This window comes from Manis pentadactyla, chromosome 5, assembly GCF_030020395.1.
Source record: "Manis pentadactyla isolate mManPen7 chromosome 5, mManPen7.hap1, whole genome shotgun sequence".
NCBI lineage: Eukaryota > Metazoa > Chordata > Mammalia > Pholidota > Manidae > Manis > Manis pentadactyla.
In genome coordinates, this window is record NC_080023.1 from 53,495,656 (window position 1) to 54,072,371 (window position 576,716).

Genomic DNA, 576,716 nt, shown 5'->3' on the forward strand with positions numbered 1-576,716 from the left:
GGTATCACCTCACACCAGTAAGGATGGCTGCCATCCAAAAGACAAACAACAACAAATGTTGGCGAGGTTGTGGAGAAAGGGGAACCCTCCTGCACTGCTGGTGGGAATATAAATTAGTTCAACCATTGTGGAAAGCAGTATGGAGGTTCCTCAAAATGCTCAAAATAGACTTACCATTTGACCCAGGAATACCACTCCTAGGAATTTACCCTAAGAATGCAGCACTCAAGTTTGAAAAAGACAGATGCGCCCCTATGTTTATAGCAGCACTATTTACAGTAGCCAAGAATTGGAAGCAACCTAAATGTCCATCAGTAGATGAATGGATAAAGAAGAGGTGCTACATATACACAATGGAATATTATTCAGCCATAAGAAGAAAACAAATCCTACCATTTGCAACAACATGGATGGAGCTAGAGGGTATTATGCTCAGTGAAATAAGCCAAGCAGAGAAAGACAAATACCAAATGATTTCACTCATCTGTGGAGTATAAGAACAAAGGAAAAACTGGAGGAACAAAACAGCAGCAGAATCACAGAACCCAAGAATGGACTAAAAGGTTCCAAAGGGAAAGGGACTGGGGAGGTTGGGTGGGTAGGGAGGGATAAGGTGGGGGAAGAAGAAAGGGGTTATTATGATTAGCATGTGTAATGGGAGGGTGGGAGAAAGGGGAGGTCTGTACCACACAGAGAAGACAAGTAGTGATTCTACAACATTTTGCTATGCTGATGGACAGTGACTGTAAAGGGGTTTGTGGGGGAGACCTGGTATAGGGGAGTGCCTAGTAAACATAATATTCTTTGTGTAATTGTAGATGAATGATAACAAAAAAAAAAAGGAAAGAAAACAGGGATTACTCCCTGATAGGATAAAACTAAATTTTGATCATTTAAAGGGTGTCAGATGATCAGCTATGGAGGTATATTTTTCTGATAATATTCCTTTCTCTTAAAAAAAAAAAAGCAGTTCCTGTGTGGTGATCTCCAGTAAGTTCTTCACAATGATGTAAAGGGCATATCAAAGTGTGGGCAAAGGGTTTGTTTGTGTTTATACAGAGGATCAAAGCCTAATTTGGCTACCCAGAAAATGAATTAAGATACGATATGAAGAAGAACTTCCAACATCAACATTCTCTGGAAAAGTCATTCCAGAAGATGAACATCAAAAAACTTCAACAAAGATCCTGGCGCTGTTGCAGTTGTAGCTGCATTCATCCCACCGGTTCCTGGACTTGCCATTGGAATGAAGAAGGAGATATCTAAGCTGGCCTGTGAATACAGTAAAACAACAAATTTGACTGGATCTATACTTTCAGAACTCCACCAAGAATTAGAAGTGCAAGTTGCAGCGCTCCAAAATCTTACGACTACCCACTATCTACTGTTAAAAGAACATATGGGATGTGAACAGTTCCCAGGAATGTGTTGTTTTAATTTGTCTGATTTTTCTCAAACTATTCAAATTCAGTTAGACAATATCAATCATATCATTTATAAGTTTTCACAAATGCCTAGGGTGCCTAACTGGTTTTCTTGGTTTCACTGGAGATGGCTGGTAATTGTAGGTCTGCTTTGGTTATGTAGCTGTATTCCTATTACGTTAATGTGTGTGCACAATTTAATTAGTAGTTTAAAACCTATCCATGCTTATGTTACTCTACAAGAAGATATGTCAAAGAAATAATCAATCTTCCCATGCTTTCTTCCGTCTGCTACTTCTATAGCTTTTCTTCTTCCTTCCTAATTACAACCCTTTAGTAGAATTAGTGCCTCATATCGAAAATTACTGAGTATCATAATTCTTCCAAGTGGTAAAGATACCTCAAGACAAATGCTGGGCATAAAAGCCACATGGCATAAATCTGCAAAGAAGTAGAAAGCTAACCTTTTCAAACAATATTGCTTCTCTCTCACTTACCAACTTTACATTTCCCTGTATGGCCCCGGAAGATGACTGGTTAGCCAGAGACAGGTAAGATTCCTCAAGGGAGGAACAACCTAAGACAGGCACAGTCGCAGGGGGGCCATCAGGTGAGAAATTGGGGATCAACAGAGGTGAGGTTTAGAACCCCCACGCCCCCTGTTTTGAGAGAAATCTTCTGCATCCGTGGATGTTTTGTTGCCCTTGTCTAGCTTGGATTAATACTTAGTCTATAGGCACACACCTGATTATCTACATTTGCTCTCTTACAGCACTAAACTATGTTTTCGACCTTTATCTTGCATCTACCTACCACTTCAGCATTTTATTAAAAATAATAATAATAACAAGAATAATAAGGGAGAAATGTGGGATTCACATATAAATCAAGTATAAAAATCAAACTAATATTCATATTTGACCTGATTGTCTATAGTTCATAATGTGTGATCAAAACCGAAAGTTTTTGTGATGACTGCCCTTGCACTGTTCACCATGTAAGAACTTATTCACTATGTAAGAATTTGTTCACCGTGTAAGAACTTGTTTGTTATGCTTCAGAAGATTGGAGACTGTTGAGAACTAGGCTTGGGGTTGATTAATGATTGTGCATTGAGTCCCCTGTACAGAATTTTATTGTTGTTAACAACCATTTGATCAATAAATACGAGAGATGTCCTCTCAAAAAAATATATATATATTTGTATGATGGTAGTAAAACTCATGCTAATTTGTAGTGAAACCTTATGTGGTAATTCAAGCAGTTATTTATGAAAAAAAACAGCAGAGGCCTTTAATGACAAATACTGTTAAAATGTGAATTTCTAGCCTACAGAGTTCTAAAAAGACATAGCCCTGTTTGTAGAGTACTGGTATTATTTTCATCCTTTTAGGAATTTAACTTTGTGCTTATTGATGTTTGTGGTGAAATGGAATACTTGATTGTAATAAAGAGGGCAATAAATATTATGTGCCATAAAATAAAATAAAATAAATTAAAATAAAATAAAATAAATAAAATATTCCAGTTCAAGTTACCTCAAAATTTTATTTGTAATCTTGGTATTTGGATGTGTGATGGATTTAACTTTTTGTTACTCACAAAGAAGTTTATACTCCCAAGAGAAAAATTCTTGGCAGAGAAGAATTATCGAAAAACAAGGTTTCTATTTAAAAATAAGTCAAAATATAAACAGAAAATGTCAAATCAGTAACATTATTTTGAAAACATTGAGATTTGGAAGTGAATACTAATTTATTGTGAATTATCTAAAAATTGTCCTCTGTTTATTTGAAATAGTTTAGAGAAAATAAAGCAGTGGGGAAATCACTTGTTAAGATATTTCATCCCTAGAAAATACTTTTTGAAACAAAAATGCAACTTAATTCTATGAATGAAGTACTTTGGAGAGCTACTAGAAGACAGCAAAAATAAAGGAGAAAAATATTTACAGTTACATGTCTATTGGTGGATTCTTTAAAAAGCTAATTAATCCAAATATAAGAAATGGAATAATGAACCCTGAGGTGATGCCAGTTGTCATGACACAATGTTCCCTGAAACATTTCACTAATGTATAATGAGAAAACTAATGGTCAAAATACCACAATATGTTAAAAGTAACAGAAATGCATACAATGCTATCATAATTAAAGAGAGATTCTTGTATCTCATTAACATCAAAAAGACAAGTGGTACCAACTTATACATGGTTATGAAAAATGTATTCACAAAAACAAGCAAACAAAAAAGTGTTGATTTGAAAGAAAGTATACAGCTCTGCTTGTAATAATGACAGTGTAAAAAGTAACATGGAAGGACTTCTAGCCATGGTAGAGGAGGGGCATGGTCACATTAAACTACTTTCCGGTAATAATTCTAAACATGTGATACAATTTTTAAAGTACTGTTTAAAGTGTTACAAAAGCAGACCAAAGCAGTAGGAGTAAATTTCAAAAACTCCAACTGAAAAAAGTAAAAGAATTATAAGATTGTTTCTTCCATTTGGAAACTTGGCAGAAAGTACAGTCAAATTGGTTCACCAGCAGCAAGTGATTAGGAGACAATGGTATTTACAGTTTATAAATTTGCCCCCTTCTCTGTATTATTGTACTTACTACCCCTTATTTTTATATCTGTATCTACTTTGTACATTTGGGCATTTGATGATGCAATCTGCATTAAGTATTTCTCAGAATAATTTAATATATAAATACATGACAAGTATTCTAAATATCTCAGAAGAACTAATGAAGTGAGTCTGTTCACATCAAAAAGAGGCAGAGGTCGTGCACGGGGTGGTATGCTTGTCATTACTAAGAACAGTCATTCTACCTCATTAAAATGATAGCTTTTCTGGCCTTTCCCTAGACAGGTAAATAAAGCCTCATCAATATCTCAGACTGAAATAGCTCTCTGAGTGTGTCAGCCTCTTCTTTTCCATCTTGCATCATCCACAAAGGGCTTTCTCTACCGAATATCATGACTCCATTCTTTTAAAACATTCTTGCAGTCATTCATTTTATTCATCTGTTATCCACACTTTCTTTCAAATCCTGTATCCAGTGCATCTCCCTTGGGAATTTCTATTTCTCCATCTGTTTTTTCTTATTTATTTTAACAAAGAACTATTCATGTACTCAGCACCTTATGCCTTGAATTTCTTTTTCTAAAACACCAGGTTTATTCTGTTTTAAAACTTAATGTCTTCCATCAGAGTCCTCCCATGGTGGCCCAGTGCATATATATACTGCTATAAGATTAATTCTTAAACAAAAGATTTGCTCTCTATAAACTACTTATGTTTTTGTTTTATCAATTGTATAATGCCTAATAATTTCAACCTCCTTACAAAGTTTTCCAAAATCTGGCCTGACTGTGTGAACACAACTATAATCCTGCTTTTCCCAAGCCAAACCTATTTGTCCAGCCTGACTGTTCTCACCCTGGCTCATTCCTTCCTGCTCCCAACAAAAAAGGGATATGTTCTCCAGGTTAGGGTTACACTTCTTCTTCCTCTATCTGTAGTAAAGCAATATATTTTCTCAAAGACAAGCTAAATTCCCACCTTCTGTAGCATTCAAGATTAATTAATTATGATAAAGATCCCATTGAGTTTGTTTTCTTTATTATATATTTGATTACTTCATTAAATGTGGATTTATAGTCTTACCACTTAATCACCAGTGTCTCATCTCTCTACCTTGGTGGAAGCTCTTAAATGGACTTCTTGGAGGTAAAAACATTTCTTATACTTACATATCCTTTCAGTAAATGTAAGGCCTAGCAAATATTATTTGCATGAACACAGTTCTTATACATTTAACCAAAGATATTTGACAACAACTTTATTCAATTTGTTCAAGAACTCTTTAACTGTACTGATTTAAATGGACAATCAAATGAATATTTGGAAAGACATTATTTTTTAAATCAAAATTATCAAATGAAAAGCCACAGCAAAAGGTCTTCCAAATGTACTTTCGGAAAAAAAAATTACCATATGGTTCTAACAACAACAAAATCCAATTCCACACAATTTTGTGTGCCTAACAGATTGGAGTTTTATCACAAATATGTTGGCTAGCTAATGCATTCATTTGAGTATGATTAACTTCTGGATTGTAGCAAACCTGTTTACATATGAAATTATGGTTTGGAATGATCACTCATTGGCTTGTGAATCAAATGATTTGGTTTGTATATAGAAAATCCAACGTGCATATGGCATGAATGCCAGTTGTAAGAATGTAATGCATAGGAAACGGGTAGTGTGAATTTGTGGTGAGTTTGTAAATTGGCTGACAACTTATTTTGTAATATATGCCAGAAAGAATGTTTTATGTAGCTTACAAGAAAGGGTTTTAAATCCTAAATCTTATTTTCTCCATAAATAGTAATCAAAAGGATATGAAATCTCCTTTGAATACTTTTCTCAAACCTTCATCATAATAAATTTAAAAAACTATGAAAAAGCCATTTGAAATATATTTTTACTAATCTGTGTTATATGTAGAATGTTTGTAATATCTGCATTACATGGATTTTAAGAAATGGAAGTAAAATTATGACAAATCTTCAGTGCTTTGAAATCTCTACAATTCTAGGTAAGATAAGGAAGGCATTTAACTAATGTTTAGAAGTTTGTTTTTTTTTTAACTAGCATTTCCTTTTATTTCACCTAGAGAATGCCATTTTAGTTAGTTAGACTATTTGTAAAGACTTGATTTCTGGAAATATAGAAGAAAAACAATCCTAAAAAATTCTCCTAACCAATTACCGAGAAATGTTTGATTTGATGATTAACTTTTAATCTAATTATAAATCAACAATAAATATAGCATATTAATTATTGAACTTTATAACACAGAATTATATTTCACCATAAAAATATATGTGTTGCTCACCAACTACTATATACATTGACATAATCCTTAACGCCCCACACAGTGGTTTCTTCATTTCCGTTCATGTGACAGTGAAGTGATTCTTCTACAGTATCCAAAGTGTAATACATTTTTGTAAGAAAAATGTGATGAAGAGAAATTACTTCACCCCATTTTAATGTAAAAAAGATTAAATAAATTTCAGTGCTATGGATCTTATGCTCCTCACTGTAAACCCTACCAACCAGAAAAACTCAGAAGAGCTAGAGGTAAATAATTCAGCAAAGAGTTATTGAGTCCTTATCATAAGCCAAAAAATCCCTTAAACTTTATTTACAGTGGAAAAGTACAATGAAAGTTTACTTACATAATTTCCAAAGATAATAAATAACATTATCCCTTCTGGCTTCACATCTTTCCTGATATGTTCCCAATGGTGTCAACTATTAAAAAGAACTATACTCCATATCTACCATAAAGTCAGAGAACTCACACTGACTTTATAAAAAATACAATGCCTGTTATCATAGAATGAGTTATAATATTTTGGAAATAATCTAATTTTAAATGCTAAGTTTCATCAAAACATAAATAACATTTTCTATTTCATTTACTGCATGCCATTTAAATTAGTGGGCTCAGAATTTTGCTCTGACTTGAAAAATTTGGATAAAGGATGTCTGAGTGTGCTTGAAAATAGTAACAGATAGCATGAAAAACAGAATATTGCCTATCAGTCTGATCGATTACAAGAATGACTGTGTCATTAAAAAACGTATATTATTTGTTTGTATTTAAATACTTTAATTTTTTACATCAAGTTTAGATCCACAGAAAAATTAAGATCCACAGAAATAATAACCCAAAGTCCATAGTTTACATTGGAGTTCATTCCTGGTGTTGTACATTCTATGGGTGTGGACAAATATGTAATGACACATAGGTATCATTATAGTATGATACAGAGTATTTTTACTGCCCTAAAATCCTCTGTGTTTTACCTATTAATCCCCTCTACTTCAACTTCTGGCAACCACCGATCTTCTTACTGTCTCCACAGCTATGTCTTTCCAAAAGACCATATATTTGGAATCATACAGTATGCAGCCTTTTCAGATTGTCCTCTTTTCACTTAATAATATGCATATAAGTTTTGTCCATGTTTTAGTATTTGTTTTTATATGCAATGTTCAAGGAAGGGCACATTTTCACTGAAATTTTTTAAATAATATAATAGAACAATTCACATATGTATTCATGAATTCTGATGATGCAGACAAAGGTATAACGGTTGGTAGGAAAATTATGCTAAACTTAACTCTGCTCTTTGAGTCATAGGCTGTCTTTTGCTTGGGTATCTATAAAGCACTCTTTCTGTGCCAGAAGGAATTCTGCAGCAGACTACTTTCAGACTTCACGCGCATGATCAGTTCTCCTGGGTCTCCAGCCTGCTAACCCAAACTGTAGATTTTGGACTAGCCAATTTCCATAATCAGATAAGTCAATTCTTTATAATAAACATCTTTCTCTAAATGTGCATATCCTATTAGTTCTATTTCTCTGGAGAACCCTAATAAACCTGTTCTCACTTTAATATACATTCTAAATCTGGGAGATATATGTGTATATAATGTGTGCATGTATATGAAAGAGACAGTGATACAGAGATATAGATGTAGATGAGATGTAAAAAATCTAAATGTAGATAGAGGTAGACATAGATGATACCGAGATAGAGACAGGGACAAATTATGTTGATAGAGATGTAGATTTAGCCAGGGATCTTTGAACAACCCTGCCTCTGGTGATTTGGGGGACTTCAGGCCTTTTTCATGTGACAATACTTTTCCATTTATGAATATTTGGGATTGGTAAATTATCACAAAGAAAGCTGGATAGAACCAAGCTTAAGCCATTCTATTCCCATGAGGCAATTTCAGTCAGTTATAACAAGGAAATGGAATGAAAGCACATAACGTCCCTTTGTCTTTGTTTCCCACATTACGTCATGAGAAATTCTTTCATGCTTGCCATTTTGATATCTCTGATGGTGAATAAGAGAAGCCAACCCCCTTAGTGATGCAAATGAGAATGAAAAAGTTGTAATTAGATGTCATCACAGTCAATCATTTTAGGCTTAAAGGAGAGAGGGAGGTTATCTCAAAGGGGAGAAGCAGTGTGTCCAGACTGTGTCTATGGAAACACAACCTCTTTGTCTACCCCTTCTGAAACCTAAATCAGAAACCAAAGCTGTCAAGGAAAAATACTTCATCATCAAAAGACAAGGAAACAAGGGTCAGTGGTTATATTTATTATCCCATATTATCTTTAGTAGGAGAGAAAAAACCCACCTTGGTAACAAAGAAAAAGGAAGGAAGGAAGGAAGGAAGGAAGGAAGGAAGGAAGGAAGGAAGGAAGGAAGGAAGGAAGGAAGGAAGGAAGGAAGGAGGGAGGGAGGGAGGGGAGGGAGGAAGGGAAGGAGGGACAGTTTATTAATAGAAACCTTGGCAGATTAAAAGACATATTCCCTAATATTGCCCCAGATTCTCTTAAAACAATATGCTTATCCTAATGCTAAAGATAAAACTTGTGAGTTTAAGGAATTAAACAACTTGCCCAAGGTCACCCACCTTCTCAATGGCCAGACTTTGATTTCTAAAACCTGATTCCAAATCTTAGGCCTTTTGACTAAAGTACACTTTCACTAAGCCTCCTTCTCTCTTTTCTCCCTGCTGGAGTATAAGTGTCACAAAGTAGAGAGTGTTATGCACACACACACACACACACACACACACATATATGTACATAGGTGAGAAACACTACTCAAGTTAATAAATAGAACATTATCTGCATCTTTTGGTTTTCTAATGTGTCTTATTTGTGCTTTTCACCAGCAAATCAACTAGACAAGGAAACAAAGGAAATTTTAAACAAAATGATGTGCTTTGTAAAGTTCATGGTTGATTCAAGACTTGAATCCCTCCTCTATCAGTCTTGGGCACAGGCCACTGAGCAGAACAAATCTGAAAAGAATGTCATTTACTTTGGTCAACATTTAGTACTTAAGTATGTAAATATTTCATGTAAGATTTTATTGGTATTAGGATACTTGAGAGAACCTCTAGGTGTTCCAAGTGAAGTCAATGACCCGTGATATTTGCTGTTAGAAAGATAAAAATAAAATCAATTAATTAAAAGAAAGATAACTGGAATAATTCTAGCATCTTTCCTTCTAATCCAGTGTTAGAAATTTTTTCAGCAAGTTCATTCACTCATCAAAGGCCTCTTTAATCCAATACTATGGCATTTGTCTCTGTGAAAGAACTACATTTTGGTTTAAGAACATTATTAAACCTTGGATCTATGTTTAAATGTCAACTTGAAATGTATTGCATTTCAGAAAATCAATAGGGTTTCAATTTACTTTTGGCAAATATATCTTTTATTGGAAGAAAAATAAGAAACTGTTGGAGAATCGATGGCCATGTGTTCACTAATATACTATTTCTTCTAATTTATGTAGAGCCCTATAAAAGAACACTCTGTTGTTCAGGGTCATTGTTTTGGATTTGTGTATGTGTGTTTCCAAACTCTTGAGAATCAAGTAATTGTGACTTATTTTTTTTTCATAATGGTTAGATTGTTGGCCCATTGTCTGTTTGCTTGTTATTTATTTTATTTACTTAGGTCACATGAAACCTTATTTTCTGAACCAGGATAATATATCACACATATTTTTAAAAGTTCTTTTATCATTTAGAAATTATTTTATCATTTGAAAACATGTGACTTACTGTTTTTCTTTATACAGTATTTGTTGGGGGGTAGGAGAGGAGTAACCTCTTCTGCACCCAGCAAGATTGGCTTTTTCTTTTCAGTTAAACAATACTGTTGTCTGATTTCAGTCTTTTCCAGCAGCAAAGAAATGTCAGCCTGTGGCTCAAGAGAGAGAGAGTTCCGGGATTTGTTTCTTCTTACAAACCTGCAATTGACTCTTTTAGTCTATTCTGAAAAAAATGGGTCAGATCGGTGAAATGTCACTTTTGTTATTTGTCTTTTGCAGTGTGTAAACTTGGAATTCTGCAGACGTTTAAGAGCCAAGAGCAATGCTGGCATGATCAGAAGGTCATCAGCACCTTAAGACATGCCCCAAACAAGATGGTGGGTCTCAAAACAGTTTAAGTTCAGAGAAAAATATATCAAAAAGTTTGTGTGCCAAGTTTTGACTGCAATAATTATGTGAAATTATTCTAACTAACCTAAACCATGCTCCTTTGATGCTGCACTTCTATAGCTCCTGAGATCATCTCAAAATATGCAACAGCTGTTTAAATAGCAGATGTACTGTATGTATTAACTATATTTCAAGGATGTCAACACGTGGTGTCCTCTGGGGAGCCTGAGGTGTGCGGAGGGTCTGGAAATGAAGCAGACTGCCAGCAACCCTGCCCCAAGCACATAGTGTGTTTGCTAGTTTATGTGGCCTTCACATTATGTTAGGGATGCGATTCAACTGCCTAAAATTAGTTTTTAGAGCTTGTGATGCTCAAGCAAGTCTGTATAACTACCATCACCACCATCTTCAATATGACTAATTATTTTATTTCCTGGGAATGTTCTAAGGCCTTTAGCTATAATATGTCATTTCATCTTTACCCAAACCTTATGAGGTACAAATTATAATTATTCTCATTTTACAAATGAGGAAATAGAGATACAAGAAGCTGAGTCATTTGCTCAAGATCCAACAACTAATAAGTATAAAAGCAAGACTTGAATTCAAGAAGTCTGGTTCCAGTGATAATCTGTTTCTAAATATGAACTTAACTATAAATTAACTGAAAAGTGTATTAGTCTTCCCAGGCTGACATAACAAAATATCACATACTGGGTGGCTTATACAACAGAAATTTATTTTCTCACAGTTCCAGAGGCTGGAAGTCTAAGATTAAGGTACCAGTATGGTTGGTTTTTGATGGGGCCTCTTTTCTCAGCGTCCAGAGGGCACCCTCTCTCTGGGCCTCACATGACCTCTGTTCTGTGTACATGCAAATTGAGAGAGAGACTTCTCTCATGTCTTTTCCTCTTCTTAAAAGAAAACCAGTCCTATCTGCTGAAGGTCCCCCATGTACAACTCTTTAAACTTTCATTACTTCCTTAAAGGCCTTATCTCCAAATATAATCACATGGGGGTAAGCAATTCAACATATTAATTTAGGGAGGGGGGCAAAATTTAGTCCATGACAAAAAGTATACAAACTTAATATTTAACACTTTTCAGAAATGGTTGCTGTAGAAATCTAAACATGATTTACACAGGTTCAACATTTTTTGTTTCCAACCAGATGAAAAAGATCTTATGACTCCATTCATACAGAATCTAAAAAAACCTTGCTGTGCTGACGTTTCTATCTAGAAAAGATAGTCAATCCCTAGACTGTAATTTAAAATACATGGACTAGATTTTAAAGTGTAAACATGAGATTGAGTTTGCAAGAAGGTGGAGAAAGGACTGACAAGGTGGCGCATTTTCTATTCTCATCCTTTTCAATATATTTCTCATTATCAACAGTGATACATGATTACAAAAATTTTGGTAGATTCACCGCCAACTGAAAAGGTGATTCTGTTTACAGAAGAGCTGTATTAGTAACTACTGCTTCATTTATGAACTTGTAAGACATGGAGAATACACACCATAGAGAAAATGGTAAGAAAACTGTAATATTTGGTGTACCTAAGAATTTCAAAATGATGCTAAATATGGATAAACTATGCCTTCAGCTGAAAGCTATGTATAGAAAGTAGAATTTGATATGGAACCAAAGTGCGATCTAGGAACCAGCAGCATCCACATCACTAGGGAGTCAAAGATTCAGTACCTCAGGCCCCACGCCAGCCTCCTGACAGAAGCCTCATTCTCTCAAGATCCTCAGGTGAACTGCATGAACCTTACTGCAGAAGGACTGCTAATATCAAGAATGTGTTCATGCAGTGATGAAAACATTCATGAATAGGTGCAGTTCTTAGATTTTTATCTTATTCTGTTCAGTTGCTACAGAACATAGATCAAGTGATCTAACTGCAGAGATAACCTTAGAATTATATAATGCATCTTCTGTTTATTTTTGTTAGGATGATCAGAAAGGATCATAATGAAAACGTTTTAGAAAAGCTGCAATGATTATTCATATAAAAGATAAATTATCCTCATCTTTAGATAGAATCTGTTGCTTTTATTTAAAATTGGAATTTTGCTTCAACTAATTCACAATAATATTTAATTCAAAAAGTTGATCAATGATATGGTGTAAATCTTGACAAAACCTTCAGAAAACTCTTTTAACAGTCCATTAGTCAATAAATCTAAAACTGCTCTATAGATAAAAGTGGACTAGTGTAGAAATCAGAAAGAGCAGATTGCTGTTAAAATGAAATGGGCTACCAAATCTGATATAGAAGTGGATTATGGTAAACTCTAAATTCCTTGAGAGCAGGCATTCTTTAGAATACTTTTTTTCATTCCCATTGCTCACTACAGTTCCTGGCTTATAAATGGTGAAAAATAATATCTTACCAAAGAATTACTGGATTTTTTATAGAAATTTTCCTAAAATGAAGAGATAGGCTCAAACTTTTATGTTTTTTTCAGTAAACCTCCAAGTCAAATGCTGTCTGGTTCCACGTGCAGTAGAGGGCCCTTGAGTCAAACCGCCAGGACCCAGACAGTGAAACAGGTTCCTGCTCCTATAGCAGATCACCACAGTTAGTAACTTAAAGCACAAGTTTGTTATTGCACATTTCTGGCAATCAGAAGTCTGACTTGGGTCTCAATGGGCAAAAATCAATGTGTTGGCAAGGCTAAATTCTGTTCTGGAGGCTCTAGGCAAGAATTCATTTTCTTACTTTTTCTAGGCTTCAGATGTTGCCTGCATTCCTTGGCAGGTAGCCCTTTTCTACCACCAAAGCCAGCAGCAGCCAGTTGAGTTTGTCATAGCGTATAGCACCCTGACACGCTCTCGCCCTAACGCCTTTGCCTCTGTGAATACATTGGGCCCGCCCAGATAACCCCTGACACTGTCCCTATGTTCAGGCAGCCTGATGTACTGCAACCTCTGTTCTGTCCCCTTCATCTCCCTCTGCAGGAAACATGACATAATCACAGATTTCAGCGCTTAGGGCATGGACCTCTTTGGAAAGCCATTATTCTGCCAGTCAAGGGTAGAAGTCACAATGGGGAAGGAAAGCCAGTTGATATCATAGGTGCAGCTTTTTGGGCCAATTTAATGTACTATTATTGTTGCCTTTATTCCTGAATGTATAATAGGAATTGTTGAGTTATATGCATGGATTTCCCCATGTTGTACATTCCCGAGTATGTTCTCTATTGGGAAGAGCTACATGTAAGGACAGCTATTACCTTTGTCCCACAACCCTAAAGGATACTTTAAACTATAAATCTTTGTGACTGATGATGGGATAATAAGAAATACACATTTAATCTTTGTCCCTGGGCCCTGAAATAGAGATCCTACAATCCCTGTGCTTCCTGGGTGATGGAGATGGTAGGAGGGCCTCTTGCTTCCAACTCAGAGCTCCCAAATCCCTTGGAATTTCCTGGGTGACAGGAGGGTATTTTATTCTAGTGAGGTGACTCTTGATAGGGTCCTGCATAGCCCCTAGACCAAGGACACGGGTGGCTGCCAAAAAAGAAAAGGCCTGGATCAGAAGCCTGGAATTTTTAATCCCACTCTCATTAACTTCTGAGAATAGAGGGGCAAGAGATTAAGTTAATAACCAATCATGTCTATGTGATGAAGCATTCATAATAGTGTCTAAATAATGAGTTTGGAGAGCTTCCCAGTTGGTGAATGTATCCATAAGCCAAGAGAGTGTCACAGCCTGACTCCACAGGACAGAAGTTCCTAAACTCAGGACCCTTCTGGACCTCACCCTATGTACCTCTTCATCTGGCTGTTTATTGCTAACTTTTATAATAAACCAGTAAGTGTAAGTAAAGTGCTTTCCTAAATTCTATGAGCCATTTAGAAAATTATCACATCTGAGGAAGGGGCTATGTGAACCCCCTGAATTTATAGGTGGTTGGTCAGAAGTCCCAGTAGTCTAGGACCTGCATCGAGCATGTCAGTGGGGGTGGTCGTGTGGGTCTGAGCCCTTAACTTGTAGGAGCTGATGCTAACTCCAGGTAGTTAGTGTCAGAAATGAATTAAATTGTAGACCCCCAGCTGGTGTCTGGAGACTTAGAGAATAGATCATTGGTATGAGGGAAAATTGCATGCATTTTGGGACATAGTATTATGAATAAAACAGTTAGTATTAATTATTTTACCAAATAGAACCTCAGGAAATAAAGGTATCCTCCACCTGGAAGAGCTTTGGGTTTCAGGCTAGTCACTTTCTTGATGTAGCTGCCTAGGAGCATCTCTTTTGAAAAGCAGCTATTATTTGGCTACTGAGCCCTGACAAAAACTGAGCAACTGACCCATGTAGATCTTGTGGCCTAATATTCCCATTTTGGGTCAATTTATACTCAACTACTAACAAGGTGGGAAAGCATCATTTATCAAGTAGAAATTGCATAATCAATAAAGGAAGGAAGTGGTATTTTGGCCTTACATGAAATGGACAACTAATCTTTGGCTGCCTGGGTGGATCTTCTTGATAAAAGAGTCTGGTTTCACAGGTGTTCCCCTAAGTGCCTGAGTCTTTTTCACTGATCGTTTGCCTAAACTGAGACCCAGTGATATCCACTGGGCTGTTGGAGGTACTCAGCCTCACTGCAAGCTATGCATCACCAGAACAGACATGATGTAGATGTTTTGTTTGCTACTTTGATGACTAAAACTGACAGATTAAAAACTTCCCTCTTAAGGAATGTAAATTGTGGAAACAAATCATGGTTGCCAATTAAACTGTCTGGATGACTCATGTAGATGCCAGAGGAGAGCCCATTCTCTGATGAGCCTACTGAAATCAAGCTACAGGTTAAGTCTCAGCTACCCAGATAACCATCCTTACTTCTCAGATCCATTATGATGCTAGGCATCGCAACACACCCACCATTACAAACTGGGCAGAAAGAAATCTGGTTTTGAGGCAGACACCACTGCATGCCAGATACATGACTCCTGTAGGAAGCTGACTCTTCTGTATCATTGTAAAAGGGAACATATTTCATGGGGTGTGACCTCTAACGTCCTAGCAGATTGACTCCATTGGACCCTTGACCACCACCAACTCACAGGGCTGTTAGTGGCATTTCTTTGCTGCTGGCATGTTTTCAGGTGAAGGTGTTGCTATACCAGACTGATCTGCTCACTCTAGCCCTGTTGTGTTAGTTTCCTACTGCTGCTATAACAAATCTCAAACTCAGTGGCTTAAAACCACACAAATGTATTTTCTTTTGAGTTCTGGAATATAAAGTCTGAAATAAAAGTCTAAAATCAAGTTGTCAGCATGATTAGTTTCTTGTGGAAACTTTAAGAAAGAATTTGTTCTTCCTCTTCTGGATTCTAGAAGGTGCCAGCTCTCCTTGACTTCTTGGCTTACAGCTGCATCACTGTGATCTCTGCTTCCATTGTCACACTGTCTTCTCATTGTTTGCTGCCTCTGCCTCACGCTTTAAAGGATTTTTGTGATTATACCATTGAGCCCACTTGGATAATCCAGGGTAATGGCATTTCACCATCCTTAACAATATTAAGTCCCTTTTGCCATACAATGTACCATATTCATAGGTTTTGGGGATTAGGACATAGGCATCATAGGGGAGACATTATTCTGACTACCACACCCATTATTTTGACCCTTAAAAGTAACCTGTGTTATGTTCTTGGCTTTCTAGGTCTTTTGTAATCTGACAATAGCATGCCTATTATTGCAAAAGCCACTCAACAAGGGGCTGAAAATTTAGAATTTAATGTAACCAGTGCCTGCTGTCAACTGCAGTGAACCTGGTATTGTTGAGTGTTGCATCAGCCTCTTTACAAATCCGCTCAAAAACATACCTTACCTTACTTCCCTCCCCTCTTCCTGAACCACACACCTAGTAAAGCAGTTTGGTAATTGAATATGATTATCCCCAGGAAAGGACCTTCTCTTCTCTGTTGTATTCTGAGTAATGATCAGCAGAAAAGAGGCGGGAGCTTATTTAAAAAGTCACGACTCTTCCCTGGACATTCCTGGGTATCCTACTTTTTTTATAACCCTAATGGCAAAGCAGACTGACCTGGTTCACATAGCAGACAGTCTGAGGGGGTTCAACTTAATTCTGATTCAGCTATCTGCACTTTCTTTCTGGACTAACACAGTTCTAGATCATAAAGATAATGAATATTTGAGCACGCTGATTATTGAATTCCCATACAGTGGTCCACCTTGTCCAAAGTAGGGAATGTAAGTAATTAATTTAGTAAGTTTTGCAAAAAATACCCTTGTCTCTCTTACCCCTACTCCTTTGGACAAAAGGTCTACATTTAAATAGGATTAGAAGAAGAGATGAAGTTACTGCTTCTGGAGTAGCATGCAATGATTTTGTAAAGTGCAAAATTTATGGTACCTGGAGAAAAAAAAATCTTAGAGCCACTGAGGTATAGGGGAAAGAGAGATATTAATAATCTCTTACTTTCAGAAATACCACTGGAGGCTTCAAGAAGGAAGACACCCTAGTTTGGTGCTCCCAAACTGTTACAGGTACATTAAATTTAACTGTTGACTGCCATTTCCTGCCGGATGCCCCTGACCATGATTTCATAGGTAATCCACTTAATCTTGCCTGAACTAAATTGGCAACAGCAGAGGATGATCCAGTTTCCTGTACCTCCTGTGCAAAATGTCTTCCAGAACCTCTGATGTCTACCTCATCCCATTCCTGTAACTGTCACTCAGTCACTCCATGGGTGGACAAATGACATCCAGTCAATGAAGAGAGAAATAATACAGGTTGTATTGACTGTCTTTTGGCAGTTTTTCCAAAAGCATGTGCTAAATGTAACTATTCTAACTGAAATGGGAACTCTAAGGCTTACTGGCCACCCAAAGGCCATGTTGAGATGCCATCAACCCACACTTCCTGAAAGATGTAGGGCAGACGGGCAGATCCCCAACAATTGCCAATCCTTTCCTTCCAGGGTGTCACCTACATCCCCGGAACTGTACTTCTTGTGGGAAGCCAGGAATTAACTTGCCTTCATCTCAGAAATATGGTTATTGCACCTTAGCAATGGTTTCAAGAGACCTTCAGTTGATAAACACCAGAGTAGCTCATAAAGCCCTGAAATGACTGTAGGGATATCTCAAAAAGGAAGCTATACTTGGTTATTTAGTTGAACGGTGGCCTCCAAAATATACATCCACATTCTAATCCTCAGAAACTGTGACTATTACCTTATTTGGAAAAAAGGTCTTTGCAATTATAATTTAGTTAAGAATTTTGAGATGAGGAAGTCCTGGGTTATTTAGGTGGGCCTTAAATCCACTAACAAACGTCCATGTAAGAGAAAGGCAGAGAGAGACTTGACAGACAGAGTAGGACAAGGCAATGTGGTCACCACAGAGGCAGAGATTGGAGTAATTTAGCCACAAGAAAAAGAAATCCTGGTGCTACCAAAAGCCAGAAGAAGCAAGGAGCAGATCCTTCCCTGGAGCCTGAAAAAGCTCCGCCGGAGAGAGCCTGAACACTGCCCTGCCAGCGACGTGATTTTGGACTTCTGGCCTCCAGAACTGTAAAAGAATAAATTTCTGTTGTGTTAAGTGGCCAAATTTGTGATGACTTGTCACAAGAAGCCATAGAAAATTAATACATTCCAGAAAGTTTCCCAGAGGTATAAATCACTCATTAATTTTGTATTTCTTGCAGGTATCACAAAGAAGGGAGTCATTTAATTAGAAAAATCATGTGAAGTTTGTACCTGACTTTAGTCAAAGTGACCAATAACACAACCCTGACCCATGGAGGTGCTTGGGTCACCCTCAGCCCACTGGCCAGGGCCGTTACGGATAATAGAGGATGGATAAAGCAGAAGCGGTACATGTACACGATGGGATATTATTCAGCCATAAGAAGAAAACAAATCCTACCATTTGCAACAACATGGTTGGATTTAGACAGTATTATGCTCTGTGAAATAAGCCAGGCAGAGGAAGACAAATACCAAATGATTTCACTTATTTGTGGAGTATAAGTGCAAAGCAAAACAGAAAGAACAAAACAGTAGTAGACTCACAGACACTAAGAAGTGACTGGTGGTTACCATGGAAGAGGGATTGGGGTGGGTGGTGGGTGAGGAGGCTGAGGGGGACAAAGGAGAATAAAAATTCTCTATCATAATGTAAGTTGGTTATGGGGATAGAAGTGCAGCATGGAGTATATATCAATGGTTCTGTAATATCTTCCTGTGTTGACAGATAGTAAACTGTGCAAGTGGGGGTGAGGATTTAATAATATGGGTAACTGTTGAGCCGCTATGTTGTATGCTTGAAACTAATGTAAGATTGTATATCAATGATATTTCATTAAAAAAAAGAAAACACTAAAAAACGCAGGTAAAAAAAAAGATTTTCTCCAACTCCCTCCCTATGAACCAAGGCAGTGGTCGTATAATTGCTCTTATATCATGCTGCACCCAGCAATACCTTCTGCCAAGAAGAAAGTTCAATTCATAAACCTAAAGAGAAAGCCAGATTGGATTCAGAGCTCTATAGTACACGGCAAACTAGTTTCAACATACTGCTTAGCATCTTGTTGATAATAGTCTTAATTAAATACCAACTACATAAATTGAAAAGATTTAACCCTGGCCTTTGTTGTTCAGATTCAGTTTTTATTGGACAGCAAAAGGGTTGTACCCATGGGAAAAGTCAGTGAAGCCAAGACAGTATGCCGGCAAGGAGTGGGTATTGGTGAGAGATTATCCTCCAGGGCTCTCTCTAGTCTCTTACAAACATAGGCATTGAATGTCCTTTTCCTGACAATATTTCCAAGAGCATTTATAGAACAAATAGTCTGAGAAGATATAGAATCTCCCTGCAGAATAGAGGGCAGGTTTCTTTTCCATCCAGTGTAATAAAGATAAAGTCAGCCCCTGGGAAATGGCTTACTGACATTATGAAATACTCACATTCTCGAAATGGGGATTCCTGTCCTGTAATGCACCTCCCTGAGTGTGCAGGGATCACCTGGCCCTCTCTGCATTGTGCTGTGAGGATTGTGGCTTAAAAACTGGAGTAAATGCTGCCGCTGTAAGAAAGTCTTTTGTTTGTGGTCCAGGGGTTCATTATGCCAGCACCCATGGAACTGTGGCAGGCCAACCTGTCAGCTTGCAAGAGGATAAAACTGCAGAACTCAGACCCTTCACTGCTCTTGCTGTTTAGAACAACCAAAAAAGGGTTGAATTTCATCTTATATATAATATAGCTCTCAAAAAGTAGCTAAGAGGACAAAGTGATTAAAAACCAAGGGGGCAACCTTTTGTGTTTTGTTGTTTGCTTTTTTTAAATAAACATGGTTCTTTTTTGATAAAATATAAATCTCATCTGCTAGTTCACTTTAATATTAATCTTACTAAGTTTAGTCCTACTTAATGTATGAATGTCATCCTATCTTTAATAAGTTTACTCTCTTATACAGGGTACAGACGAACTTTGTTATATTCCATGTAGGGTGATAAACATTATGGCCAAAATGTAAAATAGGGTGCTTGCTCTAGAGTCATGTGTAAAGTGACACGAGTGTGGATGTCAGTCAGGGGAGGTTTCTTGACTCTCATTACAATGATTTTAGAAGTTGTGACACCAGGACTTCTGGAGATATGTAGTATCAAGTCAACTGTCATTTAAAAGTATATTAAAATTATGAGAATATTAAAAGAATTCATCATAAACTGGAATAACATTAGTTGAATCCAATCAAGTAGACCTACAGGAGGTCTGAGTGGTAGGTGGACTGCAACCGGAATTATGGGGGTATTGGCTATAGATCTACTCTTTTAGGACAGGAAGCCCCTACTGCTGTAGACATGGTGGATGAGGGCTTCAGGTAGCAGTCTGGGTATGGCTAAACTACAGCAGGTAATTGTTGCTTCAGTTTTCATAACCTGGCTTGAATTTCTGTTAAATATGCAAATAATCTGAGATGCTATTTTCAGAATTCACTGGTGACTTGTATTTTATATTGCTTCTGTAACATATTGTTAACAAACTTAATGGCTTAAACAGTGCAAATTTATTATCTTATAATTCTGCAGATTAGATTCCCCCACAGGTCTCACCAAACTGGAATCAAAGTTTTAACAGGCCTAGATCTCTTTTTAGAGACTTTCAAAAACAATCAGCCTCCTTGCTCATTCAGGTTGTTGCCAGAACTGTTTTTTGCAATTTTCAGACTGGTTGTCAGCTGAGGAACATTCTTAATTTCTAGGGGTGACCTCGATTCTTTGGCTTGTGTCTGCTTTTCTTCTGTCAGGAAAGTCAACAAGAGTGGATTCGTTCCTTCTCCCTTTGCACCTCTTTGCTCTTCTTCCATCATTGTATCGCTCTCTAGCCAGGGCAGGAAAAGTTCTTTTCTTTTAAGGATTTATGTGATTAGACTGAGCTCAAGCAGAAAATCCAGGAATATCTCTCCATCACCAGGTCCATCCCTGAATCAATCTGCAAAATCACTTTTGTATGTAAGATAAATATTCAGTTTCCAGAGATTAGGGTCTAGACATCTGGAGGAGGAGGTCTTATTCTGCCTACCAGGGACTACATAATTGGTTCCTGGTGGGTTAGCATATTTTACCTACAGAAAGATTTAGAGTTTGGTGTAGAAATTATAAAAGAACTTAAACACATAAAAGCTGTTTTTATGTTAAGGAATATGCTTGCATATTTGGTATTATCAGTATGTATAATGCTTGAGAGAGTTTAACTTAATTGAGTAACACTTCTTCCCCAAATATTTTATGATAATAGAATATGTGTAATTATTTTTGTAAGTTGAAATTTTACTCAGGTTATAAATGTTACTGGAACACTTAAATGAACTTAATAGTAAAGATATTTATAAGTTTAATTTATCAGATTCTCAAGTATTATTTAAGTACTTGAGAAGATTTATTGGAGTACTTAATAAGAAAACCAAATGTATTAAATATGTAAATGCAATTTGAAATTTTAGCAAATTTATCTAAGTTGTATATTAGTCAAAAGACCACTTAAGGTAATTGTTAAAATCTGCTGGTTTTATAAACAGAAGAGTAATATTTATAATTGTAAATAAGTTTTTAAGAAAAAATAAGACTTTTGAGTTTAATAATTTGAATTAGTGAAATAAAATTTAATTTTAAATCAAAAGAAGCACCTGCACAGTATTTTCTGCATATAGGACACACAAACACATGCACACTCTGTTAACAAGTTAACCTATATATCATTTGTCTTTGATGGGTACCACAAAACGTGAATTAGCCAAGCATAGGATAAGAAAGGGGAAAAGAATAGACAAGTAGTGGGTTAAATGGCAAGGAAACAGAAAGATTAACCTCTTCAAGCCAACAAAACAGTTTGTGTAAAGACATCAACATATGAGAGCATGGAGCATTCTTTACCCTAAACTAATGGGATTTCTTGTTGGTTAGTTAATTCAAACGATCTATTATATTGAGAAATTATAAACATGCATACATTTAACATTTCACTGTAACTCCAAATATATGCAAACCTGTTTATTTTGGGCTTTCTGTGAGTATGAGGGCCATGAATTAGAATTCCATGAAAATATTTTTCACATACCCAAAATTCAAGATCTGTACTCTCCAATTTTGTTTCTTTAGAATGGAAACCTAGAATGTAAAGACATTTGTACAGCAAAATATGTTCAGATTTTCCCTGTATTTTAGTTGTCCATTTCCCATAATTTGTTAACTCAGCTTCATTATATCTTTCTAAAATATTTAACTTAGTTTTCATGGAAATGATTTTTTCCCATGCCTGTTTCATTCATTCACTAAGAGTTAGTCAAATTATAACAACATGCATAACTGCCTAAGAAGATTTGAAAACAAATATACTTCTGTCAAGGATCAAGCTCACTAGATAGGGACAGAAAAGTTGTTTTGTAAGAGAAAGAATTCAGAGAATCATGGAGATCTATCAGGATGATTTAAAGCAGGAATGAAGAACCTTCATTAATCAGACAGAGGTAAAGTGGAGGTTGGTTATTTAAAAGTATTAAACTCTACTTTGTTATAAATGCAACACTGAGTTTGATGGTGGAAAAGGAGTTCCAAAATTAAAGAATCAGATAATTAAAGTCCTTATGTGCTATAATAAAAAGATTAAACTGAACAAAATCTCTCATGATTATGTTTTTATCTTTTATGATCTTACATATCTAGCTCGGTGCTTTGTGCAGAGTATGTACTTAATAAAGAGTTGCTATATTGCATATAAGTGAGCTACAATGAAGAAAGAGAACTTGAAAAGAGGACACATGCTTCTAAGAGACTTAAATTATACTAAGAAAATTTCAGTGACATTAAAAACAGCATGTGCTATTTTTTACAACTCACTAATTTGTACACTATTTTTATCCCCTCAGACTCTCAATGTTATTAAAATAATCTCCCCTCAAGTGAAAGAAGAAATGGTGTGAAATCCACTAATTCCACATTACCAATGCAATTGAAAGAACTGATTTTCTTTTAGAATGAATCTTAAAAATATCCAAATCATCTTCTTTCCTATGATCTAACCTGATTCCATTCATAAGCCTGAAACTTCACTCAGTCTTGTTCACAGTGGAAGACTATCATATCCAGTTCTCATGAACTAAAAAGAGGAGTGAGAAACTCATTTTGTCTCTTTTGGAGTCAGTGAGGCTGCAGGTATGTAATGAAGGATGTTCCCTAGAAGAATTGACCCCTCAGGAAATAGCTTTCTGAGCAGATACCCATTTTCAAAAGTTATCTTTTATATTAAGACAAAACCTAAATCGTTGTAGCTTAATAACTTGCAAGGGTTTTTCATCCCATATATCTCACATGAAGTCTTACTGTTATAAAAATAAAACAACCATTCCATTGGAGTTTAAATATGTGAAAAGTCAGGGAGCTATTAGACAGAAGAGGGTGGGAAAAAAGAAATGAACAAAGAACAAATCTAAATGACCTCAAGCTAGATGAGGTTTTTAATTCTAGTGAGGATGTTATCTTATTAGCAAGGTGTCTTTAGGCCCTGAAGGTGTCTTCATTTTGCTTTCTTTTCTTTTCCATTGGAAACAAATTACTTACCTGGTCCTCTGGTTACACAGCTGCATCATCATGCAGTAGTCAACTCAGGTTTTTCCTGGTTTGTGACATGAGGTCAGGAGGGCAGGAGGACGGCTCAAACTCATCACAGGAGGGGCTCCATGCAGATTATTTCTAGGAATGCTGATCCCTCATTACATGATAGAAGATTTTCTCTTTTTTACTTGATATTTTTCATCAAAATAATTTAAAAATATCGAATGTGTAATTTCAAATATGACCTTGAAAATAAACTGCTGATTATTTAAAGCCAAAATTATAGTCAGAAATGTCTGTCCCCATGCATATCAAAAATTTGCAGAGTCAGTCCAGTGATGAATAGAATATCTGTGAAAAGAATATTCGTTTAATGTGAATGGAAAACTTTTATGTTAGCGCTCTACTAATTTGTTATTTTTAATTGTATATAAAGCTCCAAACACTCATAAATAGCACCATGTCTTAAATTTTCCTATTACTCAGAATAGGCAAAGAATTTTACTTTCTGATAATATCACATAGATTCCTTTGTATGCCCTCCCACAGAATGCAGATCTCCAACTAAATGTCACAGAAGCTCTTGCCTGGCAGCGCTGCTGGTTGCCAAAATATCCCCCCGGCACATGCAGCTGGTTGTGCCACACAAAACACAAACCATCCAGTTCCACAGAACTTTTAGAAATGGTTTTATATCCAGGATTTCCCTCTATTTTCTTCCCAAATAATAGCATTTCTCAGACTCCACTCCTTCAAACATTCTAGGCATAATTTACATGCAAATAGCCTTCCTATTATAAACCTCCATCCTCCTCAGATGAAGCTTACAGAAGATTCTAAATGTACTTTTGGCTTGCTGACAACAAACATATTTAGGAAAGAAAGACTGCAACTTACAAAAGCTTCCTTACAAAAGCCAAACTGATTTCAAGTCCTCTGAACTTCTCAGCATTAGCAGGGAGGAGTGGGAGATGATGGGTGAAGAAGGTGTTAAGTGTTAAGAATATCACGGTGGTTTGCTTCCTCCCAGGGCCTGACAGCCTTGATCTGCTAATTAGGAAACCTTTACCCTAACTCGTGTTCATTTGTTATTTAACCCCCAGGGGACATTTTCACAGCTAAAAGTCACTTTTACACTTGTGTTAGAGTATGTAGAGTTATTTAGTTTGAAAACAAGAAGCTAGAAAGACATGAGAAGATAAGGGAAGACATTCTTTACACATAATCTTTTTTGTTATTTTATGCCCTGTGAATGATGATCTTCAGAATGAAAAGTGACATTCATGAGCATTATGTCAACTTTTGATCATTTGACATATAATGTGAATCATATGGCTGATTAAATCCATCTCTTATGCTAAGCATGAAGCTTAATTATATCAAAAATCACCCAAACCCTACTGGCTGCTGGGGCCTGACTGACAGGAACAGTATTTACTGTCAGGTTCTATCGAAACCTGGCCCTTTATGTCTTAGAGCTTTCATTCATCAGAGAGTGTGAATGTTACACCCCATCTCTTGGGATGGGATTTCTCCAATAATAAAAGTGAAGCACTGTATCTAATGAATAACTTGTATTTTTTAAAGCTAACTACAATGGGCACCAGCACAGGAGTAAAAGCAATAGCTGCTTGGAGTTCTGATCTTTGATTATTTCACGGAGAATCACAATTTTCAAGGAAGTGCTACTTTTCTGTGTTACATGCTTTTTATTCCTAGAAAAAAAAAGGTCTTTCACAAAATTTCCAAATTCAGAGAACTCTAGCTTGTTAAACAGTTCCAAAAATAAAATACATGATTCAACCATTTCAAAATATTAAAAATGAATTTTAGATCACTAAATGAATTCCAGGTTTGGATAATGAAAAGAAAAAAAGCTTATACATATTGCTCACTTCTAATATATGAGGTGAAGGACACCAGACTACGTCATCCTGGAATATACCTCTTTGATGTAAAAATTATTTTGAGCTAAAAGCAATTAAGAAGCAGTAAATGAAGAAAAAGCTCCCCCTTTCCTGCCTAAAGGCAGGAAATAAATTTTCCTTTTTTTGGAGACAGACTCTTATTAGCCCAGAGACGGCACCAGAGGAATCTGTGAACAAACCTTTGTTAAACTAATCCTAACTTCCTCTTTAAGGAAGCTGAAGACCACCTTGCCTTAGTCTGATTACGCCCAAACCAAGCCCCTCTGTCTTGTCAATTCTCCACGTACTGTTTCTTTGTCACAAATGTGTAAAGCCTTTTTGGTCACATCTTCCGGCCTTCATTCTCTTGTGAAGGCTTGTATTTACATGTAAAATTTCAAAAAAATCAGTATGTTTTTCTCCTGTTAATCTGTCTTTGTCATTTTAATCTTCAGACCCAACTAGGAACTCTAAAAGCACTGAGGTAAAGTTTTTCCTCCCCTACGCAAGTATTGCTTGTAAGCACTTTATATGTATTAAATCACTTAATCCTCACAAGGCCCATCATGTGAGGTAGGTTTGTTACTATCTCTGTTATGCAAATTAGGAAATAAAGGCTCAGAAATTTTAAGTAACTCACCCAAAGTCATACATAAGTAGACATTAGGAATTCATTCCAAGTTTTCAGGCTTTAAAATGCCTCTGAAGCAGTATAACAGGCATTGTATATAGTTATCATGATTATTCTTCCATGTGCTCATTGTATTTCCAAAGCTCTTTGAATCTATTTATTAGCAACTTATATAGTTCTTTCAGTTACTGCTCTAAGCATGGAACATGCCAGAAAATAATCAGCTTCAGCAGGTACTCCAGCGTTGAACACCACACCCTTCATCCTAAATCCTGACACCATTTGTGGCTAAGGGATCTATCTGAGTCCTCGGCAGTTCCCTCATCCTCTGCTTATTTGGAATGAAATTCAGAAACTAGGTGAGTACTCATTTTCTGAATAGGCAAACCTGATAATACATCAAAAACCTGGAAGCCTTAGAGAAATTTTTACTGAAATGTTCTTAATTTAGACTTTGATTTCACAGGTCTTTTTCAAATAAAATAATCCTTTTGTCAGTGTACGAATTAGAAAGCCAATAAAATGTGCTGTATAATTAACAGGTTAAATTAATAAAAATAAGATTTAAACATGAGAAGATTTGAATTTTAAAAATGATTGATTTAGGTCAGTCATTCTTTTCATTAACAAGTATTTATTGAATCTCTTGTTAGGAGAAGCCTTACCAAAATGGAGCTTTCACTCTAAAGGATGAAAAGGCTAATGAATGGACAAAGAAGTAAGTACAGAAATTATCAAATGATAACAAGGACTGTGGGAAAAAGAATGTCAAATCAGGGGAGTAGAGAGGGTGGCTGGGAAAGGGAAGGCAGTTACCTAGGGTGGTTAGGGAATGGTCCTCTGTGAAAGTGATATACCCCAAACCATAAAGAGCACTCCATGTGAATAGAAGGCATGTGACCTACTGGGCAGAGAGAAAAGAAAGGACAAATGCCCTGATACAAGTTCATGCTGGAGGTGTTCAAGGAAGGCCAAGGAGGTCAGTGGGGCTGGAGCAGGATGAGTGTAGGTGGGTTCAGGAAGTTAGCAGAGGGTCAGTTCATGCAGGCTCTTATAACAACTTGGAAATTTACTCCTAGTGAGATTTGAAGGATAGCGGAATGACACGAACTTGTGAAAGGTGAAATTATCAGGGGTCATTTATGTCAAAGGGTTTGAAATGGAGCTGGGAGACCATGAAGGAGATGTGCCCAATGCACATCTTCACTGGAAGAGCCATGACCTTTTGAACTGGGCCAACCACAGATGTTCCAAGAGCTCAACCTCAACACCTGTAACTTGCTCAATAAGAGATTTTGCTTGGTGATAGCCTTAGCAACAATTATACTCAGTCAGGATTAACTTTCTGACACCAACACCAATCAGAATTCTTTGTAAGCAATGTATACAGGCATTCCCTTTTTGTTTTAAAAATTCCTGACTTTTACCGCCTTGTGTGACACTATTTGGGTTGCTATTAAAATCTGTATACCCTGAATTGAAATTCTTTAATCCCGAATAAATCCTTTTGCTTAATTATTGTCTATTTACAACTTTAAGTTGACATCTGAATTACATTTTCAAAATATCAATCTATATGCTGGGTGAAAAAATAGACAAAAAGGGGCAACGTTGGAAAAGAAAGAGCAGTTAGGAGTCTTTTAATTGAGGCTTACTTCAAGGAAGAAATAAATAGGTAGTAAAATGTGGCTGGATTCTGGGTATATTTTGAACATAGATTTCAAAGACTCCTACTGATTCTATCAATAGAAAATACCAGTGGAGTGGAGATGGGGAGTGAGAGAAAGAAGGAGGTCAAGAATGACCCTAGGTTCTTGGCCTGACCAGTGGGAAGAGTGATTTGCAATTAACTGAGAGGGGTAGAGTGTATGAAGAGCAGATTTGGGGGATGAATTAAAAATTCAGACTTGGACATACTTTTATTTGAGGTATCTATTAGACTTCAAGAGCAGATGTCTAATAAGTTGTTCTGCAAGTCTTCAATTAAGGGCAGAGGTCCAGACTGGAGAGATACATTTGGAATCATCTTCATATAATTAAGATCTCGAGACTGAATGAAATTACTGGAGGAAGACTAGAAATCTGAGGAATGATACCTAGAACGCTACAACATGTAGAGCTTAAAAAATCAAACAATCAATCAATTAATTAATAAGATAAATTTTATGATAGGCCAGTAAGAAAAGAAGAAAAACATGGACCCTGGATTTAGCAGTGAAGGAGGTGCTGTTCTTAACAAGAGATATTTTGGCACCTAGTAGGGGAAATGCTCAAATGAACAGGGTTCAAAAGGGAAAAGGATTAGAAGATTTAGAAATAGTGAATAATGTAAAACCATGTTGAAATTTTGCTATAGAGCAAGGAAATATGGTTACCGCCAGACACAATCAGGGAAAATTTTCAGTTTTTGATAGGCAATACTGCCGTGTGTTTTATATGCTTTTGAGAATGATCCAGCCAGTTCTTTTTGAAATAGGTGAAGAGTGCAAGAAAGAGCTGAGGCCAATTGTTGAAGTGCTAGCTTTCAGAAGAAAAGGAAGCATGGAGTTCACTTTGCAGTTTTGGGCTTTGAAAGCAGCATGACCTGGTTAACTATATGATGCTTCTGAATACCATCAGGCCCAGTACCTCTGTTCATAGCAAATATTTGCTAACTTGCTCTTCACCATGCAAAAATTATGTTCCTATAAATACATCTTCACATTTTAATTTCAAAAGTATCAACATATGTCCATGCTGCAATCAAAATGAGAAATAAATATTTTGTAACAAAATAATAATTCTTTAGTTCAATTTCTTGAGCTTAATTGTAATGAAAACCTGGTGAGATAGCTAAATGACTGCACTGACAAAGAGAAATCATGTTATAAAAAGCGCAAATACACCTGACACATGGGTATTATTTAGACCCAAATACCTCAGCTGTAATGAGCTATGTTTTTTGGGTATGACTTATTCTTCAAAAATGGTGAATAGCTGTTGGTAAAATTTCTGAGCAAATTCAAATAAAATATTCCTTCAAGAATATATGCTAAGTGACATTCAGTATAAATTCAGTGTTCATTAAAGACAAGTCAATTTTTCTTTATCTTTACTTTCTAAATAGAATTATGAAGACACAGTTTATTATAAACAGATTTATGTGAATGCATGGCAAGACACTTAAAAATTGTAAGGGATAAAGGAAAACAATTTTAAAGGGTATTACTACACTTTTATGGCAGTTTTTAAAGGAGTCTGATTTCTTCCACCTAAAAGCTAGTATCACCCTTCTCCCCAGTCACTTCATAAATGAAAATAGGCCCAGGAATCTCTAGGAGGCACTGTGATTGATGCTGAGAATCACTGATCTATGGTAACAAGAATAAAGGCAGAGGAAATAATGAGTAAAGGTGCAGGTTGGCTGGCTAAGGTGGAGGTGGGAGTGGAGTTAATTCTATTTCCTCAATGTGAGAATGGGGGAGGATGTATTGGAGGTTGAGAAGGAGAGAAAAATCTATGAAAAGGAGAGATAATGAGTTAAGGAAATATAGTAAGGCAAGAGTTCTGGGCTTAGATAATGCTGGTGTTTCGAAAGTGGAGATGAGGCATCACGGCTCTGTAACTTTCCTTGCCAAGCTAGCTGCACCCACTGGATGGAACCACACTTGGGTTTCTTTTTTCCAGGTGAAAAGTGCTGGAGGGGAGTTTGTTGTAGATAATATAGAAACAACATAGAGTACAAAGGGATTTAGTTCTGTGGCATAACCTTAAAGCTGGAATTTTTAGGATGGAAGAAAGGACAATAACCCTAAAGTGGCAATAAATACCAAACCTGTAGCCATAAATAGCTGGTAAATTGCCACTACTTTATGGGAGGAACACAGGGTAGCAGCATCCTCAAAGGAAAACTACTTTAAGTTTATACAAAAAGGTTCAGGAGGAATAGTTAAGATGATGACGACATAGAGACTTTTCTGAGATCAGACTGTAAGTTCTAGAGGGAACAGCAGAAGAATTTTGGGATTTGGGATGTTTAGCCACAGCCTTGATGAGAAGCAGCTGGCATGGTCAGATTGGGCCCTCTGAGTTTGAGAGGAGACAAGCTTAATGAAGGAACTTTCACAAAAGTCTGGAGAAAGAGAATAACAGTAGGATACTCTTTCTTCGGCCAGCCATGAAGGGGTAAGAGGAGGGACACAGAATGAGAAAGGACTGCAGGAAGAGGCCAGCTGACGGAGGCTAAGACCTTTGATCTAGAAAATGCTAACCCATAGTGATTCTAAAAGGAGAGAGTCTGACAGATAAAAAGGCCAACCTCACTCTTCTGTCTTATCTTCTGCAGTGATTTCCATTGGCTGAATCCAATCAGAAGCCAAAGTACCAGGAGAGTGTTTATGTAGCTCACTGGGTCAGCCTTCTGAGGCACAGCACTTGTTGCAGATGTCTGGAGAATGGCTTTGAAGGACTAGGAGATGGGATCAGGTTATGGGAAGCACAGATCTCTAAATGGATTGTTATGGGTTAGGTTTTTTTACCTCCTCGGTCCTTGTTCCTGCCACAACAAGGAATTGGAAGGCAGAGACACAATAGTGAAGCAGAGGGAAAGTCTTATTTGAATCTATTCCAAGGGAGGAGTGGGCCAGAGTCAAGGTAGACAAAGGCCTCCATCTGTTAGGTGGGAGCTTATATATTGCATTCTGAATAGGAGGCATCTCTTTGACAAGGTGGCATTATTTGATTTACAGGTCTTTCTATAGAGTCATCCCTCTCAGTGAGCCTGTCCTTTCTCCAGGCTGAGCTGTGATTTGGGTGATTATTAGTTCCCTTTGATTGTGCCCCCACTGGGATCTGGCTGGGAAGGAAGTTATCTCCCTGCAAAGTCTTTGTTGTCTTCTCATGGGATCCCCTACCTGGGCAGAGTTTGGGTGGCTTCTTCATTGAGTCTATCTTCCTTCTTCCTTGCTGCTTATGTCTATCTTTCAACCTAACATTCCTAATAGGATGAGAGTCCTAGTTATGAGGGATGACTCAGGAGTCCTGGGATTTTTATGGGGCTGTTGTGAACAGGTGGAAGGGTATGATGGGAGTATTTCTAATGGCTTCTTGGTAAACTGTCATGGGGTAGCTGTGAATGTTTGAGTTGCGTGGAGAATAGAGACAGTAAAATCTTAAGGAGCATACGGACTTCTCTAGCCCTCCCTAAAATTAGTTATGCTTTGTATGATACTTTATGTTGTTTAGTTCCATAAACATTTTTTGAGAAATTCCAAATGCAAAATTGCATTTAACACCAGCAAAAACCATCTTGATAATGAAAACAAAATCTGTATTTAGCACTTATGAGCTAGACCATGTTCCATGTACATTATGTGAATTAATTTTTGATAACTCACACAAAACCTTATGACACGTGCAGCTGCTCTCATTCCCATTTTCCAACTGGAGAAACCAACGCAAAAAGAAATTAACCTGCCATGTTTACACAGGCAGTTAATAACAGGGTCAGAATGCAAACCCACCTTGTACCCATTATAACAAACCTAAAAAAGCATGCAAGAAAACATAATATAATAATATTAATTCTCAAATTTGAGAACAAAACTAGTAAAGAAAAAATTCTGCATTAAAAATATTTTTAAAATGTCATTGCAGAAATTGCACTTTAAAATTAAACCATTAGTAATCTGAAAGATAAAGAACTTTCCGTAATTTAATGAGGAAATTCATGAAAAAATTTTAACTCTACATGTAAAAGCCATAGAATAAGTGGTAACACGTGCAAAACACAGAATTGGATTCTCTACCTCAAAGTCTGAACTCTGTCCCTGAGGCCTTAGACAAGCTCTCTAACTTTCTGATGGGAATCTATGAAATGGAAATACTAATAGTATCAAACACATGGTATTGCTATGAAGGCAGAAATGAAAAATATAACACTCTTAAAAGACTATCTAGCCCATAGGTAATGCTCCACACAGGCTGAGAAAATGGTAGTGAGTCAGGAGTTCATATTCTCAAGGACGGAGGGGTAACCACGGTCGCCTCATGAGTACCCTCTCACCTTAGTAATCATTTCCTAAACCTATCAGTTTGAACATAGAGTTGGTGTTTGAGCAAAACAGAATTTTCATGAAGATCAAGCATATCACTGTCTGAATTAGTGGGATCTATTTAATGAAACTCATGAAATAAATATAAGTTATCAAATATAACCAAATTGGATCATAATTCTGAGGAGGTTGTGTTGGAAAGGATAGGACTCAGCTCGGTGTAGCAGGAAGTCAGATACAGTGAGACGAGAGACAAAAGTCAGGAAAGCAAAGTAAGTTTTAATACCCTCTGCACAGAGTAGCAGAGTGGGCCTGCCTAAGGTGAGACAGGCAGGCCTGGATGCTCATTCTGAGGCTTCTTTTATGTGGTTTTGGCAGGGTGGAGAGGTCCTTGATTGACAGTTGTCACCTCTCTAGGCTTGTTCTGATTGGTGAAATGGGGATGGGGTCTGTGCTGTGCCTGTGCCTCTAATGTTTCTTATTTGGGGGGACCCTGGACATTTCCTGAGTCACTCTTGGACCCTGTGGCTACATCTGATTAACTCTCTGAGTCATTTCTGGCTTTCTGGTTCCAGCTGATCAACTCCCTTAGTTATCTTTGGGGGGCCCTTTCTCCTTTCCATCCCACTCATTTCCATCTTTCTGCCTAATATTCCCCTTCAAGCAGTTGGGACCCAAATCATTGGGATGAGGGGTGACGACCACTCTGGCTGCTTCCTGCTAGTGAGGGATGGTGTGGTCATTTGGGTCCCTCTGCTTGTTGACTGTCAGGATGGTGGAGAGTAAGACAGTAAGGGTGTCCATCTAGGGGTCCCAGGAAGACGGCTGATTCATCAGTTGGCAAAGGCTTGAATCCTCTTGACAACAGGATTTTGGCCTCGATGGACTTTAGTCTGGAAGAAATAAATTTAGTTAAGAGATTTAGTAAGCCTGGTCCAAATAGTAGGGCTAGGAGAAGCATCAGTAGAGGTCCTGTTAAGGGAAGAAACCAGAATGCCCAGTTCCACATCTGGGATCAATTGCCCCAGGATTCTGATAGTTGTTGTCAGATTCTGGAGGCATGTTCAGAAAGCTTTTGGACAGTGTCTCTAACTAGGACAGACTGGATAGCATAAAAACAACATTCTTCCTCTAGAAAGAGGCATAGGCCTCCCTTTCCATCAGTCAAGAGGTCTAATCCTCTTCTGTTTTGAAGTGTGACTGCTGCTAAGGAGTCTACCTGATTTTGAACAGTTATAATTCTTTGGGCCATTTCTTCTAGGCTGTCAGAAAAATCTTTGGACAGGCCTTTCATAATAGGACAGCGAGATAGTTAGTCCAGCTGTGCCAGAGCTTAGTCCTATGGTGATACCTAAGCCTATTAAGAGAGGAATGGACTGTATAGCTCATTTAGCTCTTATGTGAGAGGACAGAGGAATGGTCAGTGATGGGTTATTGGGGACTATGTCAATGTCTGGGGCCAGGTGGACTAGGGTACAGGTCCCAGTCCAATTAGCTAGGAGGCACCAATAAGTATTTAATCAGCATAAAAAAGACTGCTTGGTTTTGAGGCAGATATTAGTTTCGAGGGAAAATAAGTGGGTGAGTTTGGCCTAATTTTTGAGTTAGAACTCCTAGGGCCACTCCTTGTCTTTCATGGGAGTACAGTTGGAATGGCCTGCCTGGTTTGGGAATCCTAAGGCAGGGGCCTGTGTTAACAGGTCCTTAAGCAGATCTGTAGCTTTTTGTTGTGACAGTCTCCAGTCTAAAGGTTTAGTCATCCTTTCCCTTTAGGACTTCATAGAGAGGCTGTTCAATGAGCCCAAAATTTGGGATCTATAATTTTCAATATCCTGTTAGTCCTAGGAAAGCCCTGAGTTATTTGCAGGTAGTAGGTTGAGGAAGGGAAATAATAGCCTGAACTCAGTCTGGAGAAAGGTCTCTCTTTCCTGGAGTAAGGATTATTTCCAGGTAAGTGACTTTTTGTTTTACTAACTGAGTTTTGGCCCTTGAAACTTTATATCCCCACTCAGGTAAAAAATTAAGGATTTGAATGGTATGATCTTGTTTTGTGGGGCAACAGATTAAAAGATCATCTACATATTGTATGAGTGTGCCCCCATTGTTCAGGTGCAGGTGGGCTAGGTCTTGGGACAAGGCTTGTCCAAATAGATGAGGACTGTCTCTAAACCCCTGGGGGAGAGCAGTCCAAGTCAGCTGGCTAGAGGTGTTTTCTGGAGTGGTCCATTCAAAAGCAAATAGTGACTGTGATTGTTTTTCCAAGGGGATGCAGAAGAAAGCATCTTTGAGACCATGAGGTGTCAGGTGGAATAGTTCTTAATAAGGTATATGGGTTAGGAACCACTGGATGGAGAGGCACAACTGCCTCATTGATAATTCTTAGATCCTAGACTAAATGATAAGTCTGGTCTTTCTTTTTGATGGCCAGGATTGGAGTATTGTAAGGCGAATTAATTGGAACTATCAGCCCATGTTTACGGTATTTGGAAATTAGGGGCTGGAGGCTTTGTAAAGCTTCAGGCTTTATAGGATATTGTTTTTGGCTAGGAAATAGTTGGATCTTTGAGCTGGATGACTACTGGAGTAGCATACTTAGCCATTCCTGGGATTCCCTTATTCCAATCATCAGCATTGATAGACTGTTCCCAGTCTTAAAAAGCTGGCGAGGGGGTTTTGGGGGCAACTAGAAGTTGGAGAGGAGTCTGACTAGCTGGGGGAAAGTTAAAAATCATCCTGGTGTGTAATTTTTCTAGTATGTCTCATCCCAAGAGAGAAATAGGGCATTCTTTTACAACTCAAAGTGGATGTGAAAAATAATATCTATGGAGGAAGCATCCTAAGGTTTGAGTGAAGGGCCAAGTAGTAGGGGTCCCTGTCACTCCAAGTACTGTACAAGTTTGAGAGGATAGGAGTCTGGAATAAGAATAGGAATTGAGGACAGAGTAGGAGGCTCCAGTGTCACTTAAAAAGAAAATTGTCTTACCTGCCACATCCATGGTTACCCTAGGCTCTAGTCCAATGATGTCAATGTCACGGACTGGAGTTGATGGGCCAGGGTCTCTTTAGTCCTGTGAAAGGAGCTCAAGGACTATGGGCGGCTCCAATGGTCCAGGGGCCCTGCAGCCCATGGGGCAAAGGGCAGCCCAGTGAGCCATTTCCTTACATTTGCAGCAGGGAGATTGTGGAGGCTTATCTCTCTATTAGGACAGCTCTTAGCCCCATGCCCGGTCTTATGACAGATGCTACACTTATTATCTCTCTTGGAATTCTGGTCAGGACCTGGGGAGCCTCTGGGCATGACTGAGCTGCAAGGGCGGCTAGTAGCTGAGTATGTTGGGTCTCCTTCCTCCTTTCCTTTCCATGAGCCCCAGCCTCTTCTTCCTAATCACGACCATAGAACACAGTATTGGCTATGGTCAGGAGCTCGTCTACACTGCTATTAGGGTTTGTCTGGATCTGTTTTTGTTATTTTTTCCTGATGTCAGATGATGACTGTGAGAGAAATTTATCTCTCAGAATTACTTGTCCCTCATATATGTCTAAATCTACATTAGTATATTTAGTGAGGGTGTCTCCCAGTCTTTCTAAAAATGTAACAGGGTTTTCCTCTGGTCTCTGACTAATGGCTGCAACTTTTGAATAGTTAATAACTTTTTGCCTGGCCTTCTATAGCCCTGTCTTTATGCAAAAGAGGAAGTGGTTTCTTCCCCACATTTCATCTTTATCATTATAATCCCAATTAGGGTCTGTAGAGGGGACAGCTGTTTCTCCAGTGGGAAATTTAGTATCTGATAAGTGGAGACTACTGGCAAATTTATGGGCTTCTTTAATAACTCTCTTCAGGGTCAGAGAGTGTCTGTCCCAGGATTATCATGACATCTTTCCAGGTGAAGTCACAAGCTAGACTGATGTGCTGGATTGATCAGTATAGTTATCTGGATTGGTAATATAGCTGCCAAGATCAGCTTTAAGCTGTTTTAATTCAGTTGGTGAAAAAGGTTTGTGGACTGGCACTGTGCCAAATTCTCCACCTGCCATTTCTACTAATGGGAAAACTTTAGCAGGTGGCTTTCAGAGCAGATTTGAGTACCCAGAACTCTGTTCTTTATGGCTCTGTGGGGCTGACTGTGACACTTTGCCCTTGGGTGGTCCTGGGTACTGGGGTGGAGGTAAGGCAGTGGAGCAGAGAGAAGGCTGGGAGGACTTTAACTTACAAGTCCGGCAGAGATCATCTTGGCTTTTAAGATATATGAAGCTTGAACATATGGGGTCTCTGCCCATTTACCCAGCTTTTTGCAGGAAAGGTCAAGCTGTGTGAAGATGTTAGGGTTAAGAGTTCTGTTAATTGGCCACTGCTCCTGGTCCCCTACTTGATACTGGGGCCAGGCTGTGTTGCAAAAGAATATTAGTCTTTTCTTTTTAAGTGTCTCTGCATCTATTTGGGACCAATGAGAAAGGATACAGCCCAGTGGTGTGGTAGCTGGAATGGATTCCTGGTTACCCATCTAAGAAGAAACCAATGGGTTAGAAAACCTAGTGTCCCAGGGTCTATCCCAGAGGTCTCAGTGTTCCAAGATCTGTAAATCTATTCCTGTTTAGGGCATTTCATTTCTGGGAACAGGACAGAGGACTGAAAGACTAATCCTGTGGAATGTGTTAGAGAGCCCGGCTTCCCAGGGTATATCCCAGAGGTCCTGGCACAGCTGGCTGCCCAGGACCTTAATGCATCCCGCCTCAGATGTCTCCAAGTGGGATATGGAGAACTAGACGTGTGGCTTCCTAGTGAAGGGTTAAAGGGAACTTGCCATGATCTGAGGTGATCCCAGGAGCTGGAGACAGTGGAAATCAAAGCTGGCAGGTCTTTGTGAGAGCCAGAAGTTGTCTCCACGAAATGGAAACTGGAAAGGAGATAGTGTCAGGCAGCAAAAAAACCTATTTGGGAGATGGCCAGGGATTGAACTTGCATGTGATTTACTGTGTGCCTGGCTACTCAGATGTTGTCTGGCAGGTGGCGGGGAGCCTGATGCTCTGTCCCCAATCTGCGACCACCTTATCCTGTCTCAGGAGTCTTCCAGCGGTGGCAAGCCCTAGTGGCATTTTAGTGTGGCCGACCCGTGCCCACTTTTGGCCAGAATGGCTGCCCAACAGAAAATGAAAGTAAGAGTGACTTACCACTGCTTTCTCCGAGGCACGGCACCAAAATATGTTGGGAAGGAAAGGACTCGGCTAAGTTTCAGAGGTAAGTCAGATACAGTGAGATGAGAGACCAAAGTCAGGAAAGCAAAGTAAGTTTTAATACCCTCTGCAGAGTAGCAGAGCGGGCCTGCCTAAGATGAGACAGGCAGGCATCGATGTTCATTCTGAAGCTTCTTTTATGTGGTTTTTGGCAGGGCAGAGAGTTCCTTGATTGACAGTTGTCAGCTCTCTAGGCTTGTTCTGATTGGTGAAATGGGGATGGGGTCTGTGCTGTGCCTGTGCCTCTAATGTTTCTTATTTGGGGGGACCCTGGACATTTCCTGAGTCACTCTTGGACCCTATGGCTTCATCTGATTAACTCTCTGAGTCATTTCTGGCTTTCTGGTTCCACCTGATCAACTCCCTGAGTCATCTTTGGGGGGCCCTTTCTCCTTTCCGTCCTGTTCATTTCTGTCTTTCTGCCTAACAGTTGGAGTTTTAAAACAATTGTCAGAGAAAATCATTAGTGACTTAAAGGATACAAGCAGTTTATTTAAAAAATGGTTTAGAGCTATTTCTAAAATTATATATAATGTTTTTCTCAAAGCTGAAGACTTAGCCAGAAAAAAATAAAACAAACTTCTTTAACAGTAAATTTGCCAGGAAATTGTTAAAGTTCTAAGAGAATGATAATTTCATTAAAACTATTAATAGGAAATCACATGTGAAATTTTCAGTTCATGTATTTATTGAACTTTCTATTGTATGTTTTCAGTTTATTCCTGACATACGCAAACCCTTAACCCAGTAATGTTACTTGGCATTACATATCTGTGACTAGGCCTTTTTCAGTGAACTCTAGATCAGAGGCTTCCTGCTCAGTGGGTCCTTGGTTTCTCTAATTTCATCTCTGCTAGTGGTAAAGACTGTAAAGGCTTGAGCATCATTGCTCCCTGATGTTTCAAGCGCCTGATAGCTTTTTATTTTAATTGTGATTTGAATCTACTTACAAGTGTAGAGAATGAATAATGAAAAGAGCTCAGTGGTCCAGGATAATGTCTTTTGTTCCAGGAACCTCTCTTATTAACATTCTGCCTTTTGTATTAACATCTGATTTTGTACTGCCATCTCAGTTCCCATTTTTATGTAAATAATGGCTGACCTCTGACCCTAGATATGTTATTAAAAAAGCACACTTGGAAGCACATGTATTTACTAATTAGAACTTCTCAGAGGCTTTGCAAGAATACATTCATGATGGCTCAGTTTTCCCACTTCTTGCTGTAGCTTAAATTTTAAAATGTTAATTTTTGTTCAACAGAACTCTTCCCTTGTTTAAAAATAATATTTTAAAGATCACTACCAAAGATGTTCAGCAAATAATTTAATGAGATATTATTCAGCAGAGCTAAAAGATTCTGAAAGCTCAATAAATCTAATACAAATTTAAAAGCTAACATTTTGCTACTGAGTTTACATCTGGGAGAATTTGACATTTTTTTCTTATTGTGTGGAAGGCTTAAATTTCATATTCATCATATACATTAATAGAAATTAATGTAACTTAAATATTTGTCTTCTCTCATCTGGTCAAATAGAATATGAACAGATAATTAAGTTCATTATAATCACTCTTAACATTCGGATATTTGTGTGTGTGTGTGTCTGGTGGTTTTAAAAATAGAAAAAAATTTTTCTGGTAAAAATGTAATATTCTCAGGTTAAAAAAACAGAAAACACAAAAATATAAATTTTTAAGGGAAAGTTGCCCACAAACTAAATACCCAAAGCTAATTACTGTTAATAATTTGCTACCTAATCTCTAAGACTTCTGTATATGGGTATGTGTTAGGATACTACCTTATCCCCACAAAAAATTCCACAATATTTTATAATTTGGTTGTTTAAAATTGACATCATATGGTAAATATTTCATGGGTTAATAAAGAATTGTTATGAGCCTTATAATGGTTTCATAGCTTTATATTATCATAAATTGATATCATAATTTATTTAAATTGAGGTATCATAATTTATTTAAACAAACTCTTCCCAACTGACATTTCAGTTGATGTTACTATTTTGATGCCATAAATAATACTGTGAAAAATATTTTTTGTACATCTTTGCACTTTTTCAATTATTTTTCTTTGCATAAACCACTAGAGGTGAAATTGATAGGTCAAAGTGTATGAACATTTTTAATTTTTATGCATATTGCCTTTCAGAAAGGTCAAACAAATTTCCACACTCATCAATAGGGTACAGTAGTGATTATTTCCACATACCCTCACCTATTAACATGGGTTAAAGTGCCAATCAGGTGAAATGGTATCTCTTTAACTTGCCTTTTTTTTATTATTACTGCTGATTGCAAGCATCTTTACATATGTAAAATACAGCTTAATAATACTTTAAAACATAATACTTATCTGCCATATATATGGCAAATATTTCCCAGTTATTTTCTTCTCAATAATTTTTATAATGTAGGTTTTGTTACTATGTGAGTGAAGAAGTTTGACATGTTAATGAAATACTAGTTAAATTAATTAATGTAAGTTTTGAAGTACAGCTGAATGTGTTGAATGTTACTTCCATGGAATGAATTTTTTAATTTTATTTATTACTCTAATGTGTATTCAGAATTCAAGAGGGACTTCTTCTCAAAACAATGCATTATTTTATTTTTAGATAGTACTCACTAAAGCAAAGAGAATATGCTTGTCTGCTTATAAAAGAACGACAGTTAGCTTCCTCAACATTTGTTCCCCAGGGTAGGAAATATCTTTTATCACTCTAATTGTCCTTTTTCTCCTCTTCCCATTCCCAAGATTTGTATATGTGTATGTAACTCTGTGGGGAAAATCCCGGGGCAGAAAACCTCTAAAACTGAAATCAGTCATAGGGAGAAATAAAGTTAAGAAGCCCGTTTTTTTTCTTACAAGCAGTCATCTCATCTCTCTCTCTTGATCAGGAGGCAGTAAAAGCTAGCTCCACTCAACATCTCCAGTCCAGATAAACCCTTTCATACCCTTATAATTACTTATTGATACGTAGATGAACTACCTTTCTCCACCCCTTGGAAACATCCATTGATATGCAGATGCACTAAAGCCAGGCGAGAGATTCTGGAAATATTACAATTTTACCCACAGCCCACCCCAACAGAAATCTCACCTCATAATCTACACATTCCCCATCTTCCACAATGACCCCTGTGCGAGAAAACTGGAGGATTGTAACCAGGCTAATAACATAAAATAGTAACAGCAGTAAAATCATGATAATCCTCAAGCCAGAGGCTTCAGTTATGTTCAAAGTTCTAGGCAGATTAAGTTCAGAGCTCTCCCATTCGACAGGCAGTCAGTAGGTGAACAGGTAGGGAGTTCAGAGCAATTGTCACATGGCAGCTGCAGCCATGGTGTACATCCAGGACACAGGGACTGTAGAAGAAAATAGCCTTAAGGGTGATAAGATACATGTTTTAATGATACCATCATAGGTAAATCTTGTCCATCAAGTAAGATACATGCAAAAGAGTGGTCCTGTCATAGGACAGTGGCAAGAATGGGATCTCATCCTGGTCTAGTATACCAGACTTCACCACCCTCCCTGTGGGAGTTACAGATGGGTCAATAAATAGGGCTATGGGAGGTATATGCACTGACCATAAAGATCCCACCTGATGCCCTTTCATACCATACAGTATGAGGGCCTTGTAATTTGTGCCAAGTGTGGGATAAACACTCTCCAGTAGCTGAAAGACCCCAAAACTCTTATAAGACTGCACAATGGTAGGGATAGGGAATGCCTGGACCTTGTCTATGACTGCTTCAGGAATAATTTTAGTCTTACCCAACCAGACAACCCCCAGGAATTTTACTGACAAACCAGGTCCCTGAACTTTGGTGCTGTTCACAGTCCATTCTTTCTCCTAAAGATGTTGCAGCAGTCTAGGAACTGCCCCTTCTAAATCTGCAAAAGAATCAGATATGAGCCTAATATCATAAACGTAGTGATACAGCCACACTGTTTGTGGTTTCTTCCATGTGGCCAAGTCCTGGGCTACAAGTCCGTGATAAATGGTGGGACTGTGGAGGTATCCCTGTGGAAGCACAGTGAATGTTCACTGACAGCCTTCCCATGTGAAGGCAAACTATTCCTGACTTTCTTGTACTATGTCAGTAAGGAAGAAAGCATTAGCAAAGTCCACAACATAATGATATTCACCCAGTTCTTGACTTAGTGTGTTCATAAGGGCTGCTATTCAAGGGACAGCAGCATGGAAAGGGGGTGTGACTTTATTCAATTCCTTATAGTCCACAGTCATACACCAGGAGCTGTCTGGCTTTCTCACTGGTCACACTGGGGAATTAAAAGGACAATGAGTGTGGTTTATGATGCCCACCTTTTCCAACTCCTGTAGAGTTACTCCTTGTGCCCCCCAGGCAATTTATACTGCTTAGTATTTGTCACTCACCTAAGTACAGGCAGAGCTACATGCTAGGCAGAACATGCTTAGCATGTTCCCTCAATACTGCCTTTGCCACACATACCCTCAGTCTGAACTCACATATAGGGGTTTGTAACCACAGGCCCTGCAGGATATCCACACCCAAAATATATTCAAGAATGGGAGACATGTACACAGTGTACTCTTTTGGGGGCAAACACCCTATCCCCAATGGAATTTTGGCTTTCTTCACTCTAATTGCCTTGCCCCCATAAGCCATCTATCACAGCAGGGGTCACAGGAAAATGCTCAGGATTGCCATAAATCCAAAAGCATTCAGCTCCTGTACACACCAGTGCCAGGACATGTTGTACATTCACAGGGGACCAATGAATTGCTAATTCTACATGGGGCCTCCAATCCCCTCCCCCAAGGTGGGGGCCCTGAGCCTTCCCTCAGTCAAACCACAATGCCCAATTGTCATCCTGTGGGGGTGAGGGTCCAGGTGGAGCCTGAGTGCTGTCCCTTAGGAAGTCTTGCAGGAACACAGGCTGGACACAGGGCTGTGCCTCCAACTTCCATATCCTGGACCTCAGTGGCTGGAACTGCTGCTCTGGCTTTAATTGGTGCCACAGTTCTAATAAGATCCTATTGGGCTGCCCATCAAGTTTTTCTTTCACTACCCTGGCTTTTATCAAATCAGTCCACATCTGGGTCCTTGAGATCTTCACAGGGACATTCGCAACTCTCCTTTCAGTCATGGCCTGTACTTCCCTCTGTGCCCTTATTGTTTCAACCTCCCCCAAATCTGATAAAGTATGAGGAGCCTCACTTGTGGGTTGCCCTATGTGGGGGGCAAGAATAGTCACTAGGGATCCAAAGAGAGATGTGGGAGCTGTATGGAGCACCAGATTTCTCATTCCTATGGTGAAAAACTCCTCATCGAGGTCCTGGGGGTCCATATTATAGATGATATTTTTCATGCCTAATTCCTGCAACACCCATTGGAGCTCTGCCTATGTTTTCTAGCTACTGGGTAAGTATGGTAAATCACCCTGATTAGGCCGAACTGCCCTGATGGCTGCTGTCAGCCATTCCAGAATCACCTGACTCCCTGAGGCACTTTGCAACCACTGCTGGAGAGAAGGGTGACTTGTCAGGGAAGCTAGTCTACTAATTTCAGAACCCAACATAACAGTGTTTTCCACCCCCATATCCAAGAGATGCAAAAGCCATGTAGGCAGAGGTTCTAATGGCTTCTGCTGATGGATGCTTCTGTCTACCAGCTCATCCTGGGTATAGGGGCGGAGTATTGAGTGCTCCATACCAAGGGAGGGGGCAGCTTCTCCCCCTCATAAGTCCGCAGTTGCATTTTTTACTTTCTTAATTACAACAGGGTGGGCCTTTAATACAGAGAGGCTGATGCCTCAGCGGTGGCCTCAGCAACAGATGGGCTCTTGGCCCCAACCCCTCACCTTTTCCTGACACCTGCACCACTGTCTCTGGAGCTGAAGGCACTGCTCTTTCCTCCCCAAACCATGACCTTCTGCAAGGTGGACTCTTCCTGCTGCCTCCCCTCTCACTACTGCTAAGGAATTTTCCAGGAGCATCACCTGTCCTCTCAATAACTGTCTCTGTTTCTAAAGGGCATCCCAGAGGTCATCACCCAGCTCCTCCAAGTGATGCTGAAGTGTGTTTCTCTCCTACTGAAGTCTCTCTCTCTCCTCAATAACCCTCTCTCTCCTCAAGAACACTCTTTCTCTCCTCGATAACACTTCACTATCTCAATGAAAAGAGATCCTACAATGCCAGCTTCTACATGGCCAATCAGATCCTCTAAGCAGTCTTCTATGTGATGGAGGACTAATTCTGCAGCTTCCAGAGTCTCCACTCTTTCCCAGTTCTGGGGAAGGCCCCACCCCTCTAGGAGGTGCTTTACCCTAGACCAATTCCCCACTAGGGGCTTCCCAATTGGAAAGTCCACATATAGGGGGTTCCAGAGTGAAGCTGCACCCTCTACTTCTGCAGCCATAGGGGCCTCCCCATCATCACTAGAGGCAGCTCACCCAAGGGTCGCACCCATTTAGACAAATTTCAGGTTCGGAGGTCCTGGCGACTACTGCCAGATGTAATTCCAGGGAGAAAGTCCTGGGGCAAAACACCTCTAAAACTGAAATCAGTCAAAGGGAGAAATAAAGTTAAGAAATCCGTTTATTTCTTACAAGCAGTCATCCTGTCTCTCTGTTTTGACCAGGCTGCAGCAGAAGAGAAATCTACCCAACCTCTCTGGTTCAGAAAACCCCTCTCATGCCCTTGTAATTACCTATTGATATGTAGATGACTGCTTCTCTCCCCACCCCTTAGAAACACCTAATGATATGCAGATGCACTAAAGCCAGGTGAGAGATTCTGGAAATGTTACAATTTTACCCACAGTGCACCAGTTGGACATACATAGCTCCAATCCGTGTATTTTCATAATTATATTTTTGTGGTTAAAAATATAATTTTTAAGTGAGGGCTTATCTGGACCAGAGTGGTTGGGTGGAGTTCTCTTTTGCTGCAGCCTGGTCAAGAGAGAAAGATGGGAGGACTGCTTGTCAGAAATAAATGGATTTCTCCCATTTTATTTCTCTCTTTGACTGATTTCAGTTTCAAGTATTTTGCCCTGGGATATTCCCCCTGAGAGTTACAATTTTGTATTTGTTGTGAAAGGATATTGTTGCCAGGCAGCTGTGTCTGCGAGGACTCTCCCTGCATACCAGGTGAAACCTCAGCCTGGGCAAGGGACGGTTTTTGACTCAACCAGAAAGAATTCTCAAGCAGGTTGGAAGAGTATAGATAAGGAAGGAATTCATTAAAGTGAGAGTAGAAATGAATGGCAGAGGACTTGCAGGCAGCTAAGAGTAGGAAAATGCAGAGAGAAAGTTTGCTAAACATTTTCTTGGTATATGGCAGATTCCCTTGCCAACTTAAAGCCAGGGTCACTTGGTATCCCGTATCTGCTTTGATCTGCACTGCGTGGTGATTAAAGCCTACTACCCCAGGATTTGGGGAACCTTGGAGCACAGGATGGAATGAGATTATATGCTGAGGAATTCCAAATGAAGAGAGGTTTTCAGGTAGGTTCCTGCAGCTGTAGTTCTGTCTGAGTCACCCAGGCGATGGGAACTTGCAGGAGCAAATCTGAGCTCTCAGCAGCCCCTCCCTATTTATCAGGGATGAAATGGAGACTTGGAAAAAGAATGAAATAGCAAAAATACAAAACACAGTAAGCTGAGCATTGAGAAAGCTTTATTTAAAGGTACACACTTAGAGAAAAAGTACAGGCATCCTCAGAGAGGAGGTGTGCTAAAAGGTTGGGGGCTCTCTTTTTAAGGATTTTTTAAAGGGCCAGGGGGTATAGACTTTTTAAAGTGGTCTCAAAATGCTTATCTCTGGTGAGAAACATTAAATCTCATCTATTATCAGTGCTTCAGGCAATTCTGTAAAATTGACTTAACACAAAAAATTGGTCAGTTCCTCTCTAGGATAGCAGTTTCCCTCTGAAAACATATCAATCAAGACCACCCTCCCTACCCGCAAAGTGGGTTGAGTTATTATCTGTTTGCTAAAGAATATGTTAGAAATCTTACCTCCTAACTTCCTGGTTTTTAAAATGGAATCTTAGCTTTAAGATGGAATCCTTCCTGTTCTTACTATACTGTTTATATTTTAGCATTTTTCATCATAGGAAAAATTAACTGTGATGCTTGTCCCAGGTCCCTGCCCTATACCAATATTATGTTGAGACTGTGTGCCAGTATCAACCAAGAATTTTTTAAACCTTTGTTTCTAAGAATGCTTTATGATAGGTATCCTTGTAGAACTTTTTTCCTTAAATAAATAATTAAAGCAAGCATAATACTATTAATGTATCTATACCCCAGCTTTTAATGATTTAAAAACTGAAAAATGGATAAGACATTTCATTTTACCTAAGAGAGGTGAATGCTGTGGTCTAAAGACAAGACTTTTTAAATAAAATAAGTGCTATTTTCAATTTATTAGTACAATCTTTGAAAGGAAATTTACCGTATGTAAATTTATAAAGTGAACTGTATCAAGGAACAGAAAGATTTTTTCAGAAAGGGAACTTATTGATTGTATATGAACAATTCTGCAGAAAACTTTTATAAAGGAAGAAAGCATGAAATAAGAGACCATATCATTTGGACAATCATTGGTAATTTAATTGGAATCATATAATTCTTATATTTCTGATTTCTCCTGATCAGAAGAGGACCCAATGGAGAACTTCTAAGATGATGGACAGGTAGGAGGCCCAGAGAGCAGCCAGATCCACATGGAGCCGGAGGAAGAGGCTTTGCAAGGGGAAACCAAATGAAATTGCTAGGTAGCTTACAGACTTTACTGTCTTAAAAACACTATATATTTGAGGGAGCATGTAGAAAAACAGTAATGGCAAGTATATGGACAATTGAACATTTGAAAAAAAACAAAGCAACCAATAACTTCTGGAAAAATATAGATATATAAGAAAGGGAATGTAAATGTATATTTAGTATTTTGGTTGTTCAGTAAATATTTTTTCATATAATAATAAAAATCATCACAATCATAATAAACCCTAACTGTTGATTTAAATTAAATGGCAATATAATTTTTACAGAAGGATGAGAAAATGAGAAAGTCAGGGTGTGGGAATGAGCTACAAGGTGTACCATTTATAAGAGTTGGTAGATAGCCAGACATGAAGAGGAAATGTGGGTGGGGACTTTGACTATTGTTTACATTCAGCTGGTTGTTTACATTCTACACATTCTTTGTTAGATGTTTTCGAAGGTTGTGTTAAGTGAGGGTATAGATAACAGACTGGCCACAACTGGCTGCTTTCAATATGGAGAAGTTGATTCAAACTTTATCCCAAAATACATTTTACAATCATTAACATAGTAAAACTCATGCCTCTTGAGCCATGACAATTCCAGTGGGGACCAAACATACTAAAAAAATCCCTCCACCAATCATGAAGGTGTAGCAAGTCCAAACTTCTCCAAAAGAAATCCATCTGTCTCCTTTGAAACCTAATTCCACTTAGTGAATAATCATCTCCCTTTACATAAAGAAACTCCTTATTGTTTCCTTGGGCAATCCCCTCTGAGTCTGTCTGCACCTCACTCTAGGGAATGTACACTTGCTCTTCTGTAAATGCTTATTCTCCAAATAAATCCTAAAGCTCAATTGCTTTTGTGTCCATTCTCTGATTATTTCTAACAATGAGACCAAGGACCTGCTGCCAGAAACATCTTGACCCATCATAAATGTTAAATAGAAGAATGTACAATTGATAAAACAAAAAAATAGCAGTAGAGCACAATATTTAGGAACATAAGATAAATAACAGAAGAAACACCTGGAAATACCCCAAAATAGTTGCCTGTGAGGAACAGAAAATGCACAAGGAATGGATCAGAGCATGACTCTTGCTCATATGAATCTTTCTGTAGTGTCTGATTTTTTAAAATTTAAGTACATGCTTTACCTTGATAAAAAATAATTAATTTAAAATAATTTTTCAAAAGGAAATATTTCAAACTTTACCTTTATGCTAAAAATATCACAATGAATCTTGAAGTCTCAAGGGTGAAGTCTATCCCTGACATTAAGTGGCAGTTCCTCTACTCAGTAAAGGATTAGTCTAGAACAATTTTAATGCTAAATGCATGTATCTGTAAGAAAATGTTCCACTGGCATGAAAATTTGATTAACACAGTGGTTTTTTTTAATGTATAAAATTAGTATTTCTGAATTTTTTTCCTGTCAGTATTTAAACCTCAGTTCCCATAACTGACAGTTTATTAGTTAATTTTTTCCCCATTATTTAATGTTAAGGCAGGGTGGAAGGTAATGTGATTTTAAGCCTCTAGAAAAACTAATTATAGAAAAGATGGCATGACTTCAAAAAATTTTGCACAGCACCCACATCACCAAACCAGCTTTGTTTTCTTTGGCACACACAGCTATTATTATAATCCTTTTTTTCCTATTTTGACTGTCTTTGGCTTTTTTTCTTTTCAAACTGTATAAATCAAAGTCAAGGTACTCACACTTGCTCTATTAAACCCTATGATAAGACATTTAAAAACAGTAATTATTTGTAATCCTGGGAAGCACATCAATCAAGGAGTTGTGCTCAGAAAGAGAAAACAATTTGATTGGATTTTAGTTCTATTACCTCTATTGTTGATAAATTAAAAGTAAGTCATCTCATTTTCCTTTTATTTCTACTTTGTTTTAATATGTTAATATTAAAAAGTTTTATCTTACAATGTAATATTAAATCATATTTTATATAAATTAAGAAAAAACAAATTAGTGACATTCTTTGCAAAAAGAAACACAGTAGATCTCAGTGATTTTTGTGTGAAATATAATAAGGCTTTGCTGATGCCAGTTGTAAATCAAGACATTAAAACTTCAACTAATAAAATAGCTGTATTAGTGAAGAGTTTTTTTTTTTTTTTTTTTTTTTTAAAACAACACAAATTTATTCTCACAGTCCTGGAGGCTAGATGTCCAAAATCAAGGTGTCAGGTGGGGCCAGAGTCTGCCTGGCAGCTCTAGTGGAGGGTCAGTCCTTCATTGCCTCTTCCAGCTCCTGGTGGCTCCTGGTGTTCCTTGGCTTATGGCAGCTGAACGCATGGCCTCCTCTGTGTCTCTGTGTGTCCGCTCCTTTTCTTTTTTTAGATAATTATTCTTTATTGAAGGGTAGTTGACCCACAGTATTACATTACATTAGTTCCAAGTGTACAACACAGTGATAAAACATTTATATACATAATTCTAGGTTCCAGCTATCACCCTACCAAGCTGTTACAATATCTTGACTATATTCCTTATGCTATATATTACATCCTGGTTACTTATTTATTTTACCATTGAAAGTCTGTCCTTTTTTTTTTTTTTTTTTTGTGACGGCATCTCTCATATTTATTGATCAAATGGTTGTTAACGACAATAAAATTCTGTAAAGGGGAGTCAATACTCAATGCACAATCATTAATCCACCCCAAGCCTAATTTTCGTTAGTCTCCAATCTTCTGAGGCATAACAAACAAGTTCTTACATGGAGAACAAATTCTTACATAATGAATAAGTTACATAGTGAACAGTACAAGGGCAGTCATCACAGAAACTTTCGGTTTTGCTCATGCATTATGAACTATAAACAGTCAGTTCAAATATGAATACTCATTTGGTTTTTATACTTGATTTATATGTGGATACCACATTTCTCTCTTTATTATTATTATTTTTAATAAAATGCTGAAGTGGTAGGTAGATACAAGATAAAGGTAGAAAACATAGTTTAGTGTTGTAAGAGAGCTAATGTAGATGATCAGGTGTGTGCCTGTAGACTATGTGTTAATCCAAGCTAGACAAGGGCAATAAAACATCCACGTATGCAGAAGATTTCTCTCAGAACGGGGGGGGTGAGGTTCTAAGCCTCACCTCTGTTGATCCCCAATTTCTCACGTGATGACCCCCCTGCGACTGTGCCAGTCTTAGGTTGTTCCTCCCTTGAGGAATCTTACCCATCTCTGGCTAACCAGCCATCTTCCGGGCCATACAGGGAAATGTAAAGTTGGTAAGTGAGAGAGAAGCCTTATTGTTTGAAATGGTTAGCTTTTTATTTCTTTGCATATTTATGCCCTGTAGCTTCTATGCCCAGCATTTGTCTTGAGGTATCTTTACCACTTGGAAGAATTATGATACTCGGTAAATGTGATATGAGGCACGAATTCTATTTAAGGGTTGTAATTAGGAAGGAAGAAGAAAAGCTATAGAAGTAGCAGGTGGAAGAAAACATGGGAAGATTGATTATTTCTTTGACATATCTTCTTGTAGAGTAACTTCAGCATGTATAGGTTTTAAGCTACTACTTAAATTGTGCACACACATTAACATAATAGGAGTATAGTTACATAACCAAAGCATATCTGTAATTACCAGCCATCTCCAGTGAAACCAAGAAAACCAGTTAGGCACCTTAGGCATTTGTGAAAACTTATCTATGATATGGTGGATATTGTCCAACTGAACTTGAACAGTCTGAGAGAAATCAGACAAATTAAAACAACATATTCCTGGGGAATGTTCACATCCCTTATGTTCTTTTAACAGTAAATAGTCTGTAGTTGTAAGATTTTGGAGTGCTACAATTTGCACTTCTCCTAATTCTTGGGTGAGTTCTAACAGTATAGATCCAGTCAAATTTGTTGTTTTACTGTATGCACAGGCCAGCTTAGATATCTCCTTCTTTCCCATGGCAAGTCCAGGAGCTGGTGGGATGAGTGCATCTACAGCTGTGGCAGTGCGTGGATCTTTGTTGGGGTTTTTTGATGATCATCTTCTGGCATGAGTCTTCCAGAGAGTGCTGATGTTGGAAGTTCTCTTTCATATCATATCTTAGTTCATTTTCGGGGTAGCCCAATTAGGCTTTGATCTTCTGCATAAATGAAAACAGACCCTTTGCCTACAGTTTTATATGCCCTTTATACCCTTGTGTAGAACTCATTGGAGGTTAACACACAGGAACTGCTCTTTTTTTGTTTTGCTTTGTTTTGTTTTTGGTATCACTAATCTACATTTACATGACGAATATTATATTTACTAGGCTCTCCCCTGTACCAGGTCTCCCCTATAAACCCCTTTACAGTCACTGTCCATCAGCGTAGCAAACTGTTGTAGAATCACTACTTGCCTTCACTGTGTTGTATAGCCCTCCCTTTTCTCCTACCCACCCATGCATGTTAATCTTAATACACCCCTACTTCTCCCCACCCCTTTTCCCTCCCTACCCACCCATCCTCCCCAGTCCCTTTCCCTTTGGTACCTGTTAGTCCATTCTTGAGTTCTGTGATTCTGCTGCTGTTTTGTTCCTTCAGTTTTTCCTTTGTTCTTATATTCCACAGATAAGTGAAATCATTTGGTATTTCTCTTTCTCCGCTTGGCTTGTTTCACTGAGCATAATACCCTCCAGCTCCATCCATGTTGCTGCAAATGATTGGATTTGCCCTTTTCTTATGGCTGAGTAGTATTCCATTGTGTATATGTACCACCTCTTCTTTATCCATTCATCTATAGATGGACATTTAGGTTGCTTCCAATTCTTGGCTATTGTAAATAGTGCTGCGATAAACATAGGGGTGCACTGATCTTTCTCATACTTGATTGCTGCATTCTTAGGGTAAATTCCTAGGAGTAGTGTTCCTGGGTCAAATGGTAAGTCTGTTTTGAGCATTTTGATGTACCTCCATACTGCTTTCCACAATGGTTGAACTAACTTACATTCCCACCAGCAGTGTAGGAGGGTTCCCCTTTCTCAACAGCCTCGCCAACATTTGTTGTTTGTCTTTTGGATGGCCGCCATCCTTACTGGTGTGAGGTGATACCTCATTGTAGTTTTAATTTGCATTTCTCTGATAATTAGCGATATGGAGCATCTTTTCATGTGTCTGTTGGTCATCTGTATTTCCTTTTTGGAGAACTGTCTGTTCAGTTCCTCTGCCCATTTTTTAATTGGGTTATTTGATTTTGTTTGTTGAGGCATGTGAGCTCTTTATATATTCTGGACGTCAAGCCTTTATCAGATGTGTCATTTTCAAATATATTCTCCCATACTGTAGGGATCCTTTTTGTTCTATTGATGGTGTCTTTTGCTGTACAGAAGCTTTTCAGCTTAATATAGTCCCACTTACTCATTTTTGCTGTTGTTTTCCTTACCCGGGGAGATATGTTCAAGAAGAGGTCACTCATGTTTATATCTAAGAGGTTTGTGCCTATGTTTTCTTCCAAGAGTTTAATGGTTTCATAACTTACATTCAGGTCTTTGATCCATTTGGAGTTTACTTTTGTATATGGGGTTAGACAATGGTCCAGTTTCATTCTCCTACATGTAGCTGTCCAGTTTTTCCAGCACCACCTGTTGAAGAGACTGTCATTTCGCCATTGTATGTCCATGGCACCTTTATCAAATATTCATTGACCATATATTTCTGGGTTAATGTCTGGATTGTCTAGTCTGTTCCATTGGTCTGTGGCTCTGCTCTTGTGCCAGTACCAAACTGTCTTGATTACTATGGCTTTATAGTAGAGCTTGAAGTTGGGGAGTGAGATGCCCCCTACTTTATTCTTCTTTCTCAGGATTGCTTTGGCTATTCAGGTTCTTTGGTGTTTCCATATGAATTTTTGAATTATTTGTTCCAGTTCATTGAAGAATGTTGCTGGTAGTTTCATAGGGATTGCATCAAATCTGTATATTGCTTTGGGCAGGATGGCCATTTTTAAGATATTAATTCTTCCTAGCCACGAGCATGTGATGAGTTTCCATCTGTTAGTGTCCCCTTTAATTTCTCTTAAGAGTGACTTGTAGTTTTCAGAGTATAAGTCTTTCACTTCTTTGGTTAGGTTTATTCCTAGGTATTTTTTTTTTTTGATGCAATTGTGAATGGAGTTGTTTTCCTTATTTCTCTTTCTGTTGGTTCATTGTTAGTATATAGGAAAGCCACAGATTTCTGTGTGTTGATTTTGTATCCTGCAATGTTGCTGTATTCCGATATCAGCTCCAGTAGTTTTGGGGTGGAGTCTTTAGGGTTTTTTATGTACAGTATCATGTCATCTGCAAATAGTGACAGTTTAACTACTTCTTTACCAATCTGGATTCCTTGTATTTCTTTGTTTTGTCTGATTGCCGTGGCTAGGACCTCCAGTACAATGTTAAATAACAGTGGAGAGAGGGGCCATCCCTGTCTAGTTCCTGATCTCAGCGTAAATGCTTTCAGCTTCTCACTGTTCAATACAACCTTGGCTGTGGGTTTATCATAGATGGCCTTTATTATGTTGAGGTACTTGCCCTCTATTCCCATTTTGCTGAGAGTTTTTATCATGAATGGATGTTGAACTTTGTCAAGTGCTTTTTCAGCATCTATGGAGATGATCATGTGGTTTTTGTCTTTCTTTTTGTTGATGTGGTGGATGATGTTGATGGACTTTCGAATGTTGTACCATCCTTGCATCCCTGGGATGAATCCCACTTGGTCATGGGGTATGATCCTTTTGATGTATTTTTGAATTCGGTTTGCTAATATTTTGTGGAGTATTTTTGCATCTACGTTCATCAGGGATATTGGTCTGTAGTTTTCTTTTTTGGTGGGGTCTTTGCCTGGTTTTGGTATTAGGGTGAAGTTAGCTTCATAGAATGAGTTTGGGAGTATCCCCTCCTCCTCTATTTTTTGGAAAACTTTAAGGAGAATGGGTATTATGTCTTCCCTGTATGTCTGATAAAATTCCGAGGTAAATCCATCTGGCCCAGGGGTTTTGTTCTTTGGTAGTTTTTTGATTACCGCTTCAATTTCATTGCTGGTAATTGGTCTGTTTAGATTTTCTGTTTCTTTCTGGGTCAGTATTTTAAGGTTGTATTTTTCTAGGAAGATGCCATTTCTCCTAGGTTTCCCAGCTTGTTAGCATATAGGTTTTCATAGTATTCTCTAATAATTCTTTGTATTTCTGTGGGGTCCGTCGTAATTTTTCCTTTCTCGTTTCTGATACTGTTGATTTGTTTTGACTTTCTTTTCTTCTTAATAAGTCTGGTTAGAGGCTTATCTATTTTGTTTATTTTCTCAAAGGACCAGCTCTTGTTTTCATTGATTTTTGCTATTGTTTTATTCTTCTCAATTTTATTTATTTCTTCTCTGATCTTTATTATGTCCCTCCTTCTGCTGACCTTAGGCCTCATTTGTTCTTCTTTTTCCAATTTCGATAATTGTGACATTAGACCATTCATTTGAGATTGCTCTTCCTTTTTTAAATATGCTTGGATTGCTATATACTTTCCTCTTAAGACTGCTTTTGCTGTGTCCCACAGAAGTTGGGGCTTAGTGTTGTTTTTGTCATTTGTTTCCATATATTGCTGGATCTCCGTTTTGATTTGGTCATTGATCCATTGATTATTTAGGAGCGTGTTGTTAAGCCTCCATGTGTTTGTGAGCCTCTTTGCTTTCTTTGTACAGTTTATTTCTAGTTTTATGCCTTTGTGGTCTGAAAAGTTGGTTGGTAGGATTTCAATCTTTTGGAATTTTCTGAGGCTCTTTTTGTGGCCTAGTATGTGGTCTATTCTGGAGAATGTTCCATGTGCACTTGAGAAGAATGTATATCCCGCTGATTTTGGATGTAGAGTTCTATAGATGTCTATTAGGTCCGTCTGCTCTACTGTGTTGTTCAGTGCTTCCGTGTCCTTACTTATTTTCTGCCCAGTGGATCTATCCTTTGGGGTGAATGGTGTGTTGAAGTCTCCTAGAATGAATGCATTGCAGTCTATATCCCCCTTTAGTTCTGTTAGTATTTGTTTCACATATGCTGGTGCACCTGTGTTGGGTGCATATATTTTTAGAATGGTTATATCCTCTTGTTGGACTGAGCCCTTTATCATTATGTAGTGTCCTTCTTTATCTCTTGTTACTTTCTTTGTTTTGAAGTCTATTTTGTCTGATATTAGTACTGCAACCCCTGCTTTCTTCTCGCTGTTGTTTGCTTGAAATATGTTTTTCCATCCCTTGACTTTTAGTCTGTACATGTCTTTGGGTTTTAGTTGAGTTTCTTGTAAGCAGCATACAGATGGGTCTTGCTTTTTTATCCATTCTGTTACTCTGTGTCTTTTGATTGGTGCATTCAACCCATTAACATTTAGGGTGACTATTGAAAGACATGTACTTATTGCCATTGCAGGCTTTAAATTCGTGGTTACCAAAGGTTCAAGGTTAGCCTCTTTAGTATCTTACTGCCTAACTTAGCTCTCTTATTGAGCTGTTATATACACTGTCTGGAGATTCTTTTCTTCTCTCCCTTCTTGTTCCTCCTCCTCGATTCTTCATATGTTGGGTGTTTTGTGCTTTGTTCTTTCTAGGAGTGCTCCCATCTAGAGCAGTCCCTGTAAGATGTTCTGTAGAGGTGGTTTGTGGAAAGCAAATTCCTGCAGCCTTTGTTTGTCTGGTAGTTTTTAATCCCACCATCATATTTGAATGAGAGTCGTGCTGGATACAGTATCCTTGGTTCAAGGCCCTTCTGTTTCATTGTATTAAACATATCATGCCATTCTCTTCTGGCCTGTAGGGTTTCTGTTGTGAAATCTGATGTTAGCCTGATGGGTTTCCCTTTATAGGTGACCTTTTTCTCTCTAGCTGCCTTTAACACCCTTTCCTTGTCCTTGATCTTTGCCATTTTATTTATTATGTGTCTTGGTGTTGTCCTTCTTGGATCCTTTCTGTTGTGGGTTCTATGTATTTCCGTGGTCTGTTCTATTATTTCCTCCCCCAGTTTGGGGAAGTTTTCAGCAATTATTTCTTCTAAGATACTTTCCATCTCTTTTCCTCTCTCTTCTTCTTCTGGGTCCCCTATAATACGGATATTGTTCCTTTTGGATTGGTCACACAGTTCTCTTAATATTGTTTCATTCCTGGAGATCCTTTTTTCTCTCTCTATGTCAGCTTCTATGCGTTCCTGTTCTCTGATTTCAATTCCATCAATGGCCTCTTGCATTCTATCCATTCTGCTTATAAACCCTTCCAGAGTTTGTTTCATTTCTGCAATCTCCTTTCTGGCATCTGTGATCTCCCTCCGGACTTCATCCCATTTCTCTTGCGTATTTCTCTGCATCTCTGTCAGCATGTTTATGATTCTTATTTTGAATTCTTTGTCAGGAAAACTGGTTAGGTCTGTCTCCTTCTCTGGTGTTGTCTCTGTGATCTTTGTCTGCCTGTAGCTTTGCCTTTTCATGGTGATAGGAATAGTCTGCAGAACTGGGACGAGTGACGGCTGGAAGGACTTCCTTTCTTGTTGGTTTGTGGCCCTCCTCTGCTGGGAGAACAGCGACCTCTAGTGGCTTGTGCTGTGCAGCTGCGTGCAGACAGGGTTTCTGCTTCTTGCCCGGTTGCTATGGAGTTAATCTCTGCTGTTGCTGTGGGCGTGGCCTGGCTCCTGCAGCTACTCCAAAATGGTGGAGTGCGTTGGAGCTGGAGTGGCTGGGAGGCTATTTATCTCCGTAAGGGGCCTCCCTGCTCCCTGCAGCCCAGGGTTTAGGGTGCCCAGAGATCCCCGGATTCCCTACCTCTGGATTAAGTGACCTGCTCTGCCCCTTTGAGACTTCCAAAAAGCACCCGCCAAAACAAAACAAGACCACCAAAAAATAAGAAAAAAAAATTTTAATTAAAAAAAAAAAAAAATTATTTTTTAGTTAAAAAAAAAGGTGGTCACTCGTTTTTCTTTATTCTCCGGTGCCAGCCTCAGGCCTCTGCTCACCGGTCTTGCTGCCCTGTTTCCCTAGTATTGGGGTCCCTATCCCTTTAAGACTTCCAAAAAGCGCTCGCCAAAACAAAACAGCAAAATGCAAAAAAAAAAAAAAATGATCGTGCACTTTTCTTATGTTCTCCGACACCTGGCCTCCAGTTCCCGCTCACTGTTCTTGCTGCCCTGTTTTCCTAGTATCGAGGGCCCTGCACTCTGGTCCGGATTGCTGGGGCTGGGTGTTCAGCAGTCCTGGGCTCCGTCTCCCTCCTGCTCTGCCTATTCTTCTCCGGCTGGGAGTTTGGGGGATGGGCGCTCGGCTCCCGCCGGGCTGGGGCTTGTATCTTACCTCCGCGAGTTGCTGGGTTCTCTCAGGTGCGGATGTGTTCTGGATATTTTCCTGTGTCCTCTGGTCTTTATTCTAGGAAGGGTTCTCTTTGTTATATTTTCATAGATATATGTTGTTTTGGGAGGATATTTCCGCTGCTCTACTCATGCCACCATCTTCCGCCCCTCAGTGAAGAGTTTTAAAAATGTTCTTATCATCAGAGATAAAAATTGAAAGCTAGTGAATGTAACAAAAATTAAAGATCAACTGTGAATAGGAGACAGTATGCTTAAAAAAGTATATGGCAGATCAAGTATGGTCATCTTGGATTTCTAATACTACTACAGTATGTATTGCATAGCTTGCGTAGAGTGACAAGTGGCTTCTTGAATCCCTTTATAGGTTTATGATTATAAGGCAGTTTGAGCACAGATAGTTGAGCTGATGCAACAGCTGCATAAAATGAGCTCCTGGCTTTTGTGATTTTTTTTTTTTTTTGAGAGGGCAACTCTCATATTTATTGATCAAATGGTTGTTAACAACAATAAAATTCTGTATAAGGGACTCAATGCACAGTCATTAATCAACCCCAAGCCTATTTCTCAACAGTCTCCAATCTTCTGAAGCATAACGAACAAGTTCTTACATGGTGAACAAGTTCTTACATAGTGAATAAGTTCTAACATGGTGAACAGTGCAAGGGCAGTCATATCACAGAAATTTTCAGTTTTGATCACTCATCATGAACCATAAACAATCAAGTCAGATATGAATATTCATTTGATTTTTATACTTGATTTATATGTAAATTCCACATTTCTCCCTTATTTTATTATTATTATTTTTTTAATAAAATGCTGAAGTGGTAGGTAGAAGCAAGATAAAGGTAGAAAACATAATTTAGTGCTCTAAGAGGGCAAATGTAGATGATCAGGTCTGTGCCTGTAGACTAAGTATTAATTCAAGCTAGACAAGGGCAACAAAACACCCACGTATGCAGAAGATTTCTCTCAAAACAGGGGGGGTGAGGTTCTAAGCCTCACCTCTGTTGATCCCCAATTTCTCACCTGATGACCCCCCTGCAACTGTGCCTGTCTTAGGTTGTTCCTCCCTTGAGGAATATTGTCCATCTCTGGCTAACCAGCCATCTTCCGGGCCATACAGGGAAATGTAAAGTTGGTAAGTGAGAGAGAAGCAATATTGTTTGAAAAGGTTAGCTTTCTACTTCTTTGCAGATTTATGCCCTGTGGCTTCTATGCCCAGCATTTGTCTTGAGGTATCTTTACCACTTGGAAGAATTATGATACTCGGTAATTTTCAATATGAGGCACTAATTCTATTAAAGGGTTGTAATTAGGAAGGAAGAAGAAAAGTTATAGAAGTAGCAGACGGAAGAAAGCATGGGAAGATTGATTATTTCTTTGACATATCTTCTTGTAGAGTAACATAAGCGTGTATAGGTTTTAAACTACTAATTAAATTGTGCACACACATTAATATAATAGGAATGCAACTACATAACCAAAGCAGACCTACAATTACCAGCCATATCCAGTGAAACCAAGAAAACCAGTTAGGTACCCTAGGCATTTGTGAAAACTTATCAGTGATATGATTGATATTGTCTAACTGAATTTGAATAGTTTGAGAAAAATCAGACAAATTAAAACAACACATTCCTGGGAACTGTTCACATCCCATATGTTCTTTTAACAGTAGATAGTCTATAGTCTCACGATTTTGGAGCACAGCAACTTGCACTTCTCCTAATTCTTGGTTGAGTTCTGACAGTATAGATACAGTCAAATTTGTTGTTTTACTGTATTCACAGGCCAGCTTAGATGACTCCTTCTTCATTCCAATGGCAAGTCCAGGAACCGGTGGGATGAATGCCGCTACAACTGCAGCAGGGCCAGAATCTTTGTTGAAGTTTTTTGATGATCATCTTCTTGAATGACTCTTCCAGAAGATGTTGACGTTGGAAGTTCTTCTTAATATCATATCTTAAATTGTTTTCTGTGTAGCCAAATTAGGCTTTGATCCTCTCTATAGACACTAACAAACCCTTTGCCCACACTTTGATATGACCTTTATACCATTGTGAAGAACCTATTGGACATCACCACACAGGAACTGCTTTTTTTTTTAAGAGAAAGGAATATTATCAGAAAAATGTACTTCCTTAGCTGATCATCTGACACCCTTTAAAAGATCAAAATTAAGAATATTTAAAGCATGCATTACTCGTTGATTTGCAGTTAGTTTTATCCTATCAGGGAGTAATCCCCCTTTTCTTTCTCTTTTTTTTTTTTTTTGTAATCATTAATCTACAATTACATGAAGAATATTATGTTTACTAGGCTCTCCCCTGTACCAAGTCCCTCCCACAAACCCCATTATGGTCACTGTCCATCAGCATAGCAAAATGTTGTGGAATCACTACTTGCCTTCTCTGTGTTGCACAGCCCTCCCCTTTCTCCCACCCCCCACATTATGCATGCTAATCATAATACCCCCTTTCTTCTACCCCCCATTACTCCTCCCTACCCACCCATCCTCCTCAGTCCCTTTCCCTTTGGTACCTGTTAGTCCATTCTTGGGTTCTGTGATTCTGCTGCTATTTTGTTCCTTCAGTTTTTCCTTTGTTCTTATACTCCACAGATGAGTGAAATCATTTGGTATTTTTCTTTCTCCGCTTTGCTTATTTCACTGAGCATAATACCCTCTAGCTCCATCCATGTTGTTACAAATGGTAAGATTTGTATTCTTCTTATGGCTGAATAATATTCCATTGTGTATATGTACCACCTCTTCTTTATTCATTCATCTACTGATGGACACTTAGGTTGCTTCCATTTCTTGGCTATTGAAAATAGTGCTGCTATAAACATAGGGGTGCATCTGTCTTTTTCAAACTGGAGAGCTGCATTCTTAGGGTAAATTATTAGGAGTGGAATTCCTGGGTCAAATGGTATTTCTATTTTGAGCATTCTGAGGAACCTCCATAGTGCTTTCCACAATGGTTGAACTAGTTTACATTCCCACCAGCAGTGTAGGACGGTTCCCCTTTCTCCACAACCTCACCAACATTTGTTGTTGTTTGTCTTTTGGATGGTAGGCATCCTTTCTGGTGTGAGGTGATATCTCATTGTGGTTTTAATTTGCATTTCTCTGATAATTAGCGATGTGGAGCATCTTTTCATGTGTTTGTTGGCCATCTGAATTTCTTCTTTGGAGAACTGTCTGTTTAGTTCCTCTGCCCATTTTTTAATTGGATCATTTGTTTTTTGTTTGTTGAGGTGGGTGAGCTCTTTATATATTTTGGATGTCAAGCCTTTATCGGATCTGTCATTTTCAAATATATTCTCCCATACTGTAGGGTACCTTTTTGTTCTATTGATGGTGTCTTTTGCTGAACAGAAGCTTTTCAGCTTAATATAGTCCCACTTGTTCATTTTTGCTTTTGTTTTCCTTGCCTGGGGAGATATGTTCAAGAAGAGGTCACTCATGTTTATGTCTACGAGGTTTTTGCCTATGGTTTTTTCTAAAAGTTTTATGGTTTCATGACTTAGATTCAAGTCTTTGATCCATTTTGAATTTACTTTTGTGAATGGGGTTAGACAGTGGCCCTGTTTCATTCTCTTACATGTAGCTGTCCAGTTTTGCCAGCACCATCTGTTGAAGAGACTGTCATTTCGCCATTGTATGTCCATGGCTCCTTTATCAAATATTAATTGACCATATATGTTTGGGTTAATGTCTGGAGTCTCTAATCTGTTCCACTGGTCTGTGGTTGTGTTCTTGTGCCAGTACCAAATTGTCTTGATTACTATGGCTTTGTAGTAGAGCTTGAAGTTGGGGAGTGATATCCCCACCACTTTATTCTTCTTTCTCACTATTGCTTTAGCTTTCAGGGTCTTTGGTGTTTCCATATGAATTTTTGAACTATTTGTTCCAGTTCGTTAAAGAATGTTGCTGGTAATTTGATAGGGATTGCATCAAATCTGTATATTGCTTTAGGCAGGATGGCCATTTTGACGATATTAATTCTCCCTAGCCAAGAGCATGGGATGAGTTTCCATTTGTTAGTGTCCGCTTTAATTTCTCTTAAGAGTGTCTTGTAGTTTTCAGGGTATAGGTCTTTCACTTCTTTAGTTAGGTTTATTCCTAGGTATTTTATTCTTTTTGTGGCAATTGTGAATGGAGTTGTTTTCCTGATTTCTCTTACTATTGTTTCATTGTTAGTGTATAGGAAAGCCACAGATTTCTGTTTGTTGATTTTGTAACCTGCAACTTTGCTGTATATTCCGATATCAGTTCTAGTAATTTTGGAGTGGTGTGTTTAGGGTTTTTTAAGTACAATATCATGTCATCAGCAAATAGTGACAGTTTAACTTCTTCTATACCAATCTGGATTCCTTGTATTTCTTTGTTTTGTCTAATTGCTGTGGCTAGGACCTCCAGTACTATGTTAAGTAACAGTGGGGAGAGTGGGAACCCCTGTCTTGTTCCCGATCTCAGAGGAAAAGCTTTCAGCTTCTCGCTGTTCAGTATGGTGTTGGCTGTGTGATTTTTGACCTTAATATTTTCCTATATATAAGATTTATTGATGATGCATTTAAGCATAGCAGTATGGCTGCTTTAAACTAAATTATGCAATATTTACTGTAGAAAATGATGTCCTGTATACCTTATAGTCTGCACTATTAACCTAAATTTAATCTTTAATCAGACTCAATACTGACTTTCTGATTGTCTCTAGGAATATTTAGGATTATTTCTTTTACAGAAATTTAAGTCCAAAATTTCCCCCGCTATGAATCTTAATTTTAAGAGTTTTTAAATAATTTTGACTTCAAACATCATACTGTTTTAAGCCAGAGAAAATGAAATATTTCATGGAAAGAACATGTGTGCTAATCAAGGCTTTTAAAAATAAGTATAGATTTAATTATTCTATGTGAATGATCAACCAGCTTGCACTGTGATTTTTTGGTCCACCTCTCCGTTTGAGTCACTTTAAATATTTACTGAATATTTTGATGCATAATTATCTTACCAATTCATAACTTTTGGATATAATCATTCTTTTCTATATCCTGATTTCTAAAACTACCCAAACTCCTATTAACCTATTTTTTATGTTAATGTCCTTGCCTTCAACATCTTCATATTTCTCTCTATTCTGCTAATCACCACTGTTAATTACCTTATTGAAGAAAAATCTTGATTATGTCACATGTGATGGTAAATTATATGTGTAGACATAGGTGGGCCACAATGCCCAGATACTTGGTGAAACATTATTCTAGATGTTTCTGTGAAGGTGTTTTTTCAGATGATGTTAACATTTAAATTACTGGACTTTGAGTAAAACAGATTACCTTCCATAATGAGGGTGGTCCTCATCTGATTAGTTGGGTCTTAATAGATCAGACCTCTCCTGAGCAAGAAGGAATTTTTGCTGGCAGTTTCCTCAGACTCAAAGTCTCCAGGCTGTGCTTCAAGCTGCTCTGCCACTTGGACCACATGATACAACAGATCTAATCCTTGAAATGTTAGTGGCAATTAGGGATGTTGCTTGGAGCTCCTCTCAGTGAATCACAGTGTAGGCTCTTAGGATTTAGGAGCAAACCTCTGCTATCCTCTGTGGATGAAACTACTCTCCCTTCAAGAAGCTTTTGTCTGCTACTAGGCCTTATAGAGACTGAATGCTTAATCACAGGACACCAAGTTACCATATGATTAGAGTTGTCCATCATGAACTGGGCATTATCTGACCCACCAAACCCTGAAGTTGAGCTTCTACAGCAGCTACTCCCTCATGAAATAGAAGTGGTATATATGATATCCAGGCTCTGGGGACGTGAGTAAATTACATGGGCAAGTGGCCTAAATGCTCATGGTCTCCACTCCTGCTATACTGTCTCTCTCCCAGCCCACACCCATGGCCTCATGGGGAGCTCCCCAGAATCAGTTGATAAAGGAAAAGAAAACTCAGGCCAGGTTTATAGATGGTTCTTCATGATATGCAGGCACCCACTGAAGTGACAGCTAGCTGCAACCCTATAGCTCTTTTCTAGAACCAAGTACAAATCAATTTGTCAAAGGGTGGATTTATTACAGTTAATTTTATGTGTCAACTTGGCTGGGCCACAAGACCCAACCAAGTTGGATTTGGTCGAATATTATTCTGGATGTTTCTGTAAAGGTGTTTTTTTATTCGTGAGATATATATATATATATACTATCATCATTCTTTAAATATATTTTGTGTTTCTAACTTCCATGTCTCTGCCTGAATTTTGCCCTTCTTTACTCCATCCTAGCATATAAAATATGAATCTATTTTTCAATGTCAAAGTAAAATGCTGCATATTTCTAGTTTTAAGATAGAGTCAGGCTAAGGAACTGTGTGCTTCAAACTGTATTTCTAGTTTAAAGGTGGAGCACCAAGCATTCCTAAGGAAACCCCCCCAAAAAATAGGAAAGTTTTACAAATACATAGTCGAATTTCAAACAGAGCTCAAAACAAGAAAGGGAGCTATCAGTGAGTCAAAGACTGGTCTAGAGATGATGCAGACCAAAAACTGTACTGCTTGCTGCATCTGAGAACCTCAGCTGTTACCTTGAACTGCTCCAAACAGGATGCTTCCTGAATGATGTTTCAGCCTAGGAACCAATGTAACTGGACCTGGAAGCCTTGCAAATTCAGCCCCAGGGAAGATGGGGTAATTGTGATGCAGAACATAACCCACAACTTGGTAAAAACAGACCCCAGGAAATAACCCAAAATATCAACAAAGATAGGAACATAAATGATTGAACTGATTAATAGAGAAATCAGCTAATAGCTTCAAAATAAAGATGTGTGTGGGGGGTCTCTGAGAAATACTGAAAGGAATTGCATCTATGGGTGGAAAGGCAAGAAGACACTGAAATGAAAATACAGTGTTATATTTAGGCCTTGGAGAGAAAATATATCATTTTTAATGGAGAATATGGACACAAAAAACAAATGAGGAAGCTGGAAAATCAATCTGAAGAATTATCCTATTTAAGAAAAAAATGTTACCACAACTAAATTATCCCACTTCAAAAAATTAAGATATATGGAAACAGATTGAGAAGTTTGGGAATTCATTTAATATGAAACCCAGTAGGAAGAAATAAAGGCAACACCAAAAAGCAATGCTTGATGAGATAACAGCTGTTACTTTCTCAGAACTGCAAAGTAAAACCTAAATTTCACTACTTCTAATCATTCTGAATCTGAGGATTGCAGTAGATAAGGCAGATCCCAGCAAGCATTGTTCCTTCAGTTGGGGAAAAGCACATGTGAAAGGTAGACTTGCACAGTATATTAAATCCAAAAATTGTCATCTACTATCAACATCCTTTTTTAGGCTCTGCTCTCACTTTTTATATACATAGAACCTATTCTCCAGATCTAACTCACTTTCCTTTGCTCCTCCCATTATTATTCTCATGCTAAGAAATCTATTTTTCATAAATTCTCAACAACTGCTTGTAAGCAATCAGTAAAATGATGAATTCAAGAATAAATATGAGACAAGGAGTAAATAGAACACTTGGGGAGCCTGTTGAAAGAAATAGAAAGTATTTTAGAAAGAAAATGAATACAGAGGCTGAAGAGAAGATGTAAGGTTTCCAAGAAAGAAACCCCATTGGGTCATCTCATATTCTAAATTATGCATAACAGTCTAGATTGAACTGGTAATGATGCATATACATATAGCCCAGTTATAATGTGTATTTTGTCATAATACTGAAAACTATATCTATTCAGATGTTCCAAGATCCATTGATATGCTCTAAGCATTTCTTTTTTAAAAATTCTCATTGTATTTATGTTTATGTAAAGCAAATCATTTATATTTCATTATAGAGGGATATAATACCAAGTTAGAAAGAGTCTTTAGAAGGATTTATCCACTCATCCTCCTATATTCATCAGGAAGGAAAATTAGGTTACCCTTTTGATAACAGCTTATTTCTTATGAAGGTAATATGCACTTGGTGACTAACAGAGAAGCCAGCAGTGAGCTAGGGCTAGGTCTGTTATCATGACAGACCTCCAGATTCTTGGACAGATAAGAAATGGATGATAAAAACCAGATGCATCTTTTCTCTCTTTATATTTTTTTGGGCTCTAAGAATGGGAAAGCAGAGATAGTCTACTCTTTCAAGGTAATACTCAGATTCTCTATCAATGGGGTCAATATTATACATGACCTTCTAGTTGTCATGACATGGTATTCTAAGGCTAAACATGAATGTAAAATACTGGAAGCCATTTTGAGGACTCTTATTCTCTCATCCATCTTTTTCATATATATTTAGAATTTAATATATGTAGTTCATAGGGATTCAAAGAAGAATGGAATAGCTCTCTTACCTTTATGTTGTCATGGCCTACAGTGTGAATCAGACTTGAGCACATGTATGTTATATGGATATGTGTACAGGAGTTTCAAAGGGGGAACTCATAGACATATAAGTTTGTAGTAAGGAGAGTTTGAAATTAGGCAGGAATGATAGAGGGTTTATAAGACTGGAAAAAAGAGCACAGGTGGATTTTGCAAGTTAACCAAAATGAGAAACTAACGAATGCAAAGGCAAGAAAGATAATAGAGGAGTTCCAAAACATTGCAAACGTTTAATATATCTAGAGGGCCAAATTTACATGTGATTGTAACATAACTGGGGTGTGCCCAGGTTGCCATGGGCCTTGTGTTCCAGGGATTTGGATTTTATTTCAGAGACTTATTATCCTATTGTATGTATTCAAGCAGCAAGATCATCTAATTCATCTTTTAGTAATAGCAGTATGGTGGTACTATTGAGCCATGGTTTCCTATTGTGTTTTTTATGAGAATCTTTTTCCCTATTAGAATGTATTATTATAATGTTGCAGTGTCTCAGAGTTGAGAACTTGTTTCATGAAGGATGGTCTGAAAAAAGTAATGAAGCCATTTAAAACAGTGATTCTCAAACTTTAATGTGCATATGGATCACCTGGGCATTTTGTTAAATGCAAACCATGGTTCTTTAGGTCTGGAGAAGAGCCAGAGATCCTGCATTTCTCAAAAACTCTCCTGATTGTATTGAATAGGAGTGCATTGCTCTTTGAACACCAAGTTAGAAGGGCCAGTCACTGGTTATAATAACTGTTCTCCTATTCTGGGTAGAGTTTTTGGTGTTTCTCAGGTTAAAAAAAAATGTAGATATCCTGTATAATAAATACAAAAATGCTAATGCCTAAATCTTATGGAGTGGCTTTTTCAAGTAATTTCTGAATTTTCAAGTAATTTCTGCTGGAATTTTTTTTGAACATGATGACCTGGAATTCAAGCACCTTAAATGTATACTCCTGAGAGAAATTTTGAGTGATTTTAGCCCTCAAAATGCTTAGAAAATTTTAAAAATTTGTGTGCATTTTACTTTCTCACCTGTATTGTATAGCTTTAATGAGACTTTCAGGATAATCTGTCTAAATCCCTCATATCTTTCTGCTTTTATCTCTCAAGCTGAGTCAAAAGGCACATCTAACTTTGTTATTTATATTGATGTGTAAATTTAGTCATGAATATTTTATAAAGACATGTAAATGACTCAGCTGAAGCAGATTCACCTGTTTATCCCCTGGATACATGTGTGTACCCCTCTTAACAGCACAACAATTGAAGAGGTCTGCTTAGCATAAGTAGCTTATTAAAATGCAGTAAGGAGAAGAATACCTCTGTGAGCAATTTCCTTATAGTATTAATAACCTTGATGGAAAAACAACAGAACACAGATACGGGCCTTTTCACCAGTGAACTGTCTAGACTTTTTCAGTCTGAATTAATACAAAGGGCTTAGTGGTTTCTGGGAGGCTAATGCCCAATGAAAGGGTTCACATTACCAGAAAGAGCAATAATGAAGTAGAGTGAAAGATTTCTCTTTGACTTGAAAATATAATCAATGTGGAGTTCTCTTTTTGGATGTAATTGAAGGTTGTTAACTAATAATATAACTTGAAGAAAACTAAACTAAAATAAAACCCAGATTAATCTCACTGGACTCTGATCAAAGAATTAGTGGAACTAAACCAAAAACTGATTTCTAAGTAAGCTGAGATCTTATACTCTGCACTGACAGTTTAATTGGGGCTTAAATTAGTGTTTTCAAAATTTGGGGATATCAAAATAAGTGTGATGACAAGAGTGACTGTGGCTTTTCTATATAACCTTAAATAATGTTGAAGAACTGTAATAGCATTATTTTACATTGAAAATTACTGCCAGTAATCACAAAAACCAAGAGCTTTTTTTAACATACATTTTAATTATAATTATAGTATCTATTTATATCAACATATATATATATATGCACACACATATATTTTTTTCCTTTTAGCATGTATATAAGCAGAAATGTACAGAAAGATCTTCAAAGAAAGTTCCAGTCCAGAAATCTCTTTCTTTTTGCAGCAAATGTAGAATAGGTTCAGTGTTTTATTTTGATAACTGCACATTTGTTTGGATATTAAAAATCAGAGAACATCAGACTTTTTGATATTCTTGTCATGTTCCATGCTGTTTGTAATCTGCCATCTCTGTAGAACATGACTGTGTCAGAAAGCTTTTGAAGTAAGTAAATGATTTGTTCTATGGAATACTAGTAGATACTTGAGGGCAATCTGGTTCTACAGGGGTTTATGCCTTTCATTATCTTTACTGATCTGTCATGCAACTCTGTACAGATAAAAATTAATTGTGGAATCAAAACTGGAGAGCTACATGCAAGAGAATGAAACTAGATTATTGTCTAACCTCATACACAAAAGTAAAATCAAAATGCATCAAAGACCTGAATTTAAGTCATAAAACCATAAAACTCTTGGACAAAAACATAGGCAAAAATCTCTTGAATATAACCATGAGCAACTTTTTCCTGCACCCATCTCCTCAGGCAAGGAAAACAAAATAAAAAATGAACAAATGGGACTGCATCAAGCTAAAAAGCTTCTGTACAGCAAAAGACACTATCAGCAGAACAAAAAGGCATCCTACAGGATGGGAGAATATATTTGTAAATGACATATCCAACAAGAGGTTAACATACAAAATATATAAAGAACTCACATGCCTCAACACCCAAAAAGCAAATAATCTGATTAAAAAATGGGTGGAGGTTATGAACAGACACTTCTCCAAAGAAGAAATTCAGATGGCCAACAGGCACATGAAAAGATGCTCCACATAGCTAATTATCAGAGAAATGCAAATTAAAACCACAATGAGATATCACCTCACACCAGTTAGGATGGCCAACATCAAAAAGACTTGGAACAAAAAATGCTGGGAAGGATGCAGAGAAAGGGAAATGTAAACTAGTTCAACCATTGTGGAAAGCAATATGGAGGTTCTCCAAAAAGCTGAAAATAGAAATGCCACTTGATCTGGGAATTCCACTTCCAGAAATTTATCCAAAGAAAACTTCTCAGATTTGAAAAGACATATATACCCCTATGTTTATTGTAGCACTATTTGCAATAGCCAAGATATGGAAGCAACCTAAGTGTCCATTAGTAGATGAATGGATAAAGAAGAGGTGGTATGTATACATGATGGAATACTGTTCAGCCATAAGAAAGAAACAAATCCTATCATTTGCAACAACATGGGTGGAGCTACAGGATATTATGCTCAGTGAAATAAGTCAGACAGAGAAAGACAAATGCCAAATGGTTTTCCTCATTTGTGGAGTGTAACAATGAAGCAAAACTGAAGGAACAAAATAGCAGCAGACTCACAGACTCCAAGGAGGGACTAGTGGTTACCAAAGGGGAGCGGTGGGGGAGGCAGGTGGGGAGGGAAGGAGAAGGGGATTGTGGGATATCATGATTGGTGCACATAGTGTGTGTGGGGTCATGGGGAAGACAGTGTGGCTCAGAGAAGGCAAATAGTGACTCTGTGGTATCTTACTACACTGAAGGACAGTGACTGTAATGGGGTATGGGGGGAACTCAGTAATAAGGGTGAATGTAATAACCACATTGTTTTTCTTGGGAAACCTTTATGAGAGTGTATATCTATGATACCTTAATAAAAAAATAATTAACTGTGGAAGGATGATGGTGATGAAAGTTATTCCTGTTCACAGAGATGATAATTAATTATGTCTGGTGGAGATGCAATTGATTTATCTCATTCCAACCCACCAGCATGGAAGAAATCATTCCAAACATTACATTTTATTTTCTTTTTGATATTGAGCAGTTTTAGCAAATATATTAGCAATTTTATTTTAGCATTCACGAGGGCCTATATACATGTCTTAGAAATCTCTTGAATAAGGTTAAGCATCTCACTGGTTCCCTTATCAATTACAGAATAGAAAACATCCTTGACACATGGTTATGTTGAATTTATATAGAGTCATGGTTTTACCTTTAAAAGAATACATAGCCTTTAGCACTTGTTGGTGTAAAGATAGAACATCTTATCCTTAGACATCGTTTATCATCCAATTGTGGTCTGGATGAAAATATACTATATATTATTTCCTCCTTGCATGTTTTCAAGTTTATGTGAGAGTTTCATGCAAGTGAAGACAATTCTTTGACTATGAAAGCCATTGAATTATTAAGTAAAATAGTTCTTAAAGTATATGGGAAAGGCAATTTGGCAAATTACAATAATCTCATTTTTTTTCACACTACCCATCAAATGCTACATCTATTTTTTTATGTTCAGAAAATTCTATGTCAATATTTGCCTTTTAATTATATGCTAGCATTTCATTTGCTTACTATGCCACATAATTATTCATTTATTCTGTGTGATGAATAGTCCCCTCCAATTTAAAAATATGCTATATGCCTCTTTAATTTTCCTTTTAATTAACAGAAATCATCATCTGCATCATTTATATAAACTAAAGTACTTAGAAAAAATTTAATCTATGATTCAAGAAAGCTAGAACCATAAGCCAACACAGATGCAGAGGTTTGTAACCTTTATATGAGAAATGGGTTACATTTTTAGTGGTGATGTAATGATGCAATATACAGGGGAAAAAATTAAGACTCAAACTAGAAAGAGGATAACTCTAATGCAAATACCTTGACAAAGTAAAAAAGGAATAGGTTCTTTAGCATGGGGAAAAATTGGATTGGGATAAGAGCCTGAATACCACATTTAAAGACCCAAATGGAAAAAAGGAAATATAGATTGGCAAATATTATATTTGCCAATGGTTAGCCCTTAAATCATTGCATCAATTTTCTTGCAGTGTGAGGTAAGGTCATCAGATGAGATTGAGGCATTATTATTTCAGCTTTAGAAATGAGAAGATGATACTCAGAAGCAAAGGGAATAGTATGAATAGGTGGAAATACACACAAAATTATTAAGGTAACTATGAACTATAGTTAAAAAGCTAAAAAATATATATTACAAGTGTGAAGAAGGAGGAAATAGGGACAACTTAAGTCGAATAGCAAGAATTTTAAATGTTATTTTTTGTTAGGGATTTCTTTGTAGATAATGAGTAATTGTTAAACTTTTTGATTAGTTGAGTGACATCACGAGAGCAATGTTTAAAGGTTTATTCATTGGCTAGGTGAGAAGCAACTGAAAATAGAAGAGATTAAAGACAAATAAATTGGTGAAGAAGCTTTTGTAATAGTACATGTTCCGGGCCGTAAGGACTGAATTAACGTACTGTCGGTAGAAAAAGAAAGACAGAAAAATGGGAAAAAAATATCACAGAAAACTGAGGATAGCTTTTTAAGATCCTCAGAATAACAAAACCTCATTTTATAGTTTATTCAAAGAAATGTGTGTGTTGTGGAGTAAGTTGTAACCCACAATATAGTAAATGAAAGTAGTTTCCACTCCTTTTACTAAAGATCTATTGCTAGGATGTAATTTCACCAATGCTACCTGATCTCAATCATTTTATCACATTATTTCCAACATGTTCCATAAGCATATGCTTAAATAATGAAGGGATTTCTAGAAAAATAGTTATTATACTTTGTGTAAAAATTAATTTACTGTAAATACATGATAAACTAAATATAAATAATACAGAGGCAAAATGTACTGCACTGTGTTTGACACTCACATTATATATTTTCTAGCTGGAAAGAACCTTAGCAATCATCATTTCTTCATTTTACATATAGGGAAAATGTAAAAAAATAAAAATTAAAAACCAAACTGAACAAAAACAACTTGTATAAGGCTACTTAGAGTCAGTGATAAAGTTATTTATGTCTTTGTTTTTGTCTTTTACAAAGTCTTTATTTTTCACTTGGAGGCTTGTGAGAGTCACAATTTTAAAAAATCCCACCTGAGTCAGGATTCATGGTTTGCTCTCAAGGACTGATTTGCTGTATTGGTATATAAAAAGAAAAAAAAATTCTCTGTAAATGTATAGCCACTTCGCTGGTTATTTTTCCAAAGCACTTGTTATATGCCTTCTTCTAAGCACCATTTCAAGTGTTCTGAGAAGTCCAATTCTTTGGAGAGATTTTGAAGTGTCCTTCTCACTTTCATTTTCCTCAGCTCCATGGCAGCACAGCAAGAGTCCACAGCTGTGAGAGGATGTAGGAGACATATATGCCATTGGCAGCCCCACTCACTGTACAGAAATGTGAAGACATTTAGATCCAAAATAGAATCTATAAATGCATACTTAACTAATCAAGTTTCTTTGAAAACTGTGTTTATAACTAGCTTGAGCATTTAAGATTTAGGCTTTAATAGGTGTGTAATATTCACATATTAGTTTCTTATAAGAATTTTCTAGGATTTCTTCTGATCTCTCAGGATATATCAGAAAAAGAAAACACCTTAAAGATAAATAAAAATAAGAACTGAGCTGAATATTTTTGTAAGGGTTTGAAGTAAAAAATACTATGAAGAAGAACACATAATATCAATAAAAACAAAAATCCAAAATATTTATTTTATCCACTGACAAGATAATGCCAAGAGCAAGGCTTAAGAGACGGTGCTAGCAGTTTCTTAGGTCAGATTCCAAAGGGATGAAAAGGTGGGGATGAGTGAGCAGGTACTGCGTGAGAGTCTGGGACACCTGTTCACTAGCTCTGCCCTCCATTCTTTGACACGTGTCCATGGGGACACAAATTCTTCTCTATTACTACATGTTTTTCTCTATTTTGTTAAATAAGAACAAGGTCTATGGAACATTGATTTCCTTCTTCCTTTGTATAAACTTAAAGAATAATTTTAATGGAACAACTACTTTATTTTCCTTCAAGAATGTGCGTTGTTAGATTTCTTTTTCCACTTAGTATCCTTAGTCCTCATATTGTTCACATTCATTTGAAAACCCTGTCTCTACTTGCTTCAAAATCAGCAGTACATTTTATAGTAATTTTTTGAAAAGTATGTCTTTTTTCTAGCACCATTTATAAAAATGTTTGATAATATAGAGACGAAAACAAAAAAGAAAATGGAAGAGATGCTTGTAGCTGAAAAGGGAACAGTAGAAATCATGAAGCCACTCACCTCTCCTTTACAGTTGGTGTGGTAGCTGGACAATTGCAACACAGGGTAATCACTGTGCTGAAAGTAAAATACATCTAGCCCACTATCGAGGAGAAAACTTTAACTTCTTTAGTTTCAATAATTCACCATTGTGAAAACAAAATATATTCCTTGGTATTACATTAAAAAATCATGAAGAAAAATGAGTAGGGTTTTAAAAGCTTTTTAAATCTGGTTTCCATGCTTATTCTATTAGTGCGTTCCAGTAAGTAAGACTTGAATATCTCATCTTCTGTGACTGTTTTTTTTAATGCAGAGACAGAAAAATAGATTATATTATGGATCACCCTCCACAGAAAGTTCCTTTTGATTGAGTTTTCTCTTTTTAGTGTTGTTAGACTAAAGGAGAATAGCAATTAGAGGAATGTGGGCTAGGCTAACTAAAACTATGTATTTTTAAATGACATCAGTTTCTTCTGTTTTACTCTTATTGATGATGGGATATCTTAACATAATAGCCAAAGTACCAAAGCAATTTAATTGTATCATTCCGAAGTTATAACTATGCATTTGATTGAAAAGCCCTATTTTAAAAATATACATGATGACATTTAGCCATATTATCCAAAAATTGCCCAGAAGTATAATCTGTTTCTGGATACCTTATTAAATTGTCGTATGAGGTTGCATGATGTTAAGGATGAAGGACATATATTTTATCTTGCTCTATCAATTCTTAAAAGAAATCTAATGGTAGCAGGAATTGCCAGTGAGCTAAAGCTGTAACCCAGTAATTATGGTGTAAATTAGGTAGCAATTAAAAGTGCTTTCCTGAACACTGATGGAAGTGTATAGTATAATATTTAGGTACTAAGGTCTCGATTTTCTAATCATAATATGAAAATATAAGAACGAGAAGATGTGGAAAGCTACAGAGAGATTAACTATTGGCTCAAATGCATGCACTGTCTTACTGGGGCCCCTGAAAACCCAAAGTAACTATTCCATTAAATAAAAACAGATTATAAGATCATATTAATACATCAAAGAAAATTGAGTGTGATTTTCAATGTTAAAAAATATAAAAAAGCAATAACAATTTATAGAAAGGAACTAAGATGAGAAATAAGAATATTTTGGGGAGATGAGAATGGGGAAAAAAATGAAGTTTCCTGTGAGTAATATCTCTTGACTTTAAAATGAACAATCAAACACAAATGGTTATTGTTACCTATACCTTATTTGCAAATATGAATTGCAAGACATGTATGCTTCCTCTGAATAATAGTTCTGTTTGCACCCTATTTTCAGTTATTTTAATAACCTACTAGTTCTCCTGTAGGTAAAAAATTAAGCCATTATAGGAAGCATAATTAAGGAATGTGAAATATTAGTTGTGGTTAAATAAAAATAATAAGAATTTAAAATAATTCCACACCATGTACTACCTAACATGAACTGTGATTGTCTTCATATTAGCATTTAGTTTTCAGGGCTAGGAAGTTCAGTAAATTTGGGCCAGAAACTAGGTTAGTCAACTAAGATGCAATAGCATACAAGACACAATATGGTATTACATTGCTATACAGATGCAACTAGGAGAGTCCTCTCAGTCACAATTCTTTGCTCATGGGATTAGAACCTGGTAGGAGATGTAGCTATGAACCTAATGAAATCAAACTAATGTATACCTTCAAGCTCAGGACAGTACTCTAATACAGTCTTTATGAAACTGATATGTACACAAACCCCCATGTAACTTGTTAAAATATAAATAAAGTCAGCAGACCCAGAGTGAACGCTGCATCTATAGCTTTGTGGTGCTGATGTCGCTCATCCATGGAACAGAGTGGAGTCATGTATCAGTCAGAATTCTCCACAAAAACAGAACCAATAGTACAGGTAGACTGATAGGCATCGATAAACAGATAGATAGGCAAATAGCTATAGATCACTTCTATCTGTCTATCATCTATTTAGGTGTGAGATTTTTTTTTTTTTTTTTATAATTATTTTTTATTGAAGGGTAGTTGACACACAGTATTACATTACATGAGTTTCAAGTGTACAACACAGTGGTAGAACATTTATATACATAATTCTAGGTTCCAGCTATCACCCTACCAGGCTGTTACAATATCTTGACTATATTCCTTATGCTATACATTACATCCCGGTTACTAATTTATTTTACCATTGGAAGTCTGTCCTTTTTTTTTTTTTTTTTTTTTTTTTTTTTTTTTTTTGTGAGGGCATCTCTCATATTTATTGATCAAATGGTTGTTAACGACAATAAAATTCTGTATAGGGGAGTCAATGCTCAATGCACAATCATTAATCCACCCCAAGCCTAATTTTTGTCAGTCTCCAATCTTCTGAGGCATAACAAAAAAGTTTTTACATGTAGAACAAATTCTTACATAATGAATAAGTTACATAGTGAACAGTACAATGGCAGTCATCACAGAAACTTTCGGTTTTGCTCATGCATTATGAACTCTAAACAGTCAGTTCAAATATGAATACTCATTTGGTTTTTATACTTGATTTATATGTGGATACCACATTTCTCTCTTTATTATTATTATTTTTAATAAAATGCTGAAGTGGTAGGTAGATACAAGATAAAGGTAGAAAACATAGTTTAGTGTTGTAAGAGAGCACATGTAGATGATCAGGTGTGTGCCTGTAGACTATGTGTTAATCCAAGCTAGACAAGGGCAATAAAACATCCACGGATGCAGAAGATTTCTCTCAGAACAGGGGGGTGAGGTTCTAAGCCTCACCTCTGTTGATCCCCAATTTCTCACCTGATGGCCCCCCTACGACTGTGCCTGTCTTAGGTTGTTCCTCCCTTGAGGAATCTTACCAATCTCTGGCTAACCAGTCATCTTCCGGGGCCATACAGGGAAATGTGAAGTTGGTAAGTGAGAGAGAAGCCTTATTGTTTGAAAAAGTTAGCTTTTTACTTCTTTGCATATTTATGCCCTGTGGCTTCTATGCCCAGCATTTGTCTTGAGGTATCTTTACCACTTGGAAGAATTATGATACTCGGTAAATTTGATATGAGGCACGAATTCTATTTAAGGGTTGTAATTAGGAAGGAAGAAGAAAAGCTATAGAAGTAGCAGGTGGAAGAAAACATGGGAAGATTGATTATTTCTTTGATATATCTTCTTGTAGAGTAACTTCAGCATGTACAGGTTTTAAGCTACTACTTAAATTGCACACACACATTAACATAATAGGAGTATAGTTACATAACCAAAGCATATCTGTAATTACCAGCCATCTGCAGTGAAACCAAGAAAACCAGTTAGGCACCTTAGGCATTTGTGAAAACTTATCTATGATATGGTGGATATTGTCCAACTGAACTTGAACAGTCTGAGAGAAATCAGACAAATTAAAACAACCCATTCCTGGGGACTGTTCACATGCCATATGTTCTTTTAACAGTAAATAGTTTGTAGTTGTAAGACTTTGGAGCGCTACAATTTGCACTTCTCCAAATTCTTGGTTGAGTTCCAACAGTATAGATCCAGTCCAATTTTGTTGTTTTACTGTATGCACAGGCCAGCTTATATATCTCCTTCCTCATTCCCATGGCAAGTCCAGGAACTGGTGGGATGAGTGCATCTACAGCTGTAGCAGTGCGTGGATCTTTGTTGGGGTTTTTTGATGATCATCTTCTGGCATGAGTCTTCCAGAGAGTGCAGATGTTGGAAGTTCTTTTTCATATCGTATCTTAGTTCATTTTCGGGGTCGCCCAATTAGGCTTTAATCCTCTGTATAAACACAAACAGACCCTTTGCCTACACTTTTATATGCCCTTTATACCCTTGTGTAGAACTCGTTGGAGGTTACCACACAGGAACTGCCCTTTTTTTTTTTCTATCACTAATCTACACTTACATGACGAATATTATGTTTACTAGGCTCTCCCCTATAAACCCCTTTACAGTCACTGTCTATCAGCATAGCAAAATGTTGTAGAATCACTACTTGCCTTCTCTGTGTTGTACAGCCCTCCCTTTTCTCCTACCCCCCATGCATGTTAATATTAATACCCCCCTACTTCTCCCCCCCTTATCCCTCCCTACACACCCATCCTCCCCAGTCCCTTTCCCTTTGGTACCTGTTAGTCCATTCTTGAGTTCTGTGATTCTGCTGCTGTTTTGTTCCTTCAGTTTTTCCTTTGTTCTTATATTCCACAGATAAGTGAAATCATTTGGTATTTCTCTTTCTCCGCTTGGCTTGTTTCACTGAGCATAATACCCTCCAGCTCCATCCATGTTGCTGCAAATGATTGGATTTGCCCTTTTCTTATGGCTGAGTAGTATTCCATTGTGTATATGTACCACATCTTCTTTATCCATTCATCTATTGATGGACATTTAGGTTGCTTCCAATTCTTGGCTATTGTAAATAGTGCTGCAATAAACATAGGGGTGCATCTGTCTTTCTCAAACTTGATTGCTGCGTTCTTAGGGTAAATTCCTAGGAGTGGAATTCCTGGGTCAAATGGTAAGTCTGTTTTGAGCATTTTGATGTACCTCCATACTGCTTTCCACAATGGTTGAACTAACTTACATTCCCACCAGCAGTGTAGGAGGGTTCCCCTTTCTCCACAGCCTCGCCAACATTTGTTGTTGTTTGTCTTTTGGATGGCAGCCTTCCTTACTGGTGTGAGGTGATACCTCATTGTAGTTTTAATTTGCATTTCTCTGATAATTAGCGATGTGGAGCATCTTTTCATGTGTCTGTTGGCCATCTGTATTTCTTTTTTGGAGAACTGTCTCTTCAGTTCCTCTGCCCATTTTTTAATTGGGTTATTTGTTTTTTGTTTGTTGAGGCGTGAGAGCTCCTTATATATTCTGGACGTCAAGCCTTTATCGGATGTGTCATTTTCAAATATATTCTCCCATACTGTAGGGATCCTTTTTGTTATATTGATGGTGTCTTTTGCTGTACAGAAGCTTTTCAGCTTAATATAGTCCCACTTACTCATTTTTGCTGTTGTTTTCCTTGCCCGGGGAGATATGTTCAAGAAGAGGTCACTCATGTTTATGTCTAAGAGGTTTTTGCCTATGTTTTCTTCCAAGAGTTTAATGGTTTCATGGCTTACATTCAGGTCTTTGATCCATTTTGAGTTTACTTTTGTATATGGGGTTAGACAATGGTCCAGTTTCATTCTCCTACATGTAGCTGTCCAGTTTTGCCAGCACCACCTGTTGAAGAGACTGTCATTTTGCCATTGTATGTCCATGGCTCCTTTATCAAATATTAATTGACCATATATGTCTGGGTTAATGTCTGGATTCTCTAGTCTGTTCCATTGGTCTGTGGCTCTGCTCTTGTGCCAGTACCAAATTGTCTTGATTACTATGGATTTATAGTAGAGCTTAAAGTTGGGGAGTGAGATCCCCCCTACTTTATTCTTCTTTCTCAGGATTGCTTTGGCTATTCGGGGTCTTTGGTGTTTCCATATGAATTTTTGAATTATTTGTTCCAGTTCATTGAAGAATGTTGCTGGTAGTTTCATAGGGATTGCATCAAATCTGTATATTGCTTTGGGCAGGATGGCCATTTTAACGATATTAATTCTTCCTAGCCACGAGCATGGGATGAGTTTCCATCTGTTAGTGTCCCCTTTAATTTCTCTTAAGAGTGACTTGTAGTTTTCAGAGTATAAGTCTTTCACTTCTTTGGTTAGGTTTATTCCTAGGTATTTTATTTTTTTTGATGCAATTGTGAATGGAGTTGTTTTCCTGATTTCTCTTTCTGTTGGTTCATTGTTAGTATATAGGAAAGCCACAGATTTCTGTGTGTTGATTTTGTATCCTGAAACTTTGCTGTATTCCGATATCAGTTCTAGTAGTTTTGGGGTGGAGTCTTTATGGTTTTTTATGTACAGTATCATGTCATCTGCAAATAGTGACAGTTTAACTTCTTCTTTACCAATCTGGATTCCTTGTATTTCTTTATTTTGTCTGATTGCGTAGCTAGGACCTCCAGTACTATGTTAAATAACAGTGGAGAGAGTGGGCATCCCTGTCTAGTTCCCGATCTCAGCGGAAATGCTTTCAGCTTCTCGCTGTTCAATATAATGTTGGCTGTGGGTTTATCATAGATGGCCTTTATTATGTTGAGGTACTTGCCCTCTATTCCCATTTTGCTGAGAGTTTTTAACATGAATGGATGTTGAACTTTGTCAAATGCTTTTTCAGCATCTATGGAGATGATCATGGGGGTTTTGTCTTTCTTTCTGTTGATGTGGTGGATGATGTTGATGGACTTTCGAATGTTGTACCATCCTTGCATCCCTGGAATGAATCCCACTTGGTCATGGTGTATGATCCTTTTGATGTATTTTTGAATTCGGTTTGCTAATATTTTGTTGAGTATTTTTGCATCTACGTTCATCAGGGATATTGGTCTGTAGTTTTTTTGGTGGGGTCTTTGCCTGGTTTTGGTATTAGGGTGATGTTAGCTTCATAGAATGAGTTTGGGAGTATCCCCTCCTCCTCTATTTTTTGGAAAACTTTAAGGAGAATGGGTATTATGTCTTCCCTGTATGTCTGATAAAATTCCGAGGTAAATCCATCTGGCCCGGGGGTTTTGTTCTTTGGTAGTTTTTTGATTACCTCTTCAATTTTGTTGCTGGTAATTGGTCTGTTTAGATTTTCTGTTTCTTCCTGGGTCAATCTTGGAAGGTTATATTTTTCTAGGAAGTTGTCCATTTCTCCTAGGTTTCCCAGCTTGTTAGCATATAGGTTTTCATAGTATTCTCCAATAATTCTTTGCATTTCCGTGGGGTCCGTCGTGATTTTTCCTTTCTCGTTTCTGATACTGTTGATTTGTGTTGACTCTCTTTTCTTCTTAATAAGTCTGGCTAGAGGCTTATCTATTTTGTTTATTTTCTCGAAGAACCAGCTCTTGGTTTTATTGATTTTTGCTATTGTTTTATTCTTCTCAATTTTATTTATTTCTTCTCTGATCTTTATTATGTCCCTCCTTCTGCTGACCTTAGGCCTCATCTGTTCTTCTTTTTCCAATTTCGATAATTGTGACATTAGACCATTCATTTGGGATTGCTCTTCCTTTTTTAAATATGCTTGGATTGCTATATACTTTCCTCTTAAGACTGCTTTTGCTGTGTCCCACAGAAGTTGGGGCTTAGTGTTGTTGTTGTCATTTGTTTCCATATATTGCTGGATCTTCATTTTGATTTGGTCATTGATCCATTGATTATTTAGGAGCGTGTTGTTAAGCCTCCATGTGTTTGTGAGCCTCTTTTCTTTCTTTGTACGGTTTATTTCTAGTTTTATGCCTTTGTGGTCTGAGAAGTTGGTTGGTAGGATTTCAATCTTTTGGAATTTTCTCAGGCTCTTTTTGTGGCCTAGTATGTGGTCTATTCTGGAGAATGTTCCATGTGCACTTGAGAAGAATGTATATCCCGCTGCTTTTGGATGTAGAGTTCTATAGATGTCTATTAGGTCCATCTGCTCTACTGTGTTGTTCAGTGCTTCCGTGTCCTTCCTTATTTTCTGCCAAGTGGATCTATCCTTTGGGGTGAGTGGTGTGTTGAAGTCTTCTAGAATGAATGCATTGCAGTCTATATCCCCCTTTAGTTCTGTTAGTATTTGTTTCAGATATGCTGGTCCTCCTGTGTTGAGTGCATATATATTTAGAATGGTTATATCCTCTTGTTTGACTGAGCCCTTTATCATTATGTAGTGTCCTTCTTTATCTCTTGTTACTTTCTTTGTTTTGAAGTCTATTTTGTCTGATATTAGTACTGCAACCCCTGCTTTCTTCTCACTGTTGTTTGCTTGAAATATGTTTTTCCATCCCTTGACTTTTAGTTTGTACATGTCTTTGGGTTTTAGGTGAGTTTCTTGTAAGCAGCATACAGATGGGTCTTGCTTTTTTATCCATTCTGTTACTCTGTGTCTTTTGATTGGTGCATTCAACCCATTAACATTTAGGGTGACTATTGAAAAACATGTACTTATTGCCATTGCAGGCTTTAAATTCGTGGTTACCAAAGGTTCAAGGTTAGCCTCTTTAGTATCTTACTGCCTAACTTAGCTCGCTTATTGTGCTGTTATATACACTGTCTGGAGATTTTTTTCTTCTCTCCCTTCTTGTTCCTCCTCCTCGATTCTTCATATGTTGGGTGTTTTTTGCTGTGCTCCTTCTAGGAGTGCTCCCATCTAGAGCAGTCCCTGTAAGATGTTCTGTAGAGGTGGTTTGTGGAAAGCAAATTCCCTCAGCTTTTGTTTGTCTGGGAATTGTTTAATCCCACCGTCATATTTGAATGATAGTCGTACTGGATACAGTATCCTTGGTTCAAGGCCCTTCTGTTTCATTGTATTAAATATATCATGCCATTCTCTTCTGGCCTGTAGGGTTTCTGTTGAGAAATCTGATGTTAGCCTGATGGGTTTCCCTTTATAGGTGACCTTTTTCTCTCTAGCTGCCTTTAACACTCTTTCCTTGTCCTTGATCTTTGCCATTTTAATTATTATGTGTCTTGGTGTTGCCCTTCTTGGATCCTTTCTGTTGGGGGTTCTGTGTATTTCCGTGGTCTGTTTGATTACTTCCTCCCCCAGTGTGGGGAAGTTTTCAGCAATTATTTCTTCTAAGATACTTTCCATCTCTTTTCCTCTCTCTTCTTCTTCTGGGACCCCTATAATATGGATATTGTTCCTTTTAGATTGGTCACACAGTTCTCTTAATATTGTTTCATTCCTGGAGATCCTTTTGTCTCTCTCTATGTCAGCTTCTATGCGTTCCTGTTCTCTGATTTCAATTCCATCAATGGCCTCTTGCATTCTATCCATTCTGCTTATAAACCCTTCCAGAGTTTGTTTCATTTCTGCGATCTCCTTTCTGGCATCTGTGATCTCTTTCCGGACTTCATCCCATTTTTCTTGCGTATTTCTCTGCATCTCTGTCAGCATGTTTATGATTCTTATTTTGAATTCTTTTTCAGGGAGACTGGTTAGTTCTGTCTCCTTCTCTGGTGTTGTCTCTGTGATCTTTGTCTGCCTGTAGCTTTGCCTTTTCATGGTGATAGGAATAGTTTGCAGAGCTGGGACGAGTGACCGCTGGAAGAACTTCCCTTCTTGTTGGTTTGTGGCCCTCCTCTCCTGGGAGAACAGCGACCTCTGGTGGCTTGTGCTGCGCAGCTGCGCGCAGACAGGGCTTCTGCTTCCTGCCCGGTTGCTATGGAGTTAATCTCCGCTGTTGCTGTGGTCGTGGCCTGGCTAGGGCAGCTACTCCAAAATGGTGGAGTCGCGTTGGAGCAGGAGCTGCTGGGAGGCTATTTATCTCCGTAAGGGGCCTCCCTGCTCCCTGCAGCCCAGGGGTTAGGGTGCCCAGAGATCCCGGATTCCCTACCTCTGGATTAAGTGACCCGCCCTGCCCCTTTAAGACTTCCAAAAAGCACCCGCCAAAACAAAACAACGACCACAAAAAAAAACAAGAAAAAAAAAATTTTAATTAAAAAAAAAAAAAATTTTTTTTAATTAAAAAGAAAAAGGTGGTCGTTCGTTTTTCTTTATTCTCCGGTGCCAGCCTCAGGCCTCTGCTCACCGGTCTTTCTGCCCTGTTTCCCTAGTATTGGGGTCCCTGTCCCTTTAAGACTTCCAAAGAGCGCTCGCAAAACAAAGCAGCAAAAAAGCAAAAAAAAAAAAAAAAAATGGTCGCGCGCTTTTCTTATGTCCTCTGTCGCCCAGCCTCCAGTGCCTGCTCACTGTTCTTGCTGCCCTGTTTTCCCAGTATCGAGGGCCCTGCACTCTGGCCCTGATGGCTGGGGCTGGGTGTTCGGCAGCCCTGGGCTCCGTCTCCCTCCCGCTCTGCCTGCTCTTCTCCCGCGGGGAGCTGGGGGGAGGGGCGCTCGGCTCCCGCGGGGCCGGGGCTTGTATCTTACCCCCTTCGCGAGGCGCTGGGTTCTCTCAGGTGTGGATGTGGTCTGGATATTGTCCTGTGTCCTCTGATCTTTATTCTAGGAAGGGTTGTCTTTGTTATATTTTCATAGATATATGTTGTTTTGGGAGGAGATTTCCGCTGCTCTACTCACGCCGCCATCTTCCGCCCCTCTCCTAGGTGTGAGATTTTAAGTACGTTATGAGATGATGATCTTCCAGATCATCATCTCATAATGTACTTTTATTTCCTTTCTGGTTGGAAGTTTCCCATGAGCTGAGAGACTGAGGGGTAGGCAAACATGCGGGTCTGCTGGAAAAGCATGCCATCGAGGTTAGAGACCAGCTCGCCCCCTTAATATGGATATTTGTAGTTGTTGTGTTTTTCTCTCTCTGTGGTTGGTTGGACAGATAGCTGTGTGTTCCAGGAATTACTAAACTCTTACAGAGCTTGCCTGGAGTCTACTGGAGTTGTTATTTGGCCAATTTTTTAAAAAATCTTGGGCTCTGAATCATTGAAGATAGGGAACCAGACTAAGTTTTATATTTTTAATGAGTTTTCCTCCTTAAAGATATTAAAAATAAGAATAATATTAGCCTCTTAGACATAAATATCATAGTCTATGAGCAATAATCTAGACTTTGCTATTTTTAATCCTTAAGACCATAGATTGCATTGAGTAATTATTTCATAATTCCTTTACACTATCTGTGTTTTTGAATAAATACTTGATTCTATGTTACATAATTAAAATGCCCCAAATGGCTTTAAATAAAAAGAAAAGAAAAACATCATAAGAAACTCAAAAACCAGAAGGAAAATAAATAGGAAGATGGATAGCAGCTCAGTGTGTGACTCTCTCTCCTGCTCCTGCTCATTTGAATAGTCATTTGGTCCTTTGGAGAAATCAGATGAATTAAATGAAGATATGGTAGGAAGAAAAAAAGTCTCCACTTAAGAAAATTTAATATGTTGGGGGAAAAGAAGTAAATAAGTGCAAGCACGGTTGGACCTTATAAAAAGAGCTCATAAATGATAGGTATGGGAACCAGACTGATTAGATTTAAATACTGGCTCCACCACTCTGTCTTGTGATCTTGGGCAAAGTCCTTAACTTCTCTTTTTTTTTATCATACATAACAAAAGTAACTGATTCAAACAGCTGTTATGTAATCTAATCTAAGCGCTAAAAAGAACACCTAATACTTAATAACACACAAATGTATTTTTTACAATTACTACCCTCTGGTGATTTAAAAGCAAGAATATTAAAAAATAATGACTATCATATATTCATCTTAAGCAACTCTTAGTTTGTATCATCTCTAAAATTTACAATAATAATGGCATTTCCTTAGAAAGTTTTATGTTTATAATTAGAATAATATCAATAAGTCTGTCTTGCAGTTAACCGCCAAATACCCCTGCCTTAAACTAACTTCTGTTTCCAATTGAAAAAATAAAAGGTATAAATACATGTAATACAAGCTGTAGTAACCAGTTATAGTTTAAACATCCAAAGTCCTGTAACATTTGTTTAATTTTATACATAACAGATGAGCTTTATATGCTACAAGGAAGAGGTAACTGCATTTGTCACTGAATCATGCAAATATCCTACTGTTATGCTCTTTGCCTTTTTTTCTCTGCTCTTTATAGCTCATACAAGTTTTAATTTCTCTGACTTGCATTTCACGTTATTTATCACACAACATCTCAGTGTCTTCCCTGTATTATAGGCAGTAAATGAATTTTGGAAACAGTTATCAAGAAGCTCTTCATTATAACAATATTTCCATTCCAGATTCATATTATAACATTTATTTTATTATCCTCTCTATGTGTGGGGGGAGTGGATGTAAAGTATTAGAATAAGTCTCCATTTTTCTTTTCAGTTTAGGCCTTCAGTAGGTTATGGCACTATAAAATTCATTAAGATCACTTTCTTTATAAAAAAATATAAAATATAGGCTTTCATTTTTTTTAATATGGATAAGTCACTTAAAAAGTTATTTGCCTTTTACTACAAAGAAAATTTATTTCCAAAAATACCTCCTTCTTTATTAAAGTACAGAATGTTGAAAAACCATATTTTTTTCAGTTTGTATTACTAAGGTCAAGTAGCTCTTGTCTAACAAAGTCGGTTTTAACAAACTTCATATAAGTAATTATTTTCTACCAACTTTAAAAGCCAGAGGATATTTTGTTATTAAAAAAATCGGTTTTGTAGATGGAATACAATTACACGCTAGCAAATTTTCTGAAATAATATCCAAAAGATAATAACTTTCAAAGAATAAGACAATTTCAAGAAAAAGGCAATAACTTTCTAATAAAATATTAACCATAATGTAATACTGAACACATTCAAACTATTAATAGCTTTCAACTATTGTAAAAAGTTACAAAATAAAAATACAAAAAAAATATAGTATGGGACACAAAGTTTGTCAGAAAACTGTGCTCCAAATATGCAAGTTTCAATATTTAAGCAAGTGCAATTTGAACAATGCCTTTAATTTTTCTCCAATTTTTAAAACTGTTTTTAAGCCAATGCATTTTTATGGCTACTTGTTTTTAACAAGTTGAATGAAACAACACGCATCTTTCATTATGTAAGTCTTTTTCCAGTTGTTATCACCTGTTTATAATTAGTGATATAGCATTTAGTGACAGTACATAGTGATAACCCTTTATACCAGAGAAGAAGAGAGATGTGAAAGGGAACAAGGAGGAAGGGGAGTGTGCGATAGTGCAGGGAAGCTGAAGGGAAGGGAAGCCACAGAGAGCAAGTGTGTTGTTTCATGTAACCATTCACTGACTGCCACAATGACAGATTTTGCTAGATTTTAGTCTGGTACTGGAGGAGCATTGCAGTTGGGGACACCATTCAGGTAGACAGAGGCCAACAAAGCAAAGCTGTTTCACATCTTTGTATTCTATAAATAGCTTGTCATTTTTTTTTTTCTATTCTGTTTTCCTTCCTATGGTGAACATGAGACTGCGTTCTCCATTTCAAACTTCTGACTGAATTTCTGGAAACTGTTGTTTCTAATAGAAAAGTTTGTTTCATTTGCTCACGCACATAAGTATGCAAAACAACACAGATCAATTTTTACTACTGTGCTAATCATGTACTTGAAGTATTGAGTAATACATAAAGCATTTATCTCTCTACATCAGTGGATGGTTAGGAAACACATTTTAGTCTTTTGTCCATTATCAATTCTGTTGCAATAAAAAGCATTTTAGAGTATGCTCATAATACTTATCACATTGTAATTCAAAGTTCCTTACACCCACCACCTGATTCAGTTTTTCCTTTGTTCTATGATAGACTTGCAAATACTTCCAACATCATTATAGTGTTTGTTTATGGGAAATGACACAATTTTCTCGAAACAAGAAGTCTGTCTATTTCACCGGAAGTATTTATTTTCCACAGAGCAATGAATGCTCTAACAGGGACTACTGTATAGTTAAGCTTAACTGAGTAATTTTCCTGGATATACACTAATGGCCACACTTGCCTCCTAAACTCAAGTCCTAGGGCTTTTTTAAATCCATTCATTCAACAAGTTTTATAGGGCAGCTGATCTTTCCTTTATGAAGAGTGTTATGCAACTGAGATGCAGAGGTCAGCACAAGTATCATTTGGTGCTCTTGGACATTATAATCTAGCAAGATAAATAAGATAATTAAGTATGTAATTCAGTAAAGTCTGGTAAATGTGGTAAATACTGTCATTCCTCTTACTGAATTGCCTCCTCATTCTTTAATAGAGATTCAAATTTGCATTTTTGTGTATAATGCAATATCAGCTGAATCATCCTTTTTCTCAAATGACTTATTAATCAATTTGTTCTCTCATTGAGCACTTGTGTTTCAGTTATATATCTAGACACTGAAATAATAGTAATAAGCAAAGTAGATATCATCTTTGTTTTAAGATTGCATTTCAGTAGGTGAAACAGACATAAGGTACAAAAACAATACATGAATTCAGATAGTAATGAATTCTGATGATACATAAAACAGCTAAAGTATAAAGAGTTGTGTGGAGCTGGGAGGGAAGGTTTGAGCAGATACCTATGAAGAAAGGAGAATCATGGAAATATCTATGGAGAAGAGCAGTCAAAGAAGCATGGACAGAAAGCAGTGAAAACAGCTTGGCATACCTGAGATACTGCAATAAGACCAGGGCAATGTGACCAGGATTAAATGAAGGAGATAAAAAACAACAACATGAAAACAAAAAAATTAGTAAATAGGGTCAGAGAATTATTTCATATACACTCTAATTAGAATTCTGTCATTCATGTTTAAAAGTTAGATTTTGGAATATGAAACTATTGTAGAGTTCGATACAATTTAATTTTGAAAGGTAATTTTGGTCACTTTATGAGGAATTTGTTTAGGAGAATAAGAACAGAAGCAAGATCAGTTAGATGATATCATGTGCAGTAGAAAATGGAGGTGATGAGAAATTATTGTATTTGGAATGTATTTTGATTGTAGTGTGGAACATGAGTAACTGAATCTATAGTTGCCCTTTTTTAGGAGATGGGGAAGAGTAAGGAGGAAGCAGGCTTTGGAGTTCAAGGATCAGGAGTTCTATTTCAGATCTGTCAAATTCATGTTGCCTTCATACATCCAAATGGAGATGTCAGAGAGACAGCTGAGTACATGTCTATAACCTGAAAGTGTCAATTCTGGAGAAAAAAAATGTTTTGGAGATAATGGCATAGGTGATGTAGGAATTATTTACAGTTATGAACCTGGATGTGGACTGAGTGTAGATTGACCATGGATAAAGAAGGATACAAAAGAAACCCAGGATACTTAAGGAGTTGAGTCTACTCTACAGGCTAAGGGAACAAGGTGTTTCAGGAGGGAGAGTTTGATGTCTCAGAGGTTAAGTAAGAGGAAGACTAAGATGGACTATTGCATTTCTACATATATATCACAATTTCATCCATTGGTTGTTTCCACATCTTGGCTACTATAAACAATGCTGCTATGAATGTGGTGGTGCAGAAATATTTTCAAGTTAGTTTTTGTTTCCTTCAGATATATTCCCCATGAATTTCTGGATCACATGACAGTTTTATTTTTAATTTTTTGAGCATCCTCTGTGCTGTTTTCCATAGTGGTTGCACAAGGATTCCCTTTTCTCCACATCCCCTCCAGCATTTGTTATCTCTTGTTTTTTTACTGATGGCCACTCCAGCAGGGACGAGGTGATATTTCACTAAGGTTTTACTTTGTATTTCCTAATGACTAGTAATGTTTCATCCTTTCATGTGCCTGTTGACATTTCATATATCTTCTTTGGATAAATGTCTATTTCAGGTCCTTAGCCCATTTTTAAAATTGGGTTATTTGGTCTTTTGCAATTAAGTCATATGATTTTATTCTGCATTTTGGCTATTAACCCCTTACCAGATATATGGTTTGCAAATGTTTTATCCCATTCCACAGGTTGTCTTTTTTACTTTAGTGATGGTTTCTTTTGCTGTACAGAGAGTTTTAGTTCAATGTAGTCCCAATTTTTTTTTATTTTGTTATTTATGCTTTAGTTGTCATATCCAAAAAATAATTTCCAAGTCCCATGTCAAGGAGCTTTGTTCCTGTTTTCACCTAAGAGTTTCATGGTTTTAAGTCTTACACTTAAGTTTTGAATCCATTCCGAGTTAATTTTTGTGAGTGGTATAAGGTAAGGGTCCAGTTTGATTCTTTTATAGGTGACTATCCAACTATCCTAGTACTATTTATTTATTTTTTTTTTTTATTGAAGGGTAGTTGACACACAGTATTACATTACATTAGTTTCAGGTGTACAACACAGTGATTTAACATTTATATACATGATAATTCTAGGTACCAGCTATCACCATACCAAGTTGTTACAATATTTTGACTATATTCCTTATGCTATACATTACATCCTGGTTACTTATTTATTTTACAATTGGAAGTGTGTTTATATATATATATATATATATATGTATGTATATTTTGTGTGTGTGTGAGGGCATCTCTCATATTTATTGATCAAATAGTTGTTAACAACAATAAAATTCTGCATAGGGGGGTCAATACTCAATGCACAATCATTAATCCACCCCAAGCCTAATTTTCGTCAGTCTCCAATCTTCTGTTGCATAACGAACAAGTTCTTACATGGAGTACAAATTCTTACATAGTGAATAAGTTACATGGTGAACAGTGCAAGGGCAGTCATCACAGAAGCTTTCGGTTACGTTCACGCATTATGAACTATAAACAGTCAGTTCAAATATGAATATTCATTTGATTTTTAAACTTGATTTATATGTGGATACCACATTTCTCTCTTTATTATTATTATTTTTAATAAAATGCTGAAGTGGTAGGTAGATACGAGATAAAGGTAGAAAACAGAGTTTAGTGTTGTAAGAGAGCAAATGTAGATGATCAGGTGTGTGCCTGTAGACTATGTGTTAATCCGAGCTAGACAAGGGCAATAAACATCCATGTATGCAGAAGATTTCTCTCAGAACATGAGGGGGGAGGTTCTAAGCCTCACCTCTGCTGCTCCCCATTTTCTCACCAGATGGCCCCTGCGACTGTGCCTGTCTTAGGTTGTTCCTCCCTTGAGGAATCTTACCCGTCTCTGGCTAACCAGTCATCTTCCGGGGCCATACAGGGAAATGTGAAGTTGGTAAGTGAGAGAGAAGCCTTATCGTTTGAAAAGGTTAGCTTTTTACTTCTTTGCATATTTATGCCCTGTGGCTTCAATGCCCAGCATTTGTCTTGAGGTGTCCTTACCACTTGGAAGAATTATGATACTCGGTAAATTCGACATGTGGCACGAGTTCTATTTAAAGGTTGTAATTAGGTAGGAAGAAGAAAAGCTATAGAAGTAGCAGGCGGAAGAAAACATGGGAAGATTGATTATTTCTTTGACATATCTTCTTGTAGAGTAACTTCAGCATGGATAGGTTTTAAACTACTAGTTAAATTGTGTGCACACATTAACATAATAGGAATATAGTTACATAACTAAAGCATACCTGTAATTACCAGCCATCTCCAGTGAAACCAAGAAAACCAGTTAGGCACCTTAGGCATTTGTGAAAACTTATCTATGATATGGTGGATATTGTCCAACTGAACTTGAACAGTCTGAGAGAAATCAGACAAATTAAAACAACCCATTCCTGGGGACTGTTCACATCCCATATGTTCTTTTAACAGTAAATAGTCTGTAGTTGTAAGATTTTGGAGCACTACAATTTGCACTTCTCCTAACTCTTGGTTGAGTTCCAACAGTATAGATCCAGTCAAATTTGTTGTTTTACTGTATGCACAGGCCAGCTTATATATCTCCTTCCTCATTCCCATGGCAAGTCCAGGAACTGGTGGGATGAGTGCATCTACAGCTGTAGCAGCACGTGGATCTTTATTGGGGTCTTTTGATGATCATCTTCTGGTATGAGTCTTCCAGAGAGTGCTGATGTTGAAGTTCTTTTTCATATCGTATCTTAGTTCATTTTCGGGGTAGCCAAATTAGGCTTTGATCCTCTGTATAAACACAAACAGATCCTTTGCCTACACTTTTATATGCCCTTTATATCATTGTGTAGAACTCATTGGAGGTCACCACACAGGAACTGCTTTTTTTTTCTTTTTTTTTTTTATCATTAATCTACACTTACATGACGAATACTTTGTTTACTAAGCTCTCCCCTATACCAGGTCCCCCCTATATACTCCTTTACAGTCACTGTCCATCAGCATAGCAAAATGTTGTAGAATCCCTACTTGTCTTCTCTGTGTTGTACAGCCCTCCCCTTTCTCCCACCCCGCTATGGATGCTAATCTTAATAACCCTCTTTTTCTCCCCCCCCTTATCCCTCCCTACCCACCCATCCTCCCCAGTCCCTTTCCCTTTGGTACCTGTTAGTCCATTCTTGAGTTCTGTGATTCTGATGCTGTTTTGTTCCTTCAGTTTTTCCTTTGTTCTTATATTCCACAGATGAGTGAAATCATTTGGTATTTCTCTTTTTCTGCTTGGCTTGTTTCACTGAGAATAATACCCTCCAGCTCCATCCATGTTGCTGCAAATGGTAGGATTTGCCCTTTCCTTATGGCTGAGTAGTATTCCATTGTGTATATGTACCACGTCTTCTTTATTCATTCATCTATAGATGGACATTTAGGTTGCTTCCAATTCTTGGCTATTGTAAATAGTGCTGCGATAAACATAGGGGTACATTGGTCTTTCTCATACTTGATTGCTGCATTCTTAGGGTAAATTCCTAGGAGTGCAATTCCTGGGTCAAATGGTATGTCTGTTTTGAGCATTTTGATGTACCTCCATACTGCTTTCCACAATGGTTGAACTAATTTACATTCCCACCAGCAGTGTAGGAGGGTTCCCCTTTTTCCACAGCCTCGCCAACATTTGTTGTTGTTTGTCCTAGTACTATTTATTGAAGAGATTATCTTTTCTTCATGGAATATTCTTGGCTCTCTTGTCAAATACTACCTACTACCCTTTTTGATGTGGTTCTGTGAAAACCTCCCTGTCAGTCTTTCTCATACATTGACAATTTTAACACCCTAACAAGGGAGGTAAAGATGGTTCAACATAAAATAAACCCAACATTCGCAATAGACATTCGTCTGTTTCTGTGTTTAAGGGTCTTCTGAATATAAATTTTAGGAGTGCTTTCTCTAATTATTAAAATATGCCATTGGAATCGTGACAGGGATTACTTTGAATCTATTGGTATCTTTTGGTAATATTGACATTTTAACAATATTGAATCTTCTAATCCATGAACATGAGATAACTTTCCATTTATTATGTCTTTGATTTCTTTCATGAATGTCTTGTCTTTTTCAGAATAGAGATCTTTTACTTAAATTATTCCAAGCATTTTATTATTTTTGATGCTATTGTAAATGAGATTGATTTATTTTTTAGAAAATTCATTGTTAGTGCATAGAAATGCTACTTAATGATTTTTGCATGTTAGTTTTGTATTCTGTAACTGGACTGAAATTCATTGATTAGACCTAACAATTTTTTGGTTGAGTCTAGGATTTTCTATATGTATAATGATGTCACCTGCAATTAGAGACAATTTTACTTCTTTGTTTCCAATTCTGATACCTTTATTTCTTTTTCTTGCTTGATTGCTCCAGGCAGGACTTCCAGTGTTATATTGAATAGGAGTGGTGAGAGTGGGTGCCCTAGTTTTGCTCCTGAGCTTAGAGGGAAACTTGTAGCCTTTCACCATTGATTATGATGTTAGCTGTGGGCTTGGCATAAATGTTCTTTATTGTGTTGAGATATGTTCCTTCCATGCCTAATTTGTTAAGAGTTTTTTTATTATAACTGCATGTTGAATTTTGTCAAATACATTTTCTGCCTCTACTGAGGTCATTGCATGTTCTTGTTTTTTCATCCTATTAATATGATGTATGCATTGATTGATTTGTGTGTGTTGAGCCATCCTTGCATCCATTGTTAGGGTATTGAAACTGTCAATGAATGAGAAAGATTGACAGGAAAGTTTGCACATGACCATACTAAAAAGGTAGTAGATAATATATTCCATTGGCATATGCTTCAAACGGATTGAGATTTTTGCATTAAGAGGAGGAAAAAGCAATGGTCTGGAAGCAACTATGAGGAGTGAGGAAGATACCTCTCTGGTTACAGGTCCCTGTGGGTGTAAAACTCATTCTCCACTTGACAGGACTACCATATAAGTCATATTAATATATCAACAGATTTCAATTAGATAAAGAAAGTCATTTTTTTTAAGAGCACAATTTGTATCCCGCCCTTACCACTTACTGTGTTTTATCCCCCAGTTACTTACATTTTTTGTATACGAACTTCTTCATCTGTAATGTGGAAATTATAAAGTAATATGGAAATATTAAATTGTCAGATTGTTGTGAAGGTTTAAAAGGATAACATGCAAAAAGGATATAAAACATTTCCTAACACATAGCAAAACACTTGCTAATGTTAAACAAGGAGGCAAGAGCTGGACTGTGGGGAGGTCAGGAATCAAACCCTGATTTGTAACATTTGCTGATTTTCATGGTGTAAATATTCCCACTATGTCAAGCTACAACATAATGTACTGAATACATTTCTGGGAAGACATACACAGTAGCACTCCATTAAATTAGTATTTTACTATACAGATAATAGAAAAATAATCACATGAGGGTAGATAATAGAAAATAATCAGGACAAAATGGATTTTGAATGTTAATTACTTTTATTTTTCATATAATTCATTTAATTATAAATTTATAGAATTTAATTTTTAATGATGGCTCTTTTTTACAACAGAGCCTCAAAAAGATTCCTGAAAGATTTTTGCCACAGGATAATCTGTAAAGCCTTGGCCTATTTCAGAGCCTTAACAGACTGCCCCTTTCCACACCTCTGCAGCCTGAGAAAATGAAGGAGTTAACACCCCAAGGGGCAAGTCTGCAAATATTGATAAGGACTATCAAATAGGTGCCTGAGTGTCCCATGCCTCAGATAGGCAATTACAAAGGGGAATTTTTTATGCTTCTTGGTGAATCCAGCCAAAACTCCAGTAAAGCACTCACTCTGATGTTTTTCCTTCTTTTTATGTCTCATTTTCTCTGCTTACCAGCTCCTGATTTCTGGGAATCTTATCAATAAATGGCCTGCAACCATGAATTTGACCAGGTTATACCTTGTAGAAAACATAAAAAATCTAAGAAGTTAACATCAGAGGCATTTTTAGGAAGCAAAAATTCAGAACGATATTCTGGAACTAGGGCATTGTATAAAATTAAGTTATCTTAAAGCAGAAATACTTATCTGTCTTATCCACGAGGATACCTGGATATCTGATACTGAGTCTAGGCCAAGATAACAAGCAGATAAGGTAGCTGGTAGTTTATGATTAGCTATTTAATGTTTAAAACTCCCGCAGCACCCACAGCCACCTTGTCTATGTTTAGGGATGTGTAGATTGATGATTTACACCTGGTGAAAACAATTAACACTGGCTTGGATATGTGTCTAATGGGGCATAAAAGACCCTACTGGTATCTTTTGCCCTAGTCCTCCTGAAATCAAGATTTCTTAAATATGTTTTGGTAGGTCACAATCTGGAGTTAAAGAGCATCTTGTGTGACTAAGAAAGGACTCTGGAGAGCTGTGCCTAGAAATTTCTTGGGTCTCCTACTGCTCTGTACAAAATTTTTAGCTTCATTGAAGACTTATCTGAGTATGACTCTATGGAGTTTTGTGAGTCCTTTCAATGACACAACCTGTGTAATTCTTGAAGCCTCTCATCATCAGAATGTGACATGGTTCCCATTGCCGGTAGTAAGGGTCCTGTTGCATCATCACAACACACTTCTCATCTGAGCTGAGTTGGGATACATTACAGGCAAAGTGGAAATACTGGGTTATGGGGCTGTTCTAGCATTCAATTGGTGTGATGTACTTCTGGGCAGTAGGAGTGTGTTAATAAGTGACTTCATGACTGAATAGAGCTTCTGGGTCTTATCAGTCCTGTAATTTGTAAAGTCCAGTGTGTGCGGCAGCAATCCATCATAGAATGGAAAAGGTACATTTTGGATTGAGCTGAAAATCCAGTGATCCTAAGTCAGTTTCAGAAAATGGTGGCAAATTCTCCCGTTTTACTTACTTGCGTTTAACTGACATCTCTCAGCTCACAGCTCTCTGAGTCTAAGGGGTTGGATCTCCATGACTAGCTGATGACTGATGAATGAAAATTGGGGTGTTTCATAAAATGTTTAGCTTGTTGTGTTGGTGTTAGCTAAATATAGACTGTTGCTGCATTGAGCAGAACTGTGAAAAGTACACTTGGATGTGTGCTTTGAAACATACTCCTAGTCCAGATAGTGGTAAATATCTTGGTAGGTTGGCTTAGAGATCAGAAAGGACAAATTGTAGCATTAGTGCCAAGGACATCTGGAGAAAGCAATAATCTGAATTTATGGGAATGAGAACACAGTGAGAAGATTTTTGTGTTTTACAGCAATGGCCATCATAGAGAATCCAATGAGAAGAGACACTCAAAGCCCAGGTGCACATGATGCTTCCCAGGCAAATGTCAGCTGGCCCTATCTAGGGCTCCCCCAATGCTTGCACAACAGGCTTCTGAGTGGAGTAGTCATGGTGACACAGAGCCCAATAGCACTGCCCCCTTTTGTTAGGCCAATTGAGCTTTTGTGACAGTGAATGCTTGATGCCAAACTATACTTGGTGACAGTCCCATCAGACACCTTCTGTCCTTTCACACCCATACTAGATATGGGTTTACCTACTCTGATTACAGGGTCTCTGCCAGAACAATTAGGAGAATGTTATAGTTTGCCTGGATTTCTGACATGGGATATCACATAACAGAACCTTTAATCAAGGATCCATTTCACAGAGAAGAATTTGTGACTATAAGTGTATGATCATAGAAGGCACTGATCACATCATGTACATGTTACTCTGAAGTAGTCAGCCAAATAGAACCCTGGAATGCCTTCATTGAAGGCATCAGATGGGAAATGAAACACAGCAGAGTTATGGTGCTGTCCTCTAGGATGCAATATTTATGATAATTCAGGAACTGAATAATTCAGGAGTGATAATTCATGCTGCTTTATCACCAATAGCTAGAATATCTGGGTCCAGAGAAAGTTGAAAGTAAGTCTTATCATCAGACTTAATGACTGTTGCCAACTAAATGTGCACTACCCTGCCCCCAAATCATGTGCTGAAGTCCTATATCCCAGTATCTTAGAATGTGATTATATTTTGAGACAGAGTCTTTAAAGAGGTAATTAGGTTAAAATGAGACCATTAGGGTGGTGTCTAATCCAATACTAACTGGTGTCCTAATCAGAAGAGGAGATTAGCACACAAGACATACACAGAGGGAAGACCATCTGGCAATGGTGGTGTCCTTGCCAAGGCGGCCTGTGATGCTAGACGGTGGGGAGCAGGCAGCCTAGAACTCTTCCCACGGAGCTGAGGAGAGGTGGCAGAATTCAGGAGCTGAGGCTCCAAGTAAACTTCTCCCCTCTCAAACCGCCATTGTGTGTGCACATGAGTGTGCACAAACACATATACACACACATACAAGCTTCATTGTTCTGTCAGATTTCACTTACAAAACAGAAGTTCAAAGATAACATGTTTAAGAATTTCAAGACTACCACTGAAAAAAAAATTTAAGTGCCAATGTTCACTGAACGCAGAACTCACACACATTGCACTGGTCACAGGCCAATAAGGCTGGTTCTGTCTTGAACAGTGGAACTGATATGAGGCCTGAGTGGAGTGGTACAAGAGTTGAACTGCAGCCAAACATTTATGGTGTCCTGGGTCACATTCCTTGGCCTGACTCTGATTTTATTTGCAGCTGGTAGAAAGTTCTGACTTGCGGTGAAAACTCCCACCTTGACTCTGTGCTGTATAACCCTACGTTTCTGCTTCAGGGCCATTGCCGAAGCCCAAGGAACTCACAAGCCTGTGCTTGGCAAGTGCAGCATGAAAAGTTGTGGCTGTAAAAGCACCTGAGGGCAAGTCATGTCAATGTGGGATGGGAGCGGGAGGACAAAAGCACAGCCCTTTAATTCCCGTTTCTGAGAGGCAATGTCAGAGCTTCCCTGAGATCCTCACGGAGATGCAGTCCCGGGCCTCTGCAGCCCCGGGCCTCTGCAGCGCTGTGATTTTGGCAATGCTGTATCCTTTTGCTCCTTTCCTTTTCCTGACTCTTGATTTCTGGCGCCACCTCCCAAATCAGTCTCCTGCGCCAAAGTCATTTCCTCAGGCGCTTCTTTCTGGGAAGGCAAATTTATTTGTGGGTGGGAGAAAAGAGCAGCTGGTACCACTGCTTCCTTTCCCCCAGCACCCCTCAATCATTCTCTAGGGTGGTAGCAATAATTCCTAGTAACCTGATTATGTGAATTGTCTTGAATAAAACTCCCAAGATGTTGATGGGTCTTCTAGAAGCTAGAAAAATAACAGCTTTATTTCAAAGTTACAGTTTCCTGTCTTCCAAAAAGTAGAGATCCCAACCTCTCCAATCCATACCCCTACCCCCTCCACCTCACACACACCTTTTTGAGCATAGTTGTTCCCTTTTATTCTGGTAGTCTGGGAGAGTCTCAAGATTTATCCGTTTAATTCCACATGTACACAGCAAATAACAAAACACTGATTGGGATGAAATCTTTGAGGTAATAATGAAGTTCTCAACTTCTAAGCTTGTTGTCTTTTTGATAATGTAGATTGATGTCTATACCTTTTTGAGTCAGAGCTTTGTTAATAAAAATTGTGTTGCTCCTTTGGGAAGATTTTTATATTTCAGATGAAGGTTATAACTGCACTGTGCAACATGCTGATGCTTATTTGGAGAGGAATGTTTTCATATTTGAGCAGTCACTGAGGCCAGAACTGAGATCCAGAGACCTGAAGATAACGTATGAAGGTTTGATTTCTGTTTTTGGTCAGATAAATACCATTAAAGGAAGTAAGCTGGATTTGTTGAAGCTCACACTGATCTACAGGATAAAATGTTCTATATTCTAATCATGGTAAACAGCCACTTGGCAACCCAAGTCAGACATCTAAGACCCTTCCTTCTCTTTTCCTAATCAATGGCATCAGTCCTTCTGTGTGTCCTAACTCATTCCACCTCTTTAATACTTTTTTTTAGTTACTTCCTATCAGCCCCCCTCACCACTACTATGTCCTTACTTTATGTATTTCTCATCTGTCTTATCTACTATATTTCTAATCTAATTGGTTTTCTTTGCTCTCTTCTTGCCCTAAGACATTCCCCACACAGAATAACATATAAGACTGTCAGTTTCCTAGACTGGGGCAGTCCAGTAGCACCTTCTGCAATGATAGGTGTCTTTTGTATCTCCAGTGTCTAAAAGGATGGCGAACAGCCACATGTGAGCACTTGAAATACGACTAGTGAGATTGGAGAATTAAAATTTTAATTTTAATTAATTCAAACTTAAAATGAAATAGCCACATTTAGCTATGGGCTACCATATTGGACAGTAAACTTCTAGAATGTAAACTTCATGAAGAGACTTTACCTTAGTCCTCAGAGATCAACTATTCCTTCTTACTTCTTAAAACCTCATGTGTGCACGATACTTTATTGAATTTACTTATTGGTATATCTACCCTGATCAGTTGCAGCTTCTTGAAGTTAGAGATAATATTCTGAAAATCCCAATAAAAATAATAACCTCAATAGCAATGATTGGAGATAATTAACAACTTCTCTTCCTATGGTCCTGCTTTAACTCAGAAATTATTCCATAAGTAATTCCATTTTCTTGGAAGAGTCATGGAAAAACACCCTTTTCACTTACTCTACCATTTATTTGCTCTTCTTTATTGGGGAAAAATTACAGAATACAAATACAGAAAGCCCGTTGGGCCATATTGTACAAATTAGTAAGGGGAGCTACTGTACATCAAAACTGATAACAAAGAAACACATCTTGACCAGGTTTTGCAACCTCCTAGAAGAAGGCTTGGTGATTCAGGTACTGTCTATAATTTTTTCTACTTTCTACTATGTCAGAAACTGAATCTATGATGTAGGCCAACATCTTCGATATGAAGAGTGTATAACTGTATTTGAAATCAACTTTGCAACTGATTTCACCAACAGGTGGCTTAAAAGTCTTGATTGGAAAGGGGAAAGATAAAGTTCCAATTTTCTCTCATATTCAAAGCAAATTCTTCAATTCAGTGGTACCAGGGAGTCTTAAATATGAGGACCTATAAGGGCTTCATCTGATAATTATTCAACTCCCTTTGGTTTCTTATATCTTGTCTCAATTGATTAAAACCTAAAGGAAAGATTTGCCTAGCATTTACTAGGATTAATAATTTCTAGCATTTATTTGGGTCTTATTCTGCACCACAAAGTGATGAATATTTTATTCCTAATTTCTTTCAGACATATGATGTTCTAACAATGGTGCTGGGTGGTGGGGACACAGCAGTCAGCAAAAAAGGCCTGGCTTTTGCTTTTAACAAGTTTACATTCCATAGGGAAATGATAAACAATAAAATACATACACAAACGCATATTTGTAAGGTTCTCTGAAGGAAATAAAGTGCCATGATGAAAAAAGATGGGCAATGGTGTAATACTTTCAGACAAGCTAATTGACCCTGGCAAACATTTAATCAGAGGCCTTAAGAATAAGAACAACAAGACATAGAGTTTCTGGCGGCGGTGGGCGGGGGATTGCTCCTGGTATAGGAAACAGGACAACGATCCTGAGGTAGGTGGGAGCTTGGAAACCTTTTTGACAAGATCATAGAGAGTATGGGAAGAGGGAAGCACTCATAGTAGATTTATTATTGTTCATCTTGCAGATGAAAAGACTAAGGGATAGAGATATAAGCAAACTTTCCCCAAATCACACAGTTAGTAAGTGATAGAGCCAGAATTTGAACCACGACTGCAGAGACCGTGTCAGGACCTTGAGTACCTAACATAATAAGTGTTTAAACAAATGAGTAAATGAATAAGTAAGTGTTGGAAAAAGGATCTATCTAAACTATTAAAACTCATCTAAAGAGTCAAAATATCAACACTAATAGCAGAAGTGTTACTTAAGGTAAAAGTCATGTTAATGACAGCAACTGAAATAATGTAGGCATATAATACACCAGTTGGGGATAAGCTTTTAGTTTAGGTTTAACACAATAAAACTTGTGCTAGAAATCCTGTTGTGAAATAAACTTACTAGATTCACATTCATATAATTTGGTAGTTAGGTGACTTCTTATTTTTTAAGGAAAAAATATTTTTAAGATTGTTTTTCCTGATTATATCATTGTTTTAGCTACATAGAAGAATTTTTTTTTCATGTTTAGTATAGTTTTCCACTTGGTTCATAAAAAATTAGAAATCAGATTATGTTATCTCTAAGTCCCACTATACTGTGAAGCTATTACTATCAATATCTTTTATCTACTGGTCATGAGAAGTTAATGTCCTAGGAGAATTTCTCAAAACAACTCCTCAGTACTTAAATTAACACTTTAGAAAAATAAGTGTAAATAATAGGAGAGTCCCATTGCAAATTGTTTGCTTACAGATACAAGAAATCACTGGTTAAATTCAACGATTACTTCAAGTCATAATTTTTTAAATATTTTGAGGTCAGTTAACCTTCACTATTTAATGACTATGAATACTATCTTCCAAAATATACATAGAAAAATTCTAAAGTTTTACAGGGTTCCCAGTTCCTTAAAGCTATCATCCACAAGCATAAATAACATTTATAAAGGTTAATAATTTCTGCTTTAGGAACTTCAGTTTTGGATCACTTATCCAAAAATATCTTTGTAAAATTTCTATATGTATTTCCTTTATTTCATTTTCTCCTTGATTTTTCTGAGTCTTATATATTCAGGTTTTCTCCACTACCTGGAAGTAGAGCATGCCTACAAAACCTTCTGAAAGCTGAAAGGGCGTAAAACCAAGAGTATCTTCCTGCGCAGTGCTTTCTTGAGTCTCAGTCTTGTTTCCAGGACCCAGTCTTTGTTCTCAGCCCCTCAGGGTTGGTGAGTTGTGCTGATGCTCTCATTTCTGCTGAGGTGCTTGTTTGATCAACAGCTGCTTGTTACACATCTCCTTTCTCTCAGACAAGCTCTGTTCCCCAAGGTTACTGCCTTCCTTAGCTTAGAATATTTGATGCCTATAACTTTTAGTATCAAATGACTACATTTTTACTATCTTAAAATTTTTTCAGCATAATCCAAGTGAGTTTATTTCTGACACAGTTCAGAGCACCTTCTCTCTGGGGATATGTATTTATTTGTACAAAGGAAAAGTCAACAGCAACTTCATGTCTTCCAATTTTTCCTTTCATGATCCAAAATTATACTAGCCAGAAATTTTGGTTAAAAATGTGCTGTTCAATGTTTATAACTGATTGCTCAGTGGCATGAGGTTCCTATTGAATTCCCATCATAGAAATGCATAAAATAGAATAACCACTAAGAGTGACTCTTCAGTTCTTAGTGATAAATTCAGTTTTCTAGGCTATGTTTTCTACTCACTGTTACTTTTGACCTTTTCTTATTTTTCTATATTTGATAGTAATTTATCTGAGAAACAGATTCAGTGTGAAACTAATAAAATTTTACAAGTTTTACATAGAACTGAGAGCAAATGAAATTTAAAATATAAATTTTGAATAGTTACCTTTGTTACTTAATATAAGGTAGTATCTTCTACTGGGAATATGGGAGAAGACGTAAATTGTATTGAAGGCAAGGAGGTCAGTTAGGGATATAGTGATTTTCAAATGCACACAATATAGCCAGTTGGAGATCTTCAGTAAATATATAAACACATGGAGCTACACTTAGGAAAAAAATTAGCAGTGGAAATTCAACATGGAATACCATTTCCATGTGTGTTAAAATTGAAGACTTGTGAATTGATGCAATTTCCAAGGGTAAACGTAAAGCATGATATGTGTCATACTAATGACAGAATCCTGAAATTTATTATTTAAAAGGAAGGCAGGATAATAAAAGATACTGGAAATGACAGAATAAATGTCCAGAAATGTAAGCAAAACATAAAAGATTGAGTTCTTGGATGCCAAGAATGGGGGCATAAAGTGGGCATAATATTAAAAGGAACTTCTTAATGCTATTCAGACATTAGTCAAGATAAGAATAGGGAAACTGAGGAAAGAAGGCCAATAAAATATGACATCAGGTCCAGTGCCCAGAGGGTACATTTGATCACTTTTAAATAATAACAGAAATGTAACACCGATCAACTGTTCTGCTTTGTCTATACAAACTCTATCTCAGAATCACCAAATAGTTGATGAAGGGAAATTAGTCTTCATAAAAGTAGTGTGACAATTAAATGAAGAAAGAATGATGAAAATCACCACTTTGAAATTATTAATGAGTAATGATTTGGTAATGATCATTAATTACTGTTCACATCACAGGAAGATAGCTTGTCTCTGTTGTTCACTGATGAAAGTACATAAAACTACTTATGATGTATTCATAAAAAAATCAAATCTTAATCTAACATACCTGAATCTGTGAGTACAACTGCCAGTTTATAGTAAATAAAGGGACCATTTGGATATTGTAAAAGGAACTGTAAAAAAAATGTATGATAACGATAATACTGATTAGATTTTTGAAAATATTTTAACAGATTGTGAATTTTTAAGTAGTGTAATAGTATTATGATTATATTAAAAGCAATCCTATTTTTGAGATACAGACTGAAATATTTATGAAATGATAAAATATCTGGACTTTTTTTAGTATGGGAGAGAGTTGGAGGAGTTATGTACAAAACAAGTTTGGCATTGAGTTTATAATTGTGAAAGCTGGCTTATATGTACAAGAGAATTTATTAAAATTTTATCAAATTTTCTGTTAGAAAGTTTTGATAACACTGAGTTAAAACAAAAAATGGGAGGAAAGGTTGCAGTGAAATGAATGAGTGGAAGAAATATGAAAGTTAAGGTAATTATTTTATATGTTTTGCCAGTGAAGAAATGGTAAAGTAAAGTAAGCTAGGTAAAGATAAGCAACGTTTACTGATGAATCATTATACAGTGGGCACTATTTTCATTCGCTCTCTATGTAATCTTAAATTCTCTTAACAGTTATATTATTTTCTCATTTAATACTGAATGCAGGGTGATAAAATGGCTTCCCTGAGTTCACACAACTACTAAGTGACCGAACAAGATTTGCCATGTAGATGCAGACACCAGTGCTGTGTATTTCCTCATGTGGATGGGGAGGATGAGGTGCAGGGAGCCCAGAGGCTGTGAACTAAGAATATTCAAGCCCAGGAACAATTGACGGAATAAATTCCAAAGCAGGCAGGCAAGGTTCATCTGGAACTCAGAGGCAGGAGGGTTAACTTTAAAAGAGAGAAGGGATATGTTAATGAGCTATGTGACCTGAGGAAAGTCACTTAGCCTTTCATAGTCTTCATTTTTAACTCTGTTCCAAAACAAATAAATAAGTAGAACAGAATAAATGTCTGACTTATAGGACTATTACAAGGATTGAATAAAAGCTTTTACTTTCTGGAAACTTAAGATCACTAAGAAACTTCAAAATGAAATTAATAACCTCAACATATTATTATTTTTCATAATAAACAAAAAAATTAGAGGAATGATTTAAGAACTAATAATTCTAGTTGTGAAAACACATTTATCTGTAGTTCAATATTTCTGCCAGCTTCATTCCAATTCATTATTTTTTTTGCCTGCCAAATTCAAGTAGAATTAGATTTAAAATTTCATATAAAACTTTATTTGAATGGCTACTCTGTATTTTCTAAGTATCAACTTATTTTACTTTTGGTAACAATTTGGTAGTAAATCACAGGTAGACTTCAAAGTTTCATAAATGTAGTTCAAATATTATATCTGGAAATAAATAATAATTATTGATTGCAATTTTCTGCATTTATAGTTGAGAAAACTGAAATATGTTAGAAAGATACTGAATTAGATTATGCTGCTACTAAGTGAAAAGATTGCAAATGTGGAAGATTATTTTTAATCCTAAAGTTTGGCTTTTTTTAAAACCAAATATGTTAGAAATATAATCAGTCAGACTCTGTTTCCCACCCACTGTTTACACTTTGCTTTTTGAAAACGTGTGCATCATTTTTTCTCATTAACATTCAGTCCCAGCATCTATTAAATTCGAAGTCTGACCTGAAGGATTCCATTATGTAGACAGCAGGGTCAGCTGTGGAGTGAGAGCAGTGTACAAGCATACCTTGTTTTGTTCTGCTTCTCTTCATTGCACAATGCAGATGTCTTGTTTTTTATAAACTGAAGGTTTGTGGCAACCCTGTGTTGAGCAAATCTATAGATACCATTTTCCCAACAGCTTTTGTTCACTTTGTGTCTCTGTTTCACATTTTGGTAATTCTCACAAATTTCACACTTGCTTATCTTTAATACCTCTTGTGGTGAACTGTGATCTTGATCTCTGATTTTACTTTTGTAATTGTTTTGTGGTGCTACAAACCACACCCACAAAAGACCCTAGTTGAGAAATGTGTGTGTTCTGACTGCTTTGCTGACTGGCCATTACCTCACCTCAGGCCTCCCTGTGTCCTGAGGCACAACAATATTGAAATGTGTCCTGAGGCACAACAATATTGAAATTAGGCCAATGAATAACCCTACAGTGGCCTCTAAAAGTTCAAGTGAAGGGATGAGTCACAAATCTCTCCCTTTAAATGGAAAGCTAGAAATAACTAAGCTTAGTGAGGAAGGCATGTTGAAAGCCAAGACAGGCCTAAAGCTGGGCCTCTCGTGTCAGTTCACCAAGCTGAGGGTGCAAAGGGAAAGTTCTTGAAGACAGTTAAGAGTGCTGCTAGTCCAGTGAACACACAAATGATGAAATGGAATAGCCTTATTTCTGATAAGGAGAAATTCTGAGTTGTCTGGATAGAAGATCAAACCAGCCACAATACTCCCTTCAGCCAAAGCCTAATCTAGAGCAAGGCCCTAACTCTCTTTAAGTTTGAAGGCTGAGAGAGCTGAGGAAGCTGCAGAAGAAAAGTCTGAAGCTAGCAGAGTCTGGTTCATGAAGTTTAAGGAAAGAAGCCATCTCCATAATGTTAAAGTGCAGGTGAGGCAGCATGTGCTGATGCAGAAGCTGCAGCAAGGCATCCAGATGATCAGGCTAAGTTAATGAATGAAGGTGGATGGACTCAATAATAGATTTTCAGTGTAGGCAAACCACACTCATACACACTTAAATTGGGAAAAAATGCCATCTAGGACTTTCACAGTGAGAGAGGAGATATCAATGCCTGGGTTCAAAGCTTCAAAGGACAGGCCTACTCTCTTGTTGGTGTCTAATGCCGTCTGTAACTAAGTGGAAGCCAATGTTCATTTCCAAGTTTGAAAATTCTAGGGCCTTTAAAAATTATGCTAAATCTATTCTGCTGGTGCTCTATACATGGGACAAAGCCTGAATGACAGCACAAGTTTACAACATGGTTTAGTGAATATTTTAAGCTCACTGTTGAGACCTATACCTCAGAAAAATGATTCCTTTCAAAATAGTACTGTTCATTAACAATGCACCTGGTCACCCAAGAGCTCTGCTGGGGATGTAGAGTGAGACTAATACTGTTTTCATGCCTGTTAATACCACATCCATTACAAAGCCCAAGTATCAAGAAGTAATTCTGATTTTCAAATCTTATTATTTAAAAAATACATTTCATTGCTATCGATATGATTCCACCGATGGATCTGGGCAAAGTAAACTGAAAATCTTCTGGAAAGGATTCACCAGTCCAGATGCCATTAAGAACATTCGTGATTCATGGGAAGAGGTCAAAATATCAACATTCACAGGAGTTTGGAAGAAGTTGATCGCAATCCTCATATATGACTTTGAGGGGCTCCAGACTTCAGTAGAGGAAGTCACTGCAGCTGTGGTGGAAACAGCACGATAACTAGAACTGGAGGTGGAGCCTGAAGAAGTGACTGAATTGGGGCATCTGATTACGACTTGAATGGAGGAGGACTTGCTTCTTATGGATTAACAAGGAAAGTGATTTCTTGAGATGGAACCTACTCCTGATGAAGATTGAAGACTGATTGATGACAAAAGATTTAGAACATGACATAAACTCAGAAAGATTTGAGAGGATTGATTCCAATTCTGAAATACATCCTGCTGTGTATAAAATGCTATCAAACAGCATCACATGCTACAGAGAAAGAGTTCATGAAAGGAAGAATCAGTAGATGCACAAAATTCCATTGTTATCTTATTTTAAGAAGTTGCCACAGCCACCCCAACCTTCAGCAACCAGCCCTCTAATCAGTCAACAGCCTTCAACACTGAGGCAACTGAAAGCTGCAAATATGATTCACTGAAAGTTCAGATAATGACTAGCATTTTTTAGCAATAAAGTATTTTAATTAAGGTATGCACACTGGTTTTCCTGACAATAATGCTCCTGCCTACTTAATAACATGCAGTATAGTGTAAACATAGCATAACATTTTCTGCGCACTGAGAAACCAAAAAGTTCATTTGACTTGCTTTAATGCAATAGTCACCTTATTGGTGGTCTGGAACTGAAACTTTAATGTCTCTGATATATGCCTATAGTGGTTTGATCTCAAATAAACATGGGTTTCATCCTACCTTCAAAAGCAGTCAGTTCTTGAGGAATTTCTTAACATCTTTGAGTCATGGTTTCCTCATAAGTAAAGGAGACTATATAATGTATCTCAAATGTAAGAGTGAAAAATTGTAATACAGAATAGTGCACTCTTATTAAATGTTGACTTTTGAACCACCACTCATTTCTCCCTCCTACCTTGTCAAGAGTACCTAAAGAATTGGGGGGGAAATTCCTTTTACATAGAATCTTTACCTCTATGGCAGAGCAAGGGCAAGAACAGTCTACTCAGTGCCAAACAACTCAGCGTCTCCATTAAATATTAAATGATATCCCTTGTAATAGTGATTTTATGCATAAGCAAAGGAGTTATGGATTATTTCCCTACACATGGTGATGTCAGTAAGGTAAACACAAAAAAATATAAATATGATACACTGCCTTAAATGTAGCAGGTTGTTTGGTATGCTCTTTACAAAAGGAGACCCATATGATACAATGTGGACAGAAGAGGGGCACTTGTGCTTAATGACATTCTTTTAAGAATGCAACTCCTCTACCAGACTTTTCGGGGAGGGTCAAACATGACAATTGAATTAACTGTATTCCAAAGGTTTTTTTATTTTCTGAAAAAATATAAAATTTCATATCTTACACTACAAAAACAAGTACACGAGCCGAATGCACACAGAGATTCAAATGGAGGAAAAATACATAAATGCTAATGTTTCCTTGAATTAATGCTGAGTTTACTATTATATTGAGTTTACTATTATATTTGCTAATAACAGTTTACTATTATACTTGGCATTCTTCTCAGTTTTATAAAGAACACAATGAGGAAAATGATGTTATTCTACTATGCAATATCATAATACATGTAGTATATTTCTGACATCTGACTCAAAAAGCACTCTATAAGATGATGCTTGGCAGTAAGAAGATGACCAGCTAATACCAGTCGTCAAAAAGTCTTTTTTTGCATATGGTACACAGCATTTTCTGTTTTTCTCAAGTAATGTATTACACTGTCACAAACCAGTTCTAAATAGGTCCCACATAATTATGCTCATGTCCTATAATCTGTGTCAAACTCCAGTTGCAAAAATATTCCAATGCAAAGATTCATGAATATGTTTTTGAGGAAAATGATTGATTAAAATGCTGATTGCATTTTAATATTTAGCATAGGAAACCAAACATTTTTATTAGAACTAACTGAAATCATTATACAAAACCTTTAAGTTTAAAGACTTTTGAGGGAGGGTCAAACATGACAATTAGAATAACTGTATACCAAGGGTTTTTTAATTTTCTGAAAAAATATAAAATTTCATATCTTACACTACAAAAACATGTACACGAGCCAAATGCACATAGAGCTTCAAATGGGGGAAAAAATACATAAATGCTAATGTTTCCTTGAATTAATGTTGAGGCAGGGACTTGAGATACCCTGAAGCCTAGCATAGACTAAGATATGCAACACAGGTGCTTCTGACCTGCCGGAAACTAAGAAATTTTAATAAGCGTATTAACAAACGACTTAGTCTAAGTTTTATTCTGACAGTTATGTATGAAATTTACACACTTTTAAATAATTAATTGTAAAACTAAAACAGTTTAAAGATTCACAAATATGTTGACCACTAAAATTTATGCTGTTAATATTAGCCCAGCCTGAATAAAAATGATATATTTGCCACCTTAAGTTTTTTTCATTTAGATTTAGAAGAAACAAATGACATTTGATTCTGATTATTATAAATAGACTTTTGAAAAAAAATCCTTGTCTTCTCCTAAGTAATAATTACATGGTCATTCTGAACAAGAGCATTCATTCATTTATATGTAAGAAGACTTTTTCATAAATCAACAAGAAATGAAAAGAAAGTTCTTATGTATTTCTCCTTTGCTACATTACTATGTAATTAACAGCATAATAGAGAAAAATATTCAATGGAACCAGCTGTGTTACAGAGTTGAAAAAATGATGACTTATTCTAGCTATTAATTTCAAATAAAACTAGCATTTTGATTGTTTATTCATTATCATCATCATCATCATCATCATCTTATTGTACCTACTTTTTTTTTACTTTGACATTAAACATCTGGCAGGACATAAGCAAAGACAATTTACTATTATACTTGCATTCTTCTCATTTTCAGAAAGAACACAGTGAGGAAAGGATGTTATTCTACTATGCAGTATCATACATCCAGTAAATTTCTGACATCTGACTCAAAAAGCATTCACCATCCATTGCACAATGACAGCAAAAAATGTCTCTCACTGGTAAATAACTCTACTTGTGCTTCTGAGAATCCACTTTTAATGGGAGAAACAATGGTGTTAAAAATCTTTGACTTTCCCATAGAAATTAAATGGCAGACATATAAACACACAAGTGTTCAACTGATACTGATTTTTCATTTTAATCTTGAGATGTGAAACTCTTCACTATTGTGCACTGGTTAAAACTCTTACAAACTGAATTAAGTATATTTTGTATTGTTTGGGCAACTCTAAAATGAGTCATGCTGGCTATATTTAAGTTTGAATAGAATATTGAAATATAATTTTTATCGTAATCCTACAACTTCAGAACACTACCTTGGGGTGATTAAAAATCAAGAAATAAAAGACCATGCATATTAACTTTTTTTTTTTCTAAATGGGAAAATCAATATTTTTACATTTTTACATACAATTCATACATTTCAATGGCCAAGAACAACTGACTTTATGTCATTTTCACATGTGAGCAAATGGAAAGATTAGGAAACAGATTATTATTGATAAAAGTAGCAAATTGAGTGACTTCAAAAGGTATCAGAAAGTTGCAATTTACTCCCTGCTTGTACCTATTTTTCAAAGTTCAACGATGAGAAAGATTCATGCCCTTAAGGTATTGCTACAAATCATTACGATAACATTAGGTATTATTTGATAAATTTATTTTATGTGCTGAAATTATTGAAACTACGGTTCACTTTTGGTTGTCTGGTGGATGAAAAAGTGAGCCAAAAGCGTAAGAAATCACACAATCAAGATTTGTCAATTGCCCTGGGTTATTGCCTCAGTGCATTTTACAAAAGCTGCTGCCTCTCCTTGTTCCACTTTTCACATTTATAGATAAGATTGGCACTTCGAAATTGGTGACATATCCAGTGGTGAGCAAATATTTAGAAAGGAATTCTTTCCTCTTTTGTGGTGGGGTTGGAAGCTGCATCTTATTTGCAAGTCTTTTATATCTTCTAAAATCATGTTGACATTCCTTAGAAATTCTCAACGAAAGTGAGATATGGATGACATCTATGTGTGTATTTCATTTTGATCTCAATTTAATTTCCAAAATGAACGCCAAGATCACAAAGGAAACAAGTAAAATTGATACTCATTAATTTATAATGTTCTGTGAAAAAGAGGAAATCTACCTTGTAACCTCAAAGCCTTATCACTTAGCTGTACTCTATCATGATCTCTCAATTATCTTTGAACATATACAGTGGAAGAAAATTTGGAAAATATCTTTGTGATGTATAAGTAATTTGGCTCATTCCATCAGCTCTAAAATTTATGGTAACTTCTCTTCTAAATAAATGTCTTTTGTTAATTTGAAGTTTCTCAATTGTTACTTTATCATTTAGATTCAGTTATTTTTACAAAATTCAATAAAATGCAACACATTCAAATTATCTTGTACAAAAGGAATTAGTTTAATTTTTAATTTAATGTTTCTTAAAATTAACAAATTAGTCTTGGTGTTGCCTGCTTGTGATTTTATCAAGACAATGTTAAACCCATCTTGCTCTTTTTCTCTGGCAATTTCACTAAAATAACAGAGTATACTTGAAGCACAGTTTGTGTGGACTCATGGTACCCAATAAGGTATTACAGCCCTAACTGGACAGAACTCAAAATACCATTTGAAAATTGTTTAGAACTTTTTCTTTTCCTTCTTTCTTTTCTTTTTTTTTTTGCTGTGTTCTTTAGCAAAGAGTAACTTTACTGCTTGAGTGAAAGGTGGGCACAGTAGAAAGAATTTATTTCTCCAAATTATTCTTGTATGTCTTAACATTCAACTAAAATAGGTGCTTGGGAAAGACAGAGAGTACTATTAATATAGTGCAGGTATATTTCCTATGGATTTCATTAATCCAGGCTTCTCCAATACACTGCTGCCATTGATAATTATGAGTAGGCTATGTTTTGTTTAAATGCCATGTTCCTTTGAATAATTGCATGTCATTCCATGATTTTTACTAAGTGTAATACTAAAAAAATTGGTATTTTACCCAGGAGCTCAGTTTTGGTCAAGTTCTAATAAACTGAATAATTTGTACCATAAATGTCGTCACCAAGTGTGTTGTATATCTACCAAGGGTGAGGGAGAGGAGAGATGCTGGCTTGCCTTTGCTCCCTAGCCTCCTGTGGTTCAAGATTCCTGTCCCAAGGTCTTCTCCCTTCTGTGCACCCTGCCCTAAATGCTGTCTGGAACAATAGCCCCTCTGGGCACAGCGGGAGGAAGTCAAAAAAGAAAGAAAAAAAACCAACTGTGATATATATATTATATTCCTTAATAAGGCCAATTAAATAATACTTCCAACTGGGTTATCAAAACAAATTCAATTCAGTGTAACTGAATACAAGATAAAAGTGCCAAATGAATGAATGGCCTTCAACAAATAAAACTTGTTAAGTCTTGAAATAGAGAAAATTCTGAAGGAAAAAAATACATATTCGTCATCATTCCATTACTGCCTTAGTATCAAAATTTCTGGAGCTGACCCACAAGGGAAATAGTTACAAAGGATTAACACTTAGGGGTAATGCTTAGTGCTATGTGCCTGGATTTAACAACATTAACAGAAGCATGCCCAGTTAAATCCTTCTATATCCTGCTGAAAATGTGCCCTTCGATGTCAGCTTCACTTGACAAGATATTTTCTGGGACTCAGAAAGGTGACATTTCTTACAGGGGTGCAAGATTAATGGCTAAAAGAACTGTATTGCCACAGATACCAGAAAGTGTTTTTAAAAAGCCAAAGGGGATTTAACCGTATAGACATTTCCTCTTAGCGAATAAAGAGATTTATAAGCTTTTGGACACAGAGAGGAAAAAAGGACACAAGCTTTGTTAAATTTTGTTTTACTGCTTCTCTATATTATACTCTGGAACACTTGCTCATGTATGTTGCTAAAATTAAAACACTATTAAAAATGCAAGCAGAATGGTAATGTACACATGTGCAAACACACACACACAAAACTCCAACTTAAATTGATTCCTGGGTATATAGCAAATTATACAATATATACACAATTATTACCTAATAGCTTCTGGAAGAGCAGCTAAAAGTAAATTTTATAACAAGGAAAAATAAATATACACCCTGTATTGTACCTGTCCTCAATCAAGCAACATGTCTATACACTAGTTTCTATAACTTAATGCTGTGTAACAGCATTTTAAAATTACAAAAGAAGATATCCATTAAGAAATTATCTAACCATATTGCTCTTCAATACACTTATGTAGACAATTAAGACTTGAAGTAAACTTCAGTAAATTGCAGCTTTTGTTAGCCCACAAATGGCTATAAAATGTTTCCTTTCAAGTAGATTCTTGGAAGTTTTGAAAGGGGCTGCCTTAAATCAGTCTATAAAGGTGCGATATATAGCTATATATTTCATTTATAAAATTTTGTAGAAGTGGCAGGAAGGGTTTTGTTGTTGTACATGTTTAACCTCATGTTCTTATTCCATTCAGGTTCTATTTGTTTCATGAAAAATGAAGACACTGGGAGGAAGATAAGGAGGTTTTAGTAAAACACTGATTACAAATTCTGTGGTTGAAACAAATGCTCTCCTAAGGTTTAGAAATCACTGTGTTCCCTTTTTCCTTTTTTTTTTTTTTTTGTTAAAATAAATCTCAGGGCTTGTTTACAAAGTGCAGAATCATTCACTTGACGAAATGACATTAAAATGAAGTTATAAGGGCACCATCCCATTTACCAGCTGCACCTTCACTTCCTGAAGGCTGTTCATGATCTTCTTCTGGTGACCGACAAGAGTCACTCCAAGCCGTCTCAAATCCCTGCATGAAGAAAGCACACATTGGGTGTATGTACTGATTCAATTGGTATCACACCTCAATATTTCAGGCTGGCAAAGAGGCAAACATTTTGCAGGAACTAATAGATTACAGTCCCATTTAGACATGTCGGGTCCAATTTTCAAAGGCAGGTTCCAAAATTGTACCTTGAAAACATGTTTGCAGTCAAAGCAATATTTATAATGAGGAATGATATAATACATATTTGCCCCCTTTTTTGGATATCATTATTTTTATGGCACAGAGTGGTAAATAACCAATTTGCACATGCTTGTGAATAAAGATTTAAATTAAAGGTACAATTTAATTGACCAGTTTTGAAAATGTGAACCTACAATATGAACAAGCAGGTTTTTATTTTTTGGCTAAAAGAAGTAAGCATAAAACATACTTTCAAAATTTCAAAGCTAAGCAGTAGATTACCAAATTCTTCAAATGACTTGTGAGTACAATAATTTTATATAATGGATATCTTTTAGGATATAATCATCACTCCATTGATCTGATAACACTTCTACATATTTTACTTCTTACTTGGAACCCTAACTACCAGAACATTGTTGCTTTAGCAAATAACATCTAGGCTCTATTGGCATTTAAAACATTCTGAAGATTACACACTACCAGAGAGTATTTTCAACCAAGGTGTATTCATATTATTTCTTTTAAACAAGCTTATTATTCAAAAGAAAATTATAAATGTTTAGATTTCTAAACTAACAGCATATAATGAAGCTGAAGGCCAGTGCCTCAGGTTTTTAAATGTTATTTCAAAGGATATTCAAGAATTCTATTCCCCCTATTATTTGTATTATTTGGCAAAGAAAATGATTCAGGTATGTTTGGCAAATGATAGCATTAAGTATAACAACAACAACAAAAAGAATAATTAAGATTTTTAAATGACAAAGCTGTTAGATTTCTTTATATAATAATTTTATTGTATACATTATGCTAAATTAATATTTTTGCATTCAGTAAATATATTAATTTCAGACTTAACAGTTCTATATATATATATGAAATTGAATGGTTTTGGAAACTAAAATCTTAATTATCAGAAGATAGAAATTAAATAAATGGATATTTAGGCTCTATATATTAGTACTGGAAATAATTATTTAAACAATATCTTAGGTTTCTGTTCCTCTTTTTTTTTTATTTCTTAGGCAAGTTTTAGCAAATAGCAAATAACGAAAAAAGAAGCAACTGATATTTATGGTGGAAACATTTCATTTTTAGAATGTGAATATTCAACATTAAACTTAGAAATTATTATAGCTGCAAGATACCAGTATACAATATAAAAATAATAATAATGGTAGGTGTGGAAGACGATCGTAAGCAAAACATAGAAATCAATAAAAGTTCACTTTGAAACAAAATCACCATTGTTAGTTATGAAATAATCTATAAAATAGCTAGTTACAAGCTAACATAGGAATACAAGAGGCTTGAGTTCAATCTTGTCTCTTTTAACCTAAATCAGTTTCCCAGCCTGGCCCCTGTTCACATTATGGACTGGGTAAACCTTTGGTGTAGGTGTCGTCCTGCGCGCGGTAGGGCAGCCAGCCGCACCGCTGCCCTCCACCCACTGAATGCCAGCCGTTGCACCACCAATGGCCCCTCCTTGCCACAAGACAAAATGTCTCCAGACACTGCCAAATGTCCCCTGAGTGGCAAAACCTCCCGTGGTTGAGAACCATTGCACTTAACATTAAACACAGTACATGACAATTTATGTGGTCTCCCCCTAGATGCTAGGAAAATATATAACCCTATGACACAGATTTTTTTTCCATCTCCTTTATGGATGAGGAAACAGAGTCTTAGAGGATTTAAATCACTTAGCTACATAACACAGCTGGTGGGTCGCAGAGATAGGACTTAAACCTGGAACCTGACACCAAAGTCCATACTCTTTTAATTTCTCATCACTCTGAGATAGGATTTTGAGTCAAGAACTTCAAATTACATGCAATCATTTATTGATCTCTCTCTGTAAAATGGGAACTCTGTAGATATAACATCAAATATTCAAAATTCTAAAAGAAGATATTTAATGAAGGAAACAGAACACATCTTTGACTGAGGCTATGGTAGCTCAACTCATAATATTTCATGGAAAATTCAGTTATGGACTAACAAATATCCTCGTATTTCCACATGTAATTTATGAATCATGAAGAATTGTGTAGGTTTGGGCATTAATGAGTACACAGTACCATACCTCGGACCTAAGTCAAGAGAAAAGGAACCAAAATGTTTTAACCTGAAAAATAACCAATTTCTACTAGAGAATTTAAATAATTAGTAATTGAAATAAAGTTTAAAAAGATGTTTTATCATATGCTTTATAAACCTACAGGTGATTCTGACATATCCAGTTTGAAAGTACTGATGAAATATATATATGTACTTGCATAATTCATATGGCCAATCTAATTAATAGGAATGAGCTTTTGAATATAATCATCATAGTTGATTCTGAAATATCTGGAAAAAAATAGAATTTGTGGGTTTTCCCACTCAAACAACATGGACTTTGAATATGTAATACCAAAACCTTAATTTGAAGTGTGTTTGTACATGTGTGTGAGTTTGTGTGTGTGTGTATGTTCCATATTCTAACTCGTTATTTTGTCTAGCTGATATAAGATACTTTACTTAACTTTTAAAATTTTCACTGTCTTAACTTATTGTTATGTTATATGTAAATATAACTTAATTCTCTGAAAATAACTTGACCACAAGACAGACTCTGGTTCAATGTTTGGGAATTAAAATTTTTCATGACATCTGTGTCATGCTAAAGAATGAATACTTTGAGGATTTCTATTTAATTAACAAATGCAATTATAGAGTTTGTGTTTATAGCCAAATAAAATCTGTCTTCAGAAAATTTCCTACATCTAGATTTTAATTTAAATTTGTTTAAATTTTCCCAGTGAACCAAGAATAAAATTTTATTTTAAGGTCAACTTGTGATCTGATTATCTGCTAAGATGCATACAGAAGGTCAGACCACTCAAATTCTCTCTCCTTCTAACCTCCCACTTTACTCTCCTCTTTCCATGGGAGAAATGGTGTTATAAAAACACAGCATTGCATTTTACATAATTGCATAAATTGTATGTCTTTAATGGAGTGCTGTTGTTTTAAAAATCTGACCTGTCATTTCAAAAGATGGTCAAATTAATATGCAGAAATTTAGAAAAATAATATGATTATAATGTATGCAAATGTACATATACCTTTATACAATGTAATTTTTAGTGAAAAGTGGGGAATAAATTTATGCGAGTTGAAATTGTTCTCAGCAACATACTAGATTCTTTTCTAATGATATTACAAATTTTCTAATGATACACAAATGACATTATAAATGAATTAAAATGGTATTAGAGAAATGTTTTTATTAAAACTTAAAATAACTTTATTCCAATATTGGTAGATGCATTAAAGTATTTTAAATAGTTTTAACTCACATTTGTCATTTCTAACAATTCCCATTTTACTCCTTAAAGTATATATTAAATTTTCAATTTAGCAGTGATAATGAGAGATATTTGATAGAATTTAATGTATTTTACATTTAATGATGAGGCTGCTGCTCTATTTATAATGATTTTGAAAAAAAATGGAAATAATACAAGACATGCTTTTTTACTCATTTCATTTTTCTATGTAGAAAATTTTATAGTTAGGCAAAGATTTAGATGTGCCCCCTTTATAAATATTATACTAATTGTACCATGACCACATATAATATTAAGTAATACCCAAGGCCAATTCTAATGATGAAACTGTTTTTCAGTATAGACTTATGAATTTAAACATTATGAGCATAGCATTGTTACATAAAAAATATTTTGGATTTTTGTCAACAAAGCATGATTAGTTTTAGAAAAACTACAAATATAATAGCTTACCATTGTTGCGTTTACATTCCAGCATTTTTTCAAATGCTGTTCTACCATATTAAACAATGGAAAGAACTGATAGTATGAAACTAAAATGGCAGAATGAAAAATAGAGAACAAGAGGTGTCTAGCTGATGTTGGAGCAACTCTTGATTATTCAGGATTTAATTCATCCTTTTGTGGATGAGTCATTCCCTACTCATTCTTCTCCCTTCTGCTTTACACGCCTTTTAGCCACATTGCTGGTACCCAGCCCACCAGCATTGACTGGATAGGAGAAGGGAGAAGAGAGATGTATTAATATTCACTAAATTTCAGTGTTTATTCTTTGTGTCTTAGTTTGATTATACAGTCGTATGTTTGGAAGTTTTTGGTTCATTTAGAAAAATCTTGATAATCATTTATATGTCTACTATAGAGGATAAATGTATTTACATTTGGCAAGAGAAGACGAACCATGGCTGGATCACGATTTTCAATGGGTAAGTCATTTTGAGGGTCAGACAAGAAGCTTTAGCTTAGTGATGAAGAACACAGAGGCTAGTAAATATCTTTCAAGTGTATAATAAATTATGCATAATGACTTTATTAAGAAATCTATTTGAATTAGTGTGCACAAATTTTGGCCATAGATTTGTGAGATTTTCATTTTAGTAGTAAGACCCTATTTTAATAAATGATACTAATGGGAACCTCTTCAGCTTACATATAATTGGTATAATAATCAAATTCATTGCATTTTGGTCATCTTTTGAATAATCAAAAGTTGACAGTATTGCTCTGACAAGAAGTTTAAAGAGTAGCTATAATACTGCCCTTCATGCAAATCTTTGGATTCAATTTTTACTCACCTGAAGCACACACTCCCCCCTGCTGACCATAACCCACTGCACTTACACACCATAGGACAAATTGCACTCTAATATGAGGACTGTACACATAATAGCAATATTTAGGCACAGAGGACATACAAAAATGTCTAAGGTTGAAAGCCACTTTCATCGAAAATGTTTTAACGCTAAGATCTCTAAGCTTTTCATTTCCTTTCCACATTAGGCCATAGAGGCATGTGCTGGCATAAAACTGATAAACAAAATAAAATTAAATCTTTAATGAAGGACATTTTTACTAAAGTATGTGGCTCCAAAAAATTGTAAATTTTTACTCTTCCTTTTTCTAAACCCATTATGAGAACAAATTTGATGGTACAAACTGTACCATATTTTTCTAATTTAAGTGTATAGCAGCTGGATCTTTTGCTTTATATTGATTTTAAACTTTTGCCTCTAAGCATTTATTATATGAATCTATTTTTCCAGTTCTCAGTTTCTATTATGCCTTGGCATTAACACTGATAATAGTTTATTATTGTATTATACAGGCTCCATAAAATTAGTATTCAGATATTGAGTAAAGACCGTGTGTAAAAATCATCATGTAAGTGGTTTAAGAGCTTGTATTTGCCTTTGCGAACATTCCAGCTCCTTTGCTGTATGGCCTTAATAATGATTGATTTTTTTATGGTGAAGGGCAAGTAAAATGCACATAATAATAATTTTCTTATATTTCTGACCGAACAAGTAACTGATTGCTTACTGCTTTGTGAGTTATTTAAACAGTATTTTGAAAAATATGTTCTTACTAAATTGAAAAAATGTGGTCAAAAGCACAATAAACAAGAGGAGGACATATATTTAAAGGTGCTGGACTCTTTACAAAATCAGCTTCACTTGAGTTAAGGTTTTCTGACTCAGCTCCTAGTAAGGAATGTGTACTTGACCCAAGAATCTGAAGCAATTGACCAATGGAGACCAACATCTCTGAACAGGAAGATATTGATAAGCTTTCTAATTTTACCCTGTTCTGCTGGTAAGAAGAATGAATTAAATGGCAAAATACCTGAAAGGAGGCAGTAAAAAAATAAGCAACAAGCTTCCAAGGTAGTAGAGACAGAGAGAAGAAAGTGAACCGAATAGATAAAAATTGGCCCCACAAAAATTACTGGAGACTAGAGACGAAGTGGAGAACCATAATAAGAAGATAGAAGAAAGCTACTAGGGATTGAAAGAAAATATACAAAATGAAGAGAGTTTGGGGAAAAAAGGGCATATAAGAAAAGAAAAAGAGTTAGAACAAATAAGAAAAAGTAAAACCATATTGCTAAAATATTCAACATACTTATGGTGCTTTGAGGCCCCAAATAGATTAAGTAGAACTGAAGTAGTTAATGCAAAAAACCATTATATGATTATAACTATTGTGTGAGGGGGAGAAGCAAAAAAGGTAGTGGATGTAAATATATATATGCATGTATATGTGCTATTTTAATAAAAAAAGAGACATTGTTTAATGCAAATAATTTTATTATATATTTACAAGTAATCTGACATTGGGTAGAAATACCTACAGAATCATTTTAATATAAAATGACAAATGACTTTAATAAATTAAAATGACCATTTTTACTGAAAAATTAAATAGCAATCATGTAAAAATAGTTTTAAATTATCAGTAAAATTTTGTTTCCTATTTTAAGTATAGCACAAATGAGTCCTTTGACTGTCCAAAGAAATAATGGGTAAAGTATAAGTGTAATCAAATACATATGATTTGGTGATGATGGTGAAAATGAGATTCAATAAATTAAGAGAGCAAGCAGAGTGTGATTTTTTATTTATAAATATGAAAGAAGAGAAATGCTGAGAATGTGACATTAACTGGTGATAAATGATGGTACCCTGTTACCTTTTGTGTGTATGGGCAGTGAATTCAATGAATCAAGAATGTCAGAATAATAGAAATGGTGAGAGAAAAGTTCAGTGTTCATATTATGTGAAGTAATGGAATAAAGACTGTGGTTTAGTGTTTTAAAATGTTATTCTACTATGTTCTAATCCTTACAACAATATTTTAACCTTTGAATTTGTAGGTAAGTTGAAGTAAGTTATCACTATATTCACAGGTTAAAACATCATTCATGTTAATGTAATTGAGATGGAACCACCATAATGACAGTTAATTTTCACAAATAACAAATATTAGGCTAAAATAATCACACATACACAGTATATAATAAAATACAAACAACTTATAATCTTAAATATTTTAATATTTAACTCTAATGATTTTTATTTAATAAGATTTGATAAATTTTACCTTAAACATGCAAACAGAAAAGGGCACAATTGGTTCCACTGAGATTGTACCAAAGAACGAATCAGAGGCAGGATCTGATATATCCTTGGACTGCAAGAATATAAGGTGAACCATGTAGAGATTAAGTGAGATTCCTGCCTGGGAAGCTTTGTTTAAGCTGCCATTACCCAGATATTCATCACAGCCAAAATTTAGGAATATGTTTTATCATTATGTAGGACTAGCCACACCAATTGTGCTTACAGTTTGTTTTGAAATTACATTCATATAACATAGGTACCAGTATAAAAACTTTGTCAAGAAAACATCTCTTCCACAACACAAAATACCAGTATTTTGCCAAAGATCTGTTATTCTAATTATTCAAATATTCAAATGCTATTTGAAACAAAGAAGCAAAGATACTGGCCACAAGTTGCATAACCATGCAGTTGTTAACAATACAGGCTAAAAAAGAAGTGCTTCTTTGAAAGCTGCCACACATGGACAAAGGTTAAATGATTTCCCTTGACCTTATCCAGACAGGGTAAAAAAAAAAATTTTTTTTGCCCCAGCAATTATGTAAAAATTATCAGAAAAATTACTCACTCCGAGGTCACCTGAGCCACAGCGTCCATTGAACTGTATCCATTTTCCATGAAAATCTCTGTATACCGGCCCATTTTGATTGTTTCAAGCCATTCACCTACTGATCTGTAGGCTCCAGAGCCCAGTGAGCCATGCTCTGCCAATAAGTTAGATACTCTAAAATAAAGAAAACACACATATTAAAACATTTTAACTCTTTTATAAGGAATTGTATTGTAATGTTAGCTCATAGTCAATGGATCTTTGGGTAATAAGTAAGTTTATAGGGGAAATATATATTAATGCTAACATAGAAGAAAATAACTCAAAGTACAATACACAAAACAAGTCTATTCATATTTTTTTCTATCTATATATAGTTCATAGCTTAATGACTCTTAATGTCTTAATAAGTAAATTTACTGTAACACAAAATATCAGCTAAAAGTTTCATGTAGAGATTTAGATATATTAACTTCCTGGTATTGTTTATTGTTTGTAAACATAATAGAGAAAATACCACCAAATATAGATAGGTGTGATAATTTGTGTGAAGTCAGTTTCTCCTGGACTTTGTTAGAGAACTCATACTCATTTAAACTAACTTCCCGAGAAGTCCAGAAGTTATTTATTGTTTATTTTATGCTCTTATGGAGGGGGTACTTGTTAATAAACCTGAGTAGCAGAACTTAGAAAACATAATGTAACCCCAAATACATATGAAAACTGGAGTCAATCAAACCATGCGATGTTCTAAACCATAATAAACTCATACTTGTTGACCAACAGCAATACTAGTGATATGATGATGATGATAATTATTTCTGAAAATGTGTCCTCAGGAAATAATATGGAAAAATGACAAAAAGTACATGAACACAATAAGACTAAACAATTTAAATGTCTGTCAGTGGGGATTTATAAGTAAATTTCAACCATAAGATATAAGACAAATACCTTTCTTTCTAATCATGTTCTCTTCACTGTCTCAAGTCCCACTTACACTTCAAACTCCTCCACTATTATTTCTTCTAAACCAATTGTATAAAAATTGCTCTGGTTAACTTTCTGTGATATGACTGCCCTTGCACTGTTCACCATGTAAGAACTTATTCACTATGTAAGAACTTGTTCACCATGTAAGAACTTGTTCGTTATGCTTCAGAAGATTGGAGACTGTTGAGAATTAGGCTTGGGGTTGATTAATGATTGTGCATTGAGTCCCCTATAGAGAATTTTATTGTTGTTAACAACCATTTGATCAATAAATATGAGAGATGTCCTCTCTAAAAAAAAAAAAAAAAAAAAATTGCTCTGGTTGAGGTGAGCAATGACTTCTATTTTCCCAAAATTTGTGAAGGTTTTCGAGTCTGTAAGATGACTGACCTCTCAGAAACATTCCACAACCACTACTACCTCCTCCCACTTGAAATCCTATATTATCTCAATCTCTTTTGAATCACTAAAATTCTCTCTTTCCTGGCTATTATGACATTGAATGTACCTTGTCCTCACTCTGCTTTGCCTCTTACTTCTTCTTTTCCTGACTTTAAAATTTGGAGGGAACCAGGACTTGGCCCTATACCTTCTCTGCTCAAGCTATAATTCCGTACCACTTTAGGCAATTTTACCCAATTTCATGCTTCAAATGGCATTTATTTTTCTTCATTTTTTTATCTCCAGCCTAGGTCTCTCATATATTCATTCATATGCCTACTTCATGACTCCATACTTCTCGTAGGAATATCAGTCCAACATGTCAAAACCACACTCCTCACTTCTCACATTTAATTCCTTCTAAAGTCCTTTCCATTATGGTATACGGCACATCAGTCCATGCCCTCCTAGTCTCCTCATAATCTATCATTGTGTGTACCACCTACTTCTAGATACTACGTATTAATATATATATATGTATATAAATGTGTGTGTATGTGTATATATTTTTATATATACTTCCAATATATTCCACATCTGATCACTTATCTCTCATCAACACCACTTTTCAAGACACCGTTATGTCTTACATGCACAACTAATCTAGCTTCCTGCGTATCCTCCTAAATTCTACTTCCATTCTTCACTCCAAAATCAAAGTATTCTTGTAATGTTTTTGTTTTGTCCAATATATCTCTCCTCCAATAGTGTGTTGCTCAATGCTCTATATTCAGCACCTAACCCACAACATGACACAGAATAGACACATGAGTATTTGTTGTATTAATCAATGGGTATCTTATAGTGATTTGTAGTGGTCAAAGATTTGTTGTAGACAGAAATACAGGAGGAAACAGTTGGAGAATGGGATCCTGAAGTTGAAATTATGGAAGAGTTGAAATTTTTGATAATAGAAAAGTCTAGAATATCACTATGAGAAAGAGAGTCCGCTGTAGGTTAGAGCCCAAAAACACTGAAGGAGAAAATTCCAAGGTATTGGGACATATTTGAACATCATGTACATGGTTATTGAAATCACCAAGTTTTGAGACGTGGGTAGGAAGAGAGAGAAAGAGATGATGATCAGAAACTAACATCTATAATCAGGATTTTTAGATGACTGAATAAAGGTGGGTAGTGAGCAGTATAGTCTTAAGCCAAATTTATTTAAACAAAACCTAGCAAGCTGATTCTACATATTGCACATAAGGAAATATGAAAATTCTCTGGAGGTTTTCAACTGCTCTCAAGCTATAATAATGATGATGTTATATATTTTGTTATAACACAATTTAGAACATAATTAATGTCTTTATGATTTCCTTTCCTACATTCATTTGTGACAAATTAACATAAATCAGACAGTAGGTGAGAGAAATGATTAATATTTTGCATGATGGTAAACAATTTAAAAGCAGATATTTTGGGGATAACATAAGGAATAATCACTGAGAAGATGCACTATCCAGTTGCTACCACAGAAAGTTAATGATGCTTGAATAGAGTTTGAAGTTTCATTTCTCATTTGTACTTAAAAATGGCTTTTCACCTAGTGAACAAATGTTATGTCAGAATCATAGAACTGAGGTAACTTTATCAACAAATTGTTTCTCATTTAGCTTCTATTAATATGGGGCCAATTCAGTTACTAACATAATGCTTTTTCTTATAAAAATAGACAATTGCTTCAGATACCATGAAAACAACAATTTGATAAATTTTCTTAGAATCAACTGATTTATTTTTTGAGAGAATAATTCTGTAATATTTCAGGTTAAGGAGAAAAGTGTATCTTATAAATGTGCAACATTATTTAAATGCATTCATATGCATTCAGAAAAGTAAAAAATAATGCTCATTTGCTCAAACAAATTTTTCCACAAAATTACTCATTTATCAGTTTTAAGTTTTATTTAGACTGTGCTTTCAATGATTAGCCAAATATCTGTGTACAACTGGATAGAGCAAAGAATCCCTAAAGGATCTCTCAATGTTCATAAAATATAAAAGGCCCTAAAAATCTATTCTGAAGAAATCAAAGAATAATTATTGCTCCATATCTCTGGTTTAAGATGCATGAGTGCTTAACTGGTTTTCCTTTATGATCTTGTCACTTTTTTTTCCCATTTGCACCTATGTGGGATCCAAACCACATGAAAATGCATATATGTATTTGAGTGGGTTATTTTTGTGTTATCTGAATTTGGCTACAAATAACACTTTTCTGAAAGTAACGTGTATTAGATTAGATACAAGTGACTTAAAACATAATTTAGAAGGGGTGGAAGATGGCGGCGTGAGTAGAGCAGCAGAAATCTCCTCCCAAAACCACATATATCTATGAAAATATAACAAAGACAACCCTTCCTAGAATAAAGACCAGAGGACACACGAAAATATCCAAAACACATCCGCACCTGAGAGAACCCAGCGCCTCATGAAGGGGGTAAGATACAAGCCCCGGCCCGGTAGGAGCCGGGTGCCCATCCCCCCAGCTCCCGGCGGGAGAAGAATAGGCAGAGCGAGAGGGAGACGGAGCCCAGGACTGCCGAACACCAAGCCCCCGCCATCCGGGCCAGAGTGCAGAAACAGTACGTGCCCAGGGGGCCCTGGATCCTAGGGAAACAGGGCAGCAAGAACAGTGAGCGGGCACCGGTGGCCTGGCGCCGGAGGACACCAGAAAAACGCTCGACCATTTTTTTTTTTTTTTTTTGCTGTTTTGTTCTGGAGAGCGCTTTTTTGGAAGTCTTAAAGGGATAGGGCCCCCAATTCTAGGGAAACAGGGTGGCAAGACCGGTGAGCAGATGCCTGAGGCTGGTGCTGGAGAATAAAGAAAAATGGGCGGCCACTTTTTTCTTTTATTTTTTTTATTAAAAAAAATTTTTTTTTTAATTAAATTTTTTTTTTTTTTGTGGTCGTTGTTTTGTTTTGGCGAGTGCTTTTTGGAAGTCTTAAAGGGGCAGGGTGGGACACTTAATCCAGAGGTAGGGAATCCGGGGATCTCTGGGCACCCTAACCCCTGGGCTGCAGGGAGCAGGAAGGCCCCTTACGGAGATAAATAGCCTCCAGGCCGCTCCCCCTCCAACGAGACTCCACCACTTTGGAGCAGCTGCCCGAGCCAGGCCACGCCCACAGCAACAGTGGAGATAAACTCCATAGCAGCCCAGCAGGAAGCAGAAACGGTCTGCGCGCAGCTGCCCAGCACAAGCCACTAGAGGTCGCTGTTCTCCCAGGAGAGGAGGGCCACAAACCAACAAGAAGGGAAGTTCTTCCAGCCGTCACTCGTCCCAGCTCTGCAAACTATTCCTATCACCATGAAAAGGCAAAGCTACAGGCAGACAAAGATCACAGAGACAACACCAGAGAAGGAGACAGACCTAACCAGTCTTCCTGAAAAAGAATTCAAAATAAGAATCATAAACATGCTGACAGAGATGCAGAGAAATACGCAAGAGAAATGGGATGAAGTCCGGAGGGACATCACAGATGCCAGAAAGGAGATCGCAGAAATGAAACAAACTCTGGAAGGGTTTATAAGCAGAATGGATAGGATGCAAGAGGCCATTGATGGAATTGAAACCAGAGAACAGGAACACATAGAAGCTGACATAGAGAGAGATAAAAGGATCTACAGGAATGAAACAATGTTAAGAGAACTGTGTGACCAATCCAAAAGGAACAATATTCATATTATAGGAGTTTGAGTAGAAGAAGAGAGAGGAAAAGAGATGGAAAGTATCTTAGAAGAAATAATTACTGAAAACTTCCCCAAACTGGGGGAGGAAATAACCAAACAGACCACAGAAATACACAGAACCCCCAACAGAAAGGATCCAAGGAGGACAACACCAAGACACATAATAATTAAAATGGCAAAGATCAAGGACAAAGAAAGAGTTTTAAAGGCAGCTAGAGAGAAAAAGGTCACCTATAAAGGAAAACCCATCAGGCTAACATCAGACTTCTTGACAGAAACCCTACAGGCCAGAAGAGAATGGCATGGCATGATATATTTAATACAATGAAACAGAAGGGCCTTGAACCAAGGATACTGTATCCAGCACGACTATCATTCAAATATGATGGTGGGATTAAACAATTCCCAGACAAACAAAAGCTGAGGGAATTTGCTTCCCACAAACCACCTCTACAGAACATCTTACAGGGACTGCTCTAGATGGGAGCACTCCTAGAAAGAGCACAGCACAAAACACCCTACATATGAAGAATCGAGGAGGAGGAATAAGAAGGGAGAGAAGAAACGAATCTCCAGACAGTGCATATAACAGCTCAATAAGTGAGCTAAGTCAGGCAGTAAGATACTAAAGAGGCTAACCTTGAACCTTTGGTAACCACGAATTTAAAGCCTGCAATGGCAATAAGTACATATCTTTCAATAGTCACCCTAAATGTTAATGGGCTGAATGCACCAATCAAAAGACATAGAGTAATAGAATGGATAAAAAAGCAAGATCCATCTATATGCTGCTTACAAGAAACTCACCTCAAACCCAAAGACATGTACAGACTAAAAGTCAAGGGATGGAAAAACATATTTCAAGCAAACAACAGCAAGAAGAAAGCAGGGGTTGCAGTACTAATATCAGACAAAATAGACTTCAAAACAAAGAAAGTAACAAGAGATAAAGAAGGACACTACATAATGATAAAGGGCTCAGTCCAACAAGAGGATATAACCATTCTAAATATATATGCACCCAACACAGGAGCACCAGCATATGTGAAACAAATACTAACAGAACTAAAGGGGGAAATAGACAGCAATGCATTCATTCTAGGAGACTTCAACACACCACTCACCCCAAAGGATAGATCCACTGGGCAGAAAATAAGTAAGGACACGGAAGCACTGAACAACACAGTAGAGCAGATGGACCTAATAGACATCTATAGAACTCTACATCCAAAAGCAACACGATATACATTCTTCTCAAGTACACATGAAACATTCTCCAGAATAGACCACATACTAGGCCACAAAAAGAGCCTCAGAAAATTCCAAAAGATTGAAATCCTACCAACCAACTTTTCAGACCACAAAGGCATAAAACTAGAAATAAGCTGTACTAATAAAGCAAAGAGGCTCACAAACACATGGAGGCTTAACAACACGCTCCTAAATAATCAATGGATCAATGGCCAAATCAAAATGGAGATCCAGCAATATATGGAAACAAATGACAACAACAACACTAAGCCCCAACTTCTGTGGGATGCAGCAAAAGCAGTCTTAAGAGGAAAGTATATAGCAATCCAAGCATATTTAAAAAAGGAAGAGCAATCCCAAATGAATGATCTAATGTCACAATTATCGAAATTTGAAAAGAAGAACAAATAAGGCCTAAGGTCAGCAGAAGGAGGGACATAATAAAGTTCAGAGAAGAAATAAATAAAATTGAGAATAAAACAATAGCAAAAATCAATGAAACCAAGAGCTGGTTCTTCGAGAAAATAAACAAAATAGATAAGCCTCTAGCCAGACTTATTAAGAAGAAAAGAGAGTCAACACAAATCAACAGTATCAGAAACGAGAAAGGAAAAATCACGACGGACCCCACAGAAATACAAAGAATTATTAGAGAATACTATGAAAACTTATATGCTAACAAGCTGGGAAACCTAGGAGAAATGGACAACTTCCTAGAAAAATACAACCTTCCACGATTGACCCAGAAAGAAACAGAAAATCTTAACAGACCAATTACCGGCAACGAAATTGAAGCAGTAATCAAAAAACTACCAAAGAACAAAACCCCCGGGCCAGATGGATTTACCTCGGAATTTTATCAGACTTACAGGGAAGACATAATACCCATTCTCCTTAGAATTTTCCAAAAAATAGGGGAGGAGGGGATACTCCCAAACTCATTCTATGAAGCTAACATCACCCTAATACCAAAACCACGCTAAGACCCCACCAAAAAAGAAAACTACAGATCAATATCCCTGATGAACGTAGATGCAAAAATACTCAACAAAATATTAGCAATCCGAATTCAAAAATACATCAAAAGGATCATACACCATGACCAAGTGGGATTCATCCCAGGGATGCAAGGATGGTACAACATTCGAAAGTCCATCAACATCATCCACCACATCAACAAAAAGAAAGACAAAAACCACATGATCATCTCCATAGATGCTGAAAAAGCATTTGACAAAGTTCAACATCCATTCATGATAAAAACTCTCAGCAAAATGGGAATAGAGGGCAAATACCTCAACATAATAAAGGCCATCTATGATAAACCCACAGCCAAGATTGTATTGAACAGCGAGAAGCTGAAAGCATTTCCTCTGAGATCAGGAACTAGACAGGGATGGCCCCTCTCTCCACTGTTATTTAACATAGTACTGGAGGTCCTAGCCACGGCAATCAGACAAAACAAAGAAATACAAGGAATCCAGATTGGTAAAGAAGAAGTTAAACTGTCACTATTTGCAGATGACATGATACTGTACATAAAAAAACCCTAAAGACTCCACCCCAGAACTGCTAGAACTGATATCGGAATACAGCAAAGTTGCAGGATACAAAATCAACACACAGAAATCTGTGGCTTTCCTATACACTAACAATGAACCAACAGAAAGAGAAATCAGGAAAACAACTCCATTCACAATTGCATAAAAAAAAAAAAATACCTAGGAATAAACCTAACCAAAGAAGTGAAAGACTTATACTCTGAAAACTACAAGTCACTCTTAAGAGAAATTAAAGGGGACACTAACAGATGGAAACTCATCCTATGCTCGTGGCTAGGAAGAATTAATATCGTCAAAATGGCCATCCTGCCCAAAGCAATATACAGATTTGATGCAATCCCTATGAAACTACCAGCAACATTCTTCAATGAACTGGAACAAATAATTCAAAAATTCATATGGAAACACCAAAGACCCCGAATAGCCAAAGCAATCCTGAGAAAGAATAAAGTAGGGGGGATCTCACTCCCCAACTTCAAGCTCTACTATAAAGCCATAGTAATCAAGACAATTTGGTACTGGCACAAGAGCAGAGCCACAGTCCAATGGAACAGACTAGAGAATCCAGACATTAACCCAGACATATATGGTCAATTAATATTTGATAAAGGAGTCATGGACATACAATGGCGAAATGACAGTCTCTTCAACAGATGGTGCTGGCAAAACTGGACAGCTACATGTAGGAGAATGAAAGTGGACCATTGTCTATCCCCATATACAAAAGTAAACTCAAAATGGATCAAAGACGTGAATGTAAGTCACGAAACCATTAAACTCTTGGAAGAAAACATAGGCAAAAACCTCTTAGACATAAACATAAGTGACCTCTTCTTGAGCATATCTCCCCGGGCAAGGAAAACAACAGCAAAAATGAATAAGTGGGACTATATTAAGCTGAAAAGCTTCTGTACAGCAAAAGACACCATCAATATAACAAAAAGGATCCATACAGTATGGGAGAATATATTTGAAAATGACACATCCGATAAAGGCTTGACATCCAGAATATATAAAGAGCTCACATGCCTCAACAAACAAAAAACAAATAACCCAATTAAAAAATGGGCAGGGGAACTGAACAGACAGTTCTCCAAAAAAGAAATACAGATGGCCAACAGACACATGAAACGTTGCTCCACATCACTAATTATCAGAGAAATGCAAATTAAAACTACAATGAGGTATCACCTCACACAAGTAAGGATGGCTGCCATCCAAAAGACAGAGAACAACAAATGTTGGCGAGGCTGTGGAGAAAGGGGAACCCTCCTACACTGCTGGTGTCAATGTAAGTTAGTTCAGCCATTGTGGAAAGCAGTATGGAGGTACATCAAAATGCTCAAAACAGACCTACCATTTGACCCAGGAATAGCACTCCTAGGAATTTACCCTAAGAATGCAGCAATCAAGTATGAGAAAGATCAGTGCACCCCTATGTTTATCGCAGCACTATTTACAATAGCCAAGAATTGGAAGCAACCTAAATGTCCATCAATAGAGGAATGGATAAAGAAGAAGTGGTACATATACACAATGGAATACTACTCAGCCATAAGAAAAGGGCAAATCCAACCATTTGCAGCAACATGGATGGAGCTGGAGGGTATTATGCTCAGTGAAACAAGCCAAGCAGAGAAAGAGAAATACCAAATGATTTCACTTATCTGTGGAATATAAGAACAAAGGAAAAACTGAAGAAACAAAACAGCAGCAGAATCACAGAACTCAAGAATGGACTAACAGGTACCAAAGGGAAAGGGACTGGGGAGGATGGGTGGGTAGGGAGGGATAAGGGGGGGAGAAGTAGGGGGTTATAAAGATTAGCATGCATGGGGGGTAGAAGAAAAGGGAGGGCTGTACAACACAGAGAAGGCAAGTAGGGATTCTACAACATTTTGCTATGCTGATGGACAGTGACTGTAAAGGGGTTTATAGGAGGGACCTGGTATAGGGGAGAGCCTAGTAAATATAATATTCGTCATGTAAGTGTAGATTAGTGATACCAAAAAAAAAAAAAAAGGGCAGTTCCTGTGTGGTAACCTCCAATGAGTTCTACACAAGAGTATAAAGGGCATATAAAAGTGTAGGCAAAGGGTCTGTTTGTGTTTATACAGAGGATCAAAGCCTAATTGGGCTACCCCGAAAATGAACTAAGATACGATATGAAAAAGAACTTCCAACATCAGCACTCTCGGGAAGACTCATGCCAGAAGATGATCATCAAAAAACCCCAACAAAGATCCATGCACTGCTACAGCTATAGATGCACTCATCCCACCAGGTCCTGGACTTGCCATGGGAATGAGGAAGGAGATATCTAAGCTGGCCTGTGCATACAGTAAAACAACACATTTGACTGGGTCTATACTGTTGGAACTCAATCAAGAATTAGGAGAAGTGCAAATTGTAGCGCTCCAAAATCTTACAACTACAGACTATTTACTGTTAAAAGAACATATGGGATGTGAACAGTCCCCAGGAATGGGTTGTTTTAATTTGTCTGATTTCTCTCAGACTGTTCAAGTTCAGTTGTACAATATCCACCATATCATAGATAAGTTTTCACAAATGCCTAAGGTGCCTAACTGGTTTTCTTTGTTTCACTGGAGATGGCCGGTAATTACAGGTATGCTTTGGTTATGTAATTATACTCCTATTATGTTAATGTGTGTGCGCAATTTAATTAGTAGCTTAAAACCTATACATGCTGAGGTTACTCTACAAGAAGATATGTCAAAGAAATAATCAATCTTCCCATGTTTTCTGCCGCCTGCTATTTCTATAGCTGTTCTTCTTCCTTCCTAATTACAACCCTTAAGTAGAATTCGTGCCTCATATCAAATTTACCAAGTATCATATTTCTTCCAAGTGGTAAAGATACCTCAAGACAAATGCTGGGCATAGAAGCTACAGGGCATAAATATGCAAAGAAATAAAAAACTAACCATTTCAAACAATAAGTCTTCTCTCTCACTTACCAACTTTACATTTCCCTGTATGGCCCCGCAAGATGACTGGTTAGCCAGAGACGGGTAAGATTCCTCAAGGGAGGAACAACCTAAGACAGGCACAGTCGCAGGGGGGTCATCAGGTGAGAAATTGGGGATCAACAGAGGTGAGGCTTAGAACCTCACCACCCCTGTTCTGAGAGAAATCTTCTGCATACATGGATGCTTTATTGCCCTTGTCTAGCTTGGATTAACACATAGTCTACAGGCACACACCTGATCATCTACATTTGCTCTCTTACAACACTAAACTATGTTTTCTACCTTTATCTTGTATCTACCTACCACTTCAGCATTTTATTAAAAATAATAATAGTAAAGAGAGAAATGTGGTATCCACATATTAATCAAGTATAAAAATCAAATGAGTATTCATATTTGAACTGACTGTTTATAGTTCATAATGCATGAGCAAAACTGAAGGTTTCTGTGATGGCTGCCCTTGTACTGTTCACTATGTAAGAACTTATTCACTATGTAAGAATTTGTTCTCCATGTAAGAACTTGTTTGTTATGCCTCAGAAGATTGGAGACTGACGAAAATTAGGCTTTGGGTGGATTAATGATTGTGCATTGAGCATTGACTCCCCTATACAGAATTTTATTGTTGTTAACAACCATTTGATCAATAAATATGAGAGATGCCCTCACAAAAAAAAAAAAAAAGTATACACCTCCAATGGTAAAATAATAAGTAACCGGGATGTAATGAATATAGTCAAGATATTGTAACAGCTTGGTATGGTGATAGCTGGTACCCAGAATTGTCATGTATATAAATGTTGAATCACTATGTTGTACACTTGAAACTAATGTAATGTAATACCGTGTGTCAACTACCCTTTAATAAAAAAATAATTATCTACAAAAAACAAACAAAAAAAACCCACAAAAAAACCATAATTTAACCATTTATACTTCGTTGTAAGAGAGTAGCATTATGCAAAAACTATACTCAAATACATTAGTGTCATGTAGATCCATAGTTTAACATGTGTGCAAAGATGATTTAATTGATTTGGTATTTTTAATATAAATCTGAATTAGCTTCATTCAGGAAAATTCCCTCAGGTCTGGCCTGTACCTGCTCGATGCATTAACCAGTGTTTTCAAGCTACTTGGGTTACGAATCAGCTTGTCCAACATGTTGACTATTTCATCAAACTTGGGCCTGCTATTTCGGTCTTTCTGCCAGCAATCCAGCATTAATTGGTAGAGAGCAGCAGGACAGTCCATGGGGCTTGGCAGACGGTAGCCTTCCTCTACTGCTTTAATCACCTGGGTAAAACAAAACAGAACCATTCCCAATACCACAAATTTAGTATAGAATAGCTTCAGTCATTTCCCACTATCCAACTTTCATTCTTTCTTATTCTTACTCATGACATAATAAATAGCACCATCATGTCTAAAATCTATGTTTAGTTGCATTTGCAGCAAAGTAAAACAACATAAAGAAATAAAAATGGTATCACAATATAGGCAGACTTTCTTCACATATTATAAAAAAAATAAATACTAATCATTTTTACCTAAAATCTTAATGAAGAGCTATTTGTAAAATTAATTGTCACAAAAATAAACAGTTCATGTTTTATTTATCCTTGCATCCTGGAATCAAATAGAGATTAAATTTTATAGTGATTTCTCTGAAAAGTTAATGTCTTTTTAATGAAAAATTATGTGCAGAACCACATTTCTTAAAGTAATAGAATTGCAATTTTACTTCAAAAGAGATTTTCGGATGGTAAATGATAGATAAGTCAAAGGCTAAATTAGCATAACTGTCTCATGTATCATTTAATAATGCCAAGGTCTGGCTGTTTATTATCATCTACTGATTTCTGCCAGAAATTTGGAATAACTGTCTAGTAGCACAGGAATTACAAACATCACTGACTTTAAATATAACCACACATATGAGTATCAGTCTAATTGTGAGATTGCTTTATCAACAACATTCATAATGTTACTGCTGCTATCAAAATGTCTAAATCCAAGAAAGATTTGTTTATGCTACTGAACATGATACAGTCTCTGTCCAATTATTAAAACTCAAATATGTAAGTAATACCAAAAACCAATAATAATGAACATATTTCTCAAAATTCTATTATGAATACTTCCTTAACAGTTAAATTTAATTGCATTTTTTTGACATACACTTTAAATCTGATTTGACAAATGGAAACAATATATATATTGATTAGAATAGGAAATTTTATAAAGATAATTTCAAAAGATTGGAAAGAAACCAGTCTCTCAATAAAGGAAATGGCATCTAAACAAAAGCAGTGGCAGATGGAAAGATGAGATGGTAGATTTAAGGGACATTTATGACATGGAGTAGAGGAGAGAGGAGAGAAAGTATTTGAGATGAACCAAATTTAAGCCTATCACACTGGATGTTTATTGCTGTTAACTTGAGGTAAGAACATCTATGGGGGTAGAAATGTTGACAGGCACCATCTGGGGCTTGTCTTATTTGAGGTGAATGGAGAAAACCCAGATGGCAATTTGCAGGAATCTGGCTAAGGCATAGGAGATATTTAGACTGATAATATAAATGTGGGGGTCATCAGCACTTGATCACAGTTTGAAGTCAAGTGTAACTTCCTAAGAAGCACCAATAGTTAAATACAGGCAGAGAAATAACAAGAACTCAAGGACTCTAAAAATAAATGGTCAGATATGTGAGTAACTATGAGCAAGATACCTGAGAGTGACCTACAATCTTAGTTAACTCAAAAACAGTATTAAAAAATTAAAACAAAAATGACAGTAGAAAAATATTACAGAAACCATAACATATGGTTAACCTAATCTATCAAAAATTCATGCATATGGAGAAATAAGACAACAGATAAATAAGAACTAGATACTAATGAAAAATTTACAAAAGAAAAAAATGATAAATGAATTTCGAGAAAATATTCATCCTCATTGGTGGTCAAATAAATAGTAAAAGAATGAAAAGTACCATCTGCACTCATTTATTAATGGAAGTTCATAACATAAGACTCCCCATTGCTGATGATAGTGTTATTATCTTTAATAACATATACCAAAATATAATGTTCTACTATAGTTTAAATAATGAAATATTTCACTATGCATTGAGAATAGTGATTCCTATTTACTTAAAACCTGATTTATTTCATACGGAAGTTTTTCCCAAAACTCCTACCAATTAGCTCTATTTTTTTCCTTAGTTCCTTTTAAGAAATATTCTTTCTTCTACTGAGAAGCTAGTCTTAAAAGTGACTCTGAAATGAGTAAATTAAATAATTATTTTTTTTATTGAAGGGTAGTTGATGCACAGTATTATGAGTAAATTAAACCAACTCTTTAGTTTTAAAAGAACTTTATAAGGTATTTTATCTGAGAAGTTATTTCCAGAATATGTTGCTTAATCAGTTTTATTTTCAGATAAATTTACATATAGAAATATAATACACTGTCTCTAGGTCTACTTAGGACATAGCCCAGGAAATTAGGCCATTGAATTTAATTTTAAATTTATCTTTAGAATTTATCTTTAAAATATATATAACTATAACTTTAGATTTTATATTTAGATACACTGAAATTTTTTTTTCACTTTTAACTACTGTTTCCTTCATAGTTTTGGGGAGAAAATAGTGGCATTAGTATTCTAGTGATTTGTGAAATGTTGGAGATCTATCAAAGTGCCACATAGGCTGTTCATTTTATTATTCAATTTATAATGTATAACCAAATAAATCATAATCTCGACTGACTGACTTTCTTATTACTGATACAATTGTGAATGTAGATGTTTGAGATGCAAAAAAGAAAAGAAAAAAAGAAAAAGACAACTAGAGTTTTTCCAGACAATCTGACATCAGTTCAGATGTGCTACATCTGAAATATTATTAGAAGCTGTGCATTTTCTTGGGTGTAGTTCACTTTTGCTGTCCACAGAGTCTCAACCAGCATTATAAGCTTTGGGATGCTGGATCTGCAAACTTGGAATTCCACATATCCCCCAACCAGGGTATCCACTTCATAGTGAAGAATGTTGTGAATGTGTCACATACTCAGTGAAGTGAGGGTAAATATTTAACAACTGGCTCTCCTTGTGAGGAAAACATACTGGAACTTTTTCTCAGTGGTGTAGATACTCCGTCCATGTCAACTGCAAGCCAACAATACAATCTCATTCAGGCAGAAATATTTGAAAATTCACCATATACATGCAAACAAGCTGGTTCCAGTCCCACTATACATTGTTCACCATCCAGAAGCAACAAGCCTCATGGAATATACCCAAAGACTTTAAAGGCCCAGCTGAAGCATGAACTTGCAGGCAACACTCTGAAAGTGGTGCCATTCTTCAGGATGCAGTGCACGTATTAAATCAGGGACTTCTGTGTTGTGCTTTGTTCCTAAGGACTCCTACCGAGGAATACAACACGGGTTTGAAATAATAGTTATGGCTGCCACTAAGGCACTGGACTACTTGTGCCCAGGTACAAGCAGAAGAGAAGAAGGGTCATCATAACAGAAAAGGTGGGTTTATACTGAGCAGCAAGAGGCATCTGAGCTGCTTTCATACAGCTGGGCCAGAGGAAAATATGTGTGGAACCCAGGGGATACACTTAAGGTCCACTTATTTCTCATTTATAACAACCGTGGCCTGAAAATGCTTACCACCAAGAATGTAGGATTGGTTCAGGCCACCAGTTAAACCACCATGACCTGCCAAGTTTATTGATGAGGGGAATTCAGAATCGACAGTGGGAGGGGGAAATAGCTAAGGACCAGGCAAGGTTCTGAGCTCAAGTGAAGCTAGAGAGGCTTCACTGCAACTCAAACTGCCGTTCTGAGTTGCCCTCAGGAAGGCAAGCCCACAGAATCATGGAACAGGTGGTCCCTGAATCTGTGTGGGGAAGTAGGTCTGTGCTGCAGAAGGGCTGGAACACGGAAATGTGTCTCTCATATCTTTACCTGCTGGGATGGTAATTGACCAAAAACTCTTAATCCTTAACCCTCTGAAACCAATCATTACACTTCCACTAAGGCCATGCTTTGCACATGTTGCTCCCAGTCAATTATTGGACATAAAGCAGTGACCATAAGATAGGCTCACTCCTAGCAGACGCTTATGACAGGCAACATTGGCTTGAGGACTCCCTGGCAGCTGTGTCAGCCTCTCTCAGAACTGCGCTGCATTCTCAGGTGCACCAATCACACTTCCTTCATCTTTACTATACCTGGAGTCACACCCATATGATTTCTTACAAATATTTCCCTTTAATGATACTAATGTATGTCTAATCCCCTTTTGGCACAGGTTTCTTAAAGGACCTAGACAAGCATAGGCATTATATGATAGACACTATGACGCAAACTGAACATTTATTATGTACATTCATTTTTCACCATATATTTGCAAAACAAGAATTTATACACGTTTTACAGATAAAACACTCAAGATTCCAGAAGTTTAAGTAATCACCTGTGTTTACAAAGCCAAGAAGTAACAGTGGTAAGACCCACATTTAAGTGTCTTTGGCAAGCAAACCTATGATCTTCCCTCTCCTGGTGTTGAGTCACACTGGTGAAATTAGAAATAGTTTCCTCCCAGGAAAATAATATGGGAGAGATATGGATCATATCCCACAGAATCAGACTTTTTACATCATAAAAAATCAGTGTCTGGAATTACAATGAGCTCTTCTGGAAGAGAGTGCATCCTGCATGTGAAAACGTAGGCTGGAAAACTAGGCAGCAGAAAGTTTGTTGAAGAACCTGAGCATCAGCTGTGCTTTTTGTTGCATGAAGTCCTAGCTGGGGTGGGAGTGACCGTGTTGCTAAGTATATTCGAATCTCACGTATATGCTGTTTTGTTCCCATGACCTATGAAGCCTCCCTGAAGTGACTAGAGTTTATGAGTATATTTCTGGAAATAATCTCAGATACCATAGAAATAGCTCCAGATAAACCAATTATCTTGTGGTTCTTTCTGTGATGACAAAGGCAATCCTTTTACTAGGATTTCTTTCCTGTTTCCAATAGTTACTAAAGATATGTTATTTCTTTTCCTTAGTCTACCAATTGTAGATCAGTAGAGTTTCAGAGATTAAAGAGACCTTAGAAATCTTCTATTCAAGTCCATTCTCTTTATAATCATTGAAACGGACTAAGAGTCTAGAATTCAAGACTACTGGCCTTTAGTTCAAGACTTTTGTTTTTGCTGTTGTTGTTGTTGAATAGGAAGGAACAGGAGTTTTGAACTGAAGTATTCATATTTCTTTATATATCACTTTTCTCAAAGGGTAAGAATTACCACAAGTTACCAGTCCCTAAAATAATTACTTCCACCCAAGAGCAGTATTATCTTTAGAAAACCAATATTTGTTTTACCAATGTACTCATTTTAGACATGATCACACTGAGGCTGAAATGTTGAATAATTTACTCACTGTTGAATCTTGGTAATTTGCAGTATTTGGATGAGAAATAAATTCCTGAGAGTTAATTACAAATGCTATGTGTTACCTTAAAATATTCTATTGTTTACCACAAAATATTACAGCAGTATTTTTATATGTATTATATATGTATATATGTATCTGTCCCATCAGTAATAGAAACAAAGAACAAATAATAGAAAGAGAGGCACACCCAGTACAAAGTGGTTTGAAATCCTTTGGGAATCAAATATTCTGCTACCTTATAAGTAAGATCTAAATCAACAGAAAAAGTAACAGAAAAGTAGCTGCCTAAGAAAATGCACAAAAATATTTATAAGATGAGAAAATTGAAAAACGGATAACAAATGAGTTTTAAAGTGTTTTACAATCTACATGCTCTGTATAATCTATGTATTCATGTTTCCCAGTAAGTATAAGAGAAAGACACTGCCACTAAATATAGAAGTGTAGTGCAATGAAATCATCTTTTATTTGGGTTTTTAAGTTCTGAAAAATGTGGACACTTATAATGTTTGTTGTCAACAAAAAAACCTTCTACTGACTACAGGATATTATTTTAGATTCCCGAGCTTGAATCAGAGTTCATGGTCTGATATTTACCTAAAATCATCTTAATCAGTCTAGTTTATTTTCATTATGTGTTGTTGTGGTTCTTTCTGTGATGACAAAGGCAATCCTAAATCAAAAGAAACGGGAGCATTCTGCTCTTTCCTCTGAAAGATTCAGGTTATTCTGCATGTCTTGTTAATGTGATATTTTCATGGTGGCAGAGCCCTTTTAGAATTATATAGCATCTGGAATGCAAATATTATAGGATATATCATTTGAAGCTGCCAAATCAGTACATCTACCTTGCTATCTGCCAATTCTTTCCAAAGAGATACTTAGCAATCATGATTTTCAGATACAGTAGATCTGTCATGTTTCTTGGATACCAAAATGGATAGAAATTGAGGCATCAAACTTAACTAGCAACAAATACTGCTAATGATTGTGAACTTGCTGAGGAAATACAGAGCATGTATTGGATGTTATATTAAAGGCAGAACATTTAGAAAGATAAGTATTCAAGTAATATTTTTCTGTAAACCTTATTTAGATTCTTGGAAAACCCAAAGTTAAAACATTAGATTTTAGTTTTACAACTTACTGAGAATATTTTACCACCATTCCATTGAAATTTTCTAAATAGTCTGAAATAAAGTTATCTGGAAGAGTAGCAAGACTCTCGAATGGCTGAAATAAGAAAAAAGTGTGTTCCAAATCTTTCACATTTCCTTGTTTCTATGTCCCCTGCCCTCTAACTTTATATTGTCCACTCACAACGAGGGGTGTGACTGGGCCATCCTCAATCATGGGGTTGGCCAGTGAGGTGCAGCTGGGCTCATTCTTGCCCTCCAGTCACTTGGCAAATGAGTCCACATCTCAGCTTGCCTCTGGTCTCCAAGGAAGATGAAGGCCATGTGGAAGGGAGCCAGGGTGTCCCAGTATAGATGAGCCAAGCCCCAGGAGCGTGGGTAAGCTCAGTCAAGATCAGCAGGAACACTCATAGACATTCACCTGGCATCACGGCCCACTTGGCTAATAATTCTATTTTTGACACATACAGCTCTCTGAGGTATAATTGCCAATAGCATGGATGATAATATATATGTATATCATACACCTACTTGGAAAGGACTAATAATTTTGAGTGATGGAATTAGAACTCAAAATATCTCAAATGCCAGAAGGAGCTATCTAGGCAAAGAAGGGACAAATGTTTCCTTGATTGAAGGGGACCAGGCTTGCTGTTATGTCAGAATAAAATACTTTCAGAAAAATTAAAGAATGGCATTAAAATGATCCTCAAGAGGACTTAGAAGCCAAACTGAAGTGTTCTACAGCTAGGTTAGTGTTTGGCATTTACCTGAAGAATAGAAAGTGGCAAATAGGTCTGATTTCTGTTTGGACCAGATAAATCCAGAGAAGTCATTACATATTGAGTTGAATAGCTTACATTCGATTAGAAGGCTGATCTAGGATCATTGGTTGAAAATGAAAGGGGTAAAGTAGATATTGATTGATTCAGTTGGAGGCATGTGATGGTTAGGAAAATAATTATAGAGAATCAGGCTGAAATTTCTGGTATAACTTTGGTTATTTTTGTGACCTTAAGAAAGTAATTTAATCTCCCCAAGGCTCATTTTCTTAATTGCAAAACAGGAATAATAACACCTCTCTTAGTGGATTGTTAAAAAGATAACGAGAGCTTAATGATACTTTCACCATTGTACTGCCCCTAAAATCATTAAGTTGAAGACTAATAGATACTGTGTTCTCCCAAAATTAGATAAATACCAGTCAGCAACTCCTTCCTAAGCCAAGTGAGTGAGGCACAAAGAAAACTACCTGTAGTGATTTTAGAATGCTATGAAATAATTCTTGGGAAATCCCAAGTATGTCCCTGGCTTCTTGCCTGGGGAAGTGTGAAGGCCTGCTGGCTGGGGCGGCTTGCAGCAGAAGTCCCAGAGAGGGAGCACTGGCAGAGCATCCAGCATAAAAGGGTTTCACGTGAAGCAGACTTGTGTAAGGTACAGTGAGGGACTGTGAAGTGGGGAGCAGTTGGCACGTAAGAGGCATTCTGAGAAGTCAGTTGGAGTACATCCTTCTCCTCTAGGGACCTTCCACAGGGAGGCCTTCAAGGGCTTTTGGAAAGGCTGACATAAACCTCACAAGGACTGCTTCTATTTCTGTCCCTTTGGAGACATCAAAAACCAACATTATAAAAACCATTATGCCCCTTCTTTTCTATACTTCCACCAAGGACAATCCTGAGAAATCCAGATACAGACTTCAGCAGAGGAAGAGGAAGAGCAAAAATCTGACCATTCTTCCTTTTAAGTCTAGCTACTGAATGTCAGGCTGGCCCTGAGGATCTGGAAAACACTTTGAATGTTTAACAAAAGGTGGCCGGAGAGCTGTAGTATCTAACAACCCACAAAGCACAGGAGGGGGAGATTTTACCGAGAATGCATGAAAGAAATAATTGGAGAAATAGAATAAATGTTTTAAACTAGTATGCTATTGAGTTAAGACTGTTCAGTACACTTGCTTTATAAAGAAGCAATGAGACATTAGTTGGTAAAATGCTTCAGATAGTGTATGGCACCTAGTAATGGCTCAATAAATGCTAACTGCTTTTATAGTTGTTATTTGAAGGAAAGATATCAAATTTCAACGTGATTCAAAATGGAAGGGACTGTATTCAATAGTAGCCATGGACAATCACAAAAGCAAAAACTGAAGAGCTACATGTCAGGCAGCATATAATAAATATTCTGAACTTGATTAGAAGATTCCTTCATGGCTCCTTTGATTTTAGGATTCTATTATTCGAAGCATGAATTATTTTTCCATGTGGGAAAAAAATCAGTGTTTTCCCAAATAAATAGGCGATCCAACTCTCCTTACATTTCTTTATTTAAAGAAACACAGATTATTCCATTTTATCCTCTAAGAGAATACACTGTTAAATCAATATTCATCCTTACGTCCTGGAGTATTAGCTGGTTTTATCAAATGCAAATCATAAATCTTGCCTGTCAGTACTCATTCTTTGGTGGCTCTTTCTTCATCTTTGAAAATGATACTAACTAAATAAATGAACCATCACCACAGTATAGTTAGAACTGTCTGACAAGGGACTGAGCTTACTTTCCTTTGTACTAACTTAATTTGAGCTTCTGCATAAAGGATATTTCAACAACAAAACAGACGGTAAGCAAAATATTTTATTTTCTTTAGCAACTGCCATTTTTAGAAATGAAAAATCTCATGTCTCCTGACTCAGAGAGCAAAACGTTTCATTCCAAACTAGCTGGGGAGTAATTTCATACTTACATCTTGATTGGTCATCTCCCAGTAGGGTCTCTCCCCATAAGACACAACCTCCCACATCACGATTCCATAGCTCCAGACATCACTGGCAGAGGTAAACTTTCGGAAAGCTATTGCTTCTGGGGCAGTCCATCTGATTGGAATTTTGCCTCCCTACAATTGAAACAGAATAAAAATATTCCCACATACTTCAAATGTATCTAGAGATATTGTTACCTCACAAACAAAAATCTAGAAAGAGATGTAGCATTTTTAAGTGAATCTGTTTGACAGCATGCAGTCTCTTTACACATATCTCAGTCCATAAGCACTTGTAGACTGACTACTAATTGGTTGTCCAGAAAGCTTCTAGTTTAGATTCTGTTTGACCACTAGAACACACAGCACCACGTCAATTACAGCACCAGGGTGGCAACCCTAAGTGGGGGTAAGCAGGCATTCAAGCAGATCAATAAGGAAGACTTTTGTGACTTTCTAGCAGGGAGTGAAGGACTCAAATTCATGTGTTTTTTTTTTTTTTTTTTGCTTTAACACAGGAATTATAAATGTAAAGTCTTGGTTGTTAAATATAACCCTGAGAAGTTTAGCAGTTAATAAGACAAGCATGAACATCAGATCTATTAAAAACTTAATTATACTTTCCCCTGACATGCAATTTCTTTCAGGCTTGATTTTTCTTATTATCCATTGGTATGTTTTTGTATTTGTTCAGCTAGACTGATATATAGATATATAGCCTAAGATATAGGTATTAAAAAAATTAAAACATTCCTTGAAATTAAATTATGGTAAAAAACATAATTATCAAGTTTGGAATTTTTTACATGGTAAAGAAATTGAGGTAGGTTTCTTTTTAGTTCACAAAATAAACACTTTTATATTCTGCCCCTGTTAGGGTGAGGTTTTTTTCTCTTAATTTTGAAAAACAGGCAGACCCAGGAAATCATATTTTCATTTACAAGTAAAAGAAATATTGAGGGAAAGATATGAGAGTGTAGCTTTTGAATATTTTCTTGTAAAAAGACTAACTTATGCCTTCTCATTTTGCAGAGAGGAAATAATTTAATTCATGTACTAGGAAATATGGGACTTAAATTGCTCTTTATGAACCAAAGTTTCAAGACATATGAGGAAATAACTTTCATGTAGAGCTCGAAATTGCTCTGTGAGTTGAAGTTAATTTGAATTATTCAAACTAAATTTGAGTTATTTGCTCCTTGGGTATATGGTAACACCATTTTAAGATTTTCCTGAAGCATAGTTTTGTTAATTAAATATTCATAGGTAAGATTACATCATCAGGCCTAGCTATATGTGGTATTCTATAATACATTATAATTCTTCTTCTTAAAATTATGGTTTGTTGATTACATTAAACTTCAGCCTAGAATTTTTTTTCCTGGTCCTCTGACCATATTTGACATCAATATAATCTGAAAGTTCCCTTACCTTCTCATCTCTCAGTATATGGCTTTTCCATAAACTGCCACCATGTCCTATTTCAGAGGAGTAAGTCTTGAGAGTCTCAGTATCTCTGCCTCCTCTCTTTCTTACTTGGTGCCCTCCCTATTACCCCCTTCCCCCAGCAGGGCATACTGACACAGACATTGACAAGTCTTTATGCATCTAACTAAGACATCAACCAATTATACTGAGAATGGATTTTTCTATAACCTCATTTTTGCTTAGGCCAAGTTTATTAAGTGCAACTTAATCCCAGGAGCATTTTTAATTGAGGCTTCATTTCATGCAAATAATGGTGATGATAATTAGGTCAGAAGAAGAGGGATATACCATCATTAGTTTATTGATTTATTAAGCTGACCATTAAAGGCTTTGTTTGCTTAGGTAAGTTACTCTGGATAGTCAGCACAGTATAATCCCTAAATATCCAAGAGTCACAAAGCAACATTGAGGAAAAAAAAACAGCATTATAATCTATGAAAAGAGTTTCTTGTCAGACTATGAGTGAAAGTAATTTTTAGAAGTTGAATTAAGAAAGTCTGTAACACATCTACCTAAGAATGTGAGATAACAAGTGTTCTATATTGAAACAAAAGTTAACAAATTGTGTATCGAAAAAGACACTGATAGATTTCTGTATTCACAAGGAGTTTAAACATTTAATTAAAAAATTGAACATGGAAATATCTAACTTCATGTTTTCTTGACATTGAAAAGATTTAGAATTAAACAAATGTAATTTATCATAAGGGATTCAAATTCAAGAAGTGCAATACATAGGCTGCCCAGAAAATTCTGTTGCACCAATATCCAGTTTTCCACAGAAAGAATTGCCTGTTATATACCATATTAATACAGGAAGAATTATACTGGTGGTAAAAGTGTTGATTTATGCTAAGAATGACAGTATGAGTTAGTGAACAATTTTCCATAGATGTGGGCTTCACAGTTTACATAGTATACCAGAAAAGCAATTAGGCATTAAAATCAGCAAATCAAAACTGTTTGAAGGAATAGTTATTTTCTTCCCTAACATGTGAATCCTCAAAAAGGTAGGTTTAAATATTTCTGTATTTGTTTTGTGAATGAACATACTACAGTGAGAGAGTTTAAGCTACCTAATAATGCTATCCTTATTTATATATTCATATATATATATATTATACTGATTTCTTATAATGGAGGAGATTGTCTCTTTTTTTATACATTTAAAACTTTGTATGATTTTTATATTGTATTCACTCTGAACTCAAACTTTTTATTTTCAGAATCTGTAAGAAAAAATGAATTTTTGAGATTCATAAGGTGAATACATTGCTTATCAGAGTTTAATATTTGAATTTGCTGCTATTAACACAAAGAATTATCTGGATTTTTTTGTCCTTCCCCTGTTTTTCCTCTCTCTTCGTATGTTGGACAAATGTCCTTTTTTGCTATGCCCTTTAAAAACTTTAAAAATTAAATGTCTCTAGTCTCGTGTTCCATAAATGCATTGTGTTAGATCTTACCCTCGTGGTATAGGCTGCCTCAGGATCATCTTCCAGTATCCTGGAAAGTCCAAAGTCAGACACTTTGCACACAAGGTTACTGTTGATTAAGATGTTTCTGGCAGCAAGGTCTCTATGCACGTAGCCCATGTCAGAAAGGTACTTCATTCCTGCAGCGATGCCTCTCAGCATGCCAACAAGCTGGATCACAGTGAATTGCCCATCGTTTTTCTGTAAAAGCAATGTAGGAATACTAGCCAACAACACAAGTCACTGGGGGAAACTATGAAAGGGTCTTCCTTCAATCCCCAAATTAATACTATCAACAAATTCGTATACAATTTCTACCTGAAGAAGAATGGACAAATATAGGAAATGTATATTTGTGATGTTTACCAGTCCTCTGTTTGGCCAAAGCACATAGAGGTGTTGAATGCCCTTGTCAAAGATCTCATTCAGTTGTCCTTTTCTGCATTGTAATTCCTTTATTCTGAATCATCAGAGGAGAGTGTTCATCACGGCAGCCTAGTGTTTGCCTTAGTTAACGTTGCACATTTTTGAAGCACTTGAAAAGAAGTCAGCTGGATAGGCATATTGGGGTAAAGAAGTGGCCCCCAGGATATAAGGGAGACGGTGCAATAGCAGTTGGGGGGCAATGACAGAGCAACGACCAGGACACACTTAGTATTTCGTGGAATTTTCCTGTCTTTATCCAGGGCACTGAACTTACCGTAGGTACATAGAATAAGGTTCAAACTGATGATTATTTTAAAACAAAAGTATGATGTGACCTAAGAGACTGGAGCCTTGAAGATCTGTGTAAGAAATTTGGCAACAAGATCTGGTAGAGGCTGGAGATCAGAAGGGAACTTTGCCTTCTCAGGAGGCTGCTGTCTGATTCCATGCACAGGCCCCTCAGCATCCTTGGGAATGCTGGTGTCCGATAGTGTCACTTGCTGTACTCAATGTGAAAAACTGCCAGCCTGCAGGTTATCATCAGGCCTACAAACGTGTTCACATTGTCTAGCACAAGCTATTTACTAATAAAATGTGTTGCTGATATTTAAGATTTGGATACTGGCACATAAAAAATATTCTTTTCCTAAAACCCTGAAGATCTGACAAAATTGGTAACATTGTCTATAACCATTATTGAAAACCTCACAGGCACACACGATGGCTGGCCCTCAGATGGGGAGTAAGCCTGTTTGACCCCATCCTTGATACAGATGATTGGCAAGGACCTTGCAGATATTTTTTGCTTGCTTTGTCTGATACTCTAAACTCTGAGAAAGTTAAGTACTTGCAAAAGCACCTTTTTTCTCTTGGCTTTTCTTTCTTTTCTCTGTTCTTCTTCCTTTTTTCCTTCCTTCTGCTTCTTTTCATTTTTAGGGCAAATTAACATATACATAATATACATAAATAAAACTGTAGGGACATATAATTTGAATTTGTGTAAGTTACCTAGAAAGGACAATTTTCAAACCAAAGTTCATTTTTGGAGTGTAATTATTCTGACACCAGAATTTTCTATGTGTGTAAACATTTAGCTTTAAACTGGTTCAATTTCAACTTCAACATCACAATCAATACATAAATAACACTTTGAAGAACTAAATTTGTCTGATATCTTACCTTTAAAAATGTATCTAAAGAGCCATTTTCCATATACTCCGTCACTATCATCACTGGTTTACCTGAAAGGAAAATGGGTATGAATTGCAGCTTTCAAATGTTGCATTTGTATCCAGAAAAAGTTTACCTGGAAATTGTTATTACTATTCGATGCTGCGTGTTGAATCCAATCACTTACATTCTTTAAAAAAAAGGTTTTCTTTGAGTAGGTAGTAAATTTCTGACATGAAGATATCTTAGTATGATGGGTGGGGTCAGTGAAAATAAGGTATCCTAAGAATAATAACAGACTGACATTTAAGATGTGCAAAAATGTGTAATTTTCAATATCAGGATTGATTTATGCACAAAATAAGTTTAAGGATGAATTTTGTTTTACTAAGATGATTATGTAACTTGCCAAATAACGATATCTCCCAAAGCACTGTGAACACATTCATCTTTCTCACAATTCTAAATAAAAAACTCCTATCTGGTTTAACTACCCTGTTTATGATCCTATGATTTTACGTTGTGTTTTTCTAACTTTATTTCTATGTCCTTGCTATTTCTTTCCTCATGGCTACCTCCTGTCCCCTTTCTGCCACACACTTACATCTCCATCAATCCAAATTTTTTCATTCTTTAAAACCCTGTTCTAATTTCTCTTGTTATCTGGAAACTTCCCTTGCAGTCCTCACTTCTGATAGAAAGTATCCTCTTCCTTTAATGTTTGGTTTAGAAGTGCAGCCTGGAGGTTAGCTGGACAGACCCTGAAGCCACACTGCTGCACGCTGAATCCAGTCACTTACTAATAAAGTGATCTTGGGAAAACCAATTATTGTCTTTACGCCTCAGTTTTCTCACCTATAAAATGAGGCTATTAATGACATCTGCCTCGTAGGGTTATCATGATTATCTTCCTCTTCATATGTTTATCCATAGTGCCTACCAGTTAAAATGTGCTGTTTACTTATTTTATAAACTTAATCAAATTTGTGGGTTAACTTCCTTGCTAGATGTAAGTTGACTAAGAGAATAAATCATATTTTATTCCCCATAACATTATGGTACTTCATAGAAAAGATGTCTGTGACACAAGGTGAACAATGCATAATCAAAAATCCTTGTTATATGAGAAAATATCTTAGTTTTGTCATGCTAAACTAACCTCACTATACTGTGAAACATATCCTTTTACTCTTTAATAAAAGCATACTACATAAAATTTGGGTTAATTGAAACTATTTTGAGGTAAGTAAAAGGAGACCTCTGACAGCAAAATTGCTATCTTATATGTCTATTAATTAACTTTTTATATTATGAAAGGAAACAAGGTCTCCATAATCAGGAAATGCATTATAATTAAATTAGTGGCATTCTCCAGAAGGATATCTCTATTTTACTTAAGAAGTGATTAATTCAATTCATAGAATTAAAACTCACATATCTATTCATATATTATCTGGAAGTATAAATAGATATGTAGAAAGCTAGATAATTACATATGAAAGAGAATTTTTCATTTCAAGATCACTTAAACCTCACTATTTAGAACAGTAAGGTAGGAGTATCTAATTTCTCAGTCAGATAATTATCTTCTTTTAAAATATTTAGAATCAATATGCTTTTAATGGAATATGAGAAGTATATTACAAAGGCAGACACATTTCTCTTCTCCTTTTTAATGTTTATAAAGTTATAAAAGAATTTGTCTAAAATCATTCCTTTGGCATATGTTTATAGATGCGTATTTCAGGTGAAACTTCACATAGGCAGAGAATATGCATTGGAAATGGCATTTGATCTGCACCTTGAAGACTGAAAGTTCACTGGTATAATGAGAGGTGACAAATTCCAGGAAGAAGAGGTGGCATGTGCCAAGGCACCTTGTCATAAATGAACCCATCAAGTTCAAATATGACTCGAGCCCTGGATTTCTGCTTTGTAAATCAGGAAGTGACAGGAGATGAGTTGGGGAATACTGATTTTAACACTGACTGGAAATACAATACCATGGTTAAAAAAAAAAAGAAAAGAGAAGATTCATATTGCATTTGTAAATGGCTGTGACAGTAAACAAAATAAAGGATGATATTTTTTTCTCCTTAGGATAATGGTAATCTAAGTTCATGAACAGAGAATGCTTCCAATTTAACTTTATTTTAATGATACTGCCACACCCATTTTAATGGAACTCAGATGAACTCTAAAAAAGATAAGATTCTGCTTTGGGCCCTTTTGGTCCCATTCTCATATCTCAGAGCACATTTCAGCTTTTTATTAGTGTTGAAGCCCCTCCCCTCCCCACTTTTTTTCCAAAATCCAGAACCAATATATTTCCTCAAGGGTAATAACCAAAATATTTGAACATGGTTTTGGCACAGGTACCTATACTCCAGAAGTTACACCAGCCATAATACTGGGGTAGCTTAGAAAGTCTTGCTCTACCAGACATCACCCCTTCATTTGCCTGATTTCGGGGATTCAAAAGCACCCAGGGATGAAGCTGAGTAGGCATATAAAGAGGACACATGAGTAACCTTGGCATCAGCATTTTATCAGTGTAGTATAGAAGTATTTCAATAAATTTAGAGCTAATGGAGCCAAAAGGGCATGAACTTGCTGAACGCCAGCCCTGGTCAAATTAGAAGAAGACCTACATTTTCTGGAATCAGCCTGGAATTTCAGGAAATCTTTCTGTGTGTAGCTCTTTTACTCTGACCCAGACTTTCACTTACAGAAATCCATTGAGGGAGTTGTCATAGTATAATTGGAATTGTAAGAACTAAATTCCAGCAGATATCCAGGAAGCAGCCTTAGCTTTCCCTAACTGGCACCTGTAAGCTCATGCCACATGAGCAGATGTCTTCTTCCTAAAAGGGAAACCCTAATCTACATCTACCCTTATCTACTCTACCCTAAGTCCTTTTTAATTGCAGCACCTTGCCTATATTTCTACTTACAAAACTTTGTTTCCTTCTGCTCTCTTTTTCTAAAAGCTCTTCTTTCTGTCTATTCTAATTTTGGGAGCTCTCTTCCTACAGTTATAGGTTAGTGGTAAATATTTACTATTGTTCACCCAAGATTGACTCAGCAGGAATTGGATAGAATTCCCATGTAAAAACATCTTTTTCTAGAGTAAATTTGTTTCTTAAATTCAATCCAAACTCACTAAACTTAGAAGAAAGAATTTATACTCTAAAGAGAATGAACTGGTCAGAAAACTTACTGACATTGGATGATATACATTTGGAGAGAAAAGTGATTATTTTTAGGGAAATGGGCACTGGGTATTCATCCTGTAAGATTTTTTTACCTTTCGTCACCTAGTTTTAAAGTCAGATTAATTATTCGTGACAGTGAAGGTTGTAATGTCAATAACAAAAACATTATCTGAGTAATATGATAGGGCCATAAAAACACCCCTCATGTTTCAGAAAATGGGGGGAAAGCAATTACAATGAATGTTTGCAAACATGCATGATCTTCTTTTGTTGACAAGAATAAGACACTTCAGGACCCATTAGATTATTTTCTTGCTTGAGTCATTTTAATGCTAATTATATTTAGTTTGGCTTATGTTTTGTCTCAGTTCCTGCTAGCCTGTAAAAATGACATAGCAATAATTAATGTGGCTTCTCTAACCCTTGTAAATTCAATAAAACCATATAAATCATTTTCCATTATCCAGCTTGAAGTACAAAGAGTAGATATGCCAATAATTTTGAAAGCATATTATCAACAATCTATATAAAAAGAGCTCATAAAGCATGTCAAAACATGATTTTAATCAGAGACTAGAGTTTTTATATTACTTTATATTATTTACTGAGGACCTAGCCCAGGCAGAGTCTAAGTAATAATAGAAACACATTATTTGTGGAATTCACCAACCTCATATTCTATTATTTGGTATTGATAATCATAAAGAGCTACAATTTATTGAGTGTCTACTTTTTACAAGGCATGATGTTATTTTTAATCCTTATTAAAATTCTACAGCAGTGATATTACCAAAGACATTTTTCAAAGAAAGAAAAGTGAGGCTTAAAAGATTCAATATATCACTTGGGTTGACTAGTGCAAGTCATATAAGAAGCCAAGTTGGGAATCAAATTTATGTCCAACTGACTATAAAAGCTGTTTCCTTCTCCATACTATCATGCTTATAATTTCAAAACATGTATTTTAGATTTTAAAATTTATTTAAAATTCCCACAAATATTTACTCTTTTCTGTTAATACAGGCTTGGTATGTGACTTTGCCATGGCAAACTATTCAACCACAGAAGGCAGATATGGTAAGAATTCAGCTTCTCTCAACACATAATATATTCCTCCTTATGATTATTACTTATATATGCTCCAAGCATGCTGAAGTGTTCTACAGTGAAATGCCCCTGGTGTTTCTGAAGTAGTCAATCCTATAGAAACAGAAAATAGAAAGGTGGTTGCAAGTGGCTGGGGGGAGGGAAAAAGGAGGAGTTGCTGTTTAATGGGTTTAGATTTCGGTTATGCAGGATGAAAAAGTTCTAGAGATAAGCTATATGACATTGTGCTTATAATTAAGAATACTATATCATAATATGTGGAGGGTTTTTTTGTTTGTTTCTGTCACAGTAAAAAAAAAAAGAGTTTTTTTCCTTACTATGTGATTTTTTGGTGCTACTGTCCATCACAAAATCCAAGAGATGAGAGAATATGGCATTCCTGGGAATGCAGTCCTTTTCATTAGATATCTCAAAGTTTGGTGAGACCAAGTTTTGGGGAATGTCAATCTAGCCCTTGCCTTTCAGAGCATGGTCCTTCACAAGCAGCAGAACCATCGTCTCCTGGGAACTTGTTAGAAATGCAGAATCGCAGTGCCCAGATAGATCTATTGAAAGAGATTTTGACTTTCAGCAGCATCCTCAGAGGCAGGTTACATTTTTGAGAAAGATTGAACTACATCATAGGAGCTGCAACTAAATCTAGGATTATTATTTTTATTTGCATCAATACCACTTGCTTTTCTGAAAACATGAGCTCATCAATAAGCACACGATACCATTTAGGACTGTAAAGGAGCATTTGATTTCCAAGCATCATAAATCACTGAAGAACAGTTGGCACTGGGCTTCTCTTAGAAACATTTACAAGACTTGTAAATAATTAAAAGTAGGTCTTATATACTTAATAGTTTTATTTCACTATACCATTTTATTTGGGTTGTATTCCACTTAGTATACTAACATTTCCGGCTATTTGAAATTAATATTATTTTTACTCCAAGAGAAACTTGGGACAACCCAAACATCATGATTCAATTATTAATGGTTAATGGTCAACCAGAAAATGGGATCTTGCATTTGATGTAGGAATAGATAATGCTTACTAAAGGGGGATGGGGAGAACAAAATAGGGGACAACTAGAGCTTAAAAGGGTAGACGGATATTTTGATTCCATTATGGTCCTTATTTGTTGGTCAACACTTTAGGAAAAATCATTTATGAAATGATATAATTTTGATTTGGGGAAAGATGGTAAAATCAAAAGCCTATATGGTTACCTGAGAAAGGAGCATGAAAACCACAAATGTCTCTATAAGTAGAAATTCCAGACTTTCCATAACATCTTTTATTGTAGATTGTTTACATTGCTATAAACTTTTTCATCAGGTGCTCATTTCTCAAATTAAAAACAAATTAGAATTATTCTGGTATTAGTGAAGGTGGACAGTTACTTATGGAACCAGAAATTACGGACTTTTCAGAGGAGGTAGGGAGTCTAAGAATTAAGGAATTTAACAGCTTTGTTTTATTAATAATCAAAGTAACTTTAAAAATATAATGCTTAATTTACAAATAGTCAATTTGTGGGCCAATAAATCTCCGTTTCTATAAATATATATATATATATATATTTTTTTTTTTCAGATGAGTAGGGCTTAGATTTTGTTAGGAATAGCACTTGTAAATATCTAATAATTATTTTATGTTGTATTTATTAAACCTCTCTCTGTGTACTAACAAAGAAAACCAAGTACCAAATTAATGAGTTGACTTACATTTCTACCTCAGTTTTAAATTTATTTATTTCTATCATGGTTTATCACTGGCTTATAGAATTAGTTTCCTCTTGTGAAATGGAAGATGTAAAATTGAAGCATACTCATACTTCAAACATTTTCATTTATACTTCTCCAGACTAACAGTCAATCCAACTTCACACACTTCTGTAAGTGGACGCATATAGGACTCAAACGTAATTTATCCACTGATTAGCAACCAGTCTTGCTCCTCCCTAGACTTTTCCCCATAAAAGGCAATTCTTTTCTTCAAAGTACTCAGGATAAATAATTTACAATTGTCATTGACTCTTCTCCTTTTCTCACATTCCACATTGACCTCTCAAAAAGTCTTACTGTGATAAGCCTCAAAATATATATAGAATTCAACTACCTTTTTCCTTCTTGTTATAACACAACCCTGGTCTAATCAGTAATGAGATGGGAATAATGTTGATAGCTTCCTTACTGCATCCTGCTTAACATTGGCTCCTACCATCCGTACCCAACAAGGCAGCTTGACTGATGCTATGAATGTAGGAGTCAGATTTTATTACATTTCGGCTCCAAAGGCTCCAAAGTTCAGCTTAAGGGATGGTTGTCATAGGTACCAAAGAGTTCATTTACTATCTATTCTCCTACTATATCTTCAAGTTAAGCTGTACCAGACTACTCTCATTTATTGCACTAAAGCAATGCTGGCTGTCTTGCTACATCTTGAGGATTTCACACAAGTTTCAGTTGAGTCTTATGGTCTTTCTATAAAACTGTGCCTCCAGATATCTGTAAGACCTATTTAAGCCTTACAGAGAGGCTTTTCTGTAAGTAAAATAGAAACCACCAACACTCAAAAGAAGCAATCTCTAGTCTCTTCACCTAGCTTTATTCTATTTAATATATTAAAAATGTATTTGTTCATTTAGTTTCTATCTCCTTCACCCAATGGTAAGCTCCACAAAGGCAGGAACTCTGTCATATAATCTCTGCTGTATCCCACGGACTAGAGATCAAATTTTAATTTTTAAAGAGAAAATATAACATACATCACTCTAATTTTAAATGTTTTTATAACTGCAACTTAGTGATTTGCTTATTAATATCATTCATTTGTTTTGTTTTTTTAATTACTGAATGTGTCTGACCCTGTGATGGACACCAGAGGGGCTATAAACATATCTCAATTTCAAGAAGCTCATGTGTAGTGAGGTTGATAAAACAGGTAGAGATGAACATGATATAATATACAGCATTGGCAAAGTAGAGAGAAATGTCTCCGGAGTTTTTCAGATTGTCTCTGGCTGAGAATTCATTCACTCAACAAATATATGAAATGCTACATACACATGCTGAGCATGTGTAGCATTTCATATATTGATCTGGGAACAAACAGGTGGGCAGAACAAAATGAGAACCACTGCTCTTTGGAGCTTTTATTCTAATGTAGAACTAGTAAGCTTTCCTTTGCTCAGCTATTTAACATTATTGTGCCCGTGCCTATTCTATGCAAGGCAGATACTGAGGCTAGAAGGAAAAATGAAGATAGATGACACTGATGTCATGGAGAAAGTCACATTGAATTAAATGTGAAGGTCTAGTAGCACTAAGGAAAGTTGGGGAGGACATTCTAGGGCTTCATGAAGTATCTTAAAGGAGCAGAACAAGAACTAGGTAGAGTTTTCGGGAAAGGAAATGGAATAGGGAGATATGGCCGAATTCTATCAGGTTAGAGACCAAAATATATGTACTTTGCTTGCTTTGCTTGTTTGGTGATGAAGCATGAGAAGAAAGCAGTGATTTAATGAAATCTATGTTAGGACATCATATGTATGCAGTAGGCACAGGTGGGAAAAATACCAAAATGAGAAAGCTAGTTTGAAGATTGTTAGAATAGCCCTGAGTAAAAAATAATTAAGGCCTGTAAAATGAAAGTGACTTCATAAAATTGAATGAAATACTATTTTTGAATGATAACGAAAAATGTACGTAAGTCTGAATTATCTGACAATTTAATAATTGTCATTGTGCTATCTCTTCAGATATAGAAAGAAAAGAAATATCATGAGATTCACCTAATGTCCCTCTAATATTTTTGATTAAATTTATTAATTTTACTGGATAAATCGTTTATTTGTAAATGATCTTAGATTAAGAAATGTAACTTTGAACAATTCTGAAACTCCATAGAAATATTCCTTTAGTTTGTTTTGATAGTAATTTCCATGAGTGGGAAAAAAATAAACCTTAAAGAACTAAGAATGCTGTAGTGGGGAAATTATAATTTTGCCCTTTTTATTTTATTTCTGAATCTCTTTAGAGTAAAAGCTGGCATTGTGCATATTACATTAAAGCATCTTACACTGTGAATGAGTCAATTAAGCTGGGACCTGTGGGTTTTTTACACCATTTATCAGGAAGATTCTCTAGAATATATAACTATCTATGATATGTCCTGTTTAACAACAAATCACAAATAGAATCTGAATGAGGGCCCACGTTCCTGGCATGCAGGGCAGTGATACAGGAAAGATGAAGATTCATGATGGCACCAGCCACAGACATGCTCTTTCAGACTCCGACCTCAGCTTCAATCAGAAAAATCACAAGATTGAGTTGCACTTATGTCTCATTATCTGTGTGCTGCAGGTTGAGAATAATTGCTGAATAAATTAACATCAGATCAGAGAGCATGAAATTAAGGACACAGATAAAGTGAGTTGCAACATGGTAAATTAAAAACAAGGTGAAGACTTCCCGAGTTGAACATCAAGAGTTACATTTACTAAGGAGAAATACAGTTTCAATTCACACATGAAAAGAAATAAGACAAAGCAATATTTTAGATATTTACAGTCTGCTTTACTTATATGTGTAGTTTCATGGCAACAACATCAAAAATAATGTTTGATTAGATTAGAAATTTAAAATCTGTATTCCTAACCATGGCACTTCTTCAAAATTCTAGAACTAACATAATTCAGATATGATCATTTGTTGATGACACTTGATTCTAAAAATAAAGGTTTTCAAACTATATGATAAATTTAGTTGTCTGAGTATAAGAAGTTTGATTGCATTAGTTTGTTTCAGTCAGGACCCATTCATAGAAAACAAGTTCTATGATATAGCAGGGGTCTATAAAGGCAGGTGAATATTCTAATAATTTTGGGGTGGTGTCCACTAGTATCTGATGCCTTCATTTAAACAGATTAAAATAAGTAATTTATTCACTACTATAATTACCTGAAATTTTGTTCAAAACACACACTCAAATATACACAAATATATCTTAACATAATCAGCATAACAATATGATGAAGATATGATTTGCCCTGTGTTTGTGTGACAGTCAGGCTTGATGTGTTTACGTAAGATGACCATGAATTAGTTTAGGTTTGGTGTAATAGGTTTACATAATATGCATCATCTGTGTCTTCAAGGAGCAGGGATTTTTTTCTAGCTAAAAAGTATATGCAAAAGAGACAAAATTAAATGGAAGATTTGAGTAAGAGTTTTGGAAAAATTAAAGATCACTACAGACAGTTGCAAAAATCCTTACATATGCACAGCAATCAAAAGAAAGATTACTTCAGAGCAAAATGCTGAGGGATTGCTTCATGGAAGTACTGGAATTTGATTTGAGTTTTGAAGGAATTGAAAAGGAAGTGAATATGAGGGTACACATTTCAGAGAAAGAGGCAATGGGGGCAGGAAAAAATATAAACTACATTAAAATGGACTAACAATGAAATAGATATGGTAGTGTTCAGAGTACAAGAAGACAGATAAATGGTAGAATAACTATATATCAAGTACCTACTGTGTCATGCCCATTCTAAATTTTACTTGTATTCATTCATGACACCTTTACAACATCACCATGAAGTATTCTTACCCATATTACTGATGAGAAAGCTAAAGTTCTGAATTTTTAACTAACTGTGCAAAGTCACGTAGTTAATGGCAGAACCAAAATTAAAGTAGGGTGGCTAGATCCATGGTCCATAGTCTTGACAATTATACAATAGTGTCTTCTGTGATAATATTAGTAATCTGGTACTGTTCTAAACATTACATCTTACTCCATTATGGAGGGTAGACTGGCTGCCTATGGAGCTTTATATTATCCTGGGTAATGGGATGTCTTGGTCAGAGTTTATTTGAGGAAGTTAAATTTCACAATCATACTAAAGATGAGATGCAGACATGAAATTAATTGTATATTTGCATACTATTATTACTATGAATATTGTTAAGAATTACATTTTTATATTAGATAATACCATCCTTGCAGAGGAAATGATTTTACTCAACCATTATTATGATTCTTATTCCTATAAAATCTAGCACCACATGTTATCAATGATGTCCTTTCAAGGTCCTTCCCTTCAGATGGAATATAGTCACCTTCAAATTCTGATTTCATTTTATTGTACTGGTGGTCATGTTCTTCACATTATATTCTTATTTCAAATTACCCCTTTCCATTTATCATAGGGTATTATTTTTGTAAAATATTTTAATTCCTTTTATTCTGTTCCAAAAAAACATTTTTTTCTTGTCCCCCATATGGCTGTCTCTTGTCCCTGACCCCCACAGTTCTTTAGGAACTCAGTTGTTCTGATAAGACTTCGGAATGCCCTGTTTGCTCCAACAGCATCCTCTTTGGGTGCTGTCAAGGTGTGATACCGTGTCGGCATGTACTCAACTGGAGGAAGAAACACATCAAAGCTTTGAAGAAATCTGTGTGCCTGCAGGTTATTTTATTTCTATGCTACATTTTCCTATGAGCATTCTTACTGGAGATGTGTGTCTATTTGAGAAATGGAGAAAAAACAATCTCCTGTAATACAGGCTGATTTAAAAGTTCAGCCAATCATCAAAATTGTTTTTCTGGAGTCTGTTTCTAGGGCTGGAGAGAGGCTTTTCCATTCTCATCTGTGATCAATTAAGAATGAATCATCGGTTGGGAGTTAACTTGTGGGGTAAATATTTTTATTTATTTATTTTTTTGTCCCTATTGTGAAAAAGTTGTGTTTTTATTGTTGCTGTTGTTTTGTTTTTTATATTTAAAAGAAAGTGGTATACATGGCTATCCAATCAACTGACATTACTTAGTGATTTGAAGGTATTTATTGAATACATATCGGTGGTACATACATTTAGCATATATAATTTAAAACTTGATTAGTAGCAACTGGAAGTTGAGCAAATGCTACAAAAGAAAGTCTAAGAAAATTTCTTTGCCAAAGTTTTTAGATAATTTAGTATGTGGTATGTAAAGATGAGGGATAAAGAAAGGAATGAGAATACACGGGAATAACAAAGAAAAAAATTTTTTTAAGTCCTCAGTTATGTGCCACAAAAAATCCTTTATCTGGTGACTGAAAAATTATTTGAAATCCTTACACTGAGAAGCTTACCACATAATCACATTTACAAGACATTTAATACAAATTTAAAAGAGATGTGAAATTCTAGATATTTCTGAATAAAAGTTAGATTTACTTAGACAAAATAATCATTCTTAAAGAGTTTTCTGGTCTTCTGAGGCTGTTGCTGTCCCTAGAACTATTAAAATATGGCACTAAAAAAATGAATAAAAGGAATACATCTGGCTATAAAAATTGCTTAGAAGGTGGCAGGGCACCTATGGCTAGAGTAATCCTATTAAATGTTAAACTTCAATGCCTCAATCAGAACTTTGAAGTTAATATTTCATTAGGATAAAAGGTGAAAGAAGAGCCAGGAAAAAAAAATTGTGATGCTTCTTTTTTTCTGTATACATTTTCTCTGGCACTGAAGTCATAGTATAAGTTAATACATATGTTTGAAATAATATATCAAAATTAAAAGTCCATTGAATATCAGCTTTGACATGAAGCTACTAAAATACAGGACAATTATTATTAATATAGGGAAATTTTTTATAATAGTACTATGGCTAGTTTTCTCTCTATCCGGAAATTAGTAACCTACAGAAGAAACTCAGGTATTCATGCTGTACACACATGCATGAGGAATTTACCATTGTACTTACTTTTGGTCACGACGCCTTCTAAGTGAATGATGTTAGGATGATCAAACTGCCCCATGATACTTGCTTCACCCAGGAAATCTCTGCGTTGCTTGTCAGTATAGCCTACTTTCAGGGTTTTGATGGCCACAGGTAGTTCTCTTTTTCCTGGAAGTTTCAAACGTCCACTGCAAACTTCACCAAATTCACCTTGTGATAAAGATGGAAAACACACACACTCATTTCAAACCCTTATCTAATATACACTAAAACTTACTAGGATATTAAGATTTAAACAAAACAGTGTTAAACAGGGAGTCCAAACTTCATTATGAATGTTGATAGAAATAAATGGTTTATCAGGAAAAATCATCTATAGGTGATCATAAAATACTTCGGTGGTTATTAGTTTCAGCTAGCTCACCTACAAAAATTTTAACAGAATGTAAAAAAGAAATTAAAGCAATTGACTGACAATCACTTCTTTTTTCCTTTTCTTTCTACTTTAGTAGTACCATTAATGCGATGAGAAAGGAGAAAGCTTATAGCAAGATAAAGGGGAAACAACTTAAGGATGAGATGATCTATAAATAGAGCAATTGAGTGCTGGAACTGGGTAAGTACTTTTTGGCATTACAAAAAAAAATATATGTACATATATATACACACATGGAACATATGATAAATAGCAGTTGATTAAATACTATGTTTGAACATATATATATACATATATATATTCTTTCCTAGTTTAGTTTTATATTTTATAAGCCAGACATTTGCCGGTTTAAGTATGAGTTACACTGAGGGTAGCATTAAAATATGATTAATTATAACCACTCTGAAAGCAAGTCAATTATGAAAGATTAAAAGCATTTTGAGTTAGATCAGAATATTGACATATTACATTCTATAATACGAACACAAGTTTAAAGTTTGAGTTAAACATACTGTCATACCTGCTCCAATAACTCTTTCAATGGTGATGCATGAAGCTTCTATCTCCTTGGCAAATTCATGGACTGCTTGATTGGGATCCTCGTAGGTGTGTGGATCAATATAAGTTCTTACTCCTGGCAGTTTAACTGTAAAAATAAATGTACATCAAAACAGAAGTCCTTGTGATAAAGGAGTTAAATTATAAATGTTATTAACATGCAACTGTAGCTTAAATCCCCATTTCCTAAAGGTGGCCAAGACCCTCTCCTGAGTTATAGGAGTCATTTCTACAGCTAGCCATCTCATTTTTATAATTTTAGAAGTCAGACTGTGGCATGTACAAGAAATGCATATGTGACATGTTGGAGTAGACACATTTTTCAACAATAATATTCAGAGTCACTCTCGGAGAAAAAACAAGACAATTTTGTTTACTGAGCAGGATGATGAAATTCTAGTGGTTTACACATTGGTTTGTTATTCTGTATGTCACTTAAAATCTCATGAGAGATTATTAATTTTTGTGTTATGAATATAATTTAAAATAAATTTCCTGGTGCTTTGGTCCAGTAAGACTGACAGAGAAGTCAAAAGAAACAGAAGTTCTACTTCTCACTTTACCTCTGCTATGGAATGGCTTTGCACAGGATTCTGATATTCTATGAGCCTTAATTTCATCACAGTTAAAGGCTACCAATATCACAGTGATTTTTTGAGGATAAAATACATTAAACAAGATGAGAATATGAAAATGGACTCGATGCTTTGCCACATGAATTATGGACTTAATGATTTTGACTTTTATGGTGATGGCAGAGTAATAAAAGCAAAAGAAACTCTTTCGGCCATGTACATGGCAGATCAAATCATTGTGTACTATTTATGGACAAATGAACACATTGAAATACCACTGATTAGAATTCACTTAAGCTGATTGGTAAACTTTGTTATTAACTTGATTTTCTGTATCTCTTAAAGAGGTAGTCTTTTTCAAGTCATTCGAACTAATGCTGCTGCTAGAGGATCTGCTCAGAGAAATTCCTGCTATAATGCTAGGAAAAGAAGAAAAAATACTGAGTAGTTTTATTTATTTAATCTTGTGGTGTTATTTAATGATAGATATCTACTGACTGTGTTGCTAGAATTAGAATTGGCCAAGAAATATGGTTTGAGATGTAGTATTTTTTTATATAAGCAAAAAGGTTTTATTTTAGTGATTATAATGAATGGATGCTTTAAAGAATTAAATAAGCCATTTAGCAATTGCCTACAGTCAGTTGGCAATGCCTCGAGTTCATATACTTTATGGGAATGTAACAGAACACTTCTGTTTTTTAACACAAGAGTTTGGGTCAGTTACTACAAATCTTCTCATCTGAAAAGTAACAAAAATAACAATAAAACCTCCCGAATTTTGTTCTCATTTGACTTTCTACAATTTGCTTACTGTGCCCATTATGAAAGTGCATCTTTTCCTCTTCTGGATCTTGTTTTGCCTTGCTGTAACCACACCGCCTGGAACAGAGTAAAAGCTACAATTAGTTACATCTCCAAATGTTGAATCATGTCAAGCCCAGAAGCATGAAAGCCAGTTGAAATGATTGCAGCCCTGACTACTTGTCACACTGGTAGTGTGAAATAACACCAATACCCCTTTTGGATGAATCATATTTCCCTAGCCAGGATCCCCCAATCTTGCCCAGAGATCACTGAGAGGTCTGAAGCCACCCAAACCTGATTTTTAACTTCTCCCCACCAACACTATACTCCAGACATTTTTTTTCCTCTTTTACTATTTTTTGCTACTTCCAAGGCCTCTTTCCAAAATGAACTGCCCCAAATATGTCTCTGACCATAGCATCTTATTCTACCCTTTTGTTTTATTTTATTGTTTTGAAGTCTTCAGTCATTCCCCTGGCTCCTTCCCTGCCATGTCCACTCAGATCACTGCCAAATTCACTGCAACCTACAGCTCTCCTAAGCTCACCTCCACACCCGAAGTCTTCGTCTCTCTTGTTTTTTTCCCCAGCTACTTAATAATTAATAAGTCCTTGCAATCTACAATTATTACTGACAAAAATTTCTCATTTAAGTTTCACTAATGACATATTCACCACATGACTTTATCTTAGTATTAAATCATTCATGATGAACTGAAATCCCTAAGTACTGTTTTTCTGAGGCTGCTTGCTCCTCCTTTTGTTTCCATGGACATTTCCATACGTTCTCTGCATGAACCTCTCTGGTTCCCTACCATCAATCTCTCCATATCCATCAATTTAATTAACACCTCTATCCCTCTGGGTTAATTCTTTTGTGACTTATACTCTTATTCCTCACAGATTTATTTTATAGGGTCATTCTACTAGCTTTCAAACTCAAAACAACTGAAAAACAAACTGGTATATTCCCCTTACTTCAATGTTGATCTGTTGTCTTCTTTTCCTGTTAATACACTGCTATGGCATTGGTCCCTTAAGATCAAAGCCTTTTTTCTTGTGTATATCACAACAAATTGTTGCCAAATCCCAAGCAATATATAACATAAACTCTTGTTATTCTTTTCCTTTTCGTTAAGTCTCCCACTTCTCCAATTAAGGCTTTGTTCTCTTTCATTTGGATTATTATAAGGACTCTGAACTGTTGCCCTTGGCATTCTATGACTGCTTTTCCGAACTCCACTGGACATGGCTGTAGCTAAAGTACTGTAAAGAAGGTACTTTTCTATTGTGTTAGCTTTCCTCTGCAGTCTTCAATAAAATAACGATTACTAAACATAGCCCTAAGGTAACTTTCTTATATCATGTCCAACTGTTACCTTCAAGTGTACAAAACTTATTCTCAGATCTCCAAGATATTTCTCCATGCTTCCACACATTTGCATATAGTGTTTCCTGCACCTGGGATGTTCTTCATAACAATTTCCAGTGATCAAAGTCCAGTTCACTTTTTGTCTTCTTCATATTTTTTTTCTCAGATATTACAACTTAATACCATTTTTTTCCCTTTTAACCTAATAGCTTTCTATACCCTTCTCATGGTGAGATTTCCTTTCTACAATGCAACATGGTCATTTGAATATTTTTTGGCTTATTTACTACCTGTCAATTTCTTGAGTGTCAGAAACTAGCGTTCATCTATAAATTTATGCAGTGACCTGCACTTGGCTCAGAGTTGGCATTGATGAATGAATAAATTAATGAGTGAATGTTATTTTGATTGCATCTACACAATGACAGGTATTTGGAAAGGGAATATGCTGATGAATACTAAGTTGATGGGCACACGATTACTCATATAACATTAAAACAAATGACTGAAGTGAAAAACATTTAAATTATTTTTAGTGAAACTTTAAAGGAAATGAATTTACTATTCATACTATTCCTATAATAAAATTGGATCTATTAAAACAATTTAAAATTTTCAATTTACTTCTGAAAAAATAAAATAAAGCCAAAATGGAAGATTGACAATATACTTTTACTATAAAGTTGGTTGAGAACTTCTATGTGATGTGAAAGAAGTGTCCAATTGACATATACTAACTAGGACTGTTCCTTGATTATATATTCTAAGATGTTTCTTAAACATGCATATATCTTGATGTAAAAATGAAGCCTATTTTATTCTATATCATTTCCTAGTGCATAATTACGTATTAGTTATGGAAAATAGATAACATAACCCACCCTTGTGACTTTTTAAGAAAAATACAAGTATCTTCTTTTTTATCATGTTAAAGAACTGCCTTTTTATTAGTAAAGTATAGCTAGTTAAAATTGAGTAAACTTGAAGTAATATACTTAGTACGTAAAATGTTATTGAATGATAAAAAATAGACAATGGGGATCTGGTGGCTTTTCATATTTTATTCATAACTCTTAGATGCATTTGTCATTCAAGAGCCCTTAAAACATCTTGAGTCACCTCATCACAGTGAAATGGAGAGAGAAAAACAAACACATAAAATCATATTAAAATTAACTTGGCCTATTCAAGCTGACATTTAAGCTATTTTAAAACACCATTCATAATTTTTCTAGTATTATATTATTCTTTAATCCTTAGTGTGTGTGTCTCTAGAGAGAAGTCATTGATACTTTTTTTAAAAACCAATGTTTTAAGTACAATTGTGTGAAATCATCCTGAGATTTATGTTATTTAAATAGCACTGACAAAAAAACTTTGTTAGAGGAACTCTAAAGAGACCTAAAATGTATACAAGTTCTTGCAGTTTACATTAGAAAATAAACACCCATTTCACTTCAACTCTCCTAACTTCAGAAAAATAAATGATCTTTCAAACTAGTATCCTCAAATAGTCTTTATGATTAAATAAGCCTCATGGATATTTAAATTGCATGCAAATTCCTCACATGAAAATGGAAATAAAACTTTGGATCTCATCTAAAAAATGATTTGGGAATACCTTGGTGAGGAGCGGTTAACATTTTAATACCTAGGGTGAGAGTCAGGAGGGCAATAGAAAGGAGTTATTTTTGACTATGGGCATCTCTGGAGCTCTATAACATATACGGCTACATGTCACATTAACATATAAAATTAAGTTCTGGAACCCCCCAAAGCATCATTAAAACAAGCCTCAACAAGATACAGCAAGTAAAAGTGCAGCTGGCAGAGACTAGCGCTCAGCAGTGTTCAGCCTCACTAAGGAAACATTGCAGAAAGTCCGTTCATTCAGTACCATCTTCCATACCTCCTGCACGTGCATTACTTTAACCCATCAGACATACAGTCAATAAATACACCATTCTGTTCATAGATTACACCTCTACCTTCTAAAACCAACTTCTTTTTTTCCAAATGGAAAAGGAACAGTTTCTTCATTTTGCTTCAAATCACAATTTTAATGAGTTTTGATATCATTGTACTAAAAATATCTGTAGTGTTTATAATTAGAGGAATCATCCTCTAGTCATTTATACTTATTATCTTTAGGAAAACAATGTTGTTTTACCTTTTAGTAGTAGGAGTGGGCATGAGAAATCATATTAAATGTAAGCATATCTCATATTCATTAATATTTATTAAAAAGTCCTATGGAAATGCTTAATATATAAATACAGCAATGACCTTATGGGTAATTTAAAAATCAACCTATTCTCTCCCTTACTTATCCTAAGAATCTGGGTCACAAATCCTTGGTGGTATTAATGTTAATCTTAAAAATTTAACCCCAGACATAACATTTAAATTTGCATATTTTAAATTTGCGTAATACATGAAATAGTAAACAATCTTTATGAATGGATGGACATGCCAATAAGAAAGTTAGCTCTTGGATATAAATTAAGGATTTGATGATAAATTTTAAGTATGAGTGTCAAGTCCGCCAGAGTACCAAGCAATGCACAGAATCAGTCATCTGCTAAATGGCCAGTGAGGAAAGATGAATGAATAGATGCCAGAGGAGATTATAAATCCTGGCTCAACATAGCCTCCACAGAATCAGATTTTTCCATTGTTTTGGCCTACAGAAATAAACACTGAATAAACAGTTTTTTGCCTTAACTCTAAATAAGGTGGGGAGGATTGTAATGGTGGAAGGAGTGGCTTTGCATTTTGATTTCTTTAGAAAAGCAGGTTTATGCAGTCCCTAACTCAGAAATGGAGACTCCTTTATTTTTCCTCTATTTTCCAGAATGATTAAGAAATATTTTACCTGTATTGTAAAGCAATAATATTCAAAAGGTGACAAATTGCAGCAATCATTAGGGTTGATATGTTTTGCTTATAGAAAATAAAAGCTCTCTGTAATTTTAGCCTCATCTAAAACCACATTTTTCCAAAATGCATATGATGATGTCAACCACTCCATAATGCTGTTTTGAAGAATTTTACTGCTGGAATCTTGAAAAAAATGTTACAACTCCTCGGGAAATAATTTGACTTTTCCACTTCAGGATTCTCTCCAACTGAATGAAGGTAGCTTTAATAAAAAGCTCAGCTTACTCAGCCTCATAAAATAAATAAGCATATGAACATTAGCTTATCAATATATCTAATGAATGCTGGAAATAGATAAAGTTTGGGATAATATTGTTCAATAAGAATGTGATTGAAAACAGTAAAATGGGACATTGTATATTTAGACCATCTTGCTTGCAGGACCCTAAGACCTTAAGACTCTCATTCATACATTCCTCCTTTGTACACTGAGGGTACTGGGATTTTGAGTTCCTTATGGATTTGTTACATAAAAAATGCAACTGATCTATTAATAGTTTACTGAAAATTCTCAAACATATTTCTCAAGGGAAGTATACTTATGTTGGAAAGCACATTTCCTTTCCTTGGATATGGCAATGGAATGATGATTCTACTACACAAATGAGGCCACAGCCTAAGTCCCCATCTTACATTCTATCAAGGATACTAACCACCCTATGATTAATGGAGTGTGAGAATTTAACTTATTTTATGCCTTATATACCATTTTTTAATTTCCATATTCTAAGAGTCAAAGGAAAACAAACCTTAGAAATAAGTAGTATAGTACATATTAGTTAGCAAATTTTTCATTAATATATTCTTCAAAACCTTTTAGAATTAACAATAGGAAGATGAACCATTTCATATATTCCAAAAACTCAAAGCTGAATTATAGACTTTTTGATATTGAGTTAAAATTTTAATTGACTTAGAATTTTGGTATAAAAACACACTTCACAAAGTATGACATTTGAGGATTAAATCTCCTGGTCTTCAATAAATTTTGTTCTAATGCTAGAGTAGGCAACTTCCTATTCATTTTAAAACAATTCCCTGGATGTGACCATTGGATTTCTCAATTAGAGGAGGCCCACTTAATATCTCCTGTAGTCAGAAATTCCATAGGCATTATAAAGAGGGATTTTAAAGCAGTTCATAGTTATATTTTGCATAGCAAGCCTTCAATTAAAATGTTATATATATATATATGTATATATATATATATATTTTCAAAGACAAGATTCACATGTACCTACCATAAGCATTTTAAATGAGGATTCAAAGGGATGATTTTATATACTATGTCTCTTTCCTCTACAACTCTACAAAATGGAATAGTGTTTCCACATACCTCTCCAGCAGAAATCTTGTGAAAATGAAAGAAATACTCTCTGTTAAGTGAACATGAAAATAAAATTTTGCTTACTTCAAATTTCAAGAAACCTTCAGTTAATAAAAAATAGTTAATTAAAAAATTAAGATAATGGCTATAATAGTTAATGTTTCAATGTAAGTCATGATCCTTTTGGTCAGAGAAATTTGGTTTTGTTTTGCTTTTGATCTCTGAATGATGAGAGAAGCTGTAGTTTGTCCCTTGTGTGTCTCAGACAAAAAATATTTTAAAAATTAAAAAAACAATTTCTAACAAAAATAGAGTTGATTTGCTAAAAATCACAGAATAGGTAAATGAGCAAATTAAGAATTTGATATCTCTACTTTCAGAAAAATGAACTCCATTTCCCTTGCCATTTGAGTCCCACAGAAGAAGTAGTTTATATGAAAACACTAGAAAGCATGAAACCTAATGAATGAAGAAAATATTCTGACATATGTTTGCCTTTAAGAAATGCAAGAAAAAGCTAAGGGACTATGGGATATTTCAGATGGACTTAAATATTATGCTATAAATATATAACGGTTCTTGTAAGCATAACCACAAATGAATATCAAAGGATAAATGGTAATGTTATTTTAGAAATTATACACATTAATATCTTGTGTACATTAAAAAGAGTCAGATTAACAATGGAATTTGTAAAATTAACTATTTTAAGCAGTGAAACAATTAACAATTAGTCTTAAGACAGTAATGATGAAATAAAGTCAAATATCACTGATCAAAAATATCCATTAAAAATGTAGGTATTCTTGGGGATAGGGTACCTAAAATCTAGGCATCTGGGTTTCACTCAGAAATATTCAAAAATACCTTCTGTCACTGGGTAGATTTTAGTCAAAGCAAGAATAATGTTTGCAATATTAACATTATGTACATGTGTACAGATTTCACAATAAAATGGGTAACTAAAATGACAAAGGATAATTTGAGATCAAAGGTAGTAACACGTAATTCCAATTCATCTTATAAATGGCACACCATGCATTTGAAAATAATTGGACATGGTTCTCTGCTGGGAAATACGGTAGTGTAAAACTCAGAACTCCAGAGACTTGTAGAAGCTTTAATATAACAGTTGAATTGCAGAACCAAAGGCCTAGATCAATTGTTTTGAAATTATACTTTTCAGAGCCGGACATTTTCACAGGTATATATCAAGGTACTTTTGAAAGCCAGTATATCTACAGAGGGGCAATTTTAATGTATATGCTTTGCATTTTATTAAGGTCAAAACTAACCACAAATATATTTATGAGTAGTCTTTTAAGAAATGAAAAGCAGTGACATTCCAAAATCTCAAAATACCTAATATTCTCCACTCTGTAACTGTAAATATGTCTGTTCACAAGTAATAATGATAGAATGTTCCTTGGAAATTATTTTATAAGTAATTGACAAAACTGGTATGCTTATACATACAAAATTAGGTGACAAATTCCAGGTCAAGATGTCTTAGTATTTTACTGACTTTACTAGGAAAATTATTTTTCTCAGTCTTTAATTTACATTAGCTAAGATAGTTTTCTCTCAAAGCTTTATTTTAAACAAACAGTATCTTTAACTGAAACCTCTCAGTTGACTTGAAATTATAAAATGAAAGTTCAGGAAGCATAGCAATAAAAACATTTATGGCTTCCATCTTCCCCAGTAATAATTCGGACATCTTTCTTATTAATTTATGTAAGCTCAATTCAAGTTTTTCTTTTGCTTTATTTTGTTTTGCCTTACTAAGAATGCGTTAAAGAAAATTCTGGCTCTTCCATAAATCCATGACAACTGTTAGCATTTCATTGAAAATTAAAGCACATATGTAGCAAAATCATTTTTTTTGTGGCACACACACACATATACATACACAAACACAAACACACTCAACTGTCTCCACAATTACTAACATTATTTGAAGAAAGATATTGGGAGAAAGTATTTGTTGCCTTAGGTTTCCTGGTCTGTTCTTTGTGAAGGAAGCTTCCACCTTCCCACTTTTCCTCTTTCATTTGTTCATTTTGTAAACTCCCTGAAGCCCACTACGCAGTAGAAAAATATACTATTTTAAAAATCAAGCATTTCAAGTCCAGTTAAAGGTAGTTTTTTGCCAAGACTTTCTAAGTCATGGCTTCATAAATGTATTCCTACTAAGATATCTTTGAGATTTAGGTCAAGGTAGGCCTGGATGTCAATCTTCTTTTATTCCAAAATGTAAATTCTGCCTATTCTGCTTCCATGAGGATTTATAACAACTATACCTGAGACTCAAGTAGAATGAGTAATTCAGCAACCACTTGGTAGTTTTTCAAATACAAACATTTCAAAAGATTGAGAAAAAGATATATAAATTTTATCAACCTGTGTTTCTTGACTCTCTCTTGTCTCAGAAGCTCACTGATATCACTCTGCCCTTCTCACATCTACACATGCATGCACACTCATTCATGCCATAGCTTTTCAAATAAAAGAATGAATTTATACCTAGAGAATTCAAGTAACAATTTTAAATGCCTCCAGCAACCCTATTATTCTTTAAAAATGCATTTCAGAATATCTTTTCTTGGCAAACTTTGACTACATACAGCTAATACAGTAATGCAGAGTTTAAACTCCTTAAACTAGAAAGAAATTACCTGGAGTGTTTCATTTTTTTACAAGGTACCACTATTGTGTAGAAGTCCCTTTAACTCTGTGAACAGAGTTCTTTGATCTTATTATCTAGCCTGTATTTTACAACTATATACATATATTTAGGATTTGCATTGGTATAGCTATATATATATATATGAATGTTTAGAATTTGCATTTGTAAATAATCAGGACTATCCCATTTAAACACTGATCCCAAAAATGTGCATACATTTTACTTCACTGGTATCAAGTTAGGAATATCATTTCTAAATCTGAAATAATTCAAGCTTAAATCTATTAAGTAAACCATTTAAAATTATATGTTGTTCTCTTCTCCAATGACACATGTCCCCACAGTGATCATGAAAATAGACGATTCCATTATGTTATGGTCATTCATGGTTCTGGGAGACAGAAAAGGTGGTTTCACCTTGACAGAAGCAGCATTCTACTTCCATGTATGATGTGACTTTAGCCTTAATGGAACAACAAAAACAATGACATATTAAATGTAAAACAGATTTAAACTTCCTGGTTTAAATCAGGACCACAGTAAAAGTTGTGGAAGAGAAGTATGGATGCTTGACATAAGGATGATGTGCATTTGAACTTATCCACTGTGAAATCTCTTGGTATGATTCCCCTTTGGGAATCAGTTTCATTCTCCTCTTCTGTTAAGGCGTAGCTGGTGTACTAATTGTTAGAATGTACACAGATGGAAAAAAAGAAAAGGAATGCTGACGGTAATACATAGAGGTGGGACATCACATAGGAGTGAAAGTGGGAGGGAACACTAACCATATTAGGCTTGGATGGGCAACAGCGCACAGGGAAGAAGCCCTTCCACAGCCACATTCGCAGCAACTGAAAAGCAAACAAGAGAGCCCAAGATAAGGAAGAGATCCCACTCCCTTGATACAGCATAAAGACACTGAATTCAGATAGGTGTCTGCTTTGCTTTTCAAAAGCAAAAATCCCTAAGTGCACACCATTCAATTTCTCCACAATGACTTTTAAATTAGAAAGCATTTTATGGATTTAAGAAATACAGAGCTGTATTAGTTATTTTTATTTTACTTAAAACATTTATCTGTAGGAAATAGATTCTGAGCCAATGTTTTTAATTATGCAATCAATATAGAAATACAAATAAAGAAGCAAGTCCCTTTAATATATCTTTCCTCAGAAATTCCTGCAAAATTTATATTCGAAAGACATTCTAAGTAACCTTTCAAATACGTATTTTGCATAGAGCCTACAAATTTAGGAGGGAGAATAATGCCTCGTTCATCTGACCCACTGGCTTCTTATGCCAGTGGCATTATTTTCACCACCTATTCGAAATATTATGTTTAAATGATTTCTCCAATCACTTATGGAAACTACCAAGTTAAATTTAAATTTTCATATATTAAAAATGCATCTCCAAATAAAAATTTGCAGAGTTATTGCTATATTTATAAAAGCAAACTATATATAATACATATACTTTTCTGGATATCACAGCACTCAAAATTTTTTAAACTGTCCACATATTCATGATAAAAAATCCAGAAAATATCAAGTGAATTGTTTAACAAAATGCCCTTTATTGTTAGAAACCACATAAACTGATGGCAGAATAGAACAGAGGTTATTTAGTACTTCAATGACTTCACTTTCCAGTATGTTTTATAAATGTCATTTCCAGGGATTTTGAGAGAACTGTGGGTGAGTTCAGCAATGGTACCATATACCAACTGGCCTAAAGCTTTTGTGTAAAATCTATCTATTTTGAACTTTAATTACTTGAAATGTATCTACTTCATTTTAAGTAAAATGAAGGAAATAAAATACAATCATCCAAGACATTTGGAAAAGCTAATAAATTCCAGTGGATCATTTCAAAGGAAAAGAAGGTAATATTTCATGTATTTTCTCTGGAACATTGATGATGCATTGATATTTTGGTTCTACTAAGTGTCTGAGAATTTGGGTGTGACTGAAATAAAATCATAGCAAATAAAAATGGTTATTATGACATTTATTTCCATTTTGACTCCTTATTGTATTTTAAAGAGTATGATTTTAAAAACTAATTATTTCCACTATGGAATACTGAAATTCAAAATTATAGTATATCAAAATTCTAAAATATTTAAATAGTAAGGTAAAACACATTTCTAGCACTTTGGCAGATCTTGATATATTTCTTTATAATTACATTTATTTCATGAAAGTCTTAAACAATTACTGATATCTTATGAAACTTAATTTTTCTATTGTTTCTGTTTGTATCAGCACTCAGATTAGGGGTTGGCAAACTGGGATTCATGGATCAAATCTAGCCTCCCATTTATTTTCATAAAAATACAGTGTTGTTGGAAAGCAGCCACACTTAGCTCTTGTTAGGCTTCTTTGGTGCTGTTACAACAGAGTTGAGTAGCTGCGATGGAGACTGTAGAGTCTACAGTGCCTAAAACATTTGCTAACTGGGCCTTACGGAAAGTTTGCCTACTTCTTTGCTTAGACTGTGAGAGTCTTGAGAGGAGGGTGATTCACTGATTTTTTTTTTCCACAGTGTAAACACAGTGACTGATACTTGTCATTAGTGTTTTACTGTAATGGGTATTAACCCATGGCACAACTACCTCAATTCACTGATAGTTATTAATGTGGAAAGTCTGCATTTAAATGTGTAATTTCTAACATCACAGTTCCAACACAGTAAATATTAAATAATAATTTTGATTGTTAACAAATGTTTCTGTTTGTTCTTTAGTGATTAGGAAAAAAAGGCAATCTTAATCAAGTATAAACATACTTCCAATTGAGTGTGCAAAGTTTATAAACTCATGTTGAATTGTGCTTAGGAAGGCAGTAACTGCACTGTGATTGGCCATCAACTAATAGGATTTGTTTAGTACTTGGTCAGTGTTCTAAGACTCAAAAAACATACTAATTTTAGAATTAATATTTTATTCAGGTCCACTTAATTGGAAAAATTGTAATATGGTTTTTGCCTTACAAATTAGTACACACATACATACATGCACACACATACATGCAATTCACTATAGCACCCAACCTAAACATTTTAGTCCTAAACAATGTAAATCACCTTACTCATTGTAACTCTAATTTCTAGTTTTAATTAAGTTTAATAAAAAATCTGAAATCGTGTAAAATCAAACACATTTTTTTTCTGAGTCATTGCTTTAGATTTTGTACTGACACTTGAACTTGTTTTAAGATGGCATTTAAAAAAATCGCCTTGGATAAATTATAGTTAACCTCTTTGTGTTTCAGTTGACAGTTATAACACGGGGATAATAATGGATCCTATCTCATAGGTTTTGTGAAAAAAAAGTGAGAAGAAAATGTATATTCACTTAGATGAGTATCTGGCATATCATACAGTTGGGTAGAATAGAGGGAGCTGCTAGTAGTATCATAATCAAAGTGATAGAATAGGTTTTCATCTCAGAGGAGCTATTTTTTTTTCATGATTCATATAATATTCCCAGACTAAGTATTTCCATTTATAATATAACTAAATAAACGAATTACCTTCAGGCCAATTCATATAATACAGAATAGCTAGCATAATTTTAAAAAAATCAGTTCCACAAAGTACACTTTCTAAGGATTTAGTGATCAGAGTATACTGTGCATTTATATGTGTTATTAAGAAAATTAAAACTGAACGTCTTTTTCTATGAATATCTGAAGTGGAATAGTAACCCCCCAAATAACCTTTTTTAAATAAACTCTGAGGATGCTGTCACAGTAACACCTCAGCATCAGATGGTATAAAGAACATGTTCTTTCCTTAATCAATACTCAGGGAAGTACAGACTGAAAGTGCTTGCAAGCCTCAGAGATAATTTAGAAATAGAAACTAAAATGTGCTAGAAATAGCAGCCAATCTAATTTATGTGAGCTATAGTTCAGCACAGGGTACATCTGCATTCCCATCAGTTTTTAGCACCTGGAAGTCTGTAAGTAACTGCATGTAGTTATAACAAGATCATTATTACCCACATTTAAAATAGTTTAGCCCTTCCATGCTTATAATAAAAAACTGTTGGTCTTTGTTTTAACAAGATATTTCAATTTGTCCTTTAGAAGATCAAAATATGATAACACAAGCTTTCCATAGCCAAAGAAGATTCAAATAAAATTACTTTAGCCAAGCCTTACATAGAGTTGATCAATATATGTACGAAGTGTGTCAATGTAAGTAAGATAACCTCCCTCCTACAGAAGCATGGTGATTATAACTGTAGGGAAGAAATTCTCAAGGATACTGAATCAGAGAAGCAAGACTGCAGGCTGTGGATAAATGATGACATAAATTCTTAAGTGAGATCATACAAGTGGATAAGAAAAACACTAAGATCCTAACAGATAAATGAGATAAAGACAGGAAGAATAATTTACAAAACAAGTACTTTAGATTTGCTTTTTGATTGCAGAAAGGAGGAAGAACACTAAAAGCTTCCATAACTCACCCATTTTAAATAAAACAACAGCAAGATGATGGTAATGCACAGGGCTGGAGGAAACAGTGGAGCTTGCATCCCCATAGGAAACAGGCCACATGGAAAAGGGGCCTCAGTCCTTTCGAAATCACCCTGAAAACTTATCAAAGAGTGATAAAACTGTTCTAGCCTTTTGATGCCAGTGCATAGCAAAATAACTAAGATCATGGAGTTCGTAGTCAAACTAGGAGTAGTTCTGGATGTATCCCTTCTAAACAGAGTAACTTAAAATGTAAGGTAGTAAGGCAATGAATCATTATAGTAAAAGCTTAGGGAAACTAGTCATTGATGTAATGAAATAATAGAAACCATACTTCATAGGGTTGCTTTGAAGCAAGAGTTTGGTAATGCAATGTAAAACTCTTTGCACTCTCTAAGGCTCACACTCGGCATTTAAAAAAAATTTTAATTGATATTATTATAATAATCTGGTTTTAGGGCAAAGAGTGGGACACACATAATGTGCATGAAGCTGGAAGTAGATTTTGAAGGAACTAAATAACTAATGAATATTTTGCAGTAAACAAAATATGTTTGTAGGGTCTATGATGCAATGAAAATCAATACAATATGATATATTTTTAATTGGATAAAACTTAGTGCCCAGAGAAATAAAATGATGGCAGAAGAGTATATCAATCCTGTAAGAGTTATTGTGTTGGATTGTGTCATTAATTAGTATTATAGGAAAATTTCAGTGTTCTCTGATTTCAATTTTTTTGTGGTTATTTCACTTTATAATTTTTTTTTTTTTTTGGGTGTGGATGTCTTCATATGTGTTTATTAGAAAAACAAAAACATGTCCCAAAATGCAACACTCCCTTCAAGTGACAAGGAGTTGAGACCTCTATTCCCGGCCCAAATGCTGTGACGAGGAGGAAGGCTTCCTGTCTCTTGGGCCATAAAGCTTCTATATACCTGAGATTCTAACACCAAATGCCAGTGAGTCAACATGAAAGGAGACAAGAAGAGAACCACACTGTTGGCTTTTCACCATTGAAGCTCATGTCTTGTCCTGCCAGTTCCACAGCCAGTCCTCCCTTCTCTTTTGATGTTGATGGGGGGGGAAAAAAACAAAGTAAAAAAGAAAGAAAGAAAGAAAGAAAACAAAACCAAAGAGCTAGGCAGCATTGTCACTGCAAACAGGACAACACCCCCCCACCTGCGGCTCAAGGGCATGCTGGCAGTAACAGACAGTGGAAGCTGGGAAGTACACTGCCTAATTAATTTAAAATACAACTTCAGAGGGACAACCCCTAATTGTTTAAAGTGCTTTTTTTGTTGTTGTTGTTGTGAGGGCATCTCTCATATTTATTGATCAAATGGTTGTTAACAACAATAAAATTCTGTATAGGGGAGTCAATGCTCAATGCACAATCATTAATCCACCCCAAGCCTAATTTTCGTCAGTCTCCAATCTTCTGAGGCATAACAAACAAGTTCTTACATGGAGAACAAATTCTTACATAGTGAATAAGTTACATGGTGAACAGTACAAGGGCAGTCATCACAGAAACTTTAGGTTTTGCTCATGCATTATGAACTATAAACAGTCAGTTCAAATATGAATACTCATTTGATTTTTATACTTGATTTATATGTGGATACCAAATTTCTCTCTTTATTATTATTATTTTTAATAAAATGCTGAAGTGGTAGGTAGTTACAAGATAAAGGTAGAAAACATAGTTTAGTGTTGTAAGAGAGCAAATGTAGATGATCAGGTGTGTGCCTGTAGACTATGTGTTAATCCAAGCTAGACAAGGGCAATAAAACATCCACGGATGCAGAAGATTTCTCTCAGAACAGGGGGGGTGAGGTTCTAAGCCTCACCTCTGTTGATCCCCAATTTCTCACCTGATGACCCCCCTGCGACTGTGCCTGTCTTAGATTGTTCCTCCCTTGAGGAATCTTACCCGTCTCTGGCTAACCAGTCATCTTCCGGGGCCATACAGGGAAATGTTAAGTTGGTAAGTGAGAGAGAAGCCTTATTGTTTGAAAAGGTTAGCTTTTTATTTCTTTGCATATTTATGCCCTGTGGCTTCTATGCCCAGCATTTGTCTTGAAGTATCTTTACCACTTGGAAGAATTATGATACTCGGTAAATTTGATATGCGGCTCGAATTCTATTTAAGGGTTGTAATTAGGAAGGAAGAAGAAAAGCTATAGAAGTAGCAGGCAGAAGAAAACATGGGTTCACTTTATAATTTTTAAGAAAATAAAGAATTTAAACAATTCTGATTATGATGCTTATCACAGCATATTGTCATTTACACCCTCTCAGTGTTTAGATAACAAAAAAATTTAAATATGTAACAAATATTTGCAATAAAAGAAGCTGAGGAATTGTTCACTGACATTGTTAAATGACAATGTTAACTGTACTGTATATTTCTCAAAATATTTCACAATGCAATACCTTTTGTATCTGTCTTAATTCACTGTCATTGTTTTAAGATAGAGTACTGGTTTCCTGATTAAGCCAGGCTAAAATTCTGCAGAAATCTTTTGCAAAAACTAGGAAAGGGATAAAAAGCATAAACCTTATAGCAGGTAGATACCCAGACATGAGCACAGAGTGAGTGGGGAAGGGTTCTTCAGTCAGATGCTTGCTTATATTTTACACATTTGCGCAAGGTATTCCTGTAAAATGTGGAGTGAAAATATGGACAACAGACTAGCCAAAACTGGCTGGTTCCAACATGGAGGAGAAATTCTCCCAAACTTAACCCCAGAATACATTATATATTCATTAACATAGTAAAAATTCACACCTCCCTGTTCCATGATTTGTTCCTATGGGAACCAAATACAGTCAAAAATCCCTCTGTGGGACATGACAGTGGAGTAACCCCAAACTCCAAAAGAAACTCCATCTCTCTTTTGAAACCTAATTTCACTTGGTGAATATTCATTTCCTTTTATATAAAAAAGGTTCCCTATTGTTTTCTTGGGGCAACCCCTCTGAACCTGCTCCTGTCTCAACTCTTGGGCGCATACTCTTGCCTTTCTCTGACCTTTTATCATCCAAATAAACTTTTAAAGCCCAATCTCTTATCATTCTTGAATTTCTTCTTGCAGTGAGACCAGGGACATACCTCCAGGAACACAATGAGAACAGATGTGGATCCCAAACTCTACTTTTCATTCCCTATACTTGAGACACAAAGGTATAAAATTATCCCATCCTAAAAAGGAGGTATTGCAATATGGTTAGAAAGAGATTTTTATTTTATTTTTAAGTATGTTTTTTTAGTAACTCTGAGGGGAATGCCACATCTACAACACATGCTACTTATATGAGCAATCTACTCACTATTCCCAAGTTGAAATCAAGGCAAATTGGAATAGAATATAGTTATATGCAGTAATTTTTAAATCATCTTTTCTAGTTCTCTGCTTCCTTCTCATATACAGCTTCTTTTCTTGTCCCTCACCAACCTTTATAGGTGTCTCCCTATTACCGCCTAGGACCCTTAACCAAAAACTATCCTCTCTGAGCACAAGTACCTGGGAGATGGGTCTTGAAACATCAGTGGGTCTCTTAGCCTTACCTAATTAAGTTCCAAGCCTGACATTCTCATATCTTGCTATGAAACGATAAGAAATATATATATTAGACTCTGCTCCTAGCTTCTGAACTCCTAAAACCCTCATAAATAGGGGTGGTAAGAGAGCTTTTTGTTTGGACATTTAGTATGCGACTCCAGTTCCTGATGCAAAGTTCCTGAAGCCCTTATAATGTCCCATGTAGTGAGAGTACAAGGAGCATCTCTTCTAATATTAGCACTTTGACCCTGGATATTGACATAAAACTCCTAAATCTCTTGGAATTTCCTGGGTGAATAGAGTGTCTTTTGTTCTAATGAGGTGACTCTTTGTGGGCTCCTAGATGGAGACCGGTCACTAGAAAAACCAAGTCATGATTAGAAGCTTGGAATTTTCAGGACTACCCCTGGTTGTCCAGAGAGGGGAGACAGACTAGAAATGGAGTTAATGACTGATCACATGTGCATTATAAAGCCTTCATAATAACCCAAAAAACTTCTGGGTTGGTAGACACATTCATGTACCAGGAGGGCAAGGACCCAAACTCCACGGGGCAGAAGATCCTGCACTTGGGACCTCTCCAGACCTTGCCCTAGGGATCTCTTCATCTGGCCAGTCATCTATATCCTTTATCATATGATAAACTGGTAATGTAAGTTTTTCCCAGAAGTCATAGGAACCTCAGATTTGTAGTCACATCAGACAGAAGTTGTGGGTAACTTGGGGACCTACTACTTACAATTGATGGCTGAAGTAAGGAGCAGTCTCAGGGGACTGCATCCCTAACTGTGGCTCTAACTCTAATTAATGTCAGAATTGAGTTGAATAGCAGGACACCCAGTTGATGTCTCAGAGAGAATTGCTTGTTGTGGAAAAAAACCCCTCACATATCTGATATCAGGAATGTTGTAGGGGTGCTAATAGTGTGAGAGTAAGGGAGAAACCGCAGAAGGAGTGTGTCTTCCCAACACATTTTTCCTCCTGTGTTTCCTGTTTCAAGGCTCTCATATATAATAATTATTTTATTATATATAATTATAATGCGATAATAAAAATTATCAAAGAGCTAAGAATGCTGGGATTGAGAGACAGGAAGCAGCTTTCCCAAGATGGCTCTGATATCAAGCTATACCTCACTCTGTAAGGAAGAATCAGTTCTTCTGAATCTTCCAGTTATTTCACTCCCACCCACTTTACCAAGGTCATCTCCCCCTCTTCCTGTTGAAAATTTTAAAAATTCAAGTTGTTTTCATGGAGAAACCTGCTGTGGACCTTTCTTTCTTCCTTCATTAATAGTGTGTTACCAGGTTAAAAAATAATAATAAATTAATTCACAATAAATTACATACAGCACTTAAATATAAGTCTAGCCTTTATATGTCTTATTTAAGTCTAGCCCTTCTTGAGCAAAATGTACCAAAGTTTAAAAGTTTCAAAAGATAGATGTTATAAAAATACTCAATAACCTAAAGTCTACTATATTCAAATGCATGTATAAAATAGAGATCACATCATATAAGTCACTAAATAAATTATACAGATTGCAAGGATTTCTAAAACAAAACTCAGAACTCTACAAATCAGTGTTCCATGGGCAGCCATCTCTTTGTCTTAAGGACAAAGTTAGAAAAATAAGCAAACAAAACAAAACAAAACTAATTCACTTAACTTTGGAATCAGGAACTATCCTTATTTCTCACTAGAATACAGTTCTGGGGACCTAGGAATATCAACTACATGAAACCAGAAAGAAAACTTGAAATGTTTGAGACTAGTACTTAGATTACATTTCAACTGGGATTTTTCCCCCCAAGCTATACTTAATATTGATTCACTGTTCTTTTAATCATTGTAATGGGCCAGAGATCATTACAAAACATGTTCTTCTTCCATGAATGCCACAGTTAAAGGTGTTGATTCAATGAGCCAATGTTACTAAACATGTTAGATTCAGTTTGCTTATTCCAGTATATATTTGGGAACTCAAAAAAAATGTCACCAAATATCAACCACTTTTTTTATAAGCTTTTTGCAGCAGTAGTAGACATAATCATTCTCATTATTAGCAAACATTACTGAGAATCTATATGCTATGCTTTAACTATAAGAAATTATATAAAAGCAACTTTCTACTTGCATTATTCAATGCTTCTAAAACTGGCCCCAGATTAGAGTCAACATAGGAGATTTAAACAAACAAACTATACATAGGCCTTATGCCAGAACAATTAAATCAGAGTATCTTGGTTTTGGAACCCAGGCATCATTATTTTTCAAAAGCCATTAGCTGACTCTAAATATCCTCCAGGTTGAGGGCTACTGATCCAATAGGTACTTAATAAATACTCGTAATTTGAATGATGTGTCCTATAATAGTCTTGGGGAATTTACTTAATGAATACAAAGGAAAAGGTTTGTATTAGCATATTAATGGTCTGCATGTTAATAAAAACTTCTAAGTACCTTGAGGTGCTTAAAAACAATTTGTTCACTGCTAAGTACTTTAAATAATTCTCCTGCTATTTGTTTGTAATGTTAATTTATATTATCTACAGATGAAGACTCATTTGTTAACTAACTGTAAATTCCATCCTATCTTCTGTTTTTTTAAACCACAAGTTTTTTTCCTAACATTAATCTTTACAGATATTTTTAATGCAAGTGTAATGTTTAACAACAGACTTCTGTGCACTTCTATATTTCAATACTAGCTACTTGGATTATCTAGGAGTCATAATCTCAAACAAAAGAACAAAACTAATATGACCTGTATTGCATGTCCCCATTTTGACCTTCTGAGCTATCAGACAACAGACTTACATAAAGATATGTGAAAGCAAAGCTCAGTTTTGCCACACGAGTGTCAGGAGAGCCTTCAAAATTGATGGATATTTTGATATAAAGGATTTTCTCTTTGAACTATTATTCATTTAAACTAGAACACACACACACACACACACATTTATTGTATTTGTATATAGAGAAAGCTCTTGTCATTGCCATTAATGAGGCAAGAAGGAATGGAGATGAGGCTGGGGAGGGTCACAGGCAGAGGCCATGGAAGGCCTCGTAGACTGGTCTGACTCACAGTAAATTAGACATCCCATGTGCAGTTACGCCCCCATGCTTTCTGCCTCACATACTGTCAACCCATTTGTAAAATTTCTTTGCATTCTCCAAATCCAAGTTAAATCTACCATTTCTGTAACAATATTTCTGTACTCATTGAGGCAAAAACCATCTTATCTATTCTCTTCTTACACCAATTTGTTAAACTATAATTGTGCCCCAATGAAATTTCCTGGTTACATGACTGTCTCACTCTGAGACTGTCCATGCTATCAAAGTAAGAAGCATATCAGAGTAAAATCTTATTAAAAAAAATCAAATTCTACAGGTCACCAAGTCAGAAAACATCTACTTTAGTGAGCCTGTAACAAAAGAGAGGCTATATCGTTCATTAAGTACTTGAGTGAGAAGCAGCTGCAGTGTTATATTTTGAACAAAAAATTAGATTGTTTCACCTTTTCATATAGTACTTAAATTTTTACAGTATTCAAATTTACCCTTTTCATCTTCCTGTGAATTTCTTTCCTTTGTTTTAAAATCCTAGTTTCCTATGTCCTTGTCCTTAGTTCAGAATGACATATATTCCTCATTTTGTCTGACTGATTTTAGAATCTTAAGTCTGTGTGGATTTCATGTTCTTCTGAAATTAAATTAGATTTTCCACTTTTAATCTGTCTCATGTCAATTTGATTCTTAGACTAGCTGGAGAACCTTGAAGAGTAGAAGAAAAATTTTCCTCCCCCCTACTTCCCTGACCAATTGCCCAGGATGCCCTACTTGTATTTGGCCCACTTCCAGGGTCTCCATGCCACCAGCCTCCAGTCGGGGTCTACGGGAGGCCTTCCCCTTTTTTCACTCTGAAGCTTTTACTCTCCACTGTCTCTCTTGGGGTTTCTGCCAAATGCAAGTGATGGTGGCTAATTCCCTTGCTATCACCAGCTCTTAATAGTCTCTCTTTGTTCTCATTTTGGTGTTTTTTTGTGTGTTCCCACAGAAGAGATAATCTTTACTAGTTCAAACTAGGGCATTACACAGATTCGTCTTTGCAATCAACTACCATCTTATTCTGATATGGTATAATAATAGCATTGATATACAAAATATAAAATCATGTGTTTCTTTCTCTATAGGACAACGCCTTTATTAAGCAAACCTCAAGTACCTCCATTTCTAGAAGCCTGAAGTTACTATCAGCTCCTTCCGCTGAACTTTTTCCTCCCAGTCATTTCACAGCTGAAACAGATCTATCAGTAAAGCCTTTATAGAGGAGCATATGACTGGAATGACTAGCCTGCTTGTGCTTAGCTATTTTAGGTCTTAATTTATTTTGAGAGTAGAGAGGAAAAAGTAAGGAAAAAGTATTTTCCAGATAAAGTTGCAAAAAAGTGATGCTAATTTTACCAGCTTAAAAAAAAAAACCAGAGCTCTAATAGTAATGTTTATTTTACACACTCATTTACCTTAATGAAAGAATAATATTAATTAAAAATATGAGATGGTCAAAAAAAAGGAAGAGATTAGTCAAAAGAATAAGCTAAATATGTTCTGATTTATTTAGCTTCCTCCATTATAGCTGTTGACTATTTTTCCAAAGTAGAATAACATTAGCAGTAAACCCATAAGGTGAAGAAACCAGAAGGACTAATGTTTCAGTTTAATTATTTCACTCTCAAATGATTAAAATAATTGTAGAAATATATTGAAATTGTCAAAACAAAAAGAATGTCTGTAATTTGTGATACACATAATATGAAAATTGAATTAATTACAAGAATGATTTATGAGGAAGCTAAATGTTTGTTTTCGTATCAAACTATTCAAATTCCACATAAGCATATTTGTTTTCTGTTAGTATTGGCAATTATATTAAATTATTATATTAAAATAATATATTACGGTATTAAATTATTATATTAAAATAATATATTATGATAATTGTTATAAGTGTTTAAAATTAAATTGAATGGTGATAAATGTAATGATTTTAATACATTATACACACATATAACATTGGTTAATTATGATTACAATTGTTTTATATACATACAATTGCATATAAATGTATATGTGTATATACATGTATATGTATGTGTATATATATATATATATATATATATATATATAGAGAGAGAGAGAGAGAGAGAGAGACACAAAAGTTCTCATATAAAATATTTGTATTTGTGGCCATATACAATTCCTCAATAAGAATTCATCTGACCACACATTGAAAATATTTTAAAATTACAAAATTTAAACTAATATGATCCTGGTATAAATTAAACAGTTTAGAAGAATAGCTTTGATGATAGCTCAGAGGCAGTATAGATAAAAGAATATCTATAGAGACACTTATTCAGCAAACACTGTAGGTGGAGACCTACACAGTTTTGGGAGAGGGTGATAAACAGTGCTGGTACTCACATAAGTCTGTAGGAAATATCAATTTAGATCTCCAACAACATAAAATTAACTTTTTTGTATTCTGTGCAAAATAAAATTATTAAAAAGCAAACAAATCTTAACATGTCTAATGACATATATATTACTACATGAAGAGCTAAGACCCCACTAGCCTAAATGAGTAAAGAGCTTGTAATTTATAAAACAGGTAGTAAAATAATTAATGACTATACTTATTGTATATATATTAATGAAAGCCTTAAATCTCAAAAATAAAAAGAAATTCAATTAAAAATATAGCACTATTTTTCTTCTATTAAATTAGCAGAGACTGACTAGTTTGTGAGCCACCAGGCAATTTCATGCACTATTAGGGGGAATGGCAATTAACAAAATGATTTAGGAGGGTTAGGAGGGCTATTTGTCAATATGTATGAACGATCTTACAATTATTCATGTACACTGACCCTTACTTTAAATTATACAATGTGTCCTAATAAAGATTAAAAATACCAACCCTTCTTTCCCAAAATAGTAATAACAAAAGTAAACTAATAAACAAACAAGAAACCATGTAAGATAGGTTAGATATTAGAATATAAAAGAGGTATAAAATTTTCACCCTTAAAACATTTTTGATTACACAGGGAAATTTTATATTACAATGTTAAGTCAAAGAAAAACAGAAAATAAAACTATAAATTATGAACTCACTATGTATATAAAATATCTTAATATGTATGGCAAAATACTAGTATTGATTTTTCTGCTTAATTAATATAACCGACTTTCTTGGTACATATTCTCTTATATGTTCTATATAATTTTTAGTTAGAAAATTAAAAATGCAAACATAAAATAGCAGCTACTAAGAAATTAGGACAATCACCTTAACCACACCAACTATGTAACATGCTATGTAAAAAGTACACTAAAATGTATGGGAAAGGATAGCAGCAAAATGTCTCAGTAATGTTAAAATATCAGGATGTTTATCCAAGGAAACTGCCATTAATCTAAAGTCCAAAGATATCTGGAAACTACCACTTATGTCTTCCATGTACAATTCATCATATTAAGGTGCTTCTTGTTATCAGGTGGGTCTGGGCCAGTTTTCCTGAAAATACATCAGTCCAAAGACATGAATATTTGAGTCTAAGGAGATACAATGCAATGTGTGGGCAGATGGAAGCAAGAGTGATAGTGATTTTCACTTTAGGACATATAATATACCAAGATGTTCCCTTGATAGACTGCCAGGCTGGGTTATTTAAGAGTGCTCTTGGCAGGGGGAACGTTTCAAAAGGTTGCAGACACAGGTGCAGGATGCAGTCTCCCTGGCCTTGGGAAATGATGGGAACAAATGGGCCAAATTGCATAGGTTCCAATCAGGTAGTAGAGATGTACCAAAGAGCTATCCATTTTGATTTCTTGAATGAAGACTTAGAAGACTAGGAGCTTGGACAGAAATATACTGGGTAGTAAAATAGACATCTACAAGAAATTCAAAGTAGCTGTTTTCCAATTGGGGATGGAGAGTGACAGTACACACTAAAACAAGTTTAATTATAAATTTCTAGGGTTCCAGAAAAGTCTAGCTTTATCCTGGTCTTCTGCATTCCAATGAACTAGAAAAGAGGTGAATTCAGCAGACCTCTATATGAACATTTGACTAGGACTAGGTCAGAAAAAGTCATATATCAAAACCAAAATACATCAGTAAGAGGTCCTTATGTATTAGCAAACATGAAAGCCATAAATGCAGACTTCTGGTTTATCTGGTTTACTGTCTCATCAAAATTTATATGTAAACAATGTTCAACATCACTTATCACATCAATACTGAATTTATGGTGATTTGATGATAGCTTCTTAGATTCTACATCATCTTTGGCATGATGAAATAGAAATTAGTAATTTCTATTTCATCTTAAATTTCATCTTAAAAGTTGTCTGAGGAAGATTGGACCTGTAGATTGGCATTTTCCTGGTAATTTTACTTGTAGCAATTTAAGTAAATCAGAATAATTCCACAGATTTAATATCTACACTACATAAATAGTTATGCTGAACTTAGTACTCTTAAAAAAGGAGCATTGTGTTGCTGGCATATATGAAGATCTCACAAATAACTTCAGCTGTGAAGATTTGTGGTAAGATGCCAGTGTATCAAGGAAACCTTAATATTAAAATAGAAAATGTTCCACTTAGTTTTATATTACTACATATTTTTAGAGATGTTTGTTCAAGTCTTGCTCTGTAATTATATATTATAGTTATATTTTACATCATTATGTGTACTATTTCTCCATATTTTGAAACAACTACCTCTTTCCATTAGTGAAAATATTTAAAAAAAAAGTATTAAACAAAGTTACATAACATCAATTGAAACTCAATATAAGTAGATTTTTAAAAAAATGTTGGCAAGATGTATATAGCATTTATGGATAGAAATTAATTTAAACCAATGCCTACTAAGTTTGCTACAGGAAAATCAAATGGAATAGGCATAAGAATGTCAAAGCAGTGCTAGGAATTCCCAGGGTCAGAGGTAAGGAAAGCTCTTGTAGATGGATAAGAGGTATTTGTGAGATACATGGGGGTATTTTAATCCTATGAAATACATAGTCTGGAGGTACACTGAGGAGGAATTATAAAGTTGGTCTAAGAACAGCCTATAGGAAAGAGAGAGGCTTTCCTATACTGATCACCACAAGGAGGTCCCAATTTGCCAACTTGAGGATATGTTGCTTTTCAGGATTTGGGGTAGTGTGGAGAGGAGGCCAAAACAAAACACACGATACTACACTCCCAGCCATCTTTCTTGCCTTTCAATCTACCCTGACTCAAGAGAACTCAACAATGACCGGCATAAAGATACAGAACCCAACATCAGATCATAAGAACGGGAGGAAAAAAGGAAAGGTTACTAAAAAAGTTAATCAGTGATTAAAAGGAAGAAATCAAAAGTAATAATGAAAACCCACTGACATTGTTACCTGTAATACTGATGGCTACAAGAGAGTAGAACAATGCCTATGGACTACTGAGAGCAAATGCATGACAAAGATCTAATACAGCAAAGTATGTCATTTTTCTGTGAGATTAAAAAGTCAGGGGAGTAAGAAATAATGAGAGAGAAGCAAAGAGTAAGTGATGATAGTAAAAGAATTTTGATAAGCAAGACAATTGGGATACAATATGTTTTGTGACACTAGAGCTATCACAGACATCAGATATGTCTGCAATCCCTCCCTCCATGCCAGGAGAAAGAATTCAGCCACTTGAGACTGAGTTGCTAATCTATTAGAAATATTTCTTTCTTTCCAGGTTCATGCAAATTTTAAAAAGAGCACATATCTTGAACAAATATGGCTTTTAAGTGATGTTTAAAATCATTTGGAACATTTTATTGTTCACTTGCTTCATTTCTCAGCAATGAGTATACTTGTAGACATGGCTCAGAAAATGAACTGATTTTTTTGTTAAATAGATGGTCTACTTTTTGGCATAGGACAGTGCTATTGATTTCCCTGTAGAGCTGGATGTGAGGTTCCTGTGAGAGGCTGTGCTATTGTGACTCTGGGAGACCTGGTTAAATTCCCATAAACCTTACAGTCTTCCACCTGAGCTCAGCATCTCTTTTGGCATGGCAGCATGCTTACTCTGTCAGGTGGGGATCACATTCTTACAGATATGGAGCTTCCAGCAAATGGAGCTTCAGACAAAAAGTCTATTTTGCTCTGTGGTTAGGCTTCTGGTCTCCTCTGTGCTTCATACTTGATGAAATCTGAGTCTCTAGATTCTTTGATAAAATAATTTTCATCTTTGCAAATCAGTGGTACTAACTTGTCTCCAATACCGTAAACACAGCTTTTTCCTTTCAAATGTTTGCCTCAATGTAACTTCCTGAGACTTGCAATGATGTTTATGTGTTTGATCTGTAAGAAGTTGCAGGTGGAATATTCAATAATGTTGAGCAATTGAGCCAGTAACCCTCTTGGGTTCAGTTTCCTAGGATGATTTACTTCCCACAGTGGGCAATTAGTCGTTGCTATGCTCCTGGCCTTTCTGGCACTACTTTGTCCTGATCCCCATTTGTCAGTTATTAATAAATTATGATCTGCTCTCTAATTATCTGTGATTCATAGCCTTTGAAGGAAAAACATGTAATCATGAGAAGAATAGAAAGGATAACAACTCTCAGATATTAAATCAATACACATGCCTGGATTTATTACAGTTTTATAAAGTTGTATCTATTGCTAATTCATGAACCACTGAGATTTGTTTTTAATGAGCTCTTTCCTAAAACCATTGATTGCATGTGTAATTACAAATATTTGTTTATCATTATTTTAGAATAAAATACTATTAGATAAGATTTTTTCATAGAATACTTTTCTTACCAAAACTTATCAAGTCTGAAACTATATAATTCTAGTTTTGTTAGAAATGTCAAATATATCAACATATCTATGATGCCCCAAACCTGAAGAGAAATACAAACATGCTGACCAACCTAATAAAAGCTACCACTGCTTGATGTCACCAGGTGCATCACCACACTGCATCAGAATGTGCAGGTATCAAATAAATAATATGAATTACTGAAGATTTCTTAACTCCTAGCAATACTTCTTTGAAATCATTGCCTTTATTTTGTGATGCCACCAAAAATGTCATTATTCAGGAAGAAAGCACATTTATGGGCCAGGTATTCCATTATACTTGTGTTACATTTTTCATTTTCCTAACTATCAACACTAATAAGGAAAAATGAGACAAAGAACTACAAATGGAGATTGATGCACAGTTTATCCTTAATTCAATAATTTATGTGGTATTCATTCAATGAAGTTATGTGAGAGAGCCACAGAGTCTTTATACTCCAAATATTTACTGGTGGGCGGAAGAGAGTAGATATTTATTCAATGTATTATAATTTGTGGTTGAAACTGTTACATTTCATGAGAAATACTGATATATTGTTCTGAGGGGTCAGTGAAAGGAAAGAATGCTTTGGCTAAGGGACTCTAGGAAGGTTTTGTGATAGAATGGTTGATGTGGGTCTCGACATATGGGTTAGGTTTAAATATTGGGAGATGAAATGGAGAATAAGAAAAAAGGCACAGAGTTACATCCTTTTTCCTCATTCTTGGTTCATGTGCTTTGTATGAAAGTGACCCTATCTTCAGATTCAGGCGTGATATCCTGCTGTGCTGGGCCAGGCAGTGTAACTTTTCTTCTTCTTAGGGCTGGTCCCAGTGCTACTGACAAACAATCTGCGGTGCTGGGTATAAGGTTCGTGCCATATGAACTCTGTAAGTGCTTTAAATCTCTGGAACTTTTCATCGACATGATCTATAATTCTCCTTCAAAATAAACTACTTTGAATTTGGTTTCTGTCATAAGCAACCAAAGAAGTCTGGGAAAATAATATAATGCTGGAAAGGTAGTTTGAAGCATATTTTTAAGAGTCTTGGACTCCAGCTTCACTAATCTAGTAATACGGTCATTGGACATTTATGGGGAAACATACCCTAAAATCAGAGTGTTCAAGACGAGCATACATCTATCACAGGAAACATACATAAAATGATGAACTATCCTTGGTTCAGTTGGGAAAAAAAATTTTGAGGGAACACAAAGTGAAACTAACCAGCTTTCACAAAATTACGAATCGTCATGGAGTTGGTGACATTTGGTGTGCATGATTTTACAGTAAATGCAGTCTACCAGGTACAATAGCCCAACAAAGGATAGAGGGAGGAACAGGCCTAGAGTCAGAGCTGGGCTCAAGTCCCAGGCCCTCACTAACTAGCTGTACATAGTAGTTCATGTTCTATACACTTTCCCAGTTGGGGAGGGGACCACAGATAAAAAGATTTTTTATCTTGGATTTGACATTCTGGTAGGGGAGCAGATAAAAAAGAAGAGAAAAAAAAACCATATAGTTATACCATATACATATATTTATATATAGTATATAATGGCAATAAGCATGATGAAAATACAAATCCAGGTAAAGGTGATCTGATGTGCAGTGGAAGAAATCACGGGTCATCATTTCAAGCTCAACTGAGAGGATGTGATCAAGCAAAGATTTGAAAGGAGGAGGATGCCATGTGGTTCTCTGGGGTAAGGGAGATTTAGGCAGCTAGCCTTAAAACTGGACTATTACTACATTGTTGCCTTAAGACTGGACTATTATTACATTGTTGCCTTAAGACTGGACTGTTATTGCATTGTTCAACAAACAGCAAGAAGATGATTTTATAAAGTATAAATTGTTGCTAGAACTAATATTGAGACATAGTGTTGCGAAAGATACTATGTAAAACTCCTGGAACAGTGCCTCCTGGTGGGCAGAATGTAATTCATGCTAGGTAGTATTGAACTCATTATCAATACTATTGTGTTACCTCCATTGGGCAAAGAGACTTCTCTGAAGGTTTGAGAATACTTCATACCCTTTAAAAAGTACTCACTTAAGAAGCTTTGATATCACATGCAGGCAGAACTTTGGCACTTGTCTGAATTAAATAGTTGCATTCATAATTATTTCATTTGGCTGCAAAGGAGCTTGAAGAAAAGTTTCTAAGTCCAGTGGATTTTACCATCAAGCTATTGTTTTTCCTAACATAAGAACTGTAACAGGCATGCAATATGAACGCAAATATTTCTTGAATTAATGAATGAGGCCATCATTTTGGACCAAAGGAAAAAAGTTACCTTGAAGGGAGTGGTGTCCACCCATATTCAAGGCTAAGCACTTTGAAGGAGCTCTTTCCACTGCTTCAGGAGCTATAGATATTTTGGTTTTGTTTTTCAAGTTTTTAAATTAGCAAATAGCTTTACCTTCTTTGTGTTTATATGCAAGAATGTGCAAATAAGCATGGGAGAGCATGTGTGCAATGTGTGTGTGTCTTTAACCTCCGAGTGTACATATGGAATTAATTGAAATAAAAAAGGAAAGCTCTGAAATTTTTTAAATTAAATTCATGGAAATGAAATAAATGAGGTATCAAAACAAAGTATTAAAAATATTGTTTAATATCATGATGTCTATACTGAGCAAGGTTCAAAGAAGAAATAGTTTCTGTCACTGAAAGACGTTTGTTTACCTTTGCATTTTCTGGATCACTAAATCTTGGTAACTTAAGCTTTATATCAGACTAAGAAGTGTCCAGTAATCAAGAATTAGACTGCAGGTTTCAAATGGGATCAGAGAGAAAAAAGTTAACTTAATAATATCAATGATCATCTTCAAAGGAAAGAAAAAGAGAGGAAGGACACAGTAAATAGCTTTCTCAAACATGCAACTGCAATAGTGTAGAGATGACAATCATTGGTGAAAGTTTGGTTGATTAAATAACTTATATCCACAAAATAGTACATATGAGAAAAAACAACAAAATTAAGATATAATAAGAAAGTTATCAATATGCAATGTCATTATAGATGAAAAAGAAAGATTAAAAAACAATTACAACATGCTGTGCATATCAGCAGAATTCATTCATATCCATCCTAGGAAATTAGCTCCTAGTTTGATGAGGCCATGTCAATTGATAGGTAGTTTCATGAAAAAAAAGTAAATTAATGGGAAACAAAGTAAAAAGGAGTCTGAACCATGCAGAATATGTTCTATGGAATATTTAGCACCTTTGCATAGGAAGATCCTAAGATGTGATAATTCCTTGTAATTTTTTAAATAGGATTTTCCTTTCAAGATCAATACTTGTCCACATTATTTTAAACTCTATCTAGGTAGGAAGATTCCAAGAGTTTTCTGCATAATCAACTAAACCCTAAAAAGATTAGAAAGTCTCTGATTTACTTTTCATCTTTCAATCTACTTTAGAATAAAAAAATTGTTTTTTCTTTGAAACTGATTAGACCCATAGTATTATAATTCTCAATTTTTTTTCAGTCTGAATACAAATACAAATTGTCAATGAATATGTATACTTTAAGATGTATTTTCTCCTAGGCACAAATGATGCTATAAATTGTCAATAAATAGTACATAAAAGTGAAATCAATATTTTTGTAGTGTCAAAATTAATTTATATCTCCACTGAGGAGTCAAGGTATTTGCAATTAAAAAGACATTTTACTTAAAAGCAAATATTTGACTTATAATGTATTCAAAAAGCCAAAAAGTGAAGAAAGAGTGTAAGTTCAAAGTGAGAGGGCCATCTAAACGTCGTATTTTTGTGTGTGTTTATCAATCATATTTGCACACAGAGAGGAGGGGAAACATGTAATTCAATGTCCTTTGATCATTGCTGGAACATAATTTTTTCAATAATACGTTAGTACTTAAAAATTATCTCCCAAATTTGTGTTAGGTTTTGGCCACATTTCTTCATTCATTTTTCTTTTATTTGACAAATCTTCACAGAGCTAATTCAGGATACTTTAGGCTTTATAAGGTAAGTAAGATTTTCTTAGTCAAGACAAAAATTGCAGAGTTCATTGCCTTGAATGAAATAGGAATAGTCCTTCAAGAATCATACCATTTAGCTTTTGAATAAGTATATTTATATAATACAAACATAAAATAACTTATCTATGAAAAAGTAAAATAAAATGGCCAAAAGTATTTTTATTATAAGACAAATCGCCCCTGAAATTTTATAATGTACATTCAACAAAATGAGGTAATAAAAATTTCATGCAAAAAATTTCACTTGTTAAAAGGTATAGATCTCAGATTGCTTTTTGGTAAAATTCATTTTCTTTTAAACTGCAACTGTCATCTTAGTATAATAGGCAGAGTTATGAAATTAAATTAAGAAAAAAATGTAATATGAATAAACAATGAAGAAAGTCTTAAGGTATCGCTGTTTTTTTTTAAAGTAACACAGTCCTGTAAGACAATGCATCTAAACATTTATTTTACCATCTCTTGGATTCAGTCATGCTGTTAATTAAGCTTTGTCTCTTGGTTGTAGATGTGATTCCAGTATAACTGATAAATTATACTAAAACTTAGTTGTTCTTTTACAGTAAATTCAGGTACATATAGAATTCATGTGTGTGTGTGAGTGTGTGCATGCACTAAAGCTATACTGTCCTTCAGTACCAAATAATAGGTAGATTGAACTTTCATTTTGTCTAATGCTATAGATGTAACAAAGCAAACTGTTTTTAAGTCAGTTTTATATACATATAATAGGGAATAACATTTTTTGAGAATAAGGGTTTCATTCACATACAGGTAAACAATAATCCATAGCTGAATGTTAGTAACTTCACATTAACAACTTAGGTTAAATCAATACAAGGTGCTAAATATACCATGAAGTACTTCCTATATTTGATTTGTTCTTTAATAAACCTTCAAACAAATTTATTGGATTCTAGACTTTGGCTCTTTCCTCCGTTTGTATTCATTTCTCCTAAGTTGTACCAACAAATACAGTATCTCCTTCTGATCCCCCTGTCCCTAAATCTAACTAATGTTTCTGGGTTTATTGTAAAGAAAGAAGCCAATGTACATATCAGCTAGGAGTAAAGAAAAGATATTACAAACCAGTTCTGCAAAAGTATTCTAATCTACCATTTTGGAGTAGAAAAATTATCACATTGTGGTTTTCTTAATAGTTACAATGAACTCAACTTGATATTCTCATTTGCTCAAACTCTGAGCAAAATTTTTATGACAAGAATGGTGGAATTATGTTATCTTCCGGACAGCAAGGACATAGGAAGCACATTCTTCCTAGGTGACTTCATGGAGAAGAGGTCAGTGGTGCCCTCAGACATCCAGCGCTTCTAGGTGCACAGGGCTGGATGTCCTCAGCAGAACACAGACTGCTTCCCAGCTAGAAATTCTAAAAATGTATCACTGCTATTCTAAAATTAAAATGAAGCAATATATTTTTAAATATATATTCTAAAGGAAACTTTGAACATTCTTAAATGAACAAGAAATAACAGAATTTTCAGATGCAAAGAGAAAGGATATTTAAAGGAAGTAACAATGTTGTATGAAAATAAATAGTTACTATTATAAGGATATAGTCATATATCTTCAGAATACAATAATGTAGTATATTGAAAGGTATCTAATTCTGTATATTTATGAGTGGAATTTGTGCTGAAGAGTCAAAAGTGAATGAGTACAACAGTAACAAAATCAATATGAATATTGATTTCCTGACATCTTTTTGAACTTTATAGTACATTTTCACATATTTGCACAGGTTTAAATATTTTTATGAAGAATTGCATCAAGTTTTCTATAATAGTTTAACACCAGAACATTTTCAAATGGACAGCTCTCATTACTAAATATCCCTCTGAACAATGGCCTGGATGAAAAATGAAAATATATTTGTTGTAAGAATAGAGCACACACATGCTTTTGTTTGTTTATTTTTAGGAAGGTTCATTATACTTAGCTTAAGGTAAGGAAATACCTTCTACAAAAACTCTTGTTGGGCCTCTATCTCTTTTATTTTTGTTCAAAATGAAAAATGTGGATCTGTAATACATATATAATGTATCTATTGATATAACATTCACTAAAATTCACATAAATCAGTATACACTATAATTGATGTATGCAGGTTGTAATCACTCCCAAGCTGAAAATAAAAACAGTCATAAGAAAAGGGTTGGTTATTTTTCAAAATGCTTGCTGGCTAACTACAATTATTAGTCTTATTTCTCTAAATCCACCAGGCACAGACACAAGGCCTTCTCAAACACTAAAAGTGAAACAGGCAACCATAAATACTTTTGGGAGAAAAAAAAATTCTGATTAAAAAAAAACCATATCAGAAAAAGATGTGATTATATTAATGACAGACTAAAGAACAAGTTATTAATACATTCTTGTAAAGAGCGCATACCTAAAAAAGAAAGAGTGTGCTTAAACGTTATCACTAGCATGGATGAGGTAAGGCTTAAGAAATCCATCATACATTGTGAGGATCTACTGATCCATTGCTTCCCTGATTCGTTTTGGGATGTGCTTGACAGCCAAATGGTTAGATCAAGGGAAGGAAGAGATCAGCTGCAAAAGTTCAGAATCACAGCTTCCTCTCTTACCTGCCACTGAGGAGGAAGCCGATAACCACTGCCAACAAAATGACTCCCACTGTCACAGACACAGCAATTATAGGAATCTGGCTTTGATCGCTGGATGCAGCAACTGCTGATAGAAGACACAGAAAATGGAGCCTGTGGTTAAAGTGATCATATGCATTCAAATAAGAAACTGCTTAATAGTTAGTAATCAATGAATGCATGGTTTAAGCAATGCACCCATACTTGGCTGATATTTCTCCCCTAATATCTCTTCTTGATGGTGTGTAATTGAAAAGACATCTTTAGAAGAAAATATTTACTCTCCAAATGGAAAGTCAAAGGAATCACTAAGCCACTGATTATTTCCTAGGCATCATAACAAAATGCATATAATTGTTTATACAGCATTCTTCTAGAGATCTTGGGTTTGCAACATAAAATGGAATTTAGACCTTGATTCCAAACCCCTTAATCTAAATAGGAGGTGCTAAGCACATGAGGTTAAACACTTTTAGAGTTTGCATGTGACTGTTCTCCAGAAAGAAAATCTCATTATCTCAGATAGGATTTTTTCCCATAGACTTAGGTTGAAATCCAAAATGATATAGCTGTGACAGCAGCAAAGATAAGTACAATATCACTAATCTGAATATGCTTTCTAAAACTATAATTTCAAGCAAAATACAATCAGTGAGTATACTTTGTAAGTAGGACCACTTTTTGAAAAGTATCAGAAGTCTGCAGTAAAATTCAATTCATTTACATCATTTTTTTAACATACATGGATTTAGATGAAATATTTTATAGTTATAATATAATTACCAGGATAGAGAAACATGGAAATGATTAAATAGTTGCATTTGAAAAAGCAAGGGCAGTTTTTTTTTGTGCTGATAGGTTAACCTGATTAAAATAAGAAACCTATAGAGCAAAATAAGTTTTACTAATGTTCTCAAGAAACCCTCAATAGGTTACCAAGCAGGCTTATGTTTAATGACAAAAAGTTTTGATAAGTTCAGAGTGATATTAGTTCACCTCCATGATAACAAATTTTAAGTCAGCAAAACCATTAACAGCCATACTTTCCATGTTTTCCCAACCCTTTACTAGATCTTGGCCCCATAAATAGTTCTGACATCCAAACCCTTCCCTTTCTATTCTTGTTACCTCTCCCTTGATTCTTTCTCACCAAAACTAACTGACTCTCTAATCACCTTCTTGTGCCTGATACACGCTTTCATTCCTTTCGGATAACTGTTCAAAGCCCAGTATCAACAGCTCGTTCACATACAAGAAACACTATTATTTGCAATATAAATCTATGTTCTTACTCTCCCTCTTCTTGGATGATAAGAGTTACAATTCAGTGGTCCTTTACCCTGTTTTCTCCTGTCCTGATGCTGAGGTCTTTGACAGAAGATTTAATACTGGAGAGTAGTATAAATAGGGTAGGGCAAAGCTGCCTGATTAGTAAGTAGCCTTCCCCAAGACTTGCTTTATTAATCTCTAAACTTAGATTAGTTACACCATTGTTTTTTTTTCTCAGTTCTTTAACTTTCTTTTTGGCAGGTGGCACTATTTCTATAGATAATCATGCAGAGGTGGGCCTTATAAATTCAGTGTTACTGTGATGGGGCTCCAATGGATGATACGATGCTTTTGATGCTCTTATTTATTTCCTAGCAAAATCATCCCCATGATGAGTCTTTCTCATTTTCTTAGTACACTAATCCATTCCCACTTCTCATGTTTTAGAAATGTTAAGCTTTATAGGTAAAGGAGTGTGAATTCTCTGCTTAAATATATCTGTATAACCTTCTCATCCCTTACTTAATCCTCTGTAGAACTCTCCTGTTTCTTCTGAGCCCTGCTCCTTCAGAGATCTCCCTCCAGGAGAGATTTTCATTCCCCTATAGGCTCCTTCTCTACTATTTACAAGCCTGAACAGATCATTCCTCTTTGGAGAAACAAATCCTTATACTTAAATTTATTAATGTTAGTTCAACTTGACTTTGAAAACAGGTCCAGCATTTACTAGACATATGGACAGAAGCAAATTCTTTAACCTTGTAAAATCTCATTTTATTTATCTCTAAAAAGGGATAATTTCCCTGGATCATTATATTTCTGTTTAGAGAGAACACAGCCTAGTGCTTCAACTATTGCCAGCCTTAATTAAATAGTAAATATGACTTCTACATATTGTCTCCTTCTTTATTTATACAATAGTCTTCCCTATTTTTCAGCTTCTTGACCAAGTTTCCTAGAAATAGCCTTATCTTCTAATTGACAGAATTAAATTATCTCTTAAAATTATTTTCTCTACTTCTGCCTTTGAGTTCTATATGTGACATATCTGCTATGTAAGGTATTTAACCTTGTTGAACATACATTTTATCCTTAAAACTCTACTCTTCCGGGTTTCTATGACATCAGACAAGTTGTTTTCTCTTACCTACTCTAGAACACTGCTTTGTCAGTGTTCCAAATTCTTGTCCCAGATCTTACGTGTGAGCAATTCCTGGTGAAAGCAGGCTCTTAAACATCCACACTTCTCTCCTCTTTCTCTTTCTTCCTTCCTTCCTCTTTTTCTCCGTATTTCTCCTAGATACTTTGCAATGGCATCAGTTAACTATAAACTGAAGAGTTTCTCTTCAAAGCATCACTCTAAGTTTTTAAAAAAGTAGACTGTTTTCCCTTAATGTGGATTTTATTTTCAAATAAATAAACATGTTTATAATCAACCCTTTTCTACTCCCAAGGGCATTAACAAAAACATCAATAAACAAACATACTATAAACCAAACCAACAAGCTTTTTTCTGGTTTCTTTTAACTATCACTGAATTTTTCTTAACCCCTACTCATCCATTAATTATCAAATGTTTTTGTATTTCTATTTTATTTTTGCCCACATATTACTTTTTCTTCCAACACTCACTGTTTAATTCAAACCTGCTGGAACATGGTCCATTGGTGTTTTAAGTGCTCTCTTTGCCTTCTATGTACTCACATGAAATATCCAAAAATATCACTTTGATCATGTTTCTTTGATCAAAAAGTTAATAGATATCTATGACCGATGGGGAAAAAAATCTCAAATGATCCATCAAGCATCCAAAGGCCTTTCTAATCTGACTCAGAATCTTTCTGGTCTTGGTTTGGGAGCTCTCACAGATGTGGCTTTGGAGGAATGGGGCATGATTAATCAGAGGTCGGGATAAAAATCTCAGGCTAACAAAAGCATTAATTATGAGAAAAAATACAGGTGCTTAGTAGTGTCAAATGCTTCATTTTTAAAAATTACTGAGATCTAATTTAACATTGTGCTAAAATATATGCACCTACATATGATATTATATCTTGCACTAAAATAATGACATAACAGAATTTTTCAAATGTTTAAATTAATACATGTGAAAATATTTTGTAAGTAATGTCAAATCACAGACATTCATATTTATGTATTTTTATGTATTGGCCATTCACATTTTTTGAATAATAGGCAATTAAACTAAGGATCTGCAAGGAAGAATTTAAAGAATACATTTCATTTCATTTTATTTTTTAATTTGCAGCATTTTCTAAGTTTGTGATGGATTATAATTATTAATACTTCATACGCACTGATTAATTTGTGAGCTATTTCTAATTGGAAATAACTCATCAAGATTTTTACTATTTATTCTCTTGTTTGCCCTGTCAACATCAAAAACCAATATTATATCAGCCAAGTTGAAAATATATAGAATTTATAGGGGCTGTCAAATTCTTCACACTTGTTCATTCTTTGGCCGCAGAAAAAAATTTGAAAACCCAGCATGATACATGATTATTTTAATGTATTGTTTAATTTTTGAATCTTTAAAGATATGAACCTCTAATCACTGACATTTCCTGTCTTCTTATATATGTTTGTTAAGAATTAGTTGATTTATGATATAGTTTTGGAAGAAAACCTAAGGAATTTTAAGAATGCTGAAAAACAAATTTGGAGCAATGTAACACACTACTATTAAAAGGATATCAGTTATGGAAATGAATATTCTTCAGTAAATAATAATGCTTCTTTTACAATCTCTGTAAATTTACATAATTTCATGGACACATGGAGAAATCCACATTGTTTCCTTTATTTGCTTCCTATGCTCTTGGTTGCAAACCCATATTATATATATGTTCTCTAGATTTTAGATACATATTTTAATAGTTAATTGTTGAGACTGAATAGATTTGTTAGAGCAAGATTATAAGGTGTATTATATAAGGCTGAGAAGTTGGGATCTTTTTCCCACAGCAATAATTATCTATTACGTTTCTTGATCAGGATATTCTGATCACAGCTGTAATTTTTGATATGTGATTTGAGTACCTAGGAGTATCTTGACTGTGATGATAGATCCACAAGCATACACAAGTGACCAAATTGTATAGAATTTAATACATACACAACATCTATGCACATACATACAAAGGAGTACAGGAAATGTGAATAAAATATGTGGATTGCATCAAGGTCCAGATCCTGATTTATGATATTATAATACAGTTTTGCACTATGTTAGCATAGGAGGAAACAGCCAAGTGTACAAAAGCTTTCTCTGTATTGTTGCTCACAATTGCAGGTAAATCTAAAATTATTTCAATGAAAATTTTATTTAAAAAAAAGAATATCATTATTCCAGCAGCTGAGTTACAGTTTGAATGAAATAGGTAATAGATGAAAGAAAGTAATGCATTGGGGAAAAAAATCATAAAAGAAACACAAATATGTTTGGTAAATCTTGGATGAGTAGTAGTTAGGAAAGATTTGGCGATAGTTTATGTTAAAAGAAACCAGAAAAAGAGCTAACTAGGTTGGTTTTTCATTATTCTAAGTTTATTTGTTGATATGTTGTTATTATTGCTGTCGGGAATAGGGATAATATAGAAAGTCAATTTTAAGTACATTATTTGTATGCCAAACAAATTAAAATGAAGTGGATAATAGTCAGTTATAAAACATATGCTAAAGCTTGAGAGAGGGAAGAATAGCTGGAGATTTTCCATCCCAATCCTCAAGTTAAATTAGGTTTTCTGAAATAAATATTTTTGCATTTCTGTTTTTGCTGCTGTTTGCATTTGGTTTTAGGGCTACATTTTTGAAGTGCAAGATTATGTAGATGAAAAAGGAAAGCCCTTCATAACACTTTTATGATTGAAGTACAACATAAATTAATAATAAGCACATTTTAAAAATTAAGCAAATCAATGCATCGATATATCATTATTATAAATTGAATAACCAATCAGAAATTCTTTTAAAAATGTATTTTCAAGGTATTGATTTTCAGATAATTTTCTTTCCTAACATATTTGAAAGAAAGACTTTCCTCAGTAATGGTGGTTCATTAAAGCCAGTATTCTTAACTGTCACCCACCAAATGAAAATTCCTATTAACTTTAATAGGAAAAATTCAAATACATTTAAAATACCACAATTCTTGCACTTAACTATTTGTGGCCTGTTTTGTGGAAATAATACATTCATGTGAAGAATCAAGTTATGATATTAAATAAATAATTGCTCAGTAAATTAATTAAAGTGATTTCACAAAATACTACATAAATAATTGTTAAATGAATGGCATATAAAACAAATGCTACAAGACTTCTGAAAAGGAAGTGTTATTTTAATTATCAAAGTGTATCTTCTTTAACTGCTATTACCCTATACACCTTAAGAAAGGAGAGATTGTGCCTTAAAGTTATTTGAGTTATCCACAGTACATAGAGTGAAAAATCTTTTGATGTGTAGGGAGTAAATAAAATTAATTTTTATTAATTTATCCCAAAAATATTATTCTTGGAATAAATAGAGTATATTCTTATTCTCTGGAGAGAAGTTTTCATGTGTTACTCATGTTGATTTCTCCAAAGGCTAACAAAACCCAACAGAGAATAAGTGCTCAGCCCATTTTTGTTGAATTGTATACAGAAAAGTTCCTACATAAAGGTCAAAGTATGTTGGTACATAATAAGTACTTGGTACAAAGGAAAAATCATCTTTAAACTGCTTGCAAGTACATGTATGCACACTCAAGTAAAAACAAAATCTCACACTATTATCTAGGAGGCAGTACAGACCTAAAATATTTTCACTACCTATTAATAATAACACTAAAATCTACTTCTGTAGAAAAAAAACATATGTGACACTTCTTTTCCTCTAGAAATTATGTAGGAAAAATTTAAATAGTAGATGTCCCAGTTTGAAACTTTGTGAAAGTGTACAGGAAATGATCTTGCATTAGTTCTCTCAGTGATCAGACTGATGAATTTTGCTTTGCCCAAAAGTTTCTACTTAATAAAGTGAGGGAACGAATATCAAAAAATCTGAGGAAAAACTAGTTGCTGAACGTGCCAACATTCTAAAACTGAGTGGAGCTTTGAAATCTCTTGAAATGGGATTTTCCCTTTGGATAGTTATCCAAGCACTCAAGCATATGGTGAGATTTCTCTATGGCTTTGTTCTCAGACTTGGAGAACCACATAAGCAGTATACATTCCTGATGGTCCCTGGACAGAAACAAGCCCTAGTAGAGTGGCTACTCTTATGACAAGACTTTCACCATAAATCCTGTTCAGTATTCAAGTGTGGGATTAAATAATTAATCTATTGACAATATTATGGGAATTTTCTGACTAATAATATCTATTCTTATCAAATTTATTAAATAATTCTTAAAAATAGTATGAAATTTTAGTAGTTTCAATTAAACCTCAGACATGGAGTTTTCCTTGCATAGGAAGGAAATAATTTATCATTTTTCACCATGGTTCCCTAATCTGCATAAAATCAAGCAAAGTAGCACTTCCCTATATTTTAGGTAATAAAAATTATATTTTATTACCAGATAATTCAGTTAAATATGCTTTAAATAGATGTACATCTTGATTTTCTAAAGACTTATAAGTTTAAAGAAATCTTAATATAACAATTCTTCTAATTGTTCCAAAGTAAATGTGACAACTAAACTGTCTTTCTGTTGGTTTTCAAAGAGAGGAAATATATATTTTGTTTTCTTCATTTTAAAATCAGTAATCCTAATATGACCTGGATTTTTAAAGTATATAACAGTATATATAATTATATAAGCTAATGCAGATGAAAAAGGAAAGCCCTTCATTATGATTTTATGAGTGAAGTATAATATAAATTAATAAACACATTTTTAAAATTAAGCAAATCAATGTATCATTGTGTTATTATCATGCATCATTGTTATGAATTGAGTAACCAATCAGAAAATTCTTTTTAAAATATACATACATATGTACACATAGATGCATACACACATTTCATATTTTATACTTCTCCTATGTGCTTTCTTCATAACAAACCTTTAATAGTGTCAATTCTTTCAGCTTAGAGGGCAAGTTATTATCTTCCCCTAACCCTGCTTGTAATGTATGTTTAAGACAAGCAAGTAATCTAAATATTTTGCTTGATATTAAAGAGGAAAAAGTTTTATGAAAAATAAAATGGTATGAGAAGGGCTTTCCAGAAATTTCCAGACTCTGCACTAAGAAATACTGCCAGAGGTTTTATTTTTTCAAAAATCAGAATGGTTCCTGAAAGCACCATTGTCTTGCCAAACTTAATACTAATGAGAGCTCCCTGTGGGATTTTCATAGAAAGAGTAAGCCTGGTAGCCTTGTTCAATAAAACAAATAAAAAGTAAATGGCAATAATTCAATAAAGTATGGCAGCAGTGGAAAGAAAGTCTTTAAAAGCAAGGTTTAAACATTTCTTAAGGCTCTCCTGACGTTTCATCTCCCAGTGGACTAAATGTGATGAGGAGCAGGGACCAATGTGTTAACCCGCTAACCTACCGTAATGGCTGACAGATGCTTCCCACCTGAAGGGGTCATGCGTGGGAGAGAGAGAAGGAATGGAGACTGACAGTATGCCCAGGGAGAGTATTGATCCACTGACTCTTTCCTAGTAACCATTACAGAGACATGAGTTGACAGTAATTAAAATGACTTACACACTGGGATGGTTTCAAACTCAAATCTTCGACTGAAGACACCGTAGCCTGCTGCTGTGCGTGCTCGAATTTGGAAGATATACACTGAAGCTGGTTTCAAGCCCTCTGCAGTAATAGTTGTCTCCTTAGATTTGATAATTGTATAGCTGGTCTCTTGGTCCTTGGATTATATGTACACATAAAATAAAAAAAGTCAACATATGAATTACTAATGACAGCAAAACTTAGAATCATAGATCAAAAAAATTATCAGAAACTAATAGACTTGCTGTTAGTACAAATATGGTGTTTTGGAAAAAAAAAGTGTACATCCTGTGTGTGCTATTTATATAGAACCTTAAAGTGTTTTCTAGAACTCAAAGATGGGTGATATGTTCTCCACCTGTCCAGCATACTTGCCTTTGTCAGAAATAAATTTGTAAACTTTAAAATTCTATTTGCAGGAAAAATATCCTGCCATTTGCAACACCATGGATGGATCTAGAGGGTACTAGAGGATCTAGAGGATCTAAGTGAAACAAGCCAGGCAGAGAAAGACAAACACCATATGATTTCACTTATTTGTGGAATATAAAACCAAAACAAAAGAGCAGAAGACTTCATGGGCACCAAGAAGTGACTGGTGGTTACCATGCAGGAGGGGTTGGAGTGGGTGGGTCACCAGAGGGAGATAGGAGCACAAAAATTCTCAATCATAATAGAAGTTGGTCACAGGAATGCTAGTACAGCATGGAGAATATAACCAATGTTTCTGTAACATCTTCTGGTCTGTAGCTTCACTAGTGAGGGTGAGGATTTAATAACATGGGTAAATGTTAAGCCACTGTGTTGTATACTTGAAACCAATATAAGATTGTATAGCAACTATACTTCAATTTAAAAAAATAGAACACAAAGTAAAAGAAAAAAACTATTTGCAGGAGACAAATCATTTTAAAGACTTTATTTTAATATTGTTGCATGCTTGTTTTTCTCATAAACGTTTTATTGGCGCACATCTAACATACTGCCTGTTCATGGAAAAAGGTGACAATGTTTCATATTCTGCTAGGTATATCTTTAGTGAATTTGATTTCTAATTATGTTTACAGGTTGGGAGAAGGAATGAGAACTTTAAAGTTCACTAGAGAACTGTAATTTCAATTCACTACATCTAAACAGTGAGTATTAAAGAAAATAATGTAAATAAACAAAATGCTTTTTTTTTTCCTTTTTAAAAACCTATTTTTTCACTGTTAGGTTTTTGGGCTGGATGAGTAGTGAATGGAGACAGAGTGGGGGAAAAATCACTGGAAAGATAATTTTTGAAACTGAAACAAAGAGGAACTTCCTATTTTTGACTGACTACTAACTAAAGTCAAGACAAAGCATTTGAGATAGTAAGTCCTCATTATCTCTGAAGTGATAATGAATATAAAATCTCAGACCCATAAAGATTTAAAACACACAAAGTCCTGTTCTGAACTTTCTCCTCCCTTCTGTTTTCTGTGTGAATTCTTGACTAAACGTGTTTTTTTCCTATTTAATAGACATTAAGAGGCAAACCAAAGAGAGGTAACACAGATTTTCCCCCCTGTTTTTTTAAAGAATTGTTCTTTATTTAAAGTAGATCAATGACTGTAAACCATTGTTTTCTAAATATTTCAGGGAAATTTGTCTCTATGAAAAGAAACACGTATTAATTTTCTTTAAAGAATCTATTGGGAGTAACATGAAAGGGATTTTTTTTTCCTAAATGACAAAAAAATTGAAGCCAAGAATATAACGTTTACTTCTCAAGCACTTCAATAAAGGAGTATGGTTATTATTTAATCTTCATAATGCTATGAAAATGCAAAACTAATGCACACCACTCTCCTTCTCCCTTGAAGTAGACAATTAGCAGCATACCATACTATGATTTTAGCATGGATGCTCAAAGCAAATTGCTAAAATACAGCAAATGCTTTTGTACTTTTTCCTTAGTTTCCTTACCTATGAAACTGGGTTAGAAATTGGTGTTTGAATATTCTCACATGTGTTGTAAGAATGAAAGAGGTAATGCATGCGGAAACACTGAATAAACTATAAAGTACAGGTTTTATTGTCAATTATAATTTTAATTTTTTTCTAATTTGACATCAACTTCTAACCACATTGTATACTGCCACCAATCTAAAATATACAACCTTATAAACATTCTTCTTTTAAAACAGTTTTTCCATTCCTCATTTAATATGTTTGAACATGGAAAATAACCTACAGTTAAATATATCCAAATTTCTCTCTAGACAGCTATTGTCTAATATCTAATCCAAATAGGTTTTCTGATTCATTCTATACAAATGATTGATCATTATTTTTTTAATGCATGGATTAGTTTAAGTACCTAATCTTTAAGGTGATTAGGAAATTTTGTTGGGTTTGCAAAGTACTTAAAGTAGATAATTAAATCCTATACAATTTTACCTAGTCATGTCAGTCATTTTCTGCATTCACAAACATTGATCTTCTCCTGCCACTGTACTATCTCTTCTATATGCTAGGGGTACAACAGTACAAAAAAACACAATTTCTTGATGCATTTCTTTTAAAAGGGGTAATTTCTATATATACACTACTATAGTGTCTGACCTCAGTATGTTCAAGTTTATGACTGAATGTACAAGACATTCATAGTAATGTTATACTTTTTGGTTTGGCTGTGGCTGAAGCAGTAAACAGTGACAAAAAAACATCGGTTCATTATCATCTTCATTTTGCTTAAAGAGAATTTATGTTGGTGAAAAAAAATGGAGACAGAACTAAAGTTATGATTCTGATATATTTGACATAAGTATTTTTACATAAAATATTAACATTTATAACTTAAAGGAAGAAGTTTTTTTAAATAAAACAGCTCAGAAATATCAAGGTTGGAATCCAAGGCATGTTATTAACTAAGTGTGTAAATGTGCATATGCAACTCAAATTCAATTTTTTCTTTTTTAAAATGTGATGAAATTTTTTATCAAGAGCATTGTGACATAGAGATAGGGATAATATACATAGAACCCAGCACAGTCTCCACAACATAACAGGTGGTGGGTAAACTGACCTTGGAGAACGATGGCAAATGCTTCTACTGAAACAAAAACAAATTCTTAAAGCTTATATGGCTTTAACTCCTAACTATCGAAGTCACAATTTAGTCATTAAAAAAACAAATCTGATGATACTTTTGCCAAAGAACATTACAAGGAAACTGGAATGCTGCTCCTTGACATAATGCATGATAAAATATAACTGAACAAAATGACACAACATTCTGATTTACATATTAACATTAGGCACATCTCAGGGGTTCAATTGTACTCTTTCTGAGTTAGTTGAAGACTATACTGTTGAAGGGACTTAGCAAAGCATTTATGGAATCAAAATCCATAAATTCACATTTTGAATTATTTAAGTACCTTTCAAAATTTGCTTCTGTTCCACTCCTTTGAATCACTCTCCTATTAAAATTTCCTTCATATCAGAAAACCCTGTGTACATATCTTCAACAGCCACAACCCCATGGCTGCCAAGTCCTTGGTCAGGGCAGTGCCTTTTGCAGCCTTGGTGCCCCTGCTGAGCAAATGAGCTACATTCCCCAGCTGCTTAGCAAACACGGTTCACATGCAGCGAGGGGAGGGCCTCAGCAGACGGAGCCAGCTGGCAAACACCCTGCCAAGTGGTAGCTTCCCTTTGCCTTGGCCTTTAATTAAGAGATGGCAGTGGGCCCATCACCATGCAGGAGCAGAGAGGCCCAGTGACCTCTATTAGAGCAGGGCAATCACAGGCAGGAGTGCCAGCTGGCAAATGCACGAGCCCTGGAAAGCTCTACCACCTGGGTCTGGCCAAGAGCCACCCAATGAAATAGTGGAATCTTCCTCAAGGTTCAAAATGACTGGAAACTGATGAGGACGCCCATTTCAATACATGGTATAAAAGCTTATTACCCCTTTTTTTCTTCTGTAAGTATTAAAAAATCATTATGAGTATTTTATTGGAATACTCAATAATTTTGCTTGGCAAAACGTCTGGAATTACTACCTTCACTGTAAAAAGGACAACACTGGCCAAAAGAAGTTAATAACTTCCCCAAAGTAATATATAAAGGTTTTACTGCTTTTAAAGCATGTAAGTGGGCAACTTGTTCTTTATTTATGGAGTCTATGTATAGAATTTTTTTAACCAAATCATCTTTATTCCTTTGAATTATGCAGATAATAGAATGTATTAATACAGAATTTTAAGTTCAAAATATTAAATATAAAATCAAATTCTACTTAAATAAATATAACTTAAAAATAAACTCTAAAGAAAATAATTCTACATGAATCAAATTTATCTGAAGGAATATCAGTAGAAAAGGTCTTCACCTCACCAGTTGTTGAGCAACTGTTTTAACAGAAACAGCAGCTTAAAGAAAAAAAAAAGGATAAATCCTTCCTCCTACTAAATATCCTGTATAGGAGATTCATGTGTATGCTGGGAAGTAATAGTAAAAACAAAGATTACTCAAAAGGGGGAAAAATACAGTAACTTCCTTAAAGACAAAAAAGAAAAGCAGACATCCATCCAGCTAGTTGATTGCTCAGGGATGAGGAAGAAAAACTATGCAGGGAAATAAGTACTTGTAAACTTTTAGTCTTTCTGCTGTCAAACTTTATTTTGTCTAAGATATGTATGTTCAAAAATATATTTTTGTGTGTATACTGATTTTTAAAGACCATTATACATTAAACTTTTTACTAAATCAATTTTTAATTACAATAAAATTTGGAAATGGGATATTTACAAAAGAACTCAGACTGTGTTTATATAGTTTTGTATTAGTATACAGTATAGTATACAGTAATAAAGTTTACAAAAACTTGAAGAATATAAACCTTAATTTAACAAATTATTTTTGGATATAGCATGTGTTTAAATTGAAGCCCTCTAGCATTTGTAATTCAGTTTGGACTACTATTCCCAGAGAAACAGGAATCAGTGAGAAATATTAATATCACATCATATTAGTTGATTTACCCTCTTTTTTTAGCATAAACACTATAAACCAAATCCCAATATAACTTTGTGTTAGAGGTATTCTCTTAAAATATTCTTTCTTAATAATATATTTGGATTAATACATTTTTTGTGAAATATAAATTTCTTCATTTGTGTTCTCCATGATCCAGTAATCACTTGTAATGCTAACAGTGAGTCATTTCTAGAAAGACAACTATTTCAAAAGTAATAATTGACTATCTACAAAATCCACATATAGACATTGCACAGGTATCCAAAGCCTAAAAACAATATGCAGGTAGCCCCACTCTCCCTACTGTCCACTCTACTGTCTTGTTGTCTGTGCTATCTTTATACAGGTTAATTGTTGAATCAATGAGTGAAAGAAGCAAAATTTTAAAAATCTTCATAATTTTATGAATTTTTTCATTGTATTTTAATGTATTTACCTTTTATCTATGCATATATATACTGAATGCTGAATTTTTAAGTAATTTTCATTAAAAAGATAACAATATTTTTCCTGAAATTTTTACATTAGCTTAAGGACCATTTATTCCCTCTCCCTTTTCCAATGTCTTATCTTGGACAATTTCTAAAGTATTGAGAATTAAATTTTTCAACTTCCTCTGCTCTCTTCATTCATACCTAAGAGAGGAATTTGGGAGAAACAATTGAGTGAGTGTGGCTGAGTCCTCCCCTTCTCTTTCGGGGTCTGCTTCTCTGCATTATGTCTGCAAGCTGTCCTACTCCTATTCCATGGGGCACACTCACACTAGGGTCAGGGTCTCCTTCCCACCTCTTAAAGGCAGATTTGGGCACTCATCTATCTTTATTTCTTCAATTAGAAATCAGGATGTTCTAAGCAATGCATGTCATTCAGATCCAGACTGTACAAAAATCATAGTAAAATGAGGGTGGGAGTTGAAGGAAAACTCATGATGGCTACATATCTAAGACACATGCTCCAGTCCCCTTTATAAATTTAAGCTCATTTTATTTTCCATCTCCATTATTCTTATCAATTGCTCACTTGATGTGGATTTAGAAAAGAAGAAGAGGGGTGGTTATTGCCTTTAGACCTCAACAACTAGTATGGAAAAAACATGTAAGATGGACCTAAGAGACAACTCAAGGTAGAAAATACAGGGAATGTGAGGCACACAATCTGACTTTATGCCCTCAAGTTATAAAATAAAGTTTATAATAGTGTTCATTTTTTTATCAATTTTAAAAATTATACCTTATATTCACCTCTTGTCTGCCCGTACTTCCTTAACAGTGTAGGTATTGTGCAGGGTTTACGTGTTTTCCCTTGTAGTACACTGCAGTCACTACTGAAGATCAACAACTTAAGTGTTTGTGACACTTTCAAAATGTCCTATGACTACATCTGTTAGTGCTGTGAAGCCTGGCTAAGCTAATGTTAGACTATATGGCAGTGTTCTGGCAGCATAAAGTCTTTGGCAGCAGAAGAACATAATAAAGTGTTCCCTGTACACTTCTAGTTTCCCTAATCATGACTGCAGAATCAATTGTCATTGATTTACACATAAAGTTGCAACATGCTTTTCTATAAATTGGATAATTGCAGTTGCTAAAATGAAAAAAAAAAGGAAGAAATGACATTTTTTATTCTATTAGACCCACCTTTTCAAAATATTTGATTTCATACTCCAGGATGATTCCATTGGGGCGATCTGGTTCTTGCCAAGACAAAGAGATGCTGTTTTTTGCAATCTTCCCCTTTTTCACATTGGTAACTGGAGAGGGGGCTGCAAAATAGTATAAATAAAGAGTAGCATGATTAACAGAACGCTGAAATTACAACTGGGTATACTATATATTGGTATTCTTGGAATGTAGACTAGTAAAAATCCCAAACAAATTTTCTTTTAATCTGGAAACAATTTTACTTTCTCTATATACAACAAGTTTGTAGATTGTAAAGTGTTTTGAAAATATAGATCAACTAAATATACTGAGATTTTTCTAAATAAAACTATTCACATAATTTTAGGTACACATTTTCTCTATAAAACTTGTAAACACAAATAAATTAGCTTACTTTTTTAAAGTAAAAAGATGTTTTCAATGACTTTATCTCCTATGTTTTGAAAACTTAAGGATTCTGTGATATATTCCATTATGTTAATGTATACATGATTATATTAACACATTTTCATAACATCAAGGCACTTTTTAACAATTTATTATTTTTGAAGTCATGTGGGTCTTATAATTAGTAAATTCCTATATTAAAGTAGCTGGTGTTTCCTTCAAAATGTGTTATTAAATATGTTGTATATCTTCAAAATAATGTAAATGAAAGAAATATTTTTCTAAGCTGAAGTGTTTTTCTTTAAGATCACAAGAAAACTAGCCTTCTCTCACCACTTTTATTTAACATAATATTGGAATTCCTACCCACAACAATTAAGCAGGAAAAAGATATAAAAGGCATACAAATGGGTACTAAAACTGTCACTATTTGCAGATGACATGATATAATATATAGAAATCCCTAAAGACTCCACCAAAAAACTATTAGAACTAATAAATGAATTCAGTAAAGATTCAGGATACAAAATAAATATACAGAAATCTGTTGCATTTCTATCATTAAAATGAATTATTAGACATAGAAATTAAGAGTGCACGTCCTTTCACATTGCATCAAAAGAATAAAATACCTAGGAATAAATTTAACCAAGGAGGCAAAGACGTGTATTCTGAAAACTATTAAAAAATTGACAAAAGAACCTGAAGAAGACGTAAGTAAATGGAAAGATATATTGTGCATATAGATTACAAAAATTAATATTATTAAAATGTACATACTAAACAAAGCAGTCTACAGATTTGAGGCACTCCCTATCAAAATACCAATGGCATATTTCAGAGAACTAAAACAAATAAAATTTGTATGGAACCACACACACACACACACAAATAGCCAAAGCAATCTTGAGAAAGAAGAACAAAGGCAGAGACATCATACTCCCTGGTATCAAACTATACTACAAAGCTACAGTGATCAACACAATATGGTACTGGCACAAAAACAGACATGTAGGTCAATGGAAAAGTATGCAGAGCCCAGAAATAAACCCACACTTATGTGGTCAATTCGTCTATAACAAAGGAGACAAGAACATGCAATGGGAAAAAACAGTCTCTTCAATAAATGGTATTGGGAAAACTAGATAGCTTCATGAAAAAGCTGCTTTCTTAGACCATATAAAAAATAAACTAAAAATGGAAAAAAGACCTAAAATCATAAAACTCCTAGAAAAAAACATAGGCAAGTAAGCCCTTTGACATTAGTCTTAGCAAATTTTTCCAGATATGTCTCCTCAGGCAAGAGCAACAAAGGCACAAATAAACAAATGGGACTACATCGAACTAAAAAGATATTGCCCAATGAAGAAAAACCTTGACAAATGAAAAGGCAACCTGCTGAATGGGAGAAGATTTTTGCAAACAATATATACAAGCAGGATTTGATATCCAAAATATATAAAGAACCCATAAAAATCAATAACAGATATGGAATAAAAATGGCGGTGTGAGAGGAGAGACAGAGGCTTCCTCCTAAAATTGGATACAATTAGAAAATTTAATTGGCGCAACTAATCCTGAGAGAGCAACAGGAAAGAGGATGCGTCAGACTGCATACACCTGGAGAAAAGAGCAGACTTCAGCGAACAGGGTAAAGTACCAGAGCTTAGGCTCTGAGGGACTTGAGCCCCGCCCCCACCCTAGCTCACTGGCAGGAGGAAGAGAAACGGGGCAGGGAGGGAGTGGAGGCCTGAGACTGCTGAATACCTAGCTCCAGAGATCTGCTCTGGGAGCACAAAGCTACATTTCATGGTGCTTTCATGAGACTTGCATGACTACTGGGTTGGAAAGTTAATATACGGAGAGTTCCTGGGGAGACTGGGATTCCGGTTGCTTGTGGAAAGCAGGGAGCCATATCTGGCTGCTCTGGAACAAAAACATACCTGTGTGACTGGCCCACTGGCTCAGGCAGTGGAGACAGGCACAGCAGCCAGGGAGGTGGGGAACAGCTCCTTCCTTCCCCCAGGCAGCAGTACAGCTCCCCTGTAACCCCGACACTGCTTCAGGGGTTCAGCAGCTCAAGAATAGAGCTTCTGAACACTAGAGGGCGCCATATACAAACAAGAAATGCCAAAGGAACCTTGTCCAGAGTAAAATAGTTAATACAACTCCAGAGAAAGATTTGAATGATATGGACCTCGTGATTCTTCCTGAAAGGGAGTTCAAAATAAAAATAATCAACATCCTAATGGAGGTATGGAAAGACATCCAAGAACTCAGGAATGAATTCAGGTCAGAGATTCAATCATTAAAGAACACGATGGAGGGTATTAAAAGCAGGTTGGATACGGTGGAGGAGACAATAAATGAAATAGAAACTAGAGAAGAGGAATACAAAGAAGCTGAGGCACAGAGAGAAAAAAGGATCTCTAAACATGAAAGAATATTGAGAGAACTGTGTGACCAATCCAGGCGAAACAATATTCGCATTATAGGGATACCAGAAGAAGAAGAGAGAGAGAAAGGGATAGAAAGTGTTCTTGAGGAGGTAGTTGCTGAAAACTTCCCCAATCTGGGGAAGGACATAGTCTGTCAGGCCATGGAGATCCACAGATCCCCCAACAAAAGGGAACCAAGGAAGAAAACAGCAAGACACATAGTAATTAAAATGGGAAAGATCAAGGATTAGGACAGACTGCTAAAAGCAGCCAGAGAGAGAAATAAGATCACATACAAAGGAAAGCCCATCAGACTAACAACAGACTTCTCAGCAGAAACCTTACAGGCCAGAAGGGAGTGGCATGATGTATTTAATGCCATGAATCAGAGGGCCTGGAACCAAGATTACTTTATACAGCAAGATTATCATTTAATTTGAAGGAGGGATTAAACAATTTCCAGATAAGCAAAAGCTGAGAGAGTTTACCTCCCACAAACCATCTCTGCAGTCTATTTTGGAGGGACTGCTCTAGATGGAAGTATTCCTATGGTTGGATAGCTGTCACCAGAGGTACTAAAATCACAGTAGGGAGGGTGGAGCAGCTGATTGTGAGGCAAATGCAAAATTAAATTGACTATCCCCAAAGTCAATCAAGGGATAGAGAAAAAGTATAGAATTTGATACCTAATATATAAAGAATGAAGGAGGAAGAAAGAGGAGGAGAAATAGAAAAGAACCTATAGATTGTGTTTGTAACAGCATACTAAGTGAGTTAAGTTAGACTCTTAGATAGTAAGGAAAGTAACCTGGAACCTCTGGTAACCACGAATCTAAAGCCTGAAATGGCAATAAGTACATACCTACCAATAATTACCCTAAATGTAAATGGCTGAATGCACCATTCAAAAGACATAGAGTCACTGAATGGATAAAAAAACAAGACCCATCTATATGCTCCTTACAAGAGACTCACCTCAAACCCAAAGACATGCACAGTCTAAAAGTCAAGGGATAGAAAAAGATATTTCATGCAAACAATAGGGAGAAAAAAGCAGGTGTTGCAGTACTAGTATCAGACAAAATAGACTTCAAAACAAAGAAAGTAACAAGAGATAAAGAAGGACATTACATAATGATAAAGGGGTCAGCCAAACAAGAGGATATAACCATTATAAAGATATATGCACCCAACACAGGAGCAGTAGCATATGTGAAACAAATACTAAGAGAACTAAAGGAGGAAATAGACTGCAATGCATTCATTTTAGGAGACTTCAACACACCATTTACTCCAAAGGACAGATCCACCAGACAGAAAATAAGTAAGGACACAGAGGCACTGAACAACACATTAGAACAGATGGACCTAATAGATATCTGTAGAAATCTACAACCAAAAGCAACAGGATACACATTGTTCTCAAGTGCACATGGAACATTCTCCAGAATAGACCACATACTAGGCCACAAAAATAACCTCAGTAAATTCTAAAAGATTGAAATCCTACCAACCAACTTTTCAGACCACAAAGGTATAAAACTAGAAATAAATTGTACAAAAAAAAGCAAAAAGGCTCACAAACACATGGAGGTTTAACAACACGCTTCTAAATAATCAATGGATCAACGACCAAATTAAAATGGAGATCCAGCAATACATGGAAATAAATGACAACAGCAACACAAAGTACCAACTTCTGTGGGACGCAGTGAAAGCAGTCTTAAGAGGAAAGTACATAGCAATCCAGGCATATTTAAAGAAGGAAGAACAAACCCAAATGAATAGTCTAACATCACAATTATCAAAATCGGAAAAAGAAAAACAAACGAGGCCTAAAGTCAGCAGAAGGATGGACATAATAAAGATCAGAGAAGAAATAAACAAAATTGAGAAGAATAAAACAATAGAAAAAATCAATGAAACCAAGAGCTGCTTCTTTGAGAAAATGAACAAAATAGATAAACCTCTAGCCAGACTTATTAAGAGAAAAAGAGAATCAACACACATCAACAGAATCAGAAATGAGAAAGGAAACGTCACAACGGACCCCACAGAAATACAAAGAATTATTAGAGACTACTATGAAAACCTATATGCTAAGAAGCTGGAAAACCTAGAAGAAATGGACAACATCCTAGAAAAATACAACCTTCCAAAACTGACCAAGGAAGAAACACAAAATCTTAACAAACCAATTACCAGCAAAGAAATTAAAGAGGTAATCAAAAAACTACCCAAGAACAAAATCTCCTGGCCAGATGGATTTACCTCGGAATTTTATCAGACACAAAGAGAAGATATAATACCCATTCCCCTTAAACTTTTCCAAAAAATAGAAGAGGAGGGAATACTCCCAAACTCATTCTATAAAGCCAACATCTCCTTAATACCAAAACCAGGCAAAGACCCCACCAAAAAAGAAAATTACAGACCAATATCCCGGATGAACATAGGTGCAAAAATACTCAATAAAATATTAGCAAACTGAATTCAAAAATATATCAAAAGGATCATACACCACGACCAAGTGGGATTCATCCCAGGGATGCAAGGATGGTACAATATTCGAAAATCCATCAACATCATCCACCACATAAACAAAAAGAAAGACAAAAACCACATGATCATCTCCATAGATGCTGAAAAAGCATTTGACAAAATTCAACATCCATTCATGATAAAAACTCTCAGCGAAATGGGTATACAAGGCAAGTACCTCAACATAATAAAGGCCATATACGATAAACCCACAGCCAACATCATACTGAACAGCGAGAAGCTGAATGCTTTTCCTCTGAGATCGGGAACAAGGCAGGGATGCCCACTCTCCCCACTGTTATTTAACATAGTACTGGAGGTCCTAGCCATGGCAATTAGACAAAATAAAGAAATACAAGGAATCCAGATTGGTATAGAAGAAGTTGAACTGTCACTATTTGCAGATGACATGATATTGTACATAAAAAACCCTAAAGACTGCACTCCAAAACTACTAGAACTGATATTGGAATACAGCAAAGTTGCAGGATACAAAATTAACACACAGAAATCTGTGGCTTTCCTATGCACTAACAATGAGTCAACAGGAAGAGAAATCAGGAAAACAATTCCATTCACAATTGCATCAAAAAGAATAAAATACCTAGGAATAAACCTAACCAAAGAAGTGAAAGACCTATACTCTGAAAACTATAAGACACTCTTAAGAGAAATTAAAGGGGACACTAACAAATGGAAACTCATCCCATGCTTGTGGCTAGGAAGAATTAATATTGTCAAACTGGTCATCCTGCCCAAAGCAATATACAGATTTGATGCAATCCCTATCAAATTACCAACAACATTCTTCAATGAACTGGAACAAATAGTTCAAAAATTCATATGGAAACACCATAGACCCTGAATAGCCAAAGCAATCCTGAGAAAGAAGAATAAAGTGGCGGGGATCTCACTCCCCAACTTCAAGCTCTACTACAAAGCCATAGTGATCAAGACAATTTGGTACTGGCACAAGAACAGAGCCACAGACCAGTGGAACAGATCAGAGACTCCAGACATTAACCAAAACGTATATGGTCAATGAATATTTGATAAAGGAGCCATGGACATACAATGGGGAAATGACAGTCTCTTCAACAGCACAACAGATGGTGCTGGCAAAACTGGACAGCTACATGTAAGAGAATGAAACTGGATCACTGTGTAACCCCATACACAAAAGTAAATTCAAAATGGATCAAAGACCTGAATGTAAGTCATGAAACCATAAAACTCTTAGAAAAAAACATTGGCAGAAATCTCTTGGACATAAACCTCAGCGATTTCTTCATGAATATATCTCTGTAGGCAAGGAAAACAAAAGCAAAAATGAACAAGTGGGACTATATCAAGCTGAAAAGCTTCTGTACAGCAAAGGACACCATCAATAGAACAAAAAGGTACCCTACAGTATGGAAGAATATATTCATAAATGACAGATCCAGTAAAGGCTTGACATCCACAGTATATAAAGCGCTCACGCACCTGAACAAACAAAAAGCAAATAAGCCAATTAAAAAATGGGCAGAGGAGCTGAACAGACAGTTCTCCAAAGAAGAAATTCATATGGCCAACAGACACATGAAAAGATGCTCCACATCGCTAGTTTCAGAGAAATGCAAATTAAAACCACAATGAGATATCATCTCACACCAGTAAGGATGGCTACTAACCAAAAGACAAACAACAACAAATGTTGGTGAGGTTGTGGAGAAAGGGGAACCCTCCTACACTGCTGGTGGGAATGTAAATTAGTTCAACCATTGTGGAAAGCAATATGGAGGTTCCTCAAAATGCTCAAAATAGACTTACCATTTGACCCAGGAATTCCACTTCTAGGAATCTACCCTAAGGATGCAGCACTCCAGTTTGAAAAAGACAGATGCACTCCTTTGTTTATCGCAGCACTATTTACAATAGCCAAGAAATGGAAGCAACCTAAGTGTCCATCAGTGGATGAATGGATAAAGAAGATGTGGTACATATACACAATCGAATATTATTCAGCCATAAGAAGAAAACAAATTCTACCATTTGCAACAACATGGATGGAGCTAGAGGGTATTATGCTCAGTGAAATAAGCCTAGCGGAGAAAGACAAATACCAAATGATTTCACTCATCTGTGGAGTATAAGAACAAAAGAAAAACTGAAGGAACAAATCAGCATCAGAATCAGAGAACCCAAGAATGGACTAACAGTTACCAAAGGGAAAGAGACTGGGGAGAATGGGAGGGTAGGGAAGGATAAGGGCAGGGAAGAAGAAAGGGGGTATTATGATTAGCATGTATAATGTGGGGTGTGGGGGAAAGGGGAGGGCTTTGCAGCACAGAGAAGACAAGTAGTGATTCTACAACATCTTACTATGCTGATGGACAGTGACTGTAATGGGGTTTGTTTGGGGACTTGGGGTAGGGGAGAGCGTAGTAAACATAATGTTCTTCATGTAATTGTAGATTAATGATAACAAAATAAAAAAAATAAAAAATGTCAATAACAACAATCCCAAAAAACCTGATAAAAAATGGGCAGAGAACCTAAACAGATATTTTCTCAAAGACATACAAATGGCCAACAGGCACATAAAAAGATGCTAAACATCACTAATCCTCAGTGAAATGCATATCAAAAATACAATGAGATACCATCTCACACCTGTCAGATTAGCTATTATCAAAAAGACAAGAAATGATAAGTGTTAGTGATGAAGTTGTAAAAAGAGAACCCCAGTGCATTGTTGACGGGAAGGTAAATTGGTGCAACCACTATGGAAATTAGTATGGTGGTGCCTCAGAGAATTAAAAATATAACTACCACATAACATAGCAATTCTACTTCTGGGTAATTACCCAAAGAAAATGAAAACATTAACTTGAAAGGATATATATGCACCCCTATGATCACTGCAGCTTTATTTTCAATAGCTAAGAGATCAAAGCAACCTAGGTGTCCTCTGATATGGATAAAGAAGATGAATAGATAAAGAAGACACAGTATATACATACAATGAAATATTACTCAGCCATAAAAAAGAAATCTTGCCAATTGTGACCACATGGATGGACTTAGAGGGCATTATGTTAAGTGAAATAAGTCAGGAAGAGAAAGACAAGTATTATGTTATTTAATTTATATGTGTAATTTAAAAAACAAACAAAACAAACAAAACAGAAACAGACTAATAATACAAAGAATAAAGTGGTGATTGCCAAAGGAAAGAGGGTATGGGGGGATGTTGAAATAGGTGAAGGGGTTTAAGAGGGACAGAGTTCTGGTTATGAAATAAATAAGTTGTGGAATGTAATGTACAGTATATGGTGTTTATTCAATAATACTGTAGTAACTTTATATGGTGACAGATGATGACAGACCTATTGTGATCATTTCATAATGTACAAAAATATCAAATCACTATCTGGTATACCTGAAACTAATATTGCATTGGCTGTTAATTATAATTCAATTAAAAAAGAAACAATTTCCTTTATTTTCATTTCCCCCAAATTTCATTAGAAGTCACAGTCACTTGTGCTATGTATTGCTATCTGCCAGCACCTATTAAATGACTACTTTCTGGTTAGAATAACAAAAATAAGTGTGCTATTTCAGATGTCACTGTTATTTTGAATTCCCAAACATGTAGATATTTGATTCAACATCAGTTTATGTCTATTAGCTGTGACTTGTTTTGACTGCACTTAATACCACAAAGAGGTGTTGACTAATATTATTCCTGATCCATATAACCTTTATTTTTGCAATTTGTGGCTGCTATAAGAGACACAGGAAAGATCATTATGGCCTAAAAAATGGTATGTGTGCATCTAGACAGAAATAACATATAATATATATCATATGCAAGTATATTATATATATAATGTACATACAATAAAATGGAAAATATGCCACCCATAGTGAATAGTGAATAACCAGTCATAGCCCTATCTGAACAGTATCAAACATCAGTTGAGGTTAAGTTATATACATAATTCATAAAATTATATACATTTATATAAAAATACATTTATATTAACATTTATAATATATATTTATGTAAGAAAATAAATTATTTACTCACTCAGAGTAATACACAAATCCAGAATTACCCACAAGGTTCAATGCCAGCCATCTGGACCCCTGCATCTTTTCCTACCTCACTCCTACTATTTTTCAGCAGCTCTGCCCAGGCTTTCTATTCCTAGGGTACTTCAGACACAGTCCTGCCTAAGGAATTTTGTACTCGGCATTACATCATTCAGAGATGCTTCTTGCCCAGACTACTTCAGGCTCTCTCCCTCTCCTGTGGGTTTCTCATGGACTTTTCTTGTCTACTCTGTGACTTGAATAACCAACTTTCATCATAATCTCTTCTCACCTCACCATGCCCTACGCTCCTTCAGCATTTTATTTTTCTCTGTAGCTCTTGCACTTGCACCATCTGATATATATACATTAATTACATAATGCAATTTTTATAAGGACAGGGGTATTGCTTATTTCATTCACTGCTGAATCGTTAGGTCTAGAATAGTGCCTTGGACAAAGGACTGTTCGATATGTATTATAAAGTGAATGATTGGTAGTAAAAAATGGAAATAATATCTATGAAACCTTTATTTCTTGTTATTTTATTATTTCAACAAACTCAACAATGAAACTCAAAGGTGAACTATGTGTTTCAACAAAATTAAATACAGTTAAAATCTGTAGAGAGCAAAATTAGCTAACCGTTTAGTGTTTTATACATAGAGTGATAATGACTTTGGTACTTCAACATGTACTTCTACTCTTTTAATCATAGAGCTTTATGATATTCAGGTTCAGAGGAGGCATATTTTCAGCCTATCTGGTTTTCTTAAACGTGTCCAGTTCAGGTTTTCTGGAATACTATAGAACACAGAGTATGCATATGAAGCCGAAAGTGTCTAAAAGAAGTTTTGAAATTGCAGTTTGTCTACTTCCATGAAAAGTGTAATTGACTGGTAGTTCTCACAGTCACAATTGGCATAGGTTCAAAGTTCCTATTGATCTCCTAGTGAGAGCAAAGTCATGCTATATTGGGCACTGTTGACAAAGGATTCACAAGAAATAGTAGCTATGGGACCCTAGCTCATCATAGTGTTTATAGCAAAGTGGCAAATTTACTGAAGTAGAAACAGTGCCAAAGGATTAAGGAAGACAGTAGATTTTTTTAAATGCACTTTATTCAGTAGCAAATATTTTTGTGAATTATCTTGAATCATGAATTATACTCATTTTCTCATTATCACTACATATTTTGCTGCATTATACATTAGTAAAGAACAGGCAAAGACTTCAAAGTTTCTCACTCACACTCATTGTGAACATCCTCATTTTGATTGACATATATCTTATAGGTACCTATCAGTTTTCATCTAATAAACTGATGGTGTTTCCATTTTTCTATTCATAAATTGCATTTAACATGTATGCTCCACGAAGGCAAGGATTAATTTGGTTTAGTTCACTGCTATATTTCCAGAACCAAAAAATTAGTTGGCATATAAAGATTTAATAAATACCTATTGAATGGATGCATGAAATGGGAAATATATTCAGCATCATGTGTCATTCAAAACTGAAGTTTATTTAATCTTAGGTACATATACTAGGATCTTATTAGTTGTGGGTTTGTGCTTTATTTCAAAACTTAATAAATTCTTTAATAACATAATCAACCATTTCAAAGTGAAGTTATCAAATAAACAGCAACACAAACGTATCAGCCTGAAGTGGAACTCACTGTTATTTACTAACATCTATCAAAGTTATAACATAAATTGTGTAGCTTTCAAAGACTGCTTAATTTAATAAATAGCCATTGTTTTCCAAACCCGGTTTTCTCAGAGGCTAAATAGTGCTCTTTTAAACATGGGTCAGCACTGGGGAGGAAAGATCACTTCTAAGCTCAGAGTAGTTCAGGGATAATGTCTTCTGTGACAGATCATTTTTGCATTATTAGGGTAATGCTGATCAAAGTGGGGACACCGACAGCTACTGGGGATGTCAGGATAATGTACCAATTGTGAGTGGCAGCACTTCACTACTGTAAAGTATTTTCTAGGTACTATGCACATTAAAACAACTGTAACCAGATTTGTCAGCATCAAGGGCATATTTAATTTATCTTATGTGTCTTCCTTGCCAATAAATTTTGCTCATTCTTTCTCCACTCAACCTTTTACTAAGTAAGCCTGCAACAGAATAAGAGTGATGACTTGGAGCATTTCTCCTGTAAAATTTTATTAAATGATGTTAAATCATGAAACGATTACTGTCTTAGTATAAGGAGAACAAAAGTACTAAATAAATCAAGTTATGAATTAAACAAAATAATTTATATAACTTCTGACTTCCACATTTGGATATGTATAAACATGCCAAATCATTTCTGTTTGTACTTCTATACTGGAGGTGACCTTTAAGTACCTATAATCAGCAATATCCTTTAGTCTTGTAACAGTTCCCTTTTAAAAAATTATGGATTAATTTTTTGTCTCTTTGATTTAAAAAAAGAACTTTTAAATTTAGAATAGCTTTGTATTTACTGTTGACCCTTGATATAATGAGGAAGCTAAGGGTGCCAACACTCTGCACAATTAAAGATCCATGTATACCTATGACTCCCTAAAATTTTACTCAAAGCCTACTGTTGACTGGAAGACGTACTGATAACAGAAATAGTCGATTCACAAGTATTTTGTATGTAATACTATGTATTATATACTACATACTTGCAAAAATGTAAGCTAGAGAAAATAAAATGTTTGATTACAATGTTGAAAAGCTCCAACACATTTTCCAATATATTTATTGAAAAATGATCTGCTTATAAGTGGACACATGCAATTCAAAGCCATATTGTTCAAGGGTCAGCTGTATAGAAAGATTATGAGGGTAGCACAAAGAGTTCCCATAGACCTCACACCCAGTGTCCCCTATTAGGAATATCTTACAATACCACACAACATCTGCCACAATTAATGAACTGATATTGATATGTATTATTAACTAAGTCTATATTTAATTCAGATTTCCTTAGTTTTTACTTAATTTCCTTTTCCTGTCCAGGATCCCAATATTACACATAGTCATCATGTCTCTTGGCTATCATGGTCTCTTAGACATTGCTTGATTTGATGACTTTGACAGTTTTGAAACATACTGGTTGGTATTAGACTGTCAGTTGAGGTTGATTTAATGTTTTCTCATGATCAGATGGGTTATGAGTTTGCTGGGAGAAGACTGCAGAGGTAAAGTGCTGTTTTCCTAACATTACATCAAGGGTACATATTATCAACATAACTTATCTCTGTTAGGTTAACCTTGGCCAACTGACTGAAGGAATGGTAATCAGGTTTCTCCACTGTAAAGTTTTCTTCTTATCAGTTTTGCACATTGTTCTCTTTGGAAGGAAGTTACTATGTGCAGCCTTCACTTAAGGAATGGGGAATTATGGTCTACTTCTGTGAGGCTGGAGTATCTGCATAAATAATTTGGAATTCTTCTGCACAGATTTGACTATTTTTCCTTATTTATTTATTCAATCATTTATTTATATCGTTATGGGATGTGAATCTTTTTATGCTCTGGTTCACAATCTAATGCTATCCTTGGTTACTCACATTCTTAAAGTTTGGCCATTGATTACACAAAAAGATTCATCATCTTTTTGTAAGGTTGAATTTTAATTCTTTACGTACACCAGCATGTATATAGGATGGGTGCCAAATAAACACTGTTTGTACAAATATAAGTTGTAAAATATCAGACAATTTTTAAGAAGATTCAATAATGGGTTCTCCATAACTACTTAACCCTTTCAACCTACATCAATCAAAACTATTTGTGGCCTCTTCTCTGAAGCTGTCACTGTTCCAAATGGTGGGCGAAATCAAAAGGCTAAGTACCCACACTGTAAGACTTAAATTTTCTACATCCAGTGGATTTCACAACGCCACATAAATAATTGTATGTACACTGCCTTGATTATATAGATTTTTTGAAGAACTTAAAGTATTACACTTTTAAGTGTTAATTAAATGTTCATTTTGTATAGAATAATGTCTGCCACATTCTTTAAATGAGAACGAACATGATGAGAACAAGAACCTGAAGTGTGTTGAATGGAACAAGGAAACTCCAATCATCAGCCTTTGCACCCAGTGCTATTTGTGTAGACAAAAACAAGTTATGGAATCAAGTATTAGCAACTTGTATTTAAAAAACAAATAATACATATCCATGAATTTGAGTTACCTCCCTATATTTTGAGTCTAACGCTTGAGAAAGGTAAATAAAACAACACTGAAATCTTTTCAGTCTGTGACAGCTTATGAATGTGGTAAAACTTCTTCACATGGCCCTTATTTTATCTTCCTACAAAAGTCCCTCCACATGAGTAATGTATTAGCTTGCTTACACACCAGTTTTAAAAAATATATGCATCTTGTATTTGATTCCATAGGTCAAAATTTGGCTAAATGGATTGACAATATCTGCAGCTAGAATCTACCACTGATCTCTGCCATACACTATTTATCCTATTAAGGTGCTTCTTGTTATACAGATGGGTCTGGGCCAATTTTTCCTAAAAGTACAGATTATTAGGCTTCTCTCCAGAAAATTCTGATTCAGGAGTTCAGACTGTAGCCAAGGATTCTGTGTTTTTAATAAAGGCTCTAAATGAATCCCTTTACCAATATATTTGGGAAATACTGAAGGCAAATTATACTGGGATTAGTTCTTCTTTTAATAAAATTATATAAACATAGAAACCTGAGGCTAGAAACTGGATCAGTGTTGATGTTTTGTGAGCAGCTGTTATCTTAAACCTCTGACTTACTATTATTGCCAGTTATATCCTGATCCAGCTTTTCTCTATTTGGAGATTATTTCTTCTTGTGTTTGATATTTACCTGATCCTTTAGTACTTTGGGTAAACTGATTTGTTTGTTCATTCATACATAATCTAGTTTAGTCCAACCAGACTATAACCTCCATAAAATTTGAAAACTCTTGTGTCTTTTCCATTATTACTTGCTTAGTCTTTAGAGCACTTTCTGGATGATATTAGACACATTCAAAAAACTTTGATGAGTAAAGAAATGAATGAACAATTATCTCCTCTCTATTATGGTAGATTTGTTTGCATTTTCTGGAGTGTTATATAGAGGAAATCATATAGAATGTATTCTTTTTGATTGGATTACCAAGGGACCAGAGGAAACTGTCGGGAGAAATGGCTACGGTTACTATCTTGTTAGTGGTGATGTTTCACAGGTGTATACAAATGCTAAAATGTAAATTGTACACTTCATGTGCAATTTATTGTATATAATTGTACATCAATAAAAGTTGCTAAAGTGTATGTGTGTGTGTGCATGCACATCTGTGTATGTTTGAAAAGGCAACTTTTTATAACTTATAACTGTTTTTATCCTTGTTGAAGATACCATGACCTTTCTCCTTTCTCCTAATTGGACTCTCTTTCAAATCTTCCATGCCTTCAGTGTTTTTTTCTAAGCACAGCCATAATTTGTTAGAAAAGTATAATAAAACAATATTGAAGTTTTTAATTTTGGGAAAAAAATTAATTTATTTTTATAAGCTAGCTGTAAACCAAACTTAGTAGCTTTAATAAAAATTTTATATCGGTATTTCTTTGTTCCTTATGTAAACTGAAATGAATATTATAAAAATTAACAACTATGATCTTTCCCTATGGCCTTGATATTTTTGCCTTTCTACTGTACCATACTTGATGGCACAATATAAATGAATGCTTCAAATGTATAGCAGACTGTAAGAGATACTATTATAAAATAGACTTAGAGTATAAAATCAATTTTAATAAGAAAAGATGGCAAATGTTTCAATAAATTCATGAGAAAGCATGAAAGTAAAATAATGAAAGTAGTGTCACCAAAATTATGTATCCTAGGTGTCTAATCTAGGACACCTGACAAACTGACATTATATCATCTTCTATCCTCATATCATGAGCAAGTATTTGGAATGATATGTTTAAGTGAAATTTAAGTGCATTTTCAGCTTATTAGGTGTGGGAGAAAGCATATTTTAATAACATTATTTGCAAAATTTCCCCATTTTTATAAGGTAGAATCACCTAAATACATTCTGAGTTTACATTATCATAACTTTGTTACTTTACATGATTTTAGGTCCACCTTTTGCAAATTTCTACCAAGGTAAAAGGCAAAAAATGATTGATCTCCTATTTTATTTAAATGGTAGTGTGCTTAGGGAGGGCAGAGGCAGTTCCTTAATTGTATGTTTTCCTTTGCTATACCCTATCTCTGTTGAGTGAAGAGTGCCCAGTGAAATGGGCTGACTGATGAGGAAGCAATCTACAAAAGGAATTGTAAAAAATGTCTATATATAAACCAGGTATCTGTTGAGCTCAATTCTTCCTGAAGTTAAGCAAACTGAAGTTATTAAACATTCCCCTTTGACCCTCTTTTGCATTGGCGCCACCTTTTGGACAGCACTTTCCCCTTGGCTGGTCACTTTGTGCAATTTCTGCTTTCATTCCACTGGGGAAACCACAAAGATGCTTAGAGCTCTCCCTGAAATACCAGATGCAATCAGTGAAACTGAGCCTTCAGAGCATGTGAGATTATATTTGATTATTTCTAAGAACAATGACTGCAAAGAACAGGAATTATTTCAGTTTTAGTTAATGTTGTTATTATTATTATTTAAACATATAATCTGTGGAGAGTAATTTGTCAGTAATACTTTATATGTTAAGCCAAAGTGTGGACCAAATTTTACCATATTCTGTGCATACAATGTGCATGTGTGTATAGGTGTGGGTGTATGTAGTTTAACGTAATGAAGGTGTAAGTAAATCATATCTGTCTGGATGTTGCTGTATCTGGATCTATAGCTCTCTCTTGCCAGTTAAATGTAGATATAGATACACTGTCATGTACATCTTTAACAGCTTGTTTAATGAAACTTCATATAATGATAATTTTACTGAGTACCTATCTATCATTTGAAGGTAAGAAAATGAATAACTAGATTCCCTAAACTAAATGAGAAATACAGTTGCTGAATTAAATTATAAACATATCTGATATTGTTAAAATGGAAAAATGGGGTAGGTATTTTAAAATATATACACACCCACTAAATATTATGTTTTATATGCTGTATTATATATAGTATATGTGTTACATATATTTATAATACACACAACTTATTCTATTCTTAGTGCACTTATTACTATGTTATCATTTGATACCACTGGACCCAGAAAAATAACTACAGTGCATTTTCAATACACCTGCTATCCACAGACTCTTCTAAAGAAAAAAGGCATTTTAGAGCTTTCTTTCTCAAAAGTTCAATATGCTCATTCAGACAAAACCTACAATCACTCCATCTTAAGAGCCTGCAACTAGATCTTTGATATATGATCTCAGTGAAGTTTCAAAAAGACCATTCCACAAATACCTGGCTTTAAATGTCAGTAGTTCTAGAATGATGATATACTTTTTAACAAAAAAAAACTATGACCTGAAATGTCCTATAGGTATAGTCTGCTTTTTTCAAAGACTTGAAAGTCATAAGACATTAAAAATTGTTTTCAGTAGGAAATAAAAAAATCAACTTAATTGCAAAAGTCATTTTTTATGTGATCAGCCTTAATAGTATTAAACCATATGCTTCAAAAATCATTTTGAAGTTATATTCACAATGATGTTAATTAGAAAAGAAAATGGCATTTATAGTCACTATTTTCCAAAACAATCATGCAAATTATAAAAACTAATATTAAATGTAACAATGTGTAAAATGACAACATGCCTCTTTCTGGATAACAAAATAAATCCCACACCAAATAAATTACCATAGAATTTGTTTTCTATTTATTGCTTCTTATTAACTTATAATAGAATTTTTAGTATACAAAGTGGCTTTAGGGTCAATGATTATTTAATCTTAAAAGCCACAGTATCCATTTTATGAGAAACCAAGTTTAAACACTTTTTACAGTATTCTCTTAAAATAAAATGAAGGTATATTTAGCAAGTAACATGGCGCAGTTGGAAAATTTTAAACAGCATGGTATCCTTCAGTTACATTATATTCAAGGGAACATAGTTCCATATATAATTTTCAATATTGTTTATCAATATTAATCTTCAATTAAGGGTATGGTAATTAGTTTTACAGGTGGAAATACTAATTAGGTCAACAAACACACTCTCATAACTCATTTTCTCTTCTTCATAAGAAAAACAATCTATCATTAATCCACATTGTAGAAGGTTATGTTACCACAGCATATGCCTCTGACAGTAACAAAGCCATAAAGAGGAAACTTTAATTCACTTCTTAATTGCTTCAAGATTTTCACAATCTAATCTGATCTAACATTTAAAAAGCAAAATAAGAGCATCATAAATATAAATAACTCTTTTTTTTCTTTCTCATTTCCCATTGCCTTAATCTAATAGGAATTATTTAATTCAGCAGGAACTGTGATCATAAGTTATTGTTTATCTACTGACTGTTTAAGGAGCCAGATTAGATTCCTAGTATATCATTAAAGCTCAAGGCCATCACATCTTCTCTCCCTAAATATATTCTATCTGAGGTCACCTGCCAAGATTCCTTGAAAATATGAAGCTGTGCCAAAAGAAACAAAAAATTAAACTTTAATGGTTACAAAATAACCAGGGAAACCTAAGTGTTTATCAGCTGATCTCATAAACAAGCTAATCACAATATCTTTAAATAGCATAATGTCTGGCAGCAACATGACAGCCTGTAACTTTGAAGAAATAGAATTTTAATGATGACAGCTAGTCAAATGTTTTAAAGACCAGAAAGCTAAATCAAGATATTCTGTTCCAAATTAGTAATATTATTAGATAATTAATTCCTCAGCTTTTGCCATGGGACTAATTTTAGTGAATCCAACCACATATTCTCAAGTTGTTGGAAATCTCAACCAATATTCAAGCTTCATGTAAAGCCATTTTCTATTTAGAGTGATCACAGAGATAAATTTCTAAGGCCAATAAAATGTAGTACTATACATTTGTCATCAGAAGCTCAAATGGCATAAAGTCCATATTTCTGTTCATTGGAGTGGTAGTTTGTGTTCATATCTACCAAAACAAGAAAATAAAAGTACAAAATTCTGGCTGTAAAATGCTCAAGATGACATTTTGCAAAATTTCAGTTAATGGTCAGAAAGAACTAAGGCAATTTTAGTTTGAGAAATTTTTAACAAGTGTTGGCTAAACAAGTGAACAAATACTTTTATAGATGAATAGGTGGAATGTAGGGGTTATTTTAGTTATGATGATAATATATTGTACTTACAGTAAACATGTGCTAGGCACTTTATAGTCTAAGCACTTTGTACACACTAACTCATTCAATCTTTCTTACATCCCTAGGAAATAGGGACTATTGCCATTCCCTTCTGAAGCACAGAGAAATTGAGTAATTCATTCAATCAGCCCACCAGAAATCAGCAGACCTAAGCAGTCTTGCTTCAGTTTGTATTCTTAAGAATTACACCATAAAATAATAAAATAATCCTTCAAAGTAGAGATGTTTCACTTAATAGTGACTTGCACATCAGATCATACTAAAGACTACTCAGTTGATCTAATTTTTTCTCTACATAGTCTAACCACTTAATTTTTATTTGATTCCTTTGGTTTCTTCCAAAGCTGATTACAGGAAACAAAATGTAAACAACCCATGTCTAATAAAATATTAGGCAACTCTTTATTGTCCTATAAACTCCAAAAATTCTGTGATATATAATTGTGTCTAGTCTGAATTGTATAACCTAAAGTGATGGTTCACAATAATTTTATCTACCATAACACACCTAAAATATAGCATTTTAATGTATGAAAACTCCCTACATACACTTCTGTACTGATGAGATCTGAACGTTGTCTTCTGGAAGTAAAGCCCAAGATAAAGCACAACCCTCACAACCATTAGCAGTGCACAGGTAATAACTGCTCTCCCTGTGCTGCAGCACAGATAACATGAGTTATGGATTTTGAGCAGTTCCCTGCATTCTAGCAATTCAGTCTTCTCTACCACTCAAAATGTACATGTAACTCTTCAACGCAAATGTTCTCATACAGAAAGCCATGAACATCCTCTAATTTCATATATTTAAAAATACATATTTCACAAAGTTTGGTACTTATAGATAATAAACAATAACCTGCAAGGAGTTAACAATAGAACCTGCAATGTTTGCCCTATGGAGTAATAGCAGATGTGGAGGACTCATGCCATCTCCTCCATTCGTCTCAGCACATTCCTCTCCCAACAATCCTAAACCACCTCTTTATCACAACATGGTATCAGAAACCCTCCCTTCCTCCGTTTCTAGCATTACTGAAAAACAAGTATGTATCAGAGACTAGGGACTTGAAATTGGGCTGTTGAAATCAAAACATGTCGTGGCAAGTGATCATAAACTGGGAATGTTAAATATAAATTTTGGGGCAAATATCAGGCACCACAGATATAGAACATTAGACCATTCCTTTTAGAATCTATTTATCTGCTTCCCAGGCCGCACAGCTCAGGAGAACAGTGAGTGGCCCATTTATCTTGGAGCCTCTGTAACCAGAAAAAGGACAAGCACATGGTGGGTGCCCAATAAAAGAAATGACCCAATCAATCAAAAAAGCCAACAAAACAAGAAAGCTACAAGATATTTTTCACAAGTAGTGAAGAGGTAATATCATCATTAAAAACATAATAGAATCTTGGCTTTTCAAAATCTATGGGTAAAATTTACAAATGCCATTTTATTTGTATGTGAGCTTTAATTTAAAAGCCAAAAGGGGATATAATTGAAAAGAGCCTTCATGACATGATATTACAAGTTTGATTCTATCTTACGAATAAAAATGAAACAAAAATAACCAATTCTTGTGAATATAGGAGGCATTGGGGCAGGTGAAAATTACTAAGCATTGCAATAAATATCATTTTAATACACTTTTCAAAGAAGTGGTTATATGTAACTGAATGTTATAACATCAATGTTTGTGAATGCAGAAAATTACCAGAAATATAAAAGTGAAACAAGTCAGAGTAGTTTGTGATCCAAAAAAATCACTCAAGAATACTGGAAGCTAAGTTTATCTGCATTTTACTGTGAGTGTCTACAGTTAATTAATGGAAGCGAAAGTCAGAATATTTTGTGTACCCTGGCTGAGAATCATCTTAGCTAGCTCTAGATTCCTGTGTTGAGTTCTTGTTTCATCTGAGCTTTTCATCATTTTTCTTTATCCTTTGCCATCAGTCTATTAGTTATCACTTTCTGCTACTGCTGTTACATCTGCCTGGCGCATATTGCATGTTATTTTTTGAGAAAGTAGGTACAAATTACTATATGAGTTTATATATATAATAAATACATAATGCATTAATACAAATATATTTAATGGCTTTATGTTTTAAGGACCAATAGCTCAAAAGTAGTGGAGTTAGGATTTAAATCCAGATATGTCTGATTTTAAAGGTAATTGACCTGTTACTTCCATATATAATGATACACATATATAAGCCTTACATCTTTCTTTGGAAGAGGTAAGGTTTATATATTGCATTTCATCTTTCTTTGAATTAATTTTACTAAACACCTCATCATATATATATACACGCACATATTATATATACAGATTATTATATATACTAATACAATTTGTATAAGTGTGTGTATATATACATATACATATATCTGTACATATATATATATATATATAATATTTTCATTCCCTAATTTCAAAACATTAGGGAATTAAATTATTTAAAAATAAAGAACTATTAGGTACAAATTAAGGCAAATAGATTCTTCTTAGCTTACTAAAACACTGCATGGTATTTATTTTTAACATATTTTCTATACTTTGGTGACCTTTAAAGTGACTTCAGTAATATAAACACATTCCTTATTATGTAAAAACAGAATCCAGACATAATCAAGGTAAAATTTAGTGAAAGCTCCAGATTAAAAAGTACATATATATATATATGCAACAAAATAGTCTAAAGCCCAGTCTAATGATTAGACCTATATTTGGTGAAACCAGGTCCTAAGACATACCAATCTTTGATACTTCCTTAGAATGAATTATGATAAACATTGGCAAGGATATAAACATGTAATTCTTGATTCCATTCATTCTGACACATTCACACACAGTCCTGCTACAGCACCTTATAATATTCATTTCCTGTTACTGCTGTTAACTAATTACTGCATGCTTAGTGGCTTAAAAAACTGCAAATTTATTCTCGTATAGAGGTCAAAAGTCTAAAATCAAGGCGTCAAAGGACCATGTTCCTTCTAAAGGCTTCAGAGGAGGAGCGCATATACTGACCTTCACAATTTCTAGAGGCTGCTGGCATCGCTTGGCTCCAGTCCCCTCCTCTACCTTCCAACACACCACCCCAGCCTCTGGTTCCATAGCCATGTCACATCTGTTTATCTAGTCCTCACTCTACCACTCCTTTTTATAGTTCTACTGGGCCCACACTAGTAAATCAGCATAATTACTCAATCTTAAAATCATTAAATTAATCACATCTACAAAGTCTCTTTTGCCATGTAAGGTGGCATGTTCAGAGATTTCAAGGATTCAGATGTAGACACTTTTGTGGGGCCATTATTCAGCTTATCACATATATACATATTCTGATTCTCACCTCATTGGCTATATTTAATCTGCATCACATTACAGGCTTTGCCTCTCCACATAATACTAGATTAACTCAATGTATTTATGATATTATCTCTATTGCAGAATTGTTAAATGCACCTATCAAATTATATTCTATGTACATATTTTCAACCAGTTTCCATTGGGTTACTTTAAAAAAGCACATTAATATCTAATTTATATTCATTCATGCAGAGTATTTTCTTGGAAACTCATCTAATTCTATCTGAAACACCACCAAGTATTTTTTCAATGCACCCTTTTCCTATGCTCCACCTCCAAGTAACTTTCCCATTCATCACAAGCCTTCTACAGAAGTTACTGCAATCTTCCATCAGCCACTGAAATTCCAATGGAATAAGGAGAAAATTCCCCCTTGAACCAAATTGTAATGTTAAAACCAAAATGATTACTAGCTTTTATAAGACCATGAAGTACCCATTCCAGGGCATGCTTTGTTTAGGAAGAATTTATGTGAGTTATTTTTCTAATTTGTTCCAAAAAGTGCTCCAGCAAAACAATGTATCATTGGCATTGTAATTAAAGTGAAGTGTATAAATGAGGCAACACAAAAAATACAGGTTCCTAAAATTTCCCCACTGTCCTCCTTGCATGCCAGTTGTGGTATATGTACGCAAAGGAATTTACCATAAACAGCCAACATTACATATAATAACCACATAAAAGAAAGGGCAAGTAACTTATAATACCCAAATCCTAACACCTGGTAATGAACTACACACCGTGGGTGAGTTCATGAGTGTTTTATTACCACACATTAAATCCTAACTTACTGTCATTGAGAACTTAAGATTTGTGTAATAGGTGTTTGGGATGAATACACAATTCGTACCCACTGTTGCAGGTTTCTTGGCCCAGAACGGAAGCAGTTGCATTGATTAGACCACAATATGGGCCAAGGATAAAATTTGCAACATTCAGTTGAAGAAGTATGCTTGAAGTTCATAAATGAGTAGTCATAAGAACATTTATTGGTCTTTTCATCTTCAAAGCATTTTTCTAAGTATAGAAGAAACGAAACTAAAAATCAGAGTATTACAGACCTTGCTTCAGATTCACATGGCCATAAGGAGAGAGTTGGGGTATTTACCTAGATCGACAGTTTCTAGAAACACTCACAAGCATTTTTCTAGATGTGGGCTGTTTACTACTTCCTACTCTTTGTTCTCTGAAAAACTCTTGTGGTTGGTTCTTGAATAGCTCAAATCTGGGAATAAAGAGAACTTTCAATCTAGCTCTGCCACTATCTTAGCATTAGAGGCAAATGACTGCTCATTTTTATGTGTAAACTTAAGGCACTACAGCAGAAAATCTGTTACTCTCTCTGACACAAACACACACACAAATTCTCCAAACATAGAAATGAAGCATCAGAAGGGGAAAAAAGTCCATCTGGAATTGATCAGAGAAGCCATGGCCTTGTAGTGTGTGTTGACCATCAGTCTAACTAAATAGTGCATTGACGAAAATCAACTAACTTAAACAAATTTAAATGTGATTTTTACTTTCCAATTCTTGGGCCCTATTTATTATAATGTTATAATTTAATTAAAAACATTTCTTCACCTGACAATTAAAAACATTGTGAGTATATTCTCAATGGACAAAGACAACAATAGCTAATGATGATGAAATAACTTTATACAAAAAATTATGTTTGGTGTGGTGGAATAGGCTGTTTTAGGTGAGATCTCTTTCATTGGACACATGTTTACAGGAGGTAGGTCATTCTGGGCTGTTTCACCTTTTGAGACAGAGTAGTGCTGATGAAGTAGAACTTGGGAAACCTGGAGCCTCTATTTAAATCATTTTAATGGAATGATTTATATTCTTCAGACAGTATTCAATACTTGGGAGAAATGTTTCTACATTTTCTGACTAACTACTTAAGGTCCACTTAAAGTAGCACTACAAAAAAAAGCATCAAAAAGTGTAACTAATCATTAATGATGCTCAGTTTCCTCAGAACACTTTACTGTTAAATCTATATCATTTCCCTTTGTTCTCAGATGATCCAGTGATTATATCTCCTGATGACTAAATCATCCCCACATAAGAAGATGGAAATATTTATGGGGCATCCAAAGAGTCTGGTAAAACAAAGATGACATGGCACAGCATGTGTATTAAAAGTTGACTAATTTGAGACTCAGTTTTCTCTTTTTCATTTCTGAATATAGACAAAAATACAGTGAAATATTCTTAGATTCAGCAGCACTGTACAAACTTTTAGATGTACATATTTTAAACAGTCAAATCAGCATGAGATCATATAAATACAAGAATTACCACTACCATAATTAACTTTGGATATTTAGACATGAGATTCTCTATCCATAATTAACTTGCACCTACTGGGGCTTGGAGAGTCTAATGACTTTGTGGTCAATCATATAATGCCAAAGGTTGGTTTCTTTTCCCCATAATTTAGTACACATTTTTCTTTTCTTTTTATCCTCTCAGGAGTAAATGGTACTAGGCCTTTGATCTGTATATTTCCATCACAATAACATGGTAGGAGAGGAAAGGAATCTCTTTTTACAGTGTTCACTGCCAGGAATTTATAAATGATGTGCTAATTTTTGTAAGTGTGCTTAAATGCAGTGAAAGGGGCATTTCATGAATAAGTAAACAACATAAAAACATAAAAAACAATATTTTCTAATAGAAAAAAACTGCTACCACTGTTATAATTTCTCTTATTTCCACTTTTCTTCTTTACCCATGCATTATAAAGGCATTTTTCTCAAACTTATTCCAGAACCTCAGTTCACAATAGTCCTGCAGAAAAGGCAAACAGAGTTGTCATACTGGGTTTATACGTTCTCAGAAAGAACCTCTGGCTTCCTGTCAATCAGACCTGATTTCTTATTGTACTCAGCAGTTATCCTTCTTAACAAGCACTGGGAAACTTTTCCAAGCGGGCTTTGAGAGTGTCTATCAACCAACATTAAGGTTAGACATTTGCTTCTTAAATTGTTTATTCTTCAATTCATTAGGAAAGATACAACAAATTTTTGACAGCCCATAAATAGTAATGAAAGTCTTTTCATTTTTATTTAGATATTGAAATATAATTGATTATATCTTATTAGAAGTGCCAAGAAAGAATACAGTTTTCTGAAATCCATAATAATTGGAAAATTGCCTAAATTTCTGATGCAGAGGTAAATTACCAATCCCACTAACTACGAAGTCATTCATAGGATTTCAAATTTGCTGTTTACAATTATGAAAGTGGATTCCATATTGGATCCTAGAGTAAATCCTGGATCCAGTTTAAGTTCTGCCAAAATGCAGTAAATCAGAAATCCTACCAGTGCCTCAGTGTATTTATTTGTTAAACTTGGATTACATCCCTCTCACCTAATTTATAAGGTCACAGAGATTTGAAGCTATATTAAATGTAAAATAACAATATCTCTGTATTTTAAAAAATACATCATGACTTACAGAGTTAAAATTTAAGCATACATTTCCTTTTTCTCTCCTGTGGAGTCTTATCAAATCTCAAAGTATTCATACTGTGTCCTTTTAAAAATGTGTTACAAATAAAATCCTCTGGTTTCAGAGTTGAAAACAGTATTTATCTGTTCATAAAACACCATGGTAGGATCATTTGTCCATTTAATTAAATACATGCAGAGAGGCGACCATGTGCCAGGCACTATTATAATTGCTGGGAAAACAGTAGTGAATAACGTAATCAAGTTCTGTTTTTTTCTTGAAGCTTACATTCAAAATTCTACTGATTTATCTATAAAGCCATTAATTTCATGGTCAAGGGGCTACCAAGAGTAATCAGACCAATCTCTCAAAATGTTCTATTAAACTTAGATTATTGCAAAGTCTCACATTCATCTTTTGAACCTATTCTTCTGTATGTGAATTCCCCACATCAGTTAAATTAATTAATCAGATAATCAAGTCCATTCACTTCTTGGAATTGTAGACATAAATATGAATATTAATGTAAATGTGAATATATATATTCATATTTTTTCTTCTCATTTGGAATGCTCTCCTACATGTACCTTCTGAAATAAGAGCCTGTGAATAAAGAAGGCAGTGAATAACCACATGTGGTTGAGGAGAATTATTGAAAGGGTCTAAATAAGGAAATATGTGGGCTAATGATTAAAACTGAAATTTTTCCATTGACAAGAGAAGGAAGGACCCTGTGGACAAATGGGGTGTAAGTACAATGACTACAAGTTACGAAAAAGTTAGATTATACTCAGTGATGTTTGCTGCTCTAAGGATATATGTGGTGGGTAAAAGCAGGTAAAGAAGCTGGAGCAACAGTTAAAAAACACATTAATTCTGTATCACTGATTTTATAACTAAGATAGTTTGTGTTGTTGACGTTTCATTTTTGGTGTAAATCCAGTGCCTTCAAATAGATTATGCGCTCTTGAAGACAGCAACAAGACTTTTACAACCTTATGCCCCCAAATCTCAATGCAAGCAACCATACGAAGGAATCTCTCAATACGGGTTTGTGATTACTTCTGCTAACACTGCTGTTGTTGGTGCTGACGTGCATGGTAAATATAGTATTGTTTAATAACAATGAGTAAATCTATAAAAATCATAGCAAAGTAACATTATAATGGCTGGGTAGAGATTGCTTTCAGTGGACTTGAATGGTAGGAAATGAATAGGTAGAAATTAAGAAAGGGAATTCTACCAAAACAAATGTTCAAAGGTCCAAATATGCAAAATTGCAAAATGTAGTAAAACTATAGAACATTAAAGGCATTGTCCTCTTTGGATTGAAGGGCGTGCAATAAGTGTTTGGATAATAAATTTAAATATTATGCTAGGTCCAAAGTAACAAGGATTTTGTAAATCAGACTGAGATTGTATTGTATTGCAGGGAGGAAGATACACACACCCACACACACATATACACACACAGTCTCTTTACTTAGATATCACGAAAATGGCATAGTAGAAAGATATCTCTACCAAAGTGTGCAGGACATCTGGGATGGGAGGGAGGCTGGTAGATCATATGAGATGGTGGGAAGTCATAAAATCATGGCTTTTCATAGAAAAAAAGGAGATCAAAACAGGCTGTGACAAATTGTTTTGCAATTTTTAAAATAAGCTTTGTTCCTTTCCCAATGGAATTATAATGCTAAAACTGCTCAAACTCAAGCCCTACAATCACTACTCCCTAATATCCCTCATTTATGTTATGAAAGCGAACACTCAGTTGAAAACCTCAAGGATATCATGCTCTCTGTACTGACACATTAAATTGATGACAAATTAAGCTAATCACAAGTTAAATTGATCATAAATATCCACTGATTCATTTCAAATATATGTTTTTTAATCATTCCTCGTGTCTCTTATGATGCCCTGCAATCTTACTGGACAATTTATAAACTGCCTCTAAATGGTGAAGTGTTGCTATCACCTGTAAAATGTAAGCCACTTAGCCTGGCAAAAAAAGATCTTAATCTTTTCGAAGCCTGTGCTTTTGGTGTCACCTGCTTTCGCTACTCTGTCAGACGCATTTCATGCCAGTCATCCAGGTTTCCCAGTTCAACATTGACTGAATACATTTCAAAAGTCTGGAGGCCAACAGTAGAGACAAATTCCATAGATAAAGCAAGCAGGCTGGGTCATGCTTGTAGTTTAAATATTATGTAGTTTAAATATAGCTAACTGCTATAAGATGTCTACTCCTTTTAAATGAAAAAAGAAAAGAAAGCAAGAATATCAGCTCAAAATGAGTAAAGAATAAAATTAAAGGTTAAGTGGTACTACAAGAGATTACAATAATGTGTAATTATGGGAAAGGAGTGAGGACTCAGCACTCAAGTTGAGGAGGAAGAGGCAAATAAAAGAGAAGGTTTGAGATAGTTTATATTCTAGCCAGAATGGCTAACACTCGTAAAAAGCTTGTATACCTTTCACAATGAACTCATTAACATATACTAACCCTCACATATACTATTACAAAACTTACAGCAATCCTGAGGTAGATGCAGTCATCATCCCATTTGCAGATGGGAACAGTGAGGCCACAAATAATGTTGGGGTGTATCAAATCCAGAGAATCTGGGTTCAGAGTAAACAGGCTTAACCACTCACACTATTATTCTATATTGTAGCAGTTGTGTCTAGAAGAGGCAGGGAAACTGGGAGTACTTGAAGACATTCAGATATGTAAAAGCTGCTTTATATTTCTTAAAGAAATCAGAGATACTTGTCATTGTAGCATTGTTAGGTTTATTGTACAAGTTAGATGAGTCAATTCATGTTCTTTTTGTGTCTTAATTCCTAAGATAAATGGTACACTTTCTCTGTTCAACATAGAAAAGTTATTTTCCCATGGGACACCATGTATCTGGATCAATCACTTTAACATTCCTGATAGTCTTAGAGTTCTTACTTGCAAGTGTTCATGGAAGACTCTTACCTAAATCTGAGCAGAATTACAAGATGCTGACATTAAGTGACATAAAAGCATTTGAGTTAGGAAGAAAATGTATGTGAATCAATGATTAAGTAACCGTAAGACAGATAGCAGGGTATTTTAACTTGTCTTCTTAGTTTCAACTGATTATTTATGATCTTTTTCAAAAACTATTCCGATTTATTTTAATAATTTCAGCAGTATCATTTACTGTGTATACAACACAATCAATTTTCTTTTATGTTTACATTTACTGAAAGGAAAGCCAGCTGCTTGGGATTAACTGTATTTAATTGGTTTAGGTAAAATAAGTGCCTTTGATATTTTTAAAAAGTAGAAGCTCTGCTTACATTATGAGAGTTTCTGACATGCATGTAGCTCTTGCATTAATGATACTCTCATCTATGTTTCTGCAACACTTATAGGTTGCACTATTGCTCATTTCCTAGTTACCAAAAAACAAATGTTATCTCTCTTTAGAAATACTTGCCACTACTATCATGAGATGTTCCGACATGGAGTCTTTGTTAATGTTAATGTGCATTTATTTATACAAAATAGAGTTGAATAGGAAAAAGAAAATATTTAAAACAAAATAGGGTTTTCTCTCTTAATAATTATTTCTAACTTCAGAATTGTTACCATTAACAGCATGATACATTTATACATACTCAAGATGAACATTACTGAAAATGTTTTAAATAAATATTATCAAATAAAATAAAGGTACTCTGTGGCTTATTAATTTATTAAAAAGTCTAATAAATATGAGGGACACACTAAGAAGGGAGCATTGTGATAAATGAGATTCCAGAGGAGAGTCTGAAATCTAGATAAATATTAAACTCTAGGACTATGACTACAGAATTTAAGCAGTAATTATGCAGAAAGAATACAATTATGGAAAATATATGACTCCATTGTTTTATACAATTTCTTCATATTTTTCCTAAATCTTAACAAAGAAAAATAAACATAGAGCAGACTTCTCTGTCCTTGTCAGAAGGGATATAACTTTAGTTTCTTTAGTTTATGTTACAGAAATATTCTTCAATTAAGTGCGCTCTTTCTGTGATAGATCAATACACATGTCCAATATTATTTTTCAAGATACATTAATGTTGAAGTCCAACCCTGCCCACTTCCACGTCTACAGATCCCTCCTTTCTAACGCTATTGGATGTCAGAACATATCACACCAAATATGACAATCACAACTCAAAGGACCATTACTCACCCACACACATGTGAAGTGGGGGTGTCTTTGGAGGATGGAAGGGTGCCACCAGGAGGAAAGGTTGCACATCTGGGAGGGGAATAGAGAGGAAGAGGGAAAACCTAGCCTCAGGAGCCCTTTTTCGTGGCTCACCTCCCTGTGGGTGTGTTGGGGGTGGTAGCTTAGAGGGAAAGACCAGAGAAATTGGGTGGGTTGCTTTGTGTGCAATTTATTAGGTGTAGTGTAAGTAAGTAGGGCTAGATTTCAGTCTATTATTTGCCCAGGCCAGTGTTAACTGTTCATACAAATGTCACTTGACTGTGAATGACTTATTGCTTCTAAACTTATTTCTTCATGATTAAAGTAACAGAAATACATTCACTGTAAAATACACAAAAAGTTAACAATTTCAAAATTGGTAATGCTTATCAATAATATTTGCTTATTGATTTTCTAATAACTTGAAGTTACATATTATTTATACCATCAGCACATTTTAATACTGATAAAAATAAATGATAGAGTATTTAACTGAAGAAAATTGCAAATGACCAATTAACATGAAAAAATATGATTCATTTCATGTGAATGAAAACATCACTCATCCAACTGGCAAAATTAAATATAATCTAAAATCATATTTTATTATTAAACATGTAAGAAAGCCAATGCTTCCACACTTTAGTCATTAAACCACAAGCTTTTTGGAAAGTAAGTTCATGGTATTTACTTAAACTTCAAGTGTGCATACCTAGAGAAATTCATTTACCACTAAACATATGTGTAAACTAGTGCTTATTCTCACATTATTTATAAGAGGGAAATAAAGAGATAAGAGGGTAGGAAGGGAGGGAGGCAGGAAGGGAAAAAGAGAGGAACCAAAGTCGGAGGAGAAAAAGAGCAATCTGAATATTGTGGAAGAATAATGATAGCATATACATCCTATGGAGTACATTACAACTGTTAAAAAGCTTAATGTAGGTTATGTATACATACTGATTTGGAAGGTTCTGCAAAAAATATTAAGAAAAAAGTGGTCTGGAACATTTGGAAAAATCAAGTTGCCCAGAGTGAAAAAATGTCAATCAGAAATACGATCTTGGCTGAAAAGAGTGATCATCAGGGAAACCTGCCAGGTCACCAACTCAGCTGAACTTGATTATATCTTTATTGCAATGTAAGTGCAGATCTATGATCTTTTTAATCTAACATAGAGCTCTCATGTCAGGACTGTATACACAATACTATTTGGAGTACCTCATGTAATATTTCATATAATTGCATTAACTAGATACTATTATTATCCCCCATGTAATATATAGGTAGACTAAAAATTCCTAAGTAAAGTGTCCAATGCCATTCAACTTGCAAGAAGTTCCATACATTCTGACTACAGAGATTTACTCTTTGCCTCTGCCATATTAACTGCACAAATCCTTAAAAGAGCACTGCTCTGTATACTGGTGTGCACATGTATATAGGAATGGAGCATATAAATGTGCAAATTATCACACAATCTTATATATTTAAATAATAATTATTATTAGATACTCTGCAAAATACATTTTAGAAATCCTGAGTTCTAGAAGCAATAAAGAATAAGATTGAATATGTCTCACACAACCATATTTTTGCTCAGAGATGGCAACTAAAATTTTGTAGTCAACTTGTGTTGCCTAGAATATCATCCTTATTTGGCAATGCCCTGGCAGGTGAGAAGAACTGAGACACAGAGGAGGGTAAGTGACTTGTCTGTAGTCGCACAGTCACTGCCTAACACTCAGGGTGACAACTCTCAAGTCTCAGATCTCTGCTGAGTTCACCAGATCACGAACATTTATACAGTGAAATTCAGAGGTTCAAAACCCTTTTAAGTCCCTATTTGAACAAGCTGTATTTTCCAACAGTTCTTTTCAAAGAACAATGCTAGAAACCTCAAACACCCCAGTGACTTGCTTTTTAGAAAAGCAAATCTGAAATGTCAGGGATAGTGGATAAGAAAGTCCTGCTGCAGTATCCTGGGGTTTGTCCTAGTTATTTTCAACTTGTCTAGACTGGGATGTTGTACTTCATAGTTGTGTCTGCTTTTCATTAATTTTTTTTTTTCCAAAGAGTGTGCATAGAGAAATCTTTCCTACCCAAATTACATAAAACTGACCAGGTTTATCTAAAAAATAATCTGCATAAAACTATCATAAGTGTATTAACTGGGGTCCAATTTGAAAAACAGAATCCGTACTAACTACTTCAACAGTGGTAATTTAATGTAAGGAATTCTTTACCCCAGACTTGTAATACTGATTTAGATAAAAAGGAAATACTGAGGAGATCCAGTTACAAGAACTACAAAAAGTGGCCACCATCCCTACTTGAAAGAAAGGGACATTGGAGAATATCAGAACCAAGAAGCGTGGCTACTCTGGTGCCTCGGGGCTTGTAGGAGGGCCTCCGCAGGGTGTGGGGCTGGTTTGGGGACTGGCTACAGGAGTTGGAGGCTGGAAACAACTGTTGTGGTGGAGACGAGGATCAGTTACTAGGCAGGTGGTGCCTGGAACAGCAAGCAAATAGGAGGGTGATGCCCGTCTCCGCTCCACCTGCCCTCCACTCTCCCTCTAGTGCCTCCAGTTTGTGGAAGCTGACAGGAAGCCATCAGCAAAGGGAATACACCTCACTGGGCCTCAGCCCTGGCATGGCAAAACCAACTATACTAGGGAATTCCACTTGAGACACAAAAGTTTAGCAGTCTATTTTCTCCTTTAGAAAAGTCTACACTTTTATGCTTTTGGTGTGTGTGAGGGGTGGGAAGCAGGCGAGGGCCCAGAGATGCATATGCATGTGTGCAGGCTTTTCTGTAGCTTGGATTTGTGCTGACAGTCTCTCAGTAACTGGCTGTTAACTGTTGCTTGAAAGCCTTTCATGGTTCACCTGTGTGTTAAACAATAATTTACTAATATTGCCACCAAGTACGGCTGTATATCATAGCAGAAAGAGTTTCAGCTTTGGAATAGTGGGAACAAGCTAAAATACGAATTCTGCCACTTTCTGGCTGAGTGTTTTATAGAAAAATTACTTACCTATTCTGAACTTATTTTTATCACTAAAAAATCAAGATAATATCTATTTTTAAGTTTTTATAAAGATTAAGGGCATTATATTTATAAAATTTGGCCAGTGCTTATTGTACAGTAATGCCCAGTTTAACATTACTATAATACTAGACATTTTGATTTGAATGATCTTATTTAGTCTTCACAAAATCTCAGGAAGAAATCGAAGCTCTACAGAATGCTATTATCCACAACACACTGACTGAAGACTTATAGAGATGATCTCTTTTATACCTAGGTGATACATGTATTGTCTTGTTTTTCCAAATGAGACTAATTAAGTTTAGACAGGTGACATGCCAACTCAGTTCTGCACAGTTAGCATGCAAAGCCAAGGTATTTTATTTGTTATCACTGTGTTTTCTGGCTGTTTCTATCACAGGCCTAGAAATAATACACAGACTAACTTAATTCCCATGAGTTTAGCTAAAATGGATAGTACACAACTAGTAGATGGGTCAGGAACACATTTTCTTTGGTCTGTTTTTCTTGTTCCTATTGCCAATATTTACCTTCTTTCTCAGTAGTTCTGGTGTATTACCTCTCTGGCCACCTTATCACTATTGAAAAAGAAAACACAACTCCAATTTCTGATACATTTTGTTTGGTTGCTTTTAGGAGTATTTGTATTATTTTTTCTAAAAAGTTTAAAATTCTCTGCCCTTAGATATTTCTTTTGCCTACCAGTAATTTCAAAAACAGGCCTTTAATCTCAATTTTTGTTTAGATTAACCACTAAACACATTATATTTTGTTGAACCAATACAGAAAAACAAACAAACTGTAATGGGTTTTACAAGTTTGTGCACAGCTCTGGATTTTACAGTGTTTTACCATTCATTCTACCCTCCTAATAAATAAAATAGTTCATCTGAGTTCTTTTTCTACTTTGCAAGTGTTTCTTATTTTCCTTGTCTATGTCTGAGGTATATATATTTATTCAGTATCAATACACCAAGGCCTGTGGTAACTTTAAATCAATATCTTTTAAAAAATCCTTTGGGGTTTAGTGTTTTAAGATTTAGATTGTGGTATATATACACTTTAAACTTTCAAAGAAATTGTTGAAATTAATGTAAGGAATTGACAAATGGAAAAATACATTAACATTTTAAAACACAATATGTTATTCAGTCAATTTAGTTATCAGTGTGGAAGAATGTTGATAATCACAGATGGAAGTCATTTTCAAACAATTAATGATTAGCAAGAGACTTCAGCTATTGCTGTTTTATGAGAAAATGTAATTGATCACACACCTTCTTGGGTAGTGAATATGCCCAGGTTGAGAGCATTCTTGAGGAAGCTTATCACTAAGAAAGCTAACTACATCTGAAACTGCTGTTGTGCAGACAAACATTTTATCTGTTCCATAGAGAATTAGCCATAAAAATGGAATATTAGTACATGAAAAGTAGAGGCTCATCATTTTCTGTTAGAAGTAGTTTTCACTTCACCAGACTAAATAGAATATGTGTATTCCAGCCTTAACCTGCAGGCATGAGAGAAGTTAGCTGTGTCACCTAAAGATTTAGCACTTTCTTCCCCTATAGATTGGTGGGCAAGTCAGATACTGACTGAACTTCTCCTTGCCAGAGTACACTTACTGCATTCATCACTCAAACTAACAATAGAATTCATGTTCTTGTACAGAAATAATCTTAGTTCAAATAACTGTGCTTTAAATCTACTACTTAGAATCCAAATAGGGAACAGCTATAAGGAGCAAAGGTAGCAGTTTCTTTCTTTGTCTCTTTTAGTAGCTCAAGGAGTGGAAATGATCAAAACCCTATTAAATACTGAGTCCATGATGAACTCAACATTCAAAACATACTACCTTCTTTGCTACATTGCCATACAGGCCTAAATCATTTCTCGTGTATTGTGCAGTAACATCCTAACCAATTCCTTTCTTCCATGCTAGCCACATAGCTATTAGCTACCAAGCTGACAAACTGATCTTTGTGAAATAAAATTCAGATCATATCAATCCTGTTTAACATACTCATGATATTTTTAACAAAACAACAAACCTCTAACATGGCTTATAAGGCCTTAGATGAATAAAGATTTTATTCATCTTTATTTAAATTGTATCAGTTTTTTATTTGTTACTTTTAAAATATATTACTACTGTCAGCATTATTGTCTTAGTATGAATTTCCTCATACAGTATCTATTAGTGTGAGGCCAAAAAATCTCTATTTGGGATAAAATGATATAATAATCATTTAGATAACTTACCTGTTTATTCACTCATTCATTCACTTATTTAATAAATATTCATTTATTTAATAAATACATATTTTCCCTACATTTTACTAAGAATGTTGATAAGTACTAAAGTACCACAGCAATAAACAAGAGGCACAATCATTGACCTCACAAACTTAGATTTTAGTGAGGGATACAAACAAGTGAAAGAAGCTGTTAGAATGTAGCTCTGTGGGGAGTGACTGCTCTGGCAGGATAGTGTGCTGGGGGAACACATAAGTAGAGCCCCTCTTTCTGACTTGGAGAATCAGGTGAGTTTTACCAAAGAAAAGGTCTTAAAAATCAAGATATGAACAACATCTAGAAATCAGCCATTTAAAGGATCTATAGGGAAATATGTTATGGAGGAGGAACATTGTAAGAGTGTGTGATATGATGTTGTCATGTGGCTGCAATTCTAATTGTGAAACAGGAGAATAAGATATGAGGCTGATGAGGTAATAGGCACAAATGCTGTAGAGCCAATAAATTGTATCAAGGACTTTAAATTTATTAAAGACCAACTGGGGGTATTTGTAGTTATAATTAAAGAGTGGTACCACCAACCTACATTTTTAAAAGCTTACCTTGCTTACCTTGCAAACAATGGATTAAAAGTATGTATCAGGGTCAATGAACCAGTTAGGATATGACACTAGTCTCTGCTAAGATATTTACTGCTGGGTGGAGACTGTGATACTAATTCAGATATTCCAAATACTTCTGCATGTAAATAAATAAATAAATAAATAAATAAATACTACAGCATTCAATGTATTGCGGCCACCATTATGATTAATATGTAACAAATTTATGGTTCCTTTTGTGCCAGCTGATACTCTGAAAAGGGGGAAGTGGTTTGGATGAAATACTTAGGCTATACATAGACAGACATAGATAGAAATACTATATATATATATATACACTTTAGTTCTGAAGGCTGTAGTTGAGACTGACAAAATTTTATGTTTTATCTTCAAGCAGAATTTGAGAAAGGCTAGGAGACTGCTGTATCTTATTAAATATTATTTTTGTTTTGACAACCATAAATAAAAAATATGCATTCATAAATCATTCCTTACCAACAAAGACAGTTGAAAACATTTTAGTCTTTCATACACATGACCACATTGAATTGTGAGAAGTGCAGATTGGGCAGGAAGTGAATTAAACAGTTATTGGGAATTTCTGGTATTCTTTGAATAAACTTTTTCTTGTCTGTCAAAGTAAAGACAGACAAAGATTTAGAAGATGGAGCTGAGGAAATCACAACAAAATTACAAGTATTCTAAAATGACCTCATAAGAAGGAAGAGATATGAGATAGTATGAGAAAAATCAACATTTATGTAATAGACTGTGTCCTTACACACAGGGTGAAGGCCTTGTGGAGGTTTGAGTTATACTGCCCCAAGCCTATCAACTACCAGAAGCTAGGAGAAAAGCCTAGAAGAGTTCCTTCCTTAGTGCTTTCAGAGAGTGTGTCCCTGTCAACAACTACATCTTGGAAGTCTATCCTTCAGAGCCGTGAGACAATAGATTTCTGCTGTTTAAGTCACTCAGGTTGTGGTACTTTGTTAGGTCAGCCTTAGCAAACTGATACAGGTATCAATGTAGGCAAGTCTTACAAGCATTTAGAAAGCAGGATGTCAGCATGTACAACATCAAGAGTGAGCCCTAAGTAAACAATGCCCATTGGGTGAGTATGATGAGCTACTGCAAGTTCATCAATTGTAAGGAAAGGGCAAGTGTAAATGAGGAATGTTGATAATAGGGGAGACTGTGCATGTGTGGGAATAGGGGCTGTATGGGAAATCTCTATAACTTCCTTTCAGTTTTGCTGTGAACCTGAAACTACTCTAAAAATAACATAATAACGTTTTTAAAAATGACAAAATATCTTGGTATATAAAATTTTAAAGTATGTGTTTTTTTATTAATGTCTACATTTGCAGAAAGCACATGAAAACAACACATACACTTGAGGATCATGGTTTTTTCTAGGAAGAGATTGATGGAAAAGGACTGAGAGTCAATTTAACTATAGAAATTTCAGTATCCTTTCTTAGAAAATGAAAGGGAATTTAAGCTGAGGGGAAATATTTCTACATATTTCAGTCTATTGGTAAGTACATTATATCGTTTCATGTATATAAGTTTGTTTCTTTGAATTGTTTTACCATCACAAATTGTTAGAATTGAAAGTGAAACACAAAACATTACATTACTCTATATATTTTTATGTCCAGTGGACCCAAAACCATAAGCCAGTATTCCACATGCAAAGCCACTGTCAGTGTTACAGGGAGGGGCATATGTGCAGACCAATGTACAAATTGAGTCGTCACTAGTTGCACTTGCACATTCAAAGTAGAATGGAAAATGTGTAATTATGTGAAATATTAGAAACAACATCTTTTCTCCTCAGCATTAAATTTGGAGATGATCAAAATCCTGGTCCAGTGTTTGGATTAAAAACTAAAAGTGACTGACTAACAAATCTGTCCACTTTTTCTCAGCAGAATAAAGCTACCCACATATTGATTTCTCCATTTAATTTCCGAAACAATTCACTTGTCCACTTTCTAATCTCAGAACTGAGTTAATAAGACTCCTTAAGAACCTCAAAATAATTGTGGTGAAGACTTCGTCAGTACAAGTCCTAAACTGCTTTCTCCTTCTCTGTCCTCTGTGTTAAAACAGAAACACAACTAGTGCTTTGCCTCTTTAAGTATAACTTTATACAACCTCTAAAAGGTATTCATGCATGAGAGAAAATGCCTCTTCCTTTTGACTAATGCCTGGAGCAAGAACAGTGAAACCATATTCCTCACTGCAGACTATCTAATGATACTTCAAAAACTTACAAAGAACCCTTGAGGCTGTTCCATGAGAAAGCCCAGCTGAAAGAACAGGTGGCTTCGGTCACTTTTGTATGCAACCTGTGCATTGACTATCCCTAAAGGAATAGTAGCTTTAAATTTTTTAGAAGAATAATTGAAGAAGGAAAGGGAAAAAACATATTTGTTCTCAAAATATTTTCTCAAGTATCTTCAAATCATTATCTTTTTATCCCCCCTAAGGAAGAAAACACAATTTGGGGCAAATTTCTGAAAAAAAAATTAGCACTCCATTGCATCTTAACAAAATTTAAATCTCAAATACCTACCAAAGTAAACACTTTCACTTTTTCTAGCCATTATTCATGGCAGATTCCAGGTGCATTGATTCAAAATTATATAGCAATATATTTAAGGAACATAATCTGGTACCTAAATATGACAATCAAAAGATAGAATGACACTAATATAACAACAGAGTTCATAGTTAAGAAACAAACCAATACGAAATAAAGAAAATATATCACTGAGCATGGCAAACTGTTTTATCAAAAGTACTATTAAAATTATAGCAACTTTTGAAACCACAATGTTGCTCATGTGAAATTCTTCATAAGATTGTATATCAATGATACCTTAATAAAAAAAATTATAGCAACTTTCTGTAACTATAATCAAGAGCTCTTAACACTGGATATTTTCCCCTATATAAATGCATTAACATAACAAGTTTTCTGTGATAATCAAAGTAGGCCTGACACTGTGGTCAGGTCCATATAAATAAGCTTTGTCAAATGTTTACGACTGACTGTTCTGTTGCCAATTAAGAGAAAGGATCAATGTGACTAAGAATGGAAATCTGAAAACTTATAGGAGGAAGCAGGCATGGGATATTAAAAAAAAACACTGCAAAGAGGTCCTTTTCCTCCTTAGTGTAATTGTTATCATTTTCTCCTGTAAATTTCCAACAAACTCATATTATTTTTTAAATGTAATATTTTCCCAGCTTTTTTGAAGTGTGATTGATAGATACAAATTGTACATATACAAAGTGTATAGTGATGTCTCAATATTTGTATATATTGTGATCACCACAGCCAAACTAATTAACATGTCCGTCACATAATATCATTTTGATAAAGTTCATATTTCATATGTTCATAATTTTTTTATAGATGAACGTGAGGTTTGAGTAGGTAGGAAAATCTATCCACTGAAATATTTTAGAATCACTAGGAGAATGGACTATAGAGGAAAAAAATAAATTCCAGTGAAAAGTTTCTTGTACTTTGAGCTTTTATTCAAAATGCTGTTGATAATACCTATATAAATTTACTGGTGAGGTTTTTTTTACCTAGTTCAGTGACTGCTGCTTACTTACTGCATAGCAGGCATTAAAATTTATAATCTATTGCTATACAATTCTTCAAACAGATTAATAAATATTCATCATGAGATTCTTAAATTTTATAATAAATATCAAATAGTTTAGTATGGTTACACTTAAAATAAGTGAAAGTATAATTCATACAAAATTTTTTAATGCCAGGGTATGTCAAAAAATTATTCTGTAGTATTCTTTAATTCATACACACACACACACACACACACACACACACACAGAGGCACAAGACAGGGAGTGGGAGTAGCTATTTTAAGTAAACTCTAATAGAGACAAGTCACTGTTTAAAACAAAGTATATTAGCTAGCTCAACTAAAACACAAAATAAAAGAAAACAACTAAGAAATATTCCATGGCTGTGGAGATTCCTAAATTGAAAATCAGATAGGAAAGTTTTAATGTCTACACATTCACTGAAACAACAGTGTCATTTTCTTTGAAAGCAAGCAACGGAACTAAAATGAGTTAATATTTGTATTTAGAAGTTCAAAAGATTTACAACTCAAAACAATGTTTGTGCTGTATTAATTCTGTATTCTGTTTAACATTGACACATTTTTTGGTTATATAACAAATATTTTTAAAGAAAAATAAGATAAAATTTCCTCCAAAAAAGAAGAAAGTTGTGCTGAGCTGGTCAGAATTAATTTTCTCTCCTATGTTTTCCATTTTCATTGAGCAATAGTTTTTACGAATTTCTTTTTTCCCATCTTTGTCCATATAAACAATGGTTCTTGTAACTTAAAAATATCTAAAGGAGAAAGTTTGTGGTAATAAATGAGCTTAATTTTTTGAACTACAATGAAAAAAAAGAAAAGTTTTCCTTTCAAATGTCTTTGCCTTCCATACAACTATTGTAAATTAAATGCACACAAGTTTGCAATATTGTGTTCCATGATTAATCATATCCTAATACTCATGATGTAAGCTATTTTTCTCTCTAATTTAATTATATCAGTACACATGAAAAATTATACTTATTTAAAAATCCTAATTAAAAGAGTGGAGAAACATAATATGTCTTTGTTTATGTGTAGAAATTATAGCGCAAAATTATGGGAGTAAAAATCTACATAAACATTAAATATTCCACTGAGTAATGAGATTTGTAAACATGTTTCTTTTATCTGTTGTCTACCTTTCTCTCCAAAATATGTGAAAATGAATGAATGTTGAGATTTTTAATTCTCTACAAACTCTTTAGATCAATGAAACTTCCACAGTAAAGCACAGAATGCTTAAAAAATAACCACAAATTGGAGGACGAATATTTATTAAATTTACTGAGTGCATATTACTTAAATTCAGATTACTTTGCACAGTATATTTGCATCACAAAAACAGCACTGCTTTCCCTGGGCCCATCAATTCCTAAAATGCTCTAGATTCGGTAAACAGCCAAGTGCATAAGATGTATTTGCAAAGCAAAACTTAGCCAAAGTGAGTTAAATTTTTTTGAGAATTGAGAAAAGTTCAACTGAAATTTGCATGTAGAGATGAGCGATCATTTAAGTCAAAATCTTTGGGTTGTTAATCTTTGCTCATGTTTCCTGGACATTTGCTTAGTTATGAAATATTTCAAGAACATTTTTAATCTCATGTATTTAATTACAAAGAAATGGCAGCAATGGAAGTGCTGGCTAGAAAATATATACGTTACGGAAAAGGAGATTAAAAAGCTAATGATGATCAGAAGGAAAATATACATTCATACGTATTGAAATAACTGGATACTGAATAGTAAGACAACTTCTGAAGGGCAAAAAGCAAATTCTGCAACATAAGAAAAGTATCGGTCCTATGCAATGTTTAATGGGCCCTCAGCAAATGTGGAAAAAAGTAATTCATCAAAAGGAAAATTACTCCATTATGTGTTCAGAAGTTCAGATCAATGTCAGATGCCCACTAAACAACTGTTAAGGCAGGAAAAGGCTAGGGCATTTCTACTTAAAAGCCAAGGATGATAAAAGTCTGCACATCTTTATGTTGATGAACTGAATTTGGAAAGATTTCTTTTCCTCTTCAAGAAAAGATCAGATTTCAGAGCCATTCACAAGTACACTATTTTTCCCACTTGACTGCATAGTAAAGTCTGCCAAAGGGAAGGTGGAAGGAGAGAGAACCTTGCTGAAAGGAAAAACATGAATCAGTATGAATAACTACTATGCAAATTTCTTTGAAAATAGGGGCAATCAGAGTGAATGCCTGAACAGAGCTCTGCCAGGCTGACACTGAAAAAAGACTGCTCAGAAGACAGCAAAGGGAATTTCCATACTAGAGGCAGGTCTTCGCCGCTTTCCCTTCTGTGGCAGATTTCAGAGCATTCATTTCTGTGGTTCAGTTTCTGAACCCTTCTTTACCCTGTTCTTCAATTTTCTTTTCCTTCATGGGAATGGAAGAAACGGGAATAGTAACAGAAAATACCCTATGATTCTAAACATGCTGTGGTAGCTGTTCTGTTTTTTACCAACTTGTTAAAGACTAATAAAAAAGGAGAAACATGCACTTGGTTTTAGAATTATTGATGAAATGTTAATGCTGATTAGCGTGTCACAAGAAGATTGTATTTTAACTAATCACGTATGCTACTTAATTTAGGACGGGAGAGCTTGAAGGGAGTCAAGTAATTAATGGGTCTTGGAAATGTTTAATTAAAATTTTAATCAACATAAAAGGTGCATAAAACACAATTATTTTAGTCAAATATGATTCTATCAAAGTATATCAGCTATGAGAAGAAAGAGCTGCAAAATCAACACACACACACTCCTATTCATTGATTTATAATATGTCACCTATCCACTTTCTCAAACTTGATTAGTAATAAATGAAAATTTTCTTTCCATTTCAAGTCATGGAAGCATGTTGATATACATGAAGTCATTACTTCCTTCCTTTCAATCTGATTAAATTGCTCAGGACATGAAAATGCATAACCACAAGAGTTTATTTGCTGTCTTGTTGCAGCGATAAATAGCATGCACACTATAAATATCATTGTTTTATTAGGGCATAATGTAAATGAGCATAACCAACAAAGAGTAGGTAGAGATGATAACCTTAAAACAGACCTACCGCTACACAATTATTCTTCGTAGAGGTAGAAAAAAATGGACATTTTGTTAGGCTACAACTACCTTCATTTCTGAAGTGAAATAAACATATCACATTAATTTCTCCAGTAAGAATGGAAGGGGGAGGAACACGCTGGGCTTTACATGAAGATATCGCACCCTGTTTTGGTCAATGGAATGGAGTCCGGTATCAGCATGCCTGGCTTGTATAATGGATCTTCTGCTTATAAATTCTGTGATTTAGGCAACTTGCCAAAACTCAGTGCTCTCATCTGTTAAATGTTGAAAACACTATACCTATATATTATACGGTCCCTATAAGATTTGAATGGTTTATTTTATGAAAACAATTTAGTAAGCTTTGTATAAGTAATACATTTATTGTATGTTCCACTAGCATTTCAAAAACCAGGTCCTTTAATATGATAGATATAGTGTCAGTCAAAGTATCTACATTTTTAATAATTATACCTATTAGTTAATTCTGATGCAATATGCACTGAGCTATGCTTAGAAAGCCACTACTTTGGGCTACAAGACTCCTCATTGACCAGGAAAACAATAACGCATATAGGAAAAAACATACTGATTTGATGATTATCAAGGAGAAAACATTCAGAAAAGACTTTCAAGAATCGATAACGATTTATTTTCCCTCCTTATACTATTAAGATAGATTTTTTGATTTGAGAATATATCCTATTTTTGTAAATTAATATTTGCTAAGAATCATTTTAAAACACATATCCCAGAAGAGGAGTCAAGAACTCATAATTTCAAATCAGTATGTTTTTTCCTACATGCGTTATTGTTTTTCTGGTCAATGAGGAGTCTTGTAGCCCAAAGTAGTGGTTTTCTAAGCATAGCTCAGCACATATTGTATCAGAATTAATAGGTATAATTATTAAAAATGTAGATAATTTGACTGACACTATATCTATCATATCAAGGGACCTGGTTTTTGAAATGCTAGAGGAACATACAAATGTATGCCAGTTAGATTCATTTTTAAGAAGGGTTGCTTAATAGTAACCTTCTTGAACAAGGTCCATATAATATAATAAATGACTATATAAACTTCCATTGTAAGGAAGTTTTTCACAGTGAAAGTTTTCTTTTCTATTATTTTATCTTAAAAAAGGTTCATACTAAGAAACATCATGGCTCTTCAATGCTAAATTAATTAAAATATTTACCTTCTGGTATTAAAGTATTGCAAAATATTGCATCAGCATAACTTTCCTAACACACATACCCACTGTCTCACATGCAGCACCATAGAACAATCCATTATGTATTCTTGATATGCCTCTTTGATAGTATATACTTCTCTGCTTTTAGTCAGTGTATTTCTACAGCCCAGATTCTACATACATGTCCAAACTCTATATACATTTCATTACCTTATTCAAATACTCTTTCATTAAACCTTTTGATTCTCTCATCTAGAAAAAGAAACTATTGCTTCTGATTGTCCACATTAATTTATTAATCTCCTTAATAGACCTATCTATAACTTAATCTTCTAGTTATTTGTGTGCACATATGATTTCTCTTATCAAATTCTATACTCACTGAAGGCAGGAATTACTATTCATTTCTGTATTTCAAATATTACCTAGAACAGTGTTTCTCTAACAGTAGGTATTTATAATTATTATAGACTACAGGTACCAATAGAAATAAAACTAATGTAAATACTATATATACTTAAATTTTTCAGTCATTTATTTAATTAGCCATTCCCTGATAAGATTTATTTATGCCCATTTTACTCTATTTGGGACATGAGATTACTATCACCATCAAGTGAGTTAATGTATTTATTAATGTATGAATTTGGATATGAATTTATTCTTCACAATATTAAAAAAGTCTCTCTCATTTATTTTAAGTGCTCATGCCCTAAGATGAAGATGCATGTAAATTTTCACACCTTGTTTTCCAAGAGACTAGGACTCAGTCACATTTTCACATCAGAATACCTGCAAACAAGGTAAGGAAGGAGAGTATCATCAGAAATCTGAATTATTGTAGGTCTTGCACCTGGAGATTACACAGGGACCAATTATGTACTACATACATCCAAGGACATGATAATGTTCAATACCTATTTTAGTTCCTTTTCCAAATTGAATCTAGAAACAAAATAAGAGATATAATACATTTTATTAATGGGCTTCAATTCAAATGTTCTAATATAACACTCACAAATTATCTAACCCATCACTAGAATGAAAACTAAAGGAAAAGCAAGACAGCAATTTAAAAAATTAAGCCAGATTTATGGAAAACTAAATTTTCCTCAATTATGACATATAATGCACAAATCATTGCTCTCTGGGGATTTCCAGTTATTTTAAAATTTTAATCGATATTCCCATTTTACCAATTAAACAATGGAGGTATGAATGATTAGCTAGAGAAAAGGTTATCCTTTCTAATAAGGGTATCAAGTCAGTGGTCTTAACTGTACCTAATTATATATGGGTGATTTACTTCTAAGGCATGATTATTTTCAAATTTTATAACTTCTCACATGCAGTATATTATAAGAAGGAATCTACAGCATATTAATGCACATTGTTTATAGAGGTTGTTTGCCACTATAAAATGTTCCAATCATAGAAAAAATAAAATAAAAACCCAATTTTATCTGTGTACTCATTTTTGGTCTCTATTTTGTTAGAATGAGAAGGAAAGAAACACTAAGCCCCTAAATCCAATACCTAGTAATCTTTATAAAAGAACTCTAAGGAAGAAGGTTTTCAAAATCAGCAAAGCCAAAGAAGAATCAATATAGGAAAATATATTTGTTGGTTCTGAAATACTCAGTTACCCAATCCAATGTAAAACACACAAAAAAAGAAGGAACTTTATATCTAGAGCTGATATCATGAATAGAAAATTGTACAAAAATCATATTTTGAAATAATCTACCTTCTGTATAGAATTATCTTTGAAGCTCAGCCTGGGATATCTGAAAAATAATATATTCTTGAAATTTCTTTCTAGTTTTATTAATGGTTTAATATAATGTCTTAAACAAGCATCATTTGATTTTTAAAAAAAACATTTAAGTATATACGTCCTGGTGGTGGCAATATATTTAAGGAAATAAATATTGTGTGGTACAGAATTATGTTGATCTATGTAGAATATTAATATTATATAGTCTTATGAAGTCTACTATTTAGTCTTCACAGATAGGTAAATAGAAAAAATAAGCAGCTTATTTTTCCTTCCTTTAAGATACTTACAGTAACTTTTTCAAACAGTCTGCACTTATTAGACATCTAGGAATTACTTAAACTAAATGTCTATTTCTCATTGTAATAGTGATCATGGAGGAGGTTCTTTGTGTGTGTGTGTGTGTGTGTGTGTGTGTGTGTGTGTGTGTGTAAGTGAAAAAAGGGAGATGGAGAATTAGTTTATACTACAGTGTTATTTATTATAGGTAGTATTTTTCATGATTTGCTCTCAGATTTCATATGTAAGCATTTCATAATACTGTGAGAATTCATCAATTTGCTATCAGTGTCATGTATAGTATATGAGATAAAATATGTATAAACACTGGAAATAAACATTTATTATAAAAACTTATACATGATCACTACACTTTTAGTTATTTGTTATGAATAACTTGACCTATCTCCCCAGTGCTATATCATATCACTGAATTTTAACATTTTGAGATTTATGTTCACTTTTTAACAAATCAACAATTACCAATAAGAGATGTACTGCAAATTTACACCTAGCCATCAAGACTAAATAAAATTAAAACTAAAAGGTAGGATTATTTGGGAATAAAGATTTTAAGCGGGGAACAGATCCAGTCACTATTGGTGATTTATCATTATATTTCTACCTGGCTCTATAATTTTGTTGTTTTTGTTTTTATGTTTGTATGTTTGTTTTTATGTAGTTTACTCATAGGTATTAAAATTGTATCATATAAATCATAGATATTTACACAGAAAAGTCATATCACTGTATATCTGAATACGTAACATTACCATTCTTTCAAGGAACTTCTAATTTACTCCCAGTAACATTTTTAATATACAGCTGTGGACCAAGTGATAGTTCCTGTGGCCAGGATTCTCCCCTGGCCCTGGTTGGCTTGTTGACTTACCCACATATGGGCAACAGGTTGTTATTCAATCTATATAAAGAGCACCGCCCCGTGCTCTGGGCAGCACCAGCTGCAGGGCTGAAAGGCTGCAGGAGAGGACAGGAGCTGCGATGACTGCAGGGGAAGAGAGGCCCAGAGGAGAGACCGGCTTGCTGTGTGCTGAGTGGCTAGTGATTGAAGTTACAAACCGTTTCACCCCAAAAATGTTCCACTGTCATTTTTTTTTTATCTCATTGTATCCATAGTGAACTTATCTGGGGCTGAAACCCATTGACAAGACAACAAGTAAATTAATAATATTTCCTCAAGATTGTCTTGTACTATTTTTAAAAGTATTTATTTTACTATGTCCTTCACACAAAAATTCAATTAAGATACATCACAAAAGAGCAGATTAATGGAGGAGATGGAAAAGAAGGCTACTAATCAAACTAGGTGTCTTGCCAATGGGTTCTAGCCCTGGCAAGTTCACTATGGGTTCAATGAGACCAAGGAATGACACTGGAATGTTCTTGGGGTGAAAGGGCTAATACCCAAATTCATTCCCATGGTGGCAGGTCAGTCACTAGAATCCCATCCACTCAGAGCAAGATGGCATGCAGCAAGCTGGTCTCTGTCTCTGGGCCTCTCTGCACCCCCAAACATCTCAGTCTCTGTCCTTGGTTCTGTCACCACTCCAGCCTCTGCTCTCCTGCAGCCCTGCAACAGAACCACCGTGTTGCCCAGAGCACTGGGCAGGGCTCTTTATAAAGAGTCAAAACAACGAATTGCCCACAAGTGTGTAGTGAGCTAGCCGAACAGGGCCAGGTGAGAATCCTGAATGTGTTAACCTTCACTTTACCCACACTCCACCCCTCCAGGATTCTCACCTCTCAATCTTTGTGCCCTCGATCCTCTGCAAAGTTCCCTGTGTGAGGAGGCTGGAACATTGTAACCAAATTCCATAATAACATACAAATAACAAAATAACCCTCACGCCTGAGGAGATCCATTGCCACCAAGTGGTCATCCTGGCTATATTCAAACCACTTCTACTAAAATGAGTTAACCAAAAGGACCATGGATGGGCCTTATAATACCCATCTTCTCCAGCCTCGCCAGCAGAAAGTCCTGCAGACACACAGGCCTATCTTGGTGCTTTGTCTCTGACTCTGCTTTGTCCTCAGTGGCCAGAACCACTGCTCTGGTCTCAGTTGTTGCCACAGCTCCAATAAGATTCTATTTGACTTTCCATCCAATTTCTTTCTGTCAGCTCCTGTCTTTACCAAATCAACCCACATCTGGGTCCTCGTGACCTTCATGGGGCCCTTTAAATTCTTCCCTAGAGAAGCAGACCATATTTCCTTTTGTGCTTTCATTGCTTGAGCCTGAGGAAAGGAGCAGAGCATGGAGCGCTCCATGACCTGGGGAGGGGCTGCACCTCTCCTGGAGGAACCCACGGTTGCCAAGTCTTTATTTTCCTTCAGGCTTTCCAGCAGCTTTCAACCAGGTGGGGTTTCAACCAGGAGGAGCTGATGCCTCCAGCACCGGCAGGGCCTCCACCCTCATCTATTCACCAAACCTCTGCTCTTCCATTTCTGGGGCTGATGGCTCCACTACATCCTTCACCTGCCCCACAGCACCCGGTAGTCTGCGCTCTCAGACTGCTTCCTCTCATGCCACTGTGCCTTCTCATGCTACTTCCTCTTGGGCTACCATGACATCCTTTACCATTTCCACAGCGTCTCATAATGGTTTCAGTCACCAACAAATTTTTTACTTCCTCAATGGCACGTCGTTGCTGACGTTCCCGTGCTGCCTCTTCTCATGTTTCCTGCAGGAGGGCGTCTTTTCCCTTATGGTCTTTCTTAATATTGTAAAAACACTCCCCACCATTCCCGCAGCCTCACAGGCACTCTGTTTCTCTAAGGAATTCACTATTTTGCTAAAATCCAGTATAGACAAAAGGATTTACTTTACTGATATTACTGGAACCATGAACTCCATGCTCAGTTGTTGCTTCCACTCCTTCCCAGTCTTGGGATGGAGCACGGTCCTCCAGGGGGCAAGCCACATAGGACCACATGTCCACAGGGGGACACACAAAGGTCTCCCCCTCCATAGGCTCAGTCTGCTGAAACACTACTCCCATGAGGGCAGCCTGTTCTTTTCCTTGGTCAACAATGAATCCTACCGACTATCACCAATTGTCTTACCAATGGGTTTCAGCCCCAGGCAAGTTCACTGTGGATTCAATGAGACCAAAGAAATGATAGTGGAATGTTCCTGGGGTGAAAAGGTTTTTACCCAACTTTATTCCCATGGTGGCAGGTCAATCACTAGAATCCCATCCACTCAGAGTGAGTCTTCATGCAGCAAGCTGGTCTCTGCTTCTGGGTGTCTCTACCCCCACAGCCATCTCAGTATCTGTCCTCTGCGCTGCCACCACTCCAGCCTCTGCTCTTCTATTCTGCAGCTGCAGCACCATGTCACCTAGAGTACTGGGTGGAGCTCTTCATATAGAGTCATAATGATGTATTGCCCACATGTGTGTAGTAAGCTAGCCGACCAGGGCCAGGGGAAAATCCTGGCCACAGGAACCTTCACTTTATGTACACTTGAGCATTTAATAGTGACATGCACAAGATGAAACTTTATGAAAACTCTCTCTTTTAACCTTATATTAAGTATGGAGTTAATGGTTCCAGTAATATCAGTAAAGTAAATCCTTTTGTCTATACTGGATTTTAGTTATTTAATATGTCACAGATCTGAGTATAAAATGGTTCTGCAAAAACTATGAGGAATATCAGTGCTATTAATAAAGAATCTTCTAAGCAATAGGAGGCTTTTTAAATCAGTATTTGCATTGTTATAAGGAAGAACACCAAAGAAATCAACAAGGTTAAATGTGAAGTGCACTGGATAGGGGTTCCAGACACCTATATTGCATCAGTGCACCGTCCAATGATTGAGTACCTTGGAGAGGTACTTCATTTGTAGTGTCCTCCTGTAAATATAAATCCATTCAGATTTTGTCTGAGTCATTGGCTATAATGTGAATCATATACGAATCTTTATGGAATTTTCTCTTGTCATTTTTTTTTTGATTTATATATATATTTTTATTTAATTTTTTTATTTTGTTATCATTAATCTACAATTACATGAAGAACATTATGTTTACTAGGCTCTCCCCTACCACAGGTACTCCCCACAAACCCCATTACAGTCACTGTCCATCAGCATAGTAAGATGTAGAATCACTGTTTGTCTTCTCTGTGTTGCAAAGCCCTCCCCTTCCCCCACCCCCCACATTACACATGCTAATCATAATACCCCCTTTCTTCTTCCCCGCCCTTATCCCTCCCTACCATCCCATTATCCCCAGTCTCTTTCCCTTTGGTAACTGTTAGTTCACTCTTGGGTTCTGTGATTCTACTGCTGTTTTGTTCTTTCAGTTTTTCTTTTGTTCTTATACTCCACAGATGAGTGAAATCATTTGGTATTTGTCTTTCTCCACTTGGCTTATTTCACTGACCATAATACCCTCTAGCTCCATCCATGTTGTTGCAAATGGTAGGATTTGTTTTCTTCTTATGGCTGAATAATATTCGATTGTGTATATGTACCACATCTTCTTTATCCATTCATCTACTGATAGACACTTAGGTTGCTTCCATTTCTTGGCTATTGTAAATAGTGCTGCAATAAACATAGGGGTGCATCTGTCTTTTTCAAACTGGAGTGCGGCATCCTTAGGTAAATTCCTAGAAGTGGAATTCCTGGATCAAATGGTAAGTCTATTTTGAGCATTTTGAGGAACCTCCATATTGTTTTCCACAATGCTTGAACTAATTTACATTCCCACCAGCAGTGTAGGAGGGTCCCCCTTTCTCCATAACCTCACCAACATTTGCTGTTGTTTGTCTTTTGGATGGTAGCCATCCTTACTGGTGTGAGGTGATATCTCATTGTGGTTTTAATTTGCATTTCTCTGATAACTAGTGATGTGGAGCATCTTTTCATGTGTCTGTTTGCCATCTGAATTTCTTCTTTGGAGAACTGTCTGTTCAGCTCCTCTGCCCATTTTTTAATTGGCTTATTTGCTTTTTGTTTGTTGAGGTGCGTGAGCTCTTTATATATTTTGGATGTCAAGCCTTTATCGGATCTGTCATATACGAATATATTCTCCCATACTGTATGGTACCTTTTTGTTGTATGGATGGTGTGCTTTGCTGTACAGAAGCTTTTCACCTTGATACAGTCCCACTTGTTCATTTTTGCCTTTGTTTTCCTTGCCTGGGGAGATATGTTTATGAAGAAGTCACTCATGTTTATGTCCATGACATTTTTGCCTATGTTTTTTTCTAAGAGTTTTATGGTTTCATGACTTACATTCAGGTCTTTGATCCATTTTGAATTTACTTTTGTGTATGGGGTTAGACAGTGATCCAGTTTCATTCTTTTACATGTAGCTGTCCAGTTTTGCCAGCACCATCTGTTGAAGAGACTGACATTTCCCCATTGTATGTCCATGGCTCCTTTATCCAAAAAGTAGTTGACCACATATGTTTGGGTTAATGTCTGGAGTGTCTAATCTGTTCCACTGGTCTGTGGCTCTGTTTTTGTGCCAGTACCAAATTGTCTTGATCACTATGGCTTTGTAGATGAGCTTGAAGTTGGGGAGTGAGATCCCTGCCACTTGATTCTTCTTTCTCAGGATTGCTTTGCCTATTCGGGCTCTTTGGTGTTTCCATATGAATTTTTGAACTATTTGTTCCAGTTTGTTGAAGAATGTTGTTGGTAATTTGATAGGGATTGCATCAAATCTGTATATTGCTTTGGGCAGGATGGCCATTTTGACGATAATAATTCTTCCTAGCCAAGAGCATGGGATGAGTTTCCATTTGTTAGTGTCGTATTTAATTTCTCTTAAGAGTGTCTTATAGTTTTTCAGGGTACAGGTCTTTCACTTCTTTTGTTAGGTTTATTCTTAGGTTTTTTATTCTTTTTGATGCAATTGTGAATGGAGTTGTTTTGCTGATTTCTCTTTCTATTGGCTCATTGTTAGTGTATAGGAAATCCACAGATTTCTGTGTGTTAATTTTGTATCCTGCAACTTTGCTGTATTCCGATATCAGTTCTAGTAGTTTTGGAATGGAGTCTTTAGGGTTTTTATGTACAATATCATGTCATCTGCAAATAGTGACAGTTTAACTTCTTCTTTACCAATCTGGATTCCTTGTATTTTGTTGTTTTGTCTAATTGCCATGGCTAGGACCTCCAGTACTATGTTAAATAACAGTGGGGAGAGTGGACATCCCTGTCTTGTTCCGGATCTCAGAGTAAAAACTTTCATCTTCTCGCTGTTCAGTATGATGTTGGCTGTGGGTTTATCGTATATGGCCTTTATTATGTTGAGGTACTTGCCTTGTATACCCATTTTGCTGAGAGTTTATATCATTAATGGATGTTGAATTTTGTCGAATGCTTTTTCAGCATCTATGGAAATGATCATGTGGTTTTTGTCTTTCTTTTTGTTGATGTGGTGGATGATGTTGATGGATTTTCGAATGTTGTACCATCCTTGCATCCTTGCATCCAAGATGAATCCCACTTTGTCGTGGTGTATAATCCTTTTGATATATTTTTGAATTCGGTTTGCTAATATTTTATTGAGTATTTTTGCATGTACGTTCATCAGGGATATTGGTCTGTAGTTTTCTTTTTTGGTGGGGTCTTTGCCTGGTTTTGGTATTAGGGTGATGTTGGCTTCATAGAATGAGTTTGGGAGTATTCCCTCCTCTTCTATTTTTTGGAAAACTTTAAGGAGTATGGGTATTATATCTTCTCTGTATGTCTGATAAAATTCCGAGGTAAATCCATCTGGCCCGGGGTTTTTTTCTTGGGTAGTTTTTGGATTACCGCTTCAATTTCTTTGCTGGTAATTGGTTTGTTTAGATTTTGTGTTTCTTCCTTGGTCAGTTTTGGAAGGTTGTATTTTTCTAGGAAGTCCATTTCTTCTAGGTTTTCCAGCTTCTTAGCATATAGGTTTTCATGGTAGTCTCTAATAATCCTTTGTATTTCTGTGGGGTCCATCGTGATGTTTCCTTTCTCATTTCTGATTCTGTTGATGTGTGTTGATTCTCTTTTTCTCTTAATATGTCTGTCTAGAGGCTTATCTATTTTGTTTATTTTCTCGAAGAACCAGCTCTTGGTTTCATTGATTTTTTTCTATTGCTTTATTCTTCTCAATTTTGTTTATTTCTTCTCTGATCTTTATTATGTCCCTCCTTCTGCTGACTTTAGGCCTCATTTGTTCTTCTTTTTCCAATTTTGATAATTGTGACATTAGACTATTCATTTGGGTTTGTTCTTCCTTCTTTAAATATGCCTGGATTCCTATATACTTTCCTCTTAAGACTGCTTTTGCTGTATCCCACAGTAGTTGGGGCTTTGTGTTGTTGTCATTTATTTCCATATATTGATGGATCTCCATTTTAATTTGGTCGTTGATCCATTGACTATTTAGTAGTGTGTTGTTAAGCCTCCATGTGTTTGTGAGCCTTTTTGCTTTTTTTTGTACAATTTATTTCTAGTTTTATACCTTTGTTGTCTGAAAAGTTGGTTGGTAGGGTTTCAATCCTTTTGAATTTACTGAGGCTCTTTTTGTGGCCTAGTATGTGGTCTATTCTGTATAATGTTCCATGTGCACTTGAGGAGAATGTGTATCCTGTTGCTTTTGGGTGTAGAGTTCTAGAGATATCTATTAGGTCCATCTGTTCTAGTGTGTTGTTCGGTGCCTCTGTGTTCTTACTTATTTTCTGTCTGGTGGATCTGTCCTTTGGAGTGAATGGTGTGTTGAAGTCTCCTAAAATGAATGCATTGCAGTCTATTTCCTCCTTTAGTTCTGTTAGTATTTGTTTCACATATGCTGGTGCTCCTGTGTTGGCTGCATATATATTTATAATGGTTTTGTCCTCTTGTTAGACTGAGCCCTTTATCATTATGTATTGTCTTTCTTTATCTCTTGTTACTTTCTTTGTTTTGAAGTCTATTTTGTCTGTTACTAGTACTGCAACACCTGCTTTTTTCTCCCTATTTTTTGCATGAAATATCTTTTTCCATCCCTAGACTTTTTGTCTGTGCATGTCTTTAGGTTTGAGGTGAGTCTCTTGTAAGCAGCATATAGATGGGTCTTGTTTTTTTATCCATTCAGTGACTCAATGTTTTTTGGTTGGTTCATTCATCCATTTACATTTAGGGTGATTATCGACAGGTATGTACTTATTGCCATTTCAGGCTTTAGATTCTTGGTTTCTGTAGGTTCCAGGTTACTTTCCTTACTATCTAAGAGTCTAAGTTAACTCACTTAGTATGCTTTTACAAACATAATCTAAAGCTTCTTTCCTATTTCTACTCATTTTTCTTCCCCCTTCATTCTTTATATATTAGGTATCAAATTCTGTACTTTTTGTCTATCCGGTGATTGACTTTGAGGATAGTCAATTTAATTTTGCATTTGCCTCACAATCAGCTGCTCCACCCTCCTTACCTTTATTTTAGTACCTCTGGTGACAGCTATCCAACCCTGGGAACACTTCCATCTATAGCAGTCCCTCCAAATAGACTACAGAGATGGTTTGTGGGAGGTAAACTCTCTCAACTTTTGCTTATCTGGAAATTGTTTAATCCCTCCTTCAAATTTAAATGATAATCTTGCTGTATAAAGTAATCTTGGTTCCAGGCCCTCTGATTCATTGCATTTAATACGTCATGCCACTCCCTTCTGGCCTGAAAGGTTTCTGCTGAGAAGTCTGATGTTAGTCTGATGGGCTTTCCTTTATATGTGATCTTATTTCTGCCTCTGGCTGCTTTTAACAGTCTGTCCTTTTCCTTGATCTTTCCCATTTTAATTACTATGTGTCTTGCTGTTGTCTTCCTTGGATCCCTTGTGTTGGGGGATCTATGGCTCTGCATGGCCTGACAGACTATGTCCTTCCCCAGATTGGGGAAGTTTTCAGCAACTACCTCCTCAAAGACACTTTCTATCCCTTTCTCTCTCTCTTATTCTTCTGGTATCCCTATAATGCGAATATTGTTCTGCTTGGATTGGTCACACAGTTCTCTCAATATTCTTTCATTTTTAGAGATCCTTTTTTCTCTTGGTGCTTCAGCTTATTTGTATTCCACTTCTCTAGTTTCTATTTCAGTTATTTTCTCCTCCACCATATCCAACCTTCTTTTAATACCGTCCATCGTGTTCTTTAACGATTGGATCTCTGACCTGAATTCATTCCTGAGTTCTTGGATGTCTTTCTGTACCTCCATTAGGATGTTGATTATTTTTATTTTTAACTCCCTTTCAGGAAGAGTCACGAGATATATATCATTTAAATCTTTCTCGGCAGTTGTATTTACAATTTTACTCTGCACAAGGTTCCTTTGGCATTTCATGTTTGTATATGGCGCTCTCTAGTGTCCTGAAGCTCTATTCTGGAGCTGCTGAGCCCCTGAAGCAATGTCGGGGGTCGCAGGAGAGCGGTACTGGTGCCTAGGGGTAGGAAACATCTGTTCCCCGCCTCCTGGCTGCTGTGCCTGTCTCCACTGCCTGCGCCAGTGGGCCAGTCACACAGGTATAAGTTTTTGTCCCAGAGCAGCCGGATATGGATCCCTGCTTTCCACAAGCAGCCGCAATCCCAGTGTCCCCAGGAACTCTGCCTATATTAACTTTCCAACCCAGTAGTCATGTGAGTCTCATGAAAGCACCATGAAATGTAGGTTTGTGCTCCCAGCGCAGATCTCCGGAGCTAGGTATTCAGCAGTCCCAAGCCTTCCACTCCCTCCCTGCTCCATTTGTCTTCCTATCGCCGGTGAACTAGGGTGGGGGAGGGGCGTGGGTCCTGCAGAGCCACAGCTCTGGTACGTTACCCTGTTCGGTGAGGTCTGTTCTTTTCTCCAGGTGTGTGCAGTATGATGCCATCCTGTTTCCTGTTGCTGTCTCAGGATTAGTTGCGGCAATTAAATTTTCTAATTGTATCCAGTTGTAGGAGGAAGTCTCTGTCTCTCCTCTCATGCTGCTATCTTTAATCTGGATCCAGCTCTTATCATTTATTTACATATTTTGCACAAACATATTTCTTTTGACATGGGTAAGAATATGTTTGGGATTTAATATTTTGCCAGACAGTGGGTTCTCATATGTGCTGAGATCCTGAGAGAGAATTAAAAAAAAAAAAAAAAAAAAAGTATGGCCACAACTCTCAAATGTAAATCAAAGATGAATTAGCAAATTAGGGAAAAATGTCTCCTGACTCTTAAATTTAAAATCTATGTATACATTTCATTTTTCACTTATCAAAGTTAAGCAACTGATTTTTTTTGCTGTTTCCCTATACTAAAATAAATAAATAAATAAACCCACACCATTAAGATTATGACATTGTGTAATGTAATTTTACTTAGAGACTGTATAAAGCTTTGCCTTTCCCTTGTTCTAAGAATAAAACTGTAGGTGCAGAATATCATGAAAAATATGAAAGATACTCCAGACATATACTACATATAGCAATAACTTCTTGTAAATGTACAGTGTAGGAGTTTATATACTACATAAAGCAATAACTTCTTGTAAATGTACAGTGCAGATGTGCATTGACTTGAACTCAATTTTATTCATTATAATAAGTTTCAAAAGTCATCAGTCTTCCTAAATATAGGTTATTTTCTACAAATATATTTTTCTCTTCAGAACCAATTTTAAATGATTGGCATGCCTAAAAATTGAAAAACAAAAAGAAGTAGATATTTGAAATCTGCCTATAGGAACTGAGATTTTAAGAACTTTTATTTTAAGACACTCAATTAACCCAAACTAAATAGATAATAATTCCCACAGTCTTACAAAGAATTGAAAAACTAAAAGTTGTGATAGTTTTACCTGAAAATGATTTTGATGTAACAACATGTGAAATAATTAAATCATAAGTTTTAATAATTACACATGAAATAGCATAGTACTTTAGGTATTCTATGAGGAAATCATGCAAGATTATTTATAAGTATAAATTACAACCAACGGGGAATGTTGGCAAATTAGGGTAGTTCCATCTGAAAAACAAAATTTCTTTTGGGTGTTCTGAAGAGTCAAGAGGAATTGGTATTAGTATTTAGAGGACATCATTTTTCTATTAATAAAATTACATTTGAAAAAAATTCCTGATTTTGAAAAATTATTAACATTTCAATAAATTGCATTCATTTACTTAATCATTGAAAAGATTCATGAACACTTGTTATACGTTACAACCATACTAGTCAGTAAGGACTCAGTAATGAATAAAACATGAATAATCTCTGCCCTCAAGGAGTTTATAGCATAATAGGAAAGATAAATAAGAAAGCCAATTACAACATACTTGAATGAGAGAAATGGAAGTTGCAGAACACTGAAGTGAGGCACCCATCTCAGATTTAATGATTCAAAGAAATCTTCCTGAAAGAAATCATTTTAGCTGGGAAACATAAAGATTGTGTAGGAGCTAATCAAACAAAAGTAGAGGTAATAGGAGGCTAGGGTTATGCCTCCCATGTAGGGTCCCATGCTGTCTGATTATGTAATGGCATCTTTTAATGTGAGATAAACAAATGATTTCAGAATTAGGAAGAGTAACTATTTTTTTTTTGGTAAAACAATATAACTTGGAATTTTCTAAGGCAAATGTCTATTTGTAAAAAGGTATGTTTCAATAATTTCGGTAATTCATTCATTCACTCATACTTCCAACAAATAGTTATCAATTTTTTCTCTGCACAGGTACATTTCGTGGTAAGAAATTCTAGTAAAATTCCTGCCTAATGGAACTTATGTTCTTTGGGTAAGATGAAAAAACACAAAGTAAGTAAATTATACAGTGCTGAAAAGTGATATGTGCTGTGGAATAATAAAACTAATAAGTGGGATAAGAAAGGCCAGGGGAGTGTGTGTGTATCTGTGTGTATGTAAGTACACATGAGAATACATGAGCATATGCATACAATTCTAAATAGGGTGGTCAGGAAACAGTTCTCAAAAGATATTTGAGCAAAAGGCATTTATGATGCCAAAGTTGGGAGACATATGGATATTTGGGGGAAGATAGTTCTAGGCTGAAATAATAGCAAATATCAATGTCTAGAGTCTGGAACATACCTGGAAAGTCCAGTGATTAACAAAGAGACAAGTGCATCTGGCAAATAAATGAGTGAGAAAGTATCGGGAAATGAGAGGAGCCAGAAAAGTGACAAAGGCCCACATCCCGTAGATCTACGTCTTTTATCCTGAGCAAGATGGGGACTCAGTAGAGGCTTTTGAGCGGGTAAGTGGTATAACCTGACATATTTGAAAGAAATCCGTGTGGTTGTTATGTGGAAAATAAACTGTAGAGGTCCAAAAGGGAAAACAAGGGGATTATCTAGCAGACCATTGCAGTAATTCAGTTATGAACTTAAGGTAGTATGGATCAAAGTGTTAGCAATAGAATGGGTGACAAGTAACTAAATTATAGGTTCATTTAGACATAGAAGAGTTAGGATTTAATGATGGTTAGATGTGGATGTGAGGAGAGGAAAGCATCAAAAAGCACTCCAAGATTATGGCGACTCTCAAACATTATCTGGAAATATCTGATTATAAACATAGTTTCTTAATCTAGGCTTCTTCTTTTTCTACAGTTTTTATGGGCCAACAATCCTGTTATCCAAATCAGATAATTTGTCTGGATGGCAGCACCCTTTTTGTCTGACTCCCCTTTCCTTCTAGAAACGTGACCCAGCATATCTGGTCTTACAGCTGTCCACATGAATTCCCTACATCTTTCCCAGATCCAGGAACAGAAAGAAGAAATGAGACACATAAAATCAATAGCCTCTTGATCAATAATGGGACAAACAAGATAGTTATTTAAAAATATATGAGATGACAATAAAGCAGAGTGAAACTTGACTCTCTTGTTTGTTAATGGACCACATTCATAACAAACCAAAGTAAAAATATTAATATGTCTTCCTCTCAATGCAATAAGTAAGGCAAAGAAGGTAGAATGACAGCCAGTCAGAGCAACACATATGTAGGTCAGAAAGCAAAAGAGAATTTACACGCTCAGGGAATGAACCAGAGTTGTGGTGATGATTGCAGCGTTCACACTGGGACTGGCCTTCTTGACTGGTCTCAGCCAGTAGAAAGTAATGTATGGGATGATGTGCTATTTCTCTTGGAAACCTGAATTCAACAAGAAGTCAAGCTTCAGACTGAATAGACCATATAGAGAAAAGCCCAGTTATCCCAAACAATGGGGAATAATCCAACTGGTTTATTTCCAATCCCTCACGCAGTGATGTCCTCAGTGATATGCACTCTCTCAAAATGGTCCCTGTGAATGAGGTCTAGGACTTTTAGTTGATAAATGGAGGGAGAGATATTTTATTTTCTTCTGGTATAATGTACTATTCATATATGAGGTCTGGAATTACTACAGCTATTTTTCTACTGGGAAAACTTCCCTCTTGAGTCAAAGTAGACCCAGAAAAGGGTCCAGCTATGCAAATCTCAGAGAACTGGATCCAGATCCATGATCAAACTGTTCCTGAAAGTGTTTCCTTTTGATGATAAAGTAAATTCTCTACATCATTTAAGTACATTCTAGTTGAATTTTGGTTACCTGAAGCTGTACTGTCAGACAACTATGAATTTAATCTCTGGTCTGTTAATTATGTGCAAAATAGGGATATAATTTACATACTTTAGTGAGTTACTGTGGAGAGTAAGCAAGATAATGGGTGATCCCTTTTGAAGTTTATATTTTTTAATTGTTATATAAGAAAAAAATGACTCATATATAGGAGAATTTTCTTTTAAGTCATGGTTGGATTAGATAAAATCTGAGGTACCTTCAGTTTCTTAGAACTGAAGGCCAGGATGGGATACAATGAAGAATGCAGGGCTATTTGGTAACTATTTGGGAAGTGGACCAGATTCATGGATAAATGGCAAATTCCGTCTCTAATTGCAATTTCACCAAGACTATTCTAGGTATTTTGTTAATAAATTTAGTTAACATATCTCTATAAAATTGGAACAATTTGACACATAATGATATATGTTTTTGCTATGATCATCATTATCATTATTGTCAGCTACTTTAAAATAAATTTAGAGTATTTTCATCAATAATATTAAGATGAATTCTGACTAAATATGAAAAACCTATTCATATTACTAAGATGAAAAGCAAATGAGAAAATCCAGGGAGGACTGATTGTTGTCAAATCAGAGTCTAGTTGTGATTTTGATGTGATTAGTAACAAAATAAGCAATATAAATGATAGTTTTTTTCAAGACAGTCATAATTAGTCCTTATAAAAGTTCATACAATTTTGAGGCCAAAAACCTCATCTCATGTAGAATAACTGAGGAGACTGTGGAGAATTTTCTAAACATAATAGCAGAACATTTATTTCATTTGCTGTCTTATAATAACCAAGTTTGTGAATATGGTCGCTCTCTGTTAAAGGCAACACAGTGATGTGTGGTGTTGGATTTTCTTCTTTAAAGGAGACAAATTAATGTCAGGGCTAGACATAAAAAGTAGAGAAAAAGTCAGACTACGTGACATTAAGGTCCCTTACCAATTATGTAAGCGTGTGATTTATGCTTTAGGGGCAAGCCACTCATGTTTCCAGTCCTAATCCCTAGAAAAACAGATGTAAATTCCATGAACATTCTATTTTTAATAAGTATAACTGTATATACTGACTAAGTGGATTTGAATAATGAATGCCTCTATGGGCATGTACTTGTGATAAAGGAGGCAAAATAGGAAAATCATAATGTGAAGTCAACAAGTTAACCCATATAGTCATTCCATGATAATGAACTTGATTCTATTGCTGCGGAGCTTAATGCCCAAATTGTCATTAATTCCTTGCTAATTGTTTTCATTTATTAGCTGCTCTCTAAAAGTAACAGTGTCTAGCTTCTCTCTAAAAGTAATAGTGTCAGCATCATATTGAGATGTGTTAAAAATTATTCATTCAATCTTTGAGTCCTTTTATTCTCATACACAAATTTTAATTGTCTAAAGTGTACCAAAACAAACATTATTTACCACTAAACTAGTTCTGCCATTCCCATCACTACCAGTAATAACCGAAAGCACGAATTATTTCTTTAGAAACGACGACTTTTTTTCTAAAGTGGAAGTATTTCCTTCATATCAATAGCATGTCGAGGGTTAATTAAATACAAATAATAACAAGGAAGCCTTATTACAAGAGTAGATTGTTGATGACAGAAATTATAACCTGAAAGATTAATAATTCATAGGATGAGGGTTTTCCTCTTCTAATGTCATTTCTGTTTTCTTACAGAAAATATAAAGATTATTTTAAAAATATAGACTCTAAATTCATACTTTAAATAGGTAGACATAACTAAAGCAGAGAAACTGCACTGTTGGACTAATACTGTATTTGTATTCGGTTAAAACCATAAATCTAAAGGAAATCCTTATTTGAGTCCTAATTTAAGCATCAGTTTGTAATATAAGTGATATCCTCAAGCCTTCCAGGCTTGAAGATTAAACCAGCTAGCCTCTCTTTTATTAGTAATGGAGGAAAATTTGTAGAAAGCAAGATCAAAAAGCCAACATTCAAGGTATATTTTGTTTAATGGAAAGCATTCATATCTTCAGAAAATTTCCTCAAGCTACATGCTTGTCTCGATAAAAAAGATATTGGCATCTTTGTGCCAAACTACAGAATAGGTAATTTACTCTGACTTATTCCAATAATATATCAAATGGACTGTCAATTATTAATAAAATTAGACAAAACAGAATAAATGATGTTAGATATAATAGAATACATAGTTAAATAATCTTAAAACATTTCCTTTCTCACTTCATGTTGTATTAATGTATCATTCAATAGCAGGTCATTAAGAGCAAAGATTGATTATGCAGGTATTGATGTTTATCAAACAAGGCATGACAATTTAAATAGACATAAGGGCATTTATAAAATGGCTTATCATCTATTTTTAATAAGTATAACTATATATACTAAATGGATTTGAATGAGTGCCTCTATGGGCATGTACATTTGATAAAGGAGGCAAAATAGGAAAAACATAATGTGAAGTCAACAAGCTAACCCATATAGTCATTCTATGATAATGAACTTGATTTCTATTGTTGCTGAGCTTAATGCCCAAATTGTCATTAATTCCTTTCTAATTGTTTTCATTTATTAGACTTTATTTTTCAATTCTTTAATTCCTCAGTGGGAAAATAAAATCCTGTAAGAATAGGAAATGCCTTCAACTACTTCTGTATCTTTCAGAATGCTCACTGGAGTCTAATGAATGCAGAAGTTGCTGAATAAACACTTGGTGTTTGAATGCATGACCATCAGCTTCAGGAAAACCACAGGAACACGTCATTTCAATACACTGTACCAGAAAACGTTTTGGTATTCTAAGTAAACTTTGTTTAGAACCTAATAGAGGACTCATGCATATGTTCGATTTAACCAGGATTTTGCATTTGTGGTTTCACTATTGCACTACACCTAAAGATCATACTAAGAAGATTTGCATGATGTCGGGTCACTGGGAATGCTTTCAGAACTTTGTTCTCAAGGACTCTCAATAAAGGGCAATGGCACTTCAGAGTAAGATTTTAAACAAATTGATATTCTATGTATATCAATTTACAATATTTATCTTTATACAAATATACATCTTTAAACAGTTCATAGCAGATATGCCAATGAGACAATGATTGAAAAGTTCAAATGCTAAGCTGCTCTGATTCTGAGCTGAGCCACAAGAATGCTTGATAGTTCACAAAGGAAATGGATCTTTGCCCATATTTCTGTTGAACAGGGAATCAGTTTGCAACCAGAACTGACACAAAAAAGCAGAGTTTAAACTGGCTTCTAGGTGAGCAGTGAGAAGAATAGAGTGCCCAGATTAAAGAGGAAGATAACAGTATTAGCAAAATCATGGCAACTGTCAGCAGGTATTTTGTAAAGAGCTTTCGGAAAAAGCATAAAGCAAACTCAGTGAAGGGTTGCCACCATTTCCCTAAAGAGGAGGCATAGGAAACAGTTGTCAGAACCTCCAGCAAGTATAATTTTTCTCAAAATATGGACCAAACACACTCTCCAACAGAGTCACTGCATGTGTATGTGTGTGAGATAAAATATACAGTCCTGGGTCTTCCTTTGGATATACTGAATCATAAATGCAGGGTAGGCAATTCTTAAACACATTAAAGATTGAAAACACTATGCACTGCCCTTAAATAGCACAGTAATCATCATACAAAATTCCTCTCTAGAAGGGGTTCAGTCATTTTCAGTGAATTCTTTTGCCAAGATTAGAGTGTCTAAAGAAGAGAGATTTAAAAAGCAGGCAGACCAGCCAAGTAGTGGACCTTAAAAAATTCTAACATTTTATTTCAGAGTTCTGGAAAACCTACACTTATGAATTATAATTAGGGCTGTGTGTCTGAATCCTTAATTTTAAAAGAGAGAGAGAGAAAGAAAGAGAGAGAAACTGAGTATAAGTAAACAAAAAAAATTGGCACAGAATGATTTGAAAAATTCTAAACATCTTTAAAATACATTATATATCAATATTGCTACCAATAACTGGTATTACAATACTGATTTGAATAATAAGAAACCATCTATCTTATTCATTTATGAATTATTTTAACAAACTCAGGTGGTAAGCATTGTTGTGAATATCAAAGGAAGATCTCAGAAAAACATACAAGAGAGCAAATAGTTAAAAAGGCCTTGTGTTCCAGATTATGTTAGAAAGGCATGCCCAAACTGAAGAGTAGAAAAAGTTTTCTCAAGGAAGCAACAGTTTAAGCAGATCTGAAGACTGGCCTTTCTAGTACAACATATAAGAAATAGGCTTCAAATGGGACTACATCAAGCTAAAAAGCTTGTGTACAGCAAAGAACACAATCAGCAGAACAAAAAGACATCCTATAGTATGGGAGAATATATTTGTAAATGACATATCTGACAAAGGGTTAACATCCAAAGTAGATAAAGAATTCACATGCCTCAACACACCAAAAGCAAATAATCCAATTAAAAAATGGGCAGAGGTATGAACAGACAATTCTCCAAAGAAGAAATTCAGATGGCCAACAGGCACATGAAAAGATGATCCACATCGCTAATTATCAGGGCAATGCAAATTAAAACCACAGTGAGATATCACCTCACACCAGTTAGGATGGCCAACATCGAAAAGACTAGGAACAACAAATGCTGGTGAGGATGTGGAGAAAGGGGAACCCTCCTACACTGCTGGTAGGAATGTAAACTAGTTCAACCATTGTGGAAAGCAATATGGAGGTTCCTCAAAAAACTAAAAATAGAAATGCCATTTGAGCTGGGAATTCCACTCCTAGGAATTTACCCAAAGAAAACAAGTTCTTAGAATCAAAAAGACATATGCTCCCTTATGTTTATTGCAGCACTATTTACAATAGCCAAGCTATGGAAGCAACCTAAATGTCCATCAGTAGATGATGGATAAAGAAGAGGTGGTACATATACACAATGGAATACTATTCAGCCGTAAGAAGAAAATCAATCCTACTATTTGCAACAACATGGATAGAGCTAGAGGGTATTATGCTCAGTGAAATAAGCCAGGCAGAGAAAGACAAGTGCCAAATGATTTCCCTCACTTGTGGAGTATAACGATGAAGCAAAACTGACGGAACAAAACAGCGGCAGACTCATAGACTCCAAGAAGGGACTAGCAGTTACCATAGGGAAAGGGTAGGGAAGGGTGGGGGAGGGTGGTTGGATAGGGAGGGAGAAGGGAATTGAGGGCTTTCATGATTAGTACACATGGTGTGTAGGGGGATCATGGGGAAGACAGTGTAGCACAGAGAAGACAAGTAGTGACTCTGTGGCATCTTACTGCACTGATGGACAGTGACTGCAATGGGGTATGGGGGGGACTTGATAATAGGGGTGAATGTAGTAACCACATTGTCTTTCATGTGAAATCCTCATACGAGTGTAAATCAATGATACCTTAATAAAAAAAAGAAAAAAGAAAAAGGCTTCAGGTAAAGAAAATAGCATGTGCAATATTTACTAGTGATTCATAGGAGAATGGCTCTAGAAGAAGTTCTTGGTTTAGATTCCTATTCCCTCACTTACTAGATTTGAGACCTTAGGCAACTCACTATACATCTTTAACTTCAGTTTTCCATCCTAAAAAATGGGAATAATAATAATATAGTATTATGAGGATATTGCTAAGATCATAAGAAAATGTAAAGTTCTTCACATAGCAATGTGCACGTGGTAAGTGCTGAAACATGCTGCCTCTCACTGTGTCTGTGTTACCACAATAGGTGGAAGGGAGAAAGAGAAGGAACAGAATATCCTAAAGTGCCTTTTTAGAAACTAGATGAGTCTCCAGCAAGAATCTTAAGTCAGTGAACCAAACGAGAATTTTGATGGCTTCTAAAAATATTCCACCCCGTCTGCTAATCCTTATTAAATAAACCAGAGATGAATCATGGACAGATTCATCACATTAGAATCTCATCTTTGAGCTGTGTTTTCAAAACAGCAAATAGGCAAAGGAACGAACACAGAAGTTGCACCTCATTGAAGCCAAATTTCAATGAAGATGGGCAGCTTCAGCTGGCAAAATTAAAGCTTTTGAAGGCAGCCATTGATCAGAACACTGATCTTGTTACCGAAGCAACAGCATGAGGCCATGTAGAGATTTCATGATATTCAATTAAATGTAACATTTGTCTCTATTTTACTTAGTAACTTCAATAACTGACCAAAATTAATATCCATCCACTCATAAATGTAGTTAACAAAATTTTTATTTCCCCAAATAAATTTTTATGGAAATGAAATTTATATGTCTCACTTTTTTGTACAAGATATTCCCTCCCTTTTTGCTCTTAACTCTGATGCTGCTATACTCTCCCTTTTTTTATGTTATTGCTCTGAATATTTTATCAAAATTAGAAAAATTTCAATGCTAATATAAACTCGGTGTTTTAAGAAATCAATGAAGATAGATTCACTGTCAGAAAATGAAGTTTCTTGGTTTACTTCTCCAAGTTTTAAGTGGTTACTTTTGTTACCTGTAATATCAGTGGTTCTATACCATTAGTTTTGCTTTTTAATGATTTTTTCTCTTTCCATTTTACTTTACTAATGGGTTTGTCTATATAATACCCATAAAATCTAAAACCTATTTATCCTATAGTTTCTCCCATGGACTGCCAGTATTTGGAATATTATTGAAAAGTTTTCTAAATACTACTATACTAACATGTATTAAAACATCATTACATTCTAGGCATTACACTCATTGTTTTATAGATGTTAACTCATTTCATCCCCACAACCATCCCATGTCAAAGATACTATTATTTATTTTTCCATTTTACAAGTGGAAAAACTGAGGTGCTATGAGGTTTAGTATCTCACCCAAGTCACACAGCTAGGAAGTAACAGAGACAGTACAGAAATGAGAAAGTCTGTTTCCACAGTCTAGAAATTTAACCAATATACTAATTTGCTCCTCTATTATAACAGAGTTAAAAATAGAAAACGGTTTTTATTCCATTCGTCTCATTTTGAAGACAATAAAATTATATGAGTTATATTATGTTAGAAAAATGGAGAAAGAAATGAAAATATGGTCTACTAATTTTATTGTTTCCCTATATTTCTTTTCTTCTTTTTGTAAAATAATATTTGTGCATATTGAATGAAATCACTATTTTAGAGCTTTAAAATGAATGAAAAATGCTCACTAGCTGGGTGGTCAGAGAATCTGGGTCCCCGTTACTGGGTAAGTGGATATGTAAAGTATAGTGGATATATGATGGTGTAAGTAGCACATTAGACAGTCAAAGGTAACACAACTGAATCTATAAAACATTTTCATTATGGTGAAATTAGACAGAATGACATTTTTAATGTATCCATTATATTAATTTAAAAACAAAGGCATGTGACATTAAACAAGCATTTAATAAGAGTACTTATGAATAAAAAGAAACAACTTAAAATAGTCTGCTCTTTAGTGCAAGGAAATAGCAAATGAATTTGGGATAAAAGTGGTACATAAGAAAATATATAAACCAGGTGAGGGTCTTACATAGTCCAAAATGGTAATGTGCCATAAGTAAAGGCATATTAGTAACTCAACTCTCAACACTAAAAATAAATAAAATGCATAGTAGAATGAAGAAAAGAACAAAGGAAGGGAGGAAGGAAGGAAGCAAAAAAGAAAAAGAGAGAAGATCCCAATATCTTGGAAGTTAATTATCTAGTCAATACTGGAGACAAGAAGCTTCTTGAGAGAGAGAAAGAGAAAGAGAATGGACAAATCAAAATATTAGAGACAACTTGTTTAACAATTATACAGAAAAATTTTCATTCAAATTTGAAAAATATTATTATATCATAGTTTGAAGGTCATCTTATGTGATTATAAAGCCTAGGTGATGAACTTTGTCTCTCCAACATAGAAATCAGAACTTAAAAAAGATGCAGGTTCCTTTCCTGCTAGGACAAAGGCATACAGCTTGAGATTCATTAGACAGACTTGGTCAGGCAAGATACTGATTCAAATAGGCAACTGAAGAAGCCAGGCTGTTCACGAAGCTCTCCCTGTTTGCTTTCTGCTGGCGAATATAGCCAACGAACATGAACATTTTGCTGGAGGCAACACTGATTTTTCAGGAGCTTCAAATCCAAGATTCTGAAGTAGCAATGTTATTAGTGGCAGGAGCAATTGCAGTGAAGTCAAGTGCCTGCCATTTATTGCTTGACAGCTCAATGATTGTCTGAGTCACTTAATATCTTTTATTAAAGGTCTTTTCTGTTTAAACTAGCTAGAGTAGACTTTGTTTGCAACTGAGACAAAAATGTTCCAAAATGAGAAATGTTGTACCTAGGGTCATCTCAAAGTGCTTTTTTTCTTTTTTTTTCTTTTTTTGTTGGAGAGGGCATCTCTCATATTTATTGATCAAATGGTTAACAACAATAAAATTCTGTATAGGGGACTCAATGCACAATTATGAATCAACCCCAAACCTAATTCTCAACAGTCTCCAATCTTCTGAAGCATAACGAACAAGTTCTTACATGGTGAACAGTGCAAGGGCAGTCATATCACAGAAACTTTTGGTTTTGATCACGCATTATGAACTATAAACAAGTCAGATATGATTAGTCATTTGATTTTTATACTTGATTTATATGTGAATCCCACATTTCTCCCTTATTATTATTATTATTATTATTATTATTATTTTAAATAAAATGCTGAAGTGGTAGGTAGATACAAGATAAAGGTAGAAAACATAATTTAGTGCTGTAAGAGGGCAAATGTAGATGATCAGGTCTGTGCCTATAGACTAAGTGTTAATCCAAGCTAGACAAGGGCAACAAAACATCCATGGATGCAGAAGATTTCTCTCAAAACAGGGGGGGTGAGGTCCTAAGCCTCACCTCTGTTGATCCCCAGTTTCTCACCTGATAGCCCCCCTGCGACTGTGCCTGTCTTAGGTTGTTCCTCCCTTGAGGAATCTTACCCGTCTCTGGCTAACCAGTCATCTTCCGGGGCCATACAGGGAAATGTAAAGTTGGTAAGTGAGAGAGAAGCGATATTGTTTGAAAAGGTTAGCTTTTTTCTTCTTTGCAGATTTATGCCCTGTGGCTTCTATGCCCAGCATTTGTCTTGAGGTGTCTTTACCACTTGGAAGAATTATGATACTCGGTAATTTTCTATATGAGGCACGAATTCTACTAAAGGGTTGTAATTAGGAAGGAAGAAGAAAAGCTATAGAAGTAGCAGACGGAAGAAAACATGGGAAGATTGATTATTTCTTTGACATATCTTCTTGTAGAGTAACATAAGCATATATAGGTTTTAAACTACTAATTAAATTGCGTACACACATTAACAGAATAGGAATACAGCTACATAACCAAAGCAGACCTACAATTACCAGTCATATCCAGTGAAACCAAGAAAACCAGTTCGGTACCCTAGGCATTTGTGAAAACTTATCAATGATATGATGGATATTGTCTAACTGAATTTGAATAGTTTGAGAAAAATCAGACAAATTATAACAACACATTCCTGGGAACTGTTCACATCCCATATGTTCTTTTAACAGTAGATAGTCTATAGTCACACGATTTTGGAGCACCAAAGTGCTTTTTGAAGATAATATTTTTGGTGACCTAATTACACCTGTTTTAGTACTGTAAATTCCACCTGTTTAGTACTTTAGTATGAGAAATACAATAAATATGAGAAGCATTGGCTATGTCTAACTGGACTATTTATTTAAAGAAATAAAGTAAGTAGCTCCAAGTTTAAATTCTCAGCTCAAGTCATACTACGATGATTACAGAGCCTCCACACCATAAATACCTCCTCTTACAGTAAAAAGGAAGACAAAGCCATACATCAAAATTGAAGTCTTAATCCATAGAATTCTGGAATTACAAAGATGATTAAATTTATTGCCTTGTTTTATGAGAATATAAGGTCATTGATTGGGAAAACTGAAATCTTGGGCATTTGAATGCAGATATGTGAGAGAATTCAGATGACTCAAAATATTCTCACTTTCTAAAACTGCTGAGTCTCTCTTGCCCCCTGACTCAGATGTTTCACAGCTGACTGAAGGTGCTATCCCTTTATGTCTTCAATGCCAAGTCCAAACTTTACTGAAGATCATTTTTAACTGATAGAATGATGAAAATCTATTCCTGTCCAAATCTATTATTCCATCTGAACTCAGGATCCCAACATCTTCTTGGAGGCCAATTACCTAGTCAATATTGGGAACAAGAAGCTTCCTGAATATAAGCCTCACAAGATTCTGGAAATTAAGTGTGTAAAGCATAGGGAATATGCATGAAGATGGATTTTATCGTGTTTCAAGAAAATTAATTAAAGCTGGTACAAGTGCATGAATAGAGATTCTGCATTCAATGTGCTTCTTCAAGTAGCTGGGACAAGTGCTAAATTCAATTAACTGGCCAAAATCTGGAGCAAAAGGTGTCCCAAGTTAAGTAAAGTTCAAATACTGGGGATTCCTTATTTCCTTGCAGAAGAAGGAATTAAGTGACCTACTGAAATAGGAATGCTAAAATGGATTTATTTCTCAAGACCTATGAAGCTACACACTACTTACACCTTCAGAAAGGGCCCAGAAGACATTTTTTTCACTGTAATGATGAGACATAAACTGACGAGGACAGTACCACCCTGATAAACAAAATCTCTGTTATCTGTTTTTGTACTTGAGGGCACAGACATTGAAACTGCTGTGAAATGGTTTCTTGATTTCTGTAGGATTCCGGTGTGGCAGAAACCAAATAGGAGCACTTGTCCACTGGAAAGGTGTGCATGGGGAGCAGGATTTGAATGGTAAAATGTCAGTAGTCTGGCATTCACAGTATAGAATGGTAAAAACTAATACTCTGGCACTCAAAGAGACTGAAATAATGGGTCATTTGATCTGTTTCATCAGTGATAATACTATCTGAGAAATACAAATCAAAATTTAGTGACATAGTTAGCCATGATCTCTCACCAACTCCCAGACCTGAGTTAATTTACAGGTAGTCCCTGACTTACAATGGTTCAACTTATGATTTTTCAGCTTTATGAGGTGTGACACTGATACGCATTCAGCAGAAACCACACTTCAGATTTTGAGTTTTGTTTTTTTCCTGGGCTAGCAATACGCAGCATGACCCTCGCTCATGGTGCTGGGCAGCAGTGAGGAGCTGCTCCCAGTCAGCCACGCAGTCACGATGGTAAAGCACCAATTCACTTACAACCATTCTGCTTTTCACCTTCAGTACAGTATTCAATAAATTACATGAGATATGCGATTATATAAATTAGGCTTTGTGTTTTATGATTTTGCCCTACTGTGAACTAACATAAGTGTGTTGAGCATGTTTAAGGTAGACTAAGGTAAGCTATGATGTTCAGTAGATTAAGGTGCATTAAATGTATTTTTTTGCCTTATGGTGTTTTCAGCTTATGATGGGTTCACGAGGACATAACCCTGTTGTAAACTGAAGAAGAACTGTACTTACCCCAGTACCCCTCGAATGAAGAGAAAGGTGATTGTCCTTAAAGAAGGACTTGCAGTAGCAGCATATGTTAACATTGTACATATTCCCTTTAGCTTTTCTGAAAGGTGTCTCTGCCATTTCTAAATAAGTGGGGCGGGGGATGGTAAATGCCCAGACCTTTCATAGACTATTGTATATTGCTTCTGAGCTAACACTAATCCCTGTGGATACAGAATACCACTAAGGATCATTGGTCTGACTGAAGGCTGTGGGGGTAATATGACAAATGAGATCTTGTCCTGAGCCCATATTACAGTTGGCACAGAGATGCCTCCATTCTATCCTTTATTTCACCAAATCATTGGTATATATTTGGAAGATTTACCCTGCAACTGGCAGAAATCTCTTTTTGTCTCTGAGACCTAAAAGCTATAAAACTGTAAAAATGGCCAAATCTCCCTCCTACCAAAAGAGAAAATACAAATCTTTATTATCTCCATGGGGGAATGCAGCAATTAGTGCCACATAAAAAATATGAAAGATTTAAAAAGAGGGGGTTAACACACATGCAGATTAAAATTACCTGTTCAGTTTGTATAAACACAAACTAGTCTTGCAAGTGACAATACATTTTATCAGGTGGTTTTTACAAACATAACCAATATGGGCTCTCTACTGGAGAATATCATAAAAGGCCCTCACAATTGTTATAATAATGGTCTAAGGAGTGGCAATGAACTTTTTTTGGTAACATCTCAATGAACAGAGACCATCAGCAAACGTTTTTTTGCCCCCTCAGGAAAAACAATGTACCTTCACTGTCTTGTTCAGCATTCTCTTCAGTTTCCAAATCTACAGCATAATTTAGTCTTCAGAAACCCTGATCATTTCAATATCCTATGAGACATCATGCAGGTTGACAACATGAATGGCATCAAACTAAAAGTGTCTGATTAATGGGATTAGCAAGTCCCCAAACACCTTTCCAAGAACCAAAAAATTAAATCCATCAAAATAGAGAGAACACCTTCCTTAGTAATGTTTCTGAAAGCCTGGGACGGTTTGGGACATCCCCTCTGACGTGTTGCTGTGCTTTGCAACTCTTATTAGGTCAACCTAGCCCAAGATTCTAAGAGTCTAAGACTACCAAAACAATTAAAATTTTGTCTATTGCAGCTTAGAATTAGGACTCCATACCTTTGCATATTAAAATATTAATAATATGTAGGGAGGGGTTAGAATGAGCTTTTTTTGGTGGGGGACAAAATATACATTTGTATATATTAAAAGAGTTTTAAACCAGCTCTTGATACAGTATGCCTATTATAAAATTATTTTGAAGTAAAAACTTAATATGTTTATAGAAAAATACGATTAAATGTGCACTCTTGTTAGCAGATACTGAAATGTTTAAAGTATTTGCTTTCGATGGAATTTTTTATGCTATATGTTGCTCTCTCTCTTTGTCCACTTATCATCTATCTATATATAGCCATTCATCTAGTTCATTGATCTAGAAGATATATATTTAAGATGCCCTAAAAGAATAAAACAGAACAAGTGTTTTCATGTAAATAACCTAGATACTTTTTTTCAAGGAAAGATTATCATGTGTAAGTTAAATTTTTGAAAGAATGTGTTATGTACGGTAGATGCAAACTCTGGAAAACTAGAGAAAAATCAATGAATTTTATTCCCTAAGTCCATCATTTTACCCATTTGGCAATTTGACTATTTATTAAGAATTCTTTAAATAATTTACATATTCACATTGTATTTTCCTACCATTTCCCCCTTCCTGACAGACAACATTTCTTTACCTCTTTGTAAAATATTTTTCTCTTGCTTTTTCTCCTCACTGTGTTTATTTTCTTGACCTTGAAAATCCTCACAATTTTGCACTTCTTTCCTTCAATCTCAGTACTATTTGCTGCACTTTACAAGGACAATAAGTTTCAACTAATTCTAGTATTTAGCTTTTTTTTTTAAAGCTTTATATTTTGACTCAACCATTAAATTACATGCAAAAAAGTATCATTTGAATACAGACAACTTCTCACAAAAGCATGATGCTAGACTCTGTAATGACATAATGGCTGGAAAAATGTTTTAAATATTGTATAAACATCCATCAGTTACCTACTAATCACTATATTCACCAATAAATCATTATTTCCTTTTACAGACTGATCAGCCAAGATTACCTAAACAATTTCAGTTCCTAGTTAATGCAAGATTCTCATCTTGAAAAAATTACTATTTTCTCTTCCTGTACTCTGAATATGATTTTTAATCTTGACGGTTCATACATTGCACTGATGCCACATAAAATAAATTAAATGGAAAATGCCAGAACAGATTACAAATTTCAATCAAATCAATTATGAAAGAAATGTATTTTTCAAAATACACTCCTTAGAGGAGATTGACACTAACACTGAAATCTGTAGAAAGAAGTTTTATATAAAAAACACATATGGTACAGATAACTTCTTTCAATTTAACATTTAAAAAATATTTAGGCATTAAAAACTAACTCCTACAGCCCACTTCTATGGTGTTGGTACTTAATAAATATACAGTAACTGTGGCATTAAATCTAAGAATTTTTAGAAGCTACTTGAAGTTAATATTTGTGGAAATTGAGACTTGGTCTTCAGTGTCAGATACTGAGAAAAATCTCCATATTTTGATTTTTTGGTAGGCTGACAAGGAATTATAGTATGTATATACTGAGAATTTGGAAAAAGGCAGCAAGCAAAAGCCAACAAACTGCCCACTCTGAATACTGAGGTTTGTTCTACATGATAGCCATGCCTTGGACAACTGGAAGAATTTATTCCTCTTGGCATTTAAGGTATTTAGAGTTCAAAGAATGTGCTTTGCAATCTGAACAGGCCAGCACGTCAAAGACAATTACAGCAAATGTTTATTAAGCACATCATCTTAAAAATAAGCAGTAATTTCCCACATCTAATTCATCAGATAAATACCTTTCAAAGAAGTTACAGTTATGAAAGCTAGAAATGTTCTCTCAAAGGAATACAACGATTAGGGATTCAGTATGCGTCCAGGATGTTAAAAGAAGATCCTCACATAGAACCAAGTAAAGTTGAAAGATGTTGTATAAGAAGCCTGAAATCACATGTTAAAAGCCAGGATTTTGAAGATATGGGAAGACAGTTCACATTTACTCAACACTTGTGACATCTAAATATTCTGTGAAAAATCAACGTCTACCAGTATTGCCAGGAGCTGAGTCTATACTGAAGGGGAACTTAATTTTTACTATTCCTGTCCAATTTTTTAGCACTTTCATTAATTTCACCTTAGGTAGGGAGTAAATGGAAAAACATATAAAGGGTTCAGTGGCACTGTCATATATGTGTGCAATGTTTTCTCTCATGGAATAAAAACCATGCTGTGGACATGTGTTCAACATACATTGGAACATCTAGAGTGTTTAGAATGATTCTCAGTGAATTATTCAAATATCTCCATATCATCTGGGCTACTCTTAAATGTTTACCTTTCTTTTATCAATCAGAAACAACTATGAGCTCAACTGTATGCATTTTCTTACTCTCAAAAGATAACTTGATTTACCTGACACATACAACAATTCAAATTATCTTGGCCAAAACATGATTACCAACAGCTTTCTCTTGTCAACCCAGTCATTCCACAACCCACAAAAATTTACACTAAGGTTATATGAACTAAGTCCTGTTCGATTCAGTCAAGCACATCCTATTTCATGGTGAGTATTGCTTGCTGGCAATGAGGTCTTCACCAACCAATGCATACTAATGAGGTGACAGGCTTATGCCCTCGGACTGAGAGCTGTGGCCAGGGAATAGAGGGAGCTTGCATATAATGACTCTTCTGGTCAGATACTTGTAGACAAAACGTTTATAAATTATTCATAGGCTTTGAATGATTCTTGTCACATAATAGGTTGAATTGTTAATTCATTTATTGTTTATATTTGGTTTTTATTTTACCAGAAAAGAACCCCTCTAGATTGATTTACTTAAAATTGAATATCTGAGGGGAAAATATAGGGCAATTAGTAGCTCAAGCAAAACTGTATTCCTTACTCCCTAATAATTTCTCCCTAATAATTCCAAGGTCTTCATATAGATATAGATATTTGTATGTGGTTGTACAGTATTTCATAGTTATTCTAATTTTGATAAATGAATTTATCACAGAAAAATTGACTTTTTCTTTGCATTTTTATTAAAATAAGGAGAAGAGCCTACTTAATTCTATAAAGAAAATTCAGCTATGGTGCCAAATAAGCAAACAAGCAAATAAAACCTGACTGATTACATGCTATATTAATGAATTAAACAAAAAATTTTAAGTGAACAAAACAACAAAAAAATGTTAATTTGGGCTATAATTGCATGGTGTGATATATGAGATAGAAAATTTTTCTGCAAATGGATTTGAGCCAAAAAGTAATTTTTAATAAAAATATTCATTTTAAACATACCTTTTTTTTCTGTTCCTGGATGTGTCTCCTAAGAAGGCCTTAACTCTTTTCATTTGTTTAAAACTAATAAAAGCATTTTGAGATGGATTCTACTTTGTCCTAACCCTCTGGTGTTTGGGAAGTTTTGTCACAGAGCTCAGGAACTTAGCCCTCGTCTGCAGAGATGACTGACCGAGCTTGGCCTAAGGTATATGATGTGAGCAGTCATCACACTTACCTGCTTGATTTGTGGTTACATTTACAGACACATACTGCCGGACTCCTGGGCTCAAGTCGGACACTCCATTCACTGCCTCAATCTCAAAGGTATAGTTTGTGTGAGCGAGCAGATCCACCATCATGACAGAGGTGTTTTTCAGGCCGGTTTGCTGGGGGAGGTACCTGACATGACCGCCACACTCGTCACACACACCTGCTGGGGAGCTGCACTTCTTGCATGCAATATAATATGACACATCTTTCCTTCCACCAGTGTCAGCAGGAGGAATCCATTCCAGAAAGACACTAGTTTCATTAACATTTGAGATGGCATTCCGAGGAGCTGAGGGGGGTCCTGGTTTGCAAAGTAAAGTGAGAAAGACATATTTTAAGATGATAAAATTATGCATCATTTACTACACAAATCCCTGGTCTGAAGGGAAAAAAATTGGTTTGTAATCAATCTTGTTAATAGGGAGAATGCAAGAGTTATCCATTTGTGATAACCTGAAAAATCTTGTTATAGTTTTGTAGGGATGATAATGGGGTTTATACCATATAGAAATGATTTATCTTGGTGTTGTTATGACATCAGTTAAAGCAGATGTTTTCCTCAGTGTATATGTAAAGAATTACAGAGTAAAACTATGTATGCAAAATTAACGTTAGATAAAATTATACATTCTAAAAGTGGCAAGTCATTTGGCAAATCCAAGGAAAAATTCTCCTTGGGGATCGTTGAACTGATTACTTTCTCATTGGTACTTGTCCCTGAAACCAGGAAAGCAATGAGCTCAGGTAAAAACAGATTTTTTCAGTGTGGCTCTTGACTACAGATTTTGCCGCAAGGGAAAAAATAGCCTTAGCTTATCTCAAAATAAATTGTATTAGCTACTTGTAAATCACCAAGAGAATTAGGAACCTCCCTCAAATGTCAAGAAAAAACTAGAATTTAAGTAGTAAGTCAACATTAGAATCCATAGTAACATTTTGCTTACTTTGATATTGTTTTAATATCATGGCTCTGCAAATTGTGACTTTACCTAATTGGAAAAAAAAAATTTATTTTAAAAACAACTCAAAAAAACACTACAAGAGGAAGAATGAAAGTATTCGGATCTTGAAGAAATGGTGGAACAATTTATATATTAATAATATACATATGAATATTACTTTATTTCTAAAACTAATAATTTGCATACTAAAGAGAACTAAAACTGATTGCATATTAATTGTATCAAATGGTGGAAGATGTTGATAATGGAGAAAGCTATGTATTTGTGCTGGCAGAGGATATATAAGAAATCTCTGTGCTCTTCTCTGAATTTTGTTGTGAACCTAAGACTGCTCTAAAAAAAAATTAATTGCATAATATGTAACTCAGTAGTTGATTTTCAGATATTTAGAATTACAATTCAGTCAAATATTAATGTTATGTGATCAGAGTTTCTCAAAGAAAAAGTACATATATATTTGTCTCAGACTTTATTACTAAAGATTTTCTGAAAGAATAGAATGGGCTGTGGTTGTAGCTGAATGGTTCATAAGCACAAATTAAGGTACAAAGGATGACATAGCTTAGTTATGTTAATATTCATTGTATGTTCTAAATATAGAGATTAATATAAATTTCTACCTAATGTTTATTAAGCCATGACTGATGAGGGCTAAATTTATAAGTGATAGTAAAGCTACCTACTATTTAAAATGTCATTTCAATTAACCTAAGAATTGACTTTTTTTGACAAAACAATCCACATCTTAGCTATAATTATGGTTGAATCCTGTGAATTTCACCGTATGTACAACCTCACACACTTCAAAAAAAAGTGACTTTTAAGTTGAAACAATTACTTAAGATGGAAATACAAGTATCCTTTTATTATAACCTTTAACTTATTTAACAGTTCAAAGTTACTGAGAAAATGTAATTTTCCGAGAAAAAGGTAAAATATACCCGATGTATGTCTGGTTTGGAAAGATACATAACTTTGTTTTTTGTTTTCCCACCAACTGAAATATACCCCCATTTATCACCTTTCCTCTAAATCTGTAAAAATGCATCAGAGTCTGACTCGTCCTGTTTTGACTCTGCTATTAACAGCCCCTTAACATTTGGGCAGAGGCACGTGTGCCTCTTGAAATAATGAAACTCAAATTCAAGAGACACCCTAAAGCAGAGGTAAAAAGTAGAGGCCCAAACTGACATTCATCTAAAAAATAATGTAATGAAATTCCATTGTCCCGCTCATAGTGACTTATGAACCAAAGGAGAGCTGTGAGAAGTACCCTTGAATTAGGCAGATTCATTAGAATATTTATTTGTGTTTGATTTTCTTTTCTGGTAAGTTTACAACATTCTGTTTTTCATATATATATATGTATATTTCCAGAAAAATTTTAAAAGGCATTGGAACCATAAATTTAATTCCAAAAAGCCAAAGAAAAAGCAAAATTCAAGATTGTCATCTGAACATCAATCAAGCCATCTGTTTGAGGGGATCAGATGCAGTATTTGTGGTACTATGAATGCAACTAAAAACAGAACACACATGCTCACAGATTACATATTAGAAAGATCTTCTACAGGAGTCCAAATAGTCTTTTTGAGAGATGCATACAAATTAGCATTCTTTTGAGACACACTGTTAGAAATTTACACACCTGGAGACAGAGAAAATATGAAGCCTCAGGTCCTGCTAGAGAGCTTAACAGTCTTTGCCATCAGAGCACAGGCTCTCCCTTACCCCAAATCTAACAAATTTACAGGAAATGAGACTTGCATTTATGCTGAGAAAGAGAAAGATCATGGCTAGACCACTTAAAATAATAATTAGAAAATGAAATTTAAAAGATAATTCAAGACATGGTTTTTTCTCCCTAATTTGCCACATTATTGTCTAGCCACATTTCCCCCTACTATCTGGGCATTATTTTGCTCTGAGTAATCAAAATAATATCCACTGCAACCAAACCACATCATATTCAATTATAGCTTATATAGCCTCTCTTCAAACATACCCTCCCAAGAGTGTAAATAATAATGCCATTTATTCATTTGACGAGCATTTGTTTACACTTAGAAATCATTTAGTCCATAAAATTATCAGTCTTGTAGTAAAAGAATGAGCTTTAGCAATGTAAAACTAATTAATATCATTTGAGGAATTATAAAAATGTTTCACTGACTAGGAAATTCAGACACTGAAATTCTATCAGAATTTGTGATTATTTGATTAAATAAATTATATGTGTTTTTATATTTAATACTAACAAGTAGTAAATTAAAAAAATTTTTGTCATCATCTTTGAGAGCAACTACCACTTACTGGTATCTAAAAATAATGAAACAGGACAAGTTGTGGAAATTAAATATTAAGAGGAGAAAGGGCTCACTTTTCTTCCCTTTCATTTTCTGTGTTTGTTTGATTTGCCATAGAGATTGTGAATGTTGCAAAGCTATGGAAATATTTTCATTGACCAAACAAATACAAAAATGTATTTCCCTCCCAGAAACATGTGGAACACTAAAAAAAAAAAAAGCACCAAGAACATTAATGAATGCAGATGCATCCACTGTAAATGTTGGAATTAGATGCATGATATTCATCAGTATATGATTATCTGATCATGGAGTTAATAATAGTTAAGGACACTCACTAACAAGAAACATGATGACTGCTTAAAAATCCTAGCTAAAGATTGGTTTTATATGTGACTCTTGAATCTGATTTGCAATGCCTAGAACTCCATGTTCTTGCAGTGTTTCCTGTCTTCTTTTATGAATGAATTTCTCTTTGACCTTTACAGCTGAGTGGGGCAGGTTAGAAAAAGAAGACAAGTGTGCCATTTTCTGCTTGTTTATGTGATCAGAAACTTGGGTTGAAATCAGAAAGAAAAAAGGTTTATTATGAACAAGGAAATGGATTTATCAAAATTATACTTGGTTATTATGACCACTCAAAGAAATCACAAAATAGAACAAAAAATTCTATGTGTGTGTCTCAGATGTTGAATTTGAAAGTAAAGGAAATGGATGCTTCTAACAGTGAGTGATAAAAGAGACTTAAGCTTTTCAATGCTTACTCAAGAACACTGCAATTGGGTGAAAAGCGGTACTGGCAGTAAAAAATTACGCCTGTTTTAGGAGAAATGGTAAGAGAATGCAACAGGCTCCATCATGCTCTTTCTTCAAGCTGGTGAAAGTTAGCCTCACCAAATATCCATGAGTTTCCTTACTTGTGCATGCCATTGTGGGTGGATCAGACTCCCTCCTGAAATAATCCTTTTCACAGACACAAGAGGTTGAAGCTTCCTCATGGGTGTAACTGTGAGGTGGGCATTTGCTGCAGCTCTGGCTGTGAGGTGAGGCTTTGAAGAACCCAGGTCTGCACACTGTCAAAAGAAACAAGAGACTAAGCTTTTCCCTGGAACAGATGCAGTGTTTGTTTTGTGAATAATGTCATTCTTTGACTAGTATACACATATTACATATGACACAATCTTTGCATTAATTTAAAATTTTTTTCATAAGCTTCTGGATCATAAATACCAGGCTATTTATTCAGATTATCAAATATTTAATTATTGAAATTAAACATGTTTGCAATGTATATATTTTTAATGATGTTTATGCTACAGGAGCTTACAAGAAATTATGTTAAAAAGTTAAATACTTGTATATATTTAAAACTGAAGCAGTGTCTTGAGTATAATTTCAATTTACTCTTATTAATAACACAACGTACATTGAAGAAATGCAAATTTTCCACTATGCTTATAGAATGGTATGATACACAGTAGGTGCTCAAAAAATGTTATTGAATTAATTTTAAAAATTTGTAGGTGCTAAGAGTTTCAGAAATTCTACTAGATGGGAAGAATGAATGAGTGAGCTGGTGTACCATACACATGACACTGACTTCAAGAGAAGTTGGATTTTAAGTTATTTTTTGTTTACTCCATTCTAGAACTTTGATTCAACAAGCATCTTTTCTGATGTCAGTCACACTACACTATACTAACTGTAATGATATATAAAAGGTAGAAAGTGTGTCTTACTCAATTTTGCATTCACAATACTTATCAGTGTTAGACCACAAGAAGTGGTCATAAATTGTTATGTAATGCATAAATGACTGGCATGTCATGAAAATTGTAACTGAACTATTTAGGATCACATAAAGAAAATGTTCTCTGGATATTTTTGTTAACATTTCTGTTGGTGGTCAAGTAAGTGCTAATAAAGTAAATCTTTCTGTTTTGTGCATGCTCTATACTTTTGTATCTTTCTTCCCCAGTGGTTTAGAAAGACAAATTTTTATTCCAATTGCCCAATGTGGCCCAATTGAAGACCACCAAACTGATGGCTTGATTACTTTTTAGAGCGTAGTTTATGTAAAGCTATTCAACCATCTATATATTCTTTCCTATTTTCAAAATTTACTACATATACTTAAAAGCATTTATTCAAGCATCAATGAACATGTGCTAAAGCTCACAGGAGAACTTGTATTTCAACTGAAATTTTTGATAGACATAACAAATTAGGGCTAATTTTCATGTCCTATAAATGATCTGGGCTTTCAGTAATCCATGCTAAGGCTTTCTGCCATCACCATGAATAATCAGGAATTGACAAAAATGAGAAGGTACTTTTTCAGTAGATCTAATTATAGTGATAGTAAAGCCTTAATGCTCTTACAAATTCAGAGAAAATGTGAAGGTATTTGAAAGATAAGAAGAGCTTTTTGATAGTATTAGGGACATTCTTATAGTTAAATGATTTGGAGAAGAGTTAAAATATTATTTTTCTTATAATAGGATTTCTGTAGCAGGCAAAAGACCAGAATTGGATACTATTCTTAGCTAAGTTATCCAATTTTTCTTCTTTTATCCTTTTCAATAAAAACATTCTCAATTTAAAAACTATTTGCTTTCAAAGACAAATGTCAATCCACACAATCTGTATATTTGGAATTCATTTATCATTCACAAAACAAAAGCCATTTCCTTTATTTTTAATGAGTGCCTTTTAACTTAAAAACTGTATATGATATCATTCACACTGTTGTTCAACCTTTCATGGGAAGTTTGGAAAAAGGAAATAATATAAATATTAAATAAAAAGTAGATAATGTATCTTTCTTCAGTAGTTTAACAAAACGCTTTCAGCAGGTGTGGTAAGCCAGAAATTTTGCTTGGTACTAGGTTACAGAGGTAAGCAAAGTAGATATGACCCTGCCTTTATGAATCTTAAAAGTTTTGTATGAGTAATTATAAATATAATTATGCTAGGAAAAAGAAAGTGAGAGGAGTCAATATGGACACCTATTAAGTCTGGAATGTCAAAGGAGACTCCCTTCAGGAGTCTGCTGAGTTATAGAAGATTAGGAAAATTACCCATTTTGCATCAGTCTATTGCAGTACAATAGGGGAAAAAATCTTGGCAAAGAGCCAAAAGAGGTAGGAGATGGAGGGAAAAAAAACATTGATTAGGGAGATAGTAGATAAAGTGGCAGAGATAATGTTAGACAAGAAGAGAATACCAGATCACAAACATCTTATGATTATTATTTGGGACTTTAATTTATGGGTAAGGTGAGTTTATTATAAAGTTTTAAGCAGGGAAATAATATGATCAAAGTAGTGTTTATATAGCAGCATGGGTAATTGACTGGAGAGGAACATAGATGGACACAATTGGTCATTTCTTTTCTGTTGCCCTGGTCCAGAGAGAGACTCTGCTGCTTACCACAAGTGGTTGCAATTGTGAGAGGTGAGAGTAGATAAATTTGGGAGATGAGTGTGAGGCAAAATCAAGATGTGATGATATACCTTTGGGTCAGATGAGTGAGTGGGAAATCCTATGAATGGTTCCAAACTGTTTGGCTTAAACTTCACAGGAAATCCTGGTGCCGTTTTCTCAATTAGAAAACACTAGATATGAAATGTGTTTGGGGGACTGTGATATAATGAGTTTTAAGATATACATATTTAGTCTCTCATATGACCAAATATATATTTCCCAGGGATATTTGGTCTCATTCACAGTTCCTGAAAACTGCAGAGCCTTAAAGGTGACACAGGTGTCTTGTCATTTTAACGAGAGACTTTTGGACCCCCACCCAAGGGCAGGGCTGGAGGCTGACTCAGCCAATGGCCAATAGTTCAGTCAGTCTGACTATCCCATAAAGCCCTCACAAAACCCATGAGAACAGTTCGCTTGCTCTCTGCTGTTCCTGCTCCGCTCGGTTGGATCCCACTTTTTGGTCAGAAAGAGCTTCTATGGAGGCGGAGCCAAGATAGCGGCGTGAGTAGGACAGTGGGAATCTCCTCCCAAAAACATATATATTTTTGAAAATACAACAAATACAACTAATCCTAAAAGAAAGACCAGAAGACACAGGACAACAGCCAGACTACATCCACACCTGTGAGAACCCCGCGCCTGGTGAAAGGGGTAAGATACAAGCTCTGGCCCAGCGGGACCCGAGCGCCCCTCACCCCAGCTCCCGGTGGGAGGAAAGGAGTCGGAGCGGGGAGGGTGAGGGAGCCCAGGACTGCTAATCACCCAGCCCTAGCCATCTGCACCAGAGCACAGACACAGTGCATGCGTGGGGTGCTGGAAACTAGGGAAACAGGGCAGCAAGATCTTTGGCAGGTCCTGAAGCCGGTGCCCCTGTGACAAAGAAAAGTGAGTGCTTTTTGAAAGTCTTAAAGGGACAGGGACCCCATGGCTGGACAGAAGCATCCCGGGTCACAGTCAAGCAGCTGGAAATTCCAGGGAACTCTGGGCACACTAACCCCCTGGGCAACAGCTCTGAGACACCTCATGGAGGTAAACAGCCAAACAGCCCCCTGTCCATTACCCCACCTGGGCCCCGCCATAGCAGAGCAGTGGCCTGAGGCTGGCCACGCCCACAGCAAGGGAGCTTCCTTAATACCGGCCTGGCAAGATAGAGACCCAGTCTACATGCAATTGCCCAACACAAGCCACTAGGGGTCGCAGTTGTACCAGTAAAGAAAGGCCAGGAGCAAGTGGAAAGCCTTGGCTCACCCAGCTGACAGAACGTCAATAGCTCACCATTACACCAATCAGCATGAAAAGGCAAAAAAATTTGATCCAGACAAGACTACCCAGACAGCTTCGACATCTTCTACATCTTCCCCTGAGAAGAACCTGGGGAGATAGATTTAACCAGTCTTCCTGAAAAAGAATTCAAAACAAAAGTCATAACCATGCTGATAGACTTGCAGAGAAATATGCAAGAACTAAGGAGGCAGAATACAGAAATAAAACAAGCTCTAGAAGGACTTCAAAACAGAATGGACGAGATGCAAGAGACCATTAATGGACTAGAAAACAGAGAACAGGAACGCAGAGAAGCTGATGCAGAGAGAGATAAAAAAGAAAGAGCTTCTATGTTTGGGGAGCCAGAACACCTCCACGTGCCACTGAGTCAGGCCCCAAGTCCCACGAGGATAGAAGTTCCTTTATTTGGGAACTTGCCCTGAGTCTTTCTTCACCTGGCTGTTACCTTGTATCCTTTATAGTATCATTTATTAAACTGGTAAACTTAAGTGTTTTCCTGAGTTCTGTGAGGAACTCACATTAGTTTAGGAAACTAATTGAACCTAAAGGGGAGGTCGTGGGAACCGCTAATCTGTAGCCAGTAGGTCAGAATGGAGGTAGATCAGTGTGGAAGGAGGCTGCATTTGAAAGGTTTCTTAAATATTGTATGAAAACTTGTAGGTTATGTTAGCATTTTGTAATAAAATTAACTGATTCCTGGGGCTTGCCACTGGCATCTGGAGTTGGGGGTGGAGAGCAGTCTTGTAGGACAGAGCCCTTAACCTGGGAATCTGGTGCTGTCTCTGGGCAGACAGCATCAGAATCGAGTTGAGTTCTCCAACACTCTGCTGGTGGTGGAGAATTGCTTGGTATAAGTATGTGTGGGAAGACCACTCCCACATACTTACAGACATTGGAATTGGGTCCAGGTACCTGAATGAAGTTATACTATTATTACTACTGTGTTATTGTTATACATATATGTACTGGAAAAATACACCATTGAATTTGGTATCAGAAGAGTGGGAATCTCAGGGAGGATAATGACTATGTTTAAAGCATTATTTAATTAGAGGTGGCTAAAGAAATGCAAAGAGAGGTATAGAGAGGAAAACTGAGGGGTTGAATATTGTCTAAGAAAAATATTACAAAACCGAAAGTATGAACTGCCTTCAAACCATGGCCCCAAATCCAAATGGAACGTATACTGCTGCTAGACAATCTCACTAGGATTTCCTTCGTTAACTTCAGTGCCCAGCATCAACAGGATTATTTAGTTGCTCCTCTTTCTTCTAACTGGTGACGACCTCTGTTTGTTCCTTTGTGGCTCCTCCCTGGTACATTCGTCCATGTGCCAAGGAAACAGAAATCATTACAGAGGAACATTCTTATTTTCCTACTACCAACTCTCCAAACGTATATGCACTTGAACCCACTCTCTCTACCTTTCTTCCTGTTAAAATGAAAATACGTCCTTGCTCCTCTCAAAGAAAAATACCTGCATTTGAATGAGGAATCCCATCTCTACCCTCAGAGTAATCTTTCAGATGTTTGCTGTACCTTTTACATATTCAGTCCCAATCTTTGCCTTTTTCTCTCTCTTACCTAGTCATTCACAAGAGCCCGAACTTTTCAGTGGACACAAAGGGAAGCAAAATAAAACCACTACCAAGCTATTAGCCTCACTCAATCTCAATTTTTAGCTACCAAAGAGGTTTTTTTCTCCTCAGAACACAATTTCTTAAATTATTTTTCCATATACACATCTCTATTTCCTCATTAAACCCACACATGGACATGATGCCCTGCATTGAAACTACTTTTGTTAACATCATAGTCATCTTGTCACCATAATTCACAACAGCGTTTGATTATGTCCTCTTTTGGAGGAATCAGATAATTTTACTACAAAATGCTAACATACCTACAAGTTTTCACACAGTTAAGAAATCCTTCAAATGCAGCCTCCTTCCACACTCACTGTCTCCATCCATACAAAACTACTCATAATTTCCTGCACTTGAGGAACCCCTCTATCTGCCTCTGAATATTGCACAAAAATCATTCCAGGCCAAATGACAAGAAGTGTAAATTAAGAAAAACAGATTATCATCCATGATAAAAGATTTGGATTTAATCTAAATGCATTTTGCAGATGCATTTTTCTTTCTTTTCAATCCTTAAATAAAAAATAAAAGCATTTATTAAGCATCCACTTGTCTTTCCACTGTGGTACAATTCATTCTGTGGGTATTATTTATTTTGGGGAGACACTCTTTCTGTCAAGCAAGGAATATTTGTCCTGTGGTAAGAAAATAAACATTTAACTCCATACCCTGAAGCTACAACATATTTGGGGAGACAGAAATTAAAATAAATAATCAAAAGAAGTAAAATTGACTTTGTATATTTCAATCATGTCAATATTCAACAAATAATCTTAAATAGCAAAATTTCTCTAAAATCCAACTTGATGTATTTCATTCAAAAATAAAAGGAAGCCTCTGGAGCGATGCTGTTTTTTGTGACAGTTGCACATCACCTAAATATTATTTGGAAAATGCTATGCAAGCTCACCTCACTTGAGTTCAACAAGGAGTAGGAAACAAAAAACATGCATGCTATGTTGACGTGTTTCATGAGACAATGTTGTCAGTACTCTGGAATGAAGGAAACTATTTTTTTTTTAATTTTTTTTATTGAAAGGTAGTTGACACACAGTATTACATTACATTAGTTTCAGGTGTACAACACAGTGATTAAACATTTATATACATGATAATTCTAGGTACCAGCTATCACCATACCAAGTTGTTACAATATTTTGACTATATTCCTTATGCTATACATTACATCCCGGTTACTTATTTATTTTACAATTGGAAGTGTGTTTATATATATATATATATATTTTTTGTGAGGGCATCTCTCATATTTATTGATCAAATAGTTGTTAACAACAATAAAATTCTGTATAGGGGGGTCAATACTCAATGCACAATCATTAATCCACCCCAAGCCTAATTTTCGTCAGTCTCCAATCTTCTGATGCATAACGAACAAGTTCTTACATGGAGTACAAATTCTTACATAGTGAATAAGTTACATGGTGAACAGTGCAAGGGCAGTCATCACAGAAGCTTTCGGTTTTGTTCATGCATTATGAACTATAAACAGTCAGTTCAAATATGAATATTCATTTGATTTTTAAACTTGATTTATATGTGGATACCACATTTCTCTCTTTATTATTATTTTTAATAAAATGCTGAAGTGGTAGGTAGATACAAGATAAAGGTAGAAAACAGAGTTTAGTGTTGTAAGAGAGCAAATGTAGATGATCAGGTGTGTGCCTGTAGACTATGTGTTAATCCGAGCTAGACAAGGGCAATAAACATCCATGTATGCAGAAGATTTCTCTCAGAACATGAGGGGGGAGGTTCTAAGCCTCACCTGTGCTGCTCCCCATTTTCTCACCAGATGGCCCCCTGCGACTGTGCCTGTCTTAGGTTGTCCCTCCCTTGAGGAATCTTACCGGTCTCTGGCTAACCAGTCATCTTCCAGGGCCATACAGGGAAATGTAAAGTTGGTAAGTGAGAGAGAAGCCTTATTGTTTGAAAAGGTTAGCTTTTTACTTCTTTGCATATTTATGCCCTGTGGCTTCTATGCCCAGCATTTGTCTTGAGGTGTCTTAACCACTTGGAAGAATTATGATACTCGGTAAATTCGACATGTGGCACGAGTTCTATTTAAAGGTTGTAATTAGGTAGGAAGAAGAAAAGCTATAGAAGTAGCAGGCAGAAGAAAACCTGGGAAGATTGATTATTTCTTTGACATATCTTCTTGTAGAGTAACTTCAGCATGGATAGGTTTTAAACTACTAATTAAATTGTGCGCACACATTAACATAATAGGAATATAGTTACATAACCAAAGCATACCTGTAATTACCAGCCATCTCCAGTGAAACCAAGAAAACCAGTTAGGCACCTTAGGCATTTGTGAAAACTTATCTATGATATAGTGGATATTGTCCAACTGAACTTGAACAGTCTGAGAGAATTCAGATAAATTAGAACAGCCCATTCCTGGGGACTGTTCACATCCCATATGTTCTTTTAACAGTAAATGGTCTGTGGTTGTAAGATTTTGAAGTGCTACAATTTGCACTTCTCTTAATTCTTGGTTGAGTTCCAACAGTATAGATCCAGTCAAATTTGTTGTTTTACTGTATGCACAGGCCAGCTTAGATATCTCCTTCCTCATTCCCATGGCAAGTCCAGGAGCTGGTGGGATGAGTGCATCTACAGCTGTAGCAGTGCGTGGATCTTTGTTGGGGTTTGTTTTTTTTTTTTGCTGATCATCTTCTGTCATGAGTCTTTCCGAGAGTGCTGATGTTGGAAGTTCTTTTTCATATCGTATCTTAGTTCATTTTCGGGGTAGTCAAATTAGGCTTTGATCATCTATATAAACACAAACAGACCCTTTGCCTACACTTTTATATGCCCTTTATATCATTGTGTAGAAATCATTGGAGGTCACCACACAGGAACTGCTTTTTTTTTTTTTTTTATCATTAATCTACACTTACATGACGAATACTTTGTTTACTAGGCTCTCCCCTATGCCAGGTCGCCCCTATATACTCCTTTACAGTCACTGTCCATCAGCGTAGCAAAATGTTGTAGAATCACTACTTGCCTTCTCTGTGTTGTACAGCCCTCCCCTTTCTCCCACTCCGCTATGGATGCTAATCTTAATACCCCTCTTTTTCTCCCCACCCTTATCCCTCCCTACCCACCCATCCTCCCCAGACCCTTTCCCTTTGGTACCTGTTAGTCCATCTTGAGTTCTGTGATTCTGCTGCTGTTTTGTTCCTTCAGTTTTTCCTTTGTTCTTATATTCCACAGATGAGTGAAATCATTTGGTATTTCTCTTTCTCTGCTTGGCTTGTTTCACTGAGCATAATACCCTCCAGCTCCATCCATGTTGCTGCAACTGGTAGGATTTGCCCTTTTCTTATGGCTGAGTAGTATTCCATTGTGTATATGTACCACTTCTTTATCCATTCATCTATAGATGGACATTTAGGTTGCTTCCAATTCTTGGCTATTGTAAATAGTGCTGCGATAAACATAGGGGTGCACTGATCTTTCTCATACTTGATTGCTGCATTCTTAGGGTAAATTCCTAGGAGTGCAATTCCTGGGTCAAATGGTAAGTCTGTTTTGAGCATTTTGATGTACCTCCATACTGCTTTCCACAATAGTTGAACTAATTTACATTCCCACCAGCAGTGTAGGAGGGTTCCCCTTTCTCCACAGCCTCGCCAACATTTGCTGTTGTTTGTCTTTTGGATGGCAGCCATCCTTACTGGTGTGAGGTGATACCTCATTGTAGTTTTAATTTGCATTTCTCTGATAATTAGTGATGTGGAGCATCTTTTCATGTGTCTGTTGGCCATCTGTATTTCTTTTTTGGAGAACCGTCTGTTCAGTTCCTTTGCCCATTTTTTAATTGGGTTATTTGTTTTTTGTTTGTTGAGGTGTGTGAGCTCTTTATATATTCTGGACGTCAAGCCTTTATCGGATCTGTCATTTTCAAATATATTCTCCCATACTGTAGGGTTCCTTTTTGTTCTATTGATGGTATCTTTTGCTGTACAGAAGCTTTTCAGTTTAATATAGTCCCACTTGTTCATTTTTGCTTTTGTTTTCCTTGCCCGGGGAGATATGTTCAAGAAGAGGTCACTCATGTTTATGTCTAAGAGGCTTTGCCTATGTTTTCTTCCAAGAGTTTAATGGTTTCATGACTTACATTCAGATCTTTGATCCATTTTGAGTTTACTTTTGTATATGGGGTTAGACACTGATCCAGTTTCATTCTCCTACATGTAGCTGTCCAGTTTTGCCAGCACCATCTGTTGAAGAGACTGTCATTTCTCCATTGTATGTCCATGGCTCCTTTATCAAATATTAATTGACCATATATGTCTGGTGTAATGTCTGGATTCTCTAGTCTGTTCCATTGGTTTGTGGCTCTGTTCTTGTGCCAGTACCAAATTGTCTTGATTACTATGGCTTTATAGTAGAGCTTGAAGTTGGGGAGTGAGATCCCCCCTACTTTATTCTTCTTTCTCAGGATTGCTTTGGCTATTCGGGGTCTTTGGTGTTTCCATATGAATTTTTGAATTATTTGTTCCAGTTCATTGAAGAATGTTGCTGGTAGTTTCATAGGGATTGCATCAAATCTGTATATTGCTTTGGGCAGGATAGCCATTTTCACGATATTAATTCTTCCTAGCCATGAGCATGGGATGCGTTTCCATCTGTTAGTGTCCCCTTTAATTTCTTTTAAGAGTGTCTTGTAGTTTTCAGAGTATAAGTCTTTCACTTCTTTGTTTAGGTTTATTCCAAGGTATTTTATTTTTTTTGATGCAATTGTGAATGGAGTTGTTTTCCTGATTTCTCTTTCTGTTGGTTCATTGTTGGTGTATAGGAAAGTCACAGATTTTTGTGTGTTGATTTTGTATCCTGCAACTTTGCTGTATTCTGATATCAGTTCTAGTAGTTCTGGGGTGGAGTCTTTAGGGTTTTTTATGTACAGTATCATGTCATCTGCAAATAGTGACAGTTTAACTTCTTTGCCAATCTGGATTCCTTGTATTTTTTTGTTTTGTCTGATTGCCGTTGCTAGGACCTCCAGTACTATGTTAAATAACAGTGGGGAGAGTGGGCATCCCTGTCTAGTTCCCGATCTCAGCGGAAATGCTTTCAGCTTCTCGCTGTTCAATATAATGTTGGCTGTGGGTTTTTCATAGATGGCCTTTATTATGTTGAGGTACTTGCCCTCTATTCCCATTTTGCTGAGAGTATTTATAATGAGTGGATGTTGAACTTTGTCAAATGCCTTGTCAGCATCTATGGAGATGATCATGTGGTTTTTGTCTTTCTTTTTGTTGATGTGGTGGATGATATTGATGGACTTTCGAATGTTGTGCCATCCTTGCATCCCTGGGATGAATCCCACTTGGTCATGGTGTACGATCGTTCTGATGTATTTTTGAATTCGGTTTGCTAAAATTTTGTTGAGTATTTTTGCATCTACGTTCATCAGGGATATTGGTCTGTAGTTTTCTTTTTTGGTGGTGTCTTTGCCTGGTTTTGGTATTAGGGTGATGTTAGCTTCATAGAATGAGTTTGGGAGTATCCCCTCCTCTTCTATTTCTTGGAAACTTTAAGGAGAATGGGTATTATGTCTTCCCTGTATGTCTGATAAAATTCCGAGGTAAATCCATCTGGCCCGGGGGTTTTGTTCTTTGGTAGTTTTTTGATTACTGCTTCAATTTCGTTGCTGGTAATTGGTCTGTTTAGATTTTCTGTTTCTTTTTGGGTCAGTCTTGGAAGGTTGTATTTTTCTAGGAAGTTGTCCATTTCTCCTAGGTTTCCCAGCTTGTTAGCATATAGGTTTTCATAGTAGTCTCTTATAATTCTTTGTATTTCTGCGAGGTCCGTCGTGATTTTTCCTTTCTCGTTTCTGATACTGTTGATTTGTGTTGACTCTCTTTTCCTCTTAATATGTCTGGCTAGAGGCTTATTTATTTTGTTTATTTTCTCGAAAAACCAGCTCTTGGTTTCATTGATTTTTGCTATTGTTTTATTCTTCTCAATTTTATTTATTTCTTCTCTGATCTTTATTATGTCCCTCCTTCTGCTAACCTTAGGCCTCATTTGTTCTTCTTTTTCCAATTTCGATAATTGTGACATTAGACCGTTCATTTCGGATTGCTCGTCCTTTTTTAAATATGCTTGGATTGTTATATACTTTCCTCTTAAGACTGCTTTTGCTGTGTGCCACAGAAGTTGGGGCTTAGTGTTGTTGTTGTCATTTGATTCCATATATGGCTGGATCTCCATTTTGATTTGGTCATTGATCCATTGATTATTTAGGAGCGTGTTGTTTAGCCTCCATGTGTTTGTGAGCCTTTTTTCTTTCTTTGAACAGTTTATTTCTATTTTAATGCCTTTGTGGTCTGAAAAGTTTGTTGGTAGGATTTCAATCTTTTGGAATTTACTGAGGCTCTTTCTGTGGCCTAGTATGTGGTCTATTCTGGAGAATGTTCCATGTGCACGTGAGAACAATGTGTATCCTGTTGCTTTTGGATGTAGAGTTCTGTAGATGTCTATTAGGTCCATCTGTTCTAGTGTGTTGTTCAGTGCCTCTGTGTCCTTACTTATATTCTGTCTGGTGGATCTGTCCTTTGGAGTGAGTGGTGTGTTGAAGTCTCCTAGAATGAATGCATTGCATTCTATTTCCCCCTTTAGTTCTGTTAATATTTGTTTCAGGTATGTTGGTGCTCCTGTATTGGGTGCATATATATTTATAATGGTTATATCCTCTTGATGGACGGAGCCCTTTATCATTATGTAATGTCCTTCTTTGTCTTTTGTTACTTTCTTTATTTTGAAGTCTGTTTTGTCTGCAACCAGAATTTCAACACCTGCTTTCTTCTCTCTGTTGTTTGCTTGAAATAACTTTTTCCATCCCTTGACTTTAAGTCTGTGCGCGTCTTTGGGTTTGAGGTGAGTCTCTTGTAAGCAGCATATGGATGGATCTTGCTTTTTTATCCATTCTATTACTCTGTGTCTTTTGATTGGTGCATTCAGTCCATTTACATTTAGGGTGATTAGTGAAAGGAATGAATTTATTGCCATTGCAGGCTTTAAGTTTGTGGTTACCAAAGGTTTAGGGTTAGCTTCTTTACTATCTTACTGTCTAACTTTACTCGCTTGTTGAGCTATTATAATCACAGTCTGATGACTCTTTATTTCTCTCCCTTCTTATTCCTCCTCCTCCCTTCTTCATATGTTGGGTGTTTTGTTCTGTGCTCTTTTTAGGAGTGCTCCCATCTAGAGCAGTCCCTGTAGGATGCCCTGTAGAGGTGGTTTGTGGGAGGCAAATTTCCTCAACTTTTGCTTGTCTGGGAATTGTTTAGTCCCTCCTTCATATTTAAATGATATTCGTGCTGGATACAGTAGTCTTGGTTCAAGGCCCTTCTGTTTCATTGCATTAAGTATATCATGCCATTCTCTTCTGGCCTGTAGGGTTTCTGTTGAGAAGTCTGATGATAGCCTGATGGGTTTTCCTTTGTGGGTAACCTTTTTTTTCTCTCTGGCTGCCTTTAATACTTTTTCTTTGTCTTTGATCTTTGCCATTTTAATTATTATGTGTCTTGGTGTTGCCCTCCTTGGATCCCTTGTCGTGGGAGTTCCGTGTACCTCTGTGGTCTGAGAGGCCATTTCTTCCCCTAGTTTGGGAAAGTTTTCAGCAATTATTTCTTCAAAGACATTTTCTATCCCCTTTTCTCTCTCTACTTCTTCTGGTATACCTATAATTCGTATATTGTTCCTTTTCGTTTGGTCACTCAGCTCTCTTAAAATTCTTTCATTCCTGGAGATCCTTTTCTCTCTCTCTGCATCAGCTTCTCTGCGTTCCTGTTCTCTGTTTTCTAGTCCATTAATGGTCTCTTGCATCTCGTCCATTCTGTTTTGAAGTCCTTCCAGAGCTTGTTTTATTTCTGTATTCTCCTTCCTTAGTTCTTGCATATTTCTCTGCAAGTCCATCAGCATGGTTATGACTTTTGTTTTGAATTCTTTTTCAGGAAGACTGGCTAAATCTATCTCCCCAGATTCCTTCTCAGGGTAAGATGTAGCAGATGCTGAAGCTGTCTGGGTTAGTCTTGTCTGGATCATATTTTTTTGCCTTTTCATGTTGACAGGTGATATTGACTGTCAGCTGGGAGGGCAAAAATTTTCACTTGCTCCTGGCCTTTCTTTACTGGTACAACTGCGACCTCTAGTGGCTTGTGTTGGGTAATTGCGTGTAGAGAGGGTCTTTGTGTCTTGCCTGGCCGGAAGGGAGAAATTTCCCTTTCTGTGGGCGGACTTTGCCTCAGGCTGCTTCTCTGCTTTCGCAGCCCCCGGAGGGGTGATGGATGGGGGTGCTGCTTGGCTGTTTACCTCCGTGAGGGGTCTCAGAGCTGTTGCCCAGGGGGTTAGTGCACCCGGTTTTCCCTCTAATTTCCAGCTGCTGTACTGTGACCTGGGTTGTTTCCGTCAAGCTGTTAAATCACTGTCCCTTTAAGACTTTCAAAAAGCCCCCGCTTTTCTTTTTCACAGGGGCATCAGCTTCGGCACCCGCTCAGAGGTCTTACTTCCTGTTCCCCCAGTATCCAGGGCCCCCTGGGCACGTACTGTGTCTGCGCTCTGGCCCGGATGGCTGGGTCTGGGTGTTCAGCAGTCCTGGGCTCCATCTCCCTCCCGCTCTGCCTATTCTTCTCCTGCCGGGACATGGGGGGAGGGGCGCTCGGGTCCCGCCGGGCCGGGGCTTGTATCTTACCCCTTTCACCAGTCGCTGGGTTCTCGCTGGTGTAGCTGCAGTCTGGCCACTGTCCTGCGTCTTCTGGTCTCTCTTTTAGGGCTAGTTGTTTTTGTTGTATTTTCAAAAGTATATATGTTTTTGGGAGGAGATTCCCACTGTCCTACTCACGCCGCCATGTTGGCTCTGCCCCTGAAGGAAACTATTTTTAATAATTCCTCTTCTGTCCATGCTTCAAAGATAATTTCAAGTGCTGCCTTTTCCATGATGTTTCTGATGCTCTCCATGATTACAGGTTATTTCCTTATACATCCTATAGACCTTTGAACCATTTATTTAACATCTCTCTTATGGCAGGCAGCAATTTTTTGTCATAATTTTATGCGAATGAATTCTCATCTTCTCCCAACTAGTATAAGCATTCTGAAGAATGGAAACTGCTCACTTGATTCTCAACATATGTGGCATAGTTCTCTGTCCTATGTACATATTCATCAGTATTTATTGGTGTAAATAGTACATATGTGTTCTTCTCAGGGTCTAAATAACATAGCTGGAACTTAATCAAAGCTGGCTGACCTGAATTGTTTAAATATTAAGTCCAGACAAGCAAAAAATAATATGTATTACATTTACATTCAATACTTTAGATATTTAGCACAAACTACTACCACTCTAGCACTCATATTTATCACTTGCAAAAACAAGGATGTTAATGACATCTATTAAAATAAGGTTTTAAAATCTAAGCAGAAAAAGCATGTCATCAATATTCATATGAAGAGATGGTTTCTTTCCTTAAAATTGTGGAAAAGTGCTGCCAAATCTGATTAGGAATTTTTAAAATATTCCCCAAATTACTATAAATGGTTATATTAACAATTCAGGATTTTTCCCATGTATTTATTATCAATTAAATTACTTTACATGTTTGCAAAATATTTTAGCCCTAAAGGTTCCATCACTATTGAAATACTTAAGAGAATTCATTTTGTAATTCAAGTCCAGGAGCATGGTCACCAAGAAAAGAAAACATTTTTTAAAGTAATATAGAAAATACTGCTTTAATAATTTAAAACACTGTAATTCTCTCCATTAGAATTAAAGTACAAAGATCATTTATATATATATATGAAAATAGGAACAAGAAGGCATAGACTATATGTTAAAGGTATAATTAACCTTCAAAATTGTTACTGGACTTAATCCAATTGTGCTTTATTTACAATGACAGAAAATCAGTATGAACAAGATTTTTACTAAGGTTCGATCTTACGTGAACTATCAGAGGATATAAGCTAAGTCACATTTTCTTTTTTAAATTGATTTTACAAAATAAGATGCCCACAAGATAGGTTAGCCCAATTTTAAAAGGTGCGTTTATTTAAAAAAACCAAGATTACTTAAATATTAAGTCCTGACAAGCAAAAAATTATATGTACTACATCTATGCTTGCTACTTTAGATATTTAACAGAAACTGGCACCACTCTAATTATCATATTTATCACTTGTAAGAACAAAGATGTTAATGATATTTTAAAATAAGGTGGTAAAATCTAAACAGAATAAGCTTGTCATCAATATTCAAATGACGAGATGCTTTCATTTGTTAAAATTGTAGAAAAGTACTAACAAAAGGCTATAACGAAATTACACCTCAAAATATATCCAATAATATATATACTAAAATTTAACAATGATAGCAGATTTATCCTTATACTTTAAATATATACTCTGCATAAAAAGTAGGTATCGTGTTAAACACTGACACATTAGAATATATCGTAAACTAGGAACTCTGAATTTTGATGACACCTTTTGAATGCTTACAAACAGAAACAGGAGAAAGGTCATAATTAAGGATCTGAAACTGCTAGCTAATTAGAATATAAGTTTAAATGATTGAAAGCAATAAGATTAATTTGAATATTAGAAAATATATCAGAGAAGAACAAGATTTCTATTGAAAAATATATTAATTCTTCCTCTCTGTATATACATACATATATATACACACATTTAATTTAGACTCACCAAATATTTACAGATCAAAGAAATAATATGACATTTATAAGTGAAGAGTAAAAACTGTTACATATGCTTTACGTATTCTTTCACCTACTATATATAAAATGAAGCAAGCTTATGCATCATGAACTATACTGGACACTTGATATGTAAATATAATTAAACCTATTCATTGCCATTATGCCATTAATTAACACAGTCATGTGTGGCAATTGTCTATATGTTGTCTGGTACCAATTTAGATATTCATTAATTATTTACTGGTGTTTACTATCAACACACACATTTTTAAAGGGCATTCAAAATGACAATTTTAAATTAACATCCATTGTATTTGTGTGTGTGTTTATAGAGACAAAAAATTGTGGTCCCTCAGTAAAAGACTTTATATATATGTATATATATGAGCTCTATTACACATATATAATATGATTTCAACCAATTATAAGTAGAATATTGATGTGTGACTTTAAAGATGTTTAGGATTATTACTTTCATATTTTTATGTTTTTAAATCTATAACTTTTATGGAAGTGCTATACCACATAGTGTCAATCATCAGTTCTAATACTGGCCTTCCTCCCATAGTTCAGAGTAATAAATTGTCACCTCCACTAGAATTCAGAAAAGAGCAGAATATCCTTAAATTTAGTAAAGATGTATTATGTACCAATATCACCTTCTACTGTGTTTCTAAGATTAGAGCTTATATACTTCATAACTAGTAGCTAGCAGAGTTAGAAAATATCTAACATTTAAAGTACTGCAGAAAATATGTACAGGTGTAACTGATTTACCAATGAAACTAGGATGGAATGTTTGTCATGCTCAAATAAAGCATGCTGATTCATTTATTATTTAGTTCAAAATTACTTCTCGACAAATGATATGATTTCCCACCAAAAATAAAGCAGTTAAGCTAAATTAATTTCAGTTCTGCAAGTCTAAAAACCAAGAATCTTGCAGAGTATTCGTGAAACATTCTGCAGTGATATGATGATACATCTCTCTAACATGACAACATGGATATGTCTAAATAAGTATAAACCAGAAGGTTCCTTGTGATTTGGAATGGATGCACACACAGCCCATAAACTGTGGACAGTTGTAAATCACAATATTCCAATTTTATATTTACCTAAGTGAATCTCTGTTAAAAGCCACATAATTTCAGTAGTTAATCAGAGTTCTACAACCAATCTATATAAGGATAAATATTTATTGAAAATAATAGAATCCATGGTATCTCTCCAAGCAGTTATTTTCCCCTTAATTACTGATTGATTGGAGTCCTCTATGATAATATATTGCTAGGGACAATTTTAAAATTTATTTTAATTATTAATTTTACCGTATATTTTTCATATATCTATAAATTCAGTAGCTACTAAGATGTTGAGCAGTTTTGCTTTCCCAAACAAATAAATCAATTCAGATATCAGGGTGCCCCAGTAATAGTGTGTGTAGGATAGGTATAAAAGTTTAAGTATTTGTGCAAAACATTTTTAATATTTGGTTGCATATTTTCCATTTCATAAAAGAAATTGATTTAGATAATGATTTTGGATTTAACAAGAAGCGTTTCTGTTGTTAAAATGAACAGACTTGAAAATAATACTTTGAAAGACTAGGAAAAGGTACCTATAAAATATGTTTGAATTAAGCATTTTACCTTCTCTACTCTCAAACATTATCGTTACTTTTGCGTAGATACAAACAAAAGGTATCTATCTGAACAAGAGTTAACCTTAATCATCAACAAATACTACAAGTAGTTGTTTAATTATGTCATTTTGGTTTTATGAACAAATGATGTTTTTGAACAATCACAATTTAAAGTCTTCATAAGGAAGCATCAGTCATCAAATATGTTTGATGAGTCCAATTCTCAGTCAATCTGTACTTTAGAAAAGCAGAAAAATAGGAATTAAATTAAATCTAATTAAATAACTTCTTAATATTAACTGGTAAATCTTCTGGGACTTTCTTTTGTTGTACTTTTAACTGGAGAAGGCATTAAAGCCAAAAAATCCAGGGGTTGACTGTATTATAAAACATTGAGAAAATGGACTTTTTTCATCATTCTTTTTAGAACACTTAAACTTAGCACTATACTTTACAAATATTTTCAACATATTTTCATGGAGTAATTGGCTATCTAAAATGAAAAATTATTTTATATCTTCACATGCAAAATTAATGTTTGCCATTATTTTGTAAGTTTAGAGAAAAACTATGTTTTGTGAATGAATTTACTATGGAAAATTGAATGAAGAGGGAAATCCTGGGTGAATGCTGTCTCACTAAAAGCTATGACACAAAATTTAGCATTTGTTTATAATACATATATTATTAGATGTATGTAAAATGTATATAAACATAAATAAAACATATGTTATTTCTCTAAGTTAAAAGATATCCAAGTACCCCACTTAGGGTTTCTCTCATCATAGGTACAAATAATTTTTCTGTACAAGTTGATTAAATCTGACATTTAGGACTTTTCACTTTGTTTCATACTGAATATGATGAAAAATTCAATATTGAAAAAATACCATGAAATAATCTTGGACAGGCCTTTAGTAATTTTTTTCATTATTGAATGATTCAAGTCATGTGTTCTTGTGAAATTTATTTGTGATAATATGAATGTTGATTGCCTTGATAGGAAGAATGTACAGTTTAAGTGTTAAGCTGGATGATTTATCCAGTAATTGAAAGAAGAGCTTGGGTCTGTGATTTGATTTGAAGTTTCCATTTTTTCTAGAATCAGGTAGTGAAACCTGGTTTGTTTATCTCAGGTCTGTATGGTCATAAAATGAGCCAGTTATGAATCGTGAAGTAACTATGTTCTAGTTACTGCAAAAAAATTCCTATGAAGGAACAAAAACATCCAACACAACATTTGTTATGAAAATAAGTGCAAGGTTGGCTCAGGGTCTTGGCCTTGACAGCTAAGGTAAAAATAGTGTTTTCTGTTATAAGCATTTCTGCTTGTACCATTGGGCATTACATCTTAGCTCACTAACTCCGAAGACAACAGTATCTATGTAACAAATTTATTTCCCCTGTGATATAATGAAAAAGTACAGACTAAATATGTCATGTTTTAGAATAAATATTAAACCATTATATATAGTATAAATGCATTCGTGGTTACAATTTCTCTTTAAAAATGAAACAACTACAACAAGAGGAAAATTATTTCTCCGTCTAGTAAGATAATTATGGTCAGATTGACTATAATTTGAGTTTAACAGAAGCATTAACAGCGCAGTTCTGTAAAATACATAGAAAGATAGAGAAAGATTAACTGTAACAGGGTTGGAAAACTGCAATTTGCCTTAAAACAAAAAGAAATATTTTGCAATTTGACCTGATTATTTCTGAAAAAGTGTACTTGGCTTATACTGTGTAGCCCATTTGTAACTGTGAATATAAATACAATGAAGGAAGCTTATATACAGAATACATGGGACATGCAATTGTTCTAAACCAGTTTTCCCTAAATTGTAAGCTGAAAATTAAAAGTGAATCAAGCCATTTCTCTACTGTTTAATCCATATCCATGAAATGGTGTTCTTTTAAATAGAAAATCTGTGAATTAGCAAAAGCAGCTGGCTAGGGCAGCTCATTTGGCAAAAGCAGTCATCTATCTGCCCCTAATTTGCAGTGTGCAAGTGTCCTACTGGGTCTCAAATTAAATAATTTCAGATGTCAGCATTAAGGGCAGGATGCCTTATTCACAGCATAGGAAATGCATGCCCAAAGTAACTTGGTAAAGATTATCCTTTAATAATATGCTTTATCACCAAAATATTCACCTACACAAACTCTCAAATATAGTTCATAGCATCATATATTACATTGCTTTTATTTGTCTATGTTTAGCCCACCTTTTTTCTGCTTCATTAAATATGATCTGTAGAATTACTCAGTCATTTCCAGAGTTAATTTTTCTGTCCTAGCTATCTGGCAAACTCAATTTCAAAACCAGAATGGGTGTTGGCTTTTTTCAGAAGCCAGAGCAGGAAAAAAAAGGAAGCCAGAAAAATAATAACTCCAAATGTTTTATTTCAGGGATAGTTACAAAGCCAGTTCTTTATTTTATAATATGAAAATTTAGACTTTAAGGTTATAATCTTAACCCAAATAGATTATATTTTAAAGCATATTCCTTGTCCATTGTCACTTTATGATTACCATCTCACCAAATTTCTATCTTTTATAACCACAAGATACAAGGATAATAGTAACAATAGCTATACTAATAAAACAAACTAACATATATTAAGCATGTTCATCGGTCAGTCAGTGAGTGGAACTCTACACTGATTCATATCATGTAATTTGTACAATAATAACATTAAGTCAATTTCCTATTAATCCCTTACAAATATCTGTGAAGGAGCTACTGTCTTTCCGATAAAGAAGTTTAGTCTCAAACTTGTAAAGTGTCCTCTCAAGGTTCATATAGATACAATGTGAAATTGCATTAATATTTCAATTTTACTGCTAAAAGGTTTAGCCATGTGTCTAAATTATTTCAACCAGCCAGTAAGTGGAGAATCTGGGAGCCCACCAGGAAATAGCACTAAATTCTCTCACCATTGTTCTTTTTAGTTCTCTCACCAGTCCTTTTAGTTCCTGAGTTAAGAGTCACTCTATACCTAATTAACCAATCTCAAGAGTTGAGGCTTGTGGAGAACATTTTGAGTGTATTCTACACAATCTCAGGTAATCCAGACTACTATTAATGAGGACTTTAACACACTGTTCTTTTCTTCATTGCTGTGTTGTCCACAGTGCCTATTCTTAATTCTTTCAGCCCATGTGATCACATACTGACTCCTTTTTGTTTAGAAGAACATGAACTTTAAGGTCACAGAGACTGGGTTTCAAATCTCGGCAATTTCACATTGTATCTATATGAACCTTGAGAGGACACTTCACAAGTTTGAGACTAAACATCTTTATCTGAAAGACAGTAGCTCCTTCACAGATATTTGTAAGGGATTAATAGGAATGCCTACATATATGAAATGTAATACACACCCCCCCATACATGTGTAGCAAAGTGCTTGGCAGAGAATAAGCAGTCAATAAATGATAGTTCTGTAAAACATGTATGATGAACACTATAACTAGTATGTCAGTGGCAATCAAGTGTTAGTTGCTGCTGGGTCTATCCACTTCAGTTCAAATGAGATTTATCTCACAATCACAGGACTGTATGTCTGGAAAAGAAAGACCTTAGGCATGACTTTCACATGGTCGTATGCAAGACAGAATCTGTGCACATACTAGGCTTGTAGATAACTCCCCATCTTCCTTTGTTTTTCCACTGAAGGAGCTGCACTAACACTTGAGTGAGAGTAAAAGACAAGGCTTCATAAAAACAATCTAAAATCTAAATTAGAGAAAGACATTTCAGGGCTTTTAACTATATAACCAAGACACAAGATTAAATAACCTGCCTAAAATTTTATAGAAATTTAGCACTAGAGTTTTGTTTCTGAATTCCAATGCTACACCTTTTAAAGTATATTATTAAACTATTCTCAGAAGGATATAATAACTCACTTTCAAGATGAAAATAAACCTCATAAAACTACATGCCATGGAAAGCATTTTGGTGGTGGTGGTGGTCTTTACATCTTCCACAGCTTCTGTTGCCTGGAATATTTCACAATTACTTTAGTTAATATCATCACTCCAGACTTTAGTGGTACCATACTACAGGCAACTCTGAAAATAGTCTGGAATTGGTATAAATAAATTTGAAATGTTCACATCATTAGAATTTAAAACTTTAAGAGATTACCAACATTTATAAGGTTCATCTTTGTAGTACAATTAGGCATAAACTTCTATAAGGTTAAAATTTAACCCATGATAATTTTCCTTCCTCAAGCATAAAAAAAATCTCAAAAGTTAGATAAGCCTGTCTTTGTGGGCTTCTAGAGATGTAGAATATGTTGATTTTCTTCTGATTTTGAGGCATAATATCACACTTTTAGAGACACTCTTTCTTCTAAAATGCTATAATTTGAATGTTAATGATTAGCCCCCAAAGTTACAGGTGTTAGAAGCTGAAGAAAGCATGTGTGAGGATATTATAGACGACAAGTTTTATGTTTCTTTTTTCTTCTTTTTTTTTTACATTTTTACATCATGAACCTACTGACCTATATTTTTATAGCATGAAATCTAAAACATTGATATTGAAATGAGAGCATTTGTTATGGACTAAATGTTTGTGTCCTCTAAACTTTTTATGTTGAAGCCTTAATCTCTAATACAATGGTATTAGGAAGTTGGGCTCTTTAGGAGGTAATTAGGAAAGATGAGATCATGAGGGTGAGGCCCACATAATGGAATTAGTGGCCTTGTAAGAAGAGGAAGAGAAAAATATCCCCCCTCCTCTCTCTCTGTGAGCATGTAGCGAGGGAAGGCGAAAGCACAGGTAAGGAGGTAGTGAGAAGGTGACTACGTACAAGTCAGGAAGAGAGCTCTCAATAGGAACCAAATCAGCCAGCACCTTGATTTTGGATTTCCAAGTCTCCAGAACTATCAGAAATAAATTTCTTTTGTTTCAGTCACAAGTCCCTAGTATTTTGTTAGGGCAACTTGAGTCAACCAATACAGTATTATTCAAAAAAATGTGCATGCATGCATGTGTGTGTGTGTGTGTGTGTGTGTGTGTGTGCGCGCGTGTGTGTGTTGAAGGGGTTTATTGTTTGTTTTTTTGGTGATACTGGTTAAATTACATCTTTTTAAGAATTATCTTTTTGAGAGATCTTTGATGTCTTAATACAAACCTCAAGAACACTCCTCAAGAAAGAGGTGCTTTTATATGATGAGCATCTCTAATGATCAATTTTTATCTTAAAGATACCTGCATAGTAATGGTAAGATTTTGTCAATGAGACTACATCAAATTATTTTTGTAAAATACTAACTTGTGAAAATTCCAATTTATCATCTTATAAAATAACGTGTGTGTGTGACTCAATAAAACATTATCATTTAATAAGTTTCCACTCTATATCTGCAAGTCTATCAAAACTTACAATCTTTTAAGACAATGAAATCAAGAGTAACTTAATTTCAAATGCCAAAAGAAAACTTTTGTAACTCTCAGCTGACATGGTGATAGCTTACATGACATTTTTCAGGCTACTAGTTATTATGTTCACATAGATCATCATTCCCTAGGATCTCAGGCTAATATATTGTTTTTTAAGTACTGCATGTCATACAAAAAAAATTTTGCCAACTAATTGTCAATCACACATTTTCTTTTTTCTGTTGCTCCCCCTCTCTCATTCTCTGTACATTGCACATAGTGTGGGGTTCTATGTGCATATGTACACCTAGATTAATTTATTATGCCAAAGTTTCCTGAGTGCAATATGTCAGTTCTCTATTATTCAGAGTTCTGAATAAAGATAAAAAAGACAGAAGTTTGATAAGGGCTACAATAGGCTTTATGGGAACAAAAAATAAGGAAAATTCTTAGTGGTAGGAGGCAGAAGGGGATCATGGTAGCTGCATGAATGAAATGATGCCAATGTTTCAGTATGAATAAAAAGTCACTTATCAGATGAATTATGGACAGCTTAGCTTTCATTGAGAAGATGACTGAGTGAAGATTTGAAAGAGGTAAAATGAAGTTATCCAAGTGTGTATCTTAGAGAAAGCATGACTCTAATGAGGTATAATGCCTGGTATTTCATGGAACAAAAAGGAAGCCAGAGAGGCTGGAGTAGAGTTTGCAAAACAAAGTGTGTTAGGGGATGTGGCCAAAGGGGTAAAGGCCAACAGATCGCTAAGGGCTTTGAAAGCCACTAAAACTTTCACTTTTACTCAAAGATGTGATGTAATATAATTTTAAAGGATCACTGTGGCTTCTGTCTTGATAACTGACTTAAGTGAATAAAGAGGGAAAGCGAGGAGAATAGTTAACAGACTACTATTGTAATCCACCAGAAACATGGGGCTGATTTGGTTGAGGGTTGTATTAGTGAAAGCAGTGAAACCTTTGTATGTTGCATGTAATTGAAGGTAGAGACAATGGCAGTTGCTGACCCATCTAGTGTGGGAGAGCAGGTGAAGAGAGGAGTATGACATGAATTGAGAAAATAAGTATAAGTAATTAATATGTCATGAACTAACTATAAAAATGTTAATAAACACTTTAAAAGACATTTTAAATATGAGAGCTGTAGTGTTTTATAAGATTTTACAATGAATCAAACATCAAACAAAATCATGAACACGGAACATAAATGAATACACCTAACTTTTTCAAAATCTTACCTGTATGCAAACACTAAAAATTAATCTGCTGGCAAAATCTGGGGGGTAGGAAGGAAATGGACTTTTAAAAGCCATGTGTGTGATGATTTACTGCAACTGAGAGTCTCCAGTCTTATGATCAAGCATGTCACACAGATTTGGCGCTGAGCCTATAGAGAAAGAGGGATTCTCAAATTATGATGTGGTTTGGACAACTGCAGTAATTTGTAGTTAGGAAATACGACTTTTGGGAAAAGTTATTTTGATGTTTTATGTCATATGTGTTTGCTCAACCCACATTTTAGGACTCTAGTCTAAAGTAATGTTACAAATGTTCTTAAAAAGCAACTAAATATTCTTGATAGATTTTCATGTATGTGAGCACATAAATAGTAGGAAGTTTTCATTTATTATAAACTATTCCTCATACATATTGAGTATTTAATTTAAAGTTGAAATGGAATCATTCTAAATATGACAAATCATATTTTATGGTGGAGTATTCCACCTGAAGATTTCCAAGCACTTCCAAATCTTTCACATTTTACGGGTGTGTTTTCTTTAAGGTAACTCCATAATTATTCATTGTCTATACTTTTATATCATTTTAACATGTATTATGATTCTGATCAAAAGAACTCAGTGGGAAACCATTTTTTGTATTTATCCATATAATAAAAATCAATACTTCCCATTATTGAGTGCCTCCTATATATGCCAGGTCCTGTCATAAGAGCTTTATGTATATCATAAAGCTCTGCCTACCTTTTTGTCCCTTACCTTATGAATCATCCTCTCTATGTAATTCTGTATATTCACCTTTTACTGATTTCATGGGCCCTCATTTCCATAACTCCTGGAAACCAACTGTCAACAATTTTCAGTCTATGTCAAAACATCAGCTGTATTTTGCTGATATTCTCTGTATCCTCAATCCCTTTTCACATTCCCTTTATCTGTTAGCTCTCACAAGCACATGATTCTCTTGCAATGACACTGACAGTCCAACGGTAGTGTTTTTTTTCTCTCTCATGCCCTCCTACCAGTGGGCTTCTCCTTGGGGCAAGTGTCCCCTTGCTCTTCATTGTGCTTTCCAGACCATTTTCCCTGTGGCAGATCTTCTTTTTCACAGTGGTTGCTGAAAAATCTCCTGTGGCATCTTTTTTTTAACCTCCTTTTTGTGGTGAGAACATTGAAGTTCTACTCCCTTTGCAAAGCTGTTACACGAGATAGTGTTATCCACTACAGGCACTAAGTGATCTTTGAGAGTAAAAGTAAAAGATGAGATCTGAAATGGGTAAGTTTTTGTTTCATAGTCTACTGTCCACTCTTTTTTCTTCCAACATTTACATTTATTATTTTTTTTGTGACTAAGTTGCTACCAAAATTAAAGAAAACTGAGCATGTGAGGTAAGCTTTTTATAAATGTCAAACTAAACTCTTTTGGTCCTAATCATTTGAGAGTCATGGTGGCTTAGGTGTGCCTGATAGGGTAGCAAAGATTTCCTTTCCTCTTCTTCACAGAGCCCAGCTGCCATTCCCCCAGATGAATCCATTCCCCACTGCCTGTGGTGAATATGTTATAAAGCACTGGCCCACTGCCTGGCTTCTCAGCTTTGGAGCTGACAGAGCTTGACTTGTGAAGCTCTGATTCTGAAAATCATTATGTAACTTAACTTTTCCCTTCATTTTAAATTTCATAGTCCATCTAAAAATTCTTTTTAGCTAATGAATAGCTGTGACTCTCACAACATTTATCTTTGGTGCTAAAACTAAGAGAAAAAGGCCTAAGATCTCACTCACTAACTGATTTAAATGTGCAAGGGGTGCTGAGAAATCTGAGGTCTGTCCTGGCACTGCTTCTAACATGCTCTGTATCTTCCAAGAAGGCTCTAGTTCTTTCGTGTCCCAGTTCTTTGAGAATATTACAGAGTGGGGATTTTCTGCTTCTTCCCTGGATTGCTGAGTTCTTCTAAGTAATTGGTAATTGTAAATGAACTGCATGAATATACATATTATTAACAATTGCCCTTGTTTTACTGAAAGTCAACATCCTCTTGTATTTTCCTCATCATTTTCATCTATCTTTTACACTGGTAAGCAAAAGACTTCTCTGTGTTTAGATATAATTAAAAGATCAATCTTGACCCTTCTCCATATCTACTCTGCCATGGAATTAGCTATCCAGAGTACTGAGACTTGCAAGTTGATTGTTTAGTAACATATGATCTGGACTTTGCGGTTAGTGGACCACAGGTTTAAAGTGTTATCCAGTTCATCTGATATTTACATTACAGAAACCTCTGTGCTTACTTAATACAAATATATGAATGACATATTTTTAGTTGGTGTAACAGAACAGCAGAGGGTCTTGTTTAAGTCACGATTGACTGATCGCTGTTCATATCACACTGCCGTCATCTAACCCTAAGGCTTTTCTCTCACAGATTGTGTGAGCTGTCCTTCATTAACTCCTTGCTTCTATATCCTATCCATCCAATTTCATTGCAGTTGAAATTCAGTATAATCTATACAACAGTCTAAATAAGGTGGCTTCATATTACACATTTTATTTAAATCATTTACTGTAAGTGATATCCTGGGTATTGAGGGCATATCAAGGGAGTCTAAAAAGCATTAGCAACAAAAAAGAGACCAAGATATAAAGAAAAGCATCATCAGGTGGCTGCTAATTTAGAATCAGTTATTGGATTTAATTTTTTCATATTCTATCTCTTCATTCTGAATATTTAATCACAGAGTATTGCTATTTTGAATAAGACAATATATACAATTGAAATGTATATTAATATGGTATATGATGTAGTACGCAGTATAACATATAAATATGAGGTTGTATTATATATTGCCAGGAATCCACAAATTAATATTACAGAAAACAACTTTGAGTATTTTTCTTTTGTCACATTTATGTTTTCCTTGAGTTTTGAAGCAGTAAAGTATGAAAACAAAGATGAGTGGTACTCTTTTGCTCAGCCTGATATTTCATCTCTTTGGTATTGTAATGAATGGGACCTGGTTACTTTTCCTATGGTTCTTCAGTTGTCAGCTTTTGTAAATGCTATGTGACAAGATGTCCAGCTAGCTGGGATGAAAGACCTGTTTTTAGAGAAACAAAGTTGTGTTTCCAAATGATGTGATGTGATGAAACCACATGTACAAATAGGAAAGCAGTTTTAAATTGAGTTTACAAATCTGTTGCTTTATAACGTTTTCCTTTATGATTGTTTGGATATCAGAAACCAGGAGCTATCAAGGTGAAACTGAGGTTTTACATAGGTAACAAAAAAGTATGTTCCAAATAGCTTTGGTGAATTTTCAGATTTCTCTTGATTTCTTTTTTTAGTTCCTTCTAGCTCCTCCAGAGAAAAAGAAAACTACTGACTAAGATATTTGAGTACACTGGATGCCTACAGGCAAGATTTCAGGTTCAGAGGAGTCTTTTTCCTAACCTAGAATAAAGAAGGGGGACATAGTGGGTGCTCTGGGCATTTGTATCACAGGAGTGAAGGTTATTAAACCAGCACCAGGAGGACTCTCTTGAAAGTTTAGGTGTAAATATCAAACCACGAAATGACCAGAAATAATTAAATACAATTTACTAGAGGAACAACTTGGTCTCCCTTTCCAAGTAAAGCTGTAAACGTGTAAAAATCTTACTACTGTCTACATTGCTTTCTATATTTTTTCTTACACTATTTTTTTTCTTTCTCTGTATTTTTAATTGGCTACAGTACCAAAAGGAGTCGATCGAACAATAAGAGTGGGATTTTTTACATAGAATTTAAAATAGTGTAATTGAAATATGTATGGATAACAACATTTTTAAAAGATAAAATATTTTGAAGTGATTGAGTCAAAGGAGAATGGAGTCTAGAGAGCAAAATGGATATTTTTCTTTTTCTACCTAGCCAGAGACAACTATGTAGACAAAGGTGTGATTTTCCAAATTATTAACACATAAAATCCTTTATTGTTGCCTTATCCTTTTGTGCTCTAACAAGCATATATTCCTATGTTATTTATAGTCTGTATATTTACAGACCACCTATCTATCACATTGCTCAGTTTTTTAATTAATTAGCTGTGTCTGTATTTTCTCTCCAAACTATAAATTCCTAGAAGATCAAAGCTGTGTTTCATATATTTTAGCATACCTATTTGGAACCAATCAAATTGAGTATTATAAAATAGCCTCTAGATAAAGGAAGTTAAATATTTGCATGTGCACTCATAGCACACTTTATGATTTTTATAAGCTGTGCAATTTCAATGTGTTTTATTTTGAATAAAATCCTGTTAATTTTCTATATCAATGAAGAAATTTTTCATTTACTCACACGAATATTTTCCCCAGAAAAAGAACAGATTGCATGGCAGCTGGAATACCAAGTATATAAGTAAATATTACAGAACCCTAGCTGTTCCTATAAAACAAAGGAGGAGCTCCTGAATTTTGTGTTTGAAAGTATCTAATCCTTCAAAGAAAGATCTGCTCAACTCCACAATGATGCATATCATCAAACAGTTACATCTTTTTTGTGAGGCACTGTCTGCCATTTTTTTCCTTTCTTAAAATATCTGCCATACCTCGTCACATCACAAGTTCCAAGCTGAGTACTACAACATGCATCCTGCGCCTTAAGGAACACTGTATTTGAAGGCACTAAATTTTTTAAAGGTTATAATTATGCAATGTTCCATCCACTAAGACTGTTAGCTAGATATTCATTGGACTACTGAATTAATAGAGTGGCATTTGGTAGGTGACGCTATGACTTGTTTTGAAAAATTGCCTTATAACTGTGGTTGTAGAAGTGAAACAATTTAGTATAATTTTATTCATTCACAAGTCAGATTATTTTGTCACAGAGCTATGAAATTATGATCATACAATTAGAGAAGACAGATTTAAATTGTGTCATGAACCTAATATGTAGTTTTTCATATTTAAACTGGAACATTTTCATATTTTTCTCCTGTCTACAGCAGTTGTCAGTCTGTTTGCTCCAAGTCTCCTCCTGTTCTTAAACTATACAGATACACATTGCAGCCCACCTAAGTAGCCTACTACACCCTTTGGAACCATTGAAAAGTTTTATTTACTATACTCTAAAGAGCAGTGATTTCTGCCTTAAAGTGTTCACATTTAAAAGTACAGACTTCTTTAAATGAAAACATAAATAAAAACACAATGACCTTACTAAAACAAATAGACTCATCATTTTCTCAAAGAGAAGGCCCCTGGCATGAATAAACCATGAATGTACCAACGTAGGAATAGTATAAGAATGATCAAAGTGATAGCATATCAATTTCTTCAACTCTTCATTTCAAACAGGCACCATGAATTTTTCAGAATCTGTTCCTCTATATCTTTCTCTCAGTTGCCAAAGATGTTTTGAAAATCTCTTGGTAGCTGGCTACTATCTTAGGCACTGAGGTTACAGATATGAGCAAGACTTCCTTTAACTTGATCTGCCATTATTGGGCAAATTACTCTCTCCCTCTGAATTCCAATTCCCTTATATAAAATGCAGTATAATGCTACTATCTATCTCATTTTATTGTAATGAATCATGCCAGAATTTAGCCCAGTACTTGGCACATGGTAGCTCTTTCACTGATGATAGGTATTATTTTTTATTTATAAAAAGTTATCTGACAACTTGTCAGAACTGAGACAATCTTAGCATGAAAAATATTACACAGATTTTAAAAAAAGGAATGAATTGTTATTGTCTCAAACACACTAGGACATACGGCCACATTATAGGACTGTTGTAAGCACCAAAGTTATGAAGAGCAACAAGATGGAGTGCCCACTCTCAAGTAGTTTGGGATTTAGTGTCTCTACACTGGCTATAGTTAAATAGCAACAGGGGCAAAAATGTCAAAACAGCCTATCTATTGTAATTCTAATTTAATTTACAGAATTATAATGCTTCCAAAATAATTTTATTTCTTGTGTTTTATTAGAGGTTTATGCTTATAGAGACTGATAGCTTATAAAGTCTAAAAGAAGAAATTGCAAACCAATTCTTTCCTTAGTGAATTTCCATTGTTTGTTAGAATAAATATCTATATTAGTTCAAAATCAGTTAGGAAGGTAGTTAGTGGGATCTATGACACCAAGTTAAGGTCACCAAAATGCAGGAAAGGCCCACTTTGTGTATCCGTAGATCATATCACCTACCTACCGAATGGATGCCCTCATTTTCTTTCTTTCTATCTTATTCTTTAACTTCAATTAAAAAAGAAAATTGATCTAGATAATCAGTTTACAAAATATAGTAACAGGAATTTCAGAGAAGAAACCTCTACTGTTATGAAACATGAAAAAGATGTTTTACTCCTACCTGTCATTGGGGAAATGTAAATTTGAGCTAACAATTCACAGACATCAGACTACAGACTATTTAAAATATTGATATTATCAACAGTCGGTTAGAAAGTGGTAAAAGTAGAATTTGAGTGCTAAGGACAAGCACACTTGAGAAATTTGGCAGTATCTGCCTAAATTCCACCTTTGTGTATATCTCATAGAGAAACATTCACATAGGTGTCAAGAACCATGGATTAAGATGTTTATTGTGCTACTGTTTGTAATGGAGAAAAAATGAGGGCCAATCTATAGTGGAAAATCATACTGCAATGAAATTGAATAAATTAGAGCTTTAGTCCTCAAAGGGATAAATCATGAAAAAAAGTGCTCAGAAACATAGTTGCAAAATTATACATAAAACATTTCCCAATTACCTAAATTTTGTGATACTAACAGAACATTATTATATACTGGATTGGAGATACACACACACAACACACATTGTATACATTACAAAAAGGCATAACTTCAAGTAGTGTTTACCTTTGGAAAGGCTTAGGACTCAGAATAAGGAGTGGATCTTCAGCTTTATTTTTTTTTAAATGAAAGAATAACCACACACACATACACACAAAACTAAACCTTTTTTTTTTTAATCAAACCTATATATTTCAACCAATAACCCATATGGTTTGGTATCAAATTCTGAGAGTGGTAGTTCTACTAAAGCTAGAACATACTGGGAAGTAAAGTTCTGGGCATCCTTCCTTTTTTTTTTTAATACTTTATTTATTTATTTATTTATTTTGGTATCATTAATCTACAATTTACTAGGCTCCCCCCTTCACCAAGTCCCCCCAGCATACCCCTTCACAGTCACTGGTCATCAGCATAGTAAGATGTTATAAAATTACTACTTGTCTTCTCTGTGTTGTACAACCCTCCCCATGCCCCCCATGCACTATACATGCTAATCGTAATGCCCCCTTTCTTTTTCCCCACCCTTGTCCCTCCCTTCCCACCCATCCTCCCCAGTCCCTTTCCCTTTGGTAACTATTAGTCTATTCTTGGGTTCTGTGCTTCTGCTGCTGTTTTGTTCCTACAGTTTTCCTTTGTTCTTATACTCCACACATTAGTGAAATCATTTGGTACTTTCTTTCTCTACATGGCTTGTTTCACTGAGCATAATACCCTCTAGCTCCATCCATGTTGTTGCAAATGGTAGGATCTGTTTTTTTCTTATGGCTGAATAATATTCCATTGTGTATATGTACCACATCTTCTTTATCCATTCATCTACTGATGGACACTTAGGTTGCTTCCATTTCTTGGCTATTGTAAATAGTGCAGCGATAAACATAGGGGTGCATCTGTCTTTTTCAAACTGGGCTGCTGCATTCTTAGGGTAAATTCCTAGAAGTGAAATTCCTGGGTCAAATGGTATTTCTATTTTGAGCATTTTGAGGAACCTCAAAACTGCTTTCCACAATGTTTGAACTAATTTACATTCCCACCAGCAGTGTAGGAGGGTTCCCCTTTCTCCACAACCTCGCCAACATTTGTTGTTGATTGTCTTTTCGGTGATGGCGATCCTTACTGGTGTGAGGTGATATCTCATTGTGGTTTTAATTTGCATTTCTCTGATGACAAGCGATATGGAGCATCTTTTCATGCGTTTGTTGGCCATCTGAATTTCTTCTTTAGAGAACTGTCTTTTCAGCTCCTCTGCCTATTTTTAAATTGGATTATTTGCTTTTTGTTTGTTGAGGTGTGTGAGCTCTTTATATATTTTGGATGTCAGCTCTTTATTGGATCTGTCATTTATGAATATATTCTCCCATACTGTAGGATACCTTTTTGTTCTATTGGTGGTGTCCTTTGCTGTACAGAAGCTTTTCATCTTGATATAGTCCCACTTGTTCATGTTTGCTTTTGTTTCCTTGCCCAGGGAGATATGTTCATGAAGAAGTCACTCATGTTTATGTCCATGAGATTTTAGCCTATGTTTTTTTCTAAGAGTTTTATAGTTTCATGACTTACATTCAGGTCTTTGATCCATTTCGAATTTACTTTTGTGTATGGGGTTGGAGAGTGATCCAGTTTCATTCTCTTATATGTAGCTGTCCAGTTTTGCCAGCACCATCTGTTGAAGAGACTGTCATTTCGCCATTGTATGTCCATGGCTCCTTTATCAAATATTAATTGGCCATATATGTTTGGGTTACTGTCTGGAGTCTCTATTCTGTTCCACTGGTCTGTGGCTCTTTTCTTGTGCCAGTACCAAATTGTCTTGATTACTGTGGCTTTGTAGTAGAGCTTGAAGTTGGGGAGCAAGATCCCCCCCACTTTATTCTTCCTTTTCAGGATTGCTTTGGCTATTCGGGCTCTTTGGTGTTTCCATATGAATTTTTGAACTATTTGTTCCAGTTCATTGAAGAATGCTGTTGGTAATTTGATAGGGATTGCATCAAACCTGTATATTGCTTTGGGCAGGATGGCCATTTTGATGATATTAATTCTTCCTAGCCAGGAGCATGGGATGAGTTTCCATTTGTTACTGTCCTCTTTAATTTCTCTTAAGAGTGCCTTATAGTTTTCAGGGTATAGGTCTTTCACTTCCTTGGTTAGGTTTATTCCTAGTTATTTTATGATTTTTTGATGCTATTGTGAATGGAATTGTTTTCCTGATTTCTCTTTCTATTAGTTCATTGTTAGTGTATAGGAATGCCACAGATTTCTGTGTGCTAATTTTGTATCCTGCAACTTTGCTGAATTCTGATATTAGTTCTAGAAGTTTTGGAGTGGAGTCTTTAAGGTTTTTTTATGTACAATATCATGTCATTGCAAATAGTGACTGTTTGACTTCTTCTTTACCATCTGGATCCCATGTATTTCTTTGTTCTGTCTAATTGCTGTGGCTAGGACCTCCAGTACTATGTTAAATAACAGTGGGGAGAGTGGGCATCCCTGTCTTATTCCCAATCTCAGATTTTTGCTTTTGTTTATGTTTGGGTTACTGCTTTCAGCCTCTCACTGTTCAGTATGATGTTAGCTGTGGGTTTATCATATATGGCTTTTATTATGTTGAAGTACTTGCCCTCTATGCCCATTTTGTTGAGAGTTTTTATCATGAATGGATGTTGAATTTTGTCGAATGCTTTTTCAGCATCTATGGATTGGATCATGTGGTTTTTGTCCTTCTCTTTGTTGATTTGGTGGATGATGTTGATGGATTTTCGAATATTGAACCATCCTTGCATCCCTGGGATGATTCCCACTTGGTCATGGTGTATGATCCTTTTGATGTACGTTTGAATTTGTTTTGCTAATATTTTGTTGAGTATTTTTTCATCTACGTTCATCAGGGATATTGGTCTGTAGTTTTCTTTTTTGGTGGGGTCTTTGCCTGGTTTTGGTATTAGGGTGATGTTGGCTTCATAGTATGAGTTTAGCAGTATTCTATCCTCTTCTATTTTTTGGAAAACTTTAAGGAGAATGGGTATTATGTCTTCTCTGTATATCTGATAAAATTCTGAAGTAAATCCATTTGGCCCGGGGGTTTTGCTCTTGGGTAGTTTATTGATTACCACTTCAATTTCGTTGCCTGTAATTGGTCTGTTTAGATTTTTTGTTTCTTTCTGTGTCAGTCTTGGAAGGTTGTATTTTTCTAGGAAGTTGTCCATTTCTCCTAGGTTTCCCAGCTTGTTAGCATATAGGTTTTCATAGTAGTCTCTAATAATTTTTTGTATTTCTGTGGGGTCCATCATGATTTTTCCTTTCTCGTTTCTGATTCTGTTGATGTGTGTTGACTCTCTTTTTCTCTTAATAAGTCTGGCTAGAGGCTTATCTATTTTGTTTATTTTCTCAAAGAACCAGCTCTTTTGTTTCATTGATTTTTTTCTATTGTTTTATTCTTCTCAATTTTATTTATTTCTTCTCTTATATTTATTATGTCCCTCCTTCTGCTGACTTTAGGCCTCATTTGTTCTTCTTTTTCCAATTTCGATAATCATGACCTTAGACTATTCATTTGGGATTGTTCTTCCTTCTTCAAATATGCCTGGATTACTATATACTTTCCTCTTAAGATTGCTTTTGCTGGGTCCCACAGAAGTTGGGGCTTTGTGTTGGTGTTGTCATTTGTTTCCATATATTGATTGATCTCCATTTTAATTTGGTCATTGGTCCATTGATTATTTAGAAGCATGTTGTTAAGCCTCCATGTGTTTGTGAGCCTTTTTGTTTTCTTTGTACAATTTATTTCTAGTTTTATACCTTTGTGGTCTGAAAAGTTGGTTGGTAGGATTTCAATCTTTTGGAATTTACTGAGGCTCTTTCTGTGGCCTAGTATGTGGTCTATTCTGGAGAATGTTCCATGTGCACTTGAGAACAATGTGTATCCTGTTGCTTTCAGAAGTGGAGTTCTATAGATGTCTATTAGGTCCAACTCTTCTATTGTGTTGTTCAGTGCCTCTGTGTCCTTCCTTATTTTCTGTCTGGGGGATCTGTCCTTTGAAGTGAGTGGTGTGTTAAACTCTCCCAAAATGAATGCAGTGCATTCTATTTCCTCCTTTAATTCTGTTAATATTTATTTCACATATATTGGTTCTCCTGTATTGGGTGCATATATGTTTATAATGGTTATATCCTCTTGTTGGACTGAGCCCTTTATCATTATGTGGTGTCCTTCTTTATCTCTTGTTACTTTCTTTGTTTTGAAGTCTATTTTGTCTGATACTAGTATTGCAACACCTGTTTTTTTCTCCCTATTGTTTGCATGAAATATCTTTTTCCATCCTTTGACTTTTAGTCTGTGCATGTCTTTGGGTTTGAGGTGAGTCTCTTGTAAGCCCCATATTGATGGGTCTTGTTTTTTTTATCCATTCTATTACTCTGTGTCTTTTGATTGGTGCATTCAGTCCATTTACATTTAGGGTGATTATTGAAAGGTATGTATTTATTGCCATTGCAGGCTTTAGATTCTTGGTTACCAAAGGTTCAAGGTGAGCTTCTTTACTAACTTACTGTCTAACTTAACTCACTTATTGAGTTGTTATAAATGCAGCCTGATGATTATTTCTGTCCTTTTTTATTCCTCCTTCTCCCTTCTTCATATGTTGGGTGTTTTGTTCTGTGCTCTTTTTCGGAGTGCTCCCATCTAGAACAGTCCCTCTAAAATACCCTGTACAGGTGGTTTGTGGGAGGCAAATTCCCTCAACTTTTGCTTGTCTGGGAATTGTTTAATCCCTCCTTCATATTTAAATTATAATCATGCTGGATACAGTATCCTTGGTTCAAGGCCCTTCTGTTTAATTGCATTAAATATATCATGCCATTCTCTTCTGGCCTGTAAGGTTTCTGTTGAGAAGTCTGATGATAGCCTGATGGGTTTTCCTTTGCAGGTGACCTTTTTTCTCTCTCTCGCTGCCTTTAATACTCTGTCCTGTCCTTGATCTTTGCCATTTTAATTATTATGTGTCTTGGTGTTGTCCTCTTTGGGTCCTTTCTGTTGGGAGTTCTGTGTACTTCCATAGTCTGGGCAATTATTTCCTCCCCCAGTTTGGGGAAGTTCTCAGCAATTATTTCTTCAAAGACACTTTCTATCCCTTTTTCTCTCTCTTCTTTTTCTGGTACCCCTATAATGCGGATATTGTTCCTTTTGGATTGGTCACACAGTTCTCTTAATATTGTTCCATTCCTGGAGATCCTTTTATCTCTCTCTGCATCAAATTCTATGTGTTCCTGTTCTGTGGTTTCTATTCCATCAATGGCTTCATGCATCTTATCCATTCTGCTTATAAATGCTTCAGAGATTGTTTCACTCCTGTAATCTCCCTCCGGACATCATCCTTTAGCTCTTGTATATTGCTCTGAATCTCCGTCAGTATATTTCTCTGAATCTCTGTCAGCATGTTTATGATTTTTATTTTGAATTCTATTTCAGGAAGACTGGTTAGGTCTATCTCCTTCTCAGGTGTTGACTCTGTGATTTTTGTCTGTGTCAGATTCTGCCTTTTCATGGCGATAGAGATACTTTTCAGAGCTCTGGCGAGTGATGGCTGGGAGAACGTCCCTTCTTGTTGGTTTGTGGCCCTCCTCTCCTGGGAGAACAGCAACCTCTAATGGCTTGTGCTGGGCATCTGTGCACAGATGGGGCCTCTGATTCTTGCCCAGCCGCTATGGAGTATAGCTCCGCAGTTGCTGTGGGTGTGGCCTGGCTCAGGCTGCTGCTCCGATATGGCGGAGCCGCATTGGAGGGGAAACAGTGGGAGGCTGTTTATCTCCGTGAGGGGCCTTCAAGCCGCCCTGCTGCACAGGGGGTTAGGGTGTCCAGAGTTCCCTGGGATTCCCAGCTGTTGGGCTAAGTGTCCCAGTACACTTCTGTCCAGCTGTGGGGTCCCTGTCCCTTTAAGACTTTCAAAAAGCACTCTCTTTTGTTTGTCTCAGGGACGCCGGCTGCGGGGACCCTCTCACAGGTCTTACTGTCCTGTTTCCCTAGTTCCCAGCACCCCACACACGCACTGTGTCTGCGCTCCAGTGAGGATGGTTAGGGCTGGCTATTTAGCAGTCCTGGGCTCCCTCTCCCTCCCCGCTCTGACTCCTCTCTTCCTGCCAGGGGCTGGGGTGAGGGGCGCTCGGGTCCCGTTGGGCTGCGGCTTGTATCTTACCCCCTTCACGAGGCGCTGGGTTTTCACAGGTGTGGATGTAGTCTGGCTGTCGTCCTGTGTCTTCTGGTCTCTCTTTTAGGGAGAGTTGTATTTGTTGTATTTTCAAAAATATATGTGGTTTTGGGAGGAGATTTCCACTGCTCTACTCATGCCGCCATCTTGGCTCTGCCCTCTCGCATCTTTACTTTTAAGCATTTTATTTAATCAAATGTTCGAACATTTAGTATTGTGTGCTCATTTATGTTGGTGGAAGTTTAAGTTACAGGCTACTTGAAAGGAAATTATTTGAGCAGTAAAAAGAGGATAAAAAGTGTTTCCTAAGCCATTTTTTACCTAATGAGAGATAACCTTGCTGTGGATGTTTGTAAATACAATTATAAAGGGGGATGAAGGTAGGTAATGGATGTGGATAAAATATTCGGTGCTGTGAGCCAAGACACCACAGAAAGAATGAGCAGCTTCCACATTTAGCCTTATTCACTCAATGGATAAAAAAAATACAATTGTACTTTCATTTTGGCACTAATTTTTGAAAAGATTTTCAAAAAGTGATTATTTCTTAATTTAAGGAGTCTATTCTCTAGTTCACTTTATGCACTCTTAAGAAATGTGGTTAAGTCACTTCCTCTTCTATCTTCCTTTCATCCTGAAGGAAAAAAAGTTTTTGGTTTCCCTTGTGCTTAAAAAAATATGCAGAGAATTCAATCTGTACAGGCACCCATTCATTAAATCATTAAAATCCATCCTTATGTTTAACTCAAGTATTCCCAAGAGGGAAATCAATAGTTTCAGGATACCCAGTGATTCACATACTACATACTTGTCAACAAACATGCAGGGCAGGGAATTGCTTTCACTTCCTTTTGTTTCATGCTATGTTTTCCATCTTTGGATGCATCCGAATTTTAATTCTGTTCACATTCTGCTGCCTGAAGCAGACAGAAAGTGGAGAGCACTAAATCGAGCACATAAATCACTCCTTCCCCAGTTCCATAGCTGATTTAAAGAGCATCCTGGCACTAATGCTTGGAAATAATATACTGTTGAGCCCACCACAGCAGAGGGACTCTACTTCAAATTATAGGATAGTCCAGGTGACCCGGCAATTACAATTAACCTCTTGCCCACAGTGTCAGTGATAAACAGTCATGCAAGTGATGGGGCTGGGAAAGTACTCAGGGAATGTAAGTGTTTCCTGAGGTTTTAGTCTTTAAAAAACTGTTTTCGATTAAAACATATCACAACTTCAAAAATTGGTTTCCTGGTGAATGTAATTGTTTATTAGAACAGCTATATCATATGACATATGATATAACAAAAGCAACCTGACACATCAGAGGCATATGGTAGACATGCACATTATATATATATATAACTGTGGTAGATACCATGATTCAATAAATCTCTGTTGAAAATTTCCAAACTTTCAATCACACAATATGCTTGCATATAGAACTGGAACTACAATATGGGCATACATAATCCTTGGTCCAATAATAAAGACTTAGCTGGAACTGAATTAATTAAATTGAAATAATGGTGGTAATTAAAATAAACATTTTCCAGGAACTCACTGTTCTATTCTTACAAAGTTCTGGTTGCTATTATTGATGAACTAAAGTCTAAAATTAGAAAACACTATTTTCTAATTCAAAATGACATTATAGTCATACAAATTTGGAAACATTGATACCAAAGGTCAACCCATTCATATATATATATACGTAAAATAATTAAGAAAACAATGAAAACATCAACAATTAAAAAAATAATATTATAAAGTCTTTACTCTGGTGCCAGTTTAATACAAAAGTAGTATAAAAAAATCACTCTGGTTTCAAATTTCTTACATTCTAGCTGAAAATCAAATTATCACAGAGTTTTTTAAAAAAATAAACTTAATACAATTAGTACAAACTATCATGAGGATGGAACTCAAGAATAACTTGCACAGTTAGAGAAAATTTGTGGAGCTGTTAGGATTAGAGCTATGCTTGGTGATAGAAAAAAAGAAATAATAATCTTAAAACAGGTTTTAACAACACAATAACAAATCACACCTTTAATGGCCCTTACTGCAAAAAGTTGATCCTAATTATGATGATAAAGGCCTTTGAAAATATGACAAAGAAATTTAAAATTCAATTGGTGTAAAATACAGAGCCATTGTTTATGTGTGTGTAATCATGTGTGTATTTGCATGTGTGTATGTGTGTGTGTTTGTGTAGGAATGTGAGGGAGTAATGTAGTCAACAGAGAAAGAGCTAAGGATTCTTTGAATGGATGGCCAGTTAGAAACCCAGCATAAACTGTAGAAATCCAGCATAACTTGAGAGGCTGTATTAGGATAATAGCTTATCTTGATAGAGAAATGAAATGGGTATAAGGAAATATCTAAGTAACAGACATCCAACAATTTTCTTAGGTATTTGACTTTATATAAGTAGCCTAACCTTTATAAGGCTCGGTTTTCTGGCATGTATTATTAATTGCAATGCATAGTAATACTATGGTGAAGACAACCATCTTTCTACTCACTAAATCATTTTCCTTTTATCCTAGGAAAATAATCTATATATTGGATGTGACAGTGTTCTCAGCTCTAAAGCCACTTTTATCAGTTCTCCTCATAGAATTGAGGTGGAGAGAATTCAATGAGATGAAAGATGTGAACGGCTTCCAAGAAGGGACTTTCAAGTGTTTTGACTTAACTGGAAGGAATACCTTTTCTTTTTGCCCTTTCTTCCTTCCTACCTAGGATGTAGATTTGATGGTTGGTAATCCAGAGGTCATCTAAGTCTATTCCAGGAGGTTCTTTCAGAATGAAATTTTTACACACCGGATGAAATGACAAGAATCTAGGTACCTGATAATAATGTCAGTCCTGGGCTGAGTAACCCGGGTTCCTTTTCTCTAACAGAAAAATAATTTCACTTATTCAGGCAATGAAACTTTTTCAGGCCTTTGGATTTTCACTTAGGCCTGTCTCATAGGATTATTGTCTTAAATGAAACCAAATCTATAGGGGCTCTATATAGGGCAAATAAATCTCTATTTCACATTTGAGATCTGACCTTAAATATCATCTATTCAGAGAGACTTTCCTAGGCCGCTCAATGTGAGAAATTCCTCCTGTTTCCCTTTCCTTTATAGCACTTATCACAATTCACAAATACATCTGTACTGGTTTTCTTTTTTAGTCTTTCTCTTCATTGTACTCTATGTAACAGGAGAAAAGTAAATACACTTGAGTAATTAGCATGGATGGCATAAAAATCTAATGTGATTATTTTTATCTCCATGAAGTGATGCAAGATCCTCAAAGACATTGAAACCATCATCATTCCTTATTTGGAAGAATGTTGTATTAAATTTTTTTAATGTAATGATATTTTAGTAATATTGCCATCTTCAATTTAGATAAAATTCAGTTACCAGGTTTTCTTAAATAGGAAATTTTCAATATGACAATAGACTAATCTAAGTAGCTGTATACTATTTTGAAGTTTAATACTTTCCATTAGCTCCATCATTTTGAAATTCCTTTCATTCTCCTGTCTCCTGGATTTTGTTTTCCCCCTCCAGGATCATCAATGAATTCTAATATATTTTTCCTTTATACCTCCTCATTAGCTTTGCATCTGTCATTAGACCCATTTCCTTCTCTCTCTTACACTCCTCATTTAATAATTTAATTTAGTTCGTAAAGCAAACGTAACCTCAATATACATGATTTCCAAATTCACACTTTTACCTCTAGGCTCTTTTCCAGCTATAGGCATGCTTTTGTAATGGACTCTTCACAAGTCACATTTTATTGACTTCATTGTCATCATCTATATTGCCACTGATCAGACACAGTTCATTCTCTCCAATTCTCAACCATCTTTTCCTTCTGTTTACCTTACTTTGATCAATAGCACAATCATGCTACCATTTCTCTAAGCTAAAAAAGAAAAGAAAAAAATGCATGTGATCCTTCCTTATCTCAGTAGTCGGGTTCCCCATTAATATTTCTTGTGTGAGTAACATTACTCCCTTCCTACTTTGATTTCAATTATTCTAATCAGGTCCTCATTCTACATACTGAATAAATGTTGAAACAAACGATTTTCTAAAAGCAACTAAGATCGGAAACTCCTATGCTCTCTATCCTTGGTAAATCTGCTGACTGAGGCTTAACAAATGTTAAAAGTCAATTTCCTTATGATTGTTTTTCCATTTGGAAGATTCTCTACATTAGTGTCACTTGAACATATAATTTTGGAATTTATAAAACTATTTCATTGTACCATGATCAAATAAGCTAGGCAGGATGAATAGCGTTATCCTTAGTGTTAGTATTTGGAAACTCAGGGTTGGCATAGTCAAATGAATTGCTCTAAGTGACATACATGTAAGTGCCTGAATTAGAACTCTTGTTTGTACCATTTCTGTACTATATTCTGATAAGACTGTATGCATTATCTAATGTTTTCTTTTATTATTTGATGAGGGGCAGAGTATTATACCTGAAACTGTGAATATCAACTCTGAAATTAAACTATCAAGAGAGTTTTTCCACCAGACAACAGAAAGTTTAGCTGAATAAGTGCTTCTCATTCAACACCCTGCGTTACTGTGTTTTAAGGGTGTCCAGTTACATTCCCACAATAGTGTACAAGGGTTCTAAAAGGGCACACTTTTACCTTTTTGAAATACTTTTCAAATTTAAAAAGAAAATTCAAATCTATAAACTCTTTTCCCTTCTGATGCCTTCATATTGTTCCCATATCCTACAGTAATCAAGCAATCATTGGTTGCTATTTATTTAACAGCAATAAAATCCAAAGTAGAAATATCAATGCTGTTCCATGTACATGCATATTATTTACTTTATGGATAATTTTCTGGCAAGAATCTGAAACATGATCTCAGATAAATCACACAGGTTGACTCAGAGTATGAGAGATGTTTCTACTATAGATACAATATTAATATCTTTGAATCAAGATTTTTCTAGATGAGAGAATATACAATCATAATAAAATAAAGTTTATGAATATGCAAAATCCCTGGAAAAGTGGCCATTATGGGTGATAACATGCTAATATGAATTCTAATGTATGTAGTTTTTCCTTTGTTATATTTTATCTTTCAGTGGAAACAGCTATACAGGCAAAATCTCTGATCATATTTCTTGTGATGTATTTTGAAAATTTTCAGTATTCTGAACTTATTCATATACATTTCTTTGTTCAGTGTCACGAAATAGCTGGCCCTTCCTGTTGGACAGAGCTCACATGCTACAAATAGTTTCACAGTAAATCACCCTATTAAGCATAAATTTCTATTTGTGAACTAAAATTAAATAATGGATTTGTTTTATTTTATCTTTTTTTATTAGTTGCCATAGGCCCTCTCTATCATCTATTAATGTCATTTAATTGCTAATGAGACCACTAGAATGGTAAATAGCTTGCTTTGCTCCCCTTGTCATGATTAAAGATCTTCAATGACCTTAAGGTCTGTGATATGAGAGAAAACATTAAACTGCAGGACACAGGTAGATGTAGTAGCAAGGTGAAAGTCACTTATAGAATAGAAAGGTGGCTGTTTTTCTACAGTTGAACAATTTTGAAGACATGTATGCACCAGAATTAATCTCCAAGTAAACTCAATTTCTGAATGCTGGGGAACAGATGGATTAATTTATTGACTTTACATTCTTAGAATGTATAGATATTAAACATTTGCAGTTATTAAAAAATATATATTATATATTAAAATAAGATATATATATATATACATACATTCAGTTTCTTAGTCCATTGAAACTAGTATTATAAATTTCTTAAACCAATTTATTACTCTTAATTATTGTGTAATTGTTCAAACTACTAAAATTCTGTTTTTAAAATTGTTGATTCAGTACATGTAAAATGTCAAGAATGTGTTAAGGATTCCATCTTATAATATTGAGTTGAGGGTGTTAAACAATACTGACAATACCGTAATGTCAAAATGTATGTGGTATATTAGAGAGCAAAAATTATATGTCCAATGAAAGGAAAAAGTTGCACCTAATTTAGGAAAAATGTCAGTAAAACCTGGTCTATAACTAAAGAGTCAGAAGACAGCATATAGCATTTTGATGAGAAAAATTAATCTAACTGAACTGATTGGCATGTTTTGATTTTAAATATATATATAATAAAACAGCTGGTACAGAAAATTATTAAAAATATGAAAATATCCACAAAAGGAGAAGTACAAACCCAATGACAAAGACTATGTTAACCACAAAGTAAGTTATCAGTATTTCTAATAACTGATCAAGAATAATCTTAATTATTGAACATATCTTTAAAATGTTCAATATACTGCAAGCTCTGTCCTAATATTATAAATATACTTATAAATAGACATATTTATAATCTCATTCTTGTGCACATATTACCTTTTATATATGTGTTTATATATCATGCCAAATAAGCTCTCTTCCATAAACCTTACTGAAGAAAAATATTTAGAATTTCTAATTTTCAAGACCTTTATAAGCAAAACTATGAGAATTCTAAATCCACATAAGCAATTCTCCATCACCAATTACCTACAAAGAGAGCTTTTTAAAAATCAAAACAGCAATTTTGAAATCACAGTTTTTGAAATATGTGTAATCAATTGACCTAATGAATTATAAGTGGAGATCTAACTTTAACAGGTGATCTCACATGGATATAATTTAATTAGCAAAATTCTAATTAATATTACTATTTATTTGGTGTTTAAAGCTACCAATTTAGGCATTATGTTTTTACAATAAAACATTTTTAAATGAAAATATCTTTGTCCTTAAAATTTTTTAAGAAGTACTTTGAAAGTTCATAGAGCAACATGTTCTATAAGAATGTTTTATCACTACTAATCAGTAGTGTTATTTGAAATAGCAATAAAATATCAAACTATTTCATGGTTTTAACGCACTTTATACTTGGTTGATACATCAGTATATGTATTATTTGCAGTTTGTGCCTCTGCTGAGTAACATACTATACTTCCTATTACTTAGAAAATGTGGATCTATCTCTCTCCCACAGTCCTTTGGGGCAGACACTTGTCCTCTCCTAGTCTCCTTTGAAGCAAACAGGTAACAATTTATCACTGTGATCCAAATTATTTCACTTCATTTAACTTCCCTCAAGTATGACAGGCATCAAAATCCCTTGTAGTCTCTTTTCTGATTGGCAAGAAAATCACTCCACCTGACAAGGTCTTACAGGAAAACAAATTCCCAGTTCCATAATGTAAAGGTTCTGCTCCTACTGACTTACTGTATTAGTGAAGCCGTATATGTTTTACCAATTGCCTCAGATAAAACACAATTTTCTCACACTCACTGAAAGATTAAACCAGCAGCTTTTTGAGCAATTGATTTTACTGTACTCCTTGAGACAGAAATTCTACTTAGAACCTTGCAAGGTCATTGAATTCTAGATATTTATTTTAAAGATATTGTTGAAATAAATGATATTTCATTTTTGAATCAAATTGCAAATAACAGTTCCAAAGTGCATAAGGTTATAATAATTCAAAATTTTCATCCACATAAAATTAGACATTTGTTCTCTTTCAATTTAAGTAAAATGAAATCTCAACGAAATGATTTAAATTCTTTGTTCACATAGGAGACATTTTGGAAGGATTAGTTTATAAACATTTTTGCATTTAGATTTCAGTTCAACAGCAATTCATGGCACCCCAAGGAAAATGAAACTGAAATTAATGAAGTTTGTTTTCAAATACTCTATAATTGATTTATCATGATACATAAAATTGGTGATATCTTGGAATGGTGTTACTGTGATGACAACCCAGTTTTACATCCTTTAAATGGCAAGTGAATTAATCATTTTCGTATTCTAATTGGGTCAGACTATGACTTAAAGGGACAAAATTTTCATAAAACCCTTGGGATTCAAAAATTAGAGCATATTTCTCACATGAGAGAGTGACTGTCTGTTTTTTTTCCCTGTGGTAGAAGGAAGGGAAGGGTACAGAACCAAATTCATTTTCAATTATAGGAAATTAGGATATGGACCACTTATTTTCCAGTCGATTCTGTATAACATGTAACTCAACAGAGCATGTGCTTATAACTAAATTGGAACATTACTATAGTAAAGTTAAGGAATAAAACTAATGTGCATTAGTAAGTATTGTAGTTTCTTCATAACTATGTGATGAATAGTAGATACTTTGTGAAAATATATTTTTCAGACAGCAAAGTTAAGTTGCATCTTGCTGTTGTGGTACTAGCTCCCTGCAGCAATAGCAATGCCTACAAAAAATATTTACCTGTCTTATAAATTCCCAAACCAAATGCCCAGAAATAAGTGTCTGCAAAACAGGTTCAGGTTCAGAGTCTTCATAGGGGCTCAATTCTCCTTTTAGTTTAGAACCATTTATTATTTGTATCTTATTAAAAATGGACTTTTCAACATATTTGGTGTACTTATGAACCCCAAAGTAATTACAGCCTCAATCAGCAAAAGACAATTCTGAATCTTACACAAAAGTGATGAGAATTTCTATACCGAGAGTTCTGAGTCTTGCCAACTGATTTCTTACTTAATAGCTTGTTTTTAATATGTTTATTAAATAGTTAAATTGATGACAGTTTAAATGTAGAGTTCAATTCTTAAGAAACAGAAAAAAACATAAAATATCTAGGGAAAACTAAAGATAAGTATGCTGGCCCAATTTCTGTTAAACAATATATATACTGGGAATGGAAGAGTGAGAGATTTCAAGATTTCTTTCTTTCACCCTTTTTTTTTTTAATCTATAATACACATTTGGAGACTGAAAATAATCATCATAAAAGAACTTTAAACATGAGAAAATCATACAAAAAGAAGTCATATCTACAAATATATTAACTCATATTGGGATGCCTTGTTAAATACTTCTCTCATTTTATAGTTTCCTCAATTAAAAAAAATTAAACAACATCCCCAAAAGAAGAGGAGTTTTATCTGTCAGACGATCTGACCCTAATCACTGTTGCTCAACTGGGCACTTGGTTTCCCCATTTCTAAACAAACAAAAACCTGCAAGATAATAAGTGAAACAAAGAAGTAAATAACAAGGGAGGTCTTAGGGATAAATATATATATATATAATTGTCAAAGAACTTAATTGTATATTTTTGAAAGTTTCAAAACTTCAGTCCAACCTCCTAGTTTAAACAAAAATTAGAAAATTTAAATATAAACTCACAAAATTAGTTCTGGTAGCACCAACTACAGAAAAGTTTAGGAACTACAGAGAAGTTTAGGGTTAGAACTGAGAATATCACACCACTCTGAGCCATATCCAGCTAGTAGAGACTTAACTCATTAACAAAAGATTAATGACATCAATAGACAATTTTGATTATAGATCCATATTTAATAAACAGTTTATCTTCTATTCACTCCTTAACACAGTCTGTAGCTCTGGATGTAGAAATATTTGTGATATTAACAACCTTGGTCCTTAACCTATTTCTATGGGAAGTTACTTATGGTGAAGCTAATCCAATGGCTAGTCTTTAGATACACTCTCTAGAATTTGTAAAGGAAAAGAAAAAAGAGAAAAACAGATTGACAGTTGGAGTCAAGAGCAGAGACAGACAACTGACCCACGATCTATACTATTCTCCACTCTTAATTTTAGGACGTCCTGAATTTTAGTTGGGCTTATAGCTACCCAGCTGGACACAGTGTTTGTCAGTATGACCTTCAGGTAGATGTGATCACACGACCACATTCGGGCAGACTGGGTATGAAAGGAAATGACCTTTCTGACTTCCTAGATCTGTCTAGAAAGCTGAAGACACTGCTCTGGACTTCTTTTTTCTCCTTGTCTGTGGTTGAAAGAATGATGAGGAAATTAACAACTACTTTAGATCCAGTGATTAGCCTCCTGTGTTGAGGATTGTAGAGACTTTTCTGCCAGCCAGTATCTCTTTATGATCTCATGAAGTGTAACCTGATTACCCACACTGGACTGGATAGAAGTAAGTTCTCCTGTTTAAACTGTTGTGCTTTATGTTTCTTTGTAGTGTAGCCCACACCCTATCGAATACAGAGACTAAGTGACATTAACTTAATGCCAGGATTAAAAAGTAAATCAACTGGATGCAGAGAGGCATTATAATGGAGTGGCAGGAAAAAGAAGTTCTGAGTCTAAATACAAACTGACTGGATTGGAACTTGGTTATTCCATTTACCAGCTGGGGAATCTTAAACAAATTAACCTTTCCTTATCTAAAATACTATAGTTCTAAGTGAGGATAACAGTATGTTTCTCCCAGGATTTGATAAGATTTAAGAAATTGTGCATAGTAAAATAGAGTGTGGTCTGTCAAGAAATAGGTGCTCAAAACATGTTAGCAATTACTAAGACGGGCTGAGAAAAGTGAAGTTCTGTAAACGTCTGCTACTGAGGCTCCCTATCTCTCTTTCCCTAAGACCAGGTTCCTTCACTTTTGTTTGAATTCTAGTGGTTCAAATCCACATCTTAAATCCCTTTTTACTCCAGCAAGCAAAAGGCATTCTGTTCCTTGCAAGACATGGCAGATGAACAGAGGCAAATCCTGCTTCTGGATAATTTACTTTTAAACAAATTCAGACCTTGTAGAGAATATTTATCCCAAGAGATGATATAGGTTAAACATACAGATAGTAATTTCAGAAAAAGTTTAATTAAACATATTAACAATGAGCAGTTCTTCTAAGGGCAAATATTAGGTTATAGAAACATGGATCAAAAAATAACTGAGCTGATACTACTGAACAAATGGCATCAAGTGTGCAAATGGTTTCATGAACCACTAGAGCATTTCTTGTCACTCTTACCAGATGCTTGGCTGACGTATTAGTGGGTCTAAAGTAAGATGAAAAGTTTCTCCCTTCTTAGGAGAAAAAAATAAGACTACAGTTGTGATAGGTGTAATTATGCATGATCTTACATAGTTCCTTCTATTTCGCTATTATTATATCCAAAATGGTCCAAATATGTCATACAAGAATAAGTTTCTTTAAAATATAAAAATCTTGGAAGATGAACAACAACAATAAAAAAAAAAACAGAAAAAGAACAAAGGAGGAAATGAAGAATATGGAAGACCAAGAAAAGCATTTGTTCAAATATAATTTAATAAGGGAATGATGATAAACCTTTTATGTGTCATTTGTCATAAAGAAGACACAATTGTTAGGATATGACAAAAATGATCCTTCTTTAATTGTTTTTGAGCAGATGTGAGATAGAAATAAAGTCATAATTTGATTTGCTTCTATAATCATGTTCACTAGTAGTTTGTTAAAATTAAACTGCAAACAGATGAAAGGAATAGCATGTTCTGATTGCTGTTCCAAGAGGTTGAAAACAGCTGTAATTTGATCACTAGAGATGCTACAATCTCACTGGAAAACACTTTCCAATTAAATAATACCAGAGAGGAAGAGTTTTTGGAGAAATAACAAGGCTTTAAATTAGACTTTAAACTTTTTAAGGAAGTTTCTTGAAAGCATAGTGTTTTCAAAACCTGACTAATTCTGCTAATGCCACACTCTTTGGCACTGTTATCACTGTTATTATGAATCATACCGGTGATGGTATCACCTTTTGTTATCTTTTATAATCATACAATAAGCTTAATAATCTAACTATTGCTGAACCTTACTTTACAATAATATTTGCAAGAGCCTACTATAGATTTTCTCAGTAAATGCTTTTGAAAGGCTACTCTATTCTGAGAGCATTCCTTCAACTTAAAATTTACAAAAAATAGGCAATTATGTACTGTGATTCTTCTACAAGGGTGTTCTGTGACAGGAAGAAGATAATTACAAAGACAGCACCATGAATGAAATTAACCACACAGAAACAAATGTCAGGAATATACAGACACTTATCATGACTGTCATAAATGGACAAGTAGTGACAAGAAATGTGTCAATACTATAATTCATTGTACACTAATCCCATCTTTTCTGCAGTTTTGCATTCCATGGTTTCAATTACTGAAGTCAGCTGTGGTCTGAATCAGATGATGCTCCTTCTCATGAACATATTGTCAGAAGGTCAATAGCAGTCTAACACTGCATCACTCCCCTCACTTCATCTCATCACATAGACATTTTATCACCTCGCATCATCATAAGATGAACAAGGATGAGTCCAGTACAATACAATACTTTCAGAGACCACATTCACATAATTTTTATTACTATGTATTGTTATAATTCTATTTTATTATTAGTTATTTTTGTTAATCTCTTGCTGTGCCTAACTTATAAATTAAACCTTATCATAGGTATGTATGTACAAGAATAACATGGTCTATATAGCGTTCAGTACCATTCGTGGTTTCAGGAAACCACTGGGGGTCTTGTAATGTATCCCCAGTAGAAAATGGGGGACTATTGAGTAGAACAAATATTATATTCTTAAAGCCAGAAGAGTATTCTGAAAGGTATATTTTCCAAATGGAAGAAATACGAGCATGAAAGCTTATTTTTTTCAGAAGAATCAAGTTGTCTCTTGCATTGCATGCTTTACATGAATAATGGGGTCTGACACCAGTCTAACTTTGTCACTGGCAATGCTATAGTTCAATAAGCAATCATTTTTCTCTCTCTGTTTATTCTCCCCTGATTTTGGTGCCCAGAGAATATCTTTTCAGTGAGTGTTTTAAAAATAACTTATATATTGAAAACTTGAAATATTATAGTAAAACAAAAAATCAGAAGAGCAGGTGCAATTTTTTTATAGTGAAAAAGAGAAACATTTCAAAAGAATTCTGCAAACATGAATTTAAGATGGCAGGCTTCTCTTATACACTAATCATACAATAATTAAAATGCTGTAGGTATTTAACACCTGGATGGTATCACCTAGGTTCTTAGATTGACGTGTTGCAGAACTGAAAGTCAAGTGTGCTTAACCCAGTTTTTCCTTTTGAATCCCTTTTTCTTCTTATTCCTTTTGTCTCTGTAATGTTTTGAGTTTTAGGTCCCAATCCCAACACTTCCAATCCCTACACCACTAGGATCACACAGTCACTTTTTTATTAAAAATCCCTTTCAAGTGTTAGTCACTGAACATGTTGAAGTGTTAGTCAGGTTTGGCTGCTGACTTCTGTTTAAAAGGAGAACAAGAACACTTTTCAACAAAGGAAAGACCTTGAATGACTTAAGCCTGAAATCTGAAAGTACACCTGCATGCCTGTAAGCTTTTCTCTCTCTTTTTCTGTCTTTTTCTCTCTCCCCACTCCTCCTTCCACTTCTTTCCTTCTCCTCCCTCTCTCCTCCCCTCCTTCCCTCTCTCCTTCACTCTTCTCTTCCTCTTTTTATTATTTTCTACTTATAAGGGAAAAAAAAGATGCCATTCAAGTTTTGTTTTCCCCCCTAAGTCTCCAATCTGTGTTCCTTCTCTACACTATATTTAAACAGACAAGGATAGAAAGTTCAATCATGATGGAAAAAACTCCTTTGTGATGATAAAACTATGCAGATATTATTGTTCTTGTTAATGTCTGTTATCAAAGAAGCAAAATTTTATCCAGGCTTAATTTTTTTTGCCCCAGTAATGTTGGTACTGCTCACTCAAAGTAATGTGATATAGAGAGTCAGCATCTCTGAGCCTCTAATGAGTGTGTTCCTGCTATCTTCTCTTCACTCAGTTTGTCCCATTTCTCTCCCCCTGCTTGTACAGTCTGGATGGCATTGCACATGGGGTCACATTTCAAGCAGGAAAGCAGTGCTGATGGATCTGGTAATTCCCAAACAGATGGGATCTCTATTTTCCAAAGTAATCCAGCCCTCCTGGTCAGATAACTGCAAAGATCATCATCTTGACTAATGTCTCAAAAGCAGAAAGATGGAATCAATACATGATGCCAAGACTTCAACAGTGATTATCAAGAATAAAGGAAATTGTTATCAGTCGTGTCTTAGCCTTGAAGTCTGGGCTGGAGAAAAGGTTTATAGAACTTAACTACTAGCACAAAAGTTTGACATATGGGATATGGATGAAGTAGAAAATACAAAACAAGTAATTCTAGACCACAGATAAGTTAACACCAATAGAGAACAAGTGAAAATGGAAAGAGCAAAATATTTTGAACACTGGTGATTTTCTATGTGATAAAAGATGTTATGTGTACAACCCATATGAATTAACACTTGTTTTAGTGGTAGAGCATGAGTATGAGGTCAGTGATTTCAATTGCTAGGATCAACACACACGGTCTGAAACAAAAACCTTTGGCAACAGTAGATCAGTGGTCTAATGACACCAAGCTGTAAGTGACGATTAGACACATCTACTGCAGGAGTCAAGTAAAGCAAGATTGGAAGGTAAAGTGCCACATTGACCACACTCAGAGGTATCCTAAAGCAGGGGGGTGTAAGGGCCAGATATGAACATTTATAGCTTCATTAGCCATAAAGTTTCTATTACAGACACTCAACTCTGAGGTGTAACTTGAAAATAAGAATGGACAGTATCTAAATAAATGAGATATATGTGGAGTTTGGCCCTGCATTTGATAACCCTTGTTCCCCTCAAAAAAAAAACCCCACACTTTAGTAAACATTTTAAATTATTTTATTATTGTTCAATATTTATTTTATGAGTACATGGAGGGGTAGTCAGAGTTTGGTAGCCATATAACAGTGTTCATGGTAGAGGCCTTTAAAGAATGTAATAATTAATAAGATGCAGTTATACTGGATGAGAACTTAAACAAATTTTTGTGTGTACCAGCATTTAATATCCTTATATTCTGGAAATAATAAAAAAATATCAAGAAAAGCTATGTTGAAATTGAGAGTTGTGGTAAAAATGGGGATTTGCTCAGTTTTGCTTACAAAGCAATACAGCTCATTGCACATTTACATATATATCTTTTATTCTGAATTTAAATAAACAATCTATTTTTCCAATTGTCCTATTTTCAAATACTTAGCTTTTTCTGTACTTCCATCTCTCCTAAGACTGGCAGATATTTTAGTTACTGTTCACTGATTCTCAAAAGTGATTTATAATGTCACTTTCAGGTAGCAACTGAAATTCTAACTCTCTGACACTAATGTCACCTGAAAATTCATTGACTTTCTTAATCTTTTTAGAATATAAAGAACAGATTACAGTGTCTATGAACTTCACGATCCCTAAAGTCTAATTCTACAAAAATAATGTTAATATTACTACTGTAAATAACTATCAAGTTCTTATCAATCACCAAAAAGGATGTTATTTTTAGGAAGCAACACTTCTAAAAAATTTTTACTGTTCAAAACAACTTTGCCCAACTTGTAAAGTAACCTGTATGCATAATACATTTATTGAACATTTCAACCTCTTCCCTAACAGAATAATCATTCCTAAGTCCCCATGTGACTGGAAGCAACAGTTCTGTAATGGAAATGTCACTGCAACCTTAAATATAGCATTCACCACCGAAAACTGCAATAACAGATGCTCACAATGCCTGCTGTGATGAATCAATGTGGAGGAAGAAGGAGAGCAAGAGGTCTGTGTAGGTGTTTGTGTGGCGTTGGAGGAGAAGAGTGCCTCACAAACACAGGAGTAAACAGATGGCAATGAGGGAAACATGCTGGGATAAATTTGACTTTTTACACCCTGGGACTTCTTTGCTACCTGCAGTTACCTATATATCAATTGGACAAAATAATGAAGATTCAAAGGCAAGTAGAAAAAAAGAAAGAAACATGAGTGACTTTCTTACTTTCACTTTGGTGATGAGAACAAAAGAGAGTAGGTCGTAAAAAAAGAGCCAATGAGACAGGGAAGCTGTTTTTAAAAAGGTCGTCAATACACTTTGACCGGACTCTCTGTCGTATTCCATGACCTAAAATGGTTCATAATCCATTAACTATTTTTATTTTTTTAAAAATCTCCTGTTGTATTGAATACAATGTTCTGGGAGGGAGAAAAACAGATTTTAAAAGCAATTTTGGACTTCCTCTTTTTGTTGTGATGAAATAGGTAATTCAGGCTGATATTCCTTCTTAGAAAAAATAAGAAAAACAGAAAAAAACACTGAAAAATATCTCTGATATTTAGAGACACTTTCCCTAGCAATGGTTTTCATCTCCAAACTGAAAGTTAAGCAGCCCTTTTACAGTTCCATAGAGTTAGGTAAAGAGAGATTGGAATCTAGAGCCACCTAGATACAGGGGCTTAGAGATCCCAGGCAAATATCACTGCACTGGAAAGTGCCCCCGAAAGGCTAAAAGGCTGCAGTCTAGATAAAACCAGAGGCAATCTTACAGAATTCTGCTCAGTTTCTGATTATCTCATTCATGGAAATGGGTTGAGATGATCTGAGATTACTAGTAACACAAATCCTGGGTCAAAAGCAAACATTCTCTGTAAAGGAAAATATATCATCCTTCTAGTCAAACAATAGCACAGTTTTGCAAATTAAAAACACAATACACAATAAAAAATAACCAGGGCCACAAGAAAGCAAAATATGAATAAAAGCCAGTCAGCCCAAAATAACCAGCATTATCAGCTGATCCATGGGAACTACAGTATTGATATTAACTGACATGGATATTAAATAACTATAAATGTAACTATTTTGAAACAGCTATAGAAAATAATATATGTTCAATGAGAAAATGCAAGACTAAGATATTAGGAAAATGTATCTAAAATTGGGAAAGTATAATAAAGTTAGGGACTCAATAGATGGGATAACAGCAAATTAGGCAAAGCAGAAGAAAGAGCTAATGGAGTTAGTTACTGAAACTTGAGTAAGAGTAAAAACTGAAAGAAGAATGGAAAATGTAGAAGACGATAAAGATAATATGCTGAGAAGTGCTAACATATCTCTAATTGGAATCAGGGAAAAGGAGGAGAGGTAAAATGAGTCAGAAGTAATGTATAATAATAGCTAAGAAATTTGCAAACATGATACAAGATGTATAACCACAAATTCAAGAAAATCTATTAATCCCAAGCAAAAAAATATAAAAAGTAAAACATATGGGGATATTACCACCTCTGTTTCATGTTTCTGCATGTCTTACAAGCAAAGGCACTGACTGGCTTTGTTCTAGACTGAGATTCATATGGGTGTCTGTATAGCAAACAACCTTGGATAATAATTAATGCCTCACACGGAAGCAAAGAAAGATTTCTGTGGATTCTCATGTTCCCTCAACTCAAGTGTCTTACCTGAGATGCAACACATTGAGTGTGCAGGTGTCACTTGGCCCTTCGCATCTCTACCTGGGAAGTGAGCTCAGGGAACTGGCACAATGTCAATGGTCTTTCTAGTAGTAATGCCATGAATAATAAATTCCTTTGTTTCTGAACTAGGCCTATCCTGTCTTCTGCCAGTATCCATGAAATGGTGGCAAGGTAAGTTAGCTTGAAATTAGAGTAAAGCAAGAAAGTCTTTCACAGGTCTTGATATGTTTACCCAATAGAAATGCAGAGCCGAGACAAAAAGAAATCTGAATATCAGCCAAACTGTCAGACTACATTCAAATGGGAAAAGTACACTAATAACCGAGTATTCAGTAGAAATCATGGAAGCCAGAAGATAATAGAATGATGTCATCTAGTCCTGGAAGACATTTCTGGCATTCTATAATTCTGTTTTCAGCAAAAACATACTCAATGTTCAAGGTGATTTTCAGAAAAACAAATTAAGAAAATTTTTCATCAGTTTTAATCCAGAGTTAAAGGACTCTAAAAAGTATTCTTCTGGCAGCAGGAATATAATTATAGGTAAAAGAATTCAGATGCAGGAATGATGATAAACAGCAAAATATATTAATATATGGCAAATTTAAAATTAATGTTTATACAACAATGATAATGTGTGTTTGAAATATAGAGCTAATTAAACAACAATGGCAATTTGAAAAAGTGTTGGTGGTACTAAATGTTCTAGTGTGATCTTTTTTCTGGAAAGAAAGTTGAAGTAATATTTTTTTTAAGTATGAAAGGCATGTATGCTGTAATCTTTAGGGCAAACCTGATATTTACTTACAAGAGGAAAGAGAAAATTAAAAAATTTAAATTAAATTTCCTATTTCAAATATGTATTGCCACAGAAAAGACCAAGACAGATCAATTAGATCAGAGCTAAGGTATATATACATATATTTTTTCATCTATACATAGAATGATTAGCGTTAAAGTTTAAATACATTGTATATGCACAAACTTTGATACATAGAATTTCCTTTAGATAAATAAAAATTAAAATAAGTCCCTGTTTTGTTAGGATCAGTTATAATCCTGTAAGGTATCTTTGAACTGTGCTTCCCAGAAGTCCCCAAAGCGTACTTTACACTTACTTACAAAACGGAATATATTACATCATTTAAAACTGTATATATGACTACCTAGTGATATTATTATCACATAAATGTCACAAGTTTAAAATATGTGGTATTGAAAACAAACACACAGAAGTCTTTAGAAACTTTTCTCAAAGCTTAACAAAGGTGATGAACGTTTTATAAATAGTAATTATTATTACCAAATTATTTTTCTCTAGTAAACTGAATCAACCATAAGGAAAGAAAAATAATAAAAAATAAGTAAAAATTAATTTCAGGCACAACCTGCTAATTCTTCAAAATTTTTGTTTCATGGTTAGATGAGGGTTCATATTTCTCTTAAAATTAATGTTAAAATATGTTAAAGTGTAAGAAATTGCTGATATTCATCCATTCTGACATGTGAAAATGGATATTTCATTTGATTAATATTTTAATAACATTTCAAAAATGTTCTGAGGCCCTGAGCAGATGTTATATGAACTATAATGATCAAAAAATTTTTTTGACAACTATGCCTGGTAACTTTTAAATTGCTGTTGAAAGGAACAACTACTAAAAACTCTCCGGAGCACAGCATGAATGAATCAATGCCAAAAGTAAAAGCCATAAGAAGACAACAAGATTTGAAGGTTCCTACTAAAATTACAGGACGCATTATATTTACTCTCAGGAAAGGCAACTACTATGTGTATGTGCATGGTTTGTATACATGTGTGAAATGAGCATATAATTTATTATTCAAACCAACTCACTTTTCAATTACTCTGAGGCAACAGTGAAACCAGAGCAGTTCTGGGAAAATGGGATGTAAGTTTATCTATATAAATGTCCATTGATTTCCCTAAATTAAAGGAGAATATGGTCAGAAAAAGAAAAAGATAAGTAACATATTCTTTTCTTCATGACTTACTACTTATGGGAGTCTATTTATAGTGAATTATAACCACTTAACTATTGACTATGTGCATATCATCTACACAGTTACATTTTTATTGTAGTATGTCAAACGTGTCATGACATATTTCATAAGCAGCATTCGAATGTAAGTTTGAAAATTGTGTGATATGTTTATTGCACATACTAGGTCAGTAGTCAATACCAAAGTCATCTTCCTCATTTTTTCTCATTTTGGTTATACTACTCAGTAATGTTTATAGCAAGTAATGCTGGTTAATCCTAATTTTAATTTCAGAGTTCTAAGAACACAGATATTCCCATGCAGGTAGCACAGTTATTCTGACCACCAGAAGCTAGTGGTTAATAAACTACATATAAAAATCAGTAATAAAATATTTATACAGTTTTTACTTGTAAGTATATTTTGTCAATTTTCTTCTCTCCTACAAACTGGTAGAACTGCAAGACAAAACACTGTAAATTATGTTCATCTTAAACAAGCTGAGCAATGATTGAGGCCTCAGTACATCTCTACCTGTCTCCTCAGTGACACGTGTTTTCATTCAGAGCAAGAGAAAAACAAGACCTGAGCCTCACTAATGAAGCTGTTGGGCCCTGTGGCCAGAGGCCGGAACCGCAGATGCTGACTCCATCGGTATTTAAGCTATGGGAGCAGACAGTGCTTTCTAGCTGAGCATTGTTCCAGTTCTTTGAACCGACTGCCATGGATTCCTGGAGCTTGACCACATTACAATTTTCACACTTAGCAACTGTAAAATTGTTAAAGCGATATCTTTCCACACGGTTTATCCGTTATTACTGCTAAGTTTGGCATACCACCTTAGTTACAGGCTTTAAATGCCACCTTCATCACTTCCCAGGGTAACCTTGGCCATGAAATCGGAAAATCAGATCATTTTCTGGTCCGTTTTCTCCTTTTTCTTTGGATGAGATTAGATTTTGCTGCGCTTGACTGACAAATCTCATTTAAGATTCAAGGAGAGGCCTGGGTCCCGACCTCTTTAAGAAGTGGGAGGTGAGATGTCTTAGGCAGTGATGAGGAAGAAAGGACCAATTTCAACTCATCACACAAAGGCAATTAGTGATTAATTCACACTGTGTGACAAAAATACTTGTAAAAGTATAAAGAGTCTCTTAGTGTCAGGTCACAACAGTTTCTAAGATTCTTAAAAAATACCAATCATGTTTAAGGGTTTTTCGCTGCATGTTTTGTTTTCCTTTCAGATTATATGTCTAGGTCTGTTAAATAGGAAAGCACAGACCAAAATTATTTTTACCTGTTAAATCTCTTCCACAATTAACAGGAACAAAATCATATTTTATTTTAAGAAAAATCAACATGAATCCAAAATAGATACATTTTTCTATGACTTATTAACTTGAAGTCAACTGCTTTATTATGCAGGGATGGAATGCTTAGGCTATTAAGTTGTACTGTTTCCTGATATTACCTGCTTCAGGGACATTTATTCCAGCTGTAGATGGGGTGAAAAAGTATAGTTGGAGAAAGGGTGAAAATAATAACTGGTATATGCCTGAAATTTAGTATTATATATTCTAGACTTTTGTCTCTAAGTACAGAAGTTTTAAAATCTCAATCATGAATTTAGAAATGAGTTGGCATTTTAAAATCTATATCCCACTACACAAATTTACATTAAACAAGAGAGTCAACTAGATATATTATCCTGAGAATCTGAATAAGTAATTGGATCAGTGGGACATTCAAGCCATCTTCTTGCCTTTGGAGACCTGTTCAGCATGGAAGACCATTTGATTTAAATATGCAAACTTGGAAGAAGAATGACATGCTGAAATGATTAGCTTAAAATGATTGTTACTTTATGTTGATTTCTACACTTACTCTTCTGTTTCTTTCTAAACTTTTTTCTGAATAGTTGTATTTTCAGGAATTACTACTTGCACCACATTTTACATCATTGAGAGTCTAGTTACTTCAAAAAGAACGTTTATTTGTCCTCAATTTATGTTTAGATACATAGTTTCTAATGTGTTTCCAATCAATCTGGGGCTCTAGTTAAATCCCTGGTAAAAGAATAAGCTGAAATTCATTTCTAAAATGTTACGTGGGAAGAAATGTGGATTACAGTAGCCTGCATAGAGTGCTAAATAAATATATTTGAAAGATTAGGTCATCTCCCTTAATCTCTCTGGCTGTATATAAATACTGCACTGCAATATCAAATGTTCTGATATAGGACCCCAAATGTTTTGAAATTAACTATGTATGAAGAGATTCACAGATGCCTAAAAATTTATGTAACTTATTTTTCCCTTGAAAGGAAAAATCTTTCAATTATACACCATCCTAATAGAAAATTCTACTGAAGTTTGATCTTATTTTATGTATTAGGTACATTTCTGAGAAGCTGTGCAAGGCAAGAATATATATACAAAAAAGAAAAACATTCTCAGTGAATTTCATTTCACTTTTGGTAAGGATATCTCTTAGGAAAAGATACTCTCCTTGGTACACAACAAGAATTATTATTACCTAACAATTTTAATGTTCATTTCAAAAAGTACTCCTCTTTTATCCCTGTGCTTCTAATATCATATACTCTTTGAAGATGCCAGGCAGTAAGAAAAAAAATATCTGAAATTTGCACTTCTGCAAATCTCAAAGATACACATCCTTACTTGTAATTTCATATATATATATATATGTATATTAAGATATAATATCTATATGATTTCCATTTTAATTTTTTCATTAATTACATGAGATTTTATTATCTGGTTGGCTATCATTTTGATTGTACTGTTTATGAGAACAATATTCAGCTCTATTTTATTCACCAAATGATTTTTTAATCAGATATGTGCAAATTAATTTTTATTCAAAATTAATGACATGCTATAGGAGATACAAGTGGGAAATAAGATAAGTCTTTGACCAAAATCTGATAGCAGGGCAAGGAAAAAAAGGTAAAACAAATATATAGATAATTACACTGAAGGTATGCTATAAATTTCTCCTAAAGTTCTATTCTAGTTTTCCAGGTAATGCTAGTACTTAGTCTATATTTCATTAATAAACTGTTTCACTATGTGTGGCCAGTGGATTTCTCAATAATTAAATGCATTTCCATGTTGGATTTTCTTTTTACTCTATAAAAAGTTCTCTTATTCTGAAGACAAATATGAATTACCTGATTATTTGTCATAAAGCCAATACTCACTGAGAACATAACCTATGTAAATGATTACTCTATGTTAACAATTGTTTTAAGGTTACATAACTGATAGGTAGGCCTCCTGGGTCCCTGGACTCCCAGGATTAAATATTTATTACAACTTATTTTAATTTTAATAAAATATCTCTGTTCTTCCACACAGCAAAATGCTTCAGAGATGGGGAGAATCCACTTCCAGGTATAGGATGCCAGCACTTTCCGCTACACAACAAAGAGTAATTCTTTACATTGCTTTTACCCATTTCAGGAAAGTTCTGTTTTTTATATGGGTTGGTTTTAGGCTTTGTCTATTTGTGTCTCAACAAGAATTCACTCCTATTAATCCAAAGGTGTCTATTTTATCAGTACCCTCCAGTCTTTCTAAAATGCTGAACATACTTTGCGACCCAACCTTTTTACCCTTTACATGGAATGAATAAGGAAACACTATGGCAGCTTGGAATCCACTGGGAAGAGATGTCCAAAGGCTGTATTTAAACAAATCGCCATGATTCAAAGACTTGATGTGAAAGTAGCGTTTTAAATCTATCCTTTGATCCTACCTTCTAAATTAACCTTGAAAAAAAAAAGCCCATCTATCCATCTATGGCTATCAGCTCAAAGCAAAAAACTGAGTGAAATTTGCTTAATTTTGGATTTCACGTATTTCACTATTCTGACACACTGTTCAAAGCTGGGCTTCGTCATCAAGCTCTTAAGAGATCATTCAAATATTCTGACAACTGACAGTAATTGATTACTTAGTATGGATGTTTATACTCAAAACTGTGAAGCTACACTAACACTACAAAGAGATATATGCTATATTCAGACAGTTAAGGAATACTAGGGTAACCTCCAGGAGCAAATTGAAATATTTTTAATTTGGCACCTTTCATTCTGTGCCTATTTAGAAACTTTTTTAAATTTTTTACAGGTTGTTATCAAACAATCTAAGAGGAAAAGAAGCTATGGAAAATATATACCAGCTTTCTAACTTTTCAGGACTTTATTTTCCAAATCGTAATAATTCCTAACCCCATTCCAACTTCCTCTTTAAAAAATGGAACTATAGGAATACTCTGATGCTGATGAATGTGTACAGACTTCACCAAATTCTACTGATATTTTACAATGTCAGAAAACCCTGTACTCTAGGTATCAGCTGCCATTTCTCATACAGACAACACATCTTTCTACTGACATATCAGTTTTGAAAAAGCATAAAACCAATTTGATGGCTAGTGTGGATATGTGTTATTTCACCACCAGTCAGATTAAATGGAACAGCCTCAAGAGATCCTGCAAGAACTATTATGAAGTCAATAAAATGTTCCATGAGTGGCAGAGACAATTCACCCTCTCACTAGTGGAAGTCTCGGCGCATACCAAGAACACTCAGAGGAGCACTCGGCAAGACCAGAGACAGCCTCAGCATGACCAACATAATTTCTCCTCTCCACAAAAATAAGCATGTAACAGGTGAGGACCAAAAAGAAATGCTAAATTAGAAGGATTAAGCTGTATTTCTCTCACTACCAATATATTTGTGTTTAGTAGAAATAATTTATCCAACAGTATTATGTACATGGTGAGCAAAGTCATATGGGAAACAATATCATAGAATTTAAAGGATTCAAGGACTTTAGACATTAATGTAATAGTATTACTTGAAATTAGTTTTATTTCTAGTGTTATTTGCAGGATATGGGTAAAATTTAGCAAATACACCATTAGCTTCAGCAATTAGCTAGATTCTATTTTAACTGTGAACAACTGCTATAATATGTTATAGCCCAGGAAAAGAACTGACTCCATTTTTGCTCCTTTGCATGGACTAAGACCTGAATAAATATTTATTAAGAGCTAACACAACCACCAAGTTTAATAATAATAGCATTTTGTAGTCTGAAAAACAGTCTATGTTGTTTTCCAGTTCCACAAGGAGTGAGTTTTCCTTCATTTTCTCTATCAAAAAATTTTTGACCAATATAATTACTGGGGTTTTTTGTTCTTTATTTGGGTAAATGTAGATCTCATTTTCTCTAGTTTCGGATCTTGTGAGGTGTGATAAAGCTTAGAAATAGACTGGAAAGATAGGACTGGTGTATAAATACATTAACATTTACATGGAATATTCTAGGCTTGACTCATAGGGGTAAAATGAATACAGACTTGTGGGAGAGGTGGTAATAGAGATTTAAACACAGATTGTGGGGAAGAACATATACATCATTTATACTGTGGTATATAGATGAAGTATTTTTCTCTCATAAATTTAGTTATGAATGGAGACAGATACACTAGAGATCATTATGAAGCACAAACGATCACCTATAACTAATACCACTGAAAAATTAAAGTTGGGTAAATACTTTTATCAATCTGTAATTATTTACTAAATACTACATTTATAATTATAATCACCATTCATTCAGCAAATATTTTTAGAGTATTTATGATGTGGCAGCCTTTGGTTTAGGCACCAATGAAACAAAAGTAAAAGGAATGGAAAAATAATAAAATCACAAAACTAAATTCATGGAGATAATCTCACTAAGTCATTAATCCTAGAGACCAGACAGAGAGATAGAGAAATGTGTATGTGGATTCAGGTAAAAAACCAGGGATATCTGTAAAAAAGCAAAAAGTTCGGATGAGGAGGTGGAAGGCAGAGCCAGCCAAGCACATTTTAAGGAGAAAGAAGGCATAGATGCAGTAGCATTCTAAAAACCTGGAGCTTCAGAGGTGAATAAAAAGGGAGCAGAAAGGTCTGGGTAATGTGAGTTAAAAAAAAAAAAAAAAAAACCAAGAAACTGTAGCAATGTTCCTACATCATTGATTGATTACTGAAACGATTGTAAAAATTCCAAGCAAAATTCTTCTTAAACTGCACTCCCCAGAAAATTTATTATTTCCATCATTCTCCATTAGGTGTATGTAAGCATAGTTACATGTGCATTTACTGATATTGATAAAAGATCACACCACACCTGCATCAAGTTCCAATTGATGGGTGTTTAAATGTCCCACAATTCATTGATAAAAATGAAATCTAAAATGCACACTGGAGTTTGGCAAAACTAAAACATAGCATCATTAGAATATTTCAAATTTATATCATGTCTACCAGCTGATCCTTTTATTGGTCTTCATTTTAGGGGCATGTGTGTGTGTGCATGTGTATATGTGTAGTATTTACTAAATGCTTTTATACACTAACACAGTATGACAGAATTTATTGCAAATGTATTTATTTTGGGAATATGTTCTAATTTCTTTTTGCAAGAAAAGAAAATAATTGTATAGAGGGTCTATTGTTCGTTCTAAACCCAGGTTTTCTGCCTGGAGACCTAAACTTGCTCAAAGCAAATCTCCCCATTAGAAATTCTTAAAAACAAAAGAAAACAATTACTTTTAAAATGGGTAATAATTATCTGACAGGAATTTCTTTTCTCTTTTACCAAAATAAAGATTCTCTAAGATAAAACTTTTTATTGTGAATTTTACCATTTCTCATTATCTTTCTTCAATTACCTGTGATTCATTAATTAATTTATTTATGAACAACTGTTCTAAACTTAAAATCTGTTGCATTACCACAGATACGTATTCATAAAGGTATCTAAGCACACCCAAAACATAGAGACCTTTTTCATAAACTTGGAAATCATTTCAAAGTAAATCTGCAAGGATTTGAATGAAAGCACTAAAACTGTCTATTCCCACAGCTGTCACACCAGCAGTGAGCAGTGACGTTCCCCATCCACAGTGCAGTAGGCAAGTCAGCCGGTTCCTCTTGGGAAGGAAATCATTTGTTCCAGGAAGAGTTCATATAATTCCTTCTCTCAACAGCAACCTTGAAGTTTCTCTGTGGACTTTCCACAAAACGGTATTTTCACAGCGATTTCACAGGCTCTTCATTTTTAATAAATATTAGCCGGCAGAGCTCTCTGGGCAGGTTTGCAGTGTCGCAAGCCTGTGCAAGGGTGTGTGGGCTTACATGAAAACCCCTGTGGTTATGTGGATGTGCTGAGAGCTTTAGAATGCCTTTCAAGAAAAAAAAAATGCTCTTGCAATTTCAGTGATTCTAGGCTGAATTTATTCATGCTGTAAAGCTGCAAAATAACAATTTTGAACTGACTTTGTAATTGCTGGCAGTTTTCTTTTGCATGGTTGATTTCTAATACGATGAAATGTCTTGATCACTAAAATAGTTTCTGTTTTATGTGAGTATGTTGGTTTTAAAATTTTGTGTGTATATTCACAAAAGTAAACATCTGGGCAGTTCTAGTGCTTCCACAAGCATATTACCTAATTCCATAAACAGCTGATGGGATAATGTCCAAATATAACCACCTATTCACAAATAAGCATTTGGCAGTTCAGTAGAGAGGTCCATTTCTTTATCTGTGACACACTAGGGAAGTGTGAAGTATTATAATTTATTGAACCCTAGAACTTGCAGTTTATTTTTTTGAGTCAAATTGATTGTTTCTATCAGGTACCAAAAAGCCTTCAGAGAATGCAAAAAGATTATTTGACCATTGCCATAGCCACACAAGTCTTTTCAAAGAAGGTATCTCTAAAGGAAAATTGACACATTTATCCAGATACCTGTTTTGCATTTCTATAGGCTTTTTTCTGTGCCCAGTTTAATAATGCAATTTTCTTAAACCTGGGTTCCCTGTACAAAAGAATACCTAGTTATTGTTTGAATCACAACTTAATTTTCACCCAATAGGAATAAAGATTTTTTCTTTCCCTGTATTATTCTGAAGTTCTTTTCAAATAACTTTGTTTTCAAAATTATAACATCTTTACCCAATGATGTGAATAGTGAAATCGTTAAATACAAGTATTTATCACCATTATAATTAACATCCTTATCCTCATTCTCCATTTGTTCAGCCCACTTTGGGAGATAAGAAGCCAATGGTATTTCTTTTGATTTCAATTCCCTGTCAGTTTTCTGTGCCCTCCTGCAAGTACAAAGCTGTATTTTATGTGGGGAGCTGCTGAAGTCACTGGAAACCTACTTTGTGAAAAAGGTTAATGATAAAGGTAATACAATCCCTAGCTATACCTTGAATCTCTGTGATCATGTGAGTATCCTACACTAATACACCCTGTCTGTTAAGTGACTTAAAAGATATTCTGAGGGTAAATGAACTAATACAGAATACAGATTATATGCTTCCAGTGCTCTGAATAAAAATGTTTCTAAGTAAACTGCAGTGCTTTGATTATCGCTAAATGGCTCCATGTTGATTGTTCAAGTAACCTCTTGAGGATATTTTGTGCATTCATGTATAGTCCTTCAAATCACCAGTTCATAAACTCTTGATTAGAATAAAAGTCTCATATTGAGGAAAATGTATCTTCACTTCAATTTCATTAGTTGGTACAGTTTACTAGGAATTCAAACTATTGTTACCCAGGAGTTTTAGAACTTCAGATTATGGACAAAGAGGCAACTCAATTTCACTGTTCATGAAAACAAATGAGTTTTTAAATGTATTTTTGATCTAACAAGGGGGAAACTCAGATGCCTATGCCCACAAAGGCAGCATTGTTGACATGCCAAACACTTTGTTAGGCAATCTATAAGCAGCAAGTTAAAATACCAATGCCACAGTCATAGGCATGTGGGGGACACAGGGCAGTGTCCCGTCATCCCTCTGTTCAGATGCATCACTCACAAGCAAGGGCAGGCCGGGTTAGACTGAGCACAATGTGCTGCGGCATGGCATAACATCACTGGCAGGTGTGTTCCTGAATTTAGACTGTTCACAGTGGTCCACTGATCACATGGTCAATCCTAATTTCTCACAAGTACATGAATACATGGATTGAATAAAAGTAGAAAGTGAGAGCACCAGGAGCATTAGTCCACTGAAATTAAGACACTTTGTATTGATTTAAACTCTTTCAATGCCTCAACTAATCACCAAGTCTACGCACCTCCATTATGCTAAAAGCTAAACACATGTATTGATCTGTGGTATACTTCTTGGAAACCATAGGGTAGAATGAACCACAAAAGGTTGGGGGTAAAAACCATTCTAGGAAATAATTTTTAAGCAAGATTGATGTATCAGCAAATTGAAAATAAACATAAGTGTCTAGAAAGAATTGCTTTCAGTTCTTTGAAAGAATTGCTGCTCTCAAACCTATAGTATTTCTCTGGTTTCCCACTAGAGTGTACTATCACAAGACATTTCTGATGACCATCCAGAACATTTGATAATATTCATAATTAACTTAATATCTGCAATCTACTTAACTGTGGTTTTAACAAAGGCAGCACCTTCAACAGAATACAACATAGCTCTTGATTTTTCTGACTGTCTGGAATTTTGTGTCAAGTTTGAAGGTCATTGGCCATCATTACTTGAAAGAACCAGACTTGCTAGGTGTTGAAATTATGCTATTGACACAATACTATGGCATTTCTCAACTACGAACCAAATAAACTTTTTGGACTTTGACTTCGAGGTCCATAATTTTTACTGTATTTGTGTGTGTGTGTGGTTTTATTTCAATAATAATTTAGGGAAATTAATACAATTCAGTTCTAAATTTCCTACTACTACTGAGAGAGTGCCACTTTCACATTTGTGTTTAGGATTTTATTGGCACTAAGTGGCCAGAGTTTATATTTTAGCTTTTAAAGCCATGTTTCTCAATTGCTTTTCTTGCACATTTTGGAGATCTTTAGGGTTTTTCAATATAACCTTGAATGTTTGTGAATGTTTGTAGGCCTTTAGAGTATACTTAAATCCCCTCAAGTTTAAGGGGAAAGATGTAATTAGCTCTTCTTGAAAGTAGATTTTATATTAAGAAAAAACCCTTTAGATACTTAGGGTTGTTTTCATAGGCGGTGCATATAAAAAATTCATACGGAAATTTTGCAGCCGCATATACATGCATGGTTAAGACGTATGGTTCATTATGCAAGCAGGTCACAGAGAATATGCACATCAAAACATACTTGGCCAACTGAAGGTTGATTATTTTTCCTTCTATGTTACAATTGTCAAAAGTCATGCTTATTATATAGTGCTCTTTCACACTTTAAAGAAAATCTCTAATTAGATATACTGTACAGAAAACTATTGTTTTAGTTAAAGCATTGTGATCATGGTGAAATACACTTTCAAGAAGATATAGTTTAAATTCATTTCTTTACACTTTTCTCCCTCCTCCTATACCCACATTTTTTTTAGTTGCACAGGGTTTGCATGGAACTTTTGCCTATCCTTGAGATTGGGCTCATTTGGCAGAGCTCTCCGTGTCCAAAACTTACGGTTTTGTTTCGTAAGTGTTGCTAAAGTGTTGATGGCAAATGAAAACTAAACTGATTACACTTATCAGAAAATATTTACAGGAGTGACCTTTAAGAGTGGTCTTCAGTTCCTGCATCAAAATGAGAAATGGAGCATTCAGAAGTTTTTTGGAGGCACAAAAGCATTCCACATTCCTTAAGATAGTACACAACAAGCTTTTCATTCTGACAGAGGGAAATATAGTTCTTTTTCTAAAAGAGCAGTTAACAAATTATATTATGGTTAAGTTCCAGGAACTAGAACTATAAAACAGAACTACTATATCTGCTGAATTCTTAGCAAATTTCTCAAGATACCACTCTTATGGGAAAATAAGGAGGCATAAAACCTCCAGTCTGTGTAGCAGAAAACACCAAAACCACACGTCCTCTTCTTGGTGTGAAAACAGTAAGACTTGAGGCAAGCACTTTTGGATGAAAATATTTAGAAATCAGCACATGAAAACATGGTTAGTTTTTAATTGGAGGAAAATAAAGCTATTTCCCCCATTTATGTCCTATTGAAAAGTTCTATGTGAGTAATGAGTGATTTTTATATACAAAGTTGAAAGAAGTAAATGACTTCAATAGCATGTCTTCAGAATTCATCTGTTTAGAAAAATCCAAGGCAGCTAATAAACTAAAACAAGTAACATAATGTTGTGTTACATATTCCAAAATTACTAGAATTTTTCCACTTGAACTATTTTTTTGTTCCAGATCCCTTGTAAACTACCATCAAGGTTTGAATTAACTTATTATGTTATTCTGCCTACTCACTCTTTGCTGTCCTTGATACATATTTTTAAAAAAAGGAAAAGATTTCTTTCAGTCCACATTTTACCTTTGCATACATATTTCAACTTGTGAGTTCACCATCACAGATAATTTAAGAGAAATGTTTTTCTTACATGTTAAGTGAAGTTGCTCTTGGAAATATAGCATAGATACCAAACAGCCTCAAAATCAAAGTACTCAAAGAAGTTTTTTAATCTAAGAGAGAAGCTTTATCTAAAATGTTAGAATCACTTTAAGTAACCTTTCTAAATTACAGGTCTCATTCATTTGTGGGTAATTGTTGGAGTTCTAGTTGCTGGAAGTTCAAATATTAAACAAAAAGATTATCAACAGTATTCATTGCTTTTCTCCCTCATTTGCATGTGTTTTTGGACTTTGTGTGAATCCACAGATTGCTTCTATACATTTTTGTTTCATAGACTTGGCCATATGTACATATATACATTTGTTTTTTATCATAACCTTTTAAAAGCATATATGAATGACACCATCGTTCAACCCTATTTATGCCAGTCTTATTTCTATAAACTTTATATTCTTCCTAGCTACATGTGCCAAGTTACCCAGATGAGTAGGTATTTTCCTTCTGAAATTTTTAAGTATTTTAAGAAGTTGCTGAACTTACAAGATAGATTAATATCTGCTTTAACAGAAAAAATGAAGTATGAACAAGATTAAGCAACATATTTGTATTTAGGTTGATATACACACACACATAGAAATAAACAATGGAAGGATAGCATCACTCATCAACTGTCTATTTCCCATTATTGGTATTTCTAATACACAGTGTTCTCTATTGAACTTGATCTGAAACACATTCATGGTTAACTTATAATGCTATTTCACACAGTTGCATCCAGAAACAAATCTTCTGATTTTTCTATAATTTTCTTTTTTTATGATACAGAATATATCATCAAATATTATATAGCTAAGTAAGAATATCAGATGGAAGCCTGAAGTATATAAATATTTTATAAAGAGCGACTCAACATTTTTTCATATACAATTGCAATATATTTATACCTCACAGGGTTCCTTAAGAAGTCACTCAAAGAAACTAAGATCTTTCCAAAATACCTTTCCATAAGAAACTTTCCCAGGAAATAAGCTGCAATGTCAGTGAAGATCCAGTTGTTAAATGGATCAGAGTTAAGAGAACTTTAGCCAGCTAAAGTTTCTATCATTAAGCAATCTTGGGAAAAGAACACTTTAAATTGGGTGTCTAGTATACTCAAACCAGTTTCACTTGAACAACTCTCTTTTTAAGCCCTCACAGAGTATTTAATTTCTAAACTTGTACTGTTGTATAAGAAAGAGACTCATAAACTTTCATGTTTCAGAAAATTTTAATGAGAGATTTTTACTATGGCCTTCAGTAATTTTCAATTTTCTCAGATTCCAATTTACCATATCCTGTCTCAGTGTTTTTGGTCATTCTCTATTTCTGAATATATAATAGGAATCTGTTAGTTATGTTATGATCATAACTAATATTTTAAATAATATTCTGATTTCATCAAGTTTAGGAACCTTGCACATATGTAAGGCAAAATAAATAGTATAGCAGAAAACAATGACTTTTAAAAGAACAAGATCATCTTTAAAGTTAAGAGAATTCTAAATTATGGCTAATACACATATACAATAAATATATACTTGATAGTGAAAATACAGCCAAAAATATTCTAAAAAAGATCAATTTATATTCAAAATGAAAATGTAACATATTATAAGTAAAACATTGATTCAAATAGGAGTAGTCTGTGAGCTTATAGTTTTAAATAAATTATGAAAATCCTTCTTGTGCTTTGCAAACATAACTATAAGACTGTTTCTACCTCATTTTTTTTTTGCCCTGATCATGATTTGTTCTTCAGATTTGGCATGACAAAAATGGTGTGATGTTTCATTTAGTGAATTCTTGGGTTGCAACCTTGAATTCTTCACTGTCTTCAAAATACCCTTTCAAAGTTGTCTTTCATAATTTCACTTCCTTTGCATTACAAAAAGACCTCTGTAGGGGCCCTACTTTTACTACATGGAAATATGGTAATTAAGAGCTTTCTGCCCCTATTTTCTCATGACTGTGTAAAGTGGAAAACAATGGGGTCTCCTCTTTCTGTTTAGCAATTCCATTCATGCAACAAAGATATTCAGTTTACATGTCACAATATAATAACAGTCTAAAAGGATTAAATTACAGTGTGTATTAAACACAAAATTCTCTCCAGCAGATATATATATATATATATATATATAGGTATTATGCAGGGTGGCACTCACTTAACTCTCTTCATATTCTTGTAATACACAAAGTAACAACTCACAAGTTTCCATAAAAATCCACTCCAAGAAACTGACTCTTCTGAAACACCTTTTCATAATAAACTTTTTCAGGAATTAAGGCTGCCATGTCATTGGTGAACCATTTACTAAATCAATTTCACACCCTTTCTTCAATTCTACCCACCCACCCAACCTACCTTTTTCTTTTTTTTTTTGGTCACTCTTTAATTTTTTTGATGGCAATCCAGACAGGCAGCACAGTTCCACTCCAATTCAATTCACAGTAGTGGCACCGAGTGTACGGGTCCTAAAGCTCTGAGGTAGCTAGAAACACCTGCCAGTTAGCAGTGCCTGTTCCTGTGAGTGGCACAGCTAGTCTGTCTTGTACCAGTCATATCTTTAACAGGAATAAAATGCACTTGACAACAGATTAACTATTATAAATTTTTTCCTACCAAAGCTGTAACATCATTAGAAAACCCTTATAATATATAGTGGTTAATGTGAAAAACAAACTTTTTAAATATTTATTTTTTGCATTTTTTAAAGTAGTTTTTGAAGGGGAATTTCAGGAAGGCATAGTCATCCTCTTATGGGTCTCATATACTTAATACGAAAGAATCACACACTGACTATACCCACCTTCCCACACACACTAACTCCACATTTCTATCTGTGCATTCATCAATTGTGGCAATTAACAGAGGCTAGAAAATATTTATTTCACACATGCTATGAAAGCAAAAGGAAAACATTTTGTTTTTGCTTTTTATACATCAATATAATAGAAGAATTTTTTGTTTCTTGAAAAGTGTTGGTTCTTAAAGTATTTCACTATATGAGGCATTATTGGATGAACTTGGTAGAGTGTGTACCACCAGAGATGAACTTCATAGTGACCCCTTACTTCCCTCAGTGAACAAAGCTGCATCAGAACCCTGATAATATTTGCTATGTTTCAGAACCTGGTCTTGGTGTGGCCATAATACATCAAACCAACCTTCCCCACTATTTTAAACAGATATATTTAAAACACAGATTTCAAACAGATGACATATTACCATGTGTAAGCTAATATAAAAAACATAAGTGCATTGAGTCCCCTATACAGAATTTTATTGTTGTTAACAACCATCTTATCAATAAATATGAGAGATGTCCTCTCAAAAAAAACAAAAGAATAAAAATGAAGGAACAAAACTGTCAAAAAAACACAAAAAACATAAGAGTTTAGACTCTCTGTGACAGAAGAGATAGCCCAAAGAGCAGAACTTTGACAATGAGTAAATGGCCAAGTCCAAATGGTGATAGCCTAACTCTGTCAGTGTATGACATGCTGAGATTGAAAATTGGACAGAATGAAAATGCAACATTCTTTAAAATGACTCATACAGAAATGCAGAGTACAGCATCTGAATGTATGTCTAAAATAATAATTTGCAAGGAATATTAAGTATAGATTATTTCTGTACATTAATCAAAGAGCTAGCTTACCCATAATGAAACCCAAACATGGATCAGTGGATGTTTCTTTGTTGAGGTGGATGAAGAACTTTTATAATTTATGTTCTTCTTTTCATTGACATTGTCCTATACTTTCAGATTTGTATTCATCCTTTGTTTTTATTCTCCTGTTTTAGACTCTGCCGACTGCTAAACTAATCCTCCTCTCTGTTTTTCACACATACATTTTTACAAAATTTAATGGTAATTCATCATATAATGAATTACTGGCCAATTTTCATACTTACTGTCTTGGTGCAGGAACAATGGAAATCTCATATTCATGAATAATTAACATCGAAAAGCATTTCTATTTTAACTCACAAACATGTTTTACTTCATGAAAGACTCTCTTTTGTCGTGGGAAAATTCTGTGGTCCTGATTCCACCTGTTTTTATCTGCTCTAGAGAAAAATATGCCTTTACACTTCAGATGGCAAGTGTCGTTTCAAAACAACTTTCAGTTTTTGCTGAGGGTAGGTATCTTATTGGGGAAGTAAAACAGCCTTTCTGATGTGATTCCAGCAGCAGTTGTTAAAGGAGAAGCATGGGGACAGACAACTTATTTTGCTTGAATACAAGTATAAGAACTAAGTGTATAGCACTTTTTAGACACCTAGCACAATTATATCTAACAAAATATTGTTGTGTTTGATTTAATAATCCCTGATCATGGAAACTGCATGTGATATGAAAGATTAATTTACTCATGCTTTGTCATAAATAGTCAATAATCATATGCTATATTTGGACCACAATTCTATTTTGAATACTGACTATAAACAATAGCACATTCACATATGAAATATTTTTATTAATGATTAGCACTAAATCTACCTATGTTTATTTAATACCCAGTATTCTTTCTTCAATTGTGTTTTGTTCACCTTAAGGAAAATACTAGCAGAATTTGTGAAATGACTATCATTCAATTTATGAGGAGAAATTCTTTCAGGAAAGTACTTGTCCTGAAAAGCAGAAATATTACATCACTAGGAATAATGTTCAAAAAAACATATTTACTCTTTATTAAAGATACCAGTTTCTTATAAATAATGAAAGAAAATAAACTTATGTTCAATTGTTTATTTTTATTAATACTGTATTATTTCTAAGATCAAGAGCAGGGTTCTAGTGATCTTTGGCTTCAATCTATTTTAATCAAGAATAAGAATAAATTATAACACTAAATATGACTACTTTCCTTTATCATGATGTACATTTAAAATTTTTTGCTTAATTTTTCTAAGCATAGTAGTAGAAAATGTTCAAGTATTTGAAAAGCAATATTCAAAAAACCAATTTAATTTCAGAGAATGAAGTACTTATCTGTGCAACCATATTAACTGTCATAAATGTATATCATCAACATATACTTTGAAGATAAATAGCCAGTGAGCCTATCACAGTATTATCACAATATTAAAAGGAGAAAAGCCAAAAAAAATTTAGATAAATCCTTTTAAAAATATTTTAACCCCCAAAACATATTTACAATGCCAAATGCAGTAAACAATGCTTCGTAAAGGTTTTATATGAAATAGCCCAACTATATTCCAAGTGTCCTTTTAAAAGAGTGATTTAAAATCAAGAGGGAAAAATGTAGCTGTGTGAAACAGGTAATACTATTAAGAGTCATATAAGGGAGAAATCAATGCGTTAATAGAATAAAACTTACAGATACTTTCCCCTCATCCCAAGTTATAAAATAAATGTATTTGTGGTTTCATGTTCAATTCCTTAGAGGATGTGAGTATTTCTGGGATAACTTTAATTAGGGCCATGTAAATTAAGAGCAATTAAAACAAGATGGTTTTGCTGATTAAAGATATACACTATCTTCTTTTATTCAAAACATACATGAAAAATGGGAATATAGTTCACACATGAAAGAAAAAATATGAATGTGACCATACATCATTAATTTATTATGGGAATATACAAGTATATCAAAATGTTTTAAATGTTTTCATATTTAATAAAGGGAGAAGTTTTGCCATTTCACCTCAAAATTAAGTATTTGTTTTTATATTTTTTATTTTATTAAAGTATATTAGATATTACAATACTATACTGGTTTCAAGTATACAATACACTTACACACATTAAATCCTCACCCCAACTGTTACTATCCATCAACATAGAAAGATGTTACAGAACCATTGACTATCTTCTCCATGCTACACTTCCACCCCCAATTTAAATTATGATGCAGACGTTTGTGCCTCTTTACACCCCTCATCCACTCCACCCACCCACTCCAATCCCTCTCCCATGGTAACCACCAGTTATTTCTCAGTGTCTATTAATCTGTTGTTTTGTTAATTTTGTTTTTAGATTCCACATGTAAGTGAAATCATATGGTATTTGTCCTTACCCACCTGACTCATTTCATTTATCATATTAATGCCTTCTAGGTCCATCCATGTTGTCCCCAACGGCAGGATTTCTTTCTCTTTAATGACTGAATAATATAATAATATTCCAGTGTGTATATGTACCTCCTCTTCTTTGTCCATTCATCTATTGATGGCCACTTTGGTTGCCTCTGTATCTTGGCTATTGTAAATAATGAAGTAACAAACATAGGTGTGCATATATCTTTTTGAATCAGAGATTTTGGTTTCTTCAGATAAATTCCTAGAAGTGAAATAACTGGGTTGTATAGTATTTCTATTTTAGTTCTTTGAGGAAACTCCATACTGCTTTTCATAGTGGCTGCACTAGTTTACATTCCCACCAACAGTGTAGGAGGGTTCCTTTTTCTCCACATCCTTGCCAATACTTGTTATTTCTTGTCTTTTGGATGGTGGCCATTCTAACTGGTGTGAAGTGAAATCTCACTGTGGTTTTGATTTGCATTTCCCTGATGACTAGTGATGTGGAGCATCTTTGCATCTTTTCATGTGTCTGTTGGCTATCTGTATTTCTTCTTCGGAAAAATGTCTGTTCAGGTCTTCTGCCCATTTTTTAACTGGGTTATTTGTTTTTTTTGGTGTTGTGTTGTATGAGTTTTTTATATATTTTGGATGTTAACCCCTTATCAGATAAATTATTTACAAATATATTCTCCTGTACTGTAGGCTGCCTTTTTGGTTTGTTGGTGGTGTTCTTTGTTGTACAGAAGCTTTTTAGTTTAATGTAGTCTCACTTTTCAGTTTTGCTTTTGGAAGTTAAGTAAATGCATAATACCTAAAACAACATTTCCCAATCCTGGTTTGGCACACATTTATCCTCCAGTCATGGAGATTAAATAATCTAGGGTTTAATAATAATAATAAACAAAACAAAACAAGAGTTCAATCAAACATTTGGCAGAATTTCAGAATCTCCTTGTTCTAGATGACCTCTCTAACAAAAAATACATACAGCCCCAAATCACCAAATTGGCAACAAAACATTTACTAAATGTATTTGTGTGTGTGTGTGTGTGTGTGTGTGTGTGTGTGTGTTTAATCTTCAGTCAATATGAGGGAAGGCCTATTGGTAAATATTATAACAGAAAGGAAGCTAGACCATTGGGCAACTGGGTAGCTTAAATGCTCCATGAGTTCAGAGTTCTTTCCCACTCCAAGATATGCTTCATTCACTAACAGAAGATGGTAAAAATGGAATCTCTATCCTTTATTTCATACTACATTAGGGTCAGTACCTTAGGCAACTCATGAAATATTATGATCCAGAAAGCTTTAAAATTGGAAATATCTGATTATTTTATTCAACCTCAGTGCAGCACTAATGAAGTTAAGGAGTCACTGCAAGTCAAGAGGCAGCTTTTGGCTTTCTGAACCTTGTCACATAGTCTTAATTTTTGCTGTATTTGTTTCCAGCTTTCCAGAGTGATGGCCTTGGACTATTTAGGCCAACTCCTGCCATGCTACCCTCAACACACATGCACACATGAATGTTCTGTTCTCCCTTTTCTGAGCCTTGAAACAGACTAATACCTCAGTCATCCCTTTCCACTCCTCCACACCCCACAGCCGTTATCAACCATCTATATTTCATAGCTCTAGGATTAAAAAAAGAGGATATTATTTAAGATAAAGATCAGCTAAAGAAAATACATTGTAGCATCTTCTCATACATTGTATTTCTTCTCTAGTAGAAGAAATAACTAATTATAAGTATCCTCTAATATTCATTTCTGAAAAAAAACCATGTATTCCAAGCAGCATTTCATCATCTACATATATTTTAAACCATTCGTATGATTTCTACTTTCAATTTGTGACTAAACCATAGTTTCTTCAGTTGAAACGAATAAAAAGAAAATTCTTAATATTCAATTACTTTATCATATTTTAATAATAAATTTTAAGTTATGATACACATTTAGGAGAAGGCAGTGGACATGAAAGAAACAACGAGTGATAGAATGTCATGGTTTCAGGAAAGCTGGACACAGTATCACCATGAGAACAAGAAAGACCCCAACATTGACTGGCTCCGTTCTCTCCTCTGCCCTCCCCCATTTTCCTCCTCCTCTTTCTGTGCTTCCTTTTCTGGCCTTCTTTTCCTCTTCCCTTTCTTCTACCTTTTTTCTTCCTGTCCTACTCCATGGCTGCTCTTAACTTTGTCAATAGACAATTCTTTTCTAAAACCATTTCTTCATGAGACAAAGTGGTAAGGAAGAAATGGAGAAATAAGAAAAAAAGCCTTATTTGAATAGTGGAATACAGAAAATGTAAGGAGATTTTACCTTAATATACCTTAAAAATGAAACTTAAGTGATTAAAATGCACAATGAGGCCCACTGAGAAAATAAAATACAAGTATGGCTCACAAGTAAAAACTAATTCAAAAATTTACATTTTCTAAATACTTTTAAATCAATAGGTTTAAAGTAGATTTAGTGGAGTGTCACAGAATTTACAATAGGACTTCTTATAGTGTTTTGGAGATTACACATGAAACTGTCTGTTTGAGAACATGAACAACACTGTTTATACACCAATTCAACATTTTCTCAGTAAGTACCAAGGCTTAATAAGGTTAAAAAAATGAATAATTTCAATAGTGTGAAAGAAGAGAGGTTGCTTCTCAAGCAACATATTTACCATTTTTATTTATGTTTCTCAACCATTGTTTTCATGTTTTAAATTGTAGCATTCACAAGAACTTACTTTTTAATTTAGACTAATTTTTGAGGTCTTAAGTATATTGTATTTTTCAAAACAAACTTGTATTTTGGTCACAAAAGGTTTATGTTTGTGAGTTTTTTTTTTAATACTTCTTTTAATGGTTTTGTTTTTCCATGTAGTCAGAATTCTGGTTCTTACAGTTACATAACACTATTTCAATTTCTGTGTCCAAAGTAAAATTACATTTCCAAATATAACATCTATATGGTAAAAATCAAAAAATTAGTAGAAGCCCTTCAAAATCATGTTACATATTCCGTGTTAGAAATATAATTCTCCAAAATAATTAGTATAATTCCTCTTTACATCAACTTCCTTCCTAGCTCTTTTAAAGTAATTTTTTAATTATTAAAAACATTGTAATTGAAGCACATATTGATATGAAAGGGTTAGGAGACTCTTATTTACTCTTTTTCTAGTCTTACAACTGAATATATCTTTAGAAATAACTTGTAACCTTAATGAATTTCATAGTACAACTATAAAGTATGAAACATTTCTGTATGAGCCAAATATGATCTGTTTATAAATCTGAAGAAAATAATTTTCTAAAAAGTGAAGAAGAAAATAATTTAGCTATGCAACAAAGGTTAACTGTGAAATTTAGTTCTACCTTAAAGAATGTTTTCTGTTTGTTTTTACTCACTGGTGATGATTTCTCATTCTTCTCTTTAAATATCAACCCTAAATAATGATGTTGCTTCTAGACTCAAACCAAGAGTACAAAAGATTGCTTTTATCCTTGGAAGGTTTTCTCCCCAAATCATTCTACAGTTAGCTTTAATGTATACACTTATAGAAAAAGAGAATTTTATTATGTATGATAAAGCCATCATACTTATTTTAGTTTGCCACTCTCCTATATCACTCAAACTCCTATGTAGATATTCTAATGCTGAACATACAGCCCAGAAACAGAATTAAGTTTCAATATTTAAACATAAGCCCCAACCCATCTAATAGCTTCCTAACATTAATCATCCCAGTAATATGTGAAATAAAGGGAAAGAATTTAGACACTTAGTGCAAAGACATACTTATCAATTTCTGTCATCTTTAATAATCTAATGAGCCATATGCTAACTGAAATGCTTAAATAGCTCTTGTGGCTATAAATCTAGTGCTCTGGAAAGACTTTATCTCAGTTTATGCCTATGGAATATGACAAGCATGTATATGCAGGGAACTAGAATTGAAAAAGTATGAGAGTGTGTCCTTCACTCTCATTAATTATTTGTGTAATAGTTACCATAACAATTTGTAAGGTAGATTTGAATATATCTCAAAAACTTTGAAAATACCCTTAATGCTCTATATTAAGAAAATAATTAGAAATACAATTAAATATTTGTTTAAATGGAAATTTATAGAAATGCTATTCCACAAAGAATAGAAAGTAGTCTAAATGTTCAATAATAGGTAAACTGTTATATAAATTGCTAGCATATGCATATGGTGGAATATTATTTAGCCATTCAAATAATTTTCTCAGGGAATAATAAATGCCATGGAAGAATGTTCCAGCAATGCTCCAGACACTGAGTGAATCTGAGGAACTGCACCACCAACGGACCTTTTCTAAAACCCCCTGAAACTTCAGATGGGTTCTCTGGCATATCACCTTCAGTTCAAGAACAGTTAGGGAAATTGTAATACTAGAAAATTCTGGTTTTACTGGAAAATATTTCCCTTTGAGAGACAAGGTGGAGAGGTTAGTATTGGGGTACTATTTGCATAAACACTATCCCACAAAAAAGTGAGCTCTAATTGAGAAAAGACATTGTTAACCCTACAGAAGGATAAATCCAAGAAAAGAGTATAAAAAACTGAGCGATTTTAGGAGGGAACAATCAACATAAAGTATATACAAAATGGAGCAAGGGAGTAGATCAGAGAGAAAAACTCAAAATGAATCACCACAAAATGAATTCTTTCTCAGTGAAATCTAGATGGCTGTATTTTACAGCATCTCTACTGCTCAACGTGTTGCATGGATGGTCAGCAATCCAAATCTTTGGACTCCTACAAAGCTGAGTGACTCTCCATGTGCCTCCTCCTCTTGCTGCCCAAACCCCACCCCTCCCAGCAACTTTATGACAAAGAAACTATCTGTTCTTTTCACCTACTATTTTTGTAACTCAACTTGGAGATATTAGCTTATGTGAATACTTTACTACCAAGTGAAACTGGTTAATAATATCTATTCAGGGTTACAAAGTTTTCTCTAACATTTTCTGCAAAGGGATGGAAGCACCATATTTAGCATTATAGTGGTTTACTTTCATATGAGTTATGCCTTCCTCTTTCCCCTCACTATACGAAAGGAAGGGATCAAGTCTATAATCAGATTTAGTTTTAAATATATTAAATATATACACAAATATATTTAGTTCTAAACATATATATGTAACTTGATGAAGTGTTATTCAATATTCAATAAATATATATCTTAAAACCCTATTAATAAACCTAATAGCAACCTTATCACCACTATCTAAGGTAATGAGAACTCCATTAGAAATAATTACATAAAATGAATCAAGGGTGTGACATTTTCCAATTTTGGTCTAAACTTTTGGTTTCCAGAAATATCCCTAGGGCAAACCTCTCCATTCATATGGAGAAGAGGCAAAGTATAATAAAACAAGTACAAGGTACGCAGTATGTGGCATATGTGAAATTATCATTCACTCAAAGAGGCACAGAGTCTTTACAGTCTTCTCTCTCAACTGTGATTCATCTAATAGGTTAAGTCTCATCCCTAAAATCATACATGTATTTGAATGTAAAATATATAAATGAGGAACTAAAACTTCCTGTTACTCACCAGACACACTTATTTCCTGCTATGGACTGTCATTTACTTTATAATTCTATCCACTTGGGAGGTCTCTCACCCCAGATGCATGCAAAAAGCTTGTGAAGGTAGGACAGGCGAGCATTTGGAGTAGGACTGCTGGGGATTCAGGCCTTGATTTCATCCTTGACAGAAATACTCAGTCTCTTGCCACCTCACTCCACGTCCATCAGTTTGAATGACATACTCTCTCCACACAGAAAAGAGATGAATTTTGTACACCACAGACACAGGGAAAGAAATCCTATTTATCTTGAACACATATACATCGTTCTAATACTGTTGCTGATACAATGTTTGCATGTGCATTTTCCTTCCCACCACAGAAAGAAGCTTTTGCTAAAATCATATCTGAAGGTAAGGCTTGTTTTTATAATTATTATTATTTTATTGTCTGAACCCACAGACATAGGTTTAATTTGCTATCACTGTAATATTAATTTATTTACTTAAGATTAAATTTTATATTGACTGAATATATATTGTTCTTCAATATTTCTATGAGAAACCCGTTTTTAAAAGACGATTTTAATATATTGGATCTCAGTACTTACAAGGTATCTTCTTTAATTAATACCTTTAGCTATTGTTCATTCGTGTGACCATTAGGAAATTCATTTCAAAGCCTCTTATAAATCAGTGACTACATCATTTTTATAAGATTAAAAAATCTGCTACATCATGTGTATACGACAGCATATAAAGTAAATTACTATGCATTTATTGAGGTTCAGAAGTGATTGATGTTGTTTAGAGACTAACAGGAAAAGCCCTTCTGTGACCAGTTAATTTACATACATATGATCTAAACCCAATTTATTATTCCTCTGCCTAAAAGTTTTAAGGCATATACATATTTTGCATATACAACATTACTCATATTTTAATTTGAGATAGACTATTTATAATTGAGGCTCCATTTTAGACAAAACATTACAATATACATGGAGAATAACAGGTAACTACCTAGTCTCTAAAATATCTGTAGAAATTCAGACACAATCTTGGGAAGTCAGTTTAAGGAAAAAAGGTCAAATGGAAAGTATGTGTTAAGCATCAAAATTGAAGTACATTTACAAAAGCCTGCGCATTTCTCTCAGACCATGTTACTAGAGTAGAAATAGTCAACATGAACTCAGGTACCTTTTGTTCCCTGCTCATCTTGTGCTCCTAGTAGTAGAATAGCTACCACTTGTCATCAACTAATATTTAATGAAAAGTTAAATATTTCTATGAGAATCCCGTTTTTAAATATTTAGTATAAATATTTAATGAAAAATTAAATATAATTTAATTATAATTTTAATTAAAAATGGGTTATTTCATTGGATATCTCTATGTGTCACAATACTTATATCTGTACCTAATTTTTCTCTCTCTTTCTTCTATATCTCATCTCCATGCCCTTCTGAAACGCAGAGTTGAAGTCCTGTTGGATTATCTACTGAGTTACTCATGTAACACCCTCCCAGCTGATTTTGTAATACATGCATACCTCATATAACAGGCATGGCTGTGGTTTTTTCCTCTTCTCTCTCTCCCATGGAAGGGTCAGTAACAGACACCACGGGTGGAGGAGGAGACTGGAAAGGTCTCCTCATAAGCCAGGGACTCAGTGCTCAGCCTCTCCACTGCTATCCTCTGGGCAAGAGCAGGACGGCTGCAGTTCATCTTTAAGGAACCAGGGGATGGTGGGCCTGGACAGTCCCCATAGGACATACAGGTCATGTGACTGTCCCACTCACACAATTTCTGTATTTTGAGTCATTCGTGTATGTTCAGTGCAGTATGTTGACAGCCATGAATGTCATGCAAACTTGCAAAGACTATGTAAAGAATGTATGTAAATTAAAGTTTTATGTAGGTGAAGATTTTACTATGTGCAATCAAAAGTGTGTGTGTTTTGTTTTGTTTTTTATAAAAGGGAAGACAGGACACATTAGAAAACAAATCTTTGGGGTTTATCATGGACTATATCTAGTATCAAGATTTAGGCAATAACTTGGCACCAAAGAAAATATGAGAGAAAGACTACACAAAAGTGCTCTTAATGCTGCCTTTTACTCATTCTAGTATGTTTCCAGAGCCTATAATTATAGCTTCCTGATGCAGAAAATTCCATATTGGTGTAACAAACTAAAGCTTACTATTAAAAACAATGAGCATATTTTTGGAAATAATAAAATACTATACTAACTTGATTTCAATTAAATATTAAACTGGAAAATGCAGCTGAATGTGGGAAATTATTATTTTATTTGGTGATTTGAAATGTTAATCTAGATAGAAATGGCTACATGAAGCATGGTATTTTCTTTAGATTTAAATTTTTTTAAGATTATTCAAAATCTTAATGGGAATAGGAATTCCTTTTTCTTTAAGTATAACTAAATAAGGAGTTTGACATAAGAATGGGGATTTTCTATTGCTTCATGATATTAATTATGTTGTCAGTGGTGTTCTTTCTAGACATAACTAAACAAATAGAAGACAGAAAAGAAGTATTTGTGTGTAGAACTGTAGGACGTATTGATATATCTATCTATCTATCTATCTATATATATATACACACACCTATGTATATATATATATATTTAAATATATATATATATTTATATTTATATGTACATTAAACTGCCACCTGCCAATTCAGGGTTGTCTCACTACAGCTTAAGTAAAGTTTCATTGTGAGATATACTGATATTGAAAAAAATGAATTCAATTACATTTAGAATGTTTTGCTATATATAATTGGTGCTTTATAACATTTAAAAATATTTCTTAATTATAAAATTAGGAATATAATTCCTCCTATTATTCATATTGTTTTTCCCATATTTGACAAAGTTTCTTCAGCTTTATTGGATCATATATCAGTGCCCACTAGTTCCAGTCACTGTGATTCAAACCTGACCATTTCCACTTTTCAAATAATCTATTTCCAACCAGTCATGTATCAATTAAGAAAACTGAAATGATAAATTCTGTTTTTTCTGAGCATAGTAATTTCAAACCGACAATAATGGGACTTCTTAGGTTAGCCCATCAATAGACACACACACCTCAAAATGCTAAAAATAATTCTTCAGTGATTCTCATTTAAAGAGCAAGTAACTTAAACAAGTGCAAACACTGTGCAACAAGATTAGAAGATTGGTTCTATCATTTAAATATTTAATTCCCCTATTAATATTTGAGAAGATACCCAAAGTAGTACATAGTTGATGGTAAATGTGTATAAACTAAAGTATCAAGCCTGATAATAATCCAATGATTTTATTTTCAGGAAGAGATAATTTTCAAATGGAGTTCTAAAACTTGGATAACATTCAGTAACATTTCAAAAGAAAAAAAGTCAATTTCCCAGTATTAACTTAATTTAAAAAATTCTATTACCTTACTTAAAGTATACATATCTTCCTTAACTTAAATGGGGTTATGTCATGATAAACCTATCCTAAATTGAAAATATAAGTTGAAAATGCATTGAATATACCTAACTTACATAGCACCATAGCTTAGCCTAGTATACCTTAAATGTTCACATTAGCCTACAGTGGGGCAAAATCAGCTATCATAAAGCCTATTTTACAGTAACATATTGAGTGTCTCATGTAATTTATTGAATACTCTACTGAACATGAAAAACAGAATGCTTGTACAGGTACAGAATGGTTGTAAGCATACCAGTTATTCACCCTTGTGATCACGTGTCTGACTAGGAGCTGAGACTGGCTGCCACTGCCTACCATCAGGACAGAGTGTCATACTGTACATCACTAGCCCAGGAAAAGACCAAAATTCAAAGCTGGAAGTGCGGTTTCTACTGAATGTGTATAACTTTAGCACCGTGGTAAGATAAAAAAATCATTAAGTTGAACCATTGTAAGTTGGGAACTGTCTGTACAAATATAAAGCTAAAAATAAAATATTACCTGATAATTGCTATAACTATGAAACAAAATAATCTTATAAAGTAAGTATAAACAAAACTACAGAACCAATAAAACCCAAATTAACAATACTAATTAATATGACAGAGTATGCTATTTAGCTGAAACTAAAATGCTACATTCAGCTACACTGTCAATACATGAGGCACTCTTGAGTTTAACACAAAGTGATGATTCTATCCTTTTGAAGCTATTCTATATTTAAAGACTGTGAAATTTTTATCCATATGATGAACATTATTTGCACTTGAATTTCACTTGTTCATGCATCATTACATGTACCTGGCTCTATTTTTTTACCTTTACTCTGAATAATTAATATATATGTAAATTGAATCTATGACTGTAAAACTAAAATTTAAAAATAAATAAATTGAATCTAAATAAAGAGTTACTTTGAAACTATCCAAGCACAGACCTAAATAAAATGCATATTTTGTCATACTCATATTTAGAATGTACTTATATTACTTTGTACTATGGTTTGAATGTTTGTGCCCTGGCCCCTGTCAGTTTGTATGTTGAAATCCTAAACCCTAAAAGGTGATGGTATAAGTAGATAGGGCCTTTGAAAGGTGCTTAAAGTCATGAGGGTGGATCCCTCATGAATGGGATTAATGCCATATTACAAGAGGCTCTTGAGGGATTCCCTAGTCCTTTCTGACACATGAGGACATAGTGAAAAAATCTACCATTTGCACCCAGAAATGGGCTTTCATCAACCGAATCTGCCAGGGTAATCATCCTGACTTCCCAGCCTCCAGAACTGTGAGAAATAAAGATTTGTTGTTTATAAGCTACCAAGTCTCTGGTGGTATTTTCTTATAGAAGTTTAAAAGGATTAAGATGCTTTTTTAGATTTTTCAGGAAAATAAAAAATAAAATACAAATATCCTAATAAAAATCTTTAGGGATAAGAAGCGTATGTCCAGGAAACCCATTCTGAAAAGCATCTTACTAAGCCAATCTATCATTTCAAAGACTGCACTCAGGCTTTAGCAGGTAGAGTAACTTACCCAGAGTTACGTGTTTCTGACAGAGATGGTTTGTGAAACATCATTAGGGACCTATCCCTACATTCATCAATCTGGGTTATTTGAAATTCAAACTTATCTTTCATTTCACAGGTTTTTTTAGATTATGTTGACAAGAGGTAATTAGTTAAATATATCAGCCATAGGAACATTTTAAATTGTTGTTTATCAGATTTTGAGTTAGAAATGTCTTCAGTGCATTTTACTTCCTTAAAAGAAATATAAGCCAGAAATAACTACTTCATTGACACAATAATGACTTCATACCAATTTATGAAGGTTTCTAAAGGGGCTTTGTATTGTACACTGAAGTCATGAGATAAATGTTCAGCAGCTTTAACAATGTTTTGTTTATAATTTTTTGCATGTAGACATTTAAAATGGTAACAAAATAATCTAAGTAACAACGACTAACTGGAAAGGTGGAAAGTATTCATGGTTGATCCATGGATGATGTGGGAGTGTATGTAGGTAAGAATGTATGATTACATTTCAAAACTTTTTTTTCCAGTAAAAGGCCTTCCTCCTCCTTCCAGGATCTGGGTTGTACTAAACATTTCCAAATTAGTTTAGGAAAAAAAAATAACAAAGAAATCCTCAATGTGTTCTAAAGGAAAGAATAATTTAATAGATTGAAACCAACATTGTTTATTTGGAAACTTCGATATGTGTAGAAGTTTCCATGAGATAAACAATTTATGACTAACTTTCCGGATGTCACAATTCTATTCTTAGGCTAAGGCAGAGGAGTAGGTATTTTTAACCACACCTTGTATAACTTTCCATTTTAAATTTCAGACTCAAACTAAATTAGATGGAAAACTATGCATTAGACAAACAAAACTGGGTATTCCTTATGCATAAAATATTTTCTCCTTTTTCTCGTCTCTGGAGGGCAAAGACTAAATCACTGTTGTTGGATATCAGAAGAGACAAGCATTTGGGAAAAAATAAGAAAAGAAAACAATCTTAAAGATATTCCTAACCATATCATATGAGGAAAAAAAAGAGAATTTGTGGGCAAATTATCAAAAAGCAATACAGTGAAGTGCTTCACTGCAGTTCAAATTTTCTGATAAATGGTCTCCAGATAAGTGAAGGTTACAGAGCTATTTAAAGTAACTTGTGTAGTTCCATGGGGAAAGAGGATAAGTTGAAATTGCATTCTAACATCTCTTGCAACTGGCTGTGGTGGTGCTGTTAAGGGGTAATCTTAATGATCTGCCTTCTGAAAAACAGAGGAGAAGGGGACATTTTTCAGTCTACCTGTATTTACTGGAAATTCAGTCCTCTGTAGTGTAGAATGAGCAAAAATGAAGATTGGAATTTGTGCTAGAGGATTATCTTATGTTTCTACAACTGGGGGTTACTGAGGAGATAACCTCTGTTGCTTTTGCCCTTACCTGCATTCTACCTTCTTCCTGTCTCGGCCTCCTTTATGTAAGAGGATGGAAACATAGGAACTAGAATTGAGACCAGATGTTCCTTCCTTGTTTTTAATTTTACAATAAAAGTTCTATTAAACTGTTAGTCAACAGGCTTATATTCATATTTGCAAATGCAGAACATATTCATTAAATTCATTTAAATATATTTTTAAGGTATAGGCCAGTTATTGCACTATGTGTTACTGATATACCAAGTCATTGGTGTCAGGTAGTTTATATTCTGCTAAAAGATAGGAAATTAATTGATAATTTAATAAAATATGAGGAAAATGTATTTTAAAAATAAATATTCAAAGAGAAACTATTGCCACTAAATGTGGTATTAATGCTTTCACTATAGGTTACAGGGAAAATGAGTTGAAAGTAAAAAAAAAAACCTACTGTAAGCAACAATAATTTATGTTCATTGTCTTAAAAGTTTATGTCCTCCTGCAAAAGAGAACATTAGCCTTTATTCTTACTATTTTTCCAGATGGGAATGGCATCTTCAGAATATTTAAAGTACATGCGTTAATGTATGTATCGCCAGTATAATTCAGTAAAATTATATATGACAATAGTTTATCAAGGTTTCGTTATGAAAAGAGCAACAATTTGCAGTCGTTAAAAACCCAGCAGAATAAAACCCTGATTGCAATGATGAATAATGCATATTGCCTATGGTCCTAATTAACCTTGTGCTCCAGTAAGATATTATAGAACAATAAGGCTAATTTGAATGTGGTCCAGCACTATTCTCTATGGTTTGTGGTTATCACCTTCCAGAACATGTAAAATTTTATTTTATTAAGAAAGATATATTTGGTATTGTTTTTCACATAAAATGATATATGAAATTATATTTTAATACTATGCATTTTTCAAAAAGGCAGATTAAATATAGCACATAATGTATGTGCTATATAGTACATTTTTAATAAATATGTGGTGTTTATATAAGTAAATGGTATAACAATATATATTAATTATATAAGTAAATTGTATAACATATGAACAATACATATTAATGTGACAAAAGGTCAGCTAAAATACCAATATACGATGAATACAACTGGATAGAGTAAATTCCTACAGTTTATATCCAATCCCTCTATATGTATAACTAAGAATTTTCCTCTTCCTCTTAAAATAATAAAATGAATTAAATGAACAGGGTATAACAAAAATCTGTAATATTTTCTTTAACCGTAAACCCCCATCAACTTACTCAAAATACGTAATGCGTTTCTCTTTTGTGACTAAATCACTGTTGTATGGACATTCATAATGATGCCTGAGAAGAGAGATATTATCTTCCATTGAAAATGCCAGCCTTTGATGTTTTACTTATACTATTTAAGCTATTATTTAGATATATTTTTAAATTTAAAAAGTAACATTTCAAATCTGTATTTCAAAAAATACATTGCAAAAGCTTGATGATAAAGACCTTTTTAAATTTTGGGGTGGCATGACACAACAAGCCCCCCACTCCAAAAAATGCTCAGCTGTGACAGTGCATGCCTATACCCATGAGCCTTTTCTCTTTTGCATGTTTGATGGTAGCAGAAGAAAAAGGAGAGCTGAGTGTGAGTGAAAACTGAGTATCTAGTAGAAAAGTGCTTCTACTACCTTTAATACTAATAGTTTTAAATGAAAATATTGCTGTCTTAGTTCACAACAATTTTTGTTTATTTTTATACAGTTTGCATATATATAAATGTCATTCTTCATGGAAATTTGTTGTATTTAAATTATTCACTTTATGAGGAGAGGAAAGAAGTATCAATCGCCTGAACATTCTTGAGATTTTTTTATTTAAAAGAACATCATATGAATATATTGTTATTCAAATAATAGTCTATTTAAATAATAATCTCTCATATAATGGTTATATACATGGCCTTTTCTTTTTTAAACTGTTATCCCTGGATGGGAAAATCAAGCAAATGCCTGGAGAGAAGGTAAAATCAATGCTTACAAAATACAGTATGTGGTCTCTCCATTTCCAGTGTGGTGTCATAGTTATAAGCAGAGACTCAAAACGAATGGCCTAGGGTTTTCTCCAACTTCACCACTCACTCTTACCCTTGTTATATAAACTCAGTGCCTGTTTTTCTATAAAACTTAAAATTTGTGCCTGATTCAGAGAGTTTGTATGTGTGTATTTGTGTGAGGGTCAAATTGTACAACAAATATGCAGTGATTACAAGACTGTGTGGCATGTGGAACTTGTTATCAAAGTGTTGGGTGTCATCATTATTATAATCATTAATAACATCATCAATATCTTTACCATCAATATTTCTAACGATGGAACATAAAGAATGGATTAATAGTCCTGAAAAATTCCTATACGTATTTAACAAATATTTATGAGTCAAGCTATATCTTTACATATCACAACAGTAACTTTCTCTGTCCTTTGATTCTAAGTTTACAGAACCAAGTGTGGCGTCCTCTTTAGGAAGAAAAAGGCATAAGAAATAATCACCAAAAGAGCTTTCTCTTAAGGAATCAACTTCAGGTGGCCTCAAACAATAAAGGCATTTAAATTAAGGGACTGAATTTACAATAGATAAAATTCTTAATAGAGAGGGAAACAAAGGAAACCAAGACAGGGGGTAAGTAAAGTAATCAAAACAACACAATATCAAAGTGGCCTTAGAAAAAAATAATTAAAATTGAAGAAAAGAAAAAATATATATAACCTGGTTTTAAACCTTGTTTGGGAGACGTGCCTCAGAATTTTTCAAGGTCAAATACCACTTCAATTGGGAAAAATATGTGCCAAGTGTGTTTTAATTAACCATAAGAGCTAAAGTAGTCAGTACTTTACTGAGGTTATACAAGATATATCATTTTAATAGCAGAGAAGCAGAGAGGATAGAATACAAATAAAAAAGGCAAATGTTTTTGTCTCTAGGACCAAATCAAATATGACTTCTTTGGAAAGAACAGGGAAATGGAAAGAAGAGGATTAATGGAGACCACAGTTACACTTAGCTTTTATCTATCATTCCTATACAGAAAATATGAAACATATTTTCTAATCAGTGGTTATAAATCTAAAAGCTCTAGAAAGCATTTAAAAACTATGTTATGAATAAGAAGCTGATTGGACAAAATAGAAAAAAGGAACATATTTTTTCTATAGCAGCCAGGAACATACATCCTCTCCTTTTCTGACTTAACTATGTAAACCTAATAATATTTTTAACTTTAAAACTGAAAAAAAAATAAAAGATCTCCTGCATTTCTTTTTGCTTAAAATACACTGAAAAAATATGAGTTATTACCTTTGGACTGATGAAAACAGCATCTCCCAAAAACAAAGAGAGAAAAGGAAAGAGGGAAGAGGAGAGAGGAGGAGGGGGAGAAAAGGGGAGTGAGGGAGAAGGGAGAGAGGAAAGGGAAGACAAGAGAGAAAGAGTATTTTTAAGTAATTTGAGTTTCCAGTTATGTTTTCCTTGATTGCTGGATATTGTCATGATATACACAATGAAGAAGGATCACTGACTATTAATAGTGCTTGATTGCATATATATTACTTCGGATCATATCAAACTACCATCTTTTGTGCTTCCAAAGTGTCACAAATTAGCAATTTGTATAACTGTACCGATTTAATATAACTTTTTTCTACTACAAGTTGCATAGTTGCTTTATTTGTTCCATCCCCCTGCCCCTACATTAGTCTTCCTTTCCAGCCACCTGAAATTGCCTTTCTACTTCCTCAGTGTGAGTGTAAACATAGGGGAGAAACTTACCCTAGATAACTCGGTGGCTCCCTGGTCTTCCTGGGGTGCCTCTACCTCTTGATGGGCAATAGAACGTAGCTCACATAGACAATAGATCAAGCAAACATGTGATCTGAGTCAGGATGACAAAATTAAGCTCAAATGCACTTTAATGGAGAATATATAATATAGAGGGAAAATGCAGACTTTGAAACAAACACACTGTGTTGAAATGTCAGTGTACCACTCACTAGTTTTAGTCTGAGTCATCTTATAAAATTAACTTCTCTGAGCTTCAGTTGCCCCGGAAACAATGGTTCACAGTACATTGTCACGCTTAGGAGAGAGACTGTGAATAAAACATTTTAACACCGGAACATAGCAGATCTTTGCAAACATGTCAACCCTTTCTTTTCTTGCCTCATCATCCCATGTAAGACATCTTAACAATTCTGGTGTTCAGAATCTTAGGTCGTATTTCTTGGGACCCTTATTATTTCTAGTTCTAGCTTTATACACTCACTTAAAATTCAAACTACTCCCCTTGGCCCACTCTTGTATTTTTTAGGAACAAGTCCCTTTTTTCCTCAGCTTTAATTCCATTTTCTTCTAACTTCAAATGAAAATAACTTAAGTTCTCCTGAAATTCAATCATGAGAGCACTCGAGCCAGGCTTCCCATTAATGATGCACGTTGCCCTGGATTAGGATTTTCACCTGCATCAGATTCTCAAAAATTCATATATTTGCTCACTTCTGTACTCCCTGAATGTCTAATTTCTTCTTCATTCAGTCCCTGGCCAAGGTTTGTTATCTGGGAACTTTCCATTCCTATGTTATAGTTACTTGCAACATGTCCAACTGATGCAGTTTATTTCCTTCTTACATTGAGATAAAAATTTTCACATTTCTGCTCATCAAACTCACACTCAGGAAACTCCCTAGCCTTTCCAGGCCCCGACATGAGTAGCTGGCCTGGGGCAGACTTGACTGGACAGAGGGTGCTGCCCCCCTTCAGTGTCCACATGTCTGAGGAAGGAAGATCACCATCCCAGGGCAATGGCAACAAAACCAAAAATGTCAGTGCAAAAAAACAAAACAAAAAAAAACACATATTTTTTGTTTCTTGCACTGTGTCTAGGGTTGTCTCTCATTGAAATTGCTTTCAACTTCTAAAGTTAAATAGCACGTATTGAGGAATTTCTTGGTACCAAGTACTAAGCTTCATGAGCCTCCAATCTTTAAAATCTAATCCCGGTTTTGAAATCATAAACAATACTTTTATTGTGGAAGGCAGTGGGAACAAATTTTTCCTATGGATTAGTTTCTAACATTATGTACCAAGAGCAATAATATCTCGGGGTCTGGCAATAAAGCGTATAAGAAATCAAACTATAAAAATAAAGTACTATTCCTGAGTATTTTTTGAAGAAATTGCTAACAGATGTTTTCCTCTTGTCCATGGTAGAAAAAAAGTTCCTGTTTTGGATTTAACTTCATTTTCCCCTAAAGAGTGAAGGTCCCTCAAGTTTGAGACCAATTATCTGTTGCTGTTTGAGTGGGCCTGAACAGGACGGACTTGACTTAGTCGGCTTTATTATTACTGTTTAAAGTCCCTCACCAGCCCCGCCTTTCCAACCACTGACTGTGTCAAAGATAGCTACTGCTGTCACAAAACAAGAAGCCCTCACAGTTGTGACATTTCATTCATCTGGGAGCAGCATGCTTGAAAGGCGACTGCCTAGTTCTAAGTAAAGTATGGAAGACAATCAAACCCAGTTAGGCAAACCAGTGTTGACATATTAAATCATGCTTGAACCAAGAGAGCAAAAACAGATGATACACAAAACCTTCCAAAGAGAATTGTAAATAAATAAATAATGCAGTTCAGTCTGGGTCTAAAAAAAGAAGCTTTTAGCATCGGCAAATATTGGGAAGAGGTGAATATCAGGAAGTCCTTCAAAGGAGACAGTGATTGCTGCTTTTTGATAGTGAAGTGCAAAACTAGAGTTAGTGTGGGAAGGGGCAGCAAGAGCAGAACGCTGGGAAATCCTGGTAAAATCACATCATAGAACTTTCCAATCCAGAAAATGGAAAATAAAATTTTGATAGTGCCATCCTTTATTTACGAAATGTCCTAATGGAATCCTTTCAAAGAGCTCTTGAGTTCATCGGAGAAGAAGCCCTGACGCATGCGGAGTGGTGTATCATTATTCTCCTTCACAGTCGCACAGCAGGGACTTTGGGGCATTCATTCTCCAAGTCTGATTCCTGCTAACAATTCCATCAAAGGAATGGAGTTATCCATCAGTCAAATTATCATTTGCTCTAATTGTTACTTCCCCCAAACTGTGTCTATTCTTTCTTCCCTTCCTTTTTCTCATTTTAACTACACCATAACAGTACTCCAATGAGCAAGATATCTTCAAGCTCAGAAAAGATGAAAGCCTATTAACAAATCGCTTCAGTTCTTAAAGATGAATCCCTACTGGTCAGCTTTAAATGTAGACAAAGCATTTAAACACCAAAGAGAATCAAATACTAGAAGACAGGATGTGATCCACATCCATAACCAGAAATAGTAAAAGGATGCAATAACATTTTCATGTAATGAAAACCACTTAAGAGGTCATGGACAGCTTAGAATTCATTTGTATTGTTACCATTAATGAATGATACACTTTCCAAAAAGAATTGTACCAGGGCTAGTGTTCCCACTTTTTTGCTTTGTAATAATTGGCATGTCATTTTGTACTAATGTATGAGTTAAAATGAAAGGCAGTAAATTGCAATTCAGGTAAACAGCATTCTTACCTTTATCCTGTGAGTAGAATAAACTTTCACCATAAATATTACAATACTTCTCAGACCTGCCTGCTCAATACAATCACCTGGGGAGTATAACAAACTACTGATGACCCCGACAGCACTACACAATGGAATCAGAATTTCTTGGAAGGGTGTCCAGGCAAATGGTTTAAAACTAGTGTGCTGCATTGTAAATGTTGAGAATAGCAGAATTGATAAAACTAGGTCCCAGTAACACCTCCTGAGTAGGAGGAAATGCTAAATCTCATGAGGAACTACTCCAAGTCAATGAAAAAAGGCAAACATTCCAAAAATGAACAGGCAATCATAAACTAGAGTGATTAGGACATGAGTGTCATTTGTATTTTTTAATCTAATTTGCTGTGGTTTGATCTCTCCCCTAATTTGCTAATAATGTCTATTTATGATAAGTCTAGAAAGAACCGATGGAAAACATGGGATTCCTAAGTTGAAATGCAATTAGCAGAAATAAAAAAAGATAAAATATCATTAGGTCTAATATTATCAAAAGCTATGTAATTATAATCTATATCTAAAAACCATATTAAGGGACATCTGGAGGGGAAGATAAATATATAATTTATAGATAATAGTTTTGAAACAATATGAATAGGTCAATATTGATATATATTCAAAGGAATTAGGAAAAAGATTTCTGTTCTTGCCCTTACATAGTTATATCGTCCTAATTTATGTGTACCTCAGTTTCCTAATTTGTAAAGCAATGAAGAAAAGAGAATTCACTCCTTTATATCAATGCTTCTCTAACTTGAATGTGCATATAAAAAAACATCAAGGGATCTTGCTAAAATGTAGACTCAGATGCAGTTTTTCTTGGGTAGTGCCTGAGACTCAGCATTTCTAAAATGTTCTCAGGTCATGCTAATGACATTGGCTGGTGCATTACCCCCAAGGTAGGCAGACTTTGCAGGTGAGCATTGTGTTACTTAACATTTCACATGGGAGGAAAGTTGGACTCAATCTGGTTTTGGGTTTGGTCACATTCACCCATCTACCAAATGAATGGGTGAGATTTGAACTAAGAGTTGTATTGCCTTAAAGCCCAGTAATGCCTTTAAATAACCACACACAAAAACCTCTTGGTGATTCACAGATCAATTTAAGGTTTTAAGTTTACTTAATGGTTTTATGCAAGTATTGGACTTTGTTTCTTATCATTTGCATTCACTTTTTTAAAACTTCTTCCTCTTAAGAATCTGAGAACAGACACTGAGATGCTGAATCACACTCAGTGATTCTTCAACGTTAAATTTCCCTGTACACACAACTTTTCCTATGAGAGCTATTCTGGTTTATGTTATCAGACTTTGTGAAAGTCCTGCTGTCTCAATAATAAGAAAAGAAGCAAACAATAAAAAAAAAAAGACTGTGCTTTGGTTTCCTAGTAAATTTATATGTCATGGATTTTAAATCAGTCCTGATTACATCAACTGAGATATGACCTTTGTAAGACCTAATCATTAAACATTTTTCTGATAATTTTCTTTATATGTATTTACTATAATAAGCAGGACTTATCCAGTGTATCTCCTTTTAATAAATGTTTATTGTAAGATGCATTTTGTACAATATGAGCCACTTGAACATGAATAAAATCATTAATTCCCCATCCATATGATTATGATGGGGCTCAAGTTCATTAATGATAAATTCATTTTCACAGTGATAATATGGAATGTGCCATCATCATAATAAAACATCCTAGAGATCTACCCAAAGTAATATTTACAAAGTATTTATTATTACTGTAAATATGATCTATAACATGAATCGATTACATTTATTCTAAATAGAGATAGAAGGCAGAGGGTGTGGAGGAGAGAAATTCAAGACTATAGTAGTACGAGTGAGAAAGTAGGAGTACAAATCAAGATTAAAAGTTTGTCTAGGAGACAAACAGATCAGTTTGTTACAGAGTGCTTGGTTTTTCTATTTCCATTATTTCATTGTCAAGTCTTCTTTTACTATGCACATATAGAAGAAGATTCACAAGTTACTAACAATGAAACATTAAGTTCTTACAAAGAGAAGACTTTCATTCATTCTTTCAATGGGTGTATAATTTATAAGGAGCCTTCCACCAATATTACTTATAACTAACTGAATTGTTTCATGTTTGATATGCATGTATTTGACCATATATATTATTTGGAATTGTTTATCCTTAAGGTAGCATTGTATGTATATGGACAGCCTTTTTAGAGATAATTTCAGGAATTTAAAGCTCTTTTATTACTCAGATCTTAATATGAAAATATATTTTTAAATATATAATTTTAGAAAGAAACAAGATACACGCAAAATTGATTAATGTAATATATCACTGCACTGCTTGTAAGCCGTTCACCATCACTCTGCTTAGTTTTCTCCCCGATATCTATGTTAAAGATCACCTTTCCAGAAAACAGTTTCTTACCACCTGTGCAAACTTGCATACTCTCACTGCTATTAGCAACTCTCATACATTGTAACTGAAGACACGAGTCCATCTGCATGTCTGTATTCCTAATACACAGGAAATGTATTGGTGGAATATACTGCCTAATATAATGTAACTTAAAGAATGAGTGATAATATCTAACCATAGAGCAAATCTTTATAAAGGAGTTTCTAATATAGTTTTGATTACCCATAAATAAAAATGTAGGTTTATTCTTTGATAAATGATACTAGTCAAAAATATACTACCCAGATTGAGAAAACTAGAGTATTTTCTAACCTGAAGCTACGCTGAATTTTACAAGAGACAGAAACATAGTCCTATAAATATATTTTATTTTTAATGAGATATAAACAGCAGCTAACACTCATTGAATAAATATACTGTTCTAAGCATTATTCTAAGTATTTTCATATAATGTCTCAAAGTATTGCTATGCGGTGGTTAAAAATAAGGAAAGTAAATAGATTTAAAACTTGCACAGGGATATAGAACTAATAAATGGCAGAAGTAGGACTGGAATCCAGGCATTCTGGCTCCACACCAAAGTGCTTAAACTACTAGAGTATGCTGCCTCTCACAAGCAGGGTATTTCCTACTAGATCCAAGTTAAATTAGTCACTTAAAAAATATATACATCTCTTTCATTCTAACAAATATTAAGAAAAATGTTAACTTTTGCAAAGGTAGCGAGTCTATAAACATACTTAGCTTGGGCAGCATATCAGCTCATATAGGCAGAAGGAGTATGTTTCAATCAGCGATTCCCACCTGAGAGTGATTTTGCCCCCTGAGGACATTCGGTAATATATGGAGGCATTTTTGACTATCAAATCAGAGGCCAGGAAAGCTGCTAAATGACCTACAAGGAAGAGAACCACCCCCGCCTTCAATAAAAAGTATCTGGCCCCAAACGCCCATAGCATTGGTGATGAAAAACCTTGATTTAGGAAAGTGAAAAGCAAAAACAAAAACAAATGCAGAATATGCTCTAAAGCTTTCATAGAACTAACCCTATACTATCCAAGGAAGTAGTTTAAACATAAAAAAAATCAATTTTATTATTCTCATGTGTAATACTTGCCAAGGGATGAAATACTTTAAATACTTAATTGTCTTGGTGGTGATTCGCCAGCAGTGGGACACACCCATGTACACACATGTACACCATTGATAATCTTTACTTCCATAATCACTATCTTTTGTTAAAATTTTGAAACTAAAATTAGTTTTCTTTGTTGCATAAAAGAGCATACCAAATAGAAATAAAAGTTCAACCTCTGATGTTTTTGGTAATATGCTTAATTAAAAATAACTAGGCTCCCCAATGTATAATTACACAAACACCCAACACACCATATTTCCAGCCAATCTTGTTTCAAACATAAATATACACCAGAAGTATGAATGATGGACATACTATTCCCTACAGTATCTGTACTGTTTCTGAACCAAGGCTCTTTTTTGAGCTCAGTATTTTCACTATATTTTCCTTGCTGTGCAATCATCTCCCAGTTGGACAATTAATAAGTGCTTTTCTCCATAGCCCTTGGCATGTATCCCCCCTTACCCTGTATTTTAGCATGCACTATATACCTTCTTCACTCTGACTGGTTTTGGCAGTGACCCACAATCTAAATCTCTTTCCTCCATTTGATATAAGTGAAACTATAATTATCTAGGGGTAATTTCAAATTACCACTTCATTCCACTAGCAACTGATGAAGATTAGTGGTCTTGCCTTGCATCTGAGTAAGTCAGCAACATAATCACAAGAGAACTCAGCAGGCAACATTTGATTCATGTGAACTCAATTACTGCTGTCAAACACATTCACTTCAATAAAAAGCAGAAACTTCCAAAATGGATTTTTGCTAATAATTTTGTACTTAAAAAAAATTTCATATGACTCTTAAGGGAAAAAAAATAGCATGGATTTCATCAGAAATAATAATAAATAACAAGTAGGGAAACATACTAGTATAAATGGATTTAATACATTATTAGTTTCTGAAAATAAAAAACATTTCAAAGAAATAAATTTGTATACATAAAGTGATTTATTATAGAAAATTCAGGCATATGAGCAAGCCTTAGAAAAATAAGGGTACTCTCTGTTTTAAGTTAATGCAAAGGAAATGAGAATATTTTGTTACCTAATTAAAACTAGATTATTACAGGAAGGGTAGCCAATTTCTCTTAAGGAAGTAAAACCAGGGGTCATGAAGATGATAAATCATGAATTGCTAAATGGACAGAGAATCCTGAATCACTCCTTGATTGTCTTATGGGTTGAAGCCATATGTTAATGAGCCACCTAGCATTCTGAATCCTGAAGGCTTGGTCTCTAAAGCCCTTGGGTCTACTTCATTCTCCCCTGTGTGTGTATCAGTTCACCCAAACAGATCTGACAGCAGCTACCTGGTCAGCTCCTGGTAGAGAATTTGTAAACATTGATAGGTAATACTACAACAGCTTTTCTTAAACTTCAGCTTCTTGATATGGTTATATCCTTAATTAAATCCCAATATATTTTGATTAGCAAGGAGACTGAGTAATGAAATGTAAATACTAAGGCTACAAAAATCACTAAGATGGCCTTTATAATTGTTAATACATCATATGTCAATCATACGTGATTCAATATTTGGAACTTGAAATGTTGGCATGAGACTCTTAAGACTAAGAAAGGATTAACTTAAAAGAAATATTTGTCAATACAGCAATGACTTCCTAGAGAGAAATACAAAGGTAAAATAACTCAATATAGTACCCTCCCCACTCAGTGGTTTTGCTTTCCTCTGTTTCAGTCACCATGAACAAGTACAGTCCAAAAGTATATTCTCCTTCTGACTTATCCTCAAAAGGTCAATAGTAGCCTAACACTACATCACAATGCCTACATCATTAGACTCACTTCATGTCATCATGTAGGCATTTCACCCCCTCATATCACAAGAAGAAAGGTGAGTATGATATAATAAGATATTTTGATAGAGAGCACATTCACATAACTTTTATTACAGTATATTGGTATAACTATTCCATTTTATTATTTGTTATTGTTGTTAATCTCTTTCTGTTCTAATTTACAAATTAAACTCTATCATAGGCCTGTAACCACAGGATAAGATGTAGCATATACAGGGTTCAGTATGATCTGTGTACTCAGGCATCTCCTGGAGATCTTGGAATGTATCCTCTACAGATAAGGGGGAACTACTGTAATTTTAAGACACAGTATTCTTTTATGACTTTGTCCATTCTACTTCCTTTTAAATTGATTTTCCCTACCTCCTGCCTTTTGATGTCTTTATGATTCTTTAAAATAATATACACCACCCTTGCCAACCAGGAATATGTAGTTAGTTGGGGTAGGGAGAGTAATTAATCAAATAATAAATTAACAAAAGGTGCAAAATCTTAACTCTAAATGTCTGTGAAGAAGACATGTATGAGTAAATAAGGTAAAGGACTGACCTAGTCTTCAGGGCCAGAGAAGCTTCTCTGAGGAGGAGGTGTTGGAGCACAGATCTGAAGGATGAGTATGAGTCAGCCAGGTATAAAGTAGGTAGAAGAGTAGTACTTCAGGACAAGAGAAGAGAATCACAGAAGAGCAAGCAGTGAAAAGGAGCAAATTGCCTTCAAGAAAGTGAAAGAAAGCCAGTGTGGCTGGTGAACAGGGAAGGGGAGGAAGCGTGCTTTAAGATCTGTCCAGAGCAAAACCACTCAGGGTCTTAGGCTGCTGTAAAACCTTTATCTTAAATGAAACGATTGAAGTGTTTAAAATGTGCATGCTAGAGGTAGTGGGCTATGGAGGATGGATGTGGGCAATGATTAGATTTGCTTTTTTGTAGAGGTGATACATTCACAGTGCTCAAAAATCAAAACTACATATATAAACTCATTCATTATATTTGAAAATAAAGTTCCAACAAGATATGTGTGTGTGTGTGTGTGTGTGTGTGAGGAAATAGAAGTGAATGATTTTAATAGATAGTTCGGTAGTAATTACTATAAATAGTTTGTGATGGATAGGAATCAGGGAGTACACAGGAAGGAGAAGTCAAAAATGATTTAGATTTCTGGCCTATCAAGGACAGTTACAAAACAAGATCCACACTTAAGTGTTTGGAGAAGTGTATTAAGGTCATAGAATGAGTTAGAGTTATGGTGGAATTTTATATGACACGCACATGTATACATTTACATTAGCATATTCATATTAAGTAGAGATCTAAATGCTTCAAGAATATCTGTGATGCCTTAATTTCTTTCAACATTTATTTATTCATTCAATGAGGTAAGGTAAGTTATTTATAGAATAAACATTCGAAATTCCTCATAGAGTGGCCACACACCATTTGTGCACAGGACAAACACCCAAAGGCACTCTGCATATAGACTACATTGTGTAGAATACTCTTGGTGCTGTGTAGTGCACAGCCTCCATGACCCCACAGCCTTTGTTCCTACAACCAAGGCTGGGTAATAAACTCATTAATTAAGACAGAGTCCAGTTCAGTGAAGTTTTCTACAATATACTCTCTCCAGTTCATCCCACTATTCTCAGTTAGGTCTCTCCTCCTCAATTATTAAACGAAGAGTATGAGAGAAGAAAGATAGGCATCAAATGCCTGCCCTAAGAAACATCCTTTCAGATACTACTTCACCATGACATCTTTGTGATAAATATCTGCATAATGTTTTGATTCCGGCAACAATCAAAAACCAGCAGAGGTTTTTTTATACCCTCTATCACTCTGGATGAAGAAAAAGGTCACTGTGTTTTCAACTAAAGTAACTACATACCATTCTTAAAATGACATAAAGAAATGATCAAGTAGAGCATGTTACTTTATGATACTAGTAAACACAGTTTTAGAAATAATATTTATATTGTGACTATATTTAGAGAAAAGAATGAAATGTATTCAATGGATTACATTTAACTCCTTCTGATTCTACAATTACATGCATCCTCACCTTACACCAAGAAGACTGTTCAAAAAGAAAAGTTAAGATAATATTGGTTAGGAATATCCTTTACATCCAATCCTGAATAAAATGATTCACGTCCCTGACAATAGTAAAAGCATTTCCAAACCATAATTTTAATTTAATGTACTTCATACATGATAAATTTATAACTGTAATATATATACAATAAACTCACAATTTTAGTAAACTATATATACATATATATGTATCAATAGTTGTTGATTACATGGAAAAACAACCCTACATTTAATTGAAGATGGTACTGTAGGGATATGAAATATGAGCTGATGCTGAAAAAGAAAATTTAAATATAGTGCAATGTGTTCCTAGAGAGAAATAAGCAGTCACTATGATTTACGGGTAATTTCCCTAGTTTTGTTTCCCTGTACCTATTATCAATTAACAGTCAGGCCTGAACAGACCCGAACAACTCTGATTCACATTTTATAGTGGATGGGGGAAAATGCACCTGAAGCTACCAGATAGGATTAAAAGACTTCTCAGCATTTGGTTTTCTCCTCATTTAACACACATTAATTCTCATTATGTATTTAACACGTACACAACATTGGGAAAATAAGTTCAGGCTCATAGGATGAATGATTTTTTTTTTAAGTTTTTCTTTCTCCCTCATAAGCAGTTCTTCCCTTTGACATAAAGTACTAGCCTGTTCCAAAATGCCACTGATAAATACCCAAGTTTACAAGGGCAACTCACCACACTGTGCGCAAATGAGGGTATTTTCAAATAAACAAGGAAGTGGTCATGATCAAGGTTCAATTTAAAAGGAAAACAAAACAAAAAAGTCCTCAAGTGCAAACTGCTTTGAAATGACCTTTTGTATTGGCTCTAACTGTAAAAAAAGCAGTTATTTTCTTGGGCAGTACTTATTATGCATTTAATATTGACCTGTAAATTCTTTAAGGCAAGCATGCGATAGCAATTATATGTAAACAATACAGGAAACTAAGTCCTGAAAGCTTACAAATATTTTCCTATGGAGTTCATATGGCTGAACTTATTTCTAAGGAAATTTTTAAAGGCAGTTAGTTAAAAGCATGCCAAAACAACTCTCACTTAGGATTTGCATTTGAATTTTATATGGCAAGCAAAGAGTACTATTGGAGAGAAAATAGCAGTAAAATAGCAGAGAATAACCATACAAAGAAATAATCCCCTGGTTTGAATCATTCAAAAATAAAACTTTTGAGAGTAAAATGAATATGAAATATTATACTGCAAGTAAGACACTCTCTGAGTATTAATTATGTATATCCAATAAAACACTACAATATTTTATTGTTGCCAGAAATTTTTAAATTCTGAGAGAAATAAAATTTGAAGAGGAATAATCTCCATAAAAAGCAAAGTAAAAGGTCATTTGCTCATAGTCATTGGAGCAAATTCACACACATGATCTGACCGCAGCAGATAGATAGCCACAGTAGATCCACAGGCAAACTCTTACCTTGACAGGTGCCATTTTTCTCTTCATATCCTGCCTTGCACATGCATTTCCCGATGGGCACCAGCCACTCCCCTTCAGCACTGCAGTGCATTTTGGGTGATTCATCTGTCACAGAATGGTTGACACAGGAGCCTGATACTTCGAGCAACTGTGAAGAATCAGCTCCAGTAATTGTGTCAGGGAAGACAGCCAAGTGTCGTACCACAGACGGGCACTTTTTATAGTACACGCGCACAGAGACCAGAGCAATGCAAGCACCCACATCTTGAAAAGCAAGATAAAATCCCTTTTTGCTTAAAGGTCCTACATCTCTGACCTCTGTATTCAGTTTCATGACACGGTCGCCAAGGTCAAGTTCTGTAAAGCTTTCATCAGCAGCAATAGTATCGATTTTGATGTACTGGTTTTCCTTGATGTTTCTTCCATCTTCATGATCTGACTCAAAATAATACATGTTAAAAGTTTCCTTACAGGTCCCCAGTCCTCCAGGAAGGCTGTTGCAGTCCCGGAGAGTGAACTTGAGTTCTATGAAGATTCTGGAAGCACCTTCATTGGAGATCCAACTGGTCAAAAGCCAGTTATTCTGATTTTGTTCCATAACTTTGCATACTTGGTATGTGTGGATAGGAGCATAATTTTCATCAACTTCACCAATTTCTTCCCACTGTATAATATAAAAGAGAAAGGCAAAATTTTTTGAATTAGAATATAACCAGCAAAAGTAGTCAAAGAAACAAATTCAGATGTAGAAATTTCTGTAGCCTTGAAAGAAAATTCATTTGTTTGAAATTAATAATAGATGCTTATTTCATTGAATCAATTTGTTTAGAACTCTTATAAATTGGATAGCCAAATGTTTATTCATGGATTTATCCACAAATATAAACCTAGAGACAGATACAAAATAGAGATAAAAATTATAGATTAATACTATAGAGAGCCTTGACATTTTGAATACTGACTTCTTGTTTTACCCTGGGAACACATTAATTTCTTGCCAATACATTATCTTATGAGTTCTGAATTTATATATAGGATGTAGAAAAATATTAACCATGATTTACATAGCTTCCAAAATATTATTTGGTCAAAGAAAATATCCAAACTTCTCTCTTTACTAGTAAAAAATCCAGTTTTGAGAACCATAACCACTTCCTGAACAGTATAGAACCAAATTTTTATTCTTCATAGATGTCATTATAATTTTAAAAATTTCTTAAAACTGTATAGAATCTGTGTGTACAAAACTATGTAAAATTTTGTTTTAAATCTTTAAAAAAAGGACCCTGAAACACACAGAGCAATGGCATCTAACTAGAATTTCAATAAATCCACAATGTGATTTCAGCCATTGAGTATTATAGATAATAAACTTCATAGAACCTTATTTATTTAGACACATGCAATTAAATAGAGCATTATTTCTTTATTCTGTTCAACTGCAAAGGTGTTAAAAATGTGGAGGCACAATGGATGGACATAAATCATATACCTCAGATGGCCCCTCTCAAAATTCTAGCTGCCATCAGACAGACATAAAGTAGAGGTGCTAATGAGAGAAAACTGCTGAGCTCCTATTTCACTAGAGAGAGACATCAAGATTTTATCTTGCTTAACAACTTTCATGTTTTGGTGCTATGTGAAGTCTTAGTTCTTTCACTTAACGTCATTTTTGTTCTCTCTCAAAACGTATATTAACTCTGCTTAGCCTCTGATTTTTCTAAACCAGCTATTTCAGCATGTTATCATTAAACTATTTAACTTATTTTCCTGAAGTGATCCAGGTATCCATCTCTTTATTACAAATGGTTACTGAATGCCATGATTAATCTTTCATGCAAAAGAGTACCTCAACTTATCAAATGAAAATAGATATGATCAACCTACTGTAACAAGACTAATTAAATATGTATTCTCTAAATTAGTAAAGTGGAAAATAGCATCAAAAAGGTTTTTCTCTGGAAAAAATCAAAATGCTATATTATCTGTTTTTTCTTTTACTTTATAATAGTCTTTCAATAAAAAATATAAATGGATTTCAGATCCCCGGCCTTAAAATACTTATGGAAGACCTATACCTGCATCATATTTTCCAACAGGACCTTACTAACAAGTAAAAGGAATTGAAATAGAGCTCCTCTGAGATTATAAGGCAAGCAATTCAGTCTTTGTCTCTACAAAGTCCAAAGAACCACTAATATTAAAAATGCAAGCCAAGCAGCACTTGATAAGACAGCTTAATAGTTACTGCTTCAGGTGATAATTTCAAAGTCTGTGCATAAGCATCTTGTTTCTCTGAATATTCTCAATTAAGAAGAGAAAAACTGTAATTTTCTTTGATGATAGAATCTATCATGGTGGGATTTTATTTATTTTTCTTTTCAAATGTCCAAAGTACAAATGAAGCCTCACATTTTCTCTTCCTAATGAAAGAATAGAAAAACTTTAATTTAGATAATTATGGCCACAATCCATTCAGAGACTCAAATAGGTAATATATACACATTTCCCATAGATATCTGCTCCTCTTTAAATAAATGCACTAAGAAACAGACTAAAGTATTTTATTTATTTTGGATTGCTTAGCTGAAATAAAGCTGAATTCTTCCATTTTTTTATCCCTTTTAATACAAAATGGAGATCTTGCTGTCCTCAGCAAAAAACCATACTTATAAAGAAGAAATGAGATAATGAAGAAAAAGAAACATTCATCAAGAACTTAAGAATGTGCCAGGATATTCCTAGACACTTTTACAAATGTCATGTCAAGGAGATTATAGTAGTTTAATGAAGGGCACAAATATAAAACATAATGTATTAATTTCAATTTGGGGGGGGTTCCTATCACCTCATGGTTTAATAAAAGTTATTTGCTGGTCCTTTGATTACTACAAATAACCTGCCTGGACATTTCAGAAGGAAGGTTACTTAATGGAACATAGTGGCTGTGCCTCTGTTCTTCAAGTCTAACAACTAGTCATGAGCCCATGCTTGTGTCTGTATTTGTTTACTCTTTATTCCTATTTCTTTGCTTTAAGATGAAAGAATAGGTTTCACACAACTATCCTGGGCTAGCTCAGTTTCTCTGCCAGGTCCTTGGGCTTGCTTCTTTTCCCACTGGGTACTGAAGATTCCAAGTTAGTTGCATTCTAACCCCATGTCTCACCAGGCATCACACATCAACCACATTCATCAGCGCAGTGGAAAAGAAAAAGGACTTATTTTCATACCCATATGTGTATCATGGGGTTACCCACTTTTCCTACCCAAGCCATTAAGAACAATTTCCTTTCTGCCTGCCCTTCATTGCCGAGTTAAGTTTCTTGCACCAAGCTCCTATTGTCTCATACCTTGATAGCACTGTTCTCACTTCCAGTCCCCTAGCCTATACATCACTCCCTTTGCCTTCAGAATTTGAAAATACTGACTCAGGACACATAGACTCCCTAGAACCTCCCCTTATATTGTGTCCCTGAATACACAGTAGGAATCATCCTGTGAACAGAGTCCATCCTGACCATTTTAGTTATCAGGGGGGTCTACTGTTCAGTTCTATTTTCACTGTTGCGTTTCCATGTATCTTGTTTCTTCAGTGAGATTAATCTATTGATGTTAAAGTACAGTGGTAAGAAACTTTGCAGTAGAGGCCTGAATACAAATATTTGATTGGCTTTGTACAGAGGAGAGATTCTCAGCCTGAAACCCTAGCTTAGTCCCAGTTTTCACAATGTCTAGATGGATAAACTGAGACTCAACCGCACTGGCACCATAATCTAGAGTGAAAATGAAAACTATTCCCGACATCTAATACCCAATGTAAAACATCATAAGGGGCCTGAAAAGATCTGGTCCTAGTGTTCATTTCAGAAATGAGGAAATTGAATACCAGGCAACAGAAAGAATTTTCCCAAGTTCACAGAGGACCACCCTGACCATCTGAGCATTCCCTCAACCTGTGTCTACTACCTGTCTTTTTGTCCACATCTCTGTCTTGATGTGTGGATTTGTATGTGGGATTCCTTGATTCATAGTATTGATTGCTACCCTACTCTGTCAAAACTAAATTCACATTTTTTTAGACATCATAACTATATTTTTTTCCTTGCTTTCTTCTTTCTTTCTTTCCCTCCCTCACTCCCTCCCTCCTTCCCTCCCTTCCTTCCTTCCTTCCTTCCTACTTTCCTTCCTTCCTTCCTTCCTTTTTCTATATATCTCAATACTCTGAAATACCAACATAAGGGTAAAAACATGATCATCTTATTCTCCACTATCTCTGAGTCTGACAATATTTACCAAAGAAGAGCACTTGATAAATATTTTATAATGAATGGATATCAAACACGTACATATCCCTCCTTTGTCCAGAGATCTGCTAATTTCAAATGTGAGATAATCCAAACATAGTAAATAAGTGATTGAATGATTTGCCTTTGGTTTTTGTTTGAACAAAAATAAATTTTCTCTGTAAACTGTTTGAATTTTATAACCAAATAAGAAGAAAAGTATATGAATTCATATTTTTCAAAATTAGACTTCAATAAAAAGCTTTAAGCATTTTAAGACATTTTCTTATCCCAATAATTTATGAAATAATTTTGAATGTGTTTTGCATGTTAACCTGTAAAACTATTTTTCATTAGCATTACATTTTACCGATTATAACTTACAGCTTAGTTTAGATATGTTATTTTTTGAGCATGGTATGTTCTAAAATTTTCAGTTTTTATTTTTTTGCTCACTAACTTTCTTCACCATTCGGATTAAAACCCCAGGATACTAGATATCAGTTAGTGGCACTATACCTTATTTCATATTTCAGTGACATAATATTAAGACTGTTAAAGCATTTTCATTCTGAAAGTAATGTAAAAATATGGGTAGGAATCAAATGCTTCCAGCTTTCCTCTGATATAGCATAACTTTATAGCAAGACATTGTTTATTGTATGGATGATTCTTTGAATATAGGCATAACTGACCATTATCCTTTAATATCACAATAGTTTGTATAATACCTTCTGAAAATAAACAATAAATGAGTTCTAGGAGTCCCATTTTTTTCACAACATTTTTAGGTGTCACTTATGAAGTTGTGTGTGTGCAGTAGTAGTTTACTAATTTTACTACAGATATCTTGATCTCAAATTATTAGTTAAATGCTAGTTTTAAAAGAGCAGTACCTTTCCATGGTCTTAGAAAAAGCCTGGGAAATAGTTTGAATCTGTGCTCAAATTTGTAAGTCAGGCACTTTACCCATTTTACCCAGTGAGTAATACATTCCAATTGCTACCTCATATGTTTACCTAAAGTCTAAAATTTCTAGAAGTTTCCTGCTGTTGAAAAAATCAGATGGAATAAAATATTAAAAACTGAGAAACATCAAACACACCTAAAGTTCTTCTGTTTTATTACAGTAATTTATATTAGTAATGAGCAGATTTTTAGCTCTATGATTTCATTTTTTTCCATTTTTCTGAACTGATTAAAATGTAATGAAATATACTCAAGTAAAGGCCTAGACGATTTGCTTATTTTCTTGTTTTTTCCAAGTGCATAATAAATTACTAATATTTTCTTCATAACATTTTATAAGACTTACTATATTTACATAAAATCATTGTTTTTCTCCCTATTGTATATACAACTGAACTCACTTGTCTGTGTGTGAATGCAGAAGTCAGCCATTATCTAACATTCAATCCAGGGTATTTCCTCTGAGAGAAACTGGGCCAGAAAATCCTCAAAGAGTCAGTAACTTAGGTACATGCTTAATGGCAGAAAAGGTGAGGAATCCAATTATTACTGGGACACACTTGTTTGCTCTGTCTGTTACACTACCTTTGATGTGTGACTGTCAACTAGAAGTTGCTTCTCATTAGGAAGAAATACTGTATTATTAAGACCAGAGCATGTTGGGTTCAAATATGAGTCTCTAGCACACCTGTGCAGTGGCAGCCCAACTGCTTAAACCGTGAGAGTCAAATAAAAGATCAAACGCCATTCTAGGTCATAATACTTTGAAAGATATTTTGTTGTAATTCAAAGGTGATGCTGGAAGGTGTGGAAACCTCAAAGCTAATGCTGTACGGGAAGAACAGTTTAGAGCTACAGGCAGTCAACCCGCATTTCAGATTTGTTTTCTCATTAAACACTATGTGCATGACATAATCATTAGGAACACAACCATATCATTTTGCAGATGAGTAAACTGAGGCCAGAGCAATTAACACACTAATCAGTGACAAAGTAATATCTCTAATCAGCACTCTGTGATATTACTTGTTTCCTCTTTTGAAGGATTAAAATTATAATGCATAAAATATAGTGGCACATGAAGTCATTTTAACCAACAAAAACAAATTTTTCATTACCCAATAAACTAGGTATTTATGTTTTCAAAATATAAAATTGTGGGCATTTGTTGTAGAATTACAGCACACATCCTTCCTTGATCAGTTTCCTGACTTTGGGATCAAGACCATGCACAGTCCATTGAGCAACAGAAACATCTCAGTTTTTATGCACAACCACCAGGACAAAATGGTTTCAAATGAATCAAATACATAGGATAGAGTTTCAGTTTTAGAAATTCAACCCAATAGCTGTGGTTATTTAGTAAAATAAATATGACAAAATGTATCAGCTTTCAACAAAAATCATTTGAATCAAGAATCTTGTTACATTTCCTCAATAATATATTAGTGGGGAAAAAAGATTACATCAAATAGGAGTTAGAGTTGTTTAAAACATCTTTAAAATTCAAATAAGTATGATGTGGTAGTATTGCTAGAAATGACTCAATTCATTTTCTATGTATGAAATAAAGCTAAAGTAGGTAACTTTATTGCCCATGGAACAGTACAAATATTTATGGGCTCAAATTCAATTCATGAATCAAAATCATTTGAGGAAGAAATTAAAACTTTTAATCTTATATGAATATTTTCATAGGGAAATACATAGACATTTGGACATCTATGTACAACACTAAATATGAATGGCCAAAGGGGACTTTTTTTGCTTAGGAAAACAACTGACAGCGTTTATTTATTTCTTGTTAATGTTGTAGTCAGTAATTATTTAAAAAAAAATAAAGGTCATGGATTCTTTCTTCATTTATTCTTTAAAAAAAAATTGAAAAAACATCCAAGTCCAGAATATACAAATTGGAGACTGAAAAAAGTCAAAAGGACCATATTGGATAAAATATGCACAGAAAAGTTTATGATTTAGGCAAAAAGGTATTTCTTAGTAAAATACTGAAATGAATATAATCTAAAAAGAAAAAGAAAATGCATATATCATGACTGCTTATTATTTGTTATTCTACTTTTAAGAGGGCATATATTAAATAGTTTCACATTATATAAAATGATAAAATATATCATGAATACATCAAGTTTTAAAATCTGTAATTTTTTCCTTAAAAAAATACTTAGGAAAACAAATTCAGACTTATTAACTTGTCAATAATTTTAAAAGATAGAATGAGTTAAGTGGATAAGAATAATTGAAGTTAACAATTTAATAAAGTGAATTAAAATCTTAAATAATCTCATTAGCATTTTGTCAAAAAACAGTCCCATGTGGTACATATTATCTAGTTTGTCACAAATGTTGTGCCATGAGTTATAATTTTAAAAGAAGCAGCTATAAATAAATAAATTAATAAATCACTGATCTAGTTTAGTTCTGTTTTAATTACAGTATATATTGGGACACTTCCATGCTTAAGCTACAGTAGCTTACCACTATGTATTTTCTATCATGTTATACCAAAAGTGGTCAGTCCAACATTTAATAATATATAAAACTGTGGTAATATAATCTTTTTTACATTACTATAAATGTTTACATAGTTCGTGAGTTTATATCTTTCTAAAGAGATGATTGTGATCTCAATTACATACTGGTTTTTTTATACATACTTACATATAAACACATTTACCATGGAAATTTTGAGATCTAAGGAGTCATGTATCTCCTGTGCTCCAGGATTTCATAGTGGGCACACACTATGAAGAATTACTTCATAACAGTCGTGAGATGTTACAGATGGTCTCCATAACAGTTAAAATTTTAGAGAGACATTACTACTTTCCTTATATAAATACTGCCCTATTATATAGATAGCTACAAATTTTCTGGGTGGGAAAACTTTCTTTTCAAAGCAATATAAACGTTTCAGTAAATGAGAAAAAAAGTGATTTCACTTGGGATTCAATTAAATGAAAATAAAGTAGATTAACCTCTGGTAATGTTTCAGGCAAAATAGATACAATCATATCCTAGCTGTTCGGGAAAAAAAGTTTCAGTAAACCATTTGCAACTCTGGATTATTTATCCAGCCTATAAAATAGATCCGAAAATATAATGTCTGTGCCCTCTGGTCTTTATTCTGCCCTCATTTTTCAATAGGTAGTATTATACTTGTGATGTAGGCCTAGAAAACAGCACCCATAAATCAAATCTGTATCTCCCATTAATCATGTTCTTGTAATCAGTGGCTATTCAACATGAATTTCCATCTCATTTTTTTGTTGGGAAACGGCCAGATTAGGGCTTTGCACTTATTCAAGTTCAAGTGACTATATTGCCATGATATGAACTAATGTCCCCTGTATCAACTTGCCACAGCCATATTAAGGACATGCTGTAGCATTAGAGGCTTTCTATAGTTAGTGTGTTGTACACTCAGGAGCTGGAACTTCCACAGGGAAGTTTTATTTTTCAGAATTCCAGTGCATCTCTCTTTGATATATAAGTAATACAAGGAACAACCATGGATCCTTTGCAAATTCCTCCTCCTGCATTTGTTGAGATGTGTCTGGCACAAAAACTGGTCTCAACAAAAAGTTACTCTTTGAATAAAAGTTCCTATTTGCTAGCAAAAACTTAAAATAGAAGTTTACAGTGCTTATCCTAAAATGACAATTCTATATTTCTAGTGTTTATTTTTACATGGTTGGATCAAATTTAATCTTGACCTACATTAGACTGTAGAATTTTATAAGACCTCAGTATCTGAGGACAGTGATTGGCTAGTGTTTTAGAAACTTTTGCCTATCAATTCAACCTAAATATTTCATTTGATTAAATTAACCTTTTATTTGAGAATTACTGTGAAAATGGCTTTTTCTAAGAATTCTAGTCATAAAGTCTTTATAGCATTAGTGGAACTGCAACACTAGGAAACAGAAAACTTAACGTTTGCTCTTTCTGTTTCTGCCCATATTTTTTCCTTATCTTTCCATACTGTCTTTAATCATTAGGAGGCCTTTTTCTTTGGTTAATAAACACAAGTGGGAATAGTGATATTGTCTTTGCAATTTGATTTTAATCTTAAAATTAAAATTAAAACAAGTTATTAACTGCCTTTTCCTCTGCTTATCAACACAATCCCTTTCACTTATTCTAGGAAACATAAACCAAGCAAATGCAGATAACAGCTAAGTCTAGTTATGGTACAGAGATATAAAATTTTTCAGCCTAAGGAAACTTAGAGAGTGTCTGATACTCTATAATTTATTTGTAGAAAAGCAAACAGGACCCTTCATTTGATAAAGGATATAGCAATAATTTTAGAAAGTAATTGCCCTTTACTTCTATTTATTGGTCTGTTTGCTATACAATTAATAGTTTTACTATTATATAACTAATAGTCCTTAGAAAAGAATGGTCCAGTGGGCTATTGGACATCTCAAACTCTTTGATAACATTTTTTCATTCCACTTTTGGCTGTTTATACTGAATATAGGACAATTCTTCATCCAATGTGTGTTTATTAGGAGAAAAATAGGCAGATATGGAATCAAGTTTTAGAAAGGTTGTAGGAAACAGAGACTTTTCTATTCTGCCACAGGGAATATATGATGGTAACTAAATTTGGACAGCTGTTTGGCAATACACGGTAAATTTAAAAATATTTTAAATTAGGATTTTCACATGTGATTGGATACATATGCCAAGATGATACTTCCAACATTGTAATGATCAAACATTAGAAACCACTTACATGACCATCAATAGGAATGAATAAAATGTGTTACATTCATACTACATGCATCACCATATAAGAGTTAACATTAATTCATTTATATAAAAATTGCAAATACATACTGATAAGGGTAAAATACTAAACTTTAAAGGCATCAAACCATTTAGCTGTATTTAAAAAATTATTAAAATAATACTATATATCAGGCGGAGCCAAGTTGGCAGCGTGAGTAGGACAGTGGGAATCTCCTCCCAAAAACATATATATTTTTGAAAATACAACAAATACAACGAATCCTAAAAGAGAGACCAGAAGACACAGGACAACAGCCAGACTACATCCACACGTGTGAGAGCTCAGCACCTGGTGAAAGGGGTAAGATACAAGCCCTGGCCCGGCGGGACCCGAGTGCACATCCCCCCAGCTCCTGGCGGGAGGAGAGGAGTCGGAGCTGGGAGGGAGAGGGAGCCCAGGACTGCTGAACACCCAGCCATAGCCATCCAGAACAGAGAGCAGAAACAGTGCATGCGTGGAGGGCTGGAAACTAGGGAAAAAGGGCAGCAAGACCTCTCAGTGGGTCCCGAAGGTGATGCCCCTGTGACAAAGAAAAACGAGTGCTTTTTGAAAGTCTTAAAGGGACAGAGACGCAACAGCTGAATGGAAACAACCCAGGTCACAGTCCAGAAGATGGAAATTCCAGGGAAACCCGGGCGCACTAACCCACTGGACAACAGCTCTGAGACCCCTCACGGAGGTTAACAGCCAAACAGCCCCCAATCCATTACCCCTCCCGGGCCCTGCCATAGCAGGTTAGCACAGCAAGGGAGCTTCCTCCATACCCGCCGGGCAAGACACAAAGACCCAGTCTACATGAAATTGCCCAACAGAAGCCACTAGGGGTCGCAGTTGTCCCAGTAAAGAAAGGCCAGTAGCAAGTGGAAATTTGGCTCTCCCAGCTGAGAGTCAATAGAACCTATCAACATGAACAGGCAAAAAAATTTGATCGAGACAAGACTAACCCAGACAGCTTAGGCATCTGCTACGTCTTCCCCTGAGAAGGAACCTGGGGAGAGAGATTTAACCAGTTTTCCTGAAAAAGAATTCAAAACAAAAGTCATAACCATACTGATGGACTTGCAGAGAAATATGCAAGAACTAAGGAAGGAGAATACAGAAATAAAACAAGCTCTGGAAGGACTTCATAACAGAATGAACAAGATGCAAGAGACCATTAATGGGCTACAAAACAGAGAACAGGAACGCAGAGAAGCTGATGCAGAGAGAGATAAAAGGATCTCCAGGAATGAAAGAATTCTAAGAGAGCTGAGTGACCAATCGAAACAGAACAATATCTGCATTATAGGGGTACCAGAAGAAGAAGAGAGAGAAAAAGGGATAGAAAGTGTCTTTGAAGAAATAATTGCTGAAAACTTCCCCAAACTAGGGGAGGAAATGGCCTCTCAGACTACAGAGGTACACAGAACTCCAATGACAAGGGATCCAAGGAGGGCAACACCAAGACACATAATAATTAAAATGGCAAAGATCAAAGACAAGGACAAAGTATTAAAGGAAGCCAGAGAGAAAAAAAAGTCACCCACAAAGGAAAACCCATCAGGCTATCATCAGCCTTCTCCACAGAAACCCTACAGCAAGAAGAGAAAGGCATGATATACTTAATGCAATGAAACACAAGGGCCTCGAACCAAGACTACTGTATCCAGCACGATTATCATTTAAATATGAAGGAGGGATTAAACAATTCCCAGACAAGCAAAAGATGAGGGAATTTGCCTCCCACAAACCACCTCTACAGGGCGTCTTACAGGGACTGCTCTAGATGGGAGCACTCCTAAAAAGAGCACAGAACAAAACACCTAACATATAAAGAAGGGAGGAGGAGGAAAAAGAAGGGAGAGAAATAAAGAATCATCAGACCGTGTTTATAATAGCTCAACAAGCAAGTTAACTTAGACAGTAAGATAGTAAAGAAGCTAACCCTGAACCTTTGGTAACCACAGACTTAAAGCCTGCAAAGGCAATAAGTACATACCTTTCAATAATCACCCTAAATGTAAACGGACTGAATGCACCAATCAAAAGACACAGAGTAATAGAATGGATAAAAAAGCAAGATCCATCCATACGCTGCTTACAAGAGACTCACCTCAAAATCAAAGACATGCACAGACTTAAAGTCAAGGGATGGAAAAGGATGTTTCATGCAAACAACAGAGAGAAAAAAGCAGGTGTTGCAATACTAGTATTAGACAAAATGGACTTCAAAACAAAGAAAGTAACAAGAGATAAAGAAGGACACTACATAATGATAAAGGGCTCAGTCCAAAAAGAGGATATAACCATTATAAATATATATGCACCCAATACAGGAGCACCAACATATCTGAAACAAATACTAACAGAACTAAAGGAGGAAATAGAATGCAATGCATTCATTCTAGGAGACTTCAACACACCACTCACTCCAAAGGACAGATCTACCAGACAAAAAATAAGTAAGGACACAGAGGCACTGAACAACACACTAGAACAGATGGACCTAATAGACATCTACAGAACTCTACATCCAAAAGCAACAGGATAAACATTCTTCTCAAGTGCACATGGAACATTCTCCAGAACAGACCATATACTAGGCCACAAAAAGAGCCTCAGTAAATTCCAAAAGATTGAAATCCTACCAACCAACTTTTCAGACCACAAAGGCATAAAACTAGAAATAAACTGTACAAGAAAGCAAAAAGGCTCACAAACACATGGAGGGTTAACAACACACTCCTAAATAATGAATGGATCAAAGACCAAATCAAAATGGAGATCCAGCAATATATGGAAACAAACGACAACAACAACACAAAGCCCCAACTACTGTGGGATACAGAAAAAGCAGTGTTAAGAGGAAAGTATATAGCAATCCAGGCATACTTAAAGAAGGAAGAACAGTCCCAAATGAATGGTCTAATGTCACAATTAAAGAAATTGGAAAAAGAAGAACAAATGAGGCCTAAGGTCAGCAGAAGGAGGGACATAATAAAGAACAGAGAAGAAATAAATAAAATTAAGAAGAATAAAACAATAGCAAAAATCAATGAAACCAAGAGCTGGTTTTTCGAGAAAATTAACAAAATAGATAAGCCTCAAGCCAGACTTATTAAGAGGAAAAGAGAGTCAGCAAAAATCAACAGAATCAGAAACAAAAAAGGAAAAATCACGACGGACCCACAGAAATACAAAGAATTATTAGAGAGTACTATGAAAACCTATATGCTAACAAGCTGGGAAACCTAGGAGAAATGGTCAACTTTCTAGAAAAATACAACCTTCCAAGACTGACCCAGAAAGAAACAGAAAATCTAAACAGACCAATTACCAGCAACGAAATTGAAGTGGTAATCAAAAAACTACCAAAGAACAAAACCCCCAGGCCAGATGGATTTACCTCGGAATTTTATCAGACATACAGGGAGGACATAATACCCATTCTCCTTAAAGTTTTCCAAAAAATAGAAGAGGAGGGAATACTCCCAAACTCATTCAATGAAGCCAACATCACTCTAATACCAAAACCAGGCAAAGACCCCACCAAAAAAGAAAACTACAGACCAATATCCCTGATGAACGTAGATGCAAAAATACTCAACAAAATATTAGCAAACCGAATTCAAAAATACATCAAAAGGATCATACACCATGACCAAGTGGGATTCATCCCAGGGTTGCAAGGATGGTACAACATTCGAAAATCCATCAACATCATCCACCACATAAACAAAAAGAAAGACAAAAACCATATGATCATCTCCATAGATGCTGAAAAAGCATTTGACAAAATTCAACATCCATTCATGATAAAAACTCTCAGCAAAATGGGAATAGAGGGCATGTACCTCAACATAATAAAGGCCATATATCATAAACCCACAGCCAACATCATACTGAACAGTGAGAAGCTGAAAGCTTTTCCTCTGAGATCGGGAACTAGACAGGGATTCCCACTCTCCCACTGTTATTTAACATAGTACTGGAGGTCCTAGCCATGGCAATCAGACAAACAAAGAAATACAAGGAATCCAGATTGGTAAAGAAGAAGTTAAACTGTCACTATTTGCAGATGACATGATACTGTACATAAAAAACCCTAAAGACTCCACTGCAAAACTACTAGAACTGATATCGGAATACAGCAAAGTTGCAGGATACAAAATTAACACACAGAAATCGGTAACTTTCCTATACACTAACAATGAACCAATAGAAAGAGAAATCAGGAAAACAATTCCATTCACAATGGCATCAAAAAGAATAAAATACCTAGGAATAAACCTAAACAAAGAAGTGAAAGACCTATATTCTGAAAACTACAAGTCACTCTTAAGAGAAATTAAAGTGGACACTAACAAATGGAAACTCATCCCATGCTTGTGGTTAGGAAGAATTAATATCATCAAAATGGCCATCCTGCGCAAAGTAATATACAGATTTGATGCAATCCCTATCAAATTACCAGCAACATTCTTCAATGAACTGGAACAAACAATTCAAAAATTCATATGGAAAGACCAAAGAACCCGAATAGCCAAAGTAATCCTGAGAAAGAAGAATAAAGTAGAGGGGATCTCACTCCCCAACTTCAAGCACTACTATAAAGCCATAGTAATCAAAACAATTTGGTACTGGCACAAGAATAGAGCCACAGACCAGTGGAACACACTAGAGACTCCAGACATTAACCCAAACATATATGGTCATTTAATATTTGACAAAGGAGCCATGGACATACAATGGCGAAATGACAGTCTCTTCAACAGATGGTGCTGGCAAAACTGGACAGCTACATGTAGGAGAATGAAACTGGACCATTGTCTAACCCCATATACAAAAGTAAATTCAAAATGGATCAAAGACCTGAATGTAAGCAATGAAACCATGAAACACTTGGAAAAAATCATAGGCAAAATCCTCTTAGACATAAACATGAGTGACCTCTTCTTGAGCATATCTTCTCGGGCAAGGAAAACAAGAGCAAAAATGAATAAGTGGGACTATATTAAGCTGAAAAGCTACTGTATAGCAAAAGACACCATCAATAGAACAAAAAGGTATCTTATGGTATGGGAGAATATATTTGCAAATGACAGATCCGATAAAGGCTTGATGTCTAGAATATATAAAGAGCTCACACGCCTCAACAAAAAACAAATAATCCAATTAAAAAATGGGCAGAGGAACTGAACAGACAGTTCTCCATAAAAGAAATACAGATGGCCAACAGACACATGAAAAGATGCTCCACATTGCTAATTATCAGAGAAATGCAAATTAAAACTACAATGAAGTATCACCTCACACCAGTAAGGATGGCTGCCATCCAAAAGACAAACAACAACAAATGTTGGCGAGGCTGTGGAGAAAGGGGAACCCTCCTACACTGCTGGTGGGAATGTAAATTAGTTCAACCATTGTGGAAAGCAGTATGGAGGTTCCTAAAAATGCTCAGAACAGACTTACCATTTGACCCAGGTATTCCACTCCTAGGAATTTACCCTACGAACGCAGCAATCAAGTTTGAAAAAGACAGATGCACCCCTATGTTTATCGCAGCACTATTTACAATAGCCAAGAATTGGAAGCAACCTAAATGTCCATTGGTAGATGAATGGATAAAGAAGAGGTGGTACATATACACAATGGAATACTACTCAGCCATAAGAAGAGGGCAAATCCTACCATTTGCAGCAACATGGATGGAGCTGGAGGGTATTATGCTCAGTGAAATAAGCCAAGCGGAGAAAGAGAAATACCAAATGATCTCACTCATCTGTGGAGTATAAGAACAAAGGAAAAACTGTAGGAACAAAATAGCAGCAGAATCACAGAACCCAAGAATGGACTAACAGGTACCAAAAGGAAAGGGACAGGGGAGGATGATGGGTGGGTAGGGAGGGATAAGGGGGGGGAGAAGAAGGGGGTATTACGATTAGCATTCATAATGGGGGGTGAGAGAAAGGGGAGGGCTGTACAACTTAGAGAAGACAAGTAGTGATTCTACAACATTTTGCTATGCTGATGGACAGTGACTGTAAAGGGGTTTATAGGGGGGACCTGGTATAGGGGAGAGCCTAATAAACATAATATTCTTCATGTAAGTGTAGATTAATGATAACAAAAAAAAAAAAGTAAGAACGAAAAGGGGGATTACTCCCTGATAGGATAAAACTAACTGTAAATCAACGATTAATGCATGCTTGAAATATCCTTAATTTTGATCACTTAAAGGGTTTCAGAGGATCGGCTACGGAGGTACATTTTTTCTGATAATATTCCTTTCTCTTAAAAAAAAAAAAAGCAGTTCCTGTGTGGTGACCTCCAATGAGTTCTACACAATGGTATAAAGGGCATATCAAAGTGTGGGCAAAGGGTCTCTTTATGTTTATACAGAGGATCAAAGCCTAATTGGGCTACCCAGAAAATGAACTAAGACACAATATGAAGAAGAACTTCCAACATCAGCACTCTCTGGAAGAGTCATACCAGAAGATGATCATCAAAAAACCTCAACAAAGATCCAGGCGCTGCTACAGTTGTAGCTGCATTCATCCCACCGGTTCCTGGACTTGCCATTGGAATGAAGAAGGAGATATCTAAGCTGGCCTGTGCATACAGTAAATCAACAAATTTGACTGGATCTATACTGTTGGAACTCAACCAAGAATTCGGAGAAGTGCAAGTTGCAGTGCTCCAAAATCTTGAGACTACAGACTATCTACTGTTAAAAGAACATATGGGATGTGAAAAGTTCCCAGGAGTGTGTTGTTTTAATTTGTCTGATTTTTCTCAAACTATTCAAATTCAGTTAGACAATATCCATCATATCATAGATAAGTTTTCACAAATGCCTAGGGTGCCTAACTGGTTTTCTTGGTTTCACTGGAGATGTCTGGTAATTGTAGGTCTGCTTTGGTTATGTAACTGTATTCCTATTATGTTAATGTGGGTGTGCAATTTAATTAGCAGTTTAAAACCTATCCATGCTTATGTTACTCTACAAGAAGATATGTCAAAGAAATAATCAATCTTCCCATGTTTTCTTCCGTCTGCTACTTCTATAGCTTTTCTTCTTCCTTCCTAATTATAACCCTTATGTAGAATTCGTGCCTCATAACGAAATTACCTAGGATCATAATTCTTCCTAGTGGTAAAGATACCTCAAGACAAATGCTGGGCATAAAAGCCACAGGGCATAAATCTGCAAAGAAGTAAAAAGCCAACCTTTTCAAACAATATTGCTTCTCTCTCACTTACCAACTTTACATTTCCCTGTATGGCCCCGGAAGATGATTGGTTAGCCAGAGACGGGTAAGATTCCTCAAGGGAGGAACAACCTAAGACAGGCACAGTCGCAGGGGGGCCATCAGGTGAGAAATTGGGGATCAACAAAGCTGAGGCTTAGAACCTCACCTGCCCTGTTTTGAGAGAAATCATCTGCATCTGTGGATGTTTTGTTGCCCTTGTCTAGCTTGGATTAATACTTAGCCTATAGGCACACACCTGATCATCGACCTACCACTTCAGCATTTTACTAAAAAAAAAAAATAATAATAATAATAACAAGGGAGAAATGTGGGACTCACATATAAATCAAGTATAAAAATCAAACGAATATTCATATTTGACCTGATGGTTTATAGTTCATAATGCGTGATCAAAACCGAAAGTTTCTGTGATGACTGCCCTTGCACTGTTCACCATGTAAGAACTTATTCACTATGTAAGAATTTGTTCACCATGTAAGAACTTGTTCGTTATGCTTCAGACGATTGGAGACTGATGAGAATTAGGCTTGGGGTGGATTAATGATTGTGCATTGAGTCTCCTATACAGAATTTTATTGTTGTTAACAACCATTTGATCAATAAATATGAGAGATGCCCTCTCAAAAGAAAAATAATAATAATAATAATACTATAAATTATATTTTATTACATCCATGTAATCATATGGTGGTAAAATTACAAATAACAGCAAGAATTATACTAAATTCATGAGGATAGATCAATAAAAAAGATCCAATCTAAAAAAAAAGATTGAATAAAAAATGGACAGGGCCTCAAATACATCTAGAATTAAAAAAGAACATATCAACATATGTGTAATCAGCATCCCAAAAGAGATGAGTGGAAAAAAACAACAGGCAAAATATTTGAATGAATATCAGTATTTTCCCTAATTTGAAGAAAAACATTGATGTACAAACCCACATACCAACTGAACCCAATCAATGTACGTACAAAGATCCATGCCCAGACAAACTGCAGTAACACTGCTGAAAGCCAAAACATTAAGATAATTTTTGAAAGCACAGAGAGGAAATCCGCTCCTAAAGTAGAGAAGCACAAGAACAAAATGATTAGCTGACTCCTCAGCAAAATCAGTGCAGGCCAGATGAGAGTGGGATGATGTATTTGAAATGCTGAAAGAAAAAAATTGTCAACCAAGAATTCTATATATAGCAAGATAAACTTTCAAAAATTATGATAGACTCAAATTTCACTAGTAAAAACTAAAAAATCCACTTAGAAAATGGACGAAATACATGAATAGACATATTACTGCAGAGGATATTTAGATGGAAGGTAAACATATGAAAAGACTTTGAATGTCATTAACCATCAGGGAAATTCAAACTAAAACTAAAGTCACAATGAGATATCACTACCTGCCTATCTGAAATGATTAAAAAAAAATTTTAATAGTGACAACACCAAACAACGATAAGGATGTGGAGAAACGGGATTGCTCAAACATTACTGGTGAGAATGTAAAATGGTACAGCACCTTGGAAAATAGGCAGTTCTATATAAAACTAGACATGTAATTATTATACAATGCAGTGATTTCACTCTTCAACATTAATCTTAGTAAATGGAAAATGGAAACTTATTTTCACACAAATACCTATACATGCATGTTCACAACAGTTTTATTTTTAATAGCCCTGATAGAAGAATCTGCCCACATGACCTTCAAAGGGCGAGTGGTTAAACAAACTGCAGTACAAATTTACCATGGGATACTGCTCAGCAGTATAAATAAACAAACTACTGATAGAACTAACAAATGGATCTCCAAGGAATTATATTGAGTGAGAAAAATCAATCTAAAAGTGTTCAATGCAGTATGAGCTCATTTATGTAATAGTGTTGAAATAACAAAATTTTAGAAATGAAGAGGAGCTGAGTGATTGCCAGAGGTTAGGGATAGGAGAATGTGGGAGCAGGAAATTTACATATGGTCTTAAAAGGGCTGAGAGATCCTTGTGCTACTGTTTTGGTTTGGTATTGCAAAGGTGGTGAATATACAGACTTACAAAGGTGATGAATTTGTATACAAGTTAATATACACACACACAGAAAAGAAAAGGAGAGAATTGAGAGATACAGAGAGGAAGACTAAGAGAAATTATTACACAATTAATGAACAACAAAAATTGGACTTCAATTGTATCTGACTTTAAAGCTCATGTTTCAACTCATTTAATTTAAAGCTTAATTCACTTAAATTCACTTAAATTAATTTAATTCATTTAAAGCTCATGTATAATTCATGATGCTTCCCAAAGTAAGACAAAGAGTTTATGGTAAACAGTCATTCCTAGGCACACTAATGAATGGAGTAAAGGAAATTACTCCTGAATATTCTTCCCAGTATATTTTATTCCAAAAATTCTGCTTTGTAGTTTATTTTTGTTCCTTTTAACTTTGGATTGAAACTGAAGTTGTTAATTAAAGTAATGTCACTCAAAGCACTTTCTTTGAGCTAGAATCCCGGTAAATATTTCATGGAAAACTAGTGTTCTTTAGTGAGACAACTATGGAGCTTTCCTAGTGTATCTCTTTTTAAGATAGTAACATTGAAAATGTTGAGAACTCTGCACATGTGTAAACTTTATGTAATCTATACAGTAAATCACTATAGCATACACTATTATATAGTAAAACTATGGAATAAAATATTCTATTTAGTATATATTGTACTACTTTCCACACTTGTAGAGCCAGAGAACTCTTTTATTCACAACATATATGAGCAGTTTGCTTAGCATTCCACAGGACATATTTTGGGAAATATTAGGTTATGATGTTGATTGATCATTGCTTAGGTGTAGCCAATTACTGGGCTATCATATAATAATGACTTAAATTCTCACTACTCCCCTGTAACACATTTTTCATAGTACTTAGTTTATATTCTATTGTCGGTTTACAAATCTGTATCCTCCAATAAATTCATTCCATGACAAAGGAACCTATTGTCAATTGTGTATCCTCAATGTTTAGAATTATGTCTGGAGAGATGTACAAATTAAATATCTATTGAGTGTATGTATGTAAGAATGAAAGAATGAGCAAATGAATGCATGAATGAATGAATGAAAAATACCAAGAGCCATTTGATTTACTGCTTTACTCAGTGGTATTCTGGGATCTACAACAAGGAAGCAGAAAGAACCTTTGAATGAGTTATTTCTCTCTTTTTCTAGAAGCAATTTACTCAAAGAACACTTGGCATGTCAACCCAGAAATGTTGCCAGGCTTTTGCTCTGGCCACTGTTCTTTTCTTCTCAATAATAACTCCCACCAGAAGTATGAAAAGGAAACAAAGAGAAGGTTAAACTCGATTCTGTCAAATGTTGTTAAGAGTTGGCAGCTCCAAGAAAGGTTTTACTGTGAAGAGAATTAAGCCTAGTAGATGAGGGAGCCACCTGAATCACTGTGGATTCATTCCTCCGTGTGTCTCTGTCCCTAATGATCACTGGTGACAGTTGCCAAGACCATGGAGGTCGCAGAAGACTGTAAAATTTTACTAAGTGGTCAAAACATAACATTTAAAGCCTTTATTGATTCATGTAAATAAAAGCACAATTCGTTTTGTGTGATGTTGAGGCTTGTTTGTATCAGTTTCCTTTCTTTTCACATAAAATAGGATCTTAAATTTATATACTTATATCTGAAATTTCTGTCTTGACAAGATCTAATTAGATGGGCTAAATGAAAAGTTCAAACATTGGGATATAGATCCGCTGTTATTTAGCCCTCCTATAAAAGATTATGAGTCCTAATGACTCTTGGTCACACACTCCAGTTCACTTGGCCAAATGAATAAGCTAGTCACAAGAAATAGAAATTTTCTTTGATACATAACCTGAAGAGCAGTAGGGTGTTAATAATTATTTGATTGCATTTAATTATAACCTTTGAAAAAAGTACATCATATCAAAAGAAAAATGTTAGAAATGTAATTATCTCAAAATAACAAAGCAAATACTTATTGAAAATTTTTAAAATGCAAAAAGTTTTATAGATCTCAATATTCATGATTGCATTTTGCTTTAATTGAAGATCTCAGTGAACCTTTAATTCATTAATTTCATGGAAACTGTCATATTTTAGAGGTGACCACTTTGTAGCATCATCTAGGCAGAAACATTCTTGACCATCTTTATCCAAGCAGTGTATGGTTTCATAAAATCTAACTGCTGCCGCACATTTCTGCAATTTTTACAGAGCAACTAATATGTCCCAAGTGTGCTCATTTATGTCTTTCTCATATTCCGTGACAAAGTATACTTATATTCATGAGAAGATGATTGCATTTATGATTCTGATAAATTCACATATTGAAAGTTCCATTCATAACTAAACAGAGTTAATATATGAGTAAAATACATACTTGTCCTAGTCACAAGTTTTCTACAAATGGGCAACTTGCCAGCTCTTTGCATATGTACACTCGCTGATAATGCCTTACTCAGAGGCATTTATACAAATCTATTACAAATAGTTTAGTGTATTCTATATAACTGAAAAACAATGTATTTAATGACTACAAGTTATATTTGAGAAGTGAAGACTCTTCAGATTTTCATAAACCATTATTAGATCAATATACATATATGCATGTTTAAGCAGTTTCAAAAAACGTAGACTATCTTTGTTAGAAGAAAGACATTAAAATATGAGCCTTGGTATTTAATAATAGAATAAAAATTCTATCTAACTTAGAATCAGTATCTATAAAGAATATATAACTATAAAAACTGCATATTAGTATTAAATAATTGAATTTGATTTATGCAACCTGTTTTTGCAAATGTACTTATAAATGAAAAATGAATAATAACTGAGGTAATATTTTTTCTATTTAAACCACCTAAACTCATTTTTTTCTCCTTAACTAAAATACCTTAAAGCTAACAGAATTAAACATTCAGCAAAAGATGCACTGAGTCTCATTAATATGTGTGTGTGTGTGTATACACACACACACACACACACACACACACACACACACACACACGCACACACACACATACAGGTCAGGTTTTTCCAGGTAAGTATATCTGTGTACAGAATTCTCATTGTTTAATCAGGTCATACTTATAAAAGAAAAATATATATATTTATGTATATGAAAACCACAGCTTTATATTTACATATGTAAAACCTAGTTTTTATTTTTATTTCTTTCTAAAATATTTATTCATACTAGTATCTCTTCATTTTTTTCTATTTCAATTGGTAATACTGTTGCAAAGCTCCTACATTATTTTATTCTTGACTTAGTCTGGATGACCTCCAAACATTTTTCAAATACTGATTTAATCATCAATGGTATCATAACTACCTTTGCTGGTTATTAAAAAGGCAGATTCTTGGGCACTATACATGACTTACAGAATTCTGTGGCCCAGGTATAAGTATTTTAATAATACATGATAACAACAATTATTTAAAATTTATTGAAAACTTAAAATATCCTAGAACATTCCTAAATGCTTTAACACAGGTTATCCTCACCATGGTCCAGTGAGGAAACTACTATTTAGATGGGAAAATTAGGAAAGTTAATGAGTTGTGTAACTAGGATTCTGGCAATATCACCTCAGAATCCTGGCTGTTGACCACTTGCCACACACACGTCTTCTCTTGGTGGAGTCTAATGTTTAGCCAGATTTCTATAAGAATGTCTAATAAATTTGGATGAATATAGACACTGAATCATAGATATTTATAGTGTGCCTGTTTCTCAGACTAAACAAAAAGGTCCTTGAGAGAAGGAACACTATTCATATTTTGGATCCTTCAGCAAAATTTGAGTTCTCAGTACATATTTGTTGAATTGATTCTTTTTTTTGAATCCACCAAGTAGAAATTCACCAAACCATCTGCACTAAGGAAATACAATATAGCAAACCTTCCTTTCATGATACAACTTAATCTTCTATCATTGACTTAAATACTATCTCACATATCTCAATCCCCTTGTTAAAGTCTTAACTCAGTTTTTATGAGGATCACCTTTTATCACCATTAGTTATGTTATTATTTCTTTACTTTAGGATTTTGAACATATTTGATTCTTAAATTTACTATTTGTAATTTCCTCTGGCTGATGTTCTAGAAAGCTAAATGAAATGGCCAAAATTATACTTTGTTTTCAAAGCATAAGGCCAAGGTTTCAGGTCTGGAAATACAAAGAAAGAAACTTAGCTGGATCAAAGAGAATTTATGCACCCTCCCTCAAGTTACAATCTATATGCACACTCTTCTTTTAAATTTATCAAATTAATGTGATATTGCTTCATGATACTTGAATCTCATTTTTTTCTGTGGACAAATGACTATCATTCTTTTAGCTGCGTACAGAAATACAGGTTGCATTTTTTTTAATGTACCTTTTTGTATTTTGTTTATGGCAGTTACACAGAATGGACAATCATTCAAAATCTATCTATAGCCTGATATAACCACTTTTTCCCCCAAGAATCAAAGTGAAATAGTATTTTAGCTCTTGAATGGCTATACAAATATTGCCATGAAATGAAAGCAGCCCCTGATATTGGTTGTAGTCTTGTTTAGCTGAAGGTATGCTAAAACAGAAAAGAAATCAATAATTTCTTGAAACAAAGAAATTTTAAAGAAATGCTCAGAACATGATCCAGGGAACATGAAGAATCAGGTAATGACACTTATAAACTTATAAATGCATCACTGCCTTCCCCAGATGTAAGGAAAAAGTAGAAAAGCCACAAGGCAATATGGTCTCCTTCTTACAAATAGGTGGGGAAAAGAGCAGAAGTGAGGAACGAATATTCAGGCTGTAGCATGCTTCAGTACTTACATGTGTATCATTAGACATTCATATATATATTTCTATGAACAAAGTCACCATTTTTTCCATGATATATTGAAACTCATTAGGAAAAGCAAAGGAGTAATTGCTAACTTCAGATTTCGTCTTGGAAAAATGATTCTCCCCTTAATCAGAATATAGCCTTGTTTGAATAATAAACACTGTAGCCATATTTATTGAAGTTAAACAAGAACACAATAAATAAAAACACTGGGAAACATCACTTTTTTTATACAAAATGCTTCCTTCTTCATATATGCTGGCTATAACAATATGCACCAGCCTGGAAGACACCTAGAGCCAGAAGCAGTAAATATTGTGGTGGCCAAAGGTGGAATGGAGCCAACAAAGGTATTGGCATAGTGACTCTAGATTTTAAACCTTTTGAAGGTAGAGATAAGATATGTATATTTGATTATTCAATGCCAAATACTGGCAATAAGTGGGTGGTAATGTTTATGAATTAATATTTGCAACCTGTTTTCTTCATTAGACTCTGAGCAGCATGAAGTCTGTCTTTCAAGTCTCCATTTACAAGATACGCCTTACTAGTACAAAACCGATTTACAACGAATGTTATTTCTTTGATCAAATGAATTAAGGAACCAACAGCAAGTTGAGAAGGGTTCAGAAATCATAATCTAGAAGAAAAATTAAGATTCAGGACCAGAAATAAAATGAAATGGTCTGGAACAAGAATTTGGTTGAAATAATTGGGTTATTGTAGGAAACTCTTCCATAGGGTTTAGCATATGTTAGGACTTCTAGCATGTTGACGTATTTAATCCTGGGCATCTCCTGAGTGTTCTTCTGTATCCAATGCTAGATTGTGTGTGCGTGTGTAGTGTCTGTATGTGGATGTGTTTCTGAGTGTGTTAGAAATTTGGAAACACAAAGAGTAGGTGCATTGGCATGAACATTACCATCACTGCTCTGAGTTCAAACGAGAAGCTACAGTCCATTAAATTCTCAGATTAAAGTTTCACTTAGATTCTGTTTTGCTAAAGCCTAAAGAGTGTGATTGAACCTTAGATGGGAGTCTTAAGGCTAAAATTATTCAGTCAGGCCCAACTTGCTCTAGGCATCCTTATTTTAGTCCTGTAATAATTGCATTCTGTTTAGATTGCTTTATTCTACAGAAAAGTAACTTGTTTGTTTAGAATCAACTCTAAACAGTGTTCTGTTTGGTACACTCTTAAAAGATGAACTGTAAACTTTTTGCAATATTTGATTAAATCTACCAAGAAGGGTTTGGATAGACATGCTGAGTTAGAAATTATGATAAATACCATAACAATGTAAAGGTTTTCTAGAAAAACGCTTACAGCTTCATTTAGTTTATTTGTTCACCTATGGACCTGGATGAGTTTACCAAAGTGTGTTCAAGGAAGAGGGAACATGGCATATTTAAAAACCACCCTGGACAGGAAGTGTTCCTTTCTGTAAATGAAGATACCAGTTTTATATCATTCCCAAATGCTAGCCAATGGACCATGATGAAGTCTTCACTAATTCTTAAGTAAATGAGAAAAATGTAGTCGGTATTTCATAAACCAAATTTGTTTGATTTAATGGATTATTCTTTACTTTGGGATTATATGTGTCTTATTATTTTAGTATTAGAATTCTCTTTTTTGATGAAATGATAGTGATAATAGAGGGTTGCTTATGGGTTTGGACTTAGGAAGTGCTTCAAGTTTAATTTTAATCACCAACTGATGAACAGTATAACCACCCTATAATTCTAGGAGATGCTTTTAAGGTTTTTGCCTGTGAAGAAGGAGGAATGAATGGAGACTCCAAGAATGAATGTGATCTGGCTTTTGAGGTAAACTGTACATAGTATTCAAGCTTCAAGTTCATGACTTTCAATTCTTAACAAGAGCAGAGTGGTTGGTGCATTATGTGAAGATTCAGTGGGGCTAAGAACTGTCAAATCGTGTATTAAAATTTAACTTTAAGGGTATATATTCATTATATTACAATTTATTATCAGCTGATTTGGATAAAAATGTTTTGGCAATTTGATTTATGAAATGATAGGACTTCATATTACTGATAACTAACCTATCTGAATTTTGGAAATCATATTCTCATAACAAAACATTTTTATTAAAAGAAGTTGGGTTCTTAAGCCATTAAGTCTCACAAAAGACTAGCAACATATGTAACATATAATTAATGTATATGATAAAGCATCTGTAAACACATTCAAAGTTACTGTTAAGGATATCTGGTGTTCATAGTTATGTTATAACAATTCCAATGGTCTGAATCCATATTCCTGTAAATGAGGAAAATTTCCTTTCCAACCACATATTAATTTACTTATTCATTCATTCAACAGTTATACTGATCACCTAATATGTTCACAATAATGAAATGAGACTCATAATAAAAAAGAAAGACATTTGTGTATTTCTTAAACTTATTCTTCACTTGGTGTTATAAGAGGCATATCATAATAAGATCAATATGACAATATAATATAAAATTGGGTTTTTGATAAATGCTAGAAAGGAAATATTAAGCCTCTCTTATAGCTTTCCAAGATGGATATAGTGGCAGGAGGCTCCAGAGTTTAGAATTCTAAACATATTCAGAAGAGCCACTCCTTGGTGACTGAGACATAAAAATCTTGGGATCAGTGGCTTCGTAACGACTGCCTGAATAGGAATACTTCTGCCTTACCATATAAGGGTAATATATCATATCTATTATTATGAGTATCATGGAACACTATAACCAAAATTCTTAATGAAGTCACAGGAAAGACTGTGATACATAGTATCTTGTTCTTAGAAATAAATGTGCAATTAACAACCATGTGCTTTGATAGTACTATGGCAGCTATTATTATTAGCAATTAAAGTTTGAAGTTTAACTTGACAAAATTATTGAATTCCAGGTAAAACTTCAGAAAAATACAAAAAATGTATATATTCACATCATCAGTAGCCAATGACAGTGGATAAAACTTAAGGTAAAACACATCATCTAATAGCTAGTTTCATATTTCACTATTACCAACTACAATACAGGTCAAAAGTGAGGAAACCAGAATTCAACTGAATAGCCTGAAGAGATTTATGATAATGGAGGTAAAATTAAAGTGGAAAGAATTGTTATACTCCAAGAGAAGTTAAATAGGAGCAGACAAAACAATTTTGGTGATATTTCAAAACCAAAAATTGAACCCTTTGAGATGTAATTGTCAGTATTCAGTGCCTTTCATATTAGTGATTCACAAATCCACTGCTGAGAGTGGTTGCCACATTCAAGGATATGCAACTTGCTGACTGACAACAGACTGGAACAAGAACGTCCATTTACTACCATCAAAAACTACATTTCTTTAAAAAATTATAACAAAATAAACACCCATATTATCTCTCTTTTAATATTTTAATAAATTTGGAGGTAGATGTTTTTAAAGACACAAGCTATTGAAAATAACTTCATAAAGAAACTGAACAAATTCAATAAACAGAATGGGCATTTAAAAACAACTGCTGTAGAAAAAAATAGTCATTGGCATAGAAGAAATGATCACCTCGGATTTCAATGTTTATTGCACATAATTGTTCTCATTAACTATAGCACTAATAATATTTAAGATTTAGATAACTAAGAAAACCGGGTTTTCCCTTAATGTAGAACATACTCAGTTTTGTAGTATGTGCTCTCCTGTATAAATCATTGAATATAAAATTTATAAAACTATGTTGTAGGAGAAAATCTACTAAATGTAATAATAGGCTGAGATATAATAGAAGAGAAAGTCATGTAAAGAGAATAATTGTGCCTTGTGGATCAATTTTTTTTCCAAAATTGCCAAATTATCATATAAAATATATAAATGATTACTTGACTTTTTACATCAGTATATAGAAAACACATATCTATGAAGGATTTTCTCATGTTACAAATACACCTCTTTTATGCACAGATGCAATTATGCAATATGTAATACAGAAGGTAAACTGTTATCTTCTTCAGTCACCAAGCGCTGCCTCCTATGACATTCAGGAATATATACAGATATCAAGCACTTACACAGTGTTTAATATTTCTCTCCCAGTTCTCCTGTAAGATGAGTCAATATTCTCATCTCTAGAAAGATTTAGTAATTGACCTACTTGACCTAATTCACAAAAGGAAGCCTTTGCAAAAATGAGCTAAATTTAAAAATCTCCTGTCACTGGTTGCAGCAATTTGATAAGAAATTGTTCACAATATAATAACTGATTTAATTTATGGTTAAAAAGAAGTAAAGCAAGGGGGTTCTCTTGTCCCCTCCTGGCATGAGCCAGGAGCTCTGTCGACTCACTTTTTCTCTAAATAAAAATCTCTACCTTGTTCTCCTAAAAAAAAATAATTAAAAAAAATAGTAAAATAAACTTTGGCATCACCAAATGCCACAGCCAACATTCAGATCCCAGTATTTTGGTTGTTAGTATTTATTTAAAAATGAGTTTCAATAAATGTTAACTGAAAGTCATAGATAAGTCACATTTGAGTAACAATTTTACATTTTGAAAAGGGGCATTAGCTAAAACATGGTTTGATATCTAAATTTGTCAATGACAGTGGAGAAATAACATATTAATTTACTACAATAGTGAAAAATACTTTTGAACTCCCCTATGTTTTATAAATACTGCAGTAAAAGCCTAACATACTGTTGAATATAAGAATTGCTTCCTTTGTTTCCCAGAGCACATAGAAAATACCACTATTAGCTACTTCTTTATTTTGATAGAGTATTTAAATGTTACTTATCTGAATTTGGAGTTCAAAGTTTCATTGTTAAAAACCTCTACAAGATTTCAACTGCTCTTATGTTTAACTATATAAAATCTGAATAATATATATAATAAGAAATGATATATAAATAGATAGATATAGATATAATATAGATTAGACATAATCTCCAGTCCTGGCATTTGTAAAAAAAAAAAAAAAGTCATTGAATGGCTGTTGCATCTTTGTATCCTGAGTGCCTCCTATAATTCTAGCACATGGTTTTGTTGGATAAACATTTGTTGGACAAATTGATGAACAAATAAATATTTGTTTTCAAGAAATTAAGTTCAAAGGCAAGATTCAAGGTTATATACAAACTCATATAATTTCAAATCAAAGTTTTATTTAGAAATCTACTTGTGTATGTATGATACATATAGTAGATTTAGAGAAAAAATACATGGTTTCTTTTTACAAGGTATTAGTTCAATGTAACTTTTTGTGGGATTTACATGGATTCTTCATCTATCTGACTAAGGGTCAATAGATGAAATTATGTAGATGGCTATTTAGAGCAACAGCTAAATAAATTATTTAGTTTTTCATTTATGTAAATGAAAAGGGAATTTCTCTAATTGACCCTTGGAAAAAATAGATCTGAAGTCTTCAACTACAGCTGGCAAGTCTAACTCATTGCATCTCTATAATACAAATGTAGAATGAGCCTGATGTAGTCCATCTAACATATTAAACACTAGATATGAGCTGTAATTTCCAAAGGCAGACTAGCTAGTTGTTATTATGGTGCCATAGACAAAATTTTCAGGCATGTGTAGGATAATGATTCTATGGGGCTGTTCTATACACCACTAAGATAAAGGAGAAAAAATATTCCTTTACTCCTATTTGTATTTCATTACTCATATTATCACTGAATTTAGGTAGGTTTTAAAAGGAGAACAAGTTCTTTGTTTGAATAAAATGTTTCATAAACTATGTTCTGCTGAACATTCTTATGAAGAGGCTCATAAGCACAGTGGGCAAAATGTTTCCTGATTAAATAATCTGAAAGAGCCTGCATGGTCATTAATATAATAAAGGCATAGGATAATGCAGCAGGTAGAGAAATCGGTTTAATTCTATTAATTTAATATTTTCCACACTTACTTTAGAATAAAATCTCCTTGGGCTAACCCATTTATTTGTTTCAGAAAATATTTAGTAAAACATTATTTTGGGAAATACTGGACATCAGGAATTTTAGCCTTCCTTAAGATATTAGCATCCTAAAATTTATTTTATTCAGTAGATATATAATCATTTTATATAATGTGTAATTTGAGTAGTAAAGGAGATCTCCCATATTCTCATTGCCTTTTCTGTGTCTGTCCACATTATACTTTATTACTACTTCAGAAAAAATGGAAATTGGCACCTATCTTAGTTCAGGTTGCTACAACAAATACCATAAACTAGGTGTCTTAAACAATGAATATTTATTTCTCACAGTTCTGATGGCTGGACATCCAAGAGCAGAGGGCCATCAGGTCTGGTGTCTGGTGAGAACCTACTTCTTGGCTTGTAAGTGGACAACTGCTTGCTATATTCTCACATGGTAGAAAGAGAGAGAGAGAGGAAGCAAACTTTCCTCTGCCTTTTTAAACAGCACTAATAACATCGTGAGGACTCTACTCTCTTAATTACCTCTTGAAGGCCCCAGCTTCGACTATCATGGCATTAGGGTTTCAGCATATGAATTGGAGGGGGACACAAACATTCAGTCCCTAGCAGTGCCTAAGTTGTCAAACTTCATCAAATTCACACCTCATTTCTCACACTTGACCATCCCACCTGGAACCAGAGAAGTGATTTCTTTGTCAGACTTATATAGATTCCAAGAACTAATTCCAGTCAATACCTTTGTATATATTGTAATTGCTTATTCTGTCCGATTTCAAATCAAAGTCAGAACCATGAAAGTATAATATGTGTGCATTAAAAGAATCTTAACTACCAACAATTGTTTTATAATAGATGAATAAACAGAAAATTAAAGTTTGGAACAACTCACAAATTTAACTCAGTATGAACTCATGTTGTTATTGTTTTTGCTATACTAATGTTGCTATTTTTGTTGTGGTGGTTTCCATAGTTTTATACTATGTAAGTTCAGTTTAACAAAAAAAATATTCTTTAAAGTATATTGGAAATATTGACTATTATTGCCTAATAATATGAAAACTCCAACTATAAAATCCTATGGTACATTCACACCATAATAAGTACATATTTTTCAGTTATGTCTTAAATTTTCCATCTGAAGATATGGAGAGGATAGAGAAGAGAATTTTCATTTCAATAATTTATTGATGAGGTATATGACATTGCATCTTCATTCTCATTTCTACTTTCAAAGAACAACATAGCATATATGTAGGTGTCAGGATTGAATTTCAGTGCACTGATGAATAATGCTACCCTGGAAATCACTGAAGATTGGCTAGCTGGAAAGCAGCACTGTCAACATCTGAAGGCATGATAATTGCCTTTTACCTTTCAGAATAATGACATTCCAACAGCAATTTTTGGAACCACATTAATTTTCCTGATATTAGCATTGAAATTATATACATCATTTTTAATCATAATAATATTAATGTACATATATTAAGAATGTAAAAAGAATTCCAAAATTGTAAGGTGATATAAATGCAATATACTATCACAACTGTTAATTACCTTTTAAATCCTATTATTCTATGTGCCATCAAATAAAGGAGATAGTAAACAAGAGAAGCTTGCTTAATGAAATGACTTCATCTCTCAGGAATATATTCATCATCGTGCCTTTAATTGTACAGAATGGAAGGATTTGCAGCACAAACTGAAAAATATCACATTACTTGAATAATCTGAAATCTCAGCCTAACTTGGGATGCACTGACTTTTACATATTTGCTTATTCTAATCAGCTAAGGGTCCACACATTCGCAACTATACGAAACTCTGTTTAAAATGAAACTTCTTCAAAGGCCATGGTAGCTCTTCTTTTCTGATATATATAATGCAGAGTGGAATACATGAAGGATTTAGTTAGACATTCATGACACATGTGCATACCATTTCCATTATCTGTGTCCTAGATCAAGTGTTAAGAATAAAGCTGAGTTGGAATATGTTTTCTGAATAACTTCAGATTCATTATCTGTGGCATTAAATACTCATAATAGCATTTGGGAAGTGTTGAAATCATCTAAGGAAATTCCGAATAAGAAAAGAAGTTTTAATCAAGAGTAAAGATTGCTTTCCTCTTCTGTTTCTATATTTTGTTTCTATACTGGCTTCTAAGCAAGAGACTTGGCTTTAGATGCTGCAAAGGGACTTTCAGAACCAGGTCAGTAATCACAAGGGTGGTTTTCTTGGGCTCTAAGGAAACAGTGAGCTAATAGGAGGTTATTAGTTTTATTCCTACTCATAATAACTAGATGTGGACAGGAATATTCAGCCTAAGTAGCATGGAGGCACAGGGAAATTGGTGTTACAGAGAAGACTAATGATAACCAAAAATGTAGAATCAGTGACTACTGTGACTACAATGAAGTCCAAAATATAAGAATAGTGGGACAAGAAATACTGGGATTTTAAATAAATCAAATAGACCAACTACAGGTGTTTATCAAATAGAATTTAAATAAGTAGATGACTCAAAATTATTGAATGCTGGATAAAATTTATATGCATTATAGAACCAGCCTTCACAGATATGATTGAAATTATGTGCTGACATAACAAGCTTCACTGCAAATTTGCAGAATAAAATATTTCAAATTAATAAGTATTTTTATAACCAAACCAATTTTATATAAGCAAACAACTTTATACTTATGGAAATCCCTCCTCATCAGAGTTCCTGAGACACTAATTTGGATTAAGCCCCGTACTTTAATTTTAAAACTGCTCTCCTTATAGCAGAGATGGTCACCTACAGATATAGCTACACTTACAGCTCAATTTTATCCTCCTCCTCATCCCAGCTAGAGACTTTTGCATCAGTGATGGATAGCTGAACAAAGGGGAACCCATCAAAATATTTCTATGTGGAATTTGGAGCATTTCTAGTCACTCTGAGCTGGTCTTTTTAATAGAGGAGATCAAATTTGGAATTGTGAGAAAGTCATGTGCAAAGTAAAGAAATCTGGTTTGAAGGGAGAAGAATGATGAAATGACTGGTCAGAAGCAGGAACCAGAGAAAGGGCAACCATTGCTGGTTCACTGGAGCATGCCCATGCCCTTGGTTTCACTGTTTCATGAATTTGATTGACCTTGGATTCTTTCAGTAAACTGTAAGTCCCTTTCTTTCTCTTAAACTAGCTGAAATCAGTTTATGTTACTTGAAACCAATTGAAATTTGATTGACAGAATAAATAACTAAATTAGTTTCAGTTATCTGTACAACATAACAAAGTTAGAATGCCTCTTAGAAATTACCCTTGTAAGCATAATATTTTATTTAAAAAATTTTTGAATGAAATATTTCCCCCATACCCTAATGAAGAGAAAAAGCAGAACAATATTTAAGTAGTTTTGAAGATAAAGATTATTTAAAATATGCCCATAACTGTACCCCTGCTCTGGGACAGAGTAAAAAGATACATGCAAAAAGGTTTTCAGAGTGTTCAGTTTTCACAGATTTATTGAAGCTCACTCTTAGTCTGTTTGGACGGCTATTATAAAATACCATAAATGGGGTAGCTTATAAACAACAGAAATTTATTTCTTACAGTTCTGAGGACTGAGAGTCTGCAATCAGGGGCCAGAATGGTTGGGTTTGAGGTCTTTCTTCTCTTCCAAGTCTCAGACTTACTACAACTTCACATAGCAGAAGACGATTAGCTGGCCCTCTGGTGCCTCTTTTAAAAGGGCACTAACCCATTCCTCGGGGCTCTGCTCTCGTGACCTCAGCACCTCCCAAAGGCCCCACCTCACATACCATCACACTGGGTATTAAGATTCAATATATTGTTTCTTTCTTATAGCTGAATAGTATTCTATTGTGTATATGTAACACATCTTCTTTATCCATTCATCTATTGATGGACACTTAAGTTGCTACCATATCTTGGCTATTGTAAATAGTGCTGCAATAAACATAGGGGTGCATATGTCTTTTTGAATCTGAGAACTTGTATTCTTTGGGTAAATTCCTAGGAGTGGAATTTCCAGGTCAAATAGTATTTCTATTTTTAGTTTTTTGAGGAACCTCCATATTGCTTTCCACAATGGTTGAACTAGTTTACATTCCCTCCAGCAGTGTAGGACGGTTTCCCTTTCTTCGCATCCCCACCAGCATTTGTTGTTCTTAGTCTTTTCAATGTTGGCCATCCTAACAGGTGTGAGGTGATACCTCATTGTGGTTTTTATTTGCAGTTCCCTGCTAATTAGTGATGTGGAACATCTTTTCATGTGCCTGTTAGCCATCTGTATGATTAGCACACATGGTGTTGGGGGGATCATGGAGAAGGCAGTGTAGCACAGAGAATACAAGTAGTGACTCTGTGGCACCTTACTACACTGATGGACAGTGACTGCAATGGGGTATGGAGGGGACTGGATAATATGGATGAGTGTAGTAACCACATTGTTTTTCATGTAAAACCTTTATAAGAGTGTATATCAATAAGACTTAATAAAAAAATTAAAAGATTCAACATATGAATTTGGATGGAGACACAAACAGTCAGACTATGCACCCACCAAGCTACAAAAACTATAATTTATTCTCCTTGTAACAATCATTTCCTTCCTTCATTGTGAATTTTCACTTTTTGCTGCAGTTAATTTGGATTCCTCTTTTGATTTGTGAAATGGAACTGTTCATCAGTGGAAAAACAAGTGTTTTAGAAAACTTTTATATGTACCACCAAATAAAGTGTCAGGTCTTTTGGTAAAACCTCTCAAGTCTTTGTTAATAAAACATCTAAATGCTTTATTTAACAAGTAAAGGTACTTTTTCATCATTAAATTTTAGCTAAATTTAGTTCAAATGTTCTGAAGAGAATAATAGTCAAAACACAATGATCTTATAAGTCTATGTACCGCTTGGGGAGAATAAAAATAAAAACAAAAATCAAGAACAAAAACCAAGGTAAAGAATAATAGCAACACTGCACATTGTTTAATATAGGCCAGGCATTGTGCTAAACATTGCATCAGGGTCTCAGTCTAATCTCTTTTAGAAGGTACAGCAGTGGAGGTACTCGTATACATAACTGACAAATGCACAAACAGAGATTCAGAAAGATTAACTAACTTGCTACACATTAGGTAGTAAAGGGTGGAGCCAGATTCTGAATCTAGCTGATTTCAACATCTCCATGTTAACTGCATGACTCTAAGGAGGCAAATATTTATATGTATAAGTAATGTGCATTGAGCTCAACAGAGACGAGATCCCAGAGTCCTGTATACGTCAGTGCAGGTTGCATATTTCACAAGTCCAGAGGACTTGATTCAAACTTATCTATTTGAGAGTTTGAGGGGAGGAACTAAGTCCAGTTTATCAAAAATGTAATCTCAGGGCTTGGCGCATGATAATCTTTTGGTAAAATTAGTTACATAATTAAGTATTCTTTGTTCAGGCTTGCATGACACTAAATAAATAAGAACCCCTAAATTCAAATTTTGATGTGTCTTTTTGCTACTCTATTTTTAGCCAAAAGCGTGCTGTCTTTTGGGTGCAAACAACCAATACCTCCTAAAGATTCAGATGCCTACTTATGTACTAATCATTAACAAATATTGTGAATGTGATTTGAGGCCTGGGACAACATGCTAAAGGTAAAGACAAAAAGGTCTTTCTTTGCATGAGACAATCTTACAGCAGTCACACAAACAATAGGCAACACTATAAATATCTAATTTTTAGTGTGTTCAATACACAGAATTTGCTGTATTGATTCGGCCTTTGAAGTAGTCACCCTTCTGGTGGTAATGAAAGGTTTCATGTTGTATAACGTAAGCAGGATCTTGAAAAAAATGAATAACATTAAGATGTGTTGTATGGAGGATGGAGGTGGAGTATTTCAAGTAAATTGTGCAAAACACTAGAGGTAGAAATTTATAAGAATACTTTGAGGAGTTAAGAAGAGAGAAATCTGTTTTTTTTAGGGGAAAGTGTGATGGAATATAAGATCACAAAGATAGCAGAGGCTAGGCTCCAGAGCACAGAAATTCCAGGCTAAGCAGTTTGGAACGTCATTTTCTGCATTAGTGCAAGCACTGAATAGCATAAAAGAAAAGAGAAAGGGAGAGAGAATAAGGCAATGAATAGCAAAAACCTCAAAAAAACTTCAAACAGGAGAGGAGTCTTGAGCATTCTCTCTCCCCTGCTGCCTTTAATGGAAATAATCAACAGGAATGCTGGATGATTACAGTATATTTTTTCTCTGTGGGAGAGGGAGATTATGTACTCAGAACCATAAAGCATTTTGCTTGCAAAATTAATTCAAATTGACTTGTATGGGAGCACTGTCACATGAATTGAAAGCAGCTGAAGAATGGCTGGGGAAAAAAAAATCATGATAAACAGCAATCAAACCACTCGGAAAAATACCTGATGTTTGGACCCTGAGACCTCTGCAAGGCCCAGTTTTATTTAACATCTTCATTAAGGAATGGGAAAATGGGAGTAAAAAATCATTATCTTCACATATGGAAATTGGTGCAAATATCAGTGAGAGCAGAGAATTCTTTTTAAAAGGAAAAGGATTTTAGTCCTAGATTTTACAAGGACTGCAACATTTGGCAGAAAAAAAATCTAGTCAGAGACCTAGGAATCTCCTTCCATATAGTAAGGAAGAGAAAAATATGAGGACCTAATCTGAAGCAGACGGAAATTATATTGATGAATGGCTGTTTGGTGCAATTGTGTGCACAGGTGTCTCACATCACAGTTGAGGTGACAGTAACTTGTATATGACTCTTTAGAGATGACCTGAAACTATTTACATTTATGTTTCCTGCTTATTATAGAGGCCAATGGAAAAAGCCATCATAAACAGGAATGAATTAGAAGAATCAAGTATTTGGGTAGGAAGTTAGACAAGGTGATGAGTATGGATAGCATAGTTGTACATATTGCAGTCTGAAGGGAAAAATAGAGGTTGGGATGGAGAGAAGAAAAAGGATTTCCCAACATGATCTGCTAACAGAAGGGAACAGAGTTAATCTTGGAACCATACTTTCCTGAAGAAGTAGGACTTAATACTGCTGTCTTCAGAATGAAGCCTTTAACTAGCCAAAGACATTTAGGTTAAGGAGAAAGGTTTAACAAGAGGATATTATAAATAAAGGTCATTTCCCAGTTAATATTTGTGAGTTTCCCTATAATGTGAGAAAGTATTTTGAGAGTCTCTAAAGCAGCAAATATTTGCAGAATTTAATAGTGACTTTAAATATATAAACCAAGTGAAACTTAAAAAAACAGTACATGCATGTCTCAATTTTACTTTGCAGTAAAGTACTGTGACTATTGCCAATTCATTCAATATAATTGCATATGTCAAAAACTAAATACATTTGTCTCATATGCCAAAGCAGAGCTGGACATTTTTAAAGAACTTTCTTCATAACTGCTAAGTTTCCACGTGGGAAATCTAAATGCAAAATTGTGCTTCCCCTAAACTTCAGTGTATGCTTAATGACTATCTTGAATTTCTTAAATTATTTATCTTAATTACCTTACGGGTTGGGTGTGCTTTTTGTTTTTCTAAAAAATAATGAATACAAAGCTACTTTGGAACATGATTGTTCTTCATTATACTGGCATTTGCATTATATAGTATAACACCCATTCCCTTTAGAATTATTTTCTATCACTGTCCAAATAAAGAGCTTTCCTATATTCACTAATGTGTTCTTTTTTACCCACTTCAGCATTACTTGAATCTTTATTAGCCTCTCTGTGCTCAGTGTGGGCCTCAACTTTGTCATTATCTTCCCTTTCCTTCAGTAAAAAGCAAAGTCAAAATAAGGTTCTGACAAAAACTCACCCTGATCACAACCAAAATGTGAAAGATTAGCAGTGTTCAAATATTTCCCCTCATTCTTTATCTTAATTTAGGGGAGAGATAATCACACACAAAACCTTCATACACACTTTTGTCAAAATGTAAGTATCAGAATAGAAAATCCAGTTTAAGTTTTTCTTGATTCAAGAGAACCCATAAAAGACACTAACAAAGTATTCACAGTCCATTTTAGGTAATCTAAATCTGGGTTATTTTCAACTTCAAAGGTAAATACACAGGTTCTCTATCTTAAAGAAATAAAAAATAAAACAAAGGGACACTAAAACAAGAAAAGCCATTGAAGTGTTTTGAAGTGTTTTCTATGTAGGATTAGGTTTGTTCTTTCTCCTCCCAGGCAGAGAGCAGGTTACTGTCTCCATTTTAGTACAAATATGATTTGTCAATATTTTGCAATCTCTCTCAAATGAATAAATTATCATGAATCATCCTAATATCCCCAAAGAACAGCATAACAAAAGATTTCAAAATAACGTATATACTCTTTGACTAGAATAAAGATAGCAAAAATGAAAGCAGAACTCGCAGCATAATTCAGAAGGGATGCCCAGGGGACCGTGATAGGTTGCCCATTGTGTGTCACAGGAAGTACAGAGAAGTCAGTGGGGAAAAGGCAGCTTCCACCAAAGCAAAGGAGGTAGATGTGTCTTGTGATCATTTGTAACAACAACATGGAAAAAAAGAGCAATAGTGGAATAACTAAGATGTAAGAACATAATCTGCGCTAAACAAATACCATAACCATTAATTTTATTCTCTTAAGAATAAGCCTGGAAAATACTTGCTAAAAATTTTCCAGGAAACAGTGCTGTATTTATTTATACCCAAGCATAGACTATAAACATTAATCAATATTAAATGTTCCAGAAGGTGACTGAAACAGCCAATGCAATTAGAAGGAAGCAAAACGCATCTTCTGGTTGTGTACAAATAGGCTGGTAAAGCTATGGATATGAAATTGACAGTTTAAGGGAAGAAAAAAAAAGAGAAAGGAAAGCCTTAAAATGAGAAAATATTTATTTTAGGAAGAGTCTACTGGGTCTACTGTTATTCAGCCAAATGATTCAATCAGAAAATTAGCACAAATGTATAGCTATGAGGTTTGCTCATCTATTTTAAATACTTTCATAATTTTAACTGAAATGGGATTCATATACAACATGAATTTTAATTTTAAAAGAAAAATGCATGTTCTTAAAGGCTTTGCTCATATTTCTCTAAAGTCTAGATGTGGAATTTGCTGCCATGCATTTGTCATGGAAAACTGGAGACTTGCAAAAGGAGTTCTTAGGGTTATGGGACAATACCAATTCCACATATCCCAAAATTGGGTATTAAAAAAAGTGGGGGATATTCTATGAAAAATATTTATGTAATATCAAACCACAAAAATATATGGAGGAACTTTAAATGCATGTTGCTAAGTGAAGGAAGCAACTCTGAAAAGACTAATACTGTGTGATTCCAACTACCTGTCATTCTGGAAAAGGCAAAACTATGGCAACAATAAAAAGATCACTGTTTGCCAGCAGTTAAGGAGGAAGGGGGGAGGAAGGGATGCGTACAAGGAGCATAGGGGGTAGTTAGGGCAGTGAAACTGTTCTATATGATACTGTAAAGGCAGATACATGTCATTGTATATTTGTCAAAACCCACAGAATGTACAACAGAAAAAGGGAATTCTAATGTAAACCATGACCTTTGGTTAATAATATTGTATCAATATTGGCTCATCAGTTGTTAACAAATATGCCACATTAATGCAAGGTGCTAATAACAGTGGAAACAGGGTGAAGAGGATACCGAGGTGGTGTATAGGAGCACTCCATACTTTCTGCTCATTTTCTTGTAATCCTGAAACTTATTTAATAAATAAACTATTAATTTTAAAATTTATCAAATGGTTATAAAATTTACAAATATTTTAAAATAAATTCTTATGAAAACACACATAAAAATAGAGAAGTGGCAATAGACTCCATCATGAAATCAATGAATTCTCAAGGCCACTTCCTTCTTCCTGGAATCTCAGTTACTGTTAGAACACATCTTAAAGGATTCATAAGAATCTCAGTTACTGTTAGAACACATCTTAAAGGATTGAGGCTGGAAAAGTTTCAGAACTTCAATTAAAATATTAACAAAATGTGCTCTAGAGGAAAAGAGAATTACATAAATAAGCACTGAAATTTAGAATTGAGGGTAACTATGCATATTTTACATCAGTTAAGCCAGAAGTTAATCTGTGTTTTGACCATATGTTTTTGTTTCTGTTTACAATCAAAAACCAGTTCTGGAAAAATTTTTAAGTTTATAACCTCTCTCCTTAATTTTATTCCAAGCAAAGTTAGAATACTGAGTCTCACATTTGGATGCTGATATTTCAAAATTCTTATAGTCTTCTTACTTCACTGAACTGTCATATCCCCAAGAGACAGTTGACTGGTTGCAGCTTTTAAATACCAAAATTTTGCCTTCTGGCTGTATTTGAAAGCAACAGTATAGAAGCAGCTTTTTAACCAACCATCACCTTCTCTGTTTCTTCCATGGTTTAGGAGTCACCTGGTACATTCAAATACATTGTCTTATTTTATCTCCAAGATGATACTGCAAGATGGATGATATAATAGCCACCCTCCCCCACTTAACAGATAGGAAACTGAGATTCATAGAAGTCCCCAAAATAACATGGTGAATTACAGACATTACCTAAGTATATACACCATATGCACACAAAATAATAATAAATGTAACATATTTGAGCACCCATGTGCTATATATTTTTAAATACTTATGGTCTAATGAAACAGAATGTAACCTACTCTCACCTATTTATAATTCTTTGAGGTGAATTTCCTCTCCAGTACCAATTTCTCTTTTGTATAAACTAGTCTTGGCACCACCCAGAACCCAGTCATGTCTCTGGAGACCTAATCATTTGGCAGAGCTCACCTCTAGTTTAAAATACCCAATCTCCTGGAAGACCTGGGCTTGAAATAACTCAGTCTCTTACCAACTGCATAACTTTGGGCCATTTACCTTTACTGAGTCTCATTTTTCTCATCTACAAAAAAAATACTAAGTATCTCTTGTTACGCCGTCATTCTTAGCAATAAGCTAATTTATGTTAATGAAAGAGCAGTTTTCCTGGCAAGACAATTAGAAATGGTGATATGACACCACATGTACCAATATACACCTGTTCTTCCCAGTTGTGGCACAAACTATTTGAGTGACCTTGAATAAATGTTGTCACCTGTCTGCCACTTTTGTACAGCTGTAGAAAGAAAAGTTAAGACTATAAAGCATTTCATCTACATTGTTCTAACACTCTTTCATTATTCAGCCTAAAAATAATAATACTACTTCAAGCTCCAAGATATTAGGGATTTTAGTTTGTTTTCTTCACCGCTATACCCCCAGTGCCTGTAAGAGAGGTTGGCACACACTAAGTGCCCAGTTACATATCTCTTAAAAGAATGAACCCAGCAAATTTGCATAAAAGCAAACTTTGCTGTAACACAATACTTCAAGATATGTCCAAAATAAAAAAAAAAGGAAAAGTTCAAATTACTACCATGAGGCATGCACACACATGCACACACACACACACACACACACACACACACACACATACACACACACACATACACACACATACACCATCATGCAGTCTATCTCATATACATGACTAAAAAGCACATACTGAAGTCCAAATGCTGTGCCCTAGTTAAGGTGAAGTACTCAAACAAAACCTAGGAAGTAACAATCTCAGCAGGTAATAACATACTTTTTTAAAAATAAAGACTTTTCCTGAGACAAAAGAAAATCCTGATGCTTGTGCAATATTAAAAGTAACTCTACAATAGTGCCAACATTAGACTGGTGACTTAAATGAGTGAGGAGTATCAGGTGGTAACTGAGCCAAAAGGAATATTTGCTTACTTTCTTAAAACAGCAGTCTTTACTCAGCTTTGGGATGTTAAGGTGATACGAAGCTGTTAGCTCCAGATTTCTGAAACTTCCAACTAAAGCTGAAAATTCAGATTTTATATGAAGTCTCCCAAACTTTAAGTGGTGACAGTGAATTCACCTAGAGATACTTATATGCAAACAAACAAACAAAATACCTGATTTATTGGTGGATCTCTTAGCATGAGGAGAACAGAAATGCAATAAAAGGTCAAAGGAAGAATGTTTAATTCTACTCTCACTTAATGCAAAACTATGCCTCAGTTTATAAGTTAAAAAATCAATAAAATAAGTTAGCCTTCAAATAAATAGTTACTGAAGTTCTGTTATATAGCAAGACTTAAACCAAGTTTCAGAAACACTGTGCGGTGGTCAATATTAGATAGCTAAGAGAAGTCTAGAAGCTTACAGGCATAGAAAAAGTATAAGAGCAATGATGATTCTAAGAAGGGTAAGGAACGTGTGCATACTGATAAGGGATGAATAGCAGTGTGCTCCTAAGCACTTGCCCAATTCTAAGACACAGATTTGGGGGAGTGTTTTTGATCAGTTTAATAAATAAAATAAAACAACTTCATTCCTAAGGCCTGACAGTCAGGAACATGTTCTGAAAATAAATATTCTTCCTTACTTAGAATAATAAAGGCTTTTGGCCTGGGAATACACCAAATCAGATCAAATCAAGATATCCTTACAACAGCAGTCTTCAGGAGCTATCAGATCAAATAATGACAACTCTGTGGGATCAAGTCTTTGAAGAATTCCCTACCCTATTCTGCCCCTCCGGTACCTGCCAGCCTGCTGGTTTTCACCATGGCAGGTGTTTCATTTTTTCAAGGCTACCTCAAAGCTGCAAAAGTGGGAAAGGACAAAGGTCACCTTAAAATGCTGCTGCAAGTTTGCTGTTCTAAGAATATTTAGTCATTTTTCCTGAATAAATTGTTCCCTGGATAGCTCCAAGATGTCGGTTAATTTTCAGAGTTCTGAAAAGTTAATTCTAACAATGTTTCCCTGTTTCTCATGGCTTTTGTGGAAGAGAAAATTTTCAGAGGCCCTGATTCCACAATTTTTGCTGACAACACTCTGATTATCTATTTTCATTTAGAATTAGATTGCTTATTTAATCATAGGTGATGAAGCCTAACAATATATTCAAAGTATATATACTTATTGTTTATACTTAAAACAGTCATTTTCTTTAAAATATAATTTTAAAATTTCCTTCATTTTTGTATTTGACTGGCATAATACAAAATATAACACCTGTGTGTTACCTTGAAGAAGGGGCTGGGGTGGGTGGGTGAGAAGAGTGAGGGGGATAAAAGGGCACAAAAATTTTCAATTATAATATAAATTGGTCACAGGGATGGTAGTACAGCATGGAGAATACAGCCAATTTTCTGTAACATCTTTCTATGTTGACAGATAGCAACCACACAAGTTGGGGTGACGACTTAATAATGTGGGTATCTGCTGAACCACTGTGTTGTATACTTACTTGAAACCAATATAAGATTGTATATCAACTATACTGCAATTGAAAAAAAAGATAAATATAGTATCTTAACAAAAAATCTTTATTAAAGACATTTATCTGATTAAATACAGGGAAGTAAAATGCGTGTGTGTGTGTATATACATGTATGTTTATAACACCTGTATTCCACTCATAATCCTCATTCTTGGACAAGTGCACATTCACCAAGTTTCTCTAAATTAATTTCCTTTTCTTAACATTAACATTAGGCATAACTATTACAGAGGAAACATGGCTCAAAAAATGACAAAAATTTTGAAAAAAATTTCATTGAAACATTGAACAAAATCAACACTATGTTAACATTATAATAAGAGTATAAAAGCATGTTGTTAGAATTTTTGTAAAGCACTCATTCCTGATACAAAGGGATTATGTTTTTATGAAGAAATCAACTATATTTTTTATATATATCATGTACAGAATGAGTGATTTCCCCCAAAATTTCTAACTGCAAAAGCAACTACAGAATCAGATTTACCCTTGCAGATACACTCTGTCTCTTCTGAATAACTTCTGAATAAAAACAGAGGAAACACAGAAAATGAATCAGTCATGGGGATGAAAAGTGCAGCAATAAGGAATAGGGCCAGTAATATTGTAATAACTTTTTGCATGTTAGCAGATGGTAACTATATTTATTGTGGCCAGCATTTTGCAAAGTATATAATTGTTGAATCACTAAGTTGTCCACCTTAAATCAATATAATATTGTTTGTCAACTGTACTTCAATAAAGAAAAGGAGGAAACAAAACTAAATTCAAGGAAAAATAATGTATTTTCTCAGGCTTTTAATGAAACTAATTTCAAACCAACATGTCAGCCATCTTCTCCAAAAATCCATTTAAAATATTTATGTAAAAAATAAATTTTTGTATGTGAAAAAAAGTAGAGTACAAAATGTATTTATAGGTTCCCAAGGATGTGTATTAGCCATTTATCTATTTGTACAGGGGTGATGATAGATGAAAGAAAGAAAAGAAAAAGGTATGGGGTGAGGGGAGGAAAAAGAAAGAAAGGAGGAAGGAAGAGCCTAAGAAAGAGAGAAGAGAGACCAACTAAAGGAATATATGCCATTTTGTTGACACTGGTGTGTTCTAATACCTTAAAAATCTACTACTACTACTTATAGCTCTAAATACAACCATAGTTGTTAACAACCAGAAATATCAAGTGAAGGAAAGAAGAGCTAGCATGTTAACATTAGGACATTAACATGTAAACTGTTAAGAATTAGAATGACTGAAACTACTTCTTTTACTTCCATAGTAACATTCCTAGTAAAGGACTGATTAACACAACTTGTTTTCTCATCAATTTGAAAAGAAGTTAAGTTTCAGCTATTCTGGTTGTTATGATAATATTTGAATTAAGATGAAAACATTCTTCGAAGTCATAAGAAAAAGTGTATGCATAATTTTCTAAATTAACTGCATATGTACACTTATTATAAATTTTCAAGAATTCAAATCATTTAATTTGTTTTCTTAAAATGGAGAATTGAAAAATATTATTTGCCTTTGTCACAGAGGATTCTATGAGGAATTTAGGTAGTTTTAGCTTGAAAATTATAAAACTGCTTACTTACACTTGTTAGACAGCAATTGTTAAAAGCTAATAGACAAGGGGCGGAGCCAACATGGCGGCGTGAGTAGGACAGTGGGAATCTCCTCCCAAAAACATATATACTTTTGAAAATACAATAAACACAACTAGCCCTAAAAGAGAGACCAGAAGACGCAGGACAGTGGCCAGACGGCAGCTACACCAGTGAGAACCCAGCGACTGGTGAAAGGGGTAAGATACAAGCCCCGGACCGGCGGGACCCGAGCGCCCCTCCCCCCAGCTCCCGGCGGGAGAAGAATAGGCAGAGCGGGAGGGAGACTGAGCCCAGGACTGCTGAACACCCAGACCCAGCCATCCGGGCCAGAGCGCAGACACAGTACGTGCCCAGGGGGCCCTGGATACTGGGGGAACAGGGAGTAAGACCTCTGAGCGGGTGCCGAAGCTGATGCCCCTGTGACAAAGAAAAGCGGGGGCTTTTTGAAAGTCTTAAAGGGACAGGGACTTAACAGCTTGACGGAAACAACCCAGGTCACAGTACAGCAGCTGGAAATTACAGGGAAAACCGGGCGCACTAACCCCCTGGGAAACAGCTCTGAGACCCCTCACGGAGGCAAACAGTCAAGCAGCCCGCCCATCCATTACCCCACCGGGCGCTGCGAAAGAAGAGAAGCAGCCTGAGACAAATTCCGAACACAGAAAGGGAAATTTCTCCCTTCCGGCCAGGCAAGACACAAAGACCCTCTCTACACGCAATTACCCAACACAAGCCACTAGGGGTCGCAGTTGTCCCAGTAAAGAAAGGCCAGTAGCAAGTGAAAATTTTGGCCCTCCCAGCTGACAGTCAATAGCACCTGTCAACATGAAAAGGCAAAAAAATATGATCCAGACAAGACTAACCCAGCCAGCTTCGGCGTCTGCTACATCTTCCCCTGAGAAGGAATCTGGGGAGATAGATTTAACCAGTCTTCCTGAAAAAGAATTCAAAACAAAAGTCATAACCATGCTGATGGACTTGCAGAGAAATATGCAAGAACTAAGGAAGGAGAATTCAGAAATAAAACAAACTCTGGAAGGACTTCAAAACAGAATAGACGAGATGCAAGAGACCATTAATGGGCTAGAAAACAGAGAACAGGAACGCAGAGAAGCTGATGCAGAGAGAGATAAAAGGATCTCCAGGAATGAAAGAATTTTAAGAGAGCTGAGTGACCAATCGAAAAGGAACAATATAAGAATTATAGGTATTCCAGAAGAAGTAGAGAGAGAAAAGGGGATAGAAAATGTCTTTGAAGAAATAATTGCTGAAAATTTCCCCAAACTAGGGGAAGAAATGGCCTCTCAGACCACAGAGGTACACAGAAATCCCATGACAAGGGATCCAAGGAGGGCAACACCAAGACACATAATAATTAAAATGGCAAAGATCAAAGACAAGGACAAAGTATTACAGGCAGCCAGAGAGAAAAAAAAGGTTACCTACAAAGGAAAACCCATCAGGCTATCATCAGACTTCTCAACAGAAACCCTACAGGCCAGAAGAGAATGGCATGATATACTTAATGCAATGAAACAGAAGGGCCTCAAACCAAGACTACTGTATCCAGCATGAATAACATTTAAATATGAAGGAGGGATTAAACAATTCCCAGACAAGCAAAAGTTGAGGGAATTTGCCTCCCACAAACCACCTCTACAGGGCATCCTACAGGGACTGCTCTAGATGGGAGCACTCCTAAAAAGAGCACAGAACAAAACACCCAACATATGAAGAAGGGAGGAGGAGGAATAAGAAGGGAGAGAAATAAAGAATCATCAGACTGTGTTTATAATAGCTCAACAAGCGAGTAAAGTTAGACAGTAAGATAGTAAAGAAGCTAACCCTAAACCTTTGGTAACCACAAACTTAAAGCCTGCAATGGCAATAAATTCATACCTTTCAATAATCACCCTAAATGTAAATGGACTGAATGCACCAATCAAAAGACACAGAGTAATAGAATGGATAAAAAAGCAAGATCCATCCATATGCTGCTTACAAGAGACCCACCTCAAACCCAAAGATGCACACAGACTTAAAGTCAAGGGATGAAAAAAGATATTTCAAGCAAACAACAGAGAGAAGAAAGCAGGTGTTGCAATTCTGGTATCAGACAAAACAGACTTCAAAATAAAGAAAGTAACAAAAGACAAAGAAGGACATTACATAATGATAAAGGGCTCAGTCCATCAAGAGGATATAACCATTATAAATATATATGAACCCAATCCAGGAGCAGCAACATAGCTGAAACAAATATTAATAGAACTAAAGGAGGAAATAGAATGCAATGCATTCATTCTAGGAGACTTCAACACACCACTCACTCCAAAGGACAGATCCACCAGACAGAAAATAAGTAAGGACACAGAGGCACTGAACAACACACTAGAACAGATGGACCTAATAGACATCTACAGAACTCTACATCCAAAAGCAACAGGATACACATTATTCTCAAGTGCACATGGAACATTCTCCAGAATAGACCACATACTAGGACACAAAAAGAGCCTCAGTAAATTCCAAAAGATTGAAACCCTACCAACCAACTTTTCAGACCACAAAGGCAATAAACTAGAAATAAACTGTTCAAAGAAAGCAAAAAGGCTCACAAACACATGGAGGCTAAACAACACGCTCCTAAATAATCAATGGATCAATGACCAAATCAAAATGGAGATCCAGCAATATATGGAAACAAATGACAACAACAACACTAAGCCCCAACTTCTGTGGGACACAGCAAAAGCAGTCTTAAGAGGAAAGTATATAGCAATCCAAGCACATTTAAAAAAGAAAGAGCAATCCCAAATGAACGGTCTAATGTCACAACTATCGAAATTGGAAAAAGAAGAACAAATGAGGCCTAAGGTCAGCAGAAGGAGGGACATAATAAAGATCAGAGAAGAAATAAATAAAATTGAGAAGAATAAAACAATAGCAAAAATCAATGAAACCAAGAGCTGGTTCTTCGAGAAAATAAACAAAATAGATAAGCCTCTAGCCAGACTTATTAAGAGGAAAAGAGAGTCAACACAAATCAACAGTATCAGAAACGAGAAAGGAAAAATCACGAAGGACCCCACAGAAATACAAAGAATTATTAGAGACTACTATGAAAACCTATATGCTAACAAGCTGGGAAACCTAGGAGAAATGGACAACTTCCTAGAAAAATACAACCTTCCAAGAATGACCAGAAAGAAACAGAAAATCTAAACAGACCAATTACCAGCAACGAAATTGAAGCGGTAATCAAAAAACTACCAAAGAACAAAACCCCAGGGCCAGATGGATTTACCTCGGAATTTTATCAGACATACAGGGAAGACATAATACCCATTCTCCTTAAAGTTTTCCAAGAAATAGAAGAGGAGGGGATACTCCCAAACTCATTCTATGAAGCTAACATCACCCTAATACCAAAACCAGGCAAAGACACCACCAAAAAAGAAAACTAGAGACCAATATCCCTGATGAACGTAGACGGAAAAATACTCAACAAAATTTTAGCAAACCGAATTCAAAAATACATCAAAACCATCATACACCATGACCAAGTGGGATTCATCCCAGGGATGCAAGGATGGCACAACATTCGAAAGTCCATCAATATCATCCACCACATCAACAAAAAGAAAGACAAAAACCACATGATCATCTCCATAGATGCTGAAAAAGCATTTGACAAAGTTCAACATCCATTCATGATAAAAACTCTCAGCAAAATGGGAATAGAGGGCAAGTACCTCAACATAATAAAGGCCATCTATGAAAAACCCACAGCCAACGTTATATTGAATAGCGAGAAGCTGAAAGCATTTCTGCTGAGATCGGGAACTAGACAGGGATGCCCACTCTCCCCACTGTCATTTAACATAGTACTGGAGGTCCTAGCCACGGCAATCAGACAAAACAAAAAAATACAAGGAATCCAGATTGGCAAAGAAGAAGTCAAACTGTCACTATTTGCAGATGACATGATACTGTACATAAAAAACCCTAAAGACTCCACCCCAGAACTACTAGAACTGATATTGGAATACAGCAAAGTTGCAGGATACAAAATCAACACACAGAAATCTGTGGCTTTCCTATATACCAACAATGAACCAACAGAAAGAGAAATCAGGAAAACAACTCCATTCACAATTGCATCAAAAAAAATAAAATACATAGGAATAAACCTAACCAAAGAAGTGAAAGACTTATATTCTGACAACTACAAGTCACTCTTAAAAGAAATTAAAGGGGACACTAACAGATGGAAACGCATCCCATGCTCATGGCTAGGAAAAATTAATATCATCAAAATGGCCATCCTGCGCAAAGTAATATACAGATTTGATGCAATCCCTATCAAATTACCAGCAACATTCTTCAATGAACTGGAACAAACAATTCAAAAATTCATATGGAAAGACCAAAGAACCCGAATAGCCAAAGTAATCCTGAGAAAGAAGAATAAAGTAGAGGGGATCTCACTCCCCAACTTCAAGCACTACTATAAAGCCATAGTAATCAAAACAATTTGGTACTGGCACAAGAATAGAGCCACAGACCAGTGGAACACACTAGAGACTCCAGACATTAACCCAAACATATATGGTCATTTAATATTTGACAAAGGAGCCATGGACATACAATGGCGAAATGACAGTCTCTTCAACAGATGGTGCTGGCAAAACTGGACAGCTACATGTAGGAGAATGAAACTGGACCATTGTCTAACCCCATATACAAAAGTAAACTCAAAATGGATCAAAGACCTGAATGTAAGTCACGAAACCATTAAACTCTTGGAAGAAAACATAGGCACAAACCTCTTAGACATAAACATGAGTGACCTCTTCTTGAACATATCTCCCCGGGCAAGGAAAACAACAGCAAAAATGAGCAAGTGGGACTATATTAAGCTGAAAAGCTTCTGTACAGCAAAAGACTCCATCAATAGAACAAAAAGGAACCCTACAGTATGGGAGAATATCTTTGAAAATGACACATCCTATAAAGGCTTGACGTCCAGAATATATAAAGAGCTCACACGCCTCAACAAACAAAAAACAAATAACCCAATTAAAAAATGGGCAGAGGAACTGAACAGACTGTTCTCCAAAACAGAAATACAGATGGCCAACAGACACATGAAAAGATGCTCCACATCGCTAATTATCAGAGAAATGCAAATTAAAACTACAATGAGGTATCACCTCACACCAGTAAGGATGGCTGCCATCCAAAAGACAAACAACAACAAATGTTGGCGAGGCTGTGGAGAAAGGGGAACCCTCCTACACTGCTGGTGGGAATGTAAACTTGTTCAACCATTGTGGAAAGCAGTATGGAGGTACATCAAAATGCTCAAAACAGACATACCATTTGACCCAGGAATTGCACTCCTAGGAATTTACCCTAAGAATGCAGCAATCAAGTATGAGAAAGACCAATGTACCCCTATGTTTATCACAGCACTATTTACAATAGCCAAGAATTGGAAGCAACCTAAATGTCCATTGGTAGATGAATGGATAAAGAAGAGGTGGTACATATACACAATGGAATACTACTCAGCCATAAGAAAAGGGCAAATCCAACCATTTGCAGCAACATGGATGGAGCTGGAGGGTATTATGCTCAGTGAAACAAGCCAAGCAGAGAAAGAGAAATACCAAATGATTTCACTCATCTGTGGAATATAAGAACAAAGGAAAAACTGAAGGAACAAAACAGCAGCAGAATCACAGAACTCAAGAATGGACTAACAGGTACCAAAGGGAAAGGGAATGGGGAGGATGGGTGGGTAGGGAGGGATAAGGGGGGGCAGAAAAAGGGGGGTATTAAGATTAGCATCCATAGCGGGGTGGGAGAAAGGGGAGGGCTGTACAACACAGAGAAGACAAGTAGTGATTGTACAACAGTTTGCTACGCTGATGGACAGTGACTGTAAAGGAGTATACAGGGAGGACCTGGTATAGGGGAGAGCCTAGTAAACAAAGTATTCATCATGTAAGTGTAGATTAATGATTAAAAAAAAAAAAAAAAAAAAAGCAGTTCCTGTGTGGTGACCTCTAATGAGTTCTACACAATGATATAAAGGGCATATAAAAGTGTAGGCAAAGGGTCTGTTTGTGTTTATACAGAGGATCAAAGCCTAATTTGGCTACCCCAAAAATGAACTAAGATACAATATGAAAAAGAACTTCCAACATCAGCACTCTCGGGAAGACTCATGACAGAAGATGATCAGCAAAAAAAAAAAAAAACTCCAACAAAGATCCACGCACTGTCACAGGTGTAGATGCACTCATCCCACCAGTTCCTGGACTTGCCATGGGAATGATGAAGGAGATATCTAAGCTGGCCTGTGCATACAGTAAAACAAAAATTGGACTGGATATATACTGTTGGAACTCAACCAAGAATTAGGAGAAGTGCAAATTGTAGCACTCCAAAATCTTACAACCACAGACTATTTATCATTAAAAGAACATATGGGATATGAACAGTCCCCAGGAATGGGTTGTTCTAGTTTATCTGAATTCTCTCAGACTGTTTAAGTTCAGTCGGACAATATCCACCATATCATAGATAAGTTTTCACAAATGCCTAAGGTGCCTAACTGGTTTTCTTGGTTTCACTGGAGATGGCTGGTAACTACAGGTATGCTTTGGTTAGGTAACTATACTCCTATTATGTTAATGTGTGTGCACAATTTAATTAGTAGTTTAAAACCTATCCATGCTGAAGTTACTCTACAAGAAGATATGTCAAAGAAATAATCAATCTTCCCAGGTTTTCTTCTACCTGCTACTTCTATAGCTTTTCTTCTTCCTACCTAATCACAACCTTTAAATAGAACTCGTGCCACATGTCGAATTTACCGAGTATCATAATTCTTCCAAGTAGTAAAGACACCTCAAGACAAATGCTGGGCATAGAAGCCACAGGGCATAAATATGCAAAGAAGTAAAAAGCTAACCTTTTCAAACAATAAGGCTTCTCTCTCACTTACCAACTTAACATTTCCCTGTATGGCCCCGGAAGATGACTGGTTAGCCAGAGACGGGTAAGATTCCTCAAGGGAGGAACAACCTAAGACAGGCACAGTCGCAGGGGGCCATCTGGTGAGAAAATGGGGAGCAGCAGAGGTGAGGCTTAGAACCTCCCCCCTAATGTTCTGAGAGAAATCTTCTGCATACATGGATGTTTATTGCCCTTGTCTAGCTCGGATTAACACATAGTCTACAGGCACACACCTGATCATCTACATTTGCTCTCTTACAACACTAAACTCTGTTTCCTACCTTTATCTCGTATCTACCTACCACTTCAGCATTTTATTAAAAATAATAATAATAAAGAGAGAAATGTGGTATCCACATATAAATCAAGTTTAAAAATCAAATGAATATTCATATTTGAACTGACTGTGTATAGTTCGTAATGCATGAACAAAACCGAAAGCTTCTGTGATGACTGCCCTTGCACTGTTCACCATGTAACTTATTCACTATGTAAGAATTTGTACTCCATGTAAGAACTTGTTCGTTATGCATCAGAAGATTGGAGACTGACGAAAATTAGGCTTGGGGTGGATTAATGATTGTGCATTGAGTATTGACCCTCCTATACAGAAATTTATTGTGGTTAACAACTATTTGATCAATAAATATGAGAGATGCCCTCACAAAATATATATATATATATATATATATAAACACACTTCCAATTGTAAAATAAATAAGTAACCAGGATGTAACGTATAGCATAAGGAATATAGTCAAAATATTGTAACAACTTGGTATGGTGATAGCTGGTACCTAGAATTATCATGTATATAAATGTTGAATCACTGTGTTGTACACCTGAAACTAATGTAATGTAATACTGTTGTCAACTACCCTTCAATAAAAATAAAAAAAAAAAAAGTTAAAAGACAAAAATCTCTCAAAATCTGAATACTTTTTAATATAACGGACATGTGATATAGTTAATATTTTCTGTGTAAAATAAATATTTTATGCCATAATATTTAAGTTCTCATTTTCCTTCTGATAACATGGATGTGTGCTTTTAATTAAGCAGAAAGTAATGGAATACTTTTAAATATCTAATATATTAGGATTGTTAGATTATAAATACTTTACTACACACATTGTTACAAAAGTAGCTTACCTAGTTTTCACCCAGAAGACTTCATTTTTAATGTACCCCAGTAAAATAATTTTCTAATGAAAACAATAGTTGATAATAAATATCTTCCAGAGAAGCACCTTTCTTGAAAGCTTTCAACTAAGAAAAATTCAAGAATTGAATTTTTGAATGATGACTGATCTGACAGTCTTAGAATCTTTGAACCTCAATAGAATTTAAAGGAATTTCTTATAATCTTTTCATCCCTAGTGTAGTGAACGAAATGTAAAATAAATCAATCCCAGTGTTTGAATCAACACTGACATGTCAACTATTATTTCCTACTCAGTAGAACCAGGATAATGATAAATTAGCAACAAATCAAATACATGTTTTTTTAAACTTATAAACCAACTCTAAAAGGTTGTTAGTGGCTTCAATCTGAAATTCTCCTGCGTGCTGCAGGAAGCTTCACATTTCCTTATGGAGAAACACCAAGGAGGAAAGTAACTGTTACTCAGTCATCAAAATCCCTTCCCTATTTGTCTTCTTTCCCTGGTCAGAGCGAATCGGTAGTCTCCTCCCTCCTCCCAGCCCCCACCCTTCCCACCCTCCCCACCTTAACCACAAATATGTCCAGTGAATTTTCAATCATACATGCCATTTAAAACGGTGTCTACTAAAGTAGCATAAGTTGTAGGGACAAGTTTATAGAAGCTTACCCCATTTTTTGGAAAAGCAATCCATCCCAGGTCCCCCATGACAGTACGTGAATCCAATAAATTTACTGAAAGAGAAAGAACAAAAAACTAAGTCAAACATACAGAAATTCACCACTATTTTCATAATGATGTTAAAAGTGCACATTGCTTACCTAACTGAAATTAAACTCTCATGATGATGAATGTTTAATTCACCATTAATTAATTCAACATTAATTCATCATTAAGAAATTATAAAAATTTATAATTTTAAAAAATATTATTTGGATGCAAGAGGATAAGTGATTTTGAATAAACATCTGGAGAAAAATTACAGTAAAACTATATAAACATGTCATTACCTTAAGTGCTTTGGGTTATTTTTGCTCAAATAAGAATAAAGGAAAAGAATAAATAAGAGAAAGAAAAAAAGTGAAAGATCCATAGAAAACTGTAAAGGCCATGCTGCTTCTGCATAGGCTCTAGGTCTTGGAATTAAGCTACAGTGATAAAATTGTGGCTAAGGGTATTTTTTTCTGGAAAGCTATTATGAAGCAATGAACAAATAATTTACATTAAACAGCAATAAACTATTCCCAAGCTCGTAACATTTTTTTGTGATATTAACTGAAACCTGTAATCCAAATTGCAAGTTTAATTAAGAAATAAATCTACACACCCTTAACCAAGCCAAGGACATTGTAGCAGCTCTCAGGGTGGTTGCTACAGTTAAGTGTCCATTGCATTCCCAAATATACCTTCTACTTGTACATAACCTAGTCTAAAATGTACTTCTCAAAGAATGATCAGCTACATTTTTGAAAGGTAGTCCTCAATTATGGCTGGATATCCTAGAACATTTGGAGCTCGCAGGATTGGAGTCTGAATATCACCATTGTAAAGGAAGCCATAAAAGAATATGTACACAGGTCTGTACTCACACTCACACACCCACACATGCATATATACATACACATGGTGTTAACATTTCAACAGATTCACCTACTGTTCTCCCCCAATTTAACTACTTTAAAGGGCCCTGTGTAGTCAAAATACTTTAGACCTACATCACAGTTCTTTTCAGCCTATTATGCCTAACCCAAATGGACCTACCTGGCCCACTGTGCAGCTGAACCACTATGAGTACAGCATATGGACCCAAAAGGGAAACCGGATTGTCCCTAGGCAGAGTTACTGAAGCTTCCTTAAACTACATTCAGGAGCCAGTGCCTTGAGATGGCAGCAATTTAAAAAGATGATTCTAACTACAAGTATAAGCCTGGGGTACCACAGGAATACAAGTTGATAGGCTAAGAAATGTGTTATAACACTTCTTTGAGAGAACAAAAGATAAATTATGATCCAGGAAATCAGGATCACAATTGAAACAATTTTTTTCTTTTTTTTATATCTTATTTATAGCTGCAAACATATATCTGAGATAATCTATAGTATCAGTAATATAAATTAAAAACTTGAAAGTTTTAGAAAACTCAATATGATGTGTGTGTGTATATGAATATACACTTACCTATTTCCTCCTTAAGTTCTAAGCTCTTTAAATGTAAAAATGCACACCTATAAAATATGTGCATCATCTTCAGCCTACACACATCATATTGGTTTTTGGGATAATAAATAATTTGTAGAATTCTTTTTTTTAGAGAAATTAACCTACCTGAAAAACTATTGTTTAACATAGTAAAAACAAAAATCAACCAAAAAGTGACCCACTACCCACTGACCTTGCAAATCTGCCAGTCACCCCATTAAATTTAATTTTTCAGCTAGACCCATACTCTTTTTCTTTTTACTCTATTGTTGGCTTTTCTGATCTCCATGGGAATAAGGCTATATTAAACTTAAATGTCCTTGTCCTCATTTTAGTCTTTTTCTGGGACACTAGGGCTGTGTCTAGACATGACTAAATACCAGGGGAGTATAGAACCTAAATCATTATGTTTGTTCATCTTTATGATTCATTTGGTTCACCTTTGATATTGAACAGCAGCTTATCTGTGTAGACTAATAAAGTAGAGCAAATTAGTAAAGTAAAGACTTTCTGCTATGATGGCAGTCAAACTGAACTTAATCCTCTGGAAACAAACTGATGTGCATAGGAGTTCTAGAAATTCATAACTAGCTTGCCATGAGAAGCACAGCTTTACTGTAGATCTCTTATTTACATGGATCTTGAAATATTTATTATTACTAATAAAAATCTTTTTAAAATTTAGTTACCCTCACTTGAATTAACTTTAAATTACTATTTTTACTCTTTTCTGGTTTAAATATATATGTGTGTGAAAGCAACACACAAATAGTAGTTTGGCTGTTAATATAATTTATTGGGGATTTTTCAATACTGGAATACATTACTAAATTTAGGAAAATAACCACAATAGGAATGTAAGCTATTTTTTTAAATGATTTCTTCAAAAGGTTTTCTTCAGATAAATAGATTAGAAGTTTACAGGAAATACAGGTATGTCACTACCGGCTAAAATTTCTTTCCTCTTGGAAACAGAATATTTCATAAAATTCACAATGCAAATGAGATATTTATGTAATATTACTAAGTTGACATTTGAGAAAAAATAAAATGAGATGTTTTAGGGAATTACAAATTGCTATATTATAATTTTCTTAATATAATGCATAGCAAATTGAGATTGATGCCTCAGGAAAAAAAATATATATATGTGGATCTAGACAGAGAGGGCAAGAGAAAGAGCTAGTTTTCTTACAACTTCATGTTTTGCACATGCTGCTCTAGCTGTCTCAAATGTCCTTTCCTCTTTCTGAACTGTTAACCCTTCATTTACGCCAGAGAACATATTTCAATAACTGCTTTCACCAGGAAGCCATCTCTGATCCTCCCTTTCCTAAATCTAGGTAAGGTATTATTAATGAATAAAATATTAGCACCCAATACTTATCTCAAAAATGCTGAATATACAGAATTGTATTGTCTCTTCAAGAGAAAACCATATTTGACATGCCAATGAAACTAGCCTGTGCTCAGAAGAGTTACAGAACTTTTGTCCTATGAATGAATCATTTGGTCAAGGGACAGATCAGGAGAGTGTCTGAATCAACATACACCAGTGGTTCTCAACATGGACACTAGCAATATCTAGAGACATTTTTGACTGTCAAAACTGGAAGATAGGGGATCTGGCACTGGAAGCCAGGTGTGCAGCTAAGCATCCCTCAGTGCCCAGCAAACAATCCCACTCCACCCCCTCCCACCCACAAGCTACCCCAGGAAAGAATTCCCTGGCTCAAATTTCACTAGTGCCAAAGTTAAGAAACCTTGGTATACACCTATGATACTACCAGAAAATGTCTGTTTTCACAGTCTTTGTAAGTACATCAGTAGTAGCATGATCTTCATTAAAAGAACTGAGCATCTTTGGAGGCATTCCTTATTACTCAAAGTACTATTCCTATAAGAAAATAAAAGTAGTAAAAACTGAAGTCTCATTTAGAGGAAAAAATATAGTGTTCTTATTACCCAACACCCTTATTTTTTCACATGACCAATATAACTATTATTATACATATTCTTATTTATGCTCCAATAATCTCTCAACATTTATGATGGCATAAATGAAAAAGCACTATGTCACTAATATTAATGCTTCCATTTCCCCCTCTACTTAGGTTGGTTACATAAAAAAACAGAAGTTTAGAAATAGGGTGTATATAAATGTGAATTGTCAGAAGTTCATTTGCCAATTTTATGACTGAATTTATTAAAAGGGGGATTGACAGTAATAGAGCACAGTCACTAAGTTCTTCTGTGCAACAATTACAGTAATTAAATTGTTCTAAACAGTATATATGCTTGGTGTAAGTTGCAATGAATACACAATGAGTATTGATCTTCATTGTACAACTTAATTAAAAGTTGTCTGGGAGAAGCCACTAATGAATATAATTAGAGGAAATGTTTGATACCACAGTTACTCTGGAAGACATTAATTAGGTATCAGAAATTTTATGGAAAATGTTTTATTCTATTATTTATATTTTAAAAGAAAGCTGCACCATTAAACTGAGAGACAGCTTTCAAGGTCATTTTCCCTCAGCTATTGTATAATTACAGTGAAGATGGGCATATTCGTTGGTATTCTAATCAGTAATTAAGAAGACTGATTCTCTAGGAGGAATAACTCTACAGAGGTCATGTAGTCTATTACACATTCCTTAAGTTAATACAGGGAAAAAAAGAGACACACTAATACAGGAACTTTTTAATAAGTAAAAATAATTTAACTGTCTGCCAACCAAATAATAGATTATAAGAGAAACTAATTCAAACTAATTTTAAGTATGCTTTAATTTTATTACTACATACTAATAATTTTAATGTTTCCTTGAACAAACAGAGAAAAGTTTTTAAAGAAAAGCCAGATGTGCTAACTCACTCTTTCTTTTGGAATTCAAGGTGGGGCAGCAAAAGGACAGAATGTATAAAATGGAATATGCATAAGAAGACTTCAAGTCTCAACTTCACACATTCTAACAACAAAAGATTAATTGGCATTAATAATTTAAATATGTTCTTCAATGATTATAACTTTCAAATATTCATAACTTCCTATATATCACTTTGACTCCATTGCCTCCTCTTCAACATCTTGCTAGCAAAAAGCAGGAAAAATTTATTTGATTTCACAAGGAAAATGATATACTGGGATGAACGTATCTGAAACTTTGAAGAGTCAAAAGATGGCTCAAGGACACTTGATCCCACCACCATCACTGGGCAGGACCTTGAGAGATTATTCTGTTGAGGTCATCACCTTGATTGCACGGAAGTGAAGTAGAGTGCTGGAAGACATATCCTTACTCTATTGTTTCTGTTTTTCCCCATTATTATCACATTAACAAAACACACACAATTGTACTAGTAGTTGGACCTCTACCACAGTATGAAGAGAGAATAATTTGGATTAGTAGCAGGTAGAATAGCATTCTCTTTCTCTAAAGACTCAGAATCAGTCTCACTGCATACAGTAGAATTTTGAGGGATGTGTGCATATTGATTTCCATTTAACAATATCAGGAAAGCTACTGAATTCGATTACAGCACACATTTTACTAATCTGTGGAAACAAACCCCAGATGTACAACTGTTCCCTGACTCCCTTCATGGTCTCATTCAGCACAGATGTGATTTCTGCTTCCAGGCTAAATTTTATAGTTTGACAACTGCTTCAGGGAATGAAGAATGGTTGACAAAATGAGTGCAGAGAACAAGTACATGTGTTTCCTACTGGAAAAATTAATTAGTAAATTTGGTAAAAATTGTGTTATAGGTTTGGGGTGTTATGTAGATTTCTGATATCTCTGTACTTGAAGACAAGAATCTGTAACCAACAGTATTTCTACAATGAAAGGAAGAGTATTAATTTCTTTTGTAAGTCTGAGCAACCCATGTGAATGACATTTTTTAGAAAAATCAAGAAAGTATGGGGAAAGGAACTTATTTAGTGTGTTCTATGCATCAGGTGCTCCACTAGGCAACTTATATATGTTCTTCCATTTAAACATCTCAACAAACCTGTACACTCAAAAAGAACACTGACAGTTTACAGTCCCATTCAGACTCCAGCAGGGAAATTAAGAAAAGAAGAAAGCATGAAGCATTAGCTGAGACCTTCCTGAACCCTACTTAAGGCTTCCACAGTCAATTCCCCTACCCAGAGCCTGGACATAGGATACCTTGATTACAGCCTGCTGTCTCCCTGGACATCCAAAAGCAATGAACTAAATCTTAATTATGAATAGAATCTACTTGATTTATACATGAACATGATTGTTGAATGATGCTTGAGAAAAATCTCATAGTCAAGGAGATTGCTTCCATTATGAATTAATAGTGGCCTCAAATGAGCCAACATTACCTAACAAATCTGCTGTCATTGGAATGCCAGCATTCTCACACATTAACAACAAAGCATTTTGTAAAATTTTAGTTAACTATGTGAAAAATAAGCCTCCTCCAGCTAATGCCCTCTTCTAAACTCAAATTATTGAATTTGTCAACACCTCTACCTATTTCTTCATATCTTCCACATTCTTCCCCTAACCCATTGCATTATGGCTTCCAACCCACTATTTTAGCGTAATTTCTGTTAACAAGTTTACTTGTGATAATTATGCAACTGTCAGTTCCTAATTTACCTTATCTTTTGGCAGTATTTGGCCATGACCTCCATGGACAAACACTCTCATCTTTTATCTTCAATGAAAATACATTTCTGTGATTTCTTTTATTTCTCTGGCGACTTGTTTCCATTACAAGCTATTCTTCCTGTACCAACACTTCAAACCTTAGCTTTGATTAATGCTTTATTTTTGTGGACTGTCTTCACTTCTCATTCTACCCCAATGATTCTTGACTAATACTTAACATAGGAATTAAAAAAGCTTTTTGAAAGAGCAAATGTCTTGGCATGAGTCCATATATACTAAATCCAACTATTTAGGATGAAGAATGATGAGTAAATTTACTTTTTGTTGGTTGGTCCCTACATAAGAACCTCTGTAGCAGAGCTATGAATTTCCACTTCTTCAGTTATAAATGTTAATGGCCTCCCAAATTCATTTCTCTATAAAAAGGAATATCAATTTATAAAACCACCTACTGATTATTAACACATTCATGACATGTAGTCACTGCAGATTCAGCCTGCTCCCAAGTGAAATAAGTGTCTTCTCTGTACAAAAAAAAAAATCCCTCCTCTTATGTTCCCTATTTCAGTGAATGCAGTGCCATAGAACTAGTTATTCGGTCTAGAAACGAGTGAGTCACCTTTGTCTTCATTCACCTTTATTCCCACACTGAATCAGTATTCAAATCCCACCAATTCTAACTATATCTTACATCTCTTAAAATCATGTGCTCTGTTTTTATTCCATATCATAACCATTGTAGTCAAACATTTGCCACAATTTTTCACCTGAAAAATCTCCTAACAGGCATGATCCCTGACAATTTATGCAAAATACTGTATCAAGAAAGCGCTTTCTAAGCCACCAATATGATCATGTCACTCCCCTACTTCAAACCTTACACTTGTGTCACACTGCTTTGGCAGTAAGTCCTTCAAGGATTGGTCTCTATTTTATTCTCAGTTTCATTTGGGCTTTTTCCTCTTCTCTTTCCATAATTTAGCAATATTGAAGTTATTTCAGTTATAATTACATGGTCTCACTAGTGATTCAGTTCTGTCCAATGAGCTGTGAATGTGATCTGAAGGGAGGGGAGTTTTTGAGAAGAAAACATTATAAAAGGAAACTCCTGGCTGCCTGGAAAGTTGCTGGGTATGGGTATATTTCCTGGACCTGATGCAAATACCCAGAGAAAATAAGAAGAATCAGCAGGAGAGCAAAGCCTACAGATTAAGGTTGGCAAAATGAAGGGATAGGAAGTATCAGTTTCCAAATAATATCATAAAGTTCCTAGTTCATCTAAATTTAAAACTTGCTTCTCTTAGGACTTTCTGTTATGTGGGAAAAAAATTAATTTTGTTGTCTAATCCAGTGGGGAAGTGATTGCTTTTACTTGCAGAGGAAGACATCCTGATGGAACTGCTCATGGCAGAAGTTGAAGGCAATCTCCATCTTTCTTATCCCAGAGCCTATTCAGCTTCCATTATGTCTTGATAGTAAGACAGATGATTTTTGTTGTTCCTTTCAATCTTAATGTATCATGCTTAATCGTTGACTATGAGGAACAACCTTTGCCTTTAATTGTTTTAAAATACTTTCATCTCTACTCATTTTGTTTTGTTTGTTCACTTTGTTTCACAATATTTTTCATTTTCATAAAGAAGTTTTAGCCACTGCTCTTTGAAAATTAAGCAGCAGAATATAAGACTGAAGGAAACAAACATCAATCAGAAATGTATACATTTTGAACTGTTAATATAATGTAACAGTATAAACTCAGGGAGACAGCAAAAAGCAATTCAGAGTTAGTACCCACTGATTAGTCCATACAGTATCCAGGCAAAGGTAACACTGAAATCCACTGACAGCTAGATTATGACTAATGATCAGTCTGCTGCATTCACAGGACACAGGGCATGAAAAAGACAAAACTATGGTTTTTTAGTGTCTACCTTGTCAGGTACAGTAACTTGTCAAATCTTACATGTGGTTTTTATTCTAAAGAGAAAAGTCAACATTAGATGATATAACAGGTTTGGAAATTTTCACATCACAGAATATATTCATTTAATACCTGCTCAGTTCCACACCACAATGTATATGGATAATATATGAAGCTATTCATTTCAAGATAGTGTAAATCCTCAACATTTAAAATAAATGTGCTCATGCACAATTCACTCTGAGAGAGGCTCACTGCACAGAGAATATTCGTTAGTCTTATGGTTCTGGTTTGCTATTTGAGCTTGCAGGACTGATTTTACTTTGAGGGCTTCAGTTCCCATATCTGTACTATCCGTAATTGAAACTAATAAAATTATGTGTCTGTACTTCATATACGTTTTATCTCTTAGTTCTAACAATGATCCTTTGGAATGCTGTTTTTCCCATTTTACAGAAAAGGAAATTGATGTTGGGAAAGTTAAATAGGCCAGTGGTCCAAGGTCCCAGAGCTAATCAGCACATAGCTGTAATCTTAATCCAAGTCTATTTAACTCCAAAGCCCTTTCTCTTGCTTCTAGATCACACTTGCCCCAATATACTGGACTTGCTGAATTTCAAGATTCACTCCTTTGAATCTCTTAACCCCAATATATCAATGACTTCTATTAAATTAATAAACTGTGAATAGTACGCTATGAAAGCCAGCATCCACCATGATGTTCTAGTAGTATTGTACATACGATAAAAGCCTTCAGTTATATTAATCTAAACAGAGGGAGACATTCATTTTTCCTAGGAAAAATCACAGTTTAGCATCATATTTCTAAAAGGACCCAAGTAAATTACAAGTTTAATAGCAAATTTCCAACAATATTCAAATAAGTTACAAGATTCCTAAAGCAAGTGGGTAAGCCACAAAGTAATAACAGGCCCTCTTTTCTTCATTTTATTTTTTATTAGTCATTATATTTAAGCATGTTATTTGGGGCAAAACAGAGCATACATTTGTCCAAACGTACTGTGTCCTTAGATGTCAAAAAGAACATAAAGATAAATTGGAAAATGTATGTGAAGCTAATTTTTTGTTTTGAATGAATCTTTAACCCAGTCCCTAATTACCCCTAATGCTTGATTGAAATATACCAAACTGCAAAACAATCTATATAATCATTAGCTTTCCAGGCTCCAGGGTAGGATAAATGATGATTAGATCTGAGTGGGCACTAAAACAGACAGAAACTTGCACAAATTCAAAGCCTGTATTTTAAGTTGATGGCATTTCCAAACATGAAGAAACAACTGGGTAGCCTGGTAGCTCATTTCTGTAAAATGGGAAGTGACCCCAATTTTTAAAAATATTTTTATTGAAGTATAGTTGATATGCAGTATCATATTCATTTCAACTATACAGCATAGCAATTGGACAGTTATATGTATTACTAAATGCTCACCCCAACTAGTATAGTTACTGTCAACATAGATATTACAGAATTGTTGACTATATTCTCTATGCTGTACTTTCATCCCCATGACTAATTTATATAACAGTTGAGATTTTGTGCCTCTTAATCCCCTTCACCTATTTCACCCACTCATCCCAGCTCCTCCCCCACAATAACCAACAATCAGAAGTGACACAAATTTTTGCTGGCAACTTGAATCATTATCTTCATGTCAATCTTGTAGCATAATTAAAATTTAATTCTGATGTAACCCTATATAACAATTTTTGGTATCTAAAACAGAAAAGATATATATTACTAGAAATCTTCAGATAACAATTTGTCATTTAAAAAACTACTCAAAATATAGAGCAATACAGATGGAAGTATGAACAAATATTGTGCCAAATAATTTTAGGTGGCTACACATAAACATTTCAGTATCCAGCTCTAATTATTCATCTCAAAATAGCTAGCAGCAGTGATGACAGCAGAAAAATAATTTTTAAGCCAGTCTACTAAAATACAACAAATTACATATCTTAACAGGTGATATAAGTTTGAAGATCTAGTAGCAATCATTTTTGTCTAATTCACCTGGTGCCTAAAATCTATTTTTCCTTAAAATGTAACCTCATTATTTGCCTATTTCTCCTTTAATAAAGTGGAAAAGTGGAAAAAAAGGAAAATCCAAGTGCTTTCTCTTTTCTGTGTGATTGTCACAGGTGCTATTTTATGCCTATTTATTCACATTTTTTCTCCTTCCTTGGTATCAGAATCCCACTTGTGTTTGGAGTGGCAATGTGTCCAACCTCAGACAATGGATCATGACTGGCCTTGGCAAAAAATGATAATAATCATATTTCTATTACCTTAGCTTCCATTAAATCTGGTGGCCTTGTTACATAGCTCTGGCCAATGAGATATAAACAGAAATTTCTTCTCTAGTTCTGGAAAAGTATTATTGTCCTAGCTGAAGGGATAATACAGCTGACATGACTCATGGCTCCTCTCTTTCTCCTCTTCTTATTCTGAACTGGAAGTGATGCTTGGAGTGTATCAGCCTTTCTGCAACCATGAGACAATAAACTCAAGAGTGAAGCCAAAAAAAACTACAATGATAAAATGATTCCTGTCCTGACATCATAAGCCACTGAACCCAAACCAGCAGACTTATACCCTGAAACTTTTTTTACAAACTTTTTTCAAAGAGCCCTCTACATTTTAAGTTACTGATGAACAGTTTTTCAATTGTCTGCAATCTAATACAATCCTATATAAAACATATAATATATAAAAAATGAAGGAAAAAATAGAGCTCATTGTCTTAACTTCTATTCAAGTTCTCTGAAATATGGCACCTGCAATGAATGAGGGTTCATTCATTCAACAAGTATTTCTTAAAAATCTACTTAAGTACCAAGAACCATTCTAGGACCAAGGAATGACTCAGTGAATAAAATAGGAAGTACCTTGCTGATTGTTCAGACTTCCAATTGGTTGGCCCTGAGAGTAGACACTTGTTTGAATTTGTATTACCAGTAGAACAATCCTTCTAATTTCCTAAGTCAAGCTCTCTTAGGGTATAATCATCTGAATTAACATGTGGCACTTAGGGATATATATTAACACATTCAAAAGGAGTGTAATATTATTTAGAAATGGAAAGGTAAAATATTAATCAAAGTATACATCTTGAGGATCAGTCCTGATATCTCTATGATACAGACATTAATATAAAATATTTTTTCTTTTGCATTTTGATGTTTGCTTTTACAACTCTCTAACGTCTTGTGTTTCCTTATAGTGTTATCTGATAATAATATACATCACCTTTAACCAAAGACCTGAATGTAACTCATGAAACCATAAAACTCCTAGGAGAAAACATAGGAAAGAATCTCTTGAATAGAAACATGAGCAACTTTTTCCCGAACGCATCTCCTCAGGCAAGCGAAACAAAAGCATAAATGAACAAATGGGACTATATCAAACTAAAAAGCTTCTGTACAGCAAAAGACACCATCAGCAGAGCAAAAAGGCATCATACAGTTTGGGAGAATATATTCGTAACTGACCTATCTGATAAGGGGTTAACATCCAAAATATATAAAGAACTCATATACCTCAACATCCAGCAAATAGCCTGATTAAAAAATCGGCAGAGGATCTGAACAGACACTTCTCTAAAGAAGAAATTCAGATGGCCACATGAAAAGATGCTCCACATCAGAGAAATGCAAATTAAAATCACAATGAGATATCACCTCACACCTGTTAGGATGTCCAATATTCAAAAGACAAGCAACAACAAATGCTGGCGAGGATGTGGAGAAAGGGGAACCCTCCTACACTACTGGTGGGAATGTAAACTAGTTCAACCATTGTGGAAAGCAATATGGAGGTTCCTCAGAAAACTCAAAATAGAAATAACACTTGCCAAAGAATTCCACTCCTAGGAATTTACCCTAAGAACGCAGGAGCCTGGTTTGTAAAAGACATATGCACCCCTATGTTTATGGCTGCACTATTTACAATAGCCAAGAAATGGAAGCAACCTAAGTGCCCATCAGTAGATGAATGGATAAAGAAGATGTGGTACATATACACAATGAAATATTCAGCCATAAGAAGAAAACAAATCCTACCATTTGCTAAAACATAGATTGAACTAGAGGGTATTTGCTTAGTGAAATAAGCCAGACAGAGAAAGACAAGTACCAAATGATTTCCCTCATTTGTGGAGTATAACAACAAAGCAAAACTAAAGGAATAAAACAGCAGCAGACTCACAGACTTGTCTGACCAATGGGTTTCAGCCCGGGACAAGTTCACAAAGGATTCAATGAGACAAAAGAAATGGCAGCGAAATGTTCTTGGGGTGAAAGCATTTATACACTTTATTCCCATGGTGGCAGGTCAATCACTAGCATCCTGTCCACTCAGAGCAAGTCTGCAAGCAGCAAGCCAGTCTCTGCCTCTGGGCCTCTCTGTCCCCTCAGCCATCTCAGTTTCTGTCCTCAGTGCTGCCACCACTCTAGTCTTGTCTCTACTCTCCTGCAGCCGTGCAGCAGCCAGGCCACTGTGTAGCGCAGAGCACTGGGCGGGGCTCCTTATATAGAGTCAATAGCAGTGTATTGCCCACACATGTGTAGTGAGCTAGCTGATGAGGGCCAGGTAAGAATCCTGACCATAGGAACCTTCACTTTATCCACAAGGATTAAGGGGCATTACCATTAGCACACATAATGTATGGACTCATGGGGAAGGCAGTATAGCATAGAGAAGACAAGCAGTGACTCTATAACATCTTACTATGCTGAAAAACAGTGACTGCAATGGGGTGTTGGGGGGACTTGGTAATATGGGTGAATGCAGTAACCACAATGTTGCTCATGTGAAACCTTCATAAGATTGCATATCAATGATACCTTAATAAAAAATATATATACATCACCTTTAGCCTTAGCACATTTTCATAGTCTCCTTTCTGAGATTAATAACAGAAAACATTTATATAGCATTTTCTGACTGTTAGTCACACTATAATTTAACAGGGTGGTGCTTCTATCAGCTGCATTAGATTCACCTGCAGTGCTTTTTAAAAATGTAAATCCATTAACTCCTTCTAAAATCTACAAAATTAGGATATTAGGTGGAGCCCAGGAAACTGCCCCCTTAGAAAGTGCCCACCACTCAAGTGATTCTCATCCTCACTTAATTTGAGCCAGAACTGGGCTGGGCCCTGTTAGAGAGATGATTCTGCCTGTGGCATGGTGACGTGGTTGTGGTGATGTCCCACTGCAGTGACTCTGGAAAAGCTGACTCTTAACCTTTGCAGAACGGCACAAGTCCATACCACATGTGGATAAAATGAAAGTTCCTGTGGCCAGGATTCTCACCTGACCCTGGTTGGCTAGCTTACCACACACATGTGGGCAATACGTTGCTATTGACTCGATACAAGGAGCTCCTCCCAGTGCTCTGGGCGACACAGTGGCATGGCTGCAAGGCTGCAGAAGAGCAGAGCAGAGGCTGGAGTGGTGGCAGCATGGAGGACAGAGGCCCAGAGGACGGCTGTGCAGCACGACTGTGCAGGCAGAGAGGCCCAGAGGATGGCTGTGTGGACAGAGAGGCCTTGAGGCAGAGACCAGCTTGCTGTATGCAGACTCGCTCTGAGTGAAGGGGATTTTAGTGATCGACCTGCAACCGTGGGAATAAAGTTGGGTATAACCCTTTCACCCCAAGAACGTTTGACTGCCATTCCTTCAGTCACACTGAATCCATGGTGAACTTGCCTGGGGGTGAAACCTATCGGCAAGACATCACAGATCCCACTCTAAGTATGTGTTCTCTAACAGTGACAGAGGTCAGAATTATCTATGGATGCTCTAAAACTAGAGATTCCCAGGTTCTAAACTTACATTTCCACAGAACTTACTTCAGTGAATTTTAATTCCATGAGTCTAGAACTGTCCAGACATGGTATATTTAAAAATGTTCCGAGGTTGGCTCTGATGAGTGTCTCTGGGTTAGGAACCACTGGTTCAAAGAAAACTTTACTACATATTAATTTTCATTTTTTAGCTAGATGGTTAGAAAGTCAGGATCATAGCACACTGATCTTCCATACAACATTCCTTTTATATTTTAACACAGTGGTTTTCACACTGAGCTCACAATGGCCCCTGTGGTTCTAAAGAGATGTCTCAGAGGCACAAGCAGATGAAGGGAGGGAGGAGGTAAAAACACAGCTGGGAAACCCAATATCTCTGTTGTTATCTGCTTCATGTATTAGGCTCCACAGTGATTTCTTTTGAATGAGAGTTTCTGCTGCTTTCAAAAAAAAGAGTTTGAAAACCAATTCTAATAGTATGTCCTTGGCTTTCAACAATGACTTATATTAGAACCTATTAGATGCAAATCAGTTCTGTATACTTTGAAAACTGTTAAGAATATTACCCATGGCATTGTTCAATACCCCAAACACAAATACCACTATGAACAGCTTCTTTTAAACCTCAGAGTCAGGAAAAAATATTTTCTGATGAACTGACAGGTTTTCTACCTAGAAATGAAAACTTTGTGACTGAAAGCTTATACTTAAGTTTTTCCTCCAATTGCTTTAGCACTGATGATAGTGAGATTTTCTTGATAAATGTTTTCCATGTCTCTGTATATGTTGCTTATATTTGTATTATTCTTATATTAATTATTTTCTTGTAGAACATGTTTTGTAATAAAACATGATTCCTTTCTTGAAAGATCGTATGCATAAATAAAATCCAATCACAATACTAAATACCTTTTAGATAAGTGTAATCTGTAGCATAGCGGGTGCAACCAAGAGCTTCAGCATCAAACACACCTGTTTTCTATCCTGTTAATTTATTTTTTGTGTGACCCAGTGCAAGCTACTTAATTTCTCCCAAACCCAATCTCCCACCAGTAAACTGAAATAATAATATCCATTTCACAGGGTTTTTTTGAGAAGTACATGGCATTATGTAGTCTTCCTAGCAGTCATCATTATTGCCCCTCTCATCCATTCACCTCAAAGAATTTTTAGCTCAGTAAAATACAGTATTAACCCACTGATATTTCTGATATGTCTTAGAATTTTTAGTCAATAAAAATATGTTCAAGAGGGATAGTTAATTAAATATCCTCACCAGACACTGACTAAACACACTAAACAGACTAAAAATCATTAACCAAAATATACTTTAAAAGCCATTAATCATTACAATTTAAACTTTCTCCTTTATAAACTGGTTTTCAATGCTATTCTATTTACATGGTTGATGGTATACATTTTCCTGCTAATTTCCCTACAATATTAAGAATTCCTACCAAGTTGTAAATCTCAAGTGCTTCATAAAGTAAATGACAGCCTAAATAATCCAGGAAATCTAGGACAAATGAAAGAGTAAATCCATCCCTACCAAGAAATTTAAACCATTAAGAAACAATGTTTCATATTGTTTTTCTTAAGGTAAAATTAAGTCATGCTTAAAGCAGAAAAAACTGTTTTATGTTGCCAATAGTAGTTCAGGTCATAAGAATTGTAAGAATTTATAATAAGAAGGTGGGGGGAAAAAGAAAGTAGGAGTTGATTAAATCGCAGTTAGTGGCCACAGCATATCTACTAATTATTTCTAGTGGTTTGCTAATCTCAGTAGAACTTCCTTGTCACTGACACTTTTGATAAACCTAAAATAAAGCAAATGTCTTGCAAATGGGTTTCAGCCCCGGGCAAGCTCACTATGGACTCAGTGTGATCAAAGAAATGACAGTAGAACGTTCTTGGAGTGAAAGGGTTATACCCAACTTTATTTCCACAGTGGCAGGTCAATCACTAAAATCCCATACACTCAGAGCGAGTCTGCATGCAGCAAGCCAGTCTCTGTCTCTAGGCCCCTCTGCCCGCACAGCCATCCTCTGGGCTTCTCTGCCTGCACAGTTGTCCCACACAGCCATCCTCTGGGCTTCTGGCCTCGACGCTGCCACCACCCAGGCCTCTGCTCTGCTCTCCTGCAGCCTTGCAGCCATGCCACTGTGTCGCACAGAGCACTGGGCAGGGCTCTTTTTATAGAGTCAATAGCAACATATTGCCCACACCTGTGTAATGACCTAGCCAACCAGGGCCAGGTAAGAATCCTGGCCACAGGAAGTTTCATTTTATCTACAGTCTTCTACTGCTTTATTTCTTGGTATTAACTTGTTTGAGTTGGCAAATCATACAATCTTTTAGTTGGTGACCTCTTAATTCAGAGGATACCCTATATTAGTTATGAATTAGGAAAAGAGCTGCATTAGCTCTATCAGCAAAACAATAAAGTGAAAATGGATGTGGTCAAAAGCAGTGTCTTTAAAGAAGCAAAGAGGTTACTTAATAACACTTATTCATTAAACATAAATTTATAGAGTATAACATAGTTCACTGATACTCCATACTGGGCATCAGACAAAGCTTTCCTCATATTGATGGATTTGGTAAATGCAAAGAAAGAAAGAAAAAACTCTACCACCAGTTTTCTTGGAATTAACTTGTTTTGGTTAGCAAATTATACTGTCTCAGTCAGTAGGAAATTTTCAGTTCAGAAGAGAATTTTTCTCTGATCAACCTTTACTTTTTACAGTAATTCTTATTCTGATCAAATATCAGAAATGTACAAACAAGGAAAAATTCAACTCCAGCTCAGTGTGATGTACTAACATGGACTAAGAATTGGCACACAATCTTGGGGAAACTGAGGAGGTGTCTTGCTGTAGAGGCCTGGGCATAAGGACCCAGTTACATGGGTGAAGGAAGGAGCTGAGTGTTTCCTCCTGAGCCCCCAGAATCCAAATGCTTGGACAGCACATCTCTCTGACAGGAACCTTGGACTGGAAAGACAGGAGGGAAATGGCAAATAGGTGGCCCAGAAGCAAAGCTCTGAGAGCTGTGTACTCAGCTCAAGGAGTTTAGAATTTATCCTGAGGGCACTGGAGAGCTATTGAAGAGTTTACCCAGGGAGTAAATAAGGGCTGCTTCAGCAATTGAACTGAAGTCAAGTGCTTTTCTTCTGGTATTTCTATTTAAATAAATACTAGCAACACTGACTAATGTAGAAAATTATAATGTGCTAAACATTAGAGTGCCAACCCACATTATATATTTTTTTAGCACATGTAACAACACTAATGTAATACTTAATTATGTACCAGAACTTTTACAAAACACATCGATGTGAACTTCATTTTTATAAGTCTAAACCATCTTAATATTCCCATTTTCCAGACAAGGAGGTCTGCCAGCCTGTCTACAGTCATGCAACTCAAAAGGGTCCAGCCAGGCCAGAGCCGGTGCCCTAACCACTCTGTTCTGCCACCTCCTGAAGTACAGCACTAGTTCTCATGTCATCACGTTGGCTTGAAACCAGTTCTGAGTTGAATACGTCAAACATTTGTGTTTCGGTTCCTTTGTTTATAGCAGTGATTCGTCAAATTTATCCTACAGGCTTTTTATAAGATGTTCATGGAATAATACAGGTCAGCACATTTGGCGAACTATAGACTGCTTTAATAATATAAACTACATAAAACTGATTATAAAATCTCATACAAGCTTGTATATAAAAAGAAAAAGACACTCAAAAGGGGTTGGAGTTGGATAGGAGACAAAGGTGAATATGTTTTCCACTGAAACTTTCAGTCCCCTCACTTGCTAACAATTAGTATAGCCTAAAAAATATAGTATCACAAATTCAGTTCAATCTGTATTTTCAAAACTGCCATCTATTCCTAATAAAGTAGAGCAAGGAAAAGTGATCAGCAATAGAGATTACTTTGAGGGAAGAGTTTTTATTTTAAGAGTATTCATTTTTTCCCACTTGCATTGAGAAATAATTGACATATGTCACTATACAAGCATATCTAGCTCTACTGTGCCTCATTTTTTTTTTTTGTACTTCACAAATAGTGGTTTTTGTTGTTTTTTACAAATTGAAGGTTTGTGGCTACTTTGTATCAAGAAAGTCTATTGGTGCCATTTTTCCAACAGTATTTGCTTAGTTTGTGTCTTTGTGTCACAATAATTCTCTCAATACTTCAAACTTTTTCATTATTTTTATATTTGTTATGGTAATCTGTGATGAGGGATCTTTGTTGTTAGTACTGAAATTGTTTTGAGGCACCAGAAACTGTGCCTTTATAAAATGGCAAACTTAATTGATCAATGTTGTGTTTGTTTTGACTGTTCCACTGACTGGATACTCCCCCTTCTTTCTCCCTCTCCTTGTGCATCCCTACTCTGTGAAACACAACAATGTTGAAATTAGGCCAGTTAATAGCCCTGAAGTGGCCTCTAGGTATTCAATTGAAGTTACCTATATCTCACTTTAAATCAAAAGTAGTAGTCATTAAGCTTAGTGGGGAAGGCATGTGGAAAGCAAAGACAGGCCAAAAGCCAGACCTCTTGTGCCAAAAAGCAAAACTGTTAATGCAAAGGAAAAGTTCTTGAAGGAAATTAGAAGAGCTACTCCAGAGAACACATTAGAAAACAAGAGAGACTTTTTGCTCACAGGGAGAAAGTTTGAGTGGTCTGGATAGAAGATCAAACCATCCACAATTTTCCTTTAAACCAAAGCCCAATCTGAGCAAGTCCCTAACTCTCTTCAGTTTTGTGAAGACTGAGAGAGGTATGGAAGCTGCAGAAGAAAGTTTGAAGCTGGCAGAAAGGGTTTTATGAAGTTTAAGGAGAGAAGCCACCTCCATAACATCAAAGTATAAGGTTAAAGAGAAAGTGCTGATGTTGAAGCCATAGCAAGTTATCAAGAATATCTAGCTGAGATAATGAAAGAAGGTGGCTACACCAAACATTAGATGTCAATGTGGAGAAAATAGCCTTCTATTGGCTAACCCCATAAGGCTATAGCTGCTATACATAGTGGTTTCTCTGATGGATATAGGCAATGCAAATTGAAAGCCTTCTGGAAAGGATTCACCATTCTAAAGACCAAAGAATATTCATGTTTCATGGGAAGAATGAATCAAAGTTAAAATATCAACATTCACATGAGTTTGGAGGAAGTTGATTCCAACCTTCATGGATGACTTTGAAGGGTTCAGGACTTCAGTAGAGCAAGTAACTGCAGATGTGGTGAAAGTAGCAAGAGAACTAGAATTGGAGGTGGAGTCTGAAGATGTGACTGAATTGCTGCATCTCATGATACAACTTGAATAGATGAGGACTTGCTTCTTCTGAACAAATGAGGAAACTGGTTTCTTGAGATGGAACCTATTCCTAGTGAAGATCTGTAAAGATTGTTTAATGACAGCAAAGGATTTAGAATATTACATGAACTTAGTTGATAAAGCAGCAGAAGGATTTGAAAGGACTGACTCCAATTCTTAAATAAGTCCTACTGTGGATAAAATACTATCAAACAGCATCACATGTTACAGAGAAACAATTTGTGAAGGGAAGAGTCAGTCAGTGTGGCAAACTACATTGCTGTCTTATTTTAAGAAATTGCCACAGTCACCTCATCCTTCAGCAACCACCATCCTGATCAGTCTGTAACACACAGAGGCAACACAGAGGCAAGGCCCTCCACCAGCAAAAATGTATGACTCACTGAAAGCTCAGGTGATCATTAGCATTTTTTAGGAATAAAGTATATTTAACTAAGACACATTTTTTTAGACATAATGCTTAACAGACTAGTGTAAACACAACCTTTATATGCACTAGAAAATAAAAAAATTAAACCAATTTACTTTATTGTAATATTCACTTTATTATGGTAGTCTGGAGCCAAACCTGCAATGGCTCTGATATAAGCTTGTATTATAAGGTAAAGACTTACCATTGCCATTTTGTTATTTGTGTTCTAGATGTTTTGTAACTCCATTGTTTCTTGTTTCTCATCCTGCTCTCTTTTTTTGTGTGTTCTAATGTCTTCGAGTACTAGTATGCTTTCACTTTTTTATCTTGTTCTTTTGGGTAATTACCAGAGGATTTTCACTTGTGGTTACCACAAAGTTTACAAAAAATATCTTAAACTTATAGTACTCTATTTTAAACTAATAACTTAACTCAATAGATTTCATAAGCTTTATATTTCCTCCCCCTCACATAGGTTATTACTGTTAAAATTTACATGTTTTTTTATACTGTGTAACTAATATCATAACTGTAGTCCTGGTCATTTATACTATGTTTCTTTTTAACTTTTAAAGTAGAGATGTAAGTATATTATGCACCACCATTACCATATTGAAAAAGCTAATATGACTATATATTTACCATTTCCAGTGATATTTACACCTCCTTTTTATGTATTTTTGTTTATTACTAGCATTCTTTTCCTTATACTCAGAGAACTCCCTGTAGTATTTCTTGTAAGGCTGGTCTGGTTGTAATAAATTCCCTCAGCTTTTGTTTGGAAAATTCTTTATCCCCTTTTTGTTTCTGACGGTCAGATTTGCTAGGTATAGAATTCTTGGTTGATAGTTATTTTCTTTCAGTACTGTGTATGTCATCCCATTCTCTCCTGGCCTGAAAAGTTCCTGTTGAGAAAACTGCATATAGTATGTGGGAATTCGCTTGCATGTAACTTCTTTTTTTTTGCTGTTCTTACATTTATCTTTGACTTTTGACATCTTTATTATAATGTGTTTCAGTGTACCCCTATTAGGTTCAACCTATTTGGGAACTTTTGGGCTTCATGGATCTAGATGTCATTTTTCTTCCCAGGTTTAGGAATTTTCAGCCATTAGTTCTTTAAATATACTTTATATTCCTTCTGGAATTCCCATAATGTGAATATTGTTTCTTTTCATTGCATCCTATTATTTCTGCAGCTTTCTTCACTCTTTTTCATTTTGCTTCTCTCACTAGGTAATCTCCAATGTGCTAACCTCCAGGTCCATGATTCTTTCTCCTGCATGGTCAAGAAACTCTGCATGCTTATGAAATTCTCTATTGAATTTCTTGGTTTAATTATTGTATTTTTCAACTCTATGATTTGGGTGTCTTTTTATTCCTGATGGTTGCTATTTCCTTGTCAAATGCATTGTTTTGTTCATGCATTGTTTTCCTAATTTGTTCAGTTGTCTGTGTTTTCCTGTAGTTCGCCTAATTTCCTTAAGAGGATAATTCTGAATTCTTCGTTTGGAGTTCACAGATCTCCATTTCTTTAGGGTCAGTTATTGGAGCTTTGTTTTCCTTTATATTCCTTTGGTGGTGTCATGTACATCTGCTTCTGTGGTCCTGGATTCCTCATGTTGGCATCTGTGTAATTGGGCTCCTCCTTCAGGCTTTACAGGTTTGCTTCACCAGGGAAAATTCTTCACTTGTCGGCTCAACCTAGATTTCTGTGTATGCCTACTGATAATATCCTTGGGCAGGTTGGGCCTGCTATTATGATCTATTTTCAGGTGAGGCAAGTGTTCAAGCTTTGAGGACAGGGGTGGGAGTGTGTGTCAGTGTCTGAGAACAGTTGGGTAGGACTGAAGACTTGGTTCTATACCCATGAGGTTGTTGGATGGGTTCCATGGTTGCCTGGATTCTCTGGTCAGATTTACTAGATGCTTGGGACTGGATATTATGAATTAGCTTCCCTGACCTGTCAGGGCAGCAGGATAAGACTTAGGACCTGTACAGCATATTGTTTGCTGACCTGAATTGGATCTGTGCTGAATTTCCTGGTCAGGTGAGGCCAGTGGTTTTGCTCTGCAAATGGGGGAAGCCATAGGCTGTGCTCTCTGCTCAAGTGTCTCTGCATATAGGGCTGTTAAATGGGCTATGCAGCTCTCTATGTGCTGTGATTAGGTTCCCTTGTCAGACTGGCTGAAGGCTATATTCAGCAATGAGCATGGCTACAAATTAGATTCCTGCCCAAGTGCAGTAGGAGAAACAGCTCTAAAGCTGGTAAAGTTCTTTGTTGTATTAACTCAAGCCAACCCACACCCCAAGTTCCTTGACCTACAGAGCTACTGGCTTTGCTCTGCAGACTGTCAACTCTGCTTTCCCACATCTCAGCTTGAGTGCTCCTGGGCCATACAGCCTCCAGGAGTTGTCTCCAGCCTTTCTGGTTGGATGGGGCTGGTAGACACTCTACAGAGGGAGGGAGTTATGTCTCAGGTCCCTTGCCTGGGCAGGAGGGAGGGGACTGTTCTAGGCTACTCTCAATTTGATAAGCATGCTCTCCAGTTGGAAAGGGCCAGGAGATACCCTCAGGCTTGGCTATGATTTAATCCCCATGCCTGTATATAGCATGGGAACACTCCATGCCCAACGCTGGCTTTGCTCCAGGGTGATCAGCTATGTCCACCTATCTTTCAGCTCAAGCACTGTTAGGCCACACAACTTCCAGGAGTTGCTACCAGATGGTAAATTTCTGGCCAAATGGGGCCAGAAGACACTCTCCATAGAGGTGGGGTAGAGGTATGGGGTGACTGTAATTCAGTTCCTTATCTGGGTATAGCCAAACCAGGCTCTTGAACCAGCAAAACTCCTTCTTTGAGGATTGGAACCAGGCAGATCTGCACACTGCTGAATTCCCTGGTCAGAGTGTCTCCCTGACTTGGTTCCACAAATGAGCAAAGGCAGTGCTTAGAATTATTACTTGAACATTACAGGTATGAACTCTGTCTGCCAAGAACTGTGTGCTGGCTATTTTAAGCCCATCCCTGTTCTCTGTCACAGTCAGATTTCCAGTGGCTGGATGCCCAAAATCTCTATGTTCTGAAATCAAATTAGGGTCTCCTGAAAAGTGACCCACAATGCTGGAGCAGGGGTAGTTGTCTCCCTGGGTTTTCTGTTCCCACTGGAGGAAGCTGAGACTTAGGGGAGACTTCTTCACGTGCACTGGCCTGGAGGCAGGGCAAAGCTGCCAATGTGGAGCCACTTCTCTTACCCTTCTAATGTAATCTGTGTTGGTCTCTGGGGTGCACAGGGTGCTTCAGCCTCACCCCCATGTACTAGAATTATCTCAGTAGTTCCTTGTTCTTGAATAGATGTTAGGTGTTCTCATAAGAGGGAGTGAAGTCAGGAGCAACATATCTTGGGGACATCACTTCTCTGGGAGAGTATCTTAATGGGTGTTGGAGTATAGAAAGCTAGGTCGAACGTGTAGCCTTGGCTAGGGATTGAGAACTGGGTTGCCTATACGCCAAAGTAAAAGAAAACAACTTAAAAGGGAAAGAATACATGCCCTGAAATGGAAAGGAAGTAATGTGTGGGAAGAGAACTTGCTCTGTACTAGTAGGGTTCTGGGAAATGAAGAGGGGAGTTTCAACATGGGATAAATGAGTGTGTGAGAGACGGAGGACAAGCAGCTGATCAAGTATGTAGTAAGAGGGAAAAAAATTGGACCTACAAGTGATCATGAAAGCAAATATCCCCTGGACTCCACATGAAGTTTTGTATACACTTTTACTGTACTTCCCACTGTCTGTGGAATGACTCATTGTTTGGACAGTGACTGTGAATATCTGGAGGACTTCATTCAACAGTCTCTTCTACTACAGAAGGGTTGGTAAGAGCAATGCCAGAGTCAGACCACCTGGATTTGAATGCAGATTTCCACCACATTCAGATTTGTAACTGTGGGCACGTTATCTAACCACTCTTTGCCTCACATCCCTCATGTATAAAATACTAATACTAATACTAATTCTAATACTTATTTCCTGTTTGAGGAAATTAAATCAACATATATGTAAAATACTTACAATAGTGTCTGGCACACTGTATGTCAATAATGAATGGTAGCTATAATTATTATATACAGGTTCATGTACTCATGAGCACACAAATGAACAAATACATTTCAAAAGCAGAGTTAAATACAGTATACTCTAACCTCCTTGTACCTGTTTCATGTTCATGTAAAAAGATAAACCCTCACAGAATTACATTAAAAGATTTCTGAAAATATAAAAACCCAATGATATTTCCAAGTAATATTTCAAATTCTAATATAATTGACTAGACCAGAAAATTGTATCTTTCAGACTAAAACAGTGGTGTCAGATTATAGTGTCATATCTGTTTCAGGAAACTTCTAAGGATTTAATTCTTTCAACTATCCACTTTCAGCAGCATCTTATAGATCATTTTAATGACTATATAAACACAAAGGGTAAAACTGATAACATACTGTCCTAGGATTAAATACTTAAACTATCTGAAGATATCTCTAGGCATGTTTTGTGGCTAATAAGTAACATCTAACCTTGACCTGGGGAATAATGAGGTAAAATGCAACATTTACAACTTGTGATCTTTATTCTGATGGCTTTCCCTTTATTTTTTAATCAAATCCCAGCTGTCAATACTAAATCATGAGGAAACCAGCAGAAAATTAGATAAACATTATGTTGGTGATTTTTACCTTGGATAGCTCTATGGAAAATTTTTATATGCAACTCTTTTTGTTAAATTGTTCTTCTGTTTCCAGATTCCCTTCATTCATCCCATGCAAGGAAGATGATAATCCTGATTTCAAAAACTTATCTCAAATAGCCTATACTTAGTAGTGGGGAAAATATAGAGACTAACATTTGCCAGACTAACACCTGCTTTGCCCTAGGAATTTTACTGGGCAATATACATACATTGTTATTTTATTTTCACAACAACCCCATGAGTGTGCATTAACACTTCATTGTAACTATGTAGAATCTGAGGTGGGTGGTTCAAGAATGATTAGTGGCACGACCATTAATGTGTGGCAGAGTTCATTTCATGCCCTTTACATCTCCCCATTCTGCACTACCCACCTAGTGAGAGGCACAATTATTGTGAAGTTAATTAAAATTAACCTACAAGGCCCTCAATCACATGGGCCACTTCCACACCACTGAGGCACTAGTATTCACTAAATCCATGTTTTTGCTACATTTGCATAAGATATTTTTGTTTTCCTTTTGTTAAGGAAGTTTCCTCAAATAAGATAAGTTTAAATCCACAGAACTGCCTCACCCAGTGCTGTCATACACCCTGATCATCACTCAGCAAGTGGTGCTTCTACATCCATGGACTGTGCTGGGTTGTCAACGTCTTCAGCCCCACCACTTAACATTTGCGTGACGCTTACAAATTTGAAAGTGGTTTCATTTTGTTTGCTCTCCACACCAATTATGTAAAGTAGGTAGTGCCAAATTTTAAAAAAATATATGAACTTAATTTAATAAAAAAACAACTAAATGACTGTTCACAGGACTTAGACCTATGGACTTAATTGATGGAGATAAGCCAAAACAAACAAAGCTAGTTTGTTCTTGAATTTCAAAGTTGGAGTTTTTGTTTGTTTATTTTTCTGTAGTTGCATAGTACTTAATCCTTTCTCTACTTTGTTTCACAGGCTTAAATTTTAAAAAAGTGACTGCACATATGCAAGATTAAATGATTCTGTCATTGGCCGCCACCCCCTCCCACTTCCAGAAAAATCAATATGATAGTTTGAAACTAGACATGGTTAAAATTCTTCAGGCACGGCAGTTTTCAAGTTCTTTCTATGTTTCTCAGAAGGCTGATTGCAACCCCTTATAGGAGACTCACTGCACTGCCTAGAGTGAAAACTTGCGAGAGCAGAGAGTCCACTGTCACCCCCCACAGGACAGGAGGTCTGCCTCACCTGTCCAGCCAACACACAAGATGAGGGCCCTGCGTGAAAGCTGAACTTGGCTCACGGAGAGCTTCTGCTGGGCACTGCTGGGCTGGGCTGCTGCCAGCCGGATCTGCCTACTGAATTTGTCTTTCCACAGAGAAGACATTAACAGAGCATCCTGGAACAGGAAAGTACCAACACTGCAGAGTAAATAACTGACTGTTTTACAAGAAATGAAAAACTAACAGTCACCTTAAACTCTTGTACTTCTGATCTATGAATTAAGTAAAAAAATAAGTATGACTTAGTTTCATACAATCTACTCTTTATCTTTACAGACTGGGTCCCATGATTTAACAGAAGACTACAGTATCTTTTCACCCAATCTGAAATCCCAACTTCCTTGGGAGTGTTGTAACATAACAGGCTAGGCTCTTATCCTCTTATTTTGTCTTGAGTTTGTATGAAGGAGTGTCTGACAGGAGAGGTGGGGGGGGGGGAGTAAAAAGAAGGAAGTGAAGGAGGGAGAAATTAAGAGAAGGAAGGGGACTGGGAAGGGAGATGTGGCAGATAAAAATAAGAGTGCGAAATTATTATAGGAGAAAAAGACACTACCCTTCCCTGAGTAAAAGAACAGACTGTATTTTCTCTAAATCGTCCAATACTTAGCCCAAAACATGTTTCCAAGTAGGAACATTTTCTCACCAAGCATATGTAAAATATTTCAACTCTCAGGTTTTGGCTCTGATTATTATTATGAGAATCATTTACTCAACAGAGTTGTGGGCCCAGTTTAGTTAGAACTGAAGATGTGTGATGGATGGAGAAGAGAGCCTGGGCAATAGTCCAGCAACTAAAACAGAATTAGAATCATCACAGGCACTTAAATCCCAATTATTTAATCTGAAGGGTGTCTAATGCCACAAGTACTTGGCATGTCTAAACAAAACAGTGAGGTTTACAGAGAAGTAGAAGGAAGAAAAAAATTGTAAATGGATGATATAAAAGGAACTAAAGAGTTACTCATTCTTTAGGCTGGGATTTACATCTTCAGAGTCATGTAAAACAAACTTCAAATTATAATTTGTGTGTGTGTATGTGTGTATGTAGGTATGGTATTTTTAAAAAATAATATAAGAAATAAAACCCAAGCAATTTTATTAATATCAAGTTTTAATGATGTCACCTTGACGTGGCTCCCCTCTTTCTTCCAGCCTCACAATGACCTTTTCACTCACCCCAAAACATGTGCACATAACACCAAGTTACTGTGCTCTGCTTAGTAAATGCACCACAGTTTAAAGCCGTACACACTGGGTGCTGGGAGACAGAGGAAAGAATGCATGACCCAGGGGCAATTTTTGATCAAAAAGTTTTGTATGTTTTCCAATAGTGTAATAAACTATTTGAATGATATTAATAAAGTAACACATAAGCTGATCAAAGACTAAAGGCTGTGGGACCTATAAGAAATATAGGATAAAGATTAATTATGAACAGAACCTACTAGTTTTTTTTAAATAAGAATACATCATAAATGGTAAAAACTCTAAAGGTAAGGCTCACAAGCATTTTTTTTTTTAGGGGATTTCCTGGCAATTTTTAAATAGTAGAAATGACTCATGGTTTCTTTAAGTCACTGATAAAAATTCATTCAAAAAATCACTAACATTAATTGGCAGTTAATAAACATCATCATATTAACCATAGTTTTCAAAACCTATGACTCCTACAAAATTAGTTTTATGACTTTGTAACACCACAGATTCTTATTAGAGTTACTAGATGGAAAATCTGCACTTTTGGAAAACAACAAAAAAGAGCAAGACCACAAAATTAACACACATTTCCCCAGACATAATTCAAAATCTTAAGTACTTTATTGCACTTTTTCTTTTTCTATATTTATTTTCTGCTTTACACTAACAGATAATACCAGGTCAGAATAAAGATGGTAATGAAATAAGCTAAAAGAAAAAATTTAAATATCTCTATCTCATAAAACTCACTAATTAAAATCACATTTTAAATCATTAAGTGTTTGTAATTGTTATTGTAATATGAATTTCAAATTAGAGCCACCTTGATTTTATGTGATAGGAATACGTGGAATGAGTAAGTTCATTCATTTAAGGATTATATATGAAATCTGTATAGTGTCAGAAACCTATGTCAGAAGAAAGATGTAAATTCCAATAAAGTTTTAATACTCAAGATTACCTCTAGCATTACTTATAAGTTGATTTATAAAGAGCTCTTTTATAGCATAGTTTATGGCATTGTTTCTTCTACTGTTTCTGTGGCAAATTCTTCATTACGATGCTTTGTATATGTTAACAAATGAATTCTCAAAGATAAGCTGTTGTCCAAAATCTGAATTTAAAAATTTCACTTTCTTTCTTAAAAATAAAATTTTGTCTTGTTTAAACACTTTAAAATCTATTTCATTACTTCTAAATAAACAAATGTCTGGGAAGTCAGAAACTAAAAAGTGAAAAGTAAATATGTAAAAAAAGGAGACTCCCCTCAGTACTCATGCAATTGTTTTGGAAGTTCATACATTTTTATTTAAATATTTTCAATGGAACCAATAATCCAGACAAGATTTTCATGTAAATAACTGTTAAATCTCCCAGTTTTCTAATTTCTATGCAGTGTTTTAAAAATTATTATGACTACATCAGAGATTCTCCTGTTATTTAACTATTTCTTATAACAAACACATCTCACCAAAAAAAAATTTTGTTTATTACTTTAAGGATATTTAGTATTAAGCTTTTTGTAAATATGAATTATTTTAATATTTGTTTACAAAGCCTGTAGAACTCATTTTAATTTTTTGCTACCTTTATATGCATCCATAGAAATATGAGTGTACCACTTTGTCTGGAATAGAGCATATGATAAATTTTTGATGTCACTTAAAAATACCATTAGGTATATTTATATATACTGTAGATTAGAAAATTCCTTTGGAGAAATCACTACCACCTAACCAAATGATTATATCATTTTAGATAAAGTAACTAAATATGTATTTACCCAGTAGAGCAGTTCAGTATGAGCTATTCTAGGTCTATAGATACATACTCACAAGAGACATTAGAATAGCAAAATCGTCTGAGTCTGTAATATAAATTGTTACCTTATATGTATATATAAAAGCTCTTATATTGCTTTTATAGTCAAAATTCACTCTTTCTGAAAAGAAAAAAGGGACAAGTACTGCAATTGATTTTTAACGATTTATAAGCAAGGATGGACATTCAAATTTTAGTAAATTTTGATGCTTTATGAAAACAACTAAAACAATTTTAAGATTGTTAAAAATGCCATAACTATCTTTGAATAATTAAGTATCTCTCTAACATATTCAAACACTCCATTAGTAAAATGGAATATATCTAATTTAGATTGAAAAAATGAAGTACAAAGTTAGCAATACTTTTTACAATAATTATTTCATCAAGATATTAACAGCACATTTTTCTTTTTAACAAAGAACAGTAAGTTTGACTCACAAGGGGAAAAATAGCTATAGTTAGTTAATATAATCGTGAGCTCTATTTTTACAGTCAAAGGTAGAAAGGTTTTTTCCCAAATGCAAGAGAAATTAGTCATTCAAGCAAATACATTAAAAATCACTCCAAACAAGGAGATTTAGGTAGTTAAGTCAATCACCAAAATATAATGACAATAACTAAACCATAGCCATTTGTCAACAGTAGTGATAATGAATAGTCTAATGTTTGATTAGTTAGTGGCTGTTTGTTTATATATATAAAGCTGTATCATCTCATTTTGACATTTTATTCAGAAATACTCTAAATGATCACATTTTGTAGAGTAGAGAATTAATCATATGAGTAATGGTAAGTAATACATTTCTAAGTATAAAAAAATGAACTCTTTTCTCATGCCTATTATATCCAATGTGGACTGAAATAAAAATAGTATTTACTATTTAAATTGATAAGTATTTACAAGTGGCAATATTACAAGAATATTTTCAATCAAAGGAGAGATTTCCATTGTAAATGCAGGAATTGTCCACTCTCTTCTCTGTTTTATGTGAGGAAATGAAATCCTCTTAACTGTTACCCTGTCACCCAAGATCTTTCTGTAGTTCAGAAAAAAAAAAAGAAAGAAAGCTTAAAATTTCAAGACTCAACCCTGTGCCCTCCTCTCACGGTTTAAAAAGCAAAAGCCAAAATTCTTCATAGTCTCTTGTATTTCCAGCAATGTATGGTTCAAATAGGGTAATGATTCTTTTTTTTTTTTTTTTTTTAGTAGTGTCCTGGTGAGGGAATGATTTTACTGTCCCTGTCCTGTGGGGTCTTGGTCTTTATCTAAAAGGAAATGAATTACAACAGGATGACAAGGCCACAAAACAAAGCCATTTAGTTTTACAAATCCATTATGTCCTCCAATCTGTTTTATGGACTGGTCCTATTATAAACCAAGAAAACCCCTAAAACAAACTTTTCCCCTTTTCTTTCTTTCCACTGACATTATCTACAATTTTATGACTTTTTCAAATAGTTTAGCCCCCAAGTTTTTCCTCTTATGGGGCTGTGTGTTTTCTCCCCAGAGTCCCTCCTCCCATATTCTCAAACGTACAAAACATTCAAAGAAACTGGATTTTTCAAATACAAACTGCTGAGAACTGTCAGAAGCACTTTACTGGGACATTACTGACTGTAGCTTCAATGAATTAAGCTTGATTCACTGTGGGTGAATCATTTTCAATGCAGAGCTGTTCAAGCAGTAATTGGCCAAGAATCCCTGCTGCGAAAAGCACTTGTCAAATAATGCTTGTTTACAAATATATCTCCAGACAGCAAAAAGTGGCAGTTACTGAATAAGTTCAGGGCCACCTCCAATATTCATAACAGTGGACATGCTCCCTTTACTTATTAAATGTTAAAATGTTCACTTGTTGATATACCTGCTTATATTTGTCCTGCTTGATCAATCTAAGATGTTTCTTGCTAAATGTGCCACATTCTATAATAAAAAAGTCATATATATATATACTATAGTTCAGAGGTTTCTTCCACATGTAATGTATGCCTAACATATGTAATAAGACAACTAAAGATATATTTATCTTACCTAAAAATTCAGACTAAAGAGTAAATTTTCCTGCTGCTGTCTTTTATCCAACATATTCTGACATTCATTTCATATCAGTGCAGGATTCTAGATATATGTTTAGCTTTTTCTGTTCAATTTTGCTTATTTATGTCTACCAACAATACATTTTAACAATGACTAGAATATCAGTCAGTTATCAATGTAAACTCACATTTATTTCTATGTACCCTGAAGTTATTGCTCACATAATGGGAGAATTCACATTACACACATTTATAACACGTATATACACTACAGCCTGGAAAATCACTGAGCATCTATATGTTGCAGAAAGCAAAGTATATGAAAACAAGTTCTTAAAGGATTTAGTGCAAAGATCAAATCTTTCTGTCCTTCATCTTCCAAAGCCCCTCCACAAATAAGCAATTACCAACATTAAGAACTCAAATATAAATCTTTAAACAAACTAACTCTGCTGTTATAAATATCTCAATATATTCTTATTGTTCAACTTATAGTAACACATCATGGAGAAAGAAAAAGAAGAGAAGAACCATAAATTTAACAGAGCAGAAATGAAGGTATGGGATGAGACCAATAGTAAGATGGAAAACTGTGTTGGGCAGAGGTGGGATGAATGAGATGAAGTCATACATACATATGTATAATAGTAACATGTTACAAAATGTGTCCCCAAACAGCAGACACGCTTTTATTTTTAGTGTCTTCAGAGTACCACTCATTTTTGGCTAGACCCCTACAACTTTTGTCTCATGGCTAAGTGCAAGTTTTGCTGTGTGTTCGACTAGCTGGGGTAAGGACAATACAGCCTGTGGGGGTTAACTTTGTAATATCAGCCTGTCTACCTTCCACAAGATTCGAACTCTGCTTCCAACTCCTTAGGAGACCGGCACTTTTTCCTTGCTTCCTTCCATTTCCTTCAGCCTCTTCCTCTTTGCAAGGTCTTGACTCCTTCCTGTTCGCATACAGCGTCACCCTCCCTGAGACTTCATTTCTTCCCATTCTCTAACCAAGAGTTACATCCCTTTCATCTCTACATAAACCGCTTCCCCCATTGCACCTGGGGAAAACAAAAACAAGAACAACCTGAAGCATAATGGGGACACGAAAGAATGAATGGCATTACTGTTATTATTACTAATATTCTTTAAATCCAAAGCAGGATTCTGGTGAAATAAGACAGTTAATAAAAGAACTCCTAAACCTGTCATAAACCTCCGGACTTCTAATATAATGAATTTAACATGAGATGTCAATAAAAGGACTACGACCTCAGAAAACACTTTTTCAACTTTATCGGGAAGGGAAAAAATTCAGAGCGCGGGGGTTAAGCATGGGAGATTGCAGATGGATGGATGATTGCTAGGGCGAGTTACATGTCATTCTCAAATCAGATTTTAAAAAATAAATTCAGGCGTTAAAGCGAAGTTCTGGGGTGGGATGGGTCGTCCGGATCTGCCCTGCTTTCACATGGCTCCTACCGAGCTGGCAGCGCTCCGAAACCAGCTCAGCGCCTTCCACCTCCACACAGCCCAGGCAAGTCACGAGGACACACACGACTTCGCCGCTGCGGCCTCATCCTTCCCGTCCAGCGTCCCCTGCCCCAGGAGTGGAAGGAATATTTTAAGGTTCCGCGCCTCACTCGTGTCATCCAGAGCCCCAAACGGAAACCCCAGCCTTGCAGCCGAAGGGGTAGGGTTTTCCGGGTTTTCCAGGTTTTCGTGGTGGGGCTGCCCGTCTCTGGACCTGAGACGCGGCGCCACCCTAGAAGGATGCGCCGCGCAGCGCGGGTGTGTGAGATGGGCGAGTGCGGCCGGGGCGGGCCGGAGGCCGAGGCTGGCCCAGCAGGGCCGGGCTGGCGGCGGAGCCCCGCTCCGGGAGGGCGGGTGCCGCGCAGGTGCTGCTCGCGTGGCGGCCCTGCTCTCCCGGGGAGGGCGCGGATAGTATTCTGGGGCCGGGGCGCAGGATTGGGGGTGGGGAGGGGGCTGGGGACTCCCAGATCCGGTGGGGGGACCCTCGCGGGGCTTTTCCCTCACCGAGGCACAGACACGCCCGCGTGTGCTCCACCGGCAACTTCCTGGCAGCGACACTCCCCCCACAACCTCCCCACGCCGCCTCCCGCGGCATCCCACCTCCCGCCCCCTTCCACTTTCGCCTCAGTGTGATTATGAGCTCCCCAGAGGGAAGGGCACCCCACAGTGTGGGGCGCCTTCGGTACTTCGCCATCCCCCTCCCTGGAGAAATGACAGCTCTTGCCACCCACCCCAGAATAGCAGCTGGTGATGCTCTAAATAACAGCTCCCAGAAGGCACTTTCCCCCAAAATAAAAGCATCCAGCTACCCTCGCAACGTTTCCCATGAGCAGCCTCAAATAACGGTTTCTAAAACCCCCACTGCTCTCGACTTCCTTGTCGCTGCGCTTCAAATAGTTCCCACTCCTTTAAGCCCGACATGTCACTTCTCCACGCGCCTCAAGTGAGACCCAGCCGCACCCAGCCTCCGGGCGCGGGTCTCAGACCCCTCGCTTTCGCTGGCTTCCCACTGCCCAGGGAGCCCCCACCCCCACCCAGCCGCCTCTGTCCACGAGCAGGTTCCCCGCCCTGCACTCCGCAGCTAATGTCAAACAATGCAACCAGGGACAGCTGAGAGCGAGCGGAAAGGCTAGCGAAAGCGCACCACCAACGTCCATCCGAGACGGAGTGAGGTTGGTCCGCGGCAGCAGCGTTCAGCGTGCTCGGCGCCGCACTCACAGGCCCCGCCTCGCCCCCCGCCCCGGGTCGCCGGCCCCCACGCCCACCGCTCTACCTTCGTTGCTGGGGCTGGCCAGCAGGGTCTGGAGCGCGGCGCACAGGAGCAGGCACGTCCAGAGGGGCGCCCTGCGAGGTGCGGAGTAGCAGCCGGCCAGAGACGCAGGGGCAATGGGGGGCTCGCCGCCACCGCCCGGGGGCCGCCGGCGTCCCGCACCAGGGGGCCGCGAGCCCCGCATCTTTTTCTGCCGCCTCCGCCGCCGCTGTCCCGCGCGGCTCAGTCCGTGGCTCCGACCTCGCGCGGGGGGCAAGGGAAGCTCGCGGCCCCGCCGGTCCCCGTGGGGTCCTCCGCCTTGGGGCGCGCGGCTGCTCCAGATGCGGGGACCACGGATCCTCTGAGAAGGCTGAAGTTTGTTTCCGGCTCCTGCGTCCTTTCCCGTGGGGTTAAATGAAATACTAGTTATGGTGGTAGTGCAGTTCCGGACTGGACTCACGGGTGTCCAGAAGGTCCCGCGTCCTTTTCCTTTGCTTAAGACTTCCAAGGACTGCGGTCTTTTAAATGCCACTGGGGGGGAAGAGAAGGGTCCCTTTTCAGTCTTCAGGGCTGCAATGGACGAGGGTAAGAAGACAAGTCATTGTAAGTCAAGAAGAAATCCTCAAAAAAGGGAGAAAAAAGCAGGGTGCCTAAGGATAAAGGAAGAGGAGTGAAAATACAGCGTAGGGTGAACACGTAGAGAGGCGAGAGGAGAAGATCCCGAGAGTTCAAAGAGGCCGGCAGAAGGAAATAGCTGCGGCTGAGCGCCGACGCGAGGAGGTCCTGGCGGCGGCGGCCGGGAGCCGCTGCGGTTCCCGCTGCTCGCGGAGGAGGCGGCGCGCGCGGCGGTGAAGGCGCGGCGGAGACTGCACGGCCACGACGCGCTCCTGCTGTGTCTGGGGCTCCGTCGCCTCCTCCGCCCCCGCGCTCCGCGCCTCCCACCCCGCCCTCCTCCTCTCCGCGGCTCCCCCGCCCTCCGCCGCTCGCCCTCGCCGGTGAGGATCTACTGTAAGTGCGAGTTGCTTAGACCAAGTCGCACAACCACGGAGGGAAGTAATCCGGAGGCTGCCGTGGTGAGTGTTGCCTAGCGGTCTCCGGGAAGGCGCGCCTTCCTCCCCGGATAATTAGGGCGAAGAATCCTCCTGACGACTCCTGCGAGGACCGGGGCTCCCGGGAGGCGGAAGGGAAATCGGCCCAAGGCTCAGCCGGCAGCCTTCAGAGAAGCTGGTCCCTGGGCTTGGCGTACTGCCTACTGCCCATCACAGGCTTGTGGCGCCAACAGCCTTGTCACATAGCCACACATTCGCAGGCTGCGCTCGTCCATGGCTAGTTTCTTAAACACCCAGATCGCTTACTGCTGTTCTTTCTATTCTTCCAATACCTGGGCGGCTGGAATGGGATAATTAGTCAACATATTCTTCAGAAGTTAATTGTAGAATTTCTAAATAGACAGTAGCTATGACTGAGATTTCAAGGAGTCAACGATTTTGGCTTATTGAGATTTGTAGTGTACCAGTTACTTTAAGATGTGATAAATTAATTCAATGATAGAATGTTTTTTTATTATTTTAGAAATTACATGGTATGCAGATATGTGCCACTAATTCCAGTGGAATTAGCCCGTGTCAAATAATTTCAGGGTTTTACAAAATTAATTATTTTAATTTCTTGTGTTATACTGCATTGAAACATAATTAAGAAAAACAGTTTAAGACAATTAACTTTCTGTACTTCACCTGTATTATGTCTGCTTAATTTAGTATTTTTCTTCAATTTCCTCATTCATTCTTTTAAAGAGATAAAGTGTACTAGCTAGTATGCAATTTTTCAGACACGTTCTTTCAAAGAGATAATGTGTACTAGTATACAATTTTAGTATACTAGCATTTTTTTAAAAGACTGCAAATAAAGCATCTACAAAAAAGTGTGATTTAGAAAGAAGGTATCTCCTTTAATTTGGTGTATAGTAACTACTGTGAACAGTGGGTTTGCATTCACACCTAATAAAGGTGAGTTGGCTAACCAGCTTGGACATCTAGAGTCCTTTTTGTTTCATGATAAATTTCTCATTATCTTTAGCTGGTGACATTTGTTTTTTTTGTTTAAAGATTTACAATAAAGATGAAAGAATAAGGCAGAAGTGATGCAATTTTGTAAAGAGGTAGAAGCTTATCTTTGATTTTTGTTTTTCCTGAAATGTTTTGGCACCAGAAATCTAAAAGCAGCTTCTCTCTATTATAAGGTGCTCGAAATGTATGAAGCAAATTAAGAGGAATGACTGTGAATATGTCTTTGCAGTTTGGCAAGAAGCCTCACAGTGAAATGCAAAGTTAAAATTTATGTTTCTATTTGAAGATCATTCAAAATGTAAGCTCTTCCCCCCAAATTTTAAGTTGAATTAATTAAAATATCTAAACAGAGTATCAACTAAGTTGTCTAAAGCATAGGAATACATAATAATGCTGATATGAGACATAGGCAGTTTAATGAGGCTTTGAGCTTTTATTGCTTTACTTTTATGGGCCTCAGTATCCTCATCAGTAAAATGAAAGATTTGGAGAAGATTTTAAAGTTCCCTTCTTTTCCATATCCTTTGCATTTCTGTTACTTCCCTATTTATCTAGCTCCAGTTATTTACTGTTTACTACAAAATTACTAATTTCTTTAGCCTAGCATTGGAAGCCTTCTACAAAGGGCTTAACCAAATTTTTTAAATTTAATTTTACACAAAAATTTTAAATTCACTGTTCCCTAAATTGCCTCAGACCTCTATGTTTTTATGTCTGTCACTCCATTGTACAAAAGTCCCACCCCCCAAAAATAGTTAACACTACTCTACCCTCCACACACACATCTCCAATCTAAAATCCTACCCAGTGTCCAAGGAGAGTCAGGCTTCAGAACTGATCTTGTCTTTTCCCAAGAAGTGATTTGGTTTTCCTTCTAAAGGTATCCATAGCTTACAATTTATGTCAGTCAACACCATGGCAGTATTTTCTGAATGAAAAACTAGCACAAATTATTTTACAACTCTAAGTATACATATTGGGATAAAGGGACACTATTTAAACTAGTTATGTCAAAGAAAACCTAGGACACTTCACTGTGGTCAGTAATTATGTAACCTCCTACCCAAGATAGCTAATTCCTTGTTTTAAATGACTGAGAATGCAGAATGCAAAATCCTTTGTATTCATCACCTTAAATAGCAGCCATCTTTCTCACAGTTGTTTAATAGTATTTATTACATATCTTTGAAGGAATGAACAGCTGTAAAATGAAGCCCCAGTGACAACAATCAAAGTGATGTTTTGGTCTAATGAGGATTAATCAAAGAAGGCAAAGAGGGTCATTTGGCCTGGGCCTCAGTCTCAAAGGAGATCTTATATGTATTGATTTCTTGGCACATAAACACTTTTAGCATGCTTACATTGGATCATGGCATTGCATGAAAACTAGATTTGTTTTTTTCCTTCAAACTTACTGCTTTGACAAGAAAAGCCTACATCAATAGTAGAATGGATGTCCTGTTATTTGCCTTTCTCATTTGGAATAACTGCTATGGCCTCAAAAGGTGAAAGTGGCTGGTGTCTCCCTAGATCTCTACTTGCATCTGATGTTTTTACTAAGGATTCATGAAGAAAAGATATTCAGAATCACCTTGATAAGATACCCTGAAAGGTTACTATCCCATAAAAGGTATTATAGTTTAGTTCAATGTATTAGTAAGCCTGATATATCTTCACTGCATTCAAAATAGAACAAAAGCAATCATAATAAACAGACTTGCAAGTATTTAAGATTTGCTATGCGTGAAGCACTATGTGCTATTTTACATTGTTTTACTTAATGCTGACCCTCCAGTCATGATGTCCCTGTAATTATTAGCCCCATGTTAATGAGGAGAAGAGTGGGCAAATGAGGTTAGGGGACCTGAGTAGTCTCACAACTGGTAAGAGGTGGGAATTTTAACCCATGGTGCTGACTCTATTTGAGAAAATTTAATGTAACAGAAGTAAAGAATACATTTAATAACCAGTTCAGAAAAAAAAAGACTACCCAAAAATTCTGTATTAATGGAAACAATTAATGTATAAACATTACCAAACATGGACCAAATCAAGAAAAATAGGAGAGTGTGGTGTGTGGATAGATAATATTAGCACAAGCAGATGGCAGGAAACTCATACAAACCATGGTAGAAAACAGAAGCAAGTCTTTACAAAAGTAATCTAAGTGAAACTACATAAACCAAAAGCATTTTCCCTAAAATATTATGTAATCCTAAATTTTACAAAATTGTGTTAAATGTTTTAGTAACTTAGCTACACTCTTTGGGAGAATTTTGTGGAAAAAAAGCAAAAAGCAAGTTTAACCCATGAAAGATTTTAGTTATGAAATTATAAGATACTCTAATGAAGTTAATTTTTCAGGTCCATGATTTCCTGAAGAGGACACATATATGATGATGCCAATTATTTTTATCCCAAAGGTAGATTGACTTAAAATACATCTAAACAATCAGTAGCTCTTGAGGTTCACAAGCGAGATGATGCTAACATATTCATCATTTTATATGTCACATTTTAACATAAGACAGAAAATATTTTGTTATTTTGTTTTTAAAGAATTTTTCTGAAGTCCTAGAATCCCTTTTCCCTACTAATGACCCATACTTTATCTATTAGTGTTAAATTTAATTTAAATTTATTTTCAATTAACCAGGAGATTTCCAAAGTCATTTTCTCAAGTAAACCTTATTCCCACAAATTCTCAACAATCATAACTCAGAAAACTTTCATCAAGGTCTTTCCCTATTCCTACTGGCCCAAAATAGACCTGGCTTCTGAAATAACACTTTTTCCTTATTTTTCCAATATTACTTTTATACATTTTTTATAGAAATGTGAAGCTATATGGAGAGGCTAAATATATATCATTAACTTTTAAAGTGATACAGGACATAAGGTAAATATGAAAATATTAGTGATGGTTTGTAGTAAAAGTAGGACATTTCATTAAAGATACTATCAGGAAGTTTTGGCTGGTAATTGAAAACAGATTTAACTGTCCATACTGATGGCCTCAAAGGAAGAATATGACAACAAAGGACCTAAGAATGAACATAAGTCAAAAATCAAAATTGTTGTTTAGAATCCACCAGTAATATTTATTATTAAGCCTGAACTTATTTACTAATTGGAAATTAACAAAAATCTGAAAATAAATGTTTATTTCATAAATATGTACTTTAAGTATTAAACAAATAATTTTTCCAGAGAACAAAAAGTCTAGGAAAAAAATCTTACCTTTATATTTACAAAATATATTCCCAGTATTATTGTTTCCTAGAATTAGATTCCATTCCAGGTTTACACAGAATGAAAAATAAAAAAGAAATGCCCCACAAGGCAGAATGGAAATGCCCCTTCAGTATTTAAAAGAAAAGACTTCCAAGCTCTTGTTCACGCGTGTGTGTGTGAAGCCCTCCTGCAGACTTAACCAGCGGACCCTCTGAGGACAATGGCTTCTGTAGAGCTCCCAAAGGGAGGTGAATAGAAGTGAACCCTCAAAATGTGATAGGGTCCTAGAATGCAAACTTTTACAACATTATATTTTCTCTTAAAGTTTTGTTTGTAAAAATTATTTTACTACAAGTGAGCTTTTGTCAACATTTCACTTGGAAATTATAGATTTACAGGATATTGCAAAGAAATGTACAATGAAGTCCTGTGTACTCTTCTCGAAATCCCTAAATCTCCCTCAATTTTTTTTACCATTTTATTTTTTATTTACCATATTATTTATTTTTATTAAGATATATTTAATATACAACACTATATTGGTTTCAGGTATACAACATAGTTGTTGGAAATCATATACATTACAAAATGCTCACTACTATAAGCATAGCTATCATCTGTCACCATATATTATTACAGTATTATTAAATATATTCACTATTCTGTACTTTTCATCTCTGTGACTTATTTATTTTATAACTGGAAGTTTATATCTCTTTATCCCCTTCACCTATTTCACCTAGTCTCCCATGTTGACATAATAATACATTTATAATGTAAAAGTGAAATCAAGATATTAACCCTGGTACAATTTATAGTTATTCACATTGCAAGTTATACATGTACTCGTGTGTGTGTGTATGTGAGTGTATGAGTGTATGTCTATGCAATTTTATTACATGTATATGTAGTCTTGTGTAATCTCCAGGAAAATCCAATTACTCATAGTGTAACTAAAATATTCCCTCATGTTACCTCTCTATAGCCACACATAAGCCTCTACTGCTTGCCCCTGGAAATCACTAATAAGTTTTCCATTTATGTTGTTATGCTGTTTCTCAATGTTACATACATGGAATAATGCAATATGTACCCTTTTGAGACTGTTTTTTTTTCATTCAGCATAATTTCCTTTAGGTTTATACAAGTTGTTGGTATATCAAGAACTCACTCCTTTTTATTGCCTTGTAGTATTCCGTGGTATTGATGTACCATAGTCTGTTAACAATTCACTCATTAAAGGACATGTGGGTGATTTTCAGCTTTGGCCTATTACAAATAAAGCTGCTGTGAACATTCCTGTACAAGTTCCTTTGTGAAAAGATGTTTCGTATCTTTGGAGTAAATGCCCAAATGCAACGGTTGGGCTGTATGGTAAGTCAACTTTCATCATTAAATTTTAATGATATGTGGTTTATTGGCATTCCCATTACACCTTTAATTTATCTAACAAAAAACCCGAATGAATCAGATCCAATTATATAATAAATCTATTTAAAAAGAAAATACTAGGACACACAAAAGTATTCAGCATGAACACAAAACAGCAAGTGGAATAGCCAATGAAATATTGAATAAATTAAAAAAAATATTTGAAGGGGAAATTTGAGAAAAATATATTGATATATAAGTTATATAATAACATTTCTGTATTTATGTTTTAAGTATATTAAGAGTACATAACTATCTTAGTTAAATAATTGCCACACAAAGTTTGACTTTTTTAATTTACTCAAAATACACTCTTCAACCTCATTCTCTCTCCTTAAAATTTTTTTTTAGGTCTTAACACTTATATTCTGATACCCGAATGAGTAACTCATATCACTTCGTCCCAAACTGACATTTAAAAAGATGGGTTGAAATACATTTGCAGAGATATTTTTGAGTTCATTCAAACTGAGCAGTACTTCTTATCTTTTGAAATGTCAGGCAGCTGGTCTGAGGGAAATGGAAACACATCTCTTTTTAAACATCATCACTCACGTGGGAATAGAATTATGACTTGGTTTTTCCAAGCACACTGTGGGAAAAACATGGTATTTATTTGTGTGTAAAGGTTCTTCTCAAAAAAAAAAAAGCACTCAAAAAGCAATAATCAACCATCTTAAGTAATTTAGTTTGGGTTTTACTTGAAGTCCCTTTTATTTACCTTCCCATTTTAGATTTTCTAATCTCGTGAGTTAAAATTTTTTTATCATGGAGTAATGTAGTACTATGAAAATCTAAGAACTCTGTGATGTAGACCATATATTTTTAATAGGGCTTTGAAGCTTAAACTTGATTTAAATTTTTTTAACTGCAAAAATCATGTAAAATATTCATGTACTCTTAACCCCACATGAATAAATGTTTACCGCTCCCATATTTGCTTAAAATAATTAAAAATACTAATGAATCTGCACATTGTCTAAGATAGTAGATTGAGCACATGTATCCACATTAGACTGCCCTGAAACTCTGCTAAAATTACTAATAAAGGGATTTTAAAAATACCAAGTCATAAGGAGCAAGAGAACAGGAAAAAAAAACAATGAAAAAAAATATTTTGGAAGATGGACTTCAAATGGATAAGTGACAAGTAATCAAAGAGTACCAAGAGAGTTGAGTCCTAAATCAACAGGTGGAAAAACCAATTAGCCACCTGATTTTTACTTGGAGGTCCCAAGAAGGATCTGAAATATGTGGCATTAGGTTACTCTCCTAGTGGAATAATGGAATAAAAACATGAGTTTTGGTTGAAAGTGTGTTTTAGATGGAATTGGATTTCCAGATCCTAGTCCCCAATTCTTGCATTTTAGGATTTTAGGCCTATTACCCTCTTCCTTACCCAACTCAAATCTGGAATTTTATTGTCTGAATACAAGTTCAAAAGCTCTCTGTTCTAGTTTACATCAGACAGAATGAAGATAAAAAGAGTATCCTGCATTTATATATTAGTTTTCAATTGCTGTGAAACAACTTACCCCAACACTCAGTTGCTTGAAACAATATTGAGCACCTCATAGTTTCTGTAGATCTGGGAAATAGACACAGCTTAGCTGGATTCTGTGGTTCATGGTCCCTCAGATGTTGAAATCAAAATGTTAGGAGGAATTATAGATTTCAGTGCTGAACTGGTGAGGGATCTATTTTCAATCTCACTCAGTTTGTTGTTGGCAGGACTTGGTTCTTGAGGCCAACCCCAGTTCCTTGCCTTGGGAGTCTCTTCAGCATTATATAGTGCTTCATAAAAGTAAGAAAGTCAGGAACATGAAATATTGTTCAAACAAGACAAGAGATAATCTTTTACAATTTATTTTTATATCCAAAATTGTATTCTACCACCTTTGCCCATTTGATTCATATGAATCAAGTCATTAGGCCAGCCCACACTGAAGAGGAGAGGACTATACAATATGTGAATATTAGGAGGTGATGTCACAGGGGACATGTCAGGAATTTTGCCTACCATGCATGGTTTTTATGTGTGGAACTCCAGAACTGCCAACCTTCCTTGCTCACTCAGCTTTGAATCCATGAAATAGAAACAAGACTTAAAAATGGAACAGTACAAATAAAGAGCTTTTGAAAACTAAATATATATAATTAAAATGAAAAGCTTAATAAAATGGTTGATTATGCAGTGAAGAAAATGTAGCAAGAGTCAAAAACCTAGGATACAGCTGTGTGAATTCAAGAAATACAGAGAACTTGTCAGGTCAAATGTTCTAAAATAATTCCAAAAAGACAGAAAATAAGGAAAATCATCAAAAAAATAATTAAAACAAAAATTATAAAATTGAAGGATACAGGGTTGCATACTGAAAGCCTGTACCCCATACCAACTCAGTAAAATGGACAAAAAAAAAAAAGGCTCATGCAAAGTATGCTAGTATGACATTCCAGAACAATGGTGAAAAAGTGATGTCTATTAACTTTAAGAGAGAGAGAAAAATGTTCCAGAAAAGTACAGAGTCAGCAATCAGAATCACTTTAAGTGTATAAACAACACTGAATAATAGAATACAATGAAACAATCTTTTCAAAGTCTGACAAAAATATTTTTCCAACCTTGAATTTTATATCCAGTTGAATTATCAATATGTGTGAGGATGAATAAATTTATATTCTTTAGTACTTTCCATTCGACCTTTCTTAGGGAGATAGTGGATGATATACTCTACCAAATAAAGGTATAAGTCAGGAAGTAATGAAACTTGGGTTCAGAAAATATGCCTCCAGCACTGAGATAAAAGAGAACATAATTATGAGAATATAATCAAAGATGATGCCAAGATGAGATCTGTATCCCAAGAACAGAGGCCAAACAGGCCTGATTGGAGCACTCAGGCAGTTATTGGAAAGATTTCTTCCCTAAGATAAAATTGATAGAGTGCCTGATGCATATGAACACAAGAAGAGTAATATAATTAGCAAATAATTTAGGTTTATTTTTGTGATATATGTAATAAGACAGGGAAAACACAGTTTTAAGGAAAGATAACTAATCATATGTCTGTTGATCTGTTGATAGTATTTGCATAGTAATAATAATGCAATGGTGAATATAGGTCTAAGAAAATTTTGATAAATAGGAGTGATGGGAGAATGTGGTGGAATGATTATGTAGGGGAATGATGAAAAGGAAACAAATCCTTATCTTCCTTATTTCAAAATTAAGAGCAATGAATAAACCTTAAAAAAAAGGAAATGCTTAAGTGTGCATGTTATTTAGAGGTAGTGTGATATACAAAAACAATCAGTTAAAAGGGCCATAATGGTTGATTTTAAAGGTAGGGATGTCAGGAGCAGAGACGCTGAACCACTGTTTTATTAATAAACTTTGTAAAACTATATGAGTCATTAAAATATGCTCATGTATAACATTGATTAAAATAAAACTAATATAAAAATAATATACTTTTTGTGGTCTTAAATATTTCACAAATATACTTAACATAATGTGTAACATTCTCCAATTTGAATCTTCTGTCAGCATATTTTTTATTCTTATACATCAATAAATATCCAGCTCTTTCAGTTAGTTATGTGGTTTTACAGTATTCTAACATATGAGTTAATGCCGAAATTAATTATCCATTTTTTAACACCACTGACAGTGTAATGAAGACTCTTATACATGCTTTGTAAGACTTTATCTAAACTTACTTAGAAATGGAATTGAAGGACTATGAGTGTAGGATTAAGATTTTAATCTTAACTGCATATTACCAACTTGTTCTCTATAATGTCTGTAAAATTTTCAGTAGAAATATTCCAAATTTGGCAAGAGATGAATATTGCCTTGCGATTGTCCAAAAAAGAGGAAGTAGTTCTACTTTGACAACTGATTTTTCCATAAACTGTTCATTTAATTTATTGCTAAATTTCTATAGTGATTTTTCTCTAAGGAGTTCATGGAGTTTTTTTTTTTTTCATTTTTTCTATGCGATAAATGCAGGACAGTGAAACAAAGTCAGTAGAGTTTTAATAGAAAAATGACTGTGATTTAAAACTGTTGTGCCCAGCAAGTATATTGTTTATGTGTGAAGTAAACATTCAGAGGCCTGTAGAGCTTCAAAAGAATAACAAATATATTTTCCTCAAAAAGTTTCCAGAAGAATTTTTCCATATCACTGACAGGAACAAAATATGAGCTAAGAAATGGCTATGAACATTCCACACTAAAAACCAAGATAAATGTATAAAATTACTAAAGTCTATGGGAAAGCATAGGATTTAATGCATGTAAATAACTATTATAATCATACCCCCAAGATAGAATGTTTAAGTCTAAAAAAAGTCTTGAAAGATAAATTTATTTCCTTAAATATGGGGTTTGTGACCTCAAGATTAAAGTACATATGAACTGGGAGAACTTCTGGGGAATAACGTAAGAAGAATGGGTAAGAGTATCTAAAAATAAAGTTTAATTTTAATATTAATATAAATCTAGTTTTTTTAAGCAAATATCAAAATCTTTAAGTCTGTGAATTGAAATAAGCACCCTAATTTTTAAATCACTGCAGAAATTAGTAAAATAAAGATGGAATGCAAAGGAACTCCCCAGAAAAGCATAAAATAAAGTTTAAAGTTATGCATTGGACCAAATATAATGTTATGGAAATAAATATGAGCAGCTAAAATTAATTAATTTAACGTTAAGACTCAAACTGAATAACAGGAAAAACTATTTACTGTTGGTTATGGATGATCTCTTGTAGAAAACACCCTTTCAAGCAAAACCTGAGGGATAAGAAAATTTGAAAATGACATCAGAATATTTTAATTATGGAAACAAAAGAAAATTAGAAATGAGAAAAAATGAAAATATTAACAATGAGATTGAATGCATTTTTCATTTTGACTTCTCTGCCTGTAGAAATCCTTCTCATTCTGTAATGATATGCTAAAAAAACCACTCATTATTCAGGTGTTTACCTATAGGCTACAACCTTAAAGAATGAATGAATATCTCCCCTTTGCATTTTTGCATTCCTTCCAGGACTGCATTTAAGACACAGTGATACAAATGACCCTTTCTTGTCCTATGTCAATTGTTTGGTGGCAGAAAACATGCACTATTAATTCTTGTTGCCAATGTCTAGAATATTCTAAGATGCATGTATGTTAAAATCATGTTTACAAATTAAGTTGATTTTTTTAAATGTTCTCAGCCTCCTTATTCATATGCAAGTTCCTTATAAAAATGATCACACTTTGTAATTTTGTGGTAATTACTGTTAGAATCATGTCTAATTCATACATCCTTGAATGTGTAAAGAATTTTTTCAAACTCTAGCATCATGGTATATTTACTTGCAAAATGCTGAAAATAAAATGCTCATTTTTAAGTATCTTTGCATTTAGAAGACATGTTATTAAAATAACAGATTTTACAAATACTCAATAAATACACAATGCATTTTTCCACTATTCTTTACTTTTTTGGACCTTATTAAACAGTCTTTAATGGGTTTTATATTTTGGATTAGTAGCAAAACTGGAAAGACAATTTAAGGCAAATTGCCTTTCAGATTTTAGCATTACCTTAAGGAAATCACAAAACTGTGATATATCAAAGATTAAATCTAGATTAGTACTTGAACCTGGGTTTATGTTGGGCTTTATTTATTTATTTTTCTGAGCAAAATATGTTTTTCCTACAAGCTTAATGAAAAAATTTTCATGGTATCTTGAGTATCAATTTTGAGTAGAAGTCTAAATTAAAAAGTGTAAGAAAAAAATAAATCTTGAGTACTGAAATCAGTTTCACTATTTTATTTTAGTAAAAACCAGTTAGCTTTTAGTTAATAACATATTTCGGAAGAATATCCATTAAGTTCTAATGAAACTGTGTGCATTGTATAATTACTATTCAAATTTGTACACAACTATAGGTAAAATTGCTGTACTTGTGTTTGCTGACTGTGGCCGGAAAATGTCTAATGAAGAGACATTTTCACAATTTTTGCAAATCTTTCCTATGGCCATTTCTAGAACTGGACTTTCTTCATTGATTTCAAGTTAGTTTCAGCCTCAGTCTTATAGCCCAGTCTTTTCATTTACACATTGTTTTGAGAATTACTAATTAGTGCAGACAAATTCATTTATTCATCCTGGTTCTTTCTCAGGCGTTCAGATGTTCTGAATTGTGTGAATTTTCCTTTGAGTTGTATGGTTTGTGTTCTTTCTGTCTGTATTGTAGTTCTCAGATCTAAAATAAGGAATTTGATTGGGATAAATTTCAGGTACCCATCAATTATTTTAAAACACAGTGGGCATTTCAAGTCATGCATCTTCTAGAAATCAAGTATGTATAATTTAGTCATCAGCAAAATGAAAATATTAATTGTTCCATGTTTCTTAACCAGAAAAATATAAATTAATAGTAATGATTATCACTAAATTGAACACCTACCCAGAGCTATAGGAGATAGACACAAAAAGTCTTAAATGCAGTCTGTTTCTGTGAAGGAATTGTTGGCCAGCTGGTAGAATCAGTGAAGATTTGTTTGCTTCTGCAGAGGCCTCTGCTTCTCCATGGTAGGAGTGCCAGCTTCAAAGATGTGTTCAGTTCATGACTCAAATATTTTGGAAGTTCTATTGGAGTTCACATTGACTAAGAATATTGTTGGGAAATGACTAAGAATTTCTTTAAGACATCCTTAAAGAAAATTGTATCTAATTACATACCTTTCCCAATCTTTATATTCTGCTTTTCAAAAATTAAAAAAAAACTTTGTCTTTAATTATTTTGTATAAATTACCTGAAAATCATAATATCATTTACACTATTTATACATGTAGAGGACCATAATTATGTTCTTCTATATTTGCCATTTAGTGCAAAATATAGAAAGGAAATAGTACTGACAAAATTTCTAGATAGGTAACTACTGAGCTACTGTTCTTTCTGTCACATGTTAACACTAGCACGTTTTCTTGACAGTGGTCCCCAAAGTTTTTTGATAACACATCCCATCATTAAAATATTTTTGGCCAAAAGTCCCAAAACATGTCTATTTATTTATAAATCATGTATGCATACTTCTTTACTAATGCATTATGTACACTGTAAACCATCATATAGTACAAAGGCTGATTTGGTTAATTACCTATGTACATTTATACTTCAAATTGTCTTTTGATGACCTAGAAATTTTTTGCCAGCCTCTTGTCCTCTCAGTTTAGAACATCATTGTTTTTTTTCACAGTGTGGCCTACCAGAAGACTGAACCTACAGCATCACTTCTGCCATTTTCTAGTATTTGCTCATATTTAGCATAAATCATATATTTTTATTGTTTATTTGGCAGAAATCTTTGTTGGTCATGTCCATTTAATTGTATTAATTAAAACTATAAAACATATAATGTGTAAGGTCATTCAACTGTGCATGTGTAAACTCCAGTAAGTTAGAAATGTTGAGACAATTAGATTAAGTGTGACACTGTCAATCTCTCCAGGATGTGGAACTTCTACTCTTTACCCAGGACACATCACATGCCATCTGTGACATGTGACTCTCGAAAAAGGGGCTAAGCAAGGAACCAATGCCAGTCTGCATATTCAAACTCTGCAAGGGACTGCCCTGTTTGCAGACAGTCTCTTGGCCCAGTTGTCTTCCAATGTGCATATACATAGCCTGGGGTTATAAGATGCAAGCACAGATGGTTTTAAGGAAATTAATTTCCTGAATCTCACTTCCATATGGATTCTTTCCCAAGAATGATAAGGTTCCTGAGTCAAGCAGCTTATTTCCTACATCTTTCTCTAGTACATTTATCTAGACTTTATATTAAAAAGGAACACTTTTCACCATCCTGATGTTAATTATAGTATATTGTTTCAGGATGTAAAACACACACATACACACACAATCATGCAAACACACACACATACACAGAGGATAAACTAGGTTTTGGTTTTAGAGTTGAGAAAATGCATGACTCTAAAGACTGAAAAACAAATGTTTTTTCTGGTGGGTTCCAATTCAAACTTTCAACAGAATTGGAGAACCCAATTCAGTTGTCAGATGACAGAGTATTAAGTATTTTTTAATGGGAAATCAGCATGTGATTTTTGGCACAAAACTCAGAAGGGGTTCAAATGATTTAGTTATATGCTTATAACAAGTCTGTTCGAATCTGTTTACTTATATGGAGAAATTTTCTTCATGTTCAGACATTTTTTTTAATAAAAGAAAGGAATAGAAAGAAGTTGAGCTCTGAATTATTCTCACAATAAATAATACTCATCCATGGATACATGATAGAAGATCTTTGATCAACTGTTCATTAAATTTATATGTGATTGTAAAGATATGTTAATATGAAGTGTTTTTCAAAAACTTGCTATCTTACATCAATAGGAAAATTTAAAAACAATTTTAAATTTAATAAATATATTTTGGAGAAATAATAAGAGACTTTCAACAAATGACTTAAGTGTATTATATACATTGCAATAAAATTCTGTAGAGGAATTGGGATTAACTATACAAAGAAGTAAAAAATGTGCAATATTAGCCTTGTTCATCTATTTCTTTTAAATTAGTGATGTATATCAAATCACTATGATATTTAGATCTGTTTGTATGTAATCAAAGAACAGGTATAACATGTCCATTTTAAAATGCCAATATTTAATGAGGCAAAACTTCAAAATTTTTAGCTATTTTAAACTATTACAATTTGTCAACCTGGAAACTTCCTTGAAAATACTAGTTTTATTCTAAATTTCTACAGGGAATACAAGAGGAAAAGTACTTATAAAAAAAAAATAGACAAGCACTATCATTATAGCATCAGCCTATATCAAAAGACAGTATGTTCTGAATGATAAAAGCCAGGCAGATTTTAGGGAGATAGAACAAATATGAAAGAATGATAGAAGGTTTTTAGATCTGATGTAAAACAAATGCACAGTTATTTCACACATACAGGTCGAATTACTGCTACACCTGAATACAGTCAACAATTCTGTGTAGTGTCTCATAATTTATATCAAAGTGAATTTTTAAAAAATGTAGTTGTTTTATTATAATTATTATTACTAATATTACTGTTATGCAGAAAGATAGAAATGAGGAGGATGAAAAGGAGAAAGGGCCCTCCCAAAGATGACTCAGAGAGTGTATCAAATAGAGCCAGAAAGCCATAAATGACTCAGAGAGTTAATCAGATGAAGCCAGAGGGTCCAAGAGTGACAGGAAATGTCCAGGGTCCCCCCAGATAAGAAGCATGAGAAACACAGGCACAGCACAGCACCTGTCCCCATTTCACCAATCAGAACAAGCCTAGAGAGCTGACAGCTGTCAATCAAGGACCTCTCTGCCCTGCCAAAACCACTTAAAGAAGCCTCAGAATCACTTTGGATTAAAGATGGCGGCGTGAGAGGAGAGACAGAGGCTTCCTCCTAAAACTGGATACAATTAGGATATTTAATTGGCGCAACTAATCCTGAGAGAGAAACAGGAAAGAGGACGGCATCAGACTGTACACACCTGGAGAAAAGACCAGACCTCAGCGAAAGGGGTAATGTACCACAGCTGTGGATCTGTGGGACCTGAGCCCCTCCCACACCCCAGCTCACCGGCAGGAGGAAGACAAACAGAGCAGGGAGGGAGTGGAAGGCATGGGACTGCTGAATACCTAGCTCCGGAGATCTGCTCTGGGAGCACAAACCTACATTTCATGGGCCTTTCATGAGACTCGCATGACTACTGGGTAGGAAAGTTAATACAGGCAGAGTTTCTGGGGAGATTGGGATTCTGGCTGCTTGTGGAAAGCAGGGATCCATATCTGGCTGCTCTGGGACAAAAATTTATACCTGGGTGACCGGCCCACTGTAACAGGCAATGGAGACAGGCACAAAAGCCAGGAAGCGGGGAACAGCTCTTTCCTACACCCAGGCACAAGTACTGCTCCCCTACGACTCCCAACATTGCTTCAGGGGCTCAGCAGCTCCAGAATAGATCTTCTGGACATTAGAGGGTGCCATATACAAACATGAAACGCCAAAGGAACCTTGTCCAGAGTAAAATTGTTAATACAACTCCCGAGAAAGATTTAAATGATATGGACCTCATGACTCTTCCTGAAAGGGAGTTCAAAATAAAAATCATCAACATCCTAATGGAGGTACAGAAAGACATCCAAGAACTCAGGAATGAATTCAGGTCAGAGATCCAATCATTAAAGAACACGATGGAGGGTATTAAAAGGAGGTTGGATACGGTGGAGGAGACAATAAATGACATAGAAACTAGAGAAGAGGAATACAAAGAAGCTGAGGCACAGAGAGAAAAAAGGATCTCAAAAAATGAAAGAACATTGAGAGAACTGTGTGACCAATCCAAGCAGAACAATATTCGCATTATAGGAATACCAGAAGAAGAAGAAGAGAGAGAAAGGGATAGAAAGTGTCTTTGAGGAGGTAGTTGCTGAAAACTTCCCCAATCTGGGGAAGGACATAGTCTGTCAGGCCATGGAGATCCACAGATCCCCCTACACAAGGGACCCAAGGAAGACAACACCAAGACACATAGTAATTAAAATGGGAAAGATCAAGGATAAGGACAGACTGCTAAAAGCAGCCAGAGAGAGAAATAAGATCACTTACAAAGGAAAGCCCATCAGGCTAACATCAGACTTCTCAACAGAAACTTACAGACCAGAAGGGAGTGGCATGATGTATTTAATGCCATGAAGCAGAAGGGCCTGGAACCAAGATTACTTTATATGGCGAGATTATCATTTAAATTTGAAGGAGGGATTAAACAATTTCCAGATAAGCAAAAGCTGAGAGAGTTTACCTCCAACAAACCATCTCTGCAGTCTATTTTGGAGGGACTCCTATAAATGGAAGTGTTCCTAGGGTTGGATAGCTGTCACCAGAGGTAGTAAAATCATGGTAGGGAGGGTGGAACAGCTGATTGCAAGGCAAATGCAAAATTAAATTGACTATTCCCAAAGTCAATCAAGAGGTAGACAAAAAGTACAGAATTGGATACCTAATATACAAAGAATGAAAGAGGAAGAAAAAGGAGGATAAATAGAAAAGAACCTTTAGATTGTGTTTATAATAGCATATTAAGCGAGTTAAGTTAGACTCTTACATAGTAAGGAAGTTAAACTGGAACCTTTGGTAACCACGAATCTAAAGCCTGAAATGGCAATAAGTACATACCTATCCATAATCACCCTAAATGTAAATGGACTGAATGCACCAATCAAAAGACATAGAGTCACTGAATGGATAAAAAAATAAGACCCATCTATATGCTGCTTACAAGAGACTCACCTCAAACCCAAAGACATGCACAGACTAAAAGTCAAGGGATGGAAAAAGATATTTCATACAAACAATAGGGAGAAAAAAGCAGGTGTTGCAGTACTAGTAACAGAAAAAATAGACTTCAAAACAAAGAAAGTAACGAGATAAAGAAGGACATTACATAATGATAAAGGGCTCAGTCCAACAAGAGGATAAAACCATTATAAATACATATGCACCCAACACAGGAGCACCAGCATATGTGAAACAAATACTAACAAAACTAAAGGAGGAAATAGGCTGCAATGCATTCATTTTAGGAGACTTCAACACACCATTCACTCCAAAGGACAGAACCACGAGACAGAAAATAAGTAAGGACACAGAGGCACTGAACAACATACTAGAACAGATGGACCTCATAGACATCTATACAACTCTACACTAAAAAGCAACAGGATACACATTCTCCTCAAGTGCACATGGAACATTCTCTAGAATAGACCACATACTAGGACACAAAAAGAGCCTCAGTAAATTCAAAAAGATTGAAATCCTACGAACCAACTTTTCAGACCACAAAGGTATAAAACTAGAAATAAATTGTACCAAGAAAGCAAAAAGTTTCACAAACACATGGAGGCTTAACAACATGCTTCTAAATAGTCAATGGATCAACGACTAAATTAAAATGGAGATCCATCAATATATGGAAATAAATGACAACAACAACAAAAAGCCCCAACTTCTGTGGGATGCAGCAAAAGCAGGCTTAAGAGGAAAGTATATAGCAATCCAGGGCTATTTAAAGAAGGAAGAACAAACCCAAATGAATAGTCTAATGTCACAATTATCAACATTGGAAAAAGAAGAACAAATGAGGCCTAAAGTCAGCAGAAGGAGGGACATAATAAATATAAGAGAAGAAATAAATAAAATTTAGAAGAATAAAACAATAGAAAAAAATCAATGAAACAAAAGAGCTGGTTCTTTGAGAAAATAAACAAAATAGATAAGCCTCTAGCCAGACTTATTAAGAGAAAAAGAGAGTCAACACACATCAACAGAATCAGAAACGAGAAAGGAAAAATCATGATGGACCCCACAGAAATACAAAGAATTATTAGAGAACACTATGAAAACCTATATGCTAACAAGCTGGGAAACCTAGGAGAAATGGTCAACTTTCTAGAAAAATACAACCTTCCAAGACTGACCCAGAAAGAAACAAAAAATCTAAATAGACCAATTACAGGCAACAAAATTGAAGTGGTAATCAAAAAACTACCCAAGAGCAAAACCCCCGGGCCAAATGGATTTACTTCAGAATTTTATCAGATATACAAAGAAGACATAATACCCATTCTCCTTAAAGTTTTCCAAAAAATAGAAGAGGAGAGAATACTGCCAAACTCATACTATGAAGCCAACATCACCCTAATACCAAAACCAGGCAAAGACCCCACCAAAAAAGAAAACTACAGACCAATATCCCTGATGAACACAGATGCAAAAATGCTCAATAAAACATTAGCAAACCGAATTCAAAAATATATCAAAAGGATCATACACCATGACCAAGTGGGATTCATCCCAGGGATGCAAGGATGGTACAACATTCGAAAATCCTTCAACATCATCCACCACATCAACAAAAAGAAAGACAAAAACCACATGATCATCTCCATAGATGTTGAAAAAGCATTAGACAAAATTCAACATCCATTCATGGTAAAAACTCTGAGCAAAATGGGTATAGAGGGCAAGTACCTCAACATAATAAAGGCCATATACGATAAACGCACAACCAACATCATACTGAACAGTGAGAAGCTGAAAGCTTTTCCTCTGAGATTGGGAACAAGACAGGAATGTCCACTCTCTCCACTGTTATTTAACATAGTACTGGAGGTCCTAGCCACGGCAATTAGACAAAACAAAGAAATACAAGAAATCCAGATTGGTAAAGAAGAAGTTAAACTGTCACTATTTGCAGATGACATGATATTGTACATAAAAAACCCTAAAAACTCCACTCCAAAACTTCTAGAACTGATATCGGAATACAGCAAAATTCCAGGATACAAAATTAACACACAGAAATCGGTAGCTTTCCTATATACTAACAATGAGCCAATAGAAAGAGAAATCAGGAAAACAATTCCATTCACAATTGCATCAAAAAGAATAAAATACCTAGGAATAAACATAACCAAAGAAGTGAAAGACCTATACCCTGAAAACTATAAGACTCTTAAAAGAAATTAAAGAGGACACTAACAAATGGAAACTCATCCCATGCTCATGGCTAGGAAGAATTAATATCATCAAAATGGCCATCCTGTCCAGAGCAATATACAGATTTGATGCTATTCCTATCAAATTACCAACAACCTTCTTCAACGAACTGTAACAAATAGTTCAAAAATTCATATGGAAAAACCAAAGACCCCGAATAGCCAAAGCAATCCTGAGAAAGAAGAATAAAGTGGGGGGGATCTCACTCCCCAACTTTAAGCTCTACTACAAAGCCATAGTAATCAAGACAATTTGGAACTGGCACAAGAACAGAACCACAGACCAGTGGAACAGATTAGAGACTCCAGACATTAACCCAAACATATATAGTCAATTAATATTTGATAATGGAGCCATGGACATACAATGGGGAAATGGCAGTCTCTTCAGCAGATGGTGCTGGCAAAACTGGACAGCTACATGTAGGAGAATGAAACTGGACCATTGTCTAACCCCATATACAAAAGTAAATTCAAAATGGATCAAAGGCCTGAATGTAAGTCATGAAACCATAAAACTCTTAGAAATAAACATAGGCAAAAATCTCTTGGACATAAACATTAGCGACTTCTTCATGAACGTATCTCCCCGGGCAAGGAAAACAAAAGCAAAAATGAACAAGTGATACTATATTAAGCTGAAAAGCTTCTGTAAAGCAAAGGACACCATCAATAGAACAAAAAGGTACCCTACAGTATGGGAGAATATATTCATAAATGACAGATCCGATAAAGGCTTGACATCCAAAATATATAAAGAGCTCATGCACCTCAACAAACAAAAAGCAAATAATCCAATTAAAAAATGGGCAGAGAAGCTGAACAGACAGTTCTCCAAAGAAGAAATTCAGATGGCCAACAGACACATGAAAAGATGCTAGTCATTAGAGAAATGCAAATTAAAACCACAATGAGATATCACCTCACACCAGTAAGGATGGCTACCATCCAAAAGACAAACAACAAATGTTGGCGAGGTTGTGGAGAAAGGGGAACCCTCCTACACTGCTGGTGGGATTGTAAGTTAGTTCAACCATTGTGGAAAGCAATATGGAGGTTCCTCAAAATGCTCAAAATAGACTTACCATTTGACCCAGGAATTCCACTTCTAGGAATTTACCCTAAGGATGCAGCACTCCAGTTTGAAAAAGACAGATGCACCCCTATGTTTATCACAGCACTATTTACAATAGCCAAGAAATGGAAGCAACCTAAGTGTCCATCTGTAGATGAATGGCTAAAGAAGATGTGGTACATATACACAATGGAATATTATTCAGCCATAAGAAGAAAACAAATCCTACAATTTGCAACAACACGGATGGAGCTAGAAGGTATTATGTTCAGTGAAATAAGCCAAGCGGAGAAAGACAAATACCAAATGATTTCACTCATCTGTGGAGTATAATAATGAAAGAAAAACTGAAGGAACAAAACAGCAGCAGAATCACAGAACCCAAGAATGAACTAAAAGTTACCAAAGGGAAAGAGACTGGGGAGAATGGGAGGGTAGGGAGGGAAAAGGGCGTGGAAGAAGAAAAGGGGTATTATGATTATCATGTATAATGTGGGGGGTGGGGGAAAGGGGAGGGCTTTGCAACACAGAGAAGACAAATAGTGATTCTACAACACCTTACTATGCTGATAGACAGTGACTGTAATGGGGTTTGTGGGGGAGACTTGAGGTAGGGGAGAGCCTAGTAAACATAATGTTCTTCATGTAATTGTAGATTAATGATCACAAAATTAAAAAAGTAAAAGGAAAAAAAAAAAAGAAGCCTCAGAATCTGCCCCCCGGCTTGTCTTATCTTAGGCAGGCTCACTCTCTTACTCTATGCAGAGTGCATTAAACCTTACTTTGTTTTCTTGACTTGGTTTCTTGTCTCACTATATCTGACTCCCCTGCGACACTGAGCTGAGTCCTTTCCTTCCTAGCATTACTACTACTGCTACTACTTAGATGTTTAGGGCTTAGGAAAACTGACCCAATTTTTCATGAGTCATTATAAGCCGCAGTCCATAGGTCAAATTTGTAAGGTCATATGTAATTTTAACATCTATTCTGGATATTCTGACTATTTCATTAGCGTTACAGAATATTAACTCAAATTTCAAAATTCCTGCTTTCATTGATGATTCCAAATAATTCCAGGTACCAAGTTGTTATTTTCATGATGCTTCCAAATAATTCCAGGTGCCAAGTTGTTATTTTCATAAAACCTCTACCTTAAATTAAGAGGGAAACCTCATTTTAAGCTCTGTGTCTAATTTCAATAAGCAAAAATCACACAGATGCACACACATATTGTAGTTTAAAATGAGGACATAATGAAACAGCATTATTCACTTAGGGAACATGGAAAAAAATAAAAGATTAAAAATAATTCTATTATCCAAATACCATGGTCCACACAGATGTACTCTATGAGTGGGTAGGAAACTGAGAAAAATGAAATTCTTTCAAAAGGTAGTATTTTAATAAAAGGAAATACTTTGTCATGAAGACTGTGTCTTAGTGATGTTTACAAAAAAGCTCTTTAATAATGGTGACAAGTTTTCAAATTTATTTTAATGAAAACATTAAAGTAGGAAAAGCATCTTTGATATAGGACATTTTATGTATTCTTTGTGATATTTTATATATGCTGTTATTCTTTCTAGCATGTTCTTTTCAACCACATTTCTTTTGTGCTACATATTTATACCGAATATATCTATCTCTGACTATATTTTATTTTTTCTTTCTAACTACATATCTGGACTATACTTTCTAGCTTCTTTTCAGTGATGTGTGGCCACTTGATGTAGGTCCAGCTTCAGCTTATTGAGTATGAAGTAATCAGTTTTCTTCCTGGAGCAGACAATAAAGTCCCCAATGGCCAAGCTATGCTCTTCCCATTAGTTGGATGAATGGATAGAAATTCAAGGATTTATCTGCAACTGAAGCCACAATCTGGAAGGATCCTGTAGTCTGGATGACTGTACAGGTTAGCACCTTTATGAGGGTTTGTTTCCTCTGTGATGCAGGCAAGAAATAAACTGTGTAAAACCAGTGGTATTTAGTGGTTTGTTTGTTAAATAAGTTAGCCTACTCTCACACATCTTGGGGGTGCCTTGACCCACAGAATAATTAACTCACCCATACTTTAGATGTCCATCATTTCAAATCATCCTTCTTATCATGCCAGGATAATTTTTATACCAAACAGCTCTTTAATGGTGGCTTCTTATTTCTAGAGTATGGCTTTGGTTCACTAGCCTTATCATGGCTTCTGTTATGACCCCAATTCCTTCAATATTTTAATGTTTGCTTTACTCACTTCCTTTCTCACAGGTTTCCCTCATCATGGAGTCCCTCCCCTTTCCTCTCTAAAATTTCAGTTTCCCTTCCAGTCCCTGCTAAAGCTCTGCACTCTCTCTAAGCCTTTTTTGACTATCCACATCCTCTTCTCACATTAGTCCCATCTCCTGCCATACTGCTCTCACTCACATTATCCTCCCTGCTTGTTTTCCAATACACTGAGTGAACTTCCACTAGTGCTTCTCCATTTATTTATCCATTTTCCTGAAACTCTCTTGCCCTAAAAGCCTTCATAGTCCTCAGCCTTATTTTATTCAGATCTCTTATTATATGACCTCTCTCAGAAAGGATTTCCCCAATTGTCTTGTTTAAAATAGCTCACCCAAAGGCTGTCACTCTGCATCCTCTTATTTTGCCTTACTTTTTCCTACTACTTAACAATCTTATCTGATATTTAATGTCTATTTATTTTTTCATTTATTGTTACCTCCCCTAGGATGTAAGCTTGCCCAGAGTAGGGGACTGGTCTATTCTGTGCTATCTGTTCAGCACCTAGAACAATGCTTGCCATATAATTGGGGCTCAATAAACATCTGTTCAATTAAGAGATCAATTAATCAATGAATCTACTCTTCTGGATTCACTTGTTAACTGGTGATTAAAACCAAAACTACTTTGGTACCTTTCAAATGCATTGCTTCATTTGAGTCTCTCTTTCTCTGCCTTCCTATCTCTCTTTTACATATTTAGAGATACATACAATGAAACTCAAAATTACTCCGTTATGAAATTGCTGCAGCAGAGTAGGGCTCCACACATTTTGACTCCAGAAGCTGTATGATTACCACAACAATATGCATAAACATCAGACAGCATACAGAGTCAGTCTTAAATATAATACCTATTTATTACCTTGACAAATCAGAAACTCTAAGAGACTGAGAGATCTGTAGAATAAAATGTTTATTGAACTCTTACAAATACCAGCCAGTCCTAGGAGAGGAAGTTTCTGCTTTGCTAACAGCAAGGCCAGTTACACAAACAAATTTTCTGCCAACCTCAAGAAATGGAGAATATTCATGGGGGGCCTCAAGGAAGGTAAGTTGTTTAAATTTACATTGGTTACAGATAAGCTAATGTGAAGCAAAGTTCAAGGATAGATGATAGGTCCATAGACAAGGCTTGTGGATTGGTGGTTTATTATAGATAGTCAGGAACAATTCACATGTAAGAGCGATTCAGTGGTGCCCTGGCCTCCCAGATAATTGTTGAAATGACTTCATTCATTCAGGAACTTGTAGTCTCTAGTTGCCTACAGCCTGCGGCTATTGATTGATTAACTTATCTTGCTGTTTCCCTCATTCTCTACCCCTTACATCACTTAATTTTAGGACATCTCTGAATTTTTCCTTATCTATTTATTTAATATTTCCTCCTTATTTTTTATGTACTATCATTTTAACTAAATTTTAGGCTTGTTGAAGAAACAATAAAATCTTAACATAATAGTAAGAGGTTGCATTTTTGCTTAAATATTTATATTTATTTATTCACTTGATGATTTATTCAGAAAACAAAGTCTTCATAGCTTAACACAATATTATTTTAAAGTTTTACTTTAAATATAACATGATTCCCTGATTATATACATGTATGTTCCACACATTAAGACCTATTTTTTAGCTTTTGTTTCAAGTACACACATAATGAAATAATGGCAGAGTTTTATGTATGTCCAGTGAAAGGTAATAAAAACCTAAAACTCTTACTTCTTCTATGGCGTATTTACTTTGTCTGAAGTGAAAACTGTTTAAATAAATTAATTGAATAAATACATGACTAAATGGAATTTTGTCATGTCTTTCCTTTCTTTGAGCGACACACCATGTGCCACAAAATGCTGCTACCTTTCACACATTGGGTGGCCTTCATTTATATTTGGACATATTTTTTCTCATGCAAAATGTTCTCAAACAGTTGTAAAGCAGTAAGAAGAATAATTTAACATCATGTAATAATTTATGCTGCACTTCTTTTTAAACAAAGAGAAAGCAATCTTTCCTCCATGAAGTCTTTCCTCCATGAATCTTTCCTCCATGAAGTGTAAGCTAAGTATAGGGTTTGCATCAAAATACAATGCTTGCATTAAAACACAACAGAAAGCACTCCTGGGGATTTTCTCACATACTTTAAACTCTGCTTTTGGATTGCAGAACCATGTTCATTTTGGTTCTTTACAATGGTTTCTCTAACTAGCTTTTCCACAATGCACTAGTAACTTTTAATCGTTCAAGATGTTTTCTAATCACCTTTTCTAAAAAGAATAAGTGACTATGTATTTCCTTAATCTTTGATTTCAAAGATTAACTTCACTTGAAATATTTTCCACTGAATCAGAAACTTATTCCCAGGTCACTTTTTCTAAAATAACACTCTCTTTTGCAACTTTTATCCCCATGTTCTCCTTTATTGACTTTCACAGCACTTATACCATCTAATATATACTATATGTCTTATTTTCTTATTCTCTGCCCTTCTTTTCTGGAATGATAAGCTCTATAACCAGGTACTGCTTTTTAAAAAATTATTTTATCCCTATGTTCTGGTACATAGTATGATCAATCAACATTTTTTGAAATGGCTGAATAGATAACTGAACTCCTATTTCAGTTATGATTCACTGTGTCCCAGAAGAAGTATTTGACACAGAAAATTAAATAAGTTGAATCTACTTTCAAAAGATTTATCACACTTTCATACTATTTATTAATAGACTTATAATCCAAAATGAAAACTATTTTACATGTTGGAAAAAAATGATAGAAAATGGAACATAATCCTGTCTTCCAATTATTTAACTGTATAATCTCAATATTCAAATATAAATGAAATAATTAACTCATTTTTTATTCCTTAAAGTAACAAGTTATAGTTTACTCCTGTTCTGTCACTTACATTCTGGCAAAGATGATTTGAGTTCTCATTTAAAAACACTGGCAACTTACTTTAAAATAGTCTATTTGTTCCTCTCTAGTAAGAAGTGTGAGACACCGAAATAGAACATTGTGTGACAGAACAGATGCTGTCGCAATGGTGAGTTTATATGAGGATGCTGATAACAGATGCAACCTTACAGCATTAGCCAATAAAAAAGTATGAGTATTACTACTTACAATTACTCAAAATGAGCTGGGTTATGGGCAACCCTGAAAGTACAACCTCACCCTCGTGTACTGTAAGTGATCCTGTATTTATGGATATAATAAATTTCCAAAGTTAATTTAAAAGGAAATAAATACAAATTTATTATAAGGTAGGAAGTGTGAATCACCTCAGTTAGGTTTTTTTCTTAGGGAAGAACTTCATTCTCTACAGCAAGAAGAAAGAAACCAAAGACAAAATTTCTCCACAACAGAAGCCATCAAAGACAGCAAGTAACTTTGAAGATAAACCCAAGTACAAATTTTTCAATGTGGAAGATACTCTTTGTAAAGTGATAAGAATATTTACTAGGTCTATTTATTTTTTTAACAAATAAGAGCAGTTTAAATCTTGCTAAAAGAGAAAAACCCCAGTTATCTTATTATTGTGGAATTACATTCTAATCTACATCACTAAAATGTGTGCAGTTCAGTTAAATGTTTTTATATAGATAGTTTTAATATAGTGGTACCTATAGGAAACTTTAGATATGCATATGTAAAATAATTAAATTAAAAATCAGAAAATATATTTTGATCATTTTATAGTCCTGTATGAATTCAATTTCACCAGGTTTTTCTCTATTATTTCAACGACAAAGGTAATGCTAATGAACAACTTACATTTGCCTTGTTCCACTGTGCATAAAATTGTAATGTTTCCAGAATCTCTACCCTGGCTTTAGTGCATCTCCATATCAGCAGGTGTTCCTCAGGGGTGGAGAATAGTAGTTCATCTCCACATCAGTGGGTAATGACCTGGGTGATCAAGGGCTTATCTGAACCTGAGAAGCTGGGGGGAGGTTTTTGCTTGCTTCTGCTGGAGCAGGAAAGAGACAGCCGCCCCTGGACAACACTTTGTAGGCAATAAATGGGTTTTACACTTGATTTCTCCCTTTGATTCTGGTTTTAGAGGTATTTTGCCCCTGGATTTCCTCTTCCTGGAGTTACATCTGGGGGTAGTCGTCAGGACCTCTGAACCCAAAATCAGTCTAAACGGGTGCGACTTTTGGGGAGGCCAGCCCTAGAGATGGTGGGGAGATGTCTGGAACCCTCCCTGTGGATAGTGGGAAGGCCCCAGTGGATGCAGTGGCAGAGGATGCAGCTTCACCTCTTATTGTCCCACTATCTGTGGGGCTTCACATTTGGGATCCTCTAGTGGAGAACTGGTCTCAGGTAAAGCACCTCCTAGAGTGGTGGGGCCTTCCCCAGAACTGGAGAAGGGTGGAGACACTGGAAGCTGAAGAATTAGCTCTCCATGAGATAGAAGACTGCTTAGAGGCCCTGAGCAGCTCTGTAGCAGCTGGCATTGTAGGGTCCCTTTTCCTCTAGATAGTGGAAAATGTTATCGAGGAGAGAGTGAAGGCTATCAAGGAGAAAGAGAGGATTACCGAGAGGGTTAGCGAGGACAGAGAGGGACTTAGGTGGGAGAGTGACACATTTCAGCATCACTTGGAGGAGCTGGGCAATAAAATATGGGATACCCTTAAGGAAGAGAGACAGTTATTGAAAAGACAGGTCACACTCCTGGAAGATTCCTTAGCAGGGACAGGGGAGGTGGCAGGAAAGGCCACACTGTAAGAGGCTGTGGGGGAGGGGGAGGAAAGAGTGGTGCCTTCAGTCCCGGAGATGGTGGGGGAGCCCGAGGGAGAAGAGGAGGAGGCGGGGCCATGGGCTGATCTGCTGCTGAGGCAACCGCCCCAGGTATCAGCCTCTCCTGTATTAAGGCCCACCTGGGTATAATTAAGAAAATCAAAATGAAACAACCACAGGCTCCCCAGGGGGAGGAACTGCCCCCTCCCCAGGTTGTGGAGCACTCCATGCTCTGCCCCTATACCCAGGATTAGCTGGTGGACATGTGCATCTGGTATAGGCAGAAGCCATCAGAATCTCTGCCTACATGGCTTTTACATCTCTGAGATATGGGGGTAGAAAACATTGTTCAGTACTGAAATGAGTAGACTGGCTTCCCTGATGACTCATCCTTCCCTTTGGCAGTGGTTGCAAAGTGCCCGTCATGCCTCAGGGAATCAGCAACTTCTGGAATGGCTCACAGCCACCATCAGGGCAGTTTGGCCTAATCAGGGTGATTTACCATATTTACCCACTAGTTGGAAAATGTATGTAGAGCTACAACAGGTATTGCAGGAATTGAGTATGAAAAATATTATCTATAATATGGACCCCAAGAGCCTTGATGAGGAGTTTTTCACTGTAGGAATGAGAAATCTGGTGCTGCATACAGCTCCACCATCTCTCTTTGGGTCCCTAGTGACTACTCTTGCTCCTACATAGGGCAACCCATAAGTGAGAATACTCGTATTTTAGCAGATTTGGGGGAAGTTGAAACATTAAGAGAATGGAAGGAGGTACAGGCTACTACTGATAGGAGAGGTGCAAAGGCCCTGAGAAGGTCTCAAGGACCCAGATGTGGGTTGATTTGATAAAGGCCAGGGTAATGGAAGAAAAACTTGATGAGCAGGCCAATAGAATTTTCTTAGAACTGTGGCACCAATTAAAGCCAGAGCAGCAGCTTTAGCCACTGAGGTCCAGGACACAGAAACTGCAGTAAAGGCTTCATGCCTGGCCTGTGTCCCTGCAAAACTTCCTGGGGGACAATACTCAGGATTCTCCTGAGACCTCACCCCCACAGGAGCACTACTGGGCATCACGGTTCAATTGAGGGGGTCCAAGGTCCCCATCTTAGGGAACATGATGGGGACTAGAGGTCACATGTAGAATTAGCAATTCATTGGTCCCCTGTGAATGTACAATGTGTCCTGGTGCTGGTGGACACAGGAGCTGAGTGTTCTCTGATTTATGACAACCCTGAGCATTTTTCTGGGACCCCTCCTGTGATAGATGGCTATGGGGGGAGGCAATTAGAGTGAAAAGAGCCCAAATCCCATCAGGGATAGGGCTTTTACCCCCATAGGAGTGTACTGTGTACATTTCTCCCATCCCTGAATATATTTTGGGGATAGATATTCTGCAGGGCTTGTCGTTACAGATCACTGCAGGTGAGTTCAGACTGAGGGTACATGTGGTAAAGGCAGTTCTGAGGGGACATGCTAAGCACCCACCTGTAGCTCTGCCTGTACCTTGGTGGGTGACAAATACTAAGCAGTATAAATTGCTTGGGGGCACAAGGCATTTGGAGAAACTCTACAGGAGTTGGAGAAGGTGGGCATCATGAAGCCAACTCATAGTCCTTTTAATTCCCCAATGTGGCCAGTGAAAAAGCCAGATGGCTCATGGCGTGTGACCATGGGCTACATGGAACTGAATAAAGTCACACCCCCTTTGCATGCTGCTGTCTCCTTTATAGCAGCCATTCTGGACACCCTCACCCATGAGCTGGGAATGTATCATTATGTAGTAGACCTTGCTAATGCTTTCTTCTCTATTGATAAAGCACAAGAAAGTCAGGAAAAGTTTGCCTTCATGTGGGAAGGCCGGCAGTAGACATTCACTGTCCTTCCAAAGAGATACCTCCACAGTCCAACCATCTGTCATGGACTTGTGGCCCAGGACTTGGCCAAATGGAAGAAACCACAAATAGTGTGCTTGTTTCACTACATTGATAATATTATGATCACATCAATTCTCTTTCATATTTAGAAGGGGAAGTTCCTAGACTGCTGCAACATCTACAAGAGAAAGGATGGGCTGTGAACGGCACCAAGGTTCAGGGACCTGGTTTGTTTGTAAAATTCTTAAGGGTTTCTGGTTGGGTAAAACTAAAGTATTTCTTGAAGAAGTCATAGACAAAGTGCTGGCTTTCCCTACCCCTACCACTGCGGCAGTATTACAAGAGATTTTGGGTCTTTGGGCTACCAGAGAGTGTTTATCCTGGACTTGGCACAAATTCTGAAGCCCTTATTCCAGCTGGTACAAAAGGGTATCATATGGGACTGGGGTGAGACATGCGCAGCTGCTTTTACTGCTGCTAAGCAGGTAGTTAAGGTTGTATAGGCCTTGAGTGTAATGGACTCATCAAGGACCTGTGAGCTAGATGTTCATGTAACCGGGTCTTTGGCAGTGGCTTGAATGGACACACCAAACTATTGGTTTCTAGTCCTAACTATGGAAAGGAGCAAAGGTCCAGTACACCTTGACAGAGAAGCAACTGGCTGATGTGTACTATGCCTTGCTGGCTATGGAGCCCATCACCAGAACAGCTCTGACCAAGGTAATAACCACTTATCCCATCATGGGGTGGGTACAAGATTGGACTCAAAGGCCATGGAGTGCTGTGATACAGATGCCTACACTGGCCAAATGGGGTGCATATTTACAGAAGTATAGTGCCCTCTTTACTAGCCTCTTAAGTGGAAAACTTCAACACTTATTGAGGCCAGTGACCTACCTATACCAGAGGAAAGCAGGAAGAACTTGCTTTTGAGCTATTGGTAGCTGAGAGTCCTTATCAGGAGGGAAAATCCCCTATACCTGAATATGCTTGGTATACAGACAGCTCCAGTAGTGGGCAGCACCCAAAGTGGAGGACTGTGGCTTCCATCCCAAGACTGAGACAATATGGATGGAGGATGGAGAGGGGAAGAGCAGCCCATGGCCTGAGTTGTGGGCAGTATGGCTCATGATCACCCAGGAGCCTTCCCCCATAGTTGTCTGCACTGACAGCTAGGCTGTCTATCAGGGCTTGACCCTGTGGCTACCGACATGGTATCATGCCAACTGGATGGTTGGTCACCAGCCCCTTTGGGGGCAAGAGTTGTGGCAAGACTTATGGGCCTCTGGTCAGACTAAGATTGTTACCATATATCATGTGACTGGTCATTTACCTGGCATCCCCAGGGAATTATGAAGCAGACACATTGGCACAGGTGTGCTGCAGAGAGGGAAAGCTTGTCTCTGAGGTAGCCCAATAGATACATCAGCGTTTCTTGCATGCAGGGCAAAGGGCAATGTGGGATGTAGCCTGTTGGTGGGGCTTGCCATTGACCTTTGAAGAAGTCAACTGAGCCTTGAAGGAGTGCCTTGTGTGCTCTAAGAGGGACTTACACCGAGTCCCATAGCAACATGGGACAATAGAAAAGGGGCCGATACTCCTTGTCAGGTCGCAGATAGACTCTGCCCATATAAGGATATCAGTATGCCATGACATGTGTGGACACAACTACTGGACTATTGGTTGCTTTTCCAGCATGTCTTGAAGATCAGTAAACCACCAGGAGAGGCCTAGAGCATCTCTTTGCAGCGTATGGCCAGCCACAGGTGATTGAGAGCAATCAACACACTCACTTTACTGGACATGTGTTACAAGGGTGGGTACAGCAATTAGGAATAAAGTAGAAGTTTCACATACCATAAAAGCCTACCAGGGCAGGCATGATAAAGAGGCACAATGGTTTGTTGAAATATGGCCTGAAGTTGGACACCAATAGTCTACAGGGCTGGTCAGTTTGCTTATGGACAGTGCTACAGCATTTGAATGAGAAGCCCTGTAAAAGGAGCCTTCAGCCATGTGAATATGCTAACAGACATTGCTGCCTCTCCTATCCAGCTGTATGTGCAAACCAAAGAAGAGTTATTGAAGCCAGGATATGGATAGCAAATCAGCATCCTGCTGCCAGCTCCAACTGCATTAAACTCTGGAGACACTGTTGAGTGGTCGTGGCCCTGGACATTTTGACATATGGACCAGTGATGGCTAGCCTTTCTGGCACCATGGGGAAAAGGCTTAGAAGCTGGCCTTGTGTGTATTCCTGGAGGAACAGCCGAGTGGCCCTCAAAGATCATGGTAGTGTACCCAAAATGTCCAGCAGGTAAGAGCATCTTACTGGGAAGTTATGTTTTATCTTTATGACCAGTGCATGTACCTTCCATAGCTCTATATATTGATGCATCTGTAAGTCTCACAGGGAGGGGGGTGAAAGTCTGGTGTACTAGACCAGGATGAGAGCCCATTCCTGCCACTGTTCTATCACAGGACCACTCTCATCCATGTATCATACCTGATGGACAATATTTGCCTGTGCTGGTGTCATTAAAAAATGTATCTTATTGCCCTTACAGTTATTTTCTTTTATAGTCCTTGTAACCTGGATATGCCCCCTGGCAGCAGCTCCCATGTGATGATTGCCCTGAACCCTCTACCTCTTCAGCTACTGCCTGCTGGAAAGGGTGAACTATGGACTTCATCTGCATAAGACTTTGAACCTATCTGTATCCTCCAGCTTGAGGATTATCATGGTTTTATTGCTGTTGCTATTGTATGTCATTAGTCTGGTCACAGTGCTCCAGTTTTCTCACCCAGGGACCATTGAGGAAGAGGGAGAATGAGTAAATTGTAAGGTGAGATTTCTGGAGGGGTGGCCTGTGGGTAAAATTATAGTATTTCCAGAATCTCTCGCCTGGGTTTAGTGCATCTCCATATCAACAGGTGTGCCTCAGGGATAGAGAACAGTAGTTCTTATCATTGGGTAATCACCTGGGTAATTGAGGGGTTATCTGAACCTGAGAGGTTGGGGGGAGGTTTTTGCTTGCTTCTGCTGGAGCAGGATAAAAGATGGCCCTGGGACTGCAGTTTATAAGCAATCAAAGGGTTTTAAACTTAATTTCTCTCTTTGACTGAATTTGGTTTTAGAGGTATTTTGCCCTGGGCTTTCCTCTCCCTGGAGTTACATCCACTATGTCAGGTTTAAGTGGCTCTAAACACAGACTCAGATATAAGAACTTGGTAACAGGATTATATGTAGGAGATGATCCCAGTAAGTACAAGTAAGAGATTGTGAGGCAAGGAAGAGAAGCTTGTGTTAATTGTAGGAATGCTATAGGCTGCTGACCCCCAGGCTTCTGAAGGACCCTCTGGGAAACTATGTGGAACATGCTTCATAATCATCTCTCCAGAAGCAAGATTTTGCATTTATTTTTGACCACCCCATTCCCCATTGCCTGAGGGTTAACTGAGGAACATTAACTCCCTAAAACTTACATGTTGTCTCTCACTGCCTCCAAGCAAGTTCTCAGAGGCCATGAAGTCCTCAGCAATACAGTACTAGATCCTTAAAATTTACTTACAGGGTGGATCTTACAATTAGTGTTCTTACTGAACACAAAAAATAATCACCATCATGAAAATAATCAAAGGGATGGGAGGAAACTTAGGGAGGCAATGGATATGTCTATGGTCTTAATAGTGATGATTGTTTCATGGGTGTATATGGATCCCCAAACTCAAAGAGTTGTATGTATTAAATATGTACAGCTTTTCACATGTCAATCATCCCTCAAGCAAATGGTTAAAAAAAAAAAAGTCCTCAGGAGACAAGAAGAAAGAAGAACTTAAATAGAAAGCTGAGGGTAGGCTGGAAACTGTCAACTAAAACTGCTGGTGAACTCAACTGGGGCAAGAATATATTAGATGGGACAAAAGAGAATTTTGTCTTTTTGTGTCAATAAGGTTAATGACTGTGTGTGTGTGTGTGTGTGTGTGTGTGTGTGTGTGTGTGTGTTATACAGTCTGTTTGCTTGTGTATACTTTAATTTTCCTTCAATATAAACATTTGTTGAAAACTTAAAACTCATTGTTAGTAAAGTTTCCAGAAATTAGTGAGTTCAACACAAATGGTAGTGTTTGAAAATAGCTCTTAGTATATTAATTTTGTGACTATTAAATTTTCTTCTTCTTATGGAAACACAATACTTGCATAGGAAGGTATCTTTAAAAAGTTGTTAGAAACATCATTACTGAATATAAAGGATGTTTTCATTTCAAATGTTTTTGTCTTGGTGCTCCCTAAATATTCTCTCTAAAAATTATCATGAAGAATTTCCTCTTTATAAAATGAACAGGATTAAATTCACACTAACTTAATTGTTTTATATCTTAGTATCAAAAAATGAGATTTTTAACTACCAATATAGAATTTGGAATCTATTGCTAGTTTCCTATTTTACCTGAGACAATTCATTTCTTTTCCTTTTTTCTTTCTTTTTCTCTCTCTCTCTTTTTTTTTTTGGTGAAGGCAGGAGTAAGGGAAACAAAGAGAAAAAATTACTTGCTACATTTCTTTGGAGCTAAAATGAATCAGTACCACTTGAACTGTGTCCAGACCTTCTTTTTGCCATCTCTAGAATACTTGCTGTATGAGCTCATATAAATGCCACCAAGTGACAGGAAAAGGTCAGGAAAAGCTTGTTGCCGCCCGGTCACGCGAATCTATGTACAGGCCTATCCCTTGAGGCCTCAAGCTCTTCTTTAAAATTCTCTGCTTCAGTTTCATTCATTTTTAGTGAAATAATATTTTCTAAAACTCTGGGGTAGATTGAAGGTCAGAGGTAAAGCTAAACAGGTAATGCTACTGGGTCCTTTCCAATAAGAGATGCAAATTTACTATGAGCCATAGCCCTTTCCTCATGTAGTTTTTGTTTTAGATCAATAATATAAGGAAAAAAGTAATTACACTCTTTCTATGCTCCTCACTATCAGTAGGATAATAATTTTTTGGTAAAACTTCCAATCAAATGACCAAAGCATATAAAATTATGAAAAATTATGTGGTTCCTAAAAGCACGTTAGAGGTATGAGTTTCTGTTACAGATGTTAAGCTCATGTCCAGATGATCTCTTTCCTATTGTTGTCAGTACACAAGGGGTGTTATATTATTTTTAGAACACGTTTTGTATCCAAAGCATATATACAAGGGATTGGAAGAGATGTTAATATAATGCCAAACAAGTAATCTGAAAGTCATATTTAGACTTTGAAGAGTTAGATATTCTACCTAAAACAAATAGCTGCTAAAGAGCTGAGTATGACCACAGTCCTGAGGGTCAAAGTTACAGAATTAAAGGACAAAAAGAAAATTGTCCAGGATGTAGTAGGTGCAAAAAAGGATAAAATTAGGAAATAATTGGAATACACCAAGATTAAATGAAGTGATTTACAGAAAGGATTTACAGAATTTATCAAATGCTTTGTTTCAGTTATTGGACATGCTGATGCATTACCTTAAAGTGGTCAGAGAATTGAGGTGGAAATCTTGGGAAATTCCAAATAACTCATGAAAGAATGTGGGGATTTTAGGAGCTTGATATCATTTCATAATCCAATGAATGAACTGAAACAAAGATTTGGCATAATTAAGGAGTCTCTATCTCAGGCATACTATTCTTTTTCTATTTTTCTAGAAGCTTACATTGGCCATTTTAGAAGTACATCTCTTAAAAATCTGACTGGAGATGAAGACTGAGTGAGATTTTGCACCTTTCTGATACTCAAAATTCTAGGACCCAGTGTTCTTACTTGAAAATAGGATTCAGTCAAATAGTTTTCTGCAGTACAATGGCACTTTTACTCTCATGGAAGAACATAATCTCTGCCCATAGCTTTACCATAATACTGTTTTTAAGCTCTAACAGTGTGCATATAGGGCCAGCAAAGAGAACTATCAACAAGGAATATCTTTGGGTTAAAATTTGAAGACATTAACCTATGGCCATTATAATTCCTATAGAATCTAGTTAAAAAAATAACATACTGTACTTCTTAATAAATATTAAGCATATCATTGAGGAATGGGCAAATAGAAATAGTTTAATGAATCTATAAACAACACAATAAAGAACAAAAAAATTGATGAACTTCAGCATGGATATCTACTCCAATGAGAAAAACCAGTTAGACTCACTGGGGAAGTCACAAGCGTGAAGCATAGCACTCTGAAAACACACAAATGAAATATAAATTTAACACATGATTTGCACATCACTAGAACAGTTAGTTTTATGTCAGTTTGGCTAGGCTATTGTGCACAGAGGGATGTCAAACATCAGCATACATATTTCTGTGAAGTTATTTTTTAATGTTTAACATTTAAATCAGTAAGCTTTGAGAGTAAAGCAATTTACCCTCTATAATACTGGTGGATATCATGCAATCATTGGAAGGCTTTAAGAGAAAAAGATGAGGTCCTTGGGTGAAAAGGAATTCTGTCTCTAGAATTCCTTCAGCCTTTAGACAACATCAACTCATTGCTGGGTCTCTAGTCTGCTGGCTTGCCCTGCAGATTTCATACTTGCCATTCATCACCAAATCACCAGTTGCCTGAAACAAGTCCTTAAAATCTCTCTATCTTCCCCTCCCCTACCACTCACCTACTCTCTCTCTCTCTCTCCACACACACACACATTGGTTCTCTTTTCTCTGGAGAATCCAGACTAATATGATCATGATTATGAAATCATAACAGGAAAATAAAGGAGACTAGAACTTCAGAGAGGCGCTGTGGTACCATGTTCAGTAGGGAAAGATCCAGCAGACTTGAATTTAAATTCTGCGCATCTTTTACCAACCACGTGCAGGGATGGTTCCTTCTAAAGTTTCTAAGGAAGCACCTGCTCCTGGCCTCTTCTAGCTTCTAGAGGTTGCTTACTTCCTTGGCTTCTGGCTGTATCACTCCGCTCTGCTTCCTCACTGCACTGCCTTTCTTTTCTGCAGTCACATCTTACTCTGCCTCCTTGTGTAGGATACTTGTGATTATACCTGGCCCACCCAGATAATCTGAAATAATCCCCACATCTCAAGGTCCTTAACCATGATCACATCTGCAAAGTTCCCTTCACCATGTGAAGTAACATATTCTCAGGTTCTGGGGATTCACATGTTGATACCTTGGGGAGACTATTATTCAGCCTACAACATACATTAAAAGACAAACTCATGACCTGAGAGTTCTTTATAAGACTGATAAAGAGCCATAGAAGTAACAAAAAAGAAAAGTGAAAAAAAGAAAAAGGAATAGAGAAGAAATGACATGTAAACTAAAAGTGGTAACTTCACAATAGAGCATTTCCACGCCATTGCAATTAGACCTTGTAAATACAGTTTCTGATTAACAACCCATCACTGTTGCAAAATTCCTTTATTTAGAGTAAGTGAAGATTTTTCTTATACACCAACATTTCTAACCAGAATTTATAGGCTTTCCTTAGTTTCCCCTATACATACTCTGTTTTGGAGACTTGCCTATATTCCTGAGACATAGATCTTAGTACATGTTCCAGGTTTTACCAGACTATTCAAGCATAGGCAATGATGGTCCAATGAGACCAGCTGCATCCACATAAGTTACTATAGATAACATTATATTTAATCATTTTACTAATGATTAGTGAATGGCTAGTAAGTGCCAAGTATACCAGAGACACAATATTCACTCGAAGTTTACATTCTATAGGAACTTGACCGGAACAGTGGGACAACACACACACACACACACACACACACACACACAATCAATTCTAAGAGGCCATTGAGTGTAAGACACTTTATATAACACAACAAAATTTAAGATTTTATTATCAAAATATGCTGTAACAGTAAAGTACCACTCCATTCATAGTAAGATGCGTCTCCAATTTTGAAATATTATGGGAAATAAATATTTCCTGAAATTGATAACATCTGGTGATTCAATATATTGTGCACTGTTGTTTTAACACAGAAGAGTTCCCAAATTAATTGAAGTCAGGAGATTAGTGAGGTTTAACAGGGCAGGAGATTGTCTATGTAAAGGGCTACGAGTTAACTGGCTCTGACCACAATGGGTAGCTGTTGCTTCTCTGTTCTGCCCTCTTGGCTACCACTTTATGGAGATATCAGACCCAAGAGAAGAGAAGGCCAAAATTAGATCTGTATTTGATTTGAATCTAAACTCCAGATTTTAGAGCTGGAAAATGAGAAGATGTAGCAAAATAAAAATGGGCAAAGAGAGACAATGAAGAGTCAATATTACTTCTTATGTTTTGCTTGATTAGATTCTCTGGGCTCTGCACTTGCTCTCACATAGGTTGAGCTGGCTAGACAATATTGCTTCAGTACTGGCTTGAAAGGTGAGAAAATGGAGGATGAAACTTAAGGAAAACAATTTAAAAAATGCATGGAAATATGAAAGAAATGGCCCTCCTGGAAATTTTTGATATTTTGGTATTGTTGACACATATGGATATATTACTGGAGGAGTCTGAGAATGATATTAGGCAATTAGAGTCAGATCATGAAAGAAATTTCATGCATACTAAAGAATTATACTTTAATCAGTGTGTGGTTATTGGTAGGCAAGAAGAGATCAATCACATCCGTTTTTGGAAAGAACAGCTTTATGTGATTATAAAAATAATATATTCACAATAAAAATAATACATTTTCAATGGAAAAGTATAAAGAAAAATTAAAACTATTCCACATATATAACTTAGGTTAAACTACTGTTAATAATTTGAGAAATATCCTCAGTATTTTTGAGTTAACATACACACATATACAAACAGATGCTCTTTTTCCTACTTAATTTCATAGTTTCCTTCTCAGTACAATAAGGTAAATATTATATTTTATTTGTATGTTATATATTATGTATATTGAGGTAAATACTTTACATGTACACTTTATATGCACAATACACAGTACATATTACTTATAATGTAAATACTATGTTACCTTACATGATTTACATGTAATCTAGCCAAATGTGGTATGTAGGAAACACACTATAAGTAACAGTCTGCAATCCATTACTCTTAATGCTTTATTTCTTATACCAAGAAGAATGACAAATGTATGCTATTTTACCTGAGCATTTTTCTTTGCTTTATCTTTTAAATTTTTTTCTTTATGAATTTTATTTTGATAGCCACATTGTTATATTTTAAAACTTTTACATCCTGCTAGAACATCTAATTACAAGGTCAGTACTATTTAGAAGTAGAATTGTCTTTCTGCAATTCCTACTAAAATACAGTATTTTTGCAAAGATTTTATAAAATGTGTATGAAACTTCAGAGATACTTATTGAACTAAATTTGGTCTCTTTGGGGTTAGTTCATGAAAATAGAGTACAGTTTGTTTATCAAAAACCAAGATACATAGTGATTAACATTTCAAAAGGATTCACCAGCTCTACCTAAGCACTAATGACAGTAAAGATGGCAGGTTCCAAGCATGGAGAGAACAATATTATTACTGGGTTCATACATATAACACCTATCATGTACTAGGCCCTGTGGCAGTGTTCAGTATTAATGATGATACTAATTGTGGAAATTGCATAATGTTAATTTATATCTTTTGAAATGTCATATATACCTATACCTACATGAAATATATATGTGTGTATTTAAAATAGTAAATCATAGTCTTCAAATAAACTTTGGAAAATGTAAAATAAAAGCTGTTTAGCCTCATTACAGTTAGTGTTGATGTTATAGAAAATGCCAATTTATTTTGAACTTATTTTAGTAATTTACAATATCAGAATGCAATATGATAATTTATTTACAGAGGGTTACAGTGGAGTTGGAAATTATTCTTACTGGTTTCTAACACCTGAGCTCTTAATATGTAAATTATCTGATGAAAATTTCAGAATCTTTACTTTCAAATCAACTCTGTTTAGGAAAAAAAGCAAAAATGAAACCCAGTTAGAAAAAGTAATAAAAAACATAAGGTTATTTCTGTTAGAGGATTTATCAATCTAACATGAGTAATTAATTCACTTTGATGGTCTCTGTTCCACAGAGAAGAAATGGAAAGAGAGAGTATGAAAAACAGTATTCCCTCTTGTGCGTCTCACTATGATTATCATTATCATGCCTGTGAGTATCTATTAGGAAACATTTACACAGTGAACAAGAAGAAAGCATTTAATGTTATGTGTCAAGTAAGCTTGCCTGGGAGATATGCTGGAACGACAGAAAGATATTGGGCAGAAAGAACAAAAAATGTTTAGAAGTATAGTAAAAATGCTAATCCACTTGTCAGAAAGTTTATGTCTACAGTCAACAACTGTGCAAATAGAAGCTTTAAAGCAAGGCTCAGCAAACTTTTCTGTGAAGAGCAGACAATAAATATTCCCAGCTTTGGGGTCCATATGGTCTGCACTGCAACAACTCAAGTCTGCTATTATAGCATGAAAACAGCCATAGACTTTATGTGAATTAATGAGCATGGCTGTGTTCCAAAACTCTATTTACAAAAACAAGGGAAAGGTCAGATTAGGACCTCAAACCATAGTTCACCCATCTTTGCTTTAAATGATTAAGATGAATATGAGCTATATCCAAAATAGAAGAGCCAGAAAGGTGAGCAAGTCATTGTAGTAAGATGAGCTAATAAATACCTAGGTAGATGCTATACTCAGGATTAGAAAGATCTACACATCTTAATTCTGGGTGAGCTATCATATTTGGTCAAGCAGGAAAGGTGGAAACTTAGGGTCAGACTCTAACCCTAGTGGGACAAAACCAACCAAATAATAAGTCCATGTCAAGGAAAGATAAAGAAGACAGTGAGCTCACTAGAATTCACTGAGCACCGTGGATCCTAGCAGCAAAGGAGGTGCACTATGCTAAATGCAGCTGAGTTTAACTCAGATTCCAGTCCCTGCTAGCACCATATACTAATCAAACGTGCCGTCTCAGTTACTGGCTCAAGACCTAGAGGACCTGAGCCTTTGCAATTTCTTGAAAAACAGCACATCATTGTTGTTGTATCCTGAGAATACATAAAACAGTTCCTGGTACAGGATAGGTATTTAATGACTATTTCTTGTGCCTAGCCCCTGGCAATTGTTAAAAGATCTTTCCAGTACAAGTTAGTAAGTTAATACCACAGTTTTCTTAGCAATTATTCTGTAATATCATATATAAAATTTTGCAGCTAGACTATATCTTGTAGGTACTGTTGCATCCTCAGTCACTTTAACGTCAAAGCATATTACACTTCATGGTTTTATATTTACAAATTTAATTCTGATTAAGGACTATAGTCATAAAAAATATCCAAGATGATGAAGGATATGGAGTACTTAGTTGGTCTACTGGATAAACATTACAGAATAGTGGTGAGCATCAAAATTTATTTTTATCTCCTTCTGTCACTCCCTCTTAAGACATCTTAGGGTCACCCTCGATAAAGTAGTAGATCGATAAAGTTTTACTTTACATAAGCCTTGACTCAGAGTAGACATAATCAGCCTTTTTGAAGAACTCTTGAGCAGGAAAAAAAAAATCCCAGGACATTAGAGAGCAATTGAGTATTTAAAGAATCATTCAAAGGAGAACCCTCAGTAAGCATTAGAGTAAGCAATTTTATCTATATTAAAAAAAAAAATGAAGAGCTGAGTCAACTCAGGCAGGAATTGAATATGTCATTTTATAGAGTCCCAATATAAGAAAATTAAACATGTGTCACTAATCCACCTTGCCAGCTTATACAGCTTTTGAGAGTGAAAGGCTCTCAGTAATAACATTAATTATTATTAAATATTACCAGCTTAGTGTTGCAGAGAATATAAACAGCAATATTTACAATTACTTGGTAAAATGTGCTTTAATATTTTTAGGACATTGTAGAGATGGCTATTAATTTCTCACATGACATATTGTAGAATTGCCATTTAATAATTTTTAGAACTAGCTAGTGCAAGTCATTTTTTTTGTAAGTGGCACAAGTTCCATTTTCTGTCTTTTCTTCATCTTTACCACCTGCTAGCAGTGTTTCAGGCAACAAAACAGCAGTGTTCTCAGCAGACAGACAGTACAGCTACCTTCAAAATGGTAGTAATTCAGATGGTTCAGAACAAGACAAAACCTTTAAGACTATGACAAATGTTCTTCCATTTGCTGTTTTTCTGATACTTCTTTTCTTCTTTAATGTTTACACATCAAATTATAAAGGGCAATTAAAAACTATATTTGGGGTTTATATATATACATACAGAAATATAGATTTTTTTTAAAGAGTCATGTTAAAATATTTCAGTCTATCTTTAATGATATATATGTGTCAAAACAGTTCTCTGCCATCCAGAATTCAACTATCCTTTGGCCTTATTTTTCTGTGTATGGCTTTCTAATTATTTTTTTCTCCTGTAAACAAGTGTTCTTTCTCACCATGTTGCAAGTGTCTTAGTCTATTCAGACTGTTCCAACAAAATACCATGGACCTGGTAGCTAATAAACAACAGATATTTATTTCTCACAGGTCTGGAAAGTGAGAAGTCCAAGATCTGGTATCTAGTGAGGGTCCCCTTCCTGGTTCACAGTCAGCCATCTTTTTGCCGTGTCCTCCCATGACACTGGCCACAAGAGATCCCTCTGGGGCCTCTTTTGTAATGGTGCTAATACCATTTAAAAGAGATCTGCTGTCATGACCTAATCAACTCCCAAAGTTTGCACCTGTTGATAGCACCACCTTGGGAGTTAGGGTTTCAACATTTAAATTTGGGAGGATACAGACATTCAGTTTATAGCAAAAAGTGATCCTCAATTATATATTTTCCTTTACATGAAAACCTTTGACCAGTTTTAAAAAATTTGGTGACATGAAAAAATTTTGGAAGGAGTAAAGAAACAAATACCGAATAATTCTATTCAATACTGTTTTATTGAATACTTCAATGACCCTGTTAAAGCAGAATATGTAGAATGCATTGTTGGTAGAAAAATGTATCCATGATTTGCTAAATTATCAATGTCTTGTTATGCATTGTTTATTTTGCATTTCCAAAGAAAATAAAATTCTTGGTTAATTTTAAGAATTTTAATTTTAATCAAAGTACAAAATAAGACAAAATATTTTAAATTGATCCCTATACTAGTAAGGGAATAAATGAAATTAACAGTTGGTTTTTAAGAACTAAACAGATATGAATGCCCATTTATCTTCAGGGAATAAACATGACTACATATTGGACTGAGTAGGATGTTATTCACTTACAATTTAAAAAATAAAACTGTGTGGGTAGTTTTCATTATTTTATAACAATTCCATGAGAATAAAGACTTGAATGAGCTAAAAATATAAAAATTATATTATAGTGCTTCAGTGTTTTGAGATGAAGACTAGTCGAAAGAAAGATATTTACAAGGCAACCCTGAAAGTGTTCAAATATTCATTTTTCCCTCAACGTACAAAAGGAGAAATCACAAAACAGATGATACTATTCTACATACTAAAATTCAGTTTAATTAATTTGCATAAGTACCTATTTTGAAAGATAATTTACTAAGTGATAGGTATATAAATGATTCAATGCCTGACCTTGAAGAATTCAGTCTGTTAGAAAACAGACAAATTAAACCAACTTTTATACTGCAGTGTGATAAATTTCTGAAAGGTGGAGGAAACATCCTAAAAGCCCACAGAAGATGTAGCCCAAACTCAGGTTTTGGTAGAACTGGGACAGTATGGTAAAAAATTCTTAGAGAAAGTCAACTGAAAAAATGTTAAGACTAAATGACATCGATGTAGAACATAGCCAATGATTCTGTAACATTTCTATGTTGACAGATAGTAACTGCATCAGTTGGTGTGGAATTTAATAATGTGGGTAACTGGTGAACCACTGTGTTGTATATCTGAAACCAATAAAAGATTGTATATCAAATATACTTCAATTTAAAAAAAGATTAAATGACATTCATTCAGGCAGACAGTTGGGGCAAAATGTTTCCATTCTGTATGAAAAAAAAAATAGTCTCCAACTAAATGCAGATCCATTTATATGGATCTATAAAATCACATATGTAATGTGGGTTTTTTTTTCCCAGGGAGAAAGGTTGACAGACAAGCATATTTTCTTTCAACTGATTTTGGAAATGTTTTATGATAAAGAGCACTGATTTGGAGTCTTACAAAATGAGAGGCACTCAACAGATTCGGGAGATAAGGAAATGACTGTGGGAGATTAGTGACAAATTAGGATACTTATTTCTCTTTACCCTGATTACTTCACAAAATTATGTATGATGTCTGTATGCAAATATATATTTTAAAAGGTTAATGGAGTTCAAATTTTTGTCATATAGTTGGACTGACCCTTCTGCAGATAGAAATAAAAGGAGAAAAAAAAAAACAATTTGAAGGCAATGTAGAATAACCGAGTTAGCAGAAATTGGAGGGAAGTCTGTCTTAAGTAGAAACTGAGACAAGTGAATTTGTGAGTTTGCAAATTTTTGTCTAAAGGCATCCTCCAACTGAGTAATCCTCCTGCAAGAGAAAACTAGTGCCTTACTGTAAGGGGTCACGTGACAGAGTTTGGGACTGGGAAAGTATTTGGAAATTTATGGAGGAACTCTGGGAAAGAAGGAGTTGAATAGGAGATAAAAATGGAAAAAAATGTTTGAATAGTGCACAAATCTTGATAAAACACTGAACTTTTAATGCATGAAAGAGAATGCAGAGGCCTGAATAAAAGGTAACAGTTTAAACTGCAAAGTTCTGAGGGATTTTTCAGTTGCTGCTAATGCAGGGACACAGAGTTTGAATTTAGCAAAGGAAAATGCCTGTTTGAATATAACCAACTCTCTGAAGAAAATTGTAACAAAATCTGGTCTCTACAATGTATAATATATATTGTCCTGTCAAAAATTACCAGAATGAAAACAAACATTAAAATATGACATTTGTACAGAGAAAAAAAAATGCAGTCACTAGAAAATCTTCCTGAAATTGTCAAGATATTCCAAATAGCAATCTAGAAGTCTAAAATAGACATTAAAATATGCTTAATGACTTACAGGAAAATATACTCAAAGTATAAACAGATGAAGAGTATCAACAGAGAAAAAGAGCTAGAGAAAAGAACCAGCAATGCTGTGAAGCCAGGAGTATGATCATTGAAATGAAAATTTCATTGCATAAAATTGATAAGAAATAGGAGGCATCAAAGAAAACATCAGTGAACTTGAAGATAGAGCAATTGAAATGATCAAATATGAGTAACAGAAATATTAAGTACTCCAAGGTATATGTAATTGGAGTTCCATAGGAGAGATAGAGGGAATAGGATAGATAACTATTTGACTATATACTGTGACCAAACTGCACAAATTTGGAGATAAAGCATCAAACTAAAGATTCAAGAATTTCAAGAAATCATATCATTGTGAAACAGAAGATATCAAAAGATAAAGAAAAATACCTAAAAGAAAACAGAGATAAATGACACATTACAAACATAAGAACAGGAAAAAGATTAGTGGCTGACTTCTCATTAGAAAAAAATTGACGTGAGACTACAACAGAACAACATGTCTAATGTACTGAAGAAAAAGATACTGTCAACCTGGGATGCTATATTTAGAAAAATAAGCCTTCAAAACTTAAGGGAAAAAGAGACATTTTGAGTAAACCTAAACGAAATAATTCACTGCATTCCGATTCACATAGAAAAAAATGTCAAAGGAAGTAATTCAGGATGGAGGAAAATAACACCAGATGATAACCTGAATATGCATGAAGCAGTAGAGATGTTCAAAGAGAGTAAATTAAAAGACAAATTTGTTTCCAGCCAAGATGAAGCACAAGGGACCAGATTTACCTTCCCACCTAAAACAACAAAAAAATACAAACAAAATAAATGAAACAGTGAATCATATCCAGTAACACAAAAGTGATCCCTGAGAGATGGGAAAGAAATGAGATGAACCTGATAATCGCCTCAGCTTACTCCCTAGAGAATGTTACAGGCATGACTTAGCTATCTCTCTGAGTAGAAGAGATGGATCTGGGAACCCTGGGAATTTAAGGCAGCTAAAGTTCACAGTGCAGAACATATGAGAAGAGAAAGGTGAGAGAAGACAGACAGAGGAGAGAAAGAGATTCAGAGTTCTGCATAGTAGCAGCATAATACTGATCAATGAATGCATGTGTGGCAAATATCTTAGACAAGAAAAATAACCACCCAAATCATTAGAAATAAAAATCTGCAAAGCTCAAAGGGAATGGAAAATATTACTTGTTCCCATAAGCCTTAGTGGAAAACCTCATAATTCATGAAGTAACAGGTGGAGTACTAAAAAGGTTTTTCCTCAGTGGTTTGTAAAATTAACACCAGACTAACCATTGCTCTGCTTCCATCTAATAAAGTTTAAAGACAATATCCACAAGGGTGAAAAGGCTTGTAAGTAACTTAATAATGCCATGAAGAAAGAATAATTATAGTAATAAAAAATATCCATCATCCAATAAGGAAAAACCCAGAATATCCATCATCTAATCAAAAATTACCATGCACTCCAGACGTAGACTATAATGCCCATAATGAAAAGGAAAATAAAAATTATCAAGATAGTCCTAGATATGACACAGATGATAGAGTTAGCAGATAAAGACACTAAAAACACAGCAATAGAACAAATCCAAAAATGAAATACAGAATAAATAAAGGACAGAAAAAACTTAAATAAAACATCAATAAGGATGATGCAAATTTTAGTATCTTAATATATTATGTATTTTCTGAGATCTAGAGGATGACTTCATAAAAATGAAGTGTAAGTTACTCAGGAGCATATAACAATCCTAAATGTCTTCACTTCTAATAGAAACTCAAAATTAATAAAGAAAATTCTACCAAGAGAAATACAGAAATCCACAATTAAAGATTTTAATAATTGTCTCAATAATTTCTCAATAACTATCTGAATAATTTATAAAACAATTACAAGATCAGTAGATAGAAAACATTATCAGTAACCTGACCTAATGTACATGTATAAATACTCTACCTTACTACAGCATAACACACATTCTTTCCAAGTGTGTCTGGATCCTTTACAAAGACAAACCATATTCTGTGTCAGAAAAGATACACCAATAAATGGAAAAATGATTCAAGACATACAAAATAAGTTGTCTGACCATACTTGATTTAAATACTAAAGAAATAAAAATGAGATATCTGGAAAATCCCCAGATATTTTTAAAGTAAGTAACACATTTCTAAATAATCTATGGTACAAAGAAATTCAAGTGTATATTAGCAAGTATTTTGAACTGAATGGGAAATTAAACATGACATATGAAAATTTGTGGGATTGTTGCTAAAGAAGTAATTAGAGGGAATTCTCACATTATAAAAGAAAAAACTTCTCAAATCAAAAATTTCAGCTTCCACCTTTACAAACTAGGAAAAAAAGAGCAATTGAAAACCTCAGTTTGCAAAAGAAAGAAAATAAGGAATATCAGAGCAGAAATAAAAGAATTAGAAAATAGAAAAAATAGTCAACAAAATCAAAAGCTAATTGCATGAGAAGATAAACAGAATTTTAAAATTCTTTATCTAGGACTGATCAGCAAAAAAATTAAGAAAATACAAATTAACATATCAGGAATGAAAGAAAGGCAATCGCATCAAATTCTACACATATTAAACAGAAAATAAGGAAGTATTATGAACAACTTTATGCCAATAAATGTACAGCTTAGTCAAAATGGAGAAATTCTTTTAAAAACATAAACAACAGCTTCCTCAAGAAAAAACCTGTATCTATTAAATAAATTGAATTTGTAGTTAAAAACTTTTCCACAAGAAAACTCAAGAGCTAGAAGTGTCTTTATTGGGGGAAATCTAACAAATATTTAAAAAACAAACATTATCAGTTCTATATGTAATCATCCAAAAATTTAAGAGAAATGAATATATCTCATGCTTTTCTATAAGGCCAGCATTTCTCTGATACAAAAACTAGAAAAATACATTACAAGATAAACTAATATCAATATCACTATGGATCTAGATACAAAAACTCTTAAAACCCACCTTAGCAAACAGTGGAATATAACAATGATAACACATTTGACTAAGTGGGATATATCCCGAGAAAGTTAGGTTGGTTTAATAGTTGAAATTTGATCACTCTATTTCACCATTTTAATAGACAAAAGAGCAACAGCAGCATATAATCATTTTAATAAATGGAGAAAAGCTTTGATGAAATTCAACTGCCATTCCTGACAAAGAAAAACTCTTATCAAACTAGGAGTAGGAAGAAACATCATTAATCTGATAGAGTGTCCCTACCAATATCCTAAGCTAACTTCACACCTAATGGTGGAAGACTGAATGTTTTCCCAGTATGATAAGAAATACACAAAAGTATGCAGTTACCACTTGTACTGACCATTGTACTGGAGAGTTTAGACAGTGTAATATGGCAAGAAGAAAAAATAAAAAGCATTCATGTTAGAAAGGAAGAATTAAAACTATCTTCATTTTCAGGTGACATAATCATCTACAGAGATAATCTTATGAAACCTACAGAAAAGAATATATTAGTTATCAAGGTTGCAGAATAAAGATCAAAACACAAAAGTAAATTGTATTTCTGAATACTGTGAATAAACAATAATCAAATAAAGAAAAAGAATAGCATCAAAATATAAAAAATTAAGGATAAAACTGACAAAATACTTTCAAAATTTGTATACTGAGAATTTCAAAATATTACTGACAGAACTTAAAGGTCTAAGTAACTGGATAGATATACTATGTCCATAAATCTGAAGACTCAATATTATTAAGATGTTATTTTTCCCCAAATAGAGGTATGAAGTCACCATCATCCAAATTCAAATACTAGTCAGAGATTGCTGTTAATACTAATAGGCTGAGTCTAAAATTCATATGGAAAGTTTATAGAACTGCAAAAACAACACTGAGAAAGAACAGAATTGGAAGACTTACGTTATTTGACTTTTAGGTTTACGATAAATCTATGTTAACCAAGACAGTATAGTGTTGGCAATAAGAAACAAATACATCAACTGAATAGAAGAGAGTGTCCAGAAATTGACCCTCATATACACTTTCAATTGATTATCAACAAAAGTGCCAAAACAATTAGGTAAAGAAATGTAACATTTCAACAAATAATGCTCTAAAAATTGGATATTCATATGCAAACTGTGCTCCCAAATTCTGATTTTTATAAACCATGTACAAAAATTAACTCAAAATGGGACATGACCTAACTGTAAACTGTATAACTATAAAAATTCTAGAAGAAAATAGGGGAAAATTTACATGCTCATGGGTTAGTCAAATATTTTTAGGAACCTGAATCTAGACTAGACTTATAGAATGATAAAATAAAATAATAAATTGTACTTCATCAAAATTGAGAAATTCTGCTCTTTGAAATGCACTGAGGATGAAACAGCAAAACAGATTGTGTGAAAATATTTTCAAATCATATATCTGACAAAACTTTACCATTTATATAAAGTATTCTCAAAATTCAATAAATCAAACAAAAACCAGATATTTTAAAAATTGGCAAAAGACTTCAACAGACATTTCACCAATGAATTTAACTGATAGCAAATAAATACGTGAAAAAATTCTCAACACCATGTCATTAAGGAAATACAAAACCATAATACAATACAATTGCTCAACTATTAGAATGACTAAAATTGAAAAAAGAGACTGAACCAAACAATGTTAGTGAAGATGCAGAGCACCTGAATCTCTCATGTACTGGAAAGGAATATTAAGTGGTACAACCATTTAGGAAAACAGCTAGGCATTTTCTCAATGTGTTAAATATACAGCTATGATATGATCCAGCTATTCCACTCCTATGTGGACAAGAGAAAATACATGTCCACACAAAGAATTCTACATAAATTTTCATATCATCATTATTTGTAATAGCCAAACATTTGAAATAACTCAAATGTCTATTAAAAATGGAATGGTTAAACAATTTATGAAATATCCATATGACAGAATGCTACTGAGTAATGAGTTAGTGATATATAGAAAAACATGGATATATATCCAAATAATTATGTTCAATAAGAAGCCAGACAACATAGTATGAATGTTGATGAATTCTCTATGAATTCTGAATGAATCCTGTATGAATCCATTTGTAACTCTGGGGGAAAAATATTCTCCCAGCCCAGGGCAAAATACCAAAATCAGTCAAAGGGAGAAATAAAGTGAGAGAAAGCTGTTTATTACTTACAAGCAGTTGTCAACTTCTGCATGCCCGTGTCTCTTGCAACCCGGCTGAAAAAAGGGACCCCATCCAACCTCTCTGGTCCAGATATGCCCTGGCTCCCCCTTGTAATTACCTATTGACATGGAGATGGACTACTTCTCTCCACCCCTTGGAAATACCTGTTGAAATGGAGATACACTAAGCCTAGGTAGGAGATTCTGGAAATGTTGCAATTTTACCCACACCATTTATACAAAATTTAAAAAATGCACACTGTTTTACAGTGTCATGAAGCAGATCAATGATTGCCTGTTTTGAGATGGCAGCAAGTGTGAGGGGAGAATTACTAAAGGGGAAAAGCAAATTTACAGAGTTATTAGGTATGTTTATTATCTTCACTGCCTTAATGATTTAATGAGGATATACATATGTCAAAACTTATGAGGTTGTACACTTTCAATACATGCAGTTTATTGTATATTATATTTACTTCAAGAAATGTGGTAAAATGAAAGACCAAAAATATGTATTTTTAAATTTCTTTAAAATTTATTTTAAAAGCATATATAGTTGTTTAAAGCAAAAATGAATGAATCAATGAATGAATGAATAATTAAATAAGTACCATTATTTTGGAATTCCCAACATAAGCAGACATGTCATATATGATATAAATTGGACAATAGAAGGAACAAGAGAATTACACTGTTGCAAATTTTCTTTATGTCACTTAGAGTAGTATAATTTTAACTCTAAACATATATTGTGTTTTGTAAAATGTATATATTATACTCCCTAAACAAGAAGTAAAAAGTATGTCATGTGATATGATGAAAAAGCCAAGAGAAGAAAGTGTGACATTGGCTTAAGAACAGACTGTGAAGCCAATAATAGTGATTTGAGAAACCAGAAATATACCTATATTATCTGAGTCTTTTTAACAAATGATACTGGTTTTACTGGATATACACATATGGAAACATAATCAACTTTAACACTTACCTTACACAATACACAGAAAGTAATTCAAGATGAATAATAGACCTAACTACAATTAAACCAAAACAATAAAGCTTTTAGAGTAAAAGCCACAAGAATATCTTTATAACTTAGTATCATTAGTCATAAGAGAAATGCAAGTTAAAACCATAATAAGATACTACTAGACACCTACCAGAGAGGCTGAATTTATAAAGGCTGATGACAATCAAATGTCTGATGAGGTGGAGCCACCAGAAAGAGCATTGTGATGATGGGAATATAAGTGGTACAATCACTTTGGAAAGAAGGTTTGGAAATTCTTACAAAGTGAACATTTGGTCCAGCAGCCCCATTATCCCATGTCCAGGTATCTAACAACAATGAAAGAACACATTTGTCCACAGAAAGACTTGTACCCAAATGTTCACAGTAGCTTCATTCATGAACTATCACTTCATAAACCATTCATAAACTATCTCAGCCAATAAGTATAAGTAATCCAAATGTCAATAATCAGGACAATGGTCAATGATACATGGTATATTCATATCATGGACCAATATTACATTAAAAAATTTAATACACAGAACATGGAGACATTATGGTGAGTCAAAGAATCCAGACAAAACTAATACATACATATTATTCAATATATATTATATATATATATATTCAATATATATATAAAAATTCTAGAATAGACAAAACTAATTCATGCTGAAAAAATCATGGTTGTCTCTGGAGTCATGAGCAAGGAAAATAAAGAAATAGCTGGACTGATGGAAATATTCTATACTTTATAGGAAATATGGACTATATGTACCTATACATTGAAACTACATATTTCATACTTGTACACTTCAATTTATACAACTATCTGAAAAATTGAATGAGAGTATGAGGAGTAGGTGGAGACATACATTAAACAATGATGTTGATCATAAATATACTGATGCTTTTTGGAGCCTGGTGATGGATGCATGAGGATTCATTAAATTTGAAATTCTCCAGGTTAAAATATTTGAAAAGATTAAACCATATGGTTCCATAATGGAAAGCATGTGTGTTTATGTGGGGAAATGGTGGTGGTGATGATTGGTGCAGACAGGGCTAAGAAATGTAAATTTATGGAGAATAAAACTGGAGACCTTAAGAAAAAAAGACCATACCACATTATTAGCGCTTCTTTAACACAACATGCTAAACAGGAAGAGCAGCAATGTGTGAGGAAGAAGGCAGAGTGATTTATGTATGAAGGAGACTCAGGTTTGCATTTTTGTTCTTTATTAGCTTTGTTACTTTGTGCAAAGCAATTAACCTTTCTGAGCTTCATTTTATTCAAATCTAAAATGAGATTAATTATCTCTAACTCAAAAGGTGGCAATGAGAATTTAGAAACCTTAACATATTATAAGCATTTAGTACATTGCATGAAACTAGGTACATACTAAAGTAAATTTTGTTTTCCTAATTATTCATCCCACCCTTTATTGCCATCCCAAGCCTTCTTAAAGAAGATATAAGAAGTTAGGATTTACATTAAATTATTTGAGGTAATCTATATAAGCTTCTAGTCTTTGAAACAAAGGTCAAAGATAGAAAATAATAATGATACAAATAAAATTGGATTTACAGTTAGAGTGGACTCTTTTAGTCACTACTAGCTGTGCAAACTTTAAGACTTTTTCAATGGATATAATAACTAAATTTCAGGATAGATGAAATATTGTAATAAAATTCCTTGAGCAATGTTGTTTTGTATGTATGTCACTAAAATTGAAGCTGCTTTTATTAGCTTTAAATAAGTGCTACAGAAAGGCTTATTTTGTTGTTCAATTACTTATAATCTAGCCAAAGTCTAGAGTGCAAGTGAAGTTTCAAAGACTAATTTGTTTGTGTGAAGAATTAATTGAGAAATTGAGTCCTAGAGTTTTGTGAGAACCAAGAATATATATCTGTAATTTTGAATAAAAGGAGCTTTCTTTCACTAATGTGTAGGACCAAATATCCTTTATGTCAGTTCTTGAAGCACTAAATCTGAGGACTTAAAATAAATCACTTTGCAAGCCTAGTGGCTCACACGGTTTAACTAAAGCAGAAGCATCCAAGCTACCTATAATTTAAGGAGATTTATATGATCGAGCATATTTAGCAAAACTGGAGTCCAGGAGTGAAGAAATGTGTCCTGATGTCAAAGGCTATAATTCTGAAGAGCTGAGTAATATTATCAAAGCAGCCCACAAAGAAGATGGCTTCTGAGCTATCATTTAGGATTAAGTTGGGAAGAACTTTTAAATTTGTGAGGAGAATATTACAGCGCATGTGTCATTTGTTGAGACACCTTGCAACATCATAAATAAACTCTTTTGTGTCTTTTTAAATAAATATATGACAGTACTGGATTTCTGATTTAGCCATAACTTTTCATGACTGAGCATTTTTGAAACTCAAATGTCTGAAACATTTTTTGGCTTATCCATCCTTAAACAAGATATTATTTAGTTCTCACAGCATGAAAAATAAGTATTATAGCATGAAGCTATAATGACTTGAGTGACATACTTACATTTCTTTGGAGATGTCTATCAGATATATAGTGAAAATGGGACTCCATTAAATAATGAGTAAGTGATTTAAAGAGTTAGCAAATAGAAGAACACCACAGTTGAGAACAGAAAACTTACATGGAATATCTTGCAGTATGGAAGAGAATCTCTAGGTGTTGTTACCTCTTTACGTTCATAAGAAAAGTAGGAGATATAAATCCATTTAAAGTTTACATTTAGACACTGGAACATGCACAATACACACAACATAACAATACACAGACATTAAAAAATGCAATTCCTGTGTTGCACATTATCAAACTAGAAGTTGGGATGAGGATAATGTAATAGTTGTTTTTTGTAAGTTTTAATTCAATTAAAATGAATCCCTTCATAATTGTCTTCAATGTACTTTTAGACACTTTTACTTACTCTTAACTCCAATATAACTGGTTTATTCATCATTCTAGAAACACTATGAATTACTTTTTAAGGCCTTGATTTTTTGCTAACCTTTCAGTTAATAAAGGCATGATATTGGTGATTTGGAGGATTTAAATATGAAAAGATATCATCTGTAAGCTCAAATTGCTTTCAATTTATAATGACTAATTAAAAATTATCTCCACAAGGACATTACCAGGCCCAGATGGTTTCACTGGTGAATTTTATCAAATATATAAGAGAGAAATAAAACAAGTCCTTCATAAACTATTGAGGAAGAGAGAATACTTTCAAACTGCTTCTATGAGGTCAATTTAATCTCTGCACAAAAGCCAGACAAGGTGAAAACTGAAAGACAGAAAGACAGAAAGGAGGGAAGGAGGAAGCCAGATCAATGTCTGTCATGAATATAGATGTGAATATTCTTAACACAGTAATAGCATATCAAATCTAGTGATATATAAAAAATATTATTAACCATTACTAAGTGGGACTTATTCTAGGAATGCAAGGTTGTTTTAATTTTCAAATATAATTTAATGTAATACACCATGTGATTTCCTCAACAGACTCAGGAAAAGCATTTGACAAGATCCAACATCTGTTCATAACAGCTCAATAAGTTAGAAATAGAAGGGAATTTCATTAACGTCATAAACAGTATATAAACCTAGAGCTAATATCATCCTCAATAGTGAAAGACTGCTTCCCCAAAAGACCAGATAAAAGAGTAGATGTTTGCTCTCGATTATTTTTAACACTGTCCAAGAAGCTTTATAATCATTGAATTGCATACTTATATCCAGTTAAATTTATGGGATATAAATTTTTTCTCAAGAAAATCTAAAAATGTTTACAATAAGGAATGGAATTAATTACCCCTTTCCTCTCACTTTATTTATATCTCTTGTAGAGTTAAATATAAAGAATAATTGTTTTTCTGTATATTGTTTATAGTGCATATACTATATAACTGTTTTCAACATTTGTTATTTTGAATCAGATGATTCAAAGTCGAGGAACTTAAACAATCACATAGAATTGAGAAAACAGAAGTTCAAATTATCTCAGATGCTGTAGATTTAAGGATAATTATTGGTCATTATTGTAACTACTCATTAAAATTCACCCTATTTTTTGATCAAAATTATTTGCATATCTCCTACTGATAATAGGCTTGTATCAATAAATAAATCCATTCAAACTGCAAACTAATTTGTTATATATAAAGAATTTTCATTTTAAATGCCATGTTACATACCTAGATAAATAAAAATAAACTTATTTTCTGATATTGATTTTAAAATACACTCTACATCCACTGGATTTAAAATTCAGCACCATCCATTGTAGACATTTTTATATAGCTAACTGGACATACTTATCACATTTTATTACAATGATATCTCTAAGCTATTATTTAAATAGGAGGGCATAAAATGATATTTAACAATAAAGGAAATGCAAAATAAATCATATGGATAGTTCATGGTCCATAATCCTTTAAGAGTAATACAACTAATTTACATACATTACTATTATTCATTTGCAAGATCCAGGCTTTGGGTGGGAAAAGAAAATGGGAAGGTTTATTGTTGGTAGTTGTCTTAACAATGGGTTTCAGCCCCAGGCAAGTTCACTATGGATTCAGTGAGACTGAGGAATGACAATGGAATGTTCTTGGGGTAAAAGGATTTATTATCTGGCTTGTTCTTCCAGGGATTGGTCGAACACTAAAATTATGCCTGCAGCCAACAGTCTGCAGGTCTGCAATCCTTCATCTCTGCCTCTGCCCAGAGCACTGGGGAGAGCTCTTTATACAATGACTCAGTCAATAATAGCCTTATTGCCTACTGGTGTGGAAGCGTTAGCCAGCAGTAGGCCAATTACATCATCAAGTAAGTAGTTTAGGGTCAGATGAGGATCCTGGTCATAGGAACTTCCATTTTCCTTTTACTCCAATAGGGAGTTAAAATTACAATAATTAGTGCTTTGAAGTGCATTTGGGAATTATTTATCTAAGTTTAAAAAGTCTAATTTGTTTTGTTGCAAATCCCACTTACTAACATTCCTCATAAATCAAATTCTAAATTCACTGATTACTAATGTAATCTACTTGAAGGCAGGCTGTAATTCTTATACTATTTTATACTACTAACTCATGCCCTTGTATATTGACGGATTTCAATAGCTATTATTATTGGGATAGTATATGCTCAAAATATATTTAGAAATGCATATAATTAAATTCTCAAAAGTGTAGTCATTTGAAAACTAGGCTTATTTTTAGCAATATTTGCCAAAAAATTTCCTATGAACTGTTCAACCTCTGAATCTCTGTTAAATATAGCTTTTGGTAGAGAACAACAGCTCACTAACAAGCTATTCAAAAATGTAGCTGTATGTGGGATTCTGAAAGGAGACACACAGACACATAAAGAATGATTTTATGTGCACACTATCAAGTACTCTTGCCTTGTGAATTACCCATTTAACAGTGAATTAATAGAGACATCTGAAAGTTGTGGTCCATTGGTTTAATGAACATAAGCGATTTGGGTACTAACTACAGTCAAAGAAACAACATCAAACTTTGGTAAAGCAATTTAATTTTTTTGTATCATATGCAGCTCGAGGTAAAATAATGAAAAAATCTTCATCTTTCCATTCACATGTTGACTATGTTTTCAACATGAATGGAAAGATGAAAATTGCAAGGAACTTTAAAATCTTTGGGAAAATAATGATACAACAAAAATGTTTTCCTATTAAAATAAAATTAAAGGCATACACTACACTCTCATTCAGCAGAGACATGTTTAAGCTTGCTCTATTATCTAATAAAACTTGATATAGTTAAGTTATATCAAGAAATGATGTGTCAAGAATGTAAAGAATTAGGCTAAGGTTAAAGAATTATTTTTAATGAAAATCTTAGCTAAAGACAAACCCCTCAATTCAAATCTATAAGGTCTCCAAGAGGGAAACTACACAGAATATCCTGCCATCACCTTAAACACTAATGGGTGAATATAGATGGTGATATTCATCAATTTCTGATAGATACATGAGCTGCTCTTTGTACTGGGGCCACTTTTACTCAATCTCATTGTTGATATAAACTTACAACACAGCTTATAGGATTTTAAAAACCCACAGGTTAGCACTTAAACTGAAGTATTTGGTGCCTTGACTGAAAACACTCTTTCCTGCTCTATGGCACCACTCCTGTCTGTTTAATAAGGAGAGACCTACTTTGCAAATGGAACTGTAATATTAAATGAACATCAGAGAGACTATCTTTGAGATTCCAGAGGACTCCTTTATTCATGTTTCATTATTTGAACCATTTAGAGTTAAATTTTTGTGTATGATTTTAAGAAGAAGGTCAATGTCATTGTTATCTGTGACTGTATACTGTCAAGTCCCTTTCATTGATCTACATGAATTTATTCATAAGCCATTATGGGGAAAATGGAAGTTCCTACGGCCAGATTCCTCACCTGACCCAATCTACTTGATGATGTAACTGGGCTAATGCTAGGCTACTGCTTCCACACCCCTAGGCAGTGAGCTATTATTGACTGAGCCACTATATAAAGAGTTTTACCCAGTGCTCTGGGTGGAGGCAGAGTTGGAGGTGGATTACAGACCTGCAGACTGCTGGATGCAGATGTGATTCTAATGCTCCACCTACTGCTGTGAGAAAGAAGCCAGGTGTAAACACTAAGAACGTTCTGTTGTCATTTCTTGGCCTCATTGAATCCATAGTGAACTTGCCTAGTGTGGAAATACTCAGGCAAGAAACAAGAAAGCCATCTTCTCTTGATTATGGCATATTTAAAGTAACATAGAACATCAAGAAGTATTAATTCCCCAGAATTTGTTTTCACCAATTTGGATATTCAGTTTCCTATGTATTTCCATATAAACTTCAGCTTGCCAATTTCTGTAAAAAAAAAAAAAAAAAGGCTGGACTACTTAAAGGAATTTCATTGAATTAGAAGAATTAATGTATTAATAATTAATATTAATATTACTTAATTTATATCCTACATCCACTGCAGAGTCAGTATAACTTGGAGAAAAAAACATTTCCATTTCTGCGATCTCAGTTTCAGCAACAGTTCCCTACAACTTTACAATATCAGAACTGCAAGTGCTAAAAGAATTTTTTAAAAAGATTCCTAGAGTTTTTAAATTATTTAAAAAATTAGGCTAGAGAATTGGGTTTCCACTAAATGTGAAGGTTTTTAGATACAGATATTTAGATGTGATAGACATTTTCGAGTTTTTTGTGTCATTCTAATTACACTGCTCCCTCAGGAAACACATCCGCCTTGCATGGGGTTATGTGGGTTGGGCCTGGTCACTGCTCTGGTAAATGACACTATGCTCTGACCGAGAATAACTGGACTCAGCACATCCACCTGGACCAATTCAGAACAGACTGCCTTGTGAATTTATTGGGTCTAAGGAAACTCCTTTGCCCCTCAGGGAAAGGTAGGGAGAGAGGGCTGGGGAGGAGGAGGAGAAGGAGTGTTTGAGGTGATGGAGAGGGAGGCAAGGAAGGAGAGAGGCAGAGGAAGCATGGTGAACAAATAGGGCACAAGAAATAAGACGAAAGGTACTGCCTGGATTCTCTTACCTTTCCATTTTCAGTTCCTGCTGTTCCCTAGGAGAATGGTTACATTCTCTTTTTTGGATTCAGTGTTATATTCTTGTGTCCTTATAATAAATTCACTGGATTTCTTTTGTTTGACTTTTGTTTGTTGGTTTATTTTCTAATGATATGATTGTTACCATTTTGAGAAATTATAAGGAATGGATGAGGGCCATGACAGTGACACTACAACTAAGAAACAAGGAGATTCATTTGAGAAATACTTTGAGGTAGAATTGACAAAATTAAATCCGAGAATATGTAAATGTGTAACTAAATCTTTGATCAGAAAGAGAGTAAAAAGGTATGGAAAACCTATCTCATAGACTAGTGCTAAAACTAAGCTAACAAATACAAATTGTTTACCTAAGTTTTGGGGTTACTCAGTGCTAGAAATTGAAAAGGCAGCCTTAATGTATTTATCAAACACATATTATATTTTTATAATATCATAGCTGTTTCAATTTAGACAGGAACTTTGAGATCATATACTTTAGATGTGTTTGCCTTAATTTTGAAGTATTGAAGTTAATGTGTATCTTTTTTGTATCTTAATGTATACTTCTGTGATTGAGTTTCCCTTGATAATTGAAATCTATATGGTAAAAATTTCAAATAGCATTGTATTTTTAAGATAGCAGAAAATATAAAACCTGAAAATTTGCATCTTTTGGTTATTTCTGTATGCATAATGATTTTTCTGGATAAATACTGCAAGGGTTAATTTTACTTTCTCTTTGAAAATGGGAAAAGGCAGAGAAGCACATGATAGTTCTGGATTTTGAAATTTATTGCATAATTAACTAAAATTGTATTTAGAACAAAGACATATAACCTCCTTTGAAGTTATTCGGTAACATAGTTTTCTTTCTGAACTTAATTTTTTTCAAGCATGTCTGATAGATTAGATTCCAGAATAGCACTGGGACATTTTAATGTGGTGACGTGAAGTGCTTCTATTTCCTTTTGTTCCACAAGTATTATGTGCCTATTGTTTGCCTATAGTATCGGATTATCTGGTCTCTGTCCAAATACAAAATGGAGAGTTCACCTTGTTATATTTTACATTGTCAATTCATTAACACATTGCCAAAAAATTAACAAAAGTTCTGTAAACACCTCAGGTATTATGATTGACCATTTACAATGTGCTGGGTTCTCTATTAAGGGCATTACAAGTATTTTCACATTTAATGCTCAGAAGAACTCACTGGGATAGTATTTTACCTTAGTTTTTTGAGTGAAGAAATTGATACTAAGGGGTTTCCATACTGGCTTAATGTCACACAAGTAGCAGTGACTGAAGCATCATTGAAACCTACCTCTGCTGGATGACAAATGCATACTGCTACCACTACTTACTCTCAGCTCCTTCAAAGCAAATTAAATGTGAATATATAATACACTTCTCAATTTTCATGAGAAATATCAGAACTTCATCTTTTAAACCAAAAAGAATATAACATTTTAGAAGTCCACATTTTCTAGGAAGTGAGGTAAAAAAATGAGGGCTGGAGTGACCAGTTTGTTTCCTAAACTGCTCTTTCTCTTGCATGCACACTCTCTCTCTCTTACAAAAAAAATCTGTAATAGCTTTGTGAGGGTGAAGAGAGGCTATTTCAGTTGAAAATACCAATAATACAAATTTGTGCATCACAAATTCAGGAAATCACTGATATGTTTTATCCATGTCCTATAAAGAATAATCATTACTTCAAGTAGCCAATCTCTCAGTGCAAGTAATTGATATGTACTTAATGACATGACAGTAACAACAAAGACTTACAAATGCTTCATGTGTATTATATATTATTTTAAGGGCTTCACAAATATCAATTTATGTAATCCTTATAATAATCCTGTGAGATAGGTACCATCCATCAGCTGTCTCCATTTTTCAGATGAGGAAAACTGATCCACAGAGTGATTAATTAGTTTAAGGTCACGCAGAGTTAAGTAGTGATATTTTCACAAAAGCTACCTGATTCCAGAGTCCATGGTCTTAACCATTATTGTATACCTAATCTCAAAGGAAATGATAGATCTCTCAATAACTTCTCAGCCCAACCCCATGGCCTACAGCTTTTTTAGGCATCACACAGAATTGATCATCCCTTTAGTTTTCTTAGTCTGCTACTTTTTCCAATTTACTAGATCTTTCCTAATGGTACTTAGATGTGCTCAAGCCTCCCAAATCTTAAAAATATAACTGCCCCCATCTCACTTACTCTTAAACTAAGCAACTGTCATATTCTATTCATCCTCTTTAAAGCCAAACTTGTTAAGAAAATTTCTTGTATTTATCTTATTCCTTTAGAGTTATTTATTCCACACATCCTAATCTGTAAAATATAGCTAAAGCTCCTCCAAAAGATTTTACTTTTAAGTCCATTATTGCTCTTTTGTCACTGAACATGATGGAATTTTTAAAAAGTCCTTTCTCTCTTGCATCTCTAGTAGTTTTTAAAAACTGTAATGTCTTTTGTTTTCTTGGCTCAACTGGTTTCTTTGTCTACTTCATAACAACAACTCTTCTGTCACCTTTGCTGGCTTATCACTCTAAACTCAGTTTGAAAATGTAGACTTATGTGCATTTTGGTATTGCAATTGTTAAATTTAACTGCCATTTTTAAATATTTAAAAAATGATACTGCCTTATCAGTAAAACAAAATGGACATTGTGAGTGCAGAAATGCCTGACATTAACAATGTGGCATGAGTTTGGCAATGCAACAAGTATCGGTCAGTGGAGGAATTACTGCATTTCCACATTTACTTGCAAAATAACAGTGAATTTCTTTATGGTAACTGACAAAAAAAAGATACCAACAATGGATGAAGATAGGTTATATTTTGTTACTAAATCCTGTGCACAAAGATAGTCTGTAACATGTTAAACTGAGAACTACAGGCACCAAAACTGCAGAATGTTCATTGACTTGGAAGAAAGTTTTGGATGCAAAGATCAAGTGCATTGTAAGGAATCCTATAGTATTAACATTTCTGGTAACACAGAGATGAGCATGTGTGTACATGTGTATGAGGGATGACACCAGTACTATTGAGGGCAGCTGGATGGGAATAGAAAACATTTCTGGAAAACATTATCCAGTTGATTTCACTTTTATATACTTTTCAATGCATGACCAAGAGTAATAGATGATGAAATCTTTTCAAATAAATCTGTAAAAATATAAAATATAAAAAATCTAAATGATAAAAATGCTTTGAACTACAATTTAATTATCAGCTTTTTTTTTTCTTTCTTGATACAAAATAGCACCTCCTACAATTGACAGCATTTCAGATGTGATGAAATACAGTATCATACTATATATGATGTATATGATGATTGGTTATTCTCCATCTTCTCTTCTAGTTTGTAGACTCCAGGAGGATATGGACTTTGCTGTTCACCATTCTGTATTAGAGTCTGCAACAATATTTGGCATGCACACACAAAAATGCATGAACATCTTATCATTCAAAAAGATAAATAAAGACGGATTTCAGTTATTTCATCATTTTAATGCTTAACTTTAAATCTCCTTCAGGTTAAAAATAACACTTCCACCTCAAGAAAGTGATTTTGCTTTCTTCAGCCAGGTGGTCCTGAAATTCCTATTGATCAGAGGCCCCTAACTCTGGTACAGTATGGGGCTTTTGCTTTTGTTATTTATGAACACTTTAAGTCCCATATAACTATTATAGACATTAAAATTATGCCTGATTGGATTCTGGATAGTTTTTACAAGCGTTTTTTTGTCTGGCTCTATAATTATAATCTTGAAAAAATGTTAATGATATATTACAAAGCACAGCTTGCTAAAGTTAAATCAGAAGTTGTGACTATCACATGCATAAAAATCAGTTAACTTCCAAATATTACAGAATATTTATATATAGGAGCTAGCAATGTCACACTAACTTAACCTACCTTTGTTTCCAGAAGTTTCACTTCAAATAAGGAATTACTCTGGCACTTTACCCCTAGAGCAGGTGGGAGAAAGTGAGTGCTCAACAAAGGCCCCTGCCTCCATTTTCTGAGAGTGTCTCACATTTCCTTGCAAACAAGTCAGCTCCCACCAACTGCCACCAGCCCTTCTGTGGTCCCTCTCTGGCCATTGGCACTTACTCATCTTTATGGTCTCCACTGGGGCCTCTATGGAACGCACTTCTGTTTACTGGGAAGTATAATCTCTGGCCACAAGCTACTGTCACTCTGCCAAATGCCTCTGCTTATTTACCAAAGCCTTAGTGCCAAATTCACAGGGTGGTTTGGAGGCAACAGTGTGTAATCCTCTGAGTTACACTGTGTCAGAGTGGAGAGGAAGCCCTGCTATAAATCTTTAAGTCAAATAGCTTTTGACCTTTTAACTTATTATGTGTGTCTGCATAGGACTCCTAGGCACTGGGATGAAAGATTCATTAGAAAGGGTAATATTCCAGAATCACCAGGTTGCAGTTTCTTATAAAATGAAACATACTCTTACCATATAATCCAATGATCACACACTTTGGTATTTACTCAAGGGGGTTGAAACATTATGTCCATTCAACAACCTGGACACTAGATGTTTATGGCAGCTTTACTCATAATTGCCAAAACTTGGAAGCAACCAAGATGTCCTTCAGTAGGTGGATGGAAAAATAAATTCTGGTCTATCCAGACAAAGGAATATTTTTCAGTCCTACAAAGAAGTGAGCTGTTAAGCCCTGAGAAGATGTGGAGGAAACTTGAATGCATATTCCTAAGTGAAAGAAACCAATTGGAAAAGGCTACATGCTGCTGTATGATTCTAATTATATGATATTCTGGAAAAAGCAAAACCATGGAGACAGAGAACGATAAGTGGTTGCTAGGGTTTGGAGTGGAGTGAAGCGCACAGAAGATTTAGGGCAGTGAAATTCCCCTGTATGATGATGGCTACATGCCATACATTTGTCCAACTCCATAGAATGTGCAACACCAAGAGTGAGCCCTAATGCAAACTGTGTACACTGGGTGATAATAATGTGTTAATGTAGGTTCCCCAATTTTAATAAAAGTACCACTCTGCTGCGGGATGTTGGCAAGGGTAAGGCTATGCATGTGTGGGGACAGGGGCTATAAGGGGAATCTTGGCACCTTCTCTCCATATGCTGTGAACCTAAAAGTGTTCCAAAAAATAAAGTGTTTTAAAAAGTGAAAAAAAAAAATCCTGGTTTTAAAAATAGATCCACAAATTCTTAAACTATGTATAATAAAATATACCTTCTTTTTAAGTAGCTTACAGTCAATTAGACAAGAGAAGAAATACATATAATGTAAGTAGAAAATAATATAATTTAGGACATGGTTATACATATATATATACACATACATGCATGCAGATGCAAAATATTATGGGAGCTAAAACAGCAAAATAATATTTCTGCCAGAGATTTCAGGGAAGTGAGTAGTTTCAAGATGATTTTAAAATTAAGCCTAGAATGACTGATAAAGTTCTTTAAAATATGACAAAAGATAACCATGAAAATATAGGTAAAATGTTTATCTATTTAAACCTGTATAAAGCATTAATCCTACTTGCATTTTTAACATACTGCACATATGTAAGGTTTCACTGGGAAGTTGGTCTAACACAGTGATGAATACTGATTTAGGGAAGACATGATGGGTTTAATCCTAAAAATCTTAAGGAAGCTGAACATTTCTACTCCTTTCATTTGGCAAGATGGTAAAATGATTACTTTTATTTTTGGCTTTCTTTGTTTTCTCTTTAATAGCTTATTCTTTATTTCTGGTGCTTTCTTATTTTTCAAGAGCCTTCAACTACTTTTTACCAGATTAATTTCTCTCTCCAGATAGTTCTAGTCCTCCCAGATCAATAGCCAAATAGCCCATATTTTCATCCATTATTTCATAGTATGTATCACATGCTGAATACCTACTATATGCCAGATGTTACATGATAGCTTTATGACAATTTCAACCAAGTTGCTAGGTTAACGTTATAAACAAACGTGCCAAACCCAATCTGCGGCGAGGGCTTCCGCGTCATTGGTCAGGCGGCTGCTCTCCCCACTGTACGTTCGCAGCTTGCTCTCTCAGTGCACGTGGGTCAGAATTCCTCTGACCACGCTATTTAAATTAATTCCTCTCCTCACTTTCCAACACTCTCTATATACTTCCCCAGTTATATTTTCTACATTATAACATTTATCACTCTCTCACAAGTTCTTACATATGTACATAAAATATATAACATTATATACCTATGTACACATTTATACTTTTATTTTTGTCTATCTACACCCCTATTCCAAAATATAAACTGTATGATGGCAAATGTTTAAGCTGTTTTGGTCTCCACAGTATTTATAGAATCAAGTCAGGACCTGGCACATAGTAAATTTCAGTATTTGTTGAGTGGCCAAATGAATGACAAATTCTCTAACTACAGCTCAAAAACATTTCGTTCGCTGAGGTTACAGAAAAATTACTGTTGTTTATTAATGTGTTTTCCCCTATGAAAAATAAATGGGTTTAAATTGGGCCTTCTGTGTATAAAAAATTGGTACTTCACAAGGCCATAACGAAAGTCCATTAATTTTCTCACTTAATAATAGGATAAACAATAATAACAATAATAATGATTCAAAGAAAAAAAGGAAAGACATTTGAGTGATTTCTCTGGACCAGCCATTATAAAATGACCTGCCTCTCTCTCTCTCACGGTCTACATCTGTGTCTTTCTTCCTCTCTCAATATCTCTTGCAATTGAATGTCCCCAGCATTCCTATGCGCATACTGATGAGAAAACTGGGGACAAAAGTGAAATTTCCTTACATCTATAGCTACTGGGTGATATCTGTGGTTGAATGGAGACAAGCTGATCCAAGATTTTGACACTAAGATTTAAGAAGCTAAGTCAACGCAATTATTTATTTTGTCTAGACTTGAAGTGTTTCTAGTTTCATGCAAATCCATTTTTATCTTAGATGAGGAATTCTTTAATTCTCTACTTACATGAAGCAATGAGAGAGAGAGAGAAAGTGGGAGAGAGGCAGAATTTGGTAGATTTTCTAAGTTAAAATAATACTCTGCTCATCATAGTCCCAAAAGAATAATGGCTAATTGTTTTCTTTAAGGAAAATAAATTGTAGTTTTAAAGTATCTGCAGAGTCCAGGTAGTAGCTGATGTATATTAAAATCAAGTCTACTAATTTTATAATTAAACTCCTTTTGACTGAGTATAAAATGAACTCTACTTGTTCCAAAATTCCAGATTTCCAATATGATATAATTTTATTTTTCAATTTATATGAAATTATTCTGATGAAAAAAATAGTTTTGATTATAATTTTCCATTGTTATGGCAAAAGATCCAGCTCTCCTCCGAATAGATGGATTTCCTGTGAAGAATTTAGCAAAGATCTTATAACACTCTTGCAGATCTGCTATATATAGATGCATTTTCTATAGGCAAGAATAAAATATTTAATAATATATCTGTCTCCTTTATTTTATGACAAATATTCTTTAATGACCCAAACTATAGAAATGACATTATTTGGGGACTGATTACCAAAAGTGTGGTTTTCTTTCTAATATCTTGTATTATTCCACTATAGGGCAAATATACCAGAGGTTCATTTTTGGATATTGTTTTACACATAGATTAGGATTTAAAATTGTTTTTGTAATTAATGTACTTGGAATGTACCTGCTTCTTTAGGGATTTTGTTTTTCCCTCAATATAAGCTCATCATTTTGTTATTAGAAGTAGATAATGGCTTTCTTGGGAAACAAATATTTACATTAGAGTTTGGGAGGACAAAATCAGTAAACCTGACAAGTAACTTAACTTTGAGGCCTTTATGCATGTATATTTGTACTACTTTCTCCACTTGAATGAGAGAAAAACACATTAAAAATATCATAGAATTGGACTTTAATATTCAACTTACTTGATTATTATTTAGTTGATAAAACTTATGACATAAGCTATGAGTTCTTACAATTTCTTTAGTTTCATGGTAATTTATTTTGTGTTCAAGTTGAATGATATTTAGTTGTTGACTGATCAATTTGGTTGAGAAAATATACATTTTTAGTATTATGATGTATAAGACACAGACGGGAAAAGAAAACTGGAAAAGGTAGTTCTTTCTGTAACAGAGGTTCATATTATAATGAAGAAAATAAACACATATAAATAGGATACCTCAGTCAGTATGGTGAACTGAGATGAGGTAGGTTCCCCTCTAAATAATCAGAACCTTAAGCTTCAGCTGGATATAGGTGCTATTTCAAAACTGACACTACCCCTATGGGATTGACACACTTTAAAAAAAGTCTGGTCTTAGTGAGACTCCAGCAGAATCAAACATAAAACTGCCCCCACAATATGCTTCTACAACCTAGAGTCTGTGGTATTTCCATGAAATGAACAACTGCTGAGGACATACTCATTATTAAAAGAATAGAAAACAATAGAGGAAAAAAATTGCCATGACATAAAGAGTTCATATATACAACAAACAGAGACTAGACCTTAGAGAATGCCTACCAAGTTAAAAAAAAAATCAATTGAACAAAAGTAATGTTTCCTGGAAAAAAATAACCCATGCAGATTTGGAAGAAAAAGCTCATATTGAAATTCTTGAAATTAGGCAGTAAAAGATTGAACTATTTTTTCAGAAAAAAAGGCTTAGTTAGTATTCATAAAGATTCCTCAGGGAAATTACCAGAATACAACATAAGAAGGTAAGGGATCTATTAAGACAAGCTCCAACCTGCATTTTATACTAGTCCCAGAAAGAGGGAAAATAAATGGGGAAGAGGCACAATTGAAAAATGTAATTGCTGAAATCATTTTATAATAGAGAAAAGACAAACACTCTGATTGAAAAATCACCTCTAATCCTAATTAGGGGAAATGAAACCAAACACATGGCTGAATACATACTAGTAAGCCTTCATAGTATCAAAGCTACACATAATTTTTATTTTACTTAAAAGGAAGAAACACAGAGTCCCTAAAATGGGAAATCTCTGACTGGCTGTAGGCTTATTATGAGCAACAAAGGCTAGAGGTGTCTGAATATATAATGAGTCAACCCAGAGTTCTGTAATAAACTAAGCTTTTATTGAAAAGATGGGTGATTTTTCAGATTTCAAAAGACTAATAGAGTTTATTACTCTCAGATCTTATCTGAAAAAAATCACTAAAGATGTATGTCAGCAAGAAGAAAATTTAAGACAAAAAGAAGGACCAATGCACAAAAAGCCAGGGTAAACAAATAAGGAAAGTATTTGGTGAATCTAATTTTGACAAAGATTTTTAGTAATAGTGTCATTATTATAAATATTTTAGAACAGAAGTAATTATATCTAAATTAATCATCAACAATGTCCTGGAGAGCACAGGAATGTCTACAATATTCTTGTTCTGGAAAAGAATAGAAATATTAGCTAATTTTGAATATTATTCAGTTAAGTATGTATGCTAAAATGTTTATATTCAATCAAATAAATAGAATAAAAGGCATGCAATTTTGAAACCAATGAAGGACACACACACACACACACACACACACACACACACATACACACATACAAACACATACGCATACATATACACACAGAAAGAAAAAGAAACAATCAAATAGAAGGTAAGAATTCTGAAAAGTATTGCCAAATTTCTTTTTGATAAGTAGAAGCTACAAAGCAAAATTAAATAAGTTTATCCTTAATAGCAATTGATGCATATGGATTAATATACTTTCTTATACTATAACCTACATTGATAATAATGTAATATATATTGCATGTAATTTATGCAACATGCCAAAGCCTGGGATGATTTAATCTAGGATGTGGGATTTTATCCTAGCTTTGAAAGAAAGAGCAGAATTTATCTGGGTCATATTTGGGATATGTAGTTGAAATGGATATTCTAAGACAGTGTTTAGTAACATCCTGGAGGGCAAAGTGTAAAACACATTTGTTGTATTGTGGAAGAGGTTAGAAACACATAAGTGTGTTTGAAGCTAAACTGTATGTGATGGAGTGATAAACAGGATTCTCTTTCTGGAAGAATTTGCATTAGAAGACTGGAATCAGTGGTGGCAATAAGCTGTGAAGCCAAGTTTAGTTTGTATGCTGAATAAATGTGTAGACTTTTATAAGTTAATGAAGTAATCTAATCTACAGTCCATTCATATGGAAAATGAGGAAAATAATATACACTTCATAGATATATTTTGAGTATTAAGTTGGATAATTTTTGTTAAGAGCTTAGGGTATTATCTGGCAACCATTAGGATCATATAAAATGTTGACACTCATTATTTTTGTCATGTTACTTTCTTCTATTATGTAGTACTTGAAGCTCTCCACATTTTTTCCTTTGTGGGGGAGTGGAATGGTGTTTTCTGACAGCAGATAGAAGGGCTGGTTGAGAGTGAGATCTATAGATCTGAGTGTCAGGAATTAACTCAAGTCACTCTGCCTGAAATTGATCAAACCCCTAGACTCAGTGCTCCATGAGGAAACCTAGTTCATTTGTGTGTTTTCAATTCACTGTAATGCCAACATTTAGTAAGTGGTTAATGGGTATTTTTTATTATAAACAAGCATATAGAAGTCGAAAGAGAGGATATCCTTTAATATGTAATAGTTACCCTCAAGATATGTTTAATATTAAACTGCATTATGATAGGTAAGAAATCAAATTATGTGAATGTTACTCTAGAGTCCACTAGTGATGGTAAGTACATGAGCACATTCACTTGTGTATTGAAAAAACCACAAATTCTTTCTGATGCTGTTATATGAAATGGAAAAGCTTATATAATGTTAATATATAACTATGCTGTCTCCTAGAATCTCTTGTTTTGTAGGCGGAAAAGATAAAGATGTGCACTTAAAGTGGTGGTCTTCAAACTCTGTAGATACAAACCTCTGATTTCCAGGAAGTGTATGGGCATAAATAATTTATAAAGAATAATTATCCAGATCCTCCACTCGATGTACTCTTTCCTAAAAGTAACCTACTTCTGTCCCTACTTTCCTTTCCAAACTCTCCTTTCACAGTAACCCGTTTCCTCCTGTTTTATAATAAAAAGGAGTACCTTTCATCCATCAATGAAGCATTGCTATAGAGGAGAAAACACCAGAAACCTCTAAAAAAGGAAACACAAGACAATTAAAAAGCCTGAGCCATTGAGGAGAGCCCTATAATCATAAAGTACCTATAAGATATTAAAGTGAGTACATCATGACAATCTATGGTCAAATTTCTGGCATGATCACAAAACTGTACATTTCATATATATGTATGTATGCATGTTTTTATCTTATCACCTATCACTTATTAACTATCTTGATATTCAGAAGTACAGAGTGAAACAGTAAATATATTAATGTATTTACTTGAATTGAATTAGGGAAGAGAGATTTTTCTGACAGGAAGTTAAGCCTGCCTTGGTTGATTGTTTTAATAATGAAAGTTTCCTTTATTGTTAAGTCTAATGGTGCATGTTTTCATATATTGGATAACCTGGATCAGCAACCCAAAATACTTTCATGAAAATATATGCAAAGTACATCTGCAATACCAATATACAATAAGCCAGAAATACATACTTTGCAAATATTAAACTTACACATTTTAAATGTAGCATTCAGAGTTTGGTCTGGAAAACAGACATCACTACATGTATTTCAAGCAAGAATGAGATGATATAGCAAATTAGGAGTTTACAAAACCCTTAAAAAGGATGGATGATGAAAAGGTCAGGAAAACCAAGCCAGCTTTCAGATTCACTCATAGTTTTCAAAGAATTAAGAAATTGCAAGAATCACAGGGAACTACACCAATAATTATAGTTGCCTACAGCATTAAGGGGCTTGATTTGGCAGGAAATGTCTGGAGCTTATAGCAAAACTGTGGCTATTGCATCCTAAACCTCTGCTAGATAAACAGTAATATGGCTTCTGTTCTTCTTACTTACACTTTCTAAGTTTCCTACAAATTGATTTCACTGGAAGACTGTGCCTCAAGACTGCTGACAAGTATGTTTTAAAAAATGTAGATCCAAGGCTTCCAGCCTCTGTGATGGAGCAAAGAGAATGAGAGGGGGTCAGGAATGGTGCTTATTTTCCAGCAGGCAATCTGGCACAAACGTTAAGTTTAAAATGTAAGTTATGTACTTCTTTTTCCAAAAATTCTTTGTAAGAATTAAGCAAACAAGAATTTTGAATGCTAGTGTTCTAGTGTCTTAATCAGCTCAGGCTGTGATAACAAAATGTCATAGACTGCCATAGCTTACACAACAGATATTTATTTCTTACAATTCTGGAGGCTGGAGAGTCGAAGGTCACAGGGCAGTCAGTGTGGTTCCTGGTGGGAGCCCTCTTCCTGACACAGACGACTGCCTCCTCGTGGTGTGCACACGAGCAGGAGAGAGAACTCTGGCCTCTCTTCTTCTTATAAGGACACCAATCCATCATGGGGACCTGTTCTCATGACCTCATCTAAACCTAGTTACCTCTCAAAGGCTGCACCTTCAAGTACTATCAGTGTTGTGTGTTAGGGCTTCAATATGTGAATTTTGGAGGGATACAAACATTCAGCCCATTAGAGTATTCTCCATGTTCATCGCTCACCACATTTCTGGTTTCTGCTATGTTCTCTCAGCCACTGTTTCAAGTTAGTCATTTTCCTTGTGTTTTTATATCTGGCTCCCTGACATGACCTCCTGCTAAACCCTTTAATGTCTAGAAAGTTGTCTCAAAATTTACTCCTATCAAAGTTATGTGCTTGGTCCTCAGCTCTCTGAGTTGCTACAGCTTGTCAAGGCATAGTTTGCCGTTTATGCCCAGAAATTTCAGCTCAAAGAGTTACCAATGGATGATAGCATACTTTGTGATATAATTTTTCGATTTTTTAATGCTATTTTAAAAAATAAGTTAAAATGGACTTTGTACAGTATAGTCTAAGAGATTTGCTGAGGTGAAATATATGTAACATAAAATTAACCCTTTTAATTCAGTGGCATTTAGTACACTGAAAATGTTGTGCAGCCATTCCCACTGAGACAGGGACCATGGGCTTAGACAGAGTAGGGTGAGGGCCTCTGGAAAAAACAAAAGCAAGATAATTCATTGTGGGATTTGCTTTGACCTACTGAGGGGGTCCCAACTTATTTTTCTGACTTTACTCAAGTGCTGCTTTTCTTACTCCAGCCCTAAACAAATGATCTGTTGCAACTTAGGCAATGTAGCAAGCAAGCCCAAAACAACATAGTAAAAACAGGAAGGATTCCATCTTAAAACCCAATTAGTTAAATAAAGTTTTTTTAACAAACAGACAATAACTCAGCCCACTTTGGGAGCAAAGCAGGCAGACTTGAGTGATATGGTCCCAGACGAGGAAGCTGCTCTCCTGGGAGGAAATCAGAGCAGTAAAAATCCTGTAAATAACCAGGAGGACTAATTAGAAACTTAGTGTTTCTTCAAAAGTATTTGAGATCACTTAGCAGGTGTACATCCCTAGCCCTTTGTCTCTCAACTGCCTTTAAACCCCTAGACAACGCACCACCCCAGGGCTCTCTTGTCCCCTCCAGGCCTGAGCCAGGAGCTCTGTCCTCTTGCTTTCTCTCTAAATAAAAGCCTCAGCCTTGCTCTCCTACCTTGAGTGTTTGTAAATTCATTCCTCAGCTCCATGAACAAGAACCCTGGCATCACCACTATCTACTTTCAAAACATTTCATCACCCTGAATGGAAACCCCATACCCATTAAACAGTCATTCCTCATTCCCTCTCCCCAAGTCCCTGGCAACTGCTAATCTGCTTTCTCTCTGTGGATTTACCTATTTGGGATGCTTCATGTAAATGGAATTATATAATAGGTGACATTTTGTCTGGCTTCTTTTGCTTAGCACAGTGTTTTCAAGTTTCATCCACATTTTAGTATATATCAATAATCCATTCCTTTCTAGAGCTATGTATTTCATTGTATGTACAGCTATACCAGAGGTGGTTAGTTCATTCTGTGTTGAACATTTGGGTTGTCTCACCCTTTGGCTGTGAGAACAGTGCTGCTATGAACATTCGTATATCTGATGTATTTCCGTATTAGGAGAACTGCCTGCTGTGACTGCAACTCTCTGTAATTCTGCAGTGGATGCAGAAGCTGCTGAGAGGTCCTTGTTTTATAGATTTTAAAAATGAAATTTTTATAGATATGAATAAAACTACAAACCAGAGTCAAAACTGACAGATAATATTAGCTATTGCATTATATCTGATCACCTTGAAATTATAAATAAATTGTCTTAAGAACAGCGTTTTATACCAAAACTTTTAGTAAGTTAGCAAATAAGTAATAATAACAGCAATAAAAATAACACTAATTGAATGCTTAATATAAACCCAGTACAACACCAGGCACTTGGAATCATTTATTCTTCACAATAAACTATTATTACCCTAACTTCATAGATGAAGTCACTAAAGTGGAGAAAATTTAAATAAAATTTAAATAACCTACCCAAATGTCACAGCTAGTGAATGGTGAATTCGAAACACAAATCCAGGGGAGATGGTTCCAGCGACCAGTTTCTTAAACATTGTACTTCTTTTTTTTCTTTTTCACTGAATTTCTTATATTCTCTGAATATAATTATTCAATCCTGTTATAAAGCAGGGCTGCTTTGACCTCATTTGGTCATTAGCTCTTTACTTCTTCCACAGATTTTAGCTTCATTTCACTAACATCAAACACCAAATTTTCTGCTGTGGTCTAGGAACTTATGATCTGGCCCTCTAACTGCCTCATTCACTCTTCCCATCACACATTCTTCTCCTTAGACCATTGCATTTTCAGTTTCCTCTGCCTAGAGGAATGTTACTTACTTTAAGCCCTGTTAATCTGTTACTTCCTCACAAAGGCATCCCAGGTCAACTTCACCTAATCACAAATCACTATCTATCTTTTCACCCTGTTTTTATAGTAATCATCATTACCTGATTAAATATATTTGTACATACACACATATGTGTGTGTGTGTGTATATATATATATATATATGCACATATACATATATGATATGTGTGTATATGTATATATATATATAATCATTGTTGGGGGAGGTCATTGAGAAGATGAAACTGCCAGTTGACCTGTGAGCTGGACCTCAGCAATCGGAGGCTCCTCACTACCTCCCCTATCCTTGGAATGTGGGCTCTGCTTGCCTCCTCAGCTTGCAGAGGCTGCCCCCAGGACATGGTCTTGAGATAGTGTTGTGGTGTTGAGACATCTGGACAATATGCCACACAGAACCCAGTTAAGGCCTCTATATAAAATTTTTAGCTTTAGTGGGTGGGGATGGAGAGCTACTCATCTTGCAGCTGCCCAGGACAAGGAAAGCCTCATATGTAAGTCCTCTTGCTTCTTAAATTTGCCTCTTACCAGTCTGGAGTGGTCTGCCTCTTTCTTTGGTCTCTGCCTGCCCTCAGCTTACAGGGCCCATTTCAGACAACACCTGGGAAGGTCCCAAGGAGCTTGCAAACCAGCAGTCATATGTGCCCACCTTGTAAGTAAGCTCTATCAAGGTAGGGACTTTTTTTTATTTGCTGATACATTTCTAGTCTCTACTATCATACCTGCCACATGTAGGATATGCAGTAAAGATCTGATGAATAAAGAGCTTCACTGAATGAATTCCATGGGAGCACCCCTGGATGTTTCTGACTCCACAATATACTTAATGTACTTAAGGTACTCAATGTACCTTCTCCTGCATTAAACTACTATCTTGTTTCAACCTTCTAAGCCTTGACTACCTCTTCTATTTGGTGAGTTTTTTCCATGAAAGACATTGTATAATGCAGCTGCGGATCTGACTCACAGACCCTCCATTATACCTAAACTTATTTGATTACAGGACAAGCAGAGCTTAGGCACAAGTTAACATTCTGCTTGATCAAGCTGAGGTAGATCCAGAAAAGTTGATGCTGATTTTTTCATACTGTTTGAAAATTTTCCTTTGAAATTGCTTTAGAGAACTAGTAACTTGCTAGTCTGGTTCACTTAAAACTGGTTTTAAGGGGAGTACATTATCTGCTTCCTGGATTTGACTTATGACCAGTGGTGCAAACAATTTTTCCTTCTTGCCACTGGCTTCTCATTTTAATTATATGAATCCTTCTTTTGTTATTTATTGTTTTATTTCATTTATTTTTCCTATCTCTCTATTAATATTTATTTTGATTTATTTCTTTGCAAGAAGGAGGTGCAGATGGCCATTTTCTTCTGTGTTATTTCTCTGCGTAACTTTTCTCCTTTCTCTATTAAGGTAATCTTAGAAACTTGGTCCTTAGAATAGGATGAGGAACCTACACATTCTATTTATCTTGCTTGAAGGGAGAACCTACACATTCTATCTATTTTGCTTTAAAGGTCAAATAAATATATTCCTTGAAGATATATTATCTTCAGGTTTAAATTTTTTTTTCTAAGTTATATCTGTAGATCCATTGCACCAGAATAACTAGAGGTACTTGTTGCTGAGCTCTGTTACAGACTTAGTAAATCACTAACTCTGGGAATAGACCCAAAAATTTAACAAACTTCCTTGGTATTTCTCTATGACACTCAACTTGGGAATTACTGATACATAGGCATGTTACTATGACAAGACTTTAAACATATTTTTGGGGGGGATTTTACAAATGTGCAACATGGTTTGCAAATACTTCATTACTTCCACCGGAGAGTATTTAAAAAATAGATTTAGTTGGTATTTGAAAAAATCTACCTACCAAAATGCAAGGTTTTTAAAATATTTGTACTTTGAACTCAAAATGCTCTATTTTTTAGTTGATACATTGGATTGAAACTACTTAGACTCCATGATATATAACATTCCTCATCAAACTATTGCTATTTTCATCTTCACTGGGTGGGGATATAGAATATATTTATGGCATGTATTGTATTGTTTCAGGCTATCAAACATACTTCCTGTGGAAGAATAAATCGGTAGGAATCAATCATTATTCATTATAGAAAATTCAATATATCAATCAAGAAGATGATGTTCTTGTTTGGATGGTATGGACAGATTCCAGGAATAATATTCCCTCATTTATCATGATCTTGAGAAAAATATTGCAAACCCATATCTCTTATCCCATCTATAATATGGAGCCATGTAAAATATATCTTCAATTTATTTGGATGCCTAGATATGTCAGATGTTTTTATATATTGAGCTAATATCCTCTTTTTTATTCATAAATTTATGGCTTATGGCTTCAGGGATTTTTGTTAAGCATATTTGATTGTTCTACAGAATGAATTTCATTCAGCCTCTTTTAATATGAGACTGACATTACTGGAACTCTCCCTCTTTGTCAACATTCATTGATGTATTAAAATTACCAAACGATGAACATAAAATTATAACAAAAGCCATTTCTGAAACTGTATTGCTGATAAAAATATTTCTAACATTTTTAAATATTAATGGTTATTGGCTTGTGGTTTACTAAATATATTAGGAATATGCTCATTGATATGGCTTCAGACAACTTGTGACTTAACAATCTAATTCCCTTAGAACTAATGCAGTGTTTTTCAGGCTCAGATACTTAGAGAAGTAATGGGTATATCATGGCCTGGGAATGTCAGTTAGATAAAGACTGTAGAATTATTTTTTTAACTACCTGTGAGCTATAATAGAAACTATTTTTTTAACCTAAAAAGAAAGTAATTCTTTTTCTTTTAGCAATTATAAAAATTGAGCACAAGCTACTCCCAACTATCTAGCTATTATTCTCTATTTCTTTCACAGAGACAGAGAGATTCATCAGCTCCCTAGACTCCCAGGGAGAGATTTAAGGACTCCATGCTATTCTCTGTTACTCTGCATTTCTACTTTTCTGGAAAGATTTTCTTTCCCAGGTGTAGGAATACTATTCTACAAATAGTTTGAGTCATAACTGCTAAAATTAAATTACATTATACTGCATTACAACATATTTGTTATATGATATATTATGAATAATTTACCACTATATCAAACAAGATCTTAATACAGTTTTGATATATGAAAGAGGGTCCTATGTTAAGAGTCAGCAGGCTTTGATGCTAATTTCATTTTTTTAGGAAAACACTTTGACATAAGGCCAATGTCCCTTATGAACATAGATGCAAAAATCATCAAACAATATTAGCAAACCAAATCTGACAACACAGTAAAAGGATCATTCCCCATAAGTACAAAATTGACAGAAATCTACAAATTAATTGCTAAAAAGTGAATTTAGCAGAGGAAAATACAAAATATCCTGTATTTTTCTTAGAGCATCACATCAGGGAATACCTGCCCTGTCCATCTTTCAAGACTTTTGTGAGTTTCAAAATAAGAGTATTTTATAGAACTATATCAAACTTAAGAATTATATAATTTATAATAATATTATGCTATAATTTACTAATTGAATATTTGTATTGATTTTTAAGTTATTTCATCTGTAGTGTTGAAACATCTTGAATTCTCTTGAAAACTAGCTAGAATTGCATTTGGTTATTATAGACAGACATAGCACAGATTCACTTAGAGTTTGAATACTTATAGACTTAACAGTCCAGTGTTGTTTTATGAAGTGAATTTCCTTGTGTATTTATGATTCAGTCAATTTCAAGGATCCTAAAAGTGCTTTTATAATTTTACATGAAGCATTTCATACCAACCCTTGAGTAAGACATGCAATTTAAGAGCATTAGCTCACATGAATAAAATGTAGTCCATAAAGAACCATCTCGGAGATTAATTTTCTGTCTTCTTTATGCTAATAAGCTCAAAGGAAAAAAAAAAAAAGATGTTCCCACTTCATAGTAATATCACCCATACTGAAATAGTGCTGTGATAACTACTTAAAAGTGAGTCTTCAGGCTATGACAAGATAAGCGATATTTATGGTTAATTGTGACCATACTTGAAATTATTTGAAGAAAGGATGTTTATAAGATTGCTACCTATTGTGCTACTTGGAATAAGATGTCTATTTCATAATTGTAATTTTGAACTTCAACGAAATGAGGATGCTTAATATGTAGAACACTAAAGTTAGATAGTTAGGTGTTGACACAAGCAGAAGAGATGTAGAGAGCCCTGGAGAATACAAAACAAATAAGTTAGAGAGAAATTTGTACCTGTAACACCAGAGTAGGGAGGGGAGATGGAAAAAGCCTCATTAGGTGAAACACATAAAATATGGTAATGCACACACTCAGTTACCCTAATGTACCTTATCTTGGAACTTTTCTCTCTTGTCTTTCCCAGGAAAGCTACCGTAGGAGACACAGAACAGCTAGGTCACTCTAGAGGAAAAACAAAAAGGTCCAGAGTAAGTCTCAGGTATATGAAATCCTTGGCATTATTTAGTCAGACAAGCAGCAATAATTCAGGGACATGTCTAAAGATTATTTCTTGCATGCATAAAACAGATAACTTTGTGCATCAAAGTAACAAATTTTAATTATTATAATAAAATTAGGAAGTTATTGGTTCCCAACCTTGGAAGTTCCCAGGTGAAATTCAAAACTCGTCCTGTATGTGGAGTGCAAGACTGTAGAGGCAGACCACACTATATTGGCCGGTGGCAGTTTTAATAAGCAAGATATCTTTCATATGAGGCTTGTCTTGGGTGGTGGCAAGATGAACAGATCGCCACAACCACCCACCAGAATCTTAAGACTTTATGTAGATGGCTTACTGAGGTTCAGTCACATATTCAGTCCAGTTGGTCTCAGTAACACATTACTCTCTGACGACTGTGTACTTCAAGTGGCCCCCAGTAGGAGAATGGTGGGCAGAACATACATCCCAATGACAGTGTGAGGCGGGGTTGGGGAAGGGAGGTAAAGTGCCTCTGATTGCTGGGGTCTAGCTTGTGCATCAAGCATCAGTCATGCCCTCTAGATGACCTCCTCCAACAGAAGTACAACTAAATGCAAACAAAATTTGAATAAGAAGTATAAATTGTTTAATTAAATTATTTTTCTTTATTTTACACTAGATACATTATACTCACAGTGTGTTCACAATGCCTGCTTCTTTAAGTACTTAATACTTGCTAAATTGGTGAATTTATAAATATAACAGGTAAAAGTTATAGAAAACCTTGAGAAAATAGCATTTTCAATGTGATAATTATGAAGAGCAGCTATTATAAGGTCAAACCCAACATTTCCCAAGTACTTGTCCATAATAAACTCTCGCCAAACATTCTCTGCATCAATGGGGATGGCTACCTTGCTATGTCACTGATGATAGAGATTTTTTCATTTATTCATTGTAGAATGAACCACTCTGATCCCTTTTGAACTCTTTAGAGTATGTTAGTGAATGACAATCTCACGCACCTCTTACGTATTTTCTTCACCAGTTTAAAACATCACCTAATATAGGAAACTCACTTGAATAAATATGCATACATAAAAAGGAAATGTGTTGTCTTAAGGATCATCTTTGTTGAAAGTGGTAAATTTAAACAATTAGTAATTACTTTCTGTTCACTTTGTGCCTGATTTTTCTACTTAACAGTGAGATAAAAAGATAGTCTGTAGAAGCACACTCAACAAATTCTAACAAGACTGTTACCTAGAAGAACTACTTTTAACAGAGGAACAATATGTGGAACTATTATTTTTTTTCATTCTATTTCATTCACAAATTCCCTAGGACAATTTGCCTGTTATCCACAGGCAGTTAGGAGGGTCTTTACTGAAAAACGTTGAAAAGGAATGTTAAATGTTCTTGTTTTCATTTAAATTATTAGAGTTTTAATATACTGCATAGGTTGGCAAACTTCTGTAATGGTAAAAGTAGTAAATAGATACTTTAGGTCCTGCAGGATATTTGGTCTGTGTTACAACTACTAAACTTTGTCACTGAAGCACAAGAACAGTCATAAACAGAATGTAAATGCTTATGACTGTGTTTCAATGTAACTTTTACAAAAACAGGTAGAGGGCTATATTTGGCTTGTGAGCTATAGTTTATTGGTCCCTGACACACAGAGTATTTAAGTTTATAATATGAAAGACAGCTGTATTACTATCTGTCAAGTTTAAATTTATAGAAGTCTAAGTCTTAGAATTATCGTCTGTTTGACTGTTTCTCTAGTAGACTATGAATTCCACGAGGGTAAGGACCCTGTGCTTATGTGTGTGTTTTATATATGTATATATAAAACTTGGATAAGAGTTTCCATTTCATTGGAAAACATTTTCCATTTTAGAAGTTTCGTATCTCTTTTCTCTTCCCATGGCATCTCAAAGATTAAAGATTCTTAACAATTTGAATAATGATGCATGGGTCACATAACTGAAGAAACTCCAATCTTTTCTCATCATTTTAAATAAATATGTATGTTTACCAAATTTCTCTACAAGATATATCATATTAAGCTTTTTCTAAATCCAACTTTTAATTTATTACTTTCACCATAGTTAAGACTAATCTTCTGTAGATTCAAGACTTCTAGCTCCTGCCACACAACACACAAACTTTAGGTTCCACAAATTATTTTGCTGTTGGTATGGTCTGTGTACACTTCTGATATTAGGACTTAGGGAGTGAAGTATCTCTGTGGAATCTGATTCTTACTTTTCCTAGTTAAGCCTTTTCCTGGTGACCTGCCATCATGAACTTGAACAACTACATCTCCGTTTCATCAGTTATGCTCCCAAGTGTTGAAGTCTCCACCTATACCAGTATTGTTAAATGGCATCTTACTACCCTTTTATAGGAAGTCCAGTTTAAGAAACTTGAGTTACCCTGTCAAGATGCATTAATGGTGAGCTTTATGCATCTATTAGGATTTTTTTCTATTTTGCTGTAATTTCTTATAACTAACTTATTTGCTCCTATGTCATCCGAAAATCCCTCCCCCACCCCAACACACTTTTTTTGGGTCATATCTCCTCCCATTTCAAGCAACAGAAACCAGTTTAGCTGTGGAGTATTTGATTCCATTGGATCACTCTAGTGACTTCTTGCTAAATCTTTATTCAGTTATAATTAGGTAGGGTTTCTCTGTGTCTCTCAAGGTGTAACAATTTTGGTATTATAAGAAATAGAATTTTATATTATCTTAATTTCCTACAACTTTATGGTACAACTCTTTTCCTTTTCATTGAAAGTTCGAATCATCTGACATACCTGCAATTAATGAACCTGATTTTTCTTAAAATTTTTTAACCGACTTTAAATATCTTTTTCTTTCCTAAAACAGCAGCGAGTAGCATTTCACCAGTTATAAAGGGATTTAATAAACATTAAAACTAAAGATGAAAGGACAAATCATTGTTTGTGACACTGGAATAAAGGCTCCTAGTCCTTTGCTCAAAAGAATGTTTTTATTTGTTACTATAAATCTGAAACAACTCATATTTTCAATGATACAAATAAAACCAAAACTTTGATTTTATTCATATATGCACTTATTTCATAGGGAATATTTGGGCTTAACTGAGATCAAGTAGAACATATAGGTATGCTGAAACATGTTGCATTAAAGTTTAAGATTGGTAGCCCAAATAGAATCCAGACAACAAAAGCTCAGTTGACAGGATTAGGTTACCAGGATGAATTAGCAGAAAAGTCATCTTGGTATTGGAACCATGATCTGGGGGACAAAATACAATTAAATAAAACTTATCTTGAGTTTGAATTAGTGATGAGTCATGTGGAAGGTTTGAGTATGCTGTTTGATCAATTTAGATTATGTTATAATTTGACCATATTCTAAGTATATCAAATTTAGGGAAGTTTTTTTTTTTCTCTTAACCTTCTCTAGGCCTCAGTGTCTTTATATACAAATGGGAAAAAAAAATAATAGAACATACATTCCAGTCTCTGAAACCTTACTGGACTAAGTATTGCCCTACTAAGTAAGATTCCTTGTTGCTGGGTTATACACATGTGCTGGAATTTTTTGCTATTTTATATGAAATTATTTATTGATAACATAAGATGTTATGATTCTGAGTGAATGAATGTATAACCCTTAGCAAAGTACCATGATCATTGTAAATGCTAAATATTTAAAATTATTAAATATTATTATTACCACTAATTTTTCCTGTAGGGCTGGTTGAATAATTATAATAATCTATTTTGTAATGGATACTATAATGTTTCTTGCAAAAATCCTCTTTAAAGACATTTTTTCCAGTTTGCAAAAGTATCATGCATGAAAGTTTACTAATATAGTTGTTTACTTAATAAAGTACTTACATATTTAAGAAATTTCTTCAAGATAATGAATGTATACTGACACTTTGGAAAAGGAAAAAGAAATTTTTTTTTTATCTCCATCACCTGTTTCACCAACGAATCTCAATTCCTCCCCCAAGGTAATGACCAGTCTCTTCTCAGTGTCTATTAGTCTATTGCTGTTTTGTTCATTTGTTTTGGTTTTTATATTCCACATGTAAGTGAAATCATATGACACTTGTTTTTCTCTGCCTATCTTATGTCACTCAGTATAATACCCTCTAGGTCTATATCCATGTTGCCATAAATGGCAGGATTCTTTCTTTTTGATGGTTAAATAATATTCCATTGTGTATATGTACCAAATCATCTTTATCCATTCATCTGTTGATGGATACTTAGGGGTTGCTTTTATATCTTGGCTATTGTAAATAACGTAGCAATAAAGACAGGAATGTGCATACATATATATATATATATATTGATTTGAATCATAGAGTTTGTTTTCTTTGGGTAAATTCCTAGAAATGGAATTACTGGGTCCAATGGTATTTCTACTTTTATTTTTGTGAGGAAGCTCCATACTGCTTTCCATAGTGGCTGCATCAGTTTATATTCCTGCCAACAGTGTAGGAGAGTTTGCTTTTCTACACATGATCATAAACACTTGTTATTTCTTGTCTTTTGGATAATGGCCATTTAGACTGGTATGAGGTGATATCTCATTGTGGTTTTGATGCACATTTCCCTGATTAGTTATGTGGAGCATCTTTTCATGTGACTTGTTGTCCATTTGTATGTCTTCTTTGGGAAAATGTCTGTTCAGGTCCTCTGCCCATTTTTTAGTTGAGTTATTATTTTTTTTGGTGTTGTGTTGCATGAGTTCTTTATATATTTTGGATATGAGCTCCTTATCAGTTATACCATTTGCAAATATATTCAGTAGGTTGACTTTTTGTTTTGTTGAGAATTTCCTTTACTGTGTAGTAGCTTTTTGATTTGATATAGACCCACTTGTTTATTTTTGCCTTTTTTTTTCTTGCCTGAGAGAACAGATAAAGAAAAAAATTTCTCATGTTGATGTTCAAGAAATTCCTGCCTATGTTTTCTTCTGAGTTTTGTGGTTTCATATTTTATATTTAGGACTGTAATCCATTTTGAATTTAGTCTTGTGTGTGTAGTAAGACATGATCTAGATCTAATTTCATTCTCTTGCATGTGGCTGTTTACTTTTCCTAAAACCAGTTGTTGAAGAGGCTGTTTCCCCTGTGCATCCATGGCTCCTCTGTCCTGTACTGACCTTGTGTATCCATGGCTCCTCTGTCACATACTACTGGCCGTACAGTGTGGTTTATGTCTGGCTCCCCACTCTGCCCACTGATCTATCTGCTCTGTGCTGGGACCACAGTGCTGTGATACTGTGGTTTTGCATGACAGTTTGATGTTGGGTTCCCCCAGCTTCTGTTCCTTCTCTATGTTGGCTATTCGGGGTCTTTTGGGGTTCCACATGAATTTTAGGATTATTTTCTCTAGTTCATTGGAAATGACATTGGTGTTTTGATAGGGATGCACTGAATCTGTAAATTGCTTTGGGCAGGATGACCATTTTGACAATATTAAGTATTCTTATCCATGAGCATGGGCTGGATTTCCATTATTGGTGTCTTTAATTTCCTCCATCAGTGTCCTATAGTTTTCAGAGTACAGGTCTTTCACCTCCTTGGTTATCACTTTTTTGATTTCTCTTTCTGCTAGTCCATTGTTAGTATACAGGAATGTAATAAATATCTGTGTCTTGATTTGTATCCTGTGACTGCTGAATCCAGTTATTAGCTCTAATAGTTTTTTGGTGGACTCTTTTGAATTTTCTATATATATAGAATCATGTCATCTGCAAGTAGTGACAGTTTAACTTCTTCCTTACCAATCTGGAAGCATTTTACCTCTTTGTGTTTGATTTTCATGGTAGAACCTCCAGTACTATGCTGAGTAAAAGTGGTGAGAGTGGGCATCCTTGTCTTACTCCTGATCTTAGAGGAAAAGCTTTTAGCTTGTTGTCATGGAGTATGGTGTTAGCTATGTGTTTGTTATATATGGCCTTTATTATGTTGAGTTATGTTCCCTGTATACCCATTTTGTTGAGGAGGAAAAGAAAAACTTGGATTTCTTTAGCCATCTGAAGAAGTCACTCTAATAAATGTGTTAGTAATAGAATTACAGCATGTCCTAGATGATAGTCATTAAGAATCCCACTGATCATTACTGAAGTCATCATCAAGAAAGTATACTTTGTAAGGATATTATTTTAAGCATTTTTTCTAATTTATTATAATATGTATAGAAGAAGAAATCTTCACAGAAAGTTCCTGCTGTACTCATTAAATTTCAAAAGAGAAGGAAAGATGTAGAAAAGAAGGAAAAGAAGAAAGAGAAAGAGGAGGAATAAGAATATAAACACCATTTCCAGTAGGAACAGAAAGGAAAAGAACCTTGTCAGTAAAACTTAAGCAAATTCTAAGAGTCTATCCTGAATAATCATTATGAGTGCTCTCATTCTTTCTTACAACATCCCTATAATTTTTTAATAAACTTTGACATTGTCTTAATAGTTGAAATAAGCTTCTGATATTAAATTGGTTTCCCAAAAGAATGTTCCTAGAGACAAAATATTGTCTTAATCAGTTTAAAATAATCTGACCTGACTTTTGATGTGTCAACTTTGCTAGGCTGTAGTCTCAGTTATTAGTCAAAAATAAACTATGGTATTGCTGTGAAGGTACTTTGTATATGTGATTGTTAAACAATACATTTTAAATAGGTAGATTACCCTCAATAATCTGAATGTGTCAGAGTCAGTTAGTTGAAAGGCCTTAAACATTGAGCTGAAGAATCTCTAATGAAAAACAAATTCTGACTGTGTACAGCAGCTTTAGTCCATGTCCAAGTGTTTAGTTTACCATTCCTGTTGGCCTGGCCTCTGGAGATTGGAGTTACCCAGACAGGCTTCACAAGTGGGTTAAAGTCAGTTCCTTGCAATAAATCTCTCAATTTATATCTTCTACTGGTTCTGTTTCTCTGGTTGAACACTGATTGATACACGTGTATAACATTTCCATTTTTATATTGTATAATAAATTAGCTGAGTGTGTAACAGTTCAGTTAGTTAAAAAACACATCCCAGAGGAATCATTTGAAACCACAAACCTCAATGCCCCCATAAAAACAGTGTTTCAAACTTAACATTTGTCTTTATCCCCTTTACCTACCTCTTCTCATTTATCTAATTATTTTACTGTAACAAGGCAAAAGCATATTGGAACTCAAATAGGTCCAAATACATATAAGGTGCAAACTTAGTATGTATTTCAAGTTCACGTCATGTAATAATAAGTCACGCAAACACAATATAGCAATAAGATTTGTACATATGTGTGGGAGACAGAAAGTTGACTTTACTCTTCTCCACATACTATTCTATTTCTCTATTCCTATTTAGAACAAAAGGCCTTGCAATAGAAACTCCGTTTTCCACAATTACCCTTTTTCATATTTTCTGGACAATTTCCATCAGATTTTTGTTGCCAATATTCTACCAAAATTGCTATTGCTAAGGATATGAATAGTCTCCACTGTTAACAAATCTAACAATTAATCCCAGTCCTCATTTTACTTCAATAATTGATGAAAAATGCAAGTTTCAATATAAAAGTAGTAAAGGTATGAAAAGTATGAGAACAAGCGGTCACCAAATATTTGAATATATAATTTGACTCACAAAGAATTAAAAAAAGGCAATTATAAATACTAAAAAGCATGCTTTTATTCCTTATATTGACAACATTTTTATTATTTTTAATGGTAACTCCCATTTTTCATGCAATAAATATCATTGCTTGTCAGGATAAGTGAGTGAATGAATTTAATAGCAATGTATACTACAAGTGGACATGTAAATATTAGAGTTTATATTAAAAACAAAGTATAAGATGAGAAATCTTATAATATTTAGAATTTGGAATTTTTACTTATGAGAAATCTTACAATATTATGAATTCAGAATTTTTACTTAATCACAGAAATAACTACATACAAAATAATGTTTGCTGAAAAATTGTAAAAAGCAAAATAAATAAATAAATAAAATTTTTAATATGGTCAGTGAAAGGTGGTATTAGGGAAAATAAATACCGATGAGGAAGAATAGCAGTTCTCAGGTGGGAATGAACTTGCTCTATTGCAGAAACTAAATGAAGGCCAGAGTAGTTGGGAAATAGCATTCAGCGGGAAGAGCATTATAAAATGAAACCAATCATGCAGGGTTTATAATCCATTTTTAAAGCACTGGAATTTAACCAAAGAGCAATGAGAAGCCATCAAAGAATTTTTAAGCTGGGGATTATGAAATAAAACTTTCTTTTTTAAAGTACCATTCTGGTTCTTGTGAAGAAAACAAATTATAGACAAGGGAAGGGAGGCTGAATGGAATTCATGAAGGAGCTGCTGTAGTTTTCCAGGTGTGTAGGCATCCTTTTTGCTCACTAGCATTTGTTTTCCATCTCCTGTGCCCATACATGGAAGACTGTTTTGTAGACTCTTGCAGATGACTATTTCTGGTAAATGTGGAGGTCTATATGTTCCTTCTAGGCAGATATATTTAATTTCTGATGTGAAATCAGCTACTGATCTTTTACTTACCATAGTGATTGAGGAAGAAGGCTATATTAGGGTTCCCCAGAGAAACAGACCCAATAGGCTATAGAGGGAGTATGTAGAAAGAGATTTATTGTGAAGGCTTGGCTCACACAATTGTGGAGGCTAAGAAGTCCTATGATCTGCTGTCGGCAAGCTGGAGAACCCGGAGAGCTGGAGGTAGTTTTAGTCCAATCCTGAAGGTGTGAGAACCAGGAAACCAGTGCTCTAAGTCCTTGCTTAAGTTTATCAGGCATGAGAATCGGGAGCACTGATGTCCAAAGGCAGGAGAAGATAGATGTCCTAACTCAAGCAGAGAGAGCAAATTTGCTCTTCCTCTGCCTTTTTGTTCTATTTGGGCCCTCAAAGGACTGGATGATAACCACCCACACTGGTAAAAGGAGATCTTTACTTGACCTACTGATTCCAATGCTAATCTCTTCCAGAAGTGCCCTCACAGACACATCTGTGAGTGTTTTACCAGCTATCTGAGCATCTCTTAACTTAGTCAAGTTGACACATACAATTAACCATCAAAAAAGTTAAGTATTAAGTTGGAGTAGGCACAAGACTGAAACATCCTAACCAGTAATTTTTGACATGGAGCAATTGCTTAGCAAGGTTATCTAAATCCAGAGCCTGTTTTGCATGAGTAAGAAATTAACTTTGCTACATCAAGTCACTGAACTTTGGGGGTTGTTTGATAATTTAATCTATCTTAAATAAAAATTAGGTGGGAGAAGATGGTGGTTTCAATTTAGGTAGAGATGGAAAGTCATGAGAATAAACATGGCAATCTAGCGAGAAAGCTAAGAGGGAGAAGAAGCTGGAGATTGGGACCCACCCCAAGGAATTCTTGTGGGAGGTACAAACACAAATGCCAGAGCATCAGGCAGATAATGTGAATAAATGAAGGAGACACTGTTTAAAGCAAAGAAAATCAAGACATTCATTCATATTTGATACCTTTCCACATGCTCACATTTTTGCTGCATAGAAAAATGGGTCCAAGATTGACATTTTTGGGATTCTGATTTTTTATGGAATACAAAAATACAGATATTTTTAAGTTTGAATTCTCTTAGTTTTTAAAAGTTGCTAAATTTATTTTGTTAAAAATTGAAGAAAACTAAAAAAGTAAATACATTGTGTCAGACAAACATGGTGGCCTGACCAAATAAAGCCTGTAGATCACTGGTTCACATCAGCTCATCATGTGAATATATTCAAATTTTATATTCCCCAAACACACACACACACACACATTCATGCACGCATTATATTTTTTCTGTCTTAAGCCAATTCTATTCTTTTGCATAAGCTGGCACAAAAGAGAGAAAATAGAGAATGAAGGAGAGAGAAAGAAAATCAAAGCGAGCACTGATTACGGACAAGCTGGCAGAAAGAATTAATTTCCTTAAGAATCTGCTACTTTTTACACAACCTAATCAGCAAGATGGAGAAGAGAGCAACCGGATACCAATAATAATAAATTCTCAACATTAAAGATGTGATAGCCTGCATTATATAATTGTTATGTGAATGTACTTTATCTGCTTAAAGTAGTTGGTATGTTCAGATTACTACAGAGTGTGTATGTGTGTAAATGTGTGTATATGTAACTACTCCATCATGAGCAGGTAGTCATTTCACTGTATACAATGGAGTCAGAGGACAATTAAGAGGCAGGACCTTATTATCAAGGGCAAGGTATTAGTTTTAAACAATATCTTCAATTGTTAAAAATGGTTGAAACGTAAATAATTATTGAAATAAAAAATTTTGGCATTTCTTTTAGATACTTCTAAGTCCCTTATTGAGGAGAGGAATGCAATGGTGGAAGGTGGAACAAAAGGGAACTGCTGGACCAGCACAGAGACATGGAAAGTTCTAAAAGAATTTAGAAGTTAAGAATTTAGAAGTAAAAGAGAAGTTAAGAGGCATGAAGGATAAAATGGCAAAAACAAAAATCTTAAATAAAATTTCCGGAAATTGAAACTGCTGACAATATTTCTAAAATAGAAGGCTCAAATTCAAATTATGACTCCCTACTGAATAAAATAGTATAATTAAGAAACCCACAGCTTAGTACAAGTTAATGGACATAAAAAAATCATTGCAAAGAAAGACAAAATCCTAAATGACCCTAAATCGGAAAAACAAAGTGCTGCACAAAGTATGGCAATGAGGTAACGATTGAATGAAGAAAAAGAGAAAAAAAAATATTTTAAATTGAGATAAACAGTTTAGAAATCAAGTAATTTATGCCAAAGCTATAACATACGTGGATCATTTGATGTCATTTCCCACCATTCCAATAGCAAACATTGCTAATCTGTCACAGTGAGCTTTCCCTGAGCTAAAATGTGTCCTGGGCACTTTTCCCAACACTGTGCTTGGCATTTGAGATGAGCCATAAATTCCATTCCAGAATGGCTAAAACAGAGTATGGAGGATGACAGATTTTCAGACAGTTGTGCAGAAAGGATTCCTGAACTCTGTCTGGCAGGCCACTCACATAGGATTCGTGGTCCAGTTTCTTGCAGGCAGGATTTCCAAGCCTCAGGGCAGCCTCACTCCGCTGTGACTCTGCCCTCAGCCTGGTTCTCCTCCGGAGTTACTGGGGTCAGTGCTTTTCATCCTTCTATTCTACACATGTTCTAGGTCATAAGATGAGAAATAAAATGCCTCACCTTTATATTTCTTTCAATACTGTTAGCATTTTGTGTCTAACAGGTTTTCCTAGTTTAAAATCACAGATGCAGTATTACTCTAATATTTATACCATGCTCATTTTCACAAAAATGTAGGAATTAGAAGAAATGTTGCCATCTTCCTTGAAATTCTTGCCAGTGTCAACTTTTAATATTCTTATACTACATGAGGCTTTTCTGAAGGTCAATGTTGGGAGAAAATTTTACTACAAATCCTAAGACTACTGGGAACCTGGGATTATTACACTACAGTGCTTCTCAAATATTTCTATCGAAGTAGTTCTTGTAATAGGAGGGAAGAAATGCTTACCTCCTGTTTTCTGGAAGCATATCCTAATCAGCCTTGGCGAAAAAACCTTTTTTTGTTAAATGATAAGTTTTAGTATACAAAGCATGAAAACATTTACAAACAGATGCTATATCAATTGTAGTTTCAATATAAAAATATTTCAAAATCATCACTGACTAAACTTGACACTCCAAAAATAAACACTGAATTTATTCTGAAAATATATGACCTAATTATTCTCTTCACACCACTGGTTAACTCTGCTCTGAAAAGTGCTATACATTAGTTGAAAACCCTCTCCTGTGACAATTATTAAGTATGAAACACTTTTTTATTACGATGTCAGGTAAATTTTTCTTAAATGATAATAATAAAAATAATCTAAATTTTACAGAAAGACATGACCTTCATTTCAGAAAATGTCTGCAATTGCAATAACCCAATTCAAAAATGGACAGAGGTATCTCAAGACAAATGCTGGGCATAGAAGCCACAGGGCATAAATATGCAAAGAAGTAAAAAGCTAACCTTTTCAAACAATAAGGCTTTTCTCTCACTTACCAACTTTACATTTCCCTGTATGGCCCCGGAAGATGACTGGTTAGCCAGAGACGGGTAAGATTCCTCAAGGGAGGAACAACCTAAGACAGGCACAGTCGCAGGGGGGCCATCAGGTGAGAAATTGGGGATCAACAGAGGTGAGGCTTAGAACCTCACCCCCCCTGTTCTGAGAGAAATCTTCTGTATCCGTGGATGTTTTATTGCCCTTGTCTAGCTTGGATTAACACATAGTCTACAGGCACACACCTGATCATCTACATTTGCTCTCTTACAACACTAAACTATGTTTTCTACCTTTATCTTACATCTACCTACCACTTCAGCATTTTATTAAAAATAATAATAAAAAAGAGAGAAATGTGGTATCCACATATAAATCAAGTAAAAAAATCAAATGTGTATTCATATTTGAACTGACTGTTTAGAGTTCATAATGCATGAGCAAAACCGAAAGTTTCTGTGATGACTGCCCTTGTACTGTTCACCATGTAACTTATTCACTATGTAAGAATTTGTTCTCCATGTAAGAACTTGTTCGCTATGCTTTAGAAGATTGGAGACTGACGAAAATTAGGCTTGGGGTGGATTAATGATTGTGCATTGAGCATTGACTCCCCTATACAGAATTTTATTGTTGTTAGCAACCATTTGATCAATAAATATGAGAGATGCCCTCTCAAAAAAAAAAAAAAAAGAGAAAAGTACAGACTTCCAATTGTAAAATAAATAAGTAACCAGGATGTAATGTATAGCATAAGGAATATAGTCAAAATATTGTAACAACTTTGTATGGTGATAGCTGGTAGCTAGAATTATCATGTATATAAATGTCGAATCACTGTGTTGTACACCTGAAACTAGTGTAATACTGTGTGTCAACTAACCTTCAATAAAAAAAAAATGGGCAGAGGACCTGAACAGACATATTTCCAAAGAAGACATACAGATGGCCAATAGACACATGAAAATAAGCTCCATATCACTAATTATCAGGGTAATGCAAATCGAAACTGCAATGAGATACCACTTCACCCCAGTACCAATGGCCACTATCCAAAAGATAAGAAAAAGTAAGTGTTGGTGAGGATGTGGGAAAAAAGGGAACCCTCTTGCATTGTTGGTGGAAATGCAAGTTGGTGCAGCCATTATAGAAAACAGTATGGAGGGTCTTCAAAAAACTTAACATAGGAATAGTATATGACTCAGCAATTCCACTGCTAGGAATTTACCTGAAGAAATATGTCTATTCAGATCCTCTGTCCATTTTTGAATTGGGTTATTTGTTTTCTGGTGTTGAGTTGTGTAAGTTCTTTTTATGTTGTGGATATTAGCTCCTTATTGGGTATATTATTCACAAATATATTCTCCCATACAGTAGGTTGCCTTTTTGTTTTGTTGAGGGTTTCCTTTACTGTGCAGTAGCTTTTTGGGTTGATGCAGTCCCACTTTTCATTTTTGCTTTTGTTTTCATGTTTGAGACATGTCCAGAAAAATATTACTCATGCTTATGTTGAAGTGATTTTTGCATATGTTTCCATTTAAGAGTTTTATGGTTTTTATGGTTTCATGTCTTATGTATAGATACTTAATCAATTTTGAGTTTACTTTTATGTATGGTGTTAGGGAGTAATCCAGTTTCATTCTCTTGCATGGAGCTATCCAGTTTTCCAAACACCATTTGTTAAAGAGACTGTCTTTTCTCCTTTATATACTCTTGTCTACTTTGCCATATATTAATTGACCAAATATGTGTGGGTTTATTTCTGGGCTCTCTATTCTATTCCATTGATGTATGAGTTCTGTTCTTGTGCAATTACCATACTGTTGTGATTACTATAGCTTTGTACTATAGCTTGAAGTGAGGGAATATGATAACACCAGCTTTGTTTTTCTTTCTCAAGATTGCTTTCGTTATTTGGAATCTTTTGGGGTTCCATATAAATTCTAAGATTATTTTATCTAGTTCACTGAAAAATGCCATTGGTATTTTGATAAAGATTGAATTGAATCTGCAAATTGCTTTGGACAGGATAGCCATGTAACAAAATTAATTCTTCTTATGCATGAGCATGGGACAGATTTCCATTTATTTGTGTCTTCTTTAGTTTCTTTTATCAGTTTCCTATAGTTTTCAGAGGACAGGTTTCAGCTCTTTGGTTAGGTTTATTCCTAGGTATTTTATTCTTTTTGATGCAATTGTAAATGGAATTGTTTTCTTGATTCCTCTTTCTGCTAGTTCATTGTTAGTATATAGGAATGTGATAGATTTCTGAATATTGATTTTGTATTCTGTGACTGCTGAATCCAGTTATTCTAATAATTTTTTTGTGGAGCCTTTTGGGTTTTCTATATACAGTATCATGTCATCTGCAAATAGAGACAATTTTACTTCTTCCTTGCCAGTCTGGATGCCTTTTACCTCTTTTACTTGTCTGACTGCCATGGCTAGGACCTCCAGTATTATGTTGAATCAAAGTGGTGAGAGTCAGCATCATTTTCTTGTTCTTGATCTTAGAGGAAAGCATTTAGCTTTTCATAATTGAGTATGGTTTTAGCAGTATGTTTGTTGTATATGGCTTTCATTACCTTGAGGTATGTTTCCTCTATACCCATTTTGTTGAGGGTTTTTATCTGAATGGATGTTGAATTTTGTCAAAGTTTTTTCAGCATCTATTGAGATGATCATATGGTTTTATCCTTCCCTTTGCTAATGTGGTATGTCACATTAATGGATTTATAAACATTGCACTATCCTTGCATCCTTGGAATAAATCCCACTTGGTGGTGATGGATGATCCTTTTGACGTACTTTTGGATTTAGTTTGCTAATATTTTGTTGAGGATTTTTGCATCTATTTTCATCAGGTCTACAATTGTCTTTTTGTGTATTGTCTTTGTTTTTGATAATAGAGTGATGCTGGCCTCATAGAAAGAGTTTGGAAGTATTTCCTCCTCTTCTATTTTTTGGAATACTTTAACGATAGGATGGGTATTTATTCATGTTTAAATGTTTGGTAGAATTCACCCATGAAGCTATCTGGTAATGGACTTTTGTGTGTTGGGAGTATTTTGATTACCAGTTCAATTTCATTCCTATTAATTTGTCTGTTCAGATATTCTGTTTTTCCTGGGTTAGTCTTGGAAAATTGTATGTTTCTAGGATTTTATCCATTTCTTCCATGTTTTCCAATTTATTGGCATGTAATTTTTTATAGAATTCCCTAATTCTTTGAATTTTTATGGTGTTGGTTGTAATTTCTCCTTTTTCATTTCTGATTTTATTTGTGTCCTCTCTCTTTTTTCTTGATAAGTCTGGCTAAGGGTTTGTCTATTTTATTTCTTTTTTCAAAGAATCAGCTCTTGGATTCGTTGATTTTTTCTGTTTTCATAATCTCTATTTTATTTGTTTTCACTCTGAGCTTTATTGTGTGCTTCCTTCTACTAACTTTCGGCTTTGTTTGTTCTTCCTTTTCTATATCCTTTAGTTGTAGTGTTAGATTCTTTATTTGAGATTGTTCTTGTTTCTTGAGGTAGGCCTATATTGCTATAAACTTCCCTCTTAGAACCACTTTTGCTGCACTCCAGATATTTTGAACTGTTGTATTTCTGTTTTTTTTTGTCTCCATATATTGTTTGATTTTCTCTTTGATCTGTTCCTTGGTCCATTGATTATTTAGAAGTATGTTCCTTAGCCTTCGCATGTTTGTGTTTTTTCCAGTTTTTTTTATTGTAATTGATTTCTAGTTTCATACTACTGTGTTCTGGGAAGATGCTTGATACTATTTAAATCTTAATTTTGTTAAGACCTGTTTTGTGTCCTAATATGTGGTCTATTTTGGAGAATGTTGCATGTGCACTTGAGAAAAATGTGTAGTCTGCTCCTTTTGTGTAGAATATATCTGTTAAGTCCATGTGGTCTATTGTGGCCTTCAATGCCTCTGTTTCCTTTTTTATTTTGTGTCTTTATGATCTATCCATTGATGTAGGTGGATGTTAAAGTTCCCTACTATTATTGTGTTGCTGTCCATTTCTCCTTCCAGGTCTGTTAGTATTTGGCTTATATACTTAGGTGGTCCTATGTTTATGATTGTTATATCCTCTTCTTGGACTGATTCCTTTATCATTATGTAATGTCCTTTGTGTCTTCTTACTCTCTTTGTTTTGAAGTCTATTTTTCTGAGATAAGTAATGCAACTCCAGCTTTTTTTTCATCTCTATTTGCATGATATACCTTTTTCCATCCCTTCAGTTTCAGTCTGTGTGTGTCTTTAGGTCTGAAGTAAGTCTCTTGTAGGCAACAAATAGATGGGTGTTGTTTTATTATCCACTCAGTCACTTTATGTATTTTGATTGGAATGTTTAGGTTATTTAGATTTAAAATAATTATTGATACATATGTACATACTGCCATTTCTTAAATGTTTCCTGATTACTCTTACTTTTCTTCTCTAAACCTTTCTTCCTCTCTTGCTCACTTATCTTGTGTTTTATAACTTTCTTTGGTTATGGTTGGGTTCCCTTTTCTTTTTTGAGTAACTATTATATAGGTTTTTGATTTATGGTTACCACGGGATTCTTATATGACATCCTATAAATATAACAACCTATATAAGCTGATGGTTAAATTTGAACACATTCTTGCAGTACTATATTTCTTACTCCTTTCTCCATGTTTTATGTATATAATATTATCTTTTACAACTTTTCATTAAGTGATTCCCTTAATTTTTGTCTTTTTCTCCTTCATACTAGCTTTTAATAATTGATTTTCTACATCTCCTAATATTTACTTTACCAGAGTTTATTTTCCCTTGTTTAAATTTCTTTCTTCTATTTAGAGTCTCTTCTTTCCCTCTTAAAGGAGTCCCTTTATCATTTGTTGTAAGTTTGGTTTAGTAGTGGTGAACTATTTTAACTTTTGTTTACCTATGAAGCTCTTTATCTTTCCATCAATTCTAAGTGATAACTTTGCTGTGTAGAGTATTCTTGGTTGAACGTTTTTTTCCATTCAGCACTTTGAATATATCATGTCATTCCCTTATGGCTGTGGAATTTCTGCAGAAAAATCAGCTGATAACCTTATGGGGTTTCTCTTGTGTGTAATTTGTTGCTTTTCTCTTGTTGCTTTAAAGTTTGTCTTTGGTCTTTGATATTTTAAGTGCCATATGTTTTGATGTGGACCCCCTTAGGTTCATTACATTTGGAGCTCTCTGTGTTTCCTGGGAGTGGTAGAGTGTTTCCTTCCCCATGTTAAGTGTGTTTCCATCTATTGTCACTTCAGATAAATTTTAAACACCTTTATTTCTCTCATCTCCTACTGGGACTCCTATAATGAAAATGTTAGGATGACTGATGCTGTCCCAGAGCTCTCTTACCCTGTCTTCATTTCTTTTAATTCTTTCTTCTTTTTGCTGTTCAGCTTTAGTGCTCTATATACTCTATCTTCCAAGTTACTGATCCATTCTTCTGCATCCTCTGTTCTGCTGTTCATTCCCTCCAGTGTATTTTTATTTCAAGTACTGAATTTTTCATCTCTGATTGGTTCTTTTTTAGACTTTATCTCTGTTGAGGTCTTCCTTGAGTTTTGCTATCATTTTCTCAAGCCCAGTGTGTACCCTTATAACCACTGTTTTAAGTTCTTTACCAGATAGATTGGTTAACTCAGTTTCATTTAGATGTTTTCTTTCTTTTCTTTAAATTCTTCTTCTATCAGTTGAAGTGTATTCCTATCTCCTCATTTTTTATGACTTTCTGTGCTTGGTTTTATGAATTTGTTGAAAGAGCTCACTCTCCCAGGCTTGAGGGATTGGCCTTGGATGGGAGAGTACCCTGTGTAGACTGCAAATGCCTTGTGGTTCAGGTAAGCTGGAGGCTGTATAAGTGTGAGATGTACTTTTCCTGATGCTGGTGCACCCAGGCATGGTCCTGGGGGCATGGCCTTGGGGGAACTTTGGAGGGGCTCCTTGGTAGACATCTGTGTATTCTGTGCTGACAGGAGAAAGCCAATGACAGGTCAGGAGTGTGATCTAGGTAATTCCCAGATTGGCAGCAGCTTAGTTCCCTGTGCCTCTTCCCCCATTTGCTCCAGGGAAGTCCTGCATCTGGCACCCACCAGGTTCAGATGGCAGCATGGAGTCTCAATGGATGACTCCTGTTGGTGGCATGGAGTCAGCTTGGTGCATGTTCCCTCTCTGCCCAAGCATGCTCTGGGCTGCTCCAAGGAAGTCCCCTGTCAGCACCCACAGGTTTCACTGGTGGCCAGGGTTCAGCCTTGCAGATATGTTTTCCCACAGTGCTTTGGGAGTTGTCTCAGAGCCACCAGCCCCCAGATTTGTTCACCCTCACCCTCCATGTGAGCTAGGGAACTTCTTGATCCTACTGATGGGGGCCGGGTTGATAGATAACAGTGGGCAGCAAGGCATGACTGCTGGATCTCCTGCAGGGCACCTGGGTATGGGCAGGGGTTCTGAAGGCCCTCTAGACCAAGTCTGAGATCACTGTGTGACCTTGGCTGCAAAGATGTATGGAAGGAGTGCAAACGTTCATGCTGTCTGACTCCTCCAATCCCAGATTGCTTCCAATGACTTCCTTGCCAAGTGGTGGATGTTTAGTTCTGAAGCTTAGGTTCCTTTACTATTGCTCTAGTTGCACTTGAAATGCAAGGCTTTTTTAAGGGCAGGGAGTCCATGCCTGCTCCTATCCCTCTGCCAGTTACTGTGCTGGGGGTGGGGTTCCCATAGTTCCCTGTCTTTGTCTTTCCTGTTGTTGTTTTTTTTTTCCACGTATTATTTCTGTTCCTTGTTGCTCAGAAGGTGTTCACTTTGGTCTCTGTTCTTCAGGGTGAAATGCTCTGTGTGTAGCTGTAGATTCGATGTGTCAGTGCAAAAAGGTGGATTCAGGCTCTCTCTACTCTGCCATCTTCCCAGATTCCTCAGGTGCCTTCTATTCTTAATTTTTATTTAGTGACAGCATTTGAAATTGGAAATATACCATCAATATATATGATTTATTCCCATGGACAGTAAAAAAAACTTCTTAACTGATGCTTTATTTATAAGCAGTATTTGCACATTTTATATGATTTGATCAGTTAACTATTCATTCCATCTTTTGATTTCAAATCAGAATTATTTCAGAAAACAGAGCAATGCAATTAGCTAAAAGTTCTAACTTTGTTCTGCAATTTTTTGTTTTTGTTTTTAGCGATCCATATATAGAGTTTGAATCTTTGAAAGAGAGTGGAGGTCTGTAAGTTTAGTTTGTTATTGTTACAATTTCAAGACTTGAAAAAAATTAAATTTGAGAGGAAGATGGCTGAAAAAAGAATACAGCTCTTCTAAGCTTGATCACTAATAATATAATTTTACATAATCATTGGATCTAAATTCTAACACTTACAATGTGATTAGAGATGAGCTTTGTTTCCCTTCTATTATTAAAGTTCTATTTGTTGGTACAATCACACTGTGGCACTGGCTATTTTCAGCAGCATGATGACTTATAGTGGGTTGTTGTAAGGAATGAAAATCATCAAAATAATTTCATAAGACCATTTTTTTGGCACTTTCTACTGCTTATTAGAAATTACTTGACAGTTGAGTTTATTAAAAGTTACAACTAACAATTAATTGTATTTTCCCTCACTACAAATTCAAAGAAAAATACTAACTACAACCAGCATTTAAGACCCCAGGAAACATAATTTTTCTTCAAAAGTCATAAAAATTGGATGTACCAAAGAAGCATGGGTTAATGTCTTGTGTACACTTACAGGAACTTGTGATGATCCAGTCAGCCTGCACAATAATGCAGAGTTAAACAGATGTTGCACAGTTGAAGTCCTCAATGGGACTCTGAATCACTTTTTTATATAATTTAATAGCATGAAAAAACCTAAACCTATTCAGTACCATTACAACTTTATTTCATTTACAACTTTGACAGATAATTTGGAAATTTTAAGAAAACCGTTTTCCAATCTATAAAATGTAAATAGGAATTTCTTCCAGTACATAATGATAGCACATTAGAACTTACACTTTGGTTTAGAATTCAATGATTAGACTTTGATGATATAGGTTGATCCAGCATGCTGAAGTGGGTGCCCTCTATGTGGAGCTTGTTACTGAAAGAACCAAAGATTCTGGATATATTTTAGAGGAACAGACTGCAGGTATTTTGCAGAGCCATATGCACTGAAACAAAATATCTGCTGATATATAATATTAGTAACATCCAACTTTACCTTGATTTAGAGACTAGTTTCAAAGACACAAGGAAATTTGGGAATGATGCAGCAAGTAAAATTATACACAGTTTAACAAAGCAAAAAGAAATACTATGAGCTTATAAAATCTAGTAACATTAGCATCATTATCAGCTGTTAGGGTCTATGGATGGGATTGCAGAATAATAGATAAAAAGAAAATCTGGTTAAACCAAATGTTAATTTATGTGTCTCAGGTGGTTTCCTTCTTGTGGCATATAATTGTACTGAAAGATGGCAATTTATAAATGTAAATCTCCATTGTTTCCAAAACCCCTTGGACACAATGTCTTGATTTGATTTATCTTCTCTGTCCCTCTCCTCTCTTTATGCACACATGCAAACATCCTCACATACTCACTCACTCACGCATACACATATGCACACACAGAATGTTACAAACTAGCAAGGATGCAGCCAACATATCCATCTCAACACAATCTTTCATTTCTGCATTTGTATCAGAAATGAAGCTTCAGTAAGAACAGATGAGAAAAATTCAGATTAAAAAAGAGACAAAACAATGGATAAGAAATACAAAGATTATAAATATTGAAGTAGTTTAGCCAAGTATACTTTATATTTTTCTATCCCCTTTTTAAACTCTTAACATTTTTTTTGCTACAGTGATTATTGATAGAAATAAAGATTCTCTTATATATCAATTATATCTCAATAAAGCTGTACTAAAAAGAAATAAAGACTCTAGTTTCCTTTGCTTCCTTTTAAAAAGTTGGGAAATGCAGACTTCTTAGAATTATATTTAGGAATTCTATTTTTTAGTAGTACTTAGAGTGGAGATCCAGTTCTCATTTTTTTGTTTAATTTCTTAGAGTAGTGATTAAATTCTATAATTACAAAAAAAGCCACGGAAGAAAGCAATGGATAAATACATTGCTGGGGTAAATATATTGTTATCCTTTGGTAAACATCACCACAAACATTTCTCTATGCATTTATATACACAGGACAGCTACTATACATGTCTGCATGCAGGGATAAATGAGTGATGGATGGAGAACACAAAGACTGATAGATTTTAAAATAAGACTATATTTTAAAAGGTATTCAAGATAAGAATAATTAAAAAGAAGCACTTAATTCATAAATAGCATTAGGCCTGAGTGTTGTATTCTAGTCAATTTTCTTTAAGCTAAGCCATATGTCCCAAAAATACATGGGCTAGAGAAAGGCAGAGCTTGGTTTGGGTTGACTATAGCTTCTGAAAAGTCCAGGGGCACACCCACATTATATTCTACAGAACTGACACCAAGGTTAGGCAATGCTAGAGCCATGCCAGCATTCTGTACTACTTCTTCCTAGAGGCCATTAAGTATACACACTGGGGTTTATTCCATTCAGTCAGGGCTTGTTTTAGTTTCATGAGTATCTGCTCACTTTCCCAATTCCTTCACATGACTGAGAAATGAGATTCTGGTGCCTTCCCTGGTACTATTAGTAAGCAGCACTATTTACGTCCAGTGTTTTTGCCCCACTTATCCCACAGCTGTTTACTCATAACTCATCTATTTACATCCTAATTAACTTTGATATGGGAAGTCATGGATAAGAATTCTTAGGATGAATTCCATTCACCTGTTTTTCTCAATGCTGTTTGGCTGGAAGAAGC

At 35.2% G+C, this 576,716-nt stretch overlaps 1 protein-coding gene across 11 annotated transcripts; it reads right to left on the bottom strand.

Moving 5' to 3' along the window:
• Nucleotides 1–109,146: 109,146 nt before the first annotated feature.
• EPHA5 (EPH receptor A5) lies at nt 109,147–477,322 on the bottom strand. Of its 11 annotated transcripts, none has more exons than XM_036918159.2 (18): nt 476,051–477,322; nt 442,474–442,538; nt 388,461–389,124; nt 286,591–286,746; nt 282,371–282,706; nt 206,849–206,973; nt 200,183–200,342; nt 192,172–192,274; nt 168,359–168,424; nt 159,254–159,321; nt 157,827–157,952; nt 156,895–157,080; nt 144,829–144,890; nt 143,215–143,424; nt 140,246–140,395; nt 130,987–131,180; nt 118,966–119,121; nt 109,147–111,280 (listed from the first exon to the last, which is right to left on the bottom strand). In XM_036918159.2, exons 1-18 carry the CDS (start codon nt 476,229–476,231, stop codon nt 111,175–111,177), a joined length of 3,114 nt encoding a protein of 1,037 aa, XP_036774054.2. In that variant the 5' UTR covers nt 476,232–477,322; the 3' UTR covers nt 109,147–111,174. The 11 variants fall into 11 exon arrangements, with proteins under 11 accessions (XP_036774054.2, XP_036774053.2, XP_057358260.1 ...); XM_036918158.2 differs by having other exon boundaries at nt 192,172–192,277; XM_057502277.1 differs by lacking the exon at nt 286,591–286,746 and having other exon boundaries at nt 192,172–192,277.
• Between the last annotated feature and the right edge of the window lie 99,394 nt (nt 477,323–576,716).

What these genes read in the sequence shown, in the direction of transcription:
- EPHA5 (XM_036918158.2), bottom strand. Translation starts at nt 476,231, where the DNA reads ATGCGGGGCTCGCGGCCCCCTGGTGCGGGACGCCGGCGGCCCCCGGGC. An exon ending in AAATCAAATATTTTGAAAAG is followed by an intron (nt 200,343 to 206,848) that starts GTGGGTCTAATA and finishes ATATAATCCAAG; the next exon opens with GACCAAGAGACCAGCTATAC. An exon ending in AGGCAGCCTATACCACGAGG is followed by an intron (nt 140,396 to 143,214) that starts GTAAGATCTAAC and finishes TTTCAATTGTAG; the next exon opens with GGAGGCAAAATTCCAATCAG.